The 576,716-nt window shown below is 43.5% G+C and overlaps 15 protein-coding genes, 4 long non-coding RNA genes and 1 pseudogene across 20 annotated transcripts; 14 read left to right on the plus strand and 6 right to left on the minus strand.

The window, feature by feature from the left end:
• Window positions 1-26,503: 26,503 nt before the first annotated feature.
• LOC306959969 (polyunsaturated fatty acid lipoxygenase ALOX15B-like) lies at window positions 26,504-32,430 on the plus strand (annotated as a pseudogene). Its single transcript has 10 exons — window positions 26,504-26,597; window positions 26,666-26,820; window positions 27,261-27,404; window positions 27,477-27,680; window positions 29,835-29,921; window positions 29,996-30,165; window positions 30,246-30,367; window positions 30,448-30,548; window positions 32,001-32,195; window positions 32,251-32,430. The product of its transcript is annotated as a polyunsaturated fatty acid lipoxygenase ALOX15B-like (transcript).
• Window positions 32,431-68,118: 35,688 nt separating this feature from the next.
• On the minus strand, window positions 68,119-74,053 carry LOC306959970 (polyunsaturated fatty acid lipoxygenase ALOX15B-like; the record flags this gene model as incomplete). The annotated part of the gene is made up of 10 exons (XM_079552227.1): window positions 68,119-68,298; window positions 68,354-68,548; window positions 70,003-70,103; window positions 70,184-70,305; window positions 70,386-70,555; window positions 70,630-70,716; window positions 72,877-73,080; window positions 73,153-73,296; window positions 73,737-73,891; window positions 73,960-74,053. 10 exons carry the CDS (start codon window positions 74,051-74,053, stop codon window positions 68,119-68,121), a joined length of 1,452 nt encoding a protein of 483 aa, XP_079408353.1.
• Window positions 74,054-122,896: 48,843 nt separating this feature from the next.
• On the plus strand, window positions 122,897-123,492 carry LOC306983129. Its single transcript, XR_013794263.1, has 3 exons — window positions 122,897-122,952; window positions 123,154-123,271; window positions 123,395-123,492. It is a non-coding gene; the product is annotated as an uncharacterized lncRNA (long non-coding RNA).
• Window positions 123,493-123,908: 416 nt separating this feature from the next.
• Window positions 123,909-124,770, plus strand: LOC306983130. Its single transcript, XR_013794264.1, has 4 exons — window positions 123,909-123,954; window positions 124,053-124,144; window positions 124,358-124,423; window positions 124,705-124,770. It is a non-coding gene; the product is annotated as an uncharacterized lncRNA (long non-coding RNA).
• Window positions 124,771-145,335: 20,565 nt separating this feature from the next.
• On the minus strand, window positions 145,336-146,894 carry LOC306959971 (phosphatidylinositol 4-kinase beta-like; the record flags this gene model as incomplete). The annotated part of the gene is made up of 4 exons (XM_079552228.1): window positions 145,336-145,503; window positions 145,727-145,850; window positions 145,946-146,050; window positions 146,890-146,894. 4 exons carry the CDS (start codon window positions 146,892-146,894, stop codon window positions 145,336-145,338), a joined length of 402 nt encoding a protein of 133 aa, XP_079408354.1.
• An 8-nt stretch (window positions 146,895-146,902) lies between these two features.
• On the plus strand, window positions 146,903-151,932 carry LOC306959972 (polyunsaturated fatty acid lipoxygenase ALOX15B-like; the record flags this gene model as incomplete). Its single annotated transcript, XM_079552229.1, has 7 exons — window positions 146,903-147,061; window positions 149,335-149,421; window positions 149,496-149,665; window positions 149,746-149,867; window positions 149,948-150,048; window positions 151,503-151,697; window positions 151,753-151,932. Coding segments are annotated over 7 exons (1,014 nt in total), but the record flags the coding sequence as incomplete, so codon positions are not given.
• Window positions 151,933-187,000: 35,068 nt separating this feature from the next.
• On the minus strand, window positions 187,001-456,919 carry LOC306983125 (uncharacterized protein). Its single transcript, XM_079582859.1, has 4 exons — window positions 456,646-456,919; window positions 188,930-189,292; window positions 187,205-187,290; window positions 187,001-187,108 (listed from the first exon to the last, which is right to left on the minus strand). The coding sequence occupies exons 1-4, from the start codon at window positions 456,875-456,877 to the stop codon at window positions 187,013-187,015; spliced, it is 777 nt and encodes a 258-aa protein (XP_079438985.1). The 5' UTR covers window positions 456,878-456,919; the 3' UTR covers window positions 187,001-187,012.
• Window positions 195,605-196,546, minus strand: LOC306983131. Its single transcript, XR_013794265.1, has 4 exons — window positions 196,513-196,546; window positions 196,074-196,380; window positions 195,884-195,975; window positions 195,605-195,670 (listed from the first exon to the last, which is right to left on the minus strand). It is a non-coding gene; the product is annotated as an uncharacterized lncRNA (long non-coding RNA).
• LOC306959885 (polyunsaturated fatty acid lipoxygenase ALOX15B-like) lies at window positions 252,740-260,489 on the plus strand (the record flags this gene model as incomplete). Its single annotated transcript, XM_079552137.1, has 10 exons — window positions 252,740-252,833; window positions 252,902-253,056; window positions 253,497-253,640; window positions 253,713-253,916; window positions 256,077-256,163; window positions 256,238-256,407; window positions 256,488-256,609; window positions 256,690-256,790; window positions 260,060-260,254; window positions 260,310-260,489. 10 exons carry the CDS (start codon window positions 252,740-252,742, stop codon window positions 260,487-260,489), a joined length of 1,452 nt encoding a protein of 483 aa, XP_079408263.1.
• On the plus strand, window positions 288,374-289,901 carry LOC306959886 (arachidonate 12-lipoxygenase, 12R-type-like; the record flags this gene model as incomplete). Its single annotated transcript, XM_079552138.1, has 7 exons — window positions 288,374-288,595; window positions 288,666-288,752; window positions 288,818-288,987; window positions 289,057-289,178; window positions 289,280-289,380; window positions 289,473-289,643; window positions 289,722-289,901. 7 exons carry the CDS (start codon window positions 288,374-288,376, stop codon window positions 289,899-289,901), a joined length of 1,053 nt encoding a protein of 350 aa, XP_079408264.1.
• LOC306983122 (uncharacterized protein) lies at window positions 300,639-302,847 on the plus strand. The gene is made up of 9 exons (XM_079582856.1): window positions 300,639-300,681; window positions 300,883-301,000; window positions 301,124-301,242; window positions 301,377-301,683; window positions 301,782-301,873; window positions 302,087-302,152; window positions 302,434-302,501; window positions 302,583-302,719; window positions 302,804-302,847. Exons 2-8 carry the CDS (start codon window positions 300,883-300,885, stop codon window positions 302,692-302,694), a joined length of 882 nt encoding a protein of 293 aa, XP_079438982.1. The 5' UTR covers window positions 300,639-300,681; the 3' UTR covers window positions 302,695-302,719; window positions 302,804-302,847.
• LOC306959887 (uncharacterized protein) lies at window positions 304,217-310,958 on the plus strand (the record flags this gene model as incomplete). Its single annotated transcript, XM_079552139.1, has 7 exons — window positions 304,217-304,232; window positions 304,741-304,837; window positions 305,015-305,034; window positions 308,051-308,341; window positions 308,936-309,298; window positions 310,681-310,766; window positions 310,863-310,958. The coding sequence occupies 7 exons, from the start codon at window positions 304,217-304,219 to the stop codon at window positions 310,956-310,958; spliced, it is 969 nt and encodes a 322-aa protein (XP_079408265.1).
• LOC306959888 (polyunsaturated fatty acid lipoxygenase ALOX15B-like) lies at window positions 336,279-342,194 on the plus strand (the record flags this gene model as incomplete). Its single annotated transcript, XM_079552140.1, has 10 exons — window positions 336,279-336,372; window positions 336,441-336,595; window positions 337,036-337,179; window positions 337,252-337,455; window positions 339,609-339,695; window positions 339,770-339,939; window positions 340,020-340,141; window positions 340,222-340,322; window positions 341,765-341,959; window positions 342,015-342,194. 10 exons carry the CDS (start codon window positions 336,279-336,281, stop codon window positions 342,192-342,194), a joined length of 1,452 nt encoding a protein of 483 aa, XP_079408266.1.
• On the plus strand, window positions 354,162-413,191 carry LOC306959889 (polyunsaturated fatty acid lipoxygenase ALOX15B-like; the record flags this gene model as incomplete). The annotated part of the gene is made up of 16 exons (XM_079552141.1): window positions 354,162-354,224; window positions 354,291-354,489; window positions 355,461-355,545; window positions 355,746-355,868; window positions 355,936-356,051; window positions 356,132-356,298; window positions 357,672-357,815; window positions 365,769-365,817; window positions 404,835-404,986; window positions 407,270-407,356; window positions 407,431-407,460; window positions 410,786-410,925; window positions 411,006-411,127; window positions 411,208-411,308; window positions 412,762-412,956; window positions 413,012-413,191. The coding sequence occupies 16 exons, from the start codon at window positions 354,162-354,164 to the stop codon at window positions 413,189-413,191; spliced, it is 1,953 nt and encodes a 650-aa protein (XP_079408267.1).
• On the plus strand, window positions 366,218-367,277 carry LOC306959890 (polyunsaturated fatty acid lipoxygenase ALOX15B-like; the record flags this gene model as incomplete). The annotated part of the gene is made up of 5 exons (XM_079552142.1): window positions 366,218-366,363; window positions 366,433-366,554; window positions 366,656-366,756; window positions 366,849-367,019; window positions 367,098-367,277. The coding sequence occupies 5 exons, from the start codon at window positions 366,218-366,220 to the stop codon at window positions 367,275-367,277; spliced, it is 720 nt and encodes a 239-aa protein (XP_079408268.1).
• On the plus strand, window positions 378,836-379,759 carry LOC306959724. The gene is made up of 4 exons (XR_013792641.1): window positions 378,836-378,914; window positions 379,038-379,156; window positions 379,291-379,597; window positions 379,699-379,759. It is a non-coding gene; the product is annotated as an uncharacterized lncRNA (long non-coding RNA).
• Window positions 401,262-404,819, minus strand: LOC306959891 (phosphatidylinositol 4-kinase beta-like; the record flags this gene model as incomplete). Its single annotated transcript, XM_079552143.1, has 5 exons — window positions 401,262-401,397; window positions 403,256-403,419; window positions 403,654-403,777; window positions 403,872-403,976; window positions 404,815-404,819. The coding sequence occupies 5 exons, from the start codon at window positions 404,817-404,819 to the stop codon at window positions 401,262-401,264; spliced, it is 534 nt and encodes a 177-aa protein (XP_079408269.1).
• LOC306959892 (polyunsaturated fatty acid lipoxygenase ALOX15B-like) lies at window positions 436,812-441,816 on the minus strand (the record flags this gene model as incomplete). Its single annotated transcript, XM_079552144.1, has 7 exons — window positions 436,812-436,991; window positions 437,071-437,241; window positions 438,695-438,795; window positions 438,876-438,997; window positions 439,078-439,247; window positions 439,322-439,408; window positions 441,658-441,816. Coding segments are annotated over 7 exons (990 nt in total), but the record flags the coding sequence as incomplete, so codon positions are not given.
• Window positions 456,920-507,677: 50,758 nt separating the features above from the next.
• LOC306959893 (polyunsaturated fatty acid lipoxygenase ALOX15B-like) lies at window positions 507,678-514,234 on the plus strand (the record flags this gene model as incomplete). Its single annotated transcript, XM_079552145.1, has 11 exons — window positions 507,678-507,753; window positions 507,821-507,924; window positions 507,993-508,147; window positions 508,486-508,629; window positions 508,702-508,905; window positions 512,610-512,708; window positions 512,783-512,952; window positions 513,033-513,154; window positions 513,235-513,335; window positions 513,812-513,982; window positions 514,055-514,234. The coding sequence occupies exons 2-11, from the start codon at window positions 507,831-507,833 to the stop codon at window positions 514,232-514,234; spliced, it is 1,440 nt and encodes a 479-aa protein (XP_079408271.1). The 5' UTR covers window positions 507,678-507,753; window positions 507,821-507,830.
• Window positions 514,235-568,641: 54,407 nt separating this feature from the next.
• Window positions 568,642-573,901, plus strand: LOC306959894 (protein NLRC3-like; the record flags this gene model as incomplete). The annotated part of the gene is made up of 4 exons (XM_079552146.1): window positions 568,642-568,671; window positions 568,869-568,891; window positions 569,353-569,627; window positions 572,457-573,901. Coding segments are annotated over 4 exons (1,773 nt in total), but the record flags the coding sequence as incomplete, so codon positions are not given.
• Between the last annotated feature and the right edge of the window lie 2,815 nt (window positions 573,902-576,716).

The following is a 576,716-nucleotide window of genomic DNA, read 5'->3' on the forward strand; positions in this document are numbered from 1 at the left end:
ACCCAAGACCTCAAATAAACCCAAAAAATGCAATATTAACGCTTGAAGTACAAAATAAACCAGTTTGAAATGTGTGATCTACCTTAAGTTGTTATCTAGGCACAGTAAACGTAATCAGATTATCAAGAAAACCTCTACTTTAGCATTAACATCCCACTTACTTCTCATTATGTAATATTACCAACCAATATTACCAACATACAAAGTTAATATTTGAGGGAAAATCTGAATAACAAATAGAATTAAGCCAAAATATAATGTATAAAAAGAACACTTTTCAAAATAACACATTTAATGGTGAATTGTCAAATTGCATACACAAGCAGTAACTGCACTGTACATATTCACAGGAATGATTCGATTAAATTTTGATTCATTTACATAAAATATATATGTCCTATATTCAATTTATCATATACACATCACTAAATATCAAGATCACTGTCCTCACTGTCAGATTCAAATGAAATACTATCCTCAGTTGATCTCACATTGTCACATTGAACACATTTACATAGGTCAGTGCAGGCCAGGTCAGCCTTGTGACATGAGAACCTTCCACCTGTACAAGTGCCAGACTTACACCCACAGTGGAGTGACCCCAAAATCTCTTGAGGAGCTGGATCTTTAGTCATCCATGATATGATGAGCTCACCATCCTTGACAATCCATCCAAAGCCTTCTGGACTGGGAGCATTTATAAAAGGATCCAATGCTCTCCTGTGGATTGCAGCTTGGTAGTTAGCACGCTTGAAGTGTTCTGTAAGTGCATCTTTTGTTGGAGGTAATGCTTGTTCGGAAGAGGCCTGGACACAGAACCTATTGTATCTGGCCAAATTAACATCTGATACCTTTTCTCTATACAGCTCACACACAAAACGTTCTATGGCCACAAATGTGGTGCTGTCCATTTCAAATTGCCTCCCAAGAACAACAAATGCACTGATGTACTCTGCATTTCCAGACACTATATTTAGTGGTTTCTCTTTTCCTTTCCCATAAAAGGAACTAGTTGAGTCACAGCCAGTGAATGTGTGTAGTCCTATCAGTGCCTCTGTTAGTGAAGGACCCAAAACAGAACCAATAGCCTGGAGATCTAACATTCTTTGCCTGTCTTTTGTTCCTGTCAGAAAGTACATCTTTGCTGAGGGAAGCTTAGCCATTAATGAAAGTGAAATGATGGCAACATCAGTGTCAGGACTCTGGATGATTATCTTATTATAACGTTCACTCCAGGCATGTTTTGCATGAAGTAGGAGCCTTGTGTCAGCTTCTTCATGGTCACAAGTTAAAGATTCTACCTCTTTGACAGACGTAACACCATCTTTAAGAGTGAGTTGATGACATACATTTCTGTGTGCTACAAAGATAACTATGTCTTTTCCAGCTGCTTGTAAAGGCACTGTTCTCCATGTCTCAAAGAGAAAGTCTGTCAAGGCTTCTTTATTTTCACCACTGGCTAGAAACTTGGTCCACTGACTTGGAGTCTTCTGCTTGATACTGTATATTTGCAGTAATTGTTGTCCAGCAACAGCACGTCTTGATCGTTCAGCATTTTTGATGCTCACTGCTGGGTAGCGATCACTGACAAAATCGACCCTTGGACAACTGAACTTTCTACCCATCTTAATGATAAGTTGAAGAAGATCATCAGCGAGCTCACCGAATGTGTCCGGTATATTCTTGAGACTCCTGATCAATACCATGCCATCTATCAGTAGGGCACCATTATCACCAACAGTCTTATTCACATGACAGTCCTTGTTCTTCGATTCTAAACAAGCTAGAAGAGCAGCCTTATTTGTTTTGGCTAATGAACCATCAGTGCTTGCTAGCGGGGATGAGATATTGCCAAGTGAATATGTCAGAATCTCTTTCAAGTTTACAGACCGGGATTGACTTATCACTAACAGTCGTGCAAAGAGTCTCCTATCATTTTATAGAATGACTTGATTTCCATCTTTTGTCTTGGATGATTTCTTCATTTGATCCCCAAACCTAGTGAGCTTCAAGGACTTTATTGGAGAGAAAAAGTCTGTTTTTGATGACTGGACTCGATCTTGGATGAAAGTTTTCAGAGCTGTTTCGCCTTTATCACAAGCACTTTGTATGTCATCTCTGACAGCCTTTGTAGCAACAACACCAGAGCTAATACATACAAGATCTTCACGAGGCAGGAAGGGATTGATCATAGACTCAACCGTTGAAACCAAAGATGTAACAGCTTCATTGTCTTTTGCAATTCTTGTTGCATCCAAGTCTTTGTGATCCCTCTCTTCATGTTGGATTCCTGCCATCATTTCACACTGCCTTGTGATTGCAGAACGTTCAGGATGAGACAGTATCCATCGCTGGACGGCACCTCTGTTCAGTGTTATCCCAGTTATGCCGCCTTTGGTCTTTGAATCACGGTTGCAGGTTTGTTCTATTGCTTGGTCACAAGCTATGGATGAGAACCTGTTTGCATCCTTACGCTGTACTGTCCAGTTTCCTTTTGCAGTAACTTCTTCATAGCAGTGTGGATGAGTCTTTGGAAGATTGATCATCTCGACCCAATATGCTGATAGGTACCTTGCATAATTTTGGCGGTCATATGCAAAATACCATGCCAGCATACGTCTCACTGTTGCTAAGTGAAGGCTCCAGTCAGAGTCCCTGGTTGCTCTAATGAAACTCAGTAACAATTGAACCATTTCAATGTATGAGCTCCAAAGTCCAAAGGTGGGATTAAGAGAGTTCATCTCATGTGCATAGCTATCATAGCAGGACAGCATATCTGATAATATGTCAGACGCTGAGTTAGATGAAAGTCCTGCCTCAGACTTGTACTCTCGTACTAGATCTTCCATGGCTGATATGTAACAAGTGTGCTGTTGCTCAGGAAGGGACTGAAGAAATGACCTCAACCGCAAGAAATGCATTGCTTCAAAGAGGAGTTTGTGTGCACGAATGCTACGGTTGTAGTGATGTCCACTAATTACTCCATTTATTGAACCAACAGCTACCACATTTGATTCAATCAGCATATCCTGTAGTCCTGCTTCCTTGAAACGTTTGCCTATCACTGCCATAAAGGACATGGCTGTGTGGAACTCACCCAGTCTTGGGATGATACGCTGCATCAGATTTGGGTCTTTCCACCTTATTTGCTGCGCTTTAGCGTATATGGCCTGGTCATACACAGTGACAATACTCTCCAACTCTAGTCGATCAGCAATCTCCACACTTCTAGTGAGTATGGTGTTTACGGTGGTCATTTCTGTAGGGGAAGCCTCTATAACTGGTAGATAGTAGATAGCAGATTTTGGCAGTGAGCTAGTCTGAGTCGAGCAATTAAACCCAGTCCATCCTGGAAGAGAAATGTCTGATACTGCATGACAGCTATATTTTAGCAGTACATAGATTGTATCCGTTTTTTGTGCCAGTTCCATAGATGGGACAGTATCATACTCCATTAGAGGAACATTTAGCTCTTGAGGCCCCTGTCTCTTGGTATGAATGTATAGGTCCAGAACACTCTTTTGTAGTTGCAGTGTCCTTACACCTTTTCTTATGAAGACAGTCCTCCTATGGTCTTCGATTTTCATTTCACTCTGAACCATTATACCATTGGTGTGGTGGGTAGTACCTCGTCCAGACAGGGTCTCCTCCCCGAAGTCAATGTTATCCCACACCAAAATGGTTGGATGCTGCTTTGACATACACTTTGGTATATCTGTCCCAGTAGCCAGCTGATATTCGGCTAAGGCTGTCTCAAAACCAATGGTACTTGATGTTGATATGCAGTGTCCAAGTCTGCTCAGAATATTTAACACCTGGGAAGAGCCGGTTAAGTGCCTAATGGTCAGCCCTAATGCAAGGGATTTAGGTGTAGGCTTTTTACCACTTGATGCCAGGTATACTATGTCTTGGCAGACGGACAGTAATCTCGTGTTGGTATCCTCAGGCAACTGTACTTTCCTATCAAACACAGGTTCATCTGATGCTCCAGTACACCAGGCCAGCAGATTGTACAGCTCCACAGGTACCATGGTATCAGCCGCATCAATATTCAGATCTGTTGACAGTGGTGGCCATGGTATTGTCATACCAGAAGTACCTCGCATAGCTTGTTGCACTATGATGCCAGCAGAGAACAAAGTACGCTTTCTGTCTGAACTGTAGGCCTCATGTGTTGTGTAAGGTGCAGTGTCACGAGAGGGTTCACCGATATCTTCTGCACTGTCACTATCTCTTTCAGTTTCAGTACTCGAGGTCGACATTGGCTCCATAAAGTCTGTAGCTGACAGTCCTTCACAAAACACCATCTCGCTGAGATTCCGTCGCACAGGTTTTTGGAAGAGTAGTTGTGGATAATCTCGCTGTAGGAAGCGCTTCAGCAGATCGGACCTGTAAAATAGAGATGCCCTTTTAGTGACTTACTTGTAGGTGTATAAAATATTTCTCAATTTCAGATTTAATCAGGAGCATGAGACATTTGTCATAGAAGAAAACAATACAATTCATAATTTCACAGAAACAAATCACTGCTCTAACTTTTAAGTGGGAACACAAACTTCACAATTGTATAATTATTACCTGTATGACGTAATGTCATATCCTTCTTCTTCTTTTATAGCTTTACAAAACAACTGCACAAGCCTCGTCATCCGGAGAATTTCTTGCTTCTCGATTAGGCGACCCTCAATTACTGTTTTGCAGAATGCTTTGTAGCCTCTCTGATACTGCAGGACAGTTGAGTAACGTGCTCTAAAATAGGAAAACAGAAAGTCTTAATGAGTCACCTGCAAAGCAACTATTCTCTGATAGGCAAATGAAAACATGTACAATATGTCAGATGAACGAGTGTGTGTTTTAGGGCGTGGAATTACATTGCATTCACACACAATATGTAAATGTCATAAGCGTGATACCACAGATTTGTGAACAAAAATGTGTTGTACCTACCTATCTCTTCGAGTTTTGCTGAGAAATCTTGTGTAATCTCGATAGCAGGATTTGTGGTATCGGACCTCGACTGCAATGCAATCTTTCCCATGAATGTGTGTCAGAATGCTCTCATCTGATTTCATTCGAGCTGCCTCACGAAGAAGTCCTACATTCAAGATATTAAGAATAAATTTTAACCCAGTTGACAATATACAGGTGCTCTACCTATATTTAGAAGATCATGAAAAAGTGTATTTATTTCTGTAATTACTTGCAAAGTGACATATGTCAAGCCTTTATTTGTTATCATTTTGATAATATTCTAATTTTCTGACATTTTTAATTTGGGGTTTTTACAAGCTGAGCCATAACAATCCAAATTATAACAAATAAAGGCTATACATATCTCACTTTGCATGTAATGAGTCTATATTAGCTTCACAGTTTAAGTTGAATAACAGAAGTGAATACACTTAATCATGATAGTCTAATACAGGAGGAGCAGCTGTAGTAGCTTGCATAACATACAATACGAGCGATCGCTATGTTGTCATATCTGTTGGCCATGGTAGGCATTTTACGTTTTCATATTTTATTAAAATCCTATGATCGGCAAAAACAATGTCCATAAACAGGGCATTGCTTCTCTTGCGCTGTAACAGATCTATCATTTTATAAAACCGAGTTAGAGACCTGGATGCATCAGCTGTTGCCGACCATTCACCAAAACATTCAGCGAAAATTGCGGAGGTAAACAATAACAGCGACCGCTCGTACTAACGTGAGTAAACATACCTGCATTTTCCGTCTCAGACTGCACCAACTTGTCAAGCTGGCGCTTTCCTTTGATGGTGATAAACCGATCAACCAATTTGCAAATTATGCACAATTTAGGCAGAACGTGCTGGCTTGTTGGTGGCTTTGAAGACGTGGTTGTTGTTGTTGTAGGTGTTAGTTTCATCAAGCTGTACTTGGAACGTAGCCTCTTTGGCGAAACCGTTTTAGAGCCTTCAACCGGGGCTACAAGTCTTTTCATCCGCTCTGTCTTATCTTGACGCTTTTGTGCACAAGTCAAGCGTTTTATGTCTATAAAACGCCGATAGCAAGCCGGGTTGGGACATCTGATACCGGTTTGTCCAGGAGGGCTACATGTTTATTAGCAATAGCTAGCTCCGTTGTGTCCGACGTCTTCAGCCATTCCTTCGCACACTGCTTTAATTTTTCCCATCGGACTTCGGTAAAGGGCTGCGGACCTTTCCCACCATCTTTTCCGACACAAAGAATACATTTTACGGGTGTTAACCGAGCTTGATCTTCAGATGAAGGTGCGCTGTTTACGTCCTCCTCCATGTTTACATGCGCGGAGTGATATGAGCGTGATTTTGGCTCTGACCTACTTAAATTCTCGATGCTGATTGGTTGAAAATCGAGCTCAACCGTTTTACACGTCTCAATATGAAGTCAATATAGTGCGCCAATAAATCATACTTTTTTCATTAACTGCAGGATAATGCGTGGAGAACTTTTTGCTTGGATTCCTTTTATTAACGTTGAACAGTTTGAGCAAAAGAAAAAGTAGTGCCCCGTTTGTCGGAACGAAACTGAACAATACAGTTCACGTACAGCGGCCTATGTGTTAACCCTCGTTTTTCACCATCTCCACTGTTTTATCTCCACTGCCAAAGAGTTAGAATGACTCAAGTTAAGATTTTACCTTCATTTGAGTAATGTTGACTTTAAAGGTAACCTCTGAACTCCCGCCTGAACCGAGAGCATTTTCTCCAGTTCAGCTTTACCCAAATCCTGTAGGCCAGTGTAGCACCTCATTTGAAAGCTAAGACGTACAAAACTAAATCAAATGAATGGATCTTTTTCCTCACGTCACTAGATTTTTTTTCATCACTTTTTTGTCAAATTATTCGCATTTTTTTGTCAAATTCTTATCACTTTTTTTGTCAATTTCTTGTCACTTTTCACAATTTTGTGTCAAATTTTTCTAACTTTTTTGTCACTTATTTGTCAATTTTTTATCAATTTTTCGTCAATTTTTTTGTTTTTTTTTGTCCATTTTTTGTCACTTTTTCGTCAATGTTTTCTCACTTTTTTCACATTTCCATCCTTGTTTTCGTCTCAGTTTTGTTGCTATTTTCACACCTTTTTTCCAGAAGCTTTTGGATTGGGGTAAAGCGGGAGAAAATGTGCTCGGTTCAGGTGGGAGTTAAGAGGTTAAAATGACAGAACACAGTCATATTCAGTCCATATTTAAAGTGTCTGTTTTCAACACATTCCTACAGTTTCAATAAAGTTTAAATCTAAAAAAAATACTGAGAGCTCAAATCATTGTCTTGTTTTGTTTAAAGTTGCATTAAGCAACTTTTTTGAGGAAAGAAAAGTTGATATTTGTGCATATTGGACCTTGTAGTGACCCAGCGGTTGAGTGGTCAGCATGGTGCCTTTACTCTCTGTCATAGTGGTCTTTACAACGCTCCAGGATCAATTGTTTTGTAGGTTTTCTGGTAGAGGGTCCATCAGCAGTGAAAATCTTTTTATATATATATATATCAAAAGTTGCATAATTAAGTGTTTTTATCTGTTGAGGTGGATAGTTACACTTCATTTGGGTATAAATATTGGAAAACAACTATTTGAATCTTCTAGCAGAGATCTATTTACCACTTACCATCTGTAAATGCATCAACAATAAAGCCAGTGACAAATGGGAATGATGTTAGAAGATATAATGAACGAATGACACTTATGTGAAACAGACTGAGAAGGAAATGACAGTTTTAAATTCATCTTTATTTCAAATCACAATAACATTGAGTGTGACATGATTTATGCTGTTTTAAGTATATTCCATATTTCCCCAACACTGTGTCTGATCTCAGATGATTCACTGATTAAACCCAGGCTTTTGTTGAGCCTTTTTATAGCTGGCAATAACAGAGGAAACGATCTCCCTCGTTGCCTTCGTTGATGTTTTTATCGATGACCTGGATACCACCACTTGTATATATCGGGATGGATTCCTTGTCGAAGAACAGGGTCATGTTTGTCACAGGTTCGCCCTCGCGGTGCTTGTACCAAAGATAGACTTCAGTCCCGTCTTTTCCGGTGTTCAGGTTCACATCAACGAGCGTGTAGCCCTCCCTCTTGTACTCATCACGCTCCTCTTGGTTGGTGGAGATCTTCAGGTCAGTGATGGATTTGCTGGGATCAGTGGTCAGACGATACCAGAGGAAGTTGGTCCCTCTGAGGCCTCCGGATGTGGTGTTAGTGGGTTTATCAATCCGGATGAAGCCCTGGTTGAAAAGATCTGCATCTTGATTTTCATCAATGGAACTGGTGGCTTTGACATCTTGGATGTAGGTCATCTTCTCTCTCCATACCCACAGTTTAACATACTTATCGAATATTTGAAGGCGATTGCAGTAAACTCTCTGTAAGTTCATGTTGATCAGCTTAACCTCGTCTTTAGGGTTTAGTGAGAAGTCAACACCTACTATGGGTACGTCATAAGGAGTAGTGCCACATTTGGTCCAGAGCACAACATCTCCTTCAGAAGTTACCAATGTGTGACCTTCTGTGTAACCTGCTTTTTTCAGACCCTTAACCATCTCATCATTATAACTGATCTGAACCTTTGTCATGGGGGGCTCGTCCTCCTGCTCGTTGTATTTGTGCCAGACGTTTACAACACTTCCCAGCTCGTCTTGCTTTGCCTCTTGTTTAATGAAGCCTTTTGCCTTCAGCTGTTGTTCTTCAGCCTGGTTTGTGGACAGACTGAAGCCGGTGATGTATCGGGACATGTTTGCACAGCTGAGGGAAAGAGACAAATACAATGGAATCGTGAGACACAGGAAGTTTGTATTCAAGCAAGAAAAAGGGTTTAAAAGACGCCGTCATACAGGCAGTGGTTACTTACAGGTGGTGTCACAGAAACGTGGAGTTTCAGCTGAGCGTCTGCTGTGGAGCGGAGTCTGCTGTGGAGCGGAGTCTGCTGTGGAGCGGAGTCTGCTGTGGGGCGGAGTCTGCTGTGGAGCGGAGTCTGCTGTGGAGCGGAGTCTGCTGTGGAGCGGAGTCTGCTGTGGAGCGGAGTCTGTGGAGCGGAGTCTGCTGTGGAGCGGAGTCTGCTGTGGAGCGGAGTCTGTGGAGCGGAGTCTGCTGTGGAGCGGAGTCTGCTGTGGAGCGGAGTCTGCTGTGGAGCGGAGTCTGCTGTGGAGCGGAGTCTGCTGTGGAGCGGAGTCTGCTGTGGAGCGGAGTCTGCTGTGCTTCCCTTTCGCCTCCTGGGTTTATATCTGCATCAGAGCTCGGTTGGGGAGTGACCTTGTGGGCGGAGCCTTTATTCTTGTGAATTCAGTCAGAGTCCACAGGGCGGATGACTGTCCAAATAAAGTATTGCATATCTGTATTTCATCATAGGAATGTCTAAAATACACAAATCCCTGTTCAAAGTACATTTCCAAGAGTGTAATATTTGAGGTTATAATGTTAGTGAATGACGTCATTATCTTAGTCAAAATCCACAAATATCTAAGAGCGGCCGAGTGCTCGCTGGATCACCGCAGTACAATAGTAAATGCTAAACACAAATAACAAATCAGGTGCTCCTCAAGCTCGTGGGGCCAGGCAGCCTGAACAGCGTAAGAGGACGGGCTGAGGCCTCAGGTGCCTCAGCCCGTCCTCTTACGGCAATAATAACTGTAATAACCTGAGCATCTGACTCTGTGTGGAACATAACAAGTATACCCTAAAAACTATAACTGATCTATAAAAGAGGCTGCTCTGACATCAATATTTACTTAAAGGCCTCTGTTTGTGTTGGTAAATAACGACGTCATGGGTGGCACAGGGGTTAGAGCTCGTGTTTCATCTCTTTACTCACTTTATTCCATGATTGAGCTAAAAAAGACAAATATGTGTGTTTGTGCCGTGCCTGTGTCCAGTTGTTTCCCTGTAGAATGATTCTTCCTTTATGAACATGGTGCTGTCTGAAACAGCTCCGTTCACCTGTTGGTCTGTGGCAGATACGGGACTGGCAGCAGCTGCAGGAGGGGCCATGTTGTGACCCCAGGTATGGCGTCCTCCAGGCGTCTGGACATGACCAGGAGGTGGCGCTAGTTTGACTAAAGGAGGTGCACCTTTGTGACCTCCCACAGTCAGGCCTTTGTACAGTGGTTTTATCGGTGCTACACATCTGTATCATTGTCTGATTCTTGTGCATGACCTCGTCACCGAGGGAGGGGTTTATGATTCTGAGGAAAAACCAACACCGAGCAGGACAGAGTTCAGCCCTGGACCAGTGTCCCCACTCATCATTCTGTAGAAAAGGTCTCAGGGCTGTGATTGGCTCAGAGCAGACACGCCTGTGACTTTGGCAACTTTACAAGTGGATTCTGGGGAAGTGAGGGGGAGGCGGGTCAAAGTCCAGGCTCAGTGAGGGCAACACTGCAAGTAAAACATGTCTGACTTTAAGAAATAAGTTCTTATTTTTTCCCTAAAAAGTAATAATGTTTTGCCGAGCAAAGTTTTCTTGAGAAAAAAAATCTTTCTGTGTGGAGCATGTTCTCCCCGTGTCTACCACTAAAAACATGTACAATAGGTGAATCCTTCAGCAGGTGATTCTGACCATCAGCCTGGCTCCACATCATGGAGGCGGGTCTCCGGGCGCAGCAATACTTTCCTTAAATATTAGTATTTATTAACAACATTTTACTTAAATCAAGCAACATTTCAGTAAAATACCCACAATATTTCACTAAATAAGAATGTTTTCCTTAAATTATTCCATTTTCTGAGACATTTTGCTGAATTCGAGCTTTATTTGCTTGAATTTAGTGTTTCTTGTTTTATGATGAGAAAAAGGCCCCTTTGGGAATCGAACCCAGGAACTTTGAGCTGTGAAGCTGAGGCTCTAACCACTGTGCCACCGAGCCGCCCACTTTAAAGAATGGAATGTATTATCTCTCTGTGAGAAGCAGTTCTTACATTAAGAGTTGTTGATCTTAGTTTTTCTTTTTCTAAAACTGAGGAAGATTCAAAAAGTTTTTCTTTCTTTGTTACAAGAAAAATCATGTTTTTAGCAAATTTATCTGAGCAACAAATGGCCAGATTTTATTTCCTAAAAACAAGATTTTTTTTCTCAAGAAAACTTTGTTTGGCAAAACGTTATTACTTTTTAGGGAAAAAATAAGACCTTATTTCTTAAAGTAAGACATGTTTTACTTACTTAGAATCCACTTTCTGCAGTGCAGGGTTTGAAGACTTTAGTGGTGACTGACCACAGGACGTCCAGGACCTTCTGAGCCCCGGCTCCTCTGGCCAGAACCTGCTCCTCGTCCCTCAGACTCGTTATGAGACCATCACTTTTTCCTTGTTTTTCATCCTGGTTTTCGTCGCTATAGTGACGCCTTAAGAGCTTTTAGGGCGGGGTTTAGGCAGAGGCCGATTATCTTCATTGCAAAAAGACTGAGGGCCAGAGCTGCCAGTTTTAGCCCAGAGTAAAGCACCATTTTCCTACGAATGCCAGCATTTCTCTACATTCTGGTCACACCGTTAAACGATGAAGAAAAGTTGAGGTTCTACTGAAATCTAAAGCAGGAACCAAAGAAAATCAAACTATGGTTTGTTTTTCCATCTTTTTTCTTTCCATTTTTTAATTTCTTGCCCAATGTTTGCCCCATTTCACCCAATCTTTTTTCTTCTTATTATTTTTCCACAATTTTTTTTCTTGTTTTCACAATTGTTTTTCCTTCTTACTATTTTTTCATAATTGATTCCCTATTTTTGCCCATTTTTCCCCCCAAAACAATTTCAACACGATTTCCCCATTTTTTTAGCCACATTTCCCCACATTTTCCCCATGTTTAGAACTTTCCTGTCATTGAACCCGATGTTGTAAATGTGCAGATCCTCCACACATTATTGTTCGGTTTTCTGGTTCTAGACGACACATATTTTAGTACAGATGTCGGATAAAGCCTTGTTCAGATATTGAACGGTGCCCAGCCCTACACATGACCCAGCTGGGTGTTTTTATTAGACCTTTTTGAAAGATCTGACTGTATTTTACACATTTTTAGAGTCTTCAAACACCTGACCTCTGATTTGTAATAATATCATCTTCAAAATCATTCAAAACATCCTGAGGGCCAGAGCTTCTATGCCGGAGGGCCGGATTTGGCCCTCGGGCCTGACGTTGCCGACCCCTGTTTTAGGGTAAAGTGGAAGTGGAGAAACTGTGCTGGTTCAGGAGGGGGTTAAAAGTTCAAATGGAAACAGGAAGTGTGTGAGAAACGCCCCACAGTGCAAATGCTGACCAAGCCTGTTGCATCACCTACAATGCAGCTGCATGTTGGGGGTGAAGGACTTTGTTTCACCTCTGGAGGGGGATTTGTCCTCGGCTTTGTTTTTCTCACTTCATATTTATAATAATGATTAATTGTGCTGTCATTCATATCAATCAATCAATCAATCAAACTTTATTTATAAAGCGCTTTTCATACCGAAAGGTTTCACAAAGTGCTTTACAGATTACAACATTTAAAACTATGCGCCTGCACAACCTCCCATATATATATTTTATATATTAGGAATAAATAAACAGATTAGTCAGTTAAAGGCTAAGCTAAAAAGGTGGGTCTTGAGCTGCTCTTAAAAACATGAACGTTCTCTGCAGCCCTGAGCTCCTCCTCAGGTCTGAGCTGCTCCTCAGGTGGTTTCAGAGGCGAGGGCCGTAATATTGAGCCTAGGGATGCACCGATACCAGTATCGGGTATCGGGCCGATACCACATGCTTGTACTCATACTCGTACTCATTCATGAGGTCCCGATACCAGAAACCGATTCCATTTGACGTGGGGCCAGCGCAGCTACGAGGCGCAGCCACGAGGCGCAGCCACGAGGCGCAGCCACGAGGCGCACCTACGAGGCGCACCTACGAGGCGCAGTTACGAGGCGCAGTTACATACGTGAGGACCAGGACATACGTGAGGACCAGGCCATATGTGAGGACCAGGCCATATGTGAGGACCAGGCCATATGTGAGGACCAGGACATACGTGAGGACCAGGACATATGTGAGGACCAGGCCATACGTGATGACCACGCCATACGTGAGGACCAGGACATACGTGAGGACCAGGACATACGTGAGGACCACGCCATACGTGAGGACCAGGACATACGTGAGGACCAGGACATACGTGAGGACCAGGACATACGTGAGGACCAGGCCATACGTGATGACCAGGACATATGTGAGGACCAGGCCATACGTGATGACCACGCCATACGTGAGGACCAGTTCATACGTGATGACCAGGACATACGTGAGGACCAGGACATATGTGAGGACCAGGCCATACGTGATGACCAGGACATACGTGAGGACCAGGACATATGTGAGGACCAGGACATACGTGAGGACCAGGACATACATGATGACAGGACATACGTGAGGACCAGGCCATATGTGAGGACCACGCCATACGTGAGGACCAGGCCATACGTGAGGACCACGCCATACGTGAGGACCAGGACATACGTGAGGACCAGGCCATACGTGAGGACCAGGCCATACGTGAGGACCAGGACATACGTGAGGACCAGGACATACGTGATGACCAGGCCATACGTGAGGACCAGGACATACGTGAGGACCAGGACATACGTGAGGACCAGGACATACGTGAGGACCAGGCCATACGTGATGACCACGCCATACGTGAGGACCAGGACATATGTGAGGACCAGGACATACGTGAGGACCAGGACATACATGATGACAGGACATACGTGAGGACCAGGCCATATGTGAGGACCACGCCATACGTGAGGACCAGGCCATACGTGAGGACCACGCCATACGTGAGGACCAGGACATACGTGAGGACCAGGCCATACGTGAGGACCAGGCCATACGTGAGGACCAGGACATACGTGAGGACCAGGACATACGTGATGACCAGGCCATACGTGAGGACCAGGACATACGTGAGGACCAGGACATACGTGAGGACCAGGACATACGTGAGGACCAGGCCATACGTGATGACCACGCCATACGTGAGGACCAGGACATACGTGAGGACCAGGACATACGTGAGGACCAGGACATCCGTGAGGACCAGGCCATACGTGATGACCAGGCCATACGTGAGGACCAGGACATACGTGAGGACCAGGACATACGTGAGGACCAGGACATACGTGAGGACCAGGACATACGTGAGGACCAGGCCATACGTGATGACCAGGACATACGTGAGGACCAGGACATACGTGAGGACCAGGACATACGTGAGGACCAGGACATACGTGAGGACCAGGACATACGTGAGGACCAGGACATACGTGAGGACCAGGACATACGTGAGGACCAGGACATACGTGAGGACCATGACATATGTGAGGACCAGGCCATACGTGATGACCAGGCCATACGTGAGAACCAGGCCATACGTGAGGACCAGGCCGTACGTGATGACCAGGACATACTTGAGGACGAGGCCATACGTGAGGACCAGGACATACGTGAGGACCAGGACATACGTGAGGACCAGGCCATACGTGAGGACCAGGACATACGTGATGACCAGGCCATACGTGAGGACCGCGCCATACGTGAGGACCAGGACATACGTGAGGACCAGGCCATACGTGAGGACCAGGCCATACGTGATGACCAGGACATACGTGAGGACCAGGACATACGTGAGGACCAGGCCATACGTGAGGACCAGGACATACGTGAGGACCAGGACATACGTGAGGACCAGGCCATACGTGATGACCAGGACATACGTGAGGACCAGGACATACGTGAGGACCAGGACATATGTGAGGACCAGGACATACGTGAGGACCAGGACATACGTGAGGACCAGGACATACGTGAGGACCAGGCCATACGTGAGGACCAGGCCATACATGAGGACCAGGCCATACGTGAGGATCAGGCCGTACGTGATGACCAGGACATACTTGAGGACCAGGCCATACGTGAGGACCGCGCCATACGTGAGGACCAGGACATACGTGAGGACCAGGACATACGTGAGGACCAGGACATATGTGAGGACCAGGCCATACGTGATGACCACGCCATACGTGAGGACCAGGACATACGTGAGGACCAGGCCATACGTGAGGACCACGCCATACGTGAGGACCAGGACATACGTGAGGACCAGGACATACGTGAGGACCACGCCATACGTGAGGACCAGGCCATACGTGAGGACCAGGACATACGTGAGGACCAGGACATACTTGAGGACCAGGACATACGTGAGGACCAGGCCATACGTGATGACCAGGACATACGTGATGACCAGGCCATACGTGAGGACCAGGCCATACGTGAGGACCAGGACATACGTGAGGACCAGGACATACTTGAGGACCAGTTCATACGTGATGACCAGGCCATACGTGATGACCAGGCCATACGTGAGGACCAGGCCATACGTGAGGACCAGGACATACGTGAGGACCAGGACATACATGATGACAGGACATACGTGAGGACCAGGACATACGTGAGGACCAGGCCATACGTGAGGACCAGGACATACGTGAGGACCAGGCCATACGTGAGGACCAGGACATACGTGAGGACCAGGCCATACGTGAGGACCAGGACATACGTGAGGACCAGGACATATGTGAGGACCAGGACATACGTGAGGACCAGGCCATACGTGAGGACCAGGACATACGTGAGGACCAGGACATACATGATGACAGGACATACGTGAGGACCAGGACATACGTGAGGACCAGGACATACATGATGACAGGACATACGTGAGGACCAGGACATACGTGAGGACCAGGCCATACGTGAGGACCAGGACATACGTGAGGACCACGCCACACGTGAGGACCAGGCCATACGTGAGGACCAGGACATACGTGATGACCAGGCCATACGTGAGGACCAGGACATACGTGAGGACCAGGACATACGTGAGGACCAGGACATACGTGAGGACCAGGACATACGTGATGACCAGGCCATACGTGAGGACCAGGACATACGTGAGGACCAGGACATACGTGAGGACCAGGACATACGTGAGGACCAGGACATACGTGAGGACCAGGCCATACGTGATGACCAGGACATACGTGAGGACCAGGACATACGTGAGGACCAGGACATATGTGAGGACCAGGACATACGTGAGGACCAGGACATACGTGAGGACCAGGACATACGTGAGGACCAGGATATACGTGATGACCAGGCCATACGTGAGGACCAGGCCATACGTGAGGACCAGGACATACGTGAGGACCAGGTCATACGTGATGACCAGGCCATACGTGAGGATCAGGCCGTACGTGATGACCAGGACATACTTGAGGACCAGGCCATACGTGAGGACCGCGCCATACGTGAGGACCAGGACATACGTGAGGACCAGGACATACGTGAGGACCAGGCCATACGTGAGGACCAGGACATACGTGAGGACCAGGACATACGTGAGGACCAGGCCATACGTGATGACCACGCCATACGTGAGGACCAGGACATACGTGAGGACCAGCACATACGTGAGGACCAGGACATACGTGAGGACCAGGACATACGTGAGGGACATACGTGAGGACCAGGCTATACGTGAGGACCAGGACATACGTGAGGACCAGGACATACGTGAGGACCAGGCCATATGTGAGGACCACGCCATACGTGAGGACCAGGCCATACGTGAGGACCAGGCCATACGTGAGGACCAGGACATACGTGATGACCAGGCCATACGTGAGGACCAGGCCATACGTGAGGACCAGGCCATACGTGAGGACCAGGACATACGTGAGGACCAGGACATACGTGAGGACCAGGCCATACGTGAGGACCAGGACACACGTGAGGACCACGCCACACGTGAGGACCAGGCCATACGTGAGGACCAGGACATACGTGAGGACCAGGCCATACGTGAGGACCAGGCCATACGTGAGGACCACGCCATACGTGAGGACCAGGCCATACGTGAGGACCAGGACATACGTGAGGACCACGCCACACGTGAGGACCAGGCCATACGTGAGGACCAGGACATACGTGAGGACCAGGACATACGTGAGGACCAGGCCATACGTGAGGACCACGCCATACGTGAGGACCAGGCCATACGTGAGGACCAGGACATACGTGAGGACCACGCCACACGTGAGGACCAGGCCATACGTGAGGACCAGGACATACGTGATGACCAGGCCATACGTGATGACCACGCCATACGTGAGGACCAGGACATACGTGAGGACCAGGACATACGTGAGGACCAGGCCATACGTGAGGACCAGGACATACGTGAGGACCAGGACATACGTGAGGACCAGGACATACGTGATGACCACGCCATACGTGAGGACCAGGACATACGTGAGGACCAGGACATACGTGAGGACCAGGACATACGTGATGACCAGGCCATACGTGAGGACCAGGACATACGTGAGGACCAGGACATACGTGAGGACCAGGACATACGTGAGGACCAGGACATACGTGAGGACCAGGACATACGTGAGGACCAGGACATACGTGAGGACCAGGACATACGTGATGACCACGCCATACGTGAGGACCAGGACATACGTGAGGACCAGGACATACGTGAGGACCAGGTCATACGTGATGACCACGCCATACGTGAGGACCAGGACATACGTGAGGACCAGGACATACGTGAGGACCAGGACATACGTGATGACCAGGCCATACGTGAGGACCAGGACATACGTGAGGACCAGGACATACGTGAGGACCAGGACATACGTGAGGACCAGGACATACGTGAGGACCAGGACATCCGTGAGGACCAGGCCATACGTGATGACCAGGACATACGTGAGGACCAGGACATACGTGAGGACCAGGACATATGTGAGGACCAGGACATACGTGAGGACCAGGACATACGTGAGGACCAGGACATACGTGAGGACCAGGATATACGTGATGACCAGGCCATACGTGAGGACCAGGCCATACGTGAGGACCAGGCCATACGTGAGGATCAGGCCGTACGTGATGACCAGGACATACTTGAGGACCAGGCCATACGTGAGGACCGCGCCATACGTGAGGACCAGGACATACGTGAGGATCAGGCCGTACGTGATGACCAGGACATACTTGAGGACCAGGCCATACGTGATGACCAGGACATACGTGAGGACCAGGCCATACGTGAGGACCAGGCCATACGTGAGGACCAGGCCATACGTGAGGACCAGGACATACTTGAGGACCAGGACATACATGAGGACCAGGACATACGTGATGACCAGGACATACGTGAGGACCAGGACATACGTGAGGACCAGGCCATACGTGAGGACCAGGCCATACGTGATGACCAGGACATACGTGAGGACCAGGACATACGTGAGGACCAGGACATACGTGAGGACCAGGCCATACGTGAGGACCAGGCCATACGTGAGGACCAGGACATACTTGAGGACCAGGACATACGTGAGGACCAGGCCATACGTGAGGACCAGGACATACGTGAGGACCAGGACATACGTGAGGACCAGGACATACGTGAGGACCAGGACATACGTGAGGACCAGGACATACGTGAGGACCAGGATATACGTGAGGACCAGGACATACGTGAGGACCAGGCCATACGTGATGACAAGGACATACGTGATGACCACGCCATACTTGAGGACCAGGACATACGTGAGGACCAGGACATACGTGAGGACCAGGACATACGTGAGGACCAGGACATCCGTGAGGACCAGGCCATACGTGATGACCAGGACATACGTGAGGACCAGGACATACGTGAGGACCAGGACATATGTGAGGACCAGGACATACGTGAGGACCAGGACATACGTGAGGACCAGGACATACGTGAGGACCAGGATATACGTGATGACCAGGCCATACGTGAGGACCAGGCCATACGTGATGACCAGGCCATACGTGAGGATCAGGCCGTACGTGATGACCAGGCCATACGTGAGGACCAGGACATACGTGAGGACCAGGACATACGTGAGGACCAGGACATACGTGAGGACCAGGCCATACGTGATGACCAGGCCATACGTGAGGATCAGGCCGTACGTGATGACCAGGCCATACGTGAGGATCAGGCCGTACGTGAGGACCAGGACATACGTGAGGACCAGGACATACGTGAGGACCAGGATATACGTGATGACCAGGCCATACGTGAGGACCAGGCCATACGTGAGGACCAGGCCATACGTGAGGATCAGGCCGTACGTGATGACCAGGACATACTTGAGGACCAGGCCATACGTGAGGACCGCGCCATACGTGAGGACCAGGACATACGTGAGGATCAGGCCGTACGTGAGGACCAGGATATACGTGATGACCAGGCCATACGTGAGGACCAGGACATACGTGAGGACCAGGACATACGTGAGGACCAGGACATACGTGAGGACCAGGACATCCGTGAGGACCAGGATATACGTGATGACCACGCCATACTTGAGGACCAGGACATACGTGAGGACCAGGACATACGTGAGGACCAGGACATACGTGAGGACCAGGACATCCGTGAGGACCAGGCCATACGTGATGACCAGGACATACGTGAGGACCAGGACATACGTGAGGACCAGGACATATGTGAGGACCAGGACATACGTGAGGACCAGGACATACGTGAGGACCAGGACATACGTGAGGACCAGGATATACGTGATGACCAGGCCATACGTGAGGACCAGGCCATACGTGATGACCAGGCCATACGTGAGGATCAGGCCGTACGTGATGACCAGGCCATACGTGAGGATCAGGCCGTACGTGAGGACCAGGACATACGTGAGGACCAGGACATACGTGAGGACCAGGATATACGTGATGACCAGGCCATACGTGAGGACCAGGCCATACGTGAGGACCAGGCCATACGTGAGGATCAGGCCGTACGTGATGACCAGGACATACTTGAGGACCAGGCCATACGTGAGGACCGCGCCATACGTGAGGACCAGGACATACGTGAGGACCAGGACATACTTGAGGACCAGGCCATACGTGATGACCAGGACATACGTGAGGACCAGGACATACGTGAGGACCAGGACATACGTGAGGACCAGGACATACTTGAGGACCAGGCCATACTTGAGGACCAGGCCACACGTGAGGACCGCGCCATACGTGAGGACCAGGCCATACGTGAGGACCAGGACATACGTGAGGACCAGGACATACGTGAGGACCAGGCCATACGTGAGGACCAGGACATACGTGAGGACCAGGCCCTACGTGAGGACCAGGCCATACGTGAGGACCAGGACATACTTGAGGACCAGGACATACGTGAGGACCAGGCCATACGTGAGGACCAGGCCATACGTGAGGACCAGGACATACGTGAGGACCAGGACATACGTGAGGACCAGGACATACGTGAGGACCAGGACATACGTGAGGACCAGGCCATACGTGATGACCAGGACATACGTGATGACCACGCCATACTTGAGGACCAGGACATACGTGAGGACCAGGATATACGTGAGGACCAGGACATACGTGAGGACCAGGCCATACGTGATGACCAGGACATACGTGATGACCACGCCATACTTGAGGACCAGGTCATACGTGACGACCAGGACATACGTGAGGACCAGGCCATACGTGATGACCAGGCCATACGTGAGGACCAGGCCATACGTGAGGACCAGGACATACTTGAGGACCAGGCCATACGTGAGGACCAGGACATACGTGAGGACCAGGCCATACGTGAGGACCAGGCCATACGTGAGGACCAGGACATACGTGAGGACCAGGACATACGTGAGGACCAGGAAATACGTGAGGACCAGGAAATACGTGAGGACCAGGACATACGTGAGGACCAGGACATACGTGAGGACCAGGACATACGTGAGGACCGCGCCATACGTGAGGACCAGGACATACGTGAGGACCAGGACATACGTGAGGACCAGGACATACGTGAGGACCAGGACATACGTGAGGACCAGGACATACGTGAGGACCAGGACATACGTGAGGACCACGCCATACGTGATGACCAGGCCATACGTGAGGACCAGGACATACGTGAGGACCAGGACATACGTGAGGACCAGGACATACGTGAGGACCAGGACATACGTGAGGACCAGGACATACATGAGGACCACGCCATACGTGATGACCAGGCCATACGTGAGGACCAGGACATACGTGAGGACCAGGACATACGTGAGGACCAGGACATACGTGAGAACCAGGCCATACGTGAGGACCAGGACATACGTGAGGACCAGGACATACGTGAGGACCAGGACATACGTGAGGACCAGGCCATACGTGAGGACCAGGACATACGTGATGACAGGACATACACTCCACTTGTTGTCCCTTTATATATATTATTATTATTATATAAGTGAACATGAACAAAGGAGGTGCTGTAGAGGCGTGGAAGATGCATGTGAAGTCACTGGCCTGAAGCCTCATGTCGCCGGCTTGACGCTCCCGACACGACGAACAACTAGACACCCCCAGACCAGCCTCGCCCCGCCCCGCAGCAGGTGATGTGAAAAAGGACCTGTTTATACATTCCTCCGGCTAAAATGCAGGGACACCGACCCCACCTCACCACATGTGCTTTAGCATTTGAACTGTAGTGTGCCTCGTGCTTAGCACACTTCAGGGCCAGTTCAAAGATAATGTGAGCAGCAGAAACAAAGACAAATATCTTTGCTTGTACCTTCTGTGTCTTTTGGCACCATCTCTTAAAGATGTATTTCTGTGTCCAGTTGTTTCCCTGTAGAATGATTCTTCCTTTATGAACATGGTGCTGTCTGAAACAGCTCCGTTCACCTGTTGGTCTGTGGCAGATACGGGACTGGCAGCAGCTGCAGGAGGTGCCATGTTGTGACCCCAGGTATGGCGTCCTCCAGGCGTCTGGACATGACCAGGAGGTGGCGCTAGTTTGACTAAAGGAGGGGCACCTTTGTGATCTCCCACAGTCAGGCCTTTGTACAGTGGTTTTATCGGTGCTACACATCTGTATCATTGTCTGATTCTTGTGCATGACCTCGTCACCGAGGGAGGGGTTTATGATTCTGAGGAAAAAGCAACACTGAGCAGGACAGAGTTCAGCCCTGGACCAGTGTCCCCACTCATCATTCTGTAGAAAAGGTCTCAGGGCTGTGATTGGCTCAGAGCAGACACGCCTGTGACTTTGGCAACTTTACATCTGGATTCTGGGGAAGTGAGTGGGAGGCGGGTCAAAGTCCAGGCTCAGTGAGGTCTATATAAACGGTCAGGGGGGGGTCATTGATCTGTGCGCTGCAGCAGACCGTGCTCCAGGTAAGACTTTTACAGCTGGAAACCTTTTAAACGTAAAGATAACGTAGAGATAACAATTTGAAACTTCTGTAAATAACTGACATAAATATGATGAAAAATATAAAGTGAGTTTTCTGCCAAAATGCTTTAAATTTAATACTTTTTCGGTAACAAAATGTGAATGATGGATCGACACAAGTCTAAATTTGTGGTTATATTTTGTGACATTTAGTTACAAAGATGTTTGCTTGTTGAAATTCAAAATTCAATCAGGTGGAATTACTTATTTTAAAATCTGTTTGAAAAGCCCTGATGATATTGTTGAGTCCAAGCCTGGAAAGTTCAGTCTGTAGTGACTAAAGTCATGAAAATGCATTTTGAGAAAATGTCCTTGAAAATTCCCAAATTAATCTGTGAGGAACCTTGACTCATGGATTAACCACTAAACTCCCGCCTGAACCGAGCACATTTCCTCCAGTTTGGCTTTACCCCAATCCAAAAGCTTCTGGAAAAAAGCTGTGAAAATAGCAACAAAACTGAGACGAAAACAGTGATGGAAATGTGACAAAAAAGTGACGAAAAATGGATGAAAAAATGACAAAAAATAAATAAAAAAATTGACAAAAAATAACAAAAATTTGACCAAAAAATGACAAAAACGTGACAAAAAGAGAAAAAAAAGACAATTTATGTGACAAAAAAGTGACGAAAAATTAATAAAAAACGCCAAAAAAATGACAAAAATTTGACAAAAATTTGACAAAAATGTGACAAAATGTGACAAAAAAACGACAAAAAAATGACAAAATTGTGACAAAAATGTGACAAAAAAATGACAAAAATATGACAAAAAAATAACAAAAATGTGACAAAAAATGACAAAATTGTGACAAAAATGTGACAAAAAAATGACAAAAATGTGACAAAAAAATAACAAAAATGTGACAAAAAATGACAAAAATTTGACAAAAATTTGACAAAATGTGGCAAAAAAACGACAAAAAAATGACAAAAATGTGACAAAAAAATGACAAAAATGTGACAAAAAAATGACAAAAAAATGACAAAAATGTGACAAAAAAATTACAAAAATGTGACAAAAAAATTACAAAAAAGTTAAAAATATGAGTTGAATACCCAACAAAAAAAATGATATAAAAAAAAAATCTGATGACGTGAGGAAAAAGATCCTCTCGGTTCAGGCGGGAGTTAAGAGGTTAATTAAACCTGTTTTGTGAAGATCAGGGATTTACTTGTTTGTTTCCAGTTGAAAGTTTATATGTTAAGACCAAACTGGTCCAAAGCCTGAAAACTGAAAGAATTGAGTTTTGCCTGTAGTGTCTCCCCTTAACCACAGACACATTTCATTTGGAACGTTCTGTTTTCAGGGTTCATTGTTCTGAAGCTGAAGATGCCGTCATACACTGTCACAGTCTTCACTGGGGACTGCCCTCTTTCACACACTTTTAACGACATTTACATCAAGCTGGTGGGTGAGGATGGAGAGAGTGAACGTACCTGGGTTGAGGGGCCGTTCGGCTTCTTTCACGGATCAGTAAGTCGTTTACAGTATTCATTAACACGTGCATGACAGCACCTCTCAGATCTGGATGATTTCAGGAATCTACAATCTCTCTGAGCTGCAAGGAAAGCCTGGGGAAGCTGCTGATGATTGAGCTGGATAAGCAGCAGCTGCTACTGTTTACTCAAGACAGCTGGTTTGTGGACAAAGTGGAGGTGACGTCTCCAGAAGGACAAGTTTATAAGTTTCCCATTTATCACTGGATCGAGGATGAGGAAATCCACTACTACATGCAGGGGACAGGTCAGTGCAGGCTGGGGACACTTCTTTCAGGGAATGTTCAAAAGAGTGTGGAGTCGGTCTCTTCATCAGTGAGTTTTAGGCCCTGTCCACACGAAGTCAAGCTGAGGACCAAACGCAAAGATATTTTATCAGTCCAGTGTATCGTCCGTACGAGCCCGGAGTTTTGGGGGTTTGTAAACCAACATTTTCCAAACTAGGTCCCAGAGTGGAGAGATCTCAAAACGCTGTTTACGCGGCGCCGCTGCTACGTCGTCTCCGCAACTTTTACTAAAGCGATGACATCACAGCTCCAGAGTCTGTGATCCATAATCTACTGACCTGATAATGAGTTTTCCTCATGGATCTGTGATGTAGGGCTGAAACAACTAATCGATTAATTGACGACTAATCCATTATTTAAATCGTCGACAACTATTTTAGTAATCGATTAATCGTTTTCTGGTTCACACAGACTCAAATAGAGCAAAAATTACATGAAAATGTGGTATTTTTGATAAAAACCTACTTTGTTTTTTTATAGTAAGTGCATGTAGTACACTTTGTACATTGTAAATGTCATGAATATCTGTTTGTGTCTCATCCGATCAGAAGCAGAATTAGCGCCAAGAGCCTCCAACAAACATTTACTTTACGTTTACTCCATCAACACGTCCTCAAGCGGATCCACTTCAGCTTTATGTGATAAAAAAATACACCATTCATGGCCAAGCGACTAATCGATTAATCGTAAAAATAGTCCATAGATTAATCTTTTACAAAATAATCGTTAGTTGCAGCCCTACTGTGATGGTTTGACCCCGCCCCTCTCTGCTCCACTGCCGTCCACAAGCCACAGGTGACAAGTAGAAAAACACAAGTCAGTCTGTGTGTTTGGACTGACAGTAAAAGTCAGTTCTATCATCTGTGTTAGTGTCACGGCGCCTCACACAGGCCTGGGAGATGAACTGCGCCGTTTTCACAGACCTGAGTCGACCCATGTGGACGCTCACATTTACTGAGCTGCTTCGTGCTCACAAAGAGAGTTTCAGAAAACATGAGCGTTTTGTCTTCGTGTGGATATAGCCTAAAAGCTTTGGGTGAATTTAACAATGGCCGCTGGTTGCTCTGCTTTAAGACCACGACGCTGCAGCACCTCCATGTGTGGGCGGCAAAACAAGCTAGTTTTGTGTTAGCATTGCACTTTCCACACGTTTTAAGCAGCTGTAAAGCCTGGTCTAATTTCTTGGAGTTTCCTACCTAGCTTTCTATGGGAACAACATGATAATGAGGCTGTTTCTGTGTTCTGAGGCTCATGGGGAACGTGCTCATCCCGTTGGGGGAGGTGCTGGGGGGGTGTTGAAGGGTCTGTGAGTTGGGGGTGGTTGTCCATGAGTTTTTGTTTACAAACTTTTATACAAATGTGACTGTAATGAAGCAGCCCTTTATAAAACACACCTACACACAGATTATAAAAAAAACACACACACACACACCCAGGCCAGTATACCCCCCCCACACACACCGACACCCCGCCCCAGACCAGTAAATCCCCCACACACCTGACGCTGCTTTGGAGCCCCATAATTGGAAATATACAGTGTTCTTCACAGTACACCATCCTATATGTACTGTAAAAACTCCCATCTGTCCTCTGAACAGAAGAAACCACAAATAATGTTGGATTAATGATTTTATAGTGTGATGGCAGAGCGATGCAAAGTGAGTTTATATAATGGAGGTCAATGGGGCAGAAAATGATACTAACTTGAGATAGGGTTAAATTGGGGCAACAGTGGTAAAGCGGGTCGTCTCATGATCGGAAGTTTGGGGGTTCGATTCCTGCCTTCTGAAGGTGCACACTGTTGTTGTGTCCATGGGCAAGACACATCCTGTCTATGAATGAGAGTGTGAATGAGTGAATCCTGGATGTCATGCGCTTTGAAAGGCTAAGTAGGAGAGAAAGCGCTATATAAATTGAGACCATGTACCAAATGCTTTGAGAAGGTCTGTCTGGGTGATATAATGAGCCTATACTGATTATTATGTTTGTTTTTTGAATATTGTAGCTATGTTTGGCTTTGAGGAGCATAAAGCTGCGATAAAAAGAGCGCGGGAGCTCGAGCTCAAGCACAGAAAAGCACAATACTGGTGAGCACCTAATGTTACATGGATTTGTTTTTTAATTTCATCAACATAACTGTACATCTGCATCTCTTCCAGTTGGGACCTTTATAAAGGGGGAATGCCTCACTGCATGAACACAGAACATGGTCTTCCTCCTGAAGTCAGATTCTCTTTCACAAAAGAGGTTGAATTTGATTGGACATATTTCAAAGGGTAAGTCATGTTCACAATAGTGTTGGATATTTTGTGACAAACTCATTTAAAAATGTTTTGTTCAAAGGCTTGCAGTGATGAAACTGACTGGTTTGGCCGACTGTGTCCAGCCTTGGACTGACTTTGATTGTCTACACAGAGTGTTCAACTGGTGCAAAAACGATGCCTCAAGTAATGACCTGAACCTAAAGCTCTGGTGTTAGTGACTTCAGAGTCATCACTGTGCTGATGTTTCTCAGAGTACGTGTACGAGCACTGGAGGGAAGACGCTTTCTTCGGTTCCCAGTACCTGAGTGGACTCAACCCCATCCTGATCCGACGCTGCACCGCTCTGCCTCAGCACTTTCCTGTCACGGATGAGATGGTCCACTTGGATTTAAACGGGGAAATGGAGGTCTGTGCTCACTCGAAAGACTTTCGATTAAAAACATTTCACCCAATAAATAGATTCATATACAAGCTTTTATTTTAGTACAGACTATTATTATCATTGAAAAATGCCCAAACACTGTTCCCCTGACCTGTGTTTAGGGGGCAGCTGGTCTCCATGGAGATGTGACTAAAGTAATATGGGATCTAAATCTTTGATTACCTACAGCAAAAGTAGACAAGAGTTGAGTTGCTGGCCCTGATGTCACACTAATCAGAATCGTGGTGCCATCCTTTGACCAATGAGACGAGCTCCTGTGGACCGGCCTGTCAGGAACGCGATTACTTCCAAATGTCACATGACTCTCTCCTCACGTTGCAAACTTACAGACTATCACTTTAAAGTAACAAGACTGAGAAACAGTCTGTGAATGTTATGGATAATAAGTGTTGTTTGTGTTTTAGAAAGGAAACATGTTCCTGTGTGATTACAAGCTTTTGGATGGAGTGAAGACCAATGTGATCAATGGTGAACATCAGTATCTCACGGCTCCGCTCGTCCTCCTTCACAAAACCCCGATGGATGAGCTGAAGCCTGTGGCCATTCAGGTGAGGAGCGTGTCCAGAGCTCTGGTGTTACACTCTGGTGTAAAGAGTTACAGGTTTGATTTTCTCCTGCAGCTCAAACAGAAACCAGCAGAGGACAACCCGATCTTCCTCCCCTCTGACCGTGAGTACGACTGGTTATTGGCCAAGACCTTTGTGAGAAGCGCCGACTTCCATGACCACGAGCTCAATGTGCACCTGCTGCGCACTCACCTGCTGGCGGACGTCTTCGGTGTGGCTTTACTGAGGAACATCCCCAGAGTGCACCCTCTTTACAAGGTACAGTACGCACTAAAGACGGGCTCATTCACCAGTCGCTCCCCAAAGTCACTGATGCGTTTCTTAGTCACGGAGCCTTCTGTCATTCACATGTCACATTTGGAGCCCATGTGGTGCCCACAAATAGCCATTTTACAGCTTCCATGCTCTATTTAGCACCTGTCTTGATAAATAACATAATACTAAGTGTTTTTGCAAATTTATAATTAGGTCCGAGCAACGGACACGCAGTGTCCCGTGAGGGTCTAATTCAAATCAATAACAGAGACCGAAAACGCAAGGTGATAAAAGATGGCTCAGTGGCGCCCCCTCAAACAGGCATTGAGTCAATGAGAGCCCGGTCACAAAAAATGTCATCGTACAAAGGTGACACTGGCCGGGGACATAGACCACATCAGAAAATATATTATGGCCCCAAAAAACGTCAAAAACGCTACAGGAAGTCATACATCTTGGCTCGAACCTGGAACCTTCAAAATCATATTTCTTGAACCTCTGACCACTTATCCCAGAGTTTTCAATTGAAAGCCTCATATTTTGGCCAATGTCCCAGACCCATGTTGCTTTAAAAATCATTTGTGCGTGGTCATGACAAGGCCGCAAGTCAGAGGCCATTTTCGACAAAAATCAAAGCCTCATATCTTTCACAGACTTTGTTGGATTGGAACGGACACAATCCGGTGCGCCTGCACATTCCCGAGCTGGACCTAATGTTGCGCAAACGCAGCCACTACCGCCAAAAATGCCTTTAAAGTGGCTTGTAAGTGGCTTGTAAGTGGCTTGTAAGTGGCCCACCCATCCACCGTTAAAATAGCCTATGGTTCCAACCTCATCAAAAACGGGGAAAACACTGTTTCAAAATGGGCAGAGCTAAAGAGTGGGGGGCAGTATGGAAAGATTTAGGCAAAACTGGGGAAAATGTCGAATACAGCTCCAGCCCTGCAGCACCCACGGGATCGGTGCAGCCAACAGAAGTACGCGGAAAAGCATTCCATGGAATTTGGCATCTCTGGCCAGATGCTGTTTTGCCTAGCGGATTCTCCCGGGTATTGCGGCAATAAAGCTCACACCCAAGCTGGACGAAGTCCCCAGTTTAGTTTAGTTTAGTTTAGTTTATTTGAACAACAGATGCATACAAGTATAGTATACATACAACATGCAGAATTTTTCACAACATAAGAGGTATTAGTGCTGCTCAAAGGGAGTAGGAAGAAGTTAGTTATAACTTATGCCCTACCCCTCCTTTCAGACTTAAACTACTGCTCACGACACAATCATTTTTGTATGTATATTTAGGCTTTAACCATGAGATCTATGCGGCAATTCCAGTCTGAGGAATTGCCTTAGTAGTGAAATAAATCAACAAACGGCTCTTCTTAGCAAATCCCGAACACTGAAGTAATTAGTTCATAACATTCTTGTGTTGCTCTTGCATAAGGCTGAAGGTGCACATTCTGGACATCACATAATAAATCCGGATGCATTACACACAACAACAAGACAATTCACAGTTCAGGAACAGATGATTAATTTACAAGAGTTTTGCAGACTTTTCCAGTATTTGCTTTCTGCACATTATTTTAAATTGTACTAAAGTTGCATTTTTAAATCCTCTTCTAATGAGTTCCAGAGGTCGACTCCACTTCATGTAACAGACAGACTTTTTTGTGTTGTGCGGGAATATTTTTTCTTAAGATTCATTTTCCTTCTTAGGTTATAACCCCCATCACGGTCTGAAAACATGATTTTAAATGTTTGCAGGGAGTACTGTTGAACTGTTTTTGGCTTTGAAAACAACTAGGGCAGTTTTTAATTGCACCAATTCTGTGAATTTGAGAATCTGCGACTGTAGAAATAGTGGGTTGGTGTGCTCCCTATATCCGACTTTGTGGATAATTCGTAAGGCCTTCTTTTGTAATTTATATAGAACGTCTGCATTGCTTTTATACGTGTTCCCCCAGATTTCCGCGCAGTAGGTCAGGTAAGGTAGTATAAGAGAACTGTACATGATATGTAATGACTGCTTATCAAAGAAATGTCTCGCTCTGCCCATCAAAGACACGTTTTTTGCCATTTTGGCTCTGATCTTAGCGACATGGGTTTTCGCAGAGCTTTTCGTCAACATTATTAATTGTCCCTTGTTTTGCTCATCAGCTTCTGATTCCTCACACTCGTTACACCTTTGCTATCAACACTTTGGCGAGAAAGCAACTCATTTCAGAAGACGGGGTTTTGACAAAGGTAAGCCATCATTTCATAGATAGTATGTCCCTAATGCACAATGATGATTAAAAACAATCAAACTTCTCTCTCAGTATGCAGCCGCTGGTGGTGAGGGTATGATCACCATCCTGGAGAGGGCGCTGTCCTCACTGACATACCGCTCCCTCTGTCTCCCAGAGGACATTAAGGACAGAGGGGTGGAGTCAGTGCCCAAATACTACTACAGAGACGACGGCCTCCGGCTGTGGGACATCATACACAGGTACAAAGGATTCTGAGGAGGCTGTTCGTTCTACTGCTGCAACAGAGACACATGTGACTGTGAAATGATGATCTTTTAAGGTTTGTGAGCGGCATCTTGACCAACTACTACAAGAGCGACAGCGATGTCCAAAAGGACTCGGAGCTGCAGAACTTCATCAAGAATGTATTTGAAAATTGATTTCTGTCTCGCAAAGAATCAGGTGAGTCATTTGGAAAACCCAGTTCTTTACCAAACAGTTGGACAATAATGAAGTTTATAATGAAAGTGGTGATGTTTTAGGAATCCCCCAGAGCTTCAGTGCGGTGGATGAACTGGTGAAGTTTGTCACTATGGTCATTTTCACCTCCTCCGCCCAGCACTCAGCGGTCAACAATGGACAGGTGATGATGTGAACTATGAAAAAGGTTCCTTGTATATTGTATATCTGCACTATAGGATTGTACCTATTAACGTCTATATCCAATTTTAATATGCAGTGATATCTGTTTAAAACTTCAATAATAATAATACATGTTATTTGTTGGTGCCCTTCTTAACACCCAAGGTCACCTTACATTTAAAAGGGTAAAAACGACAGCACATGGGTGAACGCATGTGCAGTGGGAGTGAGTTCCAGAGCCCGGGTGCTGAGCGGCTGAAGGCCCGAGCGCCCGCATGAGGAGCGGCGTGAGCGTGCTGGGGTGTAAGGGGCGAAGTAAACCGGAGCCAGATTATGGAGAGCTTTGAATGCTAGCAGGAGGAGTTTGTTCTGTTCGCTACTTGACCGGCAGTGGATTTGTTCAGAACCGGTGTTCTGTGATCTGAGGAACAGGTGTGGGTGATGATTAGCAAACTTTTTTGTCTCCGAGGCCAAAATGACTAAGGGCCTGTGAGTCATGGGCCAAACACGGCGATGTCAAGCATGAAAAACACATAGAACTGCAAATTATAAAGCTACTTTATTTTATTTACTTTTAATGTTTTCGATCGCCTACATTTGCATTTGTTTCTATCCATGCAAATAACGTGCTATATTAAAACAAATGGTAACTATGGCAAAAGCCTAGTTGTAGTAGAACAAAGTCAACCATTGTAGCAATTTAGTGCAAAAAAAAAACTTGCATCTACATCACCTACAGAAACTTTACCTCATTTGTTCAATCAAAGAAAATGCCACATTTGATTATTTTGAAAAAGTGTCAGTTTAACATCAATTCTTTTATAAGTAAAATTTTAACATATACTGATGTTGATGTAACAACGTTTGAATTAAAAAATGGAAAACTGTGAAAGTTGCTGCTAAAACGCTCTGTAATTGATAAATACCAAGACACCACAACAGTGTTTCCTTAACTCTGTGAAAGGAGTGAAACAGCGCCCCCAATTTGACGCTGGTGGTCAAAAAGTGTACTGCATCCATATTTACCATTGAGAATGAATGGAAGAGAGTTAGTATTAACCACATACAGCGCAAAAGTTGGTCTCTCTCTGGCCAACAGAATTGTTTCGGCCCCACTTTGGGCACCCCTGTTCTAGACCTTCTTGCGGTGGCTTATGGGATTTCACGTAGCTCCTAGCCGCTAGTGAGGATCCTCCAGAGGTCCCTATGCTAAAGGAGGAAGCACAGGCTCCTTTCCCAAACTCCTTCCTCACTGACAGCTCTATTCGGATGCTTCTGATCATGGCAGACGCTGATGCACATCTAGTAAACCGGACCTCTAAGTCTAAGCAGAGAAACTCAGAGTCTGGGGGAGGAGGCACCAAATATTAAACTGTTACATCTAAACTCAATTGCCATCGAGAGTGTGTGTCATTTTAATGAGTCAGCCTCGGGTGATTTTGATGCTTTGCAGTTGGACATTGGGAACTGGATGCCCAACTTCCCGCCCACCTTACAACGCGCCCCGCCCACCGTGAAGGGCAGAGCCAACGAGAACGTCTTTCTGCAAACACTCCCTGACGTCAACGCCACCGTGAACATCCTGGCCATTCTCTGGCTCCTCAGCAAACAGTCCACAGACTTTGTATATGACTTTTACTTTTACCATGTGAGCTACTGTTGCTGTTGTGTGATTGGTTTCATGACTTTTGCTGTTCTCTCAGGTTCCTCTTGGTCGGTACCCAGAAGAACTGTTCTGTGAGGAGGTTCCCCGTGACCTGATCAAGAAGTTTCAAGAAGAACTGAAAGAGTTAGGTGCAGCTATTGGCAAACGGAACGCAAATCTGGACCTGCCGTACACGTATCTGGATCCAGAGTTGATGGAGAACAGTGTGGGAATTTAAAGCTTTTACTTTTATCTTTTTTTTGCCCTGATTTCTGGTGGAAGGCAGAGTGCTGATACTGGCTTTGTGCTTGACCAGTGCTGTCGAATGTATCGTGGTTCTTAGAGCATTAAGGCGAGACACGGTAGGTGAAAGTATTGATTTTTCACGTAGTGGTCGAAGTGGAGATTTTTATCTATTTTCCTCCCTTTACATCTTAGTTTTCATGTCAGAGTATAAAAATAACAAAACTCTATGATGTTTTGTCCGCCTACGAGGTGGGGGCAACCCGGAAGTAGCTGCTGCGCTGCGTAGAAAGTCCGTCTTTCCCGCGGGTTTTCATTCATAAATATTGACAAATTTTACATCCACGTGTCCTGCTAAGGGTCCCCGTGATGACGCTTTCACCCAAATATGGTGTTTTTCCTCCTATGAGAGGCCCGGTGCGGAAAAGTCGGAGAACGGGCCGCGCATGCGCAGTCGTTACAAAACTTTAGAGCTGGTGTTCACTGAATGAAAAAAAGCCGCACTCGGGCAACGAGGGGACCCTTATAGCAGCTCCCACAGACTCCAAACTTTCCAGTCTGAGACATAACAATATTTTGAAGGTTTTTTTAGACAGTTTTTTTAATATCTAATTCCTAGCCTGATTTATTCAGCTTTGAAACCAAAAAAACAGGCGGAATTTGAGTTTTTACAGATTTTTTCACTGATGATTAGTTTATTGAAAAACTAAACAAAACATCCAAAATCCCCTCTGAAAAAATCTTAGTTACTAATATGTCAATAAAATAAAACCATAAATTTTAATCTGGCTCAATTCATTATTTTGATTTCGTTGCCCAAAATATAGACAATTTTGGCCATTTTACTGCTCAAAATGCCTTATTTTTATGTGAAAACATAAAATGACAGAAAAAGTGCAATACATTTTTTTCTCATATTTATATCTGTGATGTTCAGCAAAAGTTTCAAATTGATATCTCTACATTTATTTTTTTCCCCTATTCACCTGCTGTGTCTCGCCTTAATTCCAAACTAATCAAATGACGTCTGGTAGATATTGGGAGGAAAAATCTTTCAAAATAAACTGAACTGAAATGAAAGACTTGTGTTGTCTTGCGTGATGTGGATAATGGTGTGATTGTTTTCAGAGCGAAACACAATAAAGTATTTAGTGTCACTCATGGCGTCTGACCTGCAGTTGAACTCTGAGGAGTCAGTTCAAAGTAACAGTGGGGGATCAGCATTGTTCTTCTCTTCCAAAAACCTTTTTCTCATTTGGACTGAAGACATGATTTTTGCAATGAGTTATTTCCTTTTGTTAGAGAATGGTTGATTTTCTGTATAAAAAGTGAGTTTGGGCAGAAATTGGATTTACATTTTTTCTAAAACACCCTTGGGTTAACGATCAGTAACAGCTTTGATTTAGATCGTTTTTTTTAGTTTGTTTGTAAAGTTGAGTTTTAACATTTTCTCCCTAGTGTTTTTTCTGCCCCATTGATATTTATATATTTAGGACCCTGATTTGAGCAGCTTCAAAATTCCTACATTTATTAAACTTGAGTTTTTGGAGAGTTTCTGCTGGGATTTGTTTGCAGGATGTCAGAATAGCCTCCCAGAGCTGCTGTTTGGATGTGAACTGCCTCCCACCCTCATAGATGTTTTGCTTGAGGCTCCAAAGATTCTCAATAAGGTTGAGGTCAGGGGAGGAGGGGGTCCACATCATGAGTTTCTCTCCTTTTATGCCCATAGCATGGACATTAAACTGACGATAAAAAACATCCTCGTCATTAAGCACAAGGATCAGAACTGCTCTCTTCAGCTATTCTATTATTAAACAAAGCCTTCTCATCCAGCTCCTCTAACCCTAAGAGCCAGCCCCACTGCTGCCTCCTCATCCAGCTCCTCTAACCCTAAGAGTCAGCCCCACTGCTGCCTCCTCATCCAGCTCCTCTAACCCTAAGAGCCAGCCCCACTGCTGCCTCCTCATCCAGCTCCTCTAACCCTAAGAGCCAGCCCCACTGCTGCCTCCTCATCCAGCTCCTCTAACCCTAAGAGCCAACCCCACTGCTGCCTCCTCATCCAGCTCCTCTAACCCTAAGAGCCAGCCCCACTGCTGCCTCCTCATCCAGCTCCTCTAACCCTAAGAGCCAGCCCCACTGCTGCCTCCTCATCCAGCTCCCCTAACCCTAAGAGCCAGCCCCACTGCTGCCTCCTCATCCAGCTCCACTAACCCTAAGAGCCAGCCCCACTGCTGCCTCCTCATCAATCTCCTCTAACCCTAAGAGCCAGCCCCACTGCTGCCTCCTCATCAATCTCCACTAACCCTAAGAGCCAGCCCCACTGCTGCCTCCTCATCCAGCTCCTCTAATCCTGAGAGCCAGCCCCACTGCTGCCTCCTCATCCAGCTCCTCTAACCCTAAGAGCCAGCCCCACTGCTGCCTCCTCATCCAGCTCCTCTAACCCTAAGAACCAGCCCCACTGCTGCCTCCTCATCCAGCTCCTCTAATCCTGAGAGCCAGCCCCACTGCTGCCTCCTCATCCAGCTCCTCTAACCCTAAGAGCCAGCCCCACTGCTGCCTCCTCATCCAGTTCCACTAACCCTAAGAGCCAGCCCCACTGCTGCCCCCTCATCCAGCTCCTCTAACCCTAAGAGCCAGCCCCACTGCTGCCTCCTCATCCAGCTCCTCTAACCCTTAGAGCCAGCCCCACTGCTGCCCCCTCATCCAGCTCCTCTAACCCTAAGAGCCAGCCCCACTGCTGCCTCCTCATCCAGCTCCTCTAACCCTAAGATCCAGCCCCACTGCTGCCTCCTCATCCAGTTCCACTAACCCTAAGAGCCAGCCCCACTGCTGCCCCCTCATCCAGCTCCTCTAACCCTAAGAACCAGCCCCACTGCTACCCCCTCATCCAGCTCCTCTAACCCTAAGAGCCAGCCCCACTGCTGCCTCCTCATCCAGCTCCTCTAACCCTAAGAGCCAGCCCCACTGCTGCCTCCTCAGCCAGCTCCACTAACCCTAAGAGCCAGCCCCACTGCTGCCTCCTCATCCAGCTCCACTAACCCTAAGAGCCAGCCCCACTGCTGCCTCCTCATCCAGCTCCTCTAACCCTAAGAGCCAGCCCCACTGCTGCCTCCTCATCCAGCTCCTCTAACCCTAAGAGCCAGCCCCACTGCTGCCTCCTCATCCAGCTCCACAAACCCTAAGAACCAGCCCCACTGCTGCCTCCTCATCCAGCTCCTCTAACCCTAAGAGCCAGCCCCACTGCTGCCTCCTCATCCAGCTCCACTAACCCTAAGAGCCAGCCCCACTGCTGCCTCCTCATCCAGCTCCACAAACCCTAAGAACCAGCCCCACTGCTGCCTCCTCATCCAGCTCCTCTAACCCTAAGAGCCAGCCCCACTGCTGCCTCCTCATCCAGCTCCACAAACCCTAAGAACCAGCCCCACTGCTGCCTCCTCATCCAGCTCCTCTAACCCTAAGAGCCAGCCCCACTGCTGCCTCCTCATCCAGCTCCTCTAACCCTAAGAACCAGCCCCACTGCTGCCCCCTCATCCAGCTCCTCTAACCCTAAGAGCCAGCCCCACTGCTGCCCCCTCATCCAGCTCCTCTAACCCTAAGAGCCAGCCCCACTGCTGCCTCCTCATCCAGCTCCTCTAACCCTAAGAGCCAGCCCCACTCTGCCTCCTCATCCAGCTCCTCTAACCCTAAGAACCAGCCCCACTGCTGCCTCCTCATCCAGCTCCTCTAACCCTAAGAGCCAGCCCCACTCTGCCTCCTCATCCAGCTCCTCTAACCCTAAGAACCAGCCCCACTGCTGCCTCCTCATCCAGCTCCCCTAACCCTAAGAGCCAGCCCCACTGCTGCCTCCTCATCCAGCTCCTCTAACCCTAAGAGCCAGCCCCACTGCTGCCTCCTCATCCAGCTCCTCTAACCCTAAGAGCCAGCCCCACTGCTGCCTCCTCATCCAGCTCCACTAACCCTAAGAGCCAGCCCCACTGCTGCCTCCTCATCCAGCTCCCCTAACCCTAAGAGCCAGCCCCGCTGCTGCCTCCTCATCCAGCTCCTCTGGGTTCAGGACCACGGACAGTTCCCAGGTGCAAACGGGGAAAATAACTTTTAATCCAGACTAAAAGCAACCAGGGCTGTAGAGGGACACCTGCTGCCATCTGGTGTTCACTCTGGGTTGATGCAGCCATGTCATGTCCGGAGTTGGTTGGATGAGACTTTATCCACAAAAAATTGATAAAAATTTGACAAAAAATGACATAAAAAATGACGATAAAATGACAAAAGTGACAAAACATTTAAAAAAAAGTTACAAAAATGAGTTGAAAACCCTCAAAAAATGATGGAAAAAAAATCTGATGACGTGACTGAAAAAAGCAGAATATCCCCTCTTTAAAAAGACTCATTGCTTAAACACATTAAAACTCTTAACCCCAACCTGAACCGAGGACATTTTCTCCAGTTTAACCCAAACCTAGAAGCGTCAAAATAATAAGGATGAAGATGAAAAAAAGTAATAAAAGTGTGCTAGAAAAGCAACAATAACACAACAAAGAAGTGACAAAACCCCAGCGACCACACGACAAACTTACAATCAGCTTTGTGGGCCTTAGCTTTCGGATTAGGCATTACACAATACACGCGCCTATAGCTCTCCAGTCACGATTGTCGATTTGGATAAAGCCGAACTGGAGAAAATGAGCTAGGTTTAGACGGGGTTAAGCATTGTAATTGTTTGAAGCAAACCAACTTCGTAACTGGTCTTGAGCAACACATGACAAATAACCTAACAGCCGACAGCCACTAAACCTTTGCAGACGCTTGTGTCTGGAGGCCGGCAGAGTTTAGCATCAGCGGAGTTTAGCATTAGCAGAGATAAGGACTAGCAGAGTTAAGTGATGGCGGTCGGCAGAGTTTAGCATTAGCAGAGTTTAGCATTAGTGGAGTTTAGCATTAGCAGAGATAAGGACTAGCAGAGTTAAGCGATGGCGGTCGGCAGAGTTTAGTATTAGTGGCTAACACAGAGTATAGCATTAGCAGTTAACAAGGTCAGAGGTTAGCATTAGTGGCTAACACAAGGTTTAGCATCAGTGGCTAACAGAGTTTAGCATCAGTGGCTAACAGAGTTTAGCATCAGTGGCTAGCAGAGTTTAGCATCAGTGGCTAGCAGAGTTTAGCATCAGTGGCTAACAGAGTTTAGCATCAGTGGCTAACAGAGTTTAGCATCAGTGGCTAACAGAGTTTAGCATCAGTGGCTAGCAGAGCTTAGCATCAGTGGCTAACAGAGTTTAGCATCAGTGGCTAACACAGAGTTTATCATCTGTGGCTAACAGAGTTTAGCATCAGTGGCTAACAGAGTTTAGCATCAGTGGCTAACTGAGTTTAGCATCAGTGGCTAACAGAGTTTAGCATCAGTGGCTAACACAGAGTTTAGCATCAGTGGCTAATAGAGTTTAGCATCAGTGGCTAACAGAGTTTAGCATCAGTGGCTAACACAGAGTTTAGCATCAGTGGCTAACACAGAGTTTAGCATCAGTGGCTAACAGAGTTTAGCATCAGTGGCTAACACAGAGTTTAGCATCAGTGGCTAACAGAGTTTAGCATCAGTGGCTAACAGAGTTTAGCATCACTTTTATTAATAATTAGCCACAAAACTCCTCGTCTTTGATCTGATTTGCTCAAAGCGTTTGGATCAAAATGTCTCATGTTTACAGCTTCATTCTAACCTTTGAAATGTGCGTCATCAACACGAGAGAATATTATACATCAGTGGTTCCCAACCCCTTCATGTCCCACATTCCCCGTGAGTGCACTGCAAATAAGAGGTAGCTAAAAACAAGATAAAATACCAGCATTTCAAGATAAAAATACTTAAAACTAGTCAAATTATCTGTCCATGCAGCAAGTTAATTTTACTTAGTAAGAAATCTTAAAATAAGATGTCAAAATCTTGAAACAAGCAGTACAAAATAAGCAAGACTTATTTCAAGCTCAGAAAACTTATTTTTAGATTCATCTATAAGGAAAATATACTTATTATGAGCATATCAACTTTTGTTTATAGTTAACCTTACTTAAAAAAAGTGAAATTATCCTGAAACAAGTCAATATATCTTAAAATGAACCAAAATTTATCCTAAAACTAGCTCTAAAAACCTGAAACCAGTGCTTGTTTAAAGCATGTAAATCTTACTGAAATCAAAACCAGAAAAGCAATATGAAAACATCAGCATTTTTTTTTTTCCTCAAAGTGTCATGTGGCAGTAATTTTAGAACAATTCAAACAAATTGATTCTTTATGGATCAAAATAAAAATACAGTTCGCCCGTAAGGATTATAACCTTAAGCAGAGACGTCCTCTTTGGAAGGTTGTTGTTGAAGGAACAGCAGCACCGGGGAGGACAGAGGCTCCTCCAGGTACTGCAGGTCCTCGTGTGACTGGAATAAAGCACAAAGGACATCAGTAAATACTTTACATTTAGGAGAGTAGATCCCAGTAATAAACACCCCACAGCTCAGTATCAAAGATATTGTGCAGCACCACAAGCTCCAGGCCGACTGTAGAGAACCTGAGCTTGGAATCTTTTGGTTTGATTGTTTTTCATCATCAGCACTTTATAATTTTTGTTGTTGTTTAAATGTGTCCAATATTGCTCCAACACGTTATAAGCCAGGCAGTAAAAAGATCTACGCAAACAGATGAACAATGCACACAAAGCTTTAGAGTCGAGAGCTTTGTGTGCATTGTTACATTAAGTAACACACACACCTGCTCCAGGTTGGGGACCACAACAGTTTGTGCTTCCTACTATAGATTACATTCTTATTAAGCTTGTATAAATGTGCAACTTAGTGCATGGAAATGCGACCACTTAAAAAGAAGAAATAATTGGCTGCAACACTATGAGTCCAGAAAAAGTACTTACATTTGAAATGCGTCACTGAATGTACTTTAGCAAGTGCATTGCATTTACTCACTTTTAAAGCGAAGACGGGTCTTTCAGTGAGTGCTTCTCATCCTAATGTGTCAGTGCACGAGATCCCAGAGCCTCAAGTCGACTGCAACAAAAACATTGAAGAACATTCACATTTGTGAGTACTTCAGTAGTGGATGAGCGGTACTTTAATAATGGATGAGCGGTACAAAGTGAAACCTGACTCTTCTTACATTCTGACTGATGAGCTGAGTCTCTGTCACAGTGTGGGCTTCATTTCCACAGACTGTACGACACACTGGTGACACTGGAAAGCCTTCATGTCTTCATCCTCACACAGGCCTCCAGATCACAGCACCTCCTCCTGGATTTGTAACACGGACAAACAGGACACTGAAGTCAGAACACTTCACCTGAACATAACTATAGCAACAGTCACTCACTTTACCTTGTTCTTTGTGGATACCAATGAAGTTAGTAAGATGGTGTTTGTACAGTTGAATCTCTAGACAGACATAAACATGTATTAGTACTCTGACAGGTATGCTTGACATAATTAAAATATGTATCATAAACCATGGTAAATGGCCTCGATAGCGCTGTTCCACCTACATGACACTCATTTACTCTCCGATTCATACTGCAGCGTGTGCAGACACTGGAGACAAGATGGGGGAAGTGTCTTGCTCAAGGGTCATCTAGGTGAAAAGGAGAGGATAAAGAATCGACCCTGCTTGGGAGTAGCCAGGCTGGAAGAAGAGGGGGGGGGGAAAGCCTCAAACACACAATAAGCCAATAAACAAAAGCAGTAAAATAGAATAATCATGTGCATGGGCTTACCTTTGTTTTGTGCTATCATTTCCTTTCTTGTCGAGCACTTGTAAACCTGCGTTACAAAAACAAATGGGATTAATCTAGGCGTGGGCGATTTGGCCAATAAATAAAAAGTTCTTTGGACAATGACCTAATCAAATCTATTCTACATTATCTTGAACAGGGATCATTGTAGCCCATTTGCATTGCACCCTTTCATGCCCATGAGCAGCTGATACAGTTTATTTTGGTTAAGCCCTTTTACAATCAAAGATTAATTCTACAATGACTGCAATTTCTTCTATTAGCCCAAAGAAATATAACCTGCTCTTCAAATTAAAAATAACTTGTCAGAGTTAGTTCTCTCAGAGCTCCGTGCGTCTGCCAGCACGTAGAAAAAACAGCGCTGAAAACGATATAGTAAAAGATATTAACGTTACTTGCACTTTGCCGTCACTAATTACCCGCGTGCATATTTAAAAAGGTCCTCACGGTTATTTTTTTTAAGGGTTTTCGTCTCTCGGACGCGGGCGGAAGTGCGTCGTTGCAGTTTAAAAAAAGGAGCGTGAAAAGGTCCGATGCTTTATCGATTAAACAGTTCAATCTGAAGCATAAACAATTCCTCTGGGGTCAAATTACCTGCAAACTGAACTCAGACATCCTGTCGCTGGATATGAATAAACTGCTTTACCTGATTCAGGCCGTAGAAGTTCTTGGAGGTCAATGGCGGACGCTCCCTCAGCAGCAGCGACTGCGGCTGCGCAGAACTACGTCACGCAAGCATCGTGATGTCATGACGCAAAAGACCCTCAACATTTATCATTTTAATGTTATGAACAAAACCATTTTAATCTAGATGGAAATAAAACTTAACTTAACTTAAAAAAAAACTTTAAGATTTATGCGAGTTTTTATGTCTTTCTCAACTGTATTCAGGTTTACAGTACTTGAGCTCATAGATTATACTTTGTATTTTTCAATTAGTTTCAGAGAAAGTGTCTTTGTGCCAATAATATACAGCCTTTGTTTAGTCATTGGATGAATTTGTATCACACTATATCTGCAAACTGAAGCATATTTTTAAATTTTACTTAGGGTTGAAAATACTTAGTTTATCCAAGTACTTTGGACAACCTTTGGTTCCTCACTTCTCTAGATCTTCTTCACCAGGTTTTCCTGGGAGGAGATAGAAACAGCACATGTTGCTGAATTATGGAGTTTAACATTTTTCCATCAGAAAAAAAAATGGGACATTCTGGTCATCGCTACGGCAACACCGTGAAAAATATGGCATAGGTGTGATTGACTTTTCTGATCGGAGCGACTAAATACAATTTTGTGCCAAATTATTTTAATTTTCGTAAAACTAACCAAACTCACCATATATTGCATTATATATGTACGTCCCGTGCACATACATATATAATGCAAAAATCAACATTGTAATTGTACAGAGCCCATAAATTACAATGTTTTTTTTCTGATGCATGTGCACGTGCACGGAACGTGCACGTGCACATGCATCAGAGAGGAGTGCGTTAGTGCATGTTTGACCGATTCGTGCGCGGACTTTTCTATACGATTACAAGAGGCCCTTCCCCAGCCCTGATGGTGCTCGGGCCTTCGCCAGCCCTGATGGCGCTCGGGCCTAAATATCTCTGCTTGTACCTTCTGTGTCTTTTGGCACCATCTCTTAAAGATTCATTCCCTGTAGAATGATTCTTCCTTTATGAACATGGTGCTGTCTGAAACAGCTCCGTTCACCTGTTGGTCTGTGGCAGATACGGGACTGGCAGCAGCTGCAGGAGGGGCCATGTTGTGACCCCAGGTATGGCGTCCTCCAGGCGTCTGGACATGACCAGGAGGTGGCGCTAGTTTGACTAAAGGAGGGGCACCTTTGTGATCTCCCACAGTCAGGCCTTTGTACAGTGGTTTTATCGGTGCTACACATCTGTATCATTGTCTGATTCTTGTGCATGAGCTCGTCACCGAGGGAGGGGTTTATGATTCTGAGGAAAAAGCAACACTGAGCAGGACAGAGTTCAGCCCTGGACCAGTGTCCCCACTCATCATTCTGTAGAAAAGGTCTCAGGGCTGTGATTGGCTCAGAGCAGACACGCCTGTGACTTTGGCAACTTTACATCTGGATTCTGGGGAATTGAGGGGGAGGCGGGTCAAAGTCCAGGCTCAGGGAGGTCTATATAAACGGTCAGGGGGGGTCATTGATCTGTGCGCTGCAGCAGACCGTGCTCCAGGTAAGACTTTTACAGCTGGAAACCTTTTAAACGTAAAGATAACGTAGAGATGACAATTTGAAACTTCTGTAAATAACTGACAAAAATATGAGGAAAAATATAAAGTGAGTTTTCTGCCAAAATGCCTTAAATTTAAAACTTTAATTTTCAGCTACAAAATGTGAATGATGGATCGACACAAGTTTAAATGTGTGGTTATATTTTGTGACATTTAGTTACAAAGATGTTTGCTTGTTGAAATTCAAAATTCAATCAGGTGGAATTAGTTATTTTAAAATCTGTTTGAAAAAAGCCCTGATGATATTGTTGAGTCCAAGCCTGGAAAGTTCAGTCTGTAGTGACTAAAGTCATGAAAATGCATTTTGAGAAAATGTCCTTGAAAATTCCCAAATAAATCTGTGAGGAACCTTGACTCATGGATTAACCCCTAAACTCCCACCTGAACCGAGCACATTTTCTCCAGTTTGGCTTTACCCCAATCCAAAGCTTCTGGAAAAAAGCTGTGAAAATAGCAACAAAACTGAGACGAAAACAGTGATGGAAATGTGACAAAAAAGTGACGAAAAATTAATGAAAAAAAAAAAAAAAAGACAAAAATGTGACAAAATGTGACAAAAAAACGACAAAAAAATTACAAAAATGTGACAAAAAAAATGACAAAAAAAATGACAAAAATGTGACAAAAAAATGACAAAAATGTGACAAAAAAAATGACTAAAAAGTTAAAAATATGAGTTGAATACCCAACAAAAAAAATGATAGAAAAAAAAATCTGATGACGTGAGGAAAAAGATCCTCTCGGTTCAGGCGGGAGTTAAGAGGTTAATTAAACATGTTTTTGTGAAGATCAGGGATTTACTTGTTTGTTTCCAGTTGAAAGTTTATATGTTAAGACCAAACTGGTCCAAAGCCTGAAAAGTGAAAGAATTGAGTTTTGCCTGTAGTGTCTCCCCTTAACCACAGACACATTTCATTTGGAACGTTCTGTTTTCAGGGTTCATTGTTCTGAAGCTGAAGATGCCGTCATACACTGTCACAGTCTTCACTGGGGACTGCCCTCTTTCACACACTTTTAACGACATTTACATCAAGCTGGTGGGTGAGGATGGAGAGAGTGAACGTACCTGGGTTGAGGGGCCGTTCGGCTTCTTTCACGGATCAGTAAGTCGTTTACAGTATTCATTAACACGTGCATGACAGCACCTCTCAGATCTGGATGATTTCAGGAATCTACAATCTCTCTGAGCTGCAAGGAAAGCCTGGGGAAGCTGCTGATGATTGAGCTGGATAAGCAGCAGCTGCTACTGTTTACTCAAGACAGCTGGTTTGTGGACAAAGTGAGTAGTAATTATGGGGCTGCTTTTTTGTTATGCTAATTATTTCTTTGTTATGCTAATTATGTGTAAACAAGGGTTATCATAATGAAATTATTTCACACCTCCCCAACCCACGTGGTGGCCTAGACATGATGACGCCACTGCTGGTGCATGGGCAAACCGGTTCACACCTCTGCAGACCCCTCTCCCCTCTCACCTCCCCTGCTGCAAAAAGCCTGTGTCCCAATGGATGTAACGACAATTGGTTGACGGTGTTGTGTGTGACAAACTGTTTTTAAAAGTTTACTTTTTAAGTAACATTAAACAGCTATGCTTTAAGAGCTAAGCTGCAATGTTTTATTTTTATTAGTCTTAGCTTAGTTATACTATCTAGTTTTGGCTATTCCCAAGTCATTTTGATTGTTAGTTTGTATTTACTTCTGTAATGTTTCTATAGTGGAATAATACTACTACTAATAATAATAGTGATAATAATATATTTTGTTGTTTTCATTATTTTATTTTAGAGAAATGTGTGTGGGCGTAAATACGGGGATTCTGTAAATACGGGGATTCTGTAAACAAAACAACATGAAAATAAAACGTTTTTGTTTACCGTTTTCCATTGGAAAACAAACACTGAATTAAAGTTACAGATAGAGCAGAATATTGTGTCTGACTTGGTTGTCGTTGAGCTAATGCAGTAGTAGTAGTAGTTCATTCCTTTAAACGTAAAAACATTTCCAATTCTTTGTGTACAACATGACTGAAAGGGTTTAGAATGGAAGTAACGACAATTTGGCTGACGGTGTTGTGTGTGACAAACTGCTTTTAAATGTTTCGTTTTTAAAGTAACATTAAACAGCTATGCTTTAAGAGCTAAGCTGCAATGTTTTATTTTTATTAGTCTTGACTTAAATATACTATCGATTTTGGCTATTCCAAAGTCATTTTGATTGCTAGTTTGTAAGCTTTACTTCTGTAATGTTTCTATAATGAAATAATACTACTACTACTAATAATAGTGATAATAATAATAATATATTTTGTTGTTTTCATTATTTTATTTTAGAGAAATGTGTGCGGGCGTAAATACGGGATTCTGTAAACAAAACAACATACAAATAAAACTGTTTTGTTTACCGTTTTCCATTGGAAAACAAACACTGAATTAACGTTACAGATAGAGCAGTGTTTTTGTGTCTGACTTGGGTGTCTTTGAGCTAATGCAGTAGTAGTAGTAGTTCATTCCTTTAAATGTAAAAACATTTCCAATTCTTTGTGTACAACACGACCGAAAGGGTTTAGGCTGAAGTGAAAACTTATTACGTCTAACCCAGTTTACCCAGACTTCCACCAGAGAAAAACAAAACACAAACATTAATAATGAACAATATCAAGTGTCAAACAGAAGAGAAATGAGCATGTATCTGGAGTTAGTAACATAAATTTGTGTATTCAAACAAATATGTATACATACATTTGTTTTATGTTAATCTAGTTGAAACTAAATCATGTCATCATTATTATTTTTTATTTATTTTCTTTTATTTTTTCTTACTTTATTCATCCTAAGCTTATGTATTCTTGAATTTGAGTAGCTTTAAACAACTTTTTGAAAGCTTTGACTGTTTGGAACAGTTTCAACTGATCTTCCAGGTCGTTCCACAGATTAACACTTCTCACAGAAATACATCGACTCTTTTCATTCTTTTTTGCTTTTGCTTTTTGAAAATAGCAGTTCCTCGGAGGTTATACTGACTTATCCTGTGTTCAAAAAGCTCCTGGAGGAGGGAGAAGATTATTATGTGCTTTGTACACTATTACTAATGTATTTAGATCAACAAGACCATGGATTTTCAGTAGGCTTAGCTCTACAAAGATAGGGTTCGTTGGTGCATAGAAATCTGCTTTAGTGATAGTTCTTATTGTCTTTTTTTTGAGTAGGGAAATAGGACGAGTATTGGATTTATAATTGTTTCCCCATATTTCCAGGCCATAATTTAGGTAAGGAAGTATGAGGGAGTTATACAGTAATAGAAGAGATTTTTTATCGAGTACAGTTTTCAATTTGCCAATTACAGCAATGTTTTTTTCTAATTTTGTTTTTTAATATACTTATATGCGATTTCCATTCATGTTTACCATTAATGGTAACTCCTAGATACATGCATTGTTTTGGCATGGCTGTAGTGATGCCTTTATCACTGTGTCTGCCTTCACAGACCACTTAACTCGCTTAGCTGATGAATATGCATGTGGGCTCACGTTGCTAAAGCTAGGGGTCAAGAAATCTGTTGTTTGAAGCCTCTTCAGAGGGATCATGTCCCAACATAGATCTGAAATGATTTTAATCTGTCTGTAAATAAAAACCCGTTTTTAAAAGTTTACTTTTAAGTAACATTAAACAGCCATGCTTAATATCCAACGTTTTATTTCTGTTAGGGTGCTATTGTTTCTAACCTTAATCACACAAACATGCTGATGTAAGAACTTTTTTCAAAGTATGCTGCACTTTGGTTGTTTTTATAAGTTATATTGTATTTTGCTTCAAACTGTGTTCCTTTTGTGGTGAGAATGGGGACATAATGGCTTTTACAATAATTATAACATTTTGTTTTTTTATTTTAGTGAAATGTGTGCGGGCGTAAATACGGGATTCTGTAAACAAAAACAACATAAAAATAAAAACGGTTTTGTTTATCGTTTTTTTTTCCTTAGGAAAAACAAACATTGAATTGAAGTTACAGATACAGCAGTATATTGTGTATGACTTGTTTGTCGTTGAGTTGGTGCAGTCGTAGCACAGAGGAAACTGGACCAGCTGAAGAGTCCTGACCACATAGGTGTCTAGACAAGGCTGACACCTGACATTAACATACAGTATGCGCATGATCCTTACCCCCCTCGCCACCTGCCCGGTGATAAGGAGTTTGCTCAAGCTTCTATCTGATTCTGAAAAAAAGAAAAGAATGAACTATGGATCAAAGCAAAGCTTTTGCATGTCAAAGACTGACAAAGACTACCACTCCAACCCAAACCAAAAGTCATGCAAACTGCAACCACTCTTAACATAATGGAAAGTACACAAACCAAAGAAAGCACTCCAAACATCCAACCTGCGATCAACGCAGCAGACCTTCACCACCAAAATTTGACAGAGATCACAGTTTACTGGTACATTTTTCTGTAAAAACAAAATGAAATATCAGACCTGCTCATCAAACGACAAAAACAACTCAACTACCACACCTAAATGACCTCAATTTGTCAACCAAAACCATAATCACAAAGCTGCCAAACAAACTGAAAGAACAGTTCAGATATGTTGCATGTGTCGTTCAAGAAGCACAGAATCGCAAGACAAATTTCCCTGACATTATCATCTTTGTTGAGTGTCAGTTGAAAATCATCACTGATCCCTTATTTGGTGAACTTCAAACTCAACGTGTTGACTAAGAAACTGTGAAACCAAAAAAACAAGACATGAACCAAACTAATATCAGATCTTTAAAAGTTAATAATCCCAACTCTACGTTTTTGTTCACAATCTGAATCTCATTATTTAAGTTGTTGTCCCAAGTTCACAACCCTGCAAAATAATGGGGAGATTAGTTTTGTTTAGGAAAAGAGACTTTGCTTTAAATGTTTTGAGTATGTACATTTTACTGTTTCATGTAAATGTTTCAGTGGATAAATCTATCAAACAGTGATCTGTCTGAGCTCAATCCTGATGTCCATAGTACTTTCTCAACGCTGAATCACAGCAAGCCCAAACCGGGACCAGTGGAGTTGGTCAATTTTCAATCATTCCAGTTGATGTGAAATCAAACAAAGACAATAACATTGTTCAAACATATGCATTTTCAATAACATCAACATCAAGTTTCTGCACAGAATCACTTCTGCAAAACTCAACTTGAAAGGACAGAAAACAATTAGCAAACAATGTCACCTCATCAAACACAATCTACTTAACCTGACAATTGATCTTTCAGTTTCCAGTTGTGATGGTAATGACTTCTATTCCGGGGTGTCAAAAGACAATACCAGTGACAAAAGTGAGGTCATAAAGAAATGGTCCTGCTTAAGTCATGTGGATCTTCCAGAAATCGAGTCAAATGTTGAATTGCTAATCAGATTGAATGCTCCAAAGTTGCACTAGCCACAAAAACAGTAAAAAATGATGGACCTTTTGCTGTTAAAACGTCATTAGGATGGATTGTAAATGGTACTTGTACGTGACATAAACATGTAAACTTTGGTCAAACTGTTCAATAATCTGCTCTATGTCACTCTGTGGTCTATCCCCACTCGTATTTGCTGCTAACACTTACTTCACATGCACATCTGTGAATACACTCACACTGTTGTTCTATGTCCAATTGTTGTCTTTATCATAGTTTCTTCTTATACATGCTCTTATAGTTTTAAGTTTTTATAGTTCATGTGTTATATATTTTATGTTTCATGTTGTGCGATCGACCGAAAATAATTCCTAGTTGTGAATCTGCTCATAACCATGACATTAAAAACGATTCTGTTTCTGGGTCAAGCAAAAAGGATTGACAAAACTGGAAAGGAATGAGAAACTATGAAAATGAACACAGACAAACCAAATGACGTCACCCAACAGATAAAATCAGTCTCACACACTCAATCAAAAGTGTCCAAATAAATATCTATGTGTTGTACAAGAGAAACAAAAGTGGCAAATAATGTATAGTGGAAAAACGACAATGCTATTAGCAAAGTGAGTTATTGGTATTGTAAAAGTTTTGAAAAACAAAGATGATAAAATAGCAAAGTATTAAAGTTAGTTTAGGGAAAATCTTAACTAAATGTCCTAAAGTTAAATATGGTTGCCGATGCACACATTCTACCTGACAGATGATCTTTCAGTTTCCAGATGTAAAGACAGTGAGCGTGGTGTAAACTCAAAAGACAAAACCACAGTGTCCAAATCCAGTGTTAAATCTGGACCGAAACACATGTCAGCAGCAGCTGAATAATCCAACGTACTGAGAACAAATCTTAACCATTTTCACCATAATTGCATAATGTTGCCTGAGGAAGAGTCCCAAAAGAACTATATTGTAATTAGAGTAAATTCATGAGTCACAAATCAGAGGGAATATCCTATTATAAAAGATTATTCACACCAGTTTGTTTTTCATTTGATACAGCTAATAATAATCTATTATCTATTTCTTTTACATAAGATGAAAGTCATAATGATAACAGGCTGATTGTTCAAAAGGTTTTCTTTTAAAACTAAATAAACTTATAATCATATAATCTCTTGTTTCTTTGTTGTGAGCAACACGGTAAAGGATTTGAGAAATTCTCTGTATTTTCTTCCTTAATTTCACCAATAATCACAAAAGTGCAACATTTTTCTTCACAATAATCGTAATTTAAAATTTTAGGATAGTGTAATTCACTGTTAAAAATGACTCAAAATGGAAAGGTTGTGTTTCTACTATGGACCCCTTGATTGCCTCTTGTTTATTTTCCATAATTTGGCAAACCTTCTTGGATTTATAAATGTGTTTGTCTTCAAGGGGACGTCTGTGTCGCTTAGACAGTATCATGAAAACCAAAAATTGGAACTTGAATATTTACAGTATAGTTAGGTTCATTACAGCACTATATTAATCAAGCTGCACAACAGTCAGGATATTAAGTAATACTTACTATTCACAAATATAAAGAAACCACTTTTCTGTGTTTTTTTTTATCATGTACACATCATAAGACGATGTTTACTGTCCATTGGACATGTATTTGTGTATCCAACTCACAAAAAGCAGAAACTTCAACGTGATTCAGCATTTAGCTCAGATTACCCTTTTATACGCTAGTACAGGACGTAAAGGCAAATCTTACATTAAAAAAAGTTGTACTTTTTAATATGCTTATATATGTTGTGATTTATATTTTGCTTAATTTAAAAGTTTTTGTTAAATGTTCACAGGATACTAATGTTATTATTTTTTGTTTCATTGGAAAGTAACAAAAACAGCTCCCCAAAAGTCTGAATGAAAAAGAGCAGAAAACAAGAATATGAATCTTTTACTTTACAGTCCCTTTACAACTTTCTAAATATTTGCAGTTTTACAGATGTCGTGTGCATTTTATGTACAGTATATACAATAAACAAATAAACATGTTTGTTCAAAGTAAATATCGCATATTATCTATGTTCAAGTCTAATTTACATCCTTCTTTAACATTGCATTCTTATGCATTCTTGAATGCCATGAGAGTTCCTGACTCTTTTACTTCTTTCTGAAGTTCATGCCATGAACTAATTCCTTTCACAGTTGGTTCCATTGTTTTGGAATTGATCCTGTGTGTGAAAGTTTTGAAGACTATCCAGTCAAATTGTTTTTATTTGTAAAAAGAAAAGGTTTAGTGTGCCATGTGCATAAAGGTCAATTATTTTACCTTTATAAACTTAATAACATTTTAATTACTTTTGAATCAAGTTATAGGATCAGTAAGACAACGTGAAACTATACATGTTTTACTAAGACAAAAAATTTACTAAATTGATATTGTAAAATTTAGTTCTGAGCTAATCAAAAAGATTGATTTGCGAGAAATTGACTTTATGTAACAGAGTGATGGATTAGGCTATTTTTACAGTGTGTTATTTATACAAAATACTTTACTTATACTTGTTTGTGCACATTACCTAGTTCTTTGATTGCATCGTTGTCTTATATGCACCTCACAGTGTAGGAGCAGCTAACAAGGGAGTCTCTCCAATTTGAGATCAATTCAGTTTTATCTTATATGAAGTGGAAAGTCTCGCTCTTCATTTTGTTTTTAGATTCATTTTGGTCCAATCACTTTATGGAACCGGATAGTGGAATGTAGGGAGACACAACCAAACAAGTTGTCAGAGGTTGACTACTCATAATAATAAGTCAAGTTTCAAAGTAACAAACAGTGTTTGGTTTTGATTATTTGTAAATTGTTATGGCAATTGAGAGATTTATGAGGAAAAACACATAACATTCGTTGTGAAGTGAATTTATATAGCTGGAAGTTAGCTCGGGATAACCGGTAGCTTCGGGATATTTGGATCTATAAGGGACCCCAGTGCACATTATTGTCTTTGCCCAATGTACTATAGGTCATAAAAGTATTTGCTTGTGGCTCGTGCAAGGTAGTGAATCTCAACCTTTTTTTAGGTTAGACCTTTTGGCTTTTATTTAACCTCCAGCTACTGTCTATCTTAAAAATACTGCTGATTATTTACAAAGCAATGTTTGTGGTTTTGTTGGAGGTCATGGTACTCAAATACATCTTAGTTGTATAGAAAATATAATTTCAACATCTTCTTTAAAAAGACAAAAACAAAAAACGTTTTAGTTTACCTCCCGGTACTGTTTGTTTTAAATAGCAATCTTTAGCAATTAGCCTACTCATTGTACAATAGTTTGGCCAATAGGCATCCCAAACAACATATAACGATAGCAGAAAGCTAGTGATGGCCCTGAAGAAATACAAACTAATATTTTTTAACGGCATAATACCGTGTCTGTACACAGTTTACCCTGATAATTCAGCAGAAATGTAAAACTTAAGACAGTCGTTTACCACAGAACTAAATTTTACAATATCAATTTAGTAAATTTTTTGTCTTAGTAAAACATGTATAGTTTCACGTTGTCTTACTGATCCTATAACTTGATTCAAAAGTAATTAAAATGTTAGTAAGTTTATAAAGGTACAATAATTGACCTTTATGCACATGGCACACTAAAGGCCTATTCATACTCCACAAGATGCGAGAACTTTGTTCTCGCACCCAGAGCTGCGAGAACAAAATGACGTCATTTTATTCTCGCAGCTCCTGTTCGGCAGCTCCTGCTGACGCATCAGCTCAGCAGAACTTTGTTCGGCGGGGCTGCGAGAACTCTGGCTGTGATTGGCTGGATTTTTAGTGGGCGGGGTTATTTTAGCGGAAGCGGGAAGCGAGAATCCAATGTTTACGTCCTAACACCGGTGCGGAAAACGGAGACAACATGGATAGTTTTGCGGCACCGCTCGCAGCAGTAAAATACTTCGTTGAAGGATTACAGGGACACGCACATGTAAAGAAGTCCTGGGGAGAAACACGCGGACGTTTTGGGCGAGGACGAAGAGGAAACAGAAGAGCCTGGCGCCACCTGCGTAAAAGAGGCGAGTGATAAAGAAAAAAAAAAAAGTGGTTCAGGCTTGTGGACGGAGGATTACCAGGCTTGTACATCTCAGACCCTTTCATCAAACACCGGGAAACATCACCAACATGTTCAGTGAAGGTTCTTGGATGGACAAAACCTGTACTGAGAGCTACACAGACGTGAAACTATTAGATATTATAAGACTTGTTCTTCTCCTCTGCTCCGTTTCATTCAGACCGTGTTGGCTTGGCGGTTTTATTTATTGTGATTGCACAACATCACTTTTGAATGACATAAATAAAATGAAATGAAATGAAACAACATGGTTTTACCGAGTGACACGGAGGTAAGCTTTTAACGTGAACGTTTTCTAACATAATAAAGCAGCGTGAGATGTGGCTAAACATGAAGTCAATCTTCAAAATGTTTTCAATATCGTGACTGATACATTTTATAATAGTTTGAAGTCAAATGGCTTGTTTTATTTCGGTCATTCCTTGTTTGTTTTGGCTGCGGAGAAAGGGGGCGTGGCCGTTCGGCAGCAACACGTCTTGTGGAGTATGAAATGTCAGAGCTCAGACGAACTTTGTTCTCGTTCTTTTTGCCTCAAGAACAAGAACAAAGTTCTCGCGTCTTGTGGAGTATGCAGAGGCCTTTAACCTTTTCTTTTTACAAATAAAAACAATTTGACTGGATAGTCTTCAAAACTTTCACACACAGGATCAATTCCAAAACAATGGAACCAACTGTGAAAGGAATTAGTTCATGGTATGAACTTCAGAAAGAAGTAAAAGAGTCAGGAACTCTCATGGCATTCAAGAATGCATAAGAATGCAATGTTAAAGAAGGATGTAAATTAGACTTGAAAATAGATAATATGCGATATTTACTTTGAACAAACATGTTTATTTGTATATTGTATATGCTGTACATAAAATGCACACGACATCTGTAAAACTGCAAATATTTAGAAAGTTGGACGTGAACAAAATAACAGACAGATGTTAAGGGACTGTAAGTAACAGATTCATATTCTTGTTTTCTGCTCTTTTTCATTCAGACTTTTGGGGAGCTGTTTTTGTTACTTTCCAATGAAACAAAAAATAATAACATTGGTATCCTGTGAACATTTAACAAAAACTTTTAAATTAAGCAAAAATATAAATCACAACATATATAAGCATATTAAAAAGTACAACTTTTTTTAATGTAAGATTTGCCTTTACGTCCTGTACTAGCGTATAAAAGGGTAATCTGAGCTAAATGCTGAATCACGTTGAAGTTTCTGCTTTTTGTGAGTTGGATACACAAATACATGTCCAATGGCCAGTAAACATCGTCTTATGATGTGTACATGATAAAAAAAACACAGAAAAGTGGTTTCTTTATATTTGTGAATAGTAAGTATTACTTAATATCCTGACTGTTGTGCAGCTTGATTAATATAGTGCTGTAATGAACCTAACTATACTGTAAATATTCAAGTTCCAATTTTTGGTTTTCATGATACTGTCTAAGTGACACAGACGTCCCCTTGAAGACAAACACATTTATAAATCCAAGAAGGTTTGCCAAATTATGGAAAATAAACAAGAGGCAATCAAGGGGTCCATAGTAGAAACACAACCTTTCCATTTTGAGTCATTTTTAACAGTGAATTACACTATCCTAAAATTTTAAATTACGATTATTGTGAAGAAAAAATGTTGCACTTTTGTGATTATTGGTGAAATTAAGGAAGAAAATACAGAGAATTTCTCAAATCCTTTACCGTGTTGCTCACAACAAAGAAACAAGAGATTATATGATTATAAGTTTATTTAGTTTCAAAAGAAAACCTTTTGAACAATCAGCTTGTTATCATTGTGACTTTCATCTTATGTAAAAGAAATAGGTAATAGAATATCATTAGCTGTATCAAATGAAAAACAAACTGGTGTGAATAATCTTTTATAATAAGATATTCCCTCTGATTTGTGACTCATGAATTTACTCTAATTACAATATAGTTCTTTTGGGACTCTTCCTCAGGCAACATTATGCAATTATGGTGAAAATGGTTACGATTTGTTCTCAGTACGTTGGATTATTCAGCTTGCTGCTGACATGTGTTTCGGTCCAGGTTTAACACTGGATTTGGACACTGTTTTGTCTTTTGAGTATATAACACACTCATTGCCTTTACAACTGGAAACTGAAAGATTATCTGTCAGGTTATGTAGACTGTGTGCATCGGCAACCATATTTAACTTTAGGACATTTAGTTTAGATTTTCCCTAAACTAACTTTCATACTTTGCTATTTTATCATCTTTGTTTTTCAAAACCTTTAGAATACCATAAACAACTCAATTTGCTAATAGCATTGTCGTTTTTCCACTATTTGTTTCTCTTGTACAACACAAAGATATTTATTTGGACACTTTTGAGTGAGTGTGTGAGACTCTGATTTTATCTGTTGGGTGACGCCATTTGGTTTGTCTGTGCTCATTTTCATAGTTTCTCATTCCTTTCCAGTTTTGTCAATCTTTTTTGCTTGAATCAGAAACAGAATCGTTTTTAATGTCATGGTTCTGAGCAGGTTCACAACTAGGAATTATTTTCGTTCGATCATGCAACATGAAACAGTAAAACATATAACACATGAACTATAAAAACTTAAAACTATAAGGGCATGTATAAGAAGAAACTGTGATAAAGACAACAATTCGACATAGAACAACAGTGTGAGTGTATTCACAGATGTGCATGTGAAGTAAGTGTTAGCAGCAAATACGAGTGGGGATAGACCACAGAGTGACATAGAGCAGATTATTGAACAGTTTGACCAAAGTTTACATGTTTATGTCACGTACAAGTACCATTTACAATCCATCCTAATGACGTTTTAACAGCAAAAGGTCCATCATTTTTTACTGTTTTTGTGGCTAGTGCAACTTTGGAGCATTCAATCTGATTAGCAATTCAACATTTGACTCGATTTCTGGAAGATCCACATGACTTAAGCAGGACCATTTCTTTATGACCTCACTTTTGTCACTGGTATTGTCTTTTGACACCCCGGAATAGAAGTCATTACCATCACAACTGGAAACTGAAAGATCAATTGTCAGGTTAAGTAGATTGTGTTTGATGAGGTGACATTGTTTGCTAATTGTTTTCTGTCCTTTCAAGTTGAGTTTTGCAGAAGCGATTCTGTGCAGAAACTTGATGCTGATGTTATTGAAAATGCATATGTTTGAACAATTTCATTGTCTTTGATTTCACATCAACTGGAATGATTGAAAATTGACCAACTCCAATGGTCCCCGTTTGGGCTTGCTGTGATTCAGCGTTGAGAAAGTACTATGGACATCAGGATTGAGCACAGACAGTGTTTGATAGACTTATCCACTGAAACATTTATATGAAACAGTAAAATGTCCATACTCAAAACAATTAAAGCAAAGTCTCTTGTCCTACTCAAAATTAATCTCCCCATTATGTTGCAGGGTTGTGAACTTGGGACAACAACTTAAATAATGAGATTCAGATTGTGAACAAAAACGGAGAGTTGGGATTATTAGCTTTTACAGATCTGATATTAGTTTGTGTGACACGGAGGCACGAGCGGGTGGCGGTGGGTGGATGAAGAATTCCAAGGAGGCAGTCTGGTGGTCCGGTAGCAGTTTTTTATTTTTTTTATTTTCTTGTGCAAAAACAATAAAGTGCACAGTGCAAAAAATAAAGTGCATCAGAGGTACATGTGTCGCCAGCAGCAGCCTTCTCCAGAGTGAGGGGATCCAGCGTCTTAAATACCCTCCCACTAAAACTGGATAAAACCATAAAAACTGCCAGGGTGTTTAAAATGACATTAGCATCTAAAACACATTAAAATCCTCTGATAAAACCCATAACCATAACCTAAAGAAAAGAAACCCCTCACTATATAAAACTCCCAAACAAAACCACCTAAATGAACCAAACTAATCCTAAACCCATTAAAACTTGTACAACTACCCCCCCAAGCTCGTTCCTCTCTTGGTCCAGCCCGGAACGTATTTCAGCAGCGTCTGGTCCCCCGGGGAATCTTTTGCCCAGACGCCGCCACCCTGGACACAAGAGAAGTGGTGAGTAGTTGTACACACACACCTACACATTCACACACACCAACACCCAACATTCACCGCATGCACGCAACACCTAAAACATCAACCAATTCTAAAAACATAACACATACAATAACAACTCCAATCTTAATTGTCGTGTTGCCTCCGCAGGACCGGCCGCCATCACCGGAGGTGACGCACCCCGACCGGACCTACGGGGCAACAATAAATCTTTTAATAAATAATTTTAAAAACGACAATCGTGTGCAATTTTTATATGTGCAAATTAGCGTGTTTCAAGTGCAGTGTGCATAAAAGTGCTGGGAATATTTAAAGTGCTGTGCGTGTAAAGTGCAAGTGTGCAGTGACGAACAGCCTGTTCGTCACACTTCCCCCTCCCTCTCCATGGCGAAGCCTCAGTCTTCTGTGCTCCTCGAGAGACAGTCAGCTACCACATTCGACTTGCCCGGCCGATATTGGACTGTGAAGTCGTAAGGCTGCAGCGAGAGGTACCAACCTGTGATGCGATTGTTGGCATCCTTCATCCTGTGCAGCCATTGGAGAGCCCGGTGATCCGTTTCCAGCACAAAGTGACGTCCAAGCAGGTAGTATCTGAGAGAGTCAACAGCCCATTTTACTGCCAGGCACTCCTTTTCCACTGTTGAGTACCTGGTTTCACGGTCCAACAGCTTCCGACTGAGGAAAACAACCGGTCTCCTCTCTCCCTCCTTCTCCTGGATCAGGACAGCTCCCAGCCCGCTCTGTGAGGCGTCCGTCTGAAGGGTGAAGGGCTGACTAAAATCCGGGCTGTGGAGGACTGGTTCTGTGCAGATGGCCTCCTTCAGATCCTTGAATGCCTGCTCACACTCTTCCGTCCAGCGCACTTTGTTTGGGGCTGCCTTCTTCGTCAGATCAGTTAACACCGCAGCTCGTTCAGAAAAGTTTGGCACAAATTTTCTGTACCAACCGACAAGTCCAATGAATCCCCTCACCTTCCTTTTTGTGGTGGGGACTGGGAACGCCCGGACAGCCTCCATTTTGTCCACCTGTGGCTTGATCCTCCCAAAGCCAATAGTGAAACCCAGATACTGCACTTCCCGGTGGGCCACTGAACACTTCCGGGGGTTGATGGTGAGACCAGCTGCTCTGATCCTCTGCAAGACCTCCTGGAGGTGGTGTAGATGTTGTTCCCAGGAATTACTGTACACGACCACATCGTCCAGGTAGGCAGCTGAGAACTCAGACACATCCCGCAGTATGTGGTCCATCAGGCGCTGGAAAGTCGCTGGCGCCCCTTGCAGACCAAATGGCATTACTTTAAACTGGTACATACCAAATGGTGTCCTGAATGCTGTCAGCTCCTTTGCTTCTGGGGCCAGTGCCAGTTGCCAGTAACCTTTACTGAGGTCCAAGGTGGTGATATACGCCGCTCCTCCCACTCGCTCCAACAGATCGTTGATCCGTGGCATTGGATACGGGTCAAAGTTGGAGATGGCGTTTAGGTACCTGAAATCAATGCAAAATCGCAGAGAGCCGTCCTTCTTGGGTACCAGTACGATGGGGCTGCACCATTCGCTACTGGACACTTCAATGATTCCCAGCTCCAACATAAGCATGATTTCTTTTTGTAAAACGGGCACCAACCGCTCCGGTATCCTGTAGCTTCTCTGACGCACCGGGGCATCCTTCTTCAGGCGTATTTTGTGCTGCACCAACGAGGTGAAGCCAGGGGTCTCCTTGAACAGAGACGGGTCGAGCAGTGGCTGAATGGATTCCTGCTGGGAGGGAGAGAGGTGGGAGAGGTCAATAGCAGAAGTTTCCTCAGCACCGGTAGGGAAATATTTCTCAGTAACCTCTTCGTCCTGCACAACCCGGACCAACAACTGCTGTGCAGGCTCCTGACGAACATGAAACTCTTTAAGCAGGTTAACATGAAAAACCTGGTGCTTCTTTTGTCTATCTGGCATATAGAGTTCATACGTTACATTCCCCACCTTCTTAGTAACGTCATAAGGTCCGTGCCATTTCGCAAGCAGTTTGTTGTCACTAGTTGGTAATAGTAACAGTACCTTTTGACCTGGGCTGAAGACTCGCTCTCTTGCTTTTTGGTCAAACCAGGTTTTCTGGTGCTGCTGCGCCTCCCTTAGGTTCTCCTGCGCCAGTGCCGCCATTGCCTCCAGTCGCTCCCTCATTTTGATGACATACGCGATGATGTTGTCGCCTTCATTCGTCTGCTCCCAGTAGTCCTTCAGGAGGTCCAGTGGCCCGCGCACCTGGCGTCCGTACAATAGTTCGAAGGGGGAGAAGCCGGTCGATGACTGTGGGACCTCCCGGTAGGCGAACAGCAGATACGGTAGCCACTGGTCCCAGTCAGCGCCTGTGCTGGAAACAAACTTGCGCAGCATGTGTTTCAAAGTCTTGTTATAGCGCTCTACCAGCCCGTCCGTTTGGGGGTGATAAGGTGTGGTTCTGATCCCCTTAATTCCCAACAGCTGATAGACCTGCTTTAACAATCTTGACATGAAATTGGTACCACAATCTGTTAGAATTTCTTTTGGGACACCCACCCTGGAAAACAGCTGCAACAAACAGTTAGCAATTTGTTTAGCTTTAATTGAGCGCAGCGGAAAAGCCTCTGGGTATCGGGTGGCATAATCACATAGAACCAAAATGAATCGGTTTCCAGTCGAACTTTTCTCAAGTGGGCCCACAATGTCCATGCCAATTCTTTCGAATGGGGTACCAATTATCGGTAGAGGTTGTAACTGGGCCTGAGCGACTCCTTTCCCTGCTGTCAATTGACACTTCCCACAGGACTTACAAAATTTAGCAATTTGTGTATACATGCCAGGCCACACAAAACGACTGCCCACTCGGCGCAGGGTTTTTTGAAAAGCCACGTGACCGGCCCAGGGGATGGAGTGGCCCAGTTCCATAACCTGTTGTCTGAACTGGTGCGGTAATGCAAGGGCTTCAATTTTCTCATTAATTTGGTACAAAATGCCATTTTTGATAATGTATCTGGCACCATCCAGACGTTTCGTTTCCCCCTGATTGGTCACATTTTCAAACCAAGATTTGAGAGACGGGTCTTGTTTCTGAAGTGCACCAATATCTGACGGGATTTCAAACTCAACTGGACTAAGTGGTTTAGCCAAGTCATCATTTTCTCTGGGGGCCCCTGCAAACTTCTCTTGCCTTCTCTGGGTTCTTGTCTTTCTAAGCTTCCCTGGCTGAGCTTCAAACTCTTCCTCCCAGAAAGGCAGTTCTTCAAACATAGCCTTTGCTTTTTGATCTCTGGTGAGGACATTGACAGGGTTAACTGGATCAGCAATTGGCTTTTGAGAAACAGGATTAAACTTTTTTCCTGTCAGGTGATTTTGAGCAATAAGATCAATTAAGGTTGGAACATCGTTACCAAGAATGACATCAAAAGGCAAGTTTTCTGCTAGGGCCACATTAAGCAAGTAAGTTTGCCCTCCAATGGTCATATAAACCTCAGCTGTGGGGTAACCATGCTCATCTCCATGAATACAGGTAAGTGGTGTTTTGTCTCTAGACCACCTCTCCTCTGGGACCAAACTGGACAGGATCACAGACTGAAAGCAACCAGAATCCAACAGCGCTTCTACTTTTTGGCCATTAACTAGCACAGGTGTTGTGCGCCCCCCCGCTTCTATATTTGGTACTGCAGTTGGTCTTGGTACAGCACACAATAAAGACGGTTTAGATTTTAGGGCTGGGCAAAAATGCTGTGTATGGCCCAAGTTGTTACAGTTGTAGCACCTAATATCTTGGCGCTGTGTCCAATTTGAGGATTTTTTTGAAGGACCTGATTGAGACTGGTAAGATGGAGATGGCTTACTGTTATTACCCCCAGGGACCGGACCACACCCATCACCCCCAAAGGACTTACTTGACTGGGTGAAGCGGGGCTCCCGTCCGGAGTAGTCAGCTCTGGTCCCTTGGCGTGCAGACAGGAAGGCCTCTGCCAGACGGGCAGCTTCTTCTGCACTATCTGGGTCACGTTCCCGGATCCACACCTCGAGCTCTGGACTGACCATTTGAAGAAACTGCTCCAGAATAAGTCTCTCCAAAATGACACTTTTATTCACTTTTTCAGGTTGGAGCCACCGGTGTATCAAGTCCTTCAATCGCACGTACATCTCCCGGGGAGTCTCATCCTGCTCAATTTTTAGTGACCTGAAGCGACGCCGGTAGGTTTCTTCTGTTATTTCGTACTTGGCCAGAATTGCGTCCTTCACCTTATCGTAGTCGTCCGAGTGCCGAATGTCCATCAGCATGAAAGCGCTGCATGCCTTCCCAGTCAACAGGGGAACCAGACGGACCGCCCACTCTTCTTCTGGCCAGCGACAGGCCAGGGCCATCCTCTCGAACGTAATTAAAAAATGTTCAATGTCGTCTTCTGGCATCAAAACAGGAAGTTTGGGCTCCCTCTGCGGTCTGTAGCCATAGCCGCCGCTGCCGCCCGGGTCTGGCCCATCTTCTAGGTCCTCTTCTTCATAGTCACGAGAAGGCTGTATACCAATTGTACGTCTTCGCACATTTAGCTCAGAGTGCTCAGACGGCTGAACCTGCTGCTGCTGAATCTGCTGGAACTGTTGCTGCATAACCTTCCAGCGCTGCTCCTGCAGACACATTTCTTTCTGTAAACTTTTGTCTCTGGCCTCCTGGTTTTCCATCAACGACCTAACCAGGGCCGTCAATTCCTCCAATTCATTTTTAGGACCACCACTAGACGTTGCAGAGCCAGACAGTGTAGCATCCCTGTCATCTGGCTCCGTTTTCTTCCCTCCTCTAGTATTCATGTTGGTTTTTTGTACTCACAGCGCTGAGTAGGACTTCTGACACCAAATGTGACACGGAGGCACGAGCGGGTGGCGGTGGGTGGATGAAGAATTCCAAGGAGGCAGTCTGGTGGTCCGGTAGCAGTTTTTTTAAAATTTAATTTTCTTGTGCAAAAACAATAAAGTGCACAGTGCAAAAAATAAAGTGCATCAGAGGTACATGTGTCGCCAGCAGCAGCCTTCTCCAGAGTGAGGGGATCCAGCGTCTTAAATACCCTCCCACTAAAACTGGATAAAACCATAAAAACTGCCAGGGTGTTTAAAATGACATTAGCATCTAAAACACATTAAAATCCTCTGATAAAACCCATAACCATAACCTAAAGAAAAGAAACCCCTCACTATATAAAACTCCCAAACTAATCCTAAACCCATTAAAACTTGTACAACTACCCCCCCCCAAGCTCGTTCCTCTCTTGGTCCAGCCCGGAACGTATTTCAGCAGCGTCTGGTCCCCCGGGGAATCTTTTGCCCAGACGCCGCCACCCTGGACACAAGAGAAGTGGTGAGTAGTTGTACACACACACCTACACATTCACACACACCAACACCCAACATTCACCGCATGCACGCAACACCTAAAACATCAACCAATTCTAAAAGCATGACACATACAATTGCACAACTCCAATCTTAATTGTCGTGTTGCCTCCGCAGGACCGGCCGCCATCACCGGAGGTGACGCACCCCGACCGGACCTACGGGGCAACAATAAATCTTTTAATAAATAATTTTAAAAACGACAATCGTGTGCAATTTTTATATGTGCAAATTAGCGTGTTTCAAGTGCAGTGTGCATAAAAGTGCTGGGAATATTTAAAGTGCTGTGCGTGTAAAGTGCAAGTGTGCAGTGACGAACAGCCTGTTCGTCACAGTTTGGTTCATGTCTTGTTTTTTGGTTTCACAGTTTCTTAGTCGACACTTTGAGTTTGAAGTTCACCAAATAAGGGATCAGTGATGATTTTCAACTGACACTCAACAAAAATTATAATGTCAGTGAAAGTGCTTCTTCTTCTGCCACATGCAACATATCTGAACTGTTCTTTCAGTTTGTTTGGCAGCTTTGTGATTATGGTTTTGGTTGACAAATTGAACTCATTTAGGTGTGGTAGATGAGTTGTTTTTTGTCGTTTGATGAGAAGGTCTGATATTTCATTTTGCTTTTACAGAAAAATGTACCAGTAAACTTTGATCTCTGTCAAATTTTGGTGGTGAAGGTCTGCTGCATTGATCGCAGGTTGGATGTTTGGAGTGCTTTCTTTGGTTTGTGTACTTCCAATTATGCTAAGAGTGGTTGCAGTTTGCATGACTTTTGGTTTGGGTTGGAGTGGTAGTCTTTGTCAGTCTTTGACATGCAAAAGCTTTGCTTTGATCCATAGTTCATTCTTTTTTCAGAATCAGATAGAAGCTTGAGCAAACTCCTTATCACAGGGCAGGTGGCGAGGGGGGTGAGGATCATGCGCATACTGTATGTTAATGTCAGGTGTCAGCCTTGTCTAGACACCTATGTGGTCAGGACTCTTCAGCTGGTTCAAACGGTTAACAAAACCGTTTTTATTTTCATGTTGTTTTTGTTTACAGAATCCCGTATTTACGCCCGCACACATTTCACTAAAATAAAAAAACAAAATGTTATAATTATTGTAAAAGCCATTATGTCCCCATTCTCACCACAAAAGGAACACAGTTTGAAGCAAAATACAATATAACTTATAAAAACAACCAAAGTGCAGCATACTTTGAAAAAAGTTCTTACATCAGCATGTTTGTGTGATTAAGGTTAGAAACAATAGCACCCTAACAGAAATAAAACGTTGGATATTAAGCATGGCTGTTTAATGTTACTTAAAAGTAAACTTTTTAAAATGGGTTTTTATTTACAGACAGATTAAAATCATTTCAGATCTATGTTGGGACATGATCCCTCTGAAGAGGCTTCAAACAACAGATTTCTTGACCCCTAGCTTTAGCAACGTGAGCCCACATGCATATTCATCAGCTAAGCGAGTTAAGTGGTCTGTGAAGGCAGACACAGTGATAAAGGCATCACTACAGCCATGCCAAAACAATGCATGTGTCTAGGAGTTACCATTGATGGTAAACTTGAATGGAAATCGCATATAAGTATATTAAAAAACAAAATTAGAAAAAAAACATTGCTGTAATTGGCAAATTGAAAACTGTACTCGATAAAAAATCTCTTCTATTACTGTATAACTCCCTCATACTTCCTTACCTAAATTATGGCCTGGAAATATGGGGAAACAATTATAAATCCAATACTCATCCTATTTTCCTATTCCAAAAATAAGCAATAAGAATTATCACTAAAGCAGATTTCTATGCACCAACGAACCCTATCTTTGTAGAGCTAAGCCTACTGAAAATCCATGATCTTGTTGATCTAAATACAATAGTAATTGTGTACAAAGCATGTAATGATCTTCTCCCTCCTCCCATCCAAGAGCTTTTTGAACACAGGAAAAGTCAGTATAACCTCCGAGAAACTGCTATTTTCAAAAAAGCAAAAGCTAAAAAGAATAAAAAGAGTGGATGTATTTCGGTAAGAGGTGTTAATCTGTGGAAGATCAGTTAAAACAGTCCCAAACAGTCAAAGCTTTCAAAAAGTTGTTTAAAGCTGCTAAAATTCAAGAATGTATAAGCTTAGGATGAATAAAGTAAGAAAAATAAAAAAATAAAAAATAAATAATAATAACGACATGATTTAGTTTCAACTAAACTAACATAAAACAAATGTATGTATACATATTTGTTGGAATATTGAAATTGATGTTACTAACTCCAGATACATGCTACTCTCATGATTTCTCTTCTGTTTAACACTTGATATTGTTCATTATTAATGTACACATGCTTTATCATCAGGGGAAGGGTGAGAGGAGGGGGTCTGCTGTGGTGTGAGGTCGTTACAGCCATTGGGTCACATGCTTTTGCATCAGGGGAAGGGTGAGAGGAGGGGGTCTGCTGTGGTGTGAACCGGTTGCCCATGCATCTGCATGCAGGTGCCCCATGCACCTGTAGTGGCGCCATTGTGTCTAGACACCACGTGGGTTAGGGAGGTGTGATTGTTTACACATAATTAGCATAACAAAGATAATTACTACTCGTGAATGTGCCAAGGCAACACTTCAGCTGTGTTTTTAACCTCTTAAAGGAATAGGCCACCGTTTTTACATACTAAGATATGTTCTTAGCTCACTTTAGTCGAGTTAATATATCCCCGTCTGGTCTTTGTCCGCGCGCTCTGTCACGCAAACGGAGCACATACGCAGCCTCTCCCACATGTCACATAGCTCCAAAAAAGCTCACGATAGAAGCTACCAAGCTCTTCCACGTGTTCCCTATTTAAATAAAGTTACGTGAAGTGTTTTCATGCGAAGTATATTTACCCAGAAATGTAGCATGTCGATTTTATAAGCAAATAAAAAGGGGGACTATATTGTGAGGCGTAATGATACGAGGAGCAAAACGTCCGTGCAGTAACTCCTAAAGACTTCCCCCGCTCACTTCCGTCAATAACCTTTAGGAGTTACTGCGCGGACGTTTTACTCCTCGTATCATTACGCCTCACAATATAGTCCCCCTTTTTATCTGCTTATAAAATCGACATGTTACATTTCTGGGTAAATATACTTCGCATGAAAACACTTCACGTAACTTTATTTAAATACGGAACACGTGGAAGAGCTTGGTAGCTTCTATCGTGAGCTTTTTTGGAGCTATGTGACATGTGGGAGAGGCTGCGTATGTGCTCCGTTTGCGTGACAGAGCGCACGGACAAAGACCAGACGGGGATATATTAACACGTCTAAAGTGAGGTAAGAACATATCTTAGTATGTAAAAACGGTGGCCTATTCCTTTAACTCCCGCCTAAACTGAGCATTTTCTCCAGTTCAGCTTTACCCAAATCCTGTAGGCCAGTGTAACGCCTGCTTTGAAAGCTGAGATCTACAAAACTCATCTAAATGGATCTTTTTCCTCACGTCATCAGATTTTGGGGTTTTCAACTCATTTCTGTAACTTTTTTGTAAATGTTTTGTCACTTTTATCATTTTATCGTCATTTTTTATGTAATTTTTTGTCAAATTTTTATCAAATTTTTGTCAATTTTCGCTAATTTTTGTGACATTTGTCATTCTTTTTGGTCATTTTTCCGTCAATTTATTGTCACTTTTTGGTTATTTTTGTCATTTTTTTGTCATATTTTATGTCATTTTTTGTCAAATTTTTTGTCAAATTTTTGTACATTATTTTTTTGGGACATTTTTGTAATTTTTTATAAATTTTTCATTACTTTTTTGTCACATTTTCTTCATTGTTTTCGTCTCAGTTCTGTTGCTATTTTCACAAGTTTTTTCCAGAAGATGGACCGTAATCATCAGGCTCATATTGACCCGTGATGATTCTTTTTACAGGAGAGCGGTTCCTCGGCTGGTGTCCTGGTGGTGGAGCCCAAATAACCTGGAGCTGATGATTGAAGTTGGACCCTCTCCCCCCCTGGACACTGTTTAACCCTCTCCCACCCTGGACACTGTTTAACCCTCTTCCCCCTGGACACTGTTTAACCCTCTCCCCCCCTGGACACTGTTTGACCCTCTCCCCGCTGAATAATGTGCCTCGACTCTCTGCTTCTTTTGTGGATAAAGTCTCATCCAACCAACTCCGGACATGACATGGCTGCATCAACCCAGAGTGAACACCAGATGGCAGCAGGTGTCCCTCTACAGCCCTGGTTGCTTTTAGTCTGGATTAAAAGTTATTTTCTCCGTTTGCACCTGGGAACTGTCCCTGGTCCTGAACCCAGAGGAGCTGGCTCTTAGGGTTAGGGGAGCTGGATGAGGAGGCAGCAGTGGGGCTGGCTCTTAGGGTTAGAGGAGCTGGATGAGGAGGCAGCAGTGGGGCTGGTTCTTAAGGTTAGAGGAGCTGGATGAGGAGGCAGCAGTGGGGCTGGTTCTTAGGGTTAGAGGAGCTGGATGAGGAGGCAGCAGTGGGGCTGGCGAGTTAGAGAGTTAGAGAGTTAGAATGATTCAAGTTAAGATTTTACCTTCATTCAAGTAATGTTTACTTTAAAAGTCTTTAAACTGACGGGAAAAACATCTTTCATGTAAATTGACATTTATTTGTGATTTTTATTTTTTTTTGTATTTCAAATCTGTTTCTCGAGTAGTTGTAGAACATTCTTCCCTCTCCCACCCTGGACACTGTTTAACCCTCTCTCCCCCTGGACACTGTTTAACCCTTCATAAATTGTACAAACTTTATCTGAGGGCCAACAAAGAGGGAGCTGATTAATATGCCTCGACTCTCTGCTTCTTGTGTGGATAAAATCTCATCCAACCAACTCCGGACATGACATGGCTGCATTTACCCAGAGTGAACACCAGATGGCAGCAGGTGTCCCTCTACAGCCCTGGTTGCTTTTAGTTTGGATTAAAAGTTATTTTCCCCGTTTGCACCTGGGAACTGTCCGTGGTCCTGAACCCAGATTGGCTTGGAATTCATCTCCAGCCCCAGGGGCAGCCTGGCTCCGGGCAGGGATGGGGCTTGAGGCAGCAGTGGGGCTGGCTCTTAGGGTTAGAGGAGCTGGATTAGGAGGCAGCAGTGGGGCTGGTTCTTAGGGTTAGGGGAGCTGGATGAGGAGGCAGCAGTGGGGCTGGTTCTTAGGGTTAGGGGAGCTGGATGAGGAGGCAGCAGTGGGGCTGGCTCTTAGGGTTTGTGGAGCTGGATGAGGAGGCAGCAGTGGGGCTGGCTCTTAGGGTTAGAGGAGCTGGATGAGGAGGCAGCAGTGGGGCTGGCTCTTAAGGTTAGAGGAGCTGGATGAGGAGGCAGCAGTGTGGCTGGCTCTTAGGGTTAGGGGAGCTGGATGAGGAGGCAGCAGTGGGGCTGGCTCTTAGGGTTAGGGGAGCTGGATGAGGAGGCAGCAGTGGGGCTGGCTCTTAGGGTTAAAGGAGCTGGATGAGGAGGGAGCAGTGGGGCTGGCTCTTAGGGTTAGAGGAGCTGGATGAGGAGGCAGCAGTGGGGCTGGCTCTTAGGGTTAGGGGAGCTGGATGAGGAGGCAGCAGTGGGGCTGGCTCTTAGGGTTAGAGGAGCTGGATGAGGAGGCAGCAGTGGGGCTGGCTCTTAGGGTTAGAGGAGCTGGATGAGGAGGCTTTGTTAAAGAATAGAATAGCTGAAGAGAGCAGTTCTGATCCTTGTGCTTAATGACGAGGATGTTTTTTATATTCAGTTTAATGTCCATGCTATGGGCATAACAGGAGAGGAACTCATGATGTGGACCCCCTCCTCCCCTGACCTCAACCTTATTGAGAACCTTTGGAGCCTCAAGCAAAACTTCTATGTGGGTGGGAGGCAGTTCACATCCAAACAGAAGCTCTGGGAGGCTATTCTGACATCCTGCAAACAAATCCCAGCAGAAACTATCCAAAAACTTAATGAATGCAAGAATTTTGAAGCTTCTCAAATCAGGGTCCTGTGTTAAAATGTCACTTGACCTAAGATGACTTGTTTTTGATTTAAATAAGTTTTGATTTCCGTAAATATGACCTCCTAATGCTTCAGATTCAAAGTGTGATGCAGAGTGAGGAAAAGGTGAGTTTATAACGGGAGTCAATGGGGCAGAAAAAACACTAGGGAGAAAATGTGAAAACTCAACTTTACATACAAACTAAAAAAAACGATCTAAATCAAAGTTGTTACTGATCGTTGACCCAAGGGTGTTTTAGAAAAAATGTAAATCCAATTTCTGCCCAAACTCACTTTTTATACAGAAAATTAACCACTCTCTAACAAAAGGAAATAACTCATTGCAAAAATAACCCAGACATTAAATTATGGGAAAAAAACAATCATGTCTTCAGTCCAAATGAGAAAAAGGTTTTTGGAAGAGAAGAATAATGCTGATCCCCCACTGTTACTTTGAACTGACTCCTCAGAGTTCAACTGCAGGTCAGACGCCATGAGTGACACTGAATACTTTATTGTGTTTTGCTCTGAAAATAATCACACCATTGTCCACATCACCCAAGACAACACAAGTCTTTCATTTCAGTTTAGTTTATTTTGACAGATTTTTCCTCCCAATATCTACCAGACGTCATTTGACTAGTTTGGAATTCATGCTGTAAGAAACACGATAAATTTGGCAGCACTGGTCAAGTACAAAGCCAGTATCAGCACTCTGCCCTCCACCAGAAATCAGGACAAAAAAAAGATAAAAGTAAAAGCTTTAAATTCCCACACTATTCTCCATCAACTGTGGATCCAGATACGTGTACGGCAGGTCCAGATTTGCGTTCCGTTTGCCAATAGCTGCACCTAACTCTTTCAGTTCTTCTTGAAACTTCTTGATCAGGTCATGGGGAACCTCCTCACAGAACAGTTCTTCTGGGTACCGACCAAGAGGAACCTGAGAGAACAGCAAAAGTCATTAAACCAATCACACAACAGCAACAGTAGCTCACATGGTAAAAGTAAAAGTCATATACAAAGTCTGTGGACTGTTTGCTGAGGAGCCAGAGAATGGCCAGGATGTTCACGGTGGCGTTGACGTCAGGGAGTGTTTGCAGAAAGACGTTCTCGTTGGCTCTGCCCTTCACGGTGGGCGGGGCGCGTTGTAAGGTGGGCGGGAAGTTGGGCATCCAGTTCCCAATGTCCAACTGCAAAGCATCAAAATCACCCGAGGCTGACTCATTAAAATGACACACACTCTCGATGGCAATTGAGTTTAGATGTAACAGTTTAATATTTGGTGCCTCCTCCCCCAGACTCTGAGTTTCTCTGCTTAGACTTAGAGGTCCGGTTTACTAGATGTGCATAAGCGTCTGCCATGATCAGAAGCATCCGAATAGAGCTCTCAGTGAGGAAGGAGTTTGGGAAAGGAGCCTGTGCTTCCTCCTTTAGCATAGGGACCTCTGGAGGTTCCTCACTAGCGGCTAGGAGCTACGTGAAATCCCATAAGCCACCGCAAGAAGGTCTAGAACAGGGTTGCCCAAAGTGGGGCCGAAACAATTCTGTTGGCCAGAGAGAGACCAACTTTTGCGCTGTGTGTGGTTAATACTAACTCTCTTCCATTCATTCTCAATGGTAAATATGGATGCAGTACACTTTTTGACCACCAGCATCAAATTGGGGGCGCTGTTTCACTCCTTTCACAGAGTTAAGGAAACACTGTAGTGGTGTCTTGGTATTTATCAATTACAGAGCGTTTTAGCAGCAACTTTCACAGTTTTCCATTTTTTAATTCAAACGTTGTTACATCAACATCAGTATATGTTAAAATTTTACTTATAAAAGAATTGATGTTAAACTGACACTTTTTCAAAATAATAAAATGTGGCATTTTCTTTGAGTGAACAAATGAGGTAAAGTTTCTGTAGGTGATGTAGATGCAAGTTTTTTTTTTGCACTAAATTGCTACAATGGTTGACTTTGTTCTACTACAACTAGGCTTTTGCCATAGTTACCATTTGTTTCAATATAGCACGTTATTTGCATGGATAGAAACAAATGCAAATGTAGGCGATCGAAAACATTAAAAGTAAATACAATAAAGTAGCTTTATAATTTGCAGTTCTATGTGTTTTTCATGCTTGACATCGCCGTGTTTGGCCCGTGACTCACAGGCCCTTTGTCATTTTGGCCTCGGAGACAAAAAAGTTTGCTAATCATCACCCACACCTGTTCCTCAGATCACAGAACACCAGTTCTGAACAAATCCACTGCCGGTCAAGTAGCGAACAGAACAAACTCCTCCTGCTAACATTCAAAGCTCTCCATAATCTGGCTCCGGTTTACTTCGCCCCTTACACCCCAGCACGCTCACGCCGCTCCTCATGCGGGCGCTCGGGCCTTCAGCCGCTCAGCACCCGGGCTCTGGAACTCACTCCCACTGCACATGCGTTCACCCATGTGCTGTCGTTTTTACCCTCTTTTAAATGTAAAGTGACCTTGGTTGTTAAGAAGGGCACCAACAAATAAAATGTATTATTATTATTGAAGTTTTAAACAGATACCACTGCATATTAAAATTGGATATAGACGTTAATAGGTACAATCCTATAGTGCAGATATACAATATACAATGAACCTTTTTCATAGTACACATCATCACCTGTCCATTGTTGACCGCTGAGTGCTGGGCGGAGGAGGTGAAAATGACCATAGTGACAAACTTCACCAGTTCATCCACTGCACTGAAGCTCTGGGGGATTCCTAAAACATCACCACTTTCATTATAAACTTCATTATTGTCCAACTGTTTGGTAAAGAACTGGGTTTTCCAAATGACTCACCTGATTCTTTGCGAGACAGAAATCCATTTTCAAATACATTCTTGATGAAGTTCTGCAGCTCCGAGTCCTTTTGGACATCGCTGTCGCTCTTGTAGTAGTTGGTCAAGATGCCGCTCACAAACCTTAAAAGATCATCATTTCACAGTCACATGTGTCTCTGTTGCAGCAGTAGAACGAACAGCCTCCTCAGAATCCTTTGTACCTGTGTATGATGTCCCACAGCCGGAGGCCGTCGTCTCTGTAGTAGTATTTGGGCACTGACTCCACCCCTCTGTCCTTAATGTCCTCTGGGAGACAGAGGGAGCGGTAGGTCAGTGAGGACAGCGCCCTCTCCAGGATGGTGATCATACCCTCACCACCAGCGGCTGCATACTGAGAGAGAAGTTTGATTGTTTTTAATCATCATTGTGCATTAGGGACATACTATCTATGAAATGATGGCTTACCTTTGTCAAAACCCCGTCTTCTGAAATGAGTTGTTTTCTCGCCAAAGTGTTGATAGCAAAGGTGTAACGAGTGTGAGGAATCAGAAGCTGATGAGCAAAACAAGGGACAATTAATAATGTTGACGAAAAGCTCTGCGAAAACCCATATCACTAAGATCAGAGCCAAAATGGCAAAAAACGTGTCTTTAATGGGCAGAGCGAGACATTTCTTTGATAAGCAGTCATTACATATCATGTACAGTTCTCTTAGACTACCTTACCTGACCTACTGCGTGGAAATCTGGGGGAACACGTATAAAAGCAATACAGATGTTCTATATAAATTACAAAAGAAGGCCTTACGAATTATCCACAAAGTCGGATATAGGGAGCTCACCAACCCACTATTTGTACAGTCGCAGATTCTCAAATTCACAGAATTGGTGCAATTAAAAACTGCCCTAGTTGTTTTCAAAGCCATAAACAGTTCAACAGTACTCCCTGCAAACATTCAAATCATGTTTTCAGACCGTGATGGGGGTTATAACCTAAGAAGGAAAATGACTCTTAAGGAAAAATATTCCCGCACAACACAAAAAAGTCTGTCTGTTACACGAAGTGGAGTCGACCTCTGGAACTCATTAGAAGAGGACTTAAAAATGCATTCAACTGTAGGACAATTTAAAATAATGTACAGAAAGTAAATACTGGAAAAGTCTGCAAAACTCTTGTAAATTAATCATCTGTTCCTTAACTGTGAATTGTCTGTTATTTTGATCTGATTATGAGAAGTGTGTAATGAATCCGGATTTATTATGTGATGTCCAGAATGTGCACCTTAAGCCTTATGCAAGTGCAACACAAGAATGTTATGAACTAATGACTTTACTGTTTGGGATTAGCTAAGAGGAGCTGTTTGTTGATTTAATTCACTACTAAGGCAATTCCTCAGACTAGAATTGCCGCATAGATCTCATGGTTAAAGCCTAAATATACATACAAAAATGATTGTGTCGTGAGCAGTAGTTTAAGTCTTAAAGGAGGGGTAGGGCATAAGTTATAACTAACTTCTTCCTACTCCCTTTGAGCAGCACTAATACCTCTTATGTTGTGAAAAATTCTGCATGTTGTATGTATACTATACTTGTATGCATCTGTTGTTCAAATAAACTAAACTAAACTAAACTAAACTGGGGACTTCGTCCAGCTTGGGTGTGAGCTTTATTGCCGCAATACCCGGGAGAATCCGCTAGGCAAAACAGCATCTGGCCAGAGATGCCAAATTTCATGGAATGCTTTTCCGCGTACTTCTGTTGGCTGCACCGATCCCGTGGGTGCTGCAGGGCTGGAGCTGTATTCGACATTTTCCCCAGTTTTGCCTAAATCTTTCCATACTGCCCCCCACTCTTTAGCTCTGCCCATTTTGAAACAGTGTTTTCCCCGTTTTTGATAGGCTATTTTAACGGTGGATGGGTGGGCCACTTACAAGCCACTTACAAGCCACTTACAAGCCACTTTAAAGGCATTTTTGGCGGTAGTGGCTGCGTTTGCGCAACATTAGGTCCAGCTCGGGAATGTGCAGGTGCGCCGGATTGTGTCCGTTCCAATCCAACAAAGTCTGTGAAAGATATGAGGCTTTGATTTTTGTCGAAAATGGCCTCTGACTTGCGGCCTTGTCATGACCACGCACAAATGATTTTTAAAGCAACATGGGTCTGGGACATTGGCCAAAATATGAGGCTTTCAATTGAAAACTCTGGGATAAGTGGTCAGAGGTTCAAGAAATATGATTTTGAAGGTTCCAGGTTCGAGCCAAGATGTATGACTTCCTGTAGCGTTTTTGACGTTTTTTGGGGCCATAATATATTTTCTGATGTGGTCTATGTCCCCGGCCAGTGTCACCTTTGTACGATGACATTTTTTGTGACCGGGCTCTCATTGACTCAATGCCTGTTGGAGGGGGCGCCACTGAGCCATCTTTTATCACCTTGCGTTTTCGGTCTCTGTTATTGATTTGAATTAGACCCTCACGGGACACTGCGTGTCCGTTGCTCGGACCTAATTATAAATTTGCAAAAACACTTAGTATTATGTTATTTATCAAGACAGGTGCTAAATAGAGCATGGAAGCTGTAAAATGGCTATTTGTGGGCACCACATGGGCTCCAAATGTGACATGTGAATGACAGAAGGCTCCGTGACTAAGAAACGCATCAGTGACTTTGGGGAGCGACTGGTGAATGAGCCCGTCTTTAGTGCGTACTGTACCTTGTAAAGAGGGTGCACTCTGGGGATGTTCCTCAGTAAAGCCACACCGAAGACCTCCGCCAGCAGGTGAGTGCGCAGCAGGTGCACATTGAGCTCGTGGTCATGGAAGTCGGCGCTTCTCACAAAGGTCTTGGCCAATAACCAGTCGTACTCACGGTCAGAGGGGAGGAAGATCGGGTTGTCCTCTGCTGGTTTCTGTTTGAGCTGCAGGAGAAAATCAAACCTGTAACTCTTTACACCAGAGTGTAACACCAGAGCTCTGGACACGCTCCTCACCTGAATGGCCACAGGCTTCAGCTCATCCATCGGGGTTTTGTGAAGGAGGACGAGCGGAGCCGTGAGATACTGATGTTCACCATTGATCACATTGGTCTTCACTCCATCCAAAAGCTTGTAATCACACAGGAACATGTTTCCTTTCTAAAACACAAACAACACTTATTATCCATAACATTCACAGACTGTTTCTCAGTCTTGTTACTTTAAAGTGATAGTCTGTAAGTTTGCAACGTGAGGAGAGAGTCATGTGACATTTGGAAGTAATCGCGTTCCTGACAGGCCGGTCCACAGGAGCTCGTCTCATTGGTCAAAGGATGGCACCACGATTCTGATTAGTGTGACATCAGGGCCAGCAACTCAACTCTTGTCTACTTTTGCTGTGGGTAATCAAAGAATTAGATCCCATATTACTTTAGTCACATCTCCATGGAGACCAGCTGCCCCCTAAACACAGGTCAGGGGAACAGTGTTTGGGCATTTTTCAATGATAATAATAGTCTGTACTAAAATAAAAGCTTGTATATGAATCTATTTATTGGGTGAAATGTTTTTAATCAAAAGTCTTTCGAGTGAGCACAGACCTCCATTTCCCCGTTTAAATCCAAGTGGACCATCTCATCCGTGACAGGAAAGTGCTGAGGCAGAGCGGTGCAGCGTCGGATCAGGATGGGGTTGAGTCCACTCAGGTACTGGGAACCGAAGAAAGCGTCTTCCCTCCAGTGCTCGTACACATACTCTGAGAAACATCAGCACAGTGATGACTCTGAAGTCACTAACACCAGAGCTTTAGGTTCAGGTCATTACTTGAGGCATCGTTTTTGCACCAGTTGAACACTCTGTGTAGACAATCAAAGTCAGTCCAAGGCTGGACACAGTCGGCCAAACCAGTCAGTTTCATCACTGCAAGCCTTTGAACAAAACATTTTTAAATGAGTTTGTCACAAAATATCCAACACTATTGTGAACATGACTTACCCTTTGAAATATGTCCAATCAAATTCAACCTCTTTTGTGAAAGAGAATCTGACTTCAGGAGGAAGACCATGTTCTGTGTTCATGCAGTGAGGCATTCCCCCTTTATAAAGGTCCCAACTGGAAGAGATGCAGATGTACAGTTATGTTGATGAAATTAAAAAACAAATCCATGTAACATTAGGTGCTCACCAGTATTGTGCTTTTCTGTGCTTGAGCTCGAGCTCCCGCGCTCTTTTTATCGCAGCTTTATGCTCCTCAAAGCCAAACATAGCTACAATATTCAAAAAACAAACATAATAATCAGTATAGGCTCATTATATCACCCAGACAGACCTTCTCAAAGCATTTGGTACATGGTCTCAATTTATATAGCGCTTTCTCTCCTACTTAGCCTTTCAAAGCGCATGACATCCAGGATTCACTCATTCACACTCTCATTCATAGACAGGATGTGTCTTGCCCATGGACACAACAACAGTGTGCACCTTCAGAAGGCAGGAATCGAACCCCCAAACTTCCGATCATGAGACGACCCGCTTTACCACTGTTGCCCCAATTTAACCCTATCTCAAGTTAGTATCATTTTCTGCCCCATTGACCTCCATTATATAAACTCACTTTGCATCGCTCTGCCATCACACTATAAAATCATTAATCCAACATTATTTGTGGTTTCTTCTGTTCAGAGGACAGATGGGAGTTTTTACAGTACATATAGGATGGTGTACTGTGAAGAACACTTTATATTTCCAATTATGGGGCTCCAAAGCAGCGTCAGGTGTGTGGGGGATTTACTGGTCTGGGGCGGGGTGTCGGTGTGTGTGTGGGGGGTATACTGGCCTGGGGGTGTGTGTGTGTGTTTTTTTTATAATCTGTGTGTAGGTGTGTTTTATAAAGGGCTGCTTCATTACAGTCACATTTGTATAAAAGTTTGTAAACAAAAACTCATGGACAACCACCCCCAACTCACAGACCCTTCAACCCCCCCAGCACCTCCCCCAACGGGATGAGCACGTTCCCCATGAGCCTCAGAACACAGAAACAGCCTCATTATCATGTTGTTCCCATAGAAAGCTAGGTAGGAAACTCCAAGAAATTAGACCAGGCTTTACAGCTGCTTAAAACGTGTGGAAAGTGCAATGCTAAGACAAAACTAGCTTGTTTTGCCGCCCACACATGGAGGTGCTGCAGCGTCGTGGTCTTAAAGCAGAGCAACCAGCGGCCATTGTTAAATTCACCCAAAGCTTTTAGGCTATATCCACACGAAGACAAAACGCTCATGTTTTCTGAAACTCTCTTTGTGAGCACGAAGCAGCTCAGTAAATGTGAGCGTCCACATGGGTCGACTCAGGTCTGTGAAAACGGCGCAGTTCATCTCCCAGGCCAAGGATTTAGGATCTACAGAAGAGACGAGGAGGAGAGTTTATTCTTCGGATGTAAAAACCTGTCATTGACTTTTACTGTCAGTCCAAACACACAGACTGACTTGTGTTTTTCTACTTGTCACCTGTGGCTTGTGGACGGCAGTGGAGCAGAGAGGGGCGGGGTCAAACCATCACAGTAGGGCTGCAACTAACGATTATTTTGTAAAAGATTAATCTATGGACTATTTTTACGATTAATGGATTAGTCGCTTGGCCATGAATGGTGTATTTTTTTATCACATAAAGCTGAAGTGGATCCGCTTGAGGACGTGTTGATGGAGTAAGCGTAAAGTAAATGTTTGTTGGAGGCTCTTGGCGCTAATTCTGCTTCTGATCGGATGAGACACAAACAGATATTCATGACATTTACAATGTACAAAGTGTACTACATGCACTTACTATAAAAAACAAAGTAGGTTTTTATCAAAAATACCACATTTTCATGTAATTTTTGCTCTATTTGAGTCTGTGTGAACCAGAAAACGATTAATCGATTACTAAAATAGTTGTCGACGATTTAAATAATGGATTAGTCGTCAATTAATCGATTAGTTGTTTCAGCCCTACATCACAGATCCATGAGGAAAACTCATTATCAGGTCAGTAGATTATGGATCACAGACTCTGGAGCAGTGATGTCATCGCTTTAGTAAAAGTTGCGGAGACGACGTAGCAGCGGCGCCGCGTAAACGGCGTTTTGAGATCTTTCCACTCTGGGACCTAGTTTGGAAAATGTTGGTTTACAAACCCCCAAAACTCCGGGCTCGTACGGACGATACACTGGACTGATAAAATATCTTTGCGTTTGGTCCTCAGCTTGACTTCGTGTGGACAGGGCCTAAAACTCACTGATGAAGAGACCGACTCCACACTCTTTTGAACATTCCCTGAAAGAAGTGTCCCCAGCCTGCACTGACCTGTCCCCTGCATGTAGTAGTGGATTTCCTCATCCTCGATCCAGTGATAAATGGGAAACTTATAAACTTGTCCTTCTGGAGACGTCACCTCCACTTTGTCCACAAACCAGCTGTCTTGAGTAAACAGTAGCAGCTGCTGCTTATCCAGCTCAATCATCAGCAGCTTCCCCAGGCTTTCCTTGCAGCTCAGAGAGATTGTAGATTCCTGAAATCATCCAGATCTGAGAGGTGCTGTCATGCACGTGTTAATGAATACTGTAAACGACTTACTGATCCGTGAAAGAAGCCGAACGGCCCCTCAACCCAGGTACGTTCACTCTCTCCATCCTCACCCACCAGCTTGATGTAAATGTCGTTAAAAGTGTGTGAAAGAGGGCAGTCCCCAGTGAAGACTGTGACAGTGTATGACGGCATCTTCAGCTTCAGAACAATGAACCCTGAAAACAGAACGTTCCAAATGAAATGTGTCTGTGGTTAACCCCTTAACGCCTATTGGCGTAAATCGGCAACATACCTCTTCTTGCCAGACTGTGGCTAAAATAACGCACGTTTTCCCTTGATACCTGTTTGCGCACATCCATGCCGTACCTAGGAACGTTTTGCAAGCACTAGTTTCTCGTAGGACCGGTCAGAGAAGGAACCACAAGCGGGTCATGGTAGCTATTTAGCGGAAATAGCATTTCTGCAAATCGAGGCAGCAACTTTGATGAAATCTTCAAATGTAAATTGAGTTGTGCTAAAATAAAATTATGCAGCAGCTCCTTGTTTCCATCTTTAGATTATTGATTGGAATGAACTTCGTGTGATGGATTTTTTTTTTGTTATTTGAAGATTTAGGTACGTTGCCAATCGGCAACATCAGGCCATAAAGGAAAACTGCAGTAGCTCCATCTGGTGGCCACAGTGACCGCATTTTAGTAGTATTTAGATGTATTACAGTGCTAAAACGTTTTTTAGAACATGCCATTTTAGTGAAATTCTATAATCATTGTAACAATAACATACAAAGATATAAAAAAAAAAGTTAGCCCTTTTTTTACACAGAACAAAATGAAACCGTTGGTGTTGTTTGCAAAGCGACCACAAGGTGGACCTACTGGACCACAAACAAGAGTTCCACGTCCGAAAATAATGTGCAATTATAATATAATTTGCAAATAAGTAATGGTACATAGAGGTATCTGATGTACAATGTATTATAAAACCTCAGGAAAGGGAGCAAAATCTGATAATTAGTCATAAAAATTGTAGATATTTTGTAGATAAATTGTCTGCACCTTTATAAAGTGCTTTTTTTTCACCTCCCTACATCAGGTGATGAAAGCAGCAGCAGCAGGGAAGGCACTGATGACAGGAACAGCAGTAATGAAGATGTTACTGAACATCCTGATGCCCTTCCTGTTACCAGTGCTGCTGCTGCAGGACGGCATCAGCTGCTCAAAATCAACACTTTGCAAGAATTTAGTGAAAAGCGTTAGCTCTGTTTACTGTTCTAATATCCTAACCTGAATACACAAGTGTTCAGTGTATCTTACAGTGCATTTACATTTGTAATAATTGTGAATAAATACATTTTGTCATTTTCATACATTTACAACTTTTGCCTGTTGTTGCCGAATTACAACATACCCAAAATTGCACTTATGCCTGTTGTTGCCGATTGGCAACATACCTAAAACTATATCTATACTATGTGCGACATAAAAATTTACAATCTCCACTTAATTTAGCATCAGCTTGAAAGCAAAAACACTGATAATAAATTTTTTTATATAATGGGAAATTAGTTCAGGCGTTAAGGGGTTAAGGGGAGACACTACAGGCAAAACTCAATTCTTTCAGTTTTCAGGCTTTGGACCAGTTTGGTCTTAACATATAAACTTTCAACTGGAAACAAACAAGTAAATCCCTGATCTTAACAAAAACATGTTTCATTAACCTCTTAACTCCCGCCTGAACCGAGAGGATCTTTTTCCTCACGTCATCAGATTTTTTTTTCTATCATTTTTTTTGTTGGGTATTCAACTCATATTTTTAACTTTTTTGTAATTTTTTTGTCACATTTTTGTAATTTTTTTGTCACATTTTTGTCATTTTTTTGTCATTTTTTTGTCACATTTTTGTCATTTTTTTGTGACATTTTTGTCATTTTTTTGTCGTTTTTTTGCCACATTTTGTCAAATTTTTGTCACATTTTTGTCATTTTTTGTCACATTTTTATTTTTTTGTCACATTTTTGTCATTTTTTTGTCGTTTTTTTGTCACATTTTGTCACATTTTTGTCAAATTTTTGTCACATTTTTGTCATTTTTTTGGCGTTTTTTATTAATTTTTCGTCACTTTTTTGTCACATTTCCATCACTGTTTTCGTCTCAGTTTTATTGCTATTTTCACAGCTTTTTTCCAGAAGCTTTTGGATTGGGGTAAAGCCAAACTGGAGAAAATGTGCTCGGTTCAGGTGGGAGTTAAGGGGTTAATCCATGAGTCAAGGTTCCTTACAGATTTATTTGGGAATTTTCAAGGACATTTTCTCAAAATGCATTTTCATGACTTTAGTCACTACAGACTGAACTTTCCAGGCTTGGACTCAACAATATCATCAGGGCTTTTTTCAAACAGATTTTAAAATAAGTAATTCCACCTGATTGAATTTTGAATTTCAACAAGCAAACATCTTTGTAACTAAATGTCACAAAATATAACCACAAATTTAGACTTGTGTCGATCCATCATTCACATTTTGTTACCGAAAAAGTATTAAATTTAAGGCATTTTGGCAGAAAACTCACTTTATATTTTTCCTCATATTTATGTCAGTTATTTACAGAAGTTTCAAATTGTTATCTCTACGTTATCTTTACGTTTAAAAGGTTTCCAGCTGTAAAAGTCTTACCTGAAGCACGGTCTGCTGCAGCGCACAGATCAATGACCCCCCCCCTGACCGTTTATATAGACCTCACAGAGCCTGGACTTTGACCCGCCTCCCACTCACTTCCCCAGAATCCAGATGTAAAGTTGCCAAAGTCACAGGCGTGTCTGCTATGAGCCAATCACAGCCCTGAGACCTTTTCTACAGAATGATGAGTGGGGACACTGGTCCAGGGCTGAACTCTGTCCTGCTCGGTGTTGGTTTTTCCTCAGAATCATAAACCCCTCCCTCGGTGACGAGGTCATGCACAAGAATCAGACAATGATACAGATGTGTAGCACCGATAAAACCACTGTACAAAGGCCTGACTGTGGGAGATCACAAAGGTGTCAAACTAGCGCCACCTCCTGGTCATGTCCAGATGCCTGGAGGACGCCATACCTGGGGTCACAACATTGCACCTCCTGCAGCTGCTGCCAGTCCCGTATCTGCCACAGACCAACAGGTGAACGGAGCTGTTTCAGACAGCACCATGTTCATAAAGGAAGAATCATTCTACAGGGAAACAACTGGACACAGAAATACATCTTTAAGAGATGGTGCCAAAAGACACAGAAGGTACAAGCAAAGATATTTGTCTTTGTTTCTGCTGCTCACATTATCTTTGAACTGGCCCTGAAGTGTGCTAAGCACGAGGCACACTACAGTTCAAATGCTAAAGCACATGTGGTGAGGTGGGGTCGGTGTCCCTGCATTTTAGCCGGAGGAATGTATAAACAGGTCCTTTTCCACATCACCTGCTGCGGGGCGGGGCGAGGCTGGTCTGGGGGTGTCTAGTTGTTCGTCGTGTCGGGAGCGTCAAGCCGGCGACATGAGGCTTCAGGCCAGTGACTTCAAATGCATCTTCCACGCCTCTACAGCACCTCCTTTTTTTCATGTTAACTTATATAATAATAATAATATATATAAAGGGACAACAAGTGGAGTGTATGTCCTGGTCCTCACGTATGTCCTGGTCCTCACGTATGTCCTGGTCCTCACGTATGTCCTGGTCCTCACGTATGTCCTGGTCCTCACGTATGTCCTGGTCCTCACGTATGTCCTGGTCCTCACGTATGTCCTGGTCCTCACGTATGTCCTGGTCCTCACGTATGGCGTGGTCCTCACGCATGTCCTGGTCCTCACGTATGTCCTGGTCCTCACGTATGTCCTGGTCCTCACGTATGGCGTGGTCCTCACGCATGTCCTGGTCCTCACGTATGTCCTGGTCCTCACGTATGTCCTGGTCCTCACGTATGTCCTGGTCCTCACGTATGTCCTGGTCCTCACGTATGGCCTGGTCATCACGTATGGCGTGGTCCTCACGTATGGCCTGGTCCTCAAGTATGTCCTGGTCCTCACGTATGGCCTGGTCCTCACGTATGTCCTGGTCCTCACGTATGTCCTGGTCCTCACGTATGGCCTGGTCCTCACGTATGTCCTGGTCCTCACGTATGTCCTGGTCCTCACGTATGTCCTGGTCCTCACGTACGTCCTGGTCCTCACGTATGGCCTGGTCCTCACGTATGGCCTGGTCCTCACGTATGGCCTGGTCCTCACGTATGGCCTGGTCCTCACGTATGGCCTGGTCCTCAAGTATGTCCTGGTCCTCACGTATGGCCTGGTCCTCACGTATGGCCTGGTCCTCACGTATGGCCTGGTCCTCAAGTATGTCCTGGTCATCACGTATGTCCTGGTCCTCACGTATGGCCTGGTCCTCACGTATGTCCTGGTCCTCACGTATGGCCTGGTCCTCACGTATGACCTGGTCCTCACGTATGGCCTGGTCCTCACGTACGGCCTGGTCCTCACGTATGTCCGGGTCCTCACGTATGTCCTGGTCCTCACGTATGTCCTGGTCCTCACGTATGGCCTGGTCCTCACGTATGGCCTGGTCCTCACGTATGTCCTGGTCCTCACGTATGTCCTGGTCCTCACGTATGGCGCGGTCCTCACGTATGTGCTGGTCCTCACGTATGTCCGGGTCCTCACGTATGTCCTGGTCCTCACGTATGTCCTGGTCCTCACGTATGGCGCGGTCCTCACGTATGTGCTGGTCCTCACGTATGTCCTGGTCCTCACGTATGTCCTGGTCCTCACGTATGGCCTGGTCCTCACGTATGGCCTGGTCCTCACGTATGGCCTGGTCCTCACGTATGGCCTGGTCCTCACGTATGGCCTGGTCCTCACGTATGGCCTGGTCCTCAAGTATGTCCTGGTCATCACGTACGGCCTGGTCCTCACGTATGTCCTGGTCCTCACATATGTCCTGGTCCTCACGTATGGCCTGGTCCTCAAGTATGTCCTGGTCCTCACGTATGGCCTGGTCATCACGTATGGCCTGGTCCTCAAGTATGTCCTGGTCCTCACGTATGGCCTGGTCCTCACGTATGTCCTGGTCCTCACGTATGACCTGGTCATCACGTATGGCCTGGTCCTCACGTATGTCCTGGTCATCACGTATGGCCTGGTCCTCACGTATGTCCTGGTCATCACGTATGGCCTGGTCCTCACGTATGTCCTGGTCCTCACATATGGCCTGGTCCTCACGTATGGCCTGGTCATCACGTATGGCCTGGTCATCACGTATGGCCTGGTCATCACGTATGGCCTGGTCCTCACGTATGGCCTGGTCATCACGTATGTCCTGGTCCTCACATATGGCCTGGTCCTCACGTATGGCCTGGTCCTCACGTATGTCCTGGTCCTCACGTATGTCCTGTCATCACGTATGTCCTGGTCCTCACGTATGTCCTGGTCCTCACGTATATCCTGGTCCTCACGTATGTCCTGGTCATCACGTATGGCCTGGTCCTCACGTATGTCCTGGTCCTCACGTATGGCCTGGTCATCACGTATGGCCTGGTCATCACGTATGGCCTGGTCCTCACATATGGCCTGGTCCTCACGTATGGCCTGGTCCTCACGTATGTCCTGGTCCTCACGTATGTCCTGTCATCACGTATGTCCTGGTCCTCACGTATGTCCTGGTCCTCACGTATGTCCTGGTCCTCACGTATGTCCTGGTCATCACGTATGGCCTGGTCATCACGTATGTCCTGGTCCTCACGTATGTCCTGGTCCTCACGTATGGCCTGGTCCTCACGTATGACCTGGTCATCACGTATGGCCTGGTCATCACGTATGAACTGGTCCTCACGTATGGCGTGGTCATCACGTATGGCCTGGTCCTCACGTATGTCCTGGTCCTCACGTATGGCCTGGTCCTCACGTATGTCCTGGTCCTCACGTATGTCCTGGTCATCACGTATGGCCTGGTCCTCACGTATGTCCTGGTCCTCACGTATGTCCTGGTCATCACGTATGGCCTGGTCCTCACGTATGTCCTGGTCCTCACGTATGTCCTGGTCCTCACGTATGGCCTGGTCCTCACGTATGGCCTGGTCCTCACGTATGTCCTGGTCCTCACGTATGGCCTGGTCCTCACATATGTCCTGGTCATCACGTATGGCCTGGTCCTCACGTATGTCCTGGTCCTCACGTATGGCATGGTCCTCACGTATGTCCTGGTCCTCACGTATGGCGTGGTCATCACGTATGGCGTGGTCCTCACGTATGTCCTGGTCCTCACGTATGGCCTGGTCCTCACGTATGGCCTGGTCATCACGTATGGCCTGGTCATCACGTATGAACTGGTCCTCACGTATGGCGTGGTCATCACGTATGGCCTGGTCCTCACGTATGTCCTGGTCCTCACGTATGGCCTGGTCCTCACATATGTCCTGGTCCTCACGTATGGCCTGGTCCTCACATATGTCCTGGTCCTCACGTATGTCCTGGTCCTCACGTATGGCGTGGTCATCACGTATGGCCTGGTCCTCACGTATGACCTGGTCCTCACGTATGTCCTGGTCCTCACGTATGGCCTGGTCCTCACATATGTCCTGGTCATCACGTATGGCCTGGTCCTCACGTATGTCCTGGTCCTCACGTATGTCCTGGTCCTCACGTATGTCCTGGTCCTCACGTATGTCCTGGTCCTCACGTATGTCCTGGTCCTCACGTATGTCCTGGTCCTCACGTATGGCCTGGTCATCACGTATGGCGTGGTCATCACGTATGGCCTGGTCCTCACGTATATCCTGGTCCTCACGTATGTCCTGGTCCTCACGTATGTCCTGGTCCTCACGTATGTCCTGGTCCTCACGTATGTCCTGGTCCTCACGTATGTCCTGGTCCTCACGTATGTCCTGGTCATCACGTATGTCCTGGTCCTCACGTATGTCCTGGTCCTCACGTATGTCCTGGTCCTCACGTATGGCCTGGTCCTCACGTATGTCCTGGTCCTCACGTATGGCCTGGTCCTCACGTATATCCTGGTCCTCACGTATGGCCTGGTCCTCACGTATGGCCTGGTCCTCACGTATGTCCTGGTCCTCACGTATGTCCTGGTCCTCACGTATGTCCTGGTCCTCACGTATGTCCTGGTCCTCACGTATGTCCTGGTCCTCACGTATGTCCTGGTCCTCAGGTATGGCATGGTCCTCACGTATGTCCTGGTCCTCACGTATGTCCTGGTCCTCATGTATGGCCTTGTCCTCACGTATATCCTGGTCCTCACGTATGTCCTGGTCCTCACGTATGGCCTGGTCCTCACGTATGGCCTGGTCCTCACGTATGTCCTGGTCCTCACGTATGTCCTGGTCCTCACGTATGTCCTGGTCCTCACGTATGTCCTGGTCCTCACGTATGGCCTGGTCCTCACGTATGTCCTGGTCCTCACGTATGTCCTGGTCCTCACGTATGTCCTGGTCCTCACGTATGGCCTGGTCCTCACGTATGGCCTGGTCCTCACGTAACGAAAAACGTCTTTATCCAACTTAATGATTTTATTACTGCACAAAATGTCCTTGAGAGTCCGGCTTTAGGGTAAACCACAGCACCGAGACTTATAGATTTTAAATGACTTTAGATTAAATTATGACGCACAGAAGGTCACAGTGTTGGTTCTTCTGGATCTGAGCGCTGCCTTTGATACAGTCGACCACACTATTCTTTTAACTCATTAAAAGCACATCGGCCTCTCCGGTGCTGTACACAAATGGTTTACTTCCTCCCTCACAGACAGGACGTTCATGGTGAGTTTGGATATCTGCTCCTCTGAGGTCCGTGGAATCACATGTGGTGTGCCTCAGGGTTCAATTTTAGGCCCAGTGCTTTTTAATCTGTATATGCTCCCTCTCGGTGATGTCATCAGGAGACATGGAGTCAACTTTCACAGTTATGCTGATGATACACAGTTATACATCTCCATGTCTCCTGATGACACCAGGCCAATAGATGCACTTTTTAACTGCATTTTAGATCAAAGCTTAACCAGAGAGAGAGACTTTTACCCAAACTACAGTCACTGTCTTTAATCCTTCCTCACAGGTGAAAAACCTGGGTGTGATCTTTGACTCTGAGCTGGCGTTTTCCACAAATTAAGAATATCACAAAGATCTAAAGAACATAGCCAGAGTCGCCCCCGGGACCACATCACACCGCTTTGAGAATCGCTGCATTAGCCCCGTGTATTTCAGGATCGATTTTAAAGTTCTTTTAATGGTTTTTAAAGGTCTTAATGGTCTTGGTCCTTCTTATCTTTCAGAACTGCTTTTACCTTATGAACCTTCACGGCCCCTTCGCTCCTCTGGCAGAGGTCTCCTAGTTATTCCTAAAGTCAACAACTCGTAACTGCGCCTCATAGGTGCGCCTCGTAACTGCGCCTCGTAACTGCGCCTCGTAGCTGCGCCTCGTGGCTGCGCCTCGTAGATGCGCCTCGTAGCTGCGCCTCGTAGGTGCGCCTCGTAGGTGCGCCTCGTAGCTGCGCCTCGTAGCTGCGCCTCGTAGCTGCGCCTCGTAGCTGCGCCTCGTAACTGCGCCTCGTAGGTGCGCCTCGTAGCTGCGCCTCGTAACTGCGCCTCGTAGCTGCGCCTCGTAACTGCGCCTCGTAGCTGCGCCTCGTAGGTGCGCCTCGTAGCTGCGCCTCATAGCTGCGCCTCGTAGGTGCGCCTCGTAGGTGCGCCTCGTAGGTGCGCCTCGTAGCTGCGCCTCGTAGCTGCGCCTCGTAGCTGCGCCTCGTAACTGCGCCTCGTGGCTGCGCCTCGTAGCTGCGCCTCGTGGCTGCGCCTCGTGGCTGCGCCTCGTGGCTGCGCCTCGTGGCTGCGCCTCGTAACTGCGCCCCGTGGCTGCGCTGGCCGCACGTCAAATGGAATCGGTTTCTGGTATCGGGACCTCATGAATGAGTACGAGTATGAGTACAAGCATGTGGTATCGGCCCGATACCCGATACTGGTATCGGTGCATCCCTAGGCTCAATATTACGGCCCTCGCCTCTGAAACCACCTGAGGAGCAGCTCAGACCTGAGGAGCAGCTCAAACCTGAGGAGGAGCTCAGACCTGAGGAGGAGCTCAGACCTGAGGAGGAGCTCAGACCTGAGGAGCAGCTCAGACCTGAGGAGCAGCTCAGACCTGAGGAGCAGCTCAGACCTGAGGAGGAGCTCAGGGCTGCAGAGAACGTTCATGTTTTTAAGAGCAGCTCAAGACCCACCTTTTTAGCTTAGCCTTTAACTGACTAATCTGTTTATTTATTCCTAATATATAAAATATATATATGGGAGGTTGTGCAGGCGCATAGTTTTAAATGTTGTAATCTGTAAAGCACTTTGTGAAACCTTTCGGTATGAAAAGCGCTTTATAAATAAAGTTTGATTGATTGATTGATTGATTGATATGAATGACAGCACAATTAATCATTATTATAAATATGAAGTGAGAAAAACAAAGCCGAGGACAAATCCCCCTCCAGAGGTGAAACAAAGTCCTTCACCCCCAACATGCAGCTGCATTGTAGGTGATGCAACAGACTTGGTCAGCATTTGCAGTGTGGGGCGTTTCTCACACACTTCCTGTTTCCATTTGAACTTTTAACCCCCTCCTGAACCAGCACAGTTTCTCCACTTCCACTTTACCCTAAAACAGGGGTCGGCAACGTCAGGCCCGAGGGCCAAATCCGGCCCTCCGGCGTAGAAGCTCTGGCCCTCAGGATGTTTTGAATGATTTTGAAGATGATATTATTACAAATCAGAGGTCAGGTGTTTGAAGACTCTAAAAATGTGTAAAATACAGTCAGATCTTTCAAAAAGGTCTAATAAAAACACCCAGCTGGGTCATGTGTAGGGCTGGGCACCGTTCAATATCTGAACAAGGCTTTATCCGACATCTGTACTAAAATATGTGTCGTCTAGAACCAGAAAACAGAACAATAATGTGTGGAGGATCTGCACATTTACAACATCGGGTTCAATGACAGGAAAGTTCTAAACATGGGGAAAATGGGGGAAATGTGGCTAAAAAAATGGGGAAATCGTGTTGAAATTGTTTTGGGGGGAAAATGGGCAAAAATAGGGAATCAATTATGAAAAAATAATAATAAGAAAAAAGATTGGGTGAAATGGGGCAAACATTGGGCAAGAAATTAAAAAATGGAAATGGAAATGGAAAAACAAACCATAGTTTGATTTTCTTTGGTTCCTGCTTTAGATTTCAGTAGAACCTCAACTTTTCTTCATCGTTTTGTGACCAGAATGTAGAGAAATGCTGGCATTCGTAGGAAAATGGTGCTTTACTCTGGGCTAAAACTGGCAGCTCTGGCCCTCAGTCTTTTTGCAATGAAGATAATCGGCCTCTGCCTAAACCCCGCCCTAAAAGCTCTAAAGGCGTCACTATAGCGACGAAAACCAGGATGAAAAACAAGCAAAAAGTGATGGTCTCATAACGAGTCTGAGGGACGAGGAGCAGGTTCTGGCCAGAGGAGCCCGGGCTCAGAAGGTCCTGGACGTCCTGTGGTCAGTCACCACTAAAGTCTTCAAACCCTGCACTGCAGAAAGTGGATTCTAAGTAAGTAAAAAATGTCTTACTTTAAGAAATAAGTTCTTATTGTTTCCCTAAAAAGTAACAATGTTTTGCCAAACAAAGTTTTCTTGAGAAAAAAAATCTTGTTTTTAGGAAATAAAATCTGGCCATTTGTTGCTCAGATAAATTTGCTAAAAACATGATGATTTTTCTTGTAACAAAGAAAGAAAAACGTTTTGAATCTTCTTCAGTTTTAGACAAAGTAAAACTAAGATCAACAACTCTTAATGTAAGAACTGCTTCTCACAGAGAGATAATACATTCCATTCTTTAAAGTGGGCGGCTCGGTGGCACAGCGGTTAGAGCCTCAGCCTCACAGCTCGAAGGTCCTGGGTTCGGTTTTCTCATCATAAAACAAGAAAGAAACACTAAATTTAAGCAAATAAAGCTCGAATTCAGCAAAATGTCTCAGAAAATGGAATAATTTAAGGAAAACATTCTTATTTAGTGAAAAATTGTGGATATTTTACTGAAATGTTGCTTGATTTAAGTAAAATGTTGTTAATAAATACTAATATTTAAGGAAAGTATTGCTGCGCCCGGAGACCCGCCTCCATGATGTGGAGCCAGGCTGATGGTCAGAATCACCTGCTGTACGATTCACCTATTGTACATGTTTTTAGTGGTAGACACGGGGAGAACATGCTCCACACAGAAAGGCCCCGTCCTGGTGGGAATCGAACCCGGGACCTTCGAGCTAGATTTTATTTCCTAAAAAAAGTTTTTTTTTCTCAAGAAAACTTTGCTCGGCAAAACATTATTACTATTTAGGGAAAAAATAAGAACTTATTTCTTAAAGTCAGACATGTTTTACTTGCAGTGTTGCCCTCCCTGAGCCTGGACTTTGACCCGCCTCCCCCTCACTTCCCCAGAATCCACTTGTAAAGTTGCCAAAGTCACAGGCGTGTCTGCTCTGAGCCAATCACAGCCCTGAGAGCTTTTCTACAGAATGATGAGTGGGGACACTGGTCCAGGGCTGAACTCTGTCCTGCTCAGTGTTGCTTTTTCCTCAGAATCATAAACCCCTCCCTCGGTGACGAGGTCATGCACAAGAATCAGACAATGATACAGATGTGTAGCACCGATAAAACCACTGTACAAAGGCCTGACTGTGGGAGATCACAAAGGTGCACCTCCTTTAGTCAAACTAGCGCCACCTCCTGGTCATGTCCAGACGCCTGGAGGACGCCATACCTGGGGTCACAACATGGAACCTCCTGCAGCTGCTGCCAGTCCCGTATCTGCCACAGACCAACAGGTGAACGGAGCTGTTTCAGACAGCACCATGTTCATAAAGGAAGAATCATTCTACAGGGAAACAACTGGACACAGGCACGGCACAAACACAGATATTTGTCTTTTTTAGCTCAATCATGGAATAAAGTGAGTAAAGAGATGAAACACGAGCTCTAACCCCTGTGCCACCCATGACGTCGTTATTTACCAACACAAACAGAGGCCTTTAAGTAAATATTGATGTCAGAGCAGCCTCTTTTATAGATCAGTTATAGTTTTTAGGGTATACTTGTTATGTTCCACACAGAGTCAGATGCTCAGGTTATTACAGTTATTATTGCCGTAAGAGGACGGGCTGAGGCACCTGAGGCCTCAGCCCGTCCTCTTACGCTGTTCAGGCTGCCTGGCCCCACGAGCTTGAGGAGCACCTGATTTGTTATTTGTGTTTAGCATTCACTATTGTACTGCGGTGATCCAGCGAGCACTCGGCCGCTCTTACAGATATTTGTGGATTTTGACTAAGATAATGACGTCATTCACTAACATTATAACCTCAAATATTACACTCTTGGAAATGTACTTTGAACAGGGATTTGTGTATTTTACACATTCCTATGATGAAATACGGATATGCAATACTTTATTTGGACAGTCATCCGCCCTGTGGACTCTGACTGAATTCACAAGAACAAAGGCTCCGCCCACAAGGTCACTCCCCAACCGAGCTCTGATGCAGATATAAACCCAGGAGGCGAAAGGGAAGCACAGCAGACTCCGCTCCACAGCAGACTCCGCTCCACAGCAGACTCCGCTCCACAGCAGACTCCGCTCCACAGCAGACTCCGCTCCACAGCAGACTCCGCTCCACAGCAGACTTCGCTCCACAGCAGACTCCGCTCCACAGCAGACTCCGCTCCACAGCAGACTCCGCTCCACAGCAGACTCCACAGCAGACTCCGCTCCACAGCAGACTCCGCTCCACAGCAGACTCCGCTCCACAGCAGACTCCGCTCCACAGCAGACTCCGCCCCACAGCAGACTCCGCTCCACAGCAGACTCCGCTCCACAGCAGACTCCGCTCCACAGCAGACTCCACAGCAGACTCCACAGCAGACTCCACAGCAGACTCCACAGCAGACTCCACTCAGCTGAAACTCCACTCTTCTGTGACACCACCTGTAAGTAACCACTGCCTATATGACGGCGTCTTTTAAACCCTTTTTCTTGCTTGAATACAAACTTCCTGTGTCTCACGATTCCATTGTATTTGTCTCTTTCCCTCAGCTGTGCAAACATGTCCCGATACATCACCGGCTTCAGTCTGTCCACAAACCAGGCTGAAGAACAACAGCTGAAGGCAAAAGGCTTCATTAAACAAGAGGCAAAGCAAGACGAGCTGGGAAGTGTTGTAAACGTCTGGCACAAATACAACGAGCAGGAGGACGAGCCCCCCATGACAAAGGTTCAGATCAGTTATAATGATGAGATGGTTAAGGGTCTGAAAAAAGCAGGTTACACAGAAGGTCAGACATTGGTAACTTCTGAAGGAGATGTTGTGCTCTGGACCAAATGTGGCACCACTCCTTATGACGTACCCATAGTAAATATATTCCCCTCATATAACTCTGAAGACGAGGTTAAGCTGATCAACATGAACTTACAGAGAGTTTACTGCAATCGCCTTCACATATTCGATAAGTATGTTAAACTGTGGGTATGGAGAGAGAAGATGACCTACATCCAAGATGTCAAAGCCACCAGTTCCATTGATGAAAATCAAGATGCAGATCTTTTCAACCAGGGCTTCATCCGGATTGATAAACCCACTAACACCACATCCGGAGGCCTCAGAGGGACCAACTTCCTCTGGTATCGTCTGACCACTGATCCCAGCAAATCCATCACTGACCTGAAGATCTCCACCAACCAAGAGGAGCGTGATGAGTACAAGAGGGAGGGCTACACGCTCGTTGATGTGAACCTGAACACCGGAAAAGACGGGACTGAAGTCTATCTTTGGTACAAGCGCCGCGAGGGCGAACCTGTGACAAACATGACCCTGTTCTTCGACAAGGAATCCATCCCGATATATACAAGTGGTGGAATCCAGATCATCGATAAAAACATCAACGAAGGCAACGAGGGAGATTGTTTCCTCTGTTATTGCCAGCTATAAAAAGGCTCAACAAAAGCCTGGGTTTAATCAGTGAATCATCTGAGATCAGACACTGTGTTGGGGAAATATGGAATATACTTAAAACAGCATAAATCATGTCACACTCAATGTTATTGTGATTTGAAATAAAGATGAATTTAAAACTGTAATTTCCTTCTCAGTCTGTTTCACATAAGTGTCATTCGTTCATTATATCTTCTAACATCATTCCCATTTGTCACTGGCTTTATTGTTGATGCATTTACAGATGGTAAGTGGTAAATAGATCTCTGCTAGAAGATTCAAATAGTTGTTTTCCAATATTTATACCCAAACTATTATCTGTAACTATCCACCTCAACAGATAAAAACACTTAATTATGCAACTTTTGATATATATATATATAAAAAGATTTTCACTGCTGATGGACCCTCTACCAGAAAATCTACACAACAATTGATCCTGGAGCGTTGTAAAGACCACTATGACAGAGAGTAAAGGCACCATGCTGACCACTCAACCGCTGGGTCACTACAAGGTCCAATATGCACAAATATCAACTTTTCTTTCCTCAAAAAAGTTGCTTAATGCAACTATAAACAAAACAAGACAATGATTTGAGCTCTCAGTATTTTTTTTAGATTTAAACTTTATTGAAACTGTAGGAATGTGTTGAAAACAGACACTTTAAATATGGACTGAATATGACTGTGTTCTGTCATTTTAACCTCTTAACTCCCACCTGAACCGAGCACATTTTCTCCCGCTTTACCCCAATCCAAAAGCTTCTGGAAAAAAGGTGTGAAAATAGCAACAAAACAAGGATAGAAATGTGAAAAAAGTGAGAAAAAATTGATGAAAAGTGACAAGAAAATTACAAAAAATGTGACGAAAAATTGATAAAAAATGGACAAATAAGTGACAAAAAAGTTAGAAAAATTTGACAAAAAATTGTGAAAAGTGACAAGAAATGGACAAAAAAGTGATAAGAATTTGACAAAAAAATGCGAATAATTTGACAAAAAAGTGACAAAAAAGTCATGAAAATTTGACAAAAATGAGACGACTGCCCAACAAAAAAAGTGATGAAAAAAAATCTAGTGACGTGAGGAAAAAGATCCATTCATTTGATTTAGTTTTGTACGTCTTAGCTTTCAAATGAGGTGCTACACTGGCCTACAGGATTTGGGTAAAGCTGAACTGGAGAAAATGCTCTCGGTTCAGGCGGGAGTTCAGAGGTTACCTTTAAAGTCAACATTACTCAAATGAAGGTCAAATCTTAACTTGAGTCATTCTAACTCTTTGGCAGTGGAGATAAAACAGTGGAGATGGTGAAAAACGAGGGTTAACACATAGGCCGCTGTACGTGAACTGTATTGTTCAGTTTCGTTCCGACAAACGGGGCACTACTTTTTCTTTTGCTCAAACTGTTCAACGTTAATAAAAGGAATCCAAGCAAAAAGTTATCCACGCATTATCCTGCAGTTAATGAAAAAAGTATGATTTATTGGCGCACTATATTGACTTCATATTGAGACGTGTAAAACGGTTGAGCTCGATTTTCAACCAATCAGCATCGAGAATTTAAGTAGGTCAGAGCCAAAATCACGCTCATATCACTCCGCGCATGTAAACATGGAGGAGGACGTAAACAGCGCACCTTCATCTGAAGATCAAGCTCGGTTAACACCCGTAAAATGTATTCTTTGTGTCGGAAAAGATGGTGGGAAAGGTCCGCAGCCCTTTACCGAAGTCCGATGGGAAAAATTAAAGCAGTGTGCGAAGGAATGGCTGAAGACGTCGGACACTACGGAGCTAGCTATTGCTAATAAACATGTAGCCCTCCTGGACAAACCGGTCTCAGATGTCCCAACAAACCACGGCTTTCACCCGGCTTGCTATCGGCGTTTTATAGACATAAAACGCTTGACTTGTGCACAAAAGCGTCAAGATAAGACAGAGCGGATGAAAAGACTTGTAGCCCCGGTTGAAGGCTCTAAAACGGTTTCGCCAAAGAGGCTACGTTCCAATTCTGAGCAGACTTGGACACTGCATATCAACATCAAGTACCATTGGTTTTGAGACTGGACGAGGTACTACCCACCACACCAATGGTATAATGGTTCAGAGTGAAATGAAAATCGAAGACCATAGGAGGACTGTCTTCATAAGAAAAGGTGTAAGGACACTGCAACTACAAAAGAGTGTTCTGGACCTATACATTCATACCAAGAGACAGGGGCCTCAAGAGCTAAATGTTCCTCTAATGGAGTATGATACTGTCCCATCTATGGAACTGGCACAAAAAACGGATACAATCTATGTACTGCTAAAATATAGCTGTCATGCAGTATCAGACATTTCTCTTCCAGGATGGACTGGGTTTAATTGCTCGACACAGACTAGCTCACTGCCAAAATCTGCTATCTACTATCTACCAGTTATAGAGGCTTCCCCTACAGAAATGACCACCGTAAACACCATACTCACTAGAAGTGTGGAGATTGCTGATCGACTAGAGTTGGAGAGTATTGTCACTGTGTATGACCAGGCCATATACGCTAAAGCGCAGCAAATAAGGTGGAAAGACCCAAATCTGATGCAGCGTATCATCCCAAGACTGGGTGAGTTCCACACAGCCATGTCCTTTATGGCAGTGATAGGCAAACGTTTCAAGGAAGCAGGACTACAGGATATGCTGATTGAATCAAATGTGGTAGCTGTTGGTTCAATAAATGGAGTAATTAGTGGACATCACTACAACCGTAGCATTCGTGCACACAAACTCCTCTTTGAAGCAATGCATTTCTTGCGGTTGAGGTCATTTCTTCAGTCCCTTCCTGAGCAACAGCACACTTGTATCAGCCATGGAAGATCTAGTACGAGAGTACAAGTCTGAGGCAGGACTTTCATCTAACTCAGCGTCTGACATATTATCAGATATGCTGTCCTGCTATGATAGATATGCACATGAGATGAACTCTCTTAATCCCACCTTTGGACTTTGGAGCTCATACATTGAAATGGTTCAATTGTTACTGAGTTTCATTAGAGCAACCAGGGACTCTGACTGGAGCCTTCACTTAGCAACAGTGAGACGTATGCTGGCATGGTATTTTGCATATGACCGCTAAAATTATGCAAGGTACCTATCAGCATATTGGGTCGAGATGATCAATCTTCCAAAGACTCATCCACACTGCTATGAAGAAGTTACTGCAAAAGGAAACTGGACAGTACAGCGTAAGGATGCAAACAGGTTCTCATCCATAGCTTGTGACCAAGCAATAGAACAAACCTGCAACCGTGATTCAAAGACCAAAGGCGGCATAACTGGGATAACACTGAACAGAGGGGCCGTCCAGCGATGGATACTGTCTCATCCTGAACGTTCTGCAATCACAAGGCAGTGTGAAATGATGGCAGGAATCCAACATGAAGAGAGGGATCACAAAGAGTTGGATGCAACAAGAATTGCAAAAGACAATGAAGCTGTTACATCTTTGGTTTCAACGGTTGAGTCTATGATCAATCCCTTCCTGCCTCGTGAAGATCTTGTATGTATTAGCTCTGGTGTTGTTGCTACAAAGGCTGTCAGAGATGACATACAAAGTGCTTGTGATAAAGGCGAAACAGCTCTGAAAACTTTCATCCAAGATCGAGTCCAGTCATCAAAAACAGACTTTTTCTCTCCAATAAAGTCCTTGAAGCTCACTACGTTTGGGGATCAAATGAAGAAATCATCCAAGACAAAAGATGGAAATCAAGTCATTCTAAAAAATGATAGGAGACTCTTTGCACGACTGTTAGTGATAAGTCAATCCCGGTCTGTAAACTTGAAAGAGATTCTGACATATTCACTTGGCAATATCTCATCCCCGCTAGCAAGCACTGATGGTTCATTAGCCAAAACAAATAAGGCTGCTCTTCTAGCTTGTTTAGAATCGAAGAACAAGGACTGTCATGTGAATAAGACTGTTGGTGATAATGGTGCCCTACTTATAGATGGCATGGTATTGATCAGGAGTCTCAAGAATATACCGGACACATTCGGTGAGCTCGCTGATGATCTTCTTCAACTTATCATTAAGATGGGTAGAAAGTTCAGTTGTCCAAGGGTCGATTTTGTCATTGATCGCTACCCAGCAGTGAGCATCAAAAATGCTGAACGATCAAGACGTGCTGTTGTTGGACAACAATTACTGCAAATATACAGTATCAAGCAGAAGACTCCAAGTCAGTGGACCAAGTTTCTAGCCAGTGGTGAAAATAAAGAAGCCTTGACAGACTTTCTCTTTGAGACATGGAGAACAGTGCCTTTACAAGCAGCTGGAAAAGACATAGCTATCTTTGTAGCACACAGAAATGTATGTCATCAACTCACTCTTAAAGATGGTGTTACGTCTGTCAAAGAGGTAGAATCTTTAACTTGTGACCATGAAGAAGCTGACACAAGGCTCCTACTTCATGCAAAACATGCCTGGAGTGAACGTTATAATAAGATGATCATCCAGAGTCCTGACACTGATGTTGCCATCATTTCACTTTCATTAATGGCTAAGCTTCCCTCAGCAAAGATGTACTTTCTGACAGGAACAAAAGACAGGCAAAGAATGTTAGATCTCCAGGCTATTGGTTCTGTTTTGGGTCCTTCACTAACAGAGGCACTGATAGGACTACACACATTCACTGGCTGTGACTCAACTAGTTCCTTTTATGGGAAAGGAAAAGAGAAACCACTAAATATAGTGTCTGGAAATGCAGAGTACATCAGTGCATTTGTTGTTCTTGGGAGGCAATTTGAAATGGACAGCACCACATTTGTGGCCATAGAACGTTTTGTGTGTGAGCTGTATAGAGAAAAGGTATCAGATGTTAATTTGGCCAGATACAATAGGTTCTGTGTCCAGGCCTCTTCCGAACAAGCATTACCTCCAACAAAAGATGCACTTACAGAACACTTCAAGCGTGCTAACTACCAAGCTGCAATCCACAGGAGAGCATTGGATCCTTTTATAAATGCTCCCAGTCCAGAAGGCTTTGGATGGATTGTCAAGGATGGTGAGCTCATCATATCATGGATGACTAAAGATCCAGCTCCTCAAGAGATTTTGGGGTCACTCCACTGTGGGTGTAAGTCTGGCACTTGTACAGGTGGAAGGTTCTCATGTCACAAGGCTGACCTGGCCTGCACTGACCTATGTAAATGTGTTCAATGTGACAATGTGAGATCAACTGAGGATAGTATTTCATTTGAATCTGACAGTGAGGACAGTGATCTTGATATTTAGTGATGTGTATATGATAAATTGAATATAGGACATATATATTTTATGTAAATGAATCAAAATTTAATCGAATCATTCCTGTGAATATGTACAGTGCAGTTACTGCTTGTGTATGCAATTTGACAATTCACCATTAAATGTGTTATTTTGAAAAGTGTTCTTTTTATACATTATATTTTGGCTTAATTCTATTTGTTATTCAGATTTTACCTCAAATATTAACTTTGTATGTTGGTAATATTGGTTGGTAATATTACATAATGAGAAGTAAGTGGGATGTTAATGCTAAAGTAGAGGTTTTCTTGATAATCTGATCACGTTTACTGTGCCTAGATAACAACTTAAGGTAGATCACACATTTCAAACTGGTTTATTTTGTACTTCAAGCGTTAATATTGGGTTTGAAAGTGCAAAATAAAAAAATAAATAAAAATTACCTTTTTTTTTTCAAAATGGGCACCTTTAGCATCAGTTTTCTTAAAAAGAAAAAGAAAAGCTAAAGAGGCAAAAGTTTTATTTTTTTTGAAGAATGTCCTTGTACTTTAGAAGATATATCTTTTTGGAAAAGCCAACGGGGAAAAGACTTGTGGCCAGCACGTGGTTCAAGTAAATTAGCTGGAGTGGGTATTTTGAAAGATCATTTTAAAGGTAGAGTTTTAGCTGTGATGTCTGATAAGAAAGGTCACTGGATTTTTTTTGGTGGTTGAACGTCATTGTAATGTTTTTTTGCTGGGAAATATTTATGGCTACAACAACTCAGATGGCTTAAATGCAACCTTATTAAAAGAACTGGTCATCCCACGGACCAACAATGCACTTGGAGAAACAAAACTTCTTCCACTTTATCTAGAATTGACTTTTGGCTAATATCAAGGGAAATAGAGCCACTAGTTTCGGAGGTACAGATTCGCCCGGCAATTCTGACTGATCACAAATCCATTTAAATCAAACTGAATCTGCAAAAGAGGAAAACAGAAGAGTTTAAGATCACTGGAAACTTAACAGCTCGTTATTGACAAACAAAGAAATTATAACCACTATTCACTAACTTATTGTACGACATCGGCCACTTGCAACAAAGAACAAGGAGTTTGGAAAATATTGGGAGTTACTTAAACATGAAATTAGCACATTTATAGTTTACTTATAGGTTAAATCAAATAAAAAAGCTACATTTAGAACTCTTAATTAAAAATATTTCTGACATTACGGTTTGCATGGTCGATGATGACAGTGAAGATCTACAGAAACAATTGCAAAAATATCAAGAGGAACTGGATAATGTCTATATAGAAAGGGCGCAGGGTGCTTTCATTAGATCCCGATTGAAATGGTTAGAAGAAGGTGAAAAGAAAAGTAAATATTTTTTTAGCATTGAGAAAAGAAATATTGAAAGAAATTCACTATCTAAGCTACAAATAAATAATTCAATAACAGATCATTAGAATGAAATTTCTGAGTACGTCTTTAACTTTTACAGGGATCTTTATGAAAGTGACCCGGTGATGTTTTAAACTCTCTAAAAGATGTGAAAAAAGCCAGTAAAATTCTGAAAGAGAAGTGTGATGATACACTTACTGTTGAAGAGGTTAAACGGGGAATAAAAAATCTCAAACCCAACAAATCACCGGGCAATGACGGCCTGACATCAGAATTTTATCACAAGTTCTCTAACGAAATTTCTGAATTTCTTTTGGCAGTTGACACAGAAGCGATTAACAATGGAGAACTGCCACACACTATGAAACAGGGTCTCATCACTCTGATTCCAAAACCAAATAAGGATCCTTTAGTTATTGAGAATTGGCGAGGTATTACTCTACTGAATAATGACTATAAAATGTTGGCATCTATTCTTGCGAAAAGACTAAAAAGTGGGTTAAATGACATTATTCACGAATCTCAAAGTGGCTTCATGCCGGGACGACACATTTCTGATAATATTAGGTTAGTTTTAGACTTGGTTCACGACAAAGATTTGATCCCTGGTAATCCCCTCATTCTGTTTTTGGATTATCGAAAAGCTTTTGACACTGTGAGTCATGAATTCATTATTGACACTTTAACTTTTCTAAATTTTGGATCTTTTTTTTATCCAAGGTTTCAAAACATTATGTAAAGAAAACAACAGTGCAGTCAAGCTTTTATATGGTACATCCAGAAGATTCAATGTTAATAAGGGGGTTCGTCAGGGCTGTCCAGCGTCGCCATATGTTTTTTTACTTGTGGGCCAAATTCTTAATTATTTAATTCAACAGAACTCCTTGAATGGAATTAAGGTCTTTGACCAAGAACTAAACATTTCCCAACTTGCTGATGATACAACATTTACAACAAGAGATTCAGATGAAGTTCCAAAAGCTCTTTCTGTTATATCTAAATGTTCAAACATCTCTGGCTTAAAACTTAATTTTAAAAAATGTGAAGTTTTACCCCTATATAACGCTACTACTACTGACATCTGTGGCATTCCAATAAAAGACACAGTAACATATCTAGGCATTAAAGTATCAAAAGAGGATAAGAACTTGGCTAACAACAACATTTTGCCTGTCACTGATGCAATCAAAAAGAAATGTAGTTGTTGGCTGGCTGGAGACTTCTCCATATATGGTAGAGTGTTCTTAAGCAAAGCAGAAGGCACGTCAAGAGCCTCTTACATGTTTTCAACACTAGAGGTCCCCAAAGCTCTCGGTTCCAACTTTCTCTGGAAGAACAAGTCTCATAAAATCCCCAAAAAATACCTGAAGGGGGTTTAGATGTTTTATCATTTACTACTTTTAACCAAATACTCAAAATAAAATGGCTTAAAAGATTTCTAAAGAACTCCAAAAGTTTATGAAACATTTTCCCCATTTTTTTCTTCAATAAGTTACGAGGTCTAAATGTTTTGTTGTGATGTCCTTGTGCCATTGGGAAACTGCCTGTAAAATTAGCCAACTTTCATCAACAGGTGTTGCTGTGTTGGTCTTTATTATTCCAACATAACTGCTCTCCTCACAATTGCATTTTATGGAACAACGCTTACATTTTGCATAGAAAAAAGTTTTTTTTTAGATAATTGGTTTTGCAAACATGTAAACATTGCAAGCCAGTTACTTGATGATAATGGGGACTGGTTTGATTATAATGAGTTCATTGACAAATTTAACATTGAAACAACACAAAGAGAGTTTTTAAATGGTGACTAAGTCAATTCCACACAGTATTAGGTGTGTTCGAGATGAAGTGGCCTCGCCTCGATTCCAGACGAGAAAGGCGCCTCTTATCAAGTCAGTCACATCTCAGCCCCGAGAACAGGGAGGAGCCTCAGGTCACGCAGCGTCTCGCGTTTGTTAGAAAGAGTTTGGGAAACAAAACTATTTTAAAAGTTTGTGACACATTTCTGCTTCTCCCACACACCAGCCAGACCCATCACTACAGCTACAATAACAGACTCTCCTCTTACAGTTTAGGATTAGAATAATAAACTTATGCATATGTTCAACACACGGCACTTTCTGTCAAATATGAAGCATTTCTGCAGATTTAAGTAGATCTTGGTGATGAGTAAAAAGGATGAAGGAGGCCGCGAAGCGTCAGGGCAACACGTCTCCGATCTAAACACAACTCAGATCCAATCATCTGTCAGTTCTCTGTCAGTGTTCGTGTTTACGGCACTTCATTTCCCACAATCCCTTTGGCTTTTGTAGTTCAGCCAGCCGAGCGAGGCGGAGAAAAGCAACTTCGCTCGCCTACCCAAGGCGCTCCAGCCGCCTCGGTCTCACGAGAATACGGGCACCGTCGCACAGGTGGCGTCAGAGCGATTCTGACCGGCATGCACCGCTCGCCTGCAGCCGCCTGCAGCGCCTCGCTCATCTTAAACACACCTATTGTTGTAGTGTAGGTTTGTCTGTCCGGTTTGTTGCTGCTGTGGGCGTGGCATTGGCTTCTTCCCTGATGGGTGTGGCTGCTCCTGCTGCCTGGCTGGCTTATAGGCACACCTGAATCCACTCTACTCATCACATGCAGTATGAAAGTGCGGGCTCCTTCACTTCACTTTGCCAGATCGTCAGTCTACTTCAGTGAGAAGACTTCTCAGGCCGACTTTGTATTTGCTATTTTTTGCATACAGATATTTTTTCGAAGTGCTTTTTCCTGCTCCTCGTCAGATCCTCGCGCCAGTTTGCCACCAACCTGCCAGATACTCACCTGCTCCACTCCGGATCCCAGCCTCGTCCAGCACCAGCCCCAGCCCTTACCTGCCTGCTCCACTCCGGCCTCCCCCCAGCCCCAGCCCTTACCTGCCTGCTCCACTCCGGCCTCCCCCCAGCCCCAGCCCTTACCTGCCTGCTCCACTCCGGCCTCCCCCCAGCCCTTACCTACCTGCTCCACTCCGGCCGCCCCCCAGCCCCAGCCCTTACCTGCCTGCTCCACTCCGGCCTCCCCCCAGCCCCAGCCCTTACATGCCTGCTCCACTCCGGCCTCCCCCCAGCCCCAGCCCTTACCTGCCTGCTCCACTCCGGCCTCCCCCCAGCCCCAGCCCTTACCTGCCTGCTCCACTCCGGCCTCCCCCCAGCCCCAGCCACTCCTATAAAAGGACTCCACCGTGGCTCATTCAGGGGCTGGTCCTTGTGGCCAGGACGTGTCAGTAATGACTGCGTGTCCAGGGAACACTCGTGTGTAGTAGGCGCCTGGCCTTTGTGGCCAGTCTGCAGTTTTCTGTGTCTCTTCGTTGTTAATGTTAACTTTTGTGTGTTCAGAGACACTCGCTCCCTGTGGCCGTTTGGTATGTTCACGTTTACGTGACGTGGAATCAAGTGACACTCGTTGTCTAGTCATGACTTTGTTTGGTTTTGTTAGACCTGATTTTGTGTGTTTAGTTTGACTAACTTTGTTGAGGTTAACCTTTTTGTACTGACTGTAAGTAGCCTTTGTTCTTATGGTTATATTTGCCGCTCCTTTGTTAAATTTACCTTGTACACTCCTTTTATTAAAATACACATTTATTTATCCATTTTATATCTTGGTTTTTGTTACTTCCTTTACTAGCAGAGCCGGGTCGTAACAAGATCACAGCTCAAAGGTCCCGGGTTCGATTCCCACCAGGACGGGGCCTTTCTGTGTGGAGCATGTTCTCCACGTTTCTACCACTAAAAACATGTACAATAGGTGAATCCTCCAGCAGGTGATTCTGACCATCAGCCTGGCTCCACATCATGGAGACAGGTCTCCGGGCAATACTTTCCTTAAATATTAGTATTTATTAAGAACATTTTGCTCAAAAATGTGAGTAATTTAGAACTTTTTACTTAAATCAAGCAACATTTAAGTAAAATATCCACAATTTTTCACAAATAAGAATGTTTTCCTTAAATTATTCCATTTTCTGAGGACATTTTGCTTAATTCTAGCTTTATTTGCTTAAATTTAGTGTTTCTTTCTTGATTTATGATGAAAAAAAAAGGCCCCTTTGGGAATCGAACCCAGAACCTTCGAGCTGTGAAGCTGAGGCTCTAACCGCTGTGCCACCGAGCCGCCCACTTTAAAGAATGGAATGTATTATCTCTCTGTGAGAAGCAGTTCTTACATTAAGAGTTGTTGATCTTAGTTTTCTTTTTCTAAAACTAAGATTCTAAAAGTTTTTCTTTCTTGTTACAAGAAAAATCATCATGTTTTTAGCAAATTTATCTGAGCAACAAATGGCCAGATTTTATTTCCTAAAACAATTTTTTTTTCTCAAGAAAACTTTGTTTGGCAAAACATTATTACTTTTTAGGGAAAAAATAAGAACTTATTTCTTAAAGTAAGACATGTTTTACTTACTTAGAACCCACTTTCTGCAGTGCAGGGTTTGAAGACTTTAGTGGTGACTGACCACAGGACGTCCAGGACCTTCTGAGCCCGGGCTCCTCTGGCCAGAACCTGCTCCTCGTCCCTCAGACTCGTTATAAGACCATCACTTTTTCCTTGTTTTTCATCCTGGTTTTCGTCGCTATAGTGACGCCTTAAGAGCTTTTAGGGCGGGGTTTAGGCAGAGGCCGATTATCTTCATTGCAAAAAGACTGAGGGCCAGAGCTGCCAGTTTTAGCCCAGAGTAAAGCACCATTTTCCTACGAATGCCAGCATTTCTCTACATTCTGGTCACAAAACGATGAAGAAAAGTTGAGGTTCTACTGAAATCTAAAGCAGGAACCAAAGAAAATCAAACTATGGTTTGTTTTTCCATCTTTTTTCTTTCCATTTTTTAATTTCTTACCCAATGTTTGCCCCATTTCACCCAATCTTTTTTCTTCTTATTATTTTTCCACAATTTTTTTTCTTGTTTTCACAATTGTTTTTCCTTCTTACTATTTTTTCATAATTGATTCCCTATTTTTGCCCATTTTCCCCCCAAAACAATTTCAACACGATTTCCCCATTTTTTTAGCCACATTTCCCCCATTTTCCCCATGTTTAGAACTGTCCTGTCATTGAACCCGATGTTGTAAATGTGCAGATCCTCCACACATTATTGTTCTGTTTTCTGGTTCTAGACGACACATATTTTAGTACAGATGTCGGATAAAGCCTTGTTCAGATATTGAACGGTGCCCAGCCCTACACATGACCCAGCTGGGTGTTTTTATTAGACCTTTTTGAAAGATCTGACTGTATTTTACACATTTTTAGAGTCTTCAAACACCTGACCTCTGATTTGTAATAATATCATCTTCAAAATCATTCAAAACATCCTGAGGGCCAGAGCTTCTACGCCGGAGGGCCGGATTTGGCCCTCGGGCCTGACGTTGCCGACCCCTGTTTTAGGGTAAAGTGGAAGTGGAGAAACTGTGCTGGTTCAGGAGGGGGTTAAAGGTTCAAATGGAAACAGGAAGTGTGTGAGAAACGCCCCACAGTGCAAATGCTGACCAAGTCTGTTGCATCACCTACAATGCAGCTGCATGTTGGGGGTGAAGGACTTTGTTTCACCTCTGGAGGGGGATTTGTCCTTTGCTTTGTTTTTCTCACTTCATATTTATAATAATGATTAACCCCTTAACTCCCACCCGAACCGAACACATTTACTCCAGTTTGGCTTTACCCCAGTCCAAAAGCTTCAGGACAAAATCTGTGAAAATAGCAACAAAACTGAGACGAAAACAATGATGGAAATGTGACAAAAAAGTGGCAAAAATGTCACACAAAAAAAAAATGTGATTAAAATTTGTCAAAAAAAATACAAACAAATGATAAAAATGTGACAAAAAAATGATAAAAATGTGACAAAAAATGTTATAAAAAATTGACGGAAAAATGACAAAAAATTGACAATTTTTTTTTTTTTTAATTACAAAAATGTGACAAAAATGTGACAAAAATGTGACAAAAATGTGACAAAAATGTGACAAAAATGTGACAAAAAAAATTCAAAAAAAGTGACTTTTTTTTTTTTAAATGTGATAAAAATGTGACAAAAACATTTATAAAAAATTGACGGAAAAATGACAAAAATTTGACCTCTTAACTCCCGCCTGAACCAAGAGGATCTTTTTCCTCACGTCAGCACATTTTTTTTCCATATTTTTTTTCTTGGGTATTCAACTCATTTTTGTAACTTTTTTGTCATTTTATTGTCAAATTTTTATCACATTTTTGTCATTTTTTTGTCGTTTTTTGTCACATTTGTCATTTTTTTGTCACATTTTTATCATTTTTTTTGTGACATTTTTGTCATTTTTTGGTCATTTTTTGGTCAAATTTGTCGTCATTCTTTCATCAATTTTTCGTCACTTTTTTGTCACATTTCCATAATTGTTTTCGTCTCAGTTTTGTTGCTATTTTCACCGTTTTTTTCCAGAAGCTTTTGGATTGGGGTAAAGCCAAACTGGAGAAAATGTGCTGGGTTCAGGTGGGAGTTAAGGGGTTAAATGTGAGTGTGGGGTCAAAAATGAAACCCAGATTTGTGATCTGGGGAGAGGTGGTGACTGTGTGGCCGTCGGCGGAGAGACTGAAGTCTTGGGAGGACGAGGGAGGAGTGATTTGGGACCAAAGACGAGGATTTCAGATTTATTGCAGCTGAGTTTTGAAGTTCAGGATCCAGGACTTTGTTGCAGAGACAGTTTGTGATGGTGGAAACTGTGGCAGGAGTGATGGATCTGGTGCTGAGGTTGAGTTGTGTGTCGTCTACTTGGTACCGACCGAAAAGCTCCAGTAGGGGGCGGTATCGAAAAACTTTTTTTTCGGTGCTAATTTTCGGTACTTTTTCTCTCAAAGCGTCAATAAATGATCCACAGTGATAAGCCTGAACTCATGAGCAGCTTCAGCACAAATGCAGAAGCAAAGCTTTAACTGACTCACACTTCAGTCATTATCAGAGATGGCAGAGCCGCGGACTGAGCCAGGACTAAACCAGGACTAAACCAGGACTAAACCAGGACTAAACCAGGACTGAACCAGGACTGAACCAGGACTAAACCAGGACTAAACCAGGACTGAACCAGGACTGAACCAGGACTAACCCAGGACTAAACCAGGACTAAACCAGGACTGAACCAGGACTAACCCAGGACTAAACCAGGACTAAACCAGGACTGAACCAGGACTAAACCAGGACTAACCCAGGACTAAACCAGGACTGAACCAGGACTAAACCAGGACTAAACCAGGACTAAACCAGGACTAAACCAGGACTAAACCAGGACTGAACCAGGACTAAACCAAGACTAAACCAGGACTGAACCAGGACTAAACCAGGGCTAACCCAGGACTAAACCAGGACTGAACCAGGACTGAACCAGGACTAAACCAGGACTAAACCAGGACTAAACCAGGACTGAACCAGGACTAAACCAGGGCTAAACCAGGGCTAAACCAGGACTAAACCAGGACTAAACCAGGACTAAACCAGGACTAACCCAGGACTGAACCAGGACTAAAGCAGGGCTAAACCAGGGCTAAACCAGGACTAAACCGGGACTAAACCGGGACTAAACCGGGACTAAACCAGGACTGAACCAGGACTGAACCAGGACTGAACCAGGACTAAACCAGGACTAAACCAGGACTAAACCAGGGCTAAACCAGGACTGAGCCAGGACTAAACCAGGACTGAACCAGGACTAAACCAGGACTAAACCAGGACTGAGCCAGGACTAAACCAGGACTGAACCAGGACTAAACCAGGACTAAACCAGGACTAAACCAGGACTAAACCAGGACTAAACCAGGACTAAACCAGGACTAAACCAGGACTGAACCAGGACTAAACCAGGACTGAACCAGGACTGAACCAGGACTAAACCAGGACTAAACCAGGACTAAACCAGGACTAAACCAGGACTAAACCAGGACTGAACCAGGACTAAACCAGGACTAAACCAGGACTAAACCAGGACTAAACCAGGACTAAACCAGGACTGAACCAGGACTGAACCAGGACTAAACCAGGTCTAAACCAGGACTAAACCAGGACTAAACCAGGACTGAACCAGGACTAAACCAGGACTAAACCAGGACTAAACCAGGACTAAACCAGGACTAAACCAGGACTAAACCAGGACTGAACCAGGACTAAACCAGGACTAAACCAGGACTAAACCAGGACTAAACCAGGACTAAACCAGGACTAAACCAGGACTGAACCAGGACTGAACCAGGACTAAACCAGGTCTAAACCAGGACTAAACCAGGACTAAACCAGGACTAAACCAGGACTGAGCCAGGACTAACCAGGACTAAACCAGGACTAAACCAGGTCTAAACCAGGGCTAAACCAGGACTAAACCAGGACTAAACCAGGACTAAACCAGGACTAAGCCAGGACTGAGCCAGGACTGAGCCAGGACTAACCAGGGCTAAACCAGGGCTAAACCAGGACTAAACCAGGACTAAACCAGGTCTAAACCAGGACTAAACCAGGACTAAACCAGGACTAAACCAGGTCTAAACCAGGACTAAACCAGGACTAAACCAGGACTAAACCAGGACTGAACCAGGACTGAACCAGGACTAAACCAGGACTAAACCAGGACTAAACCAGGACTGAGCCAGGACTAACCAGGACTAAACCAGGACTAAACCAGGACTAAACCAGGACTAAACCAGGACTGAGCCAGGACTAAACCAGGACTAAACCAGGACTGAGCCAGGACTAAACCAGGGCTAACCAGGACTAAACCAGGACTAAACCAGGACTAAACCAGGACTGAGCCAGGACTAAACCAGGACTAAACCAGGACTAAACCAGGACTAAACCAGGACTAAACCAGGACTAAACCAGGGCTAAACCAGGACTAAACCAGGGCTAAACCAGGACTAAACCAGGGCTAAACCAGGACTAAACCAGGGCTAAACCAGGACTAAACCAGGACTAAACCAGGACTAAACCAGGGCTAAACCAGGACTAAACCAGGACTAAACCAGGGCTAAACCAGGACTAAACCAGGACTAAACCAGGGCTAAACCAGGACTAAACCAGGACTAAACCAGGACTAAACCAGGGCTAAACCAGGACTAAACCAGGACTAAACCAGGGCTAAACCAGGGCTAAACCAGGACTACACCAGGGCTAAACCAGGGCTAAACCAGGACTAAACCAGGACTAAACCAGGACTAAACCAGGACTGAACCAGGACTAAACCAGGACTAAACCAGGACTAAACCAGGACTAAACCAGGACTAAACCAGGACTAAACCAGGACTGAACCAGGACTGAACCAGGACTAAACCAGGTCTAAACCAGGACTAAACCAGGACTAAACCAGGACTAAACCAGGACTGAGCCAGGACTAACCAGGACTAAACCAGGACTAAACCAGGTCTAAACCAGGGCTAAACCAGGTCTAAACCAGGACTAAACCAGGACTGAACCAGGACTGAACCAGGACTAAACCAGGTCTAAACCAGGACTAAACCAGGACTAAACCAGGACTAAACCAGGACTAAACCAGGACTGAGCCAGGACTAACCAGGACTAAACCAGGACTAAACCAGGTCTAAACCAGGGCTAAACCAGGACTAAACCAGGACTAAACCAGGACTAAACCAGGACTAAACCAGGACTGAGCCAGGACTGAGCCAGGACTAAACCAGGGCTAAACCAGGACTAAACCAGGTCTAAACCAGGACTAAACCAGGACTAAACCAGGACTAAACCAGGACTAAACCAGGACTGAGCCAGGACTAACCAGGACTAAACCAGGACTAAACCAGGTCTAAACCAGGGCTAAACCAGGACTAAACCAGGACTAAACCAGGACTAAACCAGGACTAAACCAGGACTAACCAGGACTAAACCAGGGCTAAACCAGGACTAAACCAGGACTAAACCAGGACTAAACCAGGACTAAACCAGGACTGAGCCAGGACTAACCAGGACTAAACCAGGACTAAACCAGGTCTAAACCAGGGCTAAACCAGGACTAAACCAGGACTAAACCAGGACTAAACCAGGACTAAACCAGGACTAACCAGGACTAAACCAGGGCTAAACCAGGACTAAACCAGGACTAAACCAGGACTAAACCAGGTCTAAACCAGGACTAAACCAGGACTAAACCAGGACTGAACCAGGACTGAACCAGGACTGAACCAGGACTAAACCAGGACTAAACCAGGACTAAACCAGGACTGAGCCAGGACTAACCAGGACTAAACCAGGACTAAACCAGGACTAAACCAGGACTAAACCAGGACTGAGCCAGGACTAAACCAGGACTAAGCCAGGACTGAGCCAGGACTAAACCAGGGCTAACCAGGACTAAACCAGGACTAAACCAGGACTAAACCAGGACTGAGCCAGGACTAAACCAGGACTAAACCAGGACTAAACCAGGACTAAACCAGGACTAAACCAGGACTAAACCAGGGCTAAACCAGGACTAAACCAGGGCTAAACCAGGACTAAACCAGGGCTAAACCAGGGCTAAACCAGGACTAAACCAGGGCTAAACCAGGACTAAACCAGGGCTAAACCAGGGCTAAACCAGGACTAAACCAGGGCTAAACCAGGGCTAAACCAGGACTAAACCAGGACTAAACCAGGACTAAACCAGGGCTAAACCAGGGCTAAACCAGGGCTAAACCAGGGCTAAACCAGGACTAAACCAGGACTAAACCAGGGCTAAACCAGGACTAAACCAGGACTAAACCAGGACTAAACCAGGGCTAAACCAGGACTAAACCAGGTCTAAACCAGGACTGAGCCAGGGCTAAACCAGGACTAAACCAGGACTGAACCAGGACTAAACCAGGACTGAACCAGGACTGAGCCAGGACTGAACCAGGGCTAAACCAGGTCTAAACCAGGACTGAGCCAGGGCTAAACCAGGGCTAAACCAGGACTAAACCAGGACTAAACCAGGACTAAACCAGGGCTAAACCAGGACTAAACCAGGGCTAAACCAGGACTAAACCAGGACTGAACCAGGACTAAACCAGGACTGAACCAGGACTGAGCCAGGACTGAACCAGGACTAAACCAGGACTAAACCAGGACTGAACCATGTATGTGTCTGGCAGAAACCGTCCTCATTGTGCCTTTATCTGCACAAACCCGAGTGTGTCTGAATCATCCACAAATCTCTTATCAGTTCGATGATTACGCTTCATCTTTACTGAAATATTGAAGGTTTTCATTCCTAGACCAAGACATTCAACTGTTTCACTCTTTTCATCAGCAGAAAGACCCTTTTTCTTTCTCTTATTGCTTGAAAATGATGATCTGCATAATAATGTGGAACGTCCTTTTTCAGTAGTTTTGCCCTTAACCTGAAAACTGATCATCCCAGGTCTGAGATTAATGTCAGTGATTCAAAGAGACACAAAACCATCCATGAGTTTCATTGAAACTTTTTTTTTTACCTTTTTGATACTGAAATACAATTTGCTGAATAATTTGGAGTGTGGTGTATGAATTTGTATCACACTATATCTGCAAACTGAAGCATATTTTTACATTTAACTTAGGGTTGAAAATACTTAGTTTATCCAAGTACTTTGGACAACCTTTGGTTCCTCACTTCTCTAGATCTTCTTCACCAGGTTTTCCTGGGAGGAGATAGAAAAAGCACATGTTGCTGAATTATGGAGTTTAACATTTTTCCATCAGAATAAAATGGGACATTCTGGTCATCGCTACGGCAACACCGTGAAAAATATGGCATCGGTGCGATTGACTTTTCATACACGTGCACATACATATATAATTAAAAAATCAACATTGTAATTGTACAGAGCCCATAAACGTGCACGGCGAGAGGAGTGCGTTAGTGCATGTTTGACCGATTCGTGCGCGGACTTTTCTATACGATTACAAGAGGCCCTTCCCCAGCCCTGATGGCGCTCGGGCCTTCGCCAGCCCTGATGGCGCTCGGGCCTAAATATCTTTGCTTGTACCTTCTGTGTCTTTTGGCACCATCTCTTAAAGATTCATTTCCTGTAGAATGATTCTTCCTTTATGAACATGGTGCTGTCTGAAACAGCTCCGTTCACCTGTTGGTCTGTGGCAGATACGGGACTGGCAGCAGCTGCAGGAGGGGCCATGTTGTGACCCCAGGTATGGCGTCCTCCAGGCGTCTGGACATGACCAGGAGGTGGCGCTAGTTTGACACCTTTGTGATCTCCCACAGTCAGGCCTTTGTACAGTGGTTTTATCGGTGCTACACATCTGTATCATTGTCTGATTCTTGTGCATGACCTCGTCACCGAGGGAGGGGTTTATGATTCTGAGGAAAAAGCAACACTGAGCAGGACAGAGTTCAGCCCTGGACCAGTGTCTCCACTCATCATTCTGTAGAAAAGGTCTCAGGGCTGTGATTGGCTCAGAGCAGACACGCCTGTGACTTTGGCAACTTTACATCTGGATTCTGGGGAAGTGAGTGGGAGGCGGGTCACAGTCCAGGCTCTGTGAGGTCTATATAAACGGTCAGGGGGGGGGTCATTGATCTGTGCGCTGCAGCAGACCGTGCTTCAGGTAAGACTTTTACAGCTGGAAACCTTTTAAACGTAAAGATAACGTAGAGATAACAATTTGAAACTTCTGTAAATAACTGACATAAATATGAGGAAAAATATAAAGTGAGTTTTCTGCCAAAATGCCTTAAATTTAATACTTTAATTTTCGGCAACAAAATGTGAATAATGGATCGACACAAGTTTAAATTTGTGGTTATATTTTGTGACATTTAGTTACAAAGATGTTTGCTTGTTGAAATTCAAAATTCAATCAGGTGGAATTAGTTATTTTAAAATATGTTTGAAAAAAGCCCTGATGATATTGTTGAGTCCAAGCCTGGAAAGTTCAGTCTGTAGTGACTAAAGTCATGAAAATGCAGTTTGAGAAAATGTCCTTGAAAATTCCCAAATTAATCTATGAGGAACCTTGACTCATGGATTAACCCCTAAACTCCCGCCTGAACCGAGCACATTTTCTCCAGTTTGGCTTTACCCCAATCCAAAAGCTTCTGGGAAAAAGCTGTGAAAATAGCAACAAAACTGAGACGAAAACAGGGATGGAAATGTGACAAAAAAGTGACGAAAAATTAATGAAAAAATGACAAAAACAATCAAAAAATGACAAAAAATTGACAAAAAATGACAAAAATTTGACCAAAAAATGACAAAAACGTGACAAAAAAGTGACGAAAAATTAATGAAAAAATAAAAAACAAAAATGGCAAAAATGTGACAAAAAATGACAGAAAAAAAAGTGATAAAAAGTGATAAAAATTTGACCAAAAAAAAAAAATGGGACAAAAAAGTGACAAAAAAATGATGAAAAAATGACAAAACTTTTACAAAAAAAATGACCAAAAAATGACAAAAATGTGAAAAAAAAAGTGAGAAAACACCGACAAAAAAGTGACGAGAAGTTGATGAAAAAAATGACAAAAATGTTACAAAAATGAGTTGAACACCGAACAAAAAAATGATGGGAAAAAAGATCTGATGACGTGAGGAAAAAGATCCTCTCGGTCCAGGTGGGAGTTAAGAGGTTAAACTCAGTTTGACGCAGCTTAAACCTGGAGCAGTCTTCCGGAAGACGAGACCGTTTTCCGGAAGACGAGACCGTTTTCCGGAAGACGAGACCGTTTTCCGGAAGACGAGACCGTTTTCTGGAAGACGGTCTCGTCTTCCAGAAGACGAGACCGTCTTCCAGAAGACGAGACCGTCTTCCAGAAGACGAGACCGTCTTTCGGAAGACGAGAACGTCCCCTCAGTTTAAACTCATTTGGCAGAGACATGTCTAAACGACAACATTTCTTGGGAAAGATCAAAATGAATCCGTCTTGACAAACAGGTTTTTGGGCCAAGCTCCTCCCACATAATCACAGGCTGCTGCTCATAAAGGAGCAGATCTCAGTCCAGAAACCACCTCAGCTCCACATTGGACCGACTCTTTTCTTCTGGAACAGTTTCTTTTGTGCATTTTCAGGAATCCGGTTCCTCAATTTCGCTGAAAATGCTGACTTACACAGTAAAGGTCTTCACTGCATACAGTCTGGCTGACAGTTTAGACATGATCAACATTAAACTCGTGGGTGAAGATGGTGAAAGCGACTGGACCAGGATGACTGGGACGGTAAGTCTTTTTTAAACTTTTCTTGATCAACCCCAGAATAAATCAGCAAATGTAAATGTGTTTCAGGAAACTACGTTAACGCTGACGTGTGGAAACCCCCTGGGAGAACTGCTGTGTGTTCAGCTCCAAAAGCAGAGGAACGTCTTTGAGAACCCTTGGTTTGTAGAGAAGGTGGAGGTGACTTCTCCAGAGGAGAAAGTCTTCAAGTTTCCCATTTACCACTGGATCAAGAGAACCAAGGAGTACAGCTTCTGTGAGGGCAAAGGTCAGGATTACAACACTGCACTGCATCAAGTATTGAACTAGATCAGTATAAACATCTCAATTTGAGCAAAATAATCCAAAGTTAGTTGTTTTGGGCATTTGTCCTGGATTATTTCACTTGTTCTGAGATGTTTCTGACTCGTTTCGATACATTTCGTCCTTATTTCAGGTCATTTTCTTTGCCAATGGGGAAAGAAAATCAGTCTTATCTCATTGGCAATTTGACTTTCTTATTTCAAGCGAGATTTACCCTAGAACTGGTCTGAAATGTCCTCAAACAAGCAAAGGAAACTCGGTCCGATCAGGAAAAGTGTCTAAATGAGTGAAAACCGACAAAACAAGAAACATTTCTTCAATTCAAGTCATTTAAGCCAATGCTTGATATTGACTTTTTTACTATTCTTTTTTACTATTACTATACTATTTGTACTATTCTCATCATGTTGTAGCCACAGTTGCCCTGGGGTAGACTGATGGAAGTGAAGCTGTCAATCTTTGCCATCAGCCCCTCCCACCACCACTCACTCACTCACTACATTCAGCCAGGCTTCCTGCTGTTCCCAAACGTCTCACACAGGATTTGTTAAAGGGCGTGTCGTGTTTTCTTTTTTGATGTGCACATATGTGAGTACAGACGACATGAGCCGGGGGTTCATATTAAAGTATGTCAAATAGGTGCATGAAGAGCTAAGTCTGCAGGGGGCGCTGTGGGCTGAACTGAGGACGAGAACAGGGGCGGGGCCTCGATTCAAAGATTACTCATGAATCAATATGAGCCACACTGGAGCCACCAGATCATCCGTCCCATATTCAGTCCCTTTCCTCAGATGGTCATGTGATTCCAACACTTCCTTGTTCAGGTGTGAAAACTGGTCCAAATGTCCTTGAGGCGTTTGTGAAGTGTTTAGATGTGCATGAATCTGGTTTATAAGGTCTGTGTAACGATATGTATTATATGTATTGTCTCTGTAGCTCTGAGATCCTGGGAACAACATGACTCAGACAAGTATAAGTACACGAGACAGCAGGAGCTCGACAGGAGGAAGGACAAATACTGGCAAGTACAAAACATGATAATAATTCACTCACAATGACCACAACCTGAAAAAAGAGTGAAGTAAACTTTATTACACGAGCAAAGAGGACGATGAGGGAGAATGACAGAACAATGACTGTAGGGAGGGGCGTGTGAACTTCAGATCACACACAGTAGGATCGTGAGCTCCATGTTCCTGCTCACGTTCCCGTCTCTTCCAGCTGGAAAGTGTATAAGGAGGGTTTACCCGAATGCATCGATGCAGACGACGTCTACGCTCTGCCGTCGGAAGTCCGCTTCTCTTTCACAAAGACTAAAGACTTTTTCCTCAATGCTACTCTTGAGTAAGTCCTGAAGTGAACTAAGAACATGCTTTCATCACGTATGTACTAACAAAGGACACGTGTGTAGAATGCTGAAGGACAAGATGATGGAGATGTATAACTGGATTTGGGGCATAGACTCTTGGGAGAGTTTTGAAGCCGTTGAAAAAGCGTTGGCCAAAAGCATCACCTCGGACGTGTCAGGTAATGTCCAGGAACATTCACATTCACTGACCCCCATGAGAAGTGTATATGTGTTTGTTATCACTGGTTCTGTTCTTCAGTTTATGTGAAACAGAACTGGAAAGAAGAGGCTTTCTTTGGTTACCAGTGTCTGAACGGCGTCAACCCCATGATGATCAAACGCTGCGACTGTCTGCCCGAAAAGTTCCCTGTCACTGATGATCTGGTCACACTGGAGGGAACCAAGACATTATCAGAGGAACTGAAGGTCTTTACCCATTTGAATGATCCTCTTCTCTGGGATTAGATCTGACCCTGTAAAGTAGATGTTAGATTCAGGCTCTGCTGATGTTAAGCTCTGAACTCCCGCCTGAACCGAGAGGATCTGTTTCCTCACGTCATCACATTTTTTTCCCATCATTTTTTTGTTTAGTATTCAACTCATCATTTTTGTAACTTTTTTGTCATTTTTTCGTCAATTTTTTGTCATATTTTTTTTTGTCACATTTTTGTCACATTTTTGTCATTTTTTGTCATTTTTTTGTCATTTTTTTGGTCACATTTATCGTCATTTTTTTGTAATTTTTTTGTAATTTTTTTGTCATTTTTCGCAATTTTTTAAAAAATTTTAGTGTCAAATTTTATCACATTTTTTATTTATTTTTTCACATTTTTTTTAATTTTTTTGTCATTTTTTTGTCACATTTTTGTCATTTTTTTGTCACATTTTTGTCATTTTTTTGTCACATTTTTGTCATTTTTTTGTCACATTTTTGTCATTTTTTTGTCATTTTTTTGATATTTTTTGTCATTTTTTTTGTCATTTTTCGCCATTTTTTTAAATTTTTTGTGTCAATTTTTATTTTATTTTTTTTTGTCATTTTTTTGTCAGATTTTTGTCATTTTTTTGTCACATTTTTGTCATTTTTTCGTCATTTTTTTGTAATTTTGTGTCAAATTTTTATCACATTTAAAAATAAAAAGTGTCATTTTTTTGTCACATTTTTTCTTCATTTTTTGTCATTTTTTGTCAATTTTTTGTAATTTTTGTGTCAAATTTTAATCACATTTTTTTTTTAAATGTCAACATTTTATCAAATATTTGTCACATTTTTGTCATTTTTTGTCACATTTTGTCACATTTTTTCGTCAATTTCTTGTGACATTTTTGTGACATTTCTGCCACTTTTTCACCAATTTTTCGTCACTTTTTTGTCACATTTCCATCATTGTTTTCGTCTCAGTTTTGTTGCTATTTTCACAGCTTTTTTCCAGAAGCTTTTGGATTGGGGTAAAGCCAAACTGGAGAAAATGTGCTGGGTTCAGGTGGGAGTTAAGGGGTTAAGATGTGAGAGCTCTACATGTGTGAGACATGTATGAAACATGTTGGAATAAAGGCTCTCCAACACGTGTCATACATAATAATGCTTTGTTATTAGTTAGATGTCAGGTCCACGGGCCAGATCCGGCCCCTCAGCAAAGAGCCTCTGGCCCCAAGATGATTTTCAGAAATATTCTTGCTTATATGTTTAAAATTCCTGAGATTCCCAAGAAATCAAAGGAAATCTGACCTCCACGACACTTCCTCCCCTGCTTTAGACGATGGTTTGAATGAAAGATATTGTGATGATTACACAGATAAAGAGTTAATTTTATGCTAATTCATATTTCAGAATGGAAACTTGTTCCTGTGGCCATTCAGGTGAGACTTCACGTCCACATACGGAGTGTGGACATTTATGTGTCGCCTCCAGGGACCTGAACAACAACATGCTCTGAGTTATATTTAATTCGTCTAACTTCAGATTCATCAGAAAATCCATGTCCACCCAAGCAGCCAAAGTGTTCATGCACTCAATGATTCTTTCCCACAAAACCTCAAGCCGAAAACACCAAACCACGACAGTCCTTATACAAACCTCCTCTCCAAACACAACATTCAACTTCACCAACATGTGTCTGATTTAACATTTTGCATGGCCTGGCACCCCCACCTCTCAGGGATTTCATCAGTCTGCATAATACAGTCAGGGCTTCAAAACACTGAGCAGTCTTCCAACTACAATCAGAGAAACCCCTCCTTTAGTTTATTCCACTCACATCTCATCAAATGGCTGATAAAAAGCCAGACCCGTCATCGTTAAACTCTTTGCTGCCCTCTTGTGACGAGCCTTATGTGTGTTTGTTGTGTTCTTTTGTTCTTGTCATTTTCCACTGACGTCTTAGCTCTCTGTGTAAGAGTTAGTTTCTCTGTGTAAGTGTTAGTTTCTCTTTGTGTAAGTGTTAGTTTCTCTGTGTAAGAGTTAGTTTCTCTGTGTAAGTGTTAGTTTCTCTGTGTAAGTGTTTGTTTCTCTGTGTAAGTGTTAGTTTCTCTGTGTAAGTGTTAGTTTCTCTGTGTAAGAGTTAGTTTCTCTGTGTAAGTGTTAGTTTCTCTTTGTGTAAGTGTTAGTTTCTCTGTGTAAGTGTTAGTTTCTCTGTGTAAGTGTTAGTTTCTCTGTGTAAGTGTTAGTTTCTCTGTGTAAGAGTTAGTTTCTCTGTGTAAGTGTTAGTTTCTCTTTGTGTAAGTGTTAGTTTCTCTGTGTAAGAGTTAGTTTCTCTGTGTAAGTGTTAGTTTCTCTGTGTAAGAGTTAGTTTCTCTGTGTAAGTGTTAGTTTCTCTTTGTGTAAGTGTTAGTTTCTCTGTGTAAGAGTTAGTTTCTCTGTGTAAGTGTTAGTTTCTCTGTGTAAGTGTTTGTTTCTCTGTGTAAGTGTTAGTTTCTCTGTGTAAGTGTTAGTTTCTCTGTGTAAGAGTTAGTTTCTCTGTGTAAGTGTTAGTTTCTCTTTGTGTAAGTGTTAGTTTCTCTGTGTAAGAGTTAGTTTCTCTGTGTAAGTGTTAGTTTCTCTGTGTAAGTGTTAGTTTCTCTGTGTAAGTGTTAGTTTCTCTGTGTAAGTGTTAGTTTCTCTGTGTAAGTGTTAGTTTCTCTGTGTAAGTGTTAGTCTCTCTGTGTAAGTGTTAGTCTCTCTGTGTAAGTGTTAGTTTCTCTGTGTAAGTGTTAGTTTCTCTGTGTAAGTGTTAGTTTCTCTGTGTAAGTGTTAGTTTCTCTGTGTAAGTGTTAGTTTCTCTGTGTAAGTGTTAGTTTCTCTGTGTAAGTGTTAGTTTCTCTGTGTAAGTGTTAGTTTCTCTGTGTAAGTGTTAGTTTCTCTGTGTGTTAGTTTCTCTGTGTAAGTGTTAGTTTCTCTGTGTAAGTGTTAGTTTCTCTGTGTAAGTGTTAGTCTTCCTGCTTTTATTTTACTTGTGTATTTCACTGCTTTATTCTCCACCTACAATGTTTATCATGCTCTATCACTGCTTTATTTTTGACCCTGGACTTTTTTTGTAGGTCGCCTTCTGTCCATCTGAAAACTGGCCTCTTGGCTAAGTTTCACCGCTAGTTAATATGCACTGTCTTATAATAAATACATATGAATATAAACCATCAGTATGAGTTCCTATAAGCATCTTTTCTTTGTGGTCAGGCAGAGGAACTTGTTTCAACATTTCAGCTCCCATTTTGTGCATAGATTTCTCAGGTTGTGGGATTCTCATTTTGGTCGGAGGGACATGATCTTCCTCACTGTCTTCACTGTCTTCTTCTGATGTGTGCTCCATGATGCTGCTCGAGGGGTTTGGCTGGGCCTACGTTACCCTGTTTGTTAATTTGCTTGTAAAGCTCATGAAAGATGGTGCTTTGTGTTCAGCTCAAACAGAAACCAGGAAAGGACAACCCCATCTTTGTCTCCACCGACCGTGGGTACGACTGGTTATTGGCCAAGATCTTTGTGAGAAGTGTAGATTCTAACAAACAGCAGGTCACGGCTCACCTGCTGCGCACTCACCTGCTGGCTGAAGTCTACGCTGTGGCTTTACTGAGGAACCTGCCCAAGGTGCATCCTCTCTACAAGGTACCACAGGGACAGGTCCAGGCCTTTGACTGTAATGTGTGTGACTAATGAAGACTTCTTCTTCTTCAGCTTCTCATTCCTCACACTCGTTACACTCTACAAACCAACGTCGGCACAAGGAAAAGGGTGATTTCTGAAGATGGGGTTTTTGCATCGGTAATTATTACATTTAAAATACAGTGAGACACACAGTAAACTCACATATTTCAATTGATTTAAAGTTTGCAGCTGCAAGTGTGGAGGGAATGACCGCCCTCCTGCGACGCTCTCATTCCACTGTGACGTACGAGGCGCTCTGTATCAAAGAGGACGTTAAAGAGAGAGGACTGGAGTCAGTGCCAAACTTCTTCTACAGAGACGATGGATTCAAGCTCTGGGACGTCATCGAGAAGTACTGGATTCACACTGATTGTTCAGTTCATTGCTAATTTGATTCATGTTATATTTGAAATCTTTAAAGGTATGTGAAAGGAGTACTAACCTACTACTACAAGGAAGACGAGGAAATCAAACGAGACACTGAGCTGCAGGATTATATCCAGGACATATTTGAGCACGGCTTTGGTTCTAGAGAAACATCAGGTGAGTTCAAATCAGACACTGTGGATGTTCTGATGCTCATTATTACTAATAGTAGTAGTTGAATCCAACGGCACCCGTTACTGAAAAACAATCTCCCTCAGGGATTCCTCAAAGGTTCGAGACCGTTGATGAGTTGGTCAAGTTTGTAACGATGGTCATTTTCACCTGCTCAGCCCAACACTCCGTGGTCAACAACGGGCAGGTGTGTTTCTGACCCTGACACTCAGAGGACGTTACACATGAACATCCCTGATCACATTTGTCTTTAATCTTTATGTCTCTATCGTTGGTCAGGCTGACTATGGCAGCTGGATGCCCAACACTCCCACCTCTTTACAGAAACCTCCCCCGACTGAGAAAGGCACCGCCACTTTAGAAACGGTCCTGCAGACACTTCCTGATCACAACACGACTCAAAGAGGCGTATCCGTCATGAAGCTGCTGAACTCACAGTCCTCTGACTTTGTGAGTCCCGCTGGAGCGCCGTCATTTAGATTCAGTGTGGTTTTAATCCAGATCTTTAACCTGACTCTGTCTCCTCAGGTTGCTCTCGGCCAGTTCCCGAACCAGCATTTCACAGAAGACGCTCCGTGCCGCCTGATGGAAGAGTTTGCTGCTGATCTGAAGATACTCGATGAGGAAATCGATGAGAAGAACAAAGAGCGCACGCCGGCGTACTCACATCTGAGGCCGACGCTGATGGAGAACAGTGTGTCTGTTTAACCTCTTAACTCCCGCCTGAACCGAGAGGATCTTTTTCCTCACGTCATCACATTTCTTTTCCATCATTTTTTTGTTCGGTATTCAACTCATTTTTTTTGTCATTTTTTATCACATTTTTGTCACATTTGTCATTTTTTGTCCCATTTAAAAAAAAAAATCATACATTTTTTGTCAAATTTTTATCAAAATTTTGTCACATTTTTGTCACATTTTTGTCATTTTTTTGTAATTTTTTTGTAATTTTTTTGTCAAATTTGTGTCATTTATTCATCCATTTCATCCATGATCATAAAATCTGATGCATATCAGTGTCTGAGTAATTTTGGAAGAAATCATGATAAAAAAAGATGATTTTGTATAGATAAATGTGCATTTGTTTGGTGTTTATAGAATATCAGTTGTTTGTATAACTTTTACAGCTTTGTTTTTCCAAACACATTCTGCTCTACTGTACTTTACTTTCACTGTCAAACTGCACTGAACATTTAATATTTTGATAAAAGTTGATGAATTAAGATGTAAACTCTGCTTTGAGCAGATTTTTGATGAGAATATAGAGACTTTCCTGAAATAAGAGAGCGAGAATCACAGTTTGGCTGTATTTCGAAACTGGGTTATAGCACTGGTTTTTGGGTCCTAAAACTATGAAAAAATGACTGAATTCAAAATGTGGCACATGTGCATGTAGTGGAGGCCCTGTGGAGTGTATATTTAAAAAAGTTATGGATTTGGAGTTGAAATGAAGTTTGTATGAAAGGCAAAAGTCCAAAATATAGCTGGAATCACAGACATGGAGGACACTGCCATTGAAATGAATGGAGAGCTGCTGCTGTTTTCAGGCTTTAGGCCCTATAACTATTGTGAAAATATGTGAATTCAAAATCTGGTGAATGTGCATGTCAAGGAGGTCCTCTGGGATGGAAACATAATAATGGTTTCATATCTGAAGCACAAATGAAGTCGGTACAAAAGGTCAAAGATAGAAAACCTGCAGGATCGGCTCATCTCCATTGAAATGAATGGGGTTTTGCCGGGGTCATAAATGACCCCAGAGACGACGAGTGTAACTATTTGCTCTCATTCAAAAATGAAACATTTTTCAAAAACAGAACCTGCTCTACCTTTGAGCCTCTCCCAGTGCCCAATTCACCAAATACTTGGAGTTATATCCACTTCAGGATTTTCAGTGCTACAGGGCCATTTTTGGCTCAAAATTTGACTTTTTTTACATAAACATGTCCCACCGACCCAAAAAATAATAAAAACTGGTAAATTTACTATCAGTGCATTTTTATGAAGTCAAACTAAAGATAGAACCCACATTTATTTCAAAATGTTATTTTATTAGTGAAATATTAGAGAAACAAAATGGGGTCAAAAATGACCCCAGGTGACCACGAGTGTAACTATTTGTTCTCATTCAAATGTATGAGAAAATTCAAAAATTGCATTAACACAAAAGTTTGACTATTTCCACTTGGAAACTGACCAGATAGTCCGAGTTATCCTCAGAATTCGATTTTTGATATTTTATGACTGTTGTTTGTTCAGGATTTGGTGTTTTTTTACATAAACGAGGCCTACAAACTGAAAAAAAAATAAAAAACACATTTTTTTTGTATCAGGCCATTAGTCTGAAGCTACACTAAAGATAGAACCCAAACTTATTGAAAAAGGTTATTTTATGGCTGAGATATTAGAGAAACAAAATGGGGTCAAAAATGACCCCAGGTGACCACGAGTGTAACTCTGAATTATGGGGCACACAAGGGTTAAATAGAAGTGAAATTGCCTCAATTCCTCATTTGATCCAGACCAAAAAAGTAGCACATCATCTATATAGCGCCCCCACCATATTATTTTATCAAGAAATATGTTTAGATTGGAGTAGACAAAGTTTTCTTCCCAAAAACCCAAATATAGATATAGTAATTAGGAGCAAAGCCCCCATTGCTGTACCTTTCTGCTGTTTGTACATGCGGTTAAGGAACAGAAAAACATTGTTGTACAAAGTCCATTTAGTAAGGTCCACTATGAATCCAGCTGGTGGCATCTCCTCAGAATATCTCTTATTTAGATAGTGTGTGAGAGCCGTAAGTCCATCTTCATGTTCAATATTAGTGTAGAGCGATTCTGCATCCATCGTTACTAAATATCCAGAGCCAATATTTTTAATGTCTTTAAGTTTATTCAGGACTTGTGTACTGTCCTGACTAAAAGATGGCAGAGTAGACACATAGCTTTTAATATGAAAATCTATGAAATGACGGGATACGTGGATTTTTGCATAAAAGGAAGTCATATTCTCGTTTTGTAATCCAGTCTTCATTTTCAGCATGTGTGAGGAGTTCCATTAGCTCAGACTGGAGTTGTGGTAGTGGGTTTGACTGCAGTGGGATGTAGTGCTCACAGTTGTTCAGCTGTCTCATAGCCTCTGTGATGTACTGATCCCTCCCCCAAACAACCACAGCTCCTCCCTTGTCCGCCCGTTTAATTACTATATCTTCATTTGTAGACAACCAATTTAATGCCTCTTTTTCTTCAAAAGATAGGTTGTGGGTGACTAAAATGCACTTCAAGTTGGATTACAAATATTAGGCATACATTTTGATTTGGGCTTAAATATCCTTGTAGTACTATGGTGTGTCCCAGAGCGAAGGGCGGCCTGATTAGGATTTGTATGATACCATAGTTTTAACTGAAGACTGCGATGGAATTTAAACAAGTCTACTTTTGTTTGAAACTCTTTGGTTTTATTTGTTGGAGCAAATGTAAGTCCTTTAGATAACACAGCAATGTGGCTCGATGTCAGTTGGGTAGTAGAAACATTGATTACTTGTTCATCCTGGACTGACTTCTGGTATGTGTGCGCCGATTTGGTGTGTTTCTTTGACTTCCTCCGGCCTCGTCTGGTCCTCCGTTTTGGCGTCTGCGAGTTCTGTCCTCTCTTCTTGGATTTGACTCTAAAAAACTGCTTGAGGGCTGGTCCTCTGTTCCAGAGTAATCATCTTCACTGCTTGGAAGTTGAAATGAGACAGTCCTTTGTCTTTGTGTTTTTCTTTTAGAGTATCTCTGGTCAGTAGTCTTCCATTTGTAAACTTTATCTTCATTATAGTCAGATTGGTCTCTTTTAAACTTAGCCAATTTAGCTTGTCTAAGTTCTTTCTGTAGCTTTGCCAGTCCTTCTTTTATTTCTGTTTCAAAAGCTATTTGTTGTTCTTGAAATTGCAAAGAGACTTCTTCTTTCATTTTGGCAATTTCATTCTGTGTTAGTGTTTGCTGCTTTTTTTGCCTCTTCTATCAGCAGAAGCATGAGGTCGAAGGAGCATTTATTCAAGATGGCCTCCCACTTGTTCCGGAATTCTTTATCATCTGCACCAAATGATGGACATTTCTTTATTCTCAGTCCCCGTGGTATCATCCTTTCACGCCAGTAATCTGACAAAGTGGTCATGTGAAGTCTTCTTCAAGTCCAGAAATAGCTTTTTAGCTTCCTGTGGCTTTGAGGGACTTTGATTGAGTAAAGTATCCGGAACAATGATGCGCTCACCTTCTTCGTTAGAGCAGGAGAAATAATTTGTAGCCATTTTAGATGAATGGTGAGTAATTCCAACGTTCAATGAACGGAGCAGCTCCAGCTTAGGATGATCCCTATGTATCCTTTGGGGTTCAACAAACTATAACATGCAGGAGCGCTGCTTGGATATCCTTGTTTTTTCAAAAATCTAACTTTGGTGCTCTTCGGTGCAGAGATCAGCAATTGACTTTAAAAAGATACAAAACTCAGTTTTGTATCTTTTACACGTCATGAGTTCTAAATCAGCTTTAATGTGACTTTCAAAGCTCCGTTTCCGCCTCCGCCTTCCTCTGATCGGAGCCATTTTGTTTTTCTTTGTCCCGTCGGTGCTGCTCAACTACGAGTGTGATGAGTTCAAGTGCTTTGTGACGTAGTAAATAAAAGGAAACTACGAGTGTGATGAGTTCAAGTGCTTTGTGACGTAGTAAATAAGTGGAAACTACGAGTGTGATGAGTTCAAGTGCTTTGTGACATAGTAAATAAGAGGAAACTACGAGTGTGATGAGTTCAAGTTACAGTGGCCGAGAAGGGTCACAACAAATGCAAATGCTAAAACAGCTAATACAAACGCCACATCACAACAACTTTGAGCCACAACACAACAACTTAACAAAAGCCAAAACACAACAACTTAACGAAAGCCACAACACAACAACTTAACAAAAGCCAAAACACAACAACTTAACGAAAGCCACAACACAACAACTTAACAAAAGCCAAAACAGAAGTTACCGGTCAAAAAGGAAGTCACCGTAAGTCGGACTGCAATTGCAGACGGACCGGCATATTATGAGCGCCAGTGGAAGAGGATTTTGAAAGAAGTTGGAAAAGTAAGTTATAGTAAGCTATTGCTTTGCAACCATGGTCTATGCCACTTTCTACTGGCTTAAATAATGACTATTGTTAGGTTCAACTAATTTGTACCGCAATGACTTGGGCATTGAGCTAATGTTACGAAGTTTAACGCTGTCAAACAATTGCAACGTGCATTGGAACTTCGCGACAATGATCAGTGTCCCCTCACCTTACAGATGACGATGTATTGTCCTTTTTGCGGTACGGGGTTAAACCCCGAAACAAAATTCTGTAGTTCGTGTGGAAAGAATATATCATTCCTGCGTGATGTCCAAAAACCTGGCACAAGACAGGGTAATGTAACAATTTTTCTACATGATACTTGAGACAAATGTGTTGTATGTTGTACCTCTCTCAGATTCCTCATTGATTCTTAAATTCGCTCTGATGAGAGTTGTTTGCCTCTGTTTGATGCAGGAGGCATAAAAGAAGAGGGGGCACTGGAGTCATTCCGGAATTTCAGGACTTTAAAAGAGAAGGAGAGGCAATTGTGTTTCAAAAAGAAAAAAGAACAGTCAAAAGAAAACCTTGTGAAGGTAACTTCTCTTTGTTTTTGTAGGTTGATGAACTTGCAGCTTATCAACCTCAACATGCATTGGTAGTGTGTAGTATAAATGTTATAAATCACTGGGCTGCTTTACGGTAGCCTTCTTTTGTTGTCTCTCTGTAGATTTCAGTAGGCCATAAGCGGGTGAAAGATGGAGTCATGAGTCCAATGAGAGGAATGACACTCCCCGTTTCACTCAAACCAGGCTCAGATGCAGAAGAATTGCACAATATAGCACTGCAAAAATTGAAGGCCTTCAACAAAAATCTGCCCCCCGGTCCCCACTTTCTGGTGTATCCTGATGGTACAAAGCTAGTAAATATACCAGGAACAAACACCCCATTCTCTGTTAAAGACTACAAGGAGGCAATAGGGAAGATGTACCAACGCATCACTGTGTACATTTGTACAGCTGAAGATTTCATGACCTGTTGTGAGTTAACCTGAGACTAATTGCCAATCTAGAGGCGCACTCTGGTATCGGTTCATTGGTTTAAAATAATTGTCCACATCTGATGTATTTCACAGCTCAGGAGGCCACCACAGATTCCGAGGAGTCAGATCCAGAGGTGATCATTATGAGCAGTAGTGATGCAGAGTTCAATACAGATGATACAATGGTATAAATGTTTTTCCCCATGCTTGTATTTCAAAATTGACACTTTAATGCTTGCATTTTCCAAATAAAAAATGAAATGACCATTTCCGCTAATGTGTTTAACGTGCCATACTGAATGGCAGGGTATTACAATTAAATATGTATATATTATTATTTCTGCCATAGTTTGTTAATGTTATCTGAAGTACCACACTAAAACTTTTATTATCCCCAGATATTGGAACCCGCCTTGAATAGTACAACTGATGATGGACAATCACACACTGATTTAACAGCTCTGGTAATATGTAGTTCCTTAACATTGTGTGTTGTTACCTTGTAATGTTATGTTTTATGTTTCATGTTGCACGACTGAACTGAAAAAAAATCGTAGTGTGTGAACCTGTTCACCAATGATGGCAATAAAAACAATTCTGATTCTGTTGTCATAAAATATAACGACAAACAAATGTTCTTTTGCACAATTAGTTATGTCACACTGATTTAGCGGTCTACATGATGTAGAAAATGACATAATTTGTAAGTTGACTGTTTTTGCTAACATCATGTTTTGTGCATTAGAACTCACCTTCCAACTCACAAATGGACCAAGGAACAGCAATGAATGTGATGGAAGCTACAAGTTACATGTAATGATCCTCACTCTTCAAGTCACAAATCTTATTTATTTGAAAATCCCTAGAATATATTTGTTTGTGTTAATTTATCAGAAAATACACTGAATTGTATTCACCCATTGTCATCGAGGATAAAGAGGATAAAGAAGTTAAACATGTGGACAGTTCCAATAAAAGCCATGAGACTCCAGAAGAAACAGAGTAAGAAACAACTCACCCTCTCAACAACTGTGGATTTTATTGTGTTTAGTTTCATCTGCTATCATTTACATTATGTTTATGAAGTAACATAGATCATGACTATCTGGTTTTAGGGTGGAGCAGCTGTCTGCTTCAGATATAATACAAAATCTGACACAAGATACAAAATATTTAATCGTTACCAGTAACTGTACTGCAAAGTAAGACTCAAACAATTATTATATCGATGATAATATTTCAGAATAACACATCCTAGACCAAAACCTTCATCGTGTTGAAAAATCCGTAAAAACTCAATATTTCTGCCACATGAGCCACAGCAGGGCTCAACGGTTTGAAGGCTCACCCCACAAATTGGACAAAACATATCCTGGTGACAAAGACAACCACAATTTAGCACTTACGTCTGGCTTAAAATAACTAATAATTAATCTGTCATTGATCCTCTTACGCAGCTTTAATATTATCCATGCACTAATATCAATGATCACAGAAAACCTGACATTCGCGGCAGGAAAAGGATAACTGTACAACGAATGATTTTGAAAAGTGCAATAGTCATTATTTAAGCCAGTAGAAAGTGGCATAGACCATGGTTACAAAGCAATAGCTTACTATAACTTACTTTTCCAACTTCTTTCAAAATCCTCTTCCACTGGCGCTCATAATATGCCGGTACTTCGGCAATTGCAGTCCGACTTACGGTGACTTCCTTTTTGACCGGTAACTTCCGTTTTGGCTTTCGTTAAGTTGTTGTGTTCTGGCTTTTGCTAAGTTGTTGTGTTTTGGCTTTTGTTAAGTTGTTGTGTTTTGGCTTTTGTTAAGTTGTTGTGTTTTGGCTTTTTTTAAGTTGTTGTGTTGTGGCTTTTGTTAAGTTGTTGTGCTTTGGCTTTTTTTAAGTTGTTGTGTTTTGGCTTTTGTTAAGTTGTTGTGTTGTGGCTTTTGTTAAGTTGTTGTGTTTGGCTTTTTTAAGTTGTTGTGTTTTGGCTTTTGTTAAGTTGTTGTGTTTTGGCTTTCGTTAAGTTGTTGTGTTTTGGCTTTCGTTAAGTTTTGTTTTGGCTTTTGTTAAGTTGTTGCGTTTTGGCTTTTGTTAAGTTGTTGTGTTTTGGCTTTTGTTAAGTTGTTGTGTTGTGGCTTTTGTTAAGTTGTTGCGTTGTGGCTTTCGTTAAGTTGTTGTGTTTTGGCTTTTGTTAAGTTGTTGCGTTTTGGCTTTGGATATTTTTTCAGACTTTGGTCGTTTTCTGCAGAACTGAAGTGGATTATTATCATTGTGTGACAAAAGTTTGAAAAAATATGAATCTACAATGTTTTTCCGGCAGTTGAACATGAGGGGTCAAAGGTCAAGGCTCCATGTTTGTGTGGTTGTAAATAGGGATTTAAAGAGTCCAGGCTTTTGAGGAAAGTAATAACGTCATAATGAGGACGTTCTTGTTCTGACCGATAATGGACTCACACATCAGTCTGACTTTGTTTCAAAAACACCTTCAAATCAGACATCACTTTATATTTGATTATGACAACTGTTCATGGTCCAACATCACGGTACAGGTGTAACAAAAAGGCTCCAGTACTGTAGCCACAGCTGCCCTGCTGTTTCACAAGAGGAGGTGCATTCACAGCTGATCCTGCAGCGCCCTCTACTGGACACCTGTGGTGTTACTCCTGTTAAATACAAATAAAAAATGATGTTTCTTAACACTTTCTTAATACAGCAACAGACACTGTACAATTATTTGGATCTAATATTAAACTAGACAGACTTTAGAGGCACCTCCTCCTCTCTCTCCTCACACTTCTCTCTCTCTCCTCACACTTCTCTCTCTCTCCTCCACACACTTCTCTCTCTCCTCACACTTCTCTCTCTCCTCACACTTCTCTCCTCCTCCTCACACTTCTCTCTCTCCTCACACTTCTCTCTCTCTCCTCAAACTTCTCTCTCTCTCCTCCACACACTTCTCTCTCTCCTCACACTTCTCTCTCTCCTCACACTTCTCTCCTCCTCCTCACACTTCTCTCTCTCCTCACACTTCTCTCTCTCTCCTCACACTTCTCTCCTCCTCCTCACACTTCTCTCTCTCTCCTCACACTTCTCTCTCTCTCTCCTCACACTTCTCTCTCTCTCTCCTCACACACACACTAACCACTGTGCCATTGCCTGTTGTTTCAGAGTCGTCCAGTCTGAGGTTGGTCGATGGTCAGAGTCGGTGTCAGGGGCGGCTGCAGGTGCAGAGGGCGGGACAGGACTGGACTGATGTGGGTCCAGGGTACACCCCTCTGTGGCTTGTAAACAGAGTGTGTTTGGAGCTGGATTGTGGGTCAGTTGTGAGTCAGAAGAACAAAAGAGTTTCAGTCAGAGAAGCCATTTCTCTCTCTACTGACTTCTGTGTCGACTCTTCACTGATCAGCTGTTTTCGCTCTGACACTGATCTCTCTCTCTTCAGTCTGGATCTGACCTGTTCAGGTGAGTCTGAAACACCACAGTCATAAATAATCCTACTCATAGTTTTCAGGGACTTAAAGGGCAGTAACCATGGCGACCAGCCACAGGAGCAAATACTTTACTGAAGTAAAAGTATCCAAGTACCTACTTTCATAAGTACTTTCAGTGAAAGTCAAAGTATTTGAGCCAGAATTCAGGGGGAGGGGGAGGGGAGAGGGGGGGAGGGGTCGTTGGGTCAGAGGGGGATGGGGGGGGGTCGTTGGGTCAGAGGAGGAGGGGTTGTTGGGGGAGAGGGGGAGGGGTCGTTGAGGGGGGGGGTCGTTTTGAGTTTGTGCTTCAGGAAGAACACGAGGCCGTGCAGGCCAAGCGGAAACATATGTTTAAACACATCACTTAAAAACACAACATGTGTCACATTATTTACACATTTATACAGAAATGATGCATTATGGGTAAAGTTATTACAAAATACATCTGATGTGCAAACTGGAATAATAAGAAAATGAGTCAAATATGACTTTTTAACTTGTTTTACAAACAAAACAAACAATCTAAAGTTTTCTTTTGAGCCAAATTCTCTGAATCCAGAGTTTGTTTTTCTCCCATGTCTTTTATTTTGGAGCATTTTCTACACGTGCGCCCCCTAGTGGACAAACATGTACATGCTTTTCAAACTGCTATAAAAAACACACACTTTCATTTTTTTTCATAAATCTCCAGAATCACTTTTCAGCTTCTCAAAACTCCCAAACATGAAACAAAACAGGATTTGAATCATTTGTAGTTTTTCTGTAGTGACAGATTTATAACTTTGCTCAAATGCGCCCCCTAGTGGACAAACATGTACACGCCTAAAAACAGCCATGAAATCTACATTTTTACAGATTTGTTTCCACTTCTTTTTGCATAAATCACATGAAGTACTTTTTCCAAAACACTTGAGTGTGATGATGTTTGTAATAATCACATGTGGAGCTGAGGCTGTGTCTGTGTTTGTGTCACAGATGAAGTGAAATGGATTTAATGACATTCATAGTTTTTCTGTGTTGGACGATTCTTTATGTGAAAATGGCAGCGGCTGAAACAGCCCCAGTGACTTCCATTATACATGTTTTTCTTTGCTCTTCCAGAGCCGTTTGAAACTTCACTTTTTACAAAGTCAGCGTTTCATTTGGAGTGAATTTGAACATTTTGACTGAGTTTCATCAGATTGAACCTCATTCCCAGTGTCGGCACATGAACAAAATCACTGTATTTTCTCCTATTGAATATAATGGAAATGAGGCATTTCCAATGGATTTACCCTGAAAACTGAAACTTTTAAATCTCACTGAAACACGGCATAAAATCACTCAATCTGTGATGAGTTTTTTGTGCTAAAATCTGAATGATCAGCTGAAAGTGACCTCGACACACAAAGAAACGTGGACAAAGACCTGCCGTCTGGATTTATTCTCCTGTTTCCTCAGGTTTATAAACCTGGGCCTCGTTTTCTGCTTCAAAACTAACCACTGACTGTGACTAAACATTACTGTCGATAAATCACTCGTTCATTTTAAAATATTCATGTATTTTATAGAAAACACAAAGACAAACTAATCCTGTAGTTTCCCCTGGGCCACAGCTTCAGTATGAGCTGACTGAAGATACAGCGTCTGTTACAATGTTAGAAAAGTGGAAAAGTCTAAAATGCAGTGAAAATGTGAAGTTCAGCTCCTTTTCTTCCAAATGAAACGCTGACATCACAGATATGAGACTTTTTCCTGTATTACAGTGAGATTTAAAATGTGAAGTTTGATGTGAGAAAAGTCCAGGTTCTGCCATGGCTCCATTATATCCTCATGGGAAAATAACAGGATTTCATTGATCTGGACGACAGGAACAAGGTCCAAACTGAAGAAATACAGTCAAAATGTCAAACCTGACTCTTGTTCTTCCAGATGAAACGCTGACATTATAAATATATGACTTTTATACAGAGACAGGAGAGCAAAGAAAAGTGGAAGTCCTGAATGTGTTTCTAATGGAAGTCAATGGGAACAAGAACATTTAGACATAAAGAATCGTCACTACAGAAAAAACACTAAAGCTTCAAATCAATATGAGTCACAACTTTGACTCATCCAAGGCTCTAAAGACCACAGCCCAGCTCCAATGTTCATCACTCAGAACATAGTCATGTTTTTAGTTTTCCATTATATGTTTGGTCGTTTTGGAAAGACATCGAGCAGATCAAGAGAGTTATGCAAAAAAAGTATAAAAACTGTGAGTGTGTATAAATGTTGTGGCTGTTTTTAGGCGTGTACATGTTTGTACAGGAGGGGCTGAATGTAAGAAAATGAAAGGTTAAAAAAGAATCAAACCAAACTCAGCAGAACAAACAGTGCAGGACAAACATGGACTCCCCACAGCAAAGCTCAGGTCTAAAGAAACTCTCGTCTGGAAGAACCTCCCGCAGGTGCACACTGCCATTGTGTCCATGAGCTCCACACTTCAGCCGCCTTGTCTCAGTGTGAAGGTGGTGTGAGTGAATGGTGCTACATAAAGGAGAGACTTCCTGCAGAGCGGCTCAGACTGTGACCTCATCTTCATACACAGACTCGGCGCGGCTGGTCGGGGGGCGGAGCCTGTGTTCAGGATCTCCTCAGATCCAGAACCAGTCCTGGGCCGGGGTCTGTGAGGGGGCCTTGGACCGTCGCGGGGCAGAGGTGCTGTGCAGGGAGCTGGGCTGTGGGGCTCCTCTCCTCCAGGGGGCGCTCTCTCCTCTGGGGCAGACGTTCCACTGTGAGGGCAACGAGTCTAAGCTGATGGACTGTCCCCGGACCAGGACTGGCCCAGAGACCTGCCCCACTCTCAACCTCACCTGTGCAGGTAAGGGGCGGGGCCAGGGGCGGGGCCTGTAGAGGGGCGGGGCTCACCTGTGTTTGTGTCCAGAGCCGCTTAGGCTGGTGGGAGGGGCCAGTCGCTGTGAGGGGACGGTGGAGGCGGAGCTCGGAGGAGAGTGGAGACCAGTGGTGACCTCTGACCTCTGGGACCTGGAGGCGGCGGCCGCCGTGTGTCGAGGCCTGGACTGTGGATCAACTGTTTCTACAGGAGAGAGAGGCGGGTTTAACGAGAGTAAAGTGTGGTGGGTCGAGACTGACTGTGTGAAGGACAGATCTGTGAGAGACTGTCTCGACGATGGTTCCTCACCTGTTTCCCGCCTCCACGTGGTTTGTTCAGGTTGGTTTGAATCCAGAGTCTCTTCTTCTCACAGTCTCTGCTCAGAGTCAGTTCACTGAATGTGGCGACGCCCCCTAGAGGAGAACACAGATAATCCTCTGCTCCCATTGGCCGAGGCGGGGAGTACTCACTTACTTTTACTCCAGTACTTTTATTTAACCTCTTACCCCCCGCTTTAACCCAGCACATGTTCACCAGCTCGGCTTTACCCAAATCTAAAGCTTCAGGACTGGAGATCACAGCCTATAGGCCAGAGTAACGCCTCATTTGAAAGCTAAGAACTAACTGATCTTTATCTTTTCTTTTTCGCTTAATCGTCGTCACTTTTCTGAAGTTCTTTTTCATCAGATTTTTGTCGCTGTTTTGTTGCTGTTGAAGCTTTAGATTTGGGTAAAGCCAAAGTGGAGAAGCTGTGCTGGGTTGAGGCGGGGCTTAAGTAGTGAATCACGCAGTACTTTTACTTGTACAGTAGTTATTGTGTATCTGATATTCTTCTCTCTGACCAGTGTTTATGGATTATTGGTTTTTCCCTCAAACTGAAACATAAATCCTGGTCTCCCTGACGCTCTGAGCGTCTCCCCCTTTGTCTCCTCAGATCTGCTGAAGGTCCCGGAGGTGTCTGTGTCTGAGGGGGTGTGGGCTCCGCGGGCAGAGGGCGAGCTCTGGGGGCCGCGGGCACAGGAGGGTGAGTGGGCGTCGCCGGGAGAGGGCGGGGCCTGGGTGCAGATGGGGGCACATTTCCGGGTCAAATGCTCCGTGGAGCCGCAGTACCCGGGAGGCTCCTTCCAGCTGCTCTCTCCCACTCTCAACCTCACCCTGCCGGCCGTCAATCACTCCGCCCACTTCCTGTTTACTGACGTGAGCCCCGCCCACAAAGGGAACTACACCTGTGTTTACCTCCTGCAGGTGTTCGACCACAACTTCACCTCCAACAGCTCCCTCTACATCCACCCAGGAGGTAAGGGGTACGGGGCGCCGTCTGGGACACAATTCAGAGCAAAACCACACTGGAGTTCAGCATCAAACACAGCTCTTCTCCTCACACGTCCCTTTAATGTGGACGTGGGAGTCACTCCTGCTGAGCCCCCTCTGGGTGGAAACAAAGCCCACAGTTATGTTGGTCCTTGTGAGAGCTCTGGGGTCATTTCTCCTTCTGGGGATCAAATATTCCTCCACAGAGTCAGAGGAAAATGTCCGTTCTCGCTCACGGACACATCAGTTCACTGTCAGAGGACGATCGAGAGCTTTTTGATTTTGTATCTATCGCTTCCACCTGTCAGGAATCATCATTGGGGAAACAGCTCCCCCTGGTGGCCGCGCATCATTAGCCAAACTGTTCTGTTTATTCCAGCGTGTGTTTCTTCTGAACTATAGTTGAATATATTTGAAATGTGAGGAGAAAGACGTGTGTCTGACCAGGCGAGTGTGTCATGGCCCTTTGACGCTTTAGACTTTTTAAACTTCGTCAGCGTTTGGGCCGAATTCATGATTCTCTGGCTCTAAAAACGCACTTTAACCTGAGCAATAGTTCAATAAAAGTCAAAGCTGCTCAGGGACATTTGACTTGAGTGAAAGTATTGAAAGAAATGGACGTTTCTGACTCCGCAAACACAAGGAAGAATTGACTTTTTTACTTCCAGGCCTTTACAGAAAGTAAAAGGTTGAGTTTTTAAGAGAGTGAGGACATGTTTGTAAAGTGAGGACATTTTGGGTGGTCCACACTTCTTTGAAGGACTGTTTGAGGGTCAAGATGTGGTTTTAGGGTCAGGGTTAGAATTGGGTTTAGATTAGGACTCAGGTTAAAGGCTTAGGGCTCAGGTTAAAGGCTTAGGGCTCAGGGTTAAAGTCTTAGGGCTCAGGTTAAAGGCTTAGGGCTCAGGTTAAAGGCTTAGGACTCAGGTTAAAGGCTTAGGGCTCAGGTTAAAGGCTTAGGGCTCAGGGTTAAAGGCTTAGGGCTCAGGGTTAAAGGCTTAGGGCTCAGGTTAAAGGCTTAGGACTCAGGTTAAAGGCTTAGGGCTCAGGTTAAAGGCTTAGGGCTCAGGTTAAAGGCTTAGGGCTCAGGGTTAAAGGCTTAGGGCTCAGGGTTAAAGGCTTAGGGCTCAGGTTAAAGGCTTAGGACTCAGGTTAAAGGCTTAGGGCTCAGGTTAAAGGCTTAGGGCTCAGGTTAAAGACTTAGGGCTCAGGGTTAAAGGCTTAGGGCTCAGGTAAAAGGCTTAGGGCTCAGGTTAAAGGCTTAGGGCTCAGGTTAAAGGCTTAGGGCTCAGGTTAAAGGCTTAGGGCTCAGGTTAAAGGCTTAGGGCTTCGTCCCGCTTTAGTGACGTGTGTCCCGTGTGTTCCAGTGTCTGAGCTCCAGACCTTGGTCCGAGCGCTGGTCCTTCTCCTGCTGATGCCGCTGAACTTCATCCCATACTTCTTCTACCGCCGGGTACGAGCGCTTCCTGAACCGGTGCTTCCTTGTTGCCGTGGTTACACACTGCAGCGCGAGTTGGGAAAGTGATTGTTTTGTGCGGTGTCGTTTCAGGCCACCAGGGGGCGCGAGAGAGCCCAGAGAGCCAGGAGACGCAGAGCCCGCCCTGAAGAAGAAGAACGCACTGACGTCGTCTTTGACCAGATGTGATCCTGATACTTCTCCTGTTAGAGGTCGACCCATAAATCAGGCCAACATTTGGGTTCAAAGAAGCACCAATTATAAAGGAATGTTTGAATAAATCAGACCTGTGCCCCTATTAAAGCGCCCCCTACTGTCACGCTCAAAACAGACACATTTTTACAGTTCTGAAGCTTCGTACGCAGGATTATAGACGAGACGTTTGGAAACATCTGCCATAAATATGCTTGAATAATATGTGCGTATCTTAGAAAAAGCCGCCGGTCGCCCTTTAGACTGCCCCATGTGGTTTTCCTGTAACCGTTGGTATTTAACCAGAACCATCGCAAATCCTCAACAACCCCCATGTTTTCAGCTGGGATCATTTGGGTCAAAGCCTCGTTAGAAATCTCTTCATATAAAAGATTATAAAAGCATCATAGTGACGTTTGTGCTGTTTGTGGGCTTGGACACACGTCTTATAACATATTACGGAAAAATAAAAACACAAATATATATTGTTACATTATATTAGGATGATTTATTCATGTGTCTGAAGTAAATGTAGGAATTCTCCTGATCCCACGGCTCCCCGGAGCGGCAGAAGGACCAGGGAGGCTTCGTTTGAAAGTTTCCAACACAAAAAAACGCGAGTCTCGACCACCTTCTGTGCCAACGTTATGAAACAGAAGTCTGGGAGTTTCAAAGATTAAAGCGCAATGCAGCCCCCGCTCCAGCAGGTGGCGCCCTAGATCATTATTATCATTATTATCTACCCGCTGTTTAAAGGACGCAGGTTCTTGAGTCGTCGTCTGGACTCTGCAGTTGAAGTGTTGGACGTTTGGGGGGGGGAGGCTGTACTCGCACCTAAAGGAAAACAAACTGCAGAGTCTAGATGAAGACTCAAGAGCCTTCGTCTAGAGGACAACTCCTGCACGACTGAGAGCTCACACAGACATGGTTCTATCGTTTTATTATTGTGTTTTACTGCGATTGTTCTGAGACGAGGATTTATGGAAACAAATCAAACGGAAGTGAAGAGACGACGGACCATAAATATTGTAAATAACTTTAGACGTTTTATTGAGCTTTAGTGTCTTTTGTTTCCACGACTGTTGCATCTGTTCAGAGACAGATTAAAGTCGTCATTATGTTCATCCCCATTCAGTTTGATCACTTTAATGGTTTTCATTTTGTGTCACAGAGTGAGGGGCCGGTCGTCACAGAGTGTGAGGCCGGTCGTCACAGAGTGAGGCCGGTCGTCACAGAGTGTGAGGCCGGTCGTCACAGAGTGAGGCCGGTCGTCACAGAGTGTGAGGCCGGTCGTCACAGAGTGAGGGGCCGGTCGTCACAGAGTGTGGGGCCGGTCGTCACAGAGTGTGAGGCCGGTCGTCACAGAGTGTGAGGCCGGTCGTCACAGAGTGAGGGGCCGGTCGTCACAGAGTGTGGGGCCGGTCGTCACAGAGTGTGGGGCCGGTCGTCACAGAGTGTGATGCCGGTCGTCACAGAGTGAGGCCGGTCGTCACAGAGTGTGGGGCCGGTCGTCACAGAGTGTGATGCCGGTCGTCACAGAGTGAGAGGCCGGTCGTCACAGAGTGAGAGGCCGGTCGTCACAGAGTGAGGGGCCGGTCGTCACAGAGTGTGAGGCCGGTCGTCACAGAGTGTGGGGCCGGTCGTCACAGAGTGTGGGGCCGGTCGTCACAGAGTGAGGGGCCGGTCGTCACAGAGTGAGGGGCCGGTCGTCACAGAGTGAGGGGCCGGTCGTCACAGAGTGAGGGGCCGGTCGTCACAGAGTGTGGGGCCGGTCGTCACAGAGTGAGGGGCCGGTCGTCACAGAGTGTGGGGCCGGTCGTCACAGAGTGTGGGGCTGGTCGTCACAGAGTGAGGGGCCGGTCGTCACAGAGTGAAAAGGGTCAAAGGTCAGGAACTTGGTTTTTAACACTTTTTTATTTTTTCTGTAAAGTTGAGTTTTCACATTTTCTCCCATTGACTCCCATTATAAACTCACTTTTTCATGGCTCGGCCGTCACACTTTAAAGTCAGATTGTTTTGGTTGTTTGTGTTTCTTCTGATCAGAGGAAACATTTGTGTTTTTTTATTTTTCAAACTGAATTTCGAGCATTTACCCTGAAATTACGTTTCCAATGCATTTCTATGGGAGAAACCTGACATCACAGTGAGGCTGTTTCTGTGCAGTTATGAAGCTCATGGGGGAGGGGCTTATACAGGGGGGGGAGGGGTGTTGGAGTGAGTTGGGGGTGGTTGTCCATGGTGGGGGTGGTTGTCCATGGTGGGGGTGGTTGTCCATGGTGGGGGTGGTTGTCCATGGTGGGGGTGGTTGTCCATGGTGGGGGTGGTCGTCCATGGTGGGGGTGGATGTCCATGGTGGGGGTAGTTGTCCATGGTGGGGGTGGTTTTCCATGGTGGGGGTGGTTGTCCATGGTGGGGGTGGTCGTCCATGGTGGGGGTGGTCGTCCATGGTGGGGGTGGTTGTCCATGGTGGGGGTGGTTGTCCATGGTGGGGGTGGTTGTCCATGGTGGGGGTGGTTGTCCATGGTGGGGGTGGTTGTCCATGGTGGGGGTGGTTGTCCATGGTGGGGGTGGTCGTCCATGGTGGGGGTGGTTGTCCATGGTGGGGGTAGTTGTCCATGGTGGGGGTGGTTGTCGGGTGTTTTTGTCACAAACATGGCTGTAATTAAGCAGCTCTTTATAAAACACCTAAACACAGATTATAAAAACACCCCAAAAAGTGAGTTTATAATGGGAGTCAATGGGGGAAAACGTGAAAACTCAACTTTACATAAAAACTAAAAAACGACTAAATCAAAGTTGTTTCTGACCTTTGACCCAAGAGTGTTTTAAAGTTTTAAATCCTAATTCTGCCCAAACTCACTTTTATATGAGAAATTAGCCACTTTGTGTTTTTGAAATTGTCTTTAAAATATTTGAATTTTATGTATAGTTTTGTAAAGAACTGAAGTGGATTTACATAATTATGTGAAAAATATTACTCAACAATATTTTTCCGGCAGTTGAAAAAGCGTCAGTAACTTTTCCGGCTGATACAGAAACAAATAAAGCAGAAGTGAAGAAACCAGACGGATAAATATTGTAAATAACTTTATTGACTTTTCTGATCGTTTGTTTTCAGCGACTGCATCAGGTCAGATCAGGGGGGCCCAAACTGTTAGTCTCCGAGGCCACAGTGTGGCCCGCGGGCCAAACACGGCCACGTCAAGCCAACTTCCATCCAGTCCCTTTAACTCTGGCAAAAGCCTGGTTTTAGTGGAACAGAATCAACAGCCTGTATCTACAGCAGCGACAGTGACTTGACCTCATTCACTGACCTCAAAGAAAAAGCCACATTAGATCATTATCAACATTATTTTATAAGTCATGTCTGATGTCGATGCTACGCTAACGCTCTGTGATAAACACCAAGACGCCACAAAGGAGTGAAACAGCGCCCCCAATATGACGCTGGTGGCCAAACAGTGTACTGCACCCACATTTACCATTGAGAATGAATGGGAGAGAGTTGGTCTTAAGCAAATGAGGCTCAAAAGGAGGTCACTCTCTGGACAATGGAATTGTTCTGGCCACATTTGTCCCGCGGGCCACACTTTGGGAACCCCTGGTCTAGACTCAGATTCAGTGGTCATGATGTGAATGGAGTTTTACGGCTTTAAGAGTTTGACTTTTGTGTGTTACTGATGAAGTATTTTCTGCTGTGAAACGTTTGTTTCTTTTGTGACAGATTGAAACGTGCATTAGGGGAGAGAGAGCGGGGCTGGTCGTCACACTTGTTTAGACTCCAGTCTAATTCTCATCCACAAAACGTCCCACAAGAGTCGCACAGACGGAACAGGAAGTCTCTTCCTTTGATACGACGAAAAACCGAAACTTTCTCTAATTATTCAGAAACTGCTTTAACAAATGCTCAGTTATGGAAATAGTTTCTACTAAATAAAGATACAAAGACATGGAGACAAAGAGCAAAGCGGTTCAACAGCCCATAAATACATGAAGAATGGAGAACATGATGCTTCATGTTAGCATCGTGCTAATGCTAACGATAGAGTTAGCTAGTTTTTGTCTTCTGACTTAGTTTGTACATGATAAATGAGTTTATTTCTCATGATGAAAACATGAGTAAAAAACTGTTTCCCCCTCGGTGAGGCCACGCCCCCTTCTATGACGCCATGGCATCTGTATCTATTGACGACGTACAAAGACACGCCTCTAAACATCCATATTTGGGCATGACAAGAGTCTGTACTGAGTTCATCAAGTACATGAGTGCTTTATAAGTACTTTATAAGTACTTTATAAGTACTTTATAAGTACTTTGTAAGTACTTTGTAAGTACTTTATGAGTTCACGAGTCATTTTGATTTCTTATTGAGTAACATCATTTTAAATAAAAAAAAACTCTTCCTTAAAAAAATATTTCCACAGAATAAACGTCAGTAACAAGACTTTGATGAAACATGAAAATGAATCAAAGTTGAATTATTTAAACTCTGTTAAACCAGGACTTAAAACGATTAGTTATTGAAATAATAATTATAGGTTTTTTGTGGCGACATCAGTATTTGAAGCCGTTTTATTGACGACCAGCCCCGTCTGAACTGATCAAAAACAGCAGAAATGAGAGATTTTGTAAATAACCAAAGTTTTTTGAAACGGTGTCATTTATTTCCTGATGTTAATCCTCAGTTTATACTTTTATTCTTGTATCTTTCACTGATGACGTATTTCCTGCTGATTCTGCTTCTTTTATAATATTTGACTTTTATGAGTTGATTCATGTATTAGACAAAAAAAACAATAAAAGTGAACAAAACCTCTTCATCCCAGAGTGACGTGTCGTCTCTGCTCCTCTTCATCCCAGTCGCTCAGATCAGAGCCAACCAATCAGAGCCAGGAACGTTCTCTTTGTCCAACAAGCTCAAGATCACATGACTCTCCTTTGAGCCAATCAGCACGAGGCTGGCTGTGTCTCCACCACACGAGACACCATGAAGGGCCCGAGTAGAACATCTGTGAACATCTGCAGCAGCTCCTCTTCACTGGTTACAATCCCACACTCACCAAACACTGACCTGTTCCTCCTGCTCTGAGGACTGGACTAAAGTCTGAGAGAGTGAATGTCCACCCTCGTCTCTAAGCCCACACTCACCACACAGGCCCTCACTATATGTGTCTGAATGTCCACCCTCGTCCCCCACACTCACCACACAGACCCTCACTATATGTGTCTGAATGTCCACCCTCGTCCTTAAGCCCACACTCACCACACAGGCCCTCACTATATGTGTCTGAATGTCCACCCTCGTCCTTAAGCCCACACTCACCACACAGGCCCTCACTATATGTGACTTTCTTCAGAGTGAGACTTTAGGTCAGACATGAGTGACAGTAACATGAGGCTAAATACAGTGAGCTCTTTGTTTGCAGTAAAAAGGCTGAGGCCTCATTGCTCTTCAGTCACAGACTGAGAAGTGAAGAAGGAAGTCATGGAGCTTCTGCTTTAGACAGAACTTCAGACTTCTGCTGCAGGTAAGAGTCATGTCATATTCTGAAACTCAAATATGTAGTAAAAACATAATATATGGAACATTATTATTACAATGACAAAAAGAAAAATATTGCTCAATATTGAGCAATATTTTCTCAATATTGAGAGAAGGCCAGCGCTTCGTGCTCGTTTTTCTGTGGGGGAGCCTATACAATTACAAGAGGCCCTTCCCCAGCCCTGATGGTGCTCGGCCCTTCCCCAGCCCTGATGGCGCTCGGGCCTTCCTCAGCTTTTGCTTTTGAGCAAAATGTATGCTCAAATAAATAAATAAATAAATAAATAAAATATTTGAAAATCATGTATCTAATAAAAAAAAATGTTTTTTTGTTTAAAGAAAGAAAGAAAGAAAGAAAGAAAGAAAGAAAGAAAGAATAATATTCTCACAGGAAAACAGTGTTTCCGCTCACGCCGGCGCCATAAACTATATATTTGTGGAAAGTGCTCGCGCATTCCTACCTCATGGTCGAGGTCCTGTCGCCCATTGACTTTTATGGGCTCTGTACAATTACAATGTTGATTTTTGCATTATATCTGTATGTGCACGAGACGTGCACGACAAGAAGAAGAGTGCATTAGTGAGTGTTTGAGAGGAGGCCAGCGCTTCGTGCTCGTTTTTCTGTGGGGGAGTCTATACGATTACAAGAGGCCCTTCCCCAGCCCTGATGACGCTCGGGCCTTCCCCAGCCCTGATGACGCTCGGGCCTTCCCCAGCCCTGATGGCGCTCGGGCCTTCCCCAGCCCTGATGGAGCTCGGGCCTTCCCCAGCCCTGATGGAGCTCGGGCCTTCCTCAGCCCTGATGGCGCTCGGGCCTTCCCCAGCCCTGATGGCGCTCGGGCCTTCCTCAGCCCTGATGGCTCTCGGGCCTTCCCCAGCCCTGATGACGCTCGGGCCTTCCTCAGCCCTGATGGCGCTCGGGCCTAATAAACAGGAGATCACCACAGAACAGTTCCTCACACATCAGCGTTGGTTCTGGTTCCTTTAGAAACACGAGCCTCATCAGTGTCGGAGCGTCCTTTTAAAAGAAGCTCATCGTTGGGGCTTCCTTTAGAAGGACAAGGCCATTGGTGCTGGCAGCGCCCCCGAAAAGCCTGGCCCCCTTTATGACAGCTGGAATTCACACAATGGCTTCTTTACTCAATGCACATTGTTTGAACCATAATCAGATTTTGGAGTAATGACAACAGATTCACAACCTTAATTAATCCCATATCGGTTTGTAGATCTAAAAGACAGACTGATTCCCGTTTTAACGCCTACATTTTCCCAGATTCTTCCATCTTACAAAGCAGGGAGGGGGCACCGGCCCCCCCTTTGCTTTTCCAGAATCTCCAAGGAACTGACGCGTAACAACAAAGCAATACTGCAGCAGATCGCGCACGTGCTTTTAAACACACAGTTAACGCGGCAACATGTTCATTCCACAGTAGATATTTGGACACTAATATTTATCCTCACGACCTTCACTCCTTGTTCAGAATCAGGTTCCGCTGAAACATTACTGTCACAATACAGCTGTTGCAGCTGTTTAAGGCACACACGACCATAGAGTTGTCTCGTTTTGCAGAGGTTTTATTTTATGGTCAGAACTTGTTCCCCTTGAGGCTTCCTCTGAGGACCCGCAAACTCATGGATCCTGCAAATATTTGAAGAAAGTGTGAAACTAAACACAGGTTCTTCAGTATCAGTGGTGTGTTCTGACCGGCACAAGAAAATGGGAGCACATCACTCCCATTCTGTCCTCTTTACATTGGCTACCAGTTCCCTTTCGCATCAAGTTTAAACTTCTGCTGATTGTTTTTAAATGCCTAAATTCGCTGGCACCTCAGTATCTGTCAGAACTGCTGCAGCTCTACTGTCCTTCCAGAGCTCTGAGGTCTGCAGACCAGCTTCTTTTGTCTGTTCCTAAATCCAAGCGTGTGTCCAGAGGTGACCGAGCCTTCTCAGTGGCGGCCCCTAAACTTTGGAACAGCCTTCCTCTACATGTGCGCTCGGCTCAGTCTGTAGAGGAGTTTAAAACTAAATTAAAAACTCATCTTTTTGCTTTGGCCTTCGGTTCCATGTAGACCAGATACAGTTTGTGCCTTTATATATTACCTGTGTTTAACTTTTATTGTGTTTATTGTACATATTGTTACTGTTCTTGTACAGCACTTTGGTCGACAATGGTTGTTTTTAAATGTGCTTTATAAATAAAATTGACATTGACATTGTTCAGAATGGAGCTAAAACACTACAAAAAGTCAATATCAAGCATTGGCTTAAATGACTTGAATTGAGGAAATGTTTCTTGTTTTGAGCGGTTTTCACTCATTTAGACACTTTTCCTGATCGGACCGAGTTTACTTTGCTTGTTTGAGGACATTTCAGACCAGTTCTAGGGTAAATCTCGCTTGAAATAAGAAAGTAAAACTGCCAATGAGATAAGACCAATTTTCTTTCCCCATTGGCAAAGAAAATGACCTGAAATAAGGACGAAATGTATCGAAACTAGTCAGAAACATCTCAGAACAAGTGAAATAATCCAGGACAAAAGCCCAACAACTTCTTAACTCGTCAAAACAACTAAAATGTGAATTATTTTGCTCAAATTGAGATGTTTATACTGATCTAGTTAAATACTTTTAGCAGTGACTCTCAAAGTCAAACTGTTCACTGAAAAACATCATTAAACTAGAAATGCAATGGCTGTGCCATTGCGATTGACTGCGGAATTGCGGGAAGCGAATGCAGAAATTGCATAAACTGTTCAAATTGAATAAATTGCTTGATTTGCATAAACTGGTAAAATGCATAAAATGTCATGTTGCATAAACTGTATAAACTGCATAAAGTGGTAAAATGCATGAATGGGTTAATTTGCATAAATTATGTAAATTGCATAAACGCTTTAAAATTCATAAATCCTAAACGGCATAAACTCTTAAGTTGCATAAACGGTTTAAAATGCATAAAGTGGTTACTTTGCATAAATTGTTAATATTCCATAAACTTTTATATTCCATGAACTGGTCAAACTGTTGAAATGGCCTCAGTGCTTGATTGGCAGAAGCTGCACAAATGGCTGAAAGTCCTGGAGTCTCCCCATTGGCTGGATTCCCCCATACACACTAATGCAAAAATTTCAAACTCCCGTATAAAAAAACTGGAAAACTGCAGAAGGCCAATTTTTTCTCAAAACCCACAAGTTGCAGAAGCTGAACATGCACAAAGTGCAGAAATTGCATAAAATGCAGAAAAAAGTGCAGAAAAGCATGGATTTGCGGCAGCCCCATTATAAGTCAATGGGAAAAATCTCCGACATTTTGGCCGATTGCGGAAAAAACGTAAGTTGCAGAAGTCCCAAAAGTAATAGCACCTTCTCCTCAACATGCGGAACGTTTTGATGCATAACTTGCATAAATTGCACAAAGCATGAAGGTGCTGAAAGCTCTAGAAAATCGGGAAAAAGATGGAAGAGGAATAATAATAAAGAACATGAAAACCAATAATTGACTGCGGAAGAATTCCGCAGTCAATCAATAATGAAATTCTACTCAGTTTCACATGAACACTGACCCCCTGCCAAGTGCTCATGTGCCCCCAGGTCCTGGACCTCTGGTTGGGAAACACTGTTATATGAACTGCACTGTATAAACCAGACTGAGAAGGAAATGACAGTTTTAAATTCAATTCAAATCACAATAACATTGAGTGTGACATGATTTATGCTGTTTTAAGTATATTCCATATTTCCCCAACACTGTGTCTGATCTCAGATGATTCACTGATTAAACCCAGGCTTTTGTTGAGCCTTTTTATAGCTGGCAATAACAGAGGAAACGATCTCCCTCGTTGCCTTCGTTGATGTTTTTATCGATGACCTGGATTCCACCACTTGTATATATCGGGATGGATTCCTTGTCGAAGAACAGGGTCATGTTTGTCACAGGTTCGCCCTCGCGGCGCTCGTACCAAAGATAGACTTCAGTCCCGTCTTTTCCGGTGTTCAGGTTCACATCAACGAGCATGTAGCCCTCCCTCTTGTACTCATCACGCTCCTCTTGGTTGGTGGAGATCTTCAGGTCAGTGATGGACTTGCTGGGATCAGTGGTCAGACGATACCAGAGGAAGTTGGTCCCTCTGAGGCCTCCGGATGTGGTGTTAGTGGGTTTATCAATCCGGATGAAGCCCTGGTTGAAAAGATCTGCATCTTGATTTTCATCAATGGAACTGGTGGCTTTGACATCTTGGATGTAGGTCATCTTCTCACTCCGTACCCACAGTTTAACAGACTTATCGAATATGTGAAGGCGATTGCAGTAAACTCTCTGTAAGTTCATGTTGATCAGCTTAACCTCGTCTTTAGGGTTTAGTGAGAAGTCAACACCTACTATGGGTACGTCATAAGGAGTGGTGCCACATTTGGTCCAGAGCACAACATCTCCTTCAGAAGTTACCAATGTGTGACCTTCTGTGTAACCTGCTTTTTTCAGACCCTTAACCATCTCATCATTATAACTGATCTGAACCTTTGTCATGGGGGGCTCGTCCTCCTGCTCGTTGTATTTGTGCCAGACGTTTACAACACTTCCCAGCTCGTCTTGCTTTGCCTCTTGTTTAATGAAGCCTTTTGCCTTCAGCTGTTGTTCTTCAGCCTGGTTTGTGGACAGACTGAAGCCGGTGATGTATCGGGACATGTTTGCACAGCTGAGGGAAAGAGACAAATACAATGGAATCGTGAGACACAGGAAGTTTGTATTCAAGCAAGAAAAAGGGTTTAAAAGACGCCGTCATATAGGCAGTGGTTACTTACAGGTGGTGTCACAGAAGAGTGGAGTTTCAGCTGAGCGGAGTCTGCTGTGGAGTCTACTGTGGAGTCTGCTGTGGAGTCTGCTGTGGAGCGGAGTCTGCTGTGGAGCGGAGTCTGCTGTGGAGCGGAGTCTGCTGTGGAGCGGAGTCTGCTGTGGAGCGGAGTCTGCTGTGGAGTCTGCTGTGGAGTGGAGTCTGCTGTGGAGCGGAATCTGCTGTGGGGCGGAGTCTGCTGTGGAGCGGAGTCTGCTGTGGAGCGGAGTCTGCTGTGGAGTCTGCTGTGGAGCGGAGTCTGCTGTGGAGCGGAGTCTGCTGTGGAGTGGAGTCTGCTGTGGAGCGGAGTCTGCTGTGGAGCGGAGTCTGCTGTGGAGCGGAGTCTGCTGTGGAGCGGAATCTGCTGTGGAGCGGAGTCTGCTGTGGAGCGGAGTCTGCTGTGGAGCGGAGTCTGCTGTGGAGCGGAGTCTGCTGTGGAGCGGAGTCTGCTGTGGAGTGGAGTCTGCTGTGGAGCGGAGTCTGCTGTGGAGTGGAGTCTGCTGTGGAGTCTGCTGTGGAGTCTGCTGTGGAGCGGAGTCTGCTGTGGAGCGGAGTCTGCTGTGGAGCGGAGTCTGCTGTGGAGCGGAGTCTGCTGTGCTTCCCTTTCGCCTCCTGGGTTTATATCTGCATCAGAGCTCGGTTGGGGAGTGACCTTGTGGGCGGAGCCTTTGTTCTTGTGAATTCAGTCAGAGTCCACAGGGCGGATGACTGTCCAAATAAAGTATTGCATATCTGTATTTCATCATAGGAATGTGTAAAATACACAAATCCCTGCTCAAAGTACATTTCCAAGAGTGTAATATTTGAGGTTATAATGTTAGTGAATGACGTCATTATCTTAGTCAAAATCCACAAATATCTGTAAGAGCGGCCGAGTGCTCGCTGGATCACCGCAGTACAATAGTAAATGCTAAACACAAATAACAAATCAGGTGCTCCTCAAGCTCGTGGGGCCAGGCAGCCTTAACAGCAATAATAACTGTAATAACCTGAGCATCTGACTCTGTGTGGAACATAACAAGTATACCCTAAAAACTATAACTGATCTATAAAAGAGGCTGCTCTGACATCAATATTTACTTAAAGGCCTCTGTTTGTGTTGGTAAATAACGACGTCATGGGTGGCACAGGGGTTAGAGCTCGTGTTTCATCTCTTTACTCACTTTATTCCATGATTGAGCTAAAAAAGACAAATATGTGTGTTTGTGCCGTGCCTGTGTCCAGTTGTTTCCCTGTAGAATGATTCTTCCTTTATGAACATGGTGCTGTCTGAAACAGCTCCGTTCACCTGTTGGTCTGTGGCAGATACGGGACTGGCAGCAGCTGCAGGAGGTGCCATGTTGTGACCCCAGGTATGGCGTCCTCCAGGCGTCTGGACATGACCAGGAGGTGGCGCTAGTTTGACTAAAGGAGCGGCACCTTTGTGATCTCCCACAGTCAGGCCTTTGTACAGTACAAATTGATGAAAAAGTGGCAAAAATGTCACAAGAAAGTGACAAAAAATGGAAGAAAAAATGACCAAAAATGACAAAAAAATGACAAACAAAATGACAAAAAAAATGACAAAAAAGTGACGAAAAATGGATGAAAAAGTAGCAAAAATGTCACAAGAAATTGACGAAAAAATTACAACAATCTGATAAAAAATTGACAAAAAAATGAACAAGTGACAAAGAAATGACCAAAAAGTGACGAAAAATTGATGAAAAAGTGGCAAAAATGTCACAAGAAATTGACCAGGAAGTCCAGCAGAGGAGCCTGGCTCTGCTTCTTAATCTGATGCAGCGACACGGCGTTCAGGACCGGCTCGATCATCCCCGAGTCCCGGGACAAGACCAGGATCTGGTACGGCTTGATCCAGAGCGGGACTCGCTCCTGCTGCCACACGGCCTGAAACCAGAGACCGGGTCAGAACCACGACTGAACCAGGACAGAAACAGGACTAAACCAGGACTAAACACAGTCGCGCAGCCCTGTTGCTACAGATGCCCCGCCCCGTTGCCACAGTCGCTCCGCCCCGTTGCCACAGTCACGCCGCCCCGTTGCCACAGTTGCCCCGCCCCGTTGCCACAGCTGCCCCGCCCCGTTGCCGTAGTGACCGCACACAGCTCACCCTCAGCACCTGCAGCACCTGCGACGCCAGCAGCTCCTGCCGGAGGTCGTCTCCACACTTCACGATGACCGACAGGAGCCTCCAGGTGGGGAGGTGACCGTACGGAGACGCCTCGCGGATCCTCCTGCAGAGAGCAGAGGGTAAGACACGCCCTCTCCCCCCCCGCTGTCCCCCCCCTCACCGTCCCGCTGCCCCCCCCCCTCCCCGTCCCGCTCTTACCGAACCTTCTCGTCCCACGGCTCCTTCAGCGCCACCGCAGACGGATCCTCAGGGTCTTTACGGAACGAGGACGGAGTCTGAGCGAGCTGCTCCGACAGACGCCTCCTGCAGGGGGAGGGGGGGAGAGAGAGCGGGGGAGAGAGGGGGAGAGAGAGGGGGAGGGGAGGATTATTGCAGTAGTATTGCAGCAGAAATGCAGTAGTATTGCTGTACACTGCGTTCCAAATTATTCTGCAAATTGTATTTTTGTGTCAAAAAGGTTAAAAAATATATATATATAAATAATGAAACTCATGGATGGTGTCGTGTCTCAGTCTGGGATGATTAGTTTTCAGGTTAAGTCCAGTTAAGGGAAAACTACTGAAAAAGGGTGTTCCACTTTATTAAACAGATCATTTTCAAGCAATATGGGAAAGAAAAAGGAACTCTCTGCTGATGAAAATCTTGAAATAGTTGAATGCCTTGGTCTAGGTTTGAAAACCTTCGATATTTCATGAAAGATTAAGCGTAATCATCGAACTGATAAGATTTGTGGATGATTCAGACACACTCGGGTTTGTGCAGATAAAGGCACAATATGGACGGTTTCTGCCAGACTAACACATCAGATGAATAGAACAGCAGCTACAAAGCAGCAGACAGGTATTTGAAGCTGCTGGTGTCTCTGGAGTCTCTGAACATGAAGGTGTCGGACCCTCCAGAGGCTGCAGTTGTGCATAAACCTTTTATCCGGCCTCCCCTAAACTGTTCATTGAAGCTGAAGCAGAAACGGCTGCAGTGGCTCAGAAATACATGAGACTCATTTTCACACAGTCTTGTTCACTGATGAGGCCGTGTAACCCTGGATGGTCAGATCAATGGAGGAGTGGATGGAGGTGAATGTCCCAACAAGGCTGTGACGTCAGTAAGGAGGGGGCGGAGTCATGGGGAGAGAGCTGGTCGGCCCCATTAGGCCCTTTTACAGAGTACGACTGGTTATTGGCCAAGACCTTTGTGAGAAGTGCCGACTTCCATGACCACGAGCTCAATGTGCACCTGCTGCGCACTCACCTGCTGGCGGAGGTCTTCGGTGTGGCTTTACTGAGGAACATCCCCAGAGTGCACCCTCTTTACAAGGTACAGTACGCACTAAAGACGGGCTCATTCACCAGTCGTTCCCCAAAAGTCACTGATGCGTTTCTTAGTCACGCAGCCTTCTGTCATTCACATGTCACATTTGGAGCCCATGTGGGGCACACAAATAGCCATTTTACAGCGTCCATGCTCTATTTAGCACCTGTCTTTGTTTTTGCAAATGTATTATTACGCCCGAGCAACGGACACGTAGCGTCCCACGAGGGTCTAATTAAAATCAATAACAGAGACAGAAAACACAAGAATTCACGTAGCAAATGTGAACCGATACGCAAGTAACATGGATCAGAAAGTAGTGCTCCACAAGCTCTAATTTTGGGTGGGGTCCGCGAGAGAAAATAATAAAATATGGCTCAGTGGCGCCCCCTAAAACAGGCAGTTTACATTGAGTCAATGAGAGCCCGGTCGCAAAAAATGTCATCGTACAAAAGTGACACTGCCCTGGCCACATCAGGACATGCAAAAAATATATTATGGCCCTGTCAAAAACGCTATAGGAAGTCGGCCATCTTGGCTCGAACCTGGAACCTTCAAAATCGTACCTATTAAACTTCTGACGCCTGATCTCCGAGTTTTCAATCGAAAGGCTAAAATTTTGGCCAAAACGTCCCAGACACATCTGGCTTTAAAAATCATCATTTACATTTATGAAATATATTTGTGGCGTGGTCATGACAAGCCCGCAAGTCAGAGGCCATTTTCGACAAAAATCAAAGCCTCATATCTTTCACAGACTTTGTTGGATTGGAACGGACACAATCCGGCGCGCCTGCACATCCCCAAGCTGGACATAATGTTGCGCAAACGCAGCCACTACCACCAAAAATGCTTTTAAAGTGGCTTGTAAGTGGCTTGTAAGTGGCTTGTAAGTGGCTTGTAAGTGGCCCACCCATCCACTGTTAAAATAGCCTATGGTTCCAACCTCATCAAAAACGGGGAAAACACTGTTTCAAAATGGGCAGAGCTAAAGAGTGGGGGGCAGTATGGAAAAATGTAGGCAAAACTGGGGAAAATGTCGAATACAGCTCCAGCCCTGCAGCACCCACGGGATCGGTGCAGCCAATAGAAGTACGCGGAAAAGCATTCCATGGAATTTGGCATCTCTGGCCAGATGCTGTTTTGCCTAGCGGATTCTCCCGGGTATTGCGGCAATAAAGCTCAAACCCAAGCTGGACGAAGTCCCCAGTTTAGTTTAGTTTAGTTTATTTGAACAACAGATGCATACAAGTATAGTATACATACAACATACAGAATTTTTCACAACATAAGAGGTATTAGTGCTGCTCAAAGGGAGTAGGAAGAAGTTAGTTAAAACTCATCAGGCCCTACCCCTCCTTTCAGACTTACACAACTTAAACTACTGCTCACGGCACAATCATTTTTTAATGTATATTTAGGCTTTAACCATGAGATCTATGCGGCAATTCCAGTCTGAGGAATTGCCTTAGTAGTGAAATAAATCAACAAACGGCTCTTCTTAGCAAATCCCGAACACTGAAGTAATTAGTTCATAACATTCTTGTGTTGCTCTTGCATAAGGCTGAAGATGCACATTCTGGACATCACATAATAAATCCGGATGCATTACACACAACAACAAGACAATTCACAGTTCAGGAACAGATGATTAATTTACAAGAGTTATGCAGACTTTTCCAGTATTTGCTTTCTGCACATTATTTCAAATTGTACTAAAGTTGCATTTTTAAATCCTCTTCTAATGAGTTCCAGAGGTCGACTCCACTTCATGTAACAGACAGACTTTTTTGTGTTGTGCGGGAATATTTTTTCTTAAGATTCATTTTCCTTCTTAGGTTATAACCCCCATCACGGTCTGAAAACATGATTTTAAATGTTTGCAGGGAGTACTGTTGAACTGTTTTTGGCTTTGAAAACAACTAGGGCAGTTTTTAATTGCACCAATTCTGTGAATTTGAGAATCTGCGACTGTAGAAATAGTGGGTTGGTGTGCTCCCTATATCCGACTTTGTGGATAATTCGTAAGGCCTTCTTTTGTAATTTATATAGAACGTCTGCATTGCTTTTATACGTGTTCCCCCAGATTTCCGCGCAGTAGGTCAGGTAAGGTAGTATAAGAGAACTGTACATGATATGTAATGACTGCTTATCAAAGAAATGTCTCGCTCTGCCCATTAAAGACACGTTTTTTGCCATTTTGGCTCTGATCTTAGCGACATGGGTTTTCGCAGAGCTTTTCGTCAACATTATTAATTGTCCCTTGTTTTGCTCATCAGCTTCTGATTCCTCACACTCGTTACACCTTTGCTATCAACACTTTGGCGAGAAAGCAACTCATTTCAGAAGACGGGGTTTTGACAAAGGTAAGCCATCATTTCATAAATAGTATGTCCCTAATGCACAATGATGATTAAAAACAATCAAACTTCTCTCTCAGTATGCAGCCGCTGGTGGTGAGGGTATGATCACCATCCTGGAGAGGGCGCTGTCCTCACTGACCTACCGCTCCCTCTGTCTCCCAGAGGACATTAAGGACAGAGGGGTGGAGTCAGTGCCCAAATACTACTACAGAGACGACGGCCTCCGGCTGTGGGACATCATACACAGGTACAAAGGATTCTGAGGAGGCTGTTCGTTCTACTGCTGCAACAGAGACACATGTGACTGTGAAATGATGATCTTTTAAGGTTTGTGAGCGGCATCTTGACCAACTACTACAAGAGCGACAGCGATGTCCAAAAGGACTCGGAGCTGCAGAACTTCATCAAGAATGTATTTGAAAATGGATTTCTGTCTCGCAAAGAATCAGGTGAGTCATTTGGAAAACCCAGTTCTTTACCAAACAGTTGGACAATAATGAAGTTTATAATGAAAGTGGTGATGTTTTAGGAATCCCCCAGAGCTTCAGTGCAGTGGATGAACTGGTGAAGTTTGTCACTATGGTCATTTTCACCTCCTCCGCCCAGCACTCAGCGGTCAACAATGGACAGGTGATGATGTGTACTATGAAAAAGGTTCATTGTATATTGTATATCTGCACTATAGGATTGTACCTATTAACGTCTATATCCAATTTTAATATGCAGTGGTATCTGTTTAAAACTTCAATAACAATAATACATTTTATTTGTTGGTGCCCTTCTTAACACCCAAGGTCACCTTACATTTAAAAGAGGGTAAAAACGACAGCACATGGGTGAACGCATGTGCAGTGGGAGTGAGTTCCAGAGCCCGGGTGCTGAGCGGCTGAAGGCCCGAGCGCCCGCATGAGGAGCGGCGTGAGCGTGCTGGGGTGTAAGGGGCGAAGTAAACCGGAGCCAGATTATGGAGAGCTTTGAATGCTAGCAGGAGGAGTTTGTTCTGTTCGCTACTTGACCGGCAGTGGATTTGTTCAGAACTGGTGTTCTGTGATCTGAGGAACAGGTGTGGGTGATGATTAGCAAACTTTTTTGTCTCCGAGGCCAAAATGACAAAGGGCCTGTGAGTCACGGGCCAAACACGGCGATGTCAAGCATGAAAAACACATAGAACTGCAAATTATAAAGCTACTTTATTTTATTTACTTTTAATGTTTTCGATCGCCTACATTTGCATTTGTTTCTATCCATGCAAATAACGTGCTATATTAAAACAAATGGTAACTATGGCAAAAGCCTAGTTGTAGTAGAACAAAGTCAACCATTGTAGCAATTTAGTGCAAAAAAAAAACCTGCATCTACATCACCTACAGAAACTTTACCTCATTTGTTCACTCAAAGAAAATGCCACATTTGATTATTTTGAAAAAGTGTCAGTTTAACATCAATTCTTTTATAAGTAAAATTTTAACATATGCTGATGTTGATGTAACAACGTTTGAATTAAAAAATGGAAAACTGTGAAAGTTGCTGCTAAAACGCTCTGTAATTGATAAATACCAAGACACCACAACAGTGTTTCCTTAACTCTGTGAAAGGAGTGAAACAGCGCCCCCAATTTTACGCTGGTGGTCAAAAAGTGTACTGCATCCATATTTACCATTGAGAATGAATGGAAGAGAGTTAGTATTAACCACACACAGCGCAAAAGTTGGTCTCTCTCTGGCCAACAGAATTGTTTCGGCCCCACTTTGGGCACCCCTGTTCTAGACCTTCTTGCGGCGGCTTATGGGATTTCACGTAGCTCCTAGCCGCTAGTGAGGAACCTCCAGAGGTCCCTATGCTAAAGGAGGAAGCACAGGCTCCTTTCCCAAACTCCTTCCTCACTGACAGCTCTATTCGGATGCTTCTGATCATGGCAGACGCTGATGCACATCTAGTAAACCGGACCTCTAAGTCTAAGCAGAGAAACTCAGAGTCTGGGGGAGGAGGCACCAAATATTAAACTGTTACATCTAAACTCAATTGCCATCGAGAGTGTGTGTCATTTTAATGAGTCAGCCTCGGGTGATTTTGATGCTTTGCAGTTGGACATTGGGAACTGGATGCCCAACTTCCCGCCCAACTTACAACGTGCCCCGCCCACCGTGAAGGGCAGAGCCAACGAGAACGTCTTTCTGCAAACACTCCCTGACGTCAACGCCACCGTGAGCATCCTGGACATTCTCTGGCTCCTCAGCAAACAGTCCACAGACTTTGTATATGACTTTTACTTTTACCATGTGAGCTACTGTTGCTGTTGTGTGATTGGTTTAATGACTTTTGCTGTTCTCTCAGGTTCCTCTTGGTCGGTACCCAGAAGAACTGTTCTGTGAGGAGGTTCCCCGTGACCTGATCAAGAAGTTTCAAGAAGAACTGAAAGAGTTAGGTGCAGCTATTGGCAAACGGAACGCAAATCTGGACCTGCCGTACACGTATCTGGATCCAGAGTTGATGGAGAATAGTGTGGGAATTTAAAGCTTTTACTTTTATCTTTTTTTTGTCCTGATTTCTGGTGGAGGGCAGAGTGCTGATACTGGCTTTGTACTTGACCAGTGCTGCCAAATCTATCGTGTTTCTTACAGCATGAATTCCAAACTAGTCAAATGACGTCTGGTAGATATTGGGAGGAAAAATCTGTCAAAATAAACTAAACTGAAATGAAAGACTTGTGTTGTCTTGCGTGATGTGGACAATGGTGTGATTGTTTTCAGAGCGAAACACAATAAAGTATTCAGTGTCACTCATGGCGTCTGACCTGCAGTTGAACTCTGAGGAGTCAGTTCAAAGTAACAGTGGGGGATCAGCATTATTCTTCTCTTCCAAAAACCTTTTTCTCATTTGGACTGAAGACATGATTGTTTTTTTCCCATAATTTAATGTCTGGGTTATTTTTGCAATGAGTTATTTCCTTTTGTTAGAGAGTGGTTAATTTTCTGTATAAAAAGTGAGTTTGGGCAGAAATTGGATTTACATTTTTTCTAAAACACCTTTGGGTCAACGATCAGTAACAACTTTGATTTAGATCGTTTTTTTTAGTTTGTATGTAAAGTTGAGTTTTCACATTTTCTCCCTAGTGTTTTTTCTGCCCCATTGACTCCCGTTATAAACTCACCTTTTCCTCACTCTGCATCACACTTTGAATCTGAAGCATTAGGAGGTCATATTTACGGAAATCAAAACTTATTTAAATTAAAAACAAGTCATCTTAGGTCAAGTGACATTTTAACACAGGACCCTGATTTGAGAAGCTTCAAAATTCTTGCATTCATTAAGTTTTTGGAGAGTTTCTGCTGGGATTTGTTTGCAGGATGTCAGAATAGCCTCCCAGAGCTGCTGTTTGGATGTGAACTGCCTCCCACCCTCATAGAAGTTTTGCTTGAGGCTCCAAAGGTTCTCAATAAGGTTGAGGTCAGGGGAGGAGGGGGTCCACATCATGAGTTCCTCTCCTGTTATGCCCATAGCATGGACATTAAACTGAATATAAAAAACATCCTCGTCATTAAGCACAAGGATCAGAACTGCTCTCTTCAGCTATTCTATTCTTTAACAAAGCCTCCTCATCCAGCTCCTCTAACCCTAAGAGCCAGCCCCACTGCTGCCCCCTCATCCAGCTCCACTAACCCTAAGAGCCAGCCCCACTGCTGCCTCCTCATCCAGCTCCACTAACCCTAAGAGCCAGCCCCACTGCTGCCTCCTCATCCAGCTCCCCTAACCCTAAGAGCCAGCCCCACTGCTGCATCCTCATCCAGCTCCACAAACCCTAAGAACCAGCCCCACTGCTGCCTCCTCATCCAGCTCCTCTAACCTTAAGAACCAGCCCCACTGCTGCCTCCTCATCCAGCTCCTCTAACCCTAAGAGCCAGCCCCACTGCCGCCTCCTCATCCAGCTCCCCTAACCCTAAGAGCCAGCTCCTCTGGGTTCAGGACCAGGGACAGTTCCCAGGTGCAAACGGAGAAAATAACTTTTAATCCAGACTAAAAGCAACCAGGGCTGTAGAGGGACACCTGCTGCCATCTGGTGTTCACTCTGGGTTGATGCAGCCATGTCATGTCCGGAGTTGGTTGGATGAGACTTTATCCACACAAGAAGCAGAGAGTCGAGGCACATTATTCAGCGGGGAGAGGGTCAAACAGTGTCCAGGGGGGGAGAGGGTTAAACAGTGTCCAGGGGGAAGAGGGTTAAACAGTGTCCAGGGTGGGAGAGGGTTAAACAGTGTCCAGGGGGGGAGAGGGTCCAACTTCAATCATCAGCTCCAGGTTATTTGGGCTCCACCACCAGGACACCAGCCGAGGAACCGCTCTCCTGTAAAAAGAATCATCACGGGTCAATATGAGCCTGATGATTACGGTCCATCTTCCGGAAAAAACTTGTGAAAATAGCAACAGAACTGAGACGAAAACAATGAAGAAAATGTGACAAAAAAGTAACGAAAAATTTATAAAAAATTACAAAAATGTCCCAAAAAAATAATGTACAAAAATTTGACCAAAAATTTGACAAAAAATGACATAAAATATGACGAAAAAATGACAAAAATGACCAAAAAGTGACAACAAATTGACGGAAAAATGACCAAAAAGAATGACAAATGTCACAAAAAATAGCGAAAATTGACAAAAATTTGATAAAAATTTGACAAAAAATTACATTAAAATGACGATAAAATGATAAAAGTGACAAAACATTTACAAAAAAGTTACAGAAATGAGTTGAAAACCCCAAAAAATGATGGAAAAAAAATCTGATGACGTGAGGAAAAAGATCCATTTAGATGAGTTTTGTAGATCTCAGCTTTCAAAGCAGGCGTTACACTGGCCTACAGGATTTGGGCAAAGCTGAACTGGAGAAAATGCTCAGTTCAGGCGGGAGTTAAGAGGTTAAAAACACAGCTGAAGTGTTGCCTTGGCACATTCACGAGTAGTAATTATGGGACTATTTTCTTTGTTATGCAAATGTTTTCTTTGTTATGCTATTTTTTTCTTTGTTATGCTAATTATGTGTAAACAATCACACCTCCCTAACCCACGTGGTGTCTAGACACAATGGCGCCACTACAGGTGCATGGGGCACCTGCATGCAGATGCATGGGCAACCGGTTCACACCACAGCAGACCCCCTCCTCTCACCCTTCCCCTGATGCAAAAGCATGTGACCCAATGGCTGTAACGACCTCACACCACAGCACACCCCCTCCTCTCACCCTTCCCCTGATGATAAAGCATGTGTCCCAATAGCTGTAACGACAATTGGTTGACGGTGTTGTGTGTGACAAACTGTTTTTAAAAGTTTACTTTTAAGTAACATTAAACAGCTATGCTTTAAGAGCTAAGCTGCAATGTTTCATTTTTATTAGTCTTAACTTAGTTATACTATCTAGTTTTGGCTATTCCAAAGTCATTTTGATTCTTAGTTTGTAAGCTTTACTTCTGTAATGTTTCTTCAGTGGAATAATACTACTATTAATAATAGTGATGATAATAATAATAATATATTTTGTTGTTTTCATTATTTTATTTTAGAGAAATGTGTTGCGGGCGTAAATACGGGGATTCTGTAAACAAAAACAGCATAAAAATAAAACGGTTTTGTTTACCGTTTTCCATTGGAAAACAAACACTGAATTAAAGTTACAATAGAGCAGTATTTTCGTGTCTGACTTGTGTGTCTTTGAGCTAATGCAGTAGTAGTAGTAGTAGTTTATTCGGTCAGTTCATTCCTTTAAACGTAAAAACATTTCCAATTCTTTGTGTACAACGTGACCGAAAGGGTTTAGGCTGAAGTGAAAACTTCTTACACCTAACCCAGTTTACAGACTTCCACGAGAGAAAACAAAAACAAAACACAAACATTAATAATGAACAATATCAAGTGTTAAACAGAAGAGAAATCATGAGAGTAGCATGTATCTGGAGTTAGTAACATCAATTTCAATATTCCAACAAATATGTATACATACATTTGTTTTATGTTAGTTTAGTTGAAACTAAATCATGTCGTTATTATTATTTTTTTTTTATTTTTTTATTTTTCTTACTTTATTCATCCTAAGCTTATACATTCTTGAATTTTAGCAGCTTTAAACAACTTTTTGAAAGCTTTGACTGTTTGGGACTGTTTTAACTGATCTTCCACAGATTAACACCTCTTACAGAAATACATCCACTCTTTTTATTCTTTTTAGCTTTTGCTTTTTTGAAAATAGCAGTTCCTCGGAGGTTATCCTAACTTTTCCTGTGTTCAAAAAACTCTTGGATGGGAGGAGGGAGAAGATTATTATGTGCTTTGTACACAATTACTATTGTATTTAGATCAACAAGATCATGGATTTTCAGTAGGCTTAGCTCTACAAAGATAGGGTTCGTTGGTGCATAGAAATCTGCTTTAGTGATAATTCTTATTGCTTATTTTTGGAATAGGAAAATAGGATGAGTATTGGATTTATAATTGTTTCCCCATATTTCCAGGCCATAATTTAGGTAAGGAAGTATGAGGGAGTTATACAGTAATAGAAGAGATTTTTAATCGAGTACAGTTTTCAATTTGCCAATTACAGCAATGTTTTTTTTCTAATTTTGTTTTTTAATATACTTATATGCGATTTCCATTCAAGTTTACCATCAATGGTAACTCCTAGATACATGCATTGTTTTGGCATGGCTGTAGTGATGCCTTTATCACTGTGTCTGCCTTCACAGACCACTTAACTCGCTTAGCTGATGAATATGCATGTGGGCTCACGTTGCTAAGCTAGGGGTCAAGAAATCTGTTGTTTGAAGCCTCTTCAGAGGGATCATGTCCCAACATAGATCTGAAATGATTTTAATCTGTCTTTAAATAAAAACCCATTTTTAAAAGTTTACTTTTAAGTAACATTAAACAGCCATGCTTAATATCCAACGTTTTATTTCTATTAGGGTGCTATTGTTTCTAACCTTAATCACACAAACATGCTGATGTAAGAACTTTTTTCAAAGTATGCTGCACTTTGGTTGTTTTTATAAGTTATATTGTATTTTGCTTCAAACTGTGTTCCTTTTGTGGTGAGAATGGGGACATAATGGCTTTTACAATAATTATAACATTTTGTTTTTTTATTTTAGTGAAATGTGTGCGGGCGTAAATACGGGATTCTGTAAACAAAAACAACATGAAAATAAAAACGGTTTTGTTTACCGTTTGAACCAGCTGAAGAGTCCTGACCACATAGGTGTCTAACATACAGTATGCGCATGATCCTCACCCCCCTCGCCACCTGCCCTGTGATAAGGAGTTTGCTCAAGCTTCTATCTGATTCTGAAAAAAGAATGAACTATGGATCAAAGCAAAGCTTTTGCATGTCAAAGACTGCTCCAACCCAAACCAAAAGTCATGCAAACTGCAACCACTCTTAGCATAATTGGAAGTACACAAACCAAAGAAAGCACTCCAAACATCCAACCTGCGATCAACGCAGCAGACCTTCACCACCAAAATTTGACAGAGATCAAAGTTTACGGGTACATTTTTCTGTAAAAGCAAAATGAAATATCAGACCTGCTCATCAAACAACAAAAAACAACTCATCTACCACACCTAAATGAGCTCAATTTGTCAACCAAAACCATAATCACAAAGCTGCCAAACAAACTGAAAGAACAGTTCAGATATGTTGCATGTGGCAGAAGAAGAAGCACTTTCACTGACATTATAATTTTTGTTGAGTGTCAGTTGAAAATCATCACTGATCCCTTATTTGGTGAACTTCAAACTCAAAGTGTCGACTAAGAAACTGTGAAACCAAAAAACAAGACATGAACCAAACTAATATCAGATCTGTAAAAGCTAATAATCCCAACTCTCCGTCTTTGTTCACAACCTGAATCTCATTATTTAAGTTGTTGTCCCAAGTTCACAACCCTGCAACATAATGGGGAGATTAATTTTGAGTAGGACAAGAGACTTTGCTTTAATTGTTTTGAGTATGGACATTTTACTGTTTCATGTAAATGTTTCAGTGGATAAGTCTATCAAACACTGTCTGAGCTCAATCCTGATGTCCATAGTACTTTCTCAACGCTGAATCACAGCAAGCCCAAACGGGGACCATTGGAGTTGGTCAATTTTCAATCATTCCAGTTGATGTGAAATCAAACAAAGACAATGAAATTGTTCAAACATATGCATTTTCAATAACATCAGCATCAAGTTTCTGCACAGAATCGCTTCTGCAAAACTCAACTTGAAAGGACAGAAAACAATTAGCAAACAATGTCACCTCATCAAACACAATCTACTTAACCTGACAATTGATCTTTCAGTTTCCAGTTGTGATGGTAATGACTTCTATTCCGGGGTGTCAAAACACAATACCAGTGACAAAAGTGAGGTCATAAAGAAATGGTCCTGCTTAAGTCATGTGGATCTTCCAGAAATCGAGTCAAATGTTGAATTGCTAATCAGATTGAATGCTCCAAAGTTGCACTAGCCACAAAAACAGTAAAAAATGATGGACCTTTTGCTGTTAAAACGTCATTAGGATGGATTGTAAATGGTACTTGTACGTGACATAAACATGTAAACTTTGGTCAAACTGTTCAATAATCTGCTCTATGTCACTCTGTGGTCTGTCCACACTCGTATTTGCTGCTAACACTTACTTCACATGCACATCTGTGAATACACTCACACTGTTGTTCTACGTCGAATTGTTGTCTTTATCATAGTTTCTTCTTATACATGCCCTTATAGTTTTAAGTTTTTATAGTTAATGTGTTATATGTTTTACTGTTTCATGTTGCATGATCGACCGAAAATAATTCCTAGTTGTGAACCTGCTCAGAACCATGACATTAAAAACGATTCTGTTTCTGATTCAAGCAAAAAAGATTGACACAACTGGAAAGGAATGAGAAACTATGAAAATGAGCACAGACAAACCAAATGACGTCACCCAACAGATAAAATCAGAGTCTCACACACTCAATCAAAAGTGTCCAAATAAATATATTTGTGTTGTACAAGAGAAACAAATAGTGGAAAAACGACAAGTTGTTGAGTTGTTTATGGTATTCTAAAGGTTTTGAAAAACAAAGATGATAAAATAGCATGAAGTATGAAAGTTAGTTTAGGGAAAATCTAAACTAAATGTCCTAAAGTTAAATATGGTTGCCGATGCACACAATCTACTTAACCTGACAGATGATCTTTCAGTTTCCAGTTGTAAAGGCAATGAGTGTGTTATATACTCAAAAGACAAAACAGTGTCCAAATCCAGTGTTAAACCTGGACCGAAACACATGTCAGCAGCAAGCTGAATAATCCAACGTACTGAGAACAAATCGTAACCATTTTCACCATAATTGCATAATGTTGCCTGAGGAAGAGTCCCAAAAGAACTATATTGTAATTAGAGTAAATTCATGAGTCACAAATCAGAGGGAATATCTTATTATAAAAGATTATTCACACCAGTTTGTTTTTCATTTGATACAGCTAATAATATTCTATTACCTATTTCTTTTACATAAGATGAAAGTCATAATGATAACAGGCTGATTGTTCAAAAGGTTTTCTTTTAAAACTAAATAAACTTATAATCATATAATCTCTTGTTTCTTTGTTGTGAGCAACACGGTAAAGGATTTGAGAAATTCTCTGTATTTTCTTCCTTAATTTCCCCAATAATCACAAAAGTGCAACATTTTTTCTTCACAATAATCGTAATTTAAAATTTTAGGATAGTGTAATTCACTGTTAAAAATGACTCAAAATGGAAAGGTTGTGTTTCTACAATGGACCCCTTGATTGCCTCTTGTTTATTTTCCATAATTTGGCAAACCTTCTTGGATTTATAAATGTGTTTGTCTTCAAGGGGACGTCTGTGTCACTTAGACAGTATCATGAAAACAAAAAAAATTGGAACTTGAATATTTACAGTATAGTTAGGTTCATTACAGCACTATATTAATCAAGCTGCACAACAGTCAGAATATTAAGTAATACTTACTATTCACAAATATAAAGAAACCACTTTTCTGTGTTTTTTTTATCATGTACACATCATAAGACGATGTTTACTGTCCATTGGACATGTATTTGTGTATCCAACTCACAAAAAGCAGAAACTTCAACGTGATTCAGCATTTAGCTCAGATTACACTTTTTACGCTAGTACAGGAGGTAAAGGCAAATCTTACATTAGAAAAAGCTGTACTTTTTAATATGCTTATATATGTTGTGATTTATATTTTTGCTTAATTTAAAGGTTTTTGTTAAATGTTCACAGGATACCAATGTTATTATTTTTTGTTTCATTGGAAAGTAACAAAAACAGCTCCCCCAAAGTCTGAATGAAAAAGAGCAGAAAACAAGAATATGAATCTGTTACTTTACAGTCCCTTTACATCTGTCTGTTATTTTGTTCACGTCCAACTTTCTAAATATTTGCAGTTTTACAGATGTCGTGTGCATTTTATGTACAGCATATACAATATACAAATAAACATGTTTGTTTAAAGTAAATATCTCACATTATGTATGTTCAAGTCTAATTTACATCCTTCTTTAACATTGCAGCGTATGCATTCTTTAATGCCATGAGAGTTCCTGACTCCTTTACTTCTTTCTGAAGTTCATACCATAAACTAATTCCTTTCACAGTTTGTTCCATTGTTTTGGATTTGATCCTGTGTGTGAAACTTTTGAAGACTATCTAGTCAAATAGTTTTTATTTGTAAAAAGAAAAGGTTTAATGTGCCATGTGCATAAAGGTCAATTATTTTACCTTTATAAACTTAATAACATTTTAATTACTTTTGAATCAAGTTATAGGATTAGTAAGACAACGTGAAACTATACATGTTTTACTAAGACAAAACATTTTATTGATATTGTAAAATTTAGTTCTGTGGTAAACGACTGCTGAATTATCAGGGTAAACTGTGTACAGACACGGTATTATGGCGTTAAAAAATATTATTTTGTATTTCTTCAGGGCCATCACTAGCTTTCTGCTATCGTTATATGTTGTTTGGGATGCTAAAAATGCTATTTCAAACAGACAGTACAGGGAGGTAAACTAAAACGTTTTTGTCTTTTTAAAGGAAGATGTTGAAATTATATTTTCCATACAACTAAGATGTATTTGAGTACCATGACCTCCAACAGAACCACAAACATTGCTTTGTAAATAATCAGCACAGTAGATTGTGTGCATCGGCAACCATATTTAACTTTAGGACATTTAGTTTAGATTTTCCCTAAACTAACTTTCATACTTCATGCTATTTTATCATCTTTGTTTTTCAAAACCTTTAGAATACCATAAACAACTCAACAACTTGTCGTTTTTCCACTATTTGTTTCTCTTGTACAACACAAATATATTTATTTGGACACTTTTGATTGAGTGTGTGAGACTCTGATTTTATCTGTTGGGTGACGTCATTTGGTTTGTCTGTGCTCATTTTCATAGTTTCTCATTCCTTTCCAGTTTTGTCAATCTTTTTTGCTTGAATCAGAAACAGAATCGTTTTTAATGTCATGGTTCTGAGCAGGTTCACAACTAGGAATTATTTTCGTTCGATCATGCAACATGAAACAGTAAAACATATAACACATTAACTATAAAAACTTAAAACTATAAGGGCATGTATAAGAAGAAACTGTGATAAAGACAACAATTCGACATAGAACAACAGTGTGAGTGTATTCACAGATGTGCATGTGAAGTAAGTGTTAGCAGCAAATAGTGGGGATAGACCACAGAGTGACATAGAGCAGATTATTGAACAGTTTGACCAAAGTTTACATGTTTATGTCACGTACAAGTACCATTTACAATCCATCCTAATGACGTTTTAACAGCAAAAGGTCCATCATTTTTTACTGTTTTTGTGGCTAGTGCAACTTTGGAGCATTCAATCTGATTAGCAATTCAACATTTGACTCGATTTCTGGAAGATCCACATGACTTAAGCAGGACCATTTCTTTATGACCTCACTTTTGTCACTGGTATTGTCTTTTGACACCCCGGAATAGAAGTCATTACCATCACAACTGGAAACTGAAAGATCAATTGTCAGGTTAAGTAGATTGTGTTTGATGAGGTGACATTGTTTGCTAATTGTTTTCTGTCCTTTCAAGTTGAGTTTTGCAGAAGCGATTCTGTGCAGAAACTTGATGCTGATGTTATTGAAAATGCATATGTTTGAACAATTTCATTGTCTTTGTTTGATTTCACATCAACTGGAATGATTGAAAATTGACCAACTCCAATGGTCCCCGTTTGGGCTTGCTGTGATTCAGCGTTGAGAAAGTACTATGGACATCAGGATTGAGCTCAGACAGTGTTTGATAGACTTATCCACTGAAACATTTATATGAAACAGTAAAATGTCCATACTCAAAACAATTAAAGCAAAGTCTCTTGTCCTACTCAAAATTAATCTCCCCATTATTTGCAGGGTTGTGAACTTGGGACAACAACTTAAATAATGAGATTCAGATTGTGAACAAAAACGGAGAGTTGGGATTATTAGCTTTTACAGATCTGATATTAGTTTGTGTGACACGGAGGCACGAGCGGGTGGCGGTGGGTGGATGAAGAATTCCAAGGAGGCAGTCTGGTGGTCCGGTAGCAGTTTTTTATTTTTTTTATTTTCTTGTGCAAAAACAATAAAGTGCACAGTGCAAAAAATAAAGTGCATCAGAGGTACATGTGTCGCCAGCAGCAGCCTTCTCCAGAGTGAGGGGATCCAGCGTCTTAAATACCCTCCCACTAAAACTGGATAAAACCATAAAAACTGCCAGGGTGTTTAAAATGACATTAGCATCTAAAACACATTAAAATCCTCTGATAAAACCCATAACCATAACCTAAAGAAAAGAAACCCCTCACTATATAAAACTCCCAAACAAAACCACCTAAATGAACCAAACTAATCCTAAACCCATTAAAACTTGTACAACTACCCCCCCAAGCTCGTTCCTCTCTTGGTCCAGCCCGGAACGTATTTCAGCAGCGTCTGGTCCCCCGGGGAATCTTTTGCCCAGACGCCGCCACCCTGGACACAAGAGAAGTGGTGAGTAGTTGTACACACACACCTACACATTCACACACACCAACACCCAACATTCACCGCATGCACACAACACCTGAAACATCAACCAATTCTAAAAACATAACACATACAATAACAACTCCAATCTTAATTGTCTTGTTGCCTCCGCAGGACCGGCCGCCATCACCGGAGGTGACGCACCCCGACCGGACCTACGGGGCAACAATACATCTTTTAATAAATAATTTTAAAAACGACAATCGTGTGCAATTTTTATATGTGCAAATTAGCGTGTTTCAATTGCAGTGTGCATAAAAGTGCTGGGAATATTTAAAGTGCTGTGCGTGTAAAGTGCAAGTGTGCAGTGACGAACAGCCTGTTCGTCACAGTTTGGTTCATGTCTTGTTTTTTGGTTTCACAGTTTCTTAGTCGACACTTTGAGTTTGAAGTTCACCAAATAAGGGATCAGTGATGATTTTCAACTGACACTCAACAAAAATTATAATGTCAGTGAAAGTGCTTCTTCTTCTGCCACATGCAACATATCTGAACTGTTCTTTCAGTTTGTTTGGCAGCTTTGTGATTATGGTTTTGGTTGACAAATTGAACTCATTTAGGTGTGGTAGATGAGTTGTTTTTTGTCGTTTGATGAGAAGGTCTGATATTTCATTTTGCTTTTACAGAAAAATGTACCAGTAAACTTTGATCTCTGTCAAATTTTGGTGGTGAAGGTCTGCTGCATTGATCGCAGGTTGGATGTTTGGAGTGCTTTCTTTGGTTTGTGTACTTCCAATTATGCTAAGAGTGGTTGCAGTTTGCATGACTTTTGGTTTGGGTTGGAGTGGTAGTCTTTGTCAGTCTTTGACATGCAAAAGCTTTGCTTTGATCCATAGTTCATTCTTTTTTCAGAATCAGATAGAAGCTTGAGCAAACTCCTTATCACCGGGCAGGTGGCGAGGGGGGTGAGGATCATGCGCATACTGTATGTTAATGTCAGGTGTCAGCCTTGTCTAGACACCTATGTGGTCAGGACTCTTCAGCTGGTTCAAACGGTAAACAAACCCGTTTTTATTTTCATGTTGTTTTTGTTTACAGAATCCCGTATTTACGCCCGCACACATTTCACTAAAATAAAAAAACAAAATGTTATAATTATTGTAAAAGCCATTATGTCCCCATTCTCACCACAAAAGGAACACAGTTTGAAGCAAAATACAATATAACTTATAAAAACAACCAAAGTGCAGCATACTTTGAAAAAAGTTCTTACATCAGCATGTTTGTGTGATTAAGGTTAGAAACAATAGCACCCTAACAGAAATAAAACGTTGGATATTAAGCATGGCTGTTTAATGTTACTTAAAAGTAAACTTTTAAAAATGGGTTTTTATTTACAGACAGATTAAAATCATTTCAGATCTATGTTGGGACATGATCCCTCTGAAGAGGCTTCAAACAACAGATTTCTTGACCCCTAGCTTTAGCAACGTGAGCCCACATGCATATTCATCAGCTAAGCGAGTTAAGTGGTCTGTGAAGGCAGACACAGTGATAAAGGTATCACTACAGCCATGCCAAAACAATGCATGTGTCTAGGAGTTACCATTGATGGTAAACTTGAATGGAAATCGCATATAAGTATATTAAAAAACAAAATTAGAAAAAAAACATTGCTGTAATTGGCAAATTGAAAACTGTACTCGATAAAAAATCTCTTCTATTACTGTATAACTCCCTCATACTTCCTTACCTAAATTATGGCCTGGAAATATGGGGAAACAATTATAAATCCAATACTCATCCTATTTTCCTATTCCAAAAATAAGCAATAAGAATTATCACTAAAGCAGATTTCTATGCACCAACGAACCCTATCTTTGTAGAGCTAAGCCTACTGAAAATCCATGATCTTGTTGATCTAAATACAATAGTAATTGTGTACAAAGCATGTAATGATCTTCTCCCTCCTCCCATCCAAGAGCCTTTTGAACACAGGAAAAGTTAGGATAACCTCCGAGGAACTGCTATTTTCAAAAAAGCAAAAGCTAAAAAGAATAAAAAGAGTGGATGTATTTCGGTAAGAGGTGTTAATCTGTGGAAGATCAGTTAAAACAGTCCCAAACAGTCAAAGCTTTCAAAAAGTTGTTTAAAGCTGCTAAAATTCAAGAATGTATAAGCTTAGGATGAATAAAGTAAGAAAAATAAAAAAATAAAAAAATAATAATAATAACGACATGATTTAGTTTCAACTAAACTAACATAAAACAAATGTATGTATACATATTTGTTGGAATATTGAAATTGATGTTACTAACTCCAGATACATGCTACTCTCATGATTTCTCTTCTGTTTAACACTTGATATTGTTCATTATTAATGTTTGTGTTTTGTTTTTGTTTTCTCTCGTGGAAGTCTGTAAACTGGGTTAGGTGTAAGAAGTTTTCACTTCAGCCTAAACCCTTTCGGTCACGTTGTACACAAAGAATTGGAAATGTTTTTACGTTTAAAGGAATGAACTGACCGAATAAACTACTACTACTACTACTGCATTAGCTCAAAGACACACAAGTCAGACACGAAAATACTGCTCTATTGTAACTTTAATTCAGTGTTTGTTTTCCAATGGAAAACGGTAAACAAAACCGTTTTATTTTTATGCTGTTTTTGTTTACAGAATCCCCGTATTTACGCCCGCAACACATTTCTCTAAAATAAAATAATGAAAACAACAAAATATATTATTATTATTATCATCACTATTATTAATAGTAGTATTATTCCACTGAAGAAACATTACAGAAGTAAAGCTTACAAACTAAGAATCAAAATGACTTTGGAATAGCCAAAACTAGATAGTATAACTAAGTTAAGACTAATAAAAATGAAACATTGCAGCTTAGCTCTTAAAGCATAGCTGTTTAATGTTACTTAAAAGTAAACTTTTAAAAACAGTTTGTCACACACAACACCGTCAACCAATTGTCGTTACATCCATTGGGACACATGCTTTATCATCAGGGGAAGGGTGAGAGGAGGGGGTCTGCTGTGGTGTGAGGTCGTTACAGCCATTGGGTCACATGCTTTTGCATCAGGGGAAGGGTGAGAGGAGGGGGTCTGCTGTGGTGTGAACCGGTTGCCCATGCATCTGCATGCAGGTGCCCCATGCACCTGTAGTGGCGCCATTGTGTCTAGACACCACGTGGGTTAGGGAGGTGTGATTGTTTACACATAATTAGCATAACAAAGATAATTACTACTCGTGAATGTGCCAAGGCAACACTTCAGCTGTGTTTTTAACCTCTTAAAGGAATAGGCCACCGTTTTTACATACTAAGATATGTTCTTAGCTCACTTTAGTCGAGTTAATATATCCCCGTCTGGTCTTTGTCCGTGCGCTCTGTCACGCAAACGGAGCACATACGCAGCCTCTCCCACATGTCACATAGCTCCGAAAAAGCTCACGATAGAAGCTACCAAGCTCTTCCACGTGTTCCCTATTTAAATAAAGTTACGTGAAGTGTTTTCATGCGAAGTATATTTACCCAGAAATGTAGCATGTCGATTTTATAAGCAAATAAAAAGGGGGACTATATTGTGAGGCGTAATGATACGAGGAGCAAAACGTCCGCGCAGTAACTCCTAAAGACTTCCCCCGCTCACTTCCGTCAATAACCTTTAGGAGTTACTGCGTGGACGTTTTACTCCTCGTATCATTACGCCTCACAATATAGTCCCCCTTTTTATTTGCTTATAAAATCGACATGCTACATTTCTGGGTAAATATACTTCGCATGAAAACACTTCACGTAACTTTATTTAAATACGGAACACGTGGAAGAGCTTGGTAGCTTCTATCGTGAGCTTTTTTGGAGCTATGTGACATGTGGGAGAGGCTGCGTATGTGCTCCGTTTGCGTGACAGAGCGCACGGGGATATATTAACTCGGCTAAAGTGAGCTAAGAACATATCTTAGTATGTAAAAACGGTGGCCTATTCCTTTAACTCCCGCCTAAACTGAGCATTTTCTCCAGTTCAGCTTTACCCAAATCCTGTAGGCCAGTGTAACGCCTGCTTTGAAAGCTGAGATCTACAAAACTCATCTAAATGGATCTTTTTCCTCACGTCATCATTTTTTGGGGTTTTCAACTCATTTCTTCAACTTTTTTGTAAATGTTTTGTCACTTTTATCATTTTATCGTCATTTTTTATGTAATTTTTTGTCAAATTTTTATCAAAATTTTGTCAATTTTCGCTAATTTTTGTGACATTTGTCATTCTTTTTGGTCATTTTTCCGTCAATTTATTGTCACTTTTTGGTAATTTTTGTCATTTTTTTGTCATATTTTATGTCATTTTTTGTCAATTTCTTTGTCAAATTTTTGTACATTATTTTTTTGGGACATTTTTGTAATTTTTTATAAATTTTTCATTACTTTTTTGTCACATTTTCTTCATTGTTTTCGTCTCAGTTCTGTTGCTATTTTCACAACTTTTTTCCAGAAGATGGACCGTAATCATCAGGCTCATATTGACCCGTGATGATTCTTTTTACAGGAGAGCGGTTCCTCGGCTGGTGTCCTGGTGGTGGAGCCCAAATAACCTGGAGCTGATGATTGAAGTTGGACCCTCTCCCCCCCTGGACACTGTTTAACCCTCTCCCACCATGGACACTGTTTAACCCTCTTCCCCCTGGACACTGTTTAACCCTCTCCCCCCCTGGACACTGTTTGACCCTCTCCCCGCTGAATAATGTGCCTCGACTCTCTGCTTCTTGTGTGGATAAAGTCTCATCCAACCAACTCCGGACATGACATGGCTGCATCAACCCAGAGTGAACACCAGATGGCAGCAGGTGTCCCTCTACAGCCCTGGTTGCTTTTAGTCTGGATTAAAAGTTATTTTCTCCGTTTGCACCTGGGAACTGTCCCTGGTCCTGAACCCAGAGGAGCTGGCTCTTAGGGTTAGGGGAGCTGGATGAGGAGGCGGCAGTGGGGCTGGCTCTTAGGGTTAGAGGAGATTGATGAGGAGGCAGCAGTGGGGCTGGCTCTTAGGGTTAGAGGAGCTGGATGAGGAGGCAGCAGTGGGGCTGGCTCTTAGGGTTAGAGGAGATTGATGAGGAGGCAGCACTGGGGCTGGCTCTTAGGGTTAGAGGAGCTGGATGAGGAGGCAGCAGTGGGGCTGGCTCTTAGGGTTAGTGGAGCTGGATGAGGAGGCAGCAGTGGGGCTGGCTCTTAGGGTTAGTGGAGCTGGATGAGGAGGCAGCAGTGGGGCTGGCTCTTAGGGTTAGGGGAGCTGGATGAGGAGGCAGCAGTGGGGCTGGCTCTTAGGGTTAGAGGAGCTGGATGAGGAGGCAGCAGTGGGGCTGGCTCTTAGGGTTAGAGGAGCTGGATGAGGAGGCAGCAGTGGGGCTGGTTCTTAAGGTTAGAGGAGCTGGATGAGGAGGCAGCAGTGGGGCTGGTTCCTAGGGTTTGTGGAGCTGGATGAGGAGGCAGCAGTGGGGCTGGCTCTTAGGGTTAGTGGAGCTGGATGAGGAGGCAGCAGTGGGGCTGGCTCTTAGGGTTAGAGGAGCTGGATGAGGAGGCAGCAGTGGGGCTGGCTCTTAGGGTTAGAGGAGCTGGATGAGGAGGCAGCAGTGGGGCTGGCTCTTAGGGTTAGAGGAGCTGGATGAGGAGGCAGCAGTGGGGCTGGCTCTTAGGTTTAGTGGAGCTGGATGAGGAGGCTGCAGTGGGGCTGGCTCTTAGGGTTAGGGGAGCTGGATGAGGAGGCAGCAGTGGGGCTGGCTCTTAGGGTTAGTGGAGCTGGATGAGGAGGCAGCAGTGGGGCTGGTTCTTAGGGTTAGAGGAGCTGGATGAGGAGGCAGCAGTGGGGCTGGCTCTTAGGGTTAGTGGAGCTGGATGAGGAGGCAGCAGTGGGGCTGGCTCTTAGGGTTAGTGGAGCTGGATGAGGAGGCAGCAGTGGGGCTGGCTCTTAGAGTTTGAGGAGCTGGATGAGGAGGCAGCACTGGGGCTGGCTCTTAGGGTTAGAGGAGCTGGATGAGGAGGCAGCAGTGGGGTTGGCTCTTAGGGTTAGAGGAGCTGGATGAGGAGGCAGCAGTGGGGCTGGCTCTTAGGGTTAGAGGAGCTGGATGAGGAGGCAGCAGTGGGGCTGGCTCTTAGGGTTAGAGGAGCTGGATGAGGAGGCAGCAGTGGGGTTGGCTCTTAGGGTTAGAGGAGCTGGATGAGGAGGCAGCAGTGGGGCTGGCTCTTAGGGTTAGAGGAGCTGGATGAGGAGGCAGCAGTGGGGCTGGCTCTTAGGGTTAGTGGAGCTGGATGAGGAGGCAGCAGTGGGGCTGGCTCTTAGGGTTAGAGGAGCTGGATGAGAAGGCTTTGTTTAAGAATAGAATAGCTGAAGAGAGCAGTTCTGATCCTTGTGCTTAATGACAAGGATGTTTTTTATATTCAGTTTAATGTCCACACTATGGGCATAACAGGAGAGGAACTCATGATGTGGACCCCATCGTCCCCTGACCTCAACCTTATTCAGAACCTTTGGAGCCTCAAGCAAAACATCTATGAGGGAGGGAGGCAGTTCACATCCAAACAGCAGCCCCGGGAGGCTATTCTGACATCCTGCAAACAAATCCCAGCAGAAACTCTCCAAAAACTCTAGTTTAATGAATGCAATAATGTTGATGCTGCTCAAATCAGGGTCCTGTGTTAAAATGTCACTTGAACTAAGATCACTTGTTTTTGATTGAAATAGTTTGATTTCCGTAAATATGACCTCCTAATGCTGCAGATTCAAAGTGTGATGCAGAGCGAGGAAAAAGTGAGTTTATAACGGGAGTCGATGGGGCAGAAAAAACACTAGGGAGAAAATGTCGTTCACATCAAAGTGTCTTGAATAGGAACAGCGTATAGCCTCACTACCCACAGTGCCACAGTCACCGCCACCTGCCGCATCCATGCATCACTAATTCTCTTGTCCCAAAGAAATTAGTGACCTAATATGGAGTACTTATTACATGGTTACTCTACTCTAGACAGCACAGACACTCGAAAACGGTATATTATTTGCGGATAATAATGAATTTCTTTTTTTTTTTTTAAACTAGGTGAAATTGGATAATTTTCCAAGGCACACCAGACAATATCTCACGGCGCACTAGTGGTTGAAAAACACTGCTCTAGTTAACCCTTGTCTTTCACCATCTCCACTGTTTTATCTCCAAGAGTTAGAATGATTCAAGTTAAGATTTTACCTTCATTCAAGTAATGTTTACTTTAAAAGTCTTTAAACTGACGGGAAAAACATCTTTCATGTAAATTGACATTTATTTGTGATTTTTTATTTTTTTTGTATTTCAAATCTGTTTCTCGAGTAGTTGTAGAACATTCTTCCCTCTCCCACCGTGGACACTGTTTAACCGTCTCCCCCCCCTGGACACTGTTTAACCCTTCATAAATTGTACAAACTTTATCTGAGGGCCAACAAAGAGGGAGCTGATTAATATGCCTCGACTCTCTGCTTCTTGTGTGGATAAAATCTCATCCAACCAACTCCGGACATGACATGGCTGCATTTACCCAGAGTGAACACCAGATGGCAGCAGGTGTCCCTCTACAGCCCTGGTTGCTTTTAGTTTGGATTAAAAGTTATTTTCCCCGTTTGCACCTGGGAACTGTCCGTGGTCCTGAACCCAGATTGGCTTGGAATTCATCTCCAGCCCCAGGGGCAGCCTGGCTCCGGGAAGGGATGGGGCTGGAGGCAGCAGTGGGGCTGGCTCTTAGGGTTAGTGGAGCTGGATGAGGAGGCAGCAGTGGGGCTGGCTCTTAGGGTTAGAGGAGCTGGATGAGGAGGCAGCAGTGGGGCTGGCTCTTAGGGTTAGTGGAGCTGGATGAGGAGGCAGCAGTGGGGCTGGCTCTTAGGGTTAGTGGAGCTGGAGGGGGAGGCAGCAGTGGGGCTGGCTCTTAGGGCTAGTGGAGCTGGATGAGGAGGCAGCAGTGGGGCTGGCTCTTAGGGTTAGTGGAGCTGGATGAGGAGGCAGCAGTGGGGCTGGCTCTTAGGGTTAGAGGAGCTGGATGAGGAGGCAGCAGTGGGGCTGGCTCTTAGGGTTAGTGGAGCTGGAGGGGGAGGCAGCAGTGGGGCTGGCTCTTAGGGTTAGAGGAGCTGGATGAGGAGGCAGCAGTGGGGCTGGCTCTTAGGGTTAGAGGAGCTGGATGAGGGGGCAGCAGTGGGGCTGGCTCTTAGGGTTAGAGGAGCTGGATGAGGAGGCTTTGTTAAAGAATAGAATAGCTGAAGAGAGCAGTTCTGATCCTTGTGCTTAATGACGAGGATGTTTTTTATATTCAGTTTAATGTCCATGCTATGGGCATAACAGGAGAGGAACTCATGATGTGGACCCCCTCCTCCCCTGACCTCAACCTTATTGAGAACATTTGGAGCCTCAAGCAAAACTTCTATGAGGGTGGGAGGCAGTTCACATCCAAACAGCAGCTCTGGGAGGCTATTCTGACATCCTGCAAACAAATCCCAGCAGAAACTCTCCAAAAACTTAATGAATGCAAGAATTTTGAAGCTTCTCAAATCAGGGTCCTGTGTTAAAATGTCACTTGACCTAAGATGACTTGTTTTTGATTTAAATAAGTTTTGATTTCCGTAAATATGACCTCCTAATGCTTCAGATTCAAAGTGTGATGCAGAGTGAGGAAAAGGTGAGTTTATAACGGGAGTCAATGGGGCAGAAAAAACACTAGGGAGAAAATGTGAAAACTCAACTTTACATACAAACTAAAAAAAACGATCTAAATCAAAGTTGTTACTGATCGTTGACCCAAGGGGGTTTTAGAAAAAATGTAAATCCAATTTCTGCCCAAATTCACTTTTTATACAGAAAATTAACCACTCTCTAACAAAAGGAAATAACTCATTGCAAAATAACCCAGACATTAAATTATGGGAAAAAAACAATCATGTCTTCAGTCCAAATGAGAAAAAGGTTTTTGGAAGAGAAGAACAATGCTGATCCCCCACTGTTACTTTGAACTGACTCCTCAGAGTTCAACTGCAGGTCAGACGCCATGAGTGACACTGAATACTTTATTGTGTTTTGCTCTGAAAATAATCACACCATTATCCACATCACGCAAGACAACACAAGTCTTTCATTTCAGTTTAGTTTATTTTGACAGATTTTTCCTCCCAATATCTACCAGACGTCATTTGACTAGTTTGGAATTCATGCTGTAAGAAACACGATAGATTTGGCAGCACTGGTCAAGTACAAAGCCAGTATCAGCACTCTGCCCTCCACCAGAAATCAGGACAAAAAAAAGATAAAAGTAAAAGCTTTAAATTCCCACACTATTCTCCATCAACTGTGGATCCAGATACGTGTACGGCAGGTCCAGATTTGCGTTCCGTTTGCCAATAGCTGCACCTAACTCTTTCAGTTCTTCTTGAAACTTCTTGATCAGGTCACGGGGAACCTCCTCACAGAACAGTTCTTCTGGGTACCGACCAAGAGGAACCTGAGAGAACAGCAAAAGTCATGAAACCAATCACACAACAGCAACAGTAGCTCACATGGTAAAAGTAAAAGTCATATACAAAGTCTGTGGACTGTTTGCTGAGGAGCCAGAGAATGGCCAGGATGTTCACGGTGGCGTTGACGTCAGGGAGTGTTTGCAGAAAGACGTTCTCGTTGGCTCTGCCCTTCACGGTGGGCGGGGCGCGTTGTAAGGTGGGCGGGAAGTTGGGCATCCAGTTCCCAATGTCCAACTGCAAAGCATCAAAATCACCCGAGGCTGACTCATTAAAATGACACACACTCTCGATGGCAATTGAGTTTAGATGTAACAGTTTAATATTTGGTGCCTCCTCCCCCAGACTCTGAGTTTCTCTGCTTAGACTTAGAGGTCCGGTTTACTAGATGTGCATCAGCGTCTGCCATGATCAGAAGCATCCGAATAGAGCTCTCAGTGAGGAAGGAGTTTGGGAAAGGAGCCTGTGCTTCCTCCTTTAGCATAGGGACCTCTGGAGGTTCCTCACTAGCGGGTAGGAGCTACGTGAAATCCCATAAGCCACCACAAGAAGGTCTAGAACAGGGGTGCCCAAAGTGGGGCCGAAACAATTCTGTTGGCCAGAGAGAGACCAACTTTTGCGCTGTGTGTGGTTAATACTAACTCTCTTCCATTCATTCTCAATGGTAAATATGGATGCAGTTCACTTTTTGACCACCAGCATCAAATTGGGGGCGCTGTTTCACTCCTTTCACAGAGTTAAGGAAACACTGTTGTGGTGTCTTGGTATTTATCAATTACAGAGCGTTTTAGCAGCAACTTTCACAGTTTTCCATTTTTTAATTCAAACGTTGTTACATCAACATCAGTATATGTTAAAATTTTACTTATAAAAGAATTGATGTTAAACTGACACTTTTTCAAAATAATCAAATGTGGCATTTTCTTTGAGTGAACAAATGAGGTAAAGTTTCTGTAGGTGATGTAGATGCAGGTTTTTTTTTTTGCACTAAATTGCTACAATGGTTGACTTTGTTCTACTACAACTAGGCTTTTGCCATAGTTACCATTTGTTTTAATATAGCACATTATTTGCATGGATAGAAACAAATGCAAATGTAGGCGATCGAAAACATTAAAAGTAAATAAAATAAAGTAGCTTTATAATTTGCAGTTCTATGTGTTTTTCATGCTTGACATCGCCGTGTTTGGCCCATGACTCACAGGCCCTTTGTCATTTTGGCCTCGGAGACAAAAAAGTTTGCTAATCATCACCCACACCTGTTCCTCAGATCACAGAACACCAGTTCTAAACAAATCCACTGCCGGTCAAGTAGCGAACAGAACAAACTCCTCCTGCTAACATTCAAAGCTCTCCATAATCTGTCTCCGGTTTACTTCGCCCCTTACACCCCAGCACGCTCACGCCGCTCCTCATGCGGGCGCTCGGGCCTTCAGCCGCTCAGCACCCGGGCTCTGGAACTCACTCCCACTGCACATGCGTTCACCCATGTGCTGTCGTTTTTACCCTCTTTTAAATGTAAGGTGACCATGGTTGTTAAGAAGGGCACCAACAAATAAAATGTATTATTATTATTGAAGTTTTAAACAGATACCACTGCATATTAAAATTGACGTTAATAGGTACAATCCTATTGTGCAGATATACAATATACAATGAACCTTTTTCATAGTACACATCATCACCTGTCCATTGTTGACCGCTGAGTGCTGGGCGGAGGAGGTGAAAATGACCATAGTGACAAACTTCACCAGTTCATCCACCGCACTGAAGCTCTGGGGGATTCCTAAAACATCACCACTTTCATTATAAACTTCATTATTGTCCAACTGTTTGGTAAAGAACTGGGTTTTCCAAATGACTCACCTGATTCTTTGCGAGACATAAATCCATTTTCAAATACATTCTTGATGAAGTTCTGCAGCTCCGAGTCCTTTTGGACATCGCTGTCGCTCTTGTAGTAGTTGGTCAAGATGCCGCTCACAAACCTTAAAAGATCATCATTTCACAGTCACATGTGTCTCTGTTGCAGCAGTAGAACGAACAGCCTCCTCAGAATCCTTTGTACCTGTGTATGATGTCCCACAGCCGGAGGCCGTCGTCTCCGTAGTAGTATTTGGGCACTGACTCTACCCCTCTGTCCTTAATGTCCTCTGGGAGACAGAGGGAGCGGTAGGTCAGTGAGGACAGCGCCCTCTCCAGGATGGTGATCATACCCTCACCACCAGCGGCTGCATACTGAGAGAGAAGTTTGATTGTTTTTAATCATCATTGTGCAGTAGGGACATACTATCTATGAAATGATGGCTTACCTTTGTCAAAACCCCGTCTTCTGAAATGAGTTGCTTTCTCGCCAAAGTGTTGATAGCAAAGGTGTAACGAGTGTGAGGAATCAGAAGCTGATGAGCAAAACAAGGGACAATTAATAATGTTGACGAAAAGCTCTGCAAAAACCTTTGTCGCTAAGATCAGAGCCAAAATGGCAAAAAACGTGTCTTTAATGGGCAGAGCGAGACATTTCTTTGATAAGCAGTCATTACATATCATGTACAGTTCTCTTAGACTACCTTACCTGACCTACTGCGCGGAAATCTGGGGGAACACGTATAAAAGCAATGCAGACGTTCTATATAAATTACAAAAGAAGGCCTTACGAATTATCCACAAAGTCGGATATAGGGAGCACACCAACCCACTATTTCTACAGTCGCAGATTCTCAAATTCACAGAATTGGTGCAATTAAAAACTGCCCTAGTTGTTTTCAAAGCCAAAAACAGTTCAACAGTACTCCCTGCAAACATTTAAAATCATGTTTTCAGACCGTGATGGGGGTTATAACCTAAGAAGGAAAATGAATCTTAAGAAAAAATATTCCCGCACAACACAAAAAAGTCTGTCTGTTACATGAAGTGGAGTCGACCTCTGGAACTCATTAGAAGAGGATTTAAAAATGCAACTTTAGTACAATTTAAAATAATGTGCAGAAAGCAAATACTGGAAAAGTCTGCAAAACTCTTGTAAATTAATCATCTGTTCCTGAACTGTGAATTGTCTTGTTGTTGTGTGTAATGCATCCGGATTTATTATGTGATGTCCAGAATGTGCACCTTCAGCCTTATGCAAGAGCAACACAAGAATGTTATGAACTAATTACTTCAGTGTTCGGGATTTGCTAAGAAGAGCCGTTTGTTGATTTATTTCACTACTAAGGCAATTCCTCAGACTGGAATTGCCGCATAGATCTCAAGGTTAAAGCCTAAATATACATTAAAAAATGATTGTGCCGTGAGCAGTAGTTTAAGTTGTGTAAGTCTGAAAGGAGGGGTAGGGCCTGATGAGTTTTAACTAACTTCTTCCTACTCCCTTTGAGCAGCACTAATACCTCTTATGTTGTGAAAAATTCTGTATGTTGTATGTATACTATACTTGTATGCATCTGTTGTTCAAATAAACTAAACTAAACTAAACTGGGGACTTCGTCCAGCTTGGGTTTGAGCTTTATTGCCGCAATACCCGGGAGAATCCACTAGGCAAAACAGCATCTGGCCAGAGATGCCAAATTCCATGGAATGCTTTTCCGCGTACTTCTATTGGCTGCACCGATCCCGTGGGTGCTGCAGGGCTGGAGCTGTATTCGACATTTTCCCCAGTTTTGCCTACATTTTTCCATACTGCCCCCCACTCTTTAGCTCTGCCCATTTTGAAACAGTGTTTTCCCCGTTTTTGATGAGGTTGGAACCATAGGCTATTTTAACAGTGGATGGGTGGGCCACTTACAAGCCACTTACAAGCCACTTTAAAAGCATTTTTGGTGGTAGTGGCTGCGTTTGCGCAACATTATGTCCAGCTTGGGGATGTGCAGGCGCGCCGGATTGTGTCCGTTCCAATCCAACAAAGTCTGTGAAAGATATGAGGCTTTGATTTTTGTCGAAAATGGCCTCTGACTTGCGGGCTTGTCATGACCACGCACAAATATATTTCATAAATGTAAATGATGATTTTTAAAGCCAGATGTGTCTGGGACGTTTTGGCCAAAATTTTAGGCTTTCGATTGAAAACTCGGAGATCAGGCGTCAGAAGTTTAATAGGTACGATTTTGAAGGTTCCAGGTTCGAGCCAAGATGGCCGACTTCCTATAGCGTTTTTGACAGGGCCATAATATATTTTTTGCATGTCCTGATGTGGCCAGGGCAGTGTCACTTTTGTACGATGACATTTTTTGCGACCGGGCTCTCATTGACTCAATGTAAACTGCCTGTTTTAGGGGGCGCCACTGAGCCATATTTTATTATTTTCTCTCGCGGACCCCACCCAAAATTAGAGCTTGTGGAGCACTACTTTCTGATCCATGTTACTTGCGTATCGGTTCACGTTTGCTACGTGAATTCTTGCGTTTTCGGTCTCTGTTATTGATTTTAATTAGACCCTCGTGGGACGCTACGTGTCCATTGCTCGGGCGTAATAATAAATTTGCAAAAACAAAGACAGGTGCTAAATAGAGCATGGACGCTGTAAAATGGCTATTTGTGTGCCCCACATGGGCTCCAAATGTGACATGTGAATGACAGAAGGCTGCGTGACTAAGAAACGCATCAGTGACTTTTGGGGAACGACTGGTGAATGAGCCCGTCTTTAGTGCGTACTGTACCTTGTAAAGAGGGTGCACTCTGGGGATGTTCCTCAGTAAAGCCACACCGAAGACCTCCGCCAGCAGGTGAGTGCGCAGCAGGTGCACATTGAGCTCGTGGTCATGGAAGTCGGCACTTCTCACAAAGGTCTTGGCCAATAACCAGTCGTACTCTGTAAAAGGGCCTAATGGGGCCGACCAGCTCTCTCCCCATGACTCCGCCCCCTCCTTACTGACGTCACAGCCTTGTTGGGACATTGTGGCCATTCACCTCCATCCACTCCTCCATTGATCTGACCATCCAGGGTTACACGGCCTCATCAGTGAACAAGACTGTGTGATAATGAGTCTTATGTATTTCTGAGCCACTGCAACCGTTTCTGCTTCAGCTTCAATGAACAGTTTAGGGGAGGCCGGATAGAAGGTTTATGCACAACTGCAGCCTCTGGAGGGTCCGACACCTTCATGTTCAGAGACTCCAAAGACACCAGCAGCTTCAAATACCTGTCTGCTGCTTTGTAGCTGCTGTTCTATTCATCTGATGTGTTTGTCTGGCAGAAACCGTCCATATTGTGCCTTTATCTGCACAAACCCGAGTGTGTCTGAATCATCCACAAATCTTATCAGTTCGATGATTACGCTTAATCTTTCATGAAATATCGAAGGTTTTCAAACCTAGACCAAGGCATTCAACTATTTCAAGCTTTTCATCAGCAGAGAGTTCCTTTTTCTTTCCCATATTGCTTGAAAATGATCTGTTTAATAAAGTGGAACACCCTTTTTCAGTAGTTTTCCCTTAACTGGACTTAACCTGAAAACTAATCATCCCAGACTGAGACACGACACCATCCATGAGTTTCATTATTTATATCTATATTTTTTTTAACCTTTTTGACACAAAAATACAATTTGCAGAATAATTTGGAACGCAGTGTACAGCAATACTACTGCATTTCTACTGCAATACTACTGCAATAATCCTCCCCTCCCCCTCTCTCTCCCCCTCTCTCCCCCGCTCTCTCTCCCCCCCTCCCCCTGCAGGAGGCGTCTGTCGGAGCAGCTCGCTCAGACTCCGTCCTCGTTCCGTAAAGACCCTGAGGATCCGTCTGCGGTGGCGCTGAGGGAGCCGTGGGACGAGAAGGTTCGGTAAGAGCGGGACGGGGAGGGGGGGGGGGGCAGCGGGACGGTGAGGGGGGGGACAGCGGGGGGGGGAGAGGGCGTGTCTGACCCTCTGCTCTCTGCAGGAGGATCCGCGAGGCGTCTCCGTACGGTCACCTCCCCACCTGGAGGCTCCTGTCGGTCATCGTGAAGTGTGGAGACGACCTCCGGCAGGAGCTGCTGGCGTCGCAGGTGCTGCAGGTGCTGAGGGTGAGCTGTGTGCGGTCACTACGGCAACGGGGCGGGGCAGCTGTGGCAACGGGGCGGGGCAACTGTGGCAACGGGGCGGCGTGACTGTGGCAACGGGGCGGGGCAACTGTGGCAACAGGGTGGCGCGACTGTGTTTAGTCCTGGTTTAGTCCTGTTTCTGTCCTGGTTTAGTCCTGTTTCTGTCCTGGTTTAGTCCTGGTTTAGTCCTGGTTTAGTCCTGGTTTAGTCCTGGTTCAGTCCTGGTTCAGTCCTGGTTCTGACCCGGTCTCTGGTTTCAGGCCGTGTGGCAGCAGGAGCGAGTCCCGCTCTGGATCAAGCCGTACCAGATCCTGGTCTTGTCCCGGGACTCGGGGATGATCGAGCCGGTCCTGAACGCCGTGTCGCTGCATCAGATTAAGAAGCAGAGCCAGGCTCCTCTGCTGGACTTCCTGGTCCAGGAACACGGACCTGTGACCTCAGAGGGCTTCCTGTCTGCGCAGAGGGCCTTCGTCCAAATCCTGCGCTGCGTACAGCCTCGTCTGCTACCTGCTGCAGGTCAAAGACAGGTGAGGGGCGGGGCCTGCTGCAGGTCTTTTTTTCGTCAATTTGTCATCAATTTTTTGTCATTTTTTTGTCAATTTCTTGACATTTTTTTGACATTTTTGCTACTTTTTCATCCATTTTTCATCAATTTTTTGTCATTTTTTTGTCATTTTTTGTATTTTTTTCTACCATTTTTTGTCATTTTTGGTCAATTTCTTGTGACATTTTTGCCACTTTTTCATCAATTTTTCATCACTTTTTGGTCATTTCTTTGTCACTTGTTCATTTTTTTGTCAATTTTTTATCAGATTGTTGTCATTTTTTCGTCAATTTCTTGTGACATTTTTGTGACATTTTTGCTACTTTTTCATCCATTTTTCGTCACTTTTTTGTCATTTTTTTTGTCATTTTTGGTCACTTTTTCATCAATTTTTACTGAACAAAGGCCTGACTGTGGGAGATCACAAAGGTGCCGCTCCTTTAGTCAAACTAGCGCCACCTCCTGGTCATGTCCAGACGCCTGGAGGACGCTATACCTGGGGTCACAACATGGCCCCTCCTGCAGCTGCTGCCAGTCCCGTATCTGCCACAGACCAACAGGTGAACGGAGCTGTTTCAGACAGCACCATGTTCATAAAGGAAGAATCATTCTACAGGGAAACAACTGGACACAGGCACGGCACAAACACAGATATTTGTCTTTTTTAGCTCAATCATGGAATAAAGTGAGTAAAGAGATGAAACACGAGCTCTAACCCCTGTGCCACCCATGACGTCGTTATTTACCAACACAAACAGAGGCCTTTAAGTAAATATTGATATCAGAGCGTCCTCTTTTATAGATCAGTTATAGTTTTTAGGGTATACTTGTTATGTTCCACACAGAGTCAGATGCTCAGGTTATTACAGTTATTATTGCCGTTCGTATTGCTGTTCAGGCTGCCTGGCCCCACGAGCTTGAGGAGCACCTGATTTGTTATTTGTGTTTAGTATTTACTATTGTACTGCGGTGATCCAGCGAGCACTCGGCCGCTCTTACAGATATTTGTGGATTTTTACTAAGATAATGATGTCATTCACTAACATTATAACCTCAAATATTACACTCTTGGAAATGTACTTTGAACAGGGATTTGTGTGTTTTAGACATTCCTAAGATGAAATACAGATATGCGATACTTTATTTGGACAGTCATCCACCCTGTGGACTCTGACTGAATTCACAAGAACAAAGGCTCCGCCCACAAGGTCACTCCCCAACCGAGCTCTGATGCAGATATAAACCCAGGAGGCGAAAGGGAAGCACAGCAGACTCCGCTCCACAGCAGACTCCGCTCCACAGCAGACTCCGCTCCACAGCAGACTCCACAGCAGACTCCGCTCCACAGCAGACTCCGCTCCACAGCAGACTCCGCTCCACAGCAGACTCCACAGCAGACTCCGCCCCACAGCAGACTCCGCTCCACAGCAGACTCCGCTCCACAGCAGACTCCGCCCCACAGCAGACTCCGCTCCACAGCAGACTCCGCTCCACAGCAGACTCCGCTCCACAGCAGACTCCGCTCCACAGCAGACTCCGCTCCACAGCAGACTCCGCTCCACAGCAGACTCCGCTCCACAGCAGACTCCACAGCAGACTCCGCCCCACAGCAGACTCCACAGCAGACTCCACAGCAGACTCCACAGCAGACTCCGCTCCACAGACTCCGCTCCACAGCAGACTCCACAGCAGACTCCGCTCCACAGCAGACTCCACAGCAGACTCCACAGCAGACTCCGCTCAGCTGAAACTCCGCTCTTCTGTGACACCACCTGTAAGTAACCACTGCCTATATGATGGCGTCTTTTAAACCCTTTTTCTTGCTTGAATACAAACTTCCTGTGTCTCACGATTCCATTGTATTTGTCTCTTTCCCTCAGCTGTGCAAACATGTCCCGATACATCACCGGCTTCAGTCTGTCCACAAACCAGGCTGAAGAACAACAGCTGAAGGCAAAAGGCTTCATTAAACAAGAGGCAAAGCAAGACGAGCTGGGAAATGTTGTAAACGTCTGGCACAAATACAACGAGCAGGAGGACGAGCCCCCCATGACAAAGGTTCAGATCAGTTATAATGATGAGATGGTTAAGGGTCTGAAAAAAGCAGGTTACACAGAAGGTCACACATTGGTAACTTCTGAAGGAGATGTTGTGCTCTGGTCCAAATGTGGCACCACTCCTTATGACGTACCCATAGTAGGTGTTGACTTCTCACTAAACCCTGAAGACGAGGTTAAGCTGAGCAACATGAACTTACAGAGAGTTTACTGCAATCGCCTTCACATATTCGATAAGTATGTTAAACTGTGGGTATGGAGAGAGAAGATGACCTACATCCAAGATGTCAAAGCCACCAGTTCCATTGATGAAAATTAAGATGCAGATCTTTTCAACCAGGGCTTCATCCGGATTGATAAACCCACTAACACCACATCCGGAGGCCTCAGAGGGACCAACTTCCTCTGGTATCGTCTGACCACTGATCCCAGCAAGTCCATCACTGACCTGAAGATCTCCACCAACCAAGAGGAGCGTGATGAGTACAAGAGGGAGGGCTACGCGCTCGTTGATGTGAACCTGAACACCGGAAAAGACGGGACTGAAGTCTATCTTTGGTACAAGCGCCGCAAGGGCGAACCTGTGACAAACATGACCCTGTTCTTCGACAAGGAATCCATCCCGATATATACAAGTGGTGGAATCCAGGTCATCCATAAAAACATCAACGAAGGCAACGAGGGAGATCGTTTCCTCTGTTATTGCCAGCTATAAAAAGGCTCAACAAAAGCCAGGGTTTAATCAGTGAATCATCTGAGATCAGACACAGTGTTGGGGAAATATGGAATATACTTAAAACAGCATAAATCATGTCACACTCAATGTTATTGTGATTTGAATTGAATTTAAAACTGTCATTTCCTTCTCAGTCTGGTTTATACAGTGCAGTTCATATAACAGTGTTTCCCAACCAGAGGTCCAGGACCTGGGGGCACATGAGCACTTGGCAGGGGGTCAGTGTTCATGTGAAACTGAGTAGAATTTCATTATTTAATGATGTTTTTCAGTGAACAGTTTGACTTTGAGAGTCACTGCAAAAAGTCATTAACTAGATCAGTATAAACATCTCAATTTGAGCAAAATAATCCACATTTTAGTTGTTTTGACGAGTTAAGAAATTGTTGGGCATTTGTCCTGGATTATTTCACTTGTTCTGAGATGTTTCTGACTCGTTTCGATACATTTTGTCCTTATTTCAGGTCATTTTCTTTGCCAATGGGGAAAGAACATGGGTCTTATCTCAATGGTCGTTTTACTTTCTTATTTCAAGTGAGATTTACCCTAGAACTGGTCTGAAATGTCCTCAAACAAGCAAAGCAAACTTGGTCCGATCAGGAAAAGTGTCTAAATGAGTGAAAACCGCTCAAAACAAGAAACATTTCCTCAATTCAAGTCATGGTGAGTGAGAGGGACAAGGGTGGACATTCAGACACATATAGTGAGGGCCTGTGTGGTGAGTGTGGGGGACAAGGGTGGACATTCAGACACATATAGTGAGGGCCTGTGTGGTGAGTGTGGGCTTAGGGACGAGGGTGGACATTCACTCTCTCAGACTTTAGTCCAGTTCAGTGTTTGGTGAGTGTTGGATTGTAACCAGTGAAGAGGAGCTGCTGCAGATGTTCACAGATGTTCTACTCGGGCCCTTCATGGCGTCTCGTGTGGTGGAGACACAGCCAGCCTCGTGCTGATTGGCTAAAAGGAGAGTCATGTGATCTTGAGCTTGTTGGACAAAGAGAACGGTCCTGGCTCTGATTGGTCGGCTCTGATCTGAGCGACTGGGATGAAGAGGAGCAGAGACGACACGTCACTCTGGGATGAAGAGGTTTTCTTCACTTTTATTGTTTTTTTTGTCTAATACATGAATCAACTCATAAAAGTCAAATATTATAAAAGAAGCAGAATCAGCAGGAAATACGTCATCAGTGAAAGATACAAGAATAAAAGTATAAACTGAGGATTAACATCAGGAAATAAATGACACCGTTTCAAAAAACTTTGGTTATTTACAAAATCTCTCATTTCTGCTGTTTTTGATCAGTTCAGACGGGGCTGGTCGTCAATAAAACGGCTTCAAATACTGATGTCGCCACAAAAAAAATATGAATTATAATTTCAATAACTGATCGTTTTAAGTCCTGGTTTAACAGTGAGTTTAAATAATTCAACTTTGATTCATTTTCATGTTACATCAAAGTCTTGTTACTTACGTTTATTCTGTGGAAATATTTTTTTTAAGGACGTTTTTGTTTATTTAAAATGATGTTACTCAATAAGAAATCACAATGACTCGTGAACTTATAAAGTACTTATAAATTACTTATAAAGTACTTATAAAGTACTTATAAAGTACTCATGTGCTTGATGAACTCAGTACAGACTCCTGTCATGCCCAAATATGGATGTTTAGAGGCGTGTCTTTGTGCGTCGTCAATAGATACAGACGCCATGGCGTCATAGAAGGGGGCGTGGCCTCACCGAGGGGGAAACACCGTTTTTTACTCATGTTTTCATCTTCTGACGAGAAATAAACTCATTTATCTTGTACAAACTAAGTCAGAAGCAAAAAACTAGCTAACTCTAGCGTTAGCATTAGCACAATGCTAACATGAAGCATCATGTTCTCCATTCTTCATGTATTTATGGGCTGTTGAACCTCTTTGCTCTTTGTCTCCATGTCTTTGTATCTTTATTTAGTAGAAACTATTTTCATAACTGAGCGTTTGTTAAAGTCGTTTTTGAATAATTAGAGAAAGTTTCGTTTTTTCGTCGTATCAAAGGCAGAGACTTCCTGTTCCGTCTGTGCGACTCTTGTGGGACGTTTTGTGGATGAGAATTAGACTGGAGTCTAAACAAGTGTGACGACCAGCCCCGCTCTCTCTCCCCTAATGCACGTTTCAATCTGTCACAAAAGAAACAAACGTTTCACAGCAGAAAATACTTCAACATCAGTAACACACAAAAGTCAAACTCTTAAAGCCGTAAAACTCCATTCACATCATGACCACTGCATCTGAGTCTAGACCAGGGGTTCCCAAAGTGGGGCCCGCGGGACAAATGTGGCCAGAACAATTCCATTGTCCAGAGAGTGACCTCCTTTTGAGCCTCATCTGCTTAAGACCAACTCTCTCCCATTCATTGTCAATGGTAAATGTGGGTGCAGTTCACTGTTTGGCCACCAGCGTCATATTGGGGGCGCTGTTTCACTCCTTTGTGGCGTCTTGGTGTTTATCACAGAGCGTTAGCGTAGCATCGACATCAAACATGACTTATAAAATAATTTTGATAATGATCTAATGTGGCTTTTTCTTTGAGGTCAGTGAATGAGGTCAAGTCACTGTCGCTGCTGTAGATACAGGCTGTTGATTCTGTTCCACTAAAACCAGCCTTTTGCCAGAGTTAAAGGGACTGGATGAGTGTTGGTCCTTTTGATGCTCACTACTGCCCCCTCAGGTCTTATGTGTAACTGCAGGTCTGAGCTCATTCTACACATGAGGACATGGCTGGAACATGTAGGGGAACATACTTATTCTGAACATGTAGGGGAGGAACATACTTCATCTGAACATGTAGGGGAGGAACATACTTCATCTGAACATGTAGGGGAGGAACATACTTCATCTGAACATGTAGGGGAGGAACATACTTCATCTGAACATGTAGGGGAGGAACATACTTCATCTGAACATGTAGGGGAGGAACATACTTCACCTGAACATGTAGGGGAGGAACATACTTCATCTGAACATGTAGGGGAGGAACATACTTCATCTGAACATGTAGGGGAGGAACATACTTCACCTGAACATGTAGGGGAGGAACATACTTCATCTGAACATGTAGGGAGGAACATACTTCATCTGAACATGTAGGGGAGGAACATACTTCATCTGAACATGTAGGGGAGGAACATACTTCACCTGAACATGTAGGGGAGGAACATACTTCATCTGAACATGTAAGGGAGGAACATACTTCATCTGAACATGTAGGGGAGGAACATACTTCATCTGAACATGTAGGGGAGGAACATACTTCATCTGAACATGTAGGGGAGGAACATACTTCATCTGAACATGTAGGGGAGGAACATACTTCATCTGAACATGTAGGGAAGGAACATACTTCATCTGAACATGTGTTTTAATGTAGCGTGTTATTTGCATAGACACAATGCAAATGTATAGCTGCTACTAAAGAATCAAATAAAGTAACTATTATTATTTGCAGTTACATGTTTGGCTTGACATGGCCGTGTTTGGCCCGCGGGCCACACTGTGGCCTCGGAGACAGTTTGGACCCCCCTGATCTGACCTGATGCAGTCGCTGAAAACAAACGATCAGAAAAGTCAAGTTATTTACAATATTTATCCGTCTGGTTTCTTCACTTCTGCTTTATTTGTTTCTGTATCAGCCGTAAAAGTTACTGACGCTTTTTCAACTGCCGGAAAAATATTGTTGAGTAATATTTTTCACCTCTCACTCTGTGACGACCGGCATCACACTCTCTGACGACCGGCCCCTCACTCTGTGACGACCGGCCCCTCACTCTGTGACGACCGGCCTCACTCTGTGATGACCGGCCCCTCACTCTGTGACGACCGGCCTCACTCTGTGACGACCGGCCCCTCACTCTGTGACGACCGGCCCCACACTCTGTGACGACCGGCCCCACACTCTGTGACGACCGGCCCCTCACTCTGTGACGACCGGCCTCTCACTCTGTGACGACCGGCCTCTCACTCTGTGACGACCGGCCCCTCACTCTGTGACGACCGGCCCCTCACTCTGTGACGACCGGCCCCTCACTCTGTGACGACCGGCCCCTCACTCTGTGACGACCGGCCTCACACTCTGTGACGACCGGCCCCTCACTCTGTGACGACCGGCCCCTCACTCTGTGACGACCGGCCTCACACTCTGTGACGACCGGCCCCTCACTCTGTGACGACCGGCCCCTCACTCTGTGACGACCGGCCCCTCACTCTGTGACGACCGGCCCCACACTCTGTGACGACCGGCCCCACACTCTGTGACGACCGGCCCCTCACTCTGTGACGACCGGCCTCTCACTCTGTGACGACCGGCCCCTCACTCTGTGACGACCGGCCCCTCACTCTGTGACGACCGGCCCCTCACTCTGTGACGACCGGCCTCACTCTGTGACGACCGGCCCCTCACTCTGTGACGACCGGCCCCTCACTCTGTGACACAAAATGAAAACCATTAAAGTGATCAAACTGAATGGGGATGAACATAATGACGACTTTAATCTGTCTCTGAACAGATGCAACAGTCGTGGAAACAAAAGACACTAAAGCTCAATAAAACGTCTAAAGTTATTTACAATATTTATGGTCCGTCGTCTCTTCACTTCCATTTGATTTGTTTCCATAAATCCTCGTCTCAGAACAATCGCAGTAAAACACAATAATAAAACGATAGAACCATTTCTGTGTGAGCTCTCAGTCGTGCAGGAGTTGTCCTCTAGACGAAGGCTCTTGAGTCTTCATCTGTACTCTGCAGTTTGTTTTCCTTTAGGTGCGAGTACAGCCTCCCCCCAAACGTCCAACACTTCAACTGCAGAGTCCAGACGACGACTCAAGAACCTGCGTCCTTTAAACAGCGGGTAGATAATAATGATAATAATGATCTAGGGCGCCACCTGCTGGAGCGGGGGCTGCGCTTTAATCTTTGAAACTCCCAGACTTCTGTTCCATAACGTCGGCACAGAAGGTGGTCGAGACTCGCGCTCTTTTGTGTTGGAAACTTTCAAACGAAGCCTCCCTGGTCCTTCTGCCACTCCGGGAGCCGTGGGATCTCCCCAGGAGAATTCCTACATTTACTTCAGACACATGAATAAATCATCATAATATAATGTAACATTATATATTTGTGTTTTTATTCTTTTTCCGTAATATGTTATAAGACGTGTGTCCAAGCCCACAAACAGCACAAACGTCACTATGATGCTTTTAGAATCTTTTATATGAAGTGATTTCTAACGAGGCTTTGACCCAAATGATCCCAGCTGAAAACATGGGGGTTGTTGAGGATTTGCGATGGTTCTGGTTAAATACCAACGGTTACAGGAAAACCACATGGGGCAGTCTAAAGGGAGACCGGCGCCTTTTTCTAAGATACGCACATATTATTCAAGCATATTTATGGCGGATGTTTCCAAACGTCTCGTCTCTAATCCTGCGTATGAAGCTTCAGAACTGTAAAAATGTGTCTGTTTTGAGCGTGACAGTAGGGGGCGCTTTAATAGGGGCACAGGTCTGATTCATTAAAACATTCCTTTATAATTGGTGCTTCTTTGAACCCAAATATTGGCCTGATTTATGGGTCGACCTCTAACAGGAGAAGTATCAGGATCACATCTGGTCAAACACGACGTCAGTGCGTTCTTCTTCTTCAGGGCGGGCTCTGCGTCTCCTGGCTCTCTGTGCTCTCTCGCGCCCCCTGGTGGCCTGAAACGACACCGCACAAAACAATCACTTTCCCAACTCGCGCTGCAGTGTGTAACCACGGCAACAAGGAAACAGCGGTTCAGGAAGCGCTCGTACCCGGCGGTAGAAGAAGTACGGGATGAAGTTCAGCGGCATCAGCAGGAGAAGGACCAGCGCTCGGACCAAGGTCTGGAGCTCAGACACTGGAACACACGGGACACACGTCATTAAAGCGGAACGAAGCCCTAAGCCTTTAACCTGAGCCCTAAGCCTTTAACCTGAGCCCTAAGCCTTTAACCTGAGCCCTAAGCCTTTAACCCTGAGCCCTAAGCCTTTAACCTGAGCCCTAAGCCTTTAACCTGAGCCCTAAGCCTTTAACCCTGAGCCCTAAGCCTTTAACCTGAGCCCAAAGCCTTTTACCTGAGCCCTAAGCCTTTAACCCTGAGCCCTAAGTCTTTAACCTGAGCCCTAAGCCTTTAACCCTGAACCCTAAGCCTTTAACCTGAGCCCTAAGCCTTTAACCTGAGCCCTAAGCCTTTTACCCTGAGCCCTAAGCCTTTAACCTGAGCCCTAAGCCTTTAACCTGAGCCCTAAGCCTTTAACCCTTAGCCCTAAGCCTTTAACCTGAGCCCTAAGCCTGTAACCTGAGCCCTAAGCCTTTAACCTGAGCCCTAAGCCTTTAACCTGAGCCCTAAGCCTTTAACCCTGAGCCCTAAGCCTTTAACCTGAGCCCTAAGCCTTTAACACTGAGCCCTAAGCCTTTAACCTGAGCCCTAAGCCTTTAACCTGAGCCCTAAGCCTTTAACCCTGAGCCCTAAGCCTTTAACCCTGAGCCCTAAGCCTTTAACCCTGAGCCCTAATCAAAACCCAATTCTAATCCTGACCCTAAAACCACATCTTGACCCTCAAACAGTCCTTTAAAGAAGTGAGGACCACCCAAAATGTCCTCACTTTACAAATGTGTCCTCACTCTGTTAAAAACTCAAACTGGTCCTCACAATGTCGTAACTACAAGAACACACACACACACATTCGCTCGTATACGAGCCAGAGGGGGTCAGAAACAAAGTAAATTTACTTCAGTACTAAAGTGGAGTTTTTAAGAATCTACTCGAGTAGTATTTCTGTTTAGAACTTGATACTTTCTGTAAAGGCCTGGAAGAAAAAAAGTCAATTCTTCCTTGTGTTTGCGGGGTCCGAAACTTCCATTTCTTTCAATACTTTCACTCAAGTCAAATGTCCCTGAGCAGCTTTGACTTTTATTGAACTATTGCTCAGGTTAAAGTGCGTTTTAGAGCCAGAGAATCATTAATTCGGCCCAAACGCTGACGAAGTTTAAAAAGTCTAAAGCGTCAAAGGGCCATGACACACTCGCCTGGTCAGACACATGTCTTTCTCCTCACATTTCAAATATATTCAACTATAGTTCAGAAGAAACACACGCTGGAATAAACAGAACAGTTTGGCTGATGATGCGCGGCCACCAGGGGGAGCTGTTTCCCCAATGATGATTCCTGACAGGTGGAAGCGATCGATACAAAGTCAAACAGCTCTCGATCGTCCTGTGACAGTGAACTGATGTGTCCGTGAGCGAGAACGGACATTTTCCTCTGGCTCTGACTCTGTGGAGGAATATTTGATCCCCAGAAGGAGAAATGACCCCAGAGCTCTCACATGGACCAATATAACTGTGGGCTTTGTTTCCACCCAGAGGGGGCTCAGCAGGAGTGACTCCCACGTCCACATTAAAGGGAAGTGTGAGGAGAAGAGCTGTGTTTGATGCTGAACTCCTGTGTGGTTTTGCTCTGCATTGTGTCCCAGACGGCGCCCCGTACCCCTTACCTCCTGGGTGGATGTAGAGGGAGCTGTTGGAGGTGAAGTTGTGGTTGAACACCTGCAGGAGGTAAACACAGGTGTAGTTCCCTTTGTGGGCGGGGCTCACGTCAGTAAACAGGAAGTGGGCGGAGTGATTGACGGCCGGCAGGGTGAGGTTGAGAGTGGGAGAGAGCAGCTGGAAGGAGCCTCCCGGGTACTGCGGCTCCACGGAGCATTTGACCCGGAAATGTGCCCCCATCTGCACCCAGGCCCCGCCCTCTCCCGGCGACGCCCACTCACCCTCCTGTGCCCGCGGCCCCCAGAGCTCGCCCTCTGCCCGCGGAGCCCACACCCCCTCAGACACAGACACCTCCGGGACCTTCAGCAGATCTGAGGAGACAAAGGGGGAGACGCTCAGAGCGTCAGGGAGACCAGGATTTATGTTTCAGTTTGAGGGAAAAAGAATAATCCATAAACACTGGTCAGAGAGAAGAAGATCAGATACACAATAACTACTGTACAAGTAAAAGTACTGCGTGATTCACTACTTAAGCCCCGCCTCAACCCAACACAGCTTCTCCACTTTGGCTTTACCCAAATCTAAAGCTTCAACAGCGACAAAAATCTGATGAAAAAGAACTTTAGAAAAGTGACGACGACTCAGCGAAAAAGAAAAGATGAAGATCAGTTAGTTCTTAGCTTTCAAATGAGGCGTTACTCTGGCCTATAGGCTGTGATCTCCAGTCCTGAAGCTTCAGATTTGGGTAAAGCCGAGCTGGTGAAAATGTGCTGGGTTAAAGCGGGGGGTAAGAGGTTAAATAAAAGTACTGGAGTAAAAGTAAGTGAGTACTCCCCGCCTCGGCCAATGGGAGCAGAGGATTATCTGTGTCCTCCTCTAGGGGGCGTCGCCACATTCAGTGAACTGACTCTGAGCAGAGACTGTGAGAAGAAGAGACTCTGGATTCAAACCCACCTGAACAAACCACGTGGAGGCGGCGGGAATAAGGTGAGAAACCATCGTCGAGACAGTCTCTCACAGTAGATCTGTTCTTCACACAGGCAGGGTCGACCCACCACACTTTACTCTTCTTAAACCTGCCTCTCTTTTCTGTAGAAACAGTTGATCCACAGTCCAGGCCTCGACACACGGCGGCCGCCGCCTCCAGGTCCCAGGGGTCAGAGAAGTCATAGGTCACCACTGGTCTCCACTCTCCTCCGAGCTCCGCCTCCACCGTCCCCTCACAGCGACTGGCCCCTCCCACCAGCCTCAGCGGCTCTGGACACAAACACAGGTGAGCCCCGCCCCTCTACAGGCCCCGCCCCTGGCCCCGCCCCTTACCTGCACAGGTGAGGTTGAGAGTGGGGCAGGTCTCTGGGCCGGTCCTGGTCCGGGGACAGTCCATCAGCTTAGACTCGTTGCCTTCACAGTGGAACGTCTGCCCCAGAGGAGAGAGCGCCCCCTGGAGGAGAGGAGCCCCACAGCCCAGCTCCCTGCACAGCACCTCTGCCCCGCGACGGCCCAAGGCCCCCTCACAGACCCCGGCCCAGGACTGGTTCTGGATCTGAGGAGATCCTGAACACAGGCTCCGCCCCCCGACCAGCCGCGCCGAGTCTGTGTATGAAGATGAGGTCACAGTCTGAGCCGCTCTGCAGGAAGTCTCTCCTTTATGTAGCACCATTCACTCACACCACCTTCACACTGAGACAAGGCGGCTGAAGTGTGGAGCTCATGGACACAATGGCAGTGTGCACCTGCGGGAGGTTCTTCCACACCAGAGTTTCTTTAGACCTGAGCTTTGCTGTGGGGAGTCCATGTTTGTCCTGCACTGTTTGTTCTGCTGAGTTTGGTTTGATTCTTTTTAAGCCTTTCATTTTCTTACATTCGCCCCTCCTGTACAAACATGTACACGCCTAAAAACAGCCACAACATTTACACTCTCACAGTTTTTATACTTTTTATTAATAAATCTCTTGATCTGCTCGATGTCTTTCCAAAACGACCAAACATATAATGGAAAAGTAAAAACCTGAATATGTTCTGAGTGATGAACATTGGAGCTGGGCTGTGGTCTTTAGAGCCTTGGATGAGTCAAAGCCGTGACTAATATTGATTTGAAGCTTTAGTGGTTTTTCTGTAGTGACGATTCTTTATGTCTAAATGTTCTTGTTCCCATTGACTTCCATTAGAAACACATTCAGGACTTCCACGTTTCTTTGCTCTCCTGTCTCCGTGTAAAAGTCATATATTTATAATGTCAGCGTTTCATTTGGAAGAAAAGGAGCTGAACTTCACATTTTCACTGCATTTTAGACTTTTCCACTTTTCTTTTCAGGGTAAATCCATTGGAAAAGCCTCATTTCCATTATATTCAATAGGAGAAAATACAGTGATTTTGTTCATGTGCCAAAGCTGGGAATGAGCTTCAATCTGATGAAACTCAGTCAAAATGTTCAAATTCACTCCTTTTCTTCCAAATGAAACGCTGACATTGTAAAAAGTGAAGTTTCAAACGGCTCTGGAAGAGCAAAGAAAAACATGTATAATGGAAGTCAATGGGGCTGTTTCAGCCGCTGCCATTTTCACATAAAGAATCGTCCAACACAGAAAAACTATGAATGTCATTAAATCCATTTCACTTCATCTGTGACACAAACACAGACACAGCCTCTGCTCCAAATGTGATTATTACAAACATCATCACACTCAAGTGTTTGGGAAAAAGTACTTCATGTGGTTTATGCAAAAAGAAGTGGAAACAAATCTATAAAAATGTAGATGTTATGGCTGTTTTGAGGCGTGTACATGTTTGTCCACTAGGGGGCGCATGTGAGCAAAGTTGTAAATCTGTCACTACAGAAAAACTACAAATGATTCAAATCCATTTTTGTTTCATGTTTGACTCGTCCAAGGCCCTAAAATCCACCGAAGTCCAGCTCTGACCTGCTCATTATTTAAAGAGAATCAGGTTTTTATGTTGTTTTGTAACAAACAAAGGGTTCAAATCCCCAAATCAAAACATGTTTGGGAGTTTTGAGGAGGTGAGAAGTGATTCTGGAGATTTATGAAAAAAAATGAAAGTCTGTGTTTTTTATACAGTTTGAAAAGCATGTACATGTTTGTCCACTAGGGGGCGCACGTGTAGAAAATGCTCCAAAATAAAAGACATGGGAGAAAAACAAACTCTGGATTCAGAGAATTTGGCTCAAAAGAACATTTTGAGTTTTTTCATCAAATGAAGAAACAAAACATGTCCATTGGACGACACAGGCTCTGCAGACAGAGCCAACGACCCTCCCCTCTGACACCAACGACCCCCCCCCTCTGATACAACTACCCCCCCCTCTGATCCAACGACCCCCCCCCCCCCCCCTCTGACCCAACGACCCCTCCCTCTCTGACCCAACAACCCCCCCCTCTGACCCAACGACCCCTCCCCCAACGACCCCTCCCCCTGAATTCTGGCTCAAATACTTTGACTTTTACTGATAGTACTTATGAAAGTAGGTACTTGGATCCTTTTACTTCAGTAAAGTATTTGCTCCTGTGTCTGGTCGCCATGGTTACTGCCCTTTAAGTCACTGAAAACTATGAGTAGGATTATTTATGACTGTGGTGTTTCAGACTCACCTGAACAGTTCAGATCCAGACTGAGGTCAGCGCGACGAGTGTGAGACTCAAAACAGCCGATCAGTGAAGAGTCGACACAGAGGCGAGGAGAGAGAGAAACAGTTTCTCTGAATGAAACACTTTTTTCCTCCAGACTCACAATTGACCCACAATCCAGCTCCAAACACACTCTGTTTCCAAACCACAGATGGATGTAGAATGGAAACACATCAGTCCAGTCCTGTCCCGCCCTCTGCACCTGCAGCCGCCCCTGACACCGACTCTGACCATCGACCAACCTCAGACTGGACGACTCTGAAACAACAGGCAGTGGCACAGTGGTTAGAGAGAGAGAAGTGTGAGGAGAGAGAGAGAGAGAGAAGTGTGAGGAGAGAGAAGTGTGAGGAGAGAGAGAGAGAGAAGTGTGAGGAGAGAGAAAAGTGTGAGGAGAGAGAGAGAAGTGTGAGGAAAGAGAGAGAAGTGTGAGGAGAGAGAGAAGTGTGAGGAGAGAGAGAAGTGTGAGGAGGAGAGAGAGAAGTGTGAGGAGGAGAGAGAGAGAGAAAAGTGTGAGGAGAGAGAGAGAAGTGTGAAGAGAGAGAGAGAGAGAGAGAGAGAAGTGTGAAGAGAGAGAGAGAGAGAGAGAGAGAAGTGTGAGGAGAGAGAGAGAAGTGTGAGGAGAGAGAGAGAAGTGTGAGGAGAGAGAGAAGTGTGAGGAGAGAGAGAGAGAGAAGTGTGAGGAGAGAGAGAGAGAAGTTTGAGGAGGAGAGAAGTGTGAGGAGAGAGAGAGAAGTGTGAGGAGAGAGAGAGAGAAGTGTGAGGAGAGAGAGAGAGAAGTGTGAGGAGAGAGAGAGAAGTGTGAGGAGAGAGAGAGAGAAGTGTGAGGAGGAGAGAGAGAAGTGTGAGGAGAGAGAGAGATAAATGTTAGGAGAGAGAGAAGTGTGAGGAGAGAGAGAAGTGTGAGGAGGAGAGAGAGAAGTGTGAGAAGAGAGAGAGAAGTGTGAGGTGAGAGAGAGAAGTGTGAGGAGAGAGAGAAGTGTGAGGAGACAGAGAGAAGTGTGAGGAGAGAGAGAGAAGTGTGAGGAGGAGCAGAGAAGTGTGAGGAGAGAGAGGAGGAGGAGGTGCCTCTAAAGTCTGTCTAGTTTAATATTAGATCCACATAATTGTACAGTGTCTGTTGCTGTATTTAGAAAGTGTTAAGAAACATCATTTTTTATTTGTATTTAACAGGAGTAACACCACATGTGTCCAGTAGAGGGTGCTGCAGGCTCAGCTGTGAATGCACCTCCTCTTGTGAAACAGCAGGGCAGCTGTGGCTACAGTACTGGAGCCTTTTTGTTACACCTGTACCGTGATGTTGGACCATGAACAGAAGAAAAGTGTCTTTTTTCTAATTGTCATAATGAAATATAAAGTGATGTAAGATTTGAAGGTGTTTTTGAAACAAAGTCAGACTGATGTGTGAGTCCATTATCGGTCAGAACAAGAACGTCCTCATTATGACGTTATTACTTTCCTCAAAAGCCTGGACTCTTTAAATCCCTATTTACAACCACACAAATATGGAGCCTTGACCTTTGACACCTCATGTTCAACTGCCGGAACAATATTGTAGATTCATATTTTTTCAAACTTTTGTCACACAATGATGATAATCCACTTCAGTTCTGCAGAAAATGACTAAAGTCTGAAAAAATATCCAAAGCCACAACGCAACAACTTAACAAAAGCCAAAACACAACAACTTAACGAAAGCCAAAACACAACAACTTAACGAAAGCCAAAACACAACAACTTAACAAAAGCCACAACACAACAACTTAACAAAAGCCAAAACACAACAACTTTACAAAAGCCAAAACACAACAACTTAACAAAAGCCAGAACACAACAACTTAACAAAAGCCAAAACACAACAACTTAACAAAAGCCAAAACACAACAACTTAACGAAAGCCAAAACACAACAACTTAACAAAAGCCAAAACACAACAACTTAACGAAAGCCACAACACAACAACTTAACAAAAGCCAAAACGGAAGTTACCGGTCAAAAAGGAAGTCACCGTAAGTCGGACTGCAATTGCAGACGGACCGGCATATTATGAGCGCCAGTGGAAGAGGATTTTGAAAGAAGTTGGAAAAGTAAGTTATAGTAAGCTATTGCTTTGTAACCATGGTCTATGCCACTTTCTACTGGCTTAAATAATGGTAAATGGTAAATGGTAAATGGTCTCAACTTATATAGCGCTTTTCCACCTACATTAGGCACTCAAAGCGCTTTACGCTTTGATGACTATTGCACTTTTCAAAATCATTCGTTGTACAGTTATCCTTTTCCTGCCGCGAATGTCAGGTTTTCTGTGATGCATGATATTAGTGCATGGATAATATTAAAGCTGCGTAAGAGGATCAATGACAGATTAATTATTAGTTATTTTAAGCCAGCCAGTAAGTGCTAAATTGTGGTTGTCTTTGTCACCAGGATATGTTTTGTCCAATTTGTGGGGTGAGCCTTCAAACCGTTGAGCCCTGCTGTGGCTCATGTGGAAGAAATATTGAGTTTTTACGGATTTTTCAACACGATGAAGGTACGTTTGGTCTAGGATGTGTTATTCTGAAATATTATCATCGATATAATAATTGTTTGAGTCTTACTTTGCAGTACAGTTACTGGTAACGATTAAATATTTTGTATCTTGTGTCAGATTTTGTATTATATCTGAAGCAGACAGCTGCTCCACCCTAAAACCAGATAGTCATGATCTATGTTACTTCATAAACATAATGTAAATGATAGCAGATTAATCTAAACACAATAAAATCCACAGTTGTTGAGAGGGTGAGTTGTTGTCAACTTACAAATTGTCATTTTCTACATCATGTAGACCGCTAAATCAGTGTGACATAACTAATTGTGCAAAAGAACATTTGTTTGTCGTTATATTTTATGACAACAGAATCAGAATTGTTTTTATTGCCATCGTTGGTGAACAGGTTCACACACTACGAATTTTTTTCAGTTCAGTCGTGCAACATGAAACATAAAACATAACATTACAAGGTAACAACACACAATGTTAAGGAACTACATATTACCAGAGCTGTTAAATCAGTGTGTGATTGTCCATCATCAGTTGTACTATTCAAGGCGGGTTCCAATATCTGGGAATAATAAAAGTTTTAGTGTGGTACTTCAGATAACATTAACAAACTATGGCAGAAATAATAATATATACATATTTAATTGTAATACCCTGCCATTCAGTATGGCACGTTAAACACATTAGCGGAAATGGTCATTTCATTTTTTATTTGGAAAATGCAAGCATTAAAGTGTCAATTTTGAAATACAAGCATGGGGAAAAACATATATACCATTGTATCATCTGTATTGAACTCTGCATCACTACTGCTCATAATGATCACCTCTGGATCTGACTCCTCGGAATCTGTGGTGGCCTCCTGAGCTGTGAAATACATCAGATGTGGACAATTATTTTAAACCAATGAACCGATACCAGAGTGCGCCTCTAGATTGGCAATTAGTCTCAGGTTAACTCACAACAGGTCATGAAATCTTCAGCTGTACAAATGTACACAGTGATGCGTTGGTACGTCTTCCCTATTGCCTCCTTGTAGTCTTTAACAGAGAATGGGGTGTTTGTTCCTGGTATATTTACTAGCTTTGTACCATCAGGATACACCAGAAAGTGGGGACCGGGGGGCAGATTTTTGTTGAAGGCCTTCAATTTTTGCAGTGCTATATTGTGCAATTCTTCTGCATCTGAGCCTGGTTTGAGTGAAACGGGGAGTGTCATTCCTCTCATTGGACTCAGGACTCCATCTTTCACCCGCATATGGCCTACTGAAATCTACAGAGAAACAACAAAAGAAGGCTTCCGTAAAGCAGCCCAGTGATTTATAACATTTATACTACACACTACCAATGCATGTTGAGGTTGATAAGCTGCAAGTTCATCAACCTACAAAAACAAAGAAGTTACCTTCACAAGGTTTTCTTTTGGCTGTTCTTTTTTCGTTTTGAAACACAATTGCCTCTCCTTCTCTTTTAAAGTCCTGAAATTCCGGAATGACTCCAGTGCCCCCTCTTCTTTTATGCCTCCTGCATCAAACAGAGGCAAACAACTCTCATCAGAGCGAATTTAAGAATCAATGAGGAATCTGAGAGAGGTACAACATACAACAAATTTGTCTCAAGTATCATGTAGAAAAATTGTTACATTACCCTGTCTTGTGCCAGGTTTTTGGACATCACGCAGGAATGATATATTCTTTCCACACGAACTACAAAATTTTGTTTCGGGGTTTAACCCTGTACCGCAAAAAGGACAATACATCGTCATCTGGAAGGTGAGGGGACACTGATCATTGTCGCGAAGTTCCAATGCACGTTGCAATTGTTTGACAGCGTTAAACTTCGTAACATTAGCTCAATGCCCAAGTCATTGCGGTACAAATTAGTTGAACCTAACAATAGTCATTATTTAAGCCAGTAGAAAGTGGCATAGACCATGGTTACAAAGCAATAGCTTACTATAACTTACTTTTCCAACTTCTTTCAAAATCCTCTTCCACTGGCGCTCATAATATGCCGGTCCGTCTGCAATTGCAGTCCGACTTACGGTGACTTCCTTTTTGACCGGTAACTTCCGTTTTGGCTTTTGTTAAGTTGTTGTGTTTTGGCTTTTGTTAAGTTGTTGTGTTGTGGCTCAAAGTTGTTGTGATGTGGCGTTTGTATTAGCTGTTTTAGCATTTGCATTTGTTGTGACCCTTCTCGGCCACCGTAACTTGAACACATCACACTTGTAGTTTCCTCTTATTTACTATGTTACAAAAGCACTTGAACTCATCACACTCGTAGTTTCCTCTTATTTACTATGTTACAAAAGCATTTGAACTCATCACACTCGTAGTTTCCTCTTATTTACTATGTTACAAAAGCACTTGAACTCATCACACTCGTAGTTTCCACTTATTTACTACGTCACAAAGCACTTGAACTCATCGCACTCGTAGTGTCCTCTTATTTACTACGTCACAAAGCACTTGAACTCATCACACTCGTAGTTTCCTCTTATTTACTACGTCACAAAGCACTTGAACTCATCACACTCGTAGTTGAGCAGCACCGACGGGACAAAGAAAAACAAAATGGCTCCGATCAGAGGAAGGCGGAAACGGAGCTTTGAAAGTCACATTAAAGCTGATTTAGAACTCATGACGTGTAAAAGATACAAAACTGAGTTTTGTATCTTTTTAAAGTCAATTGCTGATCCCTGCACTGAAGAGCACCAAAGTTAGATTTTTGAAAAAACAAGGATATCCAAGCAGCGCTCCTGCATGTTATAGTTTGTTGAACCCCAAAGGATACATAGGGATCATCCTAAGCTGGAGCTGCTCCGTTCATTGAACGTTGGAATTACTCACCATTCATCTAAAATGGCTACAAATTATTTCTCCTACTCTAACGAAGAAGGTGAGCGCATCATTGTTCCGGATACTTTACTCAATCAAAGTCCCTCAAAGCCACAGGAAGCTAAAAAGCTATTTCTGGACTTGAAGAAGGCTTCTGAAAAAGACCTGAAGCTACAACTTCACATGACCACTTTGTCAGATTACTGGCGTGAAAGGATGATACCACGGGGACTGAGAATAAAGAAATGTCCATCATTTGGTGCAGATGATAAAGAATTCCGGAACAAGTGGGAGGCCATCTTGAAGAAATGCTCCTTCGACCTCATGCTTCTGCTGATAGAAGAGGCAAAAAAGCAGCAAACACTAACACAGAATGAAATTGCCAAAATGAAAGAAGAAGTCTGTTTGCAATTTCAAGAACAACAAAAAGCTTTTGAAACAGAAATAAAAGAAGGACTGGCAAAGCTACAGAAAGAACTTAGACAAGCTAAATTGGCTAAGTTTAAAAGAGACCAATCTGACTATAATGAAGATAAAGTTTACAAATGGAAGACTACTGACCAGAGATACTCTAAAACAAAAACACAAAGACAAAGGACTGTCTCATTTCAACTTCCAAGCAGTGAAGATGATTACTCTGGAACAGAGGACCAGCCCTCAAGCAGTTTTTTAGAGTCAAATCCAAGAAGAGAGAACAGAACTCGCAGACGCCAAAACGGAGGACCAGACGAGGCCGGAGGAAGTCAAAGAAACACACCAAATCGGCGCACACATACCAGAAGTCAGTCCAGGATGAACAAGTAATCAATGTTTCTAATACCCAACTGACATCGAGCCACATTGCTGTGTTATCTAAAGGACTTACATTTGCTCCAACAAATAAAACCAAAGAGTTTCAAACAAAAGTAGACTTGTTTAAATTCCATCGCAGTCTTCAGTTAAAACTATGGTATCATACAAATCCTAATCAGGCCGCCCTTCGCTCTGGGACACACCATAGTACTACAAGGATATTTAAGCCCAAATCAAAATGTATGCCTAATATTTGTAATCCAACTATAAGTGCATTTTAGTCACCCACAACCTATCTTTTGAAGAAAAAGAGGCATTAAATTGGTTGCCTACAAATGAAGATATAGTAATTAAACGGGCGGACAAGGGAGGAGCTGTGGTTGTTTGGGGGAGGGATCAGTACATCACAGAGGCTATGAGACAGCTGAACAACTGTGAGCACTACATCCCACTGCAGTCAAACCCACTACCACAACTCCAGTCTGAGCTAATGGAACTCCTCACACATGCTGAAAATGAAGACTGGATTACAAAACAAGAATATGACTTCCTTTTATGCAAAAATCCACGTATCCCGTCTGTAAGGATTCTAACAAAATCTGAACAAGCCTCTGACTCAGGCTTTGCTCACACGCTACACAACAAGAAGACCATGTCACTGAGATGAGCTGATAGACAAATGGTCCACACCATAATCATTCTGAACATAACGCAAAGTAACAGATAATATACAAACACATAGACACAAACAACTGACTCACTGATAGGCAGTCACCCTCTCTGTGCAGAGAAGTGCAAGACTAGGATAAAAGGAGACTGTCAACGGAGTTCTGGACTTCACTTCTTCTCTTTCTCTGAAGTCACCAGCTGGTTATACAACTTTGTAACTAGGAACAATGGCAATAAAAGCCTTATCTTTGAGACGATTTCTATCTCCAGTGTATGCTTTGGCTATATCCAAAAACTGTTCTCGCGTGATACAAAAGAACCAGATCCTAACACGTCATTTAATAGATTTTCATATTAAAAGCTATGTGTCTACTCTGCCATCTTTTACTCAGGACAGTACACAAGTCCTGAATAAACTTAAAGACATTAAGAATATTGGCTCTGGATATTTAGTAACGATGGATGCAGAATCGCTCTACACTAATATTGAACATGAAGATGGACTTACGGCTCTCACACACTATCTAAATAAGAGATCTTCTGAGGAGATGCCACCAGCTGGATTCATAGTGGACCTTACTAAATGGACTTTGTACAACAATGTTTTTCTGTTCCTTAACTGAATGTACAAACAGCAGAAAGGTACAGCAATGGGGGCTTTGCTCCTAATTACTATATCTATATTTGGGTTTTTGGGAAGAAAACTTTGTCTACTCCAATCTAAACATATTTCTTGATAAAATAATATGGTGGGGGCGCTATATAGATGATGTGCTACTTTTTTGGTCTGGATCAAATGAGGAATTGAGGCAATTTCACTTCTATTTAAACAATACAAATAAGAATTTGAAATTTAGCCTTGAATCCTCCTCATCAGAGATCACATTTCTAGATCTAAAAATCTACAAAGACCACAATGGAGACCTTCATACGACCATCCACAGGAAATCCACTGACCGCCACACAATTTTAAGGGCTAATAGCCCCCCCCCCAAATCGTAAAAAAAAAATCGTAAAAGTCAAAATCGTAATGACTTATTAACTAAGAAGAAAAAACAAGAGAATCGTGTTAATCAAGCATACTTTGTGACACAATACAGCTCTGAAGCAAACAAAATTAAACAAATTATTAAACAGAACTGGAGTATCCTCACAAGCGACAGCCCACTGAGAGAAGCTCTCCCAGAAACTCCAACTATCAGTTTCCGAAGAGCTCCTATTCTCAGCAATAAACTGGTCAATAGCCACCTCCCTCCTCTACAGAAGGAAACTTGGCTTAGTTCAAAACCAGGAAACGACAGATGCGGTAACTGTACCCACTGTGACGCCATAAAGACCACTAACTGTTTTATGGACACTACATCAAATCAAACATTTTCCATTAACTCGTTTATTAACTGTAACACCAGTGCTGTGGTTTACAGGCTTGAGTGCCCATGTGGCTGTTTCTATATTGGTAGAACTAAGCACAAGCTAAAATGTAGATTGGCAGAACATAAACAGGCCATACGTACAGGGAATCCTCTGTACCCCATGGCTCTGCATTTTAAACACTCTAACCATGGACTTAACACCTTAAAAGCATTTTGTATAGATCACATCCCTGAGCCATTAAGAGGAGGCGACAGACTTAAAAGTCTCCTGCAGAGGGCGTCCTTCTGGATCTACACTCTGAAAGCAACAGAGCATCCAGGGCTCAATGGGGAACTGGACTTTACACCTTTTCTTTAATGCTTCTGTTTATAGAAGATGTTTGTATATATGACTGTAAATAATGTGTAGATATTTGTATATCATCCTGATATGTATTTTTGTACATTTCCTTGTATTCTGAAATCCTGCTCATAGGATGTACTGCATCAGCTGACTGAGTTCCAGCCCCTATGGGTCATGTGACCACTTCATACAGTTCACACATCACTCGAGTCCTGCCCTGACGAAAGCCTATACGGCTGAAACGCGTAGGCAATGTTTTAATCTAATGGCCGTGCTGCAATAAAGACCAGCACCTTTTCTTTGAGCGCCTCAGTTTTGTGTCTTTTTAAAGTCAAATGCTGATCCCTGCACTGAAAAGCACCAAAGTTAGATTTTTGAAAAAACAAGGATATCCAAGCAGCGCTCCTGCATGTTTTAGTTTGAACTCATGAACTCATGGCGTGTGTTTTGGAAGTTTTTGAAACTCTTGACTGATCTTTTATCGCCTCTAAACATATTCAGGAAGGTCATTACTCTTTATAAATGAGGAACACAGTCTTAGAAATGAGGAAATGATGATTTACAAATGCTTGGACAGCGGGACGTTTTATCAGATCATAGTGAGTTATGGCAGAATGTGTCTTCATTTTACAAAGAGGGAATTTTATGATACTATTATAAATGTATTTGTACTCACCGAGCCTATGAAGCATCAGGACGAAGACGAGCACGAAGAGAGACATGTTTGAAAGACGTCTCCGAGCAGATCTGAGGCAGGACGACGCTGAGCTTCCTGTTTTCTGCTCTGTCTTATCTCCTTATTTAGTAGAGCCTTTTATTGTTGCGGGTCCACTTCCCAAACTTCCAACTTCCTAAAAGTTACGGGTCACGCGGGTTCACTTCCTCTCCGTCTCCACTGTGGCTGTGGCATGATCTTTCGGCGTCCTTAAAGGAATAGGCCACCGTTTTTACATACTGAGCAGAGGTTCCGCTAGACTTTTTTTTTGTCGGCCACTTTGGCCGGCTGGGTCGTAAAATGTCGGCCATTCGCAAGAATTATCGGCCATTAAAAAATATATACAAAAGGAACGTGGCTGATTATCATCAACAATCTACATTTAGACAGAGCTACACAAGTGCTTTAGTTTAGTTGGTCCCAAAACACGGCTATTTCTAATCAAAGACTGACGTGAGAAAAATGTAGCAACAGCGAAAATCCAAACATGAAGTTGTGCGCGTGGAGACGGTGGAGCAGCAGGTGTCACGCTGATATACACCACTCATATGCACTTCAACTCAGACAGAAAGTAGCCGATATCTATGACCCTCACGCTGTCCTTATCCAGGTCTGACCAGCTGCTCAGCGAGGGCTGGGCTGTAGATGCCCTTCCGCGCTTTTACGTGGCTTCAGGTGTAAAATAATGATTAAGTCCCTCACCACTGAAATATTGTGGAGAGACAAATCGACAGCACTAAAGTCACAACAGTCAGTCTCGAGTGATTCAAAACGGACCCAGCTCTGCCGCGCTTTAGAGCGGCTCCAACACCGGTAACTGAGCCGAGGCGTCTGCGCAGACTGACCGAGGGAAGCGCCTCTAAACCCGGCCACTCTGAGCGGCTCCAACACCGGTAACTGAGCCGAGGCGTCTGCGCAGACCGACCGAGGGAAGCGCCTCTAAACCCGGCCACTCTCTGAGCGGCTCCAACACCGGTAACTGAGCCGAGGCGTCTGCGCAGACTGACCGAGGGAAGCGCCTCTAAACCCGGCCACTCTGAGCGGCTCCAACACCGGTAACTGAGCCGAGGCGTCTGCGCAGACCGACCGAGGGAAGCGCCTCTAAACCCGGCCACTCTCTGAGCGGCTCCAACACCGGTAACTGAGCCGAGGCGTCTGCGCAGACTGACCGAGGGAAGCGCCTCTAAACCCGGCCTCTCTCTGAGCAGCTCCAACACCGGTAACTGAGCCGAGGCGTCTGCGCAGACTGACCGAGGGAAGCGCCTCTAAACCCGGCCACTCTCTGAGCGGCTCCAACACCGGTAACTAAGCCGAGGCGTCTGCGCAGACTGACCGAGGGAAGCGCCTCTAAACCCGGCCTCTCTCTGAGCAGCTCCAACACCGGTAACTAAGCCGAGGCGTCTGCGCAGACTGACCGAGGGAAGCGCCTCTAAACCCGGCCACTCTCTGAGCGGCTCCAACACCGGTAACTGAGCCGAGGCGTCTGCGCAGACTGACCGAGGGAAGCGCCTCTAAACCCGGCCACTCTCTGAGCGGCTCCAACACCGGTAACTGAGCCGAGGCGTCTGCGCAGACTGACCGAGGGAAGCGCCTCTAAACCCGGCCACTCTCTGAGCAGCTCCAACACCGGTAACTGAGCCGAGGCGTCTGCGCAGACTGACCGAGGGAAGCGCCTCTAAACCCGGCCACTCTCTGAGCGGCTCCAACACCGGTAACTGAGCCGAGGCGTCTGCGCAGACTGACCGAGGGAAGCTCCTCTAAACCCGGCCACTCTCTGAGCGGCTCCAACACCGGTAACTGAGCCGAGGCGTCTGCGCAGACTGACCGAGGGAAGCGCCTCTAAACCCGGCCACTCTCTGAGCGGCTCCAACACCGGTAACTGAGCCGAGGCGTCTGCGCAGACTGACCGAGGGAAGCGCCTCTAAACCCGGCCACTCTGAGCGGCTCCAACACCGGTAACTGAGCCGAGGCGTCTGCGCAGACTGACCGAGGGAAGCGCCTCTAAACCCGGCCTCTCTCTGAGCGGCTCCAACACCGGTAACTGAGCCGAGGCGTCTGCGCAGACCGACCAAGGGAAGCGCCTCCAAACCCGGCCACTCTGAGCGGCTCCAACACCGGTAACTGAGCCGAGGCGTCTGCGCAGACTGACCGAGGGAAGCGCCTCTAAACCCGGCCTCCCCCAGGAAGAGCCGCTGCGGGACAGCGCTTCAGTCTGACTGAACACATGCGCGTTTCAAGAATATCCTAATCAAACGTATTAGCTGCTGAGTTCTTAACACACTTATATAAAAGTAAATGTACCTGTAGTTTTGCCGTTTTCTTGGAAAATGTGACGAAGCACGAAGAAAAAGCGTTACATATCCAGACAGCGATGATGGCGCTTCGACTGCGCTTTGTAAAACGGGCTAAAGGCGTAAATCAAAACTTTTTTGATAGAAATATTGAACCTTTTTTAATATTTAGGCCTGTCTCAAAAACACTTTGTTATGTTTGTCACTGACTTAGGTGACGTGTTTAATATATTTTTATATTTTTTATATTTGTTCTCACTTTTTTACTGTCGGCCAATTTGGCCGATGGAAATTATTTTTACCGGCCATTTGCTTTTCAAACCGGCTACAGCCGGCTAACGGAAACCCTGATACTGAGATATGTTCTTACCTAACCTTAGTCGAGTTAATATATCCCCGTCTGGTCTTTGTCCGTGCGCTCTGTCACGCAAACGGAGCAAATACGCAGCCTCTCCCACATGTCATATAGCTCCAAAAAAGCTCACGATAGAAGCTACCAAGCTCTTCCACGTGTTCCCTATTTAAATAAAGTTACGTGAAGTGTTTTCATGCGAAGTATATTTACACAGAAATGTAGCATGTCCATTTTATAAGCAGATAAAAAGGGGGACTATATTGTGAGGCGTAATGATACGAGGAGCACAGCGTCCGCGCAGTAACTCCTAAAGACTTCCCGCTCACTTCCGACATCATCACATTCTAAATCGTGAACGCCGCCTATTAAGAAAAAACTTGTGCTCGTTCCATTGGCAAGAATAGGTTTTATCTGCTTCAAGGCCAGACCAAATCCACTCAATCTTTAGATTTAATCTTTTAATTCAAGTAGATTTAAGTCATTTCTTAGTATTCTTAGAGTATTCTTTTAGGATTATGGCCTTAAAGGGTGCTCTGCTAAGACATATTAAGTAATTGACAGTAACATTTCTGGAATACTTTAACAGGCATTTGAGCTCTGATTTGGGTCAAAATATTTCTCAAAATCATCTCGAGGGCCAGAGTTTGATGATGGAGGGCCGGTTTCGAACCCCGGGCCTGCCCTATATCAAACATCCTGAAACATCCCTTTAAGAAAACGTGTTCTGAAACTTTAAAAACAGTAGCGTGATCTGAGTCTGAGGACTTTACAGAGTGAACATGTGGCCATTAGTGTTTCAAAGTCAGGAGCCTTTTCTCTCAGAGCCACATGTTCATTTCATCTGAACCCCTTAACTCCCGCCTGAACCCAGCACATTTTCTCCAGTTTGGCTTTACCCCAATCCAAAAGCTTCTGGAAAAACGCTGTGAAAATAGCAACGAAACTGAGACGAAAACAGTGATGGAAAAGTGACAAAAAAGTGACGAAAAATGGGAGAAAAAAATGACACAAATTTTGCAAAAAATGACAAAAATTTGATTAAAAAATTGATGAAAAAAATGGTAAAAATATGACAAAATGTGACAAAAAAATGACAAAAAAATGACAAAAAGTACCAAAAATGAGTTGAATACCCAACAAACAAATGATGGAAAAAAATGTGCTGACGTGAGGAAAAAGCTCCTCTCAGGCGGGTTCAGGCGGGAGTTAAGAGGTTATTGAAGGACACACGTGTGAACAGATGATCCACAGTTGAAAATAGAGAAGATGGAATTGTGTGAAAATACGGTGACACTGACAGATAAAAACATAAGGAGGAACCCCCTGGAGCTTATTTCTGGTCTCTTCTATATTTTCATAATAAGACTGTAAACTTCTGTGACTGAACCCGTGTGAAAGTAACACATGACACATGTACAGGACTGTCATGTGAGCCAGTGATGAGCATTGTTTCTGTACTGGATTTAACAAAGCTTTATTTGCGTCGCTCACTTTGGCTGTTGAACATTTCACAGAAAAGTTGAGACAAAATAGAGATCGGACTTTTAAACAAATGAAAAAACAAAATCCAAACCAAACAGTGACGGTCAATAAGAACATGTTTGGATCCAAAAGAGCAAAGAGAAGCAGCTTCCTGTGGCCTCACCTTAGAGGCAAGAAAAGAAGCATTTCTGTGACGTCCGAAACAGAGACAACCTTTAACCCCTTAACTCCCACCTAAACCGAGCACATTTTCTCCAGTTTGGCTTTACCTCAATCCAAAAGCTTCTGGAAAAAAGGTGAGAAAATAGCAACAAAACTGAGAGGAAAACAATGATGGAAATGTGACAGAAAAGTGAGAAAACATTGAAAAAAAAGTGACGAAAAATTGATGAAAACATGTGACAAAATGTGACAAAAAAAAGACAAAAATGTGATAAAAATTTGACAAAAAATTTAAAAAAAATGTGACAAAAAAGTGACGAAATGTGACAAAAATGTGATACAAAATTGACAAAAAAATGACAAAAATTTGATAAAAAATTTATGATTTTTAAAAAAAAAATGTGACAAAAATGTGAGAAAACATTGACAAAAAAGTGACGAAAAAGGGATGAATAAATGACACAAATTTGACAAAAAAAATTACAAAAAAATGACAAAAATTTGACTAAAATGTGACAAAATTTTGATAAAAATTTGACAAAAAATTGATGATTTTTTTTTAAAAATGTGACAAAAAATGACAAATGTGACAAAAATGTGATAAAAATTTGAAGAATAAATGACCAAAAAAATGAGTTGAATACCGAACAAAAAAATGATGGAAAAGAAATGTGATGACGTGAGGAAAAAGATCCTCTCGGTTCAGGCGGGAGTTAAGAGGTTAAACAGACACACTGTTCTCCATCAGTGTCGGCCTCAGATGTGAGTACGCCGGCGTGCGCTCTTTGTTCTTCTCATCGATTTCCTCATCGAGTATCTTCAGATCAGCAGCAAACTCTTCCATCAGGCGGCACGGAGCGTCTTCTGTGAAATGCTGGTTCGGGAACTGGCCGAGAGCAACCTGAGGAGACAGAGTCAGGTTAAAGATCTGGATTAAAACGACACTGAATCTAAATGACGGCGCTCCAGCGGGACTCACAAAGTCAGAGGACTGTGAGTTCAGCAGCTTCATGACGGATACGCCTCTTTGAGTCGTGTTGTGATCAGGAAGTGTCTGCAGGACCGTTTCTAAAGTGGCGGTGCCTTTCTCAGTCGGGGGAGGTTTCTGTAAAGAGGTGGGAGTGTTGGGCATCCAGCTGCCATAGTCAGCCTGACCAACGATAGAGACATAAAGATTAAAGACAAATGTGATCAGGGATGTTCATGTGTAACGTCCTCTGAGTGTCAGGGTCAGAAACACACCTGCCCGTTGTTGACCACGGAGTGTTGGGCTGAGCAGGTGAAAATGACCATCGTTACAAACTTGACCAACTCATCAACGGTCTCGAACCTTTGAGGAATCCCTGAGGGAGATTGTTTTTCAGTAACGGGTGCCGTTGGATTTAACTACTACTATTAGTAATAATGAGCATCAGAACATCCACAGTGTCTGATTTGAACTCACCTGATGTTTCTCTGGAACCAAAGCCGTGCTCAAATATGTCCTGGATATAATCCTGCAGCTCAGTGTCTCGTTTGATTTCCTCGTCTTCCTTGTAGTAGTAGGTTAGTACTCCTTTCACATACCTTTAAAGATTTCAAATATAACATGAATCAAATCAGCAATGAACTGAACAATCAGTGTGAATCCAGTACTTCTCGATGACGTCCCAGAGCTTGAATCCATCGTCTCTGTAGTAGAAGTTTGGCACTGACTCCAGTCCTCTCTCTTTAACGTCCTCTTTGATACAGAGCGCCTCGTACGTCACAGTGGAATGACAGCGTCGCAGGAGGGCGGTCATTCCCTCCACACTTGCAGCTGCAAACTTTAAATCAATTGAAATATGTGAGTTTACTGTGTGTCTCACTGTATTTTAAATGTTATAATTACCGATGCAAAAACCCCATCTTCAGAAATCACCCTTTTCCTTGTGCCGACGTTGGTTTGTAGAGTGTAGCGAGTGTGAGGAATGAGAAGCTGAAGAAGAAGAAGTCTTCATTAGTCACACACATTACAGTCAAAGGCCTGGACCTGTCCCTGTGGTACCTTGTAGAGAGGATGCACCTTGGGCAGGTTCCTCAGTAAAGCCACAGCGTAGACTTCAGCCAGCAGGTGAGTGCGCAGCAGGTGAGCCGTGACCTGCTGTTTGTTAGAATCTGCACTTCTCACAAAGATCTTGGCCAATAACCAGTCGTACTCACGGTCGGTGGAGACAAAGATGGGGTTGTCCTTTCCTGGTTTCTGTTTGAGCTGAACACAAAGCACCATCTTTCATGAGCTTTACAAGTAAACAGCAGCATCACGGAGCAGCATCACGGAGCACACATCAGAAGAAGACAGTGAAGACAGTGAGGAAGATCATGTCCCTCCGACCAAAATGAGAATCCCACAACCTGAGAAATCTATGCACAAAATGGGAGCTGAAATGTTGAAACAAGTTCCTCTGCCTGACCACAAAGAAAAGCTGCTCATAGGAGCTCATACTGATGGTTTATATTCATATGTATTTATTATAAGACAGTGCATATTAACTAGCGGTGAAACTTAGCCAAGAGGCCAGAATGATAAAAACAACAGCAGGAAGACTAACACTTACACAGAGAAACTAACACTTACACAGAGAAACTAACACTTACACAGAGAGACTGACACTTACACAGAGAAACTAACACTTACACAGAGAAACTAACACTTACACAGAGAAACTAACACTTACACAGAGAAACTAACACTTACACAGAGAAACTAACACTTACACAGAGAAACTAACACTTACACAGTGAAACTAACACTTACACAGAGAAACTAACACTTACACAGAGAAACTAACACTTACACAGAGAAACTAACACTTACACAGAGAGACTGACACTTACACAGAGAAACTAACACTTACACAGAGAAACTAACACTTACACAGAGAAACTAACACTTACACAGAGAAACTAACACTTACACAGAGAAACTAACACTTACACAGAGAAACTAACACAGAGAAACTAACACTTACACAGAGAAACTAACACTTACACAGTGAAACTAACACTTACACAGAGAAACTAACACTTACACAGTGAAACTAACACTTACACAGAGAAACTAACACTTACACAGAGAAACTAACACTTACACAGAGAGAAACTAACACTTACACAGAGAAACTGACACTTACACAGAGAAACTAACACTTACACAGAGAAACTAACACTTACACAGAGAAACTAACACTTACACAGAGAAACTAACACTTACACAGAGAAACTAACACTTACACAGAGAAACTAACACAGAGAAACTAACACTTACACAGAGAAACTAACACTTACACAGAGAAACTAACACTTACACAGAGAAACTAACACGTACACAGAGAAACTAACACTTACACAGAGAAACTAACACTTACACAGAGAAACTAACACTTACACAGAGAGAAACTAACACTTACACAGAGAAACTAACACGTACACAGAGAAACTAACACTTACACAGAGAAACTAACACTTACACAGAGAAACTAACTCTTACACAGAGAAACTAACACTTACACAGAGAGAAACTAACACTTACACAGAGAAACTAACACTTACACAGAGAAACTAACACTTACACAGAGAGACTAACACTTACACAGAGAAACTAACACTTACACACAGAGAAACTAACACTTACACAGAGAAACTAACACTTACACAGAGAAACTAACACTTACACAGAGAAACTAACACTTACACAGAGAAACTAACACTTACTCAGAGAAACTAACACTTACACAGAGAAACTAACACTTACACAGAGAAACTAACACTTACACAGAGAGACTAACACTTACACAGAGAAACTAACACTTACACAGAGAAACTAACACTTACACAGAGAAACTAACACTTACTCAGAGAAACTAACACTTACACAGAGAAACTAACACTTACACAGAGAAACTATCACTTACACAGAGAAACTAACACTTACACAGAGAAACTAACACTTACACAGAGAAACTAACACTTACACAGAGAAACTAACACTTACACAGAGAAACTAACACTTACACAGAGAGAAACTAACATTTACACAGAGAAACTAACACTTACACAGAGAAACTAACACACAGAGAAACTATCACTTACACAGAGAAACTAACACTTACACAGAGAAACTAACACTTACACAGAGAAACTAACACTTACACAGAGAGAAACTAACATTTACACAGAGAAACTAACACTTACACAGAGAAACTAACACTTACACAGAGAAACTAACACTTACACAGAGAAACTAACACTTACACAGAGAAACTAACACTTACACAGAGAAACTAACACTTACACAGAGAGACTAACACTTACACAGAGAAACGAACACACAGAGAAACTATCACTTACACAGAGAAACTAACACTTACACAGAGAGAAACTAACATTTATACAGAGAAACTAACACTTACACAGAGAGAAACTAACACTTACACAGAGAGACTAACACTTACACAGAGAAACTAACACTTACACAGAGAAACTAACACTTACACAGAGAGAAACTAACATTTACACAGAGAAACTAACACTTACACAGAGAAACTAACACTTACACAGAGAAACTAACACTTACACAGAGAAACTAACACTTACACAGAGAAACTAACACTTACACAGAGAAACTAACACTTACACAGAGAAACTAACACTTACACAGAGAGAAACTAACACTTACACAGAGAGACTAACACTTACACAGAGAAACTAACACTTACACAGAGAAACTAACACTTACACAGAGAAACTAACACTTACACAGAGAGAAACTAACATTTACACAGAGAAACTAACACTTACACAGAGAAACTAACACTTACACAGCGAAACTAACACTTACACAGAGAGAAACTAACACTTACACAGAGAAACTAACTCTTACACAGAGAAACTAACACTTACACAGAGAGACTAACACTTACACAGAGAAACTAACACTTACACAGAGAAACTAACACTTACACAGAGAAACTAACACTTACACAGAGAGAAACTAACACTTACACAGAGAGACTAACACTTACACAGAGAAACTAACACTTACACAGAGAAACTAACACACAGAGAAACTAACACTTACACAGAGAAACTAACACTTACACAGAGAGCTAAGACGTCAGTGGAAAATGACAAGAACAAAAGAACACAACAAACACACACAAGGGTCGTCACAAGAGGGCAGCAAAGAGTTTCATGATGACGGGTCTGGCTTTTTATCAGCCATTTGATGAGATGTGAGTGGAATAAACTAAAGGAGGTGTTTCTCTGATTGTAGTTGGAAGACTGCTCAGTCTTTTGAAGCCCTGACTGTATTATGCAGACTGATGAAATCCCTGAGAGGTGGGGGTGCCAGGCCATGCAAAATGTTAAATCAGACACATGTTGGTGAAGTTGAATGTTGTGTTTGGAGAGGAGGTTTGTATAAGGACTGTCGTGGTTTGGTGTTTTCGGCTTGAGGTTTTGTGGGAAAGAATCATTGAGTGCATGAACACTTTGGCTGCTTGGGTGGACATGGATTTTCTGATGAATCTGAAGTTAGACGAATTAAATATAACTCAGAGCATGTTGTTGTTCAGGTCCCTGGAGGCGACACATAAATGTCCACACTCCGTATGTGGACGTGAAGTCTCACCTGAATGGCCACAGGCTTCAGTTCATCCTCAGGAGTTCTGTGGAGGAGGACAAGAGGAGCCGCCAGATACTGCTGTTTATTATTGATGAGACCGGTCTGGACTCCATCCAAATCCTTGTAGTCGCACAGGAACAAGTTTCCATTCTAAAATATGAATTAGCATAAAATTAACTCTTTATCTGTGTAATCATCACAATATCTTTCATTCAAACCATCGTCTAAAGCGGGGGAGGAAGTGTCGTGGAGGTCAGATTTCCTTTGATTTCTTGGGAATCTCAGGAATTTTAAACATATATGCAAGAATATTTCTGAAAATCATCTTGGGGCCAGAGGCTCTTTGCTGAGGGGCCGGATCTGGCCCGTGGACCTGACATCTAACTAATAACAAAGCATTATTATGTATGACACGTGTTGGAGAGCCTTTATTCCAACATGTTTCATACATGTCTCACACATGTAGAGCTCTCACATCTTAACCCTTTAACTCCCACCTGAACCCAGCACATTTTCTCCAGTTTGGCTTTACCCCAATCCAAAAGCTTCTGGAAAAAAGCTGTGAAAATAGCAACAAAACTGAGACGAAAACAATGATGGAAATGTGACAAAAAAGTGACGAAAAATTTGTGAAAAAGTGGCAAAAATGTCACAAAAATGTCACAAGAAATTGACGAAAAAATGTGACAAAATGTGACAAAAAATGACAAAAATGTTGACATTTAAAAAAAAAAAAGTGATAAAAATTTGACACAAAAATGACAAGAAATTGACAAAAAAATGACAAAAAATGAAGAAAAAATGACAAAATGTGACAAAAAAATGACACTTTTTTTTTAAATGTGATAAAAAATTGACACAAAATTACAAAAAAAAGACGAAAAAATGACAAAAATGTGACAAAAAAATGACAAAAAAACAAGACAAAAAAATAAAAAAAAGTGAAAAAATAAATAAAAAATGTGATAAAAATTTGACACAAATTTTTTTAAAAAAATGGCGAAAAATTACAAAAAATTGACGAAAAATGTGACAAAAAAATGACAAAAAATGAGAAAAATGTGACTAAAAAATGACAAAAAATGACAAAAAAATGACAAAAATGTGACTAAAAAATGACAAAAAATGACAAAAAAATGACAAAAAATGAGAAAAAAAATGAGAAAAATGTGACAAAAAATAAAAATATGACAAAAAATTGACGAAAAAATGACAAAAAAGTTACAAAAATGATGAGTTGAATACTAAACAAAAAAATGACAAAAATGTGACAAAAATATGACTAAAAAATGACAAAAAAAATTAAAAAAAAATGACAAAAAAATTAAAAAAAAAATGTGAAAAAATACATAAAAACATGTGATAAAAATTTGACACAATTTTTTTTTAAGAATGGCTAAAAATGACAAAAAAATGACAAAAATGTGACTAAAAAATGACAAAAAAGTGACAAAAATGTGACTAAAAAATGACAAAAAAATGACAAAAATGTGACAAAAATGTGACAAAAAAAAAATATGACAAAAAATGGACGAAAAAATGACAAAAAAGTTACAAAAATGATGAGTTGAATACTAAACAAAAAAATGATGGGAAAAAAATGTGATGACGTGAGGAAACAGATCCTCTCGGTTCAGGCGGGAGTTCAGAGCTTAACATCAGCAGAGCCTGAATCTAACATCTACTTCACAGGGTCAGATCTAATCCCAGAGAAGAGGATCATTCAAATGGGTAAAGACCTTCAGTTCCTCTGATAATGTCTTGGTTCCCTCCAGTGTGACCAGATCATCAGTGACAGGGAACTTTTCGGGCAGACGGTCGCAGCGTTTGATCATCATGGGGTTGACGCCGTTCAGACACTGGTAACCAAAGAAAGCGTCTTCTTTCCAGTTCTGTTTCACATAAACTGAAGAACAGAACCAGTGATAACAAACACATATATGCTTCTCATGGGGGTCAGTGAATGTGAATGTTCCTGGACATTACCTGACACGTCCGAGGTGATGCTTTTGGCCAACGCTTTTTCAACGGCTTCAAAACTCTCCCAAGAGTCTATGCCCCAAATCCAGTTATACATCTCCATCATCTTGTCCTTCAGCATTCTACACACGTGTCCTTTGTTAGTACATACGTGATGAAAGCATGTTCTTAGTTCACTTCAGGACTTACTCAAGAGTAGCATTGAGGAAAAAGTCTTTAGTCTTCGTGAAGGAGAAGCGGACTTCCGACGGCAGAGCGTAGACGTCGTCTGCATCGATGCATTGGGGTAAACCCTCCTTATACACTTTCCAGCTGGAAGAGACGGGAACGTGAGCTGGAACATGGAGCTCACGATCCTACTGTGTGTGATCTGAAGTTCACACGCCCCTCCCTACAGTCATTGTTCTGTCATTCTCCCTCATCGTCCTCTTTGCTCGTGTAATAAAGTTTACTTCACTCTTTTTTCAGGTCGTGGTCGTTGTGAGTGAATTATTATCATGTTTTGTACTTGCCAGTATTTGTCCTTCCTCCTGTCGAGCTCCTGCTGTCTCGTGTACTTATACTTGTCTGAGTCATGTTGTTCCCAGGATCTCAGAGCTACAGAGACAATACATATAATACATATCGTTACACAGACCTTATAAACCAGATTCATGTCCGTCTAAACACTTCACAAACGCCTCAACGACATTTTACCAGTTTTCACACCTGAACAAGGAAGTGTTGGAATCACATGACCATCTGAGGAAAGGGACTGAATATGGGACGGATGATCTGGTGGCTTCAGTGTGGCTCACATTTATTCATGAGTGATCTTTGAATCGAGGCCCCGCCCCTGTTCTCGTCCTCAGTTCAGCCCACAGCGCCCCCTGCAGACTTAGCTCTTCATGCACCTATTTGACATACTTTAATACGAACCCCCGGCTCATGTCGTCTGTACTCACATATGTGCACATCAAAAAAGACAACACGAGACGCCCTTTAACAAATCCTGTGTGAGACGTTTGGGAACAGCAGGAAGCCTGGCTGAATGTAGTGAGTGAGTGAGTGGTGGTGGGAGGGGCTGATGGCAAAGATTGACAGCTTCACTTCCATCAGTCTACCCCAGGGCAGCTGTGGCTACAACATGATGAGAATAGTACACTGCAAAAAGTCAATATCAAGCATTGGCTTAAATGACTTGAATTGAGGAAATGTTTCTTGTTTTGTCGGTTTTCACTCATTTAGACACTTTTCCTGATCGGACCGAGTTTGCTTTGCTTGTTTGAGGACATTTCAGACCAGTTCTAGGGTAAATCTCGCTTGAAATAAGAAAGTAAAATTGCCAATGAGATAAGACTGATTTTCTTTCCCCATTGGCAAAGAAAATGACCTGAAATAAGGACGAAATGTATCGAAACGAGTCAGAAACATCTCAGAACAAGTGAAATAATCTCGGACAAATGCCCAAAACAACTAACTTTGGATTATTTTGCTCAAATTGAGACGTTTATACTGATCTAGTTCAATACTTTATGCAGTGCAGTGTTGTAATCCTGACCTTTGCCCTCACAGAAGCTGTACTCCTTGGTTCTCTTGATCCAGTGGTAAATGGGAAACTTGAAGACTTTCTCCTCTGGAGAAGTCACCTCCACCTTCTCTACAAACCAAGGGTTCTCAAAGACGTTCCTCTGCTTTTGGAGCTGAACACACAGCAGTTCTCCCAGGGGGTTTCCACACGTCAGCGTTAACGTAGTTTCCTGAAACACATTTACATTTGCTGATTTATTCTGGGGTTGATTAAGAAAAGTTTAAAAAAGACTTACCGTCCCAGTCATCCTGGTCCAGTCGCTTTCACCATCTTCACCCACTAGTTTAATGTTGATCATGTCTAAACTGTCAGCCAGACTGTAAGCAGTGAAGACCTTTACTGTGTAAGTCAGCATTTTCAGCGAAATTGAGAAACCGGATTCCTGAAAATGCACAAAAGAAACTGTTCCAGAAGAAAAGAGTCAATGTGGAGCTGAGGTGGTTTCTGGACTGAGATCTGCTCCTTTATGAGCAGCAGCCTGTGATTATGTGGGAGGAGCTTGGCCCAAAAACCTGTTTGTCAAGACGGATTCATTTTGATCTTTCCCAAGAAATGTTGTCGTTAAAACGCCCTGAAGGGAAACTGTAAACATGTCTCTGCCAAATGAGTTTAAACTGAGGGGACGGTCTCGTCTTCTGGAAAACGGTCTCGTCTTCTGGAAGACGGTCTCGTCTTCTGGAAGACGGTCTCGTCTTCTGGAAAACGGTCTCGTCTTCTGGAAGACGGTCTCGTCTTCTGGAAGACGGTCTCGTCTTCTGGAAAACGGTCTCGTCTTCTGGAAAACGGTCTCGTCTTCTGGAAGACGAGACCGTCTTCCAGAAGACTTCCAGAAGACGGTCTCGCTCCAGGTTTAAGCTGCGTCAAACTGAGTTTAACCTCTTAACTCCCACCTGGACCGAGAGGATCTTTTTCCTCACGTCATAACATTTTTTTTCCCATCATTTTTTTGTTTGGTGTTCAACTCATTTTTGTAACATTTTTGTCATTTTTTTCATCAACTTCTCGTCACTTTTTTGTCAGTGTTTTCTCACTTTTTTTTTCTCACATTTTTGTCATTTTTTTGTTATTTTTTCATCAATTTTTTCATCATTTTTTGTCACATTTTTGTCATTTTTTTGTAAAAGTTTTGTCATTTTTTCATCAATTTTTTTGTCATTTTTTGTCACATTTTTTGTCATTTTTTTGTAAAAGTTTTGTCATTTTTTCATCAATTTTTTGTCACTTTTTTGTCCCATTTATTTTTTTTTTGGTCAAATTTTTATCACTTTTTATCACTTTTTTTTCTGTCATTTTTTGTCACATTTTTGTCATTTTTGTTTTTTATTTTTTCATTAATTTTTCGTCACTTTTTTGTCACGTTTTTGTCATTTTTTGGTCAATTTTTTGTCATTTTTTGTCAATTTTTTGTCATTTTTTTGTCATTTTTTGATTTATTTGGTCATTTTTTCATCAATTTTTCGTCACTTTTTTGTCACATTTCCATCCCTGTTTTCGTCTCAGTTTTATTGCTATTTTCACAGCTTTTTTCCAGAAGCTTTTGGATTGGGGTAAAGCCAAACTGGAGAAAATGTGCTCGGTTCAGGTGGGAGTTTAGGGGTTAATCCATGACTCAAGGTTCCTCACAGATTTATTTGGGAATTTTCAAGGACATTTTCTCAAAATGCATTTTCATGACTTTAGTCACTACAGACTGAACTTTCCAGGCTTGGACTCAACAATATCATCAGGGCTTTTTTCAAACAGATTTTAAAATAACTAATTCCACCTGATTGAATTTTGAATTTCAACAAACAAACATCTTTGTAACTAAATGTCACAAAATATAACCACAAATTTAGACTTGTGTCGATCCATCATTCACATTTTGTTGCCGAAAATTAAAGTTTTAAATTTAAGGCATTTTGGCAGAAAACTCACTTTATATTTTTCATCATATTTTTGTCAGTTATTTACAGAAGTTTCAAATTGTTATCTCTACGTTATCTTTACGTTTAAAAGGTTTCCAGCTGTAAAAGTCTTACCTGGAGCACGGTCTGCTGCAGTGCACAGATCAATGACCCCCCCTGACCGTTTATATAGACCTCACTGAGCCTGGACTGTGACCCGCCTCCCCCTCACTTCCCCAGAATCCAGATGTAAAGTTGCCAAAGTCACAGGCGTGTCTGCTCTGAGCCAATCACAGCCCTGAGACCTTTTCTACAGAATGATGAGTGGAGACACTGGTCCAGGGCTGAACTCTGTCCTGCTCAGTGTTGCTTTTTCCTCAGAATCATAAACCCCTCCCTCGGTGACGAGGTCATGCACAAGAATCAGACAATGATACAGATGTGTAGCACCGATAAAACCACTGTACAAAGGCCTGACTGTGGGAGATCACAAAGGTGCCCCTCCTTTAGTCAAACTAGCGCCACCTCCTGGTCATGTCCAGACGCCTGGAGGACGCCATACCTGGGGTCACAACATGGCACCTCCTGCAGCTGCTGCCAGTCCCGTATCTGCCACAGACCAACAGGTGAACGGAGCTGTTTCAGACAGCACCATGTTCATAAAGGAAGAATCATTCTACAGGGAATCAATCTTTAAGAGATGGTGCCAAAAGACACAGAAGGTACAAGCAGAGATATTTAGGCCCGAGCGCCATCAGGGCTGGGGAAGGGCCGAGCGCCATCAGGGCTGGGGAAGGGCCGAGCGCCATCAGGGCTGGGGAAGGCCCGAGCGCCATCAGGGCTGGCGAAGGCCCGAGCGCCATCAGGGCTGGGGAAGGGCCTCTTGTAATCGTATAGAAAAGTCCGCGCATGAATCGGTCAAACATGCACTAACGCACTCCTCTCGCCGTGCACGTTTATGGGCTCTGTACAATTACAATGTTGATTTTTGCTTTATATATGTATGTGCACGGGACGTACATATATAATGCAATATATGGTGAGTATGGTTAGTTTTACGAAAATTATAATAATTTGGCACAAAATTGTATTTAGTCGCTCCGATCAGAAAAGTCAATCACACCTATGCCATATTTTTCACGGTGTTGCCGTAGCGATGACCAGAATGTCCCATTTTATTCTGATGGAAAAATGTTAAACTCCATAATTCAGCAACATGTGCTGTTTCTGTCTCCTCCCAGGAAAACCTGGTGAAGAAGATCTAGAGAAGTGAAGAACCAAAGGTTGTCCAAAGTACTTGGATAAACTAAGTATTTTCAACCCTAAGTTAAATGTAAAAATATGCTTCAGTTTGCAGATATAGCGTGATACAAATTCATACACCACGCTCCAAATTATTCAGCAAATTGTATTTCAGTATCAAAAAGGTAAAAAAAAAAGTTTCAATGAAACTCATGGATGGTTTTGTGTCTCAGGCTTTGAATCACTGACATTAATCTCAGAGACCTGGGATGATTAGTTTTCAGGTTAAGGGCAAAACTACTGAAAAAGGACGTTACACATTATTAAGCAGATCATCATTTTCAAGCAATAAGGGAAAGAAAAAGGATCTCTCTGCAGATGAAAAGAGTGAAACAGTTGAATGTCTTGGTCTAGGAATGAAAACCTTCAATATTTCAGTAAAGATGAAGCGTAATCATCGAACTGATCAGAGATTTGTGGATGATTCAGACACACTCGGGTTTGTGCAGATAAAGGCACAATGAGGACGGTTTCTGCCAGACAAATACATGGTTCAGTCCTGGTTCAGTCCTGGTTCAGTCCTGGTTCAGTCCTGGTTTAGTCCTGGTTTAGTCCTGGTTTAGTCCTGGTTTAGTCCTGGTTTAGTCCTGGTTTAGTCCTGGTTCAGTCCTGGTTCAGTCCTGGTTTAGTCCTGGTTTAGTCCTGGTTTAGTCCTGGTTTAGTCCTGGTTTAGTCCTGGCTCAGTCCGCGGCTCTGCCATCTCTGATAATGACTGAAGTGTGAGTCAGTTACAGCTTTGCTTTTGCATTTGTGCTGAAGCTGCTCATGAGTTCAGGCTTATCACTGTGGATCATTTATTGACGCTTTGAGAGAAAAAGTACCGAAAATTAGCACCGAAAAAAAAGTTTTTCGATACCGCCCCCTACTGGAGCTTTTCAGTCGGTACCAAGTAGACGACACACAACTCAACCTCAGCACCAGATCCATCACTCCTGCCACAGTTTCCACCATCACAAACTGTCTCTGCAACAAAGTCCTGGATCCTGAACTTCAAAACTCAGCTGCAATAAATCTGAAATCCTCGTCATTGGTCCCAAATCACTCCTCCCTCGTCCTCCCAAGACTTCAGTCTCTCCGCCGACGGCCACACAGTCACCACCTCTCCCCAGATCACAAATCTGGGTTTCATTTTTGACCCCACACTCACATTTAACCCCTTAACTCCCACCTGAACCCAGCACATTTTCTCCAGTTTGGCTTTACCCCAATCCAAAAGCTTCTGGAAAAAAACTGTGAAAATAGCAACAAAACTGAGACAAAAACAATGATGGAAATGTGACAAAAAAGTGAGAAAACACTGACAAAAAAGTGACGAAAAATTGATGAAAAAATGACGACAAATTTGACCAAAAAATGACCAAAAAATGTCAAAAAAATGACAAACATTTGACCAAAAATGTGACAAAAAAATGACAAAAAAATGACAAAAATTTCACAAAAAATGACAAAAAATTTACAAAAAACGACAAAAAAAATGATACAAATGTGGCAAAAAATAAAAAAAATGTGACAAAAATGTGACAAAAAAATGACAAAAATGTGAAAAAAAAGACAAAAATGTGAAAAAAAAATGACAAAAATGTGACAGAAAAATGACAAAAATGTGATAAAAATTTGACAATAAAATGACAAAAAAGCTACAAAAATGAGTTGAATACCCAAGGAAAAAAATATGGAAATGTGCTGACGTGAGAAAAAAGATCCTCTCGGTTCAGGCGGGAGTTAAGAGGTCAAATTTTTGTCATTTTTCCGTCAATTTTTTATAAATGTTTTTGTCAAATTTTTATCACATTTTTGTCATTTTTCTGTCACATTTTTGTCATTTTTTATAAATGTTTTGTAATTTTTTTGTCACATTTTTGTCACATTTTTGTCACATTTTTGTCACATTTTTGTCACATTTTTGTCACATTTTTGTAATAAAAAAAAAAAAAAAAAGTCAAATTTTTGTCATTTTTCCGTCAATTTTTTATAATTTTTTTTGTCACATTTTTGTCACATTTTTATCATTTTTTTGTCACATTTTTATCATTTGTTTGTATTTTTTTTTGACAAATTTTAATCACATTATTTTTTTTGTGTGACATTTTTGCCACTTTTTTGTCACATTTCCATCATTGTTTTCGTCTCAGTTTTGTTGCTATTTTCACAGATTTTGTCCTGAAGCTTTTGGATTGGGGTAAAGCCAAACCTGAGTAAATGTGTTCGGTTCAGGTGGGAGTTAAGGGGTTAATCATTATTATAAATATGAAGTGAGAAAAACAAAGCCGAGGACAAATCCCCCTCCAGAGGTGAAACAAAGTCCTTCACCCCCAACATGCAGCTGCATTGTAGGTGATGCAACAGACTTGGTCAGCATTTGCACTGTGGGGCGTTTCTCACACACTTCCTGTTTCCATTTGAACCTTTAACCCCCTCCTGAACCAGCACAGTTTCTCCACTTCCACTTTACCCTAAAACAGGGGTCGGCAACGTCAGGCCCGAGGGCCAAATCCGGCCCTCCGGCATAGAAGCTCTGGCCCTCAGGATGTTTTGAATGATTTTGAAGATGATATTATTACAAATCAGAGGTCAGGTGTTTGAAGACTCTAAAAATGTGTAAAATACAGTCAGATCTTTCAAAAAGGTCTAATAAAAACACCCAGCTGGGTCATGTGTAGGGCCGGGCACCGTTCAATATCTGAACAAGGCTTTATCCGACATCTGTACTAAAATATGTGTCGTCTAGAACCAGAAAACAGAACAATAATGTGTGGAGGATCTGCACATTTACAACATCGGGTTCAATGACAGGAAAGTTCTAAACATGGGGAAAATGGGGGGAAATGTGGCTAAAAAAATGGGGAAATCGTGTTGAAATTGTTTTGGGGGGAAAATGGGCAAAAATAGGGAATCAATTATGAAAAAATAGTAAGAAGGAAAAACAATTGTGAAAACAAGAAAAAAAACTGTGGAAAAATAAGAAGAAGAAAAAAGATTGGGTGAAATGGGGCAAACATTGGGCAAGAAATTAAAAAATGGAAAGAAAAAAGATGGAAAAACAAACCATAGTTTGATTTTCTTTGGTTCCTGCTTTAGATTTCAGTAGAACCTCAACTTTTCTTCATCGTTTAACGGTGTGACCAGAATGTAGAGAAATGCTGGCATTCGTAGGAAAATGGTGCTTTACTCTGGGCTAAAACTGGCAGCTCTGGCCCTCAGTCTTTTTGCAATGAAGATAATCGGGCTCTGCCTAAACCCCGCCCTAAAAGCTCTAAAGGCGTCACTATAGCGACGAAAACCAGGATGAAAAACAAGGAAAAGTGATGGGCTTATAACGAGTCTGAGGGACGAGGAGCAGGTTCTGGCCAGAGGAGCCCGGGCTCAGAAGGTCCTGGACGTCCTGTGGTCAGTCACCACTAAAGTCTTCAAACCCTGCACTGCAGAAAGTGGATTCTAAGTAAGTAAAAAATGTCTTACTTTAAGAAATAAGTTCTTATTTTTTCCCTAAAAAGTAATAATGTTTTGCCAAACAAAGTTTTCTTGAGAAAAAAAAATTGTTTTAGGAAATAAAATCTGGCCATTTGTTGTTCAGATAAATTTGCTAAAAACATGATGATTTTTCTTGTAACAAGAAAGAAAAACTTTTAGACAAGTTTTAGACAAAGAAAAACTAAGATCAACAACTCTTAATGTAAGAACTGCTTCTCACAGAGAGATAATACATTCCATTCTTTAAAGTGGGCGGCTCGGTGGCACAGCGGTTAGAGCCTCAGCTTCACAGCTCGAAGGTCCTGGGTTCGGTTTTCTCATCATAAAACAAGAAAGAAACACTAAATTTAAGCAAATAAAGCTAGAATTAAGCAAAATGTCCTCAGAAAATGGAATAATTTAAGGAAAACATTCTTATTTGTGAAAAATTGCGGATATTTTACTTAAATGTTGCTTGATTTAAGTAAAAAGTTCTAAATTACTCACATTTTTGAGCAAAATGTTCTTAATAAATACTAATATTTAAGGAAAGTATTGCCGCGCCCGGAGAGCCGCCTCCATGATGTGGAGCCAGGCTGATGGTCAGAATCACCTGCTGGAGGATTCACCTATTGTACATGTTTTTAGTGGTAGACATGGGGAGAACATGCTCCACACAGAAAGGCCCCGTCCTGGTGGGAATCGAACCCAGGACCTTTGAGCTGTGATCTTGTTACGACCCGGCTCTGCTAGTAAAGGAAGTAACAAAAAACAAGATATAAAATGGATAAATAAATGTGTATTTTAATAAAAGGAGTGTACAAGGTAAATTTAACAAAGGAGCGGCAAAAATAACCATAAGAACAAAGGCTACTTACAGTCAGTACAAAAAGGTTAACCTCAACAAAGTTAGTCAAACTAAACAGACAAAATCAGGTCTAACAAAACCAAACAAAGTCATGACTAGACAACGAGTGTCACTTGATTCCACGTCACGTGAACGTGAACATACCAAACGGCAACAGGGAGCGAGTGTCTCTGAACACACAAAAGTTAACATTAACAACGAAGAGACACAGAACACAAAACTGCAGACTGGCCACAAAGGCCAGGCGCCTACTACACACGAGTGTTCCCTGGACACACAGTCATTACTGACACGTCCTGGCCACAAGGACCAGCCCCTGAATGAGCCACGGTGGAGTCCTTTTATAGGAGTGGCTGGGGCTGGGGGGAGGCCGGAGTGGAGCAGGCAGGTAAGGGCTGGGGCTGGTGCTGGATGAGGCTGGGATCCGGAGTGGAGCAGGTGAGTATCTAGCAGGTTGGTGGCAAACTGGCGCGAGGATCTGACGAGGAGCAGGAAAAAGCACTTCGAAAAAATATCTGTATGCAAAAAATAGCTAATACAAAGTCGGCCTGAGAAGTCTTCTCACTGAAGTAGACTGACGATCTGGCAAAGTGAAGTGAAGGAGCCCGCACTTTCATACTGTACGTGATGAGATGAGTGGATTCAGGTGTGCCTATAAGCCAGCCAGGCAGCAGGAGCAGCCACACCCATCAGGGAAGAAGCCAATGCCACGCCCACAGCAGCAACAAACCGGACAGACAAACCTACACTACAACAATAGGTGTGTTTAAGATGAGCGAGGCGCTGCAGGCGGCTGCAGGCGAGCGGTGCAGGCCGGTCAGAATCGCTCTGACGCCACCTGTGCGACGGTGCCCGTATTCTCGTGAGACCGAGGCGGCTGGAGCGCCTTGGGGAGGCGAGCGAAGTTGCTTTTCTCCGCCTCGCTCGGCTGCCTGAACTACAAAAGCCAAAGGGATTGTGGGAAATGAAGTGCCGTAAACACGTACACTGACAGAGAACTGACAGATGATTGGATACGAGTTGTGTTTAGATCGGAGACGTGTTGCCCTGACGCTTCGCGGCTCCTGCCTCATCTTTTCTCATCACCAAGATCTACTTAAATCTGCAGAAATGCTTCATATTTGACAGAAAGTGCCGTGTGTTCAACATATGGCCTACATTTTAAATAAGCATAAGTTTATTATTCTAATCCTATACTGTAAGAGGAGAGTCTGTTATTGTAGCTGTAGTGATGGGTCTGGCTGGTGTGTGGGAGAAGCAGAAATGTGTCACAAACTTTTAAAATAGTTTTGTTTCCCAAACTCTTTCTAACAAACGCGAGACGCTGCGTGATCTGAGGCTCCTCCCTGTTCTCGGGGCTGAGATGTGACTGACTTGATAAGAGGCGCCTTTCTCGTCTGGAATCGAGGCGAGGCCACTTCATCTCGAACACACCTAATACTGTGTGGAATTGACTTAGTCACCATTTAAAAACTCTCTTTGTGTTGTTTCAATGTTAAATTTGTCAATGAACTCATTATAATCAAACCAGTCCCCATTATCATCAAGTAACTGGCTTGCAATGTTTACATGTTTGCAAAACCAATTATCTAAAAAAAAACTTTTTTCTATGCAAAATGTAAGCGTTGTTCCATAAAATGCAATTGTGAGGAGAGTAGTTATGTTGGAATAATAAAGACCAACACAGCAACACCTGTTGATGAAAGTTGGCTAATTTTACAGGCAGTTTCCCAATGGCACAAGGACATCACAACAAAACATTTAGACCTCGTAACTTATTGAAGAAAAAAATGGGGAAAATGTTTCATAAACTTTTGGAGTTCTTTAGAAATCTTTTAAGCCATTTTATTTTGAGTATTTGGTTAAAAGTAGTAAATGATAAAACATCTAAACCCCCTTCAGGTATTTTTTTGGGATTTTATGAGACTTGTTCTTCCAGAGAAAGTTGGAACCGAGAGCTTTGGGGACCTCTAGTGTTGAAAACATGTAAGAGGCTCTTGACGTGCCTTCTGCTTTGCTTAAGAACACTCTACCATATATGGAGAAGTCTCTAGCCAGCCAACAACTACATTTCTTTTTGATTGCATCAGTGACAGGCAAAATGTTGTTGTTAGCCAAGTTCTTATCCTCTTTTGATACTTTAATGTGTAGATATGTTACTGTGTCTTTTATTGGAATGCCACAGATGTCAGTAGTAGTAGCGTTATATAGGGGTAAAACTTCACATTTTTTAAAATTAAGTTTTAAGCCAGAGATGTTTGAACATTTAGATATAACAGAAAGAGCTTTTGGAACTTCATCTGAATCTCTTGTTGTAAATGTTGTATCATCAGCAAGTTGGGAAATGTTTAGTTCTTGGTCAAAGACCTTAATTCCATTCAAGGAGTTCTGTTGAATTAAATAATTAAGAATTTGGCCTACAAGTAAAAAAACATATGGCGACGCTGGACAGCCCTGACGAACCCCCTTATTAACATTGAATCTTCTGGATGTACCATATAAAAGCTTGACTGCACTGTTGTTTTCTTTACATAATGTTTTGAAACCTTGGATAAAAAAAAGATCCAAAATTTAGAAAAGTTAAAGTGTCAATAATGAATTCATGACTCACAGTGTCAAAAGCTATAATCCAAAAACAGAATGAGGGGATTACCAGGGATCAAATCTTTGTCGTGAACCAAGTCTAAAACTAACCTAATATTATCAGAAATGTGTCGTCCCGGCATGAAGCCACTTTGAGATTCGTGAATAATGTCATTTAACCCACTTTTTAGTCTTTTCGCAAGAATAGATGCCAACATTTTATAGTCATTATTCAGTAGAGTAATACCTCGCCAATTCTCAATAACTAAAGGATCCTTATTTGGTTTTGGAATCAGAGTGATGAGACCCTGTTTCATAGTGTGTGGCAGTTCTCCATTGTTAATCGCTTCTGTGTCAACTGCCAAAAGAAATTCAGAAATTTCGTTAGAGAACTTGTGATAAAATTCTGATGTCAGGCCGTCATTGCCCGGTGATTTGTTGGGTTTGAGATTTTTTATTCCCCGTTTAACCTCTTCAACAGTAAGTGTATCATCACACTTCTCTTTCAGAATTTTACTGGCTTTTTTCACATCTTTTAGAGAGTTTAAAACATCACCGGGTCACTTTCATAAAGATCCCTGTAAAAGTTAAAGACGTACTCAGAAATTTCATTCTAATGATCTGTTATTGAATTATTTATTTGGAGCTTAGATAGTGAATTTCTTTCAATATTTCTTTTCTCAATGCTAAAAAAAATATTTACTTTTCTTTCCACCTTCTTCTAACCATTTCAATCGGGATCTAATGAAAGCACCCTGCGCCCTTTCTATATAGACATTATCCAGTTCCTCTTGATATTTTTGCAATTGTTTCTGTAGATCTTCACTGTCATCATCGACCATGCAAACCGTAATGTCAGAAATATTTTTAATTAAGAGTTCTAAATGTAGCTTTTTTATTGATTTAACCTATAAGTAAACTATAAATGTGCTAATTTCATGTTTAAGCAACTCCCAATATTTTCCAAACTCCTTGTTCTTTGTTGCAAGTGGCCGATGTCGTACAATAAGTTAGTGAATAGTGGTTATAATTTCTTTGTTTGTCAATAACGAGCTGTTAAGTTTCCAGTGATCTTAAACTCTTCTGTTTTCCTCTTTTGACAGATACAGTTTGATTTAAATGGATTTGTGATCAGTCAGAATTGCCGGGCGAATCTGTACCTCCGAAACTAGTCGCTCTATTTCCCTTGATATTAGCCAAAAGTCAATTCTAGATAAAGTGGAAGAAGTTTTGTTACTCCAAGTGCATTGTTGGTCCGTGGGATGACCAGTTCTTTTAAAAAGGTTGCATTTAAGCCATCTGAGTTGTTGTAGCCATAAATATTTCCCAGCAAAAAAACATTACAATGACGTTCAACCACCAAAAAAAATCCAGTGACCTTTTTTATCAGACATCACAGCTAAAACTCTACCTTTAAAATGATCTTTCAAAATACCCACTCCAGCTAATTTACTTGAACCACGTGCTGGCCACAAGTCTTTTCCCCGTTGGCTTTTCCAAAAAGATATATCTTCTAAAGTACAAGGACATTCTTGAAAAAAAATAAAACTTTTGCCTCTTTAGCTTTTCTTTTTCTGTTGTTGCGCAGACCCCTTGTTAGGCCGCTGTCAGTAGCCTAAAAGAGGCCTAGAAATAGGGTTTTGTTCCACCAAGTGGGGCACTAACACATTTTTTTATATTTAACATCAGAAATATGTAGAGATCCCTTAGGAAAAAGTTCTCCACGCACAACCTTGCAGTTTTTAAGAAAACTGATGCTAAAGGTGCCCATTTTGAAAAAAAAAAGGTAATTTTTATTTATTTTTTTATTTTGCACTTTCAAACCCAAGACCTCAAATAAACCCAAAAAATGCAATATTAACGCTTGAAGTACAAAATAAACCAGTTTGAAATGTGTGATCTACCTTAAGTTGTTATCTAGGCACAGTAAACGTAATCAGATTATCAAGAAAACCTCTACTTTAGCATTAACATCCCACTTACTTCTCATTATGTAATATTACCAACCAATATTACCAACATACAAAGTTAATATTTGAGGTAAAATCTGAATAACAAATAGAATTAAGCCAAAATATAATGTATAAAAAGAACACTTTTCAAAATAACACATTTAATGGTGAATTGTCAAATTGCATACACAAGCAGTAACTGTACTGTACATATTCACAGGAATGATTCGATTAAATTTTGATTCATTTACATAAAATATATATGTCCTATATTCAATTTATCATATACACATCACTAAATATCAAGATCACTGTCCTCACTGTCAGATTCAAATGAAATACTATCCTCAGTTGATCTCACATTGTCACATTGAACACATTTACATAGGTCAGTGCAGGCCAGGTCAGCCTTGTGACATGAGAACCTTCCACCTGTACAAGTGCCAGACTTACACCCACAGTGGAGTGACCCCAAAATCTCTTGAGGAGCTGGATCTTTAGTCATCCATGATATGATGAGCTCACCATCCTTGACAATCCATCCAAAGCCTTCTGGACTGGGAGCATTTATAAAAGGATCCAATGCTCTCCTGTGGATTGCAGCTTGGTAGTTAGCACGCTTGAAGTGTTCTGTAAGTGCATCTTTTGTTGGAGGTAATGCTTGTTCGGAAGAGGCCTGGACACAGAACCTATTGTATCTGGCCAAATTAACATCTGATACCTTTTCTCTATACAGCTCACACACAAAACGTTCTATGGCCACAAATGTGGTGCTGTCCATTTCAAATTGCCTCCCAAGAACAACAAATGCACTGATGTACTCTGCATTTCCAGACACTATATTTAGTGGTTTCTCTTTTCCTTTCCCATAAAAGGAACTAGTTGAGTCACAGCCAGTGAATGTGTGTAGTCCTATCAGTGCCTCTGTTAGTGAAGGACCCAAAACAGAACCAATAGCCTGGAGATCTAACATTCTTTGCCTGTCTTTTGTTCCTGTCAGAAAGTACATCTTTGCTGAGGGAAGCTTAGCCATTAATGAAAGTGAAATGATGGCAACATCAGTGTCAGGACTCTGGATGATTATCTTATTATAACGTTCACTCCAGGCATGTTTTGCATGAAGTAGGAGCCTTGTGTCAGCTTCTTCATGGTCACAAGTTAAAGATTCTACCTCTTTGACAGACGTAACACCATCTTTAAGAGTGAGTTGATGACATACATTTCTGTGTGCTACAAAGATAGCTATGTCTTTTCCAGCTGCTTGTAAAGGCACTGTTCTCCATGTCTCAAAGAGAAAGTCTGTCAAGGCTTCTTTATTTTCACCACTGGCTAGAAACTTGGTCCACTGACTTGGAGTCTTCTGCTTGATACTGTATATTTGCAGTAATTGTTGTCCAGCAACAGCACGTCTTGATCGTTCAGCATTTTTGATGCTCACTGCTGGGTAGCGATCAATGACAAAATCGACCCTTGGACAACTGAACTTTCTACCCATCTTAATGATAAGTTGAAGAAGATCATCAGCAAGCTCACCGAATGTGTCCGGTATATTCTTGAGACTCCTGATCAATGCCATGCCATCTATCAGTAGGGCACCATTATCACCAACAGTCTTATTCACATGACAGTCCTTGTTCTTCGATTCTAAACAAGCTAGAAGAGCAGCCTTATTTGTTTTGGCTAATGAACCATCAGTGCTTGCTAGCGGGGATGAGATATTGCCAAGTGAATATGTCAGAATCTCTTTCAAGTTTACAGACCGGGATTGACTTATCACTAACAGTCGTGCAAAGAGTCTCCTATCATTTTTTAGAATGACTTGATTTCCATCTTTTGTCTTGGATGATTTCTTCATTTGATCCCCAAACGTAGTGAGCTTCAAGGACTTTATTGGAGAGAAAAAGTCTGTTTTTGATGACTGGACTCGATCTTGGATGAAAGTTTTCAGAGCTGTTTCGCCTTTATCACAAGCACTTTGTATGTCATCTCTGACAGCCTTTGTAGCAACAACACCAGAGCTAATACATACAAGATCTTCACGAGGCAGGAAGGGATTGATCATAGACTCAACCGTTGAAACCAAAGATGTAACAGCTTCATTGTCTTTTGCAATTCTTGTTGCATCCAACTCTTTGTGATCCCTCTCTTCATGTTGGATTCCTGCCATCATTTCACACTGCCTTGTGATTGCAGAACGTTCAGGATGAGACAGTATCCATCGCTGGACGGCACCTCTGTTCAGTGTTATCCCAGTTATGCTGCCTTTGGTCTTTGAATCACGGTTGCAGGTTTGTTCTATTGCTTGGTCACAAGCTATGGATGAGAACCTGTTTGCATCCTTACGCTGTACTATCCAGTTTCCTTTTGCAGTAACTTCTTCATAGCAGTGTGGATGAGTCTTTGGAAGATTGATCATCTCGACCCAATATGCTGATAGGTACCTTGTATAATTTTGGCGGTCATATGCAAAATACCATGCCAGCATACGTCTCACTGTTGCTAAGTGAAGGCTCCAGTCAGAGTCCCTGGTTGCTCTAATGAAACTCAGTAACAATTGAACCATTTCAATGTATGAGCTCCAAAGTCCAAAGGTGGGATTAAGAGAGTTCATCTCATGTGCATATCTATCATAGCAGGACAGCATATCTGATAATATGTCAGACGCTGAGTTAGATGAAAGTCCTGCCTCAGACTTGTACTCTCGTACTAGATCTTCCATGGCTGATATGTAACAAGTGTGCTGTTGCTCAGGAAGGGACTGAAGAAATGACCTCAACCGCAAGAAATGCATTGCTTCAAAGAGGAGTTTGTGTGCACGAATGCTACGGTTGTAGTGATGTCCACTAATTACTCCATTTATTGAACCAACAGCTACCACATTTGATTCAATCAGCATATCCTGTAGTCCTGCTTCCTTGAAACGTTTGCCTATCACTGCCATAAAGGACATGGCTGTGTGGAACTCACCCAGTCTTGGGATGATACGCTGCATCAGATTTGGGTCTTTCCACCTTATTTGCTGCGCTTTAGCGTATATGGCCTGGTCATACACAGTGACAATACTCTCCAACTCTAGTCGATCAGCAATCTCCACACTTCTAGTGAGTATGGTGTTTACGGTGGTCATTTCTGTAGGGGAAGCCTGTATAACTGGTAGATAGTAGATAGCAGATTTTGGCAGTGAGCTAGTCTGAGTCGAGCAATTAAACCCAGTCCATCCTGGAAGAGATTTCTGATACTGCAAGACAGCTATATTTTAGCAGTACATAGATTGTATCCGTTTTTTGGGCCAGTTCCATAGATGGGACAGTATCATACTCCATTAGAGGAACATTTAGCTCTTGAGGCCCCTGTCTCTTGGTATGAATGTATAGGTCCAGAACACTCTTTTGTAGTTGCAGTGTCCTTACACCTTTTCTTATGAAGACAGTCCTCCTATGGTCTTCGATTTTCATTTCACTCTGAACCATTATACCATTGGTGTGGTGGGTAGTACCTCGTCCAGACAGGGTCTCCTCCCCGAAGTCAATGTTATCCCACACCAAAATGGTTGGATGCTGCTTTGGCATACACTTTGGTATATCTGTCCCAGTAGCCAGCTGATATTCGGCTAAGGCTGTCTCAAAACCAATGGTACTTGATGTTGATATGCAGTGTCCAAGTCTGCTCAGAATATTTAACACCTGGGAAGAGCCGGTTAAGTGCCTAATGGTCAGCCCTAATGCAAGGGATTTAGGTGTAGGCTTTTTACCACTTGATGCCAGGTATACTATGTCTTGGCAGACGGACAGTAATCTCGTGTTGGTATCCTCAGGCAACTGTACTTTCCTATCAAACACAGGTTCATCTGATGCTCCAGTACACCAGGCCAGCAGATTGTACAGCTCCACAGGTACCATGGTATCAGCCGCATCAATATTCAGATCTGTTGACAGTGGTGGCCATGGTATTGTCATACCAGAAGTGCCTCGCATAGCTTGTTGCACTATGATGCCAGCAGAGAACAAAGTACGCTTTCTGTCTGAACTGTAGGCCTCATGTGTTGTGTAAGGTGCAGTGTCACGAGAGGGTTCACCGACATCTTCTGGACTGTCACTATCTCTTTCAATTTCAGTACTCGAGGTCGACATTGGCTCCATAAAGTCTGTAGCTGACAGTCCTTCACAAAACACCATCTCGCTGAGATTCCGTCGCACAGGTTTATGGAAGAGTAGTTGTGGATAATCTCGCTGTAGGAAGCGCTTCAGCAGATCGGACCTGTAAAATAGAGATGCCCTTTTAGTGACTTACTTGTAGGTGTATAAAATATTTCTCAATTTCAGATTTAATCAGGAGCATGAGACATTTGTCATAGAAGAAAACAATACAATTCATAATTTCACAGAAACAAATCACTGCTCTAACTTTTAAGTGGGAACACAAACTTCACAATTGTATAATTATTACCTGTATGACGTAATGTCATATCCTTCTTCTTCTTTTATAGCTTTACAAAACAACTGCACAAGCCTCGTCATCCGGAGAATTTCTTGCTTCTCGATTAGGCGACCCTCAATTACTGTTTTGCAGAATGCTTTGTAGCCTCTCTGATACTGCAGGACAGTTGAGTAACGTGCTCTAAAATAGGAAAACAGAAAGTCTTAATGAGTCACCTGCAAAGCAACTATTCTCTGATAGGCAAATGAAAACATGTACAATATGTCAGATGAACGAGTGTGTGTTTTAGGGCGTGGAATTACATTGCATTCACACACAATATGTAAATGTCATAAGCGTGATACCACAGATTTGTGAACAAAAATGTTTTGTACCTACCTATCTCTTTGAGTTTTGCTGAGAAATCTTGTGTAATCTCGATAGCAGGATTTGTGGTATCGGATCTCGACTGCAATGCAATCTTTCCCACGAATGTGTGTCAGAATGCTCTCATCTGATTTCATTCGAGCTGCCTCACGAAGAAGTCCTACATTCAAGATATTAAGAATAAATTATAACCCAGTTGACAATATACAGGTGCTCTACCTATATTTAGAAGATCATGAAAAAGTGTATTTATTTCTGTAATTACTTGCAAAGTGACATATGTCAAGCCTTTATTTGTTATCATTTTGATAATATTCTAATTTTCTGACATTTTTAATTTGGGGTTTTTACAAGCTGAGCCATAACAATCCAAATTATAACAAATAAAGGCTATACATATCTCACTTTGCATGTAATGAGTCTATATTAGCTTCACAGTTTAAGTTGAATAACAGAAGTGAATACACTTAATCATGATAGTCTAATACAGGAGGAGCAGCTGTAGTAGCTTGCATAACATACAATACGAGCGATCGCTATGTTGTCATATCTGTTGGCCATGGTAGGCATTTTACGTTTTCATATTTTATTAAAATCCTATGATCAGCAAAAACAATGTCCATAAACAGGGCATTGCTTCTCTTGCGCTGTAACAGATCTATCATTTTATAAAACCGAGTTAGAGACCTGGATGCATCAGCTGTTGCCGACCATTCACCAAAACATTCAGCGAAAATTGCGGAGGTAAACAATAACAGCGACCGCTCGTACTAACGTGAGTAAACATACCTGCATTTTCCGTCTCAGACTGCACCAACTTGTCAAGCTGGCGCTTTCCTTTGATGGTGATAAACCGATCAACCAATTTGCAAATTATGCACAATTTAGGCAGAACGTGCTGGCTTGTTGGTGGCTTTGAAGACGTGGTTGTTGTTGTTGTAGGTGTTAGTTTCATCAAGCTGTACTTGGAACGTAGCCTCTTTGGCGAAACCGTTTTAGAGCCTTCAACCGGGGCTACAAGTCTTTTCATCCGCTCTGTCTTATCTTGACGCTTTTGTGCACAAGTCAAGCGTTTTATGTCTATAAAACGCCGATAGCAAGCCGGGTGAAAGCCGTGGTTTGTTGGGACATCTGAGACCGGTTTGTCCAGGAGGGAGGACTACATGTTTATTAGCAATAGCTAGCTCCGTAGTGTCCGACGTCTTCAGCCATTCCTTCGCACACTGCTTTAATTTTTCCCATCGGACTTCGGTAAAGGGCTGCGGACCTTTCCCACCATCTTTTCCGACACAAAGAATACATTTTACGGGTGTTAACCGAGCTTGATCTTCAGATGAAGGTGCGCTGTTTACGTCCTCCTCCATGTTTACATGCGCGGAGTGATATGAGCGTGATTTTGGCTCTGACCTACTTAAATTCTCGATGCTGATTGGTTGAAAATCGAGCTCAACCGTTTTACATGTCTCAATATGAAGTCAATATAGTGCGCCAATAAATCATACTTTTTTCATTAACTGCAGGATAATGCGTGGAGAACTTTTTGCTTGGATTCCTTTTATTAACGTTGAACAGTTTGAGCAAAAGAAAAAGTAGTGCCCCGTTTGTCGGAACGAAACTGAACAATACAGTTCACGTACAGCGGCCTATGTGTTAACCCTCGTTTTTCACCATCTCCACTGTTTTATCTCCACTGCCAAAGAGTTAGAATGACTCAAGTTAAGATTTTACCTTCATTTGAGTAATGTTGACTTTAAAGGTAACCTCTGAACTCCCGCCTGAACCGAGAGCATTTTCTCCAGTTCAGCTTTACCCAAATCCTGTTAGGCCAGTGTAGCACCTCATTTGAAAGCTAAGACGTACAAAACTAAATCAAATGAATGGATCTTTTTCCTCACGTCACTAGATTTTTTTTCATCACTTTTTTTGTCGGGCAGTCGTCTCATTTTTGTCAAATTTTCATGACTTTTTTGTCACTTTTTTGTCAAATTATTCGCATTTTTTTGTCAAATTCTTATCACTTTTTTTGTCAATTTCTTGTCACTTTTCACAATTTTGTGTCAAATTTTTCTAACTTTTTTGTCACTTATTTGTCAATTTTTTATCAATTTTTCGTCAATTTTTTTGTTTTTTTTTGTCCATTTTTTGTCACTTTTTCGTCAATGTTTTCTCACTTTTTTCACATTTCCATCCTTGTTTTCGTCTCAGTTTTGTTGCTATTTTCACACCTTTTTTCCAGAAGCTTTTGGATTGGGGTAAAGCGGGAGAAAATGTGCTCGGTTCAGGTGGGAGTTAAGAGGTTAAAATGACAGAACACAGTCATATTCAGTCCATATTTAAAGTGTCTGTTTTCAACACATTCCTACAGTTTCAATAAAGTTTAAATCTAAAAAAAATACTGAGAGCTCAAATCATTGTCTTGTTTTGTTTAAAGTTGCATTAAGCAACTTTTTTGAGGAAAGAAAAGTTGATATTTGTGCATATTGGACCTTGTAGTGACCCAGCGGTTGAGTGGTCAGCATGGTGCCTTTACTCTCTGTCATAGTGGTCTTTACAACGCTCCAGGATCAATTGTTTTGTAGGTTTTCTGGTAGAGGGTCCATCAGCAGTGAAAATCTTCTTATATATATATATATCAAAAGTTGCATAATTAAGTGTTTTTATCTGTTGAGGTGGATAGTTACACTTCATTTGGGTATAAATATTGGAAAACAACTATTTGAATCTTCTAGCAGAGATCTATTTACCACTTACCATCTGTAAATGCATCAACAATAAAGCCAGTGACAAATGGGAATGATGTTAGAAGATATAATGAACGAATGACACTTATGTGAAACAGACTGAGAGGGAAATGACAGTTTTAAATTCATCTTTATTTCAAATCACAATAACATTGAGTGTGACATGATTTATGCTGTTTTAAGTATATTCCATATTTCCCCAACACTGTGTCTGATCTCAGATGATTCACTGATTAAACCCAGGCTTTTGTTGAGCCTTTTTATAGCTGGCAATAACAGAGGAAACGGTCTCCCTCGTTGCCTTCGTTGATGTTTTTATGGATGACCTGGATTCCACCACTTGTATATATCGGGATGGATTCCTTGTCGAAGAACAGGGTCATGTTTGTCACAGGTTCGCCCTCGCGGCGCTTGTACCAAAGATAGACTTCAGTCCCGTCTTTTCCGGTGTTCAGGTTCACATCAACGAGCGTGTAGCCCTCCCTCTTGTACTCATCACGCTCCTCTTGGTTGGTGGAGATCTTCAGGTCAGTGATGGACTTGCTGGGATCAGTGGTCAGACGATACCAGAGGAAGTTGGTCCCTCTGAGGCCTCCGGATGTGGTGTTAGTGGGTTTATCAATCCGGATGAAGCCCTGGTTGAAAAGATCTTCATCTTGATTTTCATCAATGGAACTGGTGGCTTTGACATCTTGGATGTAGGTCATCTTCTCTCTCCATACCCACAGTTTAACATACTTATCGAATATGTGAAGGCGATTGCAGTAAACTCTCTGTAAGTTCATGTTGATCAGCTTAACCTCGTCTTTAGGGTTTAGTGAGAAGTCCTCACCTACTATGGGTACGTCATAAGGAGTGGTGCCACATTTGGTCCAGAGCACAACATCTCCTTCAGAAGTTACCAATGTGTGACCTTCTGTGTAACCTGCTTTTTTCAGACCCTTAACCATCTCATCATTATAACTGATCTGAACCTTTGTCATGGGGGGCTCGTCCTCCTGCTCGTTGTATTTGTGCCAGACGTTTACAACACTTCCCAGCTCGTCTCGCTTTGCCTCTTGTTTAATGAAGCCTTTTGCCTTCAGCTGTTGTTCTTCAGCCTGGTTTGTGGACAGACTGAAGCCGGTGATGTATCGGGACATGTTTGCACAGCTGAGGGAAAGAGACAAATACAATGGAATCGTGAGACACAGGAAGTTTGTATTCAAGCAAGAAAAAGGGTTTAAAAGACGCCGTCATATAGGCAGTGGTTACTTACAGGTGGTGTCACAGAAACGTGGAGTTTCAGCTGAGCGGAGTCTGCTGTGGGGCGGAGTCTGCTGTGGAGTCTGCTGTGGAGCGGAGTCTGCTGTGGAGTCTGCTGTGGAGTCTGCTGTGGGGCGGAGTCTGCTGTGGGGCGGAGTCTGCTGTGGGGCGGAGTCTGCTGTGGAGTCTGCTGTGGAGCGGAGTCTGCTGTGGAGTGGAGTCTGCTGTGGAGCGGAGTCTGCTGTGGGGCGGAGTCTGCTGTGGAGCGGAGTCTGCTGTGGAGCGGAGTCTGCTGTGGAGCGGAGTCTGCTGTGGGGCGGAGTCTGCTGTGGAGCGGAGTCTGCTGTGGAGCGGAGTCTGCTGTGGAGCGGAGTCTGCTGTGGAGCGGAGTCTGCTGTGGGGCGGAGTCTGCTGTGGAGCGGAGTCTGCTGTGGAGCGGAGTCTGCTGTGGAGCGGAGTCTACTGTGGAGCGGAGTCTGCTGTGGAGCGGAGTCTGCTGTGGGGCGGAGTCTGCTGTGGAGCGGAGTCTGCTGTGGAGCGGAGTCTGCTGTGGAGCGGAGTCTGCTGTGGAGCGGAGTCTGCTGTGGAGCGGAGTCTGCTGTGCTTCCCTTTCGCCTCCTGGGTTTATATCTGCATCAGAGCTCGGTTGGGGAGTGACCTTGTGGGCGGAGCCTTTGTTCTTGTGAATTCAGTCAGAGTCCACAGGGCGGATGACTGTCCAAATAAAGTATTGCATATCTGTATTTCATCATAGGAATGTCTAAAATGCACAAATCCCTGTTCAAAGTACATTTCCAAGAGTGTAATATTTGAGGTTATAATGTTAGTGAATGACATCATTATCTTAGTCAAAATCCACAAATATCTAAGAGCGGCCGAGTGCTCGCTGGATCACCGCAGTACAATAGTAAATGCTAAACACAAATAACAAATCAGGTGCTCCTCAAGCTCGTGGGGCCAGGCAGCCTGAACAGCAATACGAACGGCAATAATAACTGTAATAACCTGAGCATCTGACTCTGTGTGGAACATAACAAGTATACCCTAAAAACTATAACTGATCTATAAAAGAGGCTGCTCTGACATCAATATTTACTTAAAGGCCTCTGTTTGTGTTGGTAAATAACGACGTCATGGGTGGCACAGGGGTTAGAGCTCGTGTTTCATCTCTTTACTCACTTTATTCCATGATTGAGCTAAAAAAGACAAATATCTGTGTTTGTGCCGTGCCTGTGTCCAGTTGTTTCCCTGTAGAATGATTCTTCCTTTATGAACATGGTGCTGTCTGAAACAGCTCCGTTCACCTGTTGGTCTGTGGCAGATACGGGACTGGCAGCAGCTGCAGGAGGGGCCATGTTGTGACCCCAGGTATGGCGTCCTCCAGGCGTCTGGACATGACCAGGAGGTGGCGCTAGTTTGACTAAAGGAGGTGCACCTTTGTGACCTCCCACAGTCAGGCCTTTGTACAGTGGTTTTATCGGTGCTACACATCTGTATCATTGTCTGATTCTTGTGCATGACCTCGTCAACGAGGGAGGGGTTTATGATTCTGAGGAAAAACCAACACCGAGCAGGACAGAGTTCAGCCCTGGACCAGTGTCTCCACTCATCATTCTGTAGAAAAGGTCTCAGGGCTGTGATTGGCTCAGAGCAGACACGCCTGTGACTTTGGCAACTTTACAAGTGGATTCTGGGGAAGTGAGGGGGAGGCGGGTCAAAGTCCAGGCTCAGGGAGGGCAACACTGCAAGTAAAACATGTCTGACTTTAAGAAATAAGTTCTTATTTTTTCCCTAAAAAGTAATAATGTTTTGCCGAGCAAAGTTTTCTTGAGAAAAAAAATCTTTCTGTGTGGAGCATGTTCTCCCCGTGTCTACCACTAAAAACATGTACAATAGGTGAATCCTTCAGCAGGTGATTCTGACCATCAGCCTGGCTCCACATCATGGAGGCGGGTCTCCGGGCGCAGCAATACTTTCCTTAAATATTAGTATTTATTAACAACATTTTACTTAAATCAAGCAACATTTCAGTAAAATACCCACAATATTTCACTAAATAAGAATGTTTTCCTTAAATTATTCCATTTTCTGAGACATTTTGCTGAATTCGAGCTTTATTTGCTTAAATTTAGTGTTTCTTGTTTTATGATGAGAAAAAGGCCCCTTTGGGAATCGAACCCAGGAACTTCGAGCTGTGAAGCTGAGGCTCTAACCACTGTGCCACCGAGCCGCCCACTTTAAAGAATGGAATGTATTATCTCTCTGTGAGAAGCAGTTCTTACATTAAGAGTTGTTGATCTTAGTTTTTCTTTTTCTAAAACTGAGGAAGATTCAAAAAGTTTTTCTTTCTTTGTTACAAGAAAAATCATCATGTTTTTAGCAAATTTATCTGAGCAACAAATGGCCAGATTTTATTTCCTAAAAACAAGATTTTTTTTCTCAAGAAAACTTTGTTTGGCAAAACGTTATTACTTTTTAGGGAAAAAATAAGACCTTATTTCTTAAAGTAAGACATGTTTTACTTACTTAGAATCCACTTTCTGCAGTGCAGGGTTTGAAGACTTTAGTGGTGACTGACCACAGGACGTCCAGGACCTTCTGAGCCCCGGCTCCTCTGGCCAGAACCTGCTCCTCGTCCCTCAGACTCGTTATGAGACCATCACTTTTTCCTTGTTTTTCATCCTGGTTTTTGTCGCTATAGTGACGCCTTAAGAGCTTTTAGGGCGGGGTTTAGGCAGAGGCCGATTATCTTCATTGCAAAAAGACTGAGGGCCAGAGCTGCCAGTTTTAGCCCAGAGTAAAGCACCATTTTCCTACGAATGCCAGCATTTCTCTACATTCTGGTCACACCGTTAAACGATGAAGAAAAGTTGAGGTTCTACTGAAATCTAAAGCAGGAACCAAAGAAAATCAAACTATGGTTTGTTTTTCCATCTTTTTTCTTTCCATTTTTTAATTTCTTGCCCAATGTTTGCCCCATTTCACCCAATCTTTTTTCTTCTTATTATTTTTCCACAATTTTTTTTCTTGTTTTCACAATTGTTTTTCCTTCTTACTATTTTTTCATAATTGATTCCCTATTTTTGCCCATTTTTCCCCCCAAAACAATTTCAACACGATTTCCCCATTTTTTTAGCCACATTTCCCCCCATTTTCCCCATGTTTAGAACTTTCCTGTCATTGAACCCGATGTTGTAAATGTGCAGATCCTCCACACATTATTGTTCTGTTTTCTGGTTCTAGACGACACATATTTCAGTACAGATGTCGGATAAAGCCTTGTTCAGATATTGAACGGTGCCCAGCCCTACACATGACCCAGCTGGGTGTTTTTATTAGACCTTTTTGAAAGATCTGACTGTATTTTACACATTTTTAGAGTCTTCAAACACCTGACCTCTGATTTGTAATAATATCATCTTCAAAATCATTCAAAACATCCTGAGGGCCAGAGCTTCTATGCCGGAGGGCCGGATTTGGCCCTCGGGCCTGACGTTGCCGACCCCTGTTTTAGGGTAAAGTGGAAGTGGAGAAACTGTGCTGGTTCAGGAGGGGGTTAAAAGTTCAAATGGAAACAGGAAGTGTGTGAGAAACGCCCCACAGTGCAAATGCTGACCAAGCCTGTTGCATCACCTACAATGCAGCTGCATGTTGGGGGTGAAGGACTTTGTTTCACCTCTGGAGGGGGATTTGTCCTCGGCTTTGTTTTTCTCACTTCATATTTATAATAATGATTAATTGTGCTGTCATTCATATCAATCAATCAATCAATCAAACTTTATTTATAAAGCGCTTTTCATACCGAAAGGTTTCACAAAGTGCTTTACAGATTACAACATTTAAAACTATGCGCCTGCACAACCTCCCATATATATATTTTATATATTAGGAATAAATAAACAGATTAGTCAGTTAAAGGCTAAGCTAAAAAGGTGGGTCTTGAGCTGCTCTTAAAAACATGAACGTTCTCTGCAGCCCTGAGCTCCTCCTCAGGTCTGAGCTGCTCCTCAGGTGGTTTCAGAGGCGAGGGCCGTAATATTGAGCCTAGGGATGCACCGATACCAGTATCGGGTATCGGGCCGATACCACATGCTTGTACTCATACTCGTACTCATTCATGAGGTCCCGATACCAGAAACCGATTCCATTTGACGTGGGGCCAGCGCAGCTACGAGGCGCAGCCACGAGGCGCAGCCACGAGGCGCAGCCACGAGGCGCACCTACGAGGCGCACCTACGAGGCGCAGTTACGAGGCGCAGTTACATACGTGAGGACCAGGACATACGTGAGGACCAGGCCATATGTGAGGACCAGGCCATATGTGAGGACCAGGCCATATGTGAGGACCAGGACATACGTGAGGACCAGGACATATGTGAGGACCAGGCCATACGTGATGACCACGCCATACGTGAGGACCAGGACATACGTGAGGACCAGGACATACGTGAGGACCACGCCATACGTGAGGACCAGGACATACGTGAGGACCAGGACATACGTGAGGACCAGGACATACGTGAGGACCAGGCCATACGTGATGACCAGGACATATGTGAGGACCAGGCCATACGTGATGACCACGCCATACGTGAGGACCAGTTCATACGTGATGACCAGGACATACGTGAGGACCAGGACATATGTGAGGACCAGGCCATACGTGATGACCAGGACATACGTGAGGACCAGGACATATGTGAGGACCAGGACATACGTGAGGACCAGGACATACATGATGACAGGACATACGTGAGGACCAGGCCATATGTGAGGACCACGCCATACGTGAGGACCAGGCCATACGTGAGGACCACGCCATACGTGAGGACCAGGACATACGTGAGGACCAGGCCATACGTGAGGACCAGGCCATACGTGAGGACCAGGACATACGTGAGGACCAGGACATACGTGAGGACCAGGACATACGTGAGGACCAGGCCATACGTGATGACCACGCCATACGTGAGGACCAGGACATACGTGAGGACCAGGACATACGTGAGGACCAGGACATCCGTGAGGACCAGGCCATACGTGATGACCAGGCCATACGTGAGGACCAGGACATACGTGAGGACCAGGACATACGTGAGGACCAGGACATATGTGAGGACCAGGACATACGTGAGGACCAGGACATACGTGAGGACCAGGACATACGTGAGGACCAGGACATACGTGAGGACCAGGCCATACGTGATGACCAGGACATACGTGAGGACCAGGACATACGTGAGGACCAGGACATACGTGAGGACCAGGACATACGTGAGGACCAGGATATACGTGATGACCAGGCCATACGTGAGGACCAGGACATACGTGAGGACCATGACATATGTGAGGACCAGGCCATACGTGATGACCAGGCCATACGTGAGAACCAGGCCATACGTGAGGACCAGGCCGTACGTGATGACCAGGACATACTTGAGGACGAGGCCATACGTGAGGACCAGGACATACGTGAGGACCAGGACATACGTGAGGACCAGGCCATACGTGAGGACCAGGACATACGTGATGACCAGGCCATACGTGAGGACCGCGCCATACGTGAGGACCAGGCCATACGTGAGGACCAGGACATACGTGAGGACCAGGCCATACGTGAGGACCAGGCCATACGTGATGACCAGGACATACGTGAGGACCAGGACATACGTGAGGACCAGGCCATACGTGAGGACCAGGACATACGTGAGGACCAGGACATACGTGAGGACCAGGCCATACGTGATGACCAGGACATACGTGAGGACCAGGACATACGTGAGGACCAGGACATATGTGAGGACCAGGACATACGTGAGGACCAGGACATACGTGAGGACCAGGACATACGTGAGGACCAGGCCATACGTGAGGACCAGGCCATACATGAGGACCAGGCCATACGTGAGGATCAGGCCGTACGTGATGACCAGGACATACTTGAGGACCAGGCCATACGTGAGGACCGCGCCATACGTGAGGACCAGGACATACGTGAGGACCAGGACATACGTGAGGACCAGGACATATGTGAGGACCAGGCCATACGTGATGACCACGCCATACGTGAGGACCAGGACATACGTGAGGACCAGGACATACGTGAGGACCACGCCATACGTGAGGACCAGGACATACGTGAGGACCAGGACATACGTGAGGACCAGGACATACGTGATGACAGGACATACGTGAGGACCAGGACCTACGTGAGGACCAGGCCATACGTGAGGACCAGGCCATATGTGAGGACCACGCCATACGTGAGGACCAGGCCATACGTGAGGACCAGGACATACGTGAGGACCAGGCCATACGTGATGACCACGCCATACGTGAGGACCAGGACATACGTGAGGACCAGGACATACGTGAGGACCACGCCATACGTGAGGACCAGGCCATACGTGAGGACCAGGACATACGTGAGGACCAGGACATACTTGAGGACCAGGACATACGTGAGGACCAGGCCATACGTGATGACCAGGACATACGTGATGACCAGGCCATACGTGAGGACCAGGCCATACGTGAGGACCAGGACATACGTGAGGACCAGGACATACTTGAGGACCAGTTCATACGTGATGACCAGGCCATACGTGATGACCAGGCCATACGTGAGGACCAGGCCATACGTGAGGACCAGGACATACGTGAGGACCAGGACATACATGATGACAGGACATACGTGAGGACCAGGACATACGTGAGGACCAGGCCATACGTGAGGACCAGGACATACGTGAGGACCAGGCCATACGTGAGGACCAGGACATACGTGAGGACCAGGCCATACGTGAGGACCAGGACATACGTGAGGACCAGGACATATGTGAGGACCAGGACATACGTGAGGACCAGGCCATACGTGAGGACCAGGACATACGTGAGGACCAGGACATACATGATGACAGGACATACGTGAGGACCAGGACATACGTGAGGACCAGGACATACATGATGACAGGACATACGTGAGGACCAGGACATACGTGAGGACCAGGCCATACGTGAGGACCAGGACATACGTGAGGACCAGGCCATACGTGAGGACCAGGACATACGTGATGACCAGGCCATACGTGAGGACCAGGCCATACGTGAGGACCAGGACATACGTGAGGACCAGGACATACGTGATGACCAGGCCATACGTGATGACCAGGACATACGTGATGACCAGGCCATACGTGAGGACCAGGCCATACGTGAGGACCAGGACATACGTGAGGACCAGGCCATACGTGAGGACCAGGCCATACGTGAGGACCACGCCATACGTGAGGACCAGGCCGTACGTGAGGACCAGGACATACGTGATGACCAGGCCATACGTGAGGACCAGGCCATACGTGATGACCAGGCCATACGTGAGGACCAGGCCATACGTGAGGACCACGCCATACGTGAGGACCAGGCCATACGTGAGGACCAGGTCATACGTGAGGACCAGGACATACGTGAGGACCAGGTCATACGTGAGGACCAGGCCATACGTGAGGACCAGGACATACGTGAGGACCACGCCACACGTGAGGACCAGGCCATACGTGAGGACCTGGACATACGTGATGACCAGGCCATACGTGAGGACCAGGACATACGTGAGGACCAGGACATACGTGAGGACCAGGACATACGTGAGGACCAGGACATACGTGATGACCAGGCCATACGTGAGGACCAGGACATACGTGAGGACCAGGACATACGTGAGGACCAGGACATACGTGAGGACCAGGACATCCGTGAGGACCAGGCCATACGTGATGACCAGGACATACGTGAGGACCAGGACATACGTGAGGACCAGGACATATGTGAGGACCAGGACATACGTGAGGACCAGGACATACGTGAGGACCAGGACATACGTGAGGACCAGGATATACGTGATGACCAGGCCATACGTGAGGACCAGGCCATACGTGAGGACCAGGCCATACGTGAGGATCAGGCCGTACGTGATGACCAGGACATACTTGAGGACCAGGCCATACGTGAGGACCGCGCCATACGTGAGGACCAGGACATACGTGAGGATCAGGCCGTACGTGATGACCAGGACATACTTGAGGACCAGGCCATACGTGATGACCAGGACATACGTGAGGACCAGGCCATACGTGAGGACCAGGCCATACGTGAGGACCAGGCCATACGTGAGGACCAGGACATACTTGAGGACCAGGACATACATGAGGACCAGGACATACGTGATGACCAGGACATACGTGAGGACCAGGACATACGTGAGGACCAGGCCATACGTGAGGACCAGGCCACACGTGATGACCAGGACATACGTGAGGACCAGGACATACGTGAGGACCAGGACATACGTGAGGACCAGGCCATACGTGAGGACCAGGCCATACGTGATGACCAGGCCGTACGTGAGAACCAGGACATACGTGATGACCAGGACATACGTGAGGACCAGGACATACGTGAGGACCAGGCCATACGTGAGGACCAGGCCATACGTGATGACCAGGACATACGTGAGGACCAGGACATACGTGAGGACCAGGACATACGTGAGGACCAGGCCATACGTGAGGACCAGGCCATACGTGATGACCAGGCCGTACGTGAGGACCAGGACATACGTGATGACCAGGCCATACGTGAGGACCAGGACATACGTGAGGACCAGGACATACGTGAGGACCAGGCCATACGTGAGGACCAGGACATACGTGAGGACCAGGACATACGTGAGGACCAGGACATACGTGAGGACCAGGACATACGTGAGGACCAGGATATACGTGAGGACCAGGACATACGTGAGGACCAGGCCATACGTGATGACCAGGACATACGTGATGACCACGCCATACTTGAGGACCAGGACATACGTGAGGACCAGGACATACGTGAGGACCAGGACATACGTGAGGACCAGGACATCCGTGAGGACCAGGCCATACGTGATGACCAGGACATACGTGAGGACCAGGACATACGTGAGGACCAGGACATATGTGAGGACCAGGACATACGTGAGGACCAGGACATACGTGAGGACCAGGACATACGTGAGGACCAGGATATACGTGATGACCAGGCCATACGTGAGGACCAGGCCATACGTGATGACCAGGCCATACGTGAGGATCAGGCCGTACGTGATGACCAGGCCATACGTGAGGATCAGGCCGTACGTGAGGACCAGGACATACGTGAGGACCAGGACATACGTGAGGACCAGGATATACGTGAGGACCAGGCCATACGTGAGCACCAGGCCATACGTGAGGACCAGGCCATACGTGAGGATCAGGCCGTACGTGATGACCAGGACATACTTGAGGACCAGGCCATACGTGAGGACCGCGCCATACGTGAGGACCAGGACATACGTGAGGATCAGGCCGTACGTGAGGACCAGGATATACGTGATGACCAGGCCATACGTGAGGACCAGGACATACGTGAGGACCAGGACATACGTGAGGACCAGGACATACGTGAGGACCAGGACATCCGTGAGGACCAGGATATACGTGATGACCACGCCATACTTGAGGACCAGGACATACGTGAGGACCAGGACATACGTGAGGACCAGGACATACGTGAGGACCAGGACATCCGTGAGGACCAGGCCATACGTGATGACCAGGACATACGTGAGGACCAGGACATACGTGAGGACCAGGACATATGTGAGGACCAGGACATACGTGAGGACCAGGACATACGTGAGGACCAGGACATACGTGAGGACCAGGATATACGTGATGACCAGGCCATACGTGAGGACCAGGCCATACGTGATGACCAGGCCATACGTGAGGATCAGGCCGTACGTGATGACCAGGCCATACGTGAGGATCAGGCCGTACGTGAGGACCAGGACATACGTGAGGACCAGGACATACGTGAGGACCAGGATATACGTGATGACCAGGCCATACGTGAGGACCAGGCCATACGTGAGGACCAGGCCATACGTGAGGATCAGGCCGTACGTGATGACCAGGACATACTTGAGGACCAGGCCATACGTGAGGACCGCGCCATACGTGAGGACCAGGACATACGTGAGGACCAGGACATACTTGAGGACCAGGCCATACGTGATGACCAGGACATACGTGAGGACCAGGACATACGTGAGGACCAGGACATACGTGAGGACCAGGACATACTTGAGGACCAGGCCATACTTGAGGACCAGGCCATACGTGAGGACCAGGACATACGTGAGGACCAGGACATACGTGAGGACCAGGACATACTTGAGGACCAGGCCATACGTGAGGACCAGGCCATACGTGAGGACCAGGACATACGTGAGGACCAGGACATACGTGAGGACCAGGCCATACGTGAGGACCAGGCCATACGTGAGGACCAGGACATACGTGAGGACCAGGACATACGTGAGGACCAGGCCATACGTGAGGACCAGGCCATACGTGAGGACCAGGACATACGTGAGGACCAGGACATACGTGAGGACCAGGACATACGTGAGGACCAGGACATACGTGAGGACCAGGATATACGTGAGGACCAGGACATACGTGAGGACCAGGCCATACGTGATGACCAGGACATACGTGATGACCACGCCATACTTGAGGACCAGGACATACGTGACGACCAGGACATACGTGAGGACCAGGCCATACGTGATGACCAGGCCATACGTGAGGACCAGGCCATACGTGAGGACCAGGACATACTTGAGGACCAGGCCATACGTGAGGACCAGGACATACGTGAGGACCAGGCCATACATAAGGACCAGGCCATACGTGAGGACCAGGACATACGTGAGGACCAGGACATACGTGAGGACCAGGAAATACGTGAGGACCAGGAAATACGTGAGGACCAGGACATACGTGAGGACCAGGACATACGTGAGGACCAGGACATACGTGAGGACCGCGCCATACGTGAGGACCAGGACATACGTGAGGACCAGGACATACGTGAGGACCAGGCCATACGTGAGGACCAGGACATACGTGAGGACCAGGACATACGTGAGGACCAGGACATACGTGAGGACCAGGACATACGTGAGGACCAGGACATACGTGAGGACCACGCCATACGTGATGACCAGGCCATACGTGAGGACCAGGACATACGTGAGGACCAGGACATACGTGAGGACCAGGACATACGTGAGGACCAGGACATACGTGAGGACCAGGACATACGTGAGGACCACGCCATACGTGATGACCAGGCCATACGTGAGGACCAGGACATACGTGAGGACCAGGACATACGTGAGGACCAGGACATACGTGAGAACCAGGCCATACGTGAGGACCAGGACATACGTGAGGACCAGGACATACGTGAGGACCAGGACATACGTGAGGACCAGGCCATACGTGAGGACCAGGACATACGTGATGACAGGACATACACTCCACTTGTTGTCCCTTTATATATATTATTATTATTATATAAGTGAACATGAACAAAGGAGGTGCTGTAGAGGCGTGGAAGATGCATGTGAAGTCACTGGCCTGAAGCCTCATGTCGCCGGCTTGACGCTCCCGACACGACGAACAACTAGACACCCCCAGACCAGCCTCGCCCCGCCCCGCAGCAGGTGATGTGGAAAAGGACCTGTTTATACATTCCTCTGGCTAAAATGCAGGGACACCGACCCCACCTCACCACATGTGCTTTAGCATTTGAACTGTAGTGTGCCTCGTGCTTAGCACACTTCAGGGCCAGTTCAAAGATAATGTGAGCAGCAGAAACAAAGACAAATATCTTTGCTTGTACCTTCTGTGTCTTTTGGCACCATCTCTTAAAGATGTATTTCTGTGTCCAGTTGTTTCCCTGTAGAATGATTCTTCCTTTATGAACATGGTGCTGTCTGAAACAGCTCCGTTCACCTGTTGGTCTATGGCAGATACGGGACTGGCAGCAGCTGCAGGAGGTGCCATGTTGTGACCCCAGGTATGGCGTCCTCCAGGCGTCTGGACATGACCAGGAGGTGGCGCTAGTTTGACTAAAGGAGGGGCACCTTTGTGATCTCCCACAGTCAGGCCTTTGTACAGTGGTTTTATCGGTGCTACACATCTGTATCATTGTCTGATTCTTGTGCATGAGCTCGTCACCGAGGGAGGGGTTTATGATTCTGAGGAAAAAGCAACACTGAGCAGGACAGAGTTCAGCCCTGGACCAGTGTCCCCACTCATCATTCTGTAGAAAAGGTCTCAGGGCTGTGATTGGCTCAGAGCAGACACGCCTGTGACTTTGGCAACTTTACATCTGGATTCTGGGGAAGTGAGTGGGAGGCGGGTCAAAGTCCAGGCTCAGTGAGGTCTATATAAACGGTCAGGGGGGGGTCATTGATCTGTGCGCTGCAGCAGACCGTGCTCCAGGTAAGACTTTTACAGCTGGAAACCTTTTAAACGTAAAGATAACGTAGAGATAACAATTTGAAACTTCTGTAAATAACTGACATAAATATGATGAAAAATATAAAGTGAGTTTTCTGCCAAAATGCTTTAAATTTAATACTTTTTCGGTAACAAAATGTGAATGATGGATCGACACAAGTCTAAATTTGTGGTTATATTTTGTGACATTTAGTTACAAAGATGTTTGCTTGTTGAAATTCAAAATTCAATCAGGTGGAATTACTTATTTTAAAATCTGTTTGAAAAAAGCCCTGATGATATTGTTGAGTCCAAGCCTGGAAAGTTCAGTCTGTAGTGACTAAAGTCATCAAAATGCATTTTGAGAAAATGTCCTTGAAAATTCCCAAATTAATCTGTGAGGAACCTTGACTCATGGATTAACCACTAAACTCCCGCCTGAACCGAGCACATTTCCTCCAGTTTGGCTTTACCCCAATCCAAAAGCTTCTGGAAAAAAGCTGTGAAAATAGCAACAAAACTGAGACGAAAACAGTGATGGAAATGTGACAAAAAAGTGACGAAAAATGGATGAAAAAATGACAAAAAATAAATAAAAAAATTGACAAAAAATAACAAAAATTTGACCAAAAAATGACAAAAACGTGACAAAAAGAGAAAAAAAAAGACAATTTATGTGACAAAAAAGTGACGAAAAATTAATAAAAAACGCCAAAAAAATGACAAAAATTTGACAAAAATTTGACAAAAATGTGACAAAATGTGACAAAAAAACGACAAAAAAATGACAAAATTGTGACAAAAATGTGACAAAAAAATGACAAAAATGTGACAAAAAAATAACAAAAATGTGACAAAAAATGACAAAATTGTGACAAAAATGTGACAAAAAAATGACAAAAATGTGACAAAAAAATAACAAAAATGTGACAAAAAATGACAAAAATGTGACAAAAATTTGACAAAAATTTGACAAAATGTGGCAAAAAAACGACAAAAAAATGACAAAAATGTGACAAAAAAATGACAAAAATGTGACAAAAAAATGACAAAAAAATGACAAAAATGTGACAAAAAAATTACAAAAATGTGACAAAAAAATTACAAAAAAGTTAAAAATATGAGTTGAATACCCAACAAAAAAAATGATATAAAAAAAAATCTGATGACGTGAGGAAAAAGATCCTCTCGGTTCAGGCGGGAGTTAAGAGGTTAATTAAACCTGTTTTGTGAAGATCAGGGATTTACTTGTTTGTTTCCAGTTGAAAGTTTATATGTTAAGACCAAACTGGTCCAAAGCCTGAAAACTGAAAGAATTGAGTTTTGCCTGTAGTGTCTCCCCTTAACCACAGACACATTTCATTTGGAACGTTCTGTTTTCAGGGTTCATTGTTCTGAAGCTGAAGATGCCGTCATACACTGTCACAGTCTTCACTGGGGACTGCCCTCTTTCACACACTTTTAACGACATTTACATCAAGCTGGTGGGTGAGGATGGAGAGAGTGAACGTACCTGGGTTGAGGGGCCGTTCGGCTTCTTTCACGGATCAGTAAGTCGTTTACAGTATTCATTAACACGTGCATGACAGCACCTCTCAGATCTGGATGATTTCAGGAATCTACAATCTCTCTGAGCTGCAAGGAAAGCCTGGGGAAGCTGCTGATGATTGAGCTGGATAAGCAGCAGCTGCTACTGTTTACTCAAGACAGCTGGTTTGTGGACAAAGTGGAGGTGACGTCTCCAGAAGGACAAGTTTATAAGTTTCCCATTTATCACTGGATCGAGGATGAGGAAATCCACTACTACATGCAGGGGACAGGTCAGTGCAGGCTGGGGACACTTCTTTCAGGGAATGTTCAAAAGAGTGTGGAGTCGGTCTCTTCATCAGTGAGTTTTAGGCCCTGTCCACACGAAGTCAAGCTGAGGACCAAACGCAAAGATATTTTATCAGTCCAGTGTATCGTCCGTACGAGCCCGGAGTTTTGGGGGTTTGTAAACCACCATTTCCCAAACTAGGTCCCAGAGTGGAAAGATCTCAAAACGCCGTTCACGCGGCGCCGCTGCTACGTCGTCTCCGCAACTTTTACTAAAGCGATGACATCACAGCTCCAGAGTCTGTGATCCATAATCTACTGACCTGATAATGAGTTTTCCTCATGGATCTGTGATGTAGGGCTGAAACAACTAATCGATTAATTGACGACTAATCCATTATTTAAATCGTCGACAACTATTTTAGTAATCGATTAATCGTTTTCTGGTTCACACAGACTCAAATAGAGCAAAAATTACATGAAAATGTGGTATTTTTGATAAAAACCTACTTTGTTTTTTATAGTAAGTGCATGTAGTACACTTTGTACATTGTAAATGTCATGAATATCTGTTTGTGTCTCATCCGATCAGAAGCAGAATTAGCGCCAAGAGCCTCCAACAAACATTTACTTTACGTTTACTCCATCAACACGTCCTCAAGCGGATCCACTTCAGCTTTATGTGATAAAAAAATACACCATTCATGGCCAAGCGACTAATCGATTAATCGTAAAAATAGTCCATAGATTAATCTTTTACAAAATAATCGTTAGTTGCAGCCCTACTGTGATGGTTTGACCCCGCCCCTCTCTGCTCCACTGCCGTCCACAAGCCACAGGTGACAAGTAGAAAAACACAAGTCAGTCTGTGTGTTTGGACTGACAGTAAAAGTCAGTTCTATCATCTGTGTTAGTGTCACGGCGCCTCACACAGGCCTGGGAGATGAACTGCGCCGTTTTCACAGACCTGAGTCGACCCATGTGGACGCTCACATTTACTGAGCTGCTTCGTGCTCACAAAGAGAGTTTCAGAAAACATCAGCGTTTTGTCTTCGTGTGGATATAGCCTAAAAGCTGTGGGTGAATTTAACAATGGCCGCTGGTTGCTCTGCTTTAAGACCACGACGCTGCAGCACCTCCATGTGTGGGCGGCAAAACAAGCTAGTTTTGTGTTAGCATTGCACTTTCCACACGTTTTAAGCAGCTGTAAAGCCTGGTCTAATTTCTTGGAGTTTCCTACCTAGCTTTCTATGGGAACAACATGATAATGAGGCTGTTTCTGTGTTCTGAGGCTCATGGGGAACGTGCTCATCCCGTTGGGGGTGGTGCTGGGGGGGTGTTGAAGGGTCTGTGAGTTGGGGGTGGTTGTCCATGAGTTTTTGTTTACAAACTTTTATACAAATGTGACTGTAATGAAGCAGCCCTTTATAAAACACACCTACACACAGATTATAAAAAACACACACACACACACCCCCAGGCCAGTATACCCCCCCCACACACACCGACACCCCGCCCCAGACCAGTAAATCCCCCACACACCTGATGCTGCTTTGGAGCCCCATAATTGGAAATATAAAGTGTTCTTCACAGTACACCATCCTATATGTACTGTAAAAACTCCCATCTGTCCTCTGAACAGAAGAAACCACAAATAATGTTGGATTAATGATTTTATAGTGTGATGGCAGAGCGATGCAAAGTGAGTTTATATAATGGAGGTCAATGGGGCAGAAAATGATACTAACTTGAGATAGGGTTAAATTGGGGCAACAGTGGTAAAGCGGGTCGTCTCATGATCGGAAGTTTGGGGGTTCGATTCCTGCCTTCTGAAGGTGCACACTGTTGTTGTGTCCATGGGCAAGACACATCCTGTCTATGAATGAGAGTGTGAATGAGTGAATCCTGGATGTCATGCGCTTTGAAAGGCTAAGTAGGAGGGAAAGGGCTATATAAATTGAGACCATGTACCAAATGCTTTGAGAAGGTCTGTCTGGGTGATATAATGAGCCTATACTGATTATTATGTTTGTTTTTTGAATATTGTAGCTATGTTTGGCTTTGAGGAGCATAAAGCTGCGATAAAAAGAGCGCGGGAGCTCGAGCTCAAGCACAGAAAAGCACAATACTGGTGAGCACCTAATGTTACATGGATTTGTTTTTTAATTTCATCAACATAACTGTACATCTGCATCTCTTCCAGTTGGGACCTTTATAAAGGGGGAATGCCTCACTGCATGAACACAGAAAATGGTCTTCCTCCTGAAGTCAGATTCTCTTTCACAAAAGAGGTTGAATTTGATTGGACATATTTCAAAGGGTAAGTCATGTTCACAATAGTGTTGGATATTTTGTGACAAACTCATTTAAAAATGTTTTGTTCAAAGGCTTGCAGTGATGAAACTGACTGGTTTGGCCGACTGTGTCCAGCCTTGGACTGACTTTGATTGTCTACACAGAGTGTTCAACTGGTGCAAAAACGATGCCTCAAGTAATGACCTGAACCTAAAGCTCTGGTGTTAGTGACTTCAGAGTCATCACTGTGCTGATGTTTCTCAGAGTATGTGTACGAGCACTGGAGGGAAGACGCTTTCTTCGGTTCCCAGTACCTGAGTGGACTCAACCCCATCCTGATCCGACGCTGCACCGCTCTGCCTCAGCACTTTCCTGTCACGGATGAGATGGTCCACTTGGATTTAAACGGGGAAATGGAGGTCTGTGCTCACTCGAAAGACTTTTGATTAAAAACATTTCACCCAATAAATAGATTCATATACAAGCTTTTATTTTAGTGCAGACTATTATTATCATTGAAAAATGCCCAAACACTGTTCCCCTGACCTGTGTTTAGGGGGCAGCTGGTCTCCATGGAGATGTGACTAAAGTAATATGGGATCTAAATCTTTGATTACCCACAGCAAAAGTAGACAAGAGTTGAGTTGCAGGCCCTGATGTCACACTAATCAGAATCGTGGTGCCATCCTTTGACCAATGAGACGAGCTCCTGTGGACCGGCCTGTCAGGAACGCGATTACTTCCAAATGTCACATGACTCTCTCCTCACGTTGCAAACTTACAGACTATCACTTTAAAGTAACAAGACTGAGAAACAGTCTGTGAATGTTATGGATAATAAGTGTTGTTTGTGTTTTAGAAAGGAAACATGTTCCTGTGTGATTACAAGCTTTTGGATGGAGTGAAGACCAATGTGATCAATGGTGAACATCAGTATCTCACGGCTCCGCTCGTCCTCCTTCACAAAACCCCGATGGATGAGCTGAAGCCTGTGGCCATTCAGGTGAGGAGCGTGTCCAGAGCTCTGGTGTTACACTCTGGTGTAAAGAGTTACAGGTTTGATTTTCTCCTGCAGCTCAAACAGAAACCAGCAGAGGACAACCCGATCTTCCTCCCCTCTGACCGTGAGTACGACTGGTTATTGGCCAAGACCTTTGTGAGAAGCGCCGACTTCCATGACCACGAGCTCAATGTGCACCTGCTGCGCACTCACCTGCTGGCGGAGGTATTCGGTGTGGCTTTACTGAGGAACATCCCCAGAGTGCACCCTCTTTACAAGGTACAGTACGCACTAAAGACGGGCTCATTCACCAGTCGCTCCCCAAAGTCACTGATGCGTTTCTTAGTCACGGAGCCTTCTGTCATTCACATGTCACATTTGGAGCCCATGTGGTGCCCACAAATAGCCATTTTACAGCTTCCATGCTCTATTTAGCACCTGTCTTGATAAATAACATAATACTAAGTGTTTTTGCAAATTTAGAATTAGGTCCGAGCAACGGACACGCAGTGTCCCGTGAGGGTCTAATTAAAATCAATAACAGAGACCGAAAACGCAAGGTGATAAAAGATGGCTCAGTGGCGCCCCCTCAAACAGGCATTGAGTCAATGAGAGCCCGGTCACAAAAAATGTCATCGTACAAAGGTGACACTGGCCGGGGACATAGACCACATCAGAAAATATATTATGGCCCCAAAAAACGTCAAAAACGCTACAGGAAGTCATACATCTTGGCTCGAACCTGGAACCTTCAAAATCATATTTCTTGAACCTCTGACCACTTATCCCAGAGTTTTCAATTGAAAGCCTCATATTTTGGCCAATGTCCCAGACCCATGTTGCTTTAAAAATCATTTGTGCGTGGTCATGACAAGGCCGCAAGTCAGAGGCCATTTTCGACAAAAATCAAAGCCTCATATCTTTCACAGACTTTGTTGGATTGGAACGGACACAATCCAGCGCGCCTGCACATTCCCGAGCTGGACCTAATGTTGCGCAAACGCAGCCACTACCGCCAAAAATGCCTTTAAAGTGGCTTGTAAGTGGCTTGTAAGTGGCTTGTAAGTGGCCCACCCATCCACCGTTAAAATAGCCTATCAAAAACGGGGAAAACACTGTTTCAAAATGGGCAGAGCTAAAGAGTGGGGGGCAGTATGGAAAGATTTAGGCAAAACTGGGGAAAATGTCGAATACAGCTCCAGCCCTGCAGCACCCACGGGATCGGTGCAGCCAATAGAAGTACGCGGAAAAGCATTCCATGGAATTTGGCATCTCTGGCCAGATGCTGTTTTGCCTAGCGGATTCTCCCGGGTATTGCGGCAATAAAGCTCACACCCAAGCTGGACGAAGTCCCCAGTTTAGTTTAGTTTAGTTTAGTTTATTTGAACAACAGATGCATACAAGTATAGTATACATACAACATGCAGAATTTTTCACAACATAAGAGGTATTAGTGCTGCTCAAAGGGAGTAGGAAGAAGTTAGTTATAACTTATGCCCTACCCCTCCTTTCAGACTTAAACTACTGCTCACGACACAATCATTTTTGTATGTATATTTAGGCTTTAACCATGAGATCTATGCGGCAATTCTAGTCTGAGGAATTGCCTTAGTAGTGAATTAAATCAACAAACAGCTCCTCTTAGCTAATCCCAAACAGTAAAGTCATTAGTTCATAACATTCTTGTGTTGCACTTGCATAAGGCTGAAGGTGCACATTCTGGACATCACATAATAAATCCGGATTCATTACACACTTCTCATAATCAGATCAAAATAACAGACAATTCACAGTTAAGGAACAGATGATTAATTTACAAGAGTTTTGCAGACTTTTCCAGTATTTACTTTCTGTACATTATTTTAAATTGTCCTACAGTTGAATGCATTTTTAAGTCCTCTTCTAATGAGTTCCAGAGGTCGACTCCACTTCGTGTAACAGACAGACTTTTTTGTGTTGTGCGGGAATATTTTTCCTTAAGATTCATTTTCCTTCTTAGGTTATAACCCCCATCACGGTCTGAAAACATGATTTGAATGTTTGCAGGGAGTACTGTTTAACTGTTTATGGCTTTGAAAACAACTAGGGCAGTTTTTAATTGCACCAATTCTGTGAATTTGAGAATCTGCGACTGTACAAATAGTGGGTTGGTGAGCTCCCTATATCCGACTTTGTGGATAATTTGTAAGGCCTTCTTTTGTAATTTATATAGAACGTCTGCATTGCTTTTATACGTGTTCCCCCAGATTTCCGCGCAGTAGGTCAGGTAAGGTAGTCTAAGAGAACTGTACATGATATGTAATGACTGCTTATCAAAGAAATGTCTCGCTCTGCCCATTAAAGACACGTTTTTTGCCATTTTGGCTCTGATCTTAGTGATATGGGTTTTCGCAGAGCTTTTCGTCAACATTATTAATTGTCCCTTGTTTTTCTCATCAGCTTCTGATTCCTCACACTCGTTACACCTTTGCTATCAACACTTTGGCGAGAAAACAACTCATTTCAGAAGACGGGGTTTTGACAAAGGTAAACCATCATTTCATAGATAGTATGTCCCTAATGCACAATGATGATTAAAAACAATCAAACTTCTGTCTCAGTATGCAGCCGCTGGTGGTGAGGGTATGATCACCATCCTGGAGAGGGCGCTGTCCTCACTGACCTACCGCTCCCTCTGTCTCCCAGAGGACATTAAGGACAGAGGGGTGGAGTCAGTGCCCAAATACTACTACAGAGACGACGGCCTCCGGCTGTGGGACATCATACACAGGTACAAAGGATTCTGAGGAGGCTGTTCGTTCTACTGCTGCAACAGAGACACATGTGACTGTGAAATGATGATCTTTTAAGGTTTGTGAGTGGCATCTTGACCAACTACTACAAGAGCGACAGCGATGTCCAAAAGGACTCGGAGCTGCAGAACTTCATCAAGAATGTATTTGAAAATGGATTTCTGTCTCGCAAAGAATCAGGTGAGTCATTTGGAAAACCCAGTTCTTTACCAAACAGTTGGACAATAATGAAGTTTATAATGAAAGTGGTGATGTTTTAGGAATCCCCCAGAGCTTCAGTGCGGTGGATGAACTGGTGAAGTTTGTCACTATGGTCATTTTCACCTCCTCCGCCCAGCACTCAGCGGTCAACAATGGACAGGTGATGATGTGAACTATGAAAAAGGTTCCTTGTATATTGTATATCTGCACTATAGGATTGTACCTATTAACGTCTATATCCAATTTTAATATGCAGTGATATCTCTTTAAAACTTCAATAATAACTAGAAATGCAATGGCTGCGCCATTGCGATTGACTGCGGAAATGCGGGAAGCGAATGCAGAAATTGCATAAACTTTTCAAATTGCATAATCAAATTTGCATAAACTGGTAAAATGCATAAAATGTCATGTTGCATAAACGGTATAAACTGCAAAAAGTGGTAAAATGCATGAATGGGATAATTTGCATAAATTATGTAAATTGCATAAACGCTTTAAAATTCATAAATCCTAAATGGCATAAACTCTTACGTTGCATAAACGGTTTAAAATGCATAAACTGGTTAAATCCCATAAAGTGGTTACTTTGCATAAATTGTTAATATTGCATAAACTTTTTATATTCCATAAACTGGTCAAACTGTTGAAATGGCCTCAGTGCTTGATTGGCAGAAGCTGCACAAATGGCTGAAAGTCCTGGAGTCTCCCCATTGGCTGGATTCACCCCATACACACCAATGCGACAGGTCCACATACACACCAATGCAAACATTTCAAACTCTCGTATAAAAAAACTGGAAAACTGCAGAAGGCCAATTTTTTCTCAAAACCCACAAGTTGCATAAGCTGAACATGCACAAAGTGGAGAAATTGCAGAAAATGCAGAAAAAAGTGCAGAAAAGCATGGATTTGCGGCAGCCCCATTATAAGTCAATGGGAAAAATCTCCGACATTTCGGCTGATTGCGGAAAAACCGCAAGTTGCAGAAGTCCCAAAAGTAATAGCACCCTTCTCCTCAACATGCGGAACATTTTGATGCATAACTTGCATAAATTGCACAAAGCATGAAGGTGCTGAAAGCTCTAGAAAATCGGGAAAAAGATGGAAGAGGAATAATAATAAAGAACATGAAAACCAATAATTGACTGCGGAATTCCGCAGTCAATCAACTAGAAATGCAATGGCTGCGCCATTGCGATTGACTGCGGAAATGCGGGAAGCAAATGCAGAAATTGCATAAACTCTTCAAATTCCATAATCAAATTTGCATAAACTGGTAAAATGCATAAAATGTCATGTTGCATAAACTGCAAAAAGTGGTAAAATGCATGAATGGGATAATTTGCATAAATTATGTAAATTGCATAAAGCTTTAAAATGCATAAATCCTAAATGGCATAAACTCGTCAGTTGCATAAACGCTTTTAAAATGCATTAACTGGTTAAATCCCATAAAGTGGTTACTTTGCATAAATTATTAATGTTGCATAAACTTTTTAAATTCCATAAAGTGGTCAAACTGTTGAAATGGCCTCAGTGCTTGATTGGCAGAAGCTGCACAAATGGCTGAAAGGCCTGGAGTCGCCCCATTGGCTGGATTCCCCCATACACACTAATGCGACAGGTCCACATACACACTAATGCAAAAATTTCAAACTCCTGTATAAAAAAACTGGAAAACTGCAGAAGGCCGATTTTTTCTCAAAACCCACAAGTTGCAGAAGCTGAACATGCACAAAGTGCAGAAATTGCAGAAAATGCAGAAAAAAGTGCAGAAAAGCATGGATTTGCGGAAGCCCCATTATAAGTCAATGGGAAAAATCTCCAACATTTTGGCCGATTGCGGAAAAAACGTAAGTTGCAGAAGTCCCAAAAGTAATAGCACCTTCTCCTCAACATGCGGAACGTTTTGATGCATAACTTCCATAAATTGCACAAAGCATGAAGGTGCTGAAAGCTCTAGAAAATCGGGAAAAAGATGGAAGAGGAATAATAATAAAGAACATGAAAACCAATAATTGACTGCGGAAGAATTCCGCAGTCAATCAATAAAGAACATGAAAACCAATAATTGACTGCGGAAGAATTCCGCAGTCAATCAATAATACATGTTATTTGTTGGTGCCCTTCTTAACACCCAAGGTCACCTTACATTTAAAAGGGTAAAAACGACAGCACATGGGTGAACGCATGTGCAGTGGGAGTGAGTTCCAGAGCCCGGGTGCTGAGCGGCTGAAGGCCCGAGCGCCCGCATGAGCAGCGGCGTGAGCGTGCTGGGGTGTAAGGGGCGAAGTAAACCGGAGCCAGATTATGGAGAGCTTTGAATGTTAGCAGGAGGAGTTTGTTCTGTTCGCTACTTGACCGGCAGTGGATTTGTTCAGAACTGGTGTTCTGTGATCTGAGGAACAGGTGTGGGTGATGATTAGCAAACTTTTTTGTCTCCGAGGCCAAAATGACAAAGGGCCTGTGAGTCACGGGCCAAACACGGCGATGTCAAGCATGAAAAACACATAGAACTGCAAATTATAAAGCTACTTTATTTTATTTTGAATGTTTTCGATCGCCTACATTTGCATTTGTTTCTATCCATGCAAATAACGTGCTATATTAAAACAAATGGTAACTATGGCAAAAGCCTAGTTGTAGTAGAACAAAGTCAACCATTGTAGCAATTTAGTGCAAAAAAAAAACCTGCATCTACATCACCCACAGAAACTTTACCTCATTTGTTCACTCAAAGAAAATGCCACATTTGATTATTTTGAAAAAGTGTCAGTTTAACATCAATTCTTTTATAAGTAAAATTTTAACATATACTGATGTTGATGTAACAACGTTTGAATTAAAAAATGGAAAACTGTGAAAGTTGCTGCTAAAACGCTCTGTAATTGATAAATACCAAGACACCACAACAGTGTTTCCTTAACTCTGTGAAAGGAGTGAAACAGCGCCCCCAATTTGACGCTGGTGGTCAAAAAGTGTACTGCATCCATATTTACCATTGAGAATGAATGGAAGAGAGTTTGTATTAACCACACACAGCGCAAAAGTTGGTCTCTCTCTGGCCAACAGAATTGTTTCGGCCCCACTTTGGGCACCCCTGTTCTAGACCTTCTTGCGGTGGCTTATGGGATTTCACGTAGCTCCTAGCCGCTAGTGAGGAACCTCCAGAGGTCCCTATGCTAAAGGAGGAAGCACAGGCTCCTTTCCCAAACTCCTTCCTCACTGACAGCTCTATTCGGATGCTTCTGATCATGGCAGACGCTGATGCACATCTAGTAAACCGGATCTCTAAGTCTAAGCAGAGAAACTCAGAGTCTGGGGGAGGAGGCACCAAATATTAAACTGTTACATCTAAACTCAATTGCCATCGAGAGTGTGTGTCATTTTAATGAGTCAGCCTCGGGTGATTTTGATGCTTTGCAGTTGGACATTGGGAACTGGATGCCCAACTTCCCGCCCACCTTACAACGCGCCCCGCCCACCGTGAAGGGCAGAGCCAACGAGAACGTCTTTCTGCAAACACTCCCTGACGTCAACGCCACCGTGAACATCCTGGCCATTCTCTGGCTCCTCAGCAAACAGTCCACAGACTTTGTATATGACTTTTACTTTTACCATGTGAGCTACTGTTGCTGTTGTGTGATTGGTTTCATGACTTTTGCTGTTCTCTCAGGTTCCTCTTGGTCGGTACCCAGAAGAACTGTTCTGTGAGGAGGTTCCCCGTGACCTGATCAAGAAGTTTCAAGAAGAACTGAAAGAGTTAGGTGCAGCTATTGGCAAACGGAACGCAAATCTGGACCTGCCGTACACGTATCTGGATCCAGAGTTGATGGAGAACAGTGTGGGAATTTAAAGCTTTTACTTTTATCTTTTTTTTGCCCTGATTTCTGGTGGAGGGCAGAGTGCTGATACTGGCTTTGTACTTGACCAGTGCTGTCGAATGTATCGTGGTCGTTACAAAACTTCAGAGCTGGTGTTCACTGAATGAAAAAAAGCCGCACTCGGGCAACGAGGGAACCCTTATAGCAGCTCCCACAGACTCCAAACTTTCCAGTCTGAGACCTAACAATATTTTGAAGGTTTTTTCAGACAGTTTTTTTAATATCTAATTCCTAGCCTGATTTATTCAGCTTTGAAACCAAAAAAACAGGCGGAATTTGAGTTTTTACAGATTTTTTCACTGATGATTAGTTTATTGAAAAACTAAATAAAATATCCAAAATCCCCTCTGAAAAAATCTTAGTTACTAATATGTCAATAAAATAAAACCATAAATTTTAATCTGGCTCAATTCATTATTTTGATTTCGTTGCCCAAAATATAGACAATTTTGGCCATTTTAATGCTCAAAATGCCTTATTTTTATGTGAAAACATAAAATGACAGAAAAAGTGCAATACATTTTTTTCTCATATTTATATCTGTGATGTTCAGCAAAAGTTTCAAATTGATATCTCTACATTTATTTTTTTCCCCTATTCACCTGCTGTGTCTCGCCTTAATTCCAAACTAATCAAATGACGTCTGGTAGATATTGGGAGGAAAAATCTTTCAAAATAAACTGAACTGAAATGAAAGACTTGTGTTGTCTTGCGTGATGTGGATAATGGTGTGATTGTTTTCAGAGCGAAACTCAATAAAGTATTTAGTGTCACTCATGGCGTCTGACCTGCAGTTGAACTCTGAGGAGTCAGTTCAAAGTAACAGTGGGGGATCAGCATTCTTCTTCTCTTCCAAAAACCTTTTTCTCATTTGGACTGAAGACATGATTTTTGCAATGAGTTATTTCCTTTTGTTAGAGAGTGGTTGATTTTCTGTATAAAAAGTGAGTTTGGGCAGAAATTGGATTTACATTTTTTCTAAAACACCCTTGGGTTAACGATCAGTAACAGCTTTGATTTGGATCGTTTTTTTAGTTTGTTTGTAAAGTTGAGTTTTCACATTTTCTTCCTAGTGTTTTTTCTGCCCCATTGATATTTATATATTTAGGACCCTGATTTGAGCAGCTTCAAAATTCCTACATTTATTAAACTTGAGTTTTTGGAGAGTTTCTGCTGGGATTTGTTTGCAGGATGTCAGAATAGCCTCCCAGAGCTGCTGTTTGGATGTGAACTGCCTCCCACCCTCATAGAAGTTTTGCTTGAGGCTCCAAAGGTTCTCAATAAGGTTGAGGTCAGGGGAGGAGGGGGTCCACATCATGAGTTCCTCTCCTGTTATGCCCATAGCATGGACATTAAACTGAATATAAAAAAACATCCTCGTCATTAAGCACAAGGATCAGAACTGCTCTCTTCAGCTATTCTATTCTTTAACAAAGCCTCCTCATCCAGCTCCTCTAACCCTAAGAGCCAGCCCCACTGCTGCCTCCTCATCCAGCTCCTCTAACCCTAAGAGCCAGCCCCACTGCTGCCTCCTCATCCAGCTCCCCTAACCCTAAGAGCCAGCCCCACTGCTGCCTCCTCATCCAGCTCCACTAACCCTAAGAGCCAGCCCCACTGCTGCCTCCTCATCCAGCTCCTCTAACCCTAAGAGCCAGCCCCACTGCTGCCTCCTCATCCAGCTCCTCTAATCCTGAGAGCCAGCCCCACTGCTGCCTCCTCATCCAGCTCCTCTAATCCTGAGAGCCAACCCCACTGCTGCCTCCTCATCCAGCTCCTCTAACCCTAAGAGCCAGCCCCACTGCTGCCTCCTCATCCAGCTCCTCTAATCCTGAGAGCCAGCCCCACTGCTGCCTCCTCATCCAGCTCCTCTAACCCTAAGAACCAGCCCCACTGCTGCCCCCTCATCCAGCTCCTCTAACCCTAAGAGCCAGCCCCACTGCTGCCTCCTCATCCAGCTCCCCTAACCCTAAGAGCCAGCCCCACTGCTGCCTCCTCATCCAGCTCCACTAACCCTAAGAGCCAGCCCCACTGCTGCCTCCTCATCCAGCTCCTCTAACCCTAAGAACCAGCCCCACTCCTGCCTCCTCATCCAGCTCCTCTAACCCTAAGAGCCAGCCCCACTGCTGCCTCCTCATCCAGCTCCTCTAACCCTAAGAGCCAGCCCCACTGCTGCCTCCTCATCAATCTCCTCTAACCCTAAGAGCCAGCCCCACTGCTGCCTCCTCATCCAGCTCCTCTAATCCTGAGAGCCAGCCCCACTGCTGCCTCCTCATCCAGCTCCACTAACCCTAAGAGCCAGCCCCACTGCTGCCTCCTCATCCAGTTCCACTAACCCTAAGAGCCAGCCCCACTGCTGCCTCCTCATCCAGCTCCACTAACCCTAAGAGCCAGCCCCACTGCTGCCTCCTCATCAATCTCCTCTAACCCTAAGAGCCAGCCCCACTGCTGCCTCCTCATCCAGCTCCTCTAATCCTGAGAGCCAGCCCCACTGCTGCCTCCTCATCCAGCTCCACTAACCCTAAGAGCCAGCCCCACTGCTGCCTCCTCATCCAGCTCCACTAACCCTAAGAGCCAGCCCCACTGCTGCCTCCTCATCCAGTTCCACTAACCCTAAGAGCCAGCCCCACTGCTGCCTCCTCATCCAGCTCCTCTAATCCTGAGAGCCAGCCCCACTGCTGCCTCCTCATCCAGCTCCTCTAACCCTAAGAGCCAGCCCCACTGCTGCCTCCTCATCCAGTTTCACTAACCCTAAGAGCCAGCCCCACTGCTGCCCCCTCATCCAGCTCCTCTAACCCTAAGAGCCAGCCCTACTGCTGCCTCCTCATCCAGCTCCTCTAACCCTTAGAGCCAGCCCCACTGCTGCCTCCTCATCCAGCTCCACTAACCCTAAGAGCCAGCCCCACTGCTGCCTCCTCATCCAGCTCCACTAACCCTAAGAGCCAGCCCCACTGCTGCCTCCTCATCAATCTCCTCTAACCCTAAGAGCCAGCCCCACTGCTGCCTCCTCATCCAGTTCCACTAACCCTAAGAGCCAGCCCCACTGCTGCCTCCTCATCCAGCTCCTCTAACCCTAAGAGCCAGCCCCACTGCTGCCTCCTCATCCAGCTCCTCTAACCCTAAGAACCAGCCCCACTGCTGCCCCCTCATCCAGCTCCTCTAACCCTAAGAGCCAGCCCCACTGCTGCCTCCTCATCCAGCTCCTCTAACCCTAAGAGCCAGCCCCACTGCTGCCTCCTCAGCCAGCTCCACTAACCCTAAGAGCCAGCCCCACTGCTGCCTCCTCATCCAGCTCCACTAACCCTAAGAGCCAGCCCCACTGCTGCCTCCTCATCCAGCTCCTCTAACCCTAAGAGCCAGCCCCACTGCTACCTCCTCATCCAGCTCCACTAACCCTAAGAGCCAGCCCCACTGCTGCCTCCTCATCCAGCTCCTCTAACCCTAAGAGCCAGCCCCACTGCTGCCTCCTCATCCAGCTCCACAAACCCTAAGAACCAGCCCCACTGCTGCCTCCTCATCCAGCTCCTCTAACCCTAAGAACCAGCCCCACTGCTGCCCCCTCATCCAGCTCCTCTAACCCTAAGAGCCAGCCCCACTGCTGCCCCCTCATCCAGCTCCTCTAACCCTAAGAGCCAGCCCCACTGCTGCCTCCTCATCCAGCTCCACAAACCCTAAGAACCAGCCCCACTGCTGCCCCCTCATCCAGCTCCTCTAACCCTAAGAGCCAGCCCCACTCTGCCTCCTCATCCAGCTCCTCTAACCCTAAGAACCAGCCCCACTGCTGCCTCCTCATCCAGCTCCTTTAACCCTAAGAGCCAGCCCCACTCTGCCTCCTCATCCAGCTCCTCTAACCCTAAGAACCAGCCCCACTGCTGCCTCCTCATCCAGCTCCACTAACCCTAAGAGCCAGCCCCACTGCTGCCTCCTCATCCAGCTCCTCTAACCCTAAGAGCCAGCCCCACTCTGCCTCCTCATCCAGCTCCTCTAACCCTAAGAACCAGCCCCACTGCTGCCTCCTCATCCAGCTCCTCTAACCCTAAGAGCCAGCCCCACTGCTGCCTCCTCATCCAGCTCCCCTAACCCTAAGAGCCAGCCCCACTGCTGCCTCCTCATCCAGCTCCACAAACCCTAAGAGCCAGCCCCACTGCTGCCTCCTCATCCAGCTCCTCTGGGTTCAGGACCACGGACAGTTCCCAGGTGCAAACGGGGAAAATAACTTTTAATCCAGACTAAAAGCAACCAGGGCTGTAGAGGGACACCTGCTGCCATCTGGTGTTCACTCTGGGTTGATGCAGCCATGTCATGTCCGGAGTTGGTTGGATGAGACTTTATCCACAAAAAATTGATAAAAATTTGACAAAAAATGACATAAAAAATGACGATAAAATGACAAAAGTGACAAAACATTTAAAAAAAAGTTACAAAAATGAGTTGAAAACCCTCAAAAAATGATGGAAAAAAAATCTGATGACGTGACTGAAAAAAGCAGAATATCCCCTCTTTAAAAAGACTCATTGCTTAAACACATTAAAACTCTTAACCCCAACCTGAACCGAGGACATTTTCTCCAGTTTAACCCAAACCTAGAAGCGTCAAAATAATAAGGATGAAGATGAAAAAAAGTAATAAAAGTGTGCTAGAAAAGCAACAATAACACAACAAAGAAGTGACAAAACCCCAGCGACCACACGACAAACTTACAATCAGCTTTGTGGGCCTTAGCTTTCGGATTAGGCATTACACAATACACGCGCCTATAGCTCTCCAGTCACGATTGTCGATTTGGATAAAGCCGAACTGGAGAAAATGAGCTAGGTTTAGACGGGGTTAAGCATTGTAATTGTTTGAAGCAAACCAACTTCGTAACTGGTCTTGAGCAACACATGACAAATAACCTAACAGCCGACAGCCACTAAACCTTTGCAGACGCTTGTGTCTGGAGGCCGGCAGAGTTTAGCATCAGCAGAGTTTAGCATTAGCAGAGATAAGGACTAGCAGAGTTAAGTGATGGCGGTCGGCAGAGTTTAGCATTAGCAGAGTTTAGCATTAGTGGAGTTTAGCATTAGCAGAGATAAGGACTAGCAGAGTTAAGTGATGGCGGTCGGCAGAGTTTAGCATTAGCAGAGTTTAGCATCAGCGGAGTTTAGCATTAGCAGAGATAAGGACTAGCAGAGTTAAGCGATGGCGGTTGGCAGAGTTTAGCATTAGCAGAGTTTAGCATTAGTGGAGTTTAGCATTAGCAGAGATAAGGACTAGCAGAGTTAAGTGATGGCGGTCGGCAGAGTTTAGCATTAGCAGAGTTTAGCATTAGTGGAGTTTAGCATTAGCAGAGATAAGGACTAGCAGAGTTAAGCGATGGCGGTCGGCAGAGTTTAGTGGCTAACACAGAGTATAGCATTAGCAGTTAACACGGTCAGAGGTTAGCATTAGTGGCTAACACAGAGTATAGCATTAGCAGTTAACACGGTCAGAGGTTAGCATTAGTGGCTAACACAGAGTATAGCATTAGCAGTTAACAAGGTCAGAGGTTAGCATTAGTGGCTAACACAAGGTTTAGCATCAGTGGCTAACAGAGTTTAGCATCAGTGGCTAGCAGAGTTTAGCATCAGTGGCTAGCAGAGTTTAGCATCAGTGGCTAACAGAGTTTAGCATCAGTGGCTAACAGAGTTTAGCATCAGTGGCTAACAGAGTTTAGCATCAGTGGCTAGCAGAGTTTAGCATCAGTGGCTAACAGAGTTTAGCATCAGTGGCTAACACAGAGTTTATCATCTGTGGCTAACAGAGTTTAGCATCAGTGGCTAACAGAGTTTAGCATCAGTGGCTAACACAGAGTTTAGCATCAGTGGCTAATAGAGTTTAGCATCAGTGGCTAACAGAGTTTAGCATCAGTGGCTAACACAGAGTTTAGCATCAGTGGCTAACACAGAGTTTAGCATCAGTGGCTAACAGAGTTTAGCATCAGTGGCTAACACAGAGTTTAGCATCAGTGGCTAACACAGAGTTTAGCATCAGTGGCTAACAGAGTTTAGCATCAGTGGCTAACACAGAGTTTAGCATCAGTGGCTAACACAGAGTTTAGCATCAGTGGCTAACAGAGTTTAGCATCAGTGGCTAACACAGAGTTTAGCATCAGTGGCTAACAGAGTTTAGCATCAGTGGCTAACACAGAGTTTAGCATCAGTGGCTAACAGAGTTTAGCATCAGTGGCTAACACAGAGTTTAGCATCAGTGGCTAACAGAGTTTAGCATCAGTGGCTAACAGAGTTTAGCATCACTTTTATTAATAATTAGCCACAAAACTCCTCGTCTTTGATCTGATTTGCTCAAAGCGTTTGGATCAAAATGTCTCATGTTTACAGCTTCATTCTAACCTTTGAAATGTGCGTCATCAACACGAGAGAATATTATACATCAGTGGTTCCCAACCCCTTCATGTCCCACATTCCCCGTGAGTGCACTGCAAATAAGAGGTAGCTAAAAACAAGATAAAATACCAGCATTTCAAGATAAAAATACTTAAAACTAGTCAAATTATCTGTCCATGCAGCAAGTTAATTTTACTTAGTAAGAAATCTTAAAATAAGATGTCAAAATCTTGAAACAAGCAGTACAAAATAAGCAAGACTTATTTCAAGCTCAGAAAACTTATTTTTAGATTCATCTATAAGGAAAATATACTTATTATGAGCATATCAACTTTTGTTTATAGTTAACCTTACTTAAAAAAAGTGGAAAATATCCTGAAACAAGTCAATATATCTTAAAATGAACCAAAATTTATCCTAAAACTAGCTCTAAAAACCTGAAACCAGTGCTTGTTTAAAGCATGTAAATCTTACTGAAATCAAAACCAGAAAAGCAATATGAAAACATCAGCATTTATTTTTTTTCCTCAAAGTGTCATGTGGCAGTAATTTTAGAACAATTCAAACAAATTGATTCTTTATGGATCAAAATAAAAATACAGTTCGCCCGTAAGGATTATAACCTTAAGCAGAGACGTCCTCTTTGGAAGGTTGTTGTTGAAGGAACAGCAGCACCGGGGAGGACAGAGGCTCCTCCAGGTACTGCAGGTCCTCGTGTGACTGGAATAAAGCACAAAGGACATCAGTAAATACTTTACATTTAGGAGAGTAGATCCCAGTAATAAACACCCCACAGCTCAGTATCAAAGATATTGTGCAGCACCACAAGCTCCAGGCCGACTGTAGAGAACCTGAGCTTGGAATCTTTTGGTTTGATTGTTTTTCATCATCAGCACTTTATAATTTTTGTTGTTGTTTAAATGTGTCCAATATTGCTCCAACACGTTATAAGCCAGGCAGTAAAAAGATCTACGCAAACAGATGAACAATGCACACAAAGCTTTAGAGTCGAGAGCTTTGTGTGCATTGTTACATTAAGTAACACACACACCTGCTCCAGGTTGGGGACCACAACAGTTTGTGCTTCCTACTATAGATTACATTCTTATTAAGCTTGTATAAATGTGCAACTTAGTGCATGGAAATGCGACCACTTAAAAAGAAGAAATAATTGGCTGCAACACTATGAGTCCAGAAAAAGTACTTACATTTGAAATGCGTCACTGAATGTACTTTAGCAAGTGCATTGCATTTACTCACTTTTAAAGCGAAGACGGGTCTTTCAGTGAGTGCTTCTCATCCTAATGTGTCAGTGCACGAGATCCCAGAGCCTCAAGTCGACTGCAACAAAAACATTGAAGAACATTCACATTTGTGAGTACTTCAGTAGTGGATGAGCGGTACTTTAATAATGGATGAGCGGTACAAAGTGAAACCTGACTCTTCTTACATTCTGACTGATGAGCTGAGTCTCTGTCACAGTGTGGGCTTCATTTCCACAGACTGTACGACACACTGGTGACACTGGAAAGCCTTCATGTCTTCATCCTCACACAGGCCTCCAGATCACAGCACCTCCTCCTGGATTTGTAACATGGACAAACAGGACACTGAAGTCAGAACACTTCACCTGAACATAACTATAGCAACAGTCACTCACTTTACCGTGTTCTTTGTGGATATCAATGAAGTTAGTAAGATGGTGTTTGTACAGTTGAATCTCTAGACAGACATAAACATTTATTAGTACTCTGACAGGTATCCTTGACATAATTAAAATATGTATCATAAACCATGGTAAATGGCCTCGATAGCGCTGTTCCACCTACATGACACTCTCCGATTCATACTGCAGCGTGTGCAGACACTGGAGACAAGATGGGGGAAGTGTCTTGCTCAAGGGTCATCTAGGTGAAAAGGAGAGGATAAAGAATCGACCCTGCTTGGGAGTAGCCAGGCTGGAAGAAGAGGGGGGGGGAAAGCCTCAAACACACAATAAGCCAATAAACAAAAGCAGTAAAATAGAATAATCATGTGCATGGTCTTACCTTTGTTTTGTGCTGTCATTTCCTTTCTTGTCGAGCACTTGTAAACCTGCGTTACAAAAACAAATGGGATTAATCTAGGGGTGGGCGATTTGGCCAATAAATAAAAAGTTCTTTGGACAATGACCTAATCAAATCTATTCTACATTATCTTGAACAGGGATCATTGTAGCCCATTTGCATTGCACCCTTTCATGCCCATAAGCAGCTGATACAGTTTATTTTGGTTAAGCCCTTTTACAATCAAAGATTAATTCTACAATGACTGCAATTTCTTCTATTAGCCCAAAGAAATATAACCTGCTCTTCAAATTAAAAATAACTTGTCAGAGTTAGTTCTCTCAGAGCTCCGTGCGTCTGCCAGCACGTAGAAAAAACAGCGCTGAAAACGATATAGTAAAAGATATCAACGTTACTTGCACTTTGCCGTCACTAATTACCCGCGTGCATATTTAAAAAGGTCCTCACGGTTATTTTTTTTAAGGATTTTCGTCTGTCGGACGCGGGCGGAAGTGCGTCGTTGCAGTTTAAAAAAAGGAGCGGGAAAAGGTCCGACGCTTTATCAATTAAACAGTTCAATCTGAAGCATAAACAATTCCTCTGGGGTCAAACTACCTGCAAACTGAACTCAGACATCCTGTCGCTGGATATGAATAAAGTGCTTTACCTGATTCAGGACGTAGAAGTTCTTGGAGGTCAAAGGCGGACGCTCCCTCAGCAGCAGCGACTGCGGCTGCGCAGAACTACGTCACGCAAGCATCGTGATGTCATGACGCAAAAGACCCTCAACATTTATCATTTTAATGTCATGAACAAAACCATTTTAATCTAGATGGAAATAAAACTTAACTTAACTTAAAAAAAAACTTTAAGATTTATGCGAGTTTTTATGTCTTTCTCAACTGTATTCAGGTTTACAGTACTTGAGCTCATAGATCATACTTTGTATTTTTCAATTAGTTTCAGAGAAAGTGTCTTTGTGCCAATAATACACAGCCTTTGTTTAGTCATTGGATGAATTTGTATCACACTATATCTGCAAACTGAAGCATATTTTTACATTTTACTTAAGGTTGAAAATACTTAGTTTATCCAAGTACTTTGGACAACCTTTGGTTCTTCACTTCTCTAGATCTTCTTCACCAGGTTTTCCTGGGAGGAGATAGAAACAGCACATGTTGCTGAATTATGGAGTTTAACATTTTTCCATCAGAAAAAAAAACTGGGACATTCTGGTCATCGCTACGGCAACACCGTGAAAAACATGGCATAGGTGTGTTTGACTTTTCTGATCGGAGCGACTTAATACAATTTTGTGCCAAATTATTTTAATTTTCGTAAAACTAACCATACTCACCATATATTGCAATATATATGTACGTCCCGTGCACATACATATATAAAGCAAAAATCAACATTGTAATTGTACAGAGCCCATAAACGTGCACGGCGAGAGGAGTGCGTTAGTGCATGTTTGATCGATTCGTGCGCAGACTTTTCTATATGATTACAAGAGGCCCTTCCCCAGCCCTGATGGTGCTCGGGCCTTCCCCAGCCCTGATGGTGCTCGGGCCTAAATATCTTTGCTTGTACCTTCTGTGTCTTTTGGCACCATCTCTTAAAGATTCATTTCCTGTAGAATGATTCTTCCTTTATGAACATGGTGTTGTCTGAAACAGCTCCGTTCACCTGTTGGTCTGTGGCAGATACGGGACTGGCAGCAGCTGCAGGAGGTGCCATGTTGTGACCCCAGGTATGGCGTCCTCCAGGCGTCTGGACATGACCAGGAGGTGGCGCTAGTTTGACACCTTTGTGATCTCCCACAGTCAGGCCTTTGTACAGTGGTTTTATCGGTGCTACACATCTGTATCATTGTCTGATTCTTGTGCATGACCTCGTCACCGAGGGAGGGGTTTATGATTCTGAGGAAAAAGCAACACTGAGCAGGACAGAGTTCAGCCCTGGACCAGTGTCCCCACTCATCATTCTGTAGAAAAGGTCTCAGGGCTGTGATTGGCTCAGAGCAGACACGCCTGTGACTTTGGCAACTTTACATGTGGATTCTGGGGAAGTGAGGGGGAGGCGGGTCAAAGTCCAGGCTCAGGGAGGGCAACACTGCAAGTAAAACATGTCTGACTTTAAGAAATAAGTTCTTATTTTTTCCCTAAAAAGTAATAATGTTTTGCCGAGCAAAGTTTTCTTGAGAAAAAAAATCTTTTTTTAGGAAATAAAATCTAGCTCGAAGGTCCCGGGTTCGATTCCCAAAGGGGCCTTTCTGTGTGGAGCATGTTCTCCCCGTGTCTGCCACTAAAAACATGTACAATAGGTGAATCCTCCAGCAGGTGATTCTGACCATCAGCCTGGCTCCACATCATGGAGGCGGGTCTCCGGGCGCAGCAATACTTTCCTTAAATATTAGTATTTATTAACAACATTTTACTTAAATCAAGCAACATTTCAGTAAAATATCCACAATTTTTCACTAAATAAGAATGTTTTCCTTAAATTATTCCATTTTCTGAGGACATTTTGCTGAATTCTAGCTTTATTTGCTTAAATTTAGTGTTTCTTTCTTGTTTTATGATGAGAAAACCGAACCCAGGACCTTCGAGCTGTGAGGCTGAGGCTCTAACCACTGTGCCACCGAGCCGCCCACTTTAAAGAATGGAATGTATTATCTCTCTGTGAGAAGCAGTTCTTACATTAAGAGTTGTTGATCTTAGTTTTTCTTTGTCTAAAACTGAAGAAGATTCAAAAAGTTTTTCTTTCTTTGTTACAAGAAAAATCATGTTTTTAGCAAATTTATCTGAGCAACAAATGGCCAGATTTTATTTCCTAAAAACAAGATTTTTTTTCTCAAGAAAACTTTGTTTGGCAAAACATTATTACTTTTTAGGGAAAAAATAAGAACTTATTTCTTAAAGTAAGACATTTTTTACTTACTTAGAATCCACTTTCTGCAGTGCAGGGTTTGAAGACTTTAGTGGTGACTGACCACAGGACGTCCAGGACCTTCTGAGCCCGGGCTCCTCTGGCCAGAACCTGCTCCTCGTCCCTCAGACTCGTTATGAGACCATCACTTTTTCCTTGTTTTTCATCCTGGTTTTCGTCGCTATAGTGACGTCTTAAGAGCTTTTAGGGCGGGGTTTAGGCAGAGCCCGATTATCTTCATTGCAAAAAGACTGAGGGCCAGAGCTGCCAGTTTTAGCCCAGAGTAAAGCACCATTTTCCTACGAATGCCAGCATTTCTCTACATTCTGGTCACACCGTTAAACGATGAAGAAAAGTTGAGGTTCTACTGAAATCTAAAGCAGGAACCAAAGAAAATCAAACTATGGTTTGTTTTTCCATCTTTTTTCTTTCCATTTTTTAATTTCTTGCCCAATGTTTGCCCCATTTCACCCAATCTTTTTTCTTCTTCTTATTTTTCCACAGTTTTTTTTCTTGTTTTCACAATTGTTTTTCCTTCTTACTATTTTTTCATAATTGATTCCCTATTTTTGCCCATTTTTCCCCCAAAACAATTTCAACACGATTTCCCCATTTTTTTAGCCACATTTCCCCCATTTTCCCCATGTTTAGAACTTTCCTGTCATTGAACCCGATGTTGTAAATGTGCAGATCCTCCACACATTATTGTTCTGTTTTCTGGTTCTAGACGACACATATTTTAGTACAGATGTCGGATAAAGCCTTGTTCAGATATTGAACGGTGCCCAGCCCTACACATGACCCAGCTGGGTGTTTTTATTAGACCTTTTTGAAAGATCTGACTGTATTTTACACATTTTTAGAGTCTTCAAACACCTGACCTCTGATTTGTAATAATATCATCTTCAAAATCATTCAAAACATCCTGAGGGCCAAAGCTTCTATGCCGGAGGGCCGGATTTGGCCCTCGGGCCTGACGTTGCCGACCCCTGTTTTAGGGTAAAGTGGAAGTGGAGAAACTGTGCTGGTTCAGGAGGGGGTTAAAGGTTCAAATGGAAACAGGAAGTGTGTGAGAAACGCCCCACAGTGCAAATGCTGACCAAGCCTGTTGCATCACCTACAATGCAGCTGCATGTTGGGGTGAAGGACTTTGTTTCACCTCTGGAGGGGGATTTGTCCTCGGCTTTGTTTTTCTCACTTCATATTTATAATAATGATTAATTGTGCTGTCATTCATATCAATCAATCAATCAATCAAACTTTATTTATAAAGCGCTTTTCATACCGAAAGGTTTCACAAAGTGCTTTACAGATTACAACATTTAAAACTATGCGCCTGCACAACCTCCCATATATATATTTTATATATTTTATATATTAGGAATAAATAAACAGATTAGTCAGTTAAAGGCTAAGCTAAAAAGGTGGGTCTTGAGCTGCTCTTAAAAACATGAACGTTCTCTGCAGCCCTGAGCTGCTCCTCAGGTCTGAGCTGCTCCTCAGGTGGTTTCAGAGGCGAGGGCCGTAATATTGAGCCTAGGGATGCACCGATACCAGTATCGGGTATCGGGCCGATACCACATGCTTGTACTCATTCATGAGGTCCCGATACCAGAAACCGATTCCATTTGACGTGCGGCCAGCGCAGCTACGAGGCGCAGCTACGAGGCGCAGCTACGAGGCGCAGCCACGAGGCGCAGCCTCGAGGCGCAGCTTCGAGGCGCAGCTTCGAGGCGCACCTACGAGGCGCAGCTACGAGGCGCACCTACGAGGCGCACCTACGAGGCGCACCTACGAGGCGCAGCTACGAGGCGCAGCTACGAGGCGCAGTTACGAGTTGTTGACTTTAGGAATAACTAGGAGACCTCTGCCAGAGGAGCGAAGGGGCCTTGAAGGTTCATAGGGTAAAAGCAGTTCTGAAAGATAAGAAGGACCAAGACCATTAAGACCTTTAAAAACCATTAAAAGAACTTTAAAATCGATCCTGAAACACACGGGGCTAATGCAGCGATTCTCAAAGCGGTGTGATGTGGTCCCGGTCTTTAGATCTTTGTGATATTCTTAATATGTGGAAAACGCCAGCTCAGAGTCAAAGATCACACCCAGGTTCTTCACCTGTGAGGAAGGATTAAAGACAGTGACTGTAGTTTGGGTAAAAGTCTCTCTGGTTAAGCTTTGATCTAAAATGCAGTTAAAAAGTGCATCTATTGGCCTGGAGTCATCAGGAGACATGGAGATGTATAACTGTGTATCATCAGCATAACTGTGAAAGTTGACTCCATGTCTCCTGATGACATCACCGAGAGGGAGCATATACAGATTAAAAAGCACTGGGCCTAAAATTGAACCCTGAGGCACACCACATGTGATTCCATGGACCTCAGAGGAGCAGATATCCAAACTCACCATGAACGTCCTGTCTGTGAGGGAGGAAGTAAACCATTTGTGTTCAGCACCAGAGAGGCCGATGTGCTTTTAATGAGTTAAAAGAATAGTGTGGTCGACTGTATCAAAGGCAGCGCTCAGATCCAGAAGAACCAACACTGTGACCTTCTGTGCGTCATAATTTAATCTAAAGTCATTTAAAATCTATAAGTCTCGGTGCTGTGGTTTACCCTAAAGCCGGACTCTCAAGGACATTTTGTGCAGTAATAAAATCATTAAGTTGGATAAAGACGTTTTTCGTTACGTGAGGACCAGGACATACGTGAGGACCAGGACATACGTGAGGACCAGGACATACGTGAGGACCAAGACATACGTGAGGACCAGGCCATACGTGAGGACCAGGACATACGTGAGGACCAGGCCATACGTGAGGACCAGGCCATACGTGAGGACCAGGCCATACGTGAGGACCAGGACATACGTGAGGACCAGGACATACGTGAGGACCAGGACATACGTGAGGACCAGGCCATACGTGAGGACCAGGACATACGTGATGACAGGACATACGTGAGGACCAGGCCATACGTGAGGACCAGGCCATACGTGAGGACCAGGACATACGTGAGGACCAGGACATACGTGAGGACCAGGACATACGTGAGGACCAGGCCATACGTGAGGACCAGGACATACGTGATGACAGGACATACGTGAGGACCAGGCCATACGTGAGGACCAGGACATACGTGATGACAGGACATACGTGAGGACCAGGACATACGTGAGGACCAGGCCATACGTGAGGACTAGGACATACGTGAGGACCAGGACATACGTGAGGACCAGGACATACGTGAGGACCAGGACATACGTGAGGACCAGGCCATACGTGAGGACCAGGACATACGTGATGACAGGACATACGTGAGGACCAGGCCATACGTGAGGACCAGGACATACGTGAGGACCAGGACATACGTGAGGACCAGGACATACGTGAGGACCAGGATATAAGTGAGGACCAGGACATACGTGAGGACCAGGACATACGTGAGGACCAGGACATACGTGATGACCAGGACATACGTGAGGACCAGGACATATGTGAGGACCAGGACATACTTGAGGACCAGGACATACGTGAGGACCAGGCCATACGTGAGGACCAGGACACACGTGAGGACCAGGATATAAGTGAGGACCAGGACATACGTGAGGACCAGGACATACGTGAGGACCAGGACATACGTGAGGACCAGGACATACGTGAGGACCAGGCCATACGTGAGGACCAGGACATACGTGAGGACCAGGACATACGTGAGGACCAGGATATAAGTGAGGACCACGCCATACGTGAGGACCAGGCCATACGTGAGGACCAGGACATACGTGAGGACCAGGCCATACGTGAGGACCAGGACATACGTGAGGACCAGGCCATACGTGAGGACCAGGACATACGTGAGGACCAGGCCATACGTGATGACCAGGCCATACGTGAGGACCAGGACATACGTGAGGACCAGGCCATACGTGAGGACTAGGACATACGTGAGGACCAGGACATACGTGAGGACCAGGACATACGTGAGGACCAGGACATACGTGAGGACCAGGATATAAGTGAGGACCAGGCCATACGTGAGGACCAGGACATACGTGAGGACCAGGACATACGTGAGGACCAGGCCATACGTGATGACCACGCCATACGTGAGGACCAGGACATACGTGAGGACCAGGACATATGTGAGGACCAGGCCATACGTGAGGACCAGGACATATGTGAGGACCAGGCCATACGTGAGGACCAGGACATACGTGAGGACCACGCCATACGTGAAGACCAGGACATACGTGAGGACCAGGACATACGTGAGGACCAGGCCATACGTGATGACCACGCCATACGTGAGGACCAGGACATACGTGAGGACCAGGACATATGTGAGGACCAGGCCATACGTGAGGACCAGGACATACGTGAGGACCGCGCCATACGTGAGGACCAGGCCATACGTGAGGACCAGGACATACGTGAGGACCAGGACATACGTGAGGACCAGGAAATACGTGAGGACCAGGACATACGTGAGGACCAGGACATACGTGAGGACCAGGCCATACGTGAGGACCAGGACATACGTGAGGACCAGGACATACGTGAGGACCAGGACATACGTGAGGACCAGGCCATACGTGAGGACCAGGACATACGTGAGGACCCGGACATACGTGAGGACCAGGCCATACGTGATGACCAGGACATATGTGAGGACCAGGACATATGTGAGGACCAGGCCATACGTGAGGACCAGGACATACGTGAGGACCAGGATATAAGTGAGGACCAGGCCATACGTGAGGACCAGGACATACGTGAGGACCAGGACATACGTGAGGACCAGGATATAAGTGAGGACCAGGCCATACGTGAGGACCAGGACATACGTGAGGACCAGGACATACGTGAGGACCAGGCCATACGTGATGACCACGCCATACGTGAGGACCAGGACATACGTGAGGACCAGGACATATGTGAGGACCATGCCATACGTGAGGACCAGGACATATGTGAGGACCAGGCCATACGTGAGGACCAGGACATACGTGAGGACCACGCCATACGTGATGACCACGCCATACGTGAGGACCAGGCCATACGTGAGGACCAGGACATACGTGATGACCAGGCCATACGTGAGGACCAGGACATACGTGAGGACCAGGCCATACGTGATGACCAGGACATACGTGAGGACCAGGACATACGTGATGACCAGGACATATGTGAGGACCAGGCCATACGTGAGGACCAGGACATATGTGAGGACCAGGCCATACGTGAGGACCAGGACATACGTGAGGACCACGCCATACGTGAGGACCAGGACATACGTGAGGACCACGCCATACGTGATGACCACGCCATACGTGATGACCAGGACATACGTGAGGACCATGCCATACGTGAGGACCAGGACATACGTGAGGACCAGGCCATACGTGAGGACCAGGACATATGTGAGGACCAGGACATACGTGAGGACCAGGCCATACGTGAGGACCAGGACATACGTGAGGACCACGCCATACGTGAGGACCAGGACATACGTGATGACCACGCCATACGTGAGGACCAGGACATACGTGAGGACCAGGACATACGTGAGGACCATGCCATACGTGAGGACCAGGACATACGTGAGGACCAGGCCATACGTGAGGACCAGGACATATGTGAGGACCAGGACATACGTGAGGACCAGGACATACGTGAGGACCAGGACATATGTGAGGACCAGGCCATACGTGAGGACCAGGACATATGTGAGGACCAGGCCATACGTGAGGACCAGGACATACGTGATGACCAGGACATATGTGAGGACCAGGCCATACGTGAGGACCAGGACATATGTGAGGACCAGGCCATACGTGAGGACCAGGACATACGTGAGGACCACGCCATACGTGATGACCACGCCATACGTGAGGACCAGGACATACGTGAGGACCATGCCATACGTGAGGACCAGGACATACGTGAGGACCAGGCCATACGTGATGACCAGGCCGTACGTGAGGACCACGCCATACGTGAGGACCAGGACATACGTGAGGACCAGGCCATACGTGAGGACCACGCCATACGTGAGGACCAGGACATACGTGAGGACCAGGCCATACGTGATGACCACGCCATACGTGAGGACCAGGACATACGTGAGGACCAGGCCATACGTGAGGACCAGTTCATACGTGATGACCAGGCCATACGTGATGACCAGGCCATACGTGATGACCAGGACATACGTGAGGACCAGGACATACGTGAGGACCAGGCCATACGTGATGACCAGGACATACGTGAGGACCAGGACATACGTGAGGACCAGGACATACGTGAGGACCAGGCCATACGTGATGACCAGGACATACGTGAGGACCAGGACATACGTGAGGACCAGGACATATGTGAGGACCAGGACATACGTGAGGACCAGGCCATACGTGAGGACCAGGACATACGTGAGGACCAGGCCATACGTGATGACCAGGACATACGTGATGACCAGGACATACGTGAGGACCAGGCCATACGTGATGACCAGGACATATGTGAGGACCAGGACATATGTGAGGACCAGGACATACGTGAGGACCAGGCCATACGTGAGGACCAGGCCATATGTGAGGACCAGGACATACGTGAGGACCAGGCCATACGTGAGGACCAGGCCATATGTGAGGACCAGGACATACGTGAGGACCAGGCCATACGTGAGGACCAGGCCATACGTGAGGACCAGGACATACGTGAGGACCAGGCCATACGTGAGGACCAGGACATACGTGAGGACCAGGCCATACGTGAGGACCAGGCCATACGTGAGGACCAGGACATACGTGAGGACCAGGCCATACGTGAGGACCAGGCCATACGTGATGACCAGGCCATACGTGATGACCAGGCCATACGTGAGGACCAGGACATACGTGAGGACCAGGCCATATGTGAGGACCAGGACATACGTGAGGACCAGGCCATACGTGATGACCAGGACATACGTGAGGACCAGGACATACGTGAGGACCAGGCCATACGTGATGACTAGGACATACGTGAGGACCAGGCCATATGTGAGGACCCGGACATACGTGTAGAAAAGGTCTCAGGGCTGTGATTGGCTCAGAGCAGACACGCCTGTGACTTTGGCAACTTTACATCTGGATTCTGGGGAAGTGAGTGGGAGGCGGGTCACAGTCCAGGCTCAGTGAGGTCTATATAAACGGTCAGGGGGGGGTCATTGATCTGTGCGCTGCAGCAGACCGTGCTCCAGGTAAGACTTTTACAGCTGGAAACCTTTTAAACGTAGAGGTAACGTAGAGATAACAATTTGAAACTTCTGTAAATAACTGACAAAAATATGATGAAAAATATAAAGTGAGTTTTCTGCCAAAATGCCTTAAATTTAAAACTTTAATTTTCAGCTACAAAATGTGAATGATGGATCGACACAAGTTTAAATGTGTGGTTATATTTTGTGACATTTAGTTACAAAGATGTTTGCTTGTTGAAATTCAAAATTCAATCAGGTGGAATTAGTTATTTTAAAATCTGTTTGAAAAAAGCCCTGATGATATTGTTGAGTCCAAGCCTGGAAAGTTCAGTCTGTAGTGACTAAAGTCATGAAAATGCATTTTGAGAAAATGTCCTTGAAAATTCCCAAATTAATCTGTGAGGAACCTTGACTCATGGATTAACCCCTAAACTCCCGCCTGAACCGAGCACATTTTCTCCAGTTTGGCTTTACCCCAATCCAAAAGCTTCTGGAAAAAAGCTGTGAAAATAGCAACAAAACTGAGACAAAAACAGTGATGGAAATGTGACAAAAAAGTGACGAAAAATTGATGAAAAAATGACCAAATAAATCAAAAAATGACAAAAAAATGACAAAAAAATGACAAAAAATTGACAAAAAATGACAAAAAATGACAAAAAATGGACAAAAAAATTGACAAAAAATGACAAAAACGTGACAAAAAAGTGACGAAAAATGACAGAAAAAAAGTGATAAAAAGTGATAAAAATTTGACCAAAAAAAAAAAATGGGACAAAAAAGTGACAAAAAATTGATGAAAAAATGACAAAACTTTTACAAAAAAAATGACCAAAAAATGACAAAAAAAAAAAAAAAATGTGAAAAAAAAAGGGAGAAAACACTGACAAAAAAGTGACGAAAAGTTGATGAAAAAAATTACAAAAATGTTACAAAAATGAGTTGAATACCGAACAAAAAAATGATGGGGAAAAAAGATCTGATGACGTGAGGAAAAAGATCCTCTCGGTCCAGGTGGGAGTTAAGAGGTTAAACTCAGTTTGACGCAGCTTAAACCTGGAGCGAGACCGTCTTCTGGAAGTCTTCTGGAAGACGGTCTCGTCTTCCAGAAGACGAGACCGTTTTCCAGAAGACGAGACCGTTTTCCAGAAGACGAGACCGTCTTCCGGAAGACGAGACCGTCTTCCAGAAGACGAGACCGTTTTCCGGAAGACGAGACCGTCCCCTCAGTTTAAACTCATTTGGCAGAGACATGTTTACAGTTTCCCTTCAGGGCGTTTTAACGACAGCATTTCTTGGGAAAGATCAAAATGAATCCGTCTTGACAAACAGGTTTTTGGGCCAAGCTCCTCCCACATAATCACAGGCTGCTGCTCATAAAGGAGCAGATCTCAGTCCAGAAACCACCTCAGCTCCACATTGGACCGACTCTTTTCTTCTGGAACAGTTTCTTTTGTGCATTTTCAGGAATCCGGTTTCTCAATTTCGCTGAAAATGCTGACTTACACAGTAAAGGTCTTCACTGCTTACAGTCTGGCTGACAGTTTAGACATGATCAACATTAAACTAGTGGGTGAAGATGGTGAAAGCGACTGGACCAGGATGACTGGGACGGTAAGTCTTTTTTAAACTTTTCTTAATCAACCCCAGAATAAATCAGCAAATGTAAATGTGTTTCAGGAAACTACGTTAACGCTGACGTGTGGAAACCCCCTGGGAGAACTGCTGTGTGTTCAGCTCCAAAAGCAGAGGAACGTCTTTGAGAACCCTTGGTTTGTAGAGAAGGTGGAGGTGACTTCTCCAGAGGAGAAAGTCTTCAAGTTTCCCATTTACCACTGGATCAAGAGAACCAAGGAGTACAGCTTCTGTGAGGGCAAAGGTCAGGATTACAACACTGCACTGCATAAAGTATTGAACTAGATCAGTATAAACATCTCAATTTGAGCAAAATAATCCAAAGTTAGTTGTTTTGGGCATTTGTCCTGGATTATCTCACTTCTGAGATGTTTCTGACTCGTTTCGATACATTTCGTCCTTATTTCAGGTCATTTTCTTTGCCAATGGGGAAAGAAAATCAGTCTTATCTCATTGGCAATTTTACTTTCTTATTTCAAGCGAGATTTACCCTAGAACTGGTCTGAAATGTCCTCAAACAAGCAAAGCAAACTCGGTCCGATCAGGAAAAGTGTCTAAATGAGTGAAAACCGACAAAACAAGAAACATTTCCTCAATTCAAGTCATTTAAGCCAATGCTTGATATTGACTTTTTGCAGTGTACTATTCTCATCATGTTGTAGCCACAGCTGCCCTGGGGTAGACTGATGGAAGTGAAGCTGTCAGTCTTTGCCATCAGCCCCTCCCATCACCACTCACTCACTCACTACATTCAGCCAGGCTTCCTGCTGTTCCCAAACGTCTCACACAGGATTTGTTAAAGGGCATGTCGTGTTGTCTTTTTTGATGTGCACATATGTGAGTACAGACGACATGAGCCGGGGGTTCATATTAAAGTATGTCAAATAGGTGCATGAAGAGCTAAGTCTGCAGGGGGCGCTGTGGGCTGAACTGAGGACGAGAACAGGGGCGGGGCCTCGATTCAAAGATTACTCATGAATCAATGTGAGCCACACTGGAGCCACCAGATCATCCGTCCCATATTCAGTCCCTTTCCTCAGATGGTCATGTGATTCCAACACTTCCTTGTTCAGGTGTGAAAACTGGTAAAATGTCGTTGAGGCGTTTGTGAAGTGTTTAGACGTGCATGAATCTGATTTATAAGGTCTGTGTAACGATATGTATTATATGTATTGTCTCTGTAGCTCTGAGATCCTGGGAACAACATGACTCAGACAAGTATAAGTACACGAGACAGCAGGAGCTCGACAGGAGGAAGGACAAATACTGGCAAGTACAAAACATGATAATAATTCACTCACAACGACCACGACCTGAAAAAAGAGTGAAGTAAACTTTATTACACGAGCAAAGAGGACGATGAGGGAGAATGACAGAACAATGACTGTAGGGAGGGGCGTGTGAACTTCAGATCACACACAGTAGGATCGTGAGCTCCATGTTCCAGCTCACGTTCCCGTCTCTTCCAGCTGGAAAGTGTATAAGGAGGGTTTACCCCAATGCATCGATGCAGACGACGTCTACGCTCTGCCGTCGGAAGTCCGCTTCTCTTTCACGAAGACTAAAGACTTTTTCCTCAATGCTACTCTTGAGTAAGTCCTGATGTGAACTAAGAACATGCTTTCATCACGTATGTACTAACAAAGGACACGTGTGTAGAATGCTGAAGGACAAGATGATGGAGATGTATAACTGGATTTGGGGCATAGACTCTTGGGAGAGTTTTGAAGCCGTTGAAAAAGCGTTGGCCAAAAGCATCACCTCGGACGTGTCAGGTAATGTCCAGGAACATTCACATTCACTGACCCCCATGAGAAGTGTATATTAGAGCCCTGCACTCCCGCGGGAGTCCCGGGACCCAACGCAAAACAGTGCGGCGCGGGACACATTTTTAAAGCTCATTGTGGGCGCGGGAGGGGGGCGGGACGGCAGAGTGCGGGTGCGGGCGGGTGGGACGATAAACTGCTGTCCCGCAAACTAAATAATTATTCATTTGTTCATTCTATTTTGATAACAAGAGCATTAGTACCGCAGAATCACTGTGTTCATGCTCAAAATTACTACAGTTATTGGCTCCAGTCACTGCGTAACACGGACAAACACAGACTGGATCTATCAAGTCAAACACATAACAACAAACGCACGCGCAATGAGTTAGTGCAACATGGCATTCAGCCAGACTTTACTCCACAGAATAAGCATAAAAACATACTCTCACTGTGCACTCGATCTTATCAATGATTCTCTCTCGTCGTGCCGTCATTAGCGCCATTTGGAAAAAACTTCTTTTGCATAATCCACAACAACAGGCCTGTGTTCACCTGCCCCGCGCCATCACCGCTTGTTTTACATGTCAAAAGTTGTAAATAAGCCTTATTATCCATGGTGTGGCTACTGTAACCACGCGCTGTTGTTGTTGTTGTTGTTGTTGTTGTTGTTGTTGTTGTTGTGCGAGGCAGCGTGAGAGATGCATTTATGGACCGTAGGAAGTGCGCACTTCTGCCGCCGCTCCCCCGGTGTTGAAGTTCCGCCGGCTTTTCCTCCTCCTGCGGTCGTTCCTCCTGATGTTTGGGAGCCAGTTACTGCCCCTATTGCCCCCCCGCTGGAGAACCCCACTGTTATATATTTGTCCACATTTTCCACACGTTTGTGGATAAAAAGGACCGTGAGAAGTGCGCCTTTCCCGCACTTCTCACGGTCCCTGAATGCATCTTCCACGCTGCCTCCACTGACCAAAACAACAGCGCGTGGTTACAGTAGCCACATCATGGATAATAAGGCTTATTTACAACTTTTGACATGTGAAACAAGCGGCGATGGGCGCGGGGCAGGTGAAGTCAGGCCTGTTTTGTGGATTATAAAGTTTTTCCAACTGGAGCTGAGGACTGACCCAGAAGATCGAGTGCACAGTGAGTGTAGTGTTTTTATGCTTATTCTGTGGAGTAAAGTCAGCCCTTAATGTGCGGCTGTTGCACTGACTTACCTGACATGAAGCGCGTGCGTTTGTTGACGTGTTTGTCTTGATAGATTCAGTCTGTGTTTGATGCTACTCAGTGACAGGAGCAGAGCTAAGTTTGGGGTTGAACTGGTGTGACTGTCCCATACACCGTGAAAAACCATGTTATACACAAGGCTATATGAACAGGCCAGAGCTGGTCTATTTGCTTTTTGTGTGACCCGATTTGGCAAGAGCCCAATGAGTCAGGGGAGAGCAGGGCGGAGCAGGACGTCTCTGCTCTGCCCCGTGTGCGCGGCCCGAGGTCTGTCCACACGTCTTCCTGCACTGGTCATGACTCCTGCAGTGCAAACGTCCCCATTTTGCGTATTGCGGGATTTTTGCGGGCGGGAGCGGGACAAAACAACACAGATGCGGGCGGGAGCGGGAATAAAAATTACAATCCTTTGCGGGATGCGGGCGGGAGCGGTACTGCACCATGCGGGGGCGGGCGGGCGCGGGACTGAAAAATCGGTACCGCGCAGACCTCTAGTGTATATGTGTTTGTTATCACTGGTTCTGTTCTTCAGTTTATGTGAAACAGAACTGGAAAGAAGACGCTTTCTTTGGTTACCAGTGTCTGAACGGCGTCAACCCCATGATGATCAAACGCTGCGACTGTCTGCCCGAAAAGTTCCCTGTCACTGATGATCTGGTCACATTGGAGGGAACCAAGACATTATCAGAGGAACTGAAGGTCTTTACCCATTTCAATGATCCTCTTCTCTGGGATTAGATCTGACCCTGTGAAGTAGATGTTAGATTCAGGCTCTGCTGATGTTAAGCTCTGAACTCCCTGAACCGAGAGGATCTGTTTCCTCACGTCATCACATTTTTTTCCCATCATTTTTTTGTTTAGTATTCAACTCATCATTTTTGTAACTTTTTTGTCATTTTTTCGTCAATTTTTTGTCATATTTTTTTTGTCACATTTTTGGTCACATTTTTGTCATTTTTTTGTCATTTTTTTGTCATTTTTTTTGTCACATTTATCGTCATTTTTTTGTCATTTTTTTGTAATTTTTTTGTCATTTTTCGCAATTTTTTTAAAATTTTAGTGTCAAATTTTATCACATTTTTTATTTATTTTTTCACATTTTTTTTTAATTTTTTTTAATTTTTTTGTCACATTTTTGTCATTTTTTTGTCACATTTTTGTCATTTTTTTGTCACATTTTTGTCATTTTTTTGTCATTTTTTTGATATTTTTTGTCATTTTTTTTGTCATTTTTCGCCATTTTTTTAAATTTTTTGTGTCAATTTTTATTTTTTTTTGTGATTTTTTTGTCACATTTTTGTCATTTTTTTGTCACATTTTTGTCATTTTTTCGTCATTTTTTTGTAATTTTGTGTCAAATTTTTATCACATTTAAAAATAAAAAGTGTCATTTTTTTGTCACATTTTTTCTTCATTTTTTGTGATTTTTTGTCAATTTTTTTTAATTTTTGTGTCAAATTTTAATCACATTTTTTTTTTAAAATGTCAACATTTTATCAAATATTTGTCACATTTTTGTCATTTTTTGTCACATTTTGTCACATTTTTTCGTCAATTTCTTGTGACATTTTTGTGACATTTCTGCCACTTTTTCACCAATTTTTCGTCACTTTTTTGTCACATTTCCATCATTGTTTTCGTCTCAGTTTTGTTGCTATTTTCACAGCTTTTTTCCAGAAGCTTTTGGATTGGGGTAAAGCCAAACTGGAGAAAATGTGCTGGGTTCAGGTGGGAGTTAAGGGGTTAAGATGTGAGAGCTCTACATGTGTGAGACATGTATGAAACATGTTGGAATAAAGGCTCTCCAACACGTGTCATACATAATCATGCTTTGTTATTAGTTAGATGTCAGGTCCACGGGCCAGATCCGGCCCCTCAGCAAAGAGCCTCTGGCCCCAAGATGATTTTCAGAAATATTCTTGCTTATATGTTTAAAATTCCTGAGATTCCCAAGAAATCAAAGGAAATCTGACCTCCACGACACTTCCTCCCCTGCTTTAGACGATGGTTTGAATGAAAGATATTGTGATGATTACACAGATCAAGAGTTAATTTTATGCTAATTCATATTTCAGAATGGAAACTTGTTCCTGTGCGACTACAAGGATTTGGATGGAGTCCAGACTGGTCTCATCAATAATAAACAGCAGTATCTGGCGGCTCCTCTTGTCCTCCTCCACAGAACTCCTGAGGATGAACTGAAGCCTGTGGCCATTCAGGTGAGACTTCACGTCCACATACGGAGTGTGGACATTTATGTGTCGCCTCCAGGGTACTGAACAACAACATGCTCTGAGTTATATTTAATTCGTCTAACTTCAGATTCATCAGAAAATCCATGTCCACCCAAGCAGCCAAAGTGTTCATGCACTCAATGATTCTTTCCCACAAAACCTCAAGCCGAAAACACCAAACCACGACAGTCCTTATACAAACCTCCTCTCCAAACACAACATTCAACTTCACCAACATGTGTCTGATTTAACATTTTGCATGGCCTGGCACCCCCACCTCTCAGGGATTTCATCAGTCTGCATAATACAGTCAGGGCTTCAAAACACTGAGCAGTCTTCCAACTACAATCAGAGAAACACCTCCTTTAGTTTATTCCACTCACATCTCATCAAATGGCTCATAAAAAGCCAGACCCGTCATCATGAAACTCTTTGCTGCCCTCTTGTGACGAGCCTTGTGTGTGTTTGTTGTGTTCTTTTGTTCTTGTCATTTTCCACTGACGTCTTAGCTCTCTGTGTAAGTGTTAGTTTCTCTGTGTAAGTGTTAGTTTCTCTGTGTAAGTGTTAGTTTCTCTTTGTAAGTGTTAGTTTCTCTGTGTAAGTGTTAGTTTCTCTGTGTAAGTGTTAGTTTCTCTCTGTGTAAGTGTTAGTTTCTCTGTGTAAGTGTTAGTCTCTCTGTGTAAGAGTTAGTTTCTCTGTGTAAGTGTTAGTGTCTCTGTGTAAGTGTTTGTTTCTCTGTGTAAGTGTTAGTTTCTCTGTGTAAGTGTTAGTTTCTCTGTGTAAGTGTTAGTTTCTCTGTGTAAGTGTTAGTTTCTCTGTGTAAGTGTTAGTTTCTCTGTGTAAGTGTTAGTTTCTCTGTGTAAGTGCTAGTTTCTCTGTGTAAGTGCTAGATTCTCTGTGTAAGTGTTAGTTTCTCTCTGTGTAAGTGTTAGTTTCTCTGTGTGTTAGTTTCTCTGTGTAAGTGTTAGTTTCTCTGCGTAAGTGTTAGTTTCTCTCTGTGTAAGTGTTAGTTTCTCTCTGTGTAAGTGTTAGTTTCTCTCTGTGTAAGTGCTAGATTCTCTGTGTAAGTGTTAGTTTCTCTCTGTGTAAGTGTTAGTCTCTCTGTGTAAGTGTTAGTTTCTCTGTGTAAGTGTTAGTTTCTCTGTGTTAGTGTTAGTTTCTCTGTGTAAGTGTTAGTTTCTCTGTGTAAGTGTTAGTGTCTCTGTGTAAGTGTTAGTTTCTCTGTGTAAGTGTTAGTTTCTCTGTGTAAGTGTTAGTTTCTCTGTGTAAGTGTTAGTTTCTCTGCGTAAGTGTTAGTTTCTCTCTGTGTAAGTGTTAGTTTCTCTGCGTAAGTGTTAGTTTCTCTGTGTAAGTGTTAGTTTCTCTCTGTGTAAGTGTTAGTTTCTCTCTGTGTAAGTGTTAGTTTCTCTGTGTAAGTGTTAGTCTCTCTGTGTAAGTGTTAGTTTCTCTGTGTAAGTGTTAGTTTCTCTGTGTAAGTGTTAGTTTATCTGTGTAAGTGTTAGTTTCTCTGTGTAAGTGCTAGATTCTCTGTGTAAGTGTTAGTTTCTCTGTGTAAGTGTTAGTTTCTCTGTGTAAGTGTTAGTTTCTCTGTGTAAGTGTTAGTTTCTCTCTGTGTAAGTGTTAGTTTCTCTCTGTGTAAGTGTTAGTTTCTCTGTGTAAGTGTTAGTTTCTCTGTGTAAGTGTTAGTTTCTCTCTGTGTAAGTGTTAGTTTCTCTCTGTGTAAGTGTTAGTTTCTCTGTGTAAGTGTTAGTTTCTCTGTGTAAGTGTTAGTTTCTCTGCGTAAGTGTTAGTTTCTCTCTGTGTAAGTGTTAGTTTCTCTGTGTAAGTGTTAGTTTCTCTGTGTAAGTGTTAGTTTCTCTGTGTAAGTGTTAGTTTCTCTGTGTAAGTGTTAGTTTCTCTCTGTAAGTGTTAGTTTCTCTGTGTGTTAGTTTCTCTGTGTAAGTGTTAGTTTCTCTGTGTAAGTGTTAGTCTTCCTGCTTTTATTTTACTTGTGTATTTCACTGCTTTATTCTCCACCTACAATGTTTATCATGCTCTATCACTGCTTTATTTTTGACCCTGGACTTTTTTTGTAGGTCGCCTTCTGTCCATCTGAAAACTGGCCTCTTGGCTAAGTTTCACCGCTAGTTAATATGCACTGTCTTATAATAAATACATATGAATATAAACCATCAGTATGAGTTCCTATAAGCAGCTTTTCTTTGTGGTCAGGCAGAGGAACTTGTTTCAACATTTCAGCTCCCATTTTGTGCATAGATTTCTCAGGTTGTGGGATTCTCATTTTGGTCGGAGGGACATGATCTTCCTCACTGTCTCCACTGTCTTCTTCTGATGTGTGCTCCATGATGCTGCTCGAGGGGTTTGGCTGGGCCTACGTTACCCTGTTTGTTAATTTGCTTGTAAAGCTCATGAAAGATGGTGCTTTGTGTTCAGCTCAAACAGAAACCAGGAAAGGACAACCCCATCTTTGTCTCCACCGACCGCGAGTACGACTGGTTATTGGCCAAGATCTTTGTGAGAAGTGCAGATTCTAACAAACAGCAGGTCACGGCTCACCTGCTGCGCACTCACCTGCTGGCTGAAGTCTACGCTGTGGCTTTACTGAGGAACCTGCCCAAGGTGCATCCTCTCTACAAGGTACCACAGGGACAGGTCCAGGCCTTTGACTGTAATGTGTGTGACTAATGAAGACTGTCTTCTTCTTCAGCTTCTCATTCCTCACACTCGTTACACTCTACAAACCAACGTCGGCACAAGGAAAAGGGTGATTTCTGAAGATGGGGTTTTTGCATCGGTAATTATTACATTTAAAATACAGTGAGACACACAGTAAACTCACATATTTCAATTGATTTAAAGTTTGCAGCTGCAAGTGTGGAGGGAATGACCGCCCTCCTGCGACGCTGTCATTCCACTGTGACGTACGAGGCGCTCTGTATCAAAGAGGACGTTAAAGAGAGAGGACTGGAGTCAGTGCCAAACTTCTACTACAGAGACGATGGATTCAAGCTCTGGGACATCATCGAGAAGTACTGGATTCACACTGATTGTTCAGTTCATTGCTGATTTGATTCATGTTATATTTGAAATCTTTAAAGGTATGTGAAAGGAGTACTAACCTACTACTACAAGAAAGACGAGGAAATCAAACGAGACACTGAGTTGCAGGATTATATCCAGGACATATTTGAGCACGGCTTTGGTTCTAGAGAAACATCAGGTGAGTTCAAATCAGACACTGTGGATGTTCTGATGCTCATTATTACTAATAGTAGTAGTTGAATCCAACGGCACCCGTTACTGAAAAACAATCTCCCTCAGGGATTCCTCAAAGGTTCGAGACCGTTGATGAGTTGGTCAAGTTTGTAACGATGGTCATTTTCACCTGCTCAGCCCAACACTCCGTGGTCAACAACGGGCAGGTGTGTTTCTGACCCTGACACTCAGAGGACGTTACACATGAACATCCCTGATCACATTTGTCTTTAATCTTTATGTCTCTATCGTTGGTCAGGCTGACTATGGCAGCTGGATGCCCAACACTCCCACCTCTTTACAGAAACCTCCCCCGACTGAGAAAGGCACCGCCACTTTAGAAACGGTCCTGCAGACACTTCCTGATCACAACACGACTCAAAGAGGCGTATCCGTCATGAAGCTGCTGAACTCACAGTCCTCTGACTTTGTGAGTCCCGCTGGAGCACCGTCATTTAGATTCAGTGTGGTTTTAATCCAGATCTTTAACCTGACTCTGTCTCCTCAGGTTGCTCTTGGCCAGTTCCCGAACCAGCATTTCACAGAAGACGCTCCGTGCCGCCTGATGGAAGAGTTTGCTGCTGATCTGAAGATACTCGATGAGGAAATCGATGAGAAGAACAAAGAGCGCACGCCGGCGTACTCACATCTGAGGCCGACGCTGATGGAGAACAGTGTGTCTATTTAACCTCTTAACTCCCGCCTGAACCGAGAGGATCTTTTTCCTCACGTCATCACATTTCTTTTCCATCATTTTTTTGTTCGGTGTTCAACTAATTTTTTTGTCATTTTTTATCACATTTTTATCACATTTGTCATTTTTTGTCACATTAAAAAAAAAAAATCATACATTTTTTGTCCAATTTTTATCAAAATTTTGTCACATTTTTGTCCCATTTTTGTAATTTTTTTGTAATTTTTTTGTCAAATTTGTGTCATTTATTCATCCATTTTTCGTCACTTTTTTGTCAATGTTTTCTCACATTTTTGTCACATTTAAAAAAAAAAATCATAAATTTTTTATCAAATTTTTTTCATTTTTTTGTCAATTTCGTATCACTTTTTGTCACATTTTTTTTAATTTTTTGTCAAGTTTTTATCACATTTTTGTCTTTTTTTTGTCACATTTTGTCACATTTTTTCATCAATTTTTCGTCACTTTTTTTTCAATGTTTTCTCACTTTTCTGTCACATTTCCATCATTGTTTTCCTCTCAGTTTTGTTGCTATTTTCTCACCTTTTTTCCAGAAGCTTTTGGATTGAGGTAAAGCCAAACTGGAGAAAATGTGCTCGGTTTAGGTGGGAGTTAAGGGGTTAAAGGTCGTCTCTGTTTCGGACGTCACAGAAATGCTTCTTTTCTTGCCTCTAAGGTGAGGCCACAGGAAGCTGCTTCTCTTTGCTCTTTTGGATCCAAACATGTTCTTATTGACCGTCACTGTTTGGTTTGGATTTTGTTTTTTCATTTGTTTAAAAGTCCGATCTCTATTTTGTCTCAACTTTTCTGTGAAATGTTCAACAGCCAAAGTGAGCGACGCAAATAAAGCTTTGTTATATCCAGTACAGAAACAATGCTCATCACTGGCTCACACGACAGTCCTGTACATGTGTCATGTGTTACTTTCACACGGGTTCAGTCACAGAAGTTTACAGTCTGATTATGAAAATATAGAAGAGACCAGAAATAAGCTCCAGGGGGTTCCTCCTTATGTTTTTATCTGTCAGTGTCACCGTATTTTCACACAATTCCATCTTCTCTATTTTCAACTGTGGATCATCTGTTCACACGTGTGTCCTTCAATAACCTCTTAACTCCCGCCTGAACCCGCCTGAGAGGAGCTTTTTCCTCACGCCAGCACATTTTTTTCCATCATTTGTTTGTTGGGTATTCAACTCATTTTTGGTACTTTTTGTCATTTTTTTGTCATTTTTTTGTCACATTTTGTCATATTTTTACCATTTTTTTCATCAATTTTTTTATCAAATTTTTGTCATTTTTTGTCAAATTTGTGTCATTTTTTCTTCCATTTTTCGTCACTTTTTTGTCACATTTCCATCATTGTTTTCGTCTCAGTTTTGTTGCTATTTTCACAGCGTTTTTCCAGAAGCTTTTGGATTGGGGTAAAGCCAAACTGGAGAAAATGTGCTGGGTTCAGGCGGGAGTTAAGGGGTTCAGATGAAATGAACATGTGGCTCTGAGAGAAAAAGCTCCTGACTTTGAAACACTAATGGCCACATGTTCACTCTGTAAAGTCCTCAGACTCAGATCACGCTACTGTTTTTAAAGTTTCAGAACACGTTTTCTTAAAGGGATGTTTCAGGATGTTTGATATAGGGCAGGGGTCGGCAACGTCAGGCCCGGGGGTCAAAACCGGCCCTCCATCATCAAACTCTGGCCCTCGAGATGATTTTGAGAAATATTATGACCCAAATCAGAACTCAAATGCCTGTTAAAGTATTCCAGAAATGTTAAAAATACTGTCAATTACTTAATATGTCTTAGCAGAGCACCCTTTAAGGCCATAATCCTAAAAGAATTCTCTAAGAATACTAAGAAATGACTTAAATCTACTTGAATTAAGAGATTAAATCTAAAGATTGAGTGGATTTGGTCTGGCCTTGAAGCAGATAAAACCTATTCTTGCCAATGGAACAAGCACAAGTTTTTTCTTAATAGGCGGCGTTCACGATTTAGAATGTGATGATGTCGGAAGTGAGCGGGGGAAGTCTTTCGGAGTTACTGCGTGGACGTTTTGCTCCTCGTATCATTACGCCTCACAATATAGTCCCCCTTTTTATCTGCTTATAAAATCGACATGCTACATTTCTGTGTAAATATACTTCGCATGAAAACACTTCACGTAACTTTATTTAAATAGGGAACACGTGGAAGAGCTTGGTAGCTTCTATCGTGAGCTTTTTTGGAGCTATGTGACATGTGGGAGAGGCTGCGTATGTGCTCCGTTTGCCTGGCAGAGCGCACGGACAAAGACCAGACGGGGATATATTACTCGTCTAAAGTGAGGTAAGAACATATCTCAGTGTGTAAAAACGGTGGCCTGTTCCTTTAAGGACGCCGAAAGATCATGCCACAGCCACAGTGGAGACGGAGAGGAAGTGAACCCGCGTGACCCGTAACTTTTAGGAAGTTGGAAGTTTGGGAAGTGGACCCGCAACAATAAAAGGCTCTACCAAATAAGGAGATAAGACAGAGCAGAAAACAGGAAGCTCAGCGTCGTCCTGCCTCAGATCTGCTCGGAGACGTCTTTCAAACATGTCTCTCTTCGTGCTCGTCTTCGTCCTGATGCTTCATAGGCTTGGTGAGTACAAATACATTTATAATAGTATCATGAAATTCCCTCTTTGTAAAATGAAGACACATTCTGCCATAACTCACTATGATCTGATAAAACGTCCCACTGTCCAAGCATTTGTAAATCATCATTTCCTCATTTCTAAGACTTTGTTCCTCATTTATAAAGAGTAATGACCTTCCTGAATATGTTTAGAGGCGATAAAAGATCAGTCAAGAGTTTCAAAAACTTCCAAAACACACATCATGAGTTCATGAGTTCAAACTAAAACATGCAGGAGCGCTGCTTGGATATCCTTGTTTTTTCAAAAATCTAACTTTGGTGCTCTTCAGTGCAGGGATCAGCATTTGACTTTAAAAAGATACAAAACTGAGGCGCTCAAAGAAAAGGTGCTGGTCTTTATTGCAGCACGGCCATTAGATTAAAACATTGCCTACGCGTTTCAGCCGTATAGGCTTTCGTCAGGGCAGGACTCGAGTGATGTGTGAGCAGCTTTTAAACTGTATGAAGTGGTCACATGACCCATAGGGGCTGGAACTCAGTCAGCTGATGCAGTACATCCTATGAGCAGGATTTCAGAATACAAGGAAATGTACAAAAATACATATCAGGATGATATACAAATATCTACACATTATTTACAGTCATATATACAAACATCTTCTATAAACAGAAGCATTAAAGAAAAGGTGTAAAGTCCAGTTCCCCATTGAGACCTGGATGCTCTGTTGCTTTCAGAGTGTAGATCCAGAAGGACGCCCTCTGCAGGAGACTTTTAAGTCTGTCGCCTCCTCTTAATGGCTCAGGGATGTGATCTATACAAAATGCTTTTAAGGTGTTAAGTCCATGGTTAGAGTGTTTAAAATGCAGAGCCATGGGGTACAGAGGATTCCCTGTACGTATGGCCTGTTTATGTTCTGCCAATCTACATTTTAGCTTGTGCTTAGTTCTACCAATATAGAAACAGCCACATGGGCACTCAAGCCTGTAAACCACAGCACTGGTGTTACAGTTAATAAAAGAGTTAATGGAAAATGTTTGATTTGGGGTCATTTTTGACCCCATTTTGTTTCTCTAATATTTCACTCATAAAATAACATTTTGAAATAAATGTGGTTCTATCTTTAGTTTGACTTCATAAAAATGCACTTGTAACCCGCATTTAGTAGAGCCTTTTATTTTTTTCGGGTCCACTTCCTGCGCCACCCCAAACTTCCAACTTCCTACAAGTTACGGGTCACGCGGGTTCACTTCCTCTCCGTCTCCACTGTGGCTGTGGCATGATCTTTCGGCGTCCCCAAACAAATGAACGACACGCTCCAAGCTTAGCGATTCAAGTTCTGAATCCTAGGTAAGTCTTTTGCCATCCGCTTCTCAAACTATATTATGTCTCGTTCTGCGTGTGATTGCTCACGGAAGCGTTACTTTGACTATAGCTGCTGCCGTTCCTCAACCAGAGCCCCTGTCTGGTTCCGCTGTGTTTAGACGTCGGGCCGCGCCTGGAGACTCCGCGCTAAACATTCTAAACTCAAAGGTGAATTGTTTGTTTGTTCTATCGTGAAAGCCGAATTGTAGGCATTGCTTTAAACGATTAGCTTGTTCGCTAATCTAAAGAATTATTGCCGTTTTGAGCGTTTTTTGTCACTTTCGTGACTGCCGCTGAAATGGTAACATGTTTGGTGGCCATTGAAGCCCATTGATTTTAACTGAATATTGCGCAATACCAATTCGAATACCAAACTCTGCATTTGTGTTTGGATTATTCGACCACTGAATTTAAACGTGCACTTTGTTTATTATTTTTCTCAATGTGATTTGAGTTGTTTTGATTCTGAACACAACTTTCAGATACAATTCACAGTGTGGGGTAACATCATTACACATGAGTGTAATATGCATTTGCATTCAGCATGTATGTTTATGCATATTGATTTATTTATTTATTGATATTGATTTACTTTATTTCGTTGGTTACTTTAGTAACTAGGTTACTTAACCTGTGTTTTTTGGCCTTGTAGGTCAGGTTTTTTGTATGGAACCAACAAAGTCCAACCCTACCCCATGAACTCTTGAACTCTCGATGGTCCCAACTCGAGGACTCCTAACGAGATGGCGAGCTACGAACCCTCGGACCTATACGTGGTAGGATAAGCAAAACACACATCCATCCGATACGCTTGAACTCTGCCCTAACTGGATTACCGCTCAACTCGAACTCTATTCCGGCCGTGGGACATATCGGGACGGTTTTTTTTTCCCCCTTTCCCCTTTTATTTGGGTTTTCTTTTCCCCTCCCATTCGTTGGCGGCGCGTTGCTCCGCCCTCGAACTGTCCAAACTATTTTGTGATTCCTGTACTCATGTTGTTCCGTCATGTGCTTGAAGAATACAGACACTAAAATTGAAATCCATGGCTCTGGTATAATCATTCACAACCCAGGCTCCGTGACGAACCATCTTCTGTGCATTCTAGCTTCCGCAGTCAACCGCCTAGCCTTTAAATGTTACACACTGATAGTAAATGTTCCAGTTTTTATTATTTTTTGGGTTGGTTGGACATGTTTATGTAAGAAAAGTCAAATTTTGAGCCAAAAAATGCCCTGTAGCACTGAAAATCCTGAAGTGGATATAACTCCAAGTATTTGGTGAATTGGGCACTGGGAGAGGCTCAAAGGTAGAGCAGGTTCTGTTTTTGAAAAATGTTTCATTTTTGAATGAGAGCAAATAGTTACACTCGTGGTCTCTGGGGTCATTTATGACCCCGGCAAAACCCCATTCATTTCAATGGAGATGAGCCGATCCTGCAGGTTTTCTATCTTTGACCTTTTGTACCGACTTCATTTGTGCTTCAGATATGAAACCATTATTATGTTTCCATCCCAGAGGACCTCCTTGACATGCACATTCAACAGATTTTGAATTCACATATTTTTACAATAGTTACAGGGCCTAAAGCCTGAAAACAGCAGCAGCTCTCCATTCATTTCAATGGCAGTGTCCTCCATGTCTGTGATTCCAGCTATATTTTTGACTTTTGCCTTTCATACAAACTTCATTTCAACTCCAAATCCATAACTTTTTTAAATATACACTCCACAGAGCCTCCACTACATGCACATGTGCCACATTTTGAATTCAGTCATTTTTTCATAGTTTTAGGACCCAAAAACCAGTGCTATAACCCAGTTTCGAAATATAGCCAAACTGTGATTCTCGCTCTCTTATTTCAGGAAAGTCTCTATATTCTCATCAAAAATCTGCTCAAAGCAGAGTTTACATCTTAATTCATCAACTTTTATCAAAATATTAAATGTTCAGTGCAGTTTGACAGTGAAAGTAAAGTACAGTAGAGCAGAATGTGTTTGGAAAAACAAAGCTGTAAAAGTTAAACAAACAACTGATATTCTATAAACACCAAACAAATGCACATTTCTTTATACAAAATCATCTTTTTTGATCATGATCTCTCCTAAAACTACTCAGACACTGAAATGCATCAGATTTTATGATCTGTGATAAAGTTTTGAGTGTTTACAGCCTTTTGTCTCTGCAGGTGAACAGTAGAGCAGCTCATGTTTGGTTCAGGTGACGTTTATAAACACTCAAACTAAACTGTACTAAATACAGCTTCAGCTCCAACACCGGGATAACACATCACAGTGAACATGTTCCTGGACCTTTAGAACAAATAAAAACACAATTCAAACACAGACACATCGTCCAACACAGACGTTCCTCCATCACAGCTCAGTTTGAAAAACAAACGTCCAAAAGAGAATCTCTCAGGTCAGTCCCGACCCACAGTCCACATCTGCACCAGCTGCTCTTAGAAACATTTATTTATATTCCATTTTATATGTCCTGTTATTTTTGTGAATATTTATAATGCTTTCACTATGTTTTTTATTTTCTATTTGACCATATTTCCACATTCTGAGGCTGTATTTGACACAGTAAGTCCGAGAGTCCACACAGGTTTACATGAACATAACGCATGCCGTTCACCTGCAGAGACAAAATGCTGTGAACACTCAAAACTTTATCACAGATCATAAAATCTGATGCATTTCAGTGTCTGAGTAGTTTGAAAGAGATCAAGACCAAAAAAGATGATTTTGTATAGATAAATGTGCATTTGTTTGGTGTTTATAGAATATCAGTTGTTTGTTTAACTTTTACAGCTTTGTTTTTCCAAACACATTCTGCTCTACTGTACTTTACTTTCACTGTCAAACTGCACTGAACATTTAATATTTTGATAAAAGTTGATGAATTAAGATGTAAACTCTGCTTTGAGCAGATTTTTGATGAGAATATAGAGACTTTCCTGAAATAAGAGAGCGAGAATCACAGTTTGGCTGTATTTCGAAACTGGGTTATAGCACTGGTTTTTGGGTCCTAAAACTATGAAAAAATGACTGAATTCAAAATGTGGCACATGTGCATGTAGTGGAGGCTCTGTGGAGTGTATATTTAAAAAAGTTATGGATTTGGAGTTGAAATGAAGTTTGTATGAAAGGCAAAAGTCCAAAATATAGCTGGAATCACAGACATGGAGGACACTGCCATTGAAATGAATGGAGAGCTGCTGCTGTTTTCAGGCTTTAGGCCCTGTAACTATTGTGAAAATATGTGAATTCAAAATCTGGTGAATGTGCATGTCAAGGAGGTCCTCTGGGATGGAAACATAATAATGGTTTCATATCTGAAGCACAAATGAAGTCGGTACAAAAGGTCAAAGATAGAAAACCTGCAGGATCGGCTCATCTCCATTGAAATGAATGGGGTTTTGCCGGGGTCATAAATGACCCCAGAGACGACGAGTGTAACTATTTGCTCTCATTCAAAAATGAAACATTTTTCAAAAACAGAACCTGCTCTACCTTTGAGCCTCTCCCAGTGCCCAATTCACCAAATACTTGGAGTTATATCCACTTCAGGATTTTCAGTGCTACAGGGCCATTTTTGGCTCAAAATTTGACTTTTTTTACATAAACATGTCCCACCGACCCAAAAAATAATAAAAACTGGTAAATTTACTATCAGTGCATTTTTATGAAGTCAAACTAAAGATAGAACCCACATTTATTTCAAAATGTTATTTTATTAGTGAAATATTAGAGAAACAAAATGGGGTCAAAAATGACCCCAGGTGACCACGAGTGTAACTATTTGTTCTCATTCAAATGCATGAGAAAATTCAAAAATTGCATTAACACAAAAGTTTGACTATTTCCACTTGGAAACTGACCAGATAGTCCGAGTTATCCTCAGAATTCGATTTTTGATATTTTATGACTGTTGTTTGTTCAGGATTTGGTGTTTTTTTACATAAACGAGGCCTACAAACTGAAAAAAAATAAAAAACACATTTTTTTTGTATCAGGCCATTAGTCTGAAGCTACACTAAAGATAGAACCCAAACTTATTGAAAAAGGTTATTTTATGGCTGAGATATTAGAGAAACAAAATGGGGTCAAAAATGACCCCAGGTGACCACGAGTGTAACTCTGAATTATGGGGCACACAAGGGTTAAATAGAAGTGAAATTGCCTCAATTCCTCATTTGATCCAGACCAAAAAAGTAGCACATCATCTATATAGCGCCCCCACCATATTATTTTATCAAGAAATATGTTTAGATTGGAGTAGACAAAGTTTTCTTCCCAAAAACCCAAATATAGATATAGTAATTAGGAGCAAAGCCCCCATTGCTGTACCTTTCTGCTGTTTGTACATGCGGTTAAGGAACAGAAAAACATTGTTGTACAAAGTCCATTTAGTAAGGTCCACTATGAATCCAGCTGGTGGCATCTCCTCAGAAGATCTCTTATTTAGATAGTGTGTGAGAGCCGTAAGTCCATCTTCATGTTCAATATTAGTGTAGAGCGATTCTGCATCCATCGTTACTAAATATCCAGAGCCAATATTTTTAATGTCTTTAAGTTTATTCAGGACTTGTGTACTGTCCTGACTAAAAGATGGCAGAGTAGACACATAGCTTTTAATATGAAAATCTATGAAATGACGGGATACGTGGATTTTTGCATAAAAGGAAGTCATATTCTTGTTTTGTAATCCAGTCTTCATTTTCAGCATGTGTGAGGAGTTCCATTAGCTCAGACTGGAGTTGTGGTAGTGGGTTTGACTGCAGTGGGATGTAGTGCTCACAGTTGTTCAGCTGTCTCATAGCCTCTGTGATGTACTGATCCCTCCCCCAAACAACCACAGCTCCTCCCTTGTCCGCCCGTTTAATTACTATATCTTCATTTGTAGGCAACCAATTTAATGCCTCTTTTTCTTCAAAAGATAGGTTGTGGGTGACTAAAATGCACTTCAAGTTGGATTACAAATATTAGGCATACATTTTGATTTGGGCTTAAATATCCTTGTAGTACTATGGTGTGTCCCAGAGCGAAGGGCGGCCTGATTAGGATTTGTATGATACCATAGTTTTAACTGAAGACTGCGATGGAATTTAAACAAGTCTACTTTTGTTTGAAACTCTTTGGTTTTATTTGTTGGAGCAAATGTAAGTCCTTTAGATAACACAGCAATGTGGCTCGATGTCAGTTGGGTATTAGAAACATTGATTACTTGTTCATCCTGGACTGACTTCTGGTATGTGTGCGCCGATTCTGTGTGTTTCTTTGACTTCCTCCGGCCTCGTCTGGTCCTCCGTTTTGGCGTCTGCGAGTTCTGTCCTCTCTTCTTGGATTTGACTCTAAAAAACTGCTTGAGGGCTGGTCCTCTGTTCCAGAGTAATCATCTTCACTGCTTGGAAGTTGAAATGAGACAGTCCTTTGTCTTTGTGTTTTTCTTTTAGAGTATCTCTGGTCAGTAGTCTTCCATTTGTAAACTTTATCTTCATTATAGTCAGATTGGTCTCTTTTAAACTTAGCCAATTTAGCTTGTCTAAGTCCTTCTTTTATTTCTGTTTCAAAAGCTATTTGTTGTTCTTGAAATTGCAAAGAGACTTCTTCTTTCATTTTGGCAATTTCATTCTGTGTTAGTGTTTGCTGCTTTTTTTGCCTCTTCTATCAGCAGAAGCATGAGGTCGAAGGAGCATTTATTCAAGATGGCCTCCCACTTGTTCCGGAATTCTTTATCATCTGCACCAAATGATGGACATTTCTTTATTCTCAGTCCCCGTGGTATCATCCTTTCACGCCAGTAATCTGACAAAGTGGTCATGTGAAGTTGTAGCTTCAGGTCTTTTTCAGAAGCCTTCTTCAAGTCCAGAAATAGCTTTTTAGCTTCCTGTGGCTTTGAGGGACTTTGATTGAGTAAAGTATCCGGAACAATGATGCGCTCACCTTCTTCGTTAGAGTAGGAGAAATAATTTGTAGCCATTTTAGATGAATGGTGAGTAATTCCAACGTTCAATGAACGGAGCCGCTCCAGCTTAGGATGATCCCTATGTATCCTTTGGGGTTCAACAAACTATAACATGCAGGAGCGCTGCTTGGATATCCTTGTTTTTTCAAAAATCTAACTTTGGTGCTCTTCAGTGCAGGGATCAGCAATTGACTTTAAAAAGTCATGAGTTTTACACGTCATGAGTTCTAAATCAGCTTTAATGTGACTTTCAAAGCTCCGTTTCCGCCTGCGCCTTCCTCTGATCGGAGCCATTTTGTTTTTCTTTGTCCCGTCGGTGCTGCTCAACTACGAGTGTGATGAGTTCAAGTGCTTTGTGACGTAGTAAATAAAAGGAAACTACGAGTGTGATGAGTTCAAGTGCTTTGTGACGTAGTAAATAAAAGGAAACTACGAGTGTGATGAGTTCAAGTGCTTTGTGACGTAGTAAATAAGTGGAAACTACGAGTGTGATGTGTTCAAGTTACGGTGGCCGAGAAGGGTCACAACAAATGCAAATGCTAAAACGGCTAATACAAACGCCACATCACAACAACTTTGAGCCACAACACAACAACTTAACAAAAGCCAAAACACAACAACTTAACAAAAGCCACAACACAACAACTTAACAAAAGCCAAAACACAACAACTTAACGAAAGCCACAACACAACAACTTAACAAAAGCCAAAACAGAAGTTACCGGTCAAAAAGGAAGTCACCGTAAGTCGGACTGCAATTGCAGACGGACTGGCATATTATGAGCGCCAGTGGAAGAGGATTTTGAAAGAAGTTGGAAAAGTAAGTTATAGTAAGCTATTGCTTTGTAACCATGGTCTATGCCACTTTCTACTGGCTTAAATAATGACTATTGTTAGGTTCAACTAATTTGTACCGCGATGACTTGGGCATTGAGCTAATGTTACGAAGTTTAACGCTGTCAAACAATTGCAACGTGCATTGGAACTTCGCGACAATGATCAGTGTCCCCTCACCTTACAGATGACGATGTATTGTCCTTTTTGCGGTACGGGGTTAAACCCCGAAACAAAATTCTGTAGTTCGTGTGGAAAGAATATATCATTCCTGCGTGATGTCCAAAAACCTGGCACAAGACAGGGTAATGTAACAATTTTTCTACATGATACTTGAGACAAATGTGTTGTATGTTGTACCTCTCTCAGATTCCTCATTGATTCTTAAATTCGCTCTGATGAGAGTTGTTTGCCTCTGTTTGATGCAGGAGGCATAAAAGAAGAGGGGGCACTGGAGTCATTCCGGAATTTCAGGACTTTAAAAGAGAAGGAGAGGCAATTGTGTTTCAAAAAGAAAAAAGAACAGCCAAAAGAAAACCTTGTGAAGGTAACTTCTCTTTGTTTTTGTAGGTTGATGAACTTGCAGCTTATCAACCTCAACATGCATTGGTAGTGTGTAGTATAAATGTTATAAATCACTGGGCTGCTTTACGGTAGCCTTCTTTTGTTGTTTCTCTGTAGATTTCAGTAGGCCATATGCGGGTGAAAGATGGAGTCCTGAGTCCAATGAGAGGAATGACACTCCCCGTTTCACTCAAACCAGGCTCAGATGCAGAAGAATTGCACAATATAGCACTGCAAAAATTGAAGGCCTTCAACAAAAATCTGCCCCCCGGTCCCCACTTTCTGGTGTATCCTGATGGTACAAAGCTAGTAAATATACCAGGAACAAACACCCCATTCTCTGTTAAAGACTACAAGGAGGCAATAGGGAAGACGTACCAACGCATCACTGTGTACATTTGTACAGCTGAAGATTTCATGACCTGTTGTGAGTTAACCTGAGACTAATTGCCAATCTAGAGGCGCACTCTGGTATCGGTTCATTGGTTTAAAATAATTGTCCACATCTGATGTATTTCACAGCTCAGGAGGCCACCACAGATTCCGAGGAGTCAGATCCAGAGGTGATCATTATGAGCAGTAGTGATGCAGAGTTCAATACAGATGATACAATGGTATAAATGTTTTTCCCCATGCTTGTATTTCAAAATTGACACTTTAATGCTTGCATTTTCCAAATAAAAAATGAAATGACCATTTCCGCTAATGTGTTTAACGTGCCATACTGAATGGCAGGGTATTACAATTAAATATGTATATATTATTATTTCTGCCATAGTTTGTTAATGTTATCTGAAGTACCACACTAAAACTTTTATTATCCCCAGATATTGGAACCCGCCTTGAATAGTACAACTGATGATGGACAATCACACACTGATTTAACAGCTCTGGTAATATGTAGTTCCTTAACATTGTGTGTTGTTACCTTGTAATGTTATGTTTTATGTTTCATGTTGCACGACTGAACTGAAAAAAAATCGTAGTGTGTGAACCTGTTCACCAATGATGGCAATAAAAACAATTCTGATTCTGTTGTCATAAAATATAACGACAAACAAATGTTCTTTTGCACAATTAGTTATGTCACACTGATTTAGCGGTCTACATGATGTAGAAAATGACATAATTTGTAAGTTGACTGTTTTTGCTAACATCATGTTTTGTGCATTAGAACTCACCTTCCAACTCACAAATGGACCAAGGAACAGCAATGAATGTGATGGAAGCTACAAGTTACATGTAATGATCCTCACTCTTCAAGTCACAAATCTTATTTATTTGAAAATCCCTAGAATATATTTGTTTGTGTTAATTTATCAGAAAATACACTGAATTGTATTCACCCATTGTGATCGAGGATAAAGAGGATAAAGAAGTTAAACATGTGGACAGTTCCAATAAAAGCCATGAGACTCCAGAAGAAACAGAGTAAGAAACAACTCACCCTCTCAACAACTGTGGATTTTATTGTGTTTAGTTTCATCTGCTATCATTTACATTATGTTTATGAAGTAACATAGATCATGACTATCTGGTTTTAGGGTGGAGCAGCTGTCTGCTTCAGATATAATACAAAATCTGACACAAGATACAAAATATTTAATCGTTACCAGTAACTGTACTGCAAAGTAAGACTCAAACAATTATTATATCGATGATAATATTTCAGAATAACACATCCTAGACCAAAACCTTCATCGTGTTGAAAAATCCGTAAAAACTCAATATTTCTGCCACATGAGCCACAGCAGGGCTCAACGGTTTGAAGGCTCACCCCACAAATTGGACAAAACATATCCTGGTGACAAAGACAACCACAATTTAGCACTTACGTCTGGCTTAAAATAACTATTAATTAATCTGTCATTGATCCTCTTACGCAGCTTTAATATTATCCATGCACTAATATCAATGATCACAGAAAACCTGACATTCGCGGCAGGAAAAGGATAACTGTACAACGAATGATTTTGAAAAGTGCAATAGTCATTATTTAAGCCAGTAGAAAGTGGCATAGACCATGGTTACAAAGCAATAGCTTACTATAACTTACTTTTCCAACTTCTTTCAAAATCCTCTTCCACTGGCGCTCATAATATGCCGGTACTTCGGCAATTGCAGTCCGACTTACGGTGACTTCCTTTTTGACCGGTAACTTCCGTTTTGGCTTTCGTTAAGTTGTTGTGTTCTGGCTTTTGTTAAGTTGTTGTGTTTTGGCTTTTGTTAAGTTGTTGTGTTTTGGCTTTTGTTAAGTTGTTGTGTTTTGGCTTTTTTTAAGTTGTTGTGTTGTGGCTTTTGTTAAGTTGTTGTGTTTTGGCTTTTTTTAAGTTGTTGTGTTTTGGCTTTTGTTAAGTTGTTGTGTTGTGGCTTTTGTTAAGTTGTTGTGTTTGGCTTTTTTAAGTTGTTGTGTTTTGGCTTTTGTTAAGTTGTTGTGTTTTGGCTTTCGTTAAGTTGTTGTGTTTTGGCTTTCGTTAAGTTTTGTTTTGGCTTTTGTTAAGTTGTTGCGTTTTGGCTTTTGTTAAGTTGTTGTGTTTTGGCTTTTGTTAAGTTGTTGTGTTTTGGCTTTTGTTAAGTTGTTGCGTTGTGGCTTTCGTTAAGTTGTTGTGTTTTGGCTTTTGTTAAGTTGTTGCGTTTTGGCTTTGGATATTTTTTCAGACTTTGGTCGTTTTCTGCAGAACTGAAGTGGATTATTATCATTGTGTGACAAAAGTTTGAAAAAATATGAATCTACAATGTTTTTCCGGCAGTTGAACATGAGGGGTCAAAGGTCAAGGCTCCATGTTTGTGTGGTTGTAAATAGGGATTTAAAGAGTCCAGGCTTTTGAGGAAAGTAATAACGTCATAATGAGGACGTTCTTGTTCTGACCGATAATGGACTCACACATCAGTCTGACTTTGTTTCAAAAACACCTTCAAATCAGACATCACTTTATATTTGATTATGACAACTGTTCATGGTCCAACATCACGGTACAGGTGTAACAAAAAGGCTCCAGTACTGTAGCCACAGCTGCCCTGCTGTTTCACAAGAGGAGGTGCATTCACAGCTGATCCTGCAGCGCCCTCTACTGGACACCTGTGGTGTTACTCCTGTTAAATACAAATAAAAAATGATGTTTCTTAACACTTTCTTAATACAGCAACAGACACTGTACAATTATTTGGATCTAATATTAAACTAGACAGACTTTAGAGGCACCTCCTCCTCTCTCTCCTCACACTTCTCTCTCTCTCCTCACACTTCTCTCTCTCTCCTCCACACACTTCTCTCTCTCCTCACACTTCTCTCTCTCCTCACACTTCTCTCCTCCTCCTCACACTTCTCTCTCTCCTCACACTTCTCTCTCTCTCCTCACACTTCTCTCCTCCTCCTCACACTTCTCTCTCTCTCCTCACACTTCTCTCTCTCTCTCCTCACACTTCTCTCTCTCTCTCCTCACACACACACTAACCACTGTGCCATTGCCTGTTGTTTCAGAGTCGTCCAGTCTGAGGTTGGTCGATGGTCAGAGTCGGTGTCAAGGGCGGCTGCAGGTGCAGAGGGCGGGACAGGACTGGACTGATGTGGGTCCAGGGTACACCCCTCTGTGGCTTGTAAACAGAGTGTGTTTGGAGCTGGATTGTGGGTCAGTTGTGAGTCAGAAGAACAAAAGAGTTTCAGTCAGAGAAGCCATTTCTCTCTCTACTGACTTCTGTGTCGACTCTTCACTGATCAGCTGTTTTCGCTCTGACACTGATCTCTCTCTCTTCAGTCTGGATCTGACCTGTTCAGGTGAGTCTGAAACACCACAGTCATAAATAATCCTACTCATAGTTTTCAGGGACTTAAAGGGCAGTAACCATGGCGACCAGCCACAGGAGCAAATACTTTACTGAAGTAAAAGTATCCAAGTACCTACTTTCATAAGTACTTTCAGTGAAAGTCAAAGTATTTGAGCCAGAATTCAGGGGGAGGGGGAGGGGAGAGGGGGGGAGGGGTCGTTGGGTCAGAGGGGGATGGGGGGGGGTCGTTGGGTCAGAGGAGGAGGGGTTGTTGGGGGAGAGGGGGAGGGGTCGTTGAGGGGGGGGGGTCGTTTTGAGTTTGTGCTTCAGGAAGAACACGAGGCCGTGCAGGCCAAGCGGAAACATATGTTTAAACACATCACTTAAAAACACAACATGTGTCACATTATTTACACATTTATACAGAAATGATGCATTATGGGTAAAGTTATTACAAAATACATCTGATGTGCAAACTGGAATAATAAGAAAATGAGTCAAATATGACTTTTTAACTTGTTTTACAAACAAAACAAACAATCTAAAGTTTAAAATATGAAAGTGTCTCTGAAGTTCCCACATAAAGACGTGTCTGCAGAGCCTGTGTCGCCCAATGGACATGTTTTGTTTCTTCATTTGATGAAAAAACTCAAAATGTTCTTTTGAGCCAAATTCTCTGAATCCAGAGTTTGTTTTTCTCCCATGTCTTTTATTTTGGAGCATTTTCTACACGTGCGCCCCCTAGTGGACAAACATGTACATGCTTTTCAAACTGCTATAAAAAACACACACTTTCATTTTTTTTCATAAATCTCCAGAATCACTTTTCAGCTTCTCAAAACTCCCAAACATGAAACAAAACAGGATTTGAATCATTTGTAGTTTTTCTGTAGTGACAGATTTATAACTTTGCTCAAATGCGCCCCCTAGTGGACAAACATGTACACGCCTAAAAACAGCCATGAAATCTACATTTTTACAGATTTGTTTCCACTTCTTTTTGCATAAATCACATGAAGTACTTTTTCCAAAACACTTGAGTGTGATGATGTTTGTAATAATCACATGTGGAGCTGAGGCTGTGTCTGTGTTTGTGTCACAGATGAAGTGAAATGGATTTAATGACATTCATAGTTTTTCTGTGTTGGACGATTCTTTATGTGAAAATGGCAGCGGCTGAAACAGCCCCAGTGACTTCCATTATACATGTTTTTCTTTGCTCTTCCAGAGCCGTTTGAAACTTCACTTTTTACAAAGTCAGCGTTTCATTTGGAGTGAATTTGAACATTTTGACTGAGTTTCATCAGATTGAACCTCATTCCCAGTGTCGGCACATGAACAAAATCACTGTATTTTCTCCTATTGAATATAATGGAAATGAGGCATTTCCAATGGATTTACCCTGAAAACTGAAACTTTTAAATCTCACTGAAACACGGCATAAAATCACTCAATCTGTGATGAGTTTTTTGTGCTAAAATCTGAATGATCAGCTGAAAGTGACCTCGACACACAAAGAAACGTGGACAAAGACCTGCCGTCTGGATTTATTCTCCTGTTTCCTCAGGTTTATAAACCTGGGCCTCGTTTTCTGCTTCAAAACTAACCACTGACTGTGACTAAACATTACTGTCGATAAATCACTCGTTCATTTTAAAATATTCATGTATTTTATAGAAAACACAAAGACAAACTAATCCTGTAGTTTCCCCTGGGCTTCAGTATGAGCTGACTGAAGATACAGCATCTGTTACAATGTTAGAAAAGTGGAAAAGTCTAAAATGCAGTGAAAATGTGAAGTTCAGCTCCTTTTCTTCCAAATGAAACGCTGACATCACAGATATGAGACCTTTTCCTGTATTACAGTGAGATTTAAAATGTGAAGTTTGATGTGAGAAAAGTCCAGGTTCTGCCATGGCTCCATTATATCCTCATGGGCAAATAACAGGATTTCATTGATCTGGACGACAGGAACAAGGTCCAAACTGAAGAAATACAGTCAAAATGTCAAACCCGACTCTTGTTCTTCCAAATGAAACGCTGACATTATAAATATATGACTTTTATACAGAGACAGGAGAGCAAAGAAAAGTGGAAGTCCTGAATGTGTTTCTAATGGAAGTCAATGGGAACAAGAACATTTAGACATAAAGAATCGTCACTACAGAAAAAACACTAAAGCTTCAAATCAATATGAGTCACAACTTTGACTCATCCAAGGCTCTAAAGACCACAGCCCAGCTCCAATGTTCATCACTCAGAACATAGTCATGTTTTTAGTTTTCCATTATATGTTTGGTCGTTTTGGAAAGACATCGAGCAGATCAAGAGATTTATGCAAAAAAAGTATAAAAACTGTGAGTGTGTATAAATGTTGTGGCTGTTTTTAGGCGTGTACATGTTTGTACAGGAGGGGCTGAATATAAGAAAATGAAAGGTTAAAAAAGAATCAAACCAAACTCAGCAGAACAAACAGTGCAGGACAAACATGGACTCCCCACAGCAAAGCTCAGGTCTAAAGAAACTCTGGTCTGGAAGAACCTCCCGCAGGTGCACACTGCCATTGTGTCCATGAGCTCCACACTTCAGCCGCCTTGTCTCAGTGTGAAGGTGGTGTGAGTGAATGGTGCTACATAAAGGAGAGACTTCCTGCAGAGCGGCTCAGACTGTGACCTCATCTTCATACACAGACTCGGCGCGGCTGGTCGGGGGGCGGAGCCTGTGTTCAGGATCTCCTCAGATCCAGAACCAGTCCTGGGCCGGGGTCTGTGAGGGGGCCTTGGACCGTCGCGGGGCAGAGGTGCTGTGCAGGGAGCTGGGCTGTGGGGCTCCTCTCCTCCAGGGGGCGCTCTCTCCTCTGGGGCAGACGTTCCACTGTGAGGGCAACGAGTCTAAGCTGATGGACTGTCCCCGGACCAGGACCGGCCCAGAGACCTGCCCCACTCTCAACCTCACCTGTGCAGGTAAGGGGCGGGGCCAGGGGCGGGGCCTGTAGAGGGGCGGGGCTCACCTGTGTTTGTGTCCAGAGCCGCTTAGGCTGGTGGGAGGGGCCAGTCGCTGTGAGGGGACGGTGGAGGCGGAGCTCGGAGGAGAGTGGAGACCAGTGGTGACCTCTGACCTCTGGGACCTGGAGGCGGCGGCCGCCGTGTGTCGAGGCCTGGACTGTGGATCAACTGTTTCTACAGGAGAGAGAGACGGGTTTAACGAGAGTAAAGTGTGGTGGGTCGAGACTGACTGTGTGAAGGACAGATCTGCTGTGAGAGACTGTCTCGATGATGGTTACTCACCTGTTTCCCGCCTCCACGTGGTTTGTTCAGGTTGGTTTGAATCCAGAGTCTCTTCTTCTCACAGTCTCTGCTCAGAGTCAGTTCACTGAATGTGGCGACGCCCCCTAGAGGAGAACACAGATAATCCTCTGCTCCCATTGGCCGAGGCGGGGAGTACTCACTTACTTTTACTCCAGTACTTTTATTTAACCTCTTACCCCCCGCTTTAACCCAGCACATGTTCACCAGCTCGGCTTTACCCAAATCTAAAGCTTCAGGACTGGAGATCACAGCCTATAGGCCAGAGTAACGCCTCATTTGAAAGCTAAGAACTAACTGATCTTTATCTTTTCTTTTTCGCTTAATCGTCGTCACTTTTCTGAAGTTCTTTTTCATCAGATTTTTGTGGCTGTTTTGTCGCTGTTGAAGCTTTAGATTTGGGTAAAGCCAAAGTGGAGAAGCTGTGCTGGGTTAAGGCGGGGCTTAAGTAGTGAATCACGCAGTACTTTTACTTGTACAGTAGTTATTGTGTATCTGATCTTCTTCTCTCTGACCAGTGTTTATGGATTATTGTTTTTCCCTCAAACTGAAACATAAATCCTGGTCTCCCTGACGCTCTGAGCGTCTCCCCCTTTGTCTCCTCAGATCTGCTGAAGGTCCCGGAGGTGTCTGTGTCTGAGGGGGTGTGGGCTCCGCGGGCAGAGGGCGAGCTCTGGGGGCCGCGGGCACAGGAGGGTGAGTGGGCGTCGCCGGGAGAGGGCGGGGCCTGGGTGCAGATGGGGGCACATTTCCGGGTCAAATGCTCCGTGGAGCCGCAGTACCCGGGAGGCTCCTTCCAGCTGCTCTCTCCCACTCTCAACCTCACCCTGCCGGCCGTCAATCACTCCACCCACTTCCTGTTTACTGAAGTGAGCCCCGCCCACAAAGGGAACTACACCTGTGTTTACCTCCTGCAGGTGTTCAACCACAGCCTAACCTCCAACAGCTCCCTCTACATCCACCCAGGAGGTAAGGGGTACGGGGCGCCGTCTGGGACACAATTCAGAGCAAAACCACACTGGAGTTCAGCATCAAACACAGCTCTTCTCCTCACACGTCCCTTTAATGTGGACGTGGGAGTCACTCCTGCTGAGCCCCCTCTGGGTGGAAACAAAGCCCACAGTTATATTGGTCCATGTGAGAGCTCTGGGGTCATTTCTCCTTCTGGGGATCAAATATTCCTCCACAGAGCCAGAGGAAAATGTCCGTTCTCGCTCACGGACACATCAGTTCACTGTCAGAGGACGATCGAGAGCTGTTTGATTTTGTATCTATCGCTTCCACCTGTCAGGAATCATCATTGGGGAAACAGCTCCCCCTGGTGGCCGCGCATCATTAGCCAAACTGCTCTGTTTATTCCAGCGTGTGTTTCTTCTGAACTATAGTTGAATATATTTGAAATGTGAGGAGAAAGACGTGTGTCTGACCAGGCGAGTGTGTCATGGCCCTTTGACGCTTTAGACTTTTTAAACTTCGTCAGCGTTTGGGCCGAATTAATGATTCTCTGGCTCTAAAAACGCACTTTAACCTGAGCAATAGTTCAATAAAAGTCAAAGCTGCTCAGGGACATTTGACTTGAGTGAAAGTATTGAAAGAAATGGACGTTTCTGACTCCGCAAACACAAGGAAGAATTGACTTTTTTACTTCCAGGCCTTTACAGAAAGTAAAAGGTTGAGTTTTTAAGAGAGTGAGGACACATTTGTAAAGTGAGGACATTTTGGGTGGTCCTCACTTCTTTGAAGGACTGTTTGAGGGTCAAGATGTGGTTTTAGGGTCAGGGTTAGAATTGGGTTTAGATTAGGACTCAGGTTAAAGGCTTAGGGCTCAGGTTAAAGGCTTAGGGCTCAGGGTTAAAGTCTTAGGGCTCAGGTTAAAGGCTTAGGGCTCAGGGTTAAAGGCTTAGGGCTCAGGTTAAAGGCTTAGGACTCAGGTTAAAGGCTTAGGGCTCAGGTTAAAGGCTTAGGGCTCAGGGTTAAAGGCTTAGGGCTCAGGTTAAAGGCTTAGGGCTCAGGTTAAAGGCTTAGGGCTCAGGTTAAAGGCTTAGGGCTCAGGTTAAAGGCTTAGGGCTCAGGGTTAAAGGCTTAGGGCTCAGGGTTAAAGGCTTAGGGCTCAGGTTAAAGGCTTAGGACTCAGGTTAAAGGCTTAGGGCTCAGGTTAAAGGCTTAGGGCTCAGGTTAAAGGCTTAGGGCTCAGGGTTAAAGGCTTAGGGCTCAGGGTTAAAGGCTTAGGGCTCAGGTTAAAGGCTTAGGACTCAGGTTAAAGGCTTAGGGCTCAGGTTAAAGGCTTAGGGCTCAGGTTAAAGACTTAGGGCTTCGTTCCGCTTTAATGACGTGTGTCCCGTGTGTTCCAGTGTCTGAGCTCCAGACCTTGGTCCGAGCGCTGGTCCTTCTCCTGCTGATGCCGCTGAACTTCATCCCATACTTCTTCTACCGCCGGGTACGAGCGCTTCCTGAACCGGTGCTTCCTTGTTGCCGTGGTTACACACTGCAGCGCGAGTTGGGAAAGTGATTGTTTTGTGCGGTTTCGTTTCAGGCCACCAGGGGGCGCGAGAGAGCCCAGAGAGCCAGGAGACGCAGAGCCCGCCCTGAAGAAGAAGAACGCACTGACGTCGTCTTTGACCAGATGTGATCCTGATACTTCTCCTGTTAGAGGTCGACCCATAAATCAGGCCAACATTTGGGTTCAAAGAAGCACCAATTATAAAGGAATGTTTGAATAAATCAGACCTGTGCCCCTATTAAAGCGCCCCCTACTGTCACGCTCAAAACAGACACATTTTTACAGTTCTGAAGCTTCGTACGCAGGATTATAGACGAGACGTTTGGAAACATCTGCCATAAATATGCTTGAATAATATGTGCGTATCTTAGAAAAAGCCGCCGGTCGCCCTTTAGACTGCCCCATGTGGTTTTCCTGTAACCGTTGGTATTTAACCAGAACCATCGCAAATCCTCAACAACCCCCATGTTTTCAGCTGGGATCATTTGGGTCAAAGCCTCGTTAGAAATCTCTTCATATAAAAGATTATAAAAGCATCATAGTGACGTTTGTGCTGTTTGTGGGCTTGGACACACGTCTTATAACATATTACGGAAAAATAAAAACACAAATATATATTGTTACATTATATTAGGATGATTTATTCATGTGTCTGAAGTAAATGTAGGAATTCTCCTGATCCCACGGCTCCCCGGAGCGGCAGAAGGACCAGGGAGGCTTCGTTTGAAAGTTTCCAACACAAAAAAACGCGAGTCTCGACCACCTTCTGTGCCAACGTTATGAAACAGAAGTCTGGGAGTTTCAAAGATTAAAGCGCAATGCAGCCCCCGCTCCAGCAGGTGGTGCCCTAGATCATTATTATCATTATTATCTACCCGCTGTTTAAAGGACGCAGGTTCTTGAGTCGTCGTCTGGACTCTGCAGTGGAAGTGTTGGACGTTTGGGGGGGGGGGGGAGGCTGTACTCGCACCTAAAGGAAAACAAACTGCAGAGTCTAGATGAAGACTCAAGAGCCTTCGTCTAGAGGACAACTCCTGCACGACTGAGAGCTCACACAGACAGGGTTATATCATTTTATTATTGTGTTTTACTGCGATTGTTCTGAGACGAGGATTTATGGAAACAAATCAAACGGAAGTGAAGCGACGACGGACCATAAATATTGTAAATAACTTTAGACGTTTTATTGAGCTTTAGTGTCTTTTGTTTCCACGACTGTTGCATCTGTTCAGAGACAGATTAAAGTCGTCATTATGTTCATCCCCATTCAGTTTGATCACTTTAATGGTTTTCATTTTGTGTCACAGAGTGAGGGGCCGGTTGTCACAGAGTGTGAGGCCGGTCGTCACAGAGTGAGGCCGGTCGTCACAGAGTGTGAGGCCGGTCGTCACAGAGTGAGGGGCCGGTCGTCACAGAGTGTGAGGCCGGTCGTCACAGAGTGTGGGGCCGGTCGTCACAGAGTGAGGGGCCGGTCGTCACAGAGTGAAAAGGGTCAAAGGTCAGGAACTTGGTTTTTAACACTTTTTTATTTTTTCTGTAAAGTTGAGTTTTCACATTTTCTCCCATTGACTCCCATTATAAACTCACTTTTTCATGGCTCGGCCGTCACACTTTAAAGTCAGATTGTTGTGGTTGTTTGTGTTTCTTCTGATCAGAGGAAACATTTGTGATTTTTATTTTTCAAACTGAATTTCGAGCATTTACCCTGAAATTACATTTCCAATGCATTTCTATGGGAGAAACCTGACATCACAGTGAGGCTGTTTCTGTGCAGTTATGAGGCTCATGGGGGAGGGGCTTTTACAGGGGGGGGAGGGGTGTTGGAGTGAGTTGGGGGTGTTGGAGTGATTTGGGGGTAGTTGTCCATGGTGGGGGTGGTTGTCCATGGTGGGGGTGGTTGTCCATGGTGGGGGTAGTTGTCCATGGTGGGGGTAGTTGTCCATGGTGGGGGTGGTTGTCCATGGTGGGGGTGGTCGTCCATGGTGGGGGTGGTCGTCCATGGTGGGGGTGGTCGTCCATGGTGGGGGTGGTCGTCCATGGTGGGGGTGGTCGTCCATGGTGGGGGTGGTCGTCCATGGTGGGGGTGGTCGTCCATGGTGGGGGTGGTTGTCCATGGTGGGGGTGGTCGTCCATGGTGGGGGTGGTCGTCCATGGTGGGGGTGGTCGTCCATGGTGGGGGTGGTTGTCGGGTGTTTTTGTCACAAACATGGCTGTAATTAAGCAGCTCTTTATAAAACACCTAAACACAGATTATAAAAACACCCCAAAAAGTGAGTTTATAATGGGAGTCAATGGGGGAAAACGTGAAAACTCAACTTTACATAAAAACTAAAAAACGACTAAATCAAAGTAGTTCCTGACCTTTGACCCAAGAGTGTTTTAAAGTTTTAAATCCTAATTCTGCCCAAACTCACTTTTATATGAGAAATTAGCCACTTTGTGTTTTTGAAATTGTCTTTAAAATATTTGAATATTATGTATAGTTTTGTAAAGAACTGAAGTGGATTTACATAATTATGTGAAAAATATTACTCAACAATATTTTTCCGGCAGTTGAAAAAGCGGCAGTAACTTTTACGGCTGATACAGAAACAAATAAAGCAGAAGTGAAGAAACCAGACGGATAAATATTGTAAATAACTTTATTGACTTTTCTGATCGTTTGTTTTCAGCGACTGCATCAGGTCAGATCAGGGGGGCCCAAACTGTTAGTCTCCGAGGCCACAGTGTGGCCCGCGGGCCAAACACGGCCATGTCAAGCCAACTTCCATCCAGTCCCTTTAACTCTGGCAAAAGGCTGGTTTTAGTGGAACAGAATCAACAGCCTGTATCTACAGCAGCGACAGTGACTTGACCTCATTCACTGACCTCAAAGAAAAAGCCACATTAGATCATTATCAACATTATTTTATAAGTCATGTTTGATGTCGATGCTACGCTAACGCTCTGTGATAAACACCAAGACGCCACAAAGGAGTGAAACAGCGCCCCCAATATGACGCTGGTGGCCAAACAGTGTACTGCACCCACATTTACCATTGAAAATGAATGGGAGAGAGTTGGTCTTAAGCAAATGAGGCTCAAAAGGAGGTCACTCTCTGGACAATGGAATTGTTCTGGCCACATTTGTCCCGCGGGCCACACTTTGGGAACCCCTGGTCTAGACTCAGATTCAGTGGTCATGATGTGAATGGAGTTTTACGGCTTTAAGAGTTTGACTTTTGTGTGTTACTGATGTTGAAGTATTTTCTGCTGTGAAACGTTTGTTTCTTTTGTGACAGATTGAAACGTGCATTAGGGGAGAGAGAGCGGGGCTGGTCGTCACACTTGTTTAGACTCCAGTCTAATTCTCATCCACAAAACGTCCCACAAGAGTCGCACAGACGGAACAGGAAGTCTCTGCCTTTGATACGACGAAAAACCGAAACTTTCTCTAATTATTCAGAAACTGCTTTAACAAACGCTCAGTTATGAAAATAGTTTCTACTAAATAAAGATACAAAGACATGGAGACAAAGAGCAAAGAGGTTCAACAGCCCATAAATACATGACTAATGGAGAACATGATGCTTCATGTTAGCATCGTGCTAATGCTAACGATAGAGTTAGCTAGTTTTTGTCTTCTGACTTAGTTTGTACATGATAAATGAGTTTATTTCTCATGATGAAAACATGAGTAAAAAACTATGTTTCCCCCTCGGTGAGGCCACGCCCCCTTCTATGACGCCATGGCATCTGTATCTATTGACGACGTACAAAGACACGCCTCTAAACATCCATATTTGGGCATGACAAGAGTCTGTACTGAGTTCATCAAGTACATGAGTGCTTTATAAGTACTTTATAAGTACTTTATAAGTACTTTATAAGTACTTTAAAAGTACTTTGTAAGTACTTTGTAAGTACTTTATGAGTTCACGAGTCATTTTGATTTCTTATTGAGTAACATCATTTTAAATAAAAAAAAACTCTTCCTTAAAAAAATATTTCCACAGAATAAACGTCAGTAACAAGACTTTGATGAAACATGAAAATGAATCAAAGTTGAATTATTTAAACTCTGTTAAACCAGGACTTAAAACGATTAGTTATTGAAATAATAATTATAGTTTTTTGTGGCGACATCAGTATTTGAAGCCGTTTTATTGACGACCAGCCCCGTCTGAACTGATCAAAAACAGCAGAAATGAGAGATTTTGTAAATAACCAAAGTTTTTTGAAACGGTGTCATTTATTTCCTGATGTTAATCCTCAGTTAATACTTTTATTCTTGTATCTTTCACTGATGACGTATTTCCTGCTGATTCTGCTTCTTTTATAATATTTGACTTTTATGAGTTGATTCATGTATTAGACAAAAAAAACAATAAAAGTGAAGAAAACCTCTTCATCCCAGAGTGACGTGTCGTCTCTGCTCCTCTTCATCCCAGTCGCTCAGATCAGAGCCGACCAATCAGAGCCAGGACCGTTCTCTTTGTCCAACAAGCTCAAGATCACATGACTCTCCTTTGAGCCAATCAGCACGAGGCTGGCTGTGTCTCCACCACACGAGACGCCATGAAGGGCCCGATTAGAACATCTGTGAACATCTGCAGCAGCTCCTCTTCACTGGTTACAATCCCACACTCACCAAACACTGACCTGTTCCTCCTGCTCTGAGGACTGGACTAAAGTCTGAGAGTGAATGTCCACCCTCGTCTCTAAGCCCACACTCACCACACAGGCCCTCACTATATGTGTCTGAATGTCCACCCTCGTCCTTAAGCCCACACTCACCACACAGGCCCTCACTATATGTGTCTGAATGTCCACCCTCGTCCTTAAGCCCACACTCACCACACAGGCCCTCACTATATGTGACTTTCTTCAGAGTGAGACTTTAGGTCAGACATGAGTGACAGTAACATGAGGCTAAATACAGTGAGCTCTTTGTTTGCAGTAAAAAGGCTGAGGCCTCATTGCTCTTCAGTCACAGACTGAGAAGTGAAGAAGGAAGTCATGGAGCTTCTGCTTTAGACAGAACTTCAGACTTCTGCTGCAGGTAAGAGTCATGTCATATTCTGAAACTCAAATATGTAGTAAAAACATAATATAAGGAACATTATTATTACAATGACAAAAAGAAAAATATTGCTCAATATTGAGCAATATTTTCTCAATATTGAGAGAAGGCCAGCGCTTCGTGCTCGTTTTTCTGTGGGGGAGTCTATACGATTACAAGAGGCCCTTCCCCAGCCCTGATGACGCTCGGGCCTTCGTCAGCCCTGATGGTGCTCGGGCCTTCCTCAGCCCTGATGGCGCTCGGGCCTTCCCCAGCCCTGATGGCGCTCGGGCCTTCCCCAGCCCTGATGGCGCTCGGGCCTTCCTCAGCCCTGATGGCTCTCGGGCCTTCCCCAGCCCTGATGACGCTCGGGCCTTCCCCAGCCCTGATGGCGCTCGGGCCTAATAAACAGGAGATCACCACAGAACAGTTCCTCACACATCAGCATTGGTTCTGGTTCCTTTAGAAACACGAGCCTCATCAGTGTCGGAGCGTCCTTTTAAAAGAAGCTCATCGTTGGGGCTTCCTTTAGAAGGACAAGGCCATTGGTGCTGGCAGCGCCCCCGAAAAGCCTGGCCCCCTTTATGACAGCTGGAATTCACACAATGGCTTCTTTACTCAATGCACATTGTTTGAACCATAATCAGATTTTGGAGTAATGACAACAGATTCACAACCTTAATTAATCCCATATCGGTTTGTAGATCTAAAAGACAGACTGATTCCTGTTTTAACGCCTACATTGTCCCAGATTCTTCCATCTTACAAAGCAGGGAGGGGGCACCGGCCCCCCCTTTGCTTTTCCAGACTCTCCAAGGAACTGACGCGCGTAACAACAAAGCAATACTGCAGCAGATCGTGCACGTGCTTTTAAACACACAGTTAACGCCGCAACATGTTAATTCCACAGTAGATATTTGGACACTAATATTTATCCTCACGACCTTCACAATACAGCTGTTGCAGCTGTTTAAGGCACACACGACCATAGAGTTGTCTCGTTTTGCAGAGGTTTTATTTTATGGTCAGAACTTGTTCCCCTTGAGGCTTCCTCTGAGGACCCGCAAACTCATGGATCCTGCAAATATTTGAAGAAAGTGTGAAACTAAACACAGGTTCTTCAGTATCAGTGGTGTGTTCTGACCGGCACAAGAAAATGGGAGCACATCACTCCCATTCTGTCCTCTTTACATTGGCTACCAGTTCCCTTTCGCATCAAGTTTAAACTTCTGCTGATTGTTTTTAAATGCCTAAATTCGCTGGCACCTCAGTATCTGTCAGAACTGCTGCAGCTCTACTGTCCTTCCAGAGCTCTGAGGTCTGCAGACCAGCTTCTTTTGTCTGTTCCTAAATCCAAGCGTGTGTCCAGAGGTGACCGAGCCTTCTCAGTGGCGGCCCCTAAACTTTGGAACAGCCTTCCTCTACATGTGCGCTCGGCTCAGTCTGTAGAGGAGTTTAAAACTAAATTAAAAACTCATCTTTTTGCTTTGGCCTTCGGTTCCATGTAGACCAGATACAGTTTGTGCCTTTATATCTGACCTGTGTTTAACTTTTATTGTGTTTATTGTACATATTGTTACTGTTCTTGTACAGCACTTTGGTCGACAATGGTTGTTTTTAAATGTGCTTTATAAATAAAATTGACATTGACATTGTTCAGAATGGAGCTAAAACACTACAAAAAGTCAATATCAAGCATTGGCTTAAATGACTTGAATTGAGGAAATGTTTCTTGTTTTGAGCGGTTTTCACTCATTTAGACACTTTTCCTGATCGGACCAAGTTTACTTTGCTTGTTTGAGGACATGTCAGACCAGTTCTAGGGTAAATCTCGCTTGAAATAAGAAAGTAAAACTGCCAATGAGATAAGACCAATTTTCTTTCCCCATTGGCAAAGAAAATGACCTGAAATGAGGACGAAATGTATCGAAACGAGTCAGAAACATCTCAGAACAAGTGAAATAATCCAGGACAAAAGCCCAACAACTTCTTAACTCGTCAAAACAACTAAAATGTGGATTATTTTGCTCAAATTGAGATGTTTATACTGATCTAGTTAAATACTTTTTGCAGTGACTCTCAAAGTCAAACTGTTCACTGAAAAACATCATTAAACTAGAAATGCAATGGCTGTGCCATTGCGATTGACTGCGGAATTGCGGGAAGCGAATGCAGAAATTGCATAAACTGTTCAAATTGCATAAATTGCTTGATTTGCATAAACTGGTAAAATGCATAAAATGTCATGTTGCATAAACTGTATAAACTGCATAAAGTGGTAAAATGCATGAATGGGTTAATTTGCATAAATTATGTAAATTGCATAAACTCTTTAAAATTCAAAAGTCCTAAACGGCATAAACTCTTAAGTTGCATAAACGGTTTAAAATGCATAAAGTGGTTACTTTGCATAAATTGTTAATATTCCATAAACTTGTATATTCCATAAACTGGTCAAACTGTTGAAATGGCCTCAGTGCTTGATTGGCAGAAGCTGCACAAATGGCTGAAAGTCCTGGAGTCTCCCCATTGGCTGGATTCCCCCATACACACTAATGCAAAAATTTCAAACTCCCGTATAAAAAAACTGGAAAACTGCAGAAGGCCAATTTTTTCTCAAAACCCACAAGTTGCAGAAGCTGAACATGCACAAAGTGCAGAAATTGCATAAAATGCAGAAAAAAGTGCAGAAAAGCATGGATTTGCGGCAGCCCCATTATAAGTCAATGGGAAAAATCTCCGACATTTTGGCCGATTGCGGAAAAACCGTAAGTTGCAGAAGTCCCAAAAGTAACAGCACCTTCTCCTCAACATGCGGAACGTTCTGATGCATAACTTGCATAAATTGCACAAAGCATGAAGGTGCTGAAAGCTCTAGAAAATCGGGAAAAAGATGGAAGAGGAATAATAATAAAGAACATGAAAACCAATAATTGACTGCGGAAGAATTCCGCAGTCAATCAATAATGAAATTCTACTCAGTTTCACATGAACACTGACCCCCTGCCAAGTGCTCATGTGCCCCCAGGTCCTGGACCTCTGGTTGGGAAACACTGTTATATGAACTGCACTGTATAAACCAGACTGAGAAGGAAATGACAGTTTTAAATTCATTTTTATTTCAAATCACAATAACATTCAGTGTGACATGATTTATGCTGTTTTAAGTATATTCCATATTTCCCCAACACTGTGTCTGATCTCAGATGATTCACTGATTAAACCCAGGCTTTTGTTGAGCCTTTTTATAGCTGGCAATAACAGAGGAAACGATCTCCCTCGTTGCCTTCGTTGATGTTTTTATCGATGACCTGGATTCCACCACTTGTATATATCGGGATGGATTCCTTGTCGAAGAACAGGGTCATGTTTGTCACAGGTTCGCCCTCGCGCCGCTTGTACCAAAGATAGACTTCAGTCCCGTCTTTTCCGGTGTTCAGGTTCACATCAACGAGCGTGTAGTCCTCCCTCTTGTACTCATCACGCTCCTCTTGGTTGGTGGAGATCTTCAGGTCAGTGATGGATTTGCTGGGATCAGTGGTCAGACGATACCAGAGGAAGTTGGTCCCTCTGAGGCCTCCGGATGTGGTGTTAGTGGGTTTATCAATCCGGATGAAGCCCTGGTTGAAAAGATCTGCATCTTGATTTTCATCAATGGAACTGGTGGCTTTGACATCTTGGATGTAGGTCATCTTCTCTCTCCGTACCCACAGTTTAACATACTTATCGAATATGTGAAGGCGATTGCAGTAAACTTTCTGTAAGTTCATGTTGATCAGCTTAACCTCGTCTTCAGAGTTATATGAGGGGAATATATTTACTATGGGTACGTCATAAGGAGTGGTGCCACATTTGGTCCAGAGCACAACATCTCCTTCAGAAGTTACCAATGTGTGACCTTCTGTGTAACCTGCTTTTTTCAGACCCTTTACCATCTCATCATTATAACTGATCTGAACCTTTGTCATGGGGGGCTCGTCCTCCTGCTCGTTGTATTTGTGCCAGACGTTTACAACACTTCCCAGCTCGTCTCGCTTTGCCTCTTGTTTAATGAAGCCTTTTGCCTTCAGCTGTTGTTCTTCAGCCTGGTTTGTGGACAGACTGAAGCCGGTGATGTATCGGGACATGTTTGCACAGCTGAGGGAAAGAGACAAATACAATGGAATCGTGAGACACAGGAAGTTTGTATTCAAGCAAGAAAAAGGGTTTAAAAGACGCCGTCATATAGGCAGTCGTTACTGACAGATGGTGTCACAGAAGAGCGGAGTTTCAGCTGAGCGGAGTCTGCTGTGGAGCGGAGTCTGCTGTGGAGTCTGCTGTGGAGTCTGCTGTGGAGCGGAGTCTGCTGTGGGGCGGAGTCTGCTGTGGAGTCTGCTGTGGAGTCTGCTGTGGAGCGGAGTCTGCTGTGGAGTCTGCTGTGGAGTCTGCTGTGGAGTCTGCTGTGGAGCGGAGTCTGCTGTGGAGCGGAATCTGCTGTGGAGCGGAGTCTGCTGTGGGGCGGAGTCTGCTGTGGGGCGGAGTCTGCTGTGGGGCGGAGTCTGCTGTGGAGCGGAGTCTGCTGTGGAGCGGAGTCTGCTGTGGAGCGGAGTCTGCTGTGGAGCGGAGTCTGCTGTGGAGTCTGCTGTGGAGCGGAGTCTGCTGTGGAGCGGAGTCTGCTGTGGAGCGGAGTCTGCTGTGGAGTCTGCTGTGGAGCGGAGTCTGCTGTGGAGTCTGCTGTGGGGCGGAGTCTGCTGTGGAGCGGAGTCTGCTGTGGGGCGGAGTCTGCTGTGGGGCGGAGTCTGCTGTGGAGCGGAGTCTGCTGTGGAGCGGAGTCTGCTGTGGAGCGGAGTCTGCTGTGGGGCGGAGTCTGCTGTGGGGCGGAGTCTGCTGTGGAGCGGAGTCTGCTGTGGGGCGGAGTCTGCTGTGGAGCGGAGTCTGCTGTGGAGCGGAGTCTGCTGTGGAGCGGAGTCTGCTGTGGAGCGGAGTCTGCTGTGGGGCGGAGTCTGCTGTGGAGCGGAGTCTGCTGTGGAGCGGAGTCTGCTGTGGGGCGGAGTCTGCTGTGGGGCGGAGTCTGCTGTGGAGCGGAGTCTGCTGTGGAGCGGAGTCTGCTGTGGAGCGGAGTCTGCTGTGCTTCCCTTTCGCCTCCTGGGTTTATATCTGCATCAGAGCTCGGTTGGGGAGTGACCTTGTGGGCGGAGCCTTTATTCTTGTGAGTTCACTCAGAGTCCACAGGGCGGATGACTGTCCAAATAAAGTATTTCATATCTGTATTTCATCATAGGAATGTGTAAAATACACAAATCCCTGCTCAAAGTACATTTCCAAGAGTGTAATATTTGAGGTTATAATGTTAGTGAATGACGTCATTATCTTAGTCAAAATCCACAAATATCTGTTAGAGCGGCCGAGTGCTCGCTGGATCACCGCAGTACAATAGTAAATGCTAAACACAAATAACAAATCAGGTGCTCCTCAAGCTCGTGGGGCCAGGCAGCCTGAACAGCGTAAGAGGACGGGCTGAGGCCTCAGGTGCCTCAGCCCGTCCTCTTACGGCAATAATAACTGTAATAACCTGAGCATCTGACTCTGTGTGGAACATAACAAGTATACCCTAAAAACTATAACTGATCTATAAAAGAGGCTGCTCTGACATCAATATTTACTTAAAGGCCTCTGTTTGTGTTGGTAAATAACGACGTCATGGGTGGCACAGGGGTTAGAGCTCGTGTTTCATCTCTTTACTCACTTTATTCCATGATTGAGCTAAAAAAGACAAATATCTGTGTTTGTGCCGTGCCTGTGTCCAGTTGTTTCCCTGTAGAATGATTCTTCCTTTATGAACATGGTGTTGTCTGAAACAGCTCCGTTCACCTGTTGGTCTGTGGCAGATACGGGACTGGCAGCAGCTGCAGGAGGGGCCATGTTGTGACCCCAGGTATGGCGTCCTCCAGGCGTCTGGACATGACCAGGAGGTGGCGCTAGTTTGACTAAAGGAGCGGCACCTTTGTGACCTCCCACAGTCAGGCCTTTGTACAGTGGTTTTATCGGTGCTACACATCTGTATCATTGTCTGATTCTTGTGCATGACCTCGTCACCGAGGGAGGGGTTTATGATTCTGAGGAAAAACCAACACCGAGCAGGACAGAGTTCAGCCCTGGACCAGTGTCCCCACTCATCATTCTGTAGAAAAGGTCTCAGGGCTGTGATTGGCTCAGAGCAGACACGCCTGTGACTTTGGCAACTTTACAAGTGGATTCTGGGGAAGTGAGTGGGAGGCGGGTCAAAGTCCAGGCTCAGGGAGGGCAACACTGCAAGTAAAACATGTCTGACTTTAAGAAATAAGTTCTTATTTTTTCCCTAAAAAGTAATAATGTTTTGCCGAGCAAAGTTTTCTTGAGAAAAAAAATCTTTCTGTGTGGAGCATGTTCTCCCCGTGTCTACCACTAAAAACATGTACAATAGGTGAATCCTTCAGCAGGTGATTCTGACCATCAGCCTGGCTCCACATCATGGAGGCGGGTCTCCGGGCGCAGCAATACTTTCCTTAAATATTAGTATTTATTAACAACATTTTACTTAAATCAAGCAACATTTCAGTAAAATACCCACAATATTTCACTAAATAAGAATGTTTTCCTTAAATTATTCCATTTTCTGAGACATTTTGCTGAATTCGAGCTTTATTTGCTTAAATTTAGTGTTTCTTGTTTTATGATGAGAAAAAGGCCCCTTTGGGAATCGAACCCAGGAACTTTGAGCTGTGAAGCTGAGGCTCTAACCACTGTGCCACCGAGCCGCCCACTTTAAAGAATGGAATGTATTATCTCTCTGTGAGAAGCAGTTCTTACATTAAGAGTTGTTGATCTTAGTTTTTCTTTTTCTAAAACTGAGGAAGATTCAAAAAGTTTTTCTTTCTTTGTTACAAGAAAAATCATGTTTTTAGCAAATTTATCTGAGCAACAAATGGCCAGATTTTATTTCCTAAAAACAAGATTTTTTTTCTCAAGAAAACTTTGTTTGGCAAAACATTATTACTTTTTAGGGAAAAAATGAGAACTTATTTCTTAAAGTAAGACATTTTTTACTTACTTAGAATCCACTTTCTGCAGTGCAGGGTTTGAAGACTTTAGTGGTGACTGACCACAGGACGTCCAGGACCTTCTGAGCCCGGGCTCCTCTGGCCAGAACCTGCTCCTCGTCCCTCAGACTCGTTATGAGACCATCACTTTTTCCTTGTTTTTCATCCTGGTTTTCGTCGCTATAGTGACGTCTTAAGAGCTTTTAGGGCGGGGTTTAGGCAGAGCCCGATTATCTTCATTGCAAAAAGACTGAGGGCCAGAGCTGCCAGTTTTAGCCCAGAGTAAAGCACCATTTTCCTACGAATGCCAGCATTTCTCTACATTCTGGTCACACCGTTAAACGATGAAGAAAAGTTGAGGTTCTACTGAAATCTAAAGCAGGAACCAAAGAAAATCAAACTATGGTTTGTTTTTCCATCTTTTTTCTTTCCATTTTTTAATTTCTTGCCCAATGTTTGCCCCATTTCACCCAATCTTTTTTCTTATTATTATTTTTCCACAATTTTTTTTCTTGTTTTCACAATTGTTTTTCCTTCTTACTATTTTTTCATAATTGATTCCCTATTTTTGCCCATTTTCCCCCCAAAACAATTTCAACACGATTTCCCCATTTTTTTAGCCACATTTCCCCACATTTTCCCCATGTTTAGAACTTTCCTGTCATTGAACCCGATGTTGTAAATGTGCAGATCCTCCACACATTATTGTTCGGTTTTCTGGTTCTAGACGACACATATTTCAGTACAGATGTCGGATAAAGCCTTGTTCAGATATTGAACGGTGCCCAGCCCTACACATGACCCAGCTGGGTGTTTTTATTAGACCTTTTTGAAAGATCTGACTGTATTTTACACATTTTTAGAGTCTTCAAACACCTGACCTCTGATTTGTAATAATATCATCTTCAAAATCATTCAAAACATCCTGAGGGCCAGAGCTTCTATGCCGGAGGGCCGGATTTGGCCCTCGGGCCTGACGTTGCCGACCCCTGTTTTAGGGTAAAGTGGAAGTGGAGAAACTGTGCTGGTTCAGGAGGGGGTTAAAAGTTCAAATGGAAACAGGAAGTGTGTGAGAAACGCCCCACAGTGCAAATGCTGACCAAGCCTGTTGCATCACCTACAATGCAGCTGCATGTTGGGGGTGAAGGACTTTGTTTCACCTCTGGAGGGGGATTTGTCCTCGGCTTTGTTTTTCTCACTTCATATTTATAATAATGATTAATTGTGCTGTCATTCATATCAATCAATCAATCAATCAAACTTTATTTATAAAGCGCTTTTCATACCGAAAGGTTTCACAAAGTGCTTTACAGATTACAACATTTAAAACTATGCGCCTGCACAACCTCCCATATATATATTTTATATATTAGGAATAAATAAACAGATTAGTCAGTTAAAGGCTAAGCTAAAAAGGTGGGTCTTGAGCTGCTCTTAAAAACATGAACGTTCTCTGCAGCCCTGAGCTCCTCCTCAGGTCTGAGCTCCTCCTCAGCCCTGAGCTCCTCCTCAGGTCTGAGCTGCTCCTCAGGTCTGAGCTGCTCCTCAGGTCTGAGCTCCTCCTCAGGTCTGAGCTGCTCCTCAGGTCTGAGCTCCTCCTCAGGTCTGAGCTCCTCCTCAGGTCTGAGCTCCTCCTCAGGTCTGAGCTCCTCCTCAGGTCTGAGCTGCTCCTCAGGTGGTTTCAGAGGCGAGGGCCGTAATATTGAGCCTAGGGATGCACCGATACCAGTATCGGGTATCGGGCCGATACCACATGCTTGTACTCATACTCGTACTCATTCATGAGGTCCCGATACCAGAAACCGATTCCATTTGACGTGGGGCCAGCGCAGCTACGAGGCGCAGCTACGAGGCGCAGCCACGAGGCGCAGTTACGAGGCGCAGCTACGAGGCGCAGCTACGAGGCGCAGCTACGAGGCGCAGCTACGAGGCGCAGTTACGAGGCGCAGCTACGAGGCGCACCTACGAGGCGCACCTACGAGGCGCAGTTACGAGGCGCAGTTACATACGTGAGGACCAGGACATACGTGAGGACCAGGCCATATGTGAGGACCAGGCCATATGTGAGGACCAGGCCATATGTGAGGACCAGGCCATATGTGAGGACCAGGACATACGTGAGGACCAGGACATATGTGAGGACCAGGCCATACGTGATGACCACGCCATACGTGAGGACCAGGACATACGTGAGGACCACGCCATACGTGAGGACCAGGACATACGTGAGGACCAGGACATACGTGAGGACCAGGACATATGTGAGGACCAGGCCATACGTGATGACCACGCCATACGTGAGGACCAGGACATACGTGAGGACCAGGACATACGTGAGGACCAGGCCATACGTGAGGACCAGGCCATACGTGAGGACCACGCCATACGTGAGGACCAGGACATACGTGAGGACCAGGCCATACGTGAGGACCAGGCCATACGTGAGGACCAGGCCATACGTGAGGATCAGGCCGTACGTGATGACCAGGACATACTTGAGGACCAGGCCATACGTGAGGACCGCGCCATACGTGAGGACCAGGACATACGTGAGGACCAGGACATACGTGAGGACCAGGACATACGTGAGGACCAGGACATATGTGAGGACCAGGCCATACGTGAGGACCAGGACATACGTGAGGACCAGGACATACGTGAGGACCAGGACATACGTGAGGACCAGGACATACGTGAGGACCAGGCCATACGTGAGGACCAGGACATACGTGAGGACCAGGACATACGTGAGGACCAGGACATACGTGAGGACCAGGCCATACGTGATGACCAGGACATACGTGATGACCACGCCATACGTGAGGACCAGGACATACGTGAGGACCAGGACATACGTGAGGACCAGGACATACGTGAGGACCAGGACATACGTGAGGACCAGGACATACGTGAGGACCAGGCCATACGTGATGACCAGGACATATGTGAGGACCAGGCCATACATGATGACCACGCCATACGTGAGGACCAGGAAATACGTGAGGACCAGGACATACGTGAGGACCAGGCCATACGTGATGACCAGGACATACGTGAGGACCAGTTCATACGTGATGACCAGGCCATACGTGATGACCAGGCCATACGTGAGGACCAGGACATATGTGAGGACCAGGCCATACGTGATGACCAGGACATACGTGAGGACCAGGACATATGTGAGGACCAGGACATACGTGAGGACCAGGACATACGTGATGACAGGACATACGTGAGGACCAGGACCTACGTGAGGACCAGGCCATACGTGAGGACCAGGCCATATGTGAGGACCACGCCATACGTGAGGACCAGGCCATACGTGAGGACCAGGACATACGTGAGGACCAGGCCATACGTGATGACCACGCCATACGTGAGGACCAGGACATACGTGAGGACCAGGACATACTTGAGGACCAGGACATACGTGAGGACCAGGCCATACGTGATGACCAGGACATATGTGAGGACCAGGCCATACGTGAGGACCAGGCCATACGTGATGACCAGGACATATGTGAGGACCAGGCCATACGTGATGACCACGCCATACGTGAGGACCAGTTCATACGTGATGACCAGGCCATACGTGATGACCAGGCCATACGTGAGGACCAGGACATATGTGAGGACCAGGCCATACGTGAGGACCAGGACATACGTGAGGACCAGGACATACGTGAGGACCAGGACATACGTGAGGACCAGGACATACATGATGACAGGACATACGTGAGGACCAAGACATACTTGAGGACCAGGCCATACGTGAGGACCAGGACATACGTGAGGACCAGGCCATACGTGAGGACCAGGACATACGTGAGGACCAGGCCATACGTGAGGACCAGGACATACGTGAGGACCAGGACATATGTGAGGACCAGGACATACGTGAGGACCAGGACATACATGATGACAGGACATACGTGAGGACCAGGACATACGTGAGGACCAGGCCATACGTGAGGACCAGGACATACGTGAGGACCAGGCCATACGTGAGGACCAGGACATACGTGATGACCAGGCCATACGTGAGGACCAGGCCATACGTGAGGACCAGGCCATACGTGAGGACCACGCCATACGTGAGGACCAGGCCATACGTGAGGACCAGGACATACGTGATGACCAGGCCATACGTGAGGACCAGGCCATACGTGATGACCAGGCCATACGTGAGGACCAGGCCATACGTGAGGACCACGCCATACGTGAGGACCAGGCCATACGTGAGGACCAGGACATACGTGAGGACCAGGCCATACGTGAGGACCAGGCCATACGTGAGGACCAGGACATACGTGAGGACCAGGACATACGTGAGGACCAGGCCATACTTGAGGACCAGGACATACGTGATGACCAGGACATACGTGATGACCAGGCCATACGTGAGGACCAGGACATACGTGATGACCAGGACATACGTGATGACCAGGCCATACGTGAGGACCAGGACATACGTGAGGACCACGCCATACGTGAGGACCAGGCCATACGTGAGGACCAGGACATACGTGAGGACCAGGACATACGTGAGGACCAGGACATACGTGAGGACCACGCCACACGTGAGGACCAGGCCATACGTGAGGACCAGGACATACGTGATGACCAGGCCATACGTGAGGACCAGGACATACGTGAGGACCAGGACATACGTGATGACCAGGCCATACGTGAGGACCAGGACATACGTGAGGACCAGGACATACGTGAGGACCAGGACATACGTGAGGACCAGGACATACGTGAGGACCAGGCCATACGTGATGACCAGGACATACGTGAGGACCAGGACATACGTGAGGACCAGGACATATGTGAGGACCAGGACATACGTGAGGACCAGGACATACGTGAGGACCAGGACATACGTGAGGACCAGGATATACGTGATGACCAGGCCATACGTGAGGACCAGGCCATACGTGAGGACCAGGACATACGTGAGGACCAGGTCATACGTGATGACCAGGCCATACGTGAGGATCAGGCCGTACGTGAGGACCAGGACATACTTGAGGACCAGGCCATACGTGAGGACCGCGCCATACGTGAGGACCAGGACATACGTGAGGACCAGGACATACGTGAGGACCAGGACATACGTGAGGACCAGGACATATGTGAGGACCAGGCCATACGTGATGACCACGCCATACGTGAGGACCAGGACATACGTGAGGACCAGGCCATACGTGAGGACCAGGCCATACGTGAGGACCAGGCCATACGTGAGGACCAGGACATACGTGAGGACCAGGACATACGTGAGGACCAGGACATACGTGAGGACCAGGACATACGTGAGGACCAGGCCATATGTGAGGACCACGCCATACGTGAGGACCAGGACATACGTGAGGACCAGGCCATACGTGAGGACCAGGACATACGTGAGGACCAGGACATACGTGAGGACCACGCCATACGTGAGGACCAGGACATACGTGAGGACCAGGCCATATGTGAGGACCACGCCATACGTGAGGACCAGGACATACGTGAGGACCAGGACATACGTGAGGACCAGGACATACGTGAGGACCAGGACATACGTGAGGACCAGGATATACGTGAGGACCAGGACATACGTGAGGACCAGGCCATACGTGATGACCAGGACATACGTGAGGACCAGGACATACGTGAGGACCAGGCCATACGTGATGACCACGCCATACGTGAGGACCAGGACATACGTGAGGAACAGGACATGCGTGAGGACCACGCCATACGTGAGGACCAGGACATACGTGAGGACCAGGACATACGTGAGGACCAGCACATACGTGAGACCACGCCATACGTGAGGACCAGGACATACGTGAGGAACAGGACATGCGTGAGGACCACGCCATACGTGAGGACCAGGACATACGTGAGGACCAGGCTATACGTGAGGACCAGGACATACGTGAGGACCAGGACATACGTGAGGACCAGGCCATATGTGAGGACCACGCCATACGTGAGGACCAGGCCATACGTGAGGACCAGGACATACGTGAGGACCAGGACATATGTGAGGACCAGGCCATACGTGATGACCACGCCATACGTGAGGACCAGGACATACGTGAGGACCAGGCCATACGTGAGGACCAGGCCATACGTGAGGACCAGGCCATACGTGAGGACCAGGCCATATGTGAGGACCACGCCATACGTGAGGACCAGGACATACGTGAGGACCAGGACATACGTGAGGACCAGGCCATACGTGATGACCACGCCATACGTGAGGACCAGGACATACGTGAGGACCAGGCCATATGTGAGGACCACGCCATACGTGAGGACCAGGACATACGTGAGGACCAGGACATACGTGAGGACCAGGCCATACGTGATGACCACGCCATACGTGAGGACCAGGACATACGTGAGGACCAGCACATACGTGAGACCACGCCATACGTGAGGACCAGGACATACGTGAGGAACAGGACATGCGTGAGGACCACGCCATACGTGAGGACCAGGACATACGTGAGGACCAGGCTATACGTGAGGACCAGGACATACGTGAGGACCAGGACATACGTGAGGACCAGGCCATATGTGAGGACCACGCCATACGTGAGGACCAGGCCATACGTGAGGACCAGGACATACGTGAGGACCAGGCCATACGTGAGGACCAGGACATACGTGATGACCAGGCCATACGTGAGGACCAGGCCATACGTGAGGACCAGGCCATACGTGAGGACCACGCCATACGTGAGGACCAGGCCATACGTGAGGACCAGGCCATACGTGATGACCAGGCCATACGTGAGGACCAGGACATACGTGAGGACCAGGACATACGTGAGGACCAGGACATACGTGAGGACCAGGACATACGTGAGGACCAGGACATACGTGAGGACCAGGACATACGTGAGGACCAGGCCATACGTGATGACCAGGACATACGTGAGGACCAGGACATACGTGAGGACCAGGACATATGTGAGGACCAGGACATACGTGAGGACCAGGACATACGTGAGAACCAGGACATACGTGAGGACCAGGATATACGTGATGACCAGGCCATACGTGAGGACCAGGCCATACTTGAGGACCAGGCCATACGTGAGGATCAGGCCGTACGTGATGACCAGGACATACTTGAGGACCAGGCCATACGTGAGGACCGCGCCATACGTGAGGACCAGGACATACGTGAGGACCAGGCCATACGTGAGGACCAGGCCATACGTGAGGATCAGGCCGTACGTGAGGACCAGGACATACGTGAGGACCAGGACATACTTGAGGACCAGGCCATACGTGATGACCAGGACATACGTGAGGACCAGGCCATACGTGAGGACCAGGACATACGTGAGGACCAGGCCATACGTGAGGACCAGGACATACGTGATGACCAGGCCATACGTGAGGACCAGGTCATACGTGAGGACCAGGCCATACTTGAGGACCAGGACATACGTGAGGACCAGGCCATACGTGAGGACCAGGCCATACGTGAGGACCAGGCCATACGTGAGGACCAGGACATACGTGAGGACCAGGACATACTTGAGGACCAGGCCATACGTGAGGACCAGGACATACGTGAGGACCAGGACATACGTGAGGACCAGGCCATACGTGAGGACCAGGCCATACGTGAGGACCAGGACATACGTGAGGACCAGGACATACGTGAGGACCAGGACATACGTGAGGACCAGGCCATACGTGATGACCAGGACATACGTGCGGACCAGGCCATACGTGAGGACCAGGTCATACGTTATGACCAGGACATACGTGAGGACCAGGAAATACGTGAGGACCAGGAAATACGTGAGGACCAGGACATACGTGAGGACCAGGACATACGTGATGACCAGGACATACGTGCGGACCAGGCCATACGTGAGGACCAGGTCATACGTTATGACCAGGACATACGTGAGGACCAGGAAATACGTGAGGACCAGGAAATACGTGAGGACCAGGACATACGTGAGGACCAGGACATACGTGAGGACCAGGACATACGTGAGGACCAGGACATACGTGAGGACCAGGACATACGTGAGGACCAGGACATACGTGAGGACCGCGCCATACGTGAGGACCAGGACATACGTGAGGACCACGCCATACGTGATGACCAGGCCATACGTGAGGACCAGGACATACGTGAGGACCAGGACATACGTGATGACAGGACATACACTCCACTTGTTGTCCCTTTATATATATTATTATTATTATATAAGTGAACATGAACAAAGGAGGTGCTGTAGAGGTGTGGAAGATGCATGTGAAGTCACTGGCCTGAAGCCTCATGTCGCCGGCTTGACGCTCCCGACACGACGAACAACTAGACACCCCCAGACCAGCCTCGCCCCGCCCCGCAGCAGGTGATGTGGAAAAGGACCTGTTTATACATTCCTCTGGCTAAAATGCAGGGACACCGACCCCACCTCACCACATGTGCTTTAGCATTTGAACTGTAGTGTGCCTCGTGCTTAGCACACTTCAGGGCCAGTTCAAAGATAATGTGAGCAGCAGAAACAAAGACAAATATCTTTGCTTGTACCTTCTGTGTCTTTTGGCACCATCTCTTAAAGATGTATTTCTGTGTCCAGTTGTTTCCCTGTAGAATGATTCTTCCTTTATGAACATGGTGCTGTCTGAAACAGCTCCGTTCACCTGTTGGTCTGTGGCAGATACGGGACTGGCAGCAGCTGCAGGAGGTGCCATGTTGTGACCCCAGGTATGGCGTCCTCCAGGCGTCTGGACATGACCAGGAGGTGGCGCTAGTTTGACTAAAGGAGGGGCACCTTTGTGATCTCCCACAGTCAGGCCTTTGTACAGTGGTTTTATCGGTGCTACACATCTGTATCATTGTCTGATTCTTGTGCATGAGCTCGTCACCGAGGGAGGGGTTTATGATTCTGAGGAAAAAGCAACACTGAGCAGGACAGAGTTCAGCCCTGGACCAGTGTCCCCACTCATCATTCTGTAGAAAAGGTCTCAGGGCTGTGATTGGCTCAGAGCAGACACGCCTGTGACTTTGGCAACTTTACATCTGGATTCTGGGGAAGTGAGTGGGAGGCGGGTCAAAGTCCAGGCTCTGTGAGGTCTATATAAACGGTCAGGGGGGGTCATTGATCTGTGCGCTGCAGCAGACCGTGCTCCAGGTAAGACTTTTACAGCTGGAAACCTTTTAAACGTAAAGATAACGTAGAGATAACAATTTGAAACTTCTGTAAATAACTGACATAAATATGAGGAAAAATATAAAGTGAGTTTTCTGCCAAAATGCTTTAAATTTAATACTTTTTCGGTAACAAAATGTGAATGATGGATCGACACAAGTCTAAATTTGTGGTTATATTTTGTGACATTTAGTTACAAAGATGTTTGCTTGTTGAAATTCAAAATTCAATCAGGTGGAATTACTTATTTTAAAATCTGTTTGAAAAAAGCCCTGATGATATTGTTGAGTCCAAGCCTGGAAAGTTCAGTCTGTAGTGACTAAAGTCATGAAAATGCATTTTGAGAAAATGTCCTTGAAAATTCCCAAATAAATCTGTGAGGAACCTTGACTCATGGATTAACCACTAAACTCCCGCCTGAACCGAGCACATTTTCTCCAGTTTGGCTTTACCCCAATCCAAAAGCTTCTGGAAAAAAGCTGTGAAAATAGTGACAAAACTGAGACGAAAACAGTGATGGAAATGTGACAAAAAAGTGACAAAAAATAAATAAAAAAATTGACAAAAAATAACAAAAATTTGACCAAAAAATGACAAAAACGTGACAAAAAGAGAAAAAAAAAGACAATTTATGTGACAAAAAAGTGACGAAAAATTAATAAAAAACGCCAAAAAAATGACAAAAATGTGACAAAAATTTGACAAAAATGTGACAAAATGTGACAAAAAAACGACAAAAAAATGACAAAATTGTGACAAAAATGTGACAAAAAAATGACAAAAATGTGACAAAAAAATAACAAAAATGTGACAAAAAATGACAAAATTGTGACAAAAATGTGACAAAAAAATGACAAAAATGTGACAAAAAAATAACAAAAATGTGACAAAAAATGACAAAAATGTGACAAAAATTTGACAAAAATTTGACAAAATGTGGCAAAAAAACGACAAAAAAATGACAAAAATGTGACAAAAAAATGACAAAAATGTGACAAAAAAATGACAAAAAAATGACAAAAATGTGACAAAAAAATTACAAAAATGTGACAAAAAAATTACAAAAAAGTTAAAAATATGAGTTGAATACCCAACAAAAAAAATGATATAAAAAAAAATCTGATGACGTGAGGAAAAAGATCCTCTCGGTTCAGGCGGGAGTTAAGAGGTTAATTAAACCTGTTTTGTGAAGATCAGGGATTTACTTGTTTGTTTCCAGTTGAAAGTTTATATGTTAAGACCAAACTGGTCCAAAGCCTGAAAACTGAAAGAATTGAGTTTTGCCTGTAGTGTCTCCCCTTAACCACAGACACATTTCATTTGGAACGTTCTGTTTTCAGGGTTCATTGTTCTGAAGCTGAAGATGCCGTCATACACTGTCACAGTCTTCACTGGGGACTGCCCTCTTTCACACACTTTTAACGACATTTACATCAAGCTGGTGGGTGAGGATGGAGAGAGTGAACGTACCTGGGTTGAGGGGCCGTTCGGCTTCTTTCACGGATCAGTAAGTCGTTTACAGTATTCATTAACACGTGCGTGACAGCACCTCTCAGATCTGGATGATTTCAGGAATCTACAATCTCTCTGAGCTGCAAGGAAAGCCTGGGGAAGCTGCTGATGATTGAGCTGGATAAGCAGCAGCTGCTACTGTTTACTCAAGACAGCTGGTTTGTGGACAAAGTGGAGGTGACGTCTCCAGAAGGACAAGTTTATAAGTTTCCCATTTATCACTGGATCGAGGATGAGGAAATCCACTACTACATGCAGGGGACAGGTCAGTGCAGGCTGGGGACACTTCTTTCAGGGAATGTTCAAAAGAGTGTGGAGTTGGTCTCTTCATCTGTGAGTTTTAGGCCCTGTCCACACGAAGTCAAGCTGAGGACCAAACACAAAGATATTTTATCAGTCCAGTGTATCGTCCGTACGAGCCCGAAGTTTTGGGGGTTTGTAAACCAACATTTTCCAAACTAGGTCCCAGAGTGGAGAGATCTCAAAACGCTGTTTACGCGGCGCCGCTGCTACGTCGTCTCCGCAACTTTTACTAAAGCGATGACATCACTGCTCCAGAGTCTGTGATCCATAATCTACTGACCTGATAATGAGTTTTCCTCATGGATCTGTGATGTAGGGCTGAAACAACTAATCGATTAATTGACGACTAATCCATTATTTAAATCGTCGACAACTATTTTAGTAATCGATTAATCGTTTTCTGGTTCACACAGACTCAAATAGAGCAAAAATTACATGAAAATGTGGTATTTTTGATAAAAACCTACTTTGTTTTTTTATAGTAAGTGCATGTAGTACACTTTGTACATTGTAAATGTCATGAATATCTGTTTGTGTCTCATCCGATCAGAAGCAGAATTAGCGCCAAGAGCCTCCAACAAACATTTACTTTACGTTTACTCCATCAACACGTCCTCAAGCGGATCCACTTCAGCTTTATGTGATAAAAAAATACACCATTCATGGCCAAGCGACTAATCGATTAATCGTAAAAATAGTCCATAGATTAATCTTTTACAAAATAATCGTTAGTTGCAGCCCTACTGTGATGGTTTGACCCCGCCCCTCTCTGCTCCACTGCCGTCCACAAGCCACAGGTGACAAGTAGAAAAACACAAGTCAGTCTGTGTGTTTGGACTGACAGTAAAAGTCAGTTCTATCATCTGTGTTAGTGTCACGGCGCCTCACACAGGCCTGGGAGATGAACTGCGCCGTTTTCACAGAGTCGACCCATGTGGACGCTCACATTTACTGAGCTGCTTCGTGCTCACAAAGAGAGTTTCAGAAAACATGAGCGTTTTGTCTTCGTGTGGATATAGCCTAAAAGCTTTGGGTGAATTTAACAATGGCCGCTGGTTGCTCTGCTTTAAGACCACGACGCTGCAGCACCTCCATGTGTGGGCGGCAAAACAAGCTAGTTTTGTGTTAGCATTGCACTTTCCACACGTTTTAAGCAGCTGTAAAGCCTGGTCTAATTTCTTGGAGTTTCCTACCTAGCTTTCTATGGGAACAACATGATAATGAGGCTGTTTCTGTGTTCTGAGGCTCATGGGGAACGTGCTCATCCCGTTGGGGGAGGTGCTGGGGGGGTGTTGAAGGGTCTGTGAGTTGGGGGTGGTTGTCCATGAGTTTTTGTTTACAAACTTTTATACAAATGTGACTGTAATGAAGCAGCCCTTTATAAAACACACCTACACACAGATTATAAAAAAAACACACACACACACACCCAGGCCAGTATACCCCCCCCACACACACCGACACCCCGCCCCAGACCAGTAAATCCCCCACACACCTGACGCTACTTTGGAGCCCCATAATTGGAAATATAAAGTGTTCTTCACAGTACACCATCCTATATGTACTGTAAAAACTCCCATCTGTCCTCTGAACAGAAGAAACCACAAATAATGTTGGATTAATGATTTTATAGTGTGATGGCAGAGCGATGCAAAGTGAGTTTATATAATGGAGGTCAATGGGGCAGAAAATGATACTAACTTGAGATAGGGTTAAATTGGGGCAACAGTGGTAAAGCGGGTCGTCTCATGATCGGAAGTTTGGGGGTTCGATTCCTGCCTTCTGAAGGTGCACACTGTTGTTGTGTCCATGGGCAAGACACATCCTGTCTATGAATGAGAGTGTGAATGAGTGAATCCTGGATGTCATGCGCTTTGAAAGGCTAAGTAGGAGAGAAAGCGCTATATAAATTGAGACCATGTACCAAATACTTTGAGAAGGTCTGTCTGGGTGATATAATGAGCCTATACTGATTATCATGTTTGTTTTTTGAATATTGTAGCTATGTTTGGCTTTGAGGAGCATAAAGCTGCGATAAAAAGAGCGCGGGAGCTCGAGCTCAAGCACAGAAAAGCACAATACTGGTGAGCACCTAATGTTACATGGATTTGTTTTTTAATTTCATCAACATAACTGTACATCTGCATCTCTTCCAGTTGGGACCTTTATAAAGGGGGAATGCCTCACTGCATGAACACAGAACATGGTCTTCCTCCTGAAGTCAGATTCTCTTTCACAAAAGAGGTTGAATTTGATTGGACATATTTCAAAGGGTAAGTCATGTTCACAATAGTGTTGGATATTTTGTGACAAACTCATTTAAAAATGTTTTGTTCAAAGGCTTGCAGTGATGAAACTGACTGGTTTGGCCGACTGTGTCCAGCCTTGGACTGACTTTGATTGTCTACACAGAGTGTTCAACTGGTGCAAAAACGATGCCTCAAGTAATGACCTGAACCTAAAGCTCTGGTGTTAGTGACTTCAGAGTCATCACTGTGCTGATGTTTCTCAGAGTACGTGTACGAGCACTGGAGGGAAGACGCTTTCTTCGGTTCCCAGTACCTGAGTGGACTCAACCCCATCCTGATCCGACGCTGCACCGCTCTGCCTCAGCACTTTCCTGTCACGGATGAGATGGTCCACTTGGATTTAAACGGGGAAATGGAGGTATGTGCTCACTCGAAAGACTTTCGATTAAAAACATTTCACCCAATAAATAGATTCATATACAAGCTTTTATTTTAGTACAGACTATTATTATCATTGAAAAATGCCCAAACACTGTTCCCCTGACCTGTGTTTAGGGGGCAGCTGGTCTCCATGGAGATGTGACTAAAGTAATATGGGATCTAATTCTTTGATTACCCACAGCAAAAGTAGACAAGAGTTGAGTTGCTGGCCCTGATGTCACACTAATCAGAATCGTGGTGCCATCCTTTGACCAATGAGACGAGCTCCTGTGGACCGGCCTGTCAGGAACGCGATTACTTCCAAATGTCACATGACTCTCTCCTCACGTTGCAAACTTACAGACTATCACTTTAAAGTAACAAGACTGAGAAACAGTCTGTGAATGTTATGGATAATAAGTGTTGTTTGTGTTTTAGAAAGGAAACATGTTCCTGTGTGATTACAAGCTTTTGGATGGAGTGAAGACCAATGTGATCAATGGTGAACATCAGTATCTCACGGCTCCGCTCGTCCTCCTTCACAAAACCCCGATGGATGAGCTGAAGCCTGTGGCCATTCAGGTGAGGAGCGTGTCCAGAGCTCTGGTGTTACACTCTGGTGTAAAGAGTTACAGGTTTGATTTTCTCCTGCAGCTCAAACAGAAACCAGCAGAGGACAACCCGATCTTCCTCCCCTCTGACCGTGAGTACGACTGGTTATTGGCCAAGACCTTTGTGAGAAGCGCCGACTTCCATGACCACGAGCTCAATGTGCACCTGCTGCGCACTCACCTGCTGGCGGAGGTCTTCGGTGTGGCTTTACTGAGGAACATCCCCAGAGCGCACCCTCTTTACAAGGTACAGTACGCACTAAAGACGGGCTCATTCACCAGTCGCTCCCCAAAGTCACTGATGCGTTTCTTAGTCACGGAGCCTTCTGTCATTCACATGTCACATTTGGAGCCCATGTGGTGCCCACAAATAGCCATTTTACAGCTTCCATGCTCTATTTAGCACCTGTCTTGATAAATAACATAATACTAAGTGTTTTTGCAAATTTATAATTAGGTCCGAGCAACGGACACGCAGTGTCCCGTGAGGGTCTAATTCAAATCAAAAACAGAGACCGAAAACGCAAGGTGATAAAAGATGGCTCAGTGGCGCCCCCTCAAACAGGCATTGAGTCAATGAGAGCCCGGTCACAAAAAATGTCATCGTACAAAGGTGACACTGGCCGGGGACATAGACCACATCAGAAAATATATTATGGCCCCAAAAAACGTCAAAAACGCTACAGGAAGTCATACATCTTGGCTCGAACCTGGAACCTTCAAAATCATATTTCTTGAACCTCTGACCACTTATCCCAGAGTTTTCAATTGAAAGCCTCATATTTTGGCCAATGTCCCAGACCCATGTTGCTTTAAAAATCATTTGTGCGTGGTCATGACAAGGCCGCAAGTCAGAGGCCATTTTCGACAAAAATCAAGGCCTCATATCTTTCACAGACTTTGTTGGATTGGAACGGACACAATCCGGTGCGCCTGCACATTCCCGAGCTGGACCTAATGTTGCGCAAACGCAGCCACTACCGCCAAAAATGCCTTTAAAGTGGCTTGTAAGTGGCTTGTAAGTGGCCCACCCATCCACCGTTAAAATAGCCTATGGTTCCAACCTCATCAAAAACGGGGAAAACACTGTTTCAAAATGGGCAGAGCTAAAGAGTGGGGGGCAGTATGGAAAGATTTAGGCAAAACTGGGGAAAATGTCGAATACAGCTCCAGCCCTGCAGCACCCACGGGATCGGTGCAGCCAATAGAAGTACGCGGAAAAGCATTCCATGGAATTTGGCATCTCTGGCCAGATGCTGTTTTGCCTAGCGGATTCTCCCGGGTATTGCGGCAATAAAGCTCACACCCAAGCTGGACGAAGTCCCCAGTTTAGTTTAGTTTAGTTTAGTTTATTTGAACAACAGATGCATACAAGTATAGTATACATACAACATGCAGAATTTTTCACAACATAAGAGGTATTAGTGCTGCTCAAAGGGAGTAGGAAGAAGTTAGTTATAACTTATGCCCTACCCCTCCTTTCAGACTTAAACTACTGCTCACGACACAATCATTTTTGTATGTATATTTAGGCTTTAACCATGAGATCTATGCGGCAATTCTAGTCTGAGGAATTGCCTTAGTAGTGAATTAAATCAACAAACAGCTCCTCTTAGCTAATCCCAAACAGTAAAGTCATTAGTTCATAACATTCTTGTGTTGCACTTGCATAAGGCTGAAGGTGCACATTCTGGACATCACATAATAAATCCGGATTCATTACACACTTCTCATAATCGGATCAAAATAACAGACAATTCACAGTTAAGGAACAGATGATTAATTTACAAGAGTTTTGCAGACTTTTCCAGTATTTACTTTCTGTACATTATTTTAAATTGTCCTACAGTTGAATGCATTTTTAAGTCCTCTTCTAATAAGTTCCAGAGGTCGACTCCACTTCGTGTAACGGACAGACTTTTTTGTGTTGTGCGGGAATATTTTTTCTTAAGATTCATTTTCCTTCTTAGGTTATAACCCCCATCACGGTCTGAAAACATGATTTGAATGTTTGCAGGGAGTACTGTTTAACTGTTTATGGCTTTGAAGACAACTAGGGCAGTTTTTAATTGCACCAATTCTGTGAATTTGAGAATCTGCGACTGTACAAATAGTGGGTTGGTGAGCTCCCTATATCCGACTTTGTGGATAATTCGTAAGGCCTTCTTTTGTAATTTATATAGAACGTCTGCATTGCTTTTATACGTGTTCCCCCAGATTTCCGCGCAGTATGTCAGGTAAGAGAACTGTACATGATATGTAATGACTGCTTATCAAAGAAATGTCTCGCTCTGCCCATTAAAGACACGTTTTTTGCCATTTTGGCTCTGATCTTAGTGATATGGGTTTTCGCAGAGCTTTTCGTCAACATTATTAATTGTCCCTTGTTTTGCTCATCAGCTTCTGATTCCTCACACTCGTTACACCTTTGCTATCAACACTTTGGCGAGAAAACAACTCATTTCAGAAGACGGGGTTTTGACAAAGGTAAGCCATCATTTCATAGATAGTATGTCCCTAATGCACAATGATGATTAAAAACAATCAAACTTCTCTCTCAGTATGCAGCCGCTGGTGGTGAGGGTATGATCACCATCCTGGAGAGGGCGCTGTCCTCACTGACCTACCGCTCCCTCTGTCTCCCAGAGGACATTAAGGACAGAGGGGTGGAGTCAGTGCCCAAATACTACTACAGAGACGACGGCCTCCGGCTGTGGGACATCATACACAGGTACAAAGGATTCTGAGGAGGCTGTTCGTTCTACTGCTGCAACAGAGACACATGTGACTGTGAAATGATGATCTTTTAAGGTTTGTGAGCGGCATCTTGACCAACTACTACAAGAGCGACAGCGATGTCCAAAAGGACTCGGAGCTGCAGAACTTCATCAAGAATGTATTTGAAAATGGATTTCTGTCTCGCAAAGAATCAGGTGAGTCATTTGGAAAACCCAGTTCTTTACCAAACAGTTGGACAATAATGAAGTTTATAATGAAAGTGGTGATGTTTTAGGAATCCCCCAGAGCTTCAGTGCGGTGGATGAACTGGTGAAGTTTGTCACTATGGTCATTTTCACCTCCTCCGCCCAGCACTCAGCGGTCAACAATGGACAGGTGATGATGTGAACTATGAAAAAGGTTCCTTGTATATTGTATATCTGCACTATAGGATTGTACCTATTAACGTCTATATCCAATTTTAATATGCAGTGATATCTGTTTAAAACTTCAATAATAATAATACATGTTATTTATTGGTGCCCTTCTTAACACCCAAGGTCACCTTACATTTAAAAGGGTAAAAACGACAGCACATGGGTGAACGCATGTGCAGTGGGAGTGAGTTCCAGAGCCCGGGTGCTGAGCGGCTGAAGGCCCGAGCGCCCGCATGAGGAGCGGCGTGAGCGTGCTGGGGTGTAAGGGGCGAAGTAAGCCGGAGCCAGATTATGGAGAGCTTTGAATGTTAGCAGGAGGAGTTTGTTCTGTTCGCTACTTGACCGGCAGTGGATTTGTTCAGAACTGGTGTTCTGTGATCTGAGGAACAGGTGTGGGTGATGATTAGCAAACTTTTTTGTCTCCGAGGCCAAAATGACAAAGGGCCTGTGAGTCACGGGCCAAACACGGCGATGTCAAGCATGAAAAACACATAGAACTGCAAATTATAAAGCTACTTTATTTTATTTACTTTTAATGTTTTCGATCGCCTACATTTGCATTTGTTTCTATCCATGCAAATAACGTGCTATATTAAAACAAATGGTAACTATGGCAAAAGCCTAGTTGTAGTAGAACAAAGTCAACCATTGTAGCAATTTAGTGCAAAAAAAAAACCTGCATCTACATAACCTACAGAAACTTTACCTCATTTGTTCACTCAAAGAAAATGCCACATTTGATTATTTTGAAAAAGTGTCAGTTTAACATCAATTCTTTTATAAGTAAAATTTTAAAATATACTGATGTTGATGTAACAACGTTTGAATTAAAAAATGGAAAACTGTGAAAGTTGCTGCTAAAACGCTCTGTAATTGATAAATACCAAGACACCACAACAGTGTTTCCTTAACTCTGTGAAAGAAGTGAAACAGCGCCCCCAATTTGACGCTGGTGGTCAAAAAGTGTACTGCATCCATATTTACCATTGAGAATGAATGGAAGAGAGTTAGTATTAACCACACACAGCGCAAAAGTTGGTCTCTCTCTGGCCAACAGAATTGTTTCGGCCCCACTTTGGGCACCCCTGTTCTAGACCTTCTTGCGGTGGCTTATGGGATTTCACGCCGCTAGTGAGGAACCTCCAGAGGTCCCTATGCTAAAAGAGGAAGCACAGGCTCCTTTCCCAAACTCCTTCCTCACTGACAGCTCTATTCGGATGCTTCTGATCATGGCAGACGCTGATGCACATCTAGTAAACCGGACCTCTAAGTCTAAGCAGAGAAACTCAGAGTCTGGGGGAGGAGGCACCAAATATTAAACTGTTACATCTAAACTCAATTGCCATCGAGAGTGTGTGTCATTTTAATGAGTCAGCCTCGGGTGATTTTGATGCTTTGCAGTTGGACATTGGGAACTGGATGCCCAACTTCCCGCCCACCTTACAACGCGCCCCGCCCACCGTGAAGGGCAGAGCCAACGAGAACGTCTTTCTGCAAACACTCCCTGACGTCAACGCCACCGTGAACATCCTGGCCATTCTCTGGCTCCTCAGCAAACAGTCCACAGACTTTGTATATGACTTTTACTTTTACCATGTGAGCTACTGTTGCTGTTGTGTGATTGGTTTCATGACTTTTGCTGTTCTCTCAGGTTCCTCTTGGTCGGTACCCAGAAGAACTGTTCTGTGAGGAGGTTCCCCGTGACCTGATCAAGAAGTTTCAAGAAGAACTGAAAGAGTTAGGTGCAGCTATTGGCAAACGGAACGCAAATCTGGACCTGCCGTACACGTATCTGGATCCAGAGTTGATGGAGAACAGTGTGGGAATTTAAAGCTTTTACTTTTATCTTTTTTTTGCCCTGATTTCTGGTGGAAGGCAGAGTGCTGATACTGGCTTTGTGCTTGACCAGTGCTGTCGAATGTATCGTGGTCGTTACAAAACTTCAGAGCTGGTGTTCACTGAATGAAAAAAAGCCGCACTCGGGCAACGAGGGAACCCTTATAGCAGCTCCCACAGACTCCAAACTTTCCAGTCTGAGACCTAACAATATTTTGAAGGTTTTTTCAGACAGTTTTTTAAATATCTAATTCCTAGCCTGATTTATTCAGCTTTGAAACCAAAAAAACAGGCGGAATTTGAGTTTTTACAGATTTTTTCACTGATGATTAGTTTATTGAAAAACAAAACAAAATATCCAAAATCCCCTCTGAAAAAATCTTAGTTACTAATATGTCAATAAAATAAAACCATAAATTTTAATCTGGCTCAATTCATTATTTTGATTTTGTTGCCCAAAATATAGACAATTTTGGCCATTTTAATGCTCAAAATGCCTTATTTTTATGTGAAAACATAAAATGACAGAAAAAGTGCAATACATTTTTTTCTCATATTTATATCTGTGATGTTCAGCAAAAGTTTCAAATTGATATCTCTACATTTATTTTTTTCCCCTATTCACCTGCTGTGTCTCGCCTTAATTCCAAACTAATCAAATGACGTCTGGTAGATATTGGGAGGAAAAATCTTTCAAAATAAACTGAACTGAAATGAAAGACTTGTGTTGTCTTGCGTGATGTGGATAATGGTGTGATTGTTTTCAGAGCGAAACACAATAAAGTATTTAGTGTCACTCATGGCGTCTGACCTGCAGTTGAACTCTGAGGAGTCAGTTCAAAGTAACAGTGGGGGATAAGCATTCTTCTTCTCTTCCAAAAACCTTTTTCTCATTTGGACTGGAGACATGATTTTTGCAATGAGTTATTTCCTTTTGTTAGAGAGTGGTTGATTTTCTGTATAAAAAGTGAGTTTGGGCAGAAATTGGATTTACATTTTTTCTAAAACACCCTTGGGTTAACGATCAGTAACAGCTTTGATTTAGATCGTTTTTTTTTAGTTTGTTTGTAAAGTTGAGTTTTCACATTTTCTTCCTAGTGTTTTTTCTGCCCCATTGATATTTATATATTTAGGGCCCTGATTTGAGCAGCTTCAAAATTCCTACATTTATTAAACTTGAGTTTTTGGAGAGTTTCTGCTGGGATTTGTTTGCAGGATGTCAGAATAGCCTCCCAGAGCTGCTGTTTGGATGTGAACTGCCTCCCACCCTCATAGATGTTTTGCTTGAGGCTCCAAAGACTCTCAATAAGGTTGAGGTCAGGGGAGGAGGGGGTCCAAATCATGAGTTTCTCTCCTTTTATGCCCATAGCATGGACATTAAACTGACGATAAAAAACATCCTCGTCATTAAGCACAAGGATCAGAACTGCTCTCTTCAGCTATTCTATTATTAAACAAAGCCTTCTCATCCAGCTCCTCTAACCCTAAGAGCCATCCCCACTGCTGCCTCCTCATCCAGCTCCTCTAACCCTAAGAGCCAGCCCCACTGCTGCCTCCTCATCCAGCTCCTCTAACCCTAAGAGCCAACCCCACTGCTGCCTCCTCATCCAGCTCCTCTAACCCTAAGATCCAGCCCCACTGCTGCCTCCTCATCCAGTTCCACTAACCCTAAGAGCCAACCCCACTGCTGCCTCCTCATCCAGCTCCTCTAACCCTAAGATCCAGCCCCACTGCTGCCTCCTCATCCAGTTCCACTAACCCTAAGAGCCAGCCACACTGCTGCCTCCTCATCCAGCTCCTCTAACCCTAAGAGCCAGCCCCACTGCTGCCTCCTCATCCAGCTCCACTAACCCTAAGAGCCAGCCCCACTCCTGCCTCCTCATCCAGCTCCTCTAACCCTAAGAACCAGCCCCACTGCTGCCCCCTCATCCAGCTCCTCTAACCCTAAGAGCCAGCCCCACTGCTGCCTCCTCATCCAGCTCCTCTAACCCTAAGAGCCAGCCCCACTGCTGCCTCCTCATCCAGCTCCACTAACCCTAAGAGCCAGCCCCACTGCTGCCTCCTCATCCAGCTCCACTAACCCTAAGAGCCAGCCCCACTGCTGCCTCCTCATCCAGCTCCTCTAACCCTAAGAGCCAGCCCCACTGCTGCCTCCTCATACAGATCCACTAACCCTAAGAGCCAGCCCCACTGCTGCCTCCTCATCCAGCTCCACAAACCCTAAGAACCAGCCCCACTGCTGCCTCCTCATCCAGCTCCTCTAACCCTAAGAGCCAGCCCCACTGCTGCCTCCTCATCCAGCTCCACTAACCCTAAGAGCCAGCCCCACTGCTGCCTCCTCATCCAGCTCCACTAACCCTAAGAGCCAGCCCCGCTGCTGCCTCCTCATCCAGCTCCTCTGGGTTCAGGACCACGGACAGTTCCCAGGTGCAAACGGGGAAAATAACTTTTAATCCAGACTAAAAGCAACCAGGGCTGTAGAGGGACACCTGCTGCCATCTGGTGTTCACTCTGGGTAAATGCAGCCATGTCATGTCCGGAGTTGGTTGGATGAGACTTTATCCACAAAAAATTGATAAAAATTTGACAAAAAATGACATAAAAAATGACGATAAAATGACAAAAGTGACAAAACATTTAAAAAAAAGTTACAAAAATGAGTTGAAAACCCTCAAAAAATGATGGAAAAAAAATCTGATGACGTGACTGAAAAAAGCAGAATATCCCCTCTTTAAAAAGACTCATTGCTTAAACACATTAAAACTCTTAACCCCAACCTGAACCGAGGACATTTTCTCCAGTTTAACCCAAACCTAGAAGCGTCAAAATAATAAGGATGAAGATGAAAAAAAGTAATAAAAGTGTGCTAGAAAAGCAACAATAACACAACAAAGAAGTGACAAAACCCCAGCGACCACACGACAAACTTACAATCAGCTTTGTGGGCCTTAGCTTTCGGATTAGGCATTACACAATACACGTGCCTATAGCTCTCCAGTCACGATTGTCGATTTGGATAAAGCCGAACTGGAGAAAATGAGCTAGGTTTAGACGGGGTTAAGCATTGTAATTGTTTGAAGCAAACCAACTTCGTAACTGGTCTTGAGCAACACATGACAAATAACCGACAGCCACTAAACCTTTGCAGACGCTTGTGTCTGGAGGCCGGCAGAGTTTAGCATCAGCGGAGTTTAGCATTAGCAGAGATAAGGACTAGCAGAGTTAAGTGATGGAGGCCGGCAGAGTTTAGCATCAGCGGAGTTTAGCATTAGCAGAGATAAGGACTAGCAGAGTTAAGTGATGGCGGTCGGCAGAGTTTAGTATTAGTGGCTAACACAGAGTATAGCATTAGCAGTTAACACGGTCAGAGGTTAGCATTAGTGGCTAACACAGAGTATAGCATTAGCAGTTAACACGGTCAGAGGTTAGCATTAGTGGCTAACACAGAGTATAGCATTAGCAGTTAACAAGGTCAGAGGTTAGCATTAGTGGCTAACACAAGGTTTAGCATCAGTGGCTAACAGAGTTTAGCATCAGTGGCTAACAGAGTTTAGCATCAGTGGCTAACAGAGTTTAGCATCAGTGGCTAGCAGAGTTTAGCATCAGTGGCTAGCAGAGTTTAGCATCAGTGGCTTGCAGAGTTTATCATCTGTGGCTAACAGAGTTTAGCATCAGTGGCTAACAGAGTTTAGCATCAGTGGCTAACAGAGTTTAGCATCAGTGGCTAACAGAGTTTAGCATCAGTGGCTAACAGAGTTTAGCATCAGTGGCTAACACAGAGTTTAGCATCAGTGGCTAATAGAGTTTAGCATCAGTGGCTAACAGAGTTTAGCATCAGTGGCTAACACAGAGTTTAGCATCAGTGGCTAACACAGAGTTTAGCATCAGTGGCTAACAGAGTTTAGCATCAGTGGCTAACACAGAGTTTAGCATCAGTGGCTAACAGAGTTTAGCATCAGTGGCTAACAGAGTCTAGCATCAGTGGCTAACAGAGTTTAGCATCAGTGGCTAACACAGAGTTTAGCATCAGTGGCTAACAGAGTTTAGCATCAGTGGCTAACAGAGTTTAGCATCAGTGGCTAACAGAGTTTAGCATCAGTGGCTAACAGAGTTTAGCATCAGTGGCTAACAGAGTCTAGCATCAGTGGCTAACAGAGTTTAGCATCAGTGGCTAACAGAGTTTAGCATCAGTGGCTAATAGAGTTTAGCATCAGTGGCTAACACAAGGTTTAGCATCAGTGGCTAACAGAGTTTAGCATCAGGGGCTAACAGAGTTTAGCATCAGTGGCTAACAGAGTTTAGCATCAGTGGCTAACAGAGTTTAGCATCAGTGGCTAACAGAGTTTAGCATCAGTGGCTAGCAGAGTCTAGCATTAGCAGTTAACACGGTCAGAGTTTAGCATCAGTGGCTAACAGAGTTTAGCATCAGTGGCTAACAGAGTTTAGCATCAGTGGCTAACACAGAGTTTAGCATCAGTGGCTAACAGAGTTTAGCATCAGTGGCTAACAGAGTTTAGCATCAGTGGCTAACAGAGTTTAGCATCAGTGGCTAACACAGAGTTTAGCATCAGTGGCTAACAGAGTTTAGAATCAGTGGCTAACACAGAGTGTAGCATCAGTGGCTAACACAGAGTTTAGCATCAGTGGCTAACAGAGTTTAGCATCAGTGGCTAACACAGAGTGTAGCATCAGTGGCTAACACAGAGTTTAGCATCAGTGGCTAACAGAGTTTAGCATCAGTGGCTAACAGAGTCTAGCATTATGGCAGAAGTTTATTAAAGTAACATGTGACCGACCTGCTCTGATGAAGCTGATCCTCATGAAATGTCTGTTTAATAAATCAACATCTACAGGAGACGTCAGATATTTTTCCCTAATGGAAGAAAAAGCACCGGAGGCTGTGAGGCGTTCAAGGGTTGCAGGAAAAAAAGTTATGCGCTCTGTACTTCTGAATGGAAGTATTATGTTAAATAAATGTTTACTCTGCTATAGATCTTATTTATGCTGATAAATATGTGTATCACACGAGAAGAAGAAGAAGAAGAAGAAGAAGAAGAAGAAGAAGAAGAAGAAGAAGAAGAAGAAGAAGAAGAAGAAGAAGACACTTGTATATTCACTCCACACTCGGTGGTTAAACTACGTTTGTAGCTTCAGTTTCCCCTGGGGGAGACTGCACTCGTCTGCGCCAACGGACCCTCTGACCACCACCATACATTCACTCACATCATTCACCCTGACTAATGAGATATCCACATCTCATTGAATCTATGATCAGTGCAGTGTGTGAAATCACAACTATAAACATCCATAATGGGGGAGGAGAGGTGAGGGGGGGGGGGGGGGGGGGGGGAAGAGGAGAGTGACAGAGTTAGACAGACAGTTTGGATGTGTAAGTCTGCAGAGCATATTCATTGTAATGTCTCAATAAATAAACAATAAACAATAAACAGCTCCCCAGTGCGAGGCTCTGCCGCCTCCAAACCTCCAAAAACAAAAGAAAAGACTTCTTCCCAGCGAGTCCCTCGGGCACACTGGTACAAAAGCAGGATGATCCGCCCCCATTTCAGGCACGCTGATGTGTCCGGCCTGTGCGACTCCTCTTCAGGGAGTTATCGAGTTATTACTGGTTTAGTTTCCCCATTCATTCTCTATGGAGGCTCCGTGACTCTGGTACTCTTACGGGGAACACAACCCTTAAAGAGGTGAAACTCCGGACGAGTCTGTTCACGTTTCTGAAGGAGAATAAATGAGCTCAGTCAGTGTCGAGCTTTGTTCAGACTCACTGCTGTAATACTTTATCACCAACAGATGGCGCCGATGCAAAGACGCCTAAACACTGTGGATCATCTGCATCACTCCAGACTCTCTACAGGCTCAGACAGATCAGATCAGACACGTTTATGGAGAAACAAAAAGAAAGATTATTTTCACTAATAACCAGTTCATTGAAAAACTAAACCAGATCCAAAATCCCTCTGAGCAAATCTTTAGAACTAATACATCACAAAATCAAACCACACGTTTAAACTCGGCTCTGAACTTTATTTAGATTTAGTCAATGAAAATATGAGACATTTTGGCCATTTTTTTATTAATATGAAAAATGTGTTTTTTTTAGATGGAAATTATTAATGACAGAAAACGATACATTTTCCTCATATTTTTGTCTCTTCAGCAGAAGTTTCAGATTCATGTCTCTATTTTCATTTCTCACCTACAGAGTCTTGTTTCTGACTAATAATTAGCCACAAAACTCCTCGTCTTTGATCTGATTTGCTCAAAGCGTTTGGATCAAAATGTCTCATGTTTACAGCTTCATTCTAACCTTTGAAATGTGCGTCATCAACACGAGAGAATATTATACTTCAGTGGTTCCCAACCCCTTCATGTCCCACATTCCCCGTGAGTGCACTGCAAATAAGAGGTAGCTAAAACCAAGATAAAATACCAGCATTTCAAGATAAAAATACTTAAAACTAGTCAAATTATCTGTCCATGCAGCAAGTTAATTTTACTTAGTAAGAAATCTTAAAATAAGATGTCAAAATCTTGAAACAAGCAGTACAAAATAAGCAAGACTTATTTCAAGCTCAGAAAACTTATCTTTAGATTCATCTATAAGGAAAATATACTTATTATGAGCATATCAACTTTTGTTTATAGTTAACCTTACTTAAAAAAAGTGGAAATTATCCTGAAACAAGTCAATATATCTTAAAATGAACCAAAATTTATCCTAAAACTAGCTCTAAAAACCTGAAACCAGTGCTTGTTTAAAGCATGTAAATCTTACTGAAATCAAAACCAGAAAAGCAATATGAAAACATCAGCATTTATTTTTTTTCCTCAAAGTGTCATGTGGCAGTAATTTTAGAACAATTCAAACAAATTGATTCTTTATGGATCAAAATAAAAATACAGTTCGCCCGTAAGGATTATAACCTTAAGCAGAGACGTCCTCTTTGGAAGGTTGTTGTTGAAGGAACAGCAGCACCGGGGAGGACAGAGGCTCCTCCAGGTACTGCAGGTCCTCGTGTGACTGGAATAAAGCACAAAGGACATCAGTAAATACTTTACATTTAGGAGAGTAGATCCCAGTAATAAACACCCCACAGCTCAGTATCAAAGATATTGTGCAGCACCACAAGCTCCAGGCCGACTGTAGAGAACCTGAGCTTGGAATCTTTTGGTTTGATTGTTTTTCATCATCAGCACTTTATAATTTTTGTTGTTGTTTAAATGTGTCCAATATTGCTCCAACACGTTATAAGCCAGGCATTAAAAAGATCTATGCAAACAGATGAACAATGCACACAAAGCTTTAGAGTCGAGAGCTTTGTGTGCATTGTTACATTAAGTAACACACACACCTGCTCCAGGTTGGGGACCACAACAGTTTGTGCTTCCTACTATAGATTACATTCTTATTAAGCTTGTATAAATGTGCAACTTAGTGCATGGAAATGCGACCACTTAAAAAGAAGAAATAATTGGCTGCAACACTATGAGTCCAGAAAAAGTACTTACATTGGAAATGCGTCACTGAATGTACTTTAGCAAGTGCATTGCATTTACTCACTTTTAAAGCGAAGACGGGTCTTTCAGTGAGTGCTTCTCATCCTAATGTGTCAGTGCACGAGATCCCAGAGCCTCAAGTCGACTGCAACAAAAACATTGAAGAACATTCACATTTGTGAGTACTTCAGTAGTGGATGAGCGGTACTTTAATAATGGATGAGCGGTACAAAGTGAAACCTGACTCTTCTTACATTCTGACTGATGAGCTGAGTCTCTGTCACAGTGTGGGCTTCATTTCCACAGACTGTACGACACACTGGTGACACTGGAAAGCCTTCATGTCTTCATCCTCACACAGGCCTCCAGATCACAGCACCTCCTCCTGGATTTGTAACATGGACAAACAGGACACTGAAGTCAGAACACTTCACCTGAACATAACTATAGCAACAGTCACTCACTTTACCGTGTTCTTTGTGGATATCAATGAAGTTAGTAAGATGGTGTTTGTACAGTTGAATCTCTAGACAGACATAAACATTTATTAGTACTCTGACAGGTATCCTTGACATAATTAAAATATGTATCATAAACCATGGTAAATGGCCTCGATAGCGCTGTTCCACCTACATGACACTCTCCGATTCATACTGCAGCGTGTGCAGACACTGGAGACAAGATGGGGGAAGTGTCTTGCTCAAGGGTCATCTAGGTGAAAAGGAGAGGATAAAGAATCGACCCTGCTTGGGAGTAGCCAGGCTGGAAGAAGAGGGGGGGAAAGCCTCAAACACACAATAAGCCAATAAACAAAAGCAGTAAAATAGAATAATCATGTGCATGGTCTTACCTTTGTTTTGTGCTATAATTTCCTTTCTTGTCAAGCACTTGTAAACCTGCGTTACAAAAACAAATGGGATTAATCTAGGGGTGGGCGATTTGGCCAATAAATCAAAAGTTCTTTGGACAATGACCTAATCAAATCTATTCTACATTATCTTGAACAGGGATCATTGTAGCCCATTTGCATTGCACCCTTTCATGCCCATAAGCAGCTGATACAGTTTATTTTGGTTAAGCCCTTTTACAATCAAAGATTAATTCTACAATGACTGCAATTTCTTCTATTAGCCCAAAGAAATATAACCTGCTCTTCAAATTAAAAATAACTTGTCAGAGTTAGTTCTCTCAGAGCTCCGTGCGTCTGCCAGCACGTAGAAAAAACAGCACTGAAAACGATATAGTAAAAGATATTAACGTTACTTGCACTTTGCCGTCACCAATTACCCGCGTGCATATTTAAAAAGGTCCTCACGGTTATTTTTTTTAAGGATTTTCGTCTGTCGGACGCGGGCGGAAGTGCGTCGTTGCAGTTTAAAAAAAGGAGCGGGAAAAGGTCCGACGCTTTATCGATTAAACAGTTCAATCTGAAGCATAAACAATTCCTCTGGGGTCAAACTACCTGCAAACTGAACTCAGACATCCTGTCGCTGGATATGAATAAAGTGCTTTACCTGATTCAGGCCGTAGAAGTTCTTGGAGGTCAAAGGCGGACGCTCCCTCAGCAGCAGCGACTGCGGCTGCGCAGAACTACGTCACGCAAGCATCGTGATGTCATGACGCAAAAGACCCTCAACATTTATCATTTTAATGTTATGAACAAAACCATTTTAATCTAGATGGAAATAAAACTTAACTTAACTTAAAAAAAAACTTTAAGATTTATGCGAGTTTTTATGTCTTTCTCAACTGTATTCAGGTTTACAGTCCTTGAGCTCATAGATCATACTTTGTATTTTTCAATTAGTTTCAGAGAAAGTGTCTTTGTGCCAATAATACACAGCCTTTGTTTAGTCATTGGATGAATTTGTATCACACTATATCTGCAAACTGAAGCATATTTTTAAATTTTACTTAGGGTTGAAAATACTTAGTTTATCCAAGTACTTTGGACAACCTTTGGTTCTTCACTTCTCTAGATCTTCTTCACCAGGTTTTCCTGGGAGGAGATAGAAACAGCACATGTTGCTGAATTATGGAGTTTAACATTTTTCCATCAGAAAAAAAAACTGGGACATTCTGGTCATCGCTACGGCAACACCGTGAAAAATATGGCATAGGTGTGATTGACTTTTCTGATCGGAGCGACTTAATACAATTTTGTGCCAAATTATTTTAATTTTCGTAAAACTAACCATACTCACCATATATTGCATTATATATGTACGTCCCGTGCACATACAGATATAAAGCAAAAATCAACATTGTAATTGTACAGAGCCCATAAATTACAATGTTTTTTTTCTGATCAGAGAGGAGTGCGTTAGTGCATGTTTGACCGATTCGTGCGCGGACTTTTCTATATGATTACAAGAGGCCCTTCCCCAGCCCTGATGGCGCTCGGGCCTAAATATCTTTGCTTGTACCTTCTGTGTCTTTTGGCACCATCTCTTAAAGATTGATTTCCTGTAGAATGATTCTTCCTTTATGAACATGGTGCTGTCTGAAACAGCTCCGTTCACCTGTTGGTCTGTGGCAGATACGGGACTGGCAGCAGCTGCAGGAGGGGCCATGTTGTGACCCCAGGTATGGCGTCCTCCAGGCGTCTGGACATGACCAGGAGGTGGCGCTAGTTTGACACCTTTGTGATCTCCCACAGTCAGGCCTTTGTACAGTGGTTTTATCGGTGCTACACATCTGTATCATTGTCTGATTCTTGTGCATGACCTCGTCACCGAGGGAGGGGTTTATGATTCTGAGGAAAAAGCAACACTGAGCAGGACAGAGTTCAGCCCTGGACCAGTGTCCCCACTCATCATTCTGTAGAAAAGGTCTCAGGGCTGTGATTGGCTCAGAGCAGACACGCCTGTGACTTTGGCAACTTTACATCTGGATTCTGGGGAAGTGAGTGGGAGGCGGGTCAAAGTCCAGGCTCAGTGAGGTCTATATAAACGGTCAGGGGGGGTCATTGATCTGTGCGCTGCAGCAGACCGTGCTCCAGGTAAGACTTTTACAGCTGGAAACCTTTTAAACGTAGAGATAACAATTTGAAACTTCTGTAAATAACTGACAAAAATATGATGAAAAATATAAAGTGAGTTTTCTGCCAAAATGCCTTAAATTTAAAACTTTAATTTTCAGCTACAAAATGTGAATAATGGATCGACACAAGTTTAAATGTGTGGTTATATTTTGTGACATTTAGTTACAAAGATGTTTGCTTGTTGAAATTCAAAATTCAATCAGGTGGAATTAGTTATTTTAAAATCTGTTTGAAAAAAGCCCTGATGATATTGTTGAGTCCAAGCCTGGAAAGTTCAGTCTGTAGTGACTAAAGTCATGAAAATGCAGTTTGAGAAAATGTCCTTGAAAATTCCCAAATAAATCTGTGAGGAACCTTGACTCATGGATTAACCCCTAAACTCCCACCTGAACCGAGCACATTTTCTCCAGTTTGGCTTTACCCCAATCCAAAAGCTTCTGGAAAAAAGCTGTGAAAATAGTGACAAAACTGAGACGAAAACAGGGATGGAAATGTGACAAAAAAGTGACGAAAAATTGATGAAAAAATGACCAAATAAATCAAAAAATGACAAAAAATTGACAAAAAATGACAAAAAATTGACAAAAAAATGACAAAAACGTGACAAAAAAGTGACGAAAAATGACAAAACTTTTACAAAAAAAATGACCAAAAAATGACAAAAAAAAAAACAAAAATGTGAAAAAAAAAAGTGAGAAAACACTGACAAAAAAGTGACGAAAAGTTGATGAAAAAAATGTTACAAAAATGAGTTGAATACCGAAAAAAAATGTGATGGGAAAAAAGATCTGATGACGTGAGGAAAAAGATCCTCTCGGTCCAGGTGGGAGTTAAGAGGTTAAACTCAGTTTGACGCAGCTTAAACCTGGAGCGAGACCGTCTTCTGGAAAACGGTCTCGTCTTCCAGAAGACGAGACCGTCTTCCGGAAGACGAGACCGTTTTCCAGAAGACGAGACCGTCTTCCGGAAGACGAGACCGTTTTCCAGAAGACGAGACCGTTTTCCAGAAGACGAGACCGTTTTCCGGAAGACGAGACCGTTTTCCAGAAGACGAGACCGTCTTCCAGAAGACGAGACCGTCCCCTCAGTTTAAACTCATTTGGCAGAGACATGTTTACAGTTTCCCTTCAGGGCGTTTTAACGCCAACATTTCTTGGGAAAGATCAAAATGAATCCGTCTTGACAAACAGGTTTTTGGGCCAAGCTCCTCCCACATAATCACAGGCTGCTGCTCATAAAGGAGCAGATCTCAGTCCAGAAACCACCTCAGCTCCACATTGACTCTTTTCTTCTGGAACAGTTTCTTTTGTGCATTTTCAGGAATCCGGTTTCTCAATTTCGCTGAAAATGCTGACTTACACAGTAAAGGTCTTCACTGCTTACAGTCTGGCTGACAGTTTAGACATGATCAACATTAAACTAGTGGGTGAAGATGGTGAAAGCGACTGGACCAGGATGACTGGGACGGTAAGTCTTTTTTAAACTTTTCTTAATCAACCCCAGAATAAATCAGCAAATGTAAATGTGTTTCAGGAAACTACGTTAACGCTGACGTGTGGAAACCCCCTGGGAGAACTGCTGTGTGTTCAGCTCCAAAAGCAGAGGAACGTCTTTGAGAACCCTTGGTTTGTAGAGAAGGTGGAGGTGACTTCTCCAGAGGAGAAAGTCTTCAAGTTTCCCATTTACCACTGGATCAAGAGAACCAAGGAGTACAGCTTCTGTGAGGGCAAAGGTCAGGATTACAACACTGCACTGCATAAAGTATTGAACTAGATCAGTATAAACGTCTCAATTTGAGCAAAATAATCCAAAGTTAGTTGTTTTGGGCATTTGTCCTGGATTATTTCACTTGTTCTGAGATGTTTCTGACTCGTTTCGATACATTTCGTCCTTATTTCAGGTCATTTTCTTTGCCAATGGGGAAAGAAAATCAGTCTTATCTCATTGGCAATTTTACTTTCTTATTTCAAGCGAGATTTACCCTAGAACTGGTCTGAAATGTCCTCAAACAAGCAAAGGAAACTCGGTCCGATCAGGAAAAGTGTCTAAATGAGTGAAAACCGACAAAACAAGAAACATTTCCTCAATTCAAGTCATTTAAGCCAATGCTTGATATTGACTTTTTTACTATTCTTTTTTACTATTACTATACTATTTGTACTATTCTCATCATGTTGTAGCCACAGTTGCCCTGGGGTAGACTGATGGAAGTGAAGCTGTCAATCTTTGCCATCAGCCCCTCCCACCACCACTCACTCACTCACTACATTCAGCCAGGCTTCCTGCTGTTCCCAAACGTCTCACACAGGATTTGTTAAAGGGCGTGTCGTGTTTTCTTTTTTGATGTGCACATATGTGAGTACAGACGACATGAGCCGGGGGTTCATATTAAAGTATGTCAAATAGGTGCATGAAGAGCTAAGTCTGCAGGGGGCGCTGTGGGCTGAACTGAGGACGAGAACAGGGGCGGGGCCTCGATTCAAAGATTACTCATGAATCAATATGAGCCACACTGGAGCCACCAGATCATCCGTCCCATATTCAGTCCCTTTCCTCAGATGGTCATGTGATTCCAACACTTCCTTGTTCAGGTGTGAAAACTGGTCAAAATGTCGTTGAGGCGTTTGTGAAGTGTTTAGACGGGCATGACTCTGGTTTATAAGGTCTGTGTAACGATATGTATTATATGTATTGTCTCTGTAGCTCTGAGATCCTGGGAACAACATAACTCAGACAAGTATAAGTACACGAGACAGCAGGAGCTCGACAGGAGGAAGGACAAATACTGGCAAGTACAAAACATGATAATAATTCACTCACAACGACCACGACCTGAAAAAAGAGTGAAGTAAACTTTATTACACGAGCAAAGAGGACGATGAGGGAGAATGACAGAACAATGACTGTAGGGAGGGGCGTGTGAACTTCAGATCACACACAGTAGGATCGTGAGCTCCATGTTCCAGCTCACGTTTCCGTCTCTTCCAGCTGGAAAGTGTATAAGGAGGGTTTACCCCAATGCATCGATGCAGACGACGTCTACGCTCTGCCGTCGGAAGTCCGCTTCTCCTTCACGAAGACTAAAGACTTTTTCCTCAATGCTACTCTTGAGTAAGTCCTGAAGTGAACTAAGAACATGCTTTCATCACGTATGTACTAACAAAGGACACGTGTGTAGAATGCTGAAGGACAAGATGATGGAGATGTATAACTGGATTTGGGGCATAGACTCTTGGGAGAGTTTTGAAGCCGTTGAAAAAGCGTTGGCCAAAAGCATCACCTCAGACGTGTCAGGTAATGTCCAGGAACATTCACATTCACTGACCCCCATGAGAAGCATATATGTGTTTGTTATCACTGGTTCTGTTCTTCAGTTTATGTGAAACAGAACTGGAGAGAAGACGCTTTCTTTGGTTACCAGTGTCTGAACGGCGTCAACCCCATGATGATCAAACGCTGCGACTGTCTGCCCGAAAAGTTCCCTGTCACTGATGATCTGGTCACACTGGAGGGAACCAAGGCATTATCAGAGGAACTGAAGGTCTTTACCCATTTCAATGATCCTCTTCTCTGGGATTAGATCTGACCCTGTGAAGTAGATGTTAGATTCAGGCTCTGCTGATGTCAAGCTCTGAACTCCCGCCTGAACCGAGAGGATCTGTTTCCTCACGTCATCACATTTTTTTCCCATCATTTTTTTGTTTAGTATTCAACTCATCATTTTTGTAACTTTTTTGTCATTTTTTCGTCAATTTTTTGTCATATTTTTTTTTGTCACATTTTTGTCATTTTTTTGTCATTTTTTTGTCATTTTTTTTGTCACATTTATCGTCATTTTTTTGTAATTTTTTTGTAATTTTTTTGTCATTTTTCGCAATTTTTGTAAAATTTTAGTGTCAAATTTTATCACATTTTTTATTTATTTTTTCACATTTTTTTTAATTTTTTTGTCATTTTTTTGTCACATTTTTGTCATTTTTTTGTCACATTTTTGTCATTTTTTTGTCACATTTTTGTAATTTTTTTGTAATTTTTTTGATATTTTTTGTCATTTTTTTTGTCATTTTTCGCCATTTTTAAAAAAAATTTGTGTCAATTTTTATTTTATTTTTTTTTGTCATTTTTTTGTCACATTTTTGTCATTTTTTTGTCACATTTTTGTCATTTTTTCGTCATTTTTTTGTAATTTTGTGTCAAATTTTTATCACATTTAAAAATAAAAAGTGTCATTTTTTTGTCACATTTTTTCTTCATTTTTTGTCATTTTTTGTCAATTTTTTGTAATTTTTGTGTCAAATTTTAATCACTTTTTTTTTTTTAAATGTCAACATTTTATCAAATATTTGTCACATTTTTGTCATTTTTTGTCACATTTTGTCACATTTTTTCGTCAATTTCTTGTGACATTTTTGTGACATTTCTGCCACTTTTTCACCAATTTTTCGTCACTTTTTTGTCACATTTCCATCATTGTTTTCGTCTCAGTTTTGTTGCTATTTTCACAGCTTTTTTCCAGAAGCTTTTGGATTGGGGTAAAGCCAAACTGGAGAAAATGTGCTGGGTTCAGGTGGGAGTTAAGGGGTTAAGATGTGAGAGCTCTACATGTGTGAGACATGTATGAAACATGTTGGAATAAAGGCTCTCCAACACGTGTCATACATAATAATGCTTTGTTATTAGTTAGATGTCAGGTCCACGGGCCAGATCCGGCCCCTCAGCAAAGAGCCTCTGGCCCCAAGATGATTTTCAGAAATATTCTTGCTTATATGTTTAAAATTCCTGAGATTCCCAAGAAATCAAAGGAAATCTGACCTCCACAACACTTCCTCCCCCGCTTTAGACGATGGTTTGAATGAAAGATATTGTGATGATTACACAGATAAAGAGTTAATTTTATGCTAATTCATATTTCAGAATGGAAACTTGTTCCTGTGCGACTACAAGGATTTGGATGGAGTCCAGACTGGTCTCATCAATAATAAACAGCAGTATCTGGCGGCTCCTCTTGTCCTCCTCCACAGAACTCCTGAGGATGAACTGAAGCCTGTGGCCATTCAGGTGAGACTTCACGTCCACATACGGAGTGTGGACATTTATGTGTCGCCTCCAGGGTACTGAACAACAACATGCTCTGAGTTATATTTAATTCGTCTAACTTCAGATTCATCAGAAAATCCATGTCCACCCAAGCAGCCAAAGTGTTCATGCACTCAATGATTCTTTCCCACAAAACCTCAAGCCGAAAACACCAAACCACGACAGTCCTTATACAAACCTCCTCTCCAAACACAACATTCAACTTCACCAACATGTGTCTGATTTAACATTTTGCATGGCCTGGCACCCCCACCTCTCAGGGATTTCATCAGTCTGCATAATACAGTCAGGGCTTCAAAAGACTGAGCAGTCTTCCAACTACAATCAGAGAAACACCTCCTTTAGTTTATTCCACTCACATCTCATCAAATGGCTGATAAAAAGCCAGACCCGTCATCGTTAAACTCTTTGCTGCCCTCTTGTGACGACCCTTGTGTGTGTTTGTTGTGTTCTTTTGTTCTTGTCATTTTCCACTGACGTCTTAGCTCTCTGTGTAAGAGTTAGTTTCTCTGTGTAAGTGTTAGTGTCTCTGTGTAAGTGTTCGTTTCTCTGTGTAAGTGTTAGTTTCTCTGTGTAAGTGTTAGTTTCTCTGTGTAAGTGTTAGTTTCTCTGTGTAAGTGTTAGTTTCTCTGTGTAAGTGTTAGTTTCTCTGTGTAAGTGTTAGTTTCTCTGTGTAAGTGTTAGTTTCTCTCTGTGTAAGTGTTAGTTTCTCTGTGTAAGTGTTAGTTTCTCTCTGTGTAAGTGTTAGTTTCTCTCTGTGTAAGTGTTAGTTTCTCTGTGTAAGTGTTAGTTTCTCTCTGTGTAAGTGTTAGTTTCTCTCTGTGTAAGTGTTAGTTTCTCTGTGTAAGTGTTAGTTTCTCTCTGTGTAAGTGTTAGTTTCTCTGTGTAAGTGTTAGTTTCTCTCTGTGTAAGTGTTAGTTTCTCTGTGTAAGTGTTAGTTTCTCTGTGTAAGTGTTAGTTTCTCTCTGTGTAAGTGTTAGTTTCTCTGTGTAAGTGTTAGTTTCTCTGTGTGTTAGTTTCTCTGTGTAAGTGTTAGTTTCTCTGTGTAAGTGTTAGTTTCTCTGCGTAAGTGTTAATTTCTCTCTGTGTAAGTGTTAGTTTCTCTGCGTAAGTGTTAGTTTCTCTGTGTAAGTGTTAGTTTCTCTCTGTGTAAGTGTTAGTTTCTCTCTGTGTAAGTGTTAGTTTCTCTGTGTAAGTGCTAGTTTCTCTGTGTAAGTGTTAGTTTCTCTCTGTGTAAGTGTTAGTCTCTCTGTGTAAGTGTTAGTTTCTCTGTGTAAGTGTTAGTTTCTCTTTGTGTAAGTGTTAGTCTCTCTGTGTAAGTGTTAGTTTCTCTGTGTAAGTGTTAGTTTCTCTGTGTAAGTGTTAGTTTCTCTGTGTAAGTGTTAGTTTCTCTGTGTAAGTGTTAGTTTCTCTGTGTAAGTGTTAGTCTCTCTGTGTAAGTGTTAGTTTCTCTGTGTAAGTGTTAGTTTCTCTCTGTGTAAGTGTTAGTTTCTCTGTGTAAGTGTTAGTTTCTCTGTGTAAGTGTTAGTTTCTCTGTGTAAGTGCTAGTTTCTCTGTGTAAGTGTTAGTTTCTCTGTGTAAGTGCTAGTTTCTCTGTGTAAGTGCTAGATTCTCTGTGTAAGTGTTAGTTTCTCTCTGTGTAAGTGTTAGTCTCTCTGTGTAAGTGTTAGTTTCTCTGTGTAAGTGTTAGTTTCTCTGTGTAAGTGTTAGTTTCTCTGTGTAAGTGTTAGTTTCTCTGTGTAAGTGTTAGTTTCTCTGTGTAAGTGTTAGTTTCTCTCTGTGTAAGTGTTAGTTTCTCTGTGTAAGTGTTAGTTTCTCTCTGTGTAAGTGTTAGTTTCTCTGTGTAAGTGTTAGTTTCTCTGCGTAAGTGTTAGTTTCTCTGTGTAAGTGTTAGTTTCTCTCTGTGTAAGTTTAGTTTAGTTTAGTTTATTTGTTCATTTGAGCAGTTAAAATTCTGCTCAAAAGGAGTGGGCTGAAGCAAAAGCTTATAGACGCCCACCCCGAAATCATTACAATAAAAGTGTATATCACAACAATAGTACCAAAGAACATATTACAAAGTACTAGAGCCTTGGAACACAGCATGCACACACATGAGCACAACGTACCCGTCTGTGATTTAACACATTATGATACAATGATACATTAAGCAACATCATAATTGGATTTGCCTCCTTAGCAAGGAACCTGTTACATTTCAAAGTGGACCACACTTACAAAGCACTTAAGGGAATGTTCATGTAATTAACAGAATTTAGCAGAAGAGAAGCGCAGCACAACTACAACAACAGTCTCGTTACATATACAATGTTTGGTACAAAGCAAGTTACAAACGGCGAACGATTGTCAGTCGAATGGTTATCAATGTCATCAATCAATACCAATGAATTATGTAATATGTAGAAAGTATTTAAGCCCTGCATAGTGTAGTGCGTTAAAAAGCCAGGGTGTCGAGCGGGCTAGTCGAAGAGGGCGTTAGCTCCCCATCAACAAACCCCCACCCAGCTGCCCTAACATCTGGTTTTTTTTTTTTTTTTTAAGAAGATGTTCCTGTACTGTGAGGTGCATTAAAAGACGAGGTTCATGAGCCCGTTGGGAGGGGCCTCTCAGCAGATTTGTAGCTCGCCTGCCCTACTTCTCTATTTGCAATTATAAACAATAGAATGACAACCGTTCAGAGCAGCAAATTGATCCTACTGCTCCCCCTAGTGTCAACATGTTTTTTCTTCTCTGTACTTTTCAAAAATCTTTTGTTTGTATTTATATTTGAACAGGTTAAGGTTTGGACATCGTTTCATCTCCATCTCCAATTTATTCCACAATTGTACACCATTAACTGTCAGGCTGAAACTTTTCAAAGTGGAGCTATGACTCTGAGTCCTAAAGTTTAATTCATCCCGTAATTCATAACGACCAGTACGTTCTTGGAACCTTCTTTGTATTTGGTTTGGTAACACTTTATATCTTGCTTTGTATAACATCTGTACCGTTTGGAACTCAACAATGTCGCAGAACTTCATGATCTTTGATTTGAAAAATAGTGGATTTGTGTGGTCTAAAAACCCAACTTTATGAATTAATCTGACAGCTCTTTTTTGCAGCAATACTATTGGTTTAACTGTGTTTTTATAGGTACTACCCCAAACCACAGTACAATAGTATAAATAGGGCAAAATCAGTGAAGAGTATAGGGTATGTAGAGCTTTGACGTTTAAAATGTGCTTTGCTTTTGCTATTACTGCAATGCTTCTTGATATTTTAGTAGATATATATTTAATGTGTGATTTCCAAGTGATTCTGTCATCTATAATGACTCCAAGAAATTTGATTTTGTGCACCCGCTCTATAACAACACCCTCTATCTGAATTGCCTCCTGAGCATTAGATTTACTGTTGCCAAATATCATCATTTTGCTTTTACTCAGATTTAGTGACAATTTGTTTTGTTTGAACCACTTATTGACACTCTTGAGTTCCAAGTTAACAATCTGACACAGTTGCTTTAAGTTGTCTCCTGAAGCAAAAATATTTGTATCGTCTGCAAACAAGATAAATCTAAGAATTTGAGATGTTTTACAAATTTTGTTAATGTACAAATTAAACAATTTTGGACCCAGAATGGAACCTTGAGGTAAACCACACACAATTTCTCGACAACTCGACTGGTATTCACCTATTTTCACACATTGTTTTCTATTTTTCAAGTAACTGGTGACCCACTGTAGAGCTACCCCCCTAATCCCATAATGTTCTAGTTTATCAATTAATATATCATAGTTTTTTGTATCAAACGCTTTACTTAGGTCAATAAATAACCCTATTGCATATTTCTTGTTATCTACAGCATTAGTTATTTCATCAATTGTATCAAAGAGTGCGTGCGAAGTTGAATGATTATTCCTAAAACCAAACTGATTCTCAGAGAGCAAGTTATTTCTTTCAATAAAGCTGTCGAGTCTAGAATTAAAAACCTTCTCTAAGATTTTTGAGAATTGCGGTAAAAGGGAAACAGGCCTGTAGTTTGTAAGGAAATGGTTATCTCCAGCTTTGAACAGAGGAATCACTTTTGCTACTTTCATACTGTCAGGAAATTGTCCAGTTTGTAACGATAAGTTACAGATGTGTGTTAACGGCTTAGAGATACTTTCAATGACAGATTTTAAGGTCTTCATATCCATATCATAATAATCTGTCGAGGTTTTATTTTTACACCCTCTAACAATATCCAATATTACATTTTCCTTCACAGGATTTAGGAACAAGGACGTAGGATTTCTGTCTATCAGATCACAGTTGTACTTCTCAACGTTTGCAATTTTTGCAGCAAGGTTCGGTCCAACATTGACGAAGAATTTATTAAATGTATCGACTACTTCATTCATATTATTTATAGTTCTATCCTCATCTTTGAAATGTTGTGGATAATTAATCATTCTTGGTTTGTTTCTAATTATACAATTTAAGATATTCCATAAGCCTTTAATATTATTCTTATTGTTATCCAATAACTTATTATAATACTCTTGTTTACATTTTCTAACAATACTTATCAATTTATTTTTATATTTCTTATATTTATCCTCAGCTTCTTTTGTTCTGTTTTTTATAAAGTTTTTGTAAAGAGAATTTTTTTTCTTGCATGCATTTAGCAATCCCTTAGACATCCATGGATTATCCTTACACTTCCTGTTTTTACAGTATTTCCTCATTGGGCAGTTTTTATCATACACTTTTTGAAATATTCGCGCAAACTCCTCGTATGCTTTATTAGTGTCATTCTCTCTGTATATATGACTCCATTCCTGCTTTGATAGCTCCTTTTTAAGGGCATCAATAGTTTTCTTTGTTTTTACCCTTCTGAACCAATGCATGTTTCCTGGTTCATTTTTTTGGTGATTATTTTTGTACAATACAAAAACCGGCAGGTGATCACTGATATCATTTATCATTAAACCGCTGATAGTATTATTTTCTATTTCATTAGAAAGAACGTTATCAATTAAAGTGGCACTGTGGGATGTAATTCTACTCGGTTTAGTTATTAGAGGAAACAAACCTATACTGAATAACGTATTAATAAATTCGTCCGTCTTTTTATGATTGTTTGGATTTAACAGATCAATGTTAAGATCTCCCCCTACAAACATGACTTTCTGATTTGTGCTTGAAAAGTGCTCCTCCATCCAATTAGAAAAGACATCTATATCAGAGCTAGGAGCTCTATAGATACAACTTACAATAATATTTTTCTCTTTTTCCCTTGTAATTTCAACAGTAAGACATTCAAGAACATCATCCACCACCATAGTCTTATTTTCAATCACTTTAAAACTATAATTAGAGTCTACAAACATAGCTACACCCCCACCATGCTTGTTTCTTCTATTCATACTTATAAACTCATACCCTTCAATTGAAAACTCCTTTTCTCTGTCAATTTGAATCCACGTTTCTGATATTAAAATTACGTTGAATGGCTTAGAAAATTGATTTAAATAGTTCTTAATGTGATCAAAATTTGCTTGAAGGCTTCGACTATTGAAGTGGATAATAGAGAATGCATTAATGTTTTGGAATTTACGATTGTGAAGATCCTCTGTGTAATACTGACAGTCATTAACAGTTCTGGTGAAAAAGTTGTTTTCAGGGTCGATGTCATTCTCAGTGTTCTGTAGATCATATTGCGGGTATTTAAAGTCCAGTTCGAATGCTTCTGTAATTCTCCTTATTGAATGATCTAAATCGGAACTTCCTATGCTAGATGTGTTAGAGGCCATTTGAAATGAAGTGCTTCAACATACCAGAATTGTGCAACAATCCTAATGGTGAATCGGTGTACTGCTCCGAGGGCGAATGACAAGTTTGTCGTGGCGCAGGAAGGCAATGTCCCCTCTCATGCGCGCCGCTTTCAAATCTGGCAGCAGTTCTTTCCTTTTCCTTCGGACAGCGTCTGTGTAGTCTTCGTTTATGTAGATGTTCGTTCCTTTCAGAGCTTTTGCGCGTTGGAGTATGGTGACTCGGTCCTTGTGGCGCAGCAGCTTGACCACTATTGGCCTCGGTCTTTCGCCCACCCCTGGTTTGCCGGTGCGGTGCGCCCGCTCCACTTCTACCGTCCGCTCCAGGTGCAGATTCTCCGTGAGAACTTTTTTGATTTTTTCTTCCGTGTCCGCCCAAGTTTCACTGGGTGACTCAGCGATGCCATCAAACACGAGGTTGTTCCTTCTGGACTGACCTTCCAGGTATTCCATTTTATCTGTCATTGTGAGTAAACTGTCACAGACTTTGTAAATGTCCGACTGCATTGTGTCGCTGCGCTCAGCGTGCTTAGCAGCGTTTGTTTTTAGGTCATCTACGTCCTTTTGCGTGTACTGCAGACTCACTTTAACTTCTTGTATATCCTTTGTCAACGAGTCCAACCTGGTGTTCATATTTTCCACGAAGACTTTGATGCAGCTCTGAAAATTGTCTCGCTGTTGATGCAATAGCGCAGTGAACGCTTCTTTCTGCTGGTGCAACAGATCGTTCACTTGGCTGAGTGACACGCACTCTTCCTCCAACTTCTCATGTTTTGCCGATTTTGGAGGCATTTTGCCGCTGTGTGGTCACAAGTTTGTATTCAGTAAAATCAGTACAAATGTTAGCACTTTTGAGGCAAAAGCGTTCCGGATCCACAGCGTGCCACGCTCTGTGCCACGCTCTGTGCCACGCTCTGTGCCACGCTCTGTGCCACGCTCTGTGCCACGCTCTGTGCCACGCTCTGTGCCCCAAGTGTTAGTTTCTCTCTGTGTAAGTGTTAGTTTCTCTGTGTAAGTGTTAGTCTCTCTGTGTAAGTGTTAGTTTCTCTGTGTAAGTGTTAGTTTCTCTCTGTGTAAGTGTTAGTTTCTCTGTGTAAGTGTTAGTTTCTCTGTGTAAGTGTTAGTTTCTCTGCGTAAGTGTTAGTTTCTCTCTGTGTAAGTGTTAGTTTCTCTGTGTAAGTGTTAGTTTCTCTCTGCGTAAGTGTTAGTTTCTCTGTGTAAGTGTTAGTTTCTCTGTGTAAGTGTTAGTTTCTCTGTGTAAGTGTTAGTTTCTCTGTGTAAGTGTTAGTTTCTCTGTGTAAGTGTTAGTTTCTCTGTGTGTTAGTTTCTCTGTGTAAGTGTTAGTTTCTCTGTGTTAGTTTCTCTGTGTATGTATTAGTTTCTCTGTGTAAGTGTTAGTTTCTCTGTGTAAGTGTTAGTTTCTCTGTGTGTTAGTTTCTCTGTGTAAGTGTTAGTTTCTCTGTGTAAGTGTTAGTTTCTCTGTGTAAGTGTTAGTTTCTCTGTGTAAGTGTTAGTTTCTCTGTGTAACTGTTAGTTTCTCTGTTTAAGTGTCAGTTTCTCTGTGTAAGTGTTAGTTTTCCTGCTGTTGTTTGTATCATTCTTCCTTGTTGACATTGTCTTGCTGCTCTGCTGCTCCGTCCCTGCCGTTCGTTTGCGTCGCTCCTTTTATTTTACTTGTGTATTTCACTGCTTTATTCTCCACCGACAATGTTTATCATGCTCTATCACTGCTTTATTTTTAACCCTGGACTTTTTTTGTAGGTCGCCTTCTGTCCATCTGAAAACTGGCCTCTTGGCTAAGTTGCACCGCTAGTTAATATGCACTGTCTTATAATAAATACATATGAATATAAACCACCAGTATGAGCTCCTATAAGCAGCTTTTCTTTGTGGTCAGGCAGAGGAACTTGTTTCAACATTTCAGCTCCCATTTTGTGCATAGATTTCTCAGGTTGTGGGATTCTCATTTTGGTCGGAGGGACATGATCTTCCTCACTGTCTTCACTGTCTTCTTCTGATGTGTGCTCCATGATGCTGCTCGAGGGGTTTGGCTCGGCCTACGTTACCCTGTTTGTTAATTTGCTTGTAAAGCTCATGAAAGATGGTGCTTTGTGTTCAGCTCAAACAGAAACCAGGAAAGGACAACCCCATCTTTGTCTCCACCGACCGTGAGTACGACTGGTTATTGGCCAAGATCTTTGTGAGAAGTGCAGATTCTAACAAACAGCAGGTCACGGCTCACCTGCTGCGCACTCACCTGCTGGCTGAAGTCTACGCTGTGGCTTTACTGAGGAACCTGCCCAAGGTGCATCCTCTCTACAAGGTACCACAGGGACAGGTCCAGGCCTTTGACTGTAATGTGTGTGACTAATGAAGACTTGTTCTTCTTCAGCTTCTCATTCCTCACACTCGTTACACTCTACAAACCAACGTCGGCACAAGGAAAAGGGTGATTTCTGAAGATGGGGTTTTTGCATCGGTAATTATTACATTTAAAATACAGTGAGACACACAGTAAACTCACATATTTCAATTGATTTAAAGTTTGCAGCTGCAAGTGTGGAGGGAATGACCGCCCTCCTGCGACGCTGTCATTCCACTGTGACGTACGAGGCGCTCTGTATCCAAGAGGACGTTAAAGAGAGAGGACTGGAGTCAGTGCCAAACTTCTACTACAGAGACGATGGATTCAAGCTCTGGGACATCATCGAGAAGTACTGGATTCACACTGATTGTTCAGTTCATTGCTGATTTGATTCATGTTATATTTGAAATCTTTAAAGGTATGTGAAAGGAGTACTAACCTACTACTACAAGGAAGACGAAGAAATCAAACGAGACACTGAGCTGCAGGATTATATCCAGGACATATTTGAGCACGGCTTTGGTTCTAGAGAAACATCAGGTGAGTTCAAATCAGACACTGTGGATGTTCTGATGCTCATTATTACTAATAGTAGTAGTTGAATCCAACGGCACCCGTTACTGAAAAACAATCTCCCTCAGGGATTCCTCAAAGGTTCGAGACCGTTGATGAGTTGGTCAAGTTTGTAACGATGGTCATTTTCACCTGCTCAGCCCAACACTCCGTGGTCAACAACGGGCAGGTGTGTTTCTGACCCTGACACTCAGAGGACGTTACACATGAACATCCCTGATCACATTTGTCTTTAATCTTTATGTCTCTATCGTTGGTCAGGCTGACTATGGCAGCTGGATGCCCAACACTCCCACCTCTTTACAGAAACCTCCCCCGACTGAGAAAGGCACCGCCACTTTAGAAACGGTCCTGCAGACACTTCCTGATCACAACACGACTCAAAGAGGCGTATCCGTCATGAAGCTGCTGAACTCACAGTCCTCTGACTTTGTGAGTCCCGCTGGAGCACCGTCATTTAGATTCAGTGTCGTTTTAATCCAGATCTTTAACCTGACTCTGTCTCCTCAGGTTGCTCTCGGCCAGTTCCCGAACCAGCATTTCACAGAAGACGCTCCGTGCCGCCTGATGGAAGAGTTTGCTGCTGATCTGAAGATACTCGATGAGGAAATCGATGAGAAGAACAAAGAGCGCACGCCGGCGTACTCACATCTGAGGCCGACGCTGATGGAGAACAGTGTGTCTATTTAACCTCTTAACTCCCGCCTGAACCGAGAGGATCTTTTTCCTCACGTCATCACATTTCTTTTCCATCATTTTTTTGTTCGGTATTCAACTCATTTTTTTTGTCATTTTTTATCACATTTTTGTCACATTTGTCATTTTTTGTCACATTTAAAAAAAAAAATCATACATTTTTTGTCCAATTTTTATCAAAATTTTGTCACATTTTTGTCACATTTTTTTAATTTTTTTTTAATTTTTTTGTCAAATTTGTGTCATTTATTCATCCATTTTTCGTCACTTTTTTGTCAATGTTTTCTCACATTTTTGTCACATTTTTAAAAAAAAAATCATAAATTTTTTATCAAATTTTTGTCATTTTTTTGTCAATTTCGTATCACTTTTTGTCACATTTTTTTTAATTTTTTGTCAAGTTTTTATCACATTTTTGTCTTTTTTTTGTCACATTTTGTCACATTTTTTCATCAATTTTTCGTCACTTTTTTTTCAATGTTTTCTCACTTTTCTGTCACATTTCCATCATTGTTTTCCTCTCAGTTTTGTTGCTATTTTCTCACCTTTTTTCCAGAAGCTTTTGGATTGAGGTAAAGCCAAACTGGAGAAAATGTGCTCGGTTTAGGTGGGAGTTAAGGGGTTAAAGGTCGTCTCTGTTTCGGACGTCACAGAAATGCTTCTTTTCTTGCCTCTAAGGTGAGGCCACAGGAAGCTGCTTCTCTTTGCTCTTTTGGATCCAAACATGTTCTTATTGACCGTCACTGTTTGGTTTGGATATTGTTTTTTCATTTGTTTAAAAGTCCGATCTCTATTTTGTCTCAACTTTTCTGTGAAATGTTCAACAGCCAAAGTGAGCGACGCAAATAAAGCTTTGTTATATCCAGTACAGAAACAATGCTCATCACTGGCTCACACGACAGTCCTGTACATGTGTCATGTGTTACTGTCACACGGGTTCAGTCACAGAAGTTTACAGTCTGATTATGAAAATATATAAGAGACCAGAAATAAGCTCCAGGGGGTTCCTCCTTATGTTTTTATCTATCAGTGTCACCGTATTTTCACACAATTCCATCTTCTCTACTTTCAACTGTGGATCATCTTCACACGTGTGTCCTTCAATAACCTCTTAACTCCCGCCTGAACCCGCCTGAGAGGAGCTTTTTCCTCACGTCAGCACATTTTTTTCCATCATTTGTTTGTTGGGTATTCAACTCATTTTTGGTATTTTTTGTCATTTTTTTGTCATTTTTTTGTCACATTTTGTCATCTTTTTACCATTTTTTTCATCAATTTTTTAATCAAATTTTTGTCATTTTTTGTCAAATTTGTGTCATTTTTTCTTCCATTTTTCGTCACTTTTTTGTCACATTTCCATCCTTGTTTTCGTCTCAGTTTTGTTGCTATTTTCACAGCGTTTTTTCCAGAAGCTTTTGGATTGGGGTAAAGCCAAACTGGAGAAAATGTGCTGGGTTCAGGCGGGAGTTAAGGGGTTCAGATGAAATGAACATGTGGCTCTGAGAGAAAAAGCTCCTGACTTTGAAACACTAATGACCACATGTTCACTCTGTAAAGTCCTCAGACTCAGATCACGCTACTGTTTTTAAAGTTTCAGAACACGTTTTCTTAAAGGGATGTTTCAGGATGTTTGATATAGGGCAGGGGTCGGCAACGTCAGGCCCGGGGGTCAAAACCGGCCCTCCATCATCAAACTCTGGCCCTCGAGATGATTTTGAGAAATATTATGACCCAAATCAGAGCTCAAATGCCTGTTAAAGTATTCCAGAAATGTTAAAAATACTGTCAATTACTTAATATGTCTTAGCAGAGCACCCTTTAAGGCCATAATCCTAAAAGAATTCTCTAAGAATACTAAGAAATGACTTAAATCTACTTGAATGAAGAGATTAAATCTAAAGATTGAGTGGATTTGGTCTGGCCTTGAAGCAGATAAAACCTATTCTTGCCAATGGAACAAGCACAAGTTTTTTCTTAACAGGCGGCGTTCACGATTTAGAATGTGATGATGTCGGAAGTGAGCGGGAAGTCTTTAGGAGTTACTGCGTGGACGTTTTGCTCCTGTATCATTACGCCTCACAATATAGTCCCCCTTTTTATCTGCTTATAAAATGGACATGCTACATTTCTGTGTAAATATACTTCGCATGAAAACACTTCACGTAACTTTATTTAAATAGGGAACACGTGGAAGAGCTTGGTAGCTTCTATCGTGAGCTTTTTTGGAGCTATATGACATGTGGGAGAGGCTGCGTATGTGCTCCGTTTGCCTGACAGAGCGCACGGACAAAGACCAGACGGGGATATATTAACTCGTCTAAAGTGAGGTAAGAACATATCTCAGTATGTAAAAACGGTGGCCTGTTCCTTTAAGGACGCCGAAAGATCATGCCACAGCCACAGTGGAGACGGAGAGGAAGTGAACCCGCGTGACCCGTAACTTTTAGGAAGTTGGAAGTTTGGGAAGTGGACCCGCAACAATAAAAGGCTCTACCAAATAAGGAGATAAGACAGAGCAGAAAACAGGAAGCTCAGCGTCGTCCTGCCTCAGATCTGCTCGGAGACGTCTTTCAAACATGTCTCTCTTCGTGCTCGTCTTCGTCCTGATGCTTCATAGGCTTGGTGAGTACAAATACATTTATAATAGTATCATAAAATTCCCTCTTTGTAAAATGAAGACATATTCTGCCATAACTCACTATGATCTGATAAAACGTCCCACTGTCCAAGCATTTGTAAATCATCATTTCCTCATTTCTAAGACTTTGTTCATCATTTATAAAGAGTAATGACCTTCCTGAATATGTTTAGAGGCGATAAAAGATCAGTCAAGAGTTTCAAAAACTTCCAAAACACACGCCATGAGTTCATGAGTTCAAACTAAAACATGCAGGAGCGCTGCTTGGATATCCTTGTTTTTTCAAAAATCTAACTTTGGTGCTCTTCAGTGCAGGGATCAGCATTTGACTTTAAAAAGATACAAAACTGAGGCGCTCAAAGAAAAGGTGCTGGTCTTTATTGCATTAGATTAAAACATTGCCTACGCGTTTCAGCCGTATAGGCTTTCGTCAGGGCAGGACTCGAGTGATGTGTGAGCAGCTTTTAAACTGTATGAAGTGGTCACATGACCCATAGGGGCTGGAACTCAGTCAGCTGATGCAGTACATCCTATGAGCAGGATTTCAGAATACAAGGAAATGTACAAAAATACATATCAGGATGATATACAAATATCTACACATTATTTACAGTCATATATACAAACATCTTCTATAAACAGAAGCATTAAAGAAAAGGGGTAAAGTCCAGTTCCCCATTGAGACCTGGATGCTCTGTTGCTTTCAGAGTGTAGATCCAGAAGGACGCCCTCTGCAGGAGACTTTTAAGTCTGTCGCCTCCTCTTAATGGCTCAGGGATGTGATCTATACAAAATGCTTTTAAGGTGTTAAGTCCACGGTTAGAGTGTTTAAAATGCAGAGCCATGGGGTACAGAGGATTCCCTGTACGTATGGCCTGTTTATGTTCTGGCAAATTTCCATTTTAGCTTGTGCTTAGTTCTACCAATATAGAAACAGCCACATGGGCACTCAAGCCTGTAAACCACAGCACTGGTGCTACAGTTAATAAAAGAGTTAATGGAAAATGTTTGATTTGATGTAGCGTCCATAAAACAGTTAGTGGTCTTTATGGCGTCACAGTGGGTACAGTTACCGCATCTGTCGTTTCCTGGTTTTGAACTAAGCCAAGTTTCCTTCTGTAGAGGAGGGAGGTGGCTATTGACCAGTTTATTGCTGAGAATAGGAGCTCTTCGGAAACTGATAGTTGGAGTTTCTGGGAGAGCTTCTCTCAGTAGGCTGTCGCTTGTGAGGATACTCCAGTTCTGTTTTATAATTTGTTTAATTTTGTTTGCTTCAGAGCTGTATTGTGTCACAAAGTATGCTTGATTAACACGATTCTCTTGTTTTTTCTTCTTAGTTAATAAGTCATTACGATTTTGACTTTTAGCTTTTTGATATGCTGTTTCAATGACTTCCTCTTTGAATCCTCTACTCTTGAATCTTTGTCCCAACTCATGAGCATGATGTTCAAAGTTATCATCATCATCACAAATCCTTCGCAGACGCTGAAACTGACCGTAAGGGATGCTCGTGGTCACCTGGGGTCATTTTTGACCCCATTTTGTTTCTCTAATATCTCAGCCATAAAATAACCTTTTTTAACAAGTTTGTGTTCTATCTTTAGTGTAGCTTCAGACTAATGGCCTGATACAAAAATGTTGTGTTTTTTATTTTTTTTCAGTTTGTAGGCCTCGTTTATGTAAAAAAACACCAAATCCTGAACAAACAACAGTCATAAAATATCAAAAATCGAATTCTGAGGATAACTCGGACTATCTGGTCAGTTTCCAATTGGAAATAGTCAAACTTTTGTGTTAATGCAATTTTTGAATTTTCTCATACATTTGAATGAGAACAAATAGTTACACTCTTGGTCACCTGGGGTCATTTTTGACCCCATTTTGTTTCTCTAATATTTCACTCATAAAATAACATTTTGAAATAAATGTGGTTCTATCTTTAGTTTGACTTCATAAAAATGCACTTGTAACCCGCATTTAGTAGAGCCTTTTATTTTTGCGGGTCCTCTTCCTGCGCCACCCCAAACTTCCAACTTCCTACAAGTTACGGGTCACGCGGGTTCACTTCCTCTCCGTCTCCACTGTGGCTGTGGCATGATCTTTCGGCGTCCCCAAACAAATGAACGACACGCTCCAAGCTTAGCGATTCAAGTTCTGAATCCTAGGTAAGTCTTTTGCCATCCGCTTCTCAACCTATATTATGTCTCGTTTTGCCGTGTGATTGCTCACGGAAGCGTTACTTTCACTATAGTTGCTGCCGTTCCTCAACCAGAGCCCCTGTCTGGTTCCGCTGTGTTTAGACGTCGGGCCGCGCCTGGAGACTCCGCGCTAAACATTCTAAACTCAAAGGTGAATTGTTTGTTTGTTCTATCGTGAAAGCCGAATTGTAGGCATTGCTTTAAACGATTAGCTTGTTCGCTAATCTAAAGAATTATTGCCGTTTTGAGCGTTTTTTGTCACTTTCGTGACTACCGCTGAAATGGTTACATGTTTGGTGGCCATTGAAGCCCATTGATTTTAACTGAATATTGCGCAATACCAATTCGAATACCAAACTCTGCATTTGTGTTTGGATTATTCGACCACTGAATTTAAAGGTGCACTTTGTTTATTATTTTTCTCAATGTGATTTGAGTTGTTTTGATTCTGAACACAACTTTCAGATACAACTCACATTGTGGGGTAACATCATTACACATGAGTGTAATATGCATTTGCATTCAGCATGTATGTTTATGCATATTGATTTATTTATTTATTGATATTGATTTACTTTATTTCGTTGGTTACTTTAGTAACTAGGTTTCTTAACCTGTGTTTTTTGGCCTTGTAGGTCAGGTTTTTTGTATGGAACCAACAAAGTCCAACCCTACCCCATGAACTCTTGAACTCTCGATTGTCCCAACTCGAGGACTCCTAACGAGATGGCGAGCTACGAACCCTCGGACCTATACGTGGTAGGATAAGCAAAACACACATCCATCCGATACGCTTGAACTCTGCCCTAACTGGATTACCGCTCAACTCGAACTCTATTCCGGCCGTGGGACATATCGGGACGGGTTTTTTTTCCCCCTTTCCCCTTTTATTTGGGTTTTCTTTTCCCCTCCCATTCGTTGGCGGCGCGTTGCTCCGCCCTCGAACTGTCCAAACTATTTTGTGATTCCTGTACTCATGTTGTTCCGTCATGTGCTTGAAGAATACAGACACTAAAATGGAAATCCATGGCTCTGGTATAATCATTCACAACCCAGGCTCCGTGACGAACCATCTTCTGTGCATTCTAGCTTCCGCAGTCAACCGCCTAGCCTTTACATGTTACACACTGATAGTAAATTTTCCAAGTTTCCATGTTTATGTAAGAAAAGTCAAATTTTGAGCCAAAAAATGCCCTGTAGCACTGAAAATCCTGAAGTGGATATAACTCCAAGTATTTGGTGAATTGGGCACTGGGAGAGGCTCAAAGGTAGAGCAGGTTCTGTTTTTGAAAAATGTTTCATTTTTGAATGAGAGCAAATAGTTACACTCGTGGTCTCTGGGGTCATTTATGACCCCGGCAAAACCCCATTCATTTCAATGGAGATGAGCCGATCCTGCAGGTTTTCTATCTTTGACCTTTTGTACCGACTTCATTTGTGCTTCAGATATGAAACCATTATTATGTTTCCATCCCAGAGGACCTCCTTGACATGCACATTCAACAGATTTTGAATTCACATATTTTTACAATAGTTACAGGGCCTAAACCCTGAAAACAGCAGCAGCTCTCCATTCATTTCAATGGCAGTGTCCTCCATGTCTGTGATTCCAGCTATATTTTTGACTTTTGCCTTTCATACAAACTTCATTTCAACTCCAAATCCATAACTTTTTTAAATATACACTCCACAGAGCCTCCACTACATGCACATGTGCCACATTTTGAATTCAGTCATTTTTTCATAGTTTTAGGACCCAAAAACCAGTGCTATAACCCAGTTTCGAAATATAGCCAAACTGTGATTCTCGCTCTCTTATTTCAGGAAAGTCTCTATATTCTCATCAAAAATCTGCTCAAAGCAGAGTTTACATCTTAATTCATCAACTTTTATCAACATATTAAATGTTCAGTGCAGTTTGACAGTGAAAGTAAAGTACAGTAGAGCAGAATGTGTTTGGAAAAACAAAGCTGTAAAAGTTAAACAAACAACTGATATTCTATAAACACCAAACAAATGCACATTTCTTTATACAAAATCATCTTTTTTGGTCATGATCTCTCCTAAAACTACTCAGACACTGAAATGCATCAGATTTTATGATCTGTGATAAAGTTTTGAGTGTTTACAGCCTTTTGTCTCTGCAGGTGAACAGTAGAGCAGCTCATGTTCGGTTCAGGTGACGTTTATAAACACTCAAACTAAACTGTACTAAATACAGCTTCAGCTCCAACACAGGGACAACACATCACAGTGAACATGTTCCTGGACCTTTAGAACAAATAAAAACACAATTCAAACACAGACACATCGTCCAACACAGACGTTCCTCCATCACAGCTCAGTTTGAAAAACAAACGTCCAAAAGAGAATCTCTCAGGTCAGTCCCGACCCACAGTCCACATCTGCACCAGCTGCTCTTAGAAACATTTATTTATATTCCATTTTATATGTCCTGTTATTTTTGTGAATATTTATAATGCTTTCACTATGTTTTTTATTTTCTATTTGACCATATTTCCACATTCTGAGGCTGTATTTGACACAGTAAGTCCGATAGTCCACACAGGTTTACATGAACATAACGCATGCCGTTCACCTGCAGAGACAAAATGCTGTGAACACTCAAAACTTTATCACAGATCATAAAATCTGATGCATATCAGTGTCTGAGTAATTTTGGAAGAAATCATGATAAAAAAAGATGATTTTGTATAGATAAATGTGCATTTGTTTGGTGTTTATAGAATATCAGTTGTTTGTATAACTTTTACAGCTTTGTTTTTCCAAACACATTCTGCTCTTCTGTACTTCACTTTCACTGTCAAACTGCACTGAACATTTAATATTTTGATAAAAGTTGATGAATTAAGATGTAAACTCTGCTTTGAGCAGATTTTTGATGAGAATATAGAGACTTTCCTGAAATAAGAGAGCGAGAATCACAGTTTGGCTGTATTTCGAAACTGGGTTATAGCACTGGTTTTTGGGTCCTAAAACTATGAAAAAATGACTGAATTCAAAATGTGGCACATGTGCATGTAGTGGAGGCCCTGTGGAGTGTATATTTAAAAAAGTTATGGATTTGGAGTTGAAATGAAGTTTGTATGAAAGGCAAAAGTCCAAAATATAGCTGGAATCACAGACATGGAGGACACTGCCATTGAAATGAATGGAGAGCTGCTGCTGTTTTCAGGCTTTAGGGCCCTGTAACTATTGTAAAAATATGTGAATTCAAAATCTGCTGAATGTGCATGTCAAGGAGGTCCTCTGGGATGGAAACATAATAATGGTTTCATATCTGAAGCACAAATGAAGTCGGTACAAAAGGTCAAAGATAGAAAACCTGCAGGATCGGCTCATCTCCATTGAAATGAATGGGGTTTTGCTGGGGTCATAAATGACCCCAGAGACGACGAGTGTAACTATTTGCTCTCATTCAAAAATGAAACATTTTTCAAAAACAGAACCTGCTCTACCTTTGAGCCTCTCCCAGTGCCCAATTCACCAAATACTTGGAGTTATATCCACTTCAGGATTTTCAGTGCTACAGGGCCATTTTTGGCTCAAAATTTGACTTTTTTTACATAAACATGTCCCACCGACCCAAAAAATAATAAAAACTGGTAAATTTACTATCAGTGCATTTTTATGAAGTCAAACTAAAGATAGAACCACATTTATTTCAAAATGTTATTTTATGGCTGAGATATTAGAGAAACAAAATGGGGTCAAAAATGACCCCAGGTGACCACGAGTGTAACTCTGAATTATGGGGCACACAAGGGTTAAATAGAAGTGAAATTGCCTCAATTCCTCATTTGATCCAGACCAAAAAAGTAGCACATCATCTATATAGCGCCCCCACCATATTATTTTATCAAGAAATATGTTTAGATTGGAGTAGACAAAGTTTTCTTCCCAAAAACCCAAATATAGATATAGTAATTAGGAGCAAAGCCCCCATTGCTGTACCTTTCTGCTGTTTGTACATGCGGTTAAGGAACAGAAAAACATTGTTGTACAAAGTCCATTTAGTAAGGTCCACTATGAATCCAGCTGGTGGCATCTCCTCAGAAGATCTCTTATTTAGATAGTGTGTGAGAGCCGTAACTCCATCTTCATGTTCAATATTAGTGTAGAGCGATTCTGCATCCATCGTTACTAAATATCCAGAGCCAATATTCTTAATGTCTTTAAGTTTATTCAGGACTTGTGTACTGTCCTGACTAAAAGATGGCAGAGTAGACACATAGCTTTTAATATGAAAATTTATGAAATGACGGGATACGTGGATTTTTGCATAAAAGGAAGTCATATTCTTGTTTTGTAATCCAGTCTTCATTTTCAGCATGTGTGAGGAGTTCCATTAGCTCAGACTGGAGTTGTGGTAGTGGGTTTGACTGCAGTGGGATGTAGTGCTCACAGTTGTTCAGCTGTCTCATAGCCTCTGTGATGTACTGATCCCTCCCCCAAACAACCAACGCTCCTCCCTTGTCCGCCCGTTTAATTACTATATCTTCATTTGTAGACAACCAATTTAATGCCTCTTTTTCTTCAAAAGATAGGTTGTGGGTGACTAAAATGCACTTAAAGTTGGATTACAAATATTAGGCATACATTTTGATTTGGGCTTAAATATCCTTGTAGTACTATGGTGTGTCCCAGAGCGAAGGGCGGCCTGATTAGGATTTGTATGATACCATAGTTTTAACTGAAGACTGCGATGGAATTTAAACAAGTCTACTTTTGTTTGAAACTCTTTGGTTTTATTTGTTGGAGCAAATGTAAGTCCTTTAGATAACACAGCAATGTGGCTCGATGTCAGTTGGGTATTAGAAACATTGATTACTTGTTCATCCTGGACTGACTTCTGGTATGTGTGCGCCGATTTGGTGTGTTTCTTTGACTTCCTCCGGCCTCGTCTGGTCCTCCATTTTGGCGTCTGCGAGTTCTGTCCTCTCTTCTTGGATTTGACTCTAAAAAACTGCTTGAGGGCTGGTCCTCTGTTCCAGAGTAATCATCTTCACTGCTTGGAAGTTGAAATGAGACAGTCCTTTGTCTTTGTGTTTTTGTTTTAGAGTATCTCTGGTCAGTAGTCTTCCATTTGTAAACTTTATCTTCATTATAGTCAGATTGGTCTCTTTTAAACTTAGCCAATTTAGCTTGTCTAAGTTCTTTCTGTAGCTTTGCCAGTCCTTCTTTTATTTCTGTTTCAAAAGCTATTTGTTGTTCTGGAAATTGCAAAGAGACTTCTTCTTTCATTTTGGCAATTTCATTCTGTGTTAGTGTTTGCTGCTTTTTTTGCCTCTTCTATCAGCAGAAGCATGAGGTCGAAGGAGCATTTATTCAAGATGGCCTCCCACTTGTTCCGGAATTCTTTATCATCTGCACCAAATGATGGACATTTCTTTATTCTCAGTCCCCGTGGTATCATCCTTTCACGCCAGTAATCTGACAAAGTGGTCATGTGAAGTTGTAGCTTCAGGTCTTTTTCAGAAGCCTTCTTCAAGTCCAGAAATAGCTTTTTAGCTTCCTGTGGCTTTGAGGGACTTTGATTGAGTAAAGTATCCGGAACAATGACGCGCTCACCTTCTTCGTTAGAGTAGGAGAAATAATTTGTAGCCATTTTAGATGAATGGTGAGTAATTCCAACGTTCAATGAACGGAGCAGCTCCAGCTTAGGATGATCCCTATGTATCCTTTGGGGTTCAACAAACTATAACATGCAGGAGCGCTGCTTGGATATCCTTGTTTTTTCACAAATCTAACTTTGGTGCTCTTCGGTGCAGAGATCAGCAATTTACTTTAAAAAGATACAAAACTCAGTTTTGTATCTTTTACACGTCATGAGTTCTAAATCAGCTTTAATGTGACTTTCAAAGCTCCGTTTCCGCCTCCGCCTTCCTCTGATCGGAGCCATTTTGTTTTTCTTTGTCCCGTCGGTGCTGCTCAACTACGAGTGTGATGAGTTCAAGTGCTTTGTGACGTAGTAAATAAAAGGAAACTACGAGTGTGATGAGTTCAAGTGCTTTGTGACGTAGTAAATAAGTGGAAACTACGAGTGTGATGAGTTCAAGTGCTTTGTGACATAGTAAATAAGAGGAAACTACGAGTGTGATGAGTTCAAGTGCTTTTGTAACATAGTAAATAAGAGGAAACTACGAGTGTGATGTGTTCAAGTTACGGTGGCCGAGAAGGGTCACAACAAATGCAAATGCTAAAACAGCTAATACAAACGCCACATCACAACAACTTTGAGCCACAACACAACAACTTAACAAAAGCCAAAACACAACAACTTAACAAAAGCCAAAACACAACAACTTAACGAAAGCCACAACACAACAACTTAACAAAAGCCAAAACAGAAGTTACCGGTCAAAAAGGACGTCACCGTAAGTCGGACTGCAATTGCCGACGGACCGGCATATTATGAGCGCCAGTGGAAGAGGATTTTGAAAGAAGTTGGAAAAGTAAGTTATAGTAAGCTATTGCTTTGTAACCATGGTCTATGCCACTTTCTACTGGCTTAAATAATGACTATTGTTAGGTTCAACTAATTTGTACCGCAATGACTTGGGCATTGAGCTAATGTTACGAAGTTTAACGCTGTCAAACAATTGCAACGTGCATTGGAACTTCGCGACAATGATCAGTGTCCCCTCACCTTACAGATGACAATGTATTGTCGTTTTTGCGGTACGGGGTTAAAGCCCGAAACAAAATTCTGTAGTTCGTGTGGAAAGAATATATCATTCCTGCGTGATGTCCAAAAACCTGGCACAAGACAGGGTAATGAAACAATTTTTCTACATGATACTTGAGACAAATGTGTTGTATGTTGTACCTCTCTCAGATTCCTCATTGATTCTTAAATTCGCTCTGATGAGAGTTGTTTGCCTCTGTTTGATGCAGGAGGCATAAAAGAAGAGGGGGCACTGGAGTCATTCCGGAATTTCAGGACTTTAAAAGAGAAGGAGAGGCAATTGTGTTTCAAAAAGAAAAAAGAACAGCCAAAAGAAAACCTTGTGAAGGTAACTTCTCTTTGTTTTTGTAGGTTGATGAACTTGCAGCTTATCAACCTCAACATGCATTGGTAGTGTGTAGTATAAATGTTATAAATCACTGGGCTGCTTTACGGTAGCCTTCTTTTGTTGTTTCTCTGTAGATTTCAGTAGGCCATATGCGGGTGAAAGATGGAGTCCTGAGTCCAATGAGAGGAATGACACTCCCCGTTTCACTCAAACCAGGCTCAGATGCAGAAGAATTGCACAATATAGCACTGCAAAAATTGAAGGCCTTCAACAAAAATCTGCCCCCCGGTCCCCACTTTCTGGTGTATCCTGATGGTACAAAGCTAGTAAATATACCAGGAACAAACACCCCATTCTCTGTTAAAGACTACAAGGAGGCAATAGGGAAGACGTACCAACGCATCACTGTGTACATTTGTACAGCTGAAGATTTCATGACCTGTTGTGAGTTAACCTGAGACTAATTGCCAATCTAGAGGCGCACTCTGGTATCGGTTCATTGGTTTAAAATAATTGTCCACATCTGATCTTGTATTTCACAGCTCAGGAGGCCACCACAGATTCCGAGGAGTCAGATCCAGAGGTGATCATTATGAGCAGTAGTGATGCAGAGTTCGATACAATGGTATAAATGTTTTTCCCCATGCTTGTATTTCAAAATTGACACTTTAATGCTTGCATTTTCCAAATAAAAAATGAAATGACCATTTCCGCTAATGTGTTTAACGTGCCATACTGAATGGCAGGGTATTACAATTAAATATGTATATATTATTATTTCTGCCATAGTTTGTTAATGTTATCTGAAGTACCACACTAAAACTTTTATTATCCCCAGATATTGGAACCCGCCTTGAATAGTGCAACTGATGATGGACAATCACACACTGATTTAACAGCTCTGGTAATATGTAGTTCCTTAACATTGTGTGTTGTTACCTTGTAATGTTATGTTTTATGTTTCATGTTGCACGACTGAACTGAAAAAAAAATTCGTAGTGTGTGAACCTGTTCACCAATGATGGCAATAAAAACAATTATGATTCTGTTGTCATAAAATATAACGACAAACAAATGTTCTTTTGCACAATTAGTTATGTCACACTGATTTAGCGGTCTACATGATGTAGAAAATGACATAATTTGTAAGTTGACTGTTTTTGCTAACATCATGTTTTGTGCATTAGAACTCACCTTCCAACTCACAAATGGACCAAGGAACAGCAATGAATGTGATGGAAGCTACAAGTTACATGTAATGATCCTCACTCTTCAAGTCACAAATCTTATTTATTTGAAAATCCCTAGAATATAATTGTTTGTGTTAATTTATCAGAAAATACACTGAATTGTATTCACCCATTGGGATCGAGGATAAAGAGGATAAAGAAGTTAAACATGTGGACAGTTCCAATAAAAGCCATGAGACTCTAGAAGAAACAAAGTAAGAAACAACTCACCCTCTCAACAACTGTGGATTTTATTGTGTTTAGTTTCATCTGCTATCATTTACATTATGTTTATGAAGTAACATAGATCATGACTATCTGGTTTTAGGGTGGAGCAGCTGTCTGCTTCAGATATAATACAAAATCTGACACAAGATACAAAATATTTAATCGTTACCAGTAACTGTACTGCAAAGTAAGACTCAAACAATTATTATATCGATGATAATATTTCAGAATAACACATCCTAGACCAAAACCTTCATCGTGTTGAAAAATCCGTAAAAACTCAATATTTCTGCCACATGAGCCACAGCAGGGCTCAACGGTTTGAAGGCTCACCCCACAAATTGGACAAAACATATCCTGGTGACAAAGACAACCACAATTTAGCACTTACGTCTGGCTTAAAATAACTAATAATTAATCTGTCATTGATCCTCTTACGCAGCTTTAATATTATCCATGCACTAATATCATGCATCACAGAAAACCTGACATTTGCGGCAGGAAAAGGATAACTGTACAACGAATGATTTTGAAAAGTGCAATAGTCATTATTTAAGCCAGTAGAAAGTGGCATAGACCATGGTTACAAAGCAATAGCTTACTATAACTTAGTTTTCCAACTTCTTTCAAAATCCTCTTCCACTGGTGCTCATAATATGCCGGTACTTCGGCAATTGCAGTCCGACTTACGGTGACTTCCTTTTTGACCGGTAACTTCCGTTTTGGCTTTCGTTAAGTTGTTGTGTTCTGGCTTTTGTTAAGTTGTTGTGTTTTGGCTTTTGTTAAGTTGTTGTGCTTTGGCTTTTGTTAAGTTGTTGTGTTTTGGCTTTTTTTAAGTTGTTGTGTTGTGGCTTTTGTTAAGTTGTTGTGTTTTGGCTTTTGTTAAGTTGTTGTGTTTTGGCTTTTGTTAAGTTGTTGTGTTTTGGCTTTTGTTAAGTTGTTGTGTTTTGGCTTTCGTTAAGTTGTTTTGTTTTGGCTTTTGTTAAGTTGTTGCGTTTTGGCTTTTGTTAAGTTGTTGTGTTTTGGCTTTTGTTAAGTTGTTGCGTTGTGGCTTTCGTTAAATTGTTGTGTTTTGGCTTTTGTTAAGTTGTTGCGTTTTGGCTTTTGTTAAGTTGTTGTGTTTTGGCTTTTGTTAAGTTGTTGCGTTGTGGCTTTGGATATTTTTTCAGACTTTGGTCGTTTTCTGCAGAACTGAAGTGGATTATTATCATTGTGTGACAAAAGTTTGAAAAAATATGAATCTACAATGTTTTTCCGGCAGTTGAACATGAGGGGTCAAAGGTCAAGGCTCCATGTTTGTGTGGTTGTAAATAGGGATTTAAAGAGTCCAGGCTTTTGAGGAAAGTAATAACTTCATAATGAGGACGTTCTTGTTCTGACCGATAATGGACTCACACATCAGTCTGACTTTGTTTCAAAAACACCTTCAAATCTGACATCACTTTATATTTGATTATGACAACTGTTCATGGTCCAACATCACGGTACAGGTGTAACAAAAAGGCTCCAGTACTGTAGCCACAGCTGCCCTGCTGTTTCACAAGAGGAGGTGCATTCACAGCTGATCCTGCAGCGCCCTCTACTGGACACATGTGGTGTTACTCCTGTTAAATACAAATAAAAAATGATGTTTCTTAACACTTTCTTAATACAGCAACAGACACTGTACAATTATTTGGATCTAATATTAAACTAGACAGACTTTAGAGGCACCTCCTCCTCTCTCTCCTCACACTTCTCTCTCTCTCCTCACACTTCTCTCTTCCTCCTCACACTTCTCTCTCTCTCCACACACTTCTCTCTCTCCTCACACTTCTCTCTCTCCTCACACTTCTCTCCTCCTCCTCACACTTCTCTCTCTCCTCACACTTCTCTCTCTCTCTCCTCACACTTCTCTCCTCCTCCTCACACTTCTCTCCTCCTCCTCACACTTCTCTCTCTCTCCTCACACTTCTCTCTCTCTCTCCTCACACTTCTCTCTCTCTCTCCTCACACTTCTCTCTCTCTCCTCACACTTCTCTCTCTCTCTCCTCACACACACACTAACCACTGTGCCACTGCCTGTTGTTTCAGAGTCGTTCAGTCTGAGGTTGGTCGATGGTCAGAGTCGGTGTCAGGGGCGGCTGCAGGTGCAGAGGGCGGGACAGGACTGGACTGATGTGGGTCCAGGGTACACCCCTCTGTGGCTTGTAAACAGAGTGTGTTTGGAGCTGGATTGTGGGTCAGTTGTGAGTCAGAAGAACAAAAGAGTTTCAGTCAGAGAAGCCATTTCTCTCTCTACTGACTTCTGTGTCGACTCTTCACTGATCAGCTGTTTTCGCTCTGACACTGATCTCTCTCTCTTCAGTCTGGATCTGACCTGTTCAGGTGAGTCTGAAACACCACAGTCATAAATAATCCTACTCATAGTTTTCAGGGACTTAAAGGGCAGTAACCATGGCGACCAGCCACAGGAGCAAATACTTTACTGAAGTAAAAGTATTCAAGTACCTACTTTCATAAGTACTTTCAGTGAAAGTCAAAGTATTTGAGCCAGAATTCAGGGGGAGGGGGAGGGGAGAGGGGGGGAGGGGTCGTTGGGTCAGAGGGGGATGGGGGGGGGTCGTTGGGTCAGAGGAGGAGGGGTTGTTGGGGGAGAGGGGGATGGGTCGTTGAGGGGGGGGTCGTTTTGAGTTTGTGCTTCAGGAAGAACACGAGGCCGTGCAGGCCAAGCGGAAACATATGTTTAAACACATCACTTAAAAACACAACATGTGTCACATTATTTACACATTTATACAGAAATGATGCATTATGGGTAAAGTTATTACAAAATACATCTGATGTGCAAACTGGAATAATAAGAAAATGAGTCAAATATGACTTTTTTAACTTGTTTTACAAACAAAACAAACAATCTAAAGTTTAAAATATGAAAGTGTCTCTGAAGTTCCCACATAAAGACGTGTCTGCAGAGCCTGTGTCGCCCAATGGACATGTTTTGTTTCTTCATTTGATGAAAAAACTCAATGTTCTTTTGAGCCAAATTCTCTGAATCCAGAGTTGTTGTGTTTTGGCTTTTGTTAAGTTGTTGTGTTTTGGCTTTTGTTAAGTTGTTGTGTTTTGGCTTTCGTTAAGTTGTTTTGTTTTGGCTTTTGTTAAGTTGTTGCGTTTTGGCTTTTGTTAAGTTGTTGTGTTTTGGCTTTTGTTAAGTTGTTGCGTTGTGGCTTTCGTTAAATTGTTGTGTTTTGGCTTTTGTTAAGTTGTTGCGTTTTGGCTTTTGTTAAGTTGTTGTGTTTTGGCTTTTGTTAAGTTGTTGCGTTGTGGCTTTGGATATTTTTTCAGACTTTGGTCGTTTTTTGCACAACTGAAGTGGATTATTATCATTGTGTGACAAAAGTTTGAAAAAATATGAATCTACAATGTTTTTCCGGCAGTTGAACATGAGGGGTCAAAGGTCAAGGCTCCATGTTTGTGTGGTTGTAAATAGGGATTTAAAGAGTCCAGGCTTTTGAGGAAAGTAATAACTTCATAATGAGGACGTTCTTGTTCTGACCGATAATGGACTCACACATCAGTCTGACTTTGTTTCAAAAACACCTTCAAATCTGACATCACTTTATATTTGATTATGACAACTGTTCATGGTCCAACATCACGGTACAGGTGTAACAAAAAGGCTCCAGTACTGTAGCCACAGCTGCCCTGCTGTTTCACAAGAGGAGGTGCATTCACAGCTGATCCTGCAGCGCCCTCTACTGGACACATGTGGTGTTACTCCTGTTAAATACAAATAAAAAATGATGTTTCTTAACACTTTCTTAATACAGCAACAGACACTGTACAATTATTTGGATCTAATATTAAACTAGACAGACTTTAGAGGCACCTCCTCCTCTCTCTCCTCACACTTCTCTCTCTCTCCTCACACTTCTCTCTTCCTCCTCACACTTCTCTCTCTCTCCACACACTTCTCTCTCTCCTCACACTTCTCTCTCTCCTCACACTTCTCTCCTCCTCCTCACACTTCTCTCTCTCCTCACACTTCTCTCTCTCTCTCCTCACACTTCTCTCCTCCTCCTCACACTTCTCTCCTCCTCCTCACACTTCTCTCTCTCTCTCCTCACACTTCTCTCTCTCTCTCCTCACACTTCTCTCTCTCTCCTCACACTTCTCTCTCTCTCTCCTCACACACACACTAACCATTGTGCCACTGCCTGTTGTTTCAGAGTCGTTCAGTCTGAGGTTGGTCGATGGTCAGAGTCGGTGTCAGGGGCGGCTGCAGGTGCAGAGGGCGGGACAGGACTGGACTGATGTGGGTCCAGGGTACACCCCTCTGTGGCTTGTAAACAGAGTGTGTTTGGAGCTGGATTGTGGGTCAGTTGTGAGTCAGAAGAACAAAAGAGTTTCAGTCAGAGAAGCCATTTCTCTCTCTACTGACTTCTGTGTCGACTCTTCACTGATCAGCTGTTTTCGCTCTGACACTGATCTCTCTCTCTTCAGTCTGGATCTGACCTGTTCAGGTGAGTCTGAAACACCACAGTCATAAATAATCCTACTCATAGTTTTCAGGGACTTAAAGGGCAGCAACCATGGCGACCAGCCACAGGAGCAAATACTTTACTGAAGTAAAAGTATTCAAGTACCTACTTTCATAAGTACTTTCAGTGAAAGTCAAAGTATTTGAGCCAGAATTCAGGGGGAGGGGGAGGGGTCGTTGGGTCAGAGGGGGATGGGGGGGGGGGTCGTTGGGTCAGAGGAGGAGGGGTTGTTGGGGGAGAGGGGGAGGGGTCGTTGAGGGGGGGGTCGTTTTGAGTTTGTGCTTCAGGAAGAACACGAGGCCGTGCAGGCCAAGCGGAAACATATGTTTAAACACATCACTTAAAAACACAACATGTGTCACATTATTTACACATTTATACAGAAATGATGCATTATGGGTAAAGTTATTACAAAATACATCTGATGTGCAAACTGGAATAATAAGAAAATGAGTCAAATATGACTTTTTTAACTTGTTTTACAAACAAAACAAACAATCTAAAGTTTAAAATATGAAAGTGTCTCTGAAGTTCCCACATAAAGACGTGTCTGCAGAGCCTGTGTCGCCCAATGGACATGTTTTGTTTCTTCATTTGATGAAAAAACTCAATGTTCTTTTGAGCCAAATTCTCTGAATCCAGAGTTTATTTTTCTCCCATGTCTTTTATTTTGGAGCATTTTCTACACGTGCGCCCCCTAGTGGACAAACATGTACATGCTTTTCAAACTGCTATAAAAAACACACACTTTCATTTTTTTTCATAAATCTCCAGAATCACTTTTCAGCTTCTCAAAACTCCCAAACATGAAACAAAACAGGATTTGAATCATTTGTAGTTTTTCTGTAGTGACAGATTTATAACTTTGCTCACATGCGCCCCCTAGTGGACAAACATGTACACGCCTAAAAACAGCCATGAAATCTACATTTTTACAGATTTGTTTCCACTTCTTTTTGCATAAATCACATGAAGTACTTTTTCCAAAACACGTGAGTGTGATGATGTTTGTAATAATCACATGTGGAGCTGAGGCTGTGTCTGTGTTTGTGTCACAGATTAAGTGAAATGGATTTAATGACATTCATAGTTTTTCTGTGTTGGACGATTCTTTATGTGAAAATGGCAGCGGCTGAAACAGCCCCAGTGACTTCCATTATACATGTTTTTCTTTGCTCTTCCAGAGCCGTTTGAAACTTCACTTTTTACAAAGTCAGCGTTTCATTTGGAAGAAAAGGAGTGAATTTGAACATTTTGACAGAGTTTCATCAGATTGAACCTCATTCCCAGTGTCGGCACATGAACAAAATCACTGTATTTTCTCCTGTTGAATATAATGGAAATGAGGCATTTCCAATGGATTTACCCTGAAAACTGAAACTTTTAAATCTCACTGAAACAAGGCATAAAATCACTCAATCTGTGATGAGTTTTTTGTGCTAAAATCTGAATGATCAGCTGAAAGTGACCTCGACACACAAAGAAACGTGGACAAAGACCTGCCGTCTGGATTTATTCTCCTGTTTCCTCAGGTTTATAAACCTGGGCCTCGTTTTCTGCTTCAAAACTAACCACTGACTGTGACTAAACATTATTGTCGATAAATCACTCGTTCATTTTAAAAAATATTCATATATTTTATAGAAAACACAAAGACAAACAAATCCTGTGTTTCCCCTGGGCCACAGCTTCAGTATGAGCTGACTGAAGATACAGCATCTGTTACAATGTTAGAAAAGTGGAAAAGTCTAAAATGCAGTGAAAATGTGAAGTTCAGCTCCTTTTCTTCCAAATGAAACGCTGACATCACAGATATGAGACTTTTTCCTGTATTACAGTGAGATTTAAAATGTGAAGTTTGATGTGAGAAAAGTCCAGGTTCTGCCATGGCTCCCTTATATCCTCATGGGAAAATAACAGGATTTCATTGATCTGGACGACAGGAACAAGGTCCAAACTGAAGAAATACAGTCAAAATGTCAAACCCGACTCTTGTTCTTCCAAATGAAATGCTGACATTATAAATATATGACTTTTATACAGAGACAGGAGAGCAAAGAAAAGTGGAAGTTCTGAATGTGTTTCTAATTGAAGTCAATGGGAACAAGAACATTTAGACATAAAGAATCGTCACTAAAGAAAAAACACTAAAGCTTCAAATCAATATGAGTCACAACTTTGACTCATCCAAGGCTCTAAAGACCACAGCCCAGCTCCAGTGTTCATCACTCAGAACATAGTCATGTTTTTACTTTTCCATTATATGTTTGGTCGTTTTGAAAAGACATCGAGCAGATCAAGAGATTTATGCAAAAAAAGTATAAAAACTGTGAGTGTGTATAAATGTTGTGGCTGTTTTTAGGCGTGTACATGTTTGTACAGGAGGGGCTGAATGTAAGAAAATGAAAGGGTTAAAAAAGAATCAAACCAAACTCAGCAGAACAAACAGTGCAGGACAAACATGGACTCCCCACAGCAAAGCTCAGGTCTAAAGAAACTCTGGTCTGGAAGAACCTCCCGCAGGTGCACACTGCCATTGTGTCCATGAGCTCCACACTTCAGCCGCCTTGTCTCAGTGTGAAGGTGGTGTGAGTGAATGGTGCTACATAAAGGAGAGACTTCCTGCAGAGCGGCTCAGACTGTGACCTCATCTTCATACACAGAGGCGCGGCTGGTCGGGGGGCGGAGCCTGTGTTCAGGATCTCCTCAGATCCAGAACCAGTCCTGGGCCGGGGTCTGTGAGGGGGCCTTGGGCCGTCGCGGTGCAGAGGTGCTGTGCAGGGAGCTGGGCTGTGGGGCTCCTCTCCTCCAGGGGGCGCTCTCTCCTCTGAACCAGACGTTCCACTGTGAGGGCCACGAGTCTAAGCTGATGGACTGTCCCCGGACCAGGACCGGCCCAGAGACCTGCCCCACTCTCAACCTCACCTGTGCAGGTAAGGGGCGGGGCCAGGGGCGGGGCCTGTAGAGGGGCGGGGCTCACCTGTGTTTGTGTCCAGAGCGGCTGAGGCTGGTGGGAGGGGCCAGTCGCTGTGAGGGGACGGTGGAGGCGGAGCTCGGAGGAGAGTGGAGACCAGTGGTGACCTCTGACCTCTGGGACCTGGAGGCGGCGGCCGCCGTGTGTCGAGGCCTGGACTGTGGGTCACCTCTTTCTGCAGGAGAGAGAGACGGGTTTAACGAGAGTGAAGTGTGGTGGGTCGAGACTGACTGTGTGAAGGACAGATCTGCTGTGAGAGACTGTCTCGATGATGGTTACTCACCTGTTTCCCGCCTCCACGTGGTTTGTTCAGGTTGGTTTGAATCCAGAGTCTCTTCTTCTCACAGTCTCTGCTCAGAGTCAGTTCACTGAATGTGGCGACGCCCCCTAGAGGAGAACACAGATAATCCTCTGCTCCCATTGGCCGGGGCGGGGAGTACTCACTTACTTTTACTTGAGTACTTTTATTTAACCTCTTACCCCCCGCTTTAACCCAGCACATGTTCACCAGCTCGGCTTTACCCAAATCTAAAGCTTCAGGACTGGAGATCACAGCCTATAGGCCAGAGCAACGCCTCATTTGAAAGCTAAGAACTAACTGATCTTTATCTTTTCTTTTTCGCTGAGTCGTCGTCACTTTTCTAAAGTTCTTTTTCATCTGATTTTTGTGGCTGTTTTGTCGCTGTTGAAGCTTTAGATTTGGGTAAAGCCAAAGTGGGGAAGCTGTGCTGGGTTGAGGCGGGGCTTAAGTAGTGAATCACGCAGTACTTTTACTTGTACAGTAGTTATTGTGTATCTGATCTTCTTCTCTCTGACCAGTGTTTATGGATTATTGTTTTTCCCTCAAACTGAAACATAAATCCTGGTCTCCCTGACGCTCTGAGCGTCTCCCCCTTTGTCTCCTCAGATCTGCTGAAGGTCCCGGAGGTGTCTGTGTCTGAGGGGGTGTGGGCTCCGCGGGCAGAGGGCGAGCTCTGGGGGCCGTGGGCACAGGAGGGTGAGTGGGCGTCGCCGGGAGAGGGCGGGGCCTGGGTGCAGATGGGGGCACATTTCCGGGTCAAATGCTCCGTGGAGCCGCAGTACCCGGGAGGCTCCTTCCAGCTGCTCTCTCCCACTCTCAACCTCACCCTGCCGGCCGTCAATCACTCCGCCCACTTCCTGTTTACTGACGTGAGCCCCGCCCACAAAGGGAACTACACCTGTGTTTACCTCCTGCAGGTGTTCGACCACAACTTCACCTCCAACAGCTCCCTCTACATCCACCCAGGAGGTAAGGGGTACGGGGCGCCGTCTGGGACACAATTCAGAGCAAAACCACACAGGAGTTCAGCATCAAACACAGCTCTTCTCCTCACACGTCCCTTTAATGTGGACGTGGGAGTCACTCCTGCTGAGCCCCCTCTGGGTGGAAACAAAGCCCACAGTTATATTGGTCCATGTGAGAGCTCTGGGGTCATTTCTCCTTCTGGGGATCAAATATTCCTCCACAGAGTCAGAGGAAAATGTCCGTTCTCGCTCACGGACACATCAGTTCACTGTCACAGGACGATCGAGAGCTGTTTGATTTTGTATCTATCGCTTCCACCTGTCAGGAATCATCATTGGGGAAACAGCTCCCCCTGGTGGCCGCGCATCATTAGCCAAACTGTTCTGTTTATTCCAGCGTGTGTTTCTTCTGAACTATAGTTGAATATATTTGAAATGTGAGGAGAAAGACGTGTGTCTGACCAGGCGAGTGTGTCATGGCCCTTTGACGCTTTAGACTTTTTAAACTTCGTCAGCGTTTGGGCCGAATTAATGATTCTCAGGCTCTAAAAACGCACTTTAACCTGAGCAATAGTTCAATAAAACTCAAAGCTGCTCAGGGACATTTGACTTGAGTGAAAGTATTGAAAGACCCCGCAAACACAAGGAAGAATTGACTTTTTTACTTCCAGGCCTTTACAGAAAGTAAAAGGTTGAGTTTTTAAGAGAGTGAGGACATGTTTGTGAAGTGAGGACATTTTGGGTGGTCCTAACTTCTTTGAAGGACTGTTTGAGGGTCAAGATGTGGTTTTAGGGTCAGGGTTAGAATTGGGTTTAGATTAGGGCTCAGGTTAAAGGCTTAGGGCTCAGGGTTAAAGGCTTAGGGCTCAGGTTAAAGGCTTAGGGCTCAGGTTAAAGGCTTAGGGCTAAGGGTTAAAGGCTTAGGGCTCAGGTTAAAGGCTTAGGGCTCAGGGTAAAGGCTTAGGGCTCAGGTTAAAGGCTTAGGGCTCAGGTTAAAGGCTTAGGGCTAAGGGTTAAAGGCTTAGGGCTCAGGTTAAAGGCTTAGGGCTCAGGGTAAAAGGCTTAGGGCTCAGGGTAAAAGGCTTAGGGCTCAGGTTAAAGGCTTAGGGCTCAGGTTAAAGGCTTAGGGCTCAGGTTAAAGGCTTAGGGCTCAGGTTAAAGGCTTAGGGTTCAGGGTTAAAGGCTTAGGGCTCAGGTTAAAGACTTAGGGCTCAGGGTTAAAGGCTTAGGGCTCAGGTAAAAGGCTTTGGGCTCAGGTTAAAGGCTTAAGGCTCAGGGTTAAAGGCTTAGGGCTTCGTCCCGCCTTAGTGACGTGTGTCCCGTGTGTTCCAGTGTCTGAGCTCCAGACCTTGGTGCGAGCGCTGGTCCTTCTCCTGCTGATGCCGCTGAACTTCATCCCGTACTTCTTCTACCACCGGGTACGAGCGCTTCCTGAACCGGTGCTTCCTTGTTACCGTGGTTACACACTGCAGCGCGAGTTAGTGATTGTTTTGTGCGGTGTCGTTTCAGGCCACCAGGGGGCGCGAGAGAGCACAGAGAGCCAGGAGACGCAGAGCCCGCCCTGAAGAAGAAGAACGCACTGACGTCGCCTTTGACCAGATGTGATCCTGATACTTCTCCTGTTAGAGGTCGACCCATAAATCAACAAACATTTGGGTTCAAAGAAGCACCAATTATAAAGGAATGTTTGAATAAATCAGACCTGTGCCCCTATTAAAGCGCCCCCTACTGTCACGTTCAAAACAGACACATTTTTACAGTTCTGAAGCTTCGTACGCAGGATTATAGACCAGACGTTTGGAAACATCTGCCATAAATATGCTTGAATAATATGTGCGTATCTTAGAAAAAGCCGCCGGTCGCCCTTTAGACTGCCCCATGTGGTTTTCCTGTAACCGCTGGTATTTAACCAGAACCATCGCAAATCATCAACAACCCCCATGTTTTCAGCTGGGATCATTTGGGTCAAAGCCTCGTTAGAAATCTCTTCATATAAAAGATTATAAAAGCATCATAGTGACGTTTGTGCTGTTTGTGGGCTTGGACACACGTCTTATAACATATTACGGAAAAATAAAAACACAAATATATATTGTTACATTATATTAGGATGATTTATTCATGTGTCTGAAGTAAATGTAGGAATTCTCCTGATCCCACGGCTCCCCGGAGCGGCAGAAGGACCAGGGAGGCTTCGTTTGAAAGTTTCCAACACAAAAGAGCGCGAGTCTCGACCACCTTCTGTGCCGACGTTATGGAACAGAAGTCTGGGAGTTTCAAAGATTAAAGCGCAATGCAGCCCCCGCTCCAGCAGGTGGCGCCTTAGATCATTATTATCATTATTATCTACCCGCTGTTTAAAGGACGCAGGTTCTTGAGTCGTCGTCTGGACTCTGCAGTTGAAGTGTTGCACGTTTGGGGGGGGGGCTGTACTCGCACCTAAAGCAAAACAAACTGCAGAGTACAGATGAAGACTCAACAGCCTTCGTCTAGAGGACAACTCCTGCACGACTGAGAGCTCACACAGACAGGGTTATATCGTTTTATTATTGTGTTTTACTGCGATTGTTCTGAGACGAGGATTTATGGAAACAAATCAAACGGAAGTGAAGAGACGACGGACCATAAATATTGTAAATAACTTTAGACGTTTTATTGAGCTTTAGTGTCTTTTGTTTCCACGACTGTTGCATCTGTTCAGAGACAGATTAAAGTCGTCATTATGTTCATCCCCATTCAGTTTGATCACTTTAATGGTTTTCATTTTGTGTCACAGAGTGAGGGGCCGGTCGTCACAGAGTGTGAGGCCGGTCGTCACAGAGTGAGGCCGGTCGTCACAGAGTGTGAGGCCGGTCGTCACAGAGTGAGGGGCCGGTCGTCACAGAGTGTGGGGCCGGTCGTCACAGAGTGTGAGGCCGGTCGTCACAGAGTGTGAGGCCGGTCGTCACAGAGTGTGAGGCCGGTCGTCACAGAGTGTGAGGCCGGTCGTCACAGAGTGTGGGGCCGGTCGTCACAGAGTGAGGGGCCGGTCGTCACAGAGTGTGAGGCCGGTCGTCACAGAGTGTGAGGCCGGTCGTCACAGAGTGAGGGGCCGGTCGTCACAGAGTGAGGGGTCGGTCGTCACAGAGTGAGGGGTCGGTCGTCACAGAGTGAGGGGCCGGTCGTCACAGAGTGTCGGGCCGGTCGTCACAGAGTGTCGGGCCGGTCGTCACAGAGTGAGGGGCCGGTCGTCACAGAGTGAGGGGCCGGTCGTCACAGAGTGAGGCCGGTCGTCACAGAGTGAGGGGCCGGTCGTCACAGAGTGAGGGGTCGGTCGTCACAGAGTGAGGGGCCGGTCGTCACAGAGTGAGGGGCCGGTCGTCACAGAGTGTGAGGCCGGTCGTCACAGAGTGAGGGGCCGGTCGTCACAGAGTGAGGGGCCGGTCGTCACAGAGTGAGGGGCCGGTCGTCACAGAGTGTGGGGCCGGTCGTCACAGAGTGTGGGGCCGGTCGTCACAGAGTGTGGGGCCGGTCGTCACAGAGTGAGGGGCCGGTCGTCACAGAGTGAAAAGGGTCAAAGGTCAGGAACTTGGTTTTTAACACTTTTTTATTTTTTCTGTAAAGTTGAGTTTTCACATTTTCTCCCATTGACTCCCATTATAAACTCACTTTTTCATGGCTCGGCCGTCACACTTTAAAGTCAGATTGTTGTGGTTGTTTGTGTTTCTTCTGATCAGAGGAAACATTTGTGATTTTTATTTTTCAAACTGAATTTCGAGCATTTACCCTGAAAGTACATTTCCAATGCATTTCTATGGGAGAAACCTGACATCACAGTGAGGCTGTTTCTGTGCAGTTATGAGGCTCATGGGGGAGGGGCTTATACAGGGGGGGGAGGGGTGTTGGAGTGAGTTGGGGGTGTTGGAGTGAGTTGGGGGTGGTTGTCCATGGTGGGGGTGGTTGTCCATGGTGGGGGTAGTTGTCCATGGTGGGGGTAGTTGTCCATGGTGGGGGTAGTTGTCCATGGTGGGGGTGGTCGTCCATGGTGGGGGTGGTCGTCCATGGTGGGGGTGGATGTCCATGGTGGGGGTGGTCGTCCATGGTGGGGGTGGTTGTCCATTGTGGGGGTGGTCGTCCATGGTGGGGGTGGTCGTCCATGGTGGGGGTGGTCGTCCATGGTGGGGGTGGTTGTCCATGGTGGGGGTGGTTGTCCATGGTGGGGGTGGTCGTCCATGGTGGGGGTGGTCGTCCATTGTGGGGGTGGTCGTCCATGGTGGGGGTGGTCGTCCATGGTGGGGGTGGTCGTCCATGGTGGGGGTGGTTGTCCATGGTGGGGGTGGTTGTCCATGGTGGGGGTGGTCGTCCATGGTGGGGGTGGTCGTCCATGGTGGGGGTGGTCGTCCATGGTGGGGGTGGTCGTCCATGGTGGGGGTGGTTGTCGGGTGTTTTTGTCACAAACATGGCTGTAATTAAGCAGCTCTTTATAAAACACCTAAACACAGATTATAAAAACACCCCAAAAAGTGAGTTTATAATGGGAGTCAATGGGGGAAAACGTGAAAACTCAACTTTACATAAAAACTAAAAAACGACTAAATCAAAGTAGTTCCTGACCTTTGACCAAAGAGTGTTTTAAAGTTTTAAATCCTAATTCTGCCCAAACTCACTTTTATATGAGAAATTAGCCACTTTGTGTTTTTGAAATTGTCTTTAAAATATTTGAATATTATGTATAGTTTTGTAAAGAACTGAAGTGGATTTACATAATTATGTGAAAAATATTACTCAACAATATTTTTCCGGCAGTTGAAAAAGCGTCAGTAACTTTTCCGGTTGATACAGAAACAAATAAAGCAGAAGTGAAGAAACCAGACGGATAAATATTGTAAATAACTTTATTGACTTTTCTGATCGTTTGTTTTCAGCGACTGCATCAGGTCAGATCAGGGGGGCCCAAACTGTTAGTCTCCGAGGCCACAGTGTGGCCCGCGGGCCAAACACGGCCACGTCAAGCCAACTTCCATCCAGTCCCTTTAACTCTGGCAAAAGCCTGGTTTTAGTGGAACAGAATCAACAGCCTGTATCTACAGCAGCGACAGTGACTTGACCTCATTCACTAACCTCAAAGAAAAAGCCACATTAGATCATTATCAACATTATTTTATAAGTCATGTTTGATGTCGATGCTACGCTAACGCTCTGTGATAAACACCAAGACGCCACAAAGGAGTGAAACAGCGCCCCCAATATGACGCTGGTGGCCAAACAGTGTACTGCACCCACATTTACCATTGACAATGAATGGGAGAGAGTTGGTCTTAAGCAGATGAGGCTCAAAAGGAGGTCACTCTCTGGACAATGGAATTGTTCTGGCCACATTTGTCCCGCGGGCCACACTTTGGGAACCCCTGGTCTAGACTCAGATGCAGTGGTCATGATGTGAATGGAGTTTTACGGCTTTAAGAGTTTGACTTTTGTGTGTTACTGATGTTGAAGTATTTTCTGCTGTGAAACGTTTGTTTCTTTTGTGACAGATTGAAACGTGCATTAGGGGAGAGAGAGCGGGGCTGGTCGTCACACTTGTTTAGACTCCAGTCTAATTCTCATCCACAAAACGTCCCACAAGAGTCGCACAGACGGAACAACAAGTCTCTTCCTTTGATACGACGAAAAACCGAAACTTTCTCTAATTATTCAGAAACTGCTTTAACAAACGCTCAGTTATGAAAATAGTTTCTACTAAATAAAGATACAAAGACATGGAGACAAAGAGCAAAGAGGTTCAACAGCCCATAAATACATGACTAATGGAGAACATGATGCTTCATGTTAGCATCGTGCTAATGCTAACGATAGAGTTAGCTAGTTTTTGTCTTCTGACTTAGTTTGTACGAGATAAATGAGTTTATTTCTCATGATGAAAACATGAGTAAAAAACTATGTTTCCCCCTCGGTGAGGCCACGCCCCCTTCTATGACGCCATGGCATCTGTATCTATTGACGACGTACAAAGACACGCCTCTAAACATCCATATTTGGGCATGACAAGAGTCTGTACTGAGTTCATCAAGTACATGAGTGCTTTATAAGTACTTTATAAGTACTTTATAAGTACTTTATAAGTACTTTATAAGTACTTTGTAAGTACTTTGTAAGTACTTTATGAGTTCACGAGTCATTTTGATTTCTTATTGAGTAACATCATTTTAAATAAAAAAAAACTCTTCCTTAAAAAAATATTTCCACAGAATAAACGTCAGTAACAAGACTTTGATGAAACATGAAAATGAATCAAAGTTGAATTATTTAAACTCTGTTAAACCAGGACTTAAAACGATTAGTTATTGAAATAATAATTATAGTTTTTTTGTGGCGACATCAGTATTTGAAGCCGTTTTATTGACGACCAGCCCCGTCTGAACTGATCAAAAACAGCAGAAATGAGAGATTTTGTAAATAACCAAAGTTTTTTGAAACGGTGTCATTTATTTCCTGATGTTAATCCTCAGTTAATACTTTTATTCTTGTATCTTTCACTGATGACGTATTTCCTGCTGATTCTGCTTCTTTTATAATATTTGACTTTTATGAGTTGATTCATGTATTAGACAAAAAAAACAATAAAAGTGAAGAAAACCTCTTCATCCCAGAGTGACGTGTCGTCTCTGCTCCTCTTCATCCCAGTCGCTCAGATCAGAGCCAACCAATCAGAGCCAGGACCGTTCTCTTTGTCCAACAAGCTCAAGATCACATGACTCTCCTTTGAGCCAATCAGCACGAGGCTGGCTGTGTCTCCACCACACGAGACACCATGAAGGGCCCGAGTAGAACATCTGTGAACATCTGCAGCAGCTCCTCTTCACTGGTTACAATCCCACACTCACCAAACACTGACCTGTTCCTCCTGCTCTGAGGACTGGACTAAAGTCTGAGAGAGTGAATGTCCACCCTCGTCTCTAAGCCCACACTCACCACACAGGCCCTCACTATATGTGTCTGAATGTCCACCCTCGTCCCCCACACTCACCACACAGACCCTCACTATATGTGTCTGAATGTCCACCCTCGTCCTTAAGCCCACACTCACCACACAGGCCCTCACTATATGTGTCTGAATGTCCACCCTCGTCCTTAAGCCCACACTCACCACACAGGCCCTCACTATATGTGACTTTCTTCAGAGTGAGACTTTAGGTCAGACATGAGTGACAGTAACATGAGGCTAAATACAGTGAGCTCTTTGTTTGCAGTAAAAAGGCTGAGGCCTCATTGCTCTTCAGTCACAGACTGAGAAGTGAAGAAGGAAGTCATGGAGCTTCTGCTTTAGACAGAACTTCAGACTTCTGCTGCAGGTAAGAGTCATGTCATATTCTGAAACTCAAATATGTAGTAAAAACATAATATATGGAACATTATTATTACAATGACAAAAAGAAAAATATTGCTCAATATTGAGCAATATTTTCTCAATATTGAGAGAAGGCCAGCGCTTCGTGCTCGTTTTTCTGTGGGGGAGTCTATACGATTACAAGAGGCCCTTCCCCAGCCCTGATGGCGCTCGGGCCTTCCTCAGCTTTTGCTTTTGAGCAAAATGTATGCTCAAATAAATAAATAAATAAATAAATAAATAAAATATTTCAAAAAATCATGTATCTAATAAAAAAAAATGTTTTTTTGTTTAAAGAAAGAAAGAAAGAAAGAAAGAAAGAATAATATTCTCACAGGAAAACAGTGTTTCCGCTCACGCCGGCGCCATAAACTATATATTTGTGGAAAGTGCTCGCGCATTCCTACCTCATGGTCGAGGTCCTGTCGCCCATTGACTTTTATGGGCTCTGTACAATTACAATGTTGATTTTTGCATTATATCTGTATGTGCACGAGACGTGCACGACAAGAAGAAGAGTGCATTAGTGAGTGTTTGAGAGAAGGCCAGCGCTTCGTGCTCGTTTTTCTGTGGGGGAGTCTATACGATTACAAGAGGCCCTTCCCCAGCCCTGATGGTGCTCGGGCCTTCCCCAGCCCTGATGGCGCTCGGGCCTTCCCCAGCCCTGATGGCGCTCGGGCCTTCCTCAGCCCTGATGGCGCTCGGGCCTTCCTCAGCCCTGATGGCGCTCGGGCCTTCCCCAGCCCTGATGGTGCTCGGGCCTTCCTCAGCCCTGATGGCGCTCGGGCCTTCCCCAGCCCTGATGGTGCTCGGGCCTTCCCCAGCCCTGATGGCGCTCGGGCCTTCCTCAGCCCTGATGGTGCTCGGGCCTTCCCCAGCCCTGATGGCGCTCGGGCCTTCCTCAGCCCTGATGGAGCTCGGGCCTAATAAACAGGAGATCACCACAGAACAGTTCCTCACACATCAGCATTGGTTCTGGTTCCTTTAGAAACACGAGCCTCATCAGTGTCGGAGTGTCCTTTTAAAAGAAGCTCATCGTTGGGGCTTCCTTTAGAAGGACAAGGCCATTGGTGCTGGCAGCGCCCCCGAAAAGCCTGGCCCCCTTTATGACAGCTGGAATTCACACAATGGCTTCTTTACTCAATGCACATTGTTTGAACCATAATCAGATTTTGGAGTAATGACAACAGATTCACAACCTTAATTAATCCCATATCGGTTTGTAGATCTAAAAGACAGACTGATTCCCGTTTTAACGCCTACATTTTCCCAGATTCTTCCATCTTACAAAGCAGGGAGGGGGCACCGGCCCCCCCTTTGCTTTTCCAGACTCTCCAAGGAACTGACGCGCGTAACAACAAAGCAATACTGCAGCAGATCGCGCACGTGCTTTTAAACACACAGTTAACGCGGCAACATGTTCATTCCACAGTAGATATTTGGACACTAATATTTATCCTCACGACCTTCACAATACAGCTGTTGCAGCTGTTTAAGGCACACACGACCATAGAGTTGTCTCGTTTTGCAGAGGTTTTATTTTATGGTCAGAACTTGTTCCCCTTGAGGCTTCCTCTGAGGACCCGCAAACTCATGGATCCTGCAAATATTTGAAGAAAGTGTGAAACTAAACACAGGTTCTTCAGTATCAGTGGTGTGTTCTGACCGGCACAAGAAAATGGGAGCACATCACTCCCATTCTGTCCTCTTTACATTGGCTACCAGTTCCCTTTCGCATCAAGTTTAAACTTCTGCTGATTGTTTTTAAATGCCTAAATTCGCTGGCACCTCAGTATCTGTCAGAACTGCTGCAGCTCTACTGTCCTTCCAGAGCTCTGAGGTCTGCAGACCAGCTTCTTTTGTCTGTTCCTAAATCCAAGCGTGTGTCCAGAGGTGACCGAGCCTTCTCAGTGGCGGCCCCTAAACTTTGGAACAGCCTTCCTCTACATGTGCGCTCGGCTCAGTCTGTAGAGGAGTTTAAAACTAAATTAAAAACTCATCTTTTTGCTTTGGCCTTCGGTTCCATGTAGACCAGATACAGTTTGTGCCTTTATATATTACCTGTGTTTAACTTTTATTGTGTTTATTGTACATATTGTTACTGTTCTTGTACAGCACTTTGGTCGACAATGGTTGTTTTTAAATGTGCTTTATAAATAAAATTGACATTGACATTGTTCAGAATGGAGCTAAAACACTACAAAAAGTCAATATCAAGCATTGGCTTAAATGACTTGAATTGAGGAAATGTTTCTTGTTTTGAGCGGTTTTCACTCATTTAGACACTTTTCCTGATCGGACCAAGTTTACTTTGCTTGTTTGAGGACATGTCAGACCAGTTCTAGGGTAAATCTCGCTTGAAATAAGAAAGTAAAACTGCCAATGAGATAAGACCAATTTTCTTTCCCCATTGGCAAAGAAAATGACCTGAAATGAGGACGAAATGTATCGAAACGAGTCAGAAACATCTCAGAACAAGTGAAATAATCCAGGACAAAAGCCCAACAACTTCTTAACTCGTCAAAACAACTAAAATGTGGATTATTTTGCTCAAATTGAGATGTTTATACTGATCTAGTTAAATACTTTTTGCAGTGACTCTCAAAGTCAAACTGTTCACTGAAAAACATCATTAAACTAGAAATGCAATGGCTGTGCCATTGCGATTGACTGCGGAATTGCGGGAAGCGAATGCAGAAATTGCATAAACTGTTCAAATTGCATAAATTGCTTGATTTGCATAAACTGGTAAAATGCATAAAATGTCATGTTGCATAAACAGAATAAACTGCATAAAGTGGTAAAATGCATGAATGGGTTAATTTGCATAAATTATGTAAATTGCATAAACGCTTTAAAATTCATAAATCCTAAACGGCATAAACTCTTAAGTTGCATAAACGGTTTAAAATGCATAAAGTGGTTACTTTGCATAAATTGTTAATATTCCATAAACTTTTATATTCCATAAACTGGTCAAACTGTTGAAATGGCCTCAGTGCTTGATTGGCAGAAGCTGCACAAATGGCTGAAAGTCCTGGAGTCTCCCCATTGGCTGGATTCCCCCATACACACCAATGCAAAAATTTCAAACTCCCGTATAAAAAAACTGGAAAACTGCAGAAGGACAATTTTTTCTCAAAACCCACAAGTTGCAGAAGCTGAACATGCACAGTGCAGAAATTGCATAAAATGCAGAAAAAAGTGCAGAAAAGCATGGATTTGCGGCAGCCCCATTATAAGTCAATGGGAAAAATCTCCGACATTTTGGCCGATTGCGGAAAAACCGTAAGTTGCAGAAGTCCCAAAAGTAATAGCACCCTTCTCCTCAACATGCGGAACATTTTGATGCATAACTTGCATAAATTGCACAAAGCATGAAGGTGCTGAAAGCTCTAGAAAATCGGGAAAAAGATGGAAGAGGAATAATAATAAAGAACATGAAAACCAATAATTGACTGTGGAAGAATTCCGCAGTCAATCAATAATGAAATTCTACTCAGTTTCACATGAACATTGACCCCCTGCCAAGTGCTCATGTGCCCCCAGGTCCTGGACCTCTGGTTGGGAAACACTGTTATATGAACTGCACTGTATAAACCAGACTGAGAAGGAAATGACAGTTTTAAATTCATCTTTATTTCAAATCACAATAACATTGAGTGTGACATGATTTATGCTGTTTTAAGTATATTCCATATTTCCCCAACACTGTGTCTGATCTCAGATGATTCACTGATTAAACCCAGGCTTTTGTTGAGCCTTTTTATAGCTGGCAATAACAGAGGAAACGATCTCCCTCGTTGCCTTCGTTGATGTTTTTATCGATGACCTGGATTCCACCACTTGTATATATCGGGATGGATTCCTTGTCGAAGAACAGGGTCATGTTTGTCACAGGTTCGCCCTCGCGGCGCTCGTACCAAAGATAGACTTCAGTCCCGTCTTTTCCGGTGTTCAGGTTCACATCAACGAGCGTGTAGCCCTCCCTCTTGTACTCATCACGCTCCTCTTGGTTGGTGGAGATCTTCAGGTCAGTGATGGACTTGCTGGGATCAGTGGTCAGACGATACCAGAGGAAGTTGGTCCCTCTGAGGCCTCCGGATGTGGTGTTAGTGGGTTTATCAATCCGGATGAAGCCCTGGTTGAAAAGATCTGCGTCTTGATTTTCATCAATGGAACTGGTGGCTTTGACATCTTGGATGTAGGTCATCTTCTCTCTCCGTACCCACAGTTTAACAGACTTATCGAATATGTGAAGGCGATTGCAGTAAACTCTCTGTAAGTTCATGTTGCTCAGCTTAACCTCGTCTTTAGGGTTTAGTGATAAGTCAACACCTACTATGGGTACGTCATAAGGAGTGGTGCCACATTTGGACCAGAGCACAACATCTCCTTCAGAAGTTACCAATGTGTGACCTTCTGTGTAACCTGCTTTTTTCAGACCCTTTACCATCTCATCATTATAACTGATCTGAACCTTTGTCATGGGGGGCTCGTCCTCCTGCTCGTTGTATTTGTGTCAGACGTTTACAACACTTCCCAGCTCGTCTTGCTTTGCCTCTTGTTTAATGAAGCCTTTTGCCTTCAGCTGTTGTTCTTCAGCCTGGTTTGTGGACAGACTGAAGCCGGTGATGTATCGGGACATGTTTGCACAGCTGAGGGAAAGAGACAAATACAATGGAATCGTGAGACACAGGAAGTTTGTATTCAAGCAAGAAAAAGGGTTTAAAAGACGCCGTCATATAGGCAGTGGTTACTTACAGGTGGTGTCACAGAAACGTGGAGTTTCAGCTGAGCGGAGTCTGCTGTGGAGCGGAGTCTGCTGTGGAGCGGAGTCTGCTGTGGAGTCTACTGTGGAGTCTGCTGTGGAGTCTGCTGTGGAGCGGAGTCTGCTGTGGAGTCTGCTGTGGAGCGGAGTCTGCTGTGGGGCGGAGTCTGCTGTGGAGCGGAGTCTGCTGTGGAGCGGAGTCTGCTGTGGAGCGGAGTCTGCTGTGGAGCGGAGTCTGCTGTGGAGTCTGCTGTGGAGCGGAGTCTGCTGTGGGGCGGAGTCTGCTGTGGAGTCTGCTGTGGAGTGGAGTCTGCTGTGGAGCGGAATCTGCTGTGGGGCGGAGTCTGCTGTGGAGCGGAGTCTGCTGTGGAGCGGAGTCTGCTGTGGAGCGGAGTCTGCTGTGGAGCGGAGTCTGCTGTGGAGCGGAGTCTGCTGTGGAGCGGAGTCTGCTGTGGGGCGGAGTCTGCTGTGGGGCGGAGTCTGCTGTGGAGCGGAGTCTGCTGTGGAGCGGAGTCTGCTGTGGAGCGGAGTCTGCTGTGGAGCGGAGTCTGCTGTGGAGCGGAGTCTGCTGTGGAGCGGAGTCTGCTGTGCTTCCCTTTCGCCTCCTGGGTTTATATCTGCATCAGAGCTCGGTTGGGGAGTGACCTTGTGGGCGGAGCCTTTGTTCTTGTGAATTCAGTCAGAGTCCACAGGGCGGATGACTGTCCAAATAAAGTATTGCATATATGTATTTCATCATAGGAATGTGTAAAATACACAAATCCCTGCTCAAAGTACATTTCCAAGAGTGTAATATTTGAGGTTATAATGTTAGTGAATGACGTCATTATCTTAGTCAAAATCCACAAATATCTGTAAGAGCGGCCAAGTGCTCGCTGGATCACCGCAGTACAATAGTAAATGCTAAACACAAATAACAAATCAGGTGCTCCTCAAGCTCGTGGGGCCAGGCAGCCTTAACAGCGTAAGAGGACGGGCTGAGGCCTCAGGTGCCTCAGCCCGTCCTCTTTCGGCAATAATAACTGTAATAACCTGAGCATCTGACTCTGTGTGGAACATAACAAGTATACCCTAAAAACTATAACTGATCTATAAAAGAGGCTGCTCTGACATCAATATTTACTTAAAGGCCTCTGTTTGTGTTGGTAAATAACGACGTCATGGGTGGCACAGGGGTTAGAGCTCGTGTTTCATCTCTTTACTCACTTTATTCCATGATTGAGCTAAAAAAGACAAATATCTGTGTTTGTGCCGTGCCTGTGTCCAGTTGTTTCCCTGTAGAATGATTCTTCCTTTATGAACATGGTGCTGTCTGAAACAGCTCCGTTCACCTGTTGGTCTGTGGCAGATACGGGACTGGCAGCAGCTGCAGGAGGGGCCATGTTGTGACCCCAGGTATGGCGTCCTCCAGGCGTCTGGACATGACCAGGAGGTGGCGCTAGTTTGACTAAAGGAGCGGCACCTTTGTGATCTCCCACAGTCAGGCCTTTGTACTGTACAAATTGATGAAAAAGTGGCAAAAATGTCACAAGAAAGTGACAAAAAATGGAAGAAAAAATGACCAAAAATGACAAAAAAATGACAAAAAAGTGACGAAAAATTGATGAAAAAGTAGCAAAAATGTCACAAGAAATTGACGAAAAAATTACAACAATCTGATAAAAAATTGACAAAAAAATGAACAAGTGACAAAGAAATGACCAAAAAGTGACGAAAAATTGATGAAAAAGTGGCAAAAATGTCACAAGAAATTGACCAGGAAGTCCAGCAGAGGAGCCTGGCTCTGCTTCTTAATCTGATGCAGCGACACGGCGTTCAGGACCGGCTCGATCATCCCCGAGTCCCGGGACAAGACCAGGATCTGGTACGGCTTGATCCAGAGCGGGACTCGCTCCTGCTGCCACACGGCCTGAAACCAGAGACCGGGTCAGAACCAGGACAGAAACAGGACTAAACCAGGACAGAAACAGGACTAAACCAGGACTAAACACAGTCGCGCAGCCCTGTTGCTACAGATGCCCCGCCCCGTTGCCACAGTCGCCCCGCCCCGTTGCCACAGTCACGCCGCCCCGTTGCCACAGTTGCCCCGCCCCGTTGCCACAGCTGCCCCGCCCCGTTGCCGTAGTGACCGCACACAGCTCACCCTCAGCACCTGCAGCACCTGCGACGCCAGCAGCTCCTGCCGGAGGTCGTCTCCACACTTCACGATGACCGACAGGAGCCTCCAGGTGGGGAGGTGACCGTACGGAGACGCCTCGCGGATCCTCCTGCAGAGAGCAGAGGGTCAGACACGCCCTCTCCCCCCCCGCTGTCCCCCCCCTCACCGTCCCGCTGCCCCCACCCTCCCCGTCCCGCTCTTACCGAACCTTCTCGTCCCACGGCTCCTTCAGCGCCACCGCAGACGGATCCTCAGGGTCTTTACGGAACGAGGACGGAGTCTGAGCGAGCTGCTCCGACAGACGCCTCCTGCAGGGGGAGGGGGGGGAGAGAGCGGGGGAGAGAGGGGGAGAGAGAGGAGGAGGGGAGGATTATTGCAGTAGTATTGCAGTAGAAATGCAGTAGTATTGCTGTACACTGCGTTCCAAATTATTCTGCAAATTGTATTTTTGTGTCAAAAAGGTTAAAAAATATATATATATAAATAATGAAACTCATGGATGGTGTCGTGTCTCAGTCTGGGATGATTAGTTTTCAGGTTAAGTCCAGTTAAGGGAAAACTACTGAAAAAGGGTGTTCCACTTTATTAAACAGATCATTTTCAAGCAATATGGGAAAGAAAAAGGAACTCTCTGCTGATGAAAATCTTGAAATAGTTGAATGCCTTGGTCTAGGTTTGAAAACCTTCGATATTTCATGAAAGATTAAGCGTAATCATCAAACTGATAAGATGTGTGGATGATTCAGACACACTCGGGTTTGTGCAGATAAAGGCACAATATGGACGGTTTCTGCCAGACTAACACATCAGATGAATAGAACAGCAGCTACAAAGCAGCAGACAGATATTTGAAGCTGCTGGTGTCTCTGGAGTCTCTGAACATGAAGGTGTCGGACCCTCCAGAGGCTGCAGTTGTGCATAAACCTTCTATCCGGCCTCCCCTAAACTGTTCATTGAAGCTGAAGCAGAAATGGCTGCAGTGGCTCAGAAATACATGAGACTCATTTTCACACAGTCTTGTTCACTGATGAGGCCGTGTAACCCTGGATGGTCAAATCAATGGAGGAGTGGATGGAGGTGAATGTCCCAACAAGGCTGTGACGTCAGTAAGGAGGGGGCGGAGTCATGGGGAGAGAGCTGGTCGGCCCCATTAGGCCCTTTTACAGAGTCCGACTGGTTATTGGCCAAGACCTTTGTGAGAAGTGCCGACTTCCATGACCACAAGCTCAATGTGCACCTGCTGCGCACTCACCTGCTGGCGGAGGTCTTCGGTGTGGCTTTACTGAGGAACATCCCCAGAGTGCACCCTCTTTACAAGGTACAGTACGCACTAAAGACGGGCTCATTCACCAGTCGCTCCCCAAAAGTCACTGATGCGTTTCTTAGTCACGCAGCCTTCTGTCATTCACATGTCACATTTGGAGCCCATGTGGGGCACACAAATAGCCATTTTACAGCGTCCATGCTCTATTTAGCACCTGTCTTTGTTTTTGCAAATGTATTATTACGCCCGAGCAACGGACACGTAGCGTCCCACGAGGGTCTAATTAAAATCAATAACAGAGACAGAAAACGCAAGAATTCACGTAGCAAACGTGAACCGATACGCAAGTAACATGGATCAGAAAGTAGTGCTCCACAAGCTCTAATTTTGGGTGGGGTCCGCGAGAGAAAATAATAAAATATGGCTCAGTGGCGCCCCCTAAAACAGGCAGTTTACATTGAGTCAATGAGAGCCCGGTCGCAAAAAATGTCATCGTACAAAAGTGACACTGCCCTGGCCACATCAGGACATGCAAAAAATATATTATGGCCCTGTCAAAAACGCTATAGGAAGTCGGCCATCTTGGCTCGAACCTGGAACCTTCAAAATCGTACCTATTAAACTTCTGACGCCTGATCTCCGAGTTTTCAATCGAAAGCCTAAAATTTTGGCCAAAACGTCCCAGACACATCTGGCTTTAAAAATCATCATTTACATTTATGAAATATATTTGTGCGTGGTCATGACAAGCCCGCAAGTCAGAGGCCATTTTCGACAAAAATCAAAGCCTCATATCTTTCACAGACTTTGTTGGATTGGAACGGACACAATCCGGCGCGCCTGCACATCCCCAAGCTGGACATAATGTTGCGCAAACGCAGCCACTACCACCAAAAATGCTTTTAAAGTGGCTTGTAAGTGGCTTGTAAGTGGCTTGTAAGTGGCTTGTAAGTGGCTTGTAAGTGGCCCACCCATCCACTGTTAAAATAGCCTATGGTTCCAACCTCATCAAAAACGGGGAAAACACTGTTTCAAAATGGGCAGAGCTAAAGAGTGGGGGGCAGTATGGAAAAATGTAGGCAAAACTGGGGAAAATGTCGAATACAGCTCCAGCCCTGCAGCACCCACGGGATCGGTGCAGCCAATAGAAGTACGCGGAAAAGCATTCCATGGAATTTGGCATCTCTGGCCAGATGCTGTTTTGCCTAGCGGATTCTCCCGGGTATTGCGGCAATAAAGCTCAAACCCAAGCTGGACGAAGTCCCCAGTTTAGTTTAGTTTAGTTTATTTGAACAACAGATGCATACAAGTATAGTATACATACAACATACAGAATTTTTCACAACATAAGAGGTATTAGTGCTGCTCAAATGGAGTAGGAAGAAGTTAGTTAAAACTCATCAGGCCCTACCCCTCCTTTCAGACTTACACAACTTAAACTACTGCTCACGGCACAATCATTTTTTAATGTATATTTAGGCTTTAACCATGAGATCTATGCGGCAATTCCAGTCTGAGGAATTGCCTTAGTAGTGAAATAAATCAACAAACGGCTCTTCTTAGCAAATCCCGAACACTGAAGTAATTAGTTCATAACATTCTTGTGTTGCTCTTGCATAAGGCTGAAGGTGCACATTCTGGACATCACATAATAAATCGGGATGCATTACACACAACAACAAGACAATTCACAGTTCAGGAACAGATGATTAATTTACAAGAGTTATGCAGACTTTTCCAGTATTTGCTTTCTGCACATTATTTCAAATTGTACTAAAGTTGCATTTTTAAATCCTCTTCTAATGAGTTCCAGAGGTCGACTCCACTTCATGTAACAGACAGACTTTTTTGTGTTGTGCGGGAATATTTTTTCTTAAGATTCATTTTCCTTCTTAGGTTATAACCCCCATCACGGTCTGAAAACATGATTTTAAATGTTTGCAGGGAGTACTGTTGAACTGTTTTTGGCTTTGAAAACAACTAGGGCAGTTTTTAATTGCACCAATTCTGTGAATTTGAGAATCTGCGACTGTAGAAATAGTGGGTTGGTGTGCTCCCTATATCCGACTTTGTGGATAATTCGTAAGGCCTTCTTTTGTAATTTATATAGAACGTCTGCATTGCTTTTATACGTGTTCCCCCAGATTTCCGCGCAGTAGGTCAGGTAAGGTAGTATAAGAGAACTGTACATGATATGTAATGACTGCTTATCAAAGAAATGTCTCGCTCTGCCCATTAAAGACACGTTTTTTGCCATTTTGGCTCTGATCTTAGCGACATGGGTTTTCGCAGAGCTTTTCGTCAACATTATTAATTGTCCCTTGTTTTGCTCATCAGCTTCTGATTCCTCACACTCGTTACACCTTTGCTATCAACACTTTGGCGAGAAAGCAACTCATTTCAGAAGACGGGGTTTTGACAAAGGTAAGCCATCATTTCATAGATAGTATGTCCCTAATGCACAATGATGATTAAAAACAATCAAACTTCTCTCTCAGTATGCAGCCGCTGGTGGTGAGGGTATGAGGGTATGCGCGGGGGCGCATGCTCGTGCAGCGACCTGCAGCAAAGGAATGTCTGTCTCGTTTTTTCTTCTCTTTTGGAATAAATGATCCCGTTTTGGATGCCAGGGTGTCGATGGCAGTGCTTCTAACTTGACTGAGTCTTGGCAGAGAAACTTACGGTGGTTGTTTGGAGGAGTGTCGGGGAAATGGAGTTTATGGTACTGTTTTTGCTGCTGTGGACTGTGTACCATGCCGCGCAGAGTCTCAGGCCTCTTACTGAGGAATCAACGCGTATCCAGTACAGCAGAGAACCCCTTCTTAAATGGGAAAACTCATCCCCTGCCAACCATATTTCGGATCTTTTGCGGAGTATTGACCTATTTGAACACTTTAACTCTCAAAACGCGGTTCCTCGCAAATTGAGGAAGCGGGGCAAAAGGGGCGGCGCGCGCCAGCGGCTGCGGAGACAGCGCTTGAATAGAATTCCCCTGCCGTCTATGATCCTGATGAATGCACAATCACTCAGGAATAAAGTGGACGAGCTACAGGCTCATGTACGGTTTCAACAGGAATTCAGGGATGCGTGCCTGTTAGCTATTACGGAGTCCTGGCTTACGGATGGTGACTTGCAACCAAATTTGACATTGGACAACTTCGGGGAACCCCTCCGCCTCGACCGTGACGCAGCTGTCACTGGGAAATCCCAGGGCGGGGGGGTGTGCCTCTACGTCAATGAGCGCTGGTGTAAAAATGTCATCGTGAGAGACAGCCAGTGCAATAAAGACGCAGAACTGTTAGCGGTGTCTTTACGCCCCTCGTATCTACCTCGAGAATTTCCACAAATTTTTGTCATCGTTGTATATGTGCACCCCAAAGCCAACGTGGACAAAGCCTCTGAGACTATTCTTAACGTGACCCAAAAGCTGCAGTCCAAATGTCCAGATGCGCCCGTTTTCGTACTTGGGGATTTTAATCAGTGCTCTTTGAAACATGTATTGAGAAACTTTCATCAATATGTCACGTGTGCAACTCGGCAGAATAAAACACTGGACATGTGCTATGGCTCAGTGAAAGGAGCGTATAAGTCATACCCGCTCCCACCGTTAGGGAGTGCTGACCACAACTGCGTGCAGCTGATCCCAACGTATCGCACTGTCCTGAGGAAAGGCAACGTCGCCACAAAGGAGATTAAGCTGTGGACTGAGGATGCAATTATGAGCCTACAAGGATGCTTTGAATGCACAAATTGGGATATCTTTAAAGAGTCTTCCTCTGACATCGATGAGTTGACTGATGTTATGAGTAGCTATTCCATTTTCTGTGTGGACCATGTGATTCCTAAAAAGACAGTGAAAATATACCCGAACCGTAAGCCTTGGTTTTCAAAAACTATAAATATTTTAATTAATAAAAAAATGAAGGCTTTTCGGGAGGGGAACATTTTAGAGTTGAAGAAACTACAAAGAGAGATCAAGTGTGAAATTAGGAAAGCAAAGCTATGCTACACGACTAAACTTGAAAAACAACTAACACAGAACAATATTGGCTCCGCTTGGGACGGCCTAAACACAATTTTAGGTACCAACACAAAGAAAAAATCTATAGTGGCTATTGATGGAATTAAATCAGACAAACAATTGGCTCAGGATTTCAATTCCTTTTACTTGAGATATGACACTTTCGACTTCACTGACTATACTGGCAAATTAAAAAAGGACTTACTTTGCCCTGGCTCCCCACCTTTTAATGAACAGGCAGTAGTTACTTGTTTCAGAAGAACCAAGGCTAAGAAAAGTCCAGGGCCAGATAACATCTGTGGCCGGCTGCTGTCCTCCTGTGCTGAACAATTAGGCCCTGTCTTTTTTTATATTTTTCAGCTGTCAATCAGCCAACAGAGGGTGCCAAACATATGGAAACAGAGCACAATAATTCCTCTGGCCAAAATCAAACGCCCCAAAGTTTTCAATGATTTTAGACCAGTGGCTCTTACTTCACTAGTTATGAAGTCCTTTGAGAGACTGATGAAAACAGAACTTCTTCCTAAGGTAGAGGACTTGCTTGACCCTCTTCAGTTCGCCTATCGGACTGGTCGTGGGGTGGAGGATGCCACGGCCACCCTCTTGAACTTTGTCCTCAAACACGTGGAAAACACAAAGGCGCATGCTCGGCTCCTATTCTTAGACTTTTCTTCGGCTTTTAATACCATCCAACCACACATCTTAATTGATAAGCTTGTCAAAGACTTTAATTTGAATTTTAATATGGTGGGTTGGATTTTAGATTTTTTAACTGGGCGATCGCAAAGAGTGAAGGTAAATGGTTGTTTATCTGATGTCTTGTATTCCTCCACTGGATCACCCCAGGGCTGTGTTCTGTCCCCACTTCTGTATATTTTGTACACAAATGACTGTCGCAGCCGCCATGAGAATCGCCACATACTTAAATTTGCAGATGACTCTGTCATAATTAGTCTTCTGCACGGTGATGAAAAGGAGCATGGTCCTGTTGTTGAGGACATGATACGGTGGTGTGATGACTCATTCTTGCAACTGAATGTTGCTAAGACTAAAGACATGTCTATTGATTTTCGGAGGAAGGTCACATCACCTCAAGCCACTGCGATCAAGGGTCAAAATGTGGAGCTTGTGGGAAAATACAAATATTTGGGGACGCTGATTGACAACAGGCTCAACTTTAATGAAAACACAGAGAAGCTGTGTAAGAAAGGGCAGCAGCACCTGTTTTGCCTCCGGAAACTGGCTTACTTTCATGTGGACAGGACCATAATGAGACTGTTTTATAAATCTTGTGTCGAGTCAGTGCTAACGTTTTCTATGATGTGTTGGTTTGGTAACCTTAACATCAAAGCGAAAAACTCACTCAGCAAAATTGTAAATTTGAGTGCTAAGATTCTGGGAGCTCCTCAGACTCCACTTTCGGACCTGTATTCTGGACAGGTGACGCGGAAGGCTCTGAGTATTCTGGCTAATGATGCTCATCCTCTTCATGGTGAATTCTGTTACTTGCCTTCTGGTTCGAGGCTTAGGGCTCCATTGGTGGGGAAAAACAGATACAAATATTCCTTCATACCTGTAGCCATCTCCACTCTAAACGCTGAGTATAAAAGGAGTTTACAGGCACCAAATTCAGTGTGAGGGGAAAAAAAAAAAAAAGTTGTCGTATACTCTTGTTTTGTTGTAAGGTTTTGCACTTCGGCATCTTGCTTGAACTGGTGAATGAATGAATTTTTATTTTTCTTGTCTGTTTTTATGTATCTATTTTTATGTATCTTGTGCTGCAAAACTAATTGCCCTATCGGGGACATGAAATAAAGTGAAGTGAAGTGATCACCATCCTGGAGAGGGCGCTGTCCTCACTGACCTACCGCTCCCTCTGTCTCCCAGAGGACATTAAGGACAGAGGGGTGGAGTCAGTGCCCAAATACTACTACAGAGACGACGGCCTCCGGCTGTGGGACATCATACACAGGTACAAAGGATTCTGAGGAGGCTGTTCGTTCTACTGCTGCAACAGAGACACATGTGACTGTGAAATGATGATCTTTTAAGGTTTGTGAGCGGCATCTTGACCAACTACTACAAGAGCGACAGCGATGTCCAAAAGGACTCGGAGCTGCAGAACTTCATCAAGAATGTATTTGAAAATGGATTTCTGTCTCGCAAAGAATCAGGTGAGTCATTTGGAAAACTCAGTTCTTTACCAAACAGTTGGACAATAATGAAGCTTATAATGAAAGTGGTGATGTTTTAGGAATCCCCCAGAGCTTCAGTGCAGTGGATGAACTGGTGAAGTTTGTCACTATGGTCATTTTCACCTCCTCCGCCCAGCACTCAGCGGTCAACAATGGACAGGTGATGATGTGTACTATGAAAAAGGTTCATTGTATATTGTATATCTGCACTATAGGATTGTACCTATTAACGTCTATATCCAATTTTAATATGCAGTGGTATCTGTTTAAAACTTCAATAACAATAATACATTTTATTTGTTGGTGCCCTTCTTAACACCCAAGGTCACCTTACATTTAAAAGAGGGTAAAAACGACAGCACATGGGTGAACGCATGTGCAGTGGGAGTGAGTTCCAGAGCCCGGGTGCTGAGCGGCTGAAGGCCCGAGCGCCAGCATGAGGAGCGGCGTGAGCGTGCTGGGGTGTAAGGGGCGAAGTAAACCGGAGCCAGATTATGGAGAGCTTTGAATGTTAGCAGGAGGAGTTTGTTCTGTTCGCTACTTGACCGGCAGTGGATTTGTTCAGAACTGGTGTTCTGTGATCTGAGGAACAGGTGTGGGTGATGATTAGCAAACTTTTTTGTCTCCGAGGCCAAAATGACAAAGGGCCTGTGAGTCACGGGCCAAACACGGCGATGTCAAGCATGAAAAACACATAGAACTGCAAATTATAAAGCTACTTTATTTTAATTACTTTTAATGTTTTCGATCGCCTACATTTGCATTTGTTTCTATCCATGCAAATAACGTGCTATATTAAAACAAATGGTAACTATGGCAAAAGCCTAGTTGTAGTAGAACAAAGTCAACAATTGTAGCAATTTAGTGCAAAAAAAAACCTGCATCTACATCACCTACAGAAACTTTACCTCATTTGTTCACTCAAAGAAAATGCCACATTTGATTATTTTGAAAAAGTGTCAGTTTAACATCAATTCTTTTATAAGTAAAATTTTAACATATACTGATGTTGATGTAACAACGTTTGAATTAAAAAATGGAAAACTGTGAAAGTTGCTGCTAAAACGCTCTGTAATTGATAAATACCAAGACACCACAACAGTGTTTCCTTAACTCTGTGAAAGGAGTGAAACAGCGCCCCCAATTTGATGCTGGTGGTCAAAAAGTGTACTGCATCCATATTTACCATTGAGAATGAATGGAAGAGAGTTAGTATTAACCACACACAGCGCAAAAGTTGGTCTCTCTCTGGCCAACAGAATTGTTTCGGCCCCACTTTGGGCACCCCTGTTCTAGACCTTCTTGCGGTGGCTTATGGGATTTCACGTAGCTCCTAGCCGCTAGTGAGGAACCTCCAGAGGTCCCTATGCTAAAGGAGGAAGCACAGGCTCCTTTCCCAAACTCCTTCCTCACTGACAGCTCTATTCGGATGCTTCTGATCATGGCAGACGCTGATGCACATCTAGTAAACCGGACCTCTAAGTCTAAGCAGAGAAACTCAGAGTCTGGGGGAGGAGGCACCAAATATTAAACTGTTACATCTAAACTCAATTGCCATCGAGAGTGTGTGTCATTTTAATGAGTCAGCCTCGGGTGATTTTGATGCTTTGCAGTTGGACATTGGGAAATGGATGCCCAACTTCCCGCCCACCTTACAACGCGCCCCGCCCACCGTGAAGGGCAGAGCCAACGAGAACGTCTTTCTGCAAACACTCCCTGACGTCAACGCCACCGTGAACATCCTGGCCATTCTCTGGCTCCTCAGCAAACAGTCCACAGACTTTGTATATGACTTTTACTTTTACCATGTGAGCTACTGTTGCTGTTGTGTGATTGGTTTAATGACTTTTGCTGTTCTCTCAGGTTCCTCTTGGTCGGTACCCAGAAGAACTGTTCTGTGAGGAGGTTCCCCGTGACCTGATCAAGAAGTTTCAAGAAGAACTGAAAGAGTTAGGTGCAGCTATTGGCAAACGGAACGCAAATCTGGACCTGCCGTACACGTATCTGGATCCACAGTTGATGGAGAATAGTGTGGGAATTTAAAGCTTTTACTTTTATCTTTTTTTTCCTGATTTCTGGTGGAGGGCAGAGTGCTGATACTGGCTTTGTACTTGACCAGTGCTGCCAAATCTATCGTGTTTCTTACAGCATGAATTCCAAACTAGTCAAATGACGTCTGGTAGATATTGGGAGGAAAAATCTGTCAAAATAAACTAAACTGAAATGAAAGACTTGTGTTGTCTTGGGTGATGTGGATAATGGTGTGATTATTTTCAGAGCAAAACACAATAAAGTATTTAGTGTCACTCATGGCGTCTGACCTGCAGTTGAACTCTGAGGAGTCAGTTCAAAGTAACAGTGGGGGATCAGCATTGTTCTTCTCTTCCAAAAACCTTTTTCTCATTTGGACTGAAGACATGATTGTTTTTTTCCCATAATTTAATGTCTGGGTTATTTTTGCAATGAGTTATTTCCTTTTGTCAGAGAGTGGTTAATTTTCTGTATAAAAAGTGAGTTTGGGCAGAAATTGGATTTACATTTTTTCTAAAACACCTTTGGGTCAACGATCAGTAACAACTTTGATTTAGATCGTTTTTTTTAGTTTGTATGTAAAGTTGAGTTTTCACATTTTCTCCCTAGTGTTTTTTCTGCCCCATTGACTCCCGTTATAAACTCACCTTTTCCTCACTCTGCATCACACTTTGAATCTGAAGCATTAGGAGGTCATATTTACGGAAATCAAAACTTATTTAAATCAAAAACAAGTCATCTTAGGTCAAGTGACATTTTAACACAGGACCCTGATTTGAGAAGCTTCAAAATTCTTGCATTCATTAAGTTTTTGGATAGTTTCTGCTGGGATTTGTTTGCAGGATGTCAGAATAGCCTCCCAGAGCTGCTGTTTGGATGTGAACTGCCTCCCACCCTCATAGAAGTTTTGCTTGAGGCTCCAAAGGTTCTCAATAAGGTTGAGGTCAGGGGAGGAGGGGGTCCACATCATGAGTTCCTCTCCTGTTATGCCCATAGCATGGACATTAAACTGAATATAAAAAACATCCTCGTCATTAAGCACAAGGATCAGAACTGCTCTCTTCAGCTATTCTATTCTTTAACAAAGCCTCCTCATCCAGCTCCTCTAACCCTAAGAGCCAGCCCCACTGCTGCCTCCTCATCCAGCTCCTCTAACCCTAAGAGCCAGCCCCACTGCTGCCTCCTCATCCAGCTCCCCTAACCCTAAGAGCCAGCCCCACTGCTGCCTCCTCATCCAGCTCCTCTAACCCTAAGAGCCAGCCCCACTGCTGCCTCCTCATCCAGCTCCTCTAACCCTAAGAGCCAGCCCCACTGCTGCCTCCTCATCCAGCTCCTCTAACCCTAAGAGCCAGCCCCACTGCTGCCTCCTCATCCAGCTCCTTTAACCCTAAGAGCCAGCCCCACTGCTGCCTCCTCATCCAGCTCCTCTAACCCTAAGAGCCAGCCCCACTGCTGCCTCCTCATCCAGCTCCCCTAACCCTAAGAACCAGCCCCACTGCTGCCTCCCCCTCCAGCTCCACTAACCCTAAGAGCCAGCCCCACTGCTGCCTCCAGCCCCATCCCTGCCCGGAGCCAGGCTGCCCCTGGGGCTGGAGATGAATTCCAAGCCAATCTGGGTTCAGGACCACGGACAGTTCCCAGGTGCAAACGGGGAAAATAACTTTTAATCCAAACTAAAAGCAACCAGGGCTGTAGAGGGACACCTGCTGCCATCTGGTGTTCACTCTGGGTAAATGCAGCCATGTCATGTCCGGAGTTGGTTGGATGAGATTTTATCCACACAAGAAGCAGAGAGTCGAGGCATATTAATCAGCTCCCTCTTTGTTGGCCCTCAGATAAAGTTTGTACAATTTATGAAGGGTTAAACAGTGTCCAGGGGGGGAGAGGGTTAAACAGTGTCCAGGGGGGAGAGGGTTAAACAGTGTCCAGGGGGGAGAGGGTTAAACAGTGTCCAGGGTGGGAGAGGGAAGAATGTTCTACAACTACTCGAGAAACAGATTTGAAATACAAAAAAAATAAAAAATTACAAATAAATGTCAATTTACATGAAAGATGTTTTTCCCGTCAGTTTAAAGACTTTTAAAGTAAAAATTACTTGAATGAAGGTAAAATCTTAACTTGAATCATTCTAACTCTTGGAGATAAAACAGTGGAGATGGTGAAAGACAAGGGTTAACTAGAGCAGTGTTTTTCAACCACTAGTGCGCCGTGAGATATTGTCTGGTGTGCCTTGGAAAATTATCCAATTTCACCTAGTTTAAAAAAAAAAAAAGAAATTCATTATTATCCGCAAATAATGTACCGTTTTCGAGTGTCTGTGCTGTCTAGAGTAGAGTAACCATGTAATAAGTACTCCATATTAGGTCACTAATTTCTTTGGGACAAGAGAATTAGTGATGCATGGATGCGGCAGGTGGCGGTGACTGTGGCACTGTGGGTAGTGAGACTATACGCTTTTCCTATTCAAGACACTTTGATGTGAACGACATTTTCTCCCTCGTGTTTTTTCTGCCCCATCGACTCCCGTTATAAACTCACTTTTTCCTCGCTCTGCATCACACTTTGAATCTGCAGCATTAGGAGGTCATATTTACGGAAATCAAACTATTTCAATCAAAAACAAGTGATCTTAGGTCAAGTGACATTTTAACACAGGACCCTGATTTGAGCAGCATCAACATTATTGCATTCATTAAACTAGAGTTTTTGGAGAGTTTCTGCTGGGATTTGTTTGCAGGATGTCAGAATAGCCTCCTAGAGCTGCTGTTTGGATGTGAACTGCCTCCCACCCTCATAGATGTTTTGCTTGAGGCTCCAAAGGTTGTCAATAAGGTTGAGGTCAGGGGACGATGGGGTCCACATCATGAGTTCCTCTCCTGTTATGCCCATAGTGTGGACATTAAACTGAATATAAAAAACATCCTCGTCATTAAGCACAAGGATCAGAACTGCTCTCTTCAGCTATTCTATTCTTTAACAAAGCCTCCTCATCCAGCTCCTCTAACCCTAAGAGCCAGCCCCACTGCTGCCTCCTCATCCAGCTCCTCTAATCCTAAGAGCCAGCCCCACTGCTGCCTCCTCATCCAGCTCCTCTAACCCTAAGAGCCAACTCCACTGCTGCCTCCTCATCCAGCTCCTCTAACCCTAAGAACCAGCCCCACTGCTGCCTCCTCATCCAGCTCCTCTAACCTTAAGAACCAGCCCCACTGCTGCCTCCTCATCCAGCTCCTCTAACCCTAAGAGCCAGCCCCACTGCTGCCTCCTCATCCAGCTCCCCTAACCCTAAGAGCCAGCTCCTCTGGGTTCAGGACCAGGGACAGTTCCCAGGTGCAAACGGAGAAAATAACTTTTAATCCAGACTAAAAGCAACCAGGGCTGTAGAGGGACACCTGCTGCCATCTGGTGTTCACTCTGGGTTGATGCAGCCATGTCATGTCCGGAGTTGGTTGGATGAGACTTTATCCACACAAGAAGCAGAGAGTCGAGGCACATTATTCAGCGGGGAGAGGGTCAAACAGTGTCCAGGGGGGGAGAGGGTTAAACAGTGTCCAGGGGGAAGAGGGTTAAACAGTGTCCAGGGTGGGAGAGGGTTAAACAGTGTCCAGGGGGGGAGAGGGTCCAACTTCAATCATCAGCTCCAGGTTATTTGGGCTCCACCACCAGGACACCAGCCGAGGAACCGCTCTCCTGTAAAAAGAATCATAACGGGTCAATATGAGCCTGATGATTACGGTCCATCTTCTGGAAAAAACTTGTGAAAATAGCAACAGAACTGAGACGAAAACAATGAAGAAAATGTGACAAAAAAGTAATGAAAAATTTATAAAAAATTACAAAAATGTCCCAAAAAAATAATGTACAAAAATTTGACAAAAAATTTGACAAAAAATGACATAAAATATGACAAAAAAATGACAAAAATTACCAAAAAGTGACAACAAATTGACGGAAAAATGACCAAAAAGAATGACAAATGTCACAAAAATTAGCGAAAATTGACAAAAATTTGATAAAAATTTGACAAAAAATTACATAAAAAATGACGATAAAATGGTAAAAGTGACAAAACATTTACAAAAAAGTTACAGAAATGAGTTGAAAACCCCAAAAAATGATGACGTGAGGAAAAAGATCCATTTAGATGAGTTTTGTAGATCTCAGCTTTCAAAGCAGGCGTTACACTGGCCTACAGGATTTGGGTAAAGCTGAACTGGAGAAAATGCTCAGTTTAGGCGGGAGTTAAAGGAATAGGCCACCGTTTTTACATACTAAGATATGTTCTTACCTCACTTTAGACGTGTTAATATATCCCCGTCTGGTCTTTGTCCGTGCGCTCTGTCACGCAAACGGAGCACATACGCAGCCTCTCCCACATGTCACATAGCTCCAAAAAAGCTCACGATAGAAGCTACCAAGCTCTTCCACGTGTTCCGTATTTAAATAAAGTTACGTGAAGTGTTTTCATGCGAAGTATATTTACCCAGAAATGTAGCATGTCGATTTTATAAGCAGATAAAAAGGGGGACTATATTGTGAGGCGTAATGATACGAGGAGTAAAACGTCCGCGCAGTAACTCCTAAAGGTTATTGACGGAAGTGAGCGGGGGAGTCTTTAGGAGTTACTGCGCGGACGTTTTGCTCCTCGTATCATTACGCCTCACAATATAGTCCCCCTTTTTATTTGCTTATAAAATCGACATGCTACATTTCTGGGTAAATATACTTCGCATGAAAACACTTCACGTAACTTTATTTAAATAGGGAACACGTGGAAGAGCTTGGTAGCTTCTATCGTGAGCTTTTTCGGAGCTATGTGACATGTGGGAGAGGCTGCGTATGTGCTCCGTTTGCGTGACAGAGCGCGCGGACAAAGACCAGACGGGGATATATTAACTCGACTAAAGTGAGCTAAGAACATATCTTAGTATGTAAAAACGGTGGCCTATTCCTTTAAGAGGTTAAAAACACAGCTGAAGTGTTGCCTTGGCACATTCACGAGTAGTAATTATCTTTGTTATGCTAATTATGTGTAAACAATCACACCTCCCTAACCCACGTGGTGTCTAGACACAATGGCGCCACTACAGGTGCATGGGGCACCTGCATGCAGATGCATGGGCAACCGGTTCACACCACAGCAGACCCCCTCCTCTCACCCTTCCCCTGATGCAAAAGCATGTGACCCAATGGCTGTAACGACCTCACACCACAGCAGACCCCCTCCTCTCACCCTTCCCCTGATGATAAAGCATGTGTCCCAATGGATGTAACGACAATTGGTTGACGGTGTTGTGTGTGACAAACTGTTTTTAAAAGTTTACTTTTAAGTAACATTAAACAGCTATGCTTTAAGAGCTAAGCTGCAATGTTTCATTTTTATTCTTAACTTAGTTATACTATCTAGTTTTGGCTATTCCAAAGTCATTTTGATTCTTAGTTTGTAAGCTTTACTTCTGTAATGTTTCTTTAGTGGAATAATACTACTACTAATAATAGTGATAATAATAATAATAATATATTTTGTTGTTTTCATTATTTTATTTTAGAGAAATGTGTTGCGGGCATAAATACGGGGATTCTGTAAACAAAAACAGCATAAAAATAAAATGGTTTTGTTTACCGTTTTCCATTGGAAAACAAACACTGAATTAAAGTTACAATAGAGCAGTATTTTCGTGTCTGACTTGTGTGTCTTTGAGCTAATGCAGTAGTAGTAGTAGTAGTTTATTCGGTCAGTTCATTCCTTTAAACGTAAAAACATTTCCAATTCTTTGTGTACAACGTGACCGAAAGGGTTTAGGCTGAAGTGAAAACTTCTTACACCTAACCCAGTTTACAGACTTCCACGAGAGAAAACAAAAACAAAACACAAACATTAATAATGAACAATATCAAGTGTTAAACAGAAGAGAAATCATGAGAGTAGCATGTATCTGGAGTTAGTAACATCAATTTCAATATTCCAACAAATATGTATACATACATTTGTTTTATGTTAGTTTAGTTGAAACTAAATCATGTCGTTATTATTATTTTTTTTTTATTTTTTTTTATTTTTCTTACTTTATTCATCCTAAGCTTATACATTCTTGAATTTTAGCAGCTTTAAACAACTTTTTGAAAGCTTTGACTGTTTGGGACTGTTTTAACTGATCTTCCACAGATTAACACCTCTTACCGAAATACATCCACTCTTTTTATTCTTTTTAGCTTTTGCTTTTTTGAAAATAGCAGTTCCTCGGAGGTTATCCTAACTTTTCCTGTGTTCAAAAAGCTCTTGGATGGGAGGAGGGAGAAGATTATTATGTGCTTTGTACACAATTACTATTGTATTTAGATCAACAAGATCATGGATTTTCAGTAGGCTTAGCTCTACAAAGATAGGGTTCGTTGGTGCATAGAAATCTGCTTTAGTGATAATTCTTATTGCTTATTTTTGGAATAGGAAAATAGGATGAGTATTGGATTTATAATTGTTTCCCCATATTTCCAGGCCATAATTTAGGTAAGGAAGTATGAGGGAGTTATACAGTAATAGAAGAGATTTTTTATCGAGTACAGTTTTCAATTTGCCAATTACAGCAATGTTTTTTTTCTAATTTTGTTTTTTAATATACTTATATGCGATTTCCATTCAAGTTTACCATCAATGGTAACTCCTAGACACATGCATTGTTTTGGCATGGCTGTAGTGATGCCTTTATCACTGTGTCTGCCTTCACAGACCACTTAACTCGCTTAGCTGATGAATATGCATGTGGGCTCACGTTGCTAAAGCTAGGGGTCAAGAAATCTGTTGTTTGAAGCCTCTTCAGAGGGATCATGTCCCAACATAGATCTGAAATGATTTTAATCTGTCTGTAAATAAAAACCCATTTTTAAAAGTTTACTTTTAAGTAACATTAAACAGCCATGCTTAATATCCAACGTTTTATTTCTGTTAGGGTGCTATTGTTTCTAACCTTAATCACACAAACATGCTGATGTAAGAACTTTTTTCAAAGTATGCTGCACTTTGGTTGTTTTTATAAGTTATATTGTATTTTGCTTCAAACTGTGTTCCTTTTGTGGTGAGAATGGGGACATAATGGCTTTTACAATAATTATAACATTTTGTTTTTTTATTTTAGTGAAATGTGTGCGGGCGTAAATACGGGATTCTGTAAACAAAAACAACATGAAAATAAAAACGGTTTTGTTTACCGTTTGAACCAGCTGAAGAGTCCTGACCACATAGGTGTCTAGACAAGGCTGACACCTGACATTAACATACAGTATGCGCATGATCCTTACCCCCCTCGCCACCTGCCCGGTGATAAGGAGTTTGCTCAAGCTTCTATCTGATTCTGAAAAAAGAATGAACTATGGATCAAAGCAAAGCTTTTGCATGTCAAAGACTGACAAAGACTACCACTCCAACCCAAACCAAAAGTCATGCAAACTGCAACCACTCTTAGCATAATTGGAAGTACACAAACCAAAGAAAGCACTCCAAACATCCAACCTGCGATCAATGCAGCAGACCTTCACCACCAAAATTTGACAGAGATCAAAGTTTACTGGTACATTTTTCTGTAAAAGCAAAATGAAATATCAGACCTTCTCATCAAACGACAAAAAACAACTCATCTACCACACCTAAATGAGTTCAATTTGTCAACCAAAACCATAATCACAAAGCTGCCAAACAAACTGAAAGAACAGTTCAGATATGTTGCATGTGGCAGAAGAAGAAGCACTTTCACTGACATTATAATTTTTGTTGAGTGTCAGTTGAAAATCATCACTGATCCCTTATTTGGTGAACTTCAAACTCAAAGTGTCGACTAAGAAACTGTGAAACCAAAAAACAAGACATGAACCAAACTGTGACGAACAGGCTGTTCGTCACTGCACACTTGCACTTTACACGCACAGCACTTTAAATATTCCCAGCACTTTTATGCACACTGCACTTGAAACACGCTAATTTGCACATATAAAAATTGCACACGATTGTCGTTTTTAAAATTATTTATTAAAAGATTTATTGTTGCCCCGTAGGTCCGGTCGGGGTGCGTCACCTCCGGTGATGGCGGCCGGTCCTGCGGAGGCAACACGACAATTAAGATTGGAGTTGTTATTGTATGTGTTATGTTTTTAGAATTGGTTGATGTTTTAGGTGTTGCGTGCATGCGGTGAATGTTGGGTGTTGGTGTGTGTGAATGTGTAGGTGTGTGTGTACAACTACTCACCACTTCTCTTGTGTCCAGGGTGGCGGCGTCTGGGCAAAAGATCCCCGGGGGACCAGACGCTGCTGAAATAGGTTCCGGGCTGGACCAAGAGAGGAACGAGCTTGGGGGGGTAGTTGTACAAGTTTTAATGGGTTTAGGATTAGTTTGGTTCATTTAGGTGGTTTTGTTTGGGAGTTTTATATAGTGAGGGGTTTCTTTTCTTTAGGTTATGGTTATGGGTTTTATCAGAGGATTTTAATGTGTTTTAGATGCTAATGTCATTTTAAACACCCTGGCAGTTTTTATGGTTTTATCCAGTTTTAGTGGGAGGGTATTTAAGACGCTGGATCCCCTCACTCTGGAGAAGGCTGCTGCTGGCGACACATGTACCTCTGATGCACTTTATTTTTTGCACTGTGCACTTTATTGTTTTTGCACAAGAAAAAAAAAAAAAAAAAAAACTGCTACCGGACCACCAGACTGCCTCCTTGGAATTCTTCATCCACCCACCGCCACCCGCTCGTGCCTCCGTGTCACACAAACTAATATCAGATCTGTAAAAGCTAATAATCCCAACTCTCCGTTTTTGTTCACAATCTGAATCTCATTATTTAAGTTGTTGTCCCAAGTTCACAACCCTGCAACATAATGGGGAGATTAATTTTGAGTAGGACAAGAGACTTTGCTTTAATTGTTTTGAGTATGGACATTTTACTGTTTCATATAAATGTTTCAGTGGATTAGTCTATCAAACACTGTCTGAGCTCAATCCTGATGTCCATAGTACTTTCTCAACGCTGAATCACAGCAAGCCCAAACGGGGACCATTGGAGTTGGTCAATTTTCAATCATTCCAGTTGATGTGAAATCAAACAAAGACAATGAAATTGTTCAAACATATGCATTTTCAATAACATCAGCATCAAGTTTCTGCACAGAATCGCTTCTGCAAAACTCAACTTGAAAGGACAGAAAACAATTAGCAAACAATGTCACCTCATCAAACACAATCTACTTAACCTGACAATTGATCTTTCAGTTTCCAGTTGTGATGGTAATGACTTCTATTCCGGGGTGTCAAAAGCCAATACCAGTGACAAAAGTGAGGTCATAAAGAAATGGTCCTGCTTAAGTCATGTGGATCTTCCAGAAATCGAGTCAAATGTTGAATTGCTAATCAGATTGAATGCTCCAAAGTTGCACTAGCCACAAAAACAGTAAAAAATTATGGACCTTTTGCTGTTAAAAAGTCATTAGGATGGATTGTAAATGGTACTTGTACGTGACATAAACATGTAAACTTTGGTCAAACTGTTCAATAATCTGCTCTATGTCACTCTGTGGTCTATCCCCACTCGTATTTGCTGCTAACACTTACTTCACATGCACATCTGTGAATACACTCACACTGTTGTTCTATGTCGAATTGTTGTCTTTATCACAGTTTCTTCTTATACATGCCCTTATAGTTTTAAGTTTTTATAGTTCATGTGTTATATGTTTTACTGTTTCATGTTGCATGATCGACCGAAAATAATTCCTAGTTGTGAACCTGCTCAGAACCATGACATTAAAAACGATTCTGTTTCTGATTCAAGCAAAAAAGATTGACAAAACTGGAAAGGAATGAGAAACTATGAAAATGAGCACAGACAAACCAAATGACGTCACCCAACAGATAAAATCAGAGTCTCACACACTCAATCAAAAGTGTCCAAACAAATATATTTGTGTTGTACAAGAGAAACAAATAGTGGAAAAACGACAAGTTGTTGAGTTGTTTATGGTATTCTAAAGGTTTTGAAAAACAAAGATGATAAAATAGCAAAGTATGAAAGTTAGTTTAGGGAAAATCTAAACTAAATGTCCTAAAGTTAAATATGGTTGCCGATGCACACAATCTACTTAACCTGACAGATGATCTTTCAGTTTCCAGTTGTAAAGGCAATGAGTGTGTTATATACTCAAAAGACAAAACAGTGTCCAAATCCAGTGTTAAACCTGGACCGAAACACATGTCAGCAGCAAGCTGAATAATCCAACGTACTGAGAACAAATCTTAACCATTTTCACCATAATTGCATAATGTTGCCTGAGGAAGAGTCCCAAAAGAACTATATTGTAATTAGAGTAAATTCATGAGTCACAAATCAGAGGGAATATCTTATTATAAAAGATTATTCACACCAGTTTGTTTTTCATTTGATACAGCTAATAATATTCTATTACCTATTTCTTTTACATAAGATGAAAGTCATAATGATAACAGGCTGATTGTTCAAAAGGTTTTCTTTTAAAACTAAATAAACTTATAATCATATAATCTCTTGTTTCTTTGTTGTGAGCAACACGGTAAAGGATTTGAGAAATTCTCTGTATTTTCTTCCTTAATTTCACCAATAATCACAAAAGTGCAACATTTTTTCTTCACAATAATCGTAATTTAAAATTTTAGGATAGTGTAATTCACTGTTAAAAATGACTCAAAATGGAAAGGTTGTGTTTCTACTATGGACCCCTTGATTGCCTCTTGTTTATTTTCCATAATTTGGCAAACCTTCTTGGATTTATAAATGTGTTTGTCTTCAAGGGGACGTCTGTGTCACTTAGACAGTATCATGAAAACAAAAAAATTGGAACTTGAATATTTACAGTATAGTTAGGTTCATTACAGCACTATATTAATCAAGCTGCACAACAGTCAGAATATTAAGTACTTACTATTCACAAATATAAAGAAACCACTTTTCTGTGTTTTTTTTATCATGTACACATCATAAGACGATGTTTACTGTCCATTGGACATGTATTTGTGTATCCAACTCACAAAAAGCAGAAACTTCAACGTGATTCAGCATTTAGCTCAGATTACACTTTTTACGCTAGTACAGGAGGTAAAGGCAAATCTTACATTAGAAAAAGCTGTACTTTTTAATATGCTTATATATGTTGTGATTTATATTTTTGCTTAATTTAAAGGTTTTTGTTAAATGTTCACAGGATACCAATGTTATTATTTTTTGTTTCATTGGAAAGTAACAAAAACAGCTCCCCCAAAGTCTGAATGAAAAAGAGCAGAAAACAAGAATATGAATCTGTTCCTTTACAGTCCCTTTACATCTGTCTGTTATTTTGTTCACGTCCAACTTTCTAAATATTTGCAGTTTTACAGATGTCGTGTGCATTTTATGTACAGCATATACAATATACAAATAAACATTTGAAAAAATTGGGAGAATGGAGTGCTACTCGGATGTAAAAAGTTGTATAGGTTTAGTCTTTTGGGTGCTCTTCAGTGCAGGGATCAGTTTCAGCTAAAAATCAAACAAACTGAGGCACTCCGAAGGTAGAAATATTAAAAAGCCTTTATTTAAACATGGCTAGATAAGGTAAAATTGCCAACGCGTTTCGGCTCTAGGCCTTCCTCAGGGCAAATAAACATGTTTGTTTAAAGTAAATATCTCACATTATGTATGTTCAAGTCTAATTTACATCCTTCTTTAACATTGCAGCGTATGCATTCTTGAATGCCATGAGAGTTCCTGACTCCTTTACTTCTTTCTGAAGTTCATACCATAAACTAATTCCTTTCACAGTTTGTTCCATTGTTTTGGATTTGATCCTGTGTGTGAAACTTTTGAAGACTATCTAGTCAAATAGTTTTTATTTGTAAAAAGAAAAGGTTTAATGTGCCATGTGCATAAAGGTCAATTATTTTACCTTTATAAACTTAATAACATTTTAATTACTTTTGAATCAAGTTATAGGATTAGTAAGACAACGTGAAACTATACATGTTTTACTAAGACAAAACATTTTATTGATATTGTAGAATTTAGTTCTGTGGTAAACGACTGCTGAATTATCAGGGTAAACTGTGTACAGACACGGTATTATGGCGTTAAAAAATATTATTTTGTATTTCTTCAGGGCCATCACTAGCTTTCTGCTATCGTTATATGTTGTTTGGGATGCCTATTTGCCAAACTATTGCACAATTGCTAAAAATGCTATTTCAAACAGACAGTACAGGGAGGTAAACTAAAACGTTTTTGTCTTTTTAAAGGAAGATGTTGAAATTATATTTTCCATACAACTAAGATGTATTTGAGTACCATGACCTCCAACAGAACCACAAACATTGCTTTGTAAATAATCAGCAGTATCTTTAAGATTATAATATAATAATTATAACTTGATCAGTAAAACAACGTGAAACCATACATGTTTTACTGAGAAAAAAAATGTAATAAATTGATATTGAAAAATTTAGTTCTGAGCTAATCAAAAAGATTGATTTGCGAGAAATTGACTTTATGTAACAGAATGATGGATTAGGCTTTTTTTTTACAGAGTGTGATTTATACAAAATACTTATACTTGTTTGTGCACGTTACCTAGTTCTTTGATTGCATCGTTTTCTTATATGCACCTCACAGTGTAGGAGCAGCTAACAAGGGAGTCTCTCCAATTTGAGATCGATTCAGTTTTATCTTATATGAAGTGGAAAGTTTTCATTTTGTTTTTAGATTCATTTTGGTCCAATCACTTTATGGAACCGGATAGTGAAATGTAGGGAGACACAACCAAACAAGTTGTTAGAGGTTGACTACTCATAATAATAAGTGAAGTTTCAAAGGAACAAACGGTGTTTGGTTTTGATTATTTGTAAATTGTTATGGCAATTGAGAGATTTATGAGGAAAAACACATAACATTCTTTGTGAAGTGAATTTATATAGTTGGAAGTTAGCTTCGGGATAACCGGTAGCTTCGGGATATTTGGATCTATAAGGGACCCCAGTGCACATTATTGTCTTTGCCCAATGTACTATAGGTCATAAAAGTATTTGCTTGTGGCTCGTGCAAGGTAGTGAATCTCAACCGTTTTTTAGGTTAGACCTTTTGGCTTTTATTTAACCTCCAGCTACTGCCTATCTTAAAAATACTGCTGATTATTTACAAAGCAATGTTTGTGGTTCTGTTGGAGGTCATGGTACTCAAATACATCTTAGTTGTATGGAAAATATAATTTCAACATCTTCCTTTAAAAAGACAAAAACGTTTTAGTTTACCTCCCTGTACTGTCTGTTTGAAATAGCATTTTTAGCAATTGTGCAATAGTTTGGCAAATAGGCATCCCAAACAACATATAACGATAGCAGAAAGCTAGTGATGGCCCTGAAGAAATACAAAATAATATTTTTTAACGCCATAATACCGTGTCTGTACACAGTTTACCCTGATAATTCAGCAGTCGTTTACCACAGAACTAAATTCTACAATATCAATAAAATGTTTTGTCTTAGTAAAACATGTATAGTTTCACGTTGTCTTACTAATCCTATAACTTGATTCAAAAGTAATTAAAATGTTATTAAGTTTATAAAGGTAAAATAATTGACCTTTATGCACATGGCACATTAAACCTTTTCTTTTTACAAATAAAAACTATTTGACTAGATAGTCTTCAAAAGTTTCACACACAGGATCAAATCCAAAACAATGGAACAAACTGTGAAAGGAATTAGTTTATGGTATGAACTTCAGAAAGAAGTAAAGGAGTCAGGAACTCTCATGGCATTCAAGAATGCATACGCTGCAATGTTAAAGAAGGATGTAAATTAGACTTGAACATACATAATGTGAGATATTTACTTTAAACAAACATGTTTATTTGCCCTGAGGAAGGCCTAGAGCCGAAACGCGTTGGCAATTTTACCTTATCTAGCCATGTTTAAATAAAGGCTTTTTAATATTTCTACCTTCGGAGTGCCTCAGTTTGTTTGATTTTTAGCTGAAACTGATCCCTGCACTGAAGAGCACCCAAAAGACTAAACCTATACAACTTTTTACATCCGAGTAGCACTCCATTCTCCCAATTTTTTCAAATGTTTATTTGTATATTGTATATGCTGTACATAAAATGCACACGACATCTGTAAAACTGCAAATATTTAGAAAGTTGGACGTGAACAAAATAACAGACAGATGTAAAGGGACTGTAAAGGAACAGATTCATATTCTTGTTTTCTGCTCTTTTTCATTCAGACTTTGGGGGAGCTGTTTTTGTTACTTTCCAATGAAACAAAAAATAATAACATTGGTATCCTGTGAACATTTAACAAAAACCTTTAAATTAAGCAAAAATATAAATCACAACATATATAAGCATATTAAAAAGTACAGCTTTTTCTAATGTAAGATTTGCCTTTACCTCCTGTACTAGCGTAAAAAGTGTAATCTGAGCTAAATGCTGAATCACGTTGAAGTTTCTGCTTTTTGTGAGTTGGATACACAAATACATGTCCAATGGACAGTAAACATCGTCTTATGATGTGTACATGATAAAAAAAACACAGAAAAGTGGTTTCTTTATATTTGTGAATAGTAAGTACTTAATATTCTGACTGTTGTGCAGCTTGATTAATATAGTGCTGTAATGAACCTAACTATACTGTAAATATTCAAGTTCCAATTTTTTTGTTTTCATGATACTGTCTAAGTGACACAGACGTCCCCTTGAAGACAAACACATTTATAAATCCAAGAAGGTTTGCCAAATTATGGAAAATAAACAAGAGGCAATCAAGGGGTCCATAGTAGAAACACAACCTTTCCATTTTGAGTCATTTTTAACAGTGAATTACACTATCCTAAAATTTTAAATTACGATTATTGTGAAGAAAAAATGTTGCACTTTTGTGATTATTGGTGAAATTAAGGAAGAAAATACAGAGAATTTCTCAAATCCTTTACCGTGTTGCTCACAACAAAGAAACAAGAGATTATATGATTATAAGTTTATTTAGTTTTAAAAGAAAACCTTTTGAACAATCAGCCTGTTATCATTATGACTTTCATCTTATGTAAAAGAAATAGGTAATAGAATATTATTAGCTGTATCAAATGAAAAACAAACTGGTGTGAATAATCTTTTATAATAAGATATTCCCTCTGATTTGTGACTCATGAATTTACTCTAATTACAATATAGTTCTTTTGGGACTCTTCCTCAGGCAACATTATGCAATTATGGTGAAAATGGTTAAGATTTGTTCTCAGTACGTTGGATTATTCAGCTTGCTGCTGACATGTGTTTCGGTCCAGGTTTAACACTGGATTTGGACACTGTTTTGTCTTTTGAGTATATAACACACTCATTGCCTTTACAACTGGAAACTGAAAGATCATCTGTCAGGTTAAGTAGATTGTGTGCATCGGCAACCATATTTAACTTTAGGACATTTAGTTTAGATTTTCCCTAAACTAACTTTCATACTTTGCTATTTTATCATCTTTGTTTTTCAAAACCTTTAGAATACCATAAACAACTCAACAACTTGTCGTTTTTCCACTATTTGTTTCTCTTGTACAACACAAATATATTTATTTGGACACTTTTGATTGAGTGTGTGAGACTCTGATTTTATCTGTTGGGTGACGTCATTTGGTTTGTCTGTGCTCATTTTCATAGTTTCTCATTCCTTTCCAGTTTTGTCAATCTTTTTTGCTTGAATCAGAAACAGAATCGTTTTTAATGTCATGGTTCTGAGCAGGTTCACAACTAGGAATTATTTTCGGTCGATCATGCAACATGAAACAGTAAAACATATAACACATGAACTATAAAAACTTAAAACTATAAGGGCATGTATAAGAAGAAACTGTGATAAAGACAACAATTCGACATAGAACAACAGTGTGAGTGTATTCACAGATGTGCATGTGAAGTAAGTGTTAGCAGCAAATACGAGTGGGGATAGACCACAGAGTGACATAGAGCAGATTATTGAACAGTTTGACCAAAGTTTACATGTTTATGTCACGTACAAGTACCATTTACAATCCATCCTAATGACGTTTTAACAGCAAAAGGTCCATAATTTTTTACTGTTTTTGTGGCTAGTGCAACTTTGGAGCATTCAATCTGATTAGCAATTCAACATTTGACTCGATTTCTGGAAGATCCACATGACTTAAGCAGGACCATTTCTTTATGACCTCACTTTTGTCACTGGTATTGTCTTTTGACACCCCGGAATAGAAGTCATTACCATCACAACTGGAAACTGAAAGATCAATTGTCAGGTTAAGTAGATTGTGTTTGATGAGGTGACATTGTTTGCTAATTGTTTTCTGTCCTTTCAAGTTGAGTTTTGCAGAAGCGATTCTGTGCAGAAACTTGATGCTGATGTTATTGAAAATGCATATGTTTGAACAATTTCATTGTCTTTGTTTGATTTCACATCAACTGGAATGATTGAAAATTGACCAACTCCAATGGTCCCCGTTTGGGCTTGCTGTGATTCAGCGTTGAGAAAGTACTATGGACATCAGGATTGAGCTCAGACAGTGTTTGATAGACTTATCCACTGAAACATTTATATGAAACAGTAAAATGTCCATACTCAAAACAATTAAAGCAAAGTCTCTTGTCCTACTCAAAATTAATCTCCCCATTATGTTGCAGGGTTGTGAACTTGGGACAACAACTTAAATAATGAGATTCAGATTGTGAACAAAAACGGAGAGTTGGGATTATTAGCTTTTACAGATCTGATATTAGTTTGTGTGACACGGAGGCACGAGCGGGTGGCGGTGGGTGGATGAAGAATTCCAAGGAGGCAGTCTGGTGGTCCGGTAGCAGTTTTTTTTTTTTTTTTTTTTCTTGTGCAAAAACAATAAAGTGCACAGTGCAAAAAATAAAGTGCATCAGAGGTACATGTGTCGCCAGCAGCAGCCTTCTCCAGAGTGAGGGGATCCAGCGTCTTAAATACCCTCCCACTAAAACTGGATAAAACCATAAAAACTGCCAGGGTGTTTAAAATGACATTAGCATCTAAAACACATTAAAATCCTCTGATAAAACCCATAACCATAACCTAAAGAAAAGAAACCCCTCACTATATAAAACTCCCAAACAAAACCACCTAAATGAACCAAACTAATCCTAAACCCATTAAAACTTGTACAACTACCCCCCCAAGCTCGTTCCTCTCTTGGTCCAGCCCGGAACGTATTTCAGCAGCGTCTGGTCCCCCGGGGATCTTTTGCCCAGACGCCGCCACCCTGGACACAAGAGAAGCGGTGAGTAGTTGTACACACACACACCTACACATTCACACACACCAACACCCAACATTCACCGCATGCACGCAACACCTAAAACATCAACCAATTCTAAAAACATAACACATACAATAACAACTCCAATCTTAATTGTCGTGTTGCCTCCGCAGGACCGGCCGCCATCACCGGAGGTGACGCACCCCGACCGGACCTACGGGGCAACAATAAATCTTTTAATAAATAATTTTAAAAACGACAATCGTGTGCAATTTTTATATGTGCAAATTAGCGTGTTTCAAGTGCAGTGTGCATAAAAGTGCTGGGAATATTTAAAGTGCTGTGCGTGTAAAGTGCAAGTGTGCAGTGACGAACAGCCTGTTCGTCACAGTTTGGTTCATGTCTTGTTTTTTGGTTTCACAGTTTCTTAGTCGACACTTTGAGTTTGAAGTTCACCAAATAAGGGATCAGTGATGATTTTCAACTGACACTCAACAAAAATTATAATGTCAGTGAAAGTGCTTCTTCTTCTGCCACATGCAACATATCTGAACTGTTCTTTCAGTTTGTTTGGCAGCTTTGTGATTATGGTTTTGGTTGACAAATTGAACTCATTTAGGTGTGGTAGATGAGTTGTTTTTTGTCGTTTGATGAGAAGGTCTGATATTTCATTTTGCTTTTACAGAAAAATGTACCAGTAAACTTTGATCTCTGTCAAATTTTGGTGGTGAAGGTCTGCTGCATTGATCGCAGGTTGGATGTTTGGAGTGCTTTCTTTGGTTTGTGTACTTCCAATTATGCTAAGAGTGGTTGCAGTTTGCATGACTTTTGGTTTGGGTTGGAGTGGTAGTCTTTGTCAGTCTTTGACATGCAAAAGCTTTGCTTTGATCCATAGTTCATTCTTTTTTCAGAATCAGATAGAAGCTTGAGCAAACTCCTTATCACCGGGCAGGTGGCGAGGGGGGTAAGGATCATGCGCATACTGTATGTTAATGTCAGGTGTCAGCCTTGTCTAGACACCTATGTGGTCAGGACTCTTCAGCTGGTTCAAACGGTAAACAAAACCGTTTTTATTTTCATGTTGTTTTTGTTTACAGAATCCCGTATTTACGCCCGCACACATTTCACTAAAATAAAAAAACAAAATGTTATAATTATTGTAAAAGCCATTATGTCCCCATTCTCACCACAAAAGGAACACAGTTTGAAGCAAAATACAATATAACTTATAAAAACAACCAAAGTGCAGCATACTTTGAAAAAGGTTCTTACATCAGCATGTTTGTGTGATTAAGGTTAGAAACAATAGCACCCTAACAGAAATAAAACGTTGGATATTAAGCATGGCTGTTTAATGTTACTTAAAAGTAAACTTTTAAAAATGGGTTTTTATTTACAGACAGATTAAAATCATTTCAGATCTATGTTGGGACATGATCCCTCTGAAGAGGCTTCAAACAACAGATTTCTTGACCCCTAGCTTTAGCAACGTGAGCCCACATGCATATTCATCAGCTAAGCGAGTTAAGTGGTCTGTGAAGGCAGACACAGTGATAAAGGCATCACTACAGCCATGCCAAAACAATGCATGTGTCTAGGAGTTACCATTGATGGTAAACTTGAATGGAAATCGCATATAAGTATATTAAAAAACAAAATTAGAAAAAAAACATTGCTGTAATTGGCAAATTGAAAACTGTACTCGATAAAAAATCTCTTCTATTACTGTATAACTCCCTCATACTTCCTTACCTAAATTATGGCCTGGAAATATGGGGAAACAATTATAAATCCAATACTCATCCTATTTTCCTATTCCAAAAATAAGCAATAAGAATTATCACTAAAGCAGATTTCTATGCACCAACGAACCCTATCTTTGTAGAGCTAAGCCTACTGAAAATCCATGATCTTGTTGATCTAAATACAATAGTAATTGTGTACAAAGCACATAATAATCTTCTCCCTCCTCCCATCCAAGAGCTTTTTGAACACAGGAAAAGTTAGGATAACCTCCGAGGAACTGCTATTTTCAAAAAAGCAAAAGCTAAAAAGAATAAAAAGAGTGGATGTATTTCGGTAAGAGGTGTTAATCTGTGGAAGATCAGTTAAAACAGTCCCAAACAGTCAAAGCTTTCAAAAAGTTGTTTAAAGCTGCTAAAATTCAAGAATGTATAAGCTTAGGATGAATAAAGTAAGAAAAATAAAAAAAATAAAAAATAAATAATAATAACGACATGATTTAGTTTCAACTAAACTAACATAAAACAAATGTATGTATACATATTTGTTGGAATATTGAAATTGATGTTACTAACTCCAGATACATGCTACTCTCATGATTTCTCTTCTGTTTAACACTTGATATTGTTCATTATTAATGTTTGTGTTTTGTTTTTGTTTTCTCTCGTGGAAGTCTGTAAACTGGGTTAGGTGTGAGAAGTTTTCACTTCAGCCTAAACCCTTTCGGTCACGTTGTACACAAAGAATTGGAAATGTTTTTACGTTTAAAGGAATGAACTGACCGAATAAACTACTACTACTACTACTGCATTAGCTCAAAGACACACAAGTCAGACACGAAAATACTGCTCTATTGTAACTTTAATTCAGTGTTTGTTTTCCAATGGAAAACGGTAAACAAAACCATTTTATTTTTATGCTGTTTTTGTTTACAGAATCCCCGTATTTATGCCCGCAACACATTTCTCTAAAATAAAATAATGAAAACAACAAAATATATTATTATTATTATTATCACTATTATTAGTAGTAGTATTATTCCACTAAAGAAACATTACAGAAGTAAAGCTTACAAACTAAGAATCAAAATGACTTTGGAATAGCCAAAACTAGATAGTATAACTAAGTTAAGAATAAAAATGAAACATTGCAGCTTAGCTCTTAAAGCATAGCTGTTTAATGTTACTTAAAAGTAAACTTTTAAAAACAGTTTGTCACACACAACACCGTCAACCAATTGTCGTTACATCCATTGGGACACATGCTTTATCATCAGGGGAAGGGTGAGAGGAGGGGGTCTGCTGTGGTGTGAGGTCGTTACAGCCATTGGGTCACATGCTTTTGCATCAGGGGAAGGGTGAGAGGAGGGGGTCTGCTGTGGTGTGAACCGGTTGCCCATGCATCTGCATGCAGGTGCCCCATGCACCTGTAGTGGCGCCATTGTGTCTAGACACCACGTGGGTTAGGGAGGTGTGATTGTTTACACATAATTAGCATAACAAAGATAATTACTACTCGTGAATGTGCCAAGGCAACACTTCAGCTGTGTTTTTAACCTCTTAAAGGAATAGGCCACCGTTTTTACATACTAAGATATGTTCTTAGCTCACTTTAGTCGAGTTAATATATCCCCGTCTGGTCTTTGTCCGCGCGCTCTGTCACGCAAACGGAGCACATACGCAGCCTCTCCCACATGTCACATAGCTCCGAAAAAGCTCACGATAGAAGCTACCAAGCTCTTCCACGTGTTCCCTATTTAAATAAAGTTACGTGAAGTGTTTTCATGCGAAGTATATTTACCCAGAAATGTAGCATGTCGATTTTATAAGCAGATAAAAAGGGGGACTATATTGTGAGGCGTAATGATACGAGGAGCAAAACGTCCGCGCAGTAATTCCTAAAGACTCCCCCGCTCACTTCCGTCAATAACCTTTAGGAGTTACTGCGCGGACGTTTTACTCCTCGTATCATTACGCCTCACAATATAGTCCCCCTTTTTATTTGCTTATAAAATCGACATGCTACATTTCTGGGTAAATATACTTCGCATGAAAACACTTCACGTAACTTTATTTAAATACGGAACACGTGGAAGAGCTTGGTAGCTTCTATCGTGAGCTTTTTTGGAGCTATGTGACATGTGGGAGAGGCTGCGTATGTGCTCCGTTTGCGTGACAGAGCGCACGGACAAAGACCAGACGGGGATATATTAACACGTCTAAAGTGAGGTAAGAACATATCTTAGTATGTAAAAACGGTGGCCTATTCCTTTAACTCCCGCCTAAACTGAGCATTTTCTCCAGTTCAGCTTTACCCAAATCCTGTAGGCCAGTGTAACGCCTGCTTTGAAAGCTGAGATCTACAAAACTCATCTAAATGGATCTTTTTCCTCACGTCATCATTTTTTGGGGTTTTCAACTCATTTCTGTAACTTTTTTGTAAATGTTTTGTCACTTTTACCATTTTATCGTCATTTTTTATGTAATTTTTTGTCAAATTTTTATCAAATTTTTGTCAATTTTCGCTAATTTTTGTGACATTTGTCATTCTTTTTGGTCATTTTTCCGTCAATTTGTTGTCACTTTTTGGTAATTTTTGTCATTTTTTTGTCATATTTTATGTCATTTTTTGTCAAATTTTTTGTCAAATTTTTGTACATTATTTTTTTGGGACATTTTTGTAATTTTTTATAAATTTTTCATTACTTTTTTGTCACATTTTCTTCATTGTTTTCGTCTCAGTTCTGTTGCTATTTTCACAAGTTTTTTCCAGAAGATGGACCGTAATCATCAGGCTCATATTGACCCGTGATGATTCTTTTTACAGGAGAGCGGTTCCTCGGCTGGTGTCCTGGTGGTGGAGCCCAAATAACCTGGAGCTGATGATTGAAGTTGGACCCTCTCCCCCCCTGGACACTGTTTAACCCTCTCCCCCCCTGGACACTGTTTAACCCTCTTCCCCCTGGACACTGTTTAACCCTCTCCCCCCCTGGACACTGTTTGACCCTCTCCCCGCTGAATAATGTGCCTCGACTCTCTGCTTCTTGTGTGGATAAAGTCTCATCCAACCAACTCCGGACATGACATGGCTGCATCAACCCAGAGTGAACACCAGATGGCAGCAGGTGTCCCTCTACAGCCCTGGTTGCTTTTAGTCTGGATTAAAAGTTATTTTCTCCGTTTGCACCTGGGAACTGTCCCTGGTCCTGAACCCAGAGGAGCTGGCTCTTAGGGTTAGGGGAGCTGGATGAGGAGGCAGCAGTGGGGCTGGCTCTTAGGGTTAGAGGAGCTGGATGAGGAGGCAGCAGTGGGGCTGGTTCTTAAGGTTAGAGGAGCTGGATGAGGAGGCAGCAGTGGGGCTGGTTCTTAGGGTTAGAGGAGCTGGATGAGGAGGCAGCAGTGGAGTTGGCTCTTAGGGTTAGAGGAGCTGGATGAGGAGGCAGCAGTGGGGCTGGCTCTTAGGATTAGAGGAGCTGGATGAGGAGGCAGCAGTGGGGCTGGCTCTTAGGGTTAGAGGAGCTGGATGAGGAGGCTTTGTTAAAGAATAGAATAGCTGAAGAGAGCAGTTCTGATCCTTGTGCTTAATGACGAGGATGTTTTTTATATTCAGTTTAATGTCCACACTATGGGCATAACAGGAGAGGAACTCATGATGTGGACCCCCTCCTCCCCTGACCTCAACCTTATTGAGAACCTTTGGAGCCTCAAGCAAAACTTCTATGAGGGTGGGAGGCAGTTCACATCCAAACAGCAGCTCTGGGAGGCTATTCTGACATCCTGCAAACAAATCCCAGCAGAAACTCTCCAAAAACTTAATGAATGCAAGAATTTTGAAGCTTCTCAAATCAGGGTCCTGTGTTAAAATGTCACTTGACCTAAGATGACTTGTTTTTGATTTAAATAAGTTTTGATTTCCGTAAATATGACCTCCTAATGCTTCAGATTCAAAGTGTGATGCAGAGTGAGGAAAAGGTGAGTTTATAACGGGAGTCAATGGCGCAGAAAAAACACTAGGGAGAAAATGTGAAAACTCAACTTTACATACAAACTAAAAAAAAACGATCTAAATCAAAGTTGTTACTGATCGTTGACCCAAGGGTGTTTTAGAAAAAATGTAAATCCAATTTCTGCCCAAACTCACTTTTTATACAGAAAATTAACCACTCTCTAACAAAAGGAAATAACTCATTGCAAAAATAACCCAGACATTAAATTATGGGAAAAAAACAATCATGTCTTCAGTCCAAATGAGAAAAAGGTTTTTGGAAGAGAAGAATAATGCTGATCCCCCACTGTTACTTTGAACTGACTCCTCAGAGTTCAACTGCAGGTCAGACGCCATGAGTGACACTGAATACTTTATTGTGTTTTGCTCTGAAAATAATCACACCATTATCCACATCACGCAAGACAACACAAGTCTTTCATTTCAGTTTAGTTTATTTTGACAGATTTTTCCTCCCAATATCTACCAGACGTCATTTGACTAGTTTGGAATTCATGCTGTAAGAAACACGATAGATTTGGCAGCACTGGTCAAGTACAAAGCCAGTATCAGCACTCTGCCCTCCACCAGAAATCAGGACAAAAAAAGATAAAAGTAAAAGCTTTAAATTCCCACACTATTCTCCATCAACTCTGGATCCAGATACGTGTACGGCAGGTCCAGATTTGCGTTCCGTTTGCCAATAGCTGCACCAAACTCTTTCAGTTCTTCTTGAAACTTCTTGATCAGGTCACGGGGAACCTCCTCACAGAACAGTTCTTCTGGGTACCGACCAAGAGGAACCTGAGAGAACAGCAAAAGTCATTAAACCAATCACACAACAGCAACAGTAGCTCACATGGTAAAAGTAAAAGTCATATACAAAGTCTGTGGACTGTTTGCTGAGGAGCCAGAGAATGGCCAGGATGTTCACGGTGGCGTTGACGTCAGGGAGTGTTTGCAGAAAGACGCGCTCGTTGGCTCCGCCCTTCACGGTGGGCGGGGCACGTTGTAAGGTGGGCGGGAAGTTGGGCATCCAGTTCCCAATGTCCAACTGCAAAGCATCAAAATCACCCGAGGCTGACTCATTAAAATGACACACACTCTCGATGGCAATTGAGTTTAGATGTAACAGTTTAATATTTGGTGCCTCCTCCCCCAGACTCTGAGTTTCTCTGCTTAGACTTAGAGGTCCGGTTTACTAGATGTGCATCAGCGTCTGCCATGATCAGAAGCATCCGAATAGAGCTGTCAGTGAGGAAGGAGTTTGGGAAAGGAGCCTGTGCTTCCTCCTTTAGCATAGGGACCTCTGGAGGTTCCTCACTAACGGCTAGGAGCTACGTGAAATCCCATAAGCCACCGCAAGAAGGTCTAGAACAGGGGTGCCCAAAGTGGGGCCGAAACAATTCTGTTGGCCAGAGAGAGACCAACTTTTGCGCTGTGTGTGGTTAATACTAACTCTCTTCCATTCATTCTCAATGGTAAATATGGATGCAGTACACTTTTTGACCACCAGCGTCAAATTGGGGGCGCTGTTTCACTCCTTTCACAGAGTTAAGGAAACACTGTTGTGGTGTCTTGGTATTTATCAATTACAGAGCGTTTTAGCAGCAACTTTCACAGTTTTCCATTTTTTAATGCAAACGTTGTTACATCAACATCAGTATATGTTAAAATTTTACTTATAAAAGAATTGATGTTAAACTGACACTTTTTCAAAATAATCAAATGTGGCATTTTCTTTGAGTGAACAAATGAGGTAAAGTTTCTGTAGGTGATGTAGATGCAGGTTTTTTTTTGCACTAAATTGCTACAATGGTTGACTTTGTTCTACTACAACTAGGCTTTTGCCATAGTTACCATTTGTTTTAATATAGCACGTTATTTGCATGGATAGAAACAAATGCAAATGTAGGCGATCGAAAACATTAAAAGTAAATAAAATAAAGTAGCTTTATAATTTGCAGTTCTATGTGTTTTTCATGCTTGACATCGCCGTGTTTGGCCCGTGACTCACAGGCCCTTTGTCATTTTGGCCTCGGAGACAAAAAGGTTTGCTAATCATCACCCACACCTGTTCCTCAGATCACAGAACACCAGTTCTGAACAAATCCACTGCCGGTCAAGTAGCGAACAGAACAAACTCCTCCTGCTAACATTCAAAGCTCTCCATAATCTGGCTCCGGTTTACTTCGCCCCTTACACCCCAGCACGCTTACGCCGCTGCTCATGCGGGCGCTCGGGCCTTCAGCCGCTCAGCACCCGGGCTCTGGAACTCACTCCCACTGCACATGCGTTCACCCATGTGCTGTCGTTTTTACCCTCTTTTAAATGTAAGGTGACCTTGGGTGTTAAGAAGGGCACCAACAAATAAAATGTATTATTATTATTGAAGTTTTAAACAGATACCACTGCATATTAAAATTGGATATAGACGTTAATAGGTACAATCCTATAGTGCAGATATACAATATACAATGAACCTTTTTCATAGTACACATCATCACCTGTCCATTGTTGACCGCTGAGTGCTGGGCGGAGGAGGTGAAAATGACCATAGTGACAAACTTCACCAGTTCATCCACTGCACTGAAGCTCTGGGGGATTCCTAAAACATCACCACTTTCATTATAAACTTCATTATTGTCCAACTGTTTGGTAAAGAACTGAGTTTTCCAAATGACTCACCTGATTCTTTGCGAGACAGAAATCCATTTTCAAATACATTCTTGATGAAGTTCTGCAGCTCCGTGTCCTTTTGGACATCGCTGTCGCTCTTGTAGTAGTTGGTCAAGATGCCGCTCACAAACCTTAAAAGATCATCATTTCACAGTCACATGTGTCTCTGTTGCAGCAGTAGAACGAACAGCCTCCTCAGAATCCTTTGTACCTGTGTATGATGTCCCACAGCCGGAGGTCGTCGTCTCTGCAGTAGTATTTGGGCACTGACTCCACCCCTCTGTCCTTAATGTCCTCTGGGAGACAGAGGGAGCGGTAGGTCAGTGAGGACAGCGCCCTCTCCAGGATGGTGATTATACCCTCACCACCAGCGGCTGCATACTGAGACAGAAGTTTGATTGTTTTTAATCATCATTGTGCATTAGGGACATACTATCTATGAAATGATGGCTTACCTTTGTCAAAACCCCGTCTTCTGAAATGAGTTGCTTTCTCGCCAAAGTGTTGATAGCAAAGGTGTAACGAGTGTGAGGAATCAGAAACTGATGAGCAAAACAAGGGACAATTAATAATGTTGACGAAAAGCTCTGCGAAAACCCATGTCGCTAAGATCAGAGCCAAAATGGCAAAAAACGTGTCTTTAATGGGCAGAGCGAGACATTTCTTTGATAAGCAGTCATTACATATCATGTATGTTCTCTTATACTACCTTACCTGACCTACTGCGTGGAGATCTGGGGGAACACGTATAAAAGCAATGCAGACGTTCTATATAAATTACAAAAGAAGGCCTTACGAATTATCCACAAAGTCGGATATAGGGAGCACACCAACCCACTATTTCTACAGTCGCAGATTCTCAAATTCACAGAATTGGTGCAATTAAAAACTGCCCTAGTTGTTTTCAAAGCCAAAAACAGTTCAACAGTACTCCCTGCAAACATTTAAAATCATGTTTTCAGACCGTGATGGGGGTTATAACCTAAGAAGGAAAATGAATCTTAAGAAAAAATATTCCCGCACAACACAAAAAAGTCTGTCTGTTACATGAAGTGGAGTCGACCTCTGGAACTCATTAGAAGAGGATTTAAAAATGCAACTTTAGTACAATTTAAAATAATGTGCAGAAAGCAAATACTGCAAAAGTCTGCAAAACTCTTGTAAATTAATCATCTGTTCCTGAACTGTGAATTGTCTTGTTGTTGTGTCTAATGCATCCGGATTTATTATGTGATGTCCAGAATGTGCACCTTCAGCCTTATGCAAGAGCAACACAAGAATGTTATGAACTAATTACTTCAGTGTTCGGGATTTGCTAAGAAGAGCCGTTTGTTGATTTATTTCACTACTAAGGCAAGTCCTCAGACTGGAATTGCCGCATAGATCTCATGGTTAAAGTCTAAATATACATTAAAAAATGATTGTGCCGTGAGCAGTAGTTTAAGTTGTGTAAGTCTGAAAGGAGGGGTAGGGCCTGATGAGTTTTAACTAACTTCTTCCTACTCCCTTTGAGCAGCACTAATACCTCTTATGTTGTGAAAAATTCTGTATGTTGTATGTTTACTATACTTGTATGCATCTGTTGTTCAAATAAACTAAACTAAACTCAACTGGGGACTTCGTCCAGCTTGGGTGTGAGCTTTATTGCCGCAATACCCGGGAGAATCCGCTAGGCAAAACAGCATCTGGCCAGAGATGCCAAATTCCATGGAATGCTTTTCCGCGTACTTCTATTGGCTGCACCGATCCCGTGGGTGCTGCAGGGCTGGAGCTGTATTCGACATTTTCCCCAGTTTTGCCTACATTTTTCCATACTGCCCCCCACTCTTTAGCTCTGCCCATTTTGAAACAGTGTTTTCCCCGTTTTTGATGAGGTTGGAACCATAGGCTATTTTAACAGTGGATGGGTGGGCCACTTACAAGCCACTTACAAGCCACTTTAAAAGCATTTTTGGTGGTAGTGGCTGCGTTTGCGCAACATTATGTCCAGCTTGGGGATGTGCAGGCGCGCCGGATTGTGTCCGTTCCAATCCAACAAAGTCTGTGAAAGATATGAGGCTTTGATTTTTGTCGAAAATGGCCTCTGACTTGCGGGCTTGTCATGACCACGCACAAATATATTTCATAAATGTAAATGATGATTTTTAAAGCCAGATGTGTCTGGGACGTTTTGGCCAAAATTTTAGGCTTTCGATTGAAAACTCGGAGATCAGGCGTCAGAAGTTTAATAGGTACGATTTTGAAGGTTCCAGGTTCGAGCCAAGATGGCCGACTTCCTATAGCGTTTTTGACAGGGCCATAATATATTTTTTGCATGTCCTGATGTGGCCAGGGCAGTGTCACTTTTGTACGATGACATTTTTTGCGACCAGGCTCTCATTGACTCAATGTAAACTGCCTGTTTTAGGGGGCGCCACTGAGCCATATTTTATTATTTTCTCTCGCGGACCCCACCCAAAATTAGAGCTTGTGGAGCACTACTTTCTGATCCATGTTACTTGCGTATCGGTTCACGTTTGCTACGTGAATTCTTGCGTTTTCTGTCTCTGTTATTGATTTTAATTAGACCCTCGTGGGACGCTACGTGTCCGTTGCTCGGGCGTAATAATACATTTGCAAAAACAAAGACAGGTGCTAAATAGAGCATGGACGCTGTAAAATGGCTATTTGTGTGCCCCACATGGGCTCCAAATGTGCCATGTGAATGACAGAAGGCTGCGTGACTAAGAAACGCATCAGTGACTTTTGGGGAGCGACTGGTGAATGAGCCCGTCTTTAGTGCGTACTGTACCTTGTAAAGAGGGTGCACTCTGGGGATGTTCCTCAGTAAAGCCACACCGAAGACCTCCGCCAGCAGGTGAGTGCGCAGCAGGTGCACATTGAGCTCGTGGTCATGGAAGTCGGCACTTCTCACAAAGGTCTTGGCCAATAACCAGTCGTACTCTGTAAAAGGGCCTAATGGGGCCGACCAGCTCTCTCCCCATGACTCCGCCCCCTCCTTACTGACGTCACAGCCTTGTTGGGACATTGTGGCCATTCACCTCCATCCACTCCTCCATTGATCTGACCATCCAGGGTTACACGGCCTCATCAGTGAACAAGACTGTGTGAAAATGAGTCTCATGTATTTCTGAGCCACTGCAGCCGTTTCTGCTTCAGCTTCAATGAACAGTTTAGGGGAGGCCGGATAGAAGGTTTATGCACAACTGCAGCCTCTGGAGGGTCCGACACCTTCATGTTCAGAGACTCCAGAGACACCAGCAGCTTCAAATACCTGTCTGCTGCTTTGTAGCTGCTGTTCTATTCATCTGATGTGTTAGTCTGGCAGAAACCGTCCATATTGTGCCTTTATCTGCACAAACCCGAGTGTGTCTGAATCATCCACAAATCTTATCAGTTCGATGATTACGCTTAATCTTTCATGAAATATCGAAGGTTTTCAAACCTAGACCAAGGCATTCAACTATTTCAAGATTTTCATCAGCAGAGAGTTCCTTTTTCTTTCCCATATTGCTTGAAAATGATCTGTTTGATAAAGTGGAACACCCTTTTTCAGTAGTTTTCCCTTAACTGGACTTAACCTGAAAACTAATCATCCCAGACTGAGACACGACACCATCAATGAGTTTCATTATTTATATATATATTTTTTTTAACCTTTTTGACACAAAAATACAATTTGCAGAATAATTTGGAACGCAGTGTACAGCAATACTACTGCATTTCTACTGCAATACTACTGCAATAATCCTCCCCTCCCCCTCTCTCTCCCCCTCTCTCCCCCGCTCTCCCCCCCCCCCCTCCCTCCTGCAGGAGGCGTCTGTCGGAGCAGCTCGCTCAGACTCCGTCCTCGTTCCGTAAAGACCCTGAGGATCCGTCTGCGGTGGCGCTGAAGGAGCGGTGGGACGAGAAGGTTCGGTAAGAGCGGGACGGGGAGGGGGGGGGGCAGCGGGACGGTGAGGGGGGGGACAGCCTGGGGGGGGGAGAGGGCGTGTCTGACCCTCTGCTCTCTGCAGGAGGATCCGCGAGGCGTCTCCGTACGGTCACCTCCCCACCTGGAGGCTCCTGTCGGTCATCGTGAAGTGTGGAGACGACCACCGGCAGGAGCTGCTGGCGTCGCAGGTGCTGCAGGTGCTGAGGGTGAGCTGTGTGCGGTCACTACGGCAACGGGGCGGGGCAGCTGTGGCAACGGGGCGGCGTGACTGTGGCAACGGGGCGGCGTGACTGTGGCAACGGGGCGGGGCGACTGTGGCAACGGGGCGGGGCAACTGTAGCAACAGGGCTGCGCGACTGTGTTTAGTCCTGGTTTAGTCCTGTTTCTGTCCTGGTTTAGTCCTGTTTCTGTCCCGGTTCAGTCCTGGTTCTGACCCGGTCTCTGGTTTCAGGCCGTGTGGCAGCAGGAGCGAGTCCCGCTCTGGATCAAGCCGTACCAGATCCTGGTCTTGTCCCGGGACTCGGGGATGATCGAGCCGGTCCTGAACGCCGTGTCGCTGCATCAGATTAAGAAGCAGAGCCAGGCTCCTCTGCTGGACTTCCTGGTCCAGGAACACGGACCTGTGACCTCAGAGGGCTTCCTGTCTGCGCAGAGGGCCTTCGTCCAATCCTGCGCTGCGTACAGCCTCGTCTGCTACCTGCTGCAGGTCAAAGACAGGTGAGGGGCGTGGCCTGCTACAGGTCTTTTTTTCGTCAATTTTTCATCCAATTTTTGTCATTTTTTCGTCAATTTCTTGACATTTTTGTGACATTTTTGCTACTTTTTCATCCATTTTTCATCCATTTTTCGTCACTTTTTTATTTTTTTGAAATTTTTTGTAATTTTTTTTGGCATTTTTTCTTCAATTTTTTGTCAATTTCTTGTGACATTTTTGTCATTTTTTTGTCCCTTTTTTTAATTTTTTCGTAAATTTTTCATCAATTTTTTGTCATTTTTTTGTCAATTTCTTGACATTTTTGTGACATTTTTGCCACTTTTTCATCCATTTTTCATCAATTTTTTGTCATTTTTTTGTCATTTTTTGTATTTTTTTCTTCCATTTTTTGTCATTTTTGGTCAATTTCTTGTGACATTTTTGCCACTTTTTCATCAATTTTTTGTCACTTTTTGGTCATTTCTTTGTCACTTGTTCATTTTTTTGTCAATTTTTTATCAGATTGTTGTAATTTTTTCGTCAATTTCTTGTGACATTTTTGTGACATTTTTGCTACTTTTTCATCCATTTTTCGTCACTTTTTTGTCATTTTTTTTGTCATTTTTTTTGTCATTTTTTTGTCATTTTTGGTCATTTTTTTTTCCATTTTTTGTCACTTTCTTGTGACATTTTTGCCACTTTTTCATCAATTTGTACTGTACAAAGGCCTGACTGTGGGAGATCACAAAGGTGCCGCTCCTTTAGTCAAACTAGCGCCACCTCCTGGTCATGTCCAGACGCCTGGAGGACGCCATACCTGGGGTCACAACATGGCCCCTCCTGCAGCTGCTGCCAGTCCCGTATCTGCCACAGACCAACAGGTGAACGGAGCTGTTTCAGACAGCACCATGTTCATAAAGGAAGAATCATTCTACAGGGAAACAACTGGACACAGGCACGGCGCAAACACAGATATTTGTCTTTTTTAGCTCAATCATGGAATAAAGTGAGTAAAGAGATGAAACACGAGCTCTAACCCCTGTGCCACCCATGACGTCGTTATTTACCAACACAAACAGAGGCCTTTAAGTAAATATTGATGTCAGAGCAGCCTCTTTTATAGATCAGTTATAGTTTTTAGGGTATACTTGTTATTTTCCACACAGAGTCAGATGCTCAGGTTATTACAGTTATTATTGCCGTAAGAGGACGGGCTGAGGCACCTGAGGCCTCAGCCCGTCCTCTTACGCTGTTCAGGCTGCCTGGCCCCACGAGCTTGAGGAGCACCTGATTTGTTATTTGTGTTTAGCATTTACTATTGTACTGCGGTGATCCAGCGAGCACTCGGCCGCTCTTACAGATATTTGTGGATTTTGACTAAGATAATGACGTCATTCACTAACATTATAACGTCAAATATTACACTCTTGGAAATGTACTTTGAGCAGGGATTTGTGTATTTTACACATTCCTATGATGAAATACAGATATGCAATACTTTATTTGGACAGTCATCCGCCCTGTGGACTCTGACTGAATTCACAAGAACAAAGGCTCCGCCCACAAGGTCACTCCCCAACCGAGCTCTGATGCAGATATAAACCCAGGAGGCGAAAGGGAAGCACAGCAGACTCCGCTCCACAGCAGACTCCACAGCAGACTCCGCTCCACAGCAGACTCCGCTCCACAGCAGACTCCGCTCCACAGCAGACTTCGCTCCACAGCAGACTCCGCTCCACAGCAGACTCCGCTCCACAGCAGACTCCGCTCCACAGCAGACTCCACAGCAGACTCCGCTCCACAGCAGACTCCACAGCAGACTCCACAGCAGACTCCACAGCAGACTCCGCTCCACAGCAGACTCCGCTCCACAGCAGACTCCGCTCCACAGCAGACTCCACAGCAGACTCCGCTCCACAGCAGACTCCGCTCCACAGCAGACTCCGCTCCACAGCAGACTCCGCTCCACAGCAGACTCCGCTCCACAGCAGACTCCGCTCCACAGCAGACTCCACAGCAGACTCCGCCCCACAGCAGACTCCGCTCCACAGCAGACTCCGCTCCACAGCAGACTCCGCTCCACAGCAGACTCCACAGCAGACTCCACAGCAGACTCCGCTCCACAGCAGACTCCGCTCAGCTGAAACTCCGCTCTTCTGTGACACCACCTGTAAGTAACCACTGCCTATATGACGGTGTCTTTTAAACCCTTTTTCTTGCTTGAATACAAACTTCCTGTGTCTCACGATTCCATTGTATTTGTCTCTTTCCCTCAGCTGTGCAAACATGTCCCGATACATCACTGGCTTCAGTCTGTCCACAAACCAGGCTGAAGAACAACAGCTGAAGGCAAAAGGCTTCATTAAACAAGAGGCAAAGCAAGACGAGCTGGGAAGTGTTGTAAACGTCTGGCACAAATACAACGAGCAGGAGGACGAGCCCCCCATGACAAAGGTTCAGATCAGTTATAATGATGAGATGGTTAAGGGTCTGAAAAAAGCAGGTTACACAGAAGGTCACACATTGGTAACTTCTGAAGGAGATGTTGTGCTCTGGACCAAATGTGGCACCACTCCTTATGACGTACCCATAGTAGGTGTTGACTTCTCACTAAACCCTAAAGACGAGGTTAAGCTGATCAACATGAACTTACAGAGAGTTTACTGCAATCGCCTTCACATATTCGATAAGTATGTTAAACTGTGGGTACGGAGAGAGAAGATGACCTACATCCAAGATGTCAAAGCCACCAGTTCCATTGATGAAAATCAAGATGCAGATCTTTTCAACCAGGGCTTCATCCGGATTGATAAACCCACTAACACCACATCCGGAGGCCTCAGAGGGACCAACTTCCTCTGGTATCGTCTGACCACTGATCCCAGCAAATCCATCACTGACCTGAAGATCTCCACCAACCAAGAGGAGCGTGATGAGTACAAGAGGGAGGGCTACACGCTCGTTGATGTGAACCTGAACACGGGAAAAGACGGGACTGAAGTCTATCTTTGGTACGAGCGCCGCGAGGGCGAACCTGTGACAAACATGACCCTGTTCTTCGACAAGGAATCCATCCCGATATATACAAGTGGTGGAATCCAGGTCATCCATAAAAACATCAACGAAGGCAACGAGGGAGATCGTTTCCTCTGTTATTGCCAGCTATAAAAAGGCTCAACAAAAGCCTGGGTTTAATCAGTGAATCATGTGAGATCAGACACAGTGTTGGGGAAATATGGAATATACTTAAAACAGCATAAATCATGTCACACTCAATGTTATTGTGATTTGAAATAAAGATGAATTTAAAACTGTCATTTCCTTCTCAGTCTGGTTTATACAGTGCAGTTCATATAACAGTGTTTCCCAACCAGAGGTCCAGGACCTGGGGGCACATGAGCACTTGGCAGGGGGTCAGTGTTCATGTGAAACTGAGTAGAATTTCATTATTTAATGATGTTTTTCAGTGAACAGTTTGACTTTGAGAGTCACTGCAAAAAGTATTTAACTAGATCAGTATAAACATCTCAATTTGAGCAAAATAATCCACATTTTAGTTGTTTTGACGAGTTAAGAAGTTGTTGGGCTTTTGTCCTGGATTATTTCACTTGTTCTGAGATGTTTCTGACTCGTTTCGATACATTTCGTCCTTATTTCAGGTCATTTTCTTTGCCAATGGGGAAAGAAAATTGGTCTTATCTCATTGGCAGTTTTACTTTCTTATTTCAAGCGAGATTTACCCTAGAACTGGTCTGAAATGTCCTCAAACAAGCAAAGCAAACTTGGTCCGATCAGGAAAAGTGTCTAAATGAGTGAAAACCGCTCAAAACAAGAAACATTTCCTCAATTCAAGTCATTTAAGCCAATGCTTGATATTGACTTTTTGTAGTGTTTTAGCTCCATTCTGAACAGAACACACCACTGATACTGAAGAACCTGTGTTTAGTTTCACACTTTCTTCAAATATTTGCAGGATCCATGAGTTTGCGGGTCCTCAGAGGAAGCCTCAAGGGGAACAAGTTCTGACCATAAAATCAAACCTCTGCAAAACGAGACAACTCTATGGTCGTCTGTGCCTTAAACAGCTGCAACAGCTGTATTGTGACAGTAATGTTTCAGCGGAACCTGATTCTGAACAAGGAGTGAAGGTCGTGAGGATAAATATTAGTGTCCAAATATCTACTGTGGAATGAACATGTCGCCGCGTTAACTGTGTGTTTAAAAGCACGTGCACGATCTGCTGCAGTATTGCTTTGTTGTTACGCGCGTCAGTTCCTTGGAGAGTCTGGAAAAGCAAAGGGGGGGCCGGTGCCCCCTCCCTGCTTTGTCAGATGGAAGAATCTGGGACAATGTAGGCGTTAAAACAGGAATCAGTCTGTCTTTTAGATCTACAAACCGATATGGGATTAATTAAGGTTGTGAATCTGTTGTCATTACTCCAAAATCTGATTATGGTTCAAACAATGTGCATTGAGTAAAGAAGCCATTGTGTGAATTCCTGCTGTCATAAAGGGGGCCAGGCTTTTCGGGGGCGCTGCCAGCACCAATGGCCTTGTCCTTCTAAAGGAAGCCCCAACGATGAGCTTCTTTTAAAAGGACGCTCCGACACTGATGAGGCTCGTGTTTCTAAAGGAACCAGAACCAACGCTGATGTGTGAGGAACTGTTCTGTGGTGATCTCCTGTTTATTAGGCCCGAGCGCCATCAGGGCTGAGGAAGGCCCGAGCGCCATCAGGGCTGGGGAAGGCCCGAGCGCCATCAGGGCTGAGGAAGGCCCGAGCGCCATCAGGGCTGGGGAAGGGCCGAGCACCATCAGGGCTGGGGAAGGGCCTCTTGTAATCGTATAGACTCCCCCACAGAAAAACGAGCACGAAGCGCTGGCCTTCTCTCAAACACTAACTAATGCACTCTTCTTCTTGTCGTGCACGTCTCGTGCACATACAGATATAATGCAAAAATCAACATTGTAATTGTACAGAGCCCATAAAAGTCAATGGGCGACAGGACCTCGACCATGAGGTAGGAATGCGCGAGCACTTTCCACAAATATATAGTTTATGGCGCCGGCGTGAGCAGAAACACTGTTTTCCTGTGAGAATATTATTCATTCTTTCTTTCTTTCTTTCTTTCTTTCTTTCTTTCTTTCTTTCTTTCTTTCTTTCTTTCTTTCTTTCTTTCTTTCTTTCTTTCTTTCTTTCTTTCTTTCTTTCTTTAAACAAAAAAACATTTTTTTTTATTAGATACATGATTTTCAAATATTTTTCTTTTTGTCATTGTAATAATAATTTTCCATATATTATGTTTTTACTACATATTTGAGTTTCAGAATATGACATGACTCTTACCTGCAGCAGAGTCTGAAGTTCTGTCTAAAGCAGAAGCTCCTTGACTTCCTTCTTCACTTCTCAGTCTGTGACTGAAGAGCAATGAGGCCTCAGCCTTTTTACTGCAAACAAAGAGCTCACTGTATTTAGCCTCATGTTACTGTCACTCATGTCTGACCTAAAGTCTCACTCTGAAGAAAGTCACATATAGTGGGGCCTGTGTGGTGAGTGTGGGCTTAAGGACGAGGGTGGACATTCAGACACATATAGTGAGGGCCTGTGTGGTGAGTGTGGGCTTAAGGACGAGGGTGGACATTCAGACACATATAGTGAGGGCCTGTGTGGTGAGTGTGGGGGACGAGGGTGGACATTCAGACACATATAGTGAGGGCCTGTGTGGTGAGTGTGGGGGACGAGGGTGGACATTCAGACACATATAGTGAGGGCCTGTGTGGTGAGTGTGGGCTTAGAGACGAGGGTGGACATTCACTCTCTCAGACTTTAGTCCAGTCCTCAGAGCAGGAGGAACAGGTCAGTGTTTGGTGAGTGTGGGATTGTAACCAGTGAAGAGGAGCTGCTGCAGATGTTCACAGATGTTCTACTCGGGCCCTTCATGGCGTCTCGTGTGGTGGAGACACAGCCAGCCTCGTGCTGATTGGCTCAAAGGAGAGTCATGTGATCTTGAGCTTGTTGGACAAAGAGAACGGTCCTGGCTCTGATTGGTTGGCTCTGATCTGAGCGACTGGGATGAAGAGGAGCAGAGACGACACGTCACTCTGGGATGAAGAGGTTTTGTTCACTTTTATTGTTTTTTTTGTCTAATACATGAATCAACTCATAAAAGTCAAATATTATAAAAGAAGCAGAATCAGCAGGAAATACGTCATCAGTGAAAGATACAAGAATAAAAGTATAAACTGAGGATTAACATCAGGAAATAAATGACACCGTTTCAAAAAACTTTGCTTATTTACAAAATCTCTCATTTCTGCTGTTTTTGATCAGTTCAGACGGGGCTGGTCGTCAATAAAACGGCTTCAAATACTGATGTCGCCACAAAAAAACTATAATTATTATTTCAATAACTGATCGTTTTAAGTCCTGGTTTAACAGAGTTTAAATAATTCAACTTTGATTCATTTTCATGTTTCATCAAAGTCTTGTTACTGACGTTTATTCTGTGGAAATATTTTTTTAAAGAAGAGTTTTTTTTAATTTAAAATGATGTTACTCAATAAGAAATCAAAATGACTCGTGAACTCATAAAGTACTTACAAAGTACTTACAAAGTACTTATAAAGTACTTATAAAGTACTTATAAAGCACTCATGTACTTGATGAACTCAGTACAGACTCTTGTCATGCCCATATATGGATGTTTAGAGGCGTGTCTTTGTACGTCGTCAATAGATACAGACGCCATGGCGTCATAGAAGGGGGCGTGGCCTCACCGAGGGGGAAACATAGTTTTTTACTCATGTTTTCATCATGAGAAATAAACTCATTTATTTCGTACAAACTAAGTCAGAAGACAAAAACTAGCTAACTCTATCGTTAGCATTAGCACGATGCTAACATGTAGCATCATGTTCTCCATTCTTCATGTATTTATGAGCTGTTGAACCTCTTTGCTCTTTGTCTCCATGTCTTTGTATCTTTATTTAGTAGAAACTATTTTCATAACTGAGCGTTTGTTAAAGTCGTTTTTGAATAATTAGAGAAAGTTTAGGTTTTTCGTCGTATCAAAGGAAGAGACTTGTTGTTCCGTCTGTGCGACTCTTGTGGGACGTTTTGTGGATGAGAATTAGACTGGAGTCTAAACAAGTGTGACGACCAGCCCCGCTCTCTCTCCCCTAATGCACGTTTCAATCTGTCACAAAAGAAACAAACGTTTCACAGCAGAAAATACTTCAACATCAGTAACACACAAAAGTCAAACTCTTAAAGCCGTAAAACTCCATTCACATAATGACCACTGCATCTGAGTCTAGACCAGGGGTTCCCAAAGTGTGGCCCGCGGGACAAATGTGGCCAGAACAATTCCATTGTCCAGAGAGTGACCTCCTTTTGAGCCTCATCTGCTTAAGACCAACTCTCTCCCATTCATTGTCAATGGTAAATGTGTGTGCAGTACACTGTTTGGCCACCAGCGTCATATTGGGGGCGCTGTTTCACTCCTTTGTGGCGTCTTGGTGTTTATCACAGAGCGTTAGCGTAGCATTGACATCAGACATGACTTATAAAATAATGTTGATAATGATCTAATGTGGCTTTTTCTTTGAGGTCAGTGAATGAGGTCAAGTCACTGTCGCTGCTGTAGATACAGGCTGTTGATTCTGTTCCACTAAAACCAGCCTTTTGCCAGAGTTAAAGGGACTGGATGGAAGTTGGCTTGACGTGGCCGTGTTTGGCCCGCGGGCCACACTGTGGCCTCGGAGACTAACAGTTTGGGCCCCCCTGATCTGACCTGATGCAGTCGCTGAAAACAAACGATCAGAAAAGTCAATAACGTTATTTACAATATTTATCCGTCTGGTTTCTTCACTTCTGCTTTATTTGTTTCTGTATCAGCCGTAAAAGTTACTGACGCTTTTTCAACTGCCGGAAAAATATTGTTGAGTAATATTTTTCACATAATTATGTAAATCCCCTTCAGTTCTTTACAAAACTATACATAATATTCAAATATTTTAAAGACAATTTCAAAAACACAAAGTGGCTAATTTCTCATATAAAAGTGAGTTTGGGCAGAATTAGGATTTAAAACTTTAAAACACTGTTGGGTCAAAGGTCAGGAACAACTTCGATTTAGTCGTTTTTTAGTTTTTATGTAAAGTTGAGTTTTCACATTTTCCCCCATTGACTCCCATTATAAACTCACTTTTGGGGTGTTTTTATAATCTGTGTTTAGGTGTTTTATAAAGAGCTGCTTAATTACAGCCATATTTGTAACAAAAACACCCGACAACTACCCCCACCATGGACAACCACCCCCACCATGGACGACCACCCCCACCATGGACGACCACCCCCACCATGGACGACCACCCCCACCATGGACAACTACCCCCACCATGGACAACCACCCCCACCATGGACAACCACCCCCACCATGGACAACCACCCCCACCATGGACAACTACCCCCACCATGGACAACCACCCCCACCATGGACAACCACCCCCACCATGGACAACCACCCCCACCATGGACAACCACCCCCACCATGGACAACCACCCCCACCATGGACAACTACCCCCACCATGGACAACTACCCCCACCATGGACAACTACCCGCACCATGGACAACCACCCCCACCATGGACAACTACCCCAACCATGGACAACTACCCCCACCATGGACAACTACCCGCACCATGGACAACCACCCCCACCATGGACAACCACCCCCACCATGGACAACTACCCCCACCATGGACAACTACCCCCACCATGGACAACCACCCCCACCATGGACAACTACCCCCACCATGGACAACTACCCCCACCATGGACAACCACCCCCACCATGGACAACCACCCCCAACTCACTCCAACACCCCTCCCCCCCCTGTATAAGCCCCTCCCCCATGAGCCTCATAACTGCACAGAAACAGCCTCACTGTGATGTCAGGTTTCTCCCATAGAAATGCATTGGAAATGTAATTTCAGGGTAAATGCTCGAAATTCAGTTTGAAAAATAAAAATCACAAATGTTTCCTCTGATCAGAAGAAACACAAACAACCAAAACAATCTGACTTTAAAGTGTGACGGCCGAGCCATGAAAAAGTGAGTTTATAATGGGAGTCAATGGGAGAAAATGTGAAAACTCAACTTTACAGAAAAAATAAAAAAGTGTTAAAAACCAAGTTCCCGACCTTTGACCCTTTTCACTCTGTGACGACCGGCCCCTCACTCTGTGACGACCGGCCCCACACTCTGTGACGACCGGCCCCTCACTCTGTGACGACCGGCCTCACACTCTGTGACGACCGGCCCCACACTCTGTGACGACCGGCCCCACACTCTGTGACGACCGGCCCCACACTCTGTGACGACCGGCCCCACACTCTGTGACGACCGGCCCCACACTCTGTGACGACCGGCCTCACACTCTGTGACGACCGGCCTCACACTCTGTGACGACCGGCCCCTCACTCTGTGACGACCGGCCTCACACTCTGTGACGACCGGCCTCACACTCTGTGACGACCGGCCTCACACTCTGTGACGACCGACCCCACACTCTGTGACGACCGGCCCCACACTCTGTGACGACCGGCCTCACACTCTGTGACGACCGGCCCCTCACTCTGTGACGACCGGCCCCTCACTCTGACGACCGGCCCCACACTCTGTGACGACCGGCCCCTCACTCTGTGACGACCGGCCTCACACTCTGTGACGACCGGCTTCACTCTGTGACGACCGGCCCCTCACTCTGTGACGACCGGCCCCACACTTTGTGACGACCGGCCCCTCACTCTGTGACACAAAATGAAAACCATTAAAGTGATCAAACTGAATGGGGATGAACATAATGACGACTTTAATCTGTCTCTGAACAGATGCAACAGTCGTGGAAACAAAAGACACTAAAGCTCAATAAAACGTCTGAAGTTATTTACAATATTTATGGTCCGTCGTCTCTTCACTTCCGTTTGATTTGTTTCCATAAATCCTCGTCTCAGAACAATCGCAGTAAAACACAATAATAAAACGATAGAACCATGTCTGTGTAAGCTCTCAGTCGTGCAGGAGTTGTCCTCTAGACGAAGGCTCTTGAGTCTTCATCTAGACTCTGCAGTTTGTTTTGCTTTAGGTGCGAGTACAGCCTCCCCCACTTCAACTGCAGAGTCCAGACGACGACTCAAGAACCAGCGTCCTTTAAACAGCGGGTAGATAATAATGATAATAATGATCTAGGGCGCCACCTGCTGGAGCGGGGGCTGCATTGCGCTTTAATCTTTGAAACTCCCAGACTTCTGTTCCATAACGTTGGCACAGAAGGTGGTCGAGACTCGCGCTCTTTTGTGTTGGAAACTTTCAAACGAAGCCTCCCTGGTCCTTCTGCCGCTCCGGGGAGCCGTGGGATCAGGAGAATTCCTACATTTACTTCCGACACATGAATAAATCATCCTAATATAATGTAACAATATATATTTGTGTTTTTATTCTTTTTCCGTAATATGTTATAAGATGTGTGTCCAAGCCCACAAACAGCACAAACGTCACTATGATGCTTTTATAATCTTTTATATGAAGAGATTTCTAACGAGGCTTTGACCCAAATGATCCCAGCTGAAAACATGGGGGTTGTTGAGGATCTGCGATGGTTCTGGTTAAATACCAACGGTTACAGGAAAACCACATGGGGCAGTCTAAAGGGCGACCGGCGGCTTTTTCTAAGATACGCACATATTATTCAAGCATATTTATGGCAGATGTTTCCAAACGTCTGGTCTATAATCCTGCGTACGAAGCTTCAGAACTGTAAAAATGTGTCTGTTTTGAGCGTGACAGTAGGGGGCGCTTTAATAGGGGCACAGGTCTGATTCATTAAAACATTCCTTTATAATTGGTGCTTCTTTGAACCCAAATATTGGCCTGATTTATGGGTCGACCTCTAACAGGAGAAGTATCAGGATCACATCTGGTCAAAGACGACGTCAGTGCGTTCTTCTTCTTCAGGGCGGGCTCTGCGTCTCCTGGCTCTCTGTGCTCTCTCGTGCCCTCTGGTGGCCTGAAACGACACCGCACAAAACAATCACTAACTCGTGCTGCAGTGTGTAACCACGGCAACAAGGAAACAGCGGTTCAGGAAGCGCTCGTACCCGGCGGTAGAAGAAGTACGGGATGAAGTTCAGCGGCATCAGCAGGAGAAGGACCAGCGCTCGGACCAAGGTCTGGAGCTCAGACACTGGAACACACGGGACACACGTCACTAAAGCGGGACGAAGCCCTAAGCCTTTAACCTGAGCCCTAAGCCTTTAACCTGAGCCCTAAGCCTTTAACCTGAGCCCTAAGCCTTTAACCTGAGCCCTAAGCCTTTAACCCTGAGCCCTAAGCCTTTAACCTGAGCCCTAAGCCTTTAACCCTGAGCCCTATGCCTTTAACCTGAGCCCTAAGCCTTTAACCTGAGCCCTAAGCCTTTAACCTGAGCCCTAAGCCTTTAACCTGAGCCCTAAGCCTTTAACCCTGAACCCTAAGCCTTTAACCTGAGCCCTAAGCCTTTAACCCTGAGCCCTAAGCCTTTAACCCTGAGCCCTAAGCCTTTAACCTGAGCCCTAAGCCTTTAACCCTGAGCCCTAAGCCTTTAACCCTGAGCCCTAAGCCTTTAACCTGAGCCCTAAGCCTTTAACCCTGAGCCCTAAGCCTTTAACCTGAGCCCTAAGCCTTTAACCTGAGCCCTAAGCCTTTAACCTGAGCCCTAAGCCTTTAACCTGAGCCTTAAGCCTTTAACCCTGAACCCTAAGCCTTTAACCTGAGCCCTAAGCCTTTAACCTGAGCCCTAAGCCTTTAACCCTGAACCCTAAGCCTTTAACCTGAGCCCTAAGCCTTTAACCCTGAGCCCTAAGCCTTTAACCCTGAGCCCTAAGCCTTTAACCTGAGCCCTAAGCCTTTAACCCTGAGCCCTAAGCCTTTAACCTAAGCCCTAAGCCTTTAACCCTGAGCCCTAAGCCTTTAACCCTGAGCCCTAAGCCTTTAACCTAAGCCCTAAGCCTTTAACCCTGAGCCCTAAGCCTTTAACCTGAGCCCTAAGCCTTTAACCTGAGCCCTAAGCCTTTAACCTGAGCCCTAAGCCTTTAACCTGAGCCCTAATCTAAACCCAATTCTAACCCTGACCCTAAAACCACATCTTGACCCTCAAACAGTCCTTCAAAGAAGTGAGGACCACCCAAAATGTCCTCACTTTACAAATATGTCCTCACTCTGTTAAAAACTCAAACTCCTCACAATGTCGTAACTACAGGAACACACACACACACACACACACACACACACACACACACATTCGCTCGTATACGAACCAGAGGGGGTCAGAGACAAAGTAAATTTACTTCAGTACTAAAGTGGAGTTTTTAAGAATCTACTCGAGTAGTATTTCTGTTTAGAACTTGATACTTTCTGTAAAGGCCTGGAAGAAAAAAAGTCAATTCTTCCTTGTGTTTGCGGGGTCAGAAACGTCCATATCTTTCAATACTTTCACTCAAGTCAAATGTCCCTGAGCAGCTTTGACTTTTATTGAACTATTGCTCAGGTTAAAGTGCGTTTTTAGAGGCAGAGAATCATTAATTCGGCCCAAACGCTGACGAAGTTTAAAAAGTCTAAAGCGTCAAAGGGCCATGACACACTCGCCTGGTCAGACACACGTCTTTCTCCTCACATTTCAAATATATTCAACTATAGTTCAGAAGAAACACACACTGGAATGAACAGAACAGTTTGGCTGATGATGCGCGGCCACCAGGGGGAGCTGTTTCCCCAATGATGATTCCTGACAGGTGGAAGCGATCGATACAAAATCAAACAGCTCTCGATCGTCCTCTGACAGTGAACTGATGTGTCCGTGAGCGAGAACGGACATTTTCCTCTGGCTCTGACTCTGTGGAGGAATATTTGATCCCCAGAAGGAGAAATGACCCCAGAGCTCTCACATGGACCAATATAACTGTGGGCTTTGTTTCCACCCAGAGGGGGCTCAGCAGGAGTGACTCCCACGTCCACATTAAAGGGACGTGTGAGGAGAAGAGCTGTGTTTGATGCTGAACTCCTGTGTGGTTTTGCTCTGAATTGTGTCCCAGACGGCGCCCCGTACCCCTTACCTCCTGGGTGGATGTAGAGGGAGCTGTTGGAGGTGAAGCTGTGGTTAAACACCTGCAGGAGGTAAACACAGGTGTAGTTCCCTTTGTGGGCGGGGCTCACGTCAGTAAACAGGAAGTGGGCGGAGTGATTGACGGCCGGCAGGGTGAGGTTGAGAGTGGGAGAGAGCAGCTGGAAGGAGCCTCCCGGGTACTGCGGCTCCACGGAGCATTTGACCCGGAAATGTGCCCCCATCTGCACCCAGACCCCGCCCTCTCCCGGCGACGCCCACTCACCCTCCTGTGCCCACGGCCCCCAGAGCTCGCCCTCTACCCGCGGAGCCCACACCCCCTCAGACACAGACACCTCCGGGACCTTCAGCAGATCTGAGGAGACAAAGGGGGAGACGCTCAGAGCGTCAGGGAGACCAGGATTTATGTTTCAGTTTGAGGGAAAAAGTTCTAGATAGGGTGAATATGGGTAAAGTGGGACACTTAACTTTAATCATGATTATTTTTTAATGTGTCATACTTTATCACTATAAATACATACACAACGAATAATTAGAATGTGCAGGATAGGAAAATAATGGTTTTGTGGATTTTAATTCACTTCATATGGCGTGGCAAACCGTAATCTACTACCACGTAGTAAAACAGTGAAGGTATGTCCAATGACAGCATTTGGGGATTTATGATCTTAAGGTTATAACTTTTTAAAACTAACAGACATGCAGATTTTTGTTGATACATTATATAAGGGAATGCATCTGCAAACAAAACATCTCAAAATCACATGTTTATTCTTTATGCTTTTATTTTTATAAGAGATTTTATCACTGTCCCACTTTACCAATGTGCTATTGGTAAAGTGGGACAGCCTCATATTGGCAAAGTGGGACAGTATATTTTTGTGGAAAATCCTGGGTATTAGGTGTTTCACACATCTTCAAATTAGATCAATTTAACTCTATATTTCTTGTTTTGATGAAGTTTTCTGATGATCGCCTTTTAGCAACATTTCAACATTAAGTTGTTCTTTGAGGTTCCTAGGTATTTCTTTTAAAATCTTTAAAACATGCTTGTTCCCGTATACTTCACCAATTAAAGGCGGCCTGAGTTCACAGATTAACATGTGTTTTTTTGGGCATGTCCTGCAGATTATTCCTCACTCATTTATAAACAAAAACAAATCTGATGAAGGCACTTTACTGTATTATTCTTCCATTGTTCTGTCACTTTTGTTTTCAGTTTATACCAAAGGTCCCAGTTAGATATTCCACACTGTAACATGTCTGACTTCTTCTGCACCAACAGCACAGGCTGCACATCAGACACATGTCCATCATGGTCATACCATGGTCACAAACCATTAGAATAACCATTAGAATGGTTATTATTATTCATAACCTCTTCACATATTCATAAAAGTAGCTGCTAAAATAATATTAATGATTTTGAATACAAAAATTACCATGTTAATAGTGTCCCACTTTACCAATTACAAGTGTCCCACTTTACTAAAAGCACCTCTAAAAATTCATCATTGGACCAACCTGTGTTTGAGGCAAAATTATAGCTTCTGTGTTAAACATTTGCCTTTTTTTCCTCCACTGGTGTAAAATAGAATCTAAAGCTTTTTCAAAATATGTAACATTAAAGACTTTGGCATTTAATGAGGTGGAAACTGAATTTTCAAAAGGTGTCCCACTTTACCCATATTCACCCTATTTGTAAAGAATAATCCATAAACACTGGTCACAGAGAAGAATATCAGATACACAATAACTACTGTACAAGTAAAAGTACTGCGTGATTCACTACTTAAGCCCCGCCTCAACCCAGCACAGCTTCTCCACTTTGGCTTTACCCAAATCTAAAGCTTCAACAGCGACAAAACAGCCACAAAAATCAGATGAAAAAGAACTTTAAAAAAGTGACGACGATTCGGCAACAACGAAAAGATAAAGATCAGTTAGTTCTTAGCTTTCAAATGAGGCGTTGCTCTGGCCTATAGGCTGTGATCTCCAGTCCTGAAGCTTTAGATTTGGGTAAAGCCGAGCTGGTGAAAATGTGCTGGGTTAAAGCGGGGGCAAGAGGTGAAATAAAAGTACTCGAGTAAAGGTAACTGAGCAGAGGATTATCTGTGTCCTCCTCTAGGGGGCGTCGCCACATTCTGTGAACTGACTGAGCAGAGACTGAGAAGAAGAGACTCTGGATTCAAACCAACCTGAACAAACCACGAGGCGGCGGCTGGAATCATATGAGTCGACATTGAGGACACAGTCTCTCACAGCAGATCTGTCCTTCACACAGTCAGTCTCGATCCTCCACACTTCACTCATCTTAAACCCGTCTCTCTCTTCTGTAGAAACAGTTGACCCACAGTCCAGGTCTCGACACACGGCGGCCGCCGCCTCCAGGTCCCAGAGGTCCCGGGGGTCAAAGGTCGTCACTGGTCTCCACTCTCCTCCGAGCTCCGCCTCCACCGCCCCCTCACAGCGACTGGCCCCTCCCACCAGCCTCAGCGGCTCTGGACACAAACACAGGTGAGCCCCGCCCCTCTACAGGCCCCGCCCCTGGCCCCGCCCCTTACCTGCACAGGGGAGGTTGAGAGTGGGGCAGGTTTCTGGGCCGGTCCTGGTCCGGGGACAGTCCATCAGCTTAGACTCGTTGCCCTCACAGTGGAACGTCTGCCCCAGAGGAGAGAGCGCCCCCTGGAGGAGAGGAGCCCCACAGCCCAGCTCCCTGCACAGCACCTCTGCCCCGCGACGGTCCAAGGCCCCCTCACAGACCCCGGCCCAGGACTGGTTCTGGATCTGAGGAGATCCTGAACACAGGCTCCGCCCCCCGACCAGCCGCGCCGAGTCTGTGTATGAAGATGAGGTCACAGTCTGAGCCACTCTGCAGGAAGTCTCTCCTTTATGTAGCACCATTCACTCACACCACCTTCACACTGAGACAAGGCGGCTGAAGTGTGGAGCTCATGGACACAATGGCAGATTGAGTGATTTTATGCCGTGTTTCAGTGAGATTTAAAGGTTTCAGTTTTCAGGGTAAATCCTTTGGAAAAGCCTCATTTCCATTATATTCAATAGGAGAAAATACAGTGATTTTGTTCATGTGCCGACACTGGGAATTGAGCTTCAATCTGATGAAACTCAGTCAAAATGTTCAAATTCACTCCTTTTCTTCCAAATGAAACGCTGACATTGTAAAAAGTGAAGTTTCAAACGGCTCTGGAAGAGCAAAGAAAAACATGTATAATGGAAGTCAATGGGGCTGTTTCAGCCGCTGCCATTTTCACATAAAGAATCGTCCAACACAGAAAAACTATGAATGTCATTAAATCCATTTCACTTCATCTGTGACACAAACACAGACACAGCCTCAGCTCCAAGGTCAAGGTCAAGGTCAAATTTATTTATAAAGCACATTTACAACAACTATCGCTGCCCAAAGTGCTGTACACAGGCAATACAAGGTTTCAACAAAGTTAAAATACATTACATAACAAACAAAAGCAATGATAATAACCACCAAAGAAAATCAGCTCAGCTTGTGTTGAAGGCCAGTGCAAACAGATGGGTCTTCAAAAGAGATTTAAAAACATTCAAAGACTGAGCTGTTTTAACGCTCAAGGGAAGACTGTTCCAAAGTGTGGGTGCTGCAACAGCAAAAGCTCGGTCACCCCTAGTTTTCATCCGAGATCGCGGAACAACTAGCAGCATTTGATCTGCTGACCTCGTTGTCCTCTTTGGGACATAAACAGACAGAAGCTCTGAAAGGTAAGGGGCCATTCCATTTAAACACTTAAAAACAATCAGTAGGAACTTAAACTGGATCCTGTAGCTCACTGGGAGCCAGTGCAAAGACACCAAAACAGGAGTAATATGCTCATATTTCCTTGAGCCAGTGAGTAAACGTGCAGCGGCATTTTGGACCAGCTGCAGGCGATGGATGGAGGCCTGGGACAATCCATAATACAAAGAATTACAGTAGTCCAGCCGGCACGAGATAAGGGCATGGACTACACGCTCTAGCTCCACATGTGATTATTACAAACATCATCACATTCAAGGGTTTGGGAAAAAGTACTTCATGTGATTTATGCAAAAAGAAGTGGAAATTAAAGCCGCAAGCGGCATCGAACGGCCCTCGTGGGCCGTGCCTCCTTTAGCGCCTCTATTGCCGCGCCATAACCCTACCAAGGGCGCCAGACTGCATTTTATTGCCCCGATGTGCCATTAATCTTTGTCAGTTAACATCAAAACAACATTTTTAGTGTTGTAGTGTAGGTGTCTGTCCTGTTTGTTGCTGCTGTGGGCGTGTCATTGGCTTCTTCCCTGATGGGTGTGGCTGCTCCTGCTCCCTGGCTGGCTTGTTGGCACACCTGAATCCACTCATCTCATCACCTGCAGTATGAAAGCACGGGCTCTCCTTCACTTCTCTGCCAGATCGTCAGTCTACTTCAGTGAGAAGACTTCTCAGGCCTATTTTTTGTATTTGCTTTTTTGTATTCGGATATTTTTTCTAACTGCCTTTTCCTGCTCCCCGTCAGATCCTCTTGCCAGTTTGCCTGCCAGATACTCACCTGCTCCACTCCGGATCCCAGCCTCGTCCAGCACCAGCCCCAGCCCTACTTACCTGCTCCACTCCAGCCTCTCCCCAGCCCAGCCTTTACCTACCTGCTTCACTCCAGCCTCCACCACCTTGTCTGCTCCATACAACCACTGTCTCTGTTCCGTCCAACCAGCCATCTTCCAGCTTTGTATTAATAAATCTTGTACTCACCTTTCTCTCCGTCCTCTTTTTGGGTCTGCCTTGCTCAGATTGTAACAGTACAATCTGGCCAACATGAACCCAGACGATCCACAAGCTGTTGAACGGGCCCTGTCCAATCAAGGAAATTTGCTCGGTCAACATCATCAGATGCTTCAACAACTTATGGACACCCAGGGTGCACTCGGTCAACAGGTAATTAACATTGGAAAATTGGTTGAAGGTTTAACGGATAAGATTGCCAGTGTTTCAGTTGCTTCCGCCAATTTGCAAGAGCTTAATCAGAATCCAGCTGCTACATCAGAGTCACCTGTTCCTTCACCTGAGCCGTATTCTGGGGATGTGGGCAAATGTAAAGGTTTTCTCCTCCAGTGTTTGCAAGTATTCAGACAACGGCCGCAGACTTTCGCTTCGGACCAAGCCAAGGTATCATATGTCACCGGGTTGTTAAGAGGAAAAGCACTAGACTGGGCCCAAGCGGTATTGGGAAATTCAGTTTACCCCATGACCTATGAAAGATTCATTGCTGATTTCAAGAAAGTGTTTGCCCACCCTGACATTGCTGCTGACGCTGCCAAGAGACTGTTAAATCTTCGTCAGGGTTTGCATAGCGTAGCCGAATTTTCTATTGATTTTAGGATACTGGCTGCAGAGTCAGGCTGGAATGACCAGGCACTACGTGGGGCTTACATGTTTGGCTTAAGCGAGACTATGAAGGATGAGCTTGCTTCACATGATGAGCCTGAATCATTGGATGATTTAATCTCTTTGTCTATCCGTTTAGACAACCGGCTACGTGAGAGGAGACGTGAAAGGAACTCAAGGACCCAGTATGCTCCTCCAGCCCGTCCAGCCCCATTTTCTCAGTTAAGGGCAACTCCCAGTCCAACTCCCAGCCCTGTTCAGCCACGACCGTTACTGGCGTTACCTCCTGCTGAGGAGCCCATGCAATTGGGTCGTTCTTAGTTCTTAGTCTTACTCCTGCTGAGCGACAGAAGAGGTTCAGCCTGGGTGAGTGCTTCTACTGTGGTCAGCCGGGCCATTTTCTTCGCACTTGTCCCGTACGGCCAAAAGACCAAGCTCACCAGTAGGTGTGGGAGTACTGGTGAGCAAGAAACAAGATTTGTATACATGCCCAGACATGCCCAGATTCAGATTCATGCTTCACTCAGTCATGCTAACCAAACACTACCCCTATTAGCTTGGATCGACTCAGGAGCAGAGCAATGCTTTTTGGACACCAGCCTCGTTAAACAAGCAGGCATACCTTTAGAACAATTGAGTGAACATGTCAAGATCTGTGCTTTAAATGGTGACCTTCTCGCTCTGGTCACGCATCAAACTGTTCCCTTACACCTGGTTCTTTCTGGTAATCATCATGAAGATGTCCGTTTTTACGTTTTTGACTCCCCCCAGTGTTCCTTGGTGTTAGGCTTCCCATGGCTAAGGGTGCACAATCCAGTTATTGATTGGGTTTCTGGAAATATAATTAGTTGAGTTCTTTTTGTCACTCAACTGTCTTCAGTCCACCATTCCTCCAACAGAGGGCGCTGTGGTGACGAAGCCCAAGCCTCCTGACCTGACTGGCGTTCCGGATTGCTACCATGTTTTGGGTGAGGTATTTAGTAAGGATAGGCCCTATGACTGTGCCATTGATCTACTTCCCGGACCGACTCTACCAGCAGGACGTTTGTACAACCTTTCGCGACCAGGGAGGAAAGCCATGGAGGTGTATATCAAGGATTCTCTGGCAGCAGGTATCATTCGACCTTCCTCTTCTCCTCTTGGTGCATGATTTTTCTTCGTGGAAAAGAAACATACTACACTTTGTCCCTGTATTGATTTTCGTGGCCTTAACAACATAACTGTCAACAACAAATATCCGTTACCATTGATCTCGTCTGCTTTTGAGCCTCTTCAGGGAGCAAAGTTCTTTACCAAACTGGACCTCCGTAACGCTTACCACCTGGTGCAAATAAAAGAGGGTGATGAGTGGAAAACTGCTTTCAACACCCCCCTTGGCCACTTCGAATAAAGGTATTTAGTAATGCCTTTTGGTCCTACCAATGCACCAGCAGTTTTCCAAGCTTTGGTGAACGATGTGTTGCGAGATTTCCTGAATCGCTTTGTATTCGTGTACATTGATGACATTTTGATTTTCTCACGCAGTTTGGAGCAGCACAAGACCCATGTCCGCCAGGTTCTACGACGGCTCCTGGAAAACAAGCTTTACGTGAAAGCTGAGAAGTGCGAATTCCACGTCTCATCTGTGTCTTTCCTTGGTTACATCATTGAGGATGGAAAGGTGAAGGCTGATCCCTGTAAGATTTCGGCAGTGGCGGAATGGCCGGTTCCAAATACCAGAAAGCAACTCCAACGCTTTTTAGGTTTTGCCAACTTTTATCGCTGCTTCATTCGGGATTACAGCAGGGTAGCAGCCCCCTTAACTAAGCTTACTTCCACCTCCACTCCCTTTATCTGGACGACTGAGGCCGCCCACGCTTTTGAGGATCTTAAGCAAAGATTTGTTTCAGCACCCATCCTTATGTAACCTGATCCGACCAGACAGTTTATAGTAGAAGTTGATGCTTCTGAAGTTGGCATTGGTGCAGTCCTTTCACAGCGATCCAGTGAGGACAGAAAACTCCATCCTTGTGCATTTTTCTCAAAACGCCTGTCTCCGGCTGAGCGCAACTATGATGTCGGCAATAGGGAGCTTCTAGCAGTGAAGTTGGCTTTGGAAGAGTGGAGGCACTGGCTGGAAGGGGCAGAGCAGCCATTCATTGTCTGGACTGACCATAAGAATTTGGCCTACTTAAGTCAGGCAAAGAGACTCAATGCACGGCAAGCACGCTGGGCTCTGTTTTTTGGCCGTTTCAATTTTACTATCACTTACCGTCCGGGATCCAAGAGTCTAAAACCAGATACCCTCTCTCGCCTGTTCCTGGAAAAAGACCCTCCATCTCCTGACACCATTCTCCCTGCCTCCTGTGTTGTTGGATCCTTAGTTTTGCTAGTAGAGTCAGCAGTGCTTGCAGCCCAACACACTGATCCCGGTCCTGATCACGGGCCTTCAGGGAAACTCTTTGTTCTACAGACTGTTTGATCCCAAGTTCTACAGTGGGGACACGATTCTAAGTTTTCATGTCACCCTGGAATCCAGTGCACCCTATCCCAAGTCCGTCGTCGCTTCTGGTGGCCATCGATGGAAGCAGATGTGAGGGAATACATTGCTGCGTGTCCAATCTGTGCTCGCAGCAAGATGTCACATCAGCAGCCGGTAGGTCACCTCCATCCTCTTCCTGTACCTCATCGTCCATGGTCCCATATTGCTGTTGATTTTGTGACTGGTTTACCCCCCTCCAATGGTAACACTGTTATTTTAACCATTGTTGACCGTTTTTCAAAATCTGCTCACTTTGTAGCCCTTCCCAAACTGCCCGTGAGACTGCAGATCTGTTGGCCCAGCATGCCGTCCGCATTCATGGAATCCCAGTTGATATTGTTTCTGATCGTGGACCGCAGTTCACCTCACAGGTATGGAGGGCTTTTTGCAAGGCTTTGGGCACTAATGTGAGCCTCTCTTCTGGTTACCACCCGCAGAGCAACGGTCAAACTGAGCAAACCAACCAGGACCTGGAGGCTGCATTACGTTGTGTGGTGGGGAGTAATCAGTCTACCTGGAGCAACCATCTCATGTGGGTAGAATACTCTCATAATTCCCTCAAATCCTCTGCCACTGGACTGTCTCCTTTTGAATGTTCCCTTGGTTTTCAACCCCCTTGTTCCCTTCTGAGGAAACTGATGTTGCTGTCCCATCTGTGCAGGTACATTTTAGACGCTGCCGCAAAGTTTGGAATGATACCCGCAAGGCTCTCCTACGAACTACTATAAGAAATTGCCAACAAGCAAATCGTCCTCGTTCCTCGACACCGCAATACACTCCGGGGCAGAAGGTCTGGCTGTCTACTCGGGACTTGCCTCTGAAGACGGAGTCCAATAAATTGTCGCCCCGGTACATTGGTCCCTTTGAAGTTCTTTCGCTCGTCAATCCAGTCGCTGTAAGACTCAAACTGCCACGAACACTTTGGGCCCGATCTTGTGCATCAAAACGGAGACGATAGCGTGACATTTTGCGCTCAGTAGGAGCACTTTGTGATCTTGCCACTCCAAACTTAGCACATTTAAGTGGGTGGAGACACACACATTTTCCTCCAACCAGATCGACTCCGCGTCCAGGAGAGTGGTTGTGTGGGAGTGGGGGGTGAACATGTGCTTTTGTTTTGCTTCGTGTTCACGCCGAGCGCGGCCGATCGGCGCCACAGCGGACGCTGTAGCTCTTTTTCTCTCGAGACGTGAACATGGTTTAGCTCACGATGGGGTAAATAAAGTTTTTAGTTTGACCTGTGAGAGCCTAAGGCTTAAGAAAGAACACAAGACAGCGCAATGTAAACGAGGAAGTGAATGTCAGCCGTGTTTCCATCAGTGCAGTCACCTCCTCTTGTGACGCCCCCTCGCAGGTGGCGGAGACGAATGGCACATATAGCGCCGCCACTCGGAAAATAATTCGCCAAGAGCCTGCGCCGCCCCGTGCGCCGCCACAAGATCTGGCCCTTCGGGTTCATCCCACCTTTCACGTGTCTCAACTCAAGCCAGTTTCGTCCAGTGCTTTGTCCCTGCCGGCCGTGCCCCCTCCGCCCCCCCGGGTGGTTGATGACCTTCCTGTGTACGAGGTCAGTCGGCTTCTGGATGTCCGTCGACGGGGGCGTGGTCTCCAGTACCTTGTGGACTGGGAGGGGTATGGGCCCGAGGAACATTGTTGGGTTTCTCGGGCTATGATCATGGATCCGGATTTGGTTCGGGATTTCCATCGTCGCCATCCTGCCCTGCCTCGTCCGCCTGGTGGCGTCCGTTAGTGGGGGGGTACTGTTGTAGTGTAGGTGTCTGTCCTGTTTGTTGCTGCTGTGGGCGTGTCATTGGCTTCTTCCCTGATGGGTGTGGCTGCTCCTGCTCCCTGGCTGGCTTGTTGGCACACCTGAATCCACTCATCTCATCACCTGCAGTATGAAAGCACGGGCTCTCCTTCACTTCTCTGCCAGATCGTCAGTCTACTTCAGTGAGAAGACTTCTCAGGCCTATTTTTTGTATTTGCTATTTTTGTATTCGGATATTTTTTCTAACTGCATTTTCCTGCTCCCCGTCAGATCCTCCAGTTTGCCTGCCAGATACTCACCTGCTCCACTCCGGATCCCAGCCTCGTCCCGCACCAGCCCCAGCCCTACTTACCTGCTCCACTCCAGCCTCTCCCCAGCCCAACCTTTACCTACCTGCTTCACTCCAGCCTCCACCACCTTGTCTGCTCCATACAACCACTATCTCTGTTCCGTCCAACCAGCCATCTTCCAGCTTTGTATTAATAAATCTTGTACTCACCTTTCTCTCCGTCCTCTGTTGGGTCTGCCTAGCTCAGATTGTAACATTTAGCCTCTCAATGTGAATAATGGCTCCAGCCTGCAGAGGGCGCTAGCGCGCCTGTAATCTTTTTAATTTCACAAGCAGCATCAGACGGACCTGACGGGCCATATTTCAATGACCACTGTCCACAAGCTCCTGACAGGGGGCACAAACGCGCTGTAATGTTCTATAATGTGAGATTTATGTGTCAGGGCGTCACCATAGCAACACCGTACAAAATACGATATGGGTCTTATTGGCTTTTTGGATCGGGACGCCATCAACTATTTTTGTGCTGAATTTTATCAATTTCCGAGAAACACATTTTTTTCCCATAATGTATTTTTTCTTCTGCACCTGGAGGGGGCGCTGTCGTGCCCAGTGTCACTTTTTCACATTTGCTGTGTCCAGGGGTGAAAGGTCAATAAAATGTTTGTTTGAACGAATGGGAGCATTTTTTAGTTTCTGATGAATCGCAAAATTCTTCGTAAAGATTGCGGCTTCGCCGCAAACAAACCATAAAACTTAGCCAAAAAATTTGGACAATTTTTGATGCCCACGTCTCGAGATGAGCTGGAGCGATTTTGAGCTCCTTTGGTGAAACGCCCTAGGAGGAGTTCGTTAAAATGCGAAGTCAGTGAAAACGCTCACTCAGCATTCTTCGGACTTCCTGCCAAAACGGCGGACTTCCGGTTTGTCGGGGGGCGTGGCCACAATAATATTTTTTGCTTGTCGTCACATGACGAATGTCTGTACCCACTATATACCCCCATTCATTTTAATATAATAAGTATAAAGGGCCCACACCTTCAGTGAGACACTTTCATATTTTAAAGTTTATATTGTTTGTTTTGTTTGTAAAACAAGTTAAAAAGTCATATTTGACTCATTTTCATCTCATTTCACTTTGCACATCAGATATATTTTGTAGTAACTTTACCCATAATGCATTATTTCTGAATAAATGTGTAAATAATGTGACACATGTTGTGTTTTAAGTGATGTCTTTAAACATATGTTTCCGCTTGGCCTGCACGGCCTCGTGTTCTTCCTGAAGCACAAACTCAAAACTTTATTCATCGTGAGATAAACAATGTTCGAGTCTCAGAGAAAGAGATGAAGCTACAGCCGGATCAGCGCTCGCTCAGCGCTCGCTCAGCGCTCGCTCAGCGCTCGCTCAGCGCTCGCTCAGCGCTCGCTCAGCGCTCGCTCAGCCGGAAACGTGACCAAAACAAAAGCACATGTTCACCCCAACGAGTCCTCCCCCAATGACCCATCCCCCTCTCCCCCAAGAACACCTCCCCCTCTCCCCCAACGACCCCTCCCCCTCTCCCCAACGCCTCCCCCTCTCCCCCAACGACCCCTCCCCCTCTCCCCAACGCCTCCCCCTCTCCCCCAACGACCCCTCCCCCTCTCCCCCAACAACAACTCCCCCTCTCCCCAACGACCCCTCCCCCTCTCCCCCAACACCTCCCCCTCTCCCCAACGACCCCTCTCCCCCACTCCCTCCCCCCTGAATTCTGTCTCAAATACTTTGACTTTTACTGAAAGTACTTATGAAAGTAGGTACTTGCATACTTTTACTTCAGTAAAGTTTTTGCTCCTGTAATTTCCTCCAGCACTGGTCCCAATGGTTACTGCCCTTTAAGTCACTGAAAACTATGAGCAGGATTATTTATGACTGTTGTGTTTCAGACTCACCTGAACAGGTCAGATCCAGACTGTCGTCAGAGGGACGAGTGTTCGAGCGAAAACAGCCGATCAGTGAAGAGTCGACACAGAAGTCAGTAGAGAGATAAACGACTTTTCTGACTGAAACTCCTTTGTTCTTCAGACTCACAACTGACCCACAATCCAGCTCCTCACACACTCTGTTTACAAACCACAGAGGGAAGTAGCTCCATGGACCAACATCAGTCCAGTCCTGTCCCGCCCTCTGCACCTGCAGCCGCCCCTGACACCGACTCTGACCATCGACCAACCTCAGACTGGACGACTCTGAAACAACAGGCAGTGGCACAGTGGTTAGTGAGAGAGAAGTGTGAGGAGGAGAGAGAAGTGTGAGGAGGAGAGAGAGAAGTGTGAGGAGGAGAGAGAGAAGTGTGAGGAGGAGAGAGAGAGAAGTGTGAGGAGGAGGAGAGAGAAGTGTGAGGAGAGAAAGAGAAGTGTGAGGAGGAGAGAGAGAGAAGTGTGAGGAGAGAGAGAGAGAAGTGTGAGGAGAGAGAGAGAGAGAAGGGTGAGGAGGAGAGAGAGGGATGAGGAGAGAGAGAAGTGTGAGGAGGAGAGAGAGAAGTGTGAGGAGAGAGAGAAGTGTGAGGAGAGAGAGAAGTGTGAGGAGGAGAGAGAGAAGTGTGAGGAGAGAGAGAGAAGTATGAGGAGAGAGAGAGAAGTGTGAGGAGAGAGGGAGAGAAGGGTGAGGAGGAGAGAGAAGTGTGAGGAGGAGAGAGAGAGAGAAGTGTGAGGAGAGAGAGAAGTGTGAGGAGGAGAGAGAGAAGTGTGAGGAGAGAGAGAGAGAAGTGTGAGGAGAGAGAGAGAAGTGTGAGGAGAGAGAGAAGTGTGAGGAGAGAGAGAAAGAAGTGTGAGGAGAGAGAGAAGTGTGAGGAGAGAGAGAGAAGTGTGAGGAGGAGAGAGAGAGAAGTGTGAGGAGAGAGAGAGAGAAGGGTGAGGAGAGAGAGAGAAGTGTGAGGAGAGAGAGAGAGAAGGGTGAGGAGGAGAGAGGAGGAGGAGGTGCCTCTAAAGTCTGTCTAGTTTAATATTAGATCCACATAATTGTACATTGTTTGTTGCTGTATTAAGAAAGTGTTAAGAAACATCATTTTTTATTTGTATTTTACAGGAGTAACACCACATGTGTCCAGTAGAGGGTGCTGCAGGCTTAGCTGTGAATGCACCTCCTCTTGTGAAACAGCAGGGCAGCTCTGGCTACAGTATTGGAGCCTCTTTGCTACACCTGTGCCGTGATGTTGGACCATGAACAGAAGAAAAGTGTCTTTTTTCTAATTGTCATAATCAAATATAAAGTGATGTAAGATTTGAAGGTGTTTCTGAAACAAAGTCAGACTGATGTGTGAGTCCATTATCGGTCAGAACAAGAACGTCCTCATTATGACTGTAAGTGTCGTTGAAAGGACTTGCACTAAGTATTTTTTGTTTTATGGGTTAATATTTTTTGTTGAAATTTATTGTGACTCACGTTGTGAATTTATGTTACATTGTATAAATTAGATAAGTTAATTTGCCAAAGGAGTATTTTTATTTTTTGTACCGCAACTATCGCGAGATTTGGTTTAGTATAAGAGGCTGCGAGATTTGCATTCGCCCAGACATGCAAAAGACTTTGACCGAGCGATCTGCAGCAGCAAGGCCAATTAGCTAGCTGCACAAGTATGCACAAGACTGAAATATTTGCTGCCCAAGAACCTCCGAAGTGGCAGGCGGCCACGAGGTAGCCATTTTGTTTAATGTATTATTTTTCCTGTGACTGGACTATGTCTAAAGCATTGTATTTCATGTCCTGTCCAACAGTTTTCACGGCATAAAAGTAAAGCGCCCGTCTTTAAGAAGCCGTGCCTGTGTTGTCATTTCGGAGCCACAGTGAAAACTCGCCCAGCCCAGCGCCGGTGAGAAGCACGTAAAGACGACGGCAGATGCAGTGGGTGACGGTACCGTGGTGCGACACCAGAGGGCGCCATTACCAAAGCTCATCGCCCACAAGCAACGCATCAATAAAGTTATAAAGTTATAAGGAATGAGTAAAGTGGAAATTAAGAAAGGACAGTGCTAAAAGAAAAACGAGTGGTTTAAGTCAAGTTTAAAGGTCCACTAAAAGTTTCTAAAGCATATTTGTCAAAGTTACTTGATTTCTTCTGTACCTCAAAGTGATGCATTTTTGTTGAATTAAGTTAGTTTTGTGCATTTTGCTTAAGGTCAAAACTACATTTTAAGTTCCTAAAAAGATATTTACAAGTTAAAGTGCAAATAAGCTAATTTGAAGAAGTATTTTGGGAATTTAATTGGTGTGTTAACTAAACGTTAAAGATGAGTGACAAAGATGAAGAAGAGTTACCACTTAACGAAGTTGTAGAACATGAAGAAGTGCAAGCTACAGAACAACAAACTGTTCGTAAAAGTGAAAGAGTCAGAACATTAACCGAAAAGGGTAAAGAGCTTCAAGAGGAGAAACTAAAGAGCCTCCAACACAAATATGCACTTGTATTTGAAAAATGGAGATATGAAGCAAGATTGAGCAGAGTAATGCTGAGAAAGGATGCTTCAGAAAGTGAATTAAAGGAGTTGATCGATAATTTAAACATCACTTGTAAAGATGTGCAAATCGTTTATGACCAGATACGTCAAATACAATCTCCCGAAGCAGACATAAGGCGTAAAGTTGATGCATGCACGTCACTCTCCGTATTTATTGTCAACAGAGCTGAGAAATGGCTCGAAGGAGACATTGAGGACGATGAAGAACCATGGCCGGATGTTGGATCATGCTTAGGATCTGAAGGTTCTAAATCAAGGTCAAAATCCCGAAGGTCCAAAGGTAGTTCAGGACAATCATGCTCACAAACAATAAAAAGATTGGAAGCTGAGGCTGAAGCAGCTGCATCTCAAGAAATACTAGCAGTAATGGACGTGCAGGAAAAGGAAACAGCTGAACTACAAAAATTGGAACTTGAGAACTTTGCAAGGCAACAAGCAATGGAGGAGCAGCGTAGAAAGATTGACCGCTTGGAAGAAGTTAAGAAATTGAATGCTGCCAAAGCTCGTGTAAAGGTTTATGATGAAGTTGAAAGTACTGCTGAAAGTCGAAGTTTGTTACACAGTATTAAAGCAGCGAGTGAAACCCAAGCAATCCCTATCATACCAAGCACTCCCTTTCAAGCTACAAACACAACCCAAGTCTTTCATGCTACAAGCCATGCATTTGTTCCACACGTTCAACAGACTCCTATCATACAAGCAAAGACCACAAGTCAAACACTCAAAGCATCAAGTCCACCATTCATCCCTCAAGCCACACAAGTCCATACAGTCGTAACGCAACCACAGGCAAATTCTGATCTAGTTGGCATACTAGCAGAAGCAATAAGTGCAAATCGACTTCCAACTCCAGAACCTGCATTGTTCACTGGAGACCCACTAAAGTTCAAAGACTGGCAATTGTCATTTGAAACCTTGATCGAAAGAAAGAACATTCCCAAGAATGAGAGACTTTACTATCTCAGGAAGTATCTCGGTGGACCTGCAAAAAGAGCAGTAGAAGGATTTCTCTTAGTAGGCACAGATGAAGCGTACGACTCAGCTTGGAATGTGCTGGAAAAGCGTTTTGGAGATCTGTTCACCATAGGAAAATGCTTCAGAGACAAGCTTCATGGTTGGCCGAAAATAAGCTACAAAGATGGAAGTGAGTTAAGGGAATTTGCTGACTTTCTTGGAAGTTGTGAAGCTGCGATACCACACATAAAGGCACTAGAAGTTCTCAATGATTGTATGGAAATTCAGAGACTCTTGTTGAAACTTCCAGATTGGTTGACTACAAGATGGAACCGCACAGCCATGAAAATAAGACGAACAAATAATGGAGAGTATCCATCCTTCCGCACGTTTGTGGAGTTTGTGTCCATGGAAGCTGACTTAGCGTGCGATCCCATAGCCTCAATGCAAGCCCTCAAAGGTTTGGACACAAGTAAGCCCAAACATCCACGCAGTCAAGTCATTCAAGCAAAAACGCTAACTACAAACTCAAGTCACTCAACAAGCTCAGGTCACACAAATACTGTAACCTGTCTCTTCTGCAAAAAGAATGGTCACACACTTGATAAATGTTTCAAGTTCACGGATAAAGCAGTTCAAGATCGTATCAAGTTTGCACAGACAGAAAAGCTGTGTTTCGGATGCTTAAAGACTGGACATCATTCAAAGAAGTGCGATAAAAGAAGCACGTGTGAAAAATGTCAAAGAAGACACCCTACATGTCTACACGACGACAAGTTCATGGAACGTAAAAGGGCAACACCTGTAAAGAGTGAGGATAACTCTCAAGACAAAGTAGACACTAAAGACACAAAGGAAGAAGACAAATCGTCAACTGCAATCTCTAACAGGGTAACTCAAGAAACCTCAAGCACGTTGACGTCTTCTATACTACCTGTCTGGGTTTCATCCACAAACCACCCAGAGAAAGAAGTTTTGGTGTATGCACTTCTCGACTCACAGAGTGATACATCCTTCATCTTGGATGAAGTAGCCCAAGATCTCAACACAGATAAAAGCAAAGCCAATCTGCGGCTATCAACTATGTCCGCCAAGTCAACAGTTATACCCTGTGAGAAGCTGGTAAACCTTCAAGTCAGAGGATATACGTGTGAAAAGAAAATCATATTACCACCAGTCTTTACAAGAGAGTTCATACCAGTTAACAGGTCACATATCCCAACTTCTGACACCGCTTTGAAGTGGCCTCATCTGGAAAGGCTAGCAGATAAGTTACCACCAATGCTCGAATGTGAAGTTGGTCTGCTTATCGGCTATAACTGTCAACAAGCCCTTCTACCAAGAGAAGTTCTCGCAGGCAAAGAAAACCAACCCTACGCACAGCTAACCGATCTCGGCTGGAGCATAGTTGGTTGCTCGTCTCAAGTCCACGATCACAATGATGCCATCGGCACAAGTCACAGAATCATTGTGCGTGAAGTAACTCCTGTGTCACAACCAGCAGTTGAACTCAAACAAGAAGTGCGTTTTGTATGCAGAACTCAAGTAAAGGAAGTCAGTCCAATTGATGTGATAAAGGCTTTGGAATCTGATTTCTCAGAGCATGCAACAGACGACAATCCAATCTCTCAGGAAGACATTTTGTTCATGACAAAGGTGACAAAAGGCATAAGACAAAGGGAAGACGGTCACTACGAACTTCCACTACCATTCAAAACAGACAATCCAAATCTTCCAAACAACAAACAATACGCTGAACACAGATTGTCTTCATTGGAACGTAGACTCAAAAAGGATGAGAAATACTACAAGGATTATGTCAAGTTCATGGACGACATCATAACCCGTGGAGACGCAGAAAGAGTCCCAGTACAAGAGCTGGAAAACAAGACGGCGTGGTACATCCCTCATCACGGGGTTTACCACCCCCATAAGCCCGAAAAGATCCGCGTGGTTTTTGATTGTTCTGCCCGTTTCCATGACACATCTCTTAACGATCACCTTCTGACTGGACCAGACCTCACCAACGCACTGGTTGGAGTGTTATGCCGATTCAGAAAGGGTCCAATCGCCTTCATGTGTGACGTGGAGAGAATGTTCCATCAATTCCATGTTGTCAAGGAACATCAAGACTACCTGAGATTTCTCTGGTGGGACAAAGGCGATTTGAACTCCGAGCCTTCAGTGTACAGGATGAAAGTGCACCTTTTCGGGGCAGCTTCCTCTCCCGGATGCTGTAACTTCGGACTCAAACATCTCGCATCTCAAGGCAAAGACAAGTTCAGCAAGGAGACTGTCAAGTTCATCCAAAGAGGTTTCTACGTTGATGATGGACTTGCCAGCGTAACGTCAACAGCCGAAGCCATAAAGCTGGTCGAAGAGTCAAGAGCACTTTGCAAGACAGGCAAACTCCACTTGCATAAGTTTGTGTCAAACAATAAAGAAGTGCTCGAAGCAATTCCCAAAGAAGAACAAGCTCAAGCCAAAGACCAAGACATGGCTCTTGGAGAACCCCACATCGAACGTGCACTCGGAGTACAATGGTGTATCGAGGCAGATGAATTCCAATTCAGAGTCCAAGTCAAAGACAACCCGTTGACAAGGAGAGGGGTGCTCTCGACAGTTGCGTCAGTCTATGACCCCCTTGGGTTTGTCGCTCCGTTCATACTGATTGGAAAGCAAATACTCCAAACGTTGTGCAAAGACAAAGTTAATTGGGACGACGATCTCCCAGACCACATTCTACCACGATGGGAAGCATGGTTGAGAGACCTGCCCAAACTGGCAGCTCTGAAAATCCCACGAAGCTACTCACAAGACATCAATGTTGTACAGTATGAGTTACATAACTTCTCAGACGCAAGCCTCGAAGGTTATGGCGCATGTTCATACCTCAGAGCAATAAGTAAAGAAGGACAAATCAGTTGTTCACTCGTCATGGGTAAAGCGAGAGTTACACCCACTAAACAAACGACCATCCCAAGACTCGAACTATCGTCAGCCGTGACTTCAGTCCGCAATGCAGATGTAATCAAGCGAGAATTGGAAATTGGAAATCTCAACGAATATTATTGGTCCGATTCACAAGTCGTATTGGCATACATTGCCAACGATGCAAAGAGATTTCACACATTCGTCGCCAATCGAATCCAACGAATAAGACAAAGTACAAGTCCTGAAAAATGGCAGCACGTCAGCTCAGAAAATAACCCGGCTGATCATGCCTCGAGAGGTTTAAGCGCAACTCAGCTGAAAGAATCAAACTGGTTAAAAGGCCCAGATTTCCTTTGGAAACAAGATCTTCCAGTCAATAAGGAAATGGTGGGAGAGATCGAAGAAACGGATCCTGAACTCCGTAAAGGTCACACGCACACAACACAGTCAAAGGAAGCAAACCCAGTGCTAGAACGTTTAAAGAAGTTTTCCGATTGGTCAAGAGCAGTAAAGGCTATCGCTCGACTCAAAAGATTCATCAAAGAATATAAAGGTATCCAACAAAGAACGAACAAAGTTACAGATCTTGAAGAGAGAAAGGACGTAGAAGTGTTCATCATCAAGTTAGCGCAAAGAGAAGCTTTCCCCGAGGAAATACAGAAAATCAGATCTCAAAAGGAAAATTCTCTACACAAGCACAACAGGCTTAAACAGTTGAACGCTTTCCTGGACAAGTCAGATGTTCTCAGGGTGGGAGGAAGATTATCCCAATCAGCGTTACACCATGATGTCAAACACCCCGCAATTCTTCCCAAAGAATCTCACGTGTCAGCCCTACTCGTAAAACACTATCATGAACGTGTACATCACCAAGGAAGAGGCATGACTACAAATGAATTGCGTGCAAATGGACTATGGATCTTAGGATGTGGAAATGTTGTTTCATCGCACATCTACCGCTGCGTTAAGTGCAGAAAGTACAGAAAGTCTACAAATGTCCAACAGATGGCAGATTTGCCAGAAGTGAGAACAGAAACAGCACCACCTTTTACCTACTGTGGCATCGACTGTTTCGGCCCATTCATAGTAAAGGATGGAAGAAAAGAAGTGAAAAGATACGGATTACTGTTCACATGCTTATGTTCACGAGCAGTGCACATTGAAACACTCGATGACTTATCAACAGATGCTTTCATGAATGCTCTTCGAACTCTGATCGCCATAAGAGGTCCTGTCCGACAATTAAGGTGCGACCAAGGGACAAACTTTATGGGAGCTAAAAGAGAGTTTTTGGAGTTAATGAAATACATGGATCAAGAACCACAAAGAGCCATTGGTTGCGAATTTGTGATGAACGTTCCATCAGCAAGCCACATGGGAGGCATCTGGGAACGCCAAATTCGAACAGTGAGAAGCATACTTACAGCAATACTTGACAAGTCCTCAAACAGACTCGATACAACTAGTTTAAGAACACTACTTTACGAGACAATGGCAATCATCAACAGTAGACCCTTAAGTGTTGAATATCTAAATGATCCCACGGGTCCAGAACCACTAACTCCTAATCACATATTAACGATGAAATCTTCAGTTATTCTTCCCCCTCCAGGACAGTTTTGCAAGGATGATTTGTACTTGAACAAAAGATGGAGAAAGGTTCAATTTCTAGCAAATGAATTTTGGCAAAGATGGAGGCGAGAATATTTGTTGAATCTCCAACAGCGACAGAAATGGCAGAAAGTTTCAAGAAACCTGCAAGTAAATGATATTGTGATAATACAGGATGACAATGCTCCAAGATGTAAATGGAAACTAGCTAAAGTGATAGAGACTTTGGAAAGCCCGGACGGCAAAGTTCGAAAAGTGAAGTTGAAGACCAGTGAAACCACTTTTGACAAAGGGAAACCACTGACGAGACTAATACACCTAGAAAGACCTATTCACAAAGTCGTGACTCTACTCGAGACCGACATACATAGTAAAACAAACTAACCAGGACACGTCTTAGAAAATCACATTAAGAAATAATGAGTGATTTTGGTGGGAGTGTAAGTGTCGTTGAAAGGACTTGCACTAAGTATTTTTTGTTTTATGGGTTAATATTTTTTGTTGAAATTTATTGTGACTCACGTTGTGAATTTATGTTACATTGTATAAATTAGATAAGTTAATTTGCCAAAGGAGTATTTTTATTTTTTGTACCGCAACTATCGCGAGATTTGGTTTAGTATAAGAGGCTGCGAGATTTGCATTCGCCCAGACATGCAAAAGACTTTGACCGAGCGATCTGCAGCAGCAAGGCCAATTAGCTAGCTGCACAAGTATGCACAAGACTGAAATATTTGCTGCCCAAGAACCTCCGAAGTGGCAGGCGGCCACGAGGTAGCCATTTTGTTTAATGTATTATTTTTCCTGTGACTGGACTATGTCTAAAGCATTGTATTTCATGTCCTGTCCAACAGTTTTCACGGCATAAAAGTAAAGCGCCCGTCTTTAAGAAGCCGTGCCTGTGTTGTCATTTCGGAGCCACAATGACGTTATTACTTTCCTCAAAAGCCTGGACTCTTTTAATCCCTATTTACAACCACACAAATATGGAGCCTTGACCTTTGACCCCTCATGTTCAACTGCCGGAAAAACATTGTAGATTCATATTTTTTCAAACTTTTGTCACACAATGATGATAATACACTTCAGTTCTGCAGAAAACGACCAAAGTCTGAAAAAATATCCAAATATAAAACTATTATAGCCATTAAACAACACACACATAAATGGCTCATTTTCCATAAAAAGTGAGTTTGGGCAAAATTAGGATTTACTTTTTAAAACAGCCTGAGGTCAAAGGTCAGAAACAACTTTGATGTTTTTTAGTTTTTCTGTAAAGTTGAGTTTTCACATTTTTCAGCCCCATTTAAAATCAGATTGTTTTGGTTTTTTGCCCACCCCCAAACTCACAAACCCTCCAGCACCTCCAGAGACCTGGTCCAGATCTGATCTTAGGCTGCGTCTGAAAGCATCACATGACGGCCTCGAAGCTCTAACACTAACAACTAATCCTTGACTTTCATGGGTCGACTGTTACATCTGTGCAGTTAGTGAACTAGAGCTTCAGCTGAATTTGAACAATCCGTCCGTCCTTAAACAGGTCCCTCTGCTAAAGTGGCTATGATAGTTAGCACAAGAGGTCCCTTTACTAAAGTGGCCATAATAGTTAGCACCAGAGCTCCCTATGCTAAAGTGGCTATGATAGTTAGCATCAGAGGTCCCTATGCTAAAGTGGCTATGATATTTAGCATCAGAGGTCCCTATGCTAAAGTGGCTATGATAGTTAATATCAGAGGTCCCTATGTTAAAGTGGCTATGCTAGTTAGCACCAGAGGTCCCTATGCTAAAGTGGCTATGATAGTTAGCACCAGAGGTCCCTATGTTAAAGCCACACCGCGTAGAATTTTACCTAATAAATAAATTTGAAACACAAGCATTTATTTTATGACAGATATTTTCATCATTGAAAAATACCTCATAAATGTACAAACAAACATTTATGAGAATCACCTCTCCTAAGATATGACTGCAAGCTTTACTGGGAGTGGGTACGTCTCCAGCTCGTCTCCATGGAGATGTGACTAAAGTCAGTAGAATTTGAGATTTAAACACGTTAGATCCTCATCAAAATCCATTCTTTGATTACGCAATTCAAAAATAGTATTTTCTGTGTTGAGTTGGTCATTAAGAGCATGTTTTGTTTTGCAGGCAAAGTCTAGTCCAAAATGTTACGCAGTGTACCTTTCAAGTGGCTATGATAGTTAGCATCAGAGGTCCCTGTGCTAAAGTGGCTATGATAGTTAGCACCAGAGGTCCCTATCCCTATGCTAAAGTGCCTATAAATGTTAGCATCAGAGGTCCCTAGGCTAAAGTTGTTATGATAGTTAGCACCAGAGGTCCCTATGCTAAAGTGGCTGAGATCGTTAGCACCAGAAGTCCCTATGCTAAAGTGGCTAAGATAGTTAGCACCAGAGGTCCCTATACTAAAGTGGCTATGATAGTTAGCACCAGAGGTCCCTATGTTAAAGTGGCTATGATAGTTAGCACCAGAGGTCCCTATGCTAAAGTGGCTATGATAGTTAGCACCAGAGGTCTCTATGCTAAAGTGGCTATGATAGTTAGCACCAGAGGTCCCTACGCTAAAGTGGCTATGATAGTTAGCACCAGAGGTCCCTACGCTAAAGTGGCTATGATAGTTAATATCAGAGGTCCCTATGCTAAAGTGGCTATGATAGTTAGCACCAGAGGTCCCTATGCTAAAGTGGCTATGATAGTTAGCACCAGAGGTCCCTATGCTAAAGTGGCTATGATAGTTAGCTCCAGAGGTCCCTATGCTAAAGTGGCTATGATAGTTAACACCAGAGGTCCCTATGCTAAAGTGGCTATGATAGTTAGCATCAGAGGTCCCTATGCTAAAGTGGCTATGATATTTAGCATCAGAGGTCCCTATGCTAAAGTGGCTATGATAGTTAATATCAGAGGTCCCTATGTTAAAGTGGCTATGCTAGTTAGCACCAGAGGTCCCTATGCTAAAGTGGCCATGATAGTTAATATCAGAGGTCCCTATGTTAAAGCCACACCGCGTAGAATTTTACCTAATAAATAAATTTGAAACACAAGCATTTATTTTATGACAGATATTTTCATCATTGAAAAATACCTCATAAATGTACAAACAAACATTTATGAGAATCACCTCTCCTAAGATATGACTGCAAGCTTTACTGGGAGTGGGTACGTCTCCAGCTCGTCTCCATGGAGATGTGACAAAAGTCAGTAGAATTTGAGATTTAAACACGTTAGATCCTCATCAAAATCCATTCTTTGATTACGCAATTCAAAAATAGTATTTTCTGTGTTGAGTTGGTCATTAAGAGCATGTTTTGTTTTGCAGGCAAAGTCTAGTCCAAAATGTTACGCAGTGTACCTTTCAAGTGGCTATGATAGTTAGCATCAGAGGTCCCTATGCTAAAGTGGCTATGATAGTTAGCATCAGAGGTCCCTATCCCTATGCTAAAGTGGCTATGAATGTTAGCATCAGAGGTCCCTAGGCTAAAGTTGTTATGATAGTTAGCACCAGAGGTCCCTATGCTAAAGTGGCTGAGATAGTTAGCACCAGAAGTTCCTATGCTAAAGTGGCTAAGATAGTTAGCACCAGAGGTCCCTATACTAAAGTGGCTATGATAGTTAGCACAAGAGGTCCCTATGTTAAAGTGGCTATGATAGTTAGCACCAGAGGTCCCTATGCTAAAGTGGCTATGATAGTTAGCATCAGAGGTCCCTATGCTAAAGTGGCTATGATAGTTAGCATCAGAGGTCCCTATGCTAAAGTGGCTATGATATTTAGCATCAGAGGTCCCTGTGCTAAAGTGGCTATGATAGTTAGCACCAGAGGTCCCTATGCCTATGCTAAAGTGCCTATGAATGTTAGCATCAGAGGTCCCTAGGCTAAAGTTGTTATGATAGTTAGCACCAGAGGTCCCTATGCTAAAGTGGCTGAGATCGTTAGCACCAGAAGTCCCTATGCTAAAGTGGCTAAGATAGTTAGCACCAGAGGTCCCTATACTAAAGTGGCTATGATAGTTAGCACCAGAGGTCCCTATGTTAAAGTGGCTATGATAGTTAGCACCAGAGGTCCCTATGCTAAAGTGGCTATGATAGTTAGCACCAGAGGTCTCTATGCTAAAGTGGCTATGATAGTTAGCACCAGAGGTCCCTACGCTAAAGTGGCTATGATAGTTAGCACCAGAGGTCCCTACGCTAAAGTGGCTATGATAGTTAATATCAGAGGTCCCTATGCTAAAGTGGCTATGATAGTTAGCACCAGAGGTCCCTATGCTAAAGTGGCTATGATAGTTAGCACCAGAGGTCCCTATGCTAAAGTGGCTATGATAGTTAGCTCCAGAGGTCCCTATGCTAAAGTGGCTATGATAGTTAGCACCAGAGGTCCCTATGCTAAAGTGACTATGATAGTTAGCACCAGAGGTCCCTAAGCTAAAGTGGCTATGACAGTTAGCACCAGAGGTCCCTATGCTAAAGTGGCTATGATAGTTAGCACCAGAGGTCCTTATGCTAAAGTGGCTATGATAGTTAGCATCGAGGCTCCTTTCCTTAACTCCTTCCTAACTGACAGACCAATTCGGAAGCATCTTGTCATGGCGGACGCTGACGCACATCCGGTTTGGCGTAAGAGCTCTTACCAATCTGCTCATTTCAGACGCAGCCTTCGAGATATAGAATTGAATGTTATTCCGACTTCCTCTGATGCAGCGACGCCTCAGCCAATGAGCCGTGAGTTCAGAAGAGCCTCAGCCAATGAGCTGTGAGTTCAGAGGAGCCTCAGCCAATGAGCTGTGAGCTCAGAGGAGCCTCAGCCAATGAGCTGTGAGCTCAGACGAGCCGCAGCAGCAGCGAAACAAGAGGAGGAAAGAATGACGCTGCCTTCAGGAGCTCTCGTTATTACGATAAAAAAACAAACTAGGAATAACTGTTGATGAGAAAACCTTTGACCCGACAGAGGAACAGCTTAAGCCTTTAGCTGATTGTTCTGAAACACACTTGAAAACATCTCACTCATAGCTTCCACTTATTTACTATGTTGCAAAAGCACTTGAACTCATCGCACTCGTAGTTTCCACTTATTTACTACGTCACAAAGCACTTGAACTCATCACACTCGTAGTTTCCTCTTATTTACTATGTTGTAAAAGCACTTGAACTCATCACACTCGTAGTTTCCTTATTTACTACGTCACAAAGCACTTCAACTCATCACACTCGTAGTTTCCTCTTATTTACTATGTTACAAAAGCACTTGAACTCATCACACTCGTAGTTTCCTCTTATTTACTACGTCACAAAGCACTTGAACTCATCACACTCGTAGTTTCCTTATTTACTACGTTACAAAGCACTTGAACTCATCACACTCGTAGTTTCCTTATTTACTACGTTACAAAGCACTTGAACTCATCACACTCGTAGTTTCCACTTATTTACTACGTCACAAAGCACTTGAACTCATCACACTCGTAGTTTCCTCTTATTTACTACGTTACAAAGCACTTGAACTCATCACACGGGACAGAGAAAAACAAAATGGCTCCGATCAGAGGAAAAACAAAATGGCTCCGATCAGAGGACGGCGGAGGCGGAAACGGAGCTTTGAAAGTCACATTAAAGCTGATTTAGAACTCACGACGTGTGTTTTTGAAGTTTTTAAACTCTTGACTGATCTTTTCTCGCCTCTAAACATATTCAGGAAGGTCATTACTCTTTTTAAATGATGAACAAAGTCTCAGAAATGAGGAAATGATGATTTACAAATGCTTGGACAGCGGGAAGTTTTATCAGATTATAGTGAGTTATGGCAGAATGTGTCTTTATTAGACAAAGAGGGGATTTTATGATACTATTATAAATGTATTTGTACTCACCGAGCGTGCAGAGCCTATGAAGCATCAGGCTGAAGACGAGCACGAAGAGAGACATGTTTGAAAGACGTCTCCGAGCAGATCTGAGGCAGGACGACGCTGAGCTTCCTGTTTTCTGCTCTGTCTTATCTCCTCATCTGTGACTTTTCGTCTGAACAGAAGAACTGCGTCACTTGCAGAGACTTGAAGCCGAGGCTCAGAGAGTTGCCTGTTTGGAAACACTTTATAATAACTACACCTTATTTCAACTTATTAATGTTGAATTAACACTTGATTCATCATGAACAATTCATTAATTAAGTGTGATTAACACTTAGTAACTACTTAACTACTACACTTAATTATTGCTTGACTCATAATTAATAGAAGTTTTTAATAGCATTTTTGTTGAATTTTTGTCACATTTTTGTTAAATTTTTGTTGATTTTTTGTTGAATTTTTGTCACATTTTTGTTAAATTTTTGTCACATTTTTTTTGAATTTTTATCACATTTTTGTCGAATTTTTGTCACATTTTTGTCACATTTTTGTTTAATTTTTGTCACATTTTTAATTATTTTTCCATCATTTTTTGTCCGTGTTTTTTTCTTTTTCTCACTATTTTGATGCTTTTCTTTTTCGCTTTTAGATTTGGGTAAAGCTCGGCTGAGGCAGGACTGGTGGCCCCTTTTTTAAATGTAAATTTTTTTTACCCCGAGATAATTAGCTCATTTCCCCGAGGTGAAAAAGAATAAATATAAAATATCAAACATAAATGTAAATATAAAAAATGATATGTTTTATTTGTTGCGCCTCTGAGCAGATCTGAGGCAGGACGAGCTGAGCTTCCTGTTTTCTGCTCTGTCTTATCTCCTCATCTGTGGCTTTTCGTCTCAACAGAAGAACTGAAGCCGAGGCTCAGAGAGTTGCCTGTTTGGAAACACTTTATAATAACTACACCTTATTTCAACTTATTAATGTTGAATTAACACTTGATTCATCATGAACAATTCATTCATTAAGTGTGATTAACAGTTAGTAACTAGTGCAGCAGTTTAGTGCAAAATACCACATTAGATCATTTTGAAAGTGTCAGTTCAGCATCAGTTCTTTCATAAGTCACTTTTTAACATATACTGTTGTTAATGTCAACAACCTTTGCAATAAAAGTTGGAAAACTGTGAAAGTTGATGCTACAAAGCTCTGTGAGAAACACCAAGACACCACAGTGTTTCCTTAACTTTGTGAAAGGAGAGAAACAGCGCCCCCAATTTGACGCTGGTGGCCAAAAAGTGTGCTGCATCCATATATACCTTTGAGAATGAATGAACTTGTACACCCTGGTAAAAGTAATTATAAACTAATACTGCAGGACTTATTAGTCAGTTACTAACAGTTAACCTCTTAACTCCCGCCTGAACCGAGACGATCTTTTTCCTCACGTCATCACAGTTTTTTCCCATAATTTTTTTGCTGGGTTTTCAACTCATTTATGTCACTTTTTTGTCATTTTTTTCGTCAATTTTTTATCAAATTTTAGTCATTTTTTTGTCACATTTTTGTCATTTTTTTGTCACATTTTTGTCATTTTTTTGTCACATTTTTCATTTTTTGTCATTTTTGTTGTCATTTTTGTTGTCATTTTTTGTCATTTTTTTGTCATTTTTTTGTCAATTTTTGTCACATTTTTGTCATGTTTTTGTCACATTTTAGTAATTTTTTTGTCACATTTTTTTGTCACATTTTTGTCATGTTTTTGTCACATTTTAGTCATTTTTTGTCACATTTTAGTCATTTTTTTGTCACATTTTTGTCATTTTTTTGCCATTTTTTGTCACATTTTAGTCATTTTTTTGTCACATTTTTTATCATTTTTTGTCACATTTTAGTCATTTTTTTGTCACATTTTTGTCATTTTTTTGTCACATTTTTGTCATTTTTTTGTCATTTTTTTGTCACATTTTTGTCATTTTTTTGTCAAATTTTTATCATTTTTTGTCACATTTTTGTCATTATTTTGTCACATTTTGGTCAATTTTTTGTCACATTTTTGTCATTTTTTTGTCACATTTTTTTAATCATTTTTTTCACATTTTTTTCCTTTTTTTGGTTATTTTTTGTCACTTTTTCCTCAATTTTTCGTCATGTTTTTGTTGCTATTTTCTCAGCTTTTTTCCAGAAGCTTTTGGATTGGGGTAAAGCCAAACTGGAGAGAATGTGCTCGGTTCAGGCGGGAGTTAAGGGGTTAGTTAAGAGTATTTGTGAGCTTTTCTATTAGGCTTTATTACATATTAAAGTTGACTGTCTGGCCCCACATCAGTCAGAATGAAGAAAAGACATAAGGATATGAGTAACATTTTCATATTGGCCATGTGATAACGCTGTGGAACCATAAACTAAACACACGTTTCCCTTTGGCACTGGCCCAGCACGTGTTCAGAGGTCATGGCTTCTGTAGCGTGTTTTGGATGGTCACACACAGAGACACGGGAGGCCAGACTCTGTGTTTAAGGTCCTTAAAAACAGACACAGGAGACACACATCCAGGGGCAGGACTGGGACTGAAAACCAGCCCTGGACTCTGACCGGCCCGGCCCAAATCAGCGCAATTTTACACTTACCTCTGACCCCCCGCCTGAACCAAAGGCATTCTGTCCTCTTTTGGCTATAGGTCTGTGTAACACCTCATTTGAAAGCTAAGACCCACAAGACTGACCTTTGTCCTCACGCTGTTGCTGTGTTGGGTCACCTTTTGTATGTTTTTCTTTGTCTCATTTTTGTTGAATTTTTGTTGAATTTTTATTGAATTTTTGTCAAGTTTTTGTTGAATTTTTGTCACATTTTTGTTGATTTTTTGTTGATTTTTTGTCTCATTTTTGTCACATTTTTGTTGAGTTTTTGTCACATTTTTGTTGAATTTTTGTTGAATTTTTGTTGATTTTTTGTTGATTTTTTGTTGAATTTTTGTTGAATTTTTGTCTAATTTTTGTCTAATTTTTGTCTAGTTTTTGTCACATTTTTGTTGAATTTTTGTCACATTTTTGTCACATTTTTGTTGAGTTTTTGTCATATTTTTGTTGAATTTTTGTCACATTTTTGTTGAATTTTTGTTGAATTTTTGTTGAATTTTTGTCTCATTTTTGTCTCATTTTTGTTGAATTTTTGTTGAATTTTTGTCACATTTTTGTTGATTTTTTGTCTAATTTTTGTCTAATTTTTGTCTAATTTTTGTCTAATTTTTGTCTAATTTTTGTCACATTTTTGTTGAGTTTTTGTCACATTTTTGTTGAATTTTTGTCACATTTTTGTCACATTTTTGTCACATTTTTGTCACATTTTTGTCACATTTTTGTTGAATTTTTTTCACATTTTTGTCACATTTTTGTCGAATTTTTGTCTAATTTTTGTTGAGTTTTTGTTGAATTTTTGTTGAATTTTTGTTGAATTTTTGTTGAATTTTTGTTGAATTTTTGTTGAATTTTTGTTGAATTTTTGTTGAATTTTTGTTGAATTTTTGTCAAGTTTTTTTCAAGTTTTTGTTGAGTTTTTGTCACATTTTTGTTGAATTTTTGTTGAATTTTTGTCAAGTTTTTGTTGAATTTTTGTCACATTTTTGTCACATTTTTGTTGAATTTTTGTCACATTTTTGTTGATTTTTTGTCAAGTTTTTGTTGAATTTTTGTTGAATTTTTGTCACATTTTTGTTGAATTTTTGTCACATTTTTGTTGATTTTTTGTCAAGTTTTTGTTGAATTTTTGTCACATTTTTGTTGAATTTTTGTTGAATTTTTGTTGAATTTTTGTTGAATTTTTGTTGAATTTTTGTTGAATTTTTGTTGAATTTTTGTTGAATTTTTGTCAAGTTTTTTTCAAGTTTTTGTCACATTTTTGTCACATTTTTGTTGAATTTTTGTCACATTTTTGTTGATTTTTTGTCACATTTTTGTCACATTTTTGTTGAATTTTTGTCAAGTTTTTGTTGAATTTTTGTCACATTTTTGTCACATTTTTGTCACATTTTTGTCAAATTTTTGTCAAATTTGTGTTGATTTTTTGTCACATTTTTGTTGAATTTTTGTTGAATTTTTGTTGAATTTTTGTAGAATTTTTGTAGAATTTTTGTAGAATTTTTGTCAAGTTTTTGTTGAATTTTTTTCACATTTTTGTTGAATTTTTGTTGAATTTTTGTCAAGTTTTTGTTGAATTTTTGTCACATTTTTGTCACATTTTTGTTGATTTTTTGTCAAGTTTTTGTTGAATTTTTGTTGAATTTTTGTAGAATTTTTGTAGAATTTTTGTAGAATTTTTGTCAAGTTTTTGTTGAATTTTTGTCACATTTTTGTTGAATTTTTGCTGAATTTTTGTTGAATTTTTGTCAAGTTTTTGTTGAATTTTTGTCACATTTTTGTCACATTTTTATAGATTTTTTGTCAAGTTTTTGTTGAATTTTTGTCACAGTTTTGTCACATTTTTGTTGAATTTTTGTCAAATTTTTGTTGATTTTTTGTCAAGTTTTTGTTGAATTTTTGTTGAATTTTTGTTGAATTTTTGTTGAATTTTTGTTGAATTTTTGTTGAATTTTTGTTGAATTTTTGTTGAATTTTTGTTGAATTTTTGTTGAATTTTTGTCAAGTTTTTTTCAAGTTTTTGTCACATTTTTGTCATATTTTTGTTGAATTTTTGTCACATTTTTGTTGATTTTTTGTCACATTTTTGTTGATTTTCTGTCACATTTTTGTTGATTTTTTGTTGAATTTTTTTCAAGTTTTTGTTGAATTTTTGTCACATTTTTGTTGAATTTTTTGTCACATTTTTGTTGATTTTTTGTTGATTTTTTGTTGAATTTTTAATTATTTTTTGTTGTTTTTTTTCAAGTTTTTGTTGAGTTTTTGTCACATTTTTGTTGAATTTTTGTTGAATTTTTGTCACATTTTTGTCACATTTTTGTTGAATTTTTGTCAAGTTTTTGTTGAATTTTTGTCACATTTTTGTCACATTTTTGTTGAATTTTTGTTGAATTTTTGTTGATTTTTTGTCAAGTTTTTGTTGAATTTTTGTTGAATTTTTGTTGAATTTTTGTTGAATTTTTGTTGATTTTTTGTTGAATTTTTGTTGAATTTTTGTTGAATTTTTGTTGAATTTTTGTTGAATTTTTGTCAAGTTTTTTTCAAGTTTTTGTCACATTTTTGTCACATTTTTGTTACATTTTTGTTGATTTTTTGTCACATTTTTGTTGATTTTTTGTCACATTTTTGTTGATTTTTTGTTGAATTTTTGTCAAGTTTTTGTTAAATTTTTGTCACATTTTTGTTGAATTTTTGTCAAGTTTTTGTTGATTTTTTGTTGAATTTTTGTTGAATTTTTAATTATTTTTTGTTGTGTTTTTTGTCCGTGTTTTTCTCTTTTTCTCTCTATTTTGATGCTTTTCTTTGTAGCTTTTAGATTTGGGTAAAGCTGGGTTGAGGCAGGACTGGTCAACATCAAATATAAAATATTTCATTCAAATACAATGTATATAGGTTTATACAATACTCAAGAAGACCATGAGCATTTTTTTTTTTTAAATGTCAATTTGTTTACCCCGAGATAATTAGCTCATTTCCCTGAGGTGAAAAAGAATAAATATAAAATATCAACAACCCCGTGAACTGCTACCTTAACGTGGTGGGGTTGTTTGAGTGCCCGAATGATCCGAGGAGCTATGTTGTCTGGGGCTTTATGCCCCTGGTAGGGTCTCCCATGTCAAACAGGTCCGAGGTGACGGGTCAGACGAAGAGCAGTTCAGAAGACCCCCATGGACGTACGACATTCAAGGACCGTGACGTCGCCCGGCAATGCGCAGCCGGGGCCCCACCCTGGAGCCAGACCTGGGGTTGGGGCCCGAACGCGAGCGTCTGTTGGCCGGGCCCAGCCCGAAGGGACGACGTGGGCCCGCCCTCCTGTGGACCCACCACCCGCAGAGGGATCCGTAGGGGTCGGGTGCGGAGAGGACTGGGTGGCAGTCAGAGGCAGGTGCCTTGACGACCTGGTCCGCATGCACAGCTTCTGGCGTTCGGGACATGGAACGTCACCTCGCTGGGGGGGAAGGAGCCTGAGCTTGTGCGGGAGGTTGAGAGATACCGACTAGATATAGTCGGGCTCACCTCCACGCACAGCTTGGGTTCCGGATCCCAACTCCTGGAGAGAGGCTGGACTCTCCATTTTTCTGGAGTTGCCCGCGGGGAGAGGCGGCGGGCTGGAGTGGGTTTGCTCATATCCCCCCAGCTCAGCCGCCACGTGTTGGAGTTCACCCCGGTGGACGAGAGGGTCGCGTCCCTACGCCTTCGGGTTGGGGACAGGTCTCTCACCGTTGTTTCGGCCAACGGGCCCAACATCGGTGCAGAGTACCCGGCCTTCTTGGAGTCCCTGGGAGGGGTACTAGATAGTGCTCCGACTGGGGACTCCATTGTTCTGCTGGGGGACTTCAACGCCCACGTGGGTAACGACAGTGAGACCTGGGAGGGGGTGATTGGGAAGAACGGCCTCCCCGATCTGAACCCGAGTGGTGTTCTGTTATTGGACTTCTGTGCTAGTCACAGTTTGTCCATAACGAACACCATGTTCGAGCACAAGGGTGTCCATAAGTGCACGTGGCACCAGGACACCCTAGGCAGGAGGTCGATGATCGACTTTGTAGTTGTGTCGTCTGACCTCCGGCCGCGTGTCTCGGACACTCGGGTGAAGAGAGGGGCGGAGCTGTTAACTGATCACCACCTGGTGGTGAGCTGGATCCGCTGGCAGGGGAGGAAGCCGGTCAGACCTGGCAGGCCCAAGCGTGTTGTGAGGGTCTGCTAGGAACGTCTGGTGGATCCCTCTGTCAGTGGGGTCTTCAACTCCCACCTCCGGAAGAGCTTCACCCAGATTCCGGGGGAGGCAGGGGACATGGAGTCAGAGTGGACTCTGTTCTCCTTCTCCATTGTCGATGCGGCTGCTCGTAGTTGTGGCCGTAAGGTCTCTGGTGCCTGTCGCGGCGGCAATCCCCGAACCCGGTGGTGGTGCCCGGAAGTAAGGGATGCCGTCAAGCTGAAGAAGGAGTCCTACCTGGCCTTGTTGGCTTGTGGGACTCCTGAGGCAGCTGAGAGGTACCGGCAGGCCAAGCGTGCTGCGACTCGTGCGGTCGCGGAGGCAAAATCTCGGGTCTGGGAGGAGTTCGGGGAGGCCATGGAGGAAGACTATCGGTCGGCCTCGAAGAGATTCTGGCAAACCATCCGGCGCCTCAGGAGGGGGAAGCAGTGCTTCACCAACACTGTTTACAGTGTGGGTGGGGGGCTGCTGACCTCAACTGGGGATGTCGTCGGGCAGTGGACGGAGTACTTCGAGGACCTCCTCAATCCCGTCGTCACGTCTTCCAATGAGGAAGCAGAGGCTGAGGACTCGGAGGTGGGCTCGCCCATCACCGGGGCTGAAGTCACCAAGGTGGTGAGAAAGCTCCTTGGTGGCAAGGCTCCGGGGGTGGATGAAATTCGCCCTGAGTACCTTAAGTCTCTGGATGTTGTAGGACTGTCTTGGCTGACACGTCTCTACAACATCGCGTGGCGGTCGGGGACAGTGCCCCTGGATTGGCAGACCGGGGTGGTGGTCCCTCTCTTTAAAAAGGGGGATCGGAGGGTGTGTTCCAATTACAGAGGGATCACCCTCCTTAGCCTCCCCGGTAAGGTCTACTCCAGGGTGCTGGAGAGGAGGATCCGGCCGATAGTTGAACCTCGGATCCAGGAGGAACAATGCGGTTTTCGTCCTGGTCGTGGCACACTGGACCAACTCTATACCCTTCATCGGGTACTCGAGGGTTCGTGGGAGTTCGCCCAACCAGTCCACATGTGTTTTGTGGATCTGGAGAAAGCGTTCGACCGCGTCCCTCGTGGTGCCCTGTGGGGGGTGCTCCGGGAGTATGGGGTCCGGGGCCCTCTGCTAAGGGCTGTCCGTTCCCTGTATGAGCAGCAGGAGCTTGGTTCGCATTGCCGGCAGTAAGTCAGACCTGTTCCCGGTGCGTGTTGGTCTCCGCCAGGGCTGCCCTTTGTCACCTGTTCTGTTCATTACTTTTATGGACAGAATTTCTAGGCGCAGCCAGGGGCCGGAGGGTGTCCGGTTTGGGAGCCTCAGAGTCTCATCTCTGCTGTTTGCGGACGATGTTGTTCTGATGGCTTCAACGAACCAGGACCTTCAGCTTCTCTGGGGCGGTTTGCAACCGAGTGTGTAGCGGCCGGGATGAGGATCAGCACCTCCAAATCCGAGGCCATGGTTCTCCACCGGAAAAAGGTGGCTTCCCCTCTTCGGGTCGGTGGGGAGTCCTTGCCTCAAGTGGAGGAGTTCAAGTATCTCAGGTCTTGTTCTCAGTGAGGGACGGATGGAGCGTGAGATCGATAGACGGATCGGTGCGGCGTCAGCAGTGATGCGGTCGCTGTATCGGTCTGTCGTGGGGAAGAGGGAGCTGAGTCGGGGCAAAGCTCTCGATTTACCGATCGATCTACGTTCCCACCCTCACCTATGGTCATGAGATTTGGGTCATGACCGAAAAGACAGGATCGCGAATACAAGCGGCCGAAATGAGTTTCCTTCGCAGGGTGGCTGGGCGCACCCTCCGAGATCGGGTGAGGAGCTCAGTTACCCGGGAGGAGCTCGGAGTAGAGTCGCTGCTCCTTCACGTCGAAAGGAGCAGCTGAGGTGGCTCGGGCATCTGTTTCGGATGCCTCCTGGTCGCCTCCCGCGGGAGGTGTTCCAGGCATGTCCTAGTGGGACAAGGCCTCGTGGAAGGCCCAGGACACGGTGGTGGGACTATGTCTCCGAGTTGGCCTGGTGTCGCCTCGGGGTCCCCCCAGAACAGCTGGAGGAGGTGTGTGTGGATCGGGAAGTTTGGGCATCTCTGCTGAGACTGCTGCCCCCGCGACCCGGCCCCGGATAAAGCGGAAGAAAATGGATGGATGGATGGATGGACTATTTGTTTTCTTATATTTCTGCACCTGTGAAGCACTTTGTGTATGAGCAGATCTGAAGCAGGACGACGCTGAGCTTCCTGTTTTCTGCTCTGTCTTATCTCCTCATCTGTGGCTTTTCGTCTGAACAGAAGAACTGAAGCCGAGGCTCAGGCTCAGAAATGATCAAGTGAATATGGTCAAAATGAGGCCATTTAAAAAAGATCCCGTCTGGAGTCATGTGTCGGGATGGTTTCAATCATATCTGACAGACAGGAGTGTTTCTGTAAACCGTGGCTCTTTCACCTCACAGGAATATCATCCTTTTTTCTTTTCCACCACAGATTATCTTGGGGGAATGAGGTGTCTCAGGTGAAGCTGGACTTTAAACCAGTTTGATCTGGACTCGTTTGGATGATGTGACTCTTTGTATTCGGGACAGAGAGCTCTGGCAAAACTGGAGGAAACAAAATCATAATATGGTAAATACTAAAAAAGTCTATTTCTAGCTGCCCTTGTATCTCTGTACTCTGAGAACCACAGTGTGGGGTCTCCTGCTCGTCCCAGAGTCAGGACTAAACACGGTGAGGCTAAACCCGTTACCTCCCACCTGAACCGAGCACATTTTCTCCAGTTTGGCTTTACCCCAATCCAAAAGCTTCTGGATAAAAGCTGTGAAAATAGCGACAAAACTGAGACGAAAACAATGATGGAAATGTGACAAAAAACTGGCGAAAAATTGATGACAAAGTGGCAAAAATGTCACAAGAAAATGACAAAAATTTAGGAAAAAATGACAAATATTTGACCAAAAAATGTGACAAAATGTGACAGAAAACAAAACAAAAATGTGATGAAAATTTGACAAAAAAAATTGAAAAAAAAATGACCTAAAAATGACAAAAAAGTTACAAAATGAGTTGAACACCGAACGAAAAAATGATGGAAAAAAGATCTGATGACGTGAGGAAAAAGATCCTCTCGGTCCAGGTGGGAGTTAAACCTGGAGCAGCTTCCAGAAGAGGAGACCGTCTTCCAGAAGAGGAGACCGTCTTCCAGAAGAGGAGACCATCTTCCAGAAGATGAGACCGTCTTCCAGAAGATGAGACCGTCTTCCAGAAGAGGAGACCGTCTTCCAGAAGAGGAGACCGACTTCCAGAAGAGGAGACCGTCTTCCAGAAGATGAGACCGTCTTCCAGAAGATGAGACCGTCTTCCAGAAGAGGAGACCGTCTTCCAGAAGAGGAGACCGTCTTCCAGAAGAGGAGACCGACTTCCAGAAGAGGAGACCGTCTTCCAGAAGAGGAGACCGTCTTCCAGAAGAGGAGACCGTCTTCCAGAAGAGGAGACCGTCTTCCAGAAGAGGAGACCGTCTTCCAGAAGAGGAGACCGTCTTCCAGAAGAGGAGACCGTCTTCCAGAAGATGAGACCGTCTTCCAGAAGAGGAGACCGTCTTCCAGAAGAGGAGACCGTCTTCCAGAAGAGGAGACCGTCTTCCAGAAGAGGAGACCGTCTTCCAGAAGATGAGACCGTCTTCCAGAAGAGGACTGACCACCGTGGATGGAGTTGTGGTGGGCGGGACCAGCCGCTTGACCATAAAAGGGCCTTTAGACTTTCTAATGATTATTTTCTCATATTATGAATGACTCAGTATTTGTGGCTGATCTTCCAGGAGTCTTGTTTTAAACTGGGTGAAAGAAAATGAATCACATCATTGGTTTGTGTTAAATTATCCAGAGTTTTGTAAATGTGCTTATCTTTTTTTTTTTTTTTTCTTCTTTTTTTTTTTTGTATTTGCATACATACAATATATGACATTAGACAAAGACAAACTTTATGTTGACAAGACAAGTGTGGAGGTGTAGTGTGGTGGGGTGTGAGTAGTGTGGTTCTGCATACATTTGAAAGTCCAGGGTAGTGCAGTTCTTACAGTATGGGCGGCTCGGTGGCTTGAGGGTTAACTAATGTGGGTCATCATGATGGGGCAAAACAGTTGTAGAGGGATGTTGAGGGGAAACAGGTACAGAGATACATCGGTAAATAAGTGCTTGAAGTAGATTGCAGTGAATATAGAAATGGAAAGCATCAAAATAAAAAATAATGATAAAAAATAAAATAAAATAAGAAAAATAATAATAAAACAAAATAATAGAACGATCGTGGACACAAAGATTTAAGATATAAATGAATAATGATAGAACCACTGAAGGGGGGGGGATGCAAATCTTTAATAACCTAAATTATTAGGTTAATTTTGATGTAATCATGAACATTATTATTGCTGTTAATATATCCATGTATGTGAATCCTCTGTGACTTGTTTATCTGTTTTAATCACATACATATATATATACACACCTACACATATACATTCGCACATACATAACAATAACAATAGCAGCAATAACAGACTTTATTGTATTTTTCTTTATTTTTTAACATTTTTTATTAATGTTATTATTAATGTTAATGATATATTGTTCTATCATTCTGTATGAAGTCTGAGAAGGAAGACCGGGTGGGGAGGGATTCTGTATCAGAGTCGGAGGGGGAGAAGTCAAAGCAGAAGTGCTGTAGTAGTAGATTTTTCCAGTGTGATATGGTGATCAATTGCTTGGACTTCCAGTTCATGAGGATGGTTTTCTTGGCGATGGTTATGGCTGTAAGGAGGATTTTATTGTTTGCTCTGGTTAGGTTGGTTGCAGATATGTCACCAAGGACACAGAGTGTGGGAGTCAGCGGGATGTGGCAGCCAAAAAAGGAGGAAAGGCATCTTGGATAGTCTGTGGGCGGTGTAGTGGGTTCTGTGAATGATTTTGTACTGTATGAGTTGAATGTTGGGATTACTAGACATGAAAAAGATGTTTTTACATATTTGGGTCCAGAAGGTGGCATCGGGAGCTAGAGAAAGGTCAATTTCCCATTTATCTGAGGGGACTGAGACACTGTTATCTGACTTTGAGAGTATTTTGTATAATTTAGAGAGGAGTTTTTTGCGTGATTTTATAATGATTATTTCAGACAATGGTGGGGGAAGGGGTTTTAATTGAATGGTGTTTTTGAATGTGGCTTGAATTGCAGATCTGAGTTGTAAGTATTTGAGGTACTCGTTGCTCCCGATGCCGTACTTTTGGACCAGGTGGGGGAAAGAGACCAGCGAGTTGTTTTTGATAACGTGTTGGAGTTGGGTGATTCCTTTCTTTGCCCAGGAGGTGAATATGAATGGGGTTTTATTGATTAAAATGTCAGGATTATTCCAGATTGGGGTGTAATTTGATGGTTCTATGGGTGAATTATTTTTTTTATAGCATTTCCACCAATTTTATAGGGCAGTTGAAATTCTATTTAATGCAAAAAATGGGTGCTTTTTTATAGACGGACTGGTGAATGGTAGGTTGGATATGGGAATGTTAGAGGTTGATTGTTCAATATCAAGCCAAATGATGTGTGAAGGTTGATTATGGATCCATTTGTATATATGTAGAGTCTGGTTTGAGAGGAAGTATTGAGCAAAGTTTGGGGCCGCTAGGCCACCTTGACTTTTGGGTTTTTGCAATGTAGAAAGTTTGATCCGGGGCGGTTTATTTTTCCAGTAGAATTTTGTTATTACCAAGTCGAGAGATTGGAACCAGGAGGTAGTGGGGGAGACAGGGATCATTGAGAATAAGTAATTTATTTTGTGGAGAATTGACATTTTAACTGTTGCTATTCTGCCAGTAAGGGATAGTGGTAGATTCATGTAACGGAGAATGTTGTCTGATATGGTTTTGAGTAGAGGGGTGTAATTGAGACTGATGAGCTCTGACATCGTGGGGGAGATATTAATACCTAGGTATGTGGTATGAGAGGTGGATATTGGGATAGGGGGTGGTTTGGCTGCCACATCCCACCTGTAGTTGTGTAGTGGAAGAATGGATGATTTTTGCCAGTTGATAGAGTAATCAGAGACTATGGAGAACTTTTCGATTTGGTGCATCGTTTCTTTGAGCGATGTGTGCGGGTTCTGTAAAAATAAAAGGATATCATCTGCATATAGGCTAATCTTGTGATGTATACTGGGGGTCTGGATACCTTGGATCAGAGTATTTTGTCGGATGGATGCTGCCAGTGGCTCAATGAATAGTGTGAAAAGGTAGGGAGAGAGTGGGCATCCTTGTCTAGCCCCTCTGTGCAGTGAGAAGCGTTGAGACATTAGTCCGTTTGTGATTATGTTTGCTGAAGGTGTGGTGTAGAGGGTTTTTATCCAGTTTATGAATGGTTCTCCAAGGCCGAATTTTTTTAGGGTGGAAATGAGAAATGTCCAGTTAACCTTATCAAAGGCTTTTTCTGCGTTGAGGGTAACAATGATGGAGTGGAGTTGTTGGTTAGAGTGGTCAATTAAGCTAAAAAGTCTACGTGTGTTATTGGAGGAATTTCTTCCTTTGATGAAGCCTGTTTGGTCTGGATGGATTAGAGATGGGATGATTGTGTCTAGTCTATGCGCTAATGTTTTGGTTATTATTTTTAAGTCTACATTGAGAAGAGATATGGGGCGGTAGCTTGAAGTTAATGTGGGGTCTTTATTTGGTTTCGGGATTAGTGTTATGGTGGCGTTGTTCATATGTTCCGGGATTTTAGATGATTGTTTTATTTCTGCGATTAATCTAAGGAATAATGGGGAGAGGGTTGTCCAGAAGTGCTTGTAGAACTCAGCAGGGAAGCCATCTGGACCAGGTGCTTTATTGTTGGGCATTAGTTTGAGGGATTTGAGGAGCTCTGAATCAGTTATAGGTGCATCAAGGAGATTGGTTTGATTGCTAGAGAGTTGTGGTAGGTCAATACTGTTAAGGAAGGTGTTAATGTCGTCTTGGGAGTGTTGTTTATCTGAGGAGTATAACTGAGCGAAGAACTGTCTGAAAATATTGTTTATTTCCTGAGGCGATTGTATTGGCTTTCCCCGCTGAGTCCTTGATTGTGGTTATTCTTGATTTTTCTATGTTTTGCTTCAAGAGACTGGCTACCGGTCATTATTTTCTGATTGGACGGAGTTGGTGCTTTCATATCACTCTGCCCGTACGTAGCAGCGACACTATCTCTGTCCCGTCACTGAGAGAGAAGTCGGGGAATCGCTCGTGAAGTTAGCGTGAGCCTGACTTTCAACTTACCCAGAGATTCACCACCATTCCTCCAACTGCGCCTTCAGCTAAGTAGCTAGGCTAGCTGCTAGCCTTGCTGCTTCTAGCCTAGCAAAACGTTGCTGAGCAACGCACAAACTTTTGGGAACTATTTGTCGTGGAAGTCATTAAATAAACCTTTCGACCTTCATAAAAGTGTACGACGTTTATGTTGTGTGTGTTCAGTTGGCAAATGGCCGAATAATAAGCGGATAATGTAGAGAACGCTGGTCATTATCGGGAAAATAATCACCTTCAGGGCGAACCGGACCCCGACGCGAAGCCTTACGTATTATCTTGATTTAAACTTTAAATTATGCAATGTTTATTTTGTGATTATGTGTAAAACTGTAACTTGTATGTAAACCTGTTCCCCTGCATCTGGGCCAGGACACTCTTGAAAAAGAGATTTTTAATAGAAAAAAGAAAACAAATAAATAAAATAAAATAAATTAATAATAATAATAATAATTAAAGCCGCGCGCGGCGATAAAGGCCCCTGGCCTTTATATGCGAAAGTCCCTTTAAGTTGCATTACAGTTTATTATATGCGAAGGTCCCTTTAAGTTGCATTACAGTGCATTATATGCGAAAGTCCCTTTAAGTTGCATTACAGTTTATTATATGCGAAGGTCCCTTTAAGTTGCATTACAGTGCATTATAAGCGAAAGTCCCTTTAAGTTGCATTACAGTTTATTATATGCGAAAGTCCCTTTAAGTTGCATTACAGTTTATTATATGCGAAAGTCCCTTTAAGTTGCATTACAGTTTATTATATGCGAAAGTCCCTTTAAGTTGCATTACAGTTTATTATATGCGAAGGTCCCTTTAAGTTGCATTACAGTTTATTATATGCGAAAGTCCCTTTAAGGTGCATTACAGTTTATTATATGCGAAGGTCCCTTTAAGTTGCATTACAGTGCATTATATGCGAAAGTCCCTTTAAGGTGCATTACAGTTTATTATATGCGAAGGTCCCTTTAAGTTGCATTACAGTGCATTATAAGCGAAAGTCCCTTTAAGTTGCATTACAGTTTATTATATGCGAAAGTCCCTTTAAGTTGCATTACAGTTTATTATATGCGAAAGTCCCTTTAAGTTGCATTACAGTGCATTATATGTAAAAGTCCCTTTAAGTTGCATTACAGTTTATTATATGCGAAAGTCCCTATTAAGTTGCATTACAGTGCATTATATGCGAAAGTCCCTTTAAGTTAATAATTGTGTTGTAATTGCAAAAATCACTATTTTGTTGCAGAAACTGTAAAAACTGTTGAAATTGCAGAAACTCTTAAAACTGTACAAACTGTTGAAATCACTGCCAGACTTCACTGTATCATAATCCTATTAAAATGCCGGCAAGAAAAGAGAAAGCATTAGAAAAGTGTCACAGCCATATTTGAACTGGCAACCTCCTACACCAAAGACAAGCACACTATCACTGAGCTGTAGCTCCATGGTAATTGTACCCTTACCCTTAAGTTAGTTCCCAGCATACCATTGGAGGAGGGAGGTAATAGATAGCGTTCACGTGCCATCACAACATTCTAAAGAGCCTATAGTTTAACATTGAGGTGGAGGTCAACTGACGGTAACTATGGTAACTGTGGTAACTGACAAAATGCATATTTTTATGTCTTTGTTTTGTGGCTCATATCTCAGTCATTACTGGAGGAATCCACATGAAACAAAAACTGTCACAAAGTTCATCGTCTCCTCTGTCGGCACATATGAGCTAATGTACAATTATTATCTCTAAAAAATGTCAAAAAGTGGTGACAATATGTGAAAACATGACCATGATGTTGTCCAATAGAAAGGACTTTCAGACAAAAAAATATTATCACAGGTTTGTGAATCCAATCACAATCAAATACTGACGAGGAAAAACATTTGTCAATTTTCGTTTTGGAGATTTCTTCCAAAAACTGCATTTCTCCCATAGAGTTGCATTGGCCCTGCCCTCCATCTGACAATATGACATCATCACATTTGAAATCGTGAACGCCACCTATTTTCCTGTTTTAGTGAGTGTGGGAACATAGGCAATGATTCATGTACTTCCCGGAAGGTGCTGAGTCCCAAAGAAAAAGGAAACAGAAAATGGTCAAGGGTAAGATTTGATCCAGCAACCTTTTGTGTACTAGTTCAGTTCTCTACCAATAGAGCTACTTAAACTGAGTGAATACAGCAGCAGATATGAAATTAATGTCATAAGAGACCCTGCACTTGTGTGTTTGCAGGAAACGGATTTACAGTGTAGAATTATTCAGGTCATGTCCATCCCATGGTGAGACCCATGTAGTACGAGGAAGACACAGAGAGACGGACAGGAAACAGACACAGAACTTCCTGTGATTGTACGGTTGAGAAAAACTTGAATTTGGAGGCAAAAACGTCCTAATTAAAGCTTTTGTCTGTTACAGAGGGGTAGTATTAATACACTTACGAGTCCAAAAGTGTGGCTTTTGTGAAGAAAGGGGGAAATTTGGAAAATTGGCGAATTTCAGGAGAAACTCTGACAGAGGCCAGCACGCTGCTAGGCTAAGACCTCTGGGGATTTTCACGGAGGATGGGCGGGCCACTTACAAGCCACTTACAAGACATTTACAAGGCATTTTTGGCGATAGCAGCTGCGTGTGCACAGCATTAGGTCCAGGTGAGGAATGTGCACGCGCGCCGGATTGGGTCCGTTCCAATCCGGCCAAGTCTGTGAAAGATATGAGGCTTTGAAATTTGCTGAAAATGGCCTCTCAGTTGCGGCCATGTCATGACCACGCCCAATAATGGAACAAAATTTGAAGAGATGATTTTGAAAGCCACATGGGTTTGGGACATGTTGGCCAAAATTGGAGGCTTTCCATTGAAAACTCTGGGATCAGGGGCCAGAAGTTCAAGAGGTACGATTTTGAAGGTTTGAGGTTCGGGCCAAGATGGCCGACTTCCTGTAGCATTTAGGGCGGGGTCATAATATCATTTTTGACATGTCCTGACGTGGTCTATGGCCCTGGCCAATGTCGCTTTTGTACGATGATTTTTTTTTGCGACCGCTCCTCCATTGGGTCAATGTAAACTGCCTGCTTGAGGGGGCGCCACTGAGCCATCTTTTATTATTTTCTCTCGCGAACCCCACCCAAAATTAGAGCTTGCGGAGCACTACGTTTTGACCCATGTTACTTGCGAATCGGTTCACGTTTGCTACGTGAATTCTTGCGTTTTCGTCCCCCGATAACGGTTTTAATTAGTCCCTCGCGGGACACTGCGTGTCCGTTGCTCGGGCCTAATTATACAGAAAATAAAGCGAGATAGAGGCATGTTGTAATAGACTGTTTTGATCAGTGTGACGTGCCGAATCAGGATATCACCTTTGTTTTCACTTTCGTGCAAGTGTAATTTTGAAGGTATAGGTAGGGGGCGCTATTTTTGTGAAAATTGCGCAAATATACAAGTTAGTCAGCACGACCCATCGAGGGGCTTATGTGATCCAAATATGAGTGCCATTGGAACTTGCATGCCCTTGTGAGGTGCCATCAAAGAGGCTGACGGGGAAAAAAGCATGTTTTTTAGCAGAGCGGTAGAGACAAACCGTAACAGATATCCAAACAAAAGAGCTTGATTATTGTAGCTCTACGCCTCTAGATTGCACTCACCAAGTTGGATGTCATTTGGTCCAAAACCCTGGGAGTGACTTGACAAAATATCAGGTGAAGAAATTCAGGTTACAATTTTCAATCCAATATGGCCGACTTCCTGTTTGTCAGAGGAAGTAGCTATAATGATGTTTTAGGTTTGTCTTGATGTGCTCTATCATTGTACCGAATGACATAGGTTTAGGCCAAAAATTCATGGCTCATTTGAATAGGGGTCATGCTTGAGGGGGCGCCACTGAGGCTTTTTGCACAGTGTTGTTTCGCAGACTTCAAAATCATGAATTTTTCCCCAACTTTGATCATTTGGTCAAATAAAATTGAGTTTTTGTTAATATTCAGGGGGTCAAAATTGGGGTCAAAGGTGCACCAAAATAATAATAATAATGGAAACGATTTTTCGGCCATTATTTCTCTCCCACAAAGACATTACTCAGAGTGCCGTGGTTTTGATATGTTGTTCCCCATCACAGACAAGGTCTGTATGATTTTTTCCACACCTCCACACCATCCCGTTTTTTTAATACAAATTTTTAAAGTCAAAACTTTGAGGGGGCGCCAGTGGGTCATTTTTGGCGATAGCGGCTGCGTGTGCACAGCATTAGGTCCAGGTGGGGAATGTGCACGCGCGCCGGATTGGGTCCGTTCCAATCCGGCCAAGTCTGTGAAAGATATGAGGCTTTGAAATTTGCTGAAAATGGCCTCTCAGTTGCGGCCATGTCATGACCACGCCCAATAATGGAACAAAATTTGAAGTGATGATTTTGAAAGCCACATGGGTTTGGGACATGTTGGCCAAAATTGGAGGCTTTCCATTGAAAACTCTGGGATCAGGGGCCAGAAGTTCAAGAGGTACGATTTTGAAGGTTTGAGGTTCGGGCCAAGATGGCCGACTTCCTGTAGCATTTAGGGCGGGGTCATAATATCATTTTTGACATGTCCTGACGTGGTCTATGGCCCTGGCCAATGTCGCTTTTGTACGATGATTTTTTTTGCGACCGCTCCTCCATTGGGTCAATGTAAACTGCCTGCTTGAGGGGGCGCCACTGAGCCATCTTTTATTATTTTCTCTCGCGAACCCCACCCAAAATTAGAGCTTGCGGAGCACTACGTTTTGACGGTTCACGTTTGCTACGTGAATTCTTGCGTTTTCGTCCCCCGATAACAGTTTTAATTAGTCCCTCGCGGGACACTGCGTGTCCGTTGCTCGGGCCTAATAATAATAATAATAATAATAACAACAATGCATTGGTTTTATACAGCGCTTTTCTGGACACTCAAAGACGCTTTACATTGCACTATTCGTTCACTCCATACTCGGTGGTGGTAAGCTACTATTGTAGCCACAGCTGCCCTGGTGTAGACTGACGGAAGCGAGGCAACCAGTCTGCGCCATCGGCCCCTCCGACCACCACCAACCACTCACTCACTCACTACATTCGCTCGGCTTCCTGGTGTTACCAAACGGTCTCCCATCCAAGTACTGACCAGGCCCTTCCCCGCTGAGCTTCCAAGGTCTGACGGGATTGGGCAGAGCAAAGGCGGTATGACCACAATAACATGAATGAATATATTGATATTAATATTGATATCTATGATCTCTATAGGGGAGCACAGCTGTCCCAAGGCAGCGCTGTCCTCCAGTCACAAACACTTATCAGAACAGACACGAGCTGTGGGCACTGAGCCAACTCACAATTCTATAGAAAAGGTGGCAGAGAGCTGTGATTGGCTCAGAGCAGACACGCCTGTGACCAGAGACTTTATCAACGTCCTCTCAGGAAGTCACATGTCGCTGCTGTTCCTCCACCTCTCTGTTCTCTGCAGTCGCTGTGATGAAGCGTTTGTTTCAATCCAGTCACATGACCCTGATCTACACTCGGGGTCACACGGTGTCACGGGTTCCACTCCCTTTGTCTGGAACAAACTCGATAAGTAAAAACACAAAGATGCAACGAACACAAACGCACACGGACACACACAGACTCCAACGGCATTTCTTTCAGAGTTTTGGCAACAGAGCCACTTTTACTTATTTACTAATTCAAGGGCACTGATTTATAAAATCTATGTTGCAAAGTCCAATTCTTGCCTTAACATGGTCAAAAAGACACGTTTGAAGTGTGGAAACGGCAACAGAGCCAGTTACTACCGGTTCTGTTTGCAAATAATAACAATAATCAAAATAATAATAGTAACAAAACAGTGGAAGCACAATGGTATGTAGCTTTGCAGTGAAATTATCCGGCTCAGATCGCATTGTTGTCCGATCATATTTTACTTATTATTTATTTTATTAATTGATTTTAATATCTTTATGCATGCCCCTATAGTTTTAAAGTTTTCATAGCTTCATTTTTAATCCAAATTCTGTGTAATGTGTTTTTTGTGGCACGAGTGTAACAAGAGTGAGCTCCATTAGCGACTTCGAGGAACAATGTGACAAAGTGATTTATTCTTATGTACCTTTGGATGATGTTATAATCTTATTGAAACTGTTCTTTTCAGAATAACGCCCTGTTTAAACCAAAAGGGCTTGATTTATACGAACCTCTCGATCTCTTTTATAAATGTCAGGGGGTTATCTCTCTCCAGCACCAGAGAAGCTTCTTGGGGAAAAAGCACCAAAACAGCCACAAAAAATGAGAAGAAAAACAAGGATGTAAACGCAACAAAAATGTGACAAAAATTCAACAAAATGTGACGAAAACTCAACAAAAAAGTGACAAAAATTCAACAAAAATGTGACAAAAATGCAACAAAAAAGTGACAAAAATAAAAAAAAAAACTGACAAAAAATCAACAAAAATGTGACGAAAACTCAAACAAAATGTGACAAAAATTCAACAAAATGTGACGAAAACTCAACAAAAAAGTGACAAAAATTCCACAAAAATTCCACAAAAATGCAACAAAAAAGTGACAAAAATTCAACAAAAATGTGACAAAAATTCAACAAAAATGTGACAAAAAAGAAAAAAAAAAGAAAAAAAAAAGGAAAAAAACATACAAAAGGTGACACAACACAGCAACAACACGAGGAAAAAGATCAGTTTTGTGGGTCTTAGCTTTCAAATGAGGTGTTACACAGGCCTATAGCCAAAGAGGACAGAATGCATTTGGTTTAGGCGGCTGCTAAGAGGTTAAAAACAGAATGCAGTCCAGGTAAAACTGTGATACTAATATATGACATAGACCCATGACATGTCAAGCCTTTGTTATAATTTAGATGATTATGGCTTAACGTCCATTTTATAAATATTCTAATTTTCTGAGATGATTCATTTGTTTTGTTTTATTTACAAACTGAGCTATAAAAACCAAGGCCTAAGTATGTGCAGGATTATAGTTTTCAGAGGACCCACCTCTTGATCTCTTTTATAAATGTTGGGGGTTTATCTCTCTGCAGCACGTGGAAAGAGATCCCCCCCCCCTATACAGCTGCCGATAATCATAACATGATTATAGGAGTTTAACCTCCCCAATGTTCAGAGGAAAGTCCCGCCCTTGGGTCGGCCCACAAATACAGGCCGAGGTCAGAGGCGGACGCTGGTCTGAGCAGCAGATCCTGGTCCGGCTCTGTCCAGGTAAGACCTCACACTGACGGGGAACAGAACTAACCTCGAGTGGGGAGGGAGGGGTTGGGAAGTGGATTTAGAATAATAATAATATTAATGCACTTGCTTTACATTGCACTATTCGTTCACTCCATTGAAAACAGAATGCAGTCCAGGTAAAACTAAATAGGAGATTGTGAAAAAGTTCATTTATTTGTGATGTACTAATATATGACGTAGACCAGGGGTAGGCAACGTCAGGCCCGGGGGACAAACCCGGCCCTCCAGCACAGAACCTCTGGCCCTCAAGATGATTTTGAGGAACATGATTACCCAAATCAGAGAGTACTTTTAACATTATTAGAGTTAAATGGGAGAAAGAAAGGTTGGAATACTGTCAATACACCCAGTTCGGTCATATATTATGGACAACACTGGCATGTGAAAGAAGTGCACTGGAAAAAGAATAATTGTTTTAAGGATGAAGTGGCATAAATCTACTTGAATTAGATTAAATCTAAGGTTTGAGTAGATTTGGTCTGGTCTTGGGCGAGATAAAAACACTAGTCGTCGTTATTCTCTTAATTCAGATAATTTTGTGTCATTTAAGGGGAAAAACTAAATTTTTTCAGTTTTCAGGTTTTGGGCCAAATCTGTCTCTGAACATACAAGCTTTCACCCGGAAACAGAAAACATGCCTAATCTTCACAATAGCATGTTTAAATTGCGCTGATTCAATGTTCCCCCATAGACTTATATGGGAGAATGCAATTTTCAAGGGCCTTTTTCTCAAAACACATTTTTCTGTCATTGTGGCGACACTATGTCCACGTCAGTCGGACCTAAAGACTTCACATTTTCCAGCCTTGGACTGAACAATATTTGGAAGATTTTTTCTGAGGGATTTTTTATTATTTAATCCATGAGCCCCATTTATTGAGTTTTGAATGTCAAAAAATAAGGCGAAAATTACATTTTTGCAAATTTTTCCACTAAAAAACAGCTTATTTTAAAACTAAACAAGAAATCCAAAATCCCCTCTGAGAAAGTCTTTGCAACTCATTCATCAATAAAATGAAACCATAAATTTGAGCTCTATCCATTATTCAGATTTCGTTGCCGAAAAGATGGGAAATTTGGGGCATTTTTAGGCATGAAACACCTTGTTCTTATATGAAAAGATAAAGTGATAGAAAACTTGCCATGTATTTTTTTCTCACATTTATGCCAGTGATCGACAGCAAACGTAAAATGGACGTTAAGCCATAATCATCTATGGCTTAACGTCCATTTTATAAATAATCTAATTTTCTGAGATGTTTTATTTGTTGTTTTTTTTACAAACTGAGCCATAATAACCGAGGACTAAGTATGTGCAGGATTATAGTTTTCAGAGGACCCACATTTCTATCTTTATAACCATTTGTTTTATTGATTTCATGCAATATTCTAATCTTTTTTTAAAAGCTGTAAGCCAAAATCATCAAAACAAAGGCTTGACATATAGACTCAGGACATGCAAAATGACATGTATTAGTTTCGAATTTTTGAATTACAGAAATAAATGAACTTTTTCATGATATTCTGATTTCCTGAGTTTCACCGGTATATTGAGACATGAGATACATGCACAGAACATGTGGTCTTGGCTCAACAAAAGTAGCAGGGAAAGATGATAGCGAAGAAAAACATTAAATGACTTTTCATCATGTGTTACACTCGCTCTCCTTGGCCCCGCCCCTGCTCCAGCTAATGCACAGGCAAGAACTAACAATGGCCTTGAATCAGTCATTAACTAAACCTTTTTTGTGAAGGGATTTGTTTGTTTGTTTACAGATGTTTCAAGTCTCCCTGAAAGCTGAAAGTTCAGTTCACTCGGTTCTTTCAGTTTTCAGGGAAACAAACACAGTTGACTCAGTGAACTGGATTCACCGACTCCCCTTAACAACAGACACATTTCATTTGCAACGTTCTGTTTTCAGGGTTCATTGTTCTGAAGCTGAAGATGGCGTCATACACTGTGAAAATCTTTACTGGGGACCGCCCGCTTTCACACACTTTTAACAACGTCTATATCAAGCTGGTGGGTGAGGATGGAGAGAGTGAACGTAAATGGGTGAAGGGGATGTTCGGCTTCTTCCACGGATCAGTAAGTCGTCTACAGTATTCATAAACACGTGCATGACAGCACCTCTCAGATCTGGATGATTTCAGGAATCTACAATCTCTCTGAGCTGCAAGGAAAGCCTGGGGAAGCTGCTGATGATTGAGCTGGATAAGCAGCAGCTGCCACTGTTTGCTGAAGACAGCTGGTTTGTGGACAAAGTGGAGGTGACGTCTCCAGAAGGAAAGGTTTATAAGTTTCCCATTTATCAATGGATCGAGGATGAGGATACTCACTACTACATGGAGGGGACAGGTCAGTGCAGGATAGGGACACTTCGTTCAAATTCCATTCTAATAAGCTTCTTCAGTTGTTCCTAAAGGAGTCAGTCTCTTCATCAGTGACTTTAAAAGCTTTGAGTTTAACCATGTTGTTCCATTTACGGCCCTTATGTTGACTCTCATTATAAATCATGCACTAGAGTCGGTCTGCCATCACACATCAGGGTTAAATGCTTTGAATAGGCCTGTTCATTAGTGATGTCCGTGTAGGCTCTCAGTCGTACAGGAGTTGTTCATCTTCAGTGAGGGTTCTTAAGTCATCGTCTGTACTTTGTAGTCAAAGTGTCGAACGTTTCGCCTCTTCATCCAACAGGCTTCGGTTCAGTTCAGCCCAGATAGACCACAGGGAGGAGTTCAGTTTGGCTCCTCCCCTCTATTAGCAGCTACTCTCACCTGTCGGTTAACATCTTTGTAGTCATGAGTCTTTGTAGTTCTAAGCCCTAACGACCCTAGTCTCAGCTGATCACTGATAATTACCCACCTATAGATCTGTGTGTCGGCCTCATTGACATGACAATAGGTCAATAGGCAGGTAATAAGCAGTGATCAGCTGAGATTAGAACCACAAAGACTCAAACTACAAAGATGTTTACCAAGGCAAGGCAAGGCAAGTTTATTTGTAGAGCACAATTCATACACATGGCAATTCAAAGTGCTTCACAGTTGCATAAATACAAGAAAGCAAATAGAATCAATAAAAACATCAACATAAAACAAATCAATTACAGTAAGAGGCAAGAGTGTAGATATAATACTTTCAGTTATATGCATTTTTAAGTCTTGTTTTGACTCGCTCTGTCTTGAGCACTATTTTTCTTGCTCGTTCACACAAAGTTACCTAACCTCTGTTTTGTCGCTCCTTCTCCTCTGGACGTCAACATAAATTTAATCAATCACAGAAAAAGGCAAGAGTGTAGATAAAATACTTTCAGTCATATGCACGGGCAAAAAGAACTGTTTTCAGCCTGGATTTGAATATTGAGTTGAGGCCTGCCCTACAGGAGAGTAGCTGGAGGAGGAGCCAAGCTGAACCTCCCCGTGGTCTTTATCTGGGCTGAATTGAACCTTTAGTGTAGCTGACGAAGCCTTTTGGATGAAGAAGTGAAACGTTTGACACTTGAACTACACAGGACAGACGATGGCTCAAAAACCTTCATTGAAGATGTTCATCACTGAGTGTGATAGCTTTGAGTAGGCCTATCTAGGTAGTATAATGTGACTTCACTGATTATCTTACACTAAGTTTGCTTTTTGAATAGCCACGTTTGTCTTTGAGGAGCAGAAAGCTGTGGTCAAAGGAGCGCGGGAGCTCGAGCTCGAGCGCAGAAAAGAAGAATACAGGTGAGCACCTCATGTTCCTTACATTTGTTTAATAATGTGATCAGCGTTATTGTACATCTGCATCTCTTCCAGTTGGGCGGTTTATGAAAAGGGAATGCCTCACTGCATGAGCACAGAGGATGGTCTGCCTTCTGAAGTCAAATTCTCTTACTCAAAAACTATTGAATTCACCCGGACATATTTTCAAGGGTAAGTCATTTTCACAATAGTGTTGAGTATTTTGTGAATTACTGATTTGATAATGTTTTGTTCAAAGACTTGCAGTGATGAAACTGACTGGTTTGGCCAACTGTGTCGAACCTTGGCCCGACTTTGATTGTCTACACAGAGTGTTCAACTGGCACAAAGACGAAACCTCAGGTAAAGTCCTGAACCTAAAGCTCTGGTGTTAGTGACTTCAGAGTCATCACTGTGCTGATGTTTCTCAGAGTACGTGTACGAGCACTGGAGGGAAGACGCTTTCTTCGGTTCCCAGTACCTGAGTGGACTCAACCCCATCCTGATCCGACGCTGCACCGCTCTGCCTCAGCACTTTCCTGTCACGGATGAGATGGTCCACTTGGATTTAAACGAGGAAATGGAGGTCTGTGCTCACTCGAAAGACTTTCGATTAAAAAGTAGATCAAAGCCAAATGTTTTACAAATGTAACCATTTGTTTAGAACTGACACCTGGGTCTATATCAGATGTTACTTAAGTATTATTAAACAATCCTACGTTTTCTGAAGTCCCTCACTCGCTAATCAGAATCGTGGTGCCATCACTCCGACCAATGAGACGAGCCTGTCAGGAACGCGATTACTTCCAAATGTCACTGTCACTCTCTCCTCACGTTGCAAACTTACAGACTATCACTTTAAAATAACAAGACTGAGAAACAGTCCGTGAATGTTATGGATAATAAGTGTTGTTCGTGTTTTAGAAAGGAAACATGTTCCTGTGTGATTACAAGCTTTTGGATGGAGTGAAGACCAATGTGATCAATGGTGAACATCAGTATCTCACGGCTCCGCTCGTCCTCCTTCACAAAACCCCGATGGATGAGCTGAAGCCTGTGGCCATTCAGGTGAGGAGCGTGTCCAGAGCTCTGGTGTTACACAAAAGTGTAAAGAGTTACAGGTTTGATTTTCTCCTGCAGCTCAAACAGAAACCAGCAGAGAACAACCCGATCTTCCTCCCCTCTGACCGTGAGTACGACTGGTTATTGGCCAAGACCTTTGTGAGAAGTGCCGACTTCCATGACCACGAGCTCAATGTGCACCTGCTGCGCACTCACCTGCTGGCGGAGGTCTTCGCTGTGGCTTTACTGAGGAACATCCCCAGAGTGCACCCTCTTTACAAGGTACAGTACGCACTAACGACGGGCTCATTCACCAGTCGATCCCCAAAAGTCACTGATGCGTTTCTTAGTCACATATTTCTTGAACTTCTGACCCCTTATCCCAGAGTTTTCAATCGAAAGCCTCACATTTCGGCCAATGTCCCAGACCCATGTGGCTTTCAAAATCATCAGTTACATTTATGAAATATATTTGTGCGTGGTCATGACAAGCCCGCAAGTCAGAGGCCATTTTCAACAAAAATCAAAGCCTCATGTCTTTCACAGACTTTGTTGGATTGGAATGGACACAATCCGGCGCGCCTGCACATTCCCGAGCTGGACCTAATGTTGCGCAAACGCAGCCACTACCGGCAAAAATGCCTTTAAAGTGGCTTGTAAGTGGCTTGTAAGTGGCTTGTAAGTGGCCCACCCATCCACTGTCTCTGTCAGAGTTTCTCCTCAAATTCATACATTTTATTTTAATTAGACTCCTACGCCTTTATGCTACCCCTCTGTCATAGAAAGAAGCTTTCATTTCTACGTTTTTGGCTCCAAATTCCACTTTTTGGACTGTACAATCACAGGTTCTGTTCTGATTGGCTGTTTCCTGTCCGTCTCTCTGTGTGTTCCTCTAGGGCTGTGCAATTAATCGAAATTCTATTACGATTTCTATTACAACAGTAAACGATTACAAAATTAGCATAATCGCAAAAAAATCTATTTTTTTTTCAATGTTTTTTTTTTTTCAAATGTTTTATTTTTATTTTTTTCAAAAACATTTTTTTTTGCAAACAGACTTGCGTTATTTCAGGCCGCTGGGATTATTTTCCCTTCACTTTTCACGTGCCATGGCTCATGCTTTTGTCTGACATAAAAACAAACGGCGCTGTGTGATGATGTCATCAGGCCGCACTGCTCAGTTTACTTGCGCAGGTGTGAGGGCTGGCCAGCAGGGGGCAGGTGTGAAACAGGGACCTCTCTTTAATCAAGGCGTACTTGAAATCATTTGTACTTTTATGACTGTCCAGAAAACTTAAAATATCATCATAGTATTTTGATAAATAAAATAAAGATAGACTTTTTTTTAAAGGCAACAGATAATCGTTTGAAAAATTGTGATTTCAATTATGACAAAAATAATCGTGATTATTATTTTTTTCAATAATTGAGCAGCCCTATGTTCCTCCTACTACATGGGTCTGACCAAAATGTCGTTTCACCCATCGAGGGTGCTGCAGGGCTGGAGCAAACTTTCAACTCTTTGGACACCCAGACGAATTTTCTCTAATTACAAAATGCTCCGTTTTCTGCAAATACATGAGTGCGGGTTATGTATATGTTTAGTGGCACTATTTCACTCAGCTTGTGTAGCTCCATAGGTAGAGCACTGGATTCTCAACCATGAGACTGCAAGATCAATCCCTGAATCTTTTTTTTTTTTGTTGACTGGGCACCTACTGTTTTGCCGAGCGGCTTCTCCCGGGTATTGCGGCAATAAAGTTCACTGGCCAGAGAGAAGATTTCAACTATACAGCGTGTGAAAAGCACCGCTGCGGCGAGAGTGATGATGGGATGGGACTGAGGCGAAAGTGGGGCCACCTACAAAAGTGAAAAGACATTGCAGACATTGCGGAGCCAACGTCAACTTTGTTGTAGAGCGACGCCGTTCAGCACAGACCTTCATCACATGGCAACAAACTAAAAATATAATTGTGGCCACGCCCCAATTAGTTAGTGACATTTTGACAGGAAATCTTAATCTCTTAACTCCCGCCTTAACCGAGAGGATCTTTTTCCTCACGTTATCAGATTTTTTTTTTGCATCATTTTTTGTTGGGTATTCAACTCATTTTTGTAACTTTTTTGTCATTTTTTCTGTCAATTTTTGATCACATATTTGTCGCATTTTGTCATATTTTTGTCTTTTCTTTGTCAAATTTGTATCAATTTTTTGTCATTTTTTGGTCACATTTTTTGTCATTTTTTGGTCACATTTTTGTCATTTTTTGGTCACATTTTTATCATTTTTTTGTCACATTTTTGTCATTTTTTGGTCACATTTTTATCATATTTTTCTCACTTTTTTCTCACATTTCCATCATTGTTTTCGTCTCAGTTTTGTTGCTATTTTCACAGCTTTTTTCCAGAAGCTTTTGTATTGGGGTAAAGCCAAACTGGAGAAAATGTGCTCGGTTCAGGTGGGAGTTAAGGGGTTAAATCACATCAATCTCTGAACATGTTTCTATGGAAGCCCGTTTCCGCCATGTTAAAAAAATAAAAGCCCAACAGGAAGTCGAAATTTCGAGATTTCAACTCGTAATTTCGAGATTTAAACTCATACTACGAGTTTAAATCTCGAAATTACGACTTTTAAACTCGTACTATGAGTTTAAATCTCGAAATTACGAGTTTAAATCTCGAAATTACGAGTTTAAATCTCGAAATTTCGAGTTTAAATCTCGAAATTACGACTTTTAAAACTCGGAATTTCGAGATTTAAACTCGGAATTATGAGTTTTTCAGATCCGTGATCATAGACGTCAGTACGGCGGGGACAGCGGAACCACTGGTGCAGAATGTAAACAGTCATGGAGGATCAGCTTCATCGTGTTGTGAATCGGAGCTACAGCAACTCTGGGACTTTTGCAAAGACACACAGAAGTGTTTATTTTACCTCAACACCCAGGATTAAAAGCAGTGACAAGAAAAGTTATTAAAAATGTCTGTATCCACGATAGGAATGTGTTTAGGCCTTGATGATGCATGGGCATTCCCAAAGCTAATGCTACGATCGTAGCATCATGAACTTCGATGAACTTCGGATGATCATGATTATGTGAAAATGCGTGAATAAAGTCAATAAAACCACCGTCTACATAAAGCATCCCTTTAACAACGATCACACACTGAGCCGGGCTGGTTGATTACTCACACTTCATGTACAATTGGCCGTAGCCGATTGCTTAGCACCCGGAGCTACCTAGCTTCTTAGCAGCACTAGCATCCAGCTCCAATAATGGATCTTGTGGAATTAAGTATTATACACTAACAACGCCAATAAAGCGGTAACCACATAATGCAGCCTTGAAGATTATCACACACTGGGTCAGGATTGACGCATTGGTGGTTAATTGCAGACTTTTTTTAATCAACAATGAGCTGGATTGCACATGCTAACCGGGCAAACTAGCCATTGTCCACCGGCATCGCCCTTTTATCAAGCGGGGAGACCATAGGGGGTATCCATAGGACATGGCAGGGGCAAAGAGGCACGAGTTTGCCCCAAAATAGCAGTTGTTTTTCAGGCATGATATGATTCCAAGATACGGCTCTGCCAGATCAAGCTCCACAGTTCAGACCGCATCAGACAGGAAAGAGAACGACAACAACATCCGGATTTTCAAAGTAAAATAGGGCTGACGTCTATGATTACGGATCTTAAAAACTCGTAATTACGAGATTTAAACTCGAAATTACGAGTTTAAAACTCGAAATTACGAGTTTAAATCTCGAAATTTCGAGTTTAAATCTCGAAATTTCGACTTCCTGTTGGGCTTTTATTTTTTTAACATGGCGGAAACGGGCTTCCATACATTGCCATGGGAACGTCCCTAAAACAAAGTCATTTTGTGGCCGTTAAAATATATCTTCTTGGAGTAAACAAGGATGTAAGGCACGGCTGTATGTTTCTGATCATCATTTAAATTGTCTAATGTTTTTTTCAGCTCCTTCTTCCTCACACTCGTTACACCTTTGTCATCAACACTTTGGCGAGAAAACAACTCATTTCAGAAGAGGTGGGTTCTGAAGGGGTTTTGACAAAGGTAAGCCATCATTTCATAGATAGTATGTCCCTAATGCACAATGATGATTAAAAACAATCAAACTTCTGTCTCAGTATGCAGCCGCTGGTGGTGAGGGTGTGGTCTCCATCCTGCAGGGGGCGCTGTCCTCACTGACCTACCGCTCCCTCTGTCTCCCAGAGGACATTAAGGACAGAGGGGTGGAGTCAGTGCCCAAATACTACTACAGAGACGACGGCCTCCGGCTGTGGGACATCATACACAGGTACAAAGGATTCTGAGGAGGCTGTTCGTTCTACTGCTGCAACAGAGACACATGTGACTGTGAAATGATGATGTTTTAAGGTTTGTGAGCGGCATCTTGACCAACTACTACAAGAGCGACAGCGATGTCCAAAAGGACTCGGAGCTGCAGAACTTCATCAAGGATGTATTTGAACATGGATTTCTGTCTCGCACAGAATCAGGTGAGTCATTTGGAAAACTCAGCTCTTTACCAAACAGTTGGACAATAATGAAGTTTATAATGAAAGTGGTGATGTTTTAGGAATCCCCCAGAGCTTCAGTGCAGTGGATGAACTGGTGAAGTTTGTCACTATGGTCATTTTCACCTCCTCCGCCCAGCACTCAGCGGTCAACAATGGACAGGTGATGATGTGAACTACTAGGCGGCTGCATATATGAACAAAAAAAAAACCTAACCCCCCAAAAATTGCTACAAAAGGTTTTCCAATGGTTTTCTGTAGTATCAGGTGTGCTTATTAACATACTAAAAGAAAAAAAAAACATTGATGAAAAAATTGCAAAAAAAATGACAAACAAATTCACACAAAAATACAGAAATGTGACAAAAGTGACAAAAAAAGGACAAAAAAAGTTACAAAAATGGACCAAGAAATGACCAAAAAAATGACAAAAAAGCTACAAAACTGAGTTGAAAACCCAACAAAAAAATGATGGAAAAAAAATCTGATGACGTGAGGAAAAAGATCTTCTCGGTTCAGGCGGGAGTTAAGAGGTTTAACTCTTAACACATGTCAACCTCTTACCGCCCGCCTTAACCGAGGCACCAACTATTAAACTGTTACATTGAAACTCTGTTAATTGATTTCGATGCTTTGCAGTTGGACATTGGGAACTGGATGCCCAACTTCCCGCCCTCCTTACAACTGGCCCCGCCCACCGTGAAGGGCGGAGCCAACGAGCACATCTTTCTGCAAACACTCCCTGACGTCAACGCCACCGTGAACATCCTGGCCATTCTCTGGCTCCTCAGCGAACAGTACAACGACGTCGTAAGTGACTTTTGCTACTGTGAGCTACTGTTGTGTGATTGGTTTAATGACTTTTATATGCTGTTCTCTCAGTATCCTCTTGGTCGGTACCCAGAAGAACTGTTCTGTGAGGAGGTTCCCCTCGACCTGATCAAGAAGTTTCAAGAAGAACTGAAAGAGTTAGGTGCAGCTATTGGCAAACGGAACGCAAATCTGGACCTGCCGTACACGTATCTGGATCCAGAGTTGATGGAGAATAGTGTGGCAATTTAAAACTTTTACTTTTATCTTTTTTTTGTCCTGATTTCTGGTGGAGGGCAGAGTGCTGATACTGGCTTTGTGCTTGACCAGTGCTGTCGAATGTATCGTGTTTCTCACAGCATGAATTCCAAACTAATCAAATGACGTCTGGTAGTTATTGGGAGGAAAAAATCTTTCAAAATAAACTGAACTGAAATGAAAGACTTGTGTTGTCTTGCGTGATGTGGATAATGGTGTGATTGTTTTCAGAGCGAAACACAATAAAGGATTTATTGTCACTCATGGCTTTGTAAAGACGCACATTTTATTGCAGAAAGGGCATAAAAGTGATAACTGGGCCTTTTTCAGCTTCCAACTTATGAAGGTAAATTTGTGTTTTTATACACTGAATTTGTTCAGCATATTAAAATGAACCTGTACATTTTTTTAATTAAAGTGGGGGTGTTCTGCTTTTTTCAGTCCCATAGCACCAGTCTATATCACACTACAATGATGACAAACCTTCTGTTGGTCTGTATATGCAGTAAATTAGAATAACTGCCTTGTATAAAATGTCTCTCTCAAAATGGCTGTAGTGAATGTCTTGAAATAGGCCTCTGTCTCTTTAAGAACCTCTGAGCCTTTACGACACGCCCCCTCCACACGCTGTCTGTGGCATCAGTGGGGAGGGGGTTCTGCTGAGGAGCAGTGGTTGGTTACTCGGCTGGTGACGAAAGCTTGGAGGCGTCTCCAGGAGGTGGGGGCGTTCCTAGGAGGACTCAGGCAAACCTATCCCTAAAATGGCCGCCATCAGAGTTTTTACAGATTACTCAGAAATACGTGAATGTGCCAAGGCAACACTTCAGCCATGTTTTTAATGAGGGAATGACAGAATAACATGATGTTATTATGTCATATGTTGTCAATTTCTTGTGACATTTTTGTGACATTTTTGTGACATTTTTATCACTTTCCATCATTGTTTTTGTCTCAGTTTTGTTGCTATTTTCACAGCTTTTTTCCAGAAGCTTTTGGATTGGGGTAAAGCCAAACTGGAGAAAATGTGCTCGGTTCAGGCGGGAGTTTAGTGGTTAATCCATGAGTCAAGGTTCCTCACAGATTTATTTGGGAATTTTCAAGGACATTTTCTCAAAATGCATTTTCATGACTTTAGTCACTACAGACTGAACTTTCCAGGCTTGGACTCAACAATATCATCAGGGCTTTTTTCAAACAGATTTTAAATGAACTAATTCCACCTGATTGAATTTTGAATTTCAACAAGCAAACATCTTTGTAACTAAATGTCACAAAATATAACCACAAATTTAAACTTGTGTCGATCCATCATTCACATTTTGTTGCCGAAAATTAAAGTATTAAATTTAAGGCATTTTGGCAGAAAACTCACTTTATATTTTTCATCATATTTTTGTCAGTTATTTACAGAAGTTTCAAATTGTCATCTCTACGTTATCTCTACGTTTAAAAGGTTTCCAGCTGTAAAAGTCTTACCTGGAGCACGGTCTGCTGCAGCGCACAGATCAATGACCCCCCCTGACCGTTTATATAGACCTCACTGAGCCTGGACTGTGACCCGCCTCCCACTCACTTCCCCAGAATCCAGATGTAAAGTTGCCAAAGTCACAGGCGTGTCTGCTCTGAGCCAATCACAGCCCTGAGACCTTTTCTACAGAATGATGAGTGGGGACACTGGTCCAGGGCTGAACTCCTGTCCTGCTCAGTGTTGCTTTTTCCTCTTAATCATAAACCCCTCCCTCGGTGACGAGGTCATGCACAAGAATCAGACAATGATACAGATGTGTAGCACCGATAAAACCACTGTACAAAGGCCTGACTGTGGGAGGTTACAAAGGTGCACCTCCTTTAGTCAAATTAGCGCCACCTCCTGGTCATGTCCAGACGCCTGGAGGACGCCATACCTGGGGTCACAACATGGCCCCTCCTGCAGCTGCTGCCAGTCCCGTATCTGCCACAGACCAACAGGTGAACGGAGCTGTTTCAGACAGCACCATGTTCATAAAGGAAGAATCATTCTACAGGAAACAACTGGACACAGGCACGGCACAAACACAGATATTTGTCTTTTTTAGCTCAATCATGGAATAAAGTGAGTAAAGAGATGAAACACGAGCTCTAACCCCTGTGCCACCCATGACGTCGTTATTTACCAACACAAACAGAGGCCTTTAAGTAAATATTGATGTCAGAGCGTCCTCTTTTATAGATCAGTTATAGTTTTTAGGGTATACTTGTTATGTTCCACACAGAGTCAGATGCTCAGGTTATTACAGTTATTATTGCCGTAAGAGGACGGGCTGAGGCACCTGAGGCCTCAGCCCGTCCTCTTACGCTGTTCAGGCTGCCTGGCCCCACGAGCTTGAGGAGCACCTGATTTGTTATTTGTGTTTAGCATTTACTATTGTACTGCGGTGATCCAGCGAGCACTCGGCCGCTCTTACAGATATTTGTGGATTTTGACTAAGATAATGACGTCATTCACTAACATTATAACCTCAAATATTACACTCTTGGAAATGTGCTTTGAACAGGGATTTGTGTATTTTACACATTCCTAAGATGAAATACAGATATGCAATACTTTATTTGGACAGTCATCCGCCCTGTGGACTCTGACTGAATTCACAAGAACAAAGGCTCCGCCCACAAGGTCACTCCCCAACCGAGCTCTGATGCAGATATAAACCCAGGAGGCGAAAGGGAAGCACAGCAGACTCCGCTCCACAGCAGACTCCGCTCCACAGCAGACTCCGCTCCACAGCAGACTCCGCTCCACAGCAGACTCCACAGCAGACTCCGCTCCACAGCAGACTCCGCTCCACAGCAGACTCCGCTCCACAGCAGACTCCGCTCCACAGCAGACTCCGCTCCACAGCAGACTCCGCTCCACAGCAGACTCCGCTCCACAGCAGACTCCGCTCCACAGCAGACTCCGCTCCACAGCAGACTCCGCTCCACAGCAGACTCCGCCCCACAGCAGACTCCGCCCCACAGCAGACTCCGCCCCACAGCAGACTCCGCCCCACAGCAGACTCCGCCCCACAGCAGACTCCGCCCCACAGCAGACTCCGCCCCACAGCAGACTCCGCTCCACAGCAGACTCCGCTCCACAGCAGACTCCGCTCCACAGCAGACTCCACAGCAGACTCCACAGCAGACTCCACAGCAGACTCCACAGCAGACTCCACAGCAGACTCCGCTCAGCTGAAACTCCACGTTTCTGTGACACCACCTGTAAGTAACCACTGCCTATATGACGGCGTCTTTTAAACCCTTTTTCTTGCTTGAATAAAAACTTCCTGTCTCACGATTCCATTGTATTTGTCTCTTTCCCTCAGCTGTGCAAACATGTCCCGATACATCACCGGCTTCAGTCTGTCCACAAACCAGGCTGAAGAACAACAGCTGAAGGCAAAAGGCTTCATTAAACAAGAGGCAAAGCAAGACGAGCTGGGAAATGTTGTAAACGTCTGGCACAAATACAACGAGCAGGAGGACGAGCCCCCCATGACAAAGGTTCAGATCAGTTATAATGATGAGATGGTTAAGGGTCTGAAAAAAGCAGGTTACACAGAAGGTCACACATTGGTAACTTCTGAAGGAGATGTTGTGCTCTGGACCAAATGTGGCACCACTCCTTATGACGTACCCATAGTAGGTGTTGACTTCTCACTAAACCCTGAAGACGAGGTTAAGCTGATCAACATGAACTTACAGAGAGTTTACTGCAATCGCCTTCACATATTCGATAAGTATGTGAAACTGTGGGTACGGAGAGAGAAGATGACCTACATCCAAGATGTCAAAGCCACCAGTTCCATTGATGAAAATCAAGACACAGATCTTTTAAACCAGGGTTTCATCCGGATTGATAAACCCACTAACACCACATCCGGAGGCCTCAGAGGGACCAACTTCCTCTGGTATCGTCTGACCACTGATCCCAGCAAATCCATCACTGACCTGAAGATCTCCACCAACCAAGAGGAGCGTGATGAGTACAAGAGGGAGGGCTACACACTCGTTGATGTGAACCTGAACACCGGAAAAGACGGGACTGAAGTCTATCTTTGGTACAAGCGCCGCGAGGGCGAACCTGTGACAAACATGACCCTGTTCTTCGACAAGGAATCCATCCCGATATATACAAGTGGTGGAATCCAGGTCATCGATAAAAACATCAACGAAGGCAACGAGGGAGATCGTTTCCTCTGTTATTGCCAGCTATAAAAAGGCTCAACAAAAGCCTGGGTTTAATCAGTGAATCATCTGAGATCAGACACAGTGTTGGGGAAATATGGAATATACTTAAAACAGCATAAATCATGTCACACTCAATGTTATTGTGATTTGAAATAAAGATGAATTTAAAACTATCATTTCCTTCTCAGTCTGGTTTATACAGTGCAGTTCATATAACAGTGTTTCCCAACCAGAGGTCCAGGACCTGGGGGCACATGAGCACTTGGCAGGGGGTCAGTGTTCATGTGAAACTGAGTAGAATTTCATTATTTAATGATGTTTTTCAGTGAACAGTTTGACTTTGAGAGTCACTGCAAAAAGTATTTAACTAGATCAGTATAAACATCTCAATTTGAGCAAAATAATCCACATTTTAGTTGTTTTGACGAGTTAAGAAGTTGTTGGGCTTTTGTCCTGGATTATTTCACTTGTTCTGAGACGTTTCTGACTCGTTTCTGTCATGGATGGTGGTGGAGTAAAAGTAAAACCCAAAATGCAGGACTGCAACAAAAACTGGCAATGTTTAATGAACGATGAAAACCAAAATGACAAAACTGAAACAGGCCGGGGCTGACAGAGACAATGACACGACAAAGGACAAGGGAAACACAGGGGTATAAATACAAGAGGAAACGGGGCACAGGTGAAACACATCAGGGCGGGGCAGGCAGGTAACGAGGGAAGTAAAGCAAAATCACAAGGACAGAACACACGTCAAAATAAAACAGGACAAGACCAAAGACAAAACATACCAAAACAGAGGAACAAAAGACAAATCATGACCGTTTCGATACATTTCGTCCTTATTTCAGGTCATTTTCTTTGCCAATGGGGAAAGAAAATTGGTCTTATCTCATTGGCAGTTTTACTTTCTTATTTCAAGCGAGATTCACCCTAGAACTGGTCTGAAATGTCTTCAAACAAGCAAAGTAAACTTGCTCCGATCAGGAAAAGTGTCTAAATGAGTGAAAACCGCTCAAAACAAGAAACATTTCCTCAATTCAAGTCATTTAAGCCAATGCTTGATATTGACTTTTTGTAGTGTTTTAGCTCCATTCTGAACAGAACACACCACTGATACTGAAGAACCTGTGTTTAGTTTCACACTTTCTTCAAATATTTGCAGGATCCATGAGTTTGCGGGTCCTCAGAGGAAGCCTCAAGGGGAACAAGTTCTGACCATAAAATCAAACCTCTGCAAAACGAGACAACTCTATGGTCGTCTGTGCCTTAAACAGCTGCAACAGCTGTATTGTGACAGTAATGTTTCAGTGGAACCTGATTCTGAACAAGGAGTGAAGGTCGTGAGGATAAATATTAGTGTCCAAATATCTATTGTGGAATGAACATGTCGCCGCGTTAACTGTGTGTTTAAAAGCACGTGCACGATCTGCTGCAGTATTGCTTTGTTGTTACGCGTCAGTTCCTTGGAGATTCTGGAAAAGCAAAGGGGGGGCCGGTGCCCCCTCCCTGCTTTGTAAGATGGAAGAATCTGGGAAAATGTAGGCGTTAAAACGGGAATCAGTCAGTCTTTTAGATCTACAAACCGATATGGGATTAATTAAGGTTGTGAATCTGTTGTCATTACTCCAAAATCTGATTATGGTTCAAACAATGTGCATTGAGTAAAGAAGCCATTGTGTGAATTCCAGCTGTCATAAAGGGGGCCAGGCTTTTCGGGGGCGCTGCCAGCACCAATGGCCTTGTCCTTCTAAAGGAAGCCCCAACGATGAGCTTCTTTTAAAAGGACGCTCCGACACTGATGAGGCTCGTGTTTCTAAAGGAACCAGAACCGGCCCACGCTGATGTGTGAGGAACTGTTCTGTGGTGATCTCCTGTTTATTAGGCCCGAGCGCCATCAGGGCTGGGGAAGGCCCGAGCGCCATCAGGGCTGGGGAAGGCCCGAGCGCCATCAGGGCTGGGGAAGGCCCGAGCTCCATCAGGGCTGGGGAAGGCCCGAGCGCCATCAGGGCTGGGGAAGGCCCGAGAGCCATCAAGGCTGGGGAAGGCCCGAGCGCCATCAGGGCTGGGGAAGGCCCGAGCTCCATCAGGGCTGGGGAAGGCCCGAGCGTCATCAGGGCTGGGGAAGGGCCTCTTGTAATCGAATAGACTCCCCCACAGAAAAACGAGCACGAAGCGCTGGCCTCCTCTCAAACACTCACTAATGCACTCTTCTTGTCGTGCACGTCTCGTGCACATACAGATATAATGCAAAACTGTTTTCCTGTGAGAATATTTTTCTTTCTTTCTTTCTTTCTTTCTTTCTTTCTTTCTTTCTTTCTTTCTTTCTTTCTTTCTTTCTTTCTTTCTTTCTTTCTTTCTTTCTTTCTTTCTTTCTTTCTTTCTTTCTTTCTTTCTTTCTTTCTTTCGCGCCGTCACAATTTTCACCCAGTGAACATCGACGAAAAGTCCCAGATTTTGGCCCAAAATTCAAACCCGAGAGTAAACAAAAAAACATTTTTTTTTATTAGATACATGATTTTCAAATATTTTTCTTTTTGTCGTTGTAATAATAATGTTCCATATATTATGTTTTTACTACAGATTTGAGTTTCAGAATATGACATGACTCTTACCTGCAGCAGAGTCTGAAGTTCTGTCTAAAGCAGAAGCTCCATGACTTCCTTCTTCACTTCTCAGTCTGTGACTGAAGAGCAATGAGGCCTCAGCCTTTTTACTGGAAACAAAGAGCTCACTGTATTTAGCCTCATGTTACTGTCACTCATGTCTGACCTAAAGTCTCACTCTGAAGAAAGTCACATATAGTGAGGGCCTGTGTGGTGAGTGTTGGCTTAAGGACGAGGGTGGACATTCAGACACATATAGTGAGGGCCTGTGTGGTGAGTGTGGGGGACGAGGGTGGACATTCAGACACATATAGTGAGGGCCTGTGTGGTGAGTGTGGGGGACGAGGGTGGACATTCAGACACATATAGTGAGGGCCTGTGTGGTGAGTGTGGGCTTAGAGACAAGGGTGGACATTCACTCTCTCAGACTTTAGTCCAGTCCTCAGAGCAGGAGGAACAGGTCAGTGTTTGGTGAGTGCTGGATTGTAACCAGTGAAGAGGAGCTGCTGCAGATGTTCACAGATGTTCTACTCGGGCCCTTCATGGCGTCTCGTGTGGTGGAGACACAGCCAGCCTCGTGCTGATTGGCTAAAAGGAGAGTCATGTGATCTTGAGCTTGTTGGACAAAGAGAACGGTCCTGGCTCTGATTGGTCGGCTCTGATCTGAGCGACTGGGATGAAGAGGAGCAGAGACGACACGTCACTCTGGGATGAAGAGGTTTTGTTCACTTTTATTGTTTTTTTTGTCTAATACATGAATCAACTCATAAAAGTCAAATATTATAAAAGAAGCAGAATCAGCAGGAAATACGTCATCAGTGAAAGATACAAGAATAAAAGTATAAACTGAGGATTAACATCAGGAAATAAATGACACCGTTTCAAAAAACTTTGGTTATTTACAAAATCTCTCATTTCTGCTGTTTTTGATCAGTTCAGACGGGGCTGGTCGTCAATAAAACGGCTTCAAATACTGATGTCGACACAAAAAAACTATAAATTATAATTTCAATAACTGATCGTTTTAAGTCCTGGTTTAACAGTGAGTTTAAATAATTCAACTTTGATTCTTTTTCATGTTACATCAAAGTCTTGTTACTGACGTTTATTCTGTGGAAATATATATTTTAAGGAAAAAAAACTAGCTAACTCTAGCAATAGCATTAGCACGATGCTAACATGTAGCATCATGTTCTCCATTCTTCATGTATTTATGGGCTGTTGAACCTCTTTGCTCTTTGTCTCCATGTCTTTGTATCTTTATTTAGTAGAAACTATTTTCATAACTGAGCGTTTGTTAAAGTCGTTTTTGAATAATTAGAGAAAGTTTAGGTTTTTCGCCGTTTCAAAGGAAGAGACTTGTTATTCCGTCTGTGCGACTCTTGTGGGACGTTTTGTGGATGAGAATTAGACTGGAGTCTAAACAAGTGTGACGACCAGCCCCGCTCTCTCTCCCCTAATGCACGTTTCAATCTGTCACAAAAGAAACAAACGTTTCACAGCAGAAAATACTTCAACATCAGTAACACACAAAAGTCAAACTCTTAAAGCCGTAAAACTCCATTCACATCATGACCACTGCATCTGAGTCTAGACCAGGGGTTCCCAAAGTGGGGCCTGCGGGACAAATGTGGCCAGAACAATTCCATTGTCCAGAGAGTGACCTCCTTTTGAGCCTCATCTGGTTAAGACCAACTCTCTCCCATTCATTGTCAATGGTAAATGTGGGTGCAGTACACTGTTTGGCCACCAGCGTCATACTGGGGGCGCTGTTTCACTCCTTTGTGGCGTCTTGGTGTTTATCACAGAGCGTTAGCGTAGCATCGACATCAGACATGACTTATAAAATAATGTTGATAATGATCTAATGTGGCTTTTTCTTTGAGGTCAGTGAATGAGGTCAAGTCACTGTCGCTGCTGTAGATACAGGCTGTTGATTCTGTTCCACTAAAACCAGGCTTTTGCCAGAGTTAAAGGGACTGGATGGGTGTTGGTCCTTTTTATGCTCACTACTGCCCCCTCAGGTCTTATGTGTAACTGCAGGTCTGAGCTCATTCTACACATGAGGACACGGCTGGAACATGTAGGGGAGGAACATACTTCATCTGAACATGTGGGGGAGGAACATACTTCATCTGAACATGTAGGGGAGGAACATACTTCATTTGAACATGTAGGGGAGGAACATACTTCATCTGAACATGTAGGGGAGGAACATACTTCATCTGAACATGTAGGGGAGGAACATACTTCATCTGAACATGTAGGGGAGGAACATACTTCATTTGAACATGTAGGGGAGGAACATACTTCATCTGAACATGTAGGGGAGGAACATACTTCATCTGAACATGTAAGCCTTTAACCTGAGCCCTAAACCTTTAACCTGAGCCCTAAGCCTTTAACCTGAGCCCTAAGCCTTTAACCTGAGCCCTAAACCTTTAACCTGAGCCCTAAGCCTTTAACCTGAGCCCTAAGCCTTTAACCCTGAGCCCTAAGTCTTTAACCTGAGCCCTAAGCCTTTAACCCTGAGCCCTAAGCCTTTAACCTGAGCCCTAAGCCTTTAACCTGAGCCCTAAGCCTTTAACCCTGAGCCCTAAGCCTTTAACATGAGCCCTAAGCCTTTAACCTGAGCCCTAAGTCTTTAACATGAGCCCTAAGCCTTTAACCTGAGCCCTAAGCCTTTAACCTGAGCCCTAATCTAAACCCAATTCTAACCCTGACCCTAAAACTACATCTTGACCCTCAAACAGTCCTTCAAAGAAGTGAGGACCACCCAAAATGTCCTCACTTTACAAATATGTCCTCACTCTGTTAAAAACTCAACCTGGTCCTCACAATGTCGTAACTACAAGAACACACACACACACATGAGAGGGGGTCAGAGACAAAGTAAATTTACTTCAGTACTAAAGTGGAGTTTTTAAGAATCTACTCGAGTAGTATTTCTGTTTAGAACTTGATACTTTCTGTAAAGGCCTGGAAGTAAAAAAGTCAATTCTTCCTTGTGTTTGCGGGGTCAGAAACTTCCATTTCTTTCAATACTTTCACTCAAGTCAAATGTCCCTGAGCAGCTTTGACTTTTATTGAACTATTGCTCAGGTTAAAGTGCGTTTTTAGAGCCAGAGAATCATTAATTCGGCCCAAACGCTGACGAAGTTTAAAAAGTCTAAAGCGTCAAAGGGCCATGACACACTCGCCTGGTCAGACACACGTCTTTCTCCTCACATTTCAAATATATTCAACTATAGTTCAGAAGAAACACACGCTGGAATAAACAGAACAGTTTGGCTGATGATGCGCGGCCACCAGGGGGAGCTGTTTCCCCAATGATGATTCCTGACAGGTGGAAGCGATCGATACAAAATCAAACAGCTCTCGATCGTCCTGTGACAGTGAACTGATGTGTCCGTGAGCGAGAACTGACATTTTCCTCTGACTCTGTGGAGGAATATTTGATCCCCAGAAGGAGAAATGACCCCAGAGCTCTCACATGGACCCATATAACTGTGGGCTTTGTTTCCACCCAGAGGGGGCTCAGCAGGAGTGACTCCCACGTCCACATTAAGGGGAAGTGTGAGGAGAAGAGCTGTGTTTGATGCTGAACTCCTGTGTGGTTTTGCTCTGAATTGTGTCCCAGACGGCGCCCCGTACCCCTTACCTCCTGGGTGGATGTAGAGGGAGCTGTTGGAGGTGAAGTTGTGGTTGAACACCTGCAGGAGGTAAACACAGGTGTAGTTCCCTTTGTGGGCGGGGCTCACGTCAGTAAACAGGAAGTGGGTGGAGTGATTGACGGCCGGCAGGGTGAGGTTGAGAGTGGGAGAGAGCAGCTGGAAGGAGCCTCCCGGGTACTGCGGCTCCACGGAGCATTTGACCCGGAAATGTGCCCCGATCTGCACCCAGGCCCCGCCCTCTCCCGGTGACGCCCACTCACCCTCCTGTGCCCACGGCCCCCAGAGCTCGCCCTCTGCCCGCGGAGCCCACACCCCCTCAGACACAGACACCTCCGGGACACCGTTCAGCAGGTCTGAGGAGACAAAGGGGGAGACGCTCAGAGCGTCAGGGAGACCAGGATTTATGTTTCAGTTTGAGGGAAAAAGAATAATCCATAAACACTGGTCAGAGAGAAGAAGATCAGATACACAATAACTACTGTACAAGTAAAAGTACTGCGTGATTCACTACTTAAGCCCCGCCTCAACCCAGCACAGCTTCTCCACTTTGGCTTTACCCAAATCTAAAGCTTCAACAGCGACAAAAATCTGATGAAAAAGAACTTTAGAAAAACGACGATTCAGCGAAAAAGAAAAGATAAAGATCAGTTAGTTCTTAGCTTTCAAATGAGGCATTACTCTGGCCTATAGGCTGTGATCTCCAGTCCTGAAGCTTTAGATTTGGGTAAAGCCGAGCTGGTGAAAATGTGGTGGGTTAAAGCGGGGGGTAAGAGGTTAAATAAAAGTACTGGAGTAAAAGTAAGTGAGTACTCCCCGCCTCGGCCAGTGGGAGCAGAGGATTATCTGTGTTCTCCTCTAGGGGGCGGCGCCACATTCAGTGAACTGACTCTGAGCAGAGACTGTGAGAAGAAGAGACTCTGGATTCAAACCAACCTGAACAAACCACGTGGAGGCGGGAATCAGATGAGGAACCATCGTCGACATTGAGGACACAGTCTCTCACAGATCTGTTCTTCACACAGTCAGGTCTGACCCTCCACACTTTACTCTCCTTAAACCCGTCTCTCTTTTCTGTAGAAACAGTTGACCCACAGTCCAGGCCTCGACACACGGCGGCCGCCGTGTCCAGATCCCCGGGGTCCCGGCGGTCATAGGTCCACAATGGTCTCCACTCTCCTCCGAGCTCCGCCTCCACCGTCCCCTCACAGCGACTGGCCCCTCCCACCAGCCTCAGCGGCTCTGGACACAAACACAGGTGAACCCCGCCCCTCTACAGGCCCCGCCCCTGGCCCCGCCCCTTACCTGCACAGGGGAGGTTGAGAGTGGGGCAGGTTTCTGGGCCGGTCCTGGTCCGGGGACAGTCCATCAGCTTAGACTCGTTGCCCTCACAGTGGAACGTCTGCCCCAGAGGAGAGAGCGCCCCCTGGAGGAGAGGAGCCCCACAGCCCAGCTCCCTGCACAGCACTTCTGCCCCGCGACGGTCCAAGGCCCCCTCACAGACCCCGGCCCAGGACTGGTTCTGGATCTGAGGAGATCTTGAACACAGGCTCCGCCCCCCGACCAGCCGCGCCGAGTCTGTGTATGAAGATGAGGTCACAGTCTGAGCCGCTCTGCAGGAAGTCTCTCCTTTATGTAGCACCATTCACTCACACCACCTTCACACTGAGACAAGGCGGCTGAAGTGTGGAGCTCATGGACACAATGGCAGTGCGCACCTGCGGGAGGTTCTTCCAGACCAGAGTTTCTTGAATCGTGTAGATCAACGCTAAAAAAAAAAATGGGGGGGTATGTGACGTGTAACGTGTATATAAACTATGCACTGGCTGAGGCTTGTAAAATGTTCACTGGTACTGTTCCGCCAATTATGCCATTTCCCCGTGGCTTTAGCCAGGAGCCTCCAGCTCCAGGCTGAGTGAGCCACTGCCTCGCGCTCGCTCACTTCACCTGGTCAGCGGAACAGCCGCCCGCATCCACCGGCTGACTGTAGGCTCGTCTACTCGCTAACCCCGCTCCATAAGACGCACCACTGAGGGCGAGGAACCGCATGAGACATCGCTCTGACGCTGAGGTGAAAGTTATAGCGCTTTATATTACGACAAGTGAACTTTTACTGCTTTTACTTCGTAGCAAGCGGCAGCGACTAATGCATCAGTCTGTACAACACAGTTACGCTGACACAACGCGCAACTGTGCAGGAGACTGAGCACCAAACTAATCCAAGTTTTGTGATGCCTGTAGCTTTATATTTGACAATAGCCGCGTGAACTGTCACCTTTTTCACTATATATGTGTTTGCATGTATGAAAAGTTTCAGTTTTCAGGGTAAATCCATTGGAAATGCCTCATTTCCATTATATTCAATAGGAGAAAATACAGTGATTTTGTTCATGTGCCGACACTGGGAATGAGGTTCAAGCTGATGAAACTCAGTAAAAATGTTAAAATTCACTCCTTTTCTTGCAAAGGAAACGCTGACTTTGTATAAAGTGAAGTTTCAAACGGCTCTGGAAGAGCAAAGAAAAACATGTATAATGGAAGTCAATGGGGCTGTTTCAGCCGCTGCCATTTTCACATAAAGAATCGTCCAACACAGAAAAACTATGAATGTCATTAAATCCATTTCACTTAATCTGTGACACAAACACAGACACAGCCTCAGCTCCACATGTGATTATTACAAACATCATCACACTCAAGTGTTCATGTGGTTTATGCAAAAAGAAGTGGAAACAAATCTATAAAAATGTAGATGTTATGGCTGTTTTTAGGCGTGTACATGTTTGTCCACTAGGGGGCGCATGTGAGCAAAGTTGTAAATCTGTCACTACAGAAAAACTACAAATGATTCAAATCCATTTTTGTTTCATGTTTGACTCGTCCAAGGCCCTAAAATCCACCAAAGTCCAGCTCTGACCTGCTCATTATTTAAAGAGAATCAGGTTTTTATGTTGTTTTGTAACAAACACAGGGTTCAAATCCCCAAATCAAAACATGTTTGGGAGTTTTGAGAAGGTGAGAAGTGATTCTGGAGATTTATGAAAAAAATGAAAGTCTGTGTTTTTTATACAGTTTGAAAAGCATGTGCATGTTTGTCCACCAGGGGGCGCACGTGTAGAAAATGCTCCAAAATAAAAGACATGGGAGAAAAACCAACTCTGGATTCAGAGAATTTGGCTCAAAAGAACATTTTGAGTTTTTTCATCAAATGAAGAAACAAAACATGTCCATTGGGCGACACAGGCTCTGCAGACACGTCTTTATTTGGGAACTTCAGAGACACTTTCATATTTTAAAGTTTATACTGTTTGTTTTGTTTGTAAAACAAGTTAAAATGTCATATTTGACTCATTTTCTTTTTATTTCAGTTTGCACATCAGATATATTTTGTAATAACTTTACCCATAATGCATTATTTCTGTATAAATGTGTAAATAATGTGACACATGTTATGTTTTAAGTGATGTCTTTAAACATATGTTTCTGCTTGGCCTGCACGGCCTCGTGTTCTTCCTGAAGCACAAACTCAAAACTTTATTCATCGTGAGATAAACAATGTTCGAGTCTCAGAGAAAGAGATGAAGCTACAGCCGGATCAGCGCTAGCTCAGCGCTAGCTCGGCGCTCGCTCGGCGCTCGCTCGGCGCTCGCTCGGCCCTCGCTCGGCGCTCGCTCGGCGCTCGCTCGGCGCTCGCTCGGCGCTCGCTCGGCGCTCGCTCGGCGCTCGCTCAGCACTCGCTCAGCCGGAAACGTGACCAAAACAAAAGCACATGTTCAGTAAAGTATTTGCTCCTGTAATTTGACTGAAACTATCTGAGTATTTCTTCCAGCGCTGGTCGCCATGGTAACTGCCCTTTAAGTCACTGAAAACTATGAGTAGGATTATTTATGACTGTGGTGTTTCAGACTCACCTGAACAGTTCAGATCCAGACTGAGGTCAGAGGGAAATGAGTCAGAGCGAAAACAGCCGATCAGTGAAGATTCGCCACAGTTGCCAGGAGAGAAATAAACAACTTCTCTGAATGAAACTCTTTTGGTCTTCTGACCCAGAACTGAACCACAATCCAGCCCCTCACACATTCTGTTTAAAAGCCACAAAGGGATGTTGTACCCTGGATTCACATCAGTCCAGTCCTGTCCCGCCCTCTGCACCTGCAGCCGCCCCTGACACCGACTCTGACCATCGACCAACCTCAGACTGGACGACTCTGAAACAACAGGCAGTGGCACAGTGGTTAGCGAGAGAGAAGTGTGAGGAGAGAGAGAGAGAGAGAAGTGTGAGGAGGAGAGAGAGAGAAGTGTGAGGAAGAGAGAGAGAAGTGTGAGGAGGAGAGAGAGAGAAGTGTGAGGAGAGAGAGAAGTGTGAGGAGAGAGAGAGAAGTGTGAGGAGGAGAGAGAGAGAGAAGTGTGAGGAAAGAGAGAGAGATGTGTGAGGAGGATAGAGAGAAGTGTGAGGAGAGAGAGAGAGATGTGTGAGGAGGAGAGAGAGACAAGTGTGAGGAGAGAGAGAGAGAAGTGTGAGGAAAGAGAGAGAGATGTGTGAGGAAGAGAGAGAGAAGTGTGAGGAGAGAGAGAGAGATGTGTGAGGAGGAGAGAGAGATGTGTGAGGAGAGAGAGAGAGAAGTGTGAGGAGAGAGAGAGAAGTGTGAGGAGGAGAGAGAGATGTGTGAGGAGAGAGAGAAGTGTGAGGAGAGAGAGAGAAGTGTGAGGAGGAGAGAGAATAGTGAGGAGGAGAGAGAGAAGTGTGAGGAGGAGAGAGAGAAGTGTGAGGAGGAGAGAGAAGGGGGAGGAGAGAGAGAGAGAAGTGTGAGGAGAGAGAGAAGTGTGAGGAGAGAGAGAGAAGTGTGAGGAGGAGAGAGAGAGAGAAGTGTGAGGAAAGAGAGAGAGAAGTGTGAGGAAGAGAGAGAGAAGTGTGAGGAGGAGAGAGAGAGAAGTGTGAGGAGAGAGAGAAGTGTGAGGAGAGAGAGAGAAGTGTGAGGAGGAGAGAGAGAGAGAAGTGTGAGGAAAGAGAGAGAGATGTGTGAGGAGGATAGAGAGAAGTGTGAGGAGAGAGAGAGAGATGTGTGAGGAGGAGAGAGAGACAAGTGTGAGGAGAGAGAGAGAGAAGTGTGAGGAAAGAGAGAGAGATGTGTGAGGAAGAGAGAGAGAAGTGTGAGGAGAGAGAGAGATGTGTGAGGAGGAGAGAGAGATGTGTGAGGAGAGAGAGAGAGAAGTGTGAGGAGAGAGAGAGAAGTGTGAGGAGGAGAGAGAGATGTGTGAGGAGAGAGAGAAGTGTGAGGAGAGAGAGAGAAGTGTGAGGAGGAGAGAGAATAGTGAGGAGGAGAGAGAGAAGTGTGAGGAGGAGAGAGAGAAGTGTGAGGAGGAGAGAGAAGGGGGAGGAGAGAGAGAGAGAAGTGTGAGGAGAGAGAATGAAGTGTGAGGAGAGAGAAATGTGAGGAGAGAGAGAAGAGTGAGGAGGAGAGAGAGAGAAGTGTGAGGAGGAGAGAGAAGAGAAGGGTGAGGCGGAGAGAGAAGGGTGAGGAGGAGAGAGTAGTGTGAAGAGGAAAGAGAGAGAAGTGTGAGGAGAGAGAGATAAGGGTGAGGAGGAGAGGGAAGGGTGAGGAGAGAGAAAAGGAGGAGGAGAGAGAGAAGGGGGAGGAGGAGAGAAGGGGGAGGAGGAGAGAGAAGGGGGAAGAGGAGAGAGAAAAGTGTGATGAGGAGAAAGAGAAGGGTGAGGAGGAGCGAGAGAGAAGGGTGAGGAGGAGAGAGAAAAGGGTGAGGAGGAGAAAGAGAAGGGTGAGGAGGAGAGAGAAGGTGGAGGAGGAGAGAGAGAAGTGTGAGGAGGAGAAAGAGAAGGGTGAGGAGGAGAGAGAAAAGGGTGAGGAGGAGAGAAAAGGTGGAGGAGGAGAGAGAGAAGTGTGAGGAGGAGAAAGAGAAGTTTGAGGAGGAGAAAGAGAAGGGTGAGGAGGAGAGAGAGAAGTGTGAGGAGAGACAATGAAGTTTGAGTGGAGAGAGAGAGAAGGGTGAGGAGGAGAGAGAGGGGAGAGGAGGAGAAAGAGAGAAGTGTGAGGAGGAGAGAGAGAAGGGTGAGGAGGAGAGAGAGAAGTGTGAGGAGGAGAGAGAGAGAGAGAAGGGGGAGGAGGAGAGAAGGTTGAGGAGGAGTGAGAGAGAGAGAGAGAAGGGGGAGGAGGAGAGAAGGTTGAGGAGGAGTGAGAGATAAGGGGGAGGAGGAGAGAGAGAGAGAAGTGTGAGGAGGAGAGAGAAGTGTGAGGAGGAGAGAGACGTGTGAGGAGGAGAGAGAGAAGGGTGAGGAGGAGAGTAAGGGGGAGGAGGAGAGAGAGAAGGAGGAGGAGAGAGAGAAGGGGGAGGAGAGAGAGAGAAGTGTGAGGAGGAGAGAGAAGGGTGAGGAGGAGAGAGAGAAGTTGAGGAGGAGAGAGAAGGGTGAGGAGAGAGAGAAGGGTGAGGAGGAGAGAGAGAAGGTGAGGAGGAGAGAGAAGGTGAGGAGGAGAGAGAAGGGGGAGGAGAGAGAAGTGTGAGGAGGAGAGAGAGAAGTGTGAGGAGGAGAGAGAGAGAAGGGGGAGGAGGAGAGAAGGTTGAGGAGGAGTGAGAGAGAGAGAAGGGGAGGAGGAGAGAAGGTTGAGGATGAGTGAGAGATAAGGGGGAGGAGGAGAGAGAGAGAAGTGTGAGGAGGAGAGAGAAGTGTGAGGAGGAGAGAGAAGGGTGAGGAGGAGAGAGGAGTGTGAGGAGGAGAGAGACGTGTGAGGAGGAGAGAGAGAGGGGTGAGGAGGAGAGTAAGGGGGAGGAGAGAGAAGTGTGAGGAGAGAGAGAGAAGTGTGAGGAGGAGAGAAAAGGGTGACGAGGAGAGAGAAGGGTGAGGAGGAGAGAGAAGGGGGAGGAGGAGAGAGAGAAGGAGGAGGAGAGAGAGAAGGGGGAGGAGAGAGAAGTGTGAGGAGAGAGAGAGAAGTGTGAGGAGGAGAGAGAAGGGTGAGGAGGAGAGAGAAGTGTGAGGAGGAGAGAGACGTGTGAGGAGGAGAGAGAGAGGGGTGAGGAGGAGAGTAAGGGGAGGAGGAGAGAGAGAAGGAGGAGGAGAGAGAAGGGGGAGGAGAGAGAAGTGTGAGGAGAGAGAGAAGTGTGAGGAGGAGAGAGAAGGGTGAGGAGGAGAGAGAAGTGTGAGGAGGAGAGAGACGTGTGAGGAGGAGAGAGAGAAGGGGGAGGAGGAGAGAGAAGGGGGAGGAGGAGAGAGAAGGGGGAGGAGGAGAGAAAAGGGTGACGAGGAGAGAGAAGGGTGAGGAGGAGAGAGAAGGGGGAGGAGGAGAGAGAGAAGGGGGAGGAGGAGAGAGAGAATGTTGAGGAGGAGAAAGAGAAGGTGAGGAGGAGAGAGAGAAGGTGAGGAGGAGAGAGAAGGGGGAGGAGAGAGAAGTGTGCAGACGGACCACAGCACGAGGAGCACGAGACACATGTTTCAGAGACCCTTACCACATGTGCACACGGACCACAGCACGAGGAGCACGAGGAGACACATGTTTCAGAGACACTAACCACATGTGCACATGGACCACAGCACGAGGAGCACGAGGAGACACATGTTTCCGAGACCCTTACCACATGTGCACACGGACCACAGCACGAGGAGCACGAGGAGACAAAGGTTTCAGAGACCCTTACCACATGTGCACACGGACCACAGCACGAGGAGCACGAGGAGACACATGTTTCAGAGACACTTACCACATGTGGAGACGGACCACAGCGTGAGGAGCAGGAGGAGCAGGAGGAGACATATGTTTCCGAGACACTTACCACATGTGCAGACGGACCACAGCACGAGGAGCACGAGGAGACACATGTTTCAGAGACACTTACCACATGTGGAGACGGACCACAGCACGAGGAGCACGAGGAGACACATGTTTCAGAGACACTTACCACATGTGCAGACGGACCACAGCACGAGGAGCACGAGGAGACACATGTTTCAGAGACCCTTACCACATGTGCACACGGACCACAGCACGAGGAGCACGAGGAGACACATGTTTCAGAGACACTTACCACATGTGCACACGGACCACAGCACGAGGAGCACGAGGAGACACATGTTTCAGAGACACTTACCACATGTGCACATGGACCACAGCACGAGGAGCACAAGGAGACACATGTTTCAGAGACACTTACCACATGTGGAGACGGACCACAGCATGAGGAGCAGGAGGAGACACATGTTTCAGAGACACTTACCACATGTGGAGACGGACCACAGCGTGAGGAGCACGAGGAGCACGAGGAGACACATGTTTCAGAGACACTTACCACATGTGGAGACGGACCACAGCACGAGGAGCACGAGGAGACACATGTTTCAGAGACACTTACCACATGTGCAGACGGACCACAGCACGAGGAGCACGAGGAGACACATGTTTCAGAGACCCTTACCACATGTGCACACGGACCACAGCACGAGGAGCACGAGGAGACACATGTTTCAGAGACACTTACCACATGTGCACACGGACCACAGCACGAGGAGCACGAGGAGACACATGTTTCAGAGACACTTACCACATGTGCACATGGACCACAGCACGAGGAGCACAAGGAGACACATGTTTCAGAGACACTTACCACATGTGGAGACGGACCACAGCATGAGGAGCAGGAGGAGACACATGTTTCAGAGACACTTACCACATGTGGAGACGGACCACAGCGTGAGGAGCACGAGGAGCACGAGGAGACACATGTTTCAGAGACACTTACCACATGTGGAGACGGACCACAGCACGAGGAGCACGAGGAGACAAATGATTCAGAGACACTTACCACATGTGCAGACGGACCACAGCACGAGGAGCACGAGGAGACACATGTTTCAGAGACCCTTACCACATGTGCACACGGACCACAGCACGAGGAGCACGAGGAGACACATGTTTCCGAGACCCTTACCACATGTGCACACGGACCACAGCACGAGGAGCACGAGGAGACAAATGTTTCAGAGACACTTACCACATGTGGAGACGGACCACAGCACGAGGAGCACGAGGAGACAAATGTTTCAGAGACACTTACCACATGTGGAGACGGACCACAGCACGAGGAGCACGAGGAGACACATGATTCAGAGACACTTACTACATGTGGAGACGGACCACAGCGTGAGGAGCATGAGGAGACACATGTTTCAGAGACACTTACCACATGTGGAGACTGACCACAGCGTGAGGAGCACGAGGAGACACATGTTTCAGACACACTTACCACATGTGGAGACGGACCACAGCACGAGGAGCACGAGGAGCACGAGGAGACACATGTTTCAGAGACACTTACCACATGTGGAGACGGACCACAGCGTGAGGAGCACGAGGAGACACATGTTCAGACACATCAGCAGAGACACTGAAGGAGAAACGCTCTGAACATCCTGTTCTTCAACACTTTCTTATCAGCTTCATCTCGTCAACAGCATTTCCTCATTTCATAAAAAGCTGATTTGACTATTTATACACAGCAAAAACTGCAGAGTTAAAATCTCAGGGTTAAATATATCTGAGTTGTTGTTACCACTTAAAATGTTATTTTAGAACTTTACGTGTTAAATGGTGACCAGTATAGGAGTGAATTTAACACCTAAATATAGCCGCAAGCGGCGATTATCGGCCCTCGCCACCGCCCTGCCCCATTTAGTCTCCCTCAATCTAAATTTACGGTTTTGCTACTGCCTTTATATTTGTTTGTTTTTTTAAGGGTCTTAGTTTTAGGATTTTTGGAATGCGCTAATGTGCCCTCTCGGTATCTGACAAAGTTTTTGTCAGAAAAAAGAAAAAAAAACGTTTTTGACAATGCTGAGAACTCTGCTCTTAATTTATACATTATACAGAGAAAAATGTGAACACCACGTTCCAAATTATTATGCAAATGACATTTTTCTTTGATTTTCTAAACTGTCAACTCAAATGAAAGTCACTATCATTTTCAAGTCTTTAACTGGTCGGGGATCATTTAAATGTGGTTGAAAAAATCTCCCAGTGAAATAAGTATATTTTTCAAAAATAAATATAGTAAAAACTCAAAATCTACTTTTATTATGCAACTCATCGTTTCAATACATTTTAAAGCTTACAATTAACTGAGAATGGTCATTTGTTGAATTTGTAGCATTAGGAGGTCATATTTACTGAAATCAAAAGATGTTTCAATCAAAAACATCAAGTTATATTTTACCAGAGGACTTTCTTTGAGCAGCTTCAAAATTCTTAAATCCATTAAACTTGTGAGTTTTTGGACAGTTTCTGCTTGAATTTGTTTGCAGGATGTTAGAATAACGCTCGTGTTGCCTTCGCGGGTCAATTTGACCCACTGTTACGTTCGGGGCATTTGGATGCAAGGTGACACAAGGGGCTCCCTTCCTACCTTCTCAGTATAAATGTGAGTTGACTTTCTTCAGAGTGAGACTTTAGGTCAGACACCATGAGTGACAGTAACATGAGGCTAAATACAGTGAGCTCTTTGTTTCCAGTAAAAAAGGCTGAGGCCTCATTGCTCTTCAGTCACAGACTGAGAAGTGAAGAAGGAAGTCACGGAGCTTCTGCTTTAGACAGAACTTCAGACTTCTGCTGCATGTAGGGGTCATATCATATTCTGAAACTCAAATATGTAGCTTCGTGCTCGTCATCCACTATATACCCCCATTCATTTTCATCCAATAATAAGTATAAAGGGCCTGCCCACACCTTTGGTGTGTTTTACACGGTGAGTTTACGGTTGACATGGGGACAGCGCTTCGCACTGTTTTTGTGCGCTCCGCGCACTTTGGTACGTGCGCTTCGTGCACTGGCCTGCATTGCGATTACAATAGGCCCTTGCGCCGGCAGGCCGCTCGGGCCTAAATATTCCCACATGAAAACAGTGTTTCCGCTTACGCGGGCACCATAAACTATATATTTTCGGAAAGTGCTGGCGCATTCCTACCTCATGGTAGAGGTCCTGGGTCATTCATTGTCAGTCGCTCATTAACTTTTATGGGCTCTGTACAATTACAATGTTGACTTTTGCATTGTATATGTATGTGCACGGGACGTGCACGGCAAGAAGAGTGCGTTAGTGAGTGTTTGAGAGGAGGGGAGTGCTTCGCGCCCGTTTTGTGCACTCCGCGCACTTTGGGGGAGTGCGCTCCACTCTATACGATTACAAGAGGCCCTTCTCCAGCCCTGATGGCGCTCGGGCCTAAATAGTTAATTTGGCACCTCCCACCCCACCTGCACCGACAGAGGACCGGTTTGAACTGGTTTGAGCCAGTTTAGACACAGACCACACGGTGGACCTGCTTTATAACTTTATAACGTGGACGTCTTTTTGATGTAACTTAGCCGGTTATGCTTGCAAACTATTGTGGCCAAAACTAAATTTTGGACAGGCCTCTATAGTAAATGTTTACTTGGGGAGTTTGGGTCAGTAGAAGGGTTCAAAGAAATGCACCTTGACTTTTGGAGCAAATGTCATGGTTACATTTTAAAATCAGCACCTAGATGACTGAGAATTTGCAGTTTCTCCTCCATTTTAGCTTCATTGCCCACCCAGACTAATTTTGAAACGAAATGGATTGTTGGAGAGTCGGTACAATATTTAAATGTGAAATTTTTTAAGGCCAGACATGCATGATTTCTTCACAAACTGCTGCATGTAGACTGTTGCGTCATAATTCTAGTCAATTCAATATTATTTGTAGCTGTTTTTCAGTGAATGTCTTTCAGTAATTGAGAGGTCCTGCGTGCTACCTGAAGCAAACCTTACATTAAAGGGTTCAACTGGAACAGAAGTGGATGAAGAAACATTCAGTGACCACCTTCCCCAGACTCAAGGCGAACCTGTGCTAACACTTTTCTCAGATGATGGTGTGATTGTTATCATATGTAAATAGCCATCACTGTGTGAAAAATGTAAAGTATAACTCGTCTTTTGTTTTCAAGAATTTCCCGACTGCTCTTTTTCATCTGCATCTGAGATGTCTTACGCAAGCGTATGTTCTAATGCATCCGCAACCAAGAGTCGAGGAGACCGAGGCCGCATTTGCGAAACAAGCTGAGGTATTTAGTTTATGTCTTTTTAATTTGTTTGTTCTCTCGTCTAAAGTAATGTTTTCTTCCTTCTTTTTATCAGTAATTGAGGCTGTGTTGAAGGACAAGTCTGGTGGTTCAAAGTAGTCACATCCTTTCCATCTATCCAAGGTTTCTGGCCACATAAGGCTTGGTTTGTTCATTTTGATGTTTTAAGCAGTGGCTTGTTTGTGCAGTTCTGGTCAGTCTGGTATTACTGTTTGTAGGTTAATCAGGACATCACGCGTTTGTGTGACGAGGAAACCAAGGCATCGTCCGAGAGGCCAAGCAGCTTATCTCAACACCTGAGCTTCGATGCCTGATCCAGACAGCACAACGCATCATCTGGAAATACCCTTGGTGAAGTGAGTGTTGTCCCATTGTGGTAGTATTTTTAAAAGTAGAGTATAGCCTGCACACACTTAAAATGACACTAGTCCTTTTGGTAGCATTTATCTCTTTTAATTTCCATAAAGGTAATTTACTATGTCCAATGATTTATCTGCTTTTAGCTTTCGATGACAAACTGAAATCCCTGTTTCTCCTGATTCATCTCCTTCCACCACCGCCTGGAGGACCAAAAGCCCCCAAAATCAGTGCATCTGATGCTATTGAACGACTTGTTGTTTTTCCCGAGGTAATACATGTTTGAATGAATATCAAGTGTTCAATCTTTTAAATTTACCATTCATGAATAATAGTGTCTTGTATTTTTTCAGTGTGCCTCAGTCATGCTGCAGCTTGGAGAACATCTCCAGAATCACAAAAGTCAACATCCCTACATCCTCGCAGTTGGGCCACCGAAGAAGATGACAGCGGCTACTTAGCAATGGTTGATGTGGTCACTGGTCAACAATGTCTGCCTGAAACGTCAAAAGAAGCGTTCTCAACAAGCGGGCGAGAGCTGATGGTGTTGAACATACAGTAAAGCTGGACTTGTGATTTGGACCTGCCTGTCCTTTTTGAAGTTGGTGAAGTTCTACTTGTTGATGACTGTAACATTTTTGACCTCCTGTGGACAGACACTTTTGATGAGCACTACCATGCTTTCAGTGTGTTTCAATGTGAGGAAAGACGCTTGTTTAAAATTTCAGAGCTAAAATCCCCTAAACTCTAAGATATTCAAAGATCGAACAGTGTCAAAGATGGAGCTACGTACATTGTTCCACCATTCACAATGATTTGAATGTGAATAAATGTTTTAAAGGAACATGACTCATGGGATTTTATTTTGAAAAGTAGGTTGGTATTTAAGACTGTAAAGTGTAAAGCCATTACTCCTTCAAATGTTGAATTAACTCCAGTAAAGGATAAAATTAAGTCTCTATAAAGTGTATAGAGTGTTATTTTGAATACTCGGTGTGTATCTATAACCCCGACATAAGGGTTAATTGGTAACCGTGTTCAGTGTTAACTGAGATAACACTTTAGAAAATGTTAAGTTAACTCAGAAAAGTGTCTTACCATAAAAAGTCTGAGAAAGTGTTAAAATGGACTATAATTGAGTGAAATTCACTCCCCAATTTTTGCTGTGTAATTCTTATGTAATTCTTCTTCCTCTTTTTTGTGACTTATTCTGAAACTTGTTGGTGCTTTAGTCTGTAGTAAAGTCAGTCATGTGTTTTTATTCAGTGGCTTCCTCTTTCATGGTTTGTAATTTAATGAAAATAAAATAAATCAGGTAAAGGACCTTTAACCTCTTAAAGGGACAGGCCAGTGTTTGTCCATACTGAGATCAGTTCTTACCTGAGCTTAGACGAGTTCATGTGTACCTGTCTGGTCTTTACGTGTGCGCTCAGTCACGTAAATAGACCAAAGATGTTGTTAGCCTTTAGCCTCTCCTCCTCTATGGGGCCAAACGATGTGAAGTTAGAAGTGACCGAGCTCTTCCACATTTCCTCTATTTAAATACAGTTACGTGACGATCCAAGTCCAGTGACACAAAATTAAACATGAGCTCGATCACTTCTAACAACTACAGTAGAGGATGTTCTCTTGTAGAGGATGTTCTCTCTCAGGAGGAGCCTGACCTTTGGCCTCAGGAGGAGCTGACCTTTGGCCTCAGGAGGAGCCTGACCTTTGTCCTCAGGAGGAGCTGACCTTTGGCCTCAGGAGGAGCTGACCTTTGGCCTCAGGAGCTGACCTTTGGCCTCAGGAGGAGCTGACCTTTGGCCTCAGGAGAGGCTGACCTTTGGCCTCAGGAGCTGACCTTTGGCCTCAGGAGGAGCTGACCTTTGGCCTCAGGAGGAGCTGACCTTTGGCCTCAGGAGGAGCTGACCTTTGGCCTCAGGAGGAGCTGACCTTTGGCCTCAGGAGGAGCCTGACCTTTGGCCTCAGGAGGAGCTGACCTTTGGCCGCAGGAGGAGCTGACCTTTGGCCTCAGGAGGAGCTGATCTTTGGCCTCAAGAAGAGCTGACCTTTGGCCTCAGGAGGAGCTGACCTTTGGCCTCAGGAGGAGCTGACCTTTGGCCTCAGGAGGAGCTGATCTTTGGCCTCAAGAAGAGCTGACCTTTGGCCTCAGGAGGAGCTGACCTTTGGCCGCAGGAGGAGCTGACCTTTGGCCTCAAGAGGAGCTGACCTTTGGCCTCAGGAGGAGCTGACCTTTGGCCTCAGGAGGAGCTGACCTTTGGCCTCAGGAGGAGCTGATCTTTGGCCTCAAGAAGAGCTGACCTTTGGCCTCAGGAGGAGCTGACCTTTGGCCTCAGGAGGAGCTGATCTTTGGCCTCAAGAAGAGCTGACCTTTGGCCTCAGGAGGAGCTGACCTTTGGCCGCAGGAGGAGCTGACCTTTGGCCTCAGGAGGAGCTGATCTTTGGCCTCAAGAAGAGCTGACCTTTGGCCTCAGGAGGAGCTGACCTTTGGCCTCAGGAGGAGCCTGACCTTTGGGCCGGTGTACTCGTGAAACGTCATCGGAGCCGGCCCGAGTACTGTTCCAATTCAAAGTTCGCATCAGACCGAGAACGGTCAAATCCCCGGATGTTGTTCTCGCCCCGCCCCCTTTACCGAGTCTGCATCAGAGCAGACTCGCTGCGTTCTCGGAGACCGGCATATCCCAGAAGGCTTTGCGGCTGCAGCAGCAGAACAGCAGCGCCGCCATTAAACTCAGCGGCCAAGGTGGATGCGGTAAGTTTAATGTTGCTTTTTTATTGTTGCTCTCGACTAAAATTCACTTTTAAGGCGATTTGAGGCGAGAAATGTCTACTTGTAAGGTAAACCCGCTGGTCGGTTTTACCTAATCCTTGTAAAAATCCGATCTAGCGTCTTTGAGGAATTCAGCGGCCCGCGCTCTGAGCTGTAGCCGAGCGGAGTGAGCTCAAACTCGGCTACAAGTTCCACGAAGCTCCGCTGGTTTTCTCCAGCCTTATTGTAGTTAAACTCGTAAAAACTTGAGACGAAATGTTTGTTTTGTGACTGTTGTTGACTGCATATTTATGTTAATGGTAATAGTTTAGCTTATATATGAAGTAAATGTACGATCTAGCGTCTTTGGGGAATTCAGCGGCCCGCGCTGTGAGTTATGTCCGAGCGGAGTGAGCTCAAACTCAGCTAAAAGTTCCACGAAGCTCCGCTGGTTTTCTCCGGCCCTATATTAGTTAAACTCATGAAAACTTGGGACGAATAGTTTGTTTGTGACTGTTGTTGAATACGTATTAATATTGCTGGTAATATGTTGGCTAATATATGAAGTAAGGTACTCAAAATTAGTAAAAACTCGACCAATTTTTTTCATTATATCTTATCTCTCTTCATATGTTTTTGCAAACGTTTAATGAATAGATTATCACTGTAATTAAATAAAAACAAAGAAAAAAATGTAAGATAGGTTACTTCAGCACCAAAAAGGTCATGTGGTTGTTTTAAATTAATAATTAGATGGGGACAATGCACAGCATCTGCATTGAAACAGAAGTAAACATGTCAGATTATAGCCACAAGGCTGATTTACACTTTTCGTAGGCTTTCAAAACAAAATCTAGCATTTGAGAGTAGATTATTATAATGGTCACGATAAAGATTGTTTTGTTGAAATCAGGGAGAAATGCTACATGTTGATGTACAATAGAAAAATGAAGATGCCTTTTATTAATGACAGCCTGTATTATACTGTTTGCTTATTGTTTCCTTTTCAGAGAGCAGTGATGGAGATGTGTTCAAAAATAAGGACCATTTTCAAGGAATTAGGACCGGTCTTCAGCTGCAGGACTGTCCTGTCATCTCCTGATTCTGCTGCAGTTCGACTACCGTCCTCTCTCTGTGGTCCTCTCTCTGTGGTCCTCCATGAATTATAGGAGAGAAAGTTAAGGCCAAAGCCCGAGCACTGTTCACGAATGAGTGTTGCCTTGTGAACTTAAACTGTAGATAAATGTTTTCAGGTTCAAGGAACTTTATATGATCAAAATGTAACGTTAAAACGTTTCTGGGAGGTTCTTATTAACATAACATTAGATGAACATTCTATTAATGTGTTTTTAACCTCTTACCACCTTAACAAGCGCACTTTTTGCAGTTCAGTTTTACCCAAATCTAAAAGCTTCTGGACTCGGGGCCACAGCCTATAGGCCAGAGTAATGCCTCATTGAAAAGCTGAGACCTACAAAACTGGCTTTTTTTATTGTGTTTTCGTCCCCTTTTGTGTTGAGGTTTCACCCTTTTTTCCTGCACTTATCACCTTGTTGTGATTGACTCTTTTGTGACTTTATTTGATAACTTTTTGTTGCGTTTTCATGCTTTTTTCAAGAAAGTTTTCCATTTGGGTATAGCCAAAGTGGAGAAAATGTGCTCTGTTCAGGTGTAGGTTAAAAGGTTCCAGTTACGTGAGGCGTCGTGCTGAAAGTACTTGGTTCATTACTACAATTAATATTTATTCTTTATATATTTTAAATAGAAACTGTGCCGTAGGCAGGAAGCTGTTCCATCAACAACGTGCCTCTTGAACTTAGAAGCGTTTATTGGTCTGTATCACAAAACACTTTTTGATTTGTGTCTAATGTTAATGTTATTGCAGGGGCCACTTGCTGCTGCCGGGCGGACGGTGTGAGGAAAGTGTCTGGATGGAGAATTGAGGATCTTCTCATTGTGAAGAGTTGGGTGTTCAGCAACGGACAGGTTTGTCATATACTGATGTGTTTGATGTAGGAAACATAAAGGAAAAATAAATGCAGCTCTACATTACACTCTGCTCTTTTACAGGGACATGATATTTGTTGTTTCTCATACTTCTTTTGTTCTCTTCTCTCTGTAGCAGAATGTTGTCTCCTGCTTTGTGGATGCACCAGCAGCTCTGACCTGTGGTTGTAACCACCAGATTCCACTGGACGTCTGTCCACTCCACTGCTCCGCACGCTTACAATCACAGTGTAGTGACTGAAAGTAGCATCTTATCATATGATCATCCAGAATTGAAATCCACCTGGCACAGGCTGGTTCCTATTTCACATTTCATTTTCATTCACCTCTTTTATAATTGACTATAAAGTGAATTATTACAATTTACTTGAATAAAAAAGGTGTGAAAGGGATGTGAGCCACAAAGTAATTTGCTTCTTTTATTGTGCCTTGGACCAAGAGTAGTTCATCCTCTCGTGCATGCAGAAGGCTTTTGTTTGTGGCGATGGTCAGCAGTGGTGCACAGGGGTTTGCACAGGCTGCAGTGGAGTCCGGCTCCTGCTCGAGGTGCTCAGCAGGACATGGAGACCAGCTCCTCTTACGTATATCTGAGACTTCAGACAGGCCGTCTGAATCTGCAGATGTTTCTGAAGACAAATAACATGAGCAGAACTGACACATTTACGCCTGTTCCTCTGCAATAACTGTATTATCTTCAATGGATCAATAAAATGTATTTTTGATCAAATGGTGCGGTTTCATTATACCATGAAATGTGACTAAATGTTGTTCAGTTAATTATTTTATGAACAATGTTTGAGTAATATCTTTGTTTACAATCATTACAAAGTGGTTTGTTCCATTAACGTCAGTATGAACAGTTTTCTCTGAGTTCGCTCTGAATTTGAGATTGCATTTACATTACTTCATGAAACAAATGGTATCACCTTTTTTTTCTTTTTTAATTCTTCCTTGGTGTGCCCATGTGAATATTGCAGTGTTAATATTGCACAGACTTAATTGTGATGGTGATATTGTCGATCTCCTGCCATGGCTTAAGCTTGTGTGTTGGTTTTGTTTCGTGTTCACGCCCAGCGTGGCCGATCGGCGCCACAGCGGACGCCGTAGCTCTTTCTCTGGAGACGTGAACGTTGTGTAGCTCACGATGGGTGAGTAAAGTTTTTAATTTGACCTGAGGCTAAAGAAAGAGGGCGGAGCAGCGTCGTGTGAACGAGGACATGGCTCCTCCTCCTTTGACGCTCCCTCACAGGTGGAGGAGGCGGAGAGCGTAAATAGCTCCACCACTCGGAAGATCATTGGCCACGAGCCTGCGCCTCCGTGCACCTCCGTGCGCCTCCGTGCGCCTCCGTGCGCCTCCACACGATCTGCCTTTGTGATGGAAACATGACGTGAAAGAAAAGTCCAGTGGATCCGGCTGAGTTCATTCAGGACATTTGATCACTTTGATCATTACACGAATAAAAAACTTTTCTGTCACTTTCTAAAACTAATGTGTCCCACCTTTCCTGTGCTCTTGAATGTTCCAGCTCAGCTCTCACACTGATCAGGCCAAACAACAGGAAGCTTCAGTTTCTCTGAGCTGATAAGATCCTCCTGAGGTGTGAACTTACAGACGCTCCAAACAGAACAGACAGCTTTAACAGAACAGAAACATCCCCCAACTTTCCCTTCATGATGTCAGGGTCAGGTTTATTTATAAAGCACATTTACAAAAACAGTCATCACTGCCCCAAAGTGCTGTACAGGCACACAGGGCAATGATGCAAAACTACAAAACACAACATACAGTATAACACGAGAAGAAAAGTCAACAATTAAACAGTTAAAGTCACAGTTAAATGTTCAGCTCATCTCGTGTTAAAAGCCTGAGCACAAAGATGAGTCTTTAACAAAGTTTTGAAGCTCTCGACTGAAGTCTCCTGCCTAATGTTCAGAGGGAGGGACTTCCACAGTTCAGGGCCTGCTGCTGCAAAAGCTTTATCTCCTTTCCTTTTGAAATGAGATCTTGGACGATCCAGCAAACCCGAGGATCGCAGAGCTCTGACAGGGCAAAGACAATGATTCAGATAAATAAATCCATAGCCCAGGGATGGATTTAAAAACATAAAAATACAATTTTGAAGTTGATTCTAAAAGCAACAGGTAACAGTGAAGAGACAGAGCAGGAGCGATGTGTTCATGTTTGGCTCCTCAGCGCCGCCTTCTGGACCATTTGGAGTCTGAGAGTCGGCGACCGCTTTAGACCAAAACAATCCAACCGAGTCGGGATCAATGCGTGGACAACCTGCTCAAACTGGTTTAAAGGCAAGGAGCGCTTTACCTTACTAAGAAGCCTAAGCCTAAGCCTGCATTGATCTGTCAACATGAAATCCAAGACTTTTGGTGGATGAACAGCAGTGAGACGCAAGTGGACCAAGAGCTCTCAGGTCAGGCTCACCAAAAAACACTATTTCAGAAAATCATCCAGTCTTTGACCTCTTTAAGACATGTCAGTAAAGTGGCAGATGAGTTACACAGTCATTACATAAATAAAGGACATCGGGGTTAGTTAGTGCTCCGCCTCCATTGCAGGTTTCATGAAACCAAAGTCTGTGAGTGGGATCATGGGCTCCAGGGCATCAGCTCCAGGAGACTGTGAGGTTCCACACAGGAGAACCTCCTCTGGACAGACTGACTCTGTCAAAGGCACCAAGTACTGGAAGAGTCTCCCTTTATCATCAGAGAGACTCCAACTCTGGCCACTTTTAAAGCACGTTTTAAACAGTGGCTAAAGGAAAACCAGGCCTGTGAACACTTACAGTTGTTATTGCATTTGTAGTGATTTGTCGTCACATTTTGTAGATTGTAAACTGTGTATGTGTTTCCTGCCTCGGGACGACAAATGGAAACTAGCATCCCTGCTATAATCTGGCATATTTACACTGCTCATGTGCAGCTGTTCATTAATATGCATGGTCCCTGTCAAATAAATGCAAAATAAATGAATAAATTAGTCATTTTGTGGATCAAAAACATTTCAATGTTTCTTCTGAAAAAAAGAGTAATAACAGAAAAAGCACAAGGGAAAACCAAACTTTGGAATAAACTGACAAAAATGCCGTGTTGATGTGAACCTCGGGAAATGGCAAATAAGAGAAAATGCTTGAACGCTCACACTGGGAAACAGTGCAAATATGAAGCCGTTCCATTGTGAACAACAACACATCGTTTTCTGCTGCTTTAAATAGACGATCACTTGCATGAAATCTACAGGTGAAACTTGGACCATTAGAATCACTTTTACAATTGCACTGGGTTCTGTAATGATGACACTGACATGCGTCAAAATCTCAGAGAATTAAGATATTTGGAACAGTTATAACAACAAAGGCCTGACATGTCACTTTGCCTGTAATGAGTCTAAAATAGAGGTTACTTTCACATTTTAATCACAATTAAAGAAATAAATGAAAAGTATTCAGCGTTATATTGCATGAAAGTTATCCCGTATTTAAATATTTCAATAGATGTGTTTGTTGTAAACAATGGCAACTGCCAAAAATCAGCTTCATAGTCTTATTCTATTGGTATTTTTTTCCTTCAGTTTTCTATAAACTAAAACAATGAAAGTGACAATAGGTGTTTAATTTTAAATGATCCAAACTGTTGGAGAAACCAGTATATAATCCCACTAATGAAGGAAATGTACATTAGTGGGATCAGATCATGATGTTTTCATTCAGGGTCTGCTCCACAAATTAGAAAAATCCAAAAGAGTTGACCCTTGGCTCCAACTCCACTTGTTTGCCATGATGACCTGTGAAAACATTTCAAACATAAATAAATATGTCATAAGTGGAGAGCATACTCAGGTGAAACATATAAGTTTTGGATTGTGCTGCAAAATCACAAACCTTCATATTATCTCTGTAGGCCTTCTGCAGAGATGAGCTGTATGGGCCTGGAGGGTGAAGGCATCAGTGGGGCCCGTGGCTGTTGAGGCACTCGGGACAGTGGCCCCAAAACTGGCGGAGTGGCTTCAGCAGATCCCAGGAAATACATCTGACCTTCAAGTTCACTTCTGGGAACAGTGAGGACACTGTGCTGAACACCCAGGCCTCTGGGGAGGAAAAAGAGCCCGCCAGGTGGGTGAAGAAGAGATTTTCATGGTTTACATTTGTTTTGTTTTTATTTAGCCTTTATTTAACCAGGTTAGTCCCACTGAGATCTTAGATCTCTTTTACAAGAGAGACCTGGCCAAGATGGGCAGCAACACTTGGTTTCCATACATTTAAAAACATACACAACATTAGTTCAAACATTCACACACTGATGATCTGGACTGGACTGACATCACAAGAGACTTGAAACTATTCATATAAGGTCCATGATTTTGAAGTCCTTCTGCAGGAGGTTCCACGTAAATGGAGCCGAATAACTGAAAGCATCTTTACCAGTTCAGTCGCACAACAGGCACAACATAGTGAAGGTGTCATTAGAACGAAGACTACGCTGACTCTGCTTCACTTCTAAAAGACAAGATAAATAAGAAGGCAGGTTCCAAGAAGCGCCTTGTAGATAAAAACATACCAATGAGAAAGTCAACGAGCCTGAAGTCCAACCCAATTCACTTTAGAGAATAACAAACAGTGGTGAGTAAGAGGTGGACAGTTGGTTATGAAGCGCACACACTGATACACACTGACACACACTGTTACACGCTGACACGCGCTGACACGCGCTGACTCGCGCTGACTCGCGCTGAGACGCGCTGAGACGCGCTGACTCGCGCTGAGACGCGCTGACACGCGCTGACACGCGCTGACTCGCGCTGACTCGCGCTGACTCGCGCTGACACGCGCTGACACGCGCTGACACGCGCTGACACGCGCTGACACGCGCTGACTCGCGCTGACACGCGCTGACACGCGCTGACACGCGCTGACACGCGCTGACTCGCGCTGACACGCGCTGAGACGCGCTGACACGCGCTGACACGCGCTGACACGCGCTGACTCGCGCTGACACGCGCTGAGACGCGCTGACACGCGCTGAGACGCGCTGACTCGCGCTGACTCGCGCTGAGACGCGCTGACTCGCGCTGACACGCGCTGACTCGCGCTGAGATGCGCTGACTCGCGCTGACACGCGCTGACACGCGCTGACACGCGCTGAGACGCGCTGACTCGCGCTGACACGCGCTGACTCGCGCTGAGATGCGCTGACTCGCGCTGACACGCGCTGACACGCGCTGACTCGCGCTGACTCGCGCTGACACGCGCTGACTCGCGCTGACTCGCGCTGACTCGCGCTGACACGCGCTGACACGCGCTGACTCGCGCTGACTCGCGCTGACTCGCGCTGAGACGCGCTGAGACGCGCTGACTCGCGCTGACTCGCGCTGACTCGCGCTGACACGCGCTGACTCGAGCTGCATCCCTAAAAAACACTAAATAGTTTTTTGTTTAAAAAGTAGCAAAGGTTAAAAAGTTTAAAAGCGAAAAGTAAAAACTCCAGTTTAAAAGACTAATTCTAAAATGTAAAAACGTCCTAAGATAAAAACAGTCAGATTCAAATGCATTCAAGCTGTGCTAGTCTGAGTTAAACCAGGTAAAAAAGGCCTAAATCTCAGTCACTCCCATTACTTGGACGTCTCTGATGTCATCAGTGTTTCTGAGTTCAGGTGTGGGAGCAAACACATGTTCTACCTGCTGCTCCGAAGAGACTGTAATGTTCATTTATATTTGTCTCATAAATGGACTTCCCTGGATTACGTCGCCCTGGTCTTCAGAGTAAGAAACCTTTCACATCTGGCTCACTGTGGCTGTGGAAATGAGCCACAACATATGGTTTTGATCTGAAATTGTGCTCTTTAAACAAAATAATAACTTCTATTTTTCTGAAGCTGCTGTATATTATAGTTACAGCTGCTACAGGTGGTGTTTAGTGAGTATTGGATTCATGACGTCTGTTGTCATGGAGACACGGCCTCAGGCCGAGAATCATCCCTTTAACTGGAGTCCTGTGTGAGCAAAACGAGAAAAGTCCTTGTATGAGATTGCCAATTTTTATTAAATTGTCATTAAATGTATTAAACCTTTGAATCGTGTGTGTTGTTTATGTAGTAGGTTGAGAAAACGCTACATCTAAAGTTTTATATTTTAAAAAACACCCCCTCTATTTTTTTGAATATTGGCTATTGTCTCTTTTGTTTTGAGTGATACATCTTACCAGTAGATGGTGCTGTAGCGCTACTGTGGGGACTAGAGAGGCTCGCGCAGGCCAGCTTCAGAAGTAAACGAGCTGTGGCCTGACTAACAACGGCTGTTTCTCAATTGCGAGGATCCGTCCTCCGTTTGGCCACTTCGTTGACGTCCTCGGTGGCGGCTCCTCCAGAGTGTCCTCTCACCGCCGCCTTTGAGCTCAAATGGAACGGCCTCCGGAGCGAGCGGCTGCGTCAGGTCACGTGTCAATCTATGCTCATTAAAACAACTGTTTTATGAATAACAGAGGCCAGGAAACTGTTTATGTGGAACACAACTTTTTTAAAGTGAGTTCAAACTAATAAAGTTTTGCGAGAAAAGAAAAAAGAAACTATGCTGCAGTGCATCATGGGTAATTTCAGCTCTCCGAGGCAGCGGAGGATCCACTGCTGTATCCTTCATAAATGAGCCAAACGGAGGAGTCGAGCTGCGAGGGGGCGAGTGGTCCAGGTGAAATGGAACCACTTGGCGGCGCCGTGATGACGTGAATGACGTCAGAAGTGGTCGAGACGCCGAGGATCCTGGACATTGGGAAACAGCCAGTGTCAAAGGCAGAATGTAATGACGGCCTGGTTACAGTAGGTGGCAGCATTGGCTCATGGTCCACTCAAACTGAGAGAGAAAAGTTCAGTCTGGTTACAGCGCTCCTCTCCACATTAAAGAGAACTGAAACGGTCCCCACACCTCGTTAGCTCCCGGTGCCTTTTTAGTGGAGGGGAACTAACTAACTAACTAACTAACTAACTAACTAACTAAGAAGGAGGAAATCAGACTAACAAAACAATGTGACAAAAGGTACAGTCGCTTTTGTAGGTCTTAGCTTTCAAATGAGGCGTTTCCCTGTTGCTCTCCAGTCGAGAAGCGTTTAGGGTGTTGTGGTGGGGGTCAGTAGAGCAGTGGGGGTCAGTGGAGCAGGGGGTGTTGTGGTGGGGGTCAGTGGAGCAGGGGGGTCAGTGGAGCAGGTGGGTGTTGTGGGGGGGGTCAGTGGAGCAGGGGGTGTCATGGTGGGGGTCAGTGGAGCAGGGGGGTGTTGTGGTGGGGGTCAGTGGAGCAGGGGGGTGTTGTGGGGGGGGTCAGTGGAGCAGGGGGGTGTTGTGGGGGGGGTCAGTGGAGCAGGGGGGTGTTGTGGTGGGGGTCAGTGGAGCAGGGGGTGTTGTGGGGGGGGTCAGTGGAGCAGTGGGTTTTGTGGGGGGGGTCAGTGGAGCAGGGGGGGTGTTGTGGTGGGGGTCAGTGGAGCAGGGGGGGTCGTGGTGGGGGTCAGTGGAGCAGGGGGGGTGTTGTGGGGGGGGTCAGTGGAGCAGGGGGGTGTTGTGGGGGGGGTCAGTGGAGCAGGGGGGTGTTGTGGGGGGGGTCAGTGGAGCAGGGGGGTGTTGTGGTGGGGGTCAGTGGAGCAGGGGGTGTTGTGGTGGGGGTCAGTGGAGCAGGGGGGGTCGTGGTGGGGGTCAGTGGAGCAGGGGGGTGTTGTGGTGGGGGTCAGTTGAGCAGGGGGGGTCGTGGTGGGGGTCAGTGGAGCAGGGGGTCATGAAGGACTGGGCTGATTGTAGATGGACCTCAGGTCAGTGATGGCAGCCTGTGTGGGGAAGTGAGAAGCTCCACCCGGTGAGTCTAACACTAACATGAACATAGAGGGGGGGGGGATGGAGACAACAGCAGGATCCTGACAATAGGCTCGTTCGAGATGAGCCAGACGGACACGGTGTTGCTGGTTAGATCTGTGTCCGACTTGCTCCACACAGGCTCTGATGTCACGGGCACGAGGGGCACAGAAAGATCGTGAGACCTGATCAGCTGCAGCATCTCTCTGAAGGTCCTGCAGCGGCTCCATGGCCCAGTGCATGATGGGAAAACCTGTCAGCGGCTCACGCTCAGGTGATGGGATACGAGTGTTTGATCAGAAACATGTGACCCCCTCCTCTCTCCTCAGGGCAACACTTTAGATCTGAACAAATAAACTATGACTGAAACTATTAACGCTAAGATTAGGCAAAAGAAATCAAAGTGTTTTAAGTTTAGGGGAAGTTTCGCAGAATCCATACCAGAAACGGCGTCGTAGCGTCACTTGGCGACACGCCTCTGCCTTGCAGGCTGCAGACAGATACTACTCGATCATCCAGGCAGCCTAATCTTTGACCTCAGTTTGCACTTTGCCCTCACACAGCTGTAAACGTTCCCGCTCTGTGATTGGCTGAGAGGGTCACATGCTTTACTGTAAGTCTCCGTTCCCTCTCGTGCTGCAGGAAAACTGTCCGCTCTGTCTGTGTGTGGATCTGTGAGCGCCGGGTCCAGGTGAGTCGTCGTCCTGATTCATGTATGAGCTGGGTTTGCACTGGAGTCTGAGCTGTGGCTGAAGGGGAGATTATGGGATGGATCTCTCAGATAACTCAAACTGATATGAGGACATTCTGCATCAAAGGTTCTAAACATAGACTCAGTGGAAACACGTGTTTTCTGAACTCCCTCTGATTAAAGAGTAACTGGATACAGTTACTCGACTGAAGTATTCTAACTATGTAAAGACGGTGCATGTTCCGTTACTCCCCAACACTGGGGGGGTCCCGTATTGAATCGGTCTCACTGAATATGAGCGATCGCGATGTGGTCATAAAGGTGTAAAGGTGGCATAAAGGTCAGGAAGCAAAACAACACAAGACAACAGTCAATACCAAGCGAACGAACAAGGCCGACCAGTGACTGCCATAAACTAGACTAACCGTCTAATGATGCAAAAAGAGCTTCTGTCGTTGCCGTTGGAGCCACAGAAGGACGGCCTGGGTGAAACAAACACTACAAAATACTACAAAATACACAAACGACGACCCCAAATGTCCGTCAGCGCTGGGAGGAGGAGCCTTGACAAATCTGCTGCAAAAGCTCGTCACATAAATGTAGACATGTGGTTCTGTTTCCAGTTGTTGTTGGACCTAATAATAAACTAGACTTTACGATGTAGGACTATCACATTGCTCTGCACTCAAGATTAGCACAAATACAGATAAGTACTAAGCAAAGGTACTATAGCCTACACTTAAAATATGTGGCTTGTCAATAATATCTTTTAAAAAAATTGCTGGGTTGCAGGTGACATCACAGCGTTCTAAAGGCCTATACTATTATATAGAGGGGGAATTATTTTGTTTTTGAGGACATTTTTGGTCTTTTCCAGAGAGATCATGGACCCAGTTACTGATATTAATGATGACTTTTCATACATTTTCTTTTTAGCTACGACTTGTGAAAGTGTAATGCTGTTAATAGGAAAAACTGGCTCCTTTAAAGTGCGACAAAACAGAACCGCGAAAGTTACTGACTTGTTACCGCTGACTTTGTCCGGACGGTCTTCACACGCGCGACGGCCAGTTCGTTTCCATTCCCCATAATAATCCCGTCATGTCGCGCTGGCTCGTTCATAAAGTTATCGAATTTACTCAGTTCACTTTACTCCCGCGTCTCCCTAAGATGGGCTGTACCATCTTCTCAAACGGGGGAAACACAGGGACAGCACAGCTGCTCTTCTTGATCGGGAGCGTCAGCGCCGCCGTGGCTCAGAGGCAGAGGAGGAATGAAGCGCCATGTGAAGTTGTTGAAAATTAAAACTGTATTTTCAGCACAGGTTGGCTTAATAGGGCAAATATCTCAGAACAATAAAATAAATAAGTTAGTATTAGGCTAGGCTATAATAGTTAATATTGGGTAGGAAAAAAACTGTTCTTGAGGAGGACACAGGGCAAAGGGGCAGGTGCTTGAGCACCACCTGGGGTCTACCTGTGCACGTCCCTGGTCCTGCACACTATTGAGATTGGATGTGCGTGATTTTCCTTTTTTTAACGCAAATGACCTTGGATCTGACCAATAAAACAATCATTATTATCTCAAAAACGATAACAGCACAAACAAAGATTTTTACAGCACAAACGATTGACATAGTTTTTATTTAAATTTGAGCATGATGAGGGGCTAAGTTCACGGGGGTGACTCCTGTGAGGGTGAGGAGAAATGAATGAGCTCAGGTAGCTCACCAAGCCTCTCCATGTAGCTCACCAAGCCTCTCCATGTAGCTCACCAAGCCTCTCCATGTAGCTCACCAAGCCTCTCCATGTAGCTCACCAAGCCTCTCCATGTAGCTCACCAAGCCTCTCCATGTAGCTCACCAAGCCTCTCCATGTAGCTGGCCACGCCTCTCCATGTAGCTCACCAAGCCTCTCCATGTAGCTGGCCACGCCTCTCCATGTAGCTCGCCGAAGACTTTCTACATCTCTACACGTTGATAACTCAGATTTTAGATGCATTTTCTGCTTGTTCTGAACCTGTTGAACTCAATCTGTGAACAGTTGGTTCAATATAGTAAAGTACTAGGACTAAACTCAAGGTACTTTCTTTGAAACACTTGGCAAGTCATTGTTCTGGGTGACCTCCGCCTAAGTTGTAGCTACAAAGGCGTCAGTGGCGCAGTGGGTCGAGCGGGCAGTCTCATGATCAGAAGGTCAATGGTTTGAATCCCGCCGTCGAGCACTTTTTCCACCTTCATTAGGCACTCAAAGCGCTTTCCAGCAAGGATCCGCTCACCCATTCACACTCTCATTCACACACCAATGCACACAGACACTGGGGGTCAGGCAGGTGACGTTTCTTGCCCAAGGACACAACGACAGTGTGTCCCTGCAGGATTCAACCCACCGATCCTCCGGTCACAAGATGACCCGCTCTACTGTCTGTGCCCCTGTCAGACTGAAGCAGAGCTCATGTTTGTGTCTGTGCTGGATCAGGCGAAATCAGTCTGTGTGCATGAAGAAAGATGAACCAATGAGCTTACAGCAGCGGCCTCAAGACCCGCCCCATGGTTTGCATACATTAAGAGAAATACAGAAATAAATACAGAAATACATACAGAAATACATACAGAAATACATACAGAAATTAATAAATAAATATATAAATAAACAAATGCACTTATTATAATAAATGCATGCTTTATTTTATTTGTTTATTTGTATATTTATTCATAGATATATTTACTGTTTTGGCAGCCACGGTCCCCCATACACGTATCCTGGTTTCTCCACAAACGCAGACTTTTCTACAAACGTATAAACAAACATTTCTGTCCACACGACAGATATTCTGCAGAACTGATGACGCAACATTCCCTCTCCATAAACCACACATTTTAGCAGGTTCATTGGGCAGGCTCATTTATTGGTCAAACTATAGCAAAGCGTGGTGTCCTGCACTGGTCCTCCTCTGTGCTGTCGCTGTGGGGGCTCTTCCTCCTCCTGCAGGTCCTCCTGTAGCTCCTCCTGGGACGCTTCCTCTGTGCTGTCGCTGTGGGGGCTCTTCCTCCTCCTGCAGTTCCTCCTGTAGCACCTCCTGGGACGCCTCCTCTGTGCTGACGCTGTGGGGGCTCTTCCTCTTCCTCCTGCAGGTCCCTCCTGTAGCTCCTGCTGGGACGCCTCCTCTGTGCTGATGCTGTGGGGGCTCTTGGTGCCTCGTCAGTGTCTCAGAAACATGGACGTCCGACAGCCGGTGCGTCCCACGTGTGAATGACGTCATCGCGTCACGTTTACTGTGGACTGGCCAGGATCTTATGTTTGTTGCTGCGTTGTGTTGAAATGATTTGTATTTTGGGGTTTTCATGTAAATATGTAAATGTTCCTGAGTGACTGCCTGGCCCAGAGTCATGACTTTATTTTATTTGACTGAATGTTGTGAGAGTTTTGTGTGGAGCCATGACCTTACTCCCTTTTAGAGCTGCACAGTCTTTCTCCAGTCGAAAGACTACATTGTTAAAGTGGGTGATTTTGGGGAGGTTTGTGGGTTCTTTTTCAGTTTTTTCCTGAACACGATATACAAACTGATAAGAGTCTCTCTTGTCTTCGTTGTCACTCAGAAAAGGGTACATGCCTGTTTGTCCTCGTGTGTATTTGCCAAATTTGCATTATTCTGACTTAAAAGATCCAGGAGGGAGACCTGGACGGCGATTTGAGTTGCCTTTTGCACGAAATGTGCGGTATTAATAAACTTGCCTTGCCCCCCAGAAAAATAACTACAATTCAAATATAATAAGGCCAATCCAGCACAGCTGATCTTTTACAATGACTTCAGTCTGAACGGCCGTATTTAAAATCAGTTGGTGCTAAATTTAACTAAAACGGTGTCAATGTGTTTTTCTATTAAATGGAGTCAATATTTATTGACTAGGTTCGGGAGCAGGACCTCGCCTCAACCAATCACCTTCTGCAAATCAACCACTCCTGCTTTATCCTGACCACGCCTCGACTTACCCATGAGCCTTATACACCAGGCCAAGCCTCTTCATTCATGTCTGCTCGAAACTGTCGACCCCGCCCTCCCTTTGCGTGAGAGAAAGAGCTTTACCTTGGTCAAAAACCACTCATTTTCTAGATGACCTTCAGTTTTCGGTCAAAGACTCTCAGATTCCTGACGGCATCACAGACTCGGCCTATGACCCCAGACTGAATCTCAGGGAAAACCACATAAAATAACTCATTCAGATTTTGTTTCAAATGTGGAGAATTCTGTGCCAGACATGGTTTAACATTTGAATGGCAGCGCTAGAGCAGGCAAAGAGCTGAATCAGTGTTTGGGAAAAAGACCTGGACATCATCAGTTATGAAACATGATGTCCGATTTATGACGATATGAGGCTGCTCTCAGTTATTAATAAGAAAACCCATTCAGAACTACAAAGGACACGAGCAGCACAGGGCTTTTAACGGGAAAGTGGTGATTTACCTGAAATATTTCACATCTGACTTTTCAAATTGTTGTTGTGAAAGTGTCTTTGCTGTTTCAGATCAACATGGAGCTCCTGGTGCTGATTCTGCTAACCCTGTGGATCACCACAAGAGGAGAATGGACTCCCCAAGGTAACTCTCACTGAGGTTACTGCCTCTGAGGAAACTCCTCTGAGGTAACGCCTCTGAGGTAAATCCTCTGAGGTAACTCCTCTGAGGTAACTCCTCTGAGGTAACTCCTCTGAGGAAACTCCTCTGAGGTAACTCCTCTGAGGTAACTCCTCTGAGGTAACTCCTCTGAGGTAACTCCTTCTGAGGTAACTCCCTCTGAGGTAACTCCTCTGAGGTAACTCCTCTGAGGTAACTCCTCTGAGGTAACTCTCACTGAGGTAACTCCTCTGAGGTTACTCTCACTGAGGTAACTCCTCTGAGGTCAATCCTCTGAGGTCACTCCTCTGAGGTTACTGCCTCTGAGGTAACTCCTCTGAGGTCACTCCTCTGAGGTAACTCCTCTGAGGTAACTCCTCTGAGGTAACTCCTCTGAGGTTACTGCCTCTGAGGTAACTCCTCTGAGGTAACTCCTCTGAGGTAACTCCTCTGAGGTAACTCCTCTGAGGTTACTGCCTCTGAGGTAACTCCTCTGAGGTAACTCCTCTGAGGTAACTCCTCTGAGGTCACTCCTCTGAGGTCACTCCTCTGAGGTAACTCCTCTGAGGTCACTCCTCTGAGGTAACTCCTCTGAGGTCACTCCTCTGAGGTAACTCCTCTGAGGTAACTCCTCTGAGGTAACTCCTCTGAGGTAACTCCTCTGAGGTTCTTCAGACTAACAGCACCTACAGTAGCTTATGAAATCTGCTGCAGTACCAATAGCGGCCTGTGGGTGGACAGGGACATGGTGTGAGGGGTGGTCCTCTGTTCCGTTACTGGATTTCATCCTTGGTGTCTTCTCTGTCCCCAGTGTCCTCTAACGTGTCCTGTGTCTTCATGGAGACCTGTCTTCTGCCCTGCAGCTTCAAACCTGGAGATCTCCTGATTGCCTGGAGTAAAAGCTTAATGACGGTTCATATTTTCGATCACGGCAAAGACAAGCTGCAGGAACAGGACCCCCTCTTTAGGGGGCGCACTTCCTTGTTTCCAGAGCAGATCTTAGTAGGGAACACCTCAATGCAGCTTTCCAAGGTCACGGTGGACGACGAGGGAATCTACAACTGTTTCGTACATGAACGAAACACCTTCGATGACACAGAGGAGGCGATTCATCTGAGAGTGGAAAGTAAGAAACAGGCATAAACATTACTGTCACTGAGCTGATGTAGATCTGAGCTGATGTAGGTCTGAGCTGATGTAGATCTGAGCCGATGTCAGTCTGAGCTGATGTAAGTCTGAGCTGATGTAGGCCTGAGCTGATGTAGGTCTGAGCTGATGTAAGTCTGAGCCGATGTCAGTCTGAGCTGATGTCAGTCTGAGCTGATGTGGATCTGAGCTGATGTAGGTCTGAGCTGATGTAGGTCTGAGCTGATGTAGGTCTGAACTGATGTAGGTCTGAACTGATGTAAGTCTGAACTGATGTAGGTCTGAGCTGATGTAGATCTGAGCTGATGTAGATCTGAGCTGATGTAGATCTGAGCTGACGTAGGTCTGAGCTGATGTAGATCTGAGCTGATATAGATCTGAGCTGATGTAGGTCTGAACTGATGTAGGTCTGAGCTGATGTAGGTCTGAGCTGATGTAGGTCTGAACTGATGTAGATCTGAGCTGATGTAAGTCTGAACTGATGTCAGTCTGAGCTGATGTCAGTCTGAGCTGAAGTAGGTCTGAGCTGATGTAAGTCTGAACTGATGTAGGTCTGAACTGATGTAAGTCTGAACTGATGTAGGTCTGAGCTGATGTAGATCTGAGCTGATGTAGATCTGAGCTGATGTAGATCTGAGCTGACGTAGGTCTGAGCTGATGTAGATCTGAGCTGATATAGATCTGAGCTGATGTAGGTCTGAACTGATGTAGGTCTGAGCTGATGTAGGTCTGAGCTGATGTAGGTCTGAACTGATGTAGATCTGAGCTGATGTAAGTCTGAACTGATGTAGGTCTGAACTGATGTAAGTCTGAACTGATGTAAGTCTGAACTGATGTAGGTCTGAGCTGATGTAAGTCTGAACTGATGTAGGTCTGTGCTGATGTAAGTCTGAGCTGATGTAGATCTGAGCTGATGTAGGTCTGAACTGATGTAGATCTGAGCTGATGTAAGTCTGAACTGATGTAGGTCTGTGCTGATGTAAGTCTGAACTGATGTAAGTCTGAACTGATGTAAGTCTGAACTGATGTAAGTCTGAGCTGATGTAGATCTGAGCTGATGTAAGTCTGAACTGATGTAAGTCTGAACTGATGTAAGTCTGAGCTGATGTAGATCTGAGCTGATATAGATCTGAGCTGATGTAGGTCTGAACTGATGTAAGTCTGAGCTGATGTAAGTCTGAGCTGATGTAGATCTGAGCTGATGTAAGTCTGAACTGATGTAAGTCTGAACTGATGTAAGTCTGAGCTGATGTAGATCTGAGCTGATGTAAGTCTGAACTGATGTAAGTCTGAACTGATGTAAGTCTGAGCTGATGTAGATCTGAGCTGATATAGATCTGAGCTGATGTAGGTCTGAACTGATGTAGGTCTGAACTGATGTAAGTCTGAGCTGATGTAGGTCTGAGCTGATGTAGATCTGAGCTGATATAGATCTGAGCTGATGTAAGTCTGAGCTGATGTAGGTCTGAGCTGATGTAAGTCTGAACTGATGTAAGTCTGAACTGATGTAAGTCTGAGCTGATGTAGATCTGAGCTGATGTAAGTCTGAACTGATGTAAGTCTGAACTGATGTAAGTCTGAACTGATGTAGGTCTGAGCTGATGTAAGTCTGAACTGATGTAAGTCTGAACTGATGTAAGTCTGAGCTGATGTAGGTCTGAGCTGATGTAGATCTGAGCTGATATAGATCTGAGCTGATGTAGGTCTGAACTGATGTAAGTCTGAGCTGATGTAGATCTGAGCTGATGTAAGTCTGAGCTGATGTAGATCTGAGCTGATGTAGATCTGAGCTGATGTAGGTCTGAGCTGATGTAAGTCTGAACTGATGTAGGTCTGAGCTGATGTAGATCTGAGCTGATGTAGGTCTGAGCTGATGTAGGTCTGAGCTGACGTAGGTCTGAGCTGATGTAAGTCTGAGCTGACGTAGGTCTGAGCTGATGTAGGTTTGAGCTGACGTAGGTCTGAGCTGATGTAGGTTTGAGCTGATGTAGGTCTGAGCTGATGTAGGTCTGAGCTGATGTAGATCTGAGCTGATGTAAGTCTGAGCTGACGTAGGTCTGAGCTGATGTAGGTTTGAGCTGACGTAAGTCTGAACTGATGTAGGTTTGAGCTGATGTAGGTCTGAGCTGATGTAGGTTTGAGCTGATGTAGGTCTGAGCTGACGTAGGTCTGAGCTGATGTAGATCTGAGCTGACGTAGGTCTGAGCTGATGTAGATCTGAGCTGATGTAAGTCTGAGCTGATGTAAGTCTGAGCTGATGTAGGTCTGAGCTGACGTAGGTCTGAGCTGATGTAGGTCTGAGCTGACGTAAGTCTGAGCTGATGTAGGTCTGAGCTGATGTAGGTCTGAGCTGATGTAGGTCTGAGCTGACGTAAGTCTGAGCTGATGTAGGTCTGAGCTGACGTAAGTCTGAGCTGAAGTAGGTCTGAGCTGATGTAGGTCTGAGCTGATGTAGGTCTGAGCTGATGTAGGTCTGAGCTGAAGTAGGTCTGAGCTGATGTAGGTCTGAGCTGATGTAGGTCTGAGCTGACGTAGGTCTGAGCTGACGTAGGTCTGATGTCTGAGTGTCTGCTGCAGGTTCTGTGAAGGCCGTGTCCATGGAGTGGAGAGGAGATGTTCTGGTCTGCAGCTCTGAAGGCATCTACCCACAGCCCAACGTCAGCTGGGCTCCTCCCTCTCGGCACAAAACCCAGTTCGAACCAATGGCGGACCGGCGCTTCTCCGTCACCAGCTCCCTCTCCCTGGACGCCCCGCCTCCTCAGCAGTACAGCTGTAACATCAGCACTGACCACAGCTGGAAGAGCGCCACCTACAGCCTGCAGCGTGAGTGTGCTCCAGTTCACTGTCAGGGCTCAGCAGGAGGTCAACCAGGACAGGTGAGGGGCGGGTTTAGGCCAGTGAGGGGGCGGGTCCATGCCCGCGAGGGGGCGGGTCCAGGCCATTAAGGGAGCGGTTCCAGGCCAGTGAGGGGGCGGGTCCATGCCGGCGAGGGGGCGGGTCCAGGCCATTAAGGGAGCGGTTCCAGGCCATTAAGGGGGCGGGTCCATGCCCGCGAGGGGGCGGGTCCAGGCCATTAAGGGAGCGGTTCCAGGCCAGTGAGGGGGCGGTTCCATGCCAGTGAGGGGGCAGGTCCATGCTGGCGAGGGGGCGGGTCCAGGCCATTAGGGGAGCGGTTCCAGGCCATTAAGGGGGTGGTTCCAGGCCAGTGAGGGGGCGGGTCCAGGCCAGTGAGGGGGCGGGTCCAGGGGGCGGAGCAGCTTCAGACTAAACAAATGAACACTGAGTCAGAGCTCTGTGTGTCCTCAGCTCCATTGGAGATGTCCACAAACATCACCATCCCCTGTGTGGACTCCATGGTTCCAGGGAAGAGCCTGAAGTGGACCTTCAACTACATCCAGACCATCGTGAGCAGGAGCGGAGCAGAGGTCACCTACACTGCCGACTGGAGGCGGTTTGTGGGGGCCGTGTCAGACCGGGGCAGTCTGAGTCTGAAGGAGCTGAGCCAGGAGCAGGAGGGAGTGTACATCTGTGAGGTCCACACGGACGACACCACCTACATCTCCAGGACTGAGCTCAGATCTCCAGGTGAGGCTTCCTCCCCGTGCTGCATGGTCAATTCATTACTGTTGCCGGGACGACGGCTCCTGGTGCTGTTTGTTACTTGGTAAAGACTCTTCTGCCTGGACTTCTTCTCTGATGGTTCTGAGCTACACGCTCTCGTCCTGGGGGAGTCAGGTTGTGCGAGTGCAGAGTTTTCCCACAATGTGCAGGTTCATACAGTAAGTGATAGGCTCGTAGCTACAAGATAAATCACGTCTCTATTTTTTGCTCGTACTTTGAAACGTAAAAAACGAAAATATCGCATCATCACCAGCACCTGTGCCACCCCAGAGGAGAGGCCCCTCCCCAGAGGAGAGGCCCCACCCAGGAGGAGAGGCCCCACCCCCGAGGAGAGGCCCCTCTCCAGAGGGGAGGCCCCACCCCCGAGGAGAGGCCCCACCCCCGAGGGGAGGCCCTACCCCAGAGGAGAGGCCCCACCCCAGAGGAGAGGCCCCACCCCCGAGGAGAGGCCCCACCCCCGAGGAGAGGCCCCTCCCCAGAGGAGAGGCCCCACCCCCGAGGAGAGGCCCCACCCCCGAGGAGAGGCTCCACCCCAGAGGAGAGGCCCCAAGTACTTTAATGATACCTGCTTTTCGGTTCCGGTGCCTTCACGGCACTTTTTCCGATATCAATGTTTTTTTAATTCAATAAAAATAACGTGTATAAAAAGTGCAGTTCAGGTTCTAAAACTGCACAGCAGAAGCTCCACAGGAGCAGAAACGTCGCCTGTGACTTCATGTTTTCAGCACAATCCGAAACAGATGCCCGAGCCACCTCAGCTGCTCCTTTCGATGTGAAGAAGCAGCGACTCTACTCCAAGCTCCTCCCGGGTAACTGAGCTCCTCACCCAATCTCGCAGGGTGTGCCCAGCCACCCTTCGGAGGAAACTCATTTCGGCCGCTTGTATTCGCGATCTTGTCCTTTCGGTCATTACCCAAATCTCATGACCATAGGTGAGGGCGGGAACGTAGATCGATCGGTAAATCGAGAGCTTTGCCCCGACTCAGCTCCCTCTTCACCACGACAGACCGATACAGCGACCGCATCACTGCTGACGCCGCACCGATCCGTCTATCGATCTCACGCTCCATCCGTCCCTCACTGAGAACAAGACCCCGAGATACTTGAACTCCTCCACTTGAGGTAAGGACTCCCCACCGACCTGAAGAGGGGAAGGAGAACCATGGCCTCAGATTTGGAGGTGGTGATCCTCATCCCGGCCGCTACACACTCGGCTGCAAACCGCCCCAGAGCAGCTGAAGGTCCTGGTCTGTTGAAGCCAACAGAACAACACGAGTCGAACGCTTGAGCACCCGACGGAGGGTATAGAGCTGGTCCAGTGTGCCACAACCAGGACGAAAACCGCATTGTTCCTAATGGACACACAGCCGGAGATCTGACGACACAACTACAAAGTCGATCATCGACCTCCTGCCTAGGGTGTCCTGGTGCCACGTGCACTTATGGACACCCTTGTGCTCGAACATGGTGTTCGTTATGGACAAACTGCGACTAGCACAGAAGTCCAATAACAGAACACCACTCGGGTTCAGATCGGGGAGGCCGTTCCTCCCAATCACTCCCTCCTAGGTCTCACTGTCGTTACCCACGTGGGCGTTGAAGTCCCCCAGTAGAACAATGGAGTCCCCAGTCGGAGCACTATCTAGTACCCCTCCCAGGGACTCCAAGAAGGCCGGGTACTCTGCACCGATGTTGGGCCCGTAGGCCGAAACAACGGTGAGAGACCTGTCCCCAACCCGAAGGCGTAGGGACGCGACCCTCTCATCCACCGGGGTGAACTCCAACACGTGACGGCTGAGCTGGGGGATATGAGCAAACCCACCCCAGCCCGCCGCCTCTCCCCACGGGCAACTCCAGAAAAATGGAGAGTCCAGCCTCCTTCCAGGAGTTGGGATCCGGAACCCAAGCTGTGCGTGGAGGTGAGCCCGACTATATCTAGCCGGTATCTCTCAACCTCCCGCACAAGCTCAAGCTCCGCCCCCCCCAGCACAACCTCCCGCACAAGCTCAGGCTCCTTCCCCCCCAGCGAGGTGACGTTCCATGTCCCGAACGCCAGAAGCTGTGCATGCGGACCAGGTCGTCGAGGCACCTGCCTCTGACTGCCACCCAGTCCTCTTCGCACCCTACCCCCACGGATCCCTCTGTGGGTGGTGGGTCCACAGGAGGGCGGGCCCACGTCGTCCCTTCGGGCTGTGCCCGGCCGGGCCCCGTGGGCAGAGACCCGGCCACCAGACGCTCGCGTTCGGGCCCCAACCCCAGGTCTGGCTCCAGGGTGGGGCCCCGGCTGCGGTGGCCTGAGCATCTAAGACTCTCTGGTCCTCATAAAACCCCTCTGTGCTTCATATGAATCTGAATAATGTGTCTGCAGAGGGAGCCCGTGCTGCTGTCGGGGCCTCAGTGGCTGTTGTCCTGGTGACGATGACGATGATGATGATGATCATCATCATCGTCATCATCGTCGTGAAGCGGAGGAGGAAACGTCTGGAAAAGGTAAGAGACAGTTTTCACAGACATTCCTTCCTTCTGTGTTGATCTGCTTTTCCCGGGTCGCGGAGGCAGCAGCTTAAGCAGACGTCCAGACTTCCCTCTCCCCAGACACCTCCTCCAGCTGTTCTAGAGGGATCCTGAGGCGACAGCAGCTCAGAGACATGGCCCTCCAGCGTGTCCAGGGTCTCCCATTGTCACCAACAAGGTCACATTTGGCTCCAAAATGACTCAGTGATGTTTGGCTCAGGCTCAGGAGCTCAAGGCTTTGACCTGTTAGATTCACACTCTATAGGTAGCATTCACGTGACATCACAACATTCTAAAGAGCCTATAGTTTAACATTGAGGTGGAGCAACTGACGGTAACTATGGTAACTGTGGTAACTGACAAAATGCATGTATTTATACCTTTGTTTTTTGGCTCATATCTCAGTCATTACTGGAGGAATTCACATGAAACACAAACTATCACAAAGTTCATCATCTCCTCTGTCTGCTCATTTGAACTAATGTCCAATTATTTTCCCCGAAAAACATCAAAAAGTGGTGACAATATGCGAAAACATGAGTGTGATGTTGTCCAAAAGAAAGGACTTTCAGACATAAAAATAATATCACAGGTTTGTGAATCCAATCACGATCAAATACTGAAAAGGAAAAACATTTGTCATTTTTCGTTTTGGAGATTTCTTCCAAAAACTCTATTTCTCCCATAGAATTGCATTGGCCCTGCCCTCCATCTGACATTATGACATCATCACATTCTAAATCGTGAACGCTACCTATTGGTCACTGTGGTCACTGTGGTCACTGTGGTTACTGCGGTCACTGTGGTCACTGTGGTCACTGCGGTCACTGCGGTCACTGTGGTCACTGTGGTCACTGTGGTCACTGTGGTCATTGTGGTTACTGCGGTCACTGCGGTCACTGTGGTCACTGTGGTCACTGTGGTCACTGTGGTCACTGTGGTCACTGTGGTTACTGCAGTCACTGTGGTCACTGTGGTCACTGTGGTCACTGTGGTTACTGCGGTCACTGTGGTCACTGTGGTCACTGTGGTCACTGCGGTCATTGTGGTTACTGCAGTCACTGTGGTCACTGTGGTCACTGTGGTCACTGTGGTTACTGCGGTCACTGTGGTCACTGCGGTCACTGTGGTCACTGTGGTCACTGTGAACTGGCTCTTTCAGAGTTACTTCAGGTCAAACACTGGGTGCTCTAAGAGCGTCTTCACTCATGTTTATTGTGAGGAAAAGTGCTCTATGATCATTCATCATGATCCAACTGAAGGATATTTGATCTAAATATTTTGTACAGAATTGTCTAAAGAAAAGAAACCAGACATATACACTTTATACTTCTTTAAGAGCTGTTTTCATGTTTAATGTTTAGTTTCCACTGGAGTTTCAGTTCTTGTCCAGAGTTGTGAATATTCCGGTTTTGTCTTTGATCAGATAAACCGGATTCTTCAACATTAACCGGGATAATGTAAACGCCATTTCCTGTTACTCACTGTATTCCCTGAGTTCCCATTGGTGCCGTCAGGAACAGTGCCCGCCCCTTCACTCGTGCTACTTTACAAAGGGCTGGTTTCTACACAACATAAATCACTTTACTGCACATTAGATTGAAGCTGTTACTTAATCCAGTTTTCCTGTTTCATGAGTCAAGAGGAGTTTTTATTTCAATCCTGAAAGCTGTCAAAGTAGTCAATATTTCAGACGGAAAGAAGCATCGTGGATTCATGTCAAACTGTTTAAAGGTGGCTGGTTTTCCTCCGCTCTGTCCAGCAGCTGCGTTCATGACACAAAACCGTGATACAAAAACCAATAAGCTCTCATTGAGCTCCATCAGCTGAACTCTCTCCCTCCAGTCCTGGCTTTAACCTCCCTGAACTCCTGGTCCACGTCAGTGCAAAGACAGAAATATAATTTAAATGCTTGTGTGAAGATGTCGCCTCAATACGAGAAGCCGGATCCTCAGGGCTGTCTGTCACTTGTGTGAAGTCAGCCCCCCCATAGTGTCCGATTTGCTTCAAAATGGTGTCATTCGTTTGTGCTTCGTTTGTGCACGTTTGCACACATAAAATTAGCGTTTGTGCACACTTTGTTTTTGAGATATTGATCATTGATTGGTAATTGATCAGCCCCCCCATAGTGTCCGATTCACACCAAACTAGTGTTATTGTTCAGCTCTTCGTCTGTGCACATAAAAATGCACAAAAAACGCTAATTTTATGTGCACAAACGAAGCACAAATAAATGACACCATTTTGAAACAAATCAGAAACTATGGGGGGGCTAACTTCACACAAGTCTGTCAAACTCATGAGGAGCGGGGCCAAAAATGGAAACAAAATACACACAAGAGATATATACAGTGCCTCTCGAAAGTATTCATACACCTTGAACTTTTGCACATTTTGTCATGTTTACAACCCTAAACATAAAGATTTTATTTTGATTTTTTTACTGAACGTTCACACACAAGTAACAGACAACTGTGAAGTGAAAGCAAAATGATACATGATTCTGTTAATTTTCAAAAAATAGAAAAGTGAAAAGTGGGACTTGCATAAGTATTCATACAGCATGAATGAATACTTTGTGGAACCCCCTTTTACTGCAATAACAGCAGCAAGTCTTTTGGGGTCTGACTCTACAAGATTTGCACATGTAGAGACTGACATTTTAGCCCATTCCTCTTTACAAAACTGTCAGATTAGATGGAGAGCGTTTGTGAACAGCAGTTTTCACATTATTCCACAGATTTAGGTCAGGACTTTGACTGGGCCATTCTAACACATTAATATGTTTTTATTGAACCATTCCATTGTAGATTTATCTTTGTGTTTAGGGTCATTGTCCTGCTGAAGGTGAATCTCCGCCCCAGCCTCAGTTCTCTTGTGACTCCAGCAGGTTTTCCTCCAAAATGTCCCTGTATTTGGCTCCATCCATCTTCCCAACTATTCTTACAGTCTCCCCAGTCCCCGCTGAGGAAAAGCAGCCCCACAGCATGATGCTCCCCCCCGTATATCTGACACTGGGGATGGTGCACTCAGGACAATGAGCAGTGTCAGGTTTGCTCCATACATAACGTTTGTCTCATCTGACCAAAGCTCCTTCTTCCACATGGAGCTGTGTCCTCCATATGACTTCTACAAACTTCAAACAGGATTTCTTATGGCCTCCTTTCAATAATGTCTTTCTTCTTCCACTCGTCCATGAAGGCCAGATTTGTGTAGATACGACTTATAGTTGTCCCATGTACAGATTCCCCCAGCTCAGCGGCAGGACTTCACAGCTCCTCCAGAGTTATCTTGGGGCACTTGGTTGTATTTCTGACCAGTGTCTCCTTGTTCAGTTTGTTAGTTTACGTGAACAGCCGTGTCTTGGTAAGTCTGCAGTGGTGCGAAACTCTTTCCATTTCTGAATGATGGATTGAACAGTTGCTCTGGGAGATGTTTAAATCTTGGGAAATCTTTGTATAACTTAATGCTGCTGTACACTTCAACAGAACTTTATCCCTGACCTCTCTGGTGCTCCTTGACCTTCATGATGTTGTTTAGTGACCAATACACTCCGACCACAGCTCTGAGGGCCTAAAAGAACAGCTGAAATTATACTGAGAGTAGATTACACACAGGTGGGCTCTATTTAACCGTTAGGCCAAGGAGTGAACATTCTGGAGTCATTAGGAATGTTTTAAAGGCAATTTAATGCACTCAGAAAATGCTGTATGAATACTTATGCAAGCCCCACTTTTCGCTTTTCTATTTTTTGAAAAATAACAGAATAATGTAGCATTTTGCTTTCACTTCACAGTTGTCTGTTACTTGTGTGTGGACGTTCAGTAAAAAAATCAAAATAAAATCTTCATGTTTAGTAAACATGACAAAATGTGCAAAAGTTCAAGGTGTATGAATACTCACGAGAGGCACTGTATATCAGTGTTTTTCAACCTTTGTTGAGCCAAGGCACATTTTTTTCATTGAAATAATCACGAGGCACCACCAGCAGAAAGTGTTCTCATCAAAGTGGCGTGAATAGGAACACCGTATAGTCTCACTAGCCACAATGCCTCAATACATCACTAATTCTCTTGTCTCAAAGAAATTAACTGCCTGATATGGAAGAGTATAATATGGTTACTCTGCCGATCACTAGACAGCATACACACTCGAAAACGCTGCATTATTTGTGGATAATAATGCATTTGTTTTAAAAAAAAACAACTAGGTGAGATTGGATAATTTCCCAAGGCACACCAGACAATATCTCATGGCACACTAGTGTGCCACGGCACAGTGGCTGAAAAACACTGCTGTATAGTATATATTGACAACAGACAAAACGTCTTTAAATACACTAAATATTGATTTGACTATTATTATTATTTGATAAGCCTTTAATATGCTTTTAGACATGCTGCACACTACACAGACACATGTGGAAAAGCTTTCAGGGGAAACACTTTATAATACTGGTACATGAGTCCTCCAAATCCATACGACACAAGTGGTCGTCTGTTTCATCCCTGAATTACGACCATATAAAACGTTTACTAAAACAGCACCCCCAAGCTCCCACTGAGGGCATTACATTACATTTAACCCAATTCAGAAAGAACTTTATTTTACGTAGTGTCTCTGGCCAACTGTGACGACTCCGTGTCTCGGATCCGCCCGGGTTCCAGAGCGTCTGATGTTCTTCACAAAGTCCTGCGTCTCTGTCAGAGTTCCTCTGGAGAACGTGGAACTGATCAAACTCAGGTCCTTCATTTCATTTCAGGATAAAACATGTACAACATCACAGCTGTGTTGAGCTCGCAGGTTTTTCTACTAGATTTGACGGACACGTGCTCCGTCCAATGAAAACACGTGTATCAGACAGAGGGCGTTTGGGCAGCTGAGCCTGCGCTCTGATTGGCTCACGGGTCTGTTACGTCATAATGTCATATCCAGTAGTGTTTCTTATCATCATTATATTATAAATAAAGTGAACTGGGGTGCGTAATGGGGCAGAGCCTTTGGCACAGCTGGACAGTCAGTTTCTCCACAGATGTGTCTGGGCTGAACATCTGGGACTGCTTTAATTATTGCATTTGGGGCTAATTTTGCAGGTTTGTGACTCATCTCTTTGCGTTTGATTTTTGGAATCGTCGTCACAGTTGGTCGGAGACACTATGTTAAATAAAGTCGGGTTAAATGTAATGCCCTCAGTGGGAGCTTGGGGGCGCCATCTTAGTAGACGTCTTATATGGTCATAATTCAGGGATAAAACAAACGAACAAAATATATAATATATATATATATATATAATAGCTACTGAAATAAACAGAAACCCGGTCCCTTGTAGCTGATGTAGGAGTTGTGTTCCAGTCATGTTGCAGCAGGACAAGAACTAGTTCAACAATAGGAACTATTTCCTCCAAAGTATATCGAGATCATTTGTTGCTCATTGTTCCATTTGCTGCACAGAATTTGTTCCTCCTTCTTCACGGACCATGTTGCAAAATAATAATACTGTTTGTTTGGAGCCTTTCCAAGAACTCTAGATCACATTACATCAAAGAAACTCTTTAAAAAAAGACTGGAGAAAACCACGGTTCCTTTAGCCGTGTTGTCTGCACACAGAAAAATCAAATAAGATGTGACCTGAGAATAGCTGATACTGACGAGGCTCAGGGTCAGCTCAGCTCATGCCCCGCCCTTAGAGTCCACGATGTCGCTGTGTTTTACTCCCTCTGCCTCGGCCTGTGAGCGGCTTTGAGAAAAAGGCAGAAACAGGTGCAGCTGGTAACATGTGATCTGTGTTGATAAGCCCCGCCCGCGGCGCTGGCCCCGCCCACAGTCCAGACTGAGACGACCTCTGAATGCAACTGTTTTCATTTGTATGTCATGTTATTTTAAGAATTATGAACTGAAACTGTATCTTTTGCTGCTTCTTTGCCAGGACTGCCTTGAAAAAGAGGCTTTTAAATCTCTGGGACTTTTCTGGTTAAATAAAGGTTAAATAAATAAGTCAGCCACGGTCTACCAGACTTTTACAGAGAGAAACCAACACACTGTGCTTAGTGTCATGTAACTAAGAGTCAAAAGTCACAGTTATACTGAGGAGAAGGTAGGAAGAGCGCCCCCTTGTGTGATCCAACACATTAGAAGAGGTGAACTCAGGCGTCTACAACCGTAAACATCAGAAGAGCCACTTTGGTCAGTTTGTAACTCAAAGAAAGTCTCAAAGAGGCGCAAACAACAAAGCACACAAGTTCAGTTTAGTTAACAGTATGATCATGAATAAGTGGATTAAAAGTAGAAATGACTGAAATCTCTGAAACTGGACAGATTGTAAGACATAGAAGTGGATCTGGTCCTTCACTGCAGAATTTCAATACTTTTGCAGATATAACAACCCTGTATGGGTTTAGTTCATCCACTACAGAGGACAGACGATGACTCAACAACCTTCATCTAGGATTCTTTCTTCAAAGCTCAAAAGAGCCGCATGTGGTGAACTCAAATGTAACAAATGTTTGTTTTTTTAGGGGGCAAACCCAGAAGAACGGATGTAAGTAATTCCTCTGCAACTCTTTGCTCTTCCTCTGTGCTCTTCCTCTGTGTTCTTCCTCTGTGTTCTTCCTCTGTGTTCTTCCTCTGTCTCCTCTGTCTCCTCTGTCTCCTCTGTGCTCTTCCTCTGTCTCCTCTGTGTTCTTCCTCTGTGCTCTTCCTCTGTCTCCTCTGTGTTCTTCCTCTGTGCTCTTCCTCTGTCTCCTCTGTGTTCTTCCTCTGTCTCCTCTGTGTTCTTCCTCTGTCTCCTCTGTCTCCTCTCTCTCCTCTGTCTCCTCTGTCTCCTCTGTCTCCTCTCTCTCCTCTGTCTCCTCTCTCTCCTCTGTCTCCTCTCTCTCCTCTGTCTCCTCTGTCTCCTCTGTCTCCTCTGTCTCCTCTCTCTCCTCTGTCTCCTCTGTCTCCTCTGTCTCCTCTGTGCTCTTCCTCTGTGCTCTTCCTCGTTTATATCTTCTGTTTTCACAGGCCACTGATCCAAACCAAAAGCGTTGGTGAGAGAATCCTGGAGGAGACATTGGGAGGTTTGTCAGAGGATGAGCTTCATGAGTTCAAGCGTCTCCTGATGGACCAGAGTGAGATGAAGGAGAAACCTGTGATTCTCCGCACTGAGACAGACGTCAGTAAAGCCCTGGTTAAAGCTTACGGCGTCCGCAGCATCAGCGTCACCAAGAGACTTCTGGAGAAGATGCAGAGGAACCATCTGGTGGAGAAGCTGTCTGAACAGTACAATGATCCTGAAGGTACTGAAGACACACAAAACCAGACAATACCACTACATAATGATGATAATAATCATCATAATCATCATAATCATAATGCATTGGTTTTATATATCGCTTTTCTGAACACTCAAAGAGACTTTACATTATTCATTCACTCCATACTTGGTGGTGGTAAGCTGCAATTGTAGCCACAGCTGCCCTGGGGTAGACTGACGGAAGCGAGGCAACCAGTCCAGGCAGCCACTCACCACTCACTCACAACATTCACTACAAACATCACACACTCTACAGCAGGATTCAGCCACCGACATTACAACATTCACTACAAACATCACACACTCTACAGCAGGGTTCAGCCACCGACATTACAACATTCACTACAAACATCACACACTCTACAGCAGGATTCAGCCACCGACATTACAACATTCACTACAAACATCACACACTCTACAGCAGGGTTCAGCCACCGACATTACAACATTCACTACAAACATCACACACTCTACAGCAGGATTCAGCCACCGACATTACAACATTCACTACAAACATCACACACTCTACAGCAGGATTCAGCCACCGACATTAAAACATTCACTACAAACATCACACACTCTACAGCAGGGTTCAGCCACCGACATTACAACATTCACTACAAACATCACACACTCTACAGCAGGATTCAGCCACCGACATTACAACATTCACTACAAACATCACACACTCTACAGCAGGATTCAGCCACCGACATTACAACATTCACTACAAACATCACACACTCTACAGCAGGATTCAGCCACCGACATTACAAGATTCACTACAAACATCACACACTCTACAGCAGGGTTCAGCCGCCGACATTACAACATTCACTACAAACATCACACACTCTACAGCAGGGTTCAGCCGCCGACATTACAACATTCACTACAAACATCACACACTCTACAGCAGGGTTCAGCCACCGACATTACTACATTCACTACAAACATCACACACTCTACAGCAGGGTTCAGCCTCCGACATTACAACATTCACTACAAACATCACACACTCTACAGCAGGGTTCAGCCACCGACATTACAACATTCACTACAAACATCACACACTCTACAGCAGGGTTCAGCCACCGACATTACAACATTCACTACAAACATCACACACTCTACAGCAGGGTTCAGCCGCCGACATTAAAACATTCACTACAAACATCACACACTCTACATCAGGGTTCAGCCGCCGACATTAAAACATTCACTACAAACATCACACACTCTACAGCAGGGTTCAGCCACCGACATTACAACATTCACTACAAACATCACACACTCTACAGCAGGGTTCAGCCACCGACATCCAAACATTCACTACAAACATCACACACTCTACAGCAGGGTTCAGCCGCCGACATCACAACATTCACTACAAACATCACACACTCTACAGCAGGGTTCAGCCACCGACATTACAACATTCACTACAAACATCACACACTCTACAGCAGGGTTCAGCCACCGACATTACAACATTCACTACAAACATCACACACTCTACAGCAGGGTTCAGCCACCGACATTACAACATTCACTACAATCATCACACACTCTACAGCAGGGTTCAGCCACCGACATCCAAACATTCACTACAAACATCACACACTCTACAGCAGGGTTCAGCCACCGACATTACAACATTCACTACAAACATCACACACTCTACAGCAGGGTTCAGCCACCGACATCCAAACATTCACTACAAACATCACACACTCTACAGCAGGGTTCAGCCGCCGACATCACAACATTCACTACAAACATCACACACTTTACAGCAGGGTTCAGCCACCGACATTACAACATTCACTACAAACATCACACACTCTACAGCAGGGTTCAGCCACCGACATTACAAAATTCACTACAAACATCACACACTCTACAGCAGGGTTCAGCCACCGACATCCAAACATTCACTACAAACATCACACACTCTACAGCAGGGTTCAGCCACCGACATCCAAACATTCACTACAAACATCACACACTCTACAGCAGGGTTCAGCCACCGACATCCAAACATTCACTACAAACATCACACACTCTACAGCAGGGTTCAGCCTCCGACATTACAACATTCACTACAAACATCACACACTCTACAGCAGGGTTCAGCCGCCGACACTAAAACATTCACTACAAACATCACACACTCTACAGCAGGGTTCAGCCACCGACATTACAACATTCACTACAAACATCACACACTCTACAGCAGGGTTCAGCCACCGACATTACAACATTCACTACAAACATCACACACTCTACAGCAGGGTTCAGCCACCGACATTACAACATTCACTACAAACATCACACACTCTACAGCAGGGTTCAGCCACCGACATTACAACATTCACTACAAACATCACACACTCTACAGCAGGGTTCAGCCACCGACATCACAACATTCACTACAAACATCACACACTCTACAGCAGGGTTCAGCCACCGACATTACAACATTCACTACAAACATCACACACTCTACAGCAGGGTTCAGCCACCGACATCACAACATTCACTACAAACATCACACACTCTACAGCAGGGTTCAGCCGCCGACATTAAAACATTCACTACAAACATCACACACTCTACAGCAGGGTTCAGCCGCCGACAGCATCCAAACATTCATTCGTCTCGGACCAAGTAAAGGCTTAAAGCGCAGCTACTACTTTTACTCCATTGTTCTGATGATGTTCTGCTGATGTTCTGATGATGTTCTGCTGATGTTCTGATGATGTTCTGATGTCTCATGTGTCTCATGTGTAACTGTGTCTGTGTTCAACAGAAATCATTAAAGTGTGTAATGACGACATGAAGTCAAAGCTGAGAGAGAGGTTCAAGAGTCTGTCTGAGGGACTGAGCAAGAAGCAGATGGAGTTCAGTAAAGTCTACACTGAGCTCTTCATCACTGAGGGAGACTCTGGGCGGGTCAATGAGGAGCATGAGGTCAGACAGATGGAGAGAGACTCCAGGAAGTCAGGCCAGGAGAAGACCGTCCTCTGCCAAGACATTTTCAAAGGCACTGACCAGAGAGAAGATCCCAGAGCGGTGCTGACGAAGGGCGTGGCTGGAGTGGGGAAGACGGTGCTGACTCAGAAGTTCAGTCTGGACTGGGCTGAAGGCAGAGAAAACCAGGACGTGGAGCTGCTGTTCCACTTCACCTTCAGAGAGCTCAGTGAGCTCAGGAGCAGAAAGTTCAGCCTGGTGGAGCTGCTGCACCACTGCTTCAGTGAAACCAAACACCTCTTCAGCTTTAACGGTCTCCAGCTGCTCTTCATCTTCGATGGTCTGGACGAGTGCCGTCCTCCTCTTGACTTCAGCATTAAGATCAAAGACCTGACTGATCCCACAGAGAGCGCCTCAGTGGAGGAGCTGCTGGTGAACCTCATCAGGGGGAACCTGCTTCCCTCCGCTCGCCTCTGGATAACCACACGCCCCGCGGCGGCCAATCAGATCCCTCCTAAGTGCGTCTCCATGGTGACAGAGGTGCGAGGCTTCACCGACGAACAGAAGGAGCTGTACTTCAAAAAGAGGTTCACAGACGAGCAGCAGGCCACCAAAGTCATCTCCCACATCAAGACATCACGGAGCCTCTTCATCATGTGCCACCTCCCGATCATCTGCTGGATCATCTCTGATGTTCTGCTCCATCTGATAAACACAAAGACTGAAGATCTTCCAACAACCCTCACTGAGATGTACGTCCACTTCCTGGTGGTCCAAGTCAAAGTCAAGAAGGAAAAGTACAAAGGCCGAGGAGAGACAGATGATCCCTGGACTCCAGAGACCAGGGAGATGGTGAAGTCTCTGGGAAAACTGGCCTTTGAGCAGCTGCTGAACGGAAAGCTGATCTTCTCCCAGAGTGACCTGAGCGAGTGTGGGCTGGACTCTGAGGAGATCGGTCAGTCCGGAGTCTTCACAAAGGTGTTCAGAGAAGAGCCAGGCCAAGGCCTCAAAAAGGTCTACTGCTTCATCCATCTGAGTGTGCAGGAGTTCCTGGCTGCACTTCACGTCCACCAAACCTTCTACAACTTTGGAGAGAACCTGCTGTCCCCATCACGCTCCTCTGAGAGCCCTGACCCTGAGGAGAACCTGCTGTCCCCACCACGCTCCTCTGAGAGCCTCGAGACCTTCTACTGCTCTGCTGTGGACCAGGCCTTACAGAGCAAAAACGGACACCTGGACCTGTTCCTGCGCTTCCTCCTGGGACTGTCTCTGACAGCCAATCAGAGGCTGCTGGACGGTCTGCTGACTGAAACAGGAAGTGACCGGACCAATCAGGAGACAGTAAAGCACATCAAAGAGAAGCTGAATAAAAGGGGTGTGTCTGCAGAGAGGAACCTGAACCTGCTGCACTGTCTGAGCGAGCTGAACGACCGCAGTCTGGTGGAGGAGATACAGAAGATCATGAGAGAAGGACGTCTGAACAAATACATGTCTCCAGCTGAGTGGTCCGCCCTGTCCTTCCTCCTGCTGTCCTCAGACTCAGACCTGGAGCACTTTGACCTCAGGAAATACTGTCCTTCAGAGAAGGCTCTCCTGGGTCTGCTGCCCGTCGTCAAAGCCTCCACCAAAGTCACGTGAGTTTAACTCCTGTCTCTGTCCTCAGCCTGTCCCTCTGTCCCTCTGTCTCTCTGTCTCCTGTCTCTCTGTCTCCTGTCTCTCTGTCTCCTGTCTCTCTGTCTCCTGTCTCTCTGTCTCTCTGTCTCCTGTCTCTCTGTCTCCTGTCTCTCTGTCTCTCTGTCTCTCTGTCTCCTGTCTCTCTGTCTCCTGTCTCTCTGTCTCCTGTCTCTCTGTCTCTCTGTCTCCTGTTTCCTGTCTCTCTGTTTCCTGTCTCTCTGTCTCCTGTCTCCTGTCTCCTGTCTCTCTGTCTCCTGTCTCTCTGTCTCCTGTCTCCTGTCTCCTGTCTCTCTGTCTCCTGTCTCTCTGTCTCTCTGTCTCCTGTCTCCTGTCTCCTGTCTCCTGTCTCCTGTCTCTCTGTCTCCTGTCTCCTGTCTCTCTGTCTCCTGTCTCTCTGTCTCCTGTCTCTCTGTCTCCTGTCTCTCTGTCTCTCTGTCTCCTGTCTCTCTGTCTCCTGTCTCCTGTCTCTCTGTCTCCTGTCTCTCTGTCTCCTGTCTCTCTGTCTCTCTGTCTCTCTGTCTCCTGTCTCTCTGTCTCCTGTCTCTCTGTCTCCTGTCTCTCTGTCTCTCTGTCTCCTGTCTCTCTGTTTCCTGTCTCTCTGTCTCTCTGTCTCTCTGTCTCCTGTCTCTCTGTCTCCTGTCTCCTGTCTCTCTGTCTCTCTGTCTCTCATGTCTCTCTGTCTCCTGTCTCTCTGTCTCCTGTCTCTCTGTCTCTCTGTCTCCTGTCTCCTGTCTCTCTGTCTCCTGTCTCTCTGTCTCTCTGTCTCCTGTCTCTCTGTCTCTCTGTCTCTCATGTCTCTCTGTCTCCTGTCTCTCTGTCTCCTGTCTCTCTGTCTCTCTGTCTCCTGTCTCCTGTCTCTCTGTTTCCTGTCTCTCTGTCTCCTGTCTCTCTGTCTCCTGTCTCTCTGTCTCTCTGTCTCTCATGTCTCTCTGTCTCCTGTCTCTCTGTCTCCTGTCTCCTGTCTCTCTGTCTCTCTGTCTCCTGTCTCCTGTCTCTCTGTCTCTCTGTCTCCTGTCTCTCTGTCTCTCTGTCTCCTGTCTCTCTGTCTCCTGTCTCTCTGTCTCCTGTCTCTCTGTCTCTCTGTCTCCTGTCTCTCTGTCTCTCTGTCTCCTGTCTCTCTGTCTCCTCTGTCTCCTGTCTCTCTGTCTCCTGTCTCTCTGTCTCCTGTCTCTGTCTCCTGTCTCTCTGTCTCTCTGTCTCTCTTTCTCCTGTCTCTCTGTCTCCTGTCTCTCTGTCTCTCTGTCTCTCTGTCTCCTGTCTCTCTGTCTCTCTGTCTCCTGTCTCCTGTCTCCTGTCTCTGTCTCTCTGTCTCTCTGTCTCCTGTGTCTCTGTTTCCTGTCTCTCTGTCTCTCTGTCTCTCTGTCTCCTGTCTCTCTGTCTCCTGTCTCTCTGTCTCCTGTCTCTCTGTCTCTCTGTCTCCTGTCTCTCTGTCTCTCTGTCTCTCTGTCTCTCTGTCTCCTGTCTCTCTGTCTCCTGTCTCTCTGTCTCCTGTCTCTCTGTCTCCTGTCTCTCTGTCTCTCTGTCTCCTGTCTCTCTGTCTCCTGTCTCTCTGTCTCCTGTCTCTCTGTCTCTCTGTCTCCTGTCTCTCTGTCTCCTGTCTCTCTGTCTCCTGTCTCTCTGTCTCTTGTCTCTCTGTCTCCTGTCTCTCTGTCTCCTGTCTCTCTGTCTCTCTGTCTCTCTGTCTCTCTGTCTCCTGTCTCTCTGTCTCCTGTCTCTCTGTCTCTCTGTCTCTCTGTCTCCTGTCTCTCTGTCTCCTGTCTCTCTGTCTCTCTGTCTCTCTGTCTCCTGTCTCTCTGTCTCTCTGTCTCTCTGTCTCCTGTCTCTCTGTCTCCTGTCTCTCTGTCTCCTGTCTCTCTGTCTCCTGTCTCTCTGTCTCCTGTCTCTCTGTCTCCTGTCTCTCTGTCTCCTGTCTCTCTGTCTCCTGTCTCCTGTCTCTCTGTCTCCTGTCTCTCTGTCTCTCTGTCTCTCATGTCTCTCTGTCTCCTGTCTCTCTGTCTCCTGTCTCTCTGTCTCTCTGTCTCCTGTCTCCTGTCTCTCTGTCTCCTGTCTCTCTGTCTCTCTGTCTCCTGTCTCTCTGTCTCCTGTCTCTCTGTCTCTCTGTCTCTAATGTCTCTCTGTCTCCTGTCTCTCTGTCTCCTGTCTCTCTGTCTCCTGTCTCCTGTCTCTCTGTCTCCTGTCTCTCTGTCTCCTGTCTCTCTGTCTCCTGTCTCTCTGTCTCCTGTCTCTCTGTCTCTCTGTCTCCTGTCTCTCTGTCTCTCTGTCTCCTGTCTCTCTGTCTCTCTGTCTCCTGTCTCTCTGTCTCCTGTCTCTCTGTCTTTCTGTCTCTCTGTCTCCTGTCTCTCTGTCTCTCTGTCTCCTGTCTCTCTGTCTCTCTGTCTCCTGTCTCTCTGTCTCCTGTCTCTCTGTCTTTCTGTCTCTCTGTCTC

The sequence above is a fragment of the Gobius niger genome, assembly GCF_951799975.1.
Source record: "Gobius niger genome assembly, chromosome: 2".
In the NCBI taxonomy this organism is placed as follows: Eukaryota; Metazoa; Chordata; class Actinopteri; order Gobiiformes; family Gobiidae; genus Gobius; species Gobius niger.

Excerpts from the sequence above, each read along its gene's own strand:
- LOC306983122 (XM_079582856.1), top strand. The coding sequence starts at position 300,883 with ATGACGATGTATTGTCCTTTTTGCGGTACGGGGTTAAACCCCGAAACA. Across the intron at positions 302,153-302,433 it reads ACACTGATTTAACAGCTCTG|AACTCACCTTCCAACTCACA; the intron begins GTAATATGTAGT and ends TTTGTGCATTAG. Across the intron at positions 302,502-302,582 it reads ATGGAAGCTACAAGTTACAT|AAAATACACTGAATTGTATT; the intron begins GTAATGATCCTC and ends TTAATTTATCAG.
- LOC306983125 (XM_079582859.1), bottom strand. The coding sequence starts at position 456,877 with ATGGGGGCACATTTCCGGGTCAAATGCTCCGTGGAGCCGCAGTACCCG. Across the intron at positions 189,293-456,645 it reads CCTCTACATCCACCCAGGAG|ATCTGCTGAAGGTCCCGGAG; the intron begins GTAAGGGGTACG and ends TTGTCTCCTCAG. Across the intron at positions 187,109-187,204 it reads CGTACTTCTTCTACCGCCGG|GCCACCAGGGGGCGCGAGAG; the intron begins GTACGAGCGCTT and ends GTGTCGTTTCAG.